At 31.4% G+C, this 504,996-nt stretch overlaps 18 protein-coding genes and 1 long non-coding RNA gene across 25 annotated transcripts; 13 read left to right on the forward strand and 6 right to left on the reverse strand.

The window, feature by feature from the left end:
* Window positions 1-497: 497 nt before the first annotated feature.
* Window positions 498-47,847, forward strand: LOC130442876 (chaoptin). Of its 2 annotated transcripts, none has more exons than XM_056777263.1 (14): window positions 498-527; window positions 20,516-20,781; window positions 24,638-24,807; window positions 27,748-27,972; window positions 30,176-30,306; window positions 32,630-32,876; window positions 34,189-34,443; window positions 36,017-36,628; window positions 37,648-37,831; window positions 38,223-38,323; window positions 38,395-38,590; window positions 41,283-41,549; window positions 44,076-44,322; window positions 47,466-47,847. In XM_056777263.1, exons 2-14 carry the CDS (start codon window positions 20,529-20,531, stop codon window positions 47,824-47,826), a joined length of 3,249 nt encoding a protein of 1,082 aa, XP_056633241.1. In that variant the 5' UTR covers window positions 498-527; window positions 20,516-20,528; the 3' UTR covers window positions 47,827-47,847. The 2 variants fall into 2 exon arrangements, with proteins under 2 accessions (XP_056633241.1, XP_056633240.1); XM_056777262.1 differs by lacking the exon at window positions 498-527 and adding an exon at window positions 6,435-6,611.
* Window positions 47,848-82,796: 34,949 nt separating this feature from the next.
* Window positions 82,797-185,390, forward strand: LOC130442877 (uncharacterized). The gene is made up of 7 exons (XM_056777264.1): window positions 82,797-82,999; window positions 146,492-146,703; window positions 150,128-150,285; window positions 155,770-156,006; window positions 160,067-160,214; window positions 174,548-174,761; window positions 177,589-185,390. Exons 1-7 carry the CDS (start codon window positions 82,942-82,944, stop codon window positions 177,747-177,749), a joined length of 1,188 nt encoding a protein of 395 aa, XP_056633242.1. The 5' UTR covers window positions 82,797-82,941; the 3' UTR covers window positions 177,750-185,390.
* A 3,781-nt stretch (window positions 185,391-189,171) lies between these two features.
* LOC130442512 (uncharacterized) lies at window positions 189,172-198,663 on the forward strand. Its single transcript, XM_056776676.1, has 4 exons — window positions 189,172-189,862; window positions 191,273-191,535; window positions 193,056-193,198; window positions 197,160-198,663. Exons 2-4 carry the CDS (start codon window positions 191,365-191,367, stop codon window positions 197,296-197,298), a joined length of 453 nt encoding a protein of 150 aa, XP_056632654.1. The 5' UTR covers window positions 189,172-189,862; window positions 191,273-191,364; the 3' UTR covers window positions 197,299-198,663.
* Window positions 198,664-199,884: 1,221 nt separating this feature from the next.
* LOC130442513 (pinin) lies at window positions 199,885-211,146 on the reverse strand. Its single transcript, XM_056776678.1, has 3 exons — window positions 210,537-211,146; window positions 210,181-210,475; window positions 199,885-200,549 (listed from the first exon to the last, which is right to left on the reverse strand). Exons 1-3 carry the CDS (start codon window positions 211,011-211,013, stop codon window positions 200,116-200,118), a joined length of 1,206 nt encoding a protein of 401 aa, XP_056632656.1. The 5' UTR covers window positions 211,014-211,146; the 3' UTR covers window positions 199,885-200,115.
* On the forward strand, window positions 204,936-209,809 carry LOC130442514 (uncharacterized). Its single transcript, XM_056776679.1, has 3 exons — window positions 204,936-205,094; window positions 205,550-206,496; window positions 209,382-209,809. Exons 2-3 carry the CDS (start codon window positions 205,554-205,556, stop codon window positions 209,387-209,389), a joined length of 951 nt encoding a protein of 316 aa, XP_056632657.1. The 5' UTR covers window positions 204,936-205,094; window positions 205,550-205,553; the 3' UTR covers window positions 209,390-209,809.
* A 253-nt stretch (window positions 211,147-211,399) lies between the features above and the next one.
* LOC130442515 (NADH dehydrogenase [ubiquinone] 1 beta subcomplex subunit 3) lies at window positions 211,400-214,205 on the forward strand. 2 transcript variants are annotated; one of them, XM_056776681.1, is made up of 2 exons: window positions 211,400-211,527; window positions 211,648-214,205. In XM_056776681.1, the coding sequence occupies exon 2, from the start codon at window positions 211,651-211,653 to the stop codon at window positions 211,954-211,956; it is 306 nt and encodes a 101-aa protein (XP_056632659.1). In that variant the 5' UTR covers window positions 211,400-211,527; window positions 211,648-211,650; the 3' UTR covers window positions 211,957-214,205. The 2 variants fall into 2 exon arrangements, with proteins under 2 accessions (XP_056632659.1, XP_056632658.1); XM_056776680.1 differs by having other exon boundaries at window positions 211,403-211,545.
* Window positions 212,767-215,063, reverse strand: LOC130442516 (uncharacterized). The gene is made up of 3 exons (XM_056776682.1): window positions 215,013-215,063; window positions 213,194-213,428; window positions 212,767-213,134 (listed from the first exon to the last, which is right to left on the reverse strand). The coding sequence occupies exons 2-3, from the start codon at window positions 213,318-213,320 to the stop codon at window positions 212,767-212,769; spliced, it is 495 nt and encodes a 164-aa protein (XP_056632660.1). The 5' UTR covers window positions 213,321-213,428; window positions 215,013-215,063.
* An 8,633-nt stretch (window positions 215,064-223,696) lies between these two features.
* On the forward strand, window positions 223,697-288,775 carry LOC130442518 (tyrosine-protein kinase receptor torso). Of its 3 annotated transcripts, none has more exons than XR_008909781.1 (14): window positions 223,697-223,924; window positions 237,526-237,592; window positions 237,993-238,204; window positions 246,925-247,165; window positions 255,229-255,299; window positions 255,389-255,563; window positions 268,575-268,750; window positions 269,282-269,560; window positions 270,728-270,929; window positions 280,260-280,452; window positions 282,824-282,962; window positions 283,694-284,046; window positions 284,278-284,516; window positions 285,100-288,775. XR_008909781.1 is itself a non-coding variant. In XM_056776684.1 (14 exons), exons 1-14 carry the CDS (start codon window positions 223,805-223,807, stop codon window positions 285,137-285,139), a joined length of 2,445 nt encoding a protein of 814 aa, XP_056632662.1. In that variant the 5' UTR covers window positions 223,697-223,804; the 3' UTR covers window positions 285,140-288,775. The 3 variants fall into 3 exon arrangements, 1 of the variants encoding a protein (XP_056632662.1); XR_008909780.1 differs by having other exon boundaries at window positions 285,786-288,775; XM_056776684.1 differs by having other exon boundaries at window positions 284,278-284,454.
* An 11,966-nt stretch (window positions 288,776-300,741) lies between these two features.
* Window positions 300,742-358,406, reverse strand: LOC130442517 (dnaJ homolog subfamily C member 13). The gene is made up of 31 exons (XM_056776683.1): window positions 357,972-358,406; window positions 357,654-357,915; window positions 357,431-357,593; window positions 353,545-353,725; window positions 350,163-350,417; window positions 342,348-342,597; window positions 341,804-341,976; window positions 341,430-341,637; window positions 339,666-339,821; window positions 337,219-337,473; window positions 336,388-336,765; window positions 334,365-334,570; window positions 334,148-334,307; window positions 332,444-332,710; window positions 331,353-331,531; window positions 330,934-331,243; window positions 330,321-330,472; window positions 327,006-327,207; window positions 326,752-326,940; window positions 324,915-325,050; window positions 321,466-321,650; window positions 319,186-319,377; window positions 311,470-311,652; window positions 309,869-310,033; window positions 309,577-309,798; window positions 307,925-308,356; window positions 305,016-305,293; window positions 304,650-304,866; window positions 302,392-302,577; window positions 301,415-301,796; window positions 300,742-300,988 (listed from the first exon to the last, which is right to left on the reverse strand). The coding sequence occupies exons 1-31, from the start codon at window positions 358,040-358,042 to the stop codon at window positions 300,876-300,878; spliced, it is 6,708 nt and encodes a 2,235-aa protein (XP_056632661.1). The 5' UTR covers window positions 358,043-358,406; the 3' UTR covers window positions 300,742-300,875.
* LOC130442522 (uncharacterized) lies at window positions 302,697-309,358 on the forward strand. Its single transcript, XR_008909782.1, has 3 exons — window positions 302,697-302,827; window positions 309,124-309,174; window positions 309,300-309,358. It is a non-coding gene; the product is annotated as an uncharacterized LOC130442522 (long non-coding RNA).
* LOC130442521 (zinc finger protein PLAG1-like) lies at window positions 358,394-435,892 on the forward strand. Of its 3 annotated transcripts, none has more exons than XM_056776687.1 (7): window positions 358,394-358,468; window positions 387,266-387,589; window positions 391,490-391,795; window positions 401,564-401,795; window positions 413,712-413,929; window positions 418,190-418,468; window positions 421,710-435,892. In XM_056776687.1, the coding sequence occupies exons 2-7, from the start codon at window positions 387,292-387,294 to the stop codon at window positions 421,961-421,963; spliced, it is 1,587 nt and encodes a 528-aa protein (XP_056632665.1). In that variant the 5' UTR covers window positions 358,394-358,468; window positions 387,266-387,291; the 3' UTR covers window positions 421,964-435,892. The 3 variants fall into 3 exon arrangements, with proteins under 3 accessions (XP_056632665.1, XP_056632663.1, XP_056632664.1); XM_056776685.1 differs by lacking the exon at window positions 358,394-358,468 and adding an exon at window positions 361,411-361,725; XM_056776686.1 differs by lacking the exon at window positions 358,394-358,468 and adding an exon at window positions 373,986-374,119.
* Window positions 383,657-384,878, forward strand: LOC130443098 (uncharacterized). Its single transcript, XM_056777566.1, has 2 exons — window positions 383,657-383,982; window positions 384,059-384,878. The coding sequence occupies exons 1-2, from the start codon at window positions 383,657-383,659 to the stop codon at window positions 384,876-384,878; spliced, it is 1,146 nt and encodes a 381-aa protein (XP_056633544.1).
* Window positions 435,893-443,881: 7,989 nt separating the features above from the next.
* LOC130442523 (dynein light chain roadblock-type 2) lies at window positions 443,882-444,541 on the reverse strand. The gene is made up of 3 exons (XM_056776689.1): window positions 444,379-444,541; window positions 444,246-444,324; window positions 443,882-444,191 (listed from the first exon to the last, which is right to left on the reverse strand). The coding sequence occupies exons 1-3, from the start codon at window positions 444,379-444,381 to the stop codon at window positions 443,980-443,982; spliced, it is 294 nt and encodes a 97-aa protein (XP_056632667.1). The 5' UTR covers window positions 444,382-444,541; the 3' UTR covers window positions 443,882-443,979.
* Window positions 444,542-446,259: 1,718 nt separating this feature from the next.
* LOC130442524 (trifunctional enzyme subunit beta, mitochondrial) lies at window positions 446,260-454,556 on the forward strand. The gene is made up of 8 exons (XM_056776690.1): window positions 446,260-446,523; window positions 446,599-446,767; window positions 448,517-448,704; window positions 450,272-450,515; window positions 450,581-450,830; window positions 451,950-452,165; window positions 452,277-452,516; window positions 454,295-454,556. The coding sequence occupies exons 1-8, from the start codon at window positions 446,457-446,459 to the stop codon at window positions 454,340-454,342; spliced, it is 1,422 nt and encodes a 473-aa protein (XP_056632668.1). The 5' UTR covers window positions 446,260-446,456; the 3' UTR covers window positions 454,343-454,556.
* Window positions 454,557-456,479: 1,923 nt separating this feature from the next.
* Window positions 456,480-458,200, reverse strand: LOC130442525 (exosome complex component RRP41). The gene is made up of 2 exons (XM_056776691.1): window positions 457,946-458,200; window positions 456,480-457,886 (listed from the first exon to the last, which is right to left on the reverse strand). The coding sequence occupies exons 1-2, from the start codon at window positions 458,117-458,119 to the stop codon at window positions 457,302-457,304; spliced, it is 759 nt and encodes a 252-aa protein (XP_056632669.1). The 5' UTR covers window positions 458,120-458,200; the 3' UTR covers window positions 456,480-457,301.
* Window positions 458,201-458,654: 454 nt separating this feature from the next.
* On the forward strand, window positions 458,655-464,913 carry LOC130442526 (proliferating cell nuclear antigen). The gene is made up of 2 exons (XM_056776692.1): window positions 458,655-459,216; window positions 464,227-464,913. Exons 1-2 carry the CDS (start codon window positions 458,996-458,998, stop codon window positions 464,786-464,788), a joined length of 783 nt encoding a protein of 260 aa, XP_056632670.1. The 5' UTR covers window positions 458,655-458,995; the 3' UTR covers window positions 464,789-464,913.
* Window positions 464,914-477,872: 12,959 nt separating this feature from the next.
* LOC130442527 (cytochrome b-c1 complex subunit 7-like) lies at window positions 477,873-478,380 on the reverse strand. Its single transcript, XM_056776693.1, has one exon. It carries the CDS (start codon window positions 478,276-478,278, stop codon window positions 477,946-477,948), a length of 333 nt encoding a protein of 110 aa, XP_056632671.1. The 5' UTR covers window positions 478,279-478,380; the 3' UTR covers window positions 477,873-477,945.
* Window positions 478,381-478,654: 274 nt separating this feature from the next.
* LOC130442530 (exosome complex component MTR3-like) lies at window positions 478,655-482,723 on the forward strand. The gene is made up of 3 exons (XM_056776695.1): window positions 478,655-478,917; window positions 478,968-479,242; window positions 481,954-482,723. Exons 1-3 carry the CDS (start codon window positions 478,758-478,760, stop codon window positions 482,365-482,367), a joined length of 849 nt encoding a protein of 282 aa, XP_056632673.1. The 5' UTR covers window positions 478,655-478,757; the 3' UTR covers window positions 482,368-482,723.
* A 7,240-nt stretch (window positions 482,724-489,963) lies between these two features.
* Window positions 489,964-495,429, forward strand: LOC130442528 (zinc finger protein 830). Its single transcript, XM_056776694.1, has 4 exons — window positions 489,964-490,383; window positions 490,509-490,932; window positions 491,962-492,131; window positions 495,211-495,429. The coding sequence occupies exons 1-4, from the start codon at window positions 490,229-490,231 to the stop codon at window positions 495,356-495,358; spliced, it is 897 nt and encodes a 298-aa protein (XP_056632672.1). The 5' UTR covers window positions 489,964-490,228; the 3' UTR covers window positions 495,359-495,429.
* The last annotated feature ends 9,567 nt before the right edge of the window (window positions 495,430-504,996 follow it).

A 504,996-nucleotide genomic window follows, 5' to 3' on the forward strand; every position in this document is an offset into this window, starting at 1 on the left:
GGCTCGTTATTGTTAGGTTTAAAGAGAACTTAGTTAATTTAAAATAAGGACGGATCGGAAAATCACGTATTGGTGATCACGCTGCCAGTCATAATCATGACATTAATATTAATAATGTGAAATTGTTAAGAATATATCCAATAATAAATTGTTGGATGCATTCGAAAGCACTGAAATTGCTAAATGTAGGAGAAGCTTAAACAATGATAAGGGCCAATTCCTTACAGACCACACTATAGTTTAGTAGTCAAGAAATAAATGTGAAGATTCCCGCCAACGAGGTTTTCCCGCTGTAATTAATTTTCTCGGGAGTAGGTTTTTTGGTGGGAGAATTCAGTATCAAACAGGTTATTAGGTTTTAGTTTACCTTCAGTCTCTGAAGACGATACGCGCATCAGACGTGTAATTGTGAGTGTTGGTGTAATGGTAGTGTAAAGAGTTTTCAATATGAATATCACCAACTGTTTCAAAAATTCGAACTTGGTCAATAATCAAGGCAAAACAACAATTTGAAGAATAAAATAAAAGTAGGTACTTGGCAAAAATTGTAATATCCATAATTCAAATAAAATTAACATACTATTCATATTCTTGTCGTTAATTACCCCAGTGGTAGTCTATCTATAAATGAGGTGGAGGAGAATGGGAACTTAATATCAGTATACAGTTTTAATGAGAGATTGAGAAAGTAGACCTAATTAAACGTGATAGAGGACTTTCGAGCCGAGAAAGCATCTCAGATCAATGAATCTTGGGATCTGCTTTTGAGTTTTTCTACATTGAAAAGCAGATCGAGAAAAGCTAATCTTTTTGGAAAGGGTAAGTTGGAATTTCTGGTGCCGTTGGTGATATTCATACTGAACATACTGTTCACACCATCACTACACCAACACTGCCTGACAGGCGTTTCGATAACCACGCTGTCGTCATCAGAGACTAAAATCTAAGGATTTGACTTACCTGTTTTATACTAAATTTTTCCTTAAATAAAATATCTCCAGCGGGAAAATCTTCTTGGCGGGAATCTTCCCAAAATGAAAAACAAAAAAAATTGCTCTGATACCTTCCAATACTGTTTATGAAAAAGGGTTGGAAGGAATATTTAACAGAGTGGATTTTAAATTGGGTTATAAATCCAACAATACATTAAAATAATTGTTGGGTAATCTTAAGAATGAAATACCAAATTTGAAAATTAGTGGTATATATGAAATAAGCTGTAGTGAGTGTGTTGGAAAGTATATTGAGCAGAGTAAGAGATCCGTTATTTTCCGGTTTAAAGAGCACATAGTTTAAAATATGGATGGACCGGAAAATCACGTATTGTGGATCAACCTGCCATTCAAAATCACAGCAAAAATATTAATAATGTACAATTGATAAAAAATGTATCCAATAATAAATTGTTCGATGCACTTGAAAGGATTGAAATTGCTAAATGTAAGAGTAGCTTAAATAGGGACAAAGGGCCAATTCCTTACAGCCATAGGCGTTTTTTTCCGGGTGGAATTAATTTCCGCCGGAGAAGGTTTATTGGTGGCAAAATTATGTATAAAACAGGTAAGTCAAGTTATTAGATTTCAGTTTACCTTCAGGCTCTGAAGACGAGAGTCAGTCAAAGTTTGAGGTTTTGGGTCTAAGAGGACAGTGTTTGTGCGCGCGCGCAGGTCAAAGGAAGAACATATATTAGATCCATGTGTAATCCCGATAGTGAAACACGTTGGAGACTCAGTAGTTGTTTGGGGATATTTTGGAGGAAGGGGTGACTGAGGATCTAGTAAAAATTAAATGAGTTTTGAAGAAAGACGACAATAAAAAATATTAAAGGAATATGTAGAAAGTTCTCGCCAGTACCTGATCGGCACAAAATTTATCTTCCAGCATGACAACGATCCCAAGCATTCTTTGAAGCTGTGCATAGAGTATTCGGAAGAATTGGAAAGGAAAAATGTACTCAAACTCAAAGTAAAGGTTTAGCCGTCCAACCTCCATCTGTTGTTGTTACAGAGAATACCAAATTTGTGCACCGAAATAATAAAAGCAATAGGGGGTTACATCGATGAATCAAAAATCTAAATATGTAACAAACTGTAGTTTTATAATCACTATATACTCTTTAATATATAAATATCAATATAAATCGTATTTTTTTTATTTGCTGTGTATCACGCAAACTATAGGTAAGTGAATTCAATGGAAAAACTGGTTTTAAATGCTTATTTTGGATATTATGGATATGTGAAGAAAACTGTGATTATGTTTAAATAAGATACCAAATGTCGATTCTGTACTTATAGGTTAAGCTCTACAGATTTATAAGTTCAATGATATATTTGTTGAATTATGGATCAGTTCAATACCATGTACGAATTATAAGTCAACAATACCGAACCTTCTTCATTCCCAGGAGAAGCTTTGTAAGAAATGGTTATATAGATTGGATCCATACAGTAGTATGAGAGATCTGTTTTTGTACATAGGTGGGTAGATGCTGAGAAATCCGTGCATAATTTCTAAAGTAACTAATTTATGCTTTGCTCTGAGGATCCTAAAATATTCAAAGAGTGGGAACATTCGACATCCCAAAACGAGTGAACTGTTCACGGTTGTTCAATGGTTTATATTATTATATGTTATAACAACCTCTTGCATAAATCCATTATTAAACCAAGTACCGCTATCAGCTACCACCTTGTGTGGTATTCCATGATGTGTTACTTAGACGAAGAGAGCTTTTATTTGATCAGTTCGTCCAATTTAGAAACTGCATCAAAGATTGTTAGAAGCCTTTGGTTATTTAACCGACTAGTATCGAGATAAATGATTTCCAAAGGAGTCAAAAGAGTTAGTGCTATCATTAATTTCGGGTTGGAGAGATTTCTGTCTTATTTCTGTTCACAAAAGTACCGCAAAGAAGATTGATTATCATCTCTGTTTGGGTAAGGTCAATAGTATCGTCTTCTAATTTGGGTTTTTGTTTGTTGAATGCCTAGGTGGTTGGTGGTTCATTGATAGTGATGATTATTAATATTTTCTGTCTTCAAGAACCATTGATATGTTCGAAGAAATTATAAGCCATGTTTTTAAACTTTTCGCGTATTATGTGCAGGTATAAATTATAGAAACTATTTCTTTTTTAAACTCTTCTTGTATATGAGATCGATTTATAATTAATACTGTACACTTAAATTAAGCTATTAAGTAGTGTAGTTATATTGTCTTCATAAAGTATCTCTGACATAGTGACTTTTCGGCAAGTGCGCTCAATTGGCGTAAAGTTGAATTGTATCTTAAATTTGAAAACATGTGTTTTCCAAGTCCTTGTATGTTATTGTGGTGCTCTTTTCAGGAGACATATGTCCATCAGTGTATGATGATTTTGAAGCTTCGCCGTCTTTCGAAATAATTCAAGACTAACTAAAAGTAACACAACCCATCAATACATTGCCGTGTCCTAGAGTGACTGACAATGATGAAGTGCCTGGGATTCTGGCACGTAGGCAGACTGTAACAATATTGACCAAACAAAAAGCTGTAGAAAATGCGGCGAAACAGGGCATTACGCAACGGATTGTAAAAACGAGGCAACCTGTCCCTTGTGCACCGAGGCCGGGTATGGCGACGGGGAGCATTGCGCGGGCTCTTGAAGGTGTGTGGTTTTCTGAGCTGCGCTGGAGCGCAAGAGACAGGCGGGAAGATGGTCCATAAATTCAAGGAATCTTGAATCGAAGTAGGACATCAGACATGCTACTACCACAGATAGCTGATGAACATGACGGAGATATTTTGATTTTATGCGGTGTCGGTGACGATCATGTCTGGGTTACGGTGGGTACTGTCACTTACGTCAGTGTCTACCTGACCCCCAACTGCTCAGCTGTTGACTCCGAAAGGAAGGTGGAGCTCATCGAGAATAGAATTAGATATTTAATCGGAGACGTCGTAGTCGCGGGAGACTTCAATAGCAATAAAATGGGAAATGACGCAAACTAACAGACGCGTTAGTCTGATTGGAAATGGCCGCAAGAGTTAATCTTGTTGTGGCAAATATGGAAAACATTCCAACGTACGGGAAACCAGGGTTTGGATGTTTGGATGGCGAGTTTCCGATGACTATATTACCACTCACCACCAGTACATCGCCTTCGCTATCACAGACAACCCAATAGACACCGTAATGGAACCTTGAAAAATTAGATCTACACAAATTCTCTGATGACCTAATGGCTGCACTAAAACTACACAAAACTAGCAGATAAAACGGCTAGACTAACAGAGCGGCTGTGTGAAAACAGAATGCCAAAAACCCGACAGTAAAAGATGACCACAATACTGATGAACAGACTAAACACTTATTAACGCTATGCGAAACAGCATAACGCAATGTTGGAAAGAGCTTTGTGAAGAGGTGAACAGGGACCCTTGGGGAAACAGATACAAGATAGTTACTGGTAAATTGGAGACACCAGACTTTAAAAATGCTCAAACGATAGGATGGATCGTTGATGCATTTTTCCCAATACGCCCAAAAAGTGCTCATCAAAAACACTAGCATTCAAGAAGGTGATCGACAATACGCCCAAAAAGTGCTCATCAAAAACACTAGCATTCAAGAAGGTGATCGACACCTTTTTGGAACTGGACAGACACTGCCACGCAGCGTGATCAATCGTGATGCTAGCAACACTAGACATAGTCTATATGATAGTCTCCTTAGACTGGAGTTGCTCCTTGGCGTGCTGAACAAGACAATGAGATGAGTAGGGGGATGGATTACAGATCACGGACTCAACTCGCTACGACAAAAACTGTACTGATGTTTCTCACGGATACTGACAAGACTGCCCATTGAGATCGGGACAGATGAAATAGAATCTAGATGAGCTTAGATACGAAGAGGTGTTTCTGGCCCCACATACGAAAGACAGCTCAAAAAGCGGCTGAGAGGACAGCATCTTTGGCATATATTAACGTACCGTGGCCGTAAAAACGAATGCCGCTGATTGCGACGACTCACTCAATTCTTCAGTATGGGGCAGAGGTCTAGTCAGTCGCCATGAGAATAAAGAAATACTGCTATGGTACAGATATAAGATGCAATGAGAATCGCCATCTCCTACTGGACTGTCTCTGTACAAGCTGTCCCAGTGGTGGCGTCTATAATTTCCGTGTACATCCTGGCTTTCGATCGCAAGAGGATATACAGAAGCAGCTCAGATATAAAACGACATGATGTGGCAACCATCGAACGCACTAGAGCTATATGGACGTGGCAACAAATCAGCCAAATGGACGCGACACTAATAAAAGACCTTAGACTGTGAACCGAAAGGAAGTTTGGAGAGCTGAACTTGTACATTACCCAGCTTTTGACGGGACACGACTGCTTCCGACGGTATCTTCACAAAATGAAGAAAGTACAAACACCTGAGTATACGTGTTATGGAAACGATTTAGATGATGCCTAACCACTGGGGAGGTTTGAGAGAGGAAGTAGAGGAGACTGTCATTGTCTAGGGGCTGCTGCCAGGTAGAATGTTGGTATCTGGTGGCTACCTAAGCAGAGAGAGTCCTTAGGCAAAAGAATATAGACAACTGCCTGTTATAATGATATCATGAAAACGTTACAAATGGGATACGTTACTTAGATTCTACATCCCAAAAAAACACTACCCATCTAAATATGAAAAAAAATGTGTTAGTCGATATCCATGCATCCATGCAATTAATTCCAGATACTAAACGAGAAGGGTTGTGATTTGCCTTCTGCCTTGAAGATCTTGTTTGATTGAAGATGACAATTTTGGCTTGATTGACTAACTTTTGCAACCCATACAAGTGGCAAGCGGAAAACTTTATGTTAAAAAAATCCTACACATTATCACAATTCAGTAATACTAAACAAAATAAAATTGAAATTGAATATGTGTATGCTTGCGCCATCTTTTAATCGTTGGCCCAACATAAATAGTCTTTAAGAAGATATCTGTATTATAAGTTCCCTAGCAGAATAAATAACTTTTAAATTACATTTAAAGCCCATTCAATGAACAATGTATTTGATTATTAAATAAATATATTTTGGTGGCACTGATATACTTCTACAAATTAACATTCCTCTTATGTATTCAGAAAGCTATCTACTGATCGATTTTTTTATGTTTGATTTATGTCTAAGAGATGGCAAAAGAATGCACGTTTGTAAGAGTTCAAAACATGTCGATGAACTTTTTCTTTCAAGACTAAAATTATTGAACAAGAACTTAATCTTTCCAGCAACCAATTGAAACACAATATTTTCATATCCCCAATGTACTTTAATATATCTGATAAATTTTGCAGTATTCTAGATACTTTTCATATAGTTGGATTTATTAGAAAGTGCTAAGAATTGTTAGCTACCTGGTTACCTTGAAAGAAGGTGAAAATTCAATAGTGTCTTAAAATGCGTGACACATTACTTACTGTTAATATTCCAGCGTTGAAGGTGGTGTGGAATTTTGTTGAATTTTTTGAAAATGTGAATCCGAATTATTGGTTTTCAAATCAAAATAGTGTTCAAGTGTAACATCTAATTTTTCTATTGGAATATAAATTAATTTACGAAGAATGTAAGTTGGTACCTCATTGCCTAATTTATTTCCGTCTATGACTAACAATACAATTAGAAAATAGAAAGTGCTATGACATTTTTTTACTTTTTTTACGGCATTTTAATTTGTTTTTAATATACATAGGAAATTGGAGTCGCAATTTTTATTAGTCTTACTTGTTAGATTCTAGGTATTTATTCAATCTGCTATGTTTCTATTGTGATGAGAGATTAAATTTATACTTTTTGTGTGTATCTAACAAGTGATATTTCGAAATATTTTCTTATATTCTCATATTTTTTAACCTCATTCTCATTCACTAATTACTAGAAAGATTTTGAAAAAAATCGAGTTTTCATAATTTTTTAGATGAATCATAACCCTATTTGGAAAATTAAGGGAAAACCTGTTTAATAAAGGCAAATCGAATATGTCTTGTGAGTTATTGAGTCATTCCTTGACTAATAAATTGAGCAGTAACCTTTTGCCCCTGTTTGAACTATTCTTGGTCTTAATAATATTAAGACTTGCAAATGCATCCAAACATTTATTGTTGAAAATATTTTTCATTGCTGAAATACGTATATTTCTCAATTCTCCTTTTCTTGCTTACAATGTCTAATGAAATAATGACAAGATAGACCTGAATAAAGCCGCTATTTTGATTGATAATTATTTGTTACGTTGTCGGAACTCTGAATTATCTGGTGTAAATCTTAAAGTGTATTCCAATAAATATCATATGTGTCACGTAAGAGTACCAGAAGCTAAAAGGCTGGTTAAATAGGACTTCTTTCATCTGAGGACCATTGTCTTCAAAGTTTGAGTAGATTCCAAGAGCAGCAGCACTGAATGGTGATAAGTGACGAAACGCTATTCTATTTTGATGAGTTTGACCGTTGATGTTAAATGTATGTGCACAAATCTGTTGAAGTAATTGTTTGGGAAGCTATTACTTATGGTAGCGATCACCACCTTACATCCTTATATAAGTAGTTTTTCAGCAAAACAACGCAAGCTCACATATTGTACGATAGACTGTAGAGTTTGTTCATTAAGCTTGTATTAATATTTTGGCGTGTTAAATACAATCCCCACCGTGTGTGAGATATTACTGTCCAATCTGCATCACCCTCCATGGAGGTGCCATAAGGAGAAGTATTCAGAAGTATATTCAGCTACAGGATTCCCAAAAATATATTAATTTTTTTTAAGTAAATGTAAAACAAATTTTTACTGTGATTATTTCACATTTGTATCTATCTCAAAGTAAATATCCGAAATAATATCCTCATCAAATCGTCGATTTTTAACCTTAAATATCTCAATTTGTAGACTTTCCAAGGTAAATTTTCGGTAATTAGATTAAGTAAAAATATAAAATCGTAGCAATAGTAATATATTTTTTGTAAATAAAAATTGTATTTATCATTTTATACATTTGATTTATTCTTATTGTAACAAAAACGGATAAGAGATGTAGTTGAAAAAATAAAGAATTCACAAAAAATGTTATAATTTATCTCATAGATCTAGAAAATATTTTCACGCGTATAAAACTCTAAACACTGATTCTGCGAAATTGTCATAGGTATTTGGATAATCAACACTAAACAAAGCTGACCCGAATAGCAGAAAATCAACTAATTTAACGAATGATATTAAACAATTTACGATATTATTTTATGTTTCGGATTTCTTTGACAACCAGTATGACGAGAATCTTGAATAAAAGGATAATCTCCGAAAGGTTTGGAAATCAGTAGAGTCGCTCCGCTACTCGGAGAGAAAGAGGGAGAGAGAGAGAGTTTTTGTAAACCGTGTTCCGTGGTCCCAAGTGCGTCATACGTGGCCTAAGTGACTTGAAATGGAAATTGAGAAGAGAGTGCGATAATTAGAAAGAAATCATTTTGAAAAACATCAGTTGTGAAACGCAAAATTCCAAATGAATATCAAATCCACTGAACAAAAGCTAAATAGGAATGGCGTACTCTCCGATAATATATAATTTCGTAATTGAAGGCTACAAAATAATAGCACAACACTCAGGAAAAGATAAGTAACAGGAGGGGGCTCCAATGCTAGTCACTCGGATAGGGGTTATAGACTAATTACGACTAAAAAGGAGGGAATTTATATAAGCAATCATAGAAGCACACGGTAATCATAAATCCTCCGGTGAACTCACCTACTATCGAACGGACTGAAGCAAAATACCAATCCAATAAATTCTCTTAATTGGGAGAAAGTGTCCGAACTTTATAGAAATTGGGAAATCTCCTGATCTTTAGTCTGATGGTTTATTACCCATATTAACACTGACCAAAGGAAACATTAGAAAAATTGAAATCAATAGTAAATGAAGCTACAGACCGGGAAAGTTTAGAAATGATAAAAAACTCAACAATAAAACAACTGGAAAATAAGATGATAATTAAAAAAAATCAAAAAACCCGCCTGCATGGATAATTACAATTAAAAATCAACTGTAAAGACTGAAACAAGACGAAAATTCAATAATACGGTATTTTAAAGAAATAATGATTAGGTACATAAAACCAGAAACATAAATTGAAACACTACCAAACCAATGTACCTGCATATTGTACACATTCGGAGGCATGCACAAAGAGATAATAATTTATCATAGCATTCAATTTCATGCCTCCGACAGCAATTCTGTTTATAATGCTGCAAAAAAGTGAAAAATCTACCGTGCTGATATTTCTAAGTGTACAATATGCAGGTACATTGGTTTAGTACTGTTTCAATTTATGTCTTTGGTTTTAAGTACCTAATAATTATTTTTTTAAAATACTTTATCATTGAATTTTCATCTTGTTTCAGTCTTTTCAGTTGATTTTTAATTGTAGTTATCCATGCTGGCCGGTTTTTTGATTTTTTTAATTATTATTTTATTTATGTCTTTTTAGTTAAGATTACGTAAACGGATTAATTCCTTGAATGAGTTTATGTCATGTGGTTGATTAAGCAATTTGTTAGTCAAGAGAACTAATAGCAAGTCCGGAGAGAGTCTTCACTCTGCTCAAAGCAACGTAAGCTTGACCTTTTGTAAATAAGTTTCTACTTAAATCTACAACTGCTCGATCTAAAGTTGTGACCTGTAATTTATGCACCGTCGCTCGATCATGCCTTTACCACATAAAGCATCAAATTCTGTAGCACAAGGCTCTATCCGGACTCCAATACCAGGTCGGTTTCCTGTTATATTTGGGTCATCGAACTCCACAAATACTGCTTGTGGCAGTTCTCCCGGCTCCAACTACTCTCTGCGTAGTGCTGGCCAATCTATTCGTTGGATAACACCCATAGCACCATTAACCAGCCCATGGTTAATATTGATGTTCCGTCTTAGCATGGCTCGAGAGCCTACACCTAATTTGAGTTGGTTTCGTATACCACCTGTTTTATTGGGATCTTCAGGTAAGAATTCCTCTCGTGGTTTTTGACCATATGTTTTAGGATCCAATGAGATGTCTACAGCACTAACGGTATATACTTTTGTGAGCTTTTCTAACTTTTCTGTCATAGTCGCGTTATATGCATCAACCAGTCTAGTGTTGGGAAAATTCTGACAGCTTCTTTAAATCGCACAAGACAATTATAATTATAATAACAACGTAGGTCCGTCCTCGTAGTAAATATATTAGTCTTAGATAACAAGAAGTCACAACGATACCGCGTTTTAAAAACCTAGTGACGCCATCTATCCACACAGGTCTGAATCATTTTAATTAGCTATTTTTATAGTTCCATTTAATATTAAAATTGCAAGTTATATACATATTTACAATCACTGTTTAAAATCCTTCATTTTGATACCCAACTCGATATGCTTGGTAGTAAAAAAATTTTTTTTACCTCACAACATGGCGTCCAATATTCGCCATTTTGGTTTTTTTTTTAAATGTCTCCTATCTAAGAACACTTGGGCTAATGAAACGAATCTAACGATACCTCAAATGTGAAAATCCGTTTAGCGGTTCTGGAGATACAAGGTAATCAAAAATATTACATACATACAAGATACGCCTTAAAAACATAACCCTTCTTGGCAGTCGGGTAATGAATCTAGTCAAATTAATACAAACATTTTAAAGACTTTTTCGAAAGAATACTGCCCTGATAAGAAAGTCGTTTTCTTGAAAACTATGAACGATAAAAATAATTTTTTCATCATATTCTGCAGCTTGTGTGGATACAATTGTTGGAAAATATATTTACCGTGAGCATTTTATCTTGCATTTATAGTGGTCATAGGTAAGAAGGCAGTCAAGTATACGTTAGTCTTTTAGCTTTTTGGCTTGTTAGCATAGTACTGATATTAATTATAAGCATAAAGATATCTTAATCTCTGGGTATTGTATTTCGTTTTCGATTGACTTAGCATTAAAATCAGAAGGTAAATATTCTTTATATGGATTATGCTATCTTCAATAATGCAAAGAGGTTGGATGGAACGATAGTATTTACTCCACTATTTTTTCTCTAACTATGAAATTATTTACCATGTACCTGTTTTTATACACAGAAATTTCATTTTCGTCGATTGAAACATATAATACTTTATCAAAGGAGCTTTTAAAGTCAAGTTTTGTCAAAATAAAAAGCTCTTCGACGATGTCTTATTGGATTTGAAGTAATTTTGCGCTTAGGTATACCTAAACTTGCAGTCTGTTTAAAAAATACCCACTGCTCTTGCCATGACTCTAATAATAATTGTTTCTTCTTTACTGTTTCTTTGCTTACCGTAAATAAAATTCCAAGACTAGTCGACGCAGAGGTCATTACAGAGGTATTAAAATGTAATAGTGGCCAAAAATAACTTATTTACATTTAGTAGATCAGTGTAGAATAAGTTATATATATATATATATATATATATATATATATATATATATATATATATATATATATATATATATATATATATATAGTGCTTTTCAGATAAAAGTATCCACCTTTAATAACTTTTGTAATACTGGTATTTAGAACAAATCCAAAAACACGTCAATTTATGTTGGAAAGGGCAAGCATTATGGCTTATTTAAACTTACTGGAAAAGCCACCCCCTCACCCCTAGCAGCATCCCCTTTATTTTTTTTAAATTACTTTTCATATTTTTTATGTAAAATTTGGATACTCCTCTTTGAGCTGATTTCAAAAATGTATAATACTTGTAGGTTAAAGTGGTTAGTTTATGAGATAAACAATTTTTCTTTTAAGAGCACAAATTTTACTTATTATTTACTTTCACCTTATTTGCCTGTACTAAAATGGGTTGTACAACAGTTCAAACTCTTTAATCTTTTTAACTGTGCTATTTATTCTACTTAAAAAATCCAAACAACAAAAAACTCTACTTTTTATTAAAGTTTGACTTGTTGTCAACTAGAATTTGTAGTCACTATTGATAGTGTAATTTGATACATTATTTATTTTGTTTCTCTGAAATGGTTTACTCTTTGCAAGAAAGAATTGAAATTGTAGGTTTATACTACCAAAATAATAATTGTGCAAGAGCTGCTGCTAGAATATTTAACGAATTACATGACGGAAGACATGCAACTCATAAGTATGTAATTCAACTGATGGAGAAATTTACCACAACAGGGTCTGTTTGCAATAAAGTGCATAAGCGAGAGGGACTCGTAAATAACGATGCAATCCAAGTGGCAATTTTAGGGCAAGTCAGCTTAGAGGCTCAACAACCCCAATCGTTGTCAACAATAAGTAGAGCGATCGGTGTTTCATCTTCTACAGTTTTCCGAGTTTTACATAAATTCAAGTACCACCCATACAAAGTTAAGTTGGTGCACGAGTTGAATGAAGATGATTTTGATCGTCGTCTAGAGTTTTGCGAATCAATGACGCAAATTATCAATAACAATCCACAATTGTTAAACAATATTTGCTTTTCTGATGAATGATCATGGTCATTAAATGGCTTCGTAAGTAGGCATAATTTTAGAGATTGGGATGAAAGTGATCCACATATTATGCGTGAATTCCATACACAACATCCCCAAAAGTTGAACGTTTGGTGTGGTATCCTAGGTGACCACATTTTCGGACCTTTCTTCATCAACGGAAATTTAAATGGTGAATCATATCTTGAGTTACTCAGGGAAGGGGTTGACCCACGTATTACAACAATAATAGAAAATGATGATAAGCTTTCCGAAGATTTACTGGTATTTCAACAAGACGGAGCTCCCCCACACTATGCTATGCCTGTCCGACAATTTTTAAACGAAACATTCTCCGCTCGTTGGATAGGTAGAAGGGGGCAGATGATGGAGTGGCCACCTAGGTCACCGGATTTAACACCCCTAGACTTCTTTTTATGGGGGTATTTAAAAACAAAAGTTTATGCTACCCAACCAGAATCTCTGGATGATTTACGAGAGAGGATAGAAAATGAATGTCGACAATTAAATCCAGCCGTATTAAGCAATGTCAGAGAAGCATTTCAAAATAGATTATACCATTGTATGGAAGTGAATGGTACTCATTTTGAACACTTATTGTAACTTCATAATAAATAGCACAGTTAAAAAGATTAGAGAGTTTGAACTGTTGTACAACCCATTTTAGTACAGGCAAATAAGGTGAAAGTAAATAATAAGTAAAATTTGTGCTCTTAAAAAAATTGTTTATCTCATAAACTAACCACTTTAATCTACAAGTATTATACATTTTTGAAATCAGCTCAAAGAGGAGTATCCAAATTTTACATAAAAAATATGAAAAGTAACTTAAAAAAATAAAGGGGATGCTGCTAGGGGTGAGGGGGTGGCTTTTCCAGTAAGTTTAAATAAGCCATAATGCTTGCCCCTTCCAACATAAATTGACGTGTTTTTGGATTTTTTCTAAATACCAGTATTACAAAAGTTATTAAAGGTGGATACTTTTATCTGAAAAGCACTGTGTGTATATATATATATATATATATATATATATATATATATATATATATATATATATATATATATATATATATATATATATATATAATAAGCACTAAAATTGACGGCGGGATATATTGTTAAGATTGTTCGTATTATCTCCATGTGGGCATCGCTTTAGCGCGAAACCAAGTAGTAGATTATCTACTTATAGTTTTGACTTGGCATCATGCGATTTTAAATGTGTGGTGGAAACTACACTGGCGAGCAAAAAATTAAGGTTACTTCAGAAATCGCGAATAATTTTAGCGTCAATATTGATAAGGATTAGTAGGCGTTAAAGCATATTTTTTCCAAGACTTGGCAGCTACTCTTAGCTGTCATTCGATGTATTAGAGTACGACTTTGATGAAAAATGTGCCTTTGCGCTAATTGAACATTCACATTTCCCTTGCCTTTTTTCCAATTTACTATTGATTCTTTGTGTAAAACCTAACGATTGCAAAGTGTAGTGATTTAACAGAATTGTTGCGCTGTTACAAGATGGTCGGGGGCGACGTGAAACTGCAAGAATTGTTGGTGCTAGTCTTTGTGTTGTGCAAAGGGTGTACCAGCGCTTTCTGGAGACTGGCCTGATAACTATAAGACCAGGGTCTGGGCGAAAAAGAAATAGCACTCAACGAGATGACCGTTTTTTGGTGTTTTTGTTTGCGGAATAGGTCAGCTACTGCGGTTTCACTGCGAAATCAGTTGGAAAAAGTGAGAAATGTCAATGTTAGTGAATGGACCGTTAGAAGAAGACTGCTGGACTGTCATGTAGAAGAATGGCTACAGGTCCCCCGCCGCAACGCCAGCATCGGACTGCAAGATTGACATATGCTAGAGATCACGTTCGTTGGAAAGATGATGACTGGAGCTGGGTATTGTTCTCAGATGAGTCGCGTTTCACTGGGTCAGATGGGCGTCGAGGAGTGTGGAGAAGACCTGGGAAAAGATATTCTGAATTTTGCATTGACAAGCGTCTTCCTTTTGGCGGTGGGTCAATTATGGTTTGGGCGGGAATCACTGCACTAGTTTGTACAGGGGGAACGTGGCATTTTTATGCAACATAATGCGAGACCACATACTGCCAGAATTGTCAGGGAATATCCGGATGAGGTAGAAATTAGTCGGTTTGACTGGTCAGCCCGCAGCCCAGACATAGATCCCACGCAACTCAATTAAAAGTATGCCGCGCCGACTTCAAGCAGTCATCAATGCAAGAGGAGGGAATACACGTTATTAGTGTCAAGTTTTTTTATTTTGTTCGTCCCATATCGTCCCTAACAACAAAATGTTGAATTTCGCCCAAAATGTTAATTTGTTGCTTTTTCAGCATAAATCATTAGATCCAAGAAAAAAATGCATTTTTCTTTAGTATAGAGTATCACATTCAGCTTACAAAAGCACATGCAATGATGTACAGTTTGCGAATACTATCTGATAACGTAAATGTTCAAAGAACATGAAAATTTTGAGGTGACCTCAATTTTTTGCTCGCCAGTGTATTACTAGACACAATAAATACTTTTTTTGATGATAAGACTTTCACTGTAGTGACCGAGGTACTGATTTAATTTTTACATGTTGTAATTTCTTTAAAATAGATTTTGTCGAAATAAAATAACATAATGTGGTATCAGGTGTTCGTGTATCATCTTGTACAATTTTTTTGAAATATTCTGTATTTGGAGATACTTTCATATGAATTCCTCTACGTGTAATAAGACATAATTTACTAATTGAATTATTGAACAATCACTCATTACTATTCTAGTAGCAGAACAATCACGGTAAATATCCTTCCTTTAAAATACGACTAAGAAGTTTATTGAACTTTGAATATGTACTTTACCATATTAGATTAGTACTAGTGAAAATACTATTCAATAACTAAATTTGCAATATGAAAATATTTGACTGCCTTTAGAGCGAATTCATAAAGTAGCTAAGCTTGCTATACTCTATTTTTTTGAAGAAAAATAGTAAATAAAAACACATTCACTCATGGTGCACGTTATCAGAGTTGAAAACGCCAAAGCCGAGCATGTAACAGGACTGCATTTAAAAAATAATTTGCGGTTTCATACAGCAGATTAATAATATAAATTAAAAATAATTATGCACAATTATTATTACAAAAATATACAATGTAAACGTGAAGTTTGGAATAGATACAAAGCGAACGGCCATAATATGGAACACATCCATTTGAAAATTGAAAAATATGTGTATTCAAACATTAAAATAAAATCTTAATGTTTTACCTTAATAAACACATTTTCTTATTCTGAAAGCTCTGCGTTAACCATCTTTCATCAATATCGATATTTTTAGAAATTAGAATTTTCTCAAGTTTCCTCTTGTGATTCGAAGCATTATCTGATACGACAACACAATTCTCTTAAAACTTCGGTAGAGTTTTCGAAAACCAATTTTCGAAAGAGACCCCGTCCATTTACTCGTGATAGTCCCCGGTCTTTTTCAGTTCAAATGCCCACCAACCATCTGGCAGAAAACTTCCTCACTATCGATATGACAAATTATTAGTCTCTGCCCTTTTCGTAAAATTAAATTTTCCCTATAAAAACCATGCATGTTTACAACAAAAAATGTGCTATTAATTGAACTCTCTTTAATTGTAATTAATATGGAAGTCAACCCAATTATAAATAATAGTGGAAAAATGGCTTTAAAAATGAAAGAAGCTGTCGCAATCATCAACTGAATTGTTAATTTTTTGTGGTATATGATGGTTTCTCTGATTTGCACCAATAACGATGCCGCGCACCGTTTCGCGCAGGATGTTCACGTGATGATCGTGCACTGTTTAGGTTCACTATTTTTCTTCGATAAAAAGACTTCAATATTTCGAATTACGTGGGTTGCCTAAAAAATTTTCGACCTATAATAACAATATATTTTTGTCCATAATTATTATTATTTTTCAATATAGTCTTCTTTTACAGTAGAATAAGTTTCTAGTGAAATAAGGTGATGCTACGAAGTTACAATAAATTTAAAAATGGAGATATTTTCTCGCTTTGTTCCATTTACTCGCGTTATTCAAATTTGATATAATTTTACGTTTTGTATTTGTATCTTCTGTATTTATTATTTTATTTTTATGCTCTTTTTATTTGAATAAACACTTGAAAGGTGAGCAAATAATTATAATATAAAAAAATAGATATAACTCGTGTATCATGAAGCTTAAAAGCAAATTATTCCTTAGAGTCAAAGTCGAGAAATAATTGTAAATGTGTTAACCTTCATGAAAAAAGAAGCTGAAGGAGGTGTCACGATATCTCAACTTCGCATAAAAGAGCGTGTGGCAGCTGTGACAGGTGTTTCCGAAAGTATAATTTACAGAACAATGGTCTTCGTTTTCGTCTCTAAGAGAAAAAAGCAAGAAAATCAAATCAAAGACTTCTAATGGAAGGATATGAAATCCAAAAGCTTAATTACTTAATATATGTTACGTAATATGGAGATCAAGGTCGCCCTCTAGTGTATAAGGATGTTTCATCCATATACATCACCCAACACTTAGCACATTCGAAAGTTAATGTGATGATTCGAATGAAAGTATTAAGTAATTAACAACAAAAGGGAATAGTTTGATTATTGTACATGCGGGGCGTGAGTGTGGTTTTGTTCGAAGAGTTGCCCTAATTTACAAATCTGTTTCTGAAATAAGCGACTATCAAGACGATATGTGTTCTGAAAATTATTATAAGTAGTTTGAAAATAAATTAATACCCAATCTTTCTCTACATAGGGCAGATACTGCACCATATCACAATAAACAAATTGACAAAGCACTAAAATCAAAGTCAACGAAGGAATTGATAAATGAATGGTTAGAGGCTAGAAATTTTTCAATAAACAATAGTGTGCTGAAGCCGATTTACCTCTATATCACCTAGCTTTTTATCCAATTTAGCTGGTCTGGATCAACTTCAAATCTTATGTAATATCAAAAAATACCACATTCAATATAAATAATGTGAAAGAGTGCAAAGCTGATGCAATATTATACAAAAAAAGAGAGCAAGAATTTTTGGTACAAGAAGCCAAAATTTGAAAATAATATAGAAAAAATTGTTATCACGCACAAGAGAGCGATTCGGAATGGAATGTTTCTGATGATGTGGAATCAGATAAGATCTTGCACAAATTATAATTATCTATTGCTTAGTAAATTTTATAATTCAATCAAATCATTTTTTTGTTTCACCGGGTACTCTTTACCATGATTACCAAATTTCACTTATGGACCTTTTAGTCATACAGAGCTTTTTATGAAGAATAATTTTGAAAGATAAAGTTTTTCTTCATTCATATAATTCTTTTTGGGACACACTGTATATCATACCCAACAAAAAAATCTTCCTTTATCCTTTAGTCATTAAATTGATGTGTTAATTATTTGAAATTAATTTCTCTAGATATATTACAAAATACCCAACATTACTATGATGATTCCTATATTGGTAATCTTGTAAAAAATGGACGGTCACGTTGCAACTAAGCTTTTTAAAATTTCATGATCGTGAATGATGATACAGATTTCCGTCCACAGTGTCTCTTCCGTAGCCCTTTTCAAAACAAATATTATTTGACAACTTGGTACTTAATTTGTCCCATTTTTATGAAAATCTACGCAACGATTCAATTATACGATTGTCAAACAAAAACTAAGCATCAAAAATGGATAGTTGACATCTTTAGATTGAGTTCAGACACTCGTACCCTCGTACACGGGTACACATCAACAAGGCGTGTGGTCAGGAATTTAATATTAAAATTATAATGGAATTCATCATCCTTAATTCTGTTTCATTCAGATTCGTATTTTATTTGCACTATAAGAAAAATTCTTAATTTCTAGCTGTGGTATAATTCTTCCAATATCAATTGCAGATTTTAAAAACCCTTGCCGATAATTTTGTTTCATCTACCATAGGCGTAGATACCTCATTTTATAAATTTATTATTTTTATGAATTCTTCAAAAAAAATGTATATCTTATGCCAGAAAGCATTTGCTAGAAGGTAATGGAATCATTATAAATTGGACGGCATTAAACGACATTATTTAGATAGATGCACTTAATTGTAGGTCTACTTGGAACTGCCTGTAAGGGTGTTTGATTTAAACAGGGTACCAGACGTGAACTGAGCCCTATTTATAACCTCTTCCATTTTTTTTCCTAGAAATAGAAATTTCAAAGTAAAAACCATAAAGGAAAATAACGTCTTCGCAAATAAAACAGAAAAAAAAAACATTTCAATTCCAAAGTATTTTTATAAATAATAATCGTAGTCAGAATCGAGTGAACTAGAGTCATCATTTGATTGAATTATGAAGGGTTGTTAAGAGGGTGATACCACATACTCATCTTCGTTGATAACATTTTTAACACAGTTTTTCCAAAGGTCTTCGCAATCTGCTGCTAGAGATCTACAACCTCTTCACTCAGTTATGCAGACTAATTATATTTTAGTAATTCTGATCTTACGTTTGCCCATATTGACTCTATAGGGTTAAATATGCAATAGTAAGGAGGTAGTCTAAAAAGAGTGATCTGTTCTCTGCACAGCTTGTCAATATAATAACTTTTCTCTAACTTCTTTGTTTGTTGTCGATGATAGAAATAGGAATATTTCTTTCAGACATAAATGCTAAAATTTGGGCTTTGTTACTACTAATATTTGGTATCTTAAGGATTTGCCGCGAATGGTAGGATGCGTTATCGATAATTATTAGTGCCTGTGGTGGAATGTTAGGTAAAACCTGTTCATTAAACCACTTTTCAAATAATTCTGGTGTTATACTTTTATGATAATCAGATATTAATTAAGCATTAGGCACGAAATCTTCTTTGCTTCCAGCATGGCCCATTCAATCAGCAACTTTTACTTTTGTCAACCCAACTGATATTTACTACATCGTGACGGTCAAACCAGACTTATCTTATATAATAAATTATGTGTCTAGTAGAACTTCGCTAGTCTTTTATTTGACGTAAATAATCTTGTCGCCATCGAACTATACTTGACGATTGGGTTATTGCCATCCGTTTATTCAGTTTTTTGGGTTTAAAACCTCATGCTGACAAATTTGTCTAAATGTTTCTAAACTGGTACAATTGTATTCTGGATAATCTTATATTATATATATGTACTATCTACTGGATAGCTTTGTCAACTAATTTCAGATTCTCTTTACATGCTTTTCGGTTCTGTGAATGATCCACAGCAACCCCTTTCAGGACTACTCGATAAATGGAAAATTCATTTACTCTAGTTAATTCAGCAATTTTTACTATAGTTGAATTATCAGATTGCTGAATATTTTCCTTTTTCAAACATTCGAATATTTTTAAAATAACTTGCTGTGTTTGTATTTCTATCTATTATTGAATTCATACCTGTCTGTGCAATTTCATTGGCTTCATTCGCCCATGGTTTAAAGAACTCCATATTTCTATTTATTTAAAGAAATTTATGAATTAAATGAATCTCACCAAACAACGCCACTGGTTATTGCAGACGTTCTGGCACGAATATTTCGAAGAAATTGTGTACATACACCTTCCGAGAGCTTCGGACAATAGAAATGCATTTATGTTTATGGTATGGTTTTCATTGGTAAAAAGTGGAGTTGATGAATCTTGACACACATCACGTCCACGTGGACTGACGGTTTGTTAGTTGTTTACCGACTTTTGTACGGGGAGTAAAAATTATTTTTCATTTGTTAATGTAATGTATGAGTGCCGTGCGTATTTATGAAATATTGATTGTTCTTCGCATTACTGTCTTCTGCAATTGATATTGGAAGAACTGTAACATCATTCTAAATCGATACTGTATGTAATAAATTATTTCTCATGTGATTATGATGTTTGCAATATTCATTACAAATATCTATTTTTTTGTGTTTCAGATAACAAGTCAAAATGATGATGCAAATTATCCCTGTATTTTTACTCATCAATTTTAGTCTTTCTGAATATATTGCTCCTGGTCCTCAATATAGATGTCCCAAGGATAAATTACTATTGCATCCTTGTACCTGTGATATCGAATCTGATACTGGACTTTTCGTTAGTTGTAACAATACTAATTTAGCGAGTATGAGTATTGGACTCAATAATTTGGCTACTTTTCAACTTCCTATAGAAAGATTGACCATATATAAATGTAATATTGGTAAGTAGATCTTCAAAATAGAACCCAGAATAGTATGTAATATCCATAATTAAATGCAGTAATTAATTGAGTAATGATTTTAAGTAGTTTCAGATCAATAAAAAAATTATATACACTTTGACAAATACAGGAATGAATGTGAAATAGCTATGCCCATGCGCGTTACTAGATGATGGTAGTAGGGATTGGTACGGTCCCTCAAGCAGATATACTTTACTACTATTGTCAGTTCTATTGTGTCTGTTAGATAGTGAAAAGCATTGCGTTGGTACCTACTTTCATTGTTTTTATTGGATACCGAGAAAAATATATTATGCGTGCAAAATAAAGATATTATTATTCATACAGTGATATAAAATGAAATTCAAATAAAAAATGGAAAGAAAAGTTCTGACTGGACAAAGTCGAGAAATTTAGGCAAATATAATTTATTTTATGCGCCGGGAAGCATCAGAAAATAAACCTATGAAGGACATTCAAAGAGTTCAAGAACGTGTTGCTATTGCGACAAGTGTCAGTGTGTATACGATTTCAAATATTGAAAAGGAGATGAGGCAAATAGAAAACGGGGAATCTTGAACAATTTCTATTTCAAACAACAAAAGAAAAATATCAAAACCCAAAATAGGCTTTGATAATTGTGATAAATGTGTTCTAGGAAGATATATTTTGAATTATCAAGTGAGATACCAACCTTGCGCAATATACATAAAATATTTCACGATTAATATGGCTATACAGGTTCAAGGAAAAGTTTAAGAAAAATTATGCATAACATGGGGTTTCGATGGAAGAAAACTAAAACAAACTTATAATGAAGTAACATGATATGAAACAAAAAAGATAAAATTTTTTAAGAAATATAAAAAAATCGGTCTATAATTATTTGTTACCCTACAAGTAATAGGTACCTAATTTACTTATATAACTTGAAAGACATTAAACTCAACAATAGATCTGATAATCTGATATTTTTTATATAATATTAATATGTAAATAATTGTTGTTGAAACATTTTCTCTTTTAGTCGAAACGTACAAATATCTATTGTTTAAATTAATTTAGTGAATAAATATTTTATCTGTACTTTTTTCATTATGTATTTCTAATTATTATTTTAATACTTTCGAAGTGATCAAATCCCTTTTCTGACATACATGCGAATTAATATAAATATCCCACTACCTCTTTCTTTAAATAAATATCTGCATTCTTATTTCGTATAGATTTATATTGTTCTAACATATATTAATAAATATATTATTAAACAGTAATAAATAGTATAAATACCTTCATATACGTCTCCTGAATAATCAAAGAATGTTACTTAATATATATTTTATTCAGGGGTACAGAATTTAGTTCTTTAATTATTTACTGTACTAATTCATCAAGCGCTCTTTGTCATCCGAATAGTTTCTCAATTTTAACTTCTCGTACGTTTCTCGACATTCACTTCTGTATTTGCCAAACTGTAAAACTAAAGCTTTTTTATTTGAAGTTCTTGATACACAGATACTTACTGTTGACCATTTACACCTTCGAATACTTGTAGGTACAGTACGCATTTCAACACTTTTGAATTAAGGCCTATATGTAAAAGTTTCGTTGATTCGTTCACAGAGATATAAGTTTAAAATTAGTGACCTGAGCTTCCAAAAAACTTAGCTACCTCGTTCTGTCCATCTGGCAGTGTATACATCATATAAAATTTTCTAGCATCTCGGGAGTAATCCGCTAAACAAATTTCCTCAGCTCACCCCATTCCGACCTTTTGACTTTTTTCTATAATTCCAGTAAAACTAGAAATTTTAAATTCTATAATTTTCGTGTACTGGCAATAGACTACGGGTATTTTTTCAATATTCCTGTTACATTAAATATTATGTTAGATTATACTATTCAAATAGTATGTGACACCATAAGAAAAACACCTCAAATTTTTGAATGTGTACGGCAATCCATGGACACGTAGAATACATTCATGTATTTCAGCTAGAGGTGGTTATTTCCAGGATTTCTTGTGAATCGTATTACATATTTACTGTTTTCCACTCAATTTATTGAAATAATTAGAAATTATGGTGTTTATTATTTTTGCAGCTATTGGTTTTGGGATCACAATTTGAGCATATAGAATATTTTTGAATTTTTTTGAATAAAACAAAAAGTTATAATTTTATTTCATAAAACTTCATCTTGAAGAAAGTTTTGATATGAAATAAAGTAAAGACTCTAATTTTACCCCCGCGAATATAACAAAAATATTGCAAAAATACTTGTGGTTAGTCTGTGCACGAAAATTACAACATTTCAAGTTCCTAGCCTAACTGAAATTTTAGAAAAAAAAATAAACGAACTTTTAAGGGTGATATCTCTGGCAACTATAGCCAACTTTTTAAAAGGAGTGGGATTAACAGATTAGCTATAAACACTGGGTTCCCCTGTATCGCAGCACGAAAGGGGGACATCCTTTGGGTCGCAGTGTATATGATGCCCAATATCCATACATACATACAAGAGTAATATCAAGGCAAGGAGTGGGCTGAAGAAATTTTGTTATGGGAAAGACCCATATCAATTTCATACTAGCAATCACCTCCTGAATTTTGTCGCATAAATTTAGAAACACTCTCTATATTCAGCTTTTAATTAAATTTCATATGGGATACACTCAAATTAACTAATTACTACGTCGAATAGATTTAAGATATTTAGCCTGAACACACTGTTTACACTGCCACTACACCAACACTCACAATACACTATCTTTACATTTATTCCTTAACTACTAAACTATAAAGTGAGCTATAAGAAATATTCCCTATTGTCCCTATTTAGTCTGCAATCACATTTAGCAATTTCAATGCTTTGAATAGCATACAACAATACATTATTGGATACATACTTATCAATTTTTCATTAATATTCATTTTATGATTATCACTGGTAACGTGACCAGCAATACTCGATTTTCGATCTATCTATGTTTTAAACGGGCTATGTGCTATTTAAACCGGATCTCTTAGTTTGTCCGATATATTTCTCGTCACAATCAATGCAGCTAATTTCATATAAACCGCTCTTTTTCAAATTTGTTATTTTAAGGATAAAATTCTAAATGATAAATACTAAATTGCTCATAATAAATATTAATAATGTAAAATTGAAAAAATGAATGAATGAAATAAATTTTTGGATGCATTTAGAAGTATTGAAATTGATAAATGTTTGAAGAAGGACAAAGAGCTTATTTTCTACAGTCCACTCTATAGTTTAGTAGTTGAGGAATAAATGTAAAGATTCCCGCAAATATGGTTTTCCCGCTGAATTATTTTTCGCAGAGGAAGGTTTATTGGTAGGAAAATTTAGTATCAAACCCGATAAGTCAAGTTAATAGGTTTTAGTTTACCTTCTACCAGTCTCTGAAGACGATAACTTGGCTATCGCCCTTGTAATTGTGAGTGTTGGTTTAGTGGTAGTGTAAATCGTGTGTTTAGTATCAATATCATCAAAAGTTCCAGAAATTTCTACTTAGTTGAGACATTCATAATTCTGTAATTTTTTCACTACTTGTTTTTGTATATGTAGACTTTAATTTCCTGTTCTAAAGTAATAGGCATACAAAATTAAAAATAATTTTTAGTTTTTTCTCGTAAACCATTATCTATATGTATTATCTGATAAATGGCCTAAGGTCAATCTTATCGGGACATTCGGTACATCTTTATATTTCATAGACCGTTTACTAGTGGTTTTGTGACAAATTATCAAAGTTTTGACACCACCTTTTTCATATTTTTTTTTTCATAATATTCTTATGGATATACCTTAATCTATTTAATTTTCATTTCAGCTAGATTATTTGGTAGTCTTTTATACAAATTGAATTTGAGAACATTAATAATAGAAGACACACCAATAGAAAAAATTGAAGAACATACTTTTCTGGGAGTAAATGAAACTTTGAACGAATTTTATTTGAAAAATTCTAGTTTGAAAGAGTTTCCCACAAAAGCTTTTAAGGTAGGAAATGTTAGGAATGAAAGGAAATGGTAGTTGTCAAACTCGTAGTCGTAGTGAATTGAAGTAACGTAGTATTGAAATTATTTTAACTATAATAGATAATATAGGTTTTGCCAATGTGCTAACTAACCCCCCCCCACTGGTAAATTTCAATTGATAGTACATAAATTTTGAAAATTTAAATATTTATTTAGTTTTTATAATAAAATATAATAAATATATTTCATAACAAATAAATGAATAATATTTTTATTAATCAGACGTCCAAGGACTCTGTAAATGCACCGAAATATCTATAATCGGTATTGCAGCATTTTCTTCTTCTTCATTTATTTCAAAACTACCCTCCACTTTATCGTCATCTATCCATTCTGCATTTTCCGTACCATCTTTTTCATCTCCTAATACGCATAATAGTTCTCGAGCTCGAGTAAACTTCTCAAACTACTTCTAGTTTGGCCACAGCAGTCTTTGTCTGAGCATTTCAAAATTTGTAATAAGTATTGTGATTCACGAACATGTTTACAGTACCAATCATTAATTAATATTTGTGCATCATCATTATTATCTTCTTTTGATGCAATATTCTCTGCATCTACATCATAACCATCGACTTTTAATGACTTCTAAACACTAGCTAAAGCATAAGGCAAAATCAAGCCAGCAAGCTCATGACTTAATGGAGCCATTCTCCTTTCCACACGATTGTAAGCACTCCTGCCTGGTGCATTTGTAACAACAAATAAAGCATCTAAATTAAAATCACGAAAATGCTGGATAGCATAGAATATTACTTTTTCATACCGAGGATTTTCGTCAGGACCCCCATCACCAGAAATTATTACTACAGGTTATGGTGATCCAATGTTGATGTAGGCCAAACTTTTAAATGACTCGAGTTCAAAAATTTTTTTGAAATCATCAGCATGTGTTTTGGCTGTCGAACTAGAATGTTTGCCACTTCGAATAGCTATAAAGCCCGATCGGAACTCGGGCTTTATCATCCTGAGAAAAAAAATACTTCATTAGGTCCAAGAAAAGAAGCAAGACTCTCTAAATATCTAATTGAAGCTGTGGAAAACTCGGTGTCAATATGTTTTTTCTCCAAGTTATTTTGAGCACGAATTAATTTCACTAGAACCGTAGAGACTTGTCTCTTTCCTTCACGAGAAATTGAATTTCGTGGTAAAAGTCGTAAGTACGTAGCACTTCCACTCAGTTGAAAACATAAAGTTTCTAATTGCTCGTGTAACTGATCTAAATTTTTACAGCTTCTTACTGTCTCAGTTCTACGTCTTTCGTCAGCAGAGCTACCAAAGATGGTAATTTTAATGATCGTTTGCAATAAAGCTGGTTGATCCTCTTCTAAGCTCGGCCGAACTGGATTGCTTCTTATTTTTAATTTTTCTGCTACATTCGGATGCTCAAGACAAACATCCTCTAGCTTCCTTTTTTTATTGCACGGGATTTCGATGATCTTTGTTGAGCTTATTGTTTACGCTTGAGAGATTTTTTTTCAGTTTCTATTTTGTCTTTTAGTTTTTTTATTTCTTTATCAAGTCCAGCTGTAGACAATCCAGAATCTCTTTGCAAAAGTAATGAATTTAAACTTGATTCCATAACTGAAATTTTTTTTTGCTCTCATCTTGGGCGGGTGTAGTTATTTTTGAACTGCACATTTTTTCTTGACAAGGCAAGATATTTTCAATAGAGACTGTTTTTTGTGATGGAAGATCTTCTTCACTCGTTGACGCTTGAGGCCCATCTTTGACTGCATTTTGTGGCTAAAGAAACAAAAAATTGATTATAAATATGGATTAATAAAATTGATTCAATAAAATAGAGGCTTATACAGGCTAGTGTACACTATAAATCTACATATATAGAAATTATTCAGGATAATGAAATAATATATACCGCGAATAATATTGATATAACCCCGATAACAGTAAATATATAAACTAGGTACAAAAAAAAGTTTGCCTCGTTTTGAGTTATCTTTTGATTTAAAGATTCAATGATATTTTGAATATTCACTTCAAATTGCTTACCATCACTTTTGTATTCTTGTTTCAAATCATTCCAAATCTTGTTAACATTTTCTTGAACGATCATTGATTTTTTATCCGGATAACACTTTTTATAAGTGTTGAATAATTTCTGATAAACTTCACCTCTTATCGATGTCGTTCGTATCGAAGTAGTTCACGTAATAAAAAGTATTAAATTGAGAAATATAAAAAAGCGTCCGAATTAGTTCACCACTAAATGACGAATGAAGAAATTATATAATAATAAAACCATGTGAAACAGTTATTTTCATTTGTCACTACGGTGAGAGCGCAGAGTGCGTGGAAACGTTATTCTTACAAGTATCGGGAAAACAAAGAAACCAATTGTGACCGATCGCAATGCCGCTAGAGCGAAGTCAAAAGGCTAAACCCGCGCCACAGAGCCAGCGCTCATGTCAAAAAATAAACAAAAATAAATATATTAAGTTACAATTTATAGTAATACAACTGGATACGTTTAAAAGTCGATATATTTACTATAAAATAGAAAATAAATGACTTTTTGGTATGATGAAAATTTAAAAATAAAAACAATAAAAAAAAAATACTTATTGAAAATATTTTTATGAACAGCGAACGTCACATTGTCATACACCCCCCATTCCGTCTTGTCACACTTTGTCACACTCAGCAAGAGCCCGCCCTCTTAAGTGCGAACGTATTTTATGAACGGCCCCTTTTGACTTATGTGTGTGCATCGGAAATAAACATAATTCATCATATTGTACCATGGTCATTATGAAAAATACATCGAAATAATTCCATAGCTTCTCACATATCAATCCTTTCTATCTTTGTATTCAAGAATGTAATTTATATGCTTTATTATGATAAGTATAATTGGCAATATTTTAGTATTTTCTTCTAGATCTTAGGTAATCTAACTTTATTGAATATTACTGGTCACCAAATGAATGAAATTCCCAAGGATGCATTTTTGTCTAGTGAAATAGCAGGAACTTTGGTGAAATTGCATATAGCAAATGGTAATTTATCAACACCGCCACCAGAAAGTCTGCAACCATTAAGAAAATTGAGAACTCTGGATTTACATGGTAATAAAATTGGTGCACTGAAGAAGAATCAATTTAAGGTAGATATTTTATATTTAAAATATAGTTGAGTAGCTGGAAACAGCTTATCTAAAGACTTGAATGTATCAAAAGTCCATTCTAATTTTGTAGTTACTGGTTTTTCAAATTCATTGTTGTGCTCTCTTTGACAAAACTCTCTCCACAATTTTCAGTAGTCCAACAAACTGTTAACCTGAAATTATGAAAATATTTCTATAAGTATCTCATGCAGGATAACTATATCACCCTATCAACAGTTCCACGTACACATATCTCTCATACATTTTGTGTTCTGTGATATCACCCTATCAACAGTTCCACGTACACATATCTCTCATACATTTTGTGTTCTGCGAATTTGTTAAGTGTACTTACTTAAACCTCCTTTAAACTTCACATGATATTTGCCAGTGGCGTCAGTGGTTATTTGTCGTCGCTTCATATGCATAATGTTTTCCATATATATATATATATATATATATATATATATATATATATATATATATATATATATATATATATATTCCAATACTGTTAACAAATTGATGTATCGATTACTAAACGTTCCTCTAAACGAAATAAAAAACTTGATTCTTGCTACTCGCTTCTACGGAACTGTATAATTTTATAACTCTTATTGCTCTAATGACGTTATCCTTGTGCAAGATAAACAATCCTCAGATCAGTTGCAAGAAAAATTGTGAGAAAATTGATATTATAACTAGCATCTTCACTCAAATTAATTTCAAAATAAAGTTATTAAACATTATTGTCACATTTGCATGTTATAGGAAATATGTTTTTCTATAATTTCTATAAGATAAAAAAGAGGTCTAGAATACGTGGAATAGATATCAGATATTTTCTTTAGACATTTACAGTAGTGCTAAGATATATTATCATTTTGTCACTACCCAGTTTTTAAACGATAACTTCAACTGCCTGTGTAATTTAGGACTTCAACAAATGATATTAATAATTTTAAAAATTACCTGCATAACTTATGCATATTCAACATGTTTCAATAATGGATGTTCATTATAAATAATTTAATGCACAGCTACGAAATCCTGAAATGAGTTGTTAACATTCAAAAGCCCGATAAGCCCTTCTCTTTTATCTGTCACAGATGGCGCACAATCAAGAGCAACGCTGTAATTCCGTGACATTTAGCGCGACAGTACAATGTTGGCACGTCTAGTGAAGGGCTGCTAAGTTGCAGACAAAGTTGCCGAATCGAGTGCAGCGTTGCCAAATCGAGTGCAGCGTTGCCAAATCGAGAGCACTTCAGCTTCATAATAATAGTCGATAAGAAAAGATATTGATCATTTGATTGAATTTGATAGAGGTGGCACATTCTCTAGTGAAAACTTTAATATTAATTGTTTTTAATGATATATATTCCAAACAATATTATTGAAAAATATTGTTTGGAATATAGTTTTCAAGCTCTCAAATATGCTCAAATACATGTTAACCAGCAAACTATAATTTATGAAGTGAGAAGTTAATGGATGCACCTAAGACATGAAAATTCACTCAAATAGAGGGTGATATGAAAAAACTGATCTAAAGAAGAGTGCATTAATTCTATTTACACCAGAAGATACCTACTCTCGATGAACTGTTAGTAACCTTATGATTTAGGACTTAATGTCTAGCATATTATTTTTATCAAAAAATTGTGAGAGGTATAGAATTATAGTTTAATACTTTATGGTTTGTTCATTTGCATTTTGTTATGTATTATATACGAGGTATTCGGGGTGGTCAGACTATCTAGTGAAAATACAGATAAACAGATATTAATTCACTTTTTCTTGCTTTACAATTTCGTATATAGACCTTTGTAATAAAAAGTATATGTTCATGCCTTTTCAAATAAACTCTAAAGAAAGATGTTCACCTACAGCGTGATCAGTAGGAAAAGTGTGACACGGACAATAATTATAAACCAAAACTTGATTAGACTGTAGAAGATTGAATTATCTACTAATAAGTTATAGTGAAAAGGAGAAAAAGAAGAAGGGTTGAGAAGAAATATTAATTTCAAGAAAAACAATGGGTGAGGGGAAAATATATAAATATAAATACTATCACCAAAACTGTGTCATATTAACACTTCAATATTGTAAAAATTTCTGTTAGTTCTTTCCAAGCTAGCTTTCTATCAGTTATTTAATAGTGATAATATAATTTTTCAACGCTAATTTCGTTTTTAAGGGTTTGAGGGATGTTGAAGTTCTGGATTTAAGTTTTAACGACATACCTAAAATCGACGCTTCTCATTTGGCAGATTTAACAAAAATGTCTTGGTTAAATGTATCAAACAATAGGTTAACAGAAATTACGAGGTGAGTGGAACTATATATACTAACTATACTTCTTGTCTCAATACTGAAAACTTCACTCATAATTTGATTTTTATCAAGTTTAGAAGAAAAATTAAAGTCAAAAATCTCTCTAACGTTATTTATGCCTTGGTTATTGAAACAAATGCACTGCTTTCTTTTATTATATTATAAATACCTGACCAAACATTAAGTTTCAAAAGCATTCCTGCATTTTTCTAGGATTAGGACTACTTCAGTATCTACAATGGCAATGTGGATATTAACTGCATTAGAAAACATGACTCAATCAGATAACTCTCTTACTTATCTTACTTCCTTAAGAAGTATAATGCATGGATGAACCAAGATCTTCTATAAAACTGCATAATTTCCAAGTATTGTTTATGATTAGTCGCAGTCTTTGGTCGGTCAATTTTTAGCTATTTTTAGGCGAATCTACTTCAGGGAACCTCACATTCTTTCAGACTGTAGTTTTGTTGTGAGTAGCATTAATTGAGTGTGCTACTAAGATATAAGTTCTTTCTTTTTCGTTCGGTAAACATTTAGAAGAACCTGATCACAAGAATAGTACACAGGGTGTTCTGGGACTTGATGCAAAAAATTCGGGTGTAAGTAGATGACGTGAAAATAATGCTGTGAAATAAAAAATTTTCTCATACGACCCAGCCTATATTTTTCTAAATTTCAATTTTTTTGCTTATGTAAGTAACACGATTTTCGACAGTATGTTTGATTGTGTTTTAATACCTCCTGTGAATATTTCAATAAATCATCACAATTTAAGATAATTCTTCAGAATTAGAATTATAGTAGTGTAGAATTATTCATTCAAACACACTACAAGGAAACACAGTTCTGATTTCGCAAATTTAAAGGCATATAACTCAGAAAAGAGGGGTCTGTATTACTTGAAGAACTCGGAAAGGGACATCTAACACATGAGTGGGAAGGTTTACGTACGAAGCTGCAGACCGAGTGCGAAATTCACGCGAGTGTGTTAACAACTTTCCAGCGAGTTATGTACAATATTTATCCCATGCTTTCCACAACGCAATATACTTACACATTCTCGATACAATTCTTTTCATTTGAAATGGTTACAAAGTTAATAAAAATATTGTTGGAACAATTAGTAAAATGTAATGGGGGTATTTGGTGATTTAAAGTTCGCGACAGATTGCAGATTGCAAATTCTGTTGCAATTTCCTTTTTAGCCACTAACTTAATTATTGAACTGAAAACTACGTTAATTAGTCCAACAAACTATTTTTTTATATATTTCAAACTTTTCGCACGTACGAACTTGCAACGGAAAACGAAATATTGAAATAATCTTTCATGGTATAGTGAGTTAAACCCAAAAGTCCGAATGGATTCTGTACGATCTTTTTTAGTTTTTTACAGAAATGTCACAAGGGTATACAAGGAGTTGACACGTTTTTGGAAAGAGATTCGATAACTCTCTTGAGACTTTCTCGATAAAAAATTCAATGTAGTATTTTTACCTTCTGGGATATTTGGCGGCGTATATTGTACTAATAATTCATTATCAATCATAAGCTAGACAGCTACCTGTACTTTACCCTGGAAAAATATTTTTGGTTAACGTACTTTTCGAAGTGGATCATGAATAGATCATGAACGATAATAGACAATTATTCATAACCATTCCTTCATTCTGTTTGTGAAATTAATTTTCTTATTGCAAATTGTTTTAATGAGTTTACATGAAGGGTGTTTGATATTTCCCCATCTTCAATTTCTGTATTCTTCACTTTACTGATAAATTCTAAGTAATTCTTGTCATAAAAACTACCTGATTTTTTAACGTTCTTGAGGATATTGTTGATATCTTATTGCTAGGTATACTAATTGTTCAAATAATAGAGCATGCATTTGCCCTTCCAGTTAGTGAATTTTAGAAAGGCATTAGCGCATTGATATTATTGAGTTACTAACAGATAATTCACGCTTTTTGTATAGGTACATAATGTCCATCATTCTATTTTCCACGTCATTCAATCTCTGAAATCGTTCAGCTACGGATCTACAAAGTAAATTGATCTATGTAGAGATCTGCCAATTTCTGGTTCAACTATCGTTTGGAATGGCTGCTTACTTGTCTTTTTCTCAACAGGCAAATCTCAAACATTTTAGTCTGTTAATTTCAGCGTTTCTCGCAAAACCTTGCCCTCCTAATTGTTGATCCTTTTCATAATTTGTAGAATATAGTTAATTATATTATCATTGGCCGTTTTTGTTTGTATATGATACAAATGTGTTGCTTGATTTTTATTTAAAAATATTTTGTTTGTGATTTTAGAGGTGCTTTTGCACGCAATACGGTTTTGAAAGTACTCAACATGAACTCAAATAAAATTAAGAAGCTGGATCAGAATTCTTTTCGAGGTATGCGATTTTTAAGAAGATTATACCTGGCCGATAATGAAATAGTTGATGTGGGAAGAGGAACGTTTGGAGGTTTGAAAAGAATAGGTACCATTGATCTTGCTAGAAATAAAATTAAGAAAATCGATTATCAGATGTTCTTTGAACTAAATTTCATTGAGGTAAGAGATTGCTTTTTTGTCATTAGGAATATTTAATGAGTACTAGTACAATGTTACCACCAGAAATAAATATTTTGAATAGATATTTAACTACTTATATTAATTTTGGAATTGCAAAAAAATACAAGCGGAGACCATTAAATATCGCATATTTTTAACAATTTCATTATTCGAATTTTCTATAACAATGTGACAAAGCAACTAATTGCGCACTTGTATTTCAAAAATTTTATACATTTTATTATTCCACTTGAGAAGTTTAAAGTAAATTATAACACAATTAAAATAGTTTTCAATTTCCTGATATGTTCCACCACAAAATTCTTCGCATCAACTCATATGAGTTCAGTTGAGTTGAGTTCAGAATGGTTAGGAAGGAGACGCACTTTTATTTTGAGAACTTCCTATTTCATCAACAACGTACGGTTTGAATTTCGACTTATGTTCTAGTATTCAAAAACTGACAATTTACCATTGCTTTATCAAGCTCGATGATTTTCAATTGTATTCAGTTTGGATTTCTGGTTTACTGGACTTATTGTCTCAAGTTTGCGAGAGTTATATAGCGCATTTTCCAGAACTATGACATTGTTACCTTCACGCAAGACAAATTTTAATAAATCCATTATTTAATAGATCTATTATTCCCTTATTTTTGGCAATCAGTTATTTTAAACACCAAAAAGTGTATGAAACGAAATCTATATTACCAATATGAAATTATTATTCTGAAAAACAAAAATATTATAAAATATAATGGATTGCATAGTAAACACTTAACATATTTAGCTATATCACTTATTAAAGTTAAAATTACCCTCAGGGGTTTTGAGCCACGCTGAAAGTCCATCTATAAATAAATGCTCTTCATGATGATGATACAATTTCATCCACTCAAGCTTTTGTTGAACCAGCATTTACCAATATCTCATTTCAATGATATTTTGAAGACTATAGTTCTTGTGTCTTTATTCCTACCAAATAAAATCTCCTCCGTCGCACAATTTTTGATTATCAAAATACTATTGCGTCCACGTTTTTCATATATAAATCTTGGGTATTACAAAAGTTTCTACAAAGTTGACAATAACTATTAACGATATGTATTGAAAAAAACAACGAATGTGAAAGTTATGCGTAAAACTGATGCTGCCCCTGCTAAGCGATCAATTGACTGCAGGTATTCGGAGTTAATAAACATGTCTATATTGTTGAATATATTTGTTGGTTCTCATACTATTTTTGTAGTTCATAAAGATCAGTATGCTTAACTCCTCAGTTATATACTCTAGATGTGATTTCTATGTTTCAGATACTAGATGTTTCCAATAACCAATTAAAGGAAATTCAAAAACTAGCATTTAAGGATTTATTCTTAAGTCACATAAATCTATCCAACAACCAGATTACTAGCATTGAGAATGGAGCATTCCAGAATTGTGCTAATATGACAGTATTGGATTTATCTTTTAATCAAATATCTGAACTTCCAAAACAAGCTTTCGATGAAACAACATACGCTACAGAGCTTCAATTATCATATAACCTTCTCAGTAATTTTTCACAGGTGAATATAACGATTGAATTATTTGATATTTTTCCATTTTATACTACTCAGAAAAATTACTTTCACTTCGATGCACGACAATGGAAGACTAATATAACTTTTTTACGATGTGTGAATGTATAACATCTGACTAAAGATTTAGTTCCCACTTTTCAGAGAACCAACAATAAAGTATTCGTTGAAATATCGAAGATTAGTTTTTACTACAATACTTATTTTGCCAACAACTTTGCACACTTCACTTTGCACAACAAACCTGCACTTTAGACTTTTCCCAATAACTTCGAGTTTCACCATCAACATATGTTTTGTGAGACAAAAATGTACGATGAAAAGGTGAATTATCTGGTTTAAAATATTTTGAACTACAGAGAATCATTTATATTGAATTTGAAAACGCTTAATGAATGTAATTAGTATTTTGATATCTGTTAGGCACCTTTATTCCAATAATAAGAAGAATCTCATCAAGTTTCCTTACAAAGGAACGCTAGTGCAAAAATCTTTAGACACGATCATGACCACAGAATGAAATTTTGGAAAAATCATAATGTGAAAGTTAGAAGCTAACTCTAATATTACTTTCACGTGTATATTATATATCAATTTGATAGTAACTATTAAGTATTAAGTGTGGAAAATGAATTTTCAGTGGCCACAAATCTTAAAGCTGTTCCTACTAGATTTTTGGTGAGATTACTTGAAGCATTACTGTTTTTTGTTTAGACGACTTCTACTTTCACCAGAATCTCTTTACATTTTTCTTCAGATATACACAGATTATATTTGTATATGTGTCTCAATAATGAAACTGGTTTATTACATTTTAATGTATGCGTGAACTCAAATTTAAAGTATCCTCAAGACTCACTGCCGCATAGCGAATATTTCGATTGACATCTAAGTCTGTAGATCAGTGAATCCAGCTCCCAAAATGCACCACTAGTCTGCTAACCATGAGGAGCGTGAGAGCCGACAGCAAGACTTTCGATTAGTTTACCGCGTTGTTTTGCACTGTATAGTTCTATAATGGATTTTCAAGAATGCAATTATAGCTTACAAAGAAAACAAAAATTATTTTCTTCAACATAATAACATATGTCCCCATTCAGACGAATATGAGTTACATCACATAATATTTTCAAATTTTTACTCGAAGTATAATTTGTTTGTTAGAATTTCGAACAGTAATTACGTAATCCTCGTTTTTAACCGAAAAAAAAGCGTTGAGACAAAGGCTTGGCTTGAAAAATGACTGGTACAAGGAGTTTAAGAGCAGTCCTATACTCCTCGATAAGGTCGTCTCAAATTCGTGGTAATAATAGGAAATATTGAAAAATATCCTGAAAATCGTAATGGAAAAATGTGAAGTGAAATCAGGTGAGGTAGTAGAGTGTTTCATCGATCGATGAGTTTAACCATGAATAGATTTGCATGATGATTAATTTAACATTAATTAAACATCAATATCTTCGCTTTTGTGTTGCGTACAGTATGTAGTTTGTGAATATGTAATAAACTTTGGTACTTGAAAAAGAGAAAGATCAAGTTCAATGTTTTTTTTTTATTTTAGATTCCATTACATAATATGACAGGTATAAAAGTTCTAAATGTGTCACATAATATGATTTCTGTGATCCCCAAGAAGACTTTTCCGAAACTATATGAGCTACATACAATAGATATTTCGCATAACAATCTGACGGATGTATTTAACTCTGTTTTTCAAACGCTTTTTTCCTTGAGAAACTTGAATATGAGTTATAATAACTTATCAGCGATCAAACCTAGTATGTTTGGTTCATTGCCAACATTGTTAGATTTGGATCTAAGTTATAATAATTTAAATACCGTAACCAAGGGATCACTAACAAGATTATCTAGTACGAGAACTTTGAATCTTAGAGGTAATAATTTGAGAAATTTATTCCAATTGCCAATATCTGTTTCTTATTTGGACTTGTCATACAACCAAATTGAAAAATGGCCTACCGAAACTTGGCCTAGCATGAATTCTCTACTGAGTCTGGATCTAAGTTACAACATGATTGGTGATAATTTAAGTGAAGGTAGTTTCACCAATTTACTTACATTACAGCGATTAAATTTGAACTATAATGGTATTCAAAATCCTCCACGGAATGCATTAAGTGAACTGACGTCTTTACAATACGTTTATTTAGAGGTATGTAATAAAATTTTATATTGCAGTAGAATTGTTATGAATAATGAAATTATACAGTGAATTTTTGAATAAATAGCTAATTTATAATGAATAGAAAACAGCTTTATAGACTGAGAAAACAATTTTGAATAGAAATGTTTGGGAGTATTTATTATTATGATTGAGCATAAAAAATGGTATTTTTCTACAATCACTTCATAAACATAGCTTTTTTCGGTCACCTGCAACGAAAAGTTGTAGTTTATTAAGTACTATCACTGCGGTACCGCGTTAACACATATTGAGAATAGTGATAAGACACACTGTTTAGGCTACTACTACAAATTATCATCTTGAGAGACTGAGGTAAACCATTCTGCGAATTTATGAACGAACGCATTGTACATGAATATTAAAATATTTGTTAGATCTTTGACTGAGAATAATAACCTGAAAAACTTAAGGCTCTCTAAGGTTAAGGCCTCTTGACATCATTCAATACAACGTGCAATGCAATGCAAAGCGCAATAATTCTTGATAAAAGGCGAGTACAGATGAAGTTCAAATGATTGTTTCATTTAAGATTTTGCACTTGCAATGTCATCGGTTTGATGCCATTTTTATTGAGTGTATGCTGCTATTCTAGGGAGAAATCAATTTACTTTAGGCTTCACAACTAACTTCTCTATCAGACTCCAAAAGCAAAACAGGAGCAGATGACATAATTATTGACAGTGATCCACTGACCACTTTTTCACTCCGTTACTTACTTAGTTTTGTTATTATCATTTTTAAACTGGTCACGAAATATTGAATCAAATCAAATTTCAGGTAAGGTATTTGTTCAATTCACTCATAGAATTTGCCATTATGCAATGGCAATAGAATTGCATAATGTCCAGCAACGCGCAATAATCATCTATGGAATATTTTGAACTTGCAAGTTGTATTGCACCATGTCAAGCTACCCCTTGACTGCACAAAGTGATTGTGAATTCTACGAATTAATCACAATATTACTATATTCTCATGATTTTTAGGGTAATAACATAACAAAACTTACAAGAAATGCTTTTGGCAAACTTCCTGTTGTTTTCGAATTGGATCTTTCAAATAATTATATTTATAATATAAGTTCACGGGCGTTTGAAGGCTTGTTACAATTATTGGTTCTGAATTTAAACAACAATAATATAACACACATACCAAACGGCGCATTTCAAGGTAAGATTTTTTTTCAAGTACTCGATTCATAAGAATAATAAGCGATATGGTTAAGTAATTGATGAAACTTAGCTTTTATCAGATATTTCACCCGCTATTCCAATAAATTTCAAAGCATTTTTGGTCTAGTGCTTCTTCTTCTGTTTAAAACTACATTCATGCAGTCATCATTATCCTAATTGGTAGATCCTGAACATTTGATTGATTGATCAAGACAGAAGTAATTTGATCGACTATGCATACTTTTTGTAAGAAAGATATCAGATATTCATATTGATTAAGTGGGAATTATGAATAGGGAATGCAAACATTTGGCTGAAAATTAGGGTTATCCCAAATTTAGTTGCCTTGTGAAATAAATAAACATTTTCAAAAAAAGTTATCTTTGAAGGTTTGGTGGCACTGCAGAAGCTGGATTTATCTCATAATCGAATATCTAAAATGGATAATAAAACTCACGGAGTTCTCGATGATTGCCTGTCATTAGAAAAGGTTTGTGATGATGTTTTTAACCATAATATCACATTTTAAATTTTTCAAGCTACCAGATGATATGTTTTCAGGTTGACTTATCTTACAATAAAGTTAGTTTCCTATCAAAGAAATTTTTTCCTAGCAATCCTTATATTCCATACAAGCTTCGAGAAATTGATCTATCTCACAATTTGATGCCTGTTTTAACAGTCGACATTACAATTGGAACGGCTAAATTGGAGAAACTTAATTTATCAAACAATGCTATTGCCGACATACGAGCAGGTGAGTACAATTTATTATTATAATTATTATTAATTTCGTGAAATTTTTGGCTACACTTTGTGACGATAAAACGTAATTCTCAAATTATAATATGTACTTCCTCACATATTCTTGATAAAATGATTGAAAGGACAATTATTTTTGGTATAATATAAGACGTGCCTTAATAGCTTATTCCACAGGTTTGCACTTCTCCAAAGAAATGAGCTCCGATAAATTGAGGTTCTGTGCGTATACAGACGAAACCGGTGTTCATGAACCAAGTCTGCCTGTCTAGTAGGTCTCACAAAAGCTGCTCTAGTTGGGATTATATTGGACAGCTTGAGAGAGAATTTGCAGTGCTAGTATAGGTAAAACAGAGTCAGGTAGGCGACCTTTCTTCTATGCTCTGAATTGTACAAGTTTCTGGTCAACTTTGGATAGCCTATAAGTCGAACTGCTCTCTTCTTTATTGAATCGAGTATCTTCAGAATATGCTTGGGAACCGAGCTCCAAATGCAAGAAATATTCCAAAGATGGACAAATCTGGACCTTGTAGAGGATTAGAAGCTGTTGCGGAATATATAGCTTCTTGGTCTGGAAGATGGCTCCAAGTTTTTTGTGAAGCTACTTATTTTATGTACAGACAGGATCAAATTCTGAGCTGCAGTGCCAGCCTTCTTTGTAAAAATAGCAGCGTTGCTGTATTGAACTCAATCAGACTGCTTTCAACCCACTCCAGAATATTTTCAAGATTGGTATTGATGGTGGTCACCTGTTGCTGCCAACGAATTTGGGTGTTAGCCGAGTTTATTGGGCAAGTTAATTTGAACGACCGACGGCACAAGTGTACTATCGTTGGTTAAGCTGAAGATTGGGTTTGCAGTTTTATCGAGTAGATCGTTGATGTACAGGAGAAAGAAAATAGGTGACAAGATGCATCCTTGGGGAACACCAGCGTTGACCTCAAACCGTTTTGAGTTTTAGGTGTATTCATCGATAGCGAACCGGATGCATCGGTCTTTGAGGAAGCTACTAAGCCAGTCGATGAGTGAGGATGACAAACCGTACGATCTTAATTTATTCAAAAAGTTGTGATGCCAAACTCTGTCAGAAATCATAGAACTTTTTAAACTGACCATAAATTATATTAGAAGAGCCTCGGTAAGTTAACTTGAAAATTCTGGAGGAGAGATTGTTTCAAAGAAACACTGAGGTTGGTCTACAAATATCGTCGAAGGATATGTGCAGCAATCTCTTGCAAAAAAGCGATAAATTACGAACCAAATTATATATATCGAAATCTGCGTTAATTATATAAATAACTATTTGTTTATTTTTCGCAGCTTCACTCATTAGTTTAGGTATTTGACATATGAAATAGTAGTAAGTTATAATTTAGATATATTTTCTTTATTACTAAAAATGGTTTTCTTTATAAATATTTGAGTCATAAATATTAAAACCTTTTTTTGCGTATAAACAAAATATTAAATTGAGTAGACAATAATTGAAATTTGGAAAAATACGCTAGCAAAATTTTTTCGTTAAAATAACTATCTTTTTGTGATTATATGATAAACTTAATTTGATACAGGACAAATCATAATTGCTTCTCGACTTAGAAATAAGGAAATAATTTTGTGCCAGTTTCTGAGTGCGGTATATACAAGGTGTTTTAATGAGAAATTGAACACAATTTTTTTCAGAAAGGGAAAAAATCTATGTGAATTTTTGTTGGGAGGGAATATATAAATTCTCTGCTACAACTCCGTAAGATGTACAGGCGAAGGGGGCTATATTTTCAATCCACAAAAAATCTATAGGATATAGATTCAGTGTTAATGAAGAGGTGTCCTCCCTGTGGAGAAGTTAGTTCTTCTAAACGAGTATTAACATGTTATCAAACTGGTCAATAACGTTTTCTCACAAATTTAAATAAGTAGGTCTATTGAGATTTAAAACAAGTAATAATATTCCAATAATTTGATTTTTTAATTAGCACTTATCGAGAGAAAACCGTATTGTACTATCGTGTTGGTTGTTATTAACTACAACATTAAATTTTTCAAGAAACTTAAGTCAGAGACAGGATCATCTTAGACTGATTGACAGACTAAATTCATTCTATGAGAGTGCTATTCATGGGATTTTGGTATTTTATGAACATAAGGTGCTGATCTATACCAGATACCAAATACAATTGTCTGATAGACTGTTGATTGTTTATTTGTAAATAATTCAATACTGCTACTTCAACTCTCATAGACATTAAACTTCGTGTTTTTTGTTATTAACGACACCTGTGGCTTCAAAGTATCTTTCAACTTCCATGTCGACTCCCGAATTCCCGGGTATCCTTTTCTTACATATATTATGTATGTAACGAAAAATTATCAAATTCTTTTGTATTGGGGGATCATTTAGTTTTGCACGTACTTTGCATGTAATTGCATCATCAAACCGAATAAATCTAATTATACTCCAATATCTTTTGATGTCCATAGCAATGCGGTATAATGGATATGGTATGATGATGATAATTTCTAAGAACAAGTAGAACCTTTGATCAGTTGATGTCTCTCACAAGTATGATTTTTCTCATTGTATGAAGAGCATACATCAATTGTATTCTTGTTGGTGTAACGAATCCACCATTATAAAACTATTGTGATATTTCACTCAATTAATGTTGTATTGATATTTTTTGCAGGTATTATTGGTAATCTGACACGTTTGACAATATTGGATTTATCTAATAATAAACTTCACGATTTAGTAAGCGATGAAGAATTTTTGAGACTTCCATCAAATATAACACATCTTTATCTAGCTAATAATATGTTAACTGACTTTCCATGGAAATACCTGAAACACGCTGATCAGTTATCGCTAATAGATCTAAGAAAAAATAAATTTGTTAGATTTGTGCCTGATTTAGTGAAATTGATAGAAAACAACGTTGATGTGTATTTTGAAGGTAAGTTATTAGCTTTAACTTTTATAAATTATAGAATTAATGCCTAATAGTGTCTTCCTTACCTCTGTATCAATCCATTGCTTTCCTTATTATCAAGAAATATTGGATTCTGCATGCTACTCTTTATCTTTCATAATTAAATTAGAAACAATTAGTATTTCATTATGAAAAATATATTTTATTGAATCTATACGCTATACGCTACACTATTTTTTAAATCTATGCCAAAAATTATTTGGTATTATATTAGCATTGCAATAAAAAAATTTTTTGCGTCGTTCAAAAATAAGAATAAAACCATCATGTAAATTAAAAACTATATTTTTTACGACAAGGTAAATTGTTTTAGGGAGAAAATGTTTATAATCAAAAATTACTTTCAAACATTTAACATTATTTGGTGACCTTAGAAAGTTCTATCCTTTATTTAAGCTAAAGCAATCTAAATTAATTGTTAAGTAGAAATATTATCTTTTAATTTATTTTTCATTTGCTTAATCATTGGTTTGTAGCCTTTTAATAATGCATGGGAATGAACAATAAATTTTACTTTTTAACAAGAATTTATTTTGTTATAAAAATACTCATTTAAGATATCTTTAACTCAATTTATTAATAATATTATTTAATTCGTCTATTCCACTAACTACTAGTAAGCAAAGACAAGGTATACTTGACTGCAAATGGGAAATGTAGTAACATCCTGAGAGGATGAATGATCGATCGATTGATCATAGATCAGTCCCATGTAACCTTTTTATGTACATAAAAATCTTACCATGCGAATGAGTTTTCTTTTATTATTCTTGACAACTGTTTGTCCTTAACTCCCTTCTTTGCTTTTCCCATATTCATTTTCTTCAAATTCGTATCAATCTGGTTTTCCCATCTTGCTTTTGGTCTTCCCCTGGCCCTGTCTACAACTGGTTTTCATACTGTTCTTTTTCAGTCTATCTATTCTACATTCTTTTACGAATTTCAATGTCATAATCCCCTCTTACAAAGATCCATAAATAATTAAAACTTATTCGTTTTCTCTCATCACATGGTCTCATGCACTTTGTCTATGGGTACTGCATATATTGCTTTATTTTTTCCTCTATTCGCCTATAGCCGCCAATTCTCAGCTTCTCTCACAATTTCAGCTCTTTTGTTGGCCCTTATAGGCTGGAGTTTATGCCTTCTCGGTTTTTTCTTTCCTATTCCTTTCTCACTATCAGCTTTTATGACTCCCTCTAATGTTATATTAAAAAGGGTTATCGACATTGTATATCCATTTTAACGCTATTATCAAGTTTATATTCCTGTTTTCTCAGTAAATTGCTCTATTGTCATGTTTTTTAACTATTTATATTTTTACTATCAAAAGCCTGTTGCATTTGAAAGATTGAAAGGTTTATTTCTCTGTAGTTGGTTTATTTAAGCAAATCGCTCCTCTTATGGAACGAGATAATTATTCCTGTTTTCTAAATATTTGGAATTTTTTTGCCACAATTAGTTAATTTTAAAGTAAATTCACTGGGAATAGTCTCACTTTTTTGACTAACCCATGTTTGATTTTATTTGTTCCTGCCGGTTTATAATTGTATTGTTTTTCTTCTAATTTATTTAAGCAGTTTTTATCGGTGGAATATATTTAAACACAATGTTTCTTATTTAATTAATTCATTTATACACTAACACTAAATCCACTAAAGTAATCACTTTTCACTAAATTATGCACTATGACTTATTTCTAAACAGTTATATGATTCTTAACATACTAATTTATACTGTTTAATTGTCTATCCTGATGTGTTCGGGTAAGAATTTCTCGATAATTCGGTTCTACTATGTAAATAATCAAAAGGGCCTTTTTAAAATATGAACAATACATAACAATATAGATTGCCGTCGCTTTCCTCTTTGGAAATCTGTACTCGGCGCGTCCACAAATGTTCAACTCTATTAACAATCGAACAGGAGTAATCCATTCCAGATTTAGCTTTGCCACGATCAAGAAGTGATCTGTGCCCACATTTGCACCTCTGAATGATTTGATTTATTTTAAAATATTTCTTTCATGTCTTGGTTTTATTTCAGGTATCATCCATGTAATTTTGTGTTTTTTTTGTCTTGTGATTAAAACATACATATCTTTTCCTGCTACCAGGTTGTATAATATTTTCATTTGTGGATTCTTGGATTACTGGATTCTTGCTAGTCACGACCTTTCTCAATTGAAGTTATGAAATTTCCGAGTATAATAAGTGTATAGGGCTCCTTTCATAAACTTTCTCTAGAGTATTTTAGAACTCATGTTGTCCTTCCTCCATTCTGTTGAGACATAAATATTTACTAGTGAAATAACAAACATGACTGGTGTTTTAGGAAATGAATATACAACAATTAAAAGTCATTAAAAAATTAATTATGCAATCGGGAAAAAGAGACATAAGTTTCAGAAAAATTGTTTGGTTTCGTAGAAATTTATTTATATTTCTATGTACATGTATTAAATCGTATAGTAGAGTCAAATTTTTGTAGGTAACAAATTACACTGCGATTGCTTCTTACGACCTCTATCTAGATATTTTTCAAACAAAATAAACATAAGAGATATTTATAAAACAGTGTTATGCGAAACTCCAGGATTTTTGAAAAATCATACGTTATATAATCTTCCCGAAGAGAGATTGAATTGTCCAATAAATGTAAATACAACAGAGCTAATGAAAAGGTATCCAGGGGAATATGACGTTTTACCGGACTTAAGATTTAGAGAATTATCTCAGTAAGTATATGATTATAAATAATTATCCCGATTTTTCAAAGCGTCATATAAAGGATTTCCAAAAACAGAAATTAGTATTCGTTTTAATCTTCTATCCATTAGAAATCAGTGATTTGAGTTTTTAGGAGAGAAAAAATTCTCGTGTTATATCTCGTCATTAAATAAAATGATCTATAGTTATTTTATGAGAGTATTTATTGATTTATGGAATACAGTTTTAGCAGCCACCTAACGCAAGCGACAATTCAGTAACGATTTCAGTTATTGATAATTGCAACTACTTTTCGCTATCTTTAAACAACATATGATAAGAAAATCCAATCGAATCACCTCTTATAAAAGTGACAGTAAATTATACCCTGACACAAATTCACTTGCCGATCAAGTTTTCTATGATCACCATTCTATCTATGATGAATCTGTTAAAGTGTAAACAACAAAAAATAACTTCAAAAAAGGCCTGTTTTGAGAAACAACATAGCTCAAGAGGATAAGTGTATTAATATAAAACTGACTCAAATAACCTTAGTGTAATCAAAATCCAATTTAACCTAAGAAAATTCAATTGTAACCATACAAATTGATCTAATCTTTAATTAGAAAGATTCCAGTTTCAAATATAAAAGCAAAAACCAACAAACCCAAATTTATTTCTATTGACATTTCAAGAGTTGAATTTGATAAATTAAATATTTCATAGAAAGTAGGTAATACCTCAATTAAATAATGTAAGTAAGTAATTTTTAATTTTGTCCAATCTTTATACGTAGTGTGGTCCATAAGTTCTTAACCTAGCATAGAAAGAAATGTTATAAAATAAAAAAAATCTGTGATTATTTCTCAATATATTCTCTCTTTATTTGCACACACTGTGCAACACGTATGACTAAAGCCATTATAAAATATGATGCATCTTTAGAGTGAAAATGTTCGTACACCACCTGTTTAATTTTATCATCGCTGTTTAATCTTCCACCCCTCAACTCGGCCATCAATTTCGAGATTAAAAAATAGTCGGACAAGGCCAAATCAGTGCAATATAGTGGGTCCTGGAGAGCGAAGCAGTGTGGACAGAAGCATCGTCATGAAGCAAGCGCACACCTTTTTTTGATAATTTTTTGAGACAACTACCTTAGTAAATCAGACCAATATGTCGCCTTAACGATTGTAAGTTAATCCAAAGGATACTCCGTAGTTCCAGCATATTGTAGCCATCAGTTTTTTGGTAATTTTCATAACCTTCGCTTTTTTTGGCAAGGGCTCTCCTTTCCCATACCACTCTATGGATGCTCTTTTGTACGTTAAATCATAGTGAAAGGCCATAGTGTCATCATCCGATGCAATTGATCGGAATACACTGTCTTGGTCTCTAAAAATCGCTCACAATATTCTACTGGACAGTGCTTTTACAATGCGCTGATAAATCGAAGCACCCACCTTGCAGTAATTTTTTTCAAATCTTAATGCTCTTGTAGGATCCTTAGAAGATTTGTTTTGGAAATGAGGGCTATGCTGCAATATCAAAGCGACTTCAAAGGATTTCCCGCAACAATAGCAATTTATCATTGATAATGGACACAAGTCACCATAAACAGCTTTCATTCGATTTTTTATTTGCATTATTGTTAATACTTTTTTAGTTAAAAATTTTAGTGCGAAAACAACTTGCCCGAATGGTGGTTCGAGCTTCACTATAATAAAATGGGTGGAAACAGGAAGCTAAAACTTGTAAAGCTTGTTGAGAGTTGTCACTAACGGGTGTGTGTAAAGATTTTTCCGAAAGCACTCTATTTCCTATATGAGGTCAATAGTGTCGGATCTAGAATTTTATTCTGGCAGGGAAGATTACAGTGGAAAATTTTGTGAAAGGACCGCTGAGTCACTTTATGTGCGTCCTCGATAGTGCGCGTTCATTCCAATGAAACTAGATAAACGGGGCCGGTAAAAAATCAAAATACTTTATGTTAATTGATTGCAGCTGAACTAAGACGTTATACAAAGTATTAAAACGTTAACAGATATTATACGAATGAGGACGTAGTAGTGGAATTAGGTCATTCATAAAAATAAATATATTCGACGAACTTCAAACTAATGATATAAAATAATAATACAAAAAATATATGTACCGCAGTACGTATAGAGTACAGATTTCATTTAAATTGGGATACTGTTTTAATGAGATTAATTTAAAAGAAATCATTGTGATATAAAATAGAAATGACATTGGTTGAATTGAAATGACATTGGTTGAATTGAATCTTAATTTCCATATCATTCATAGCTCCACTTTTCGATAACTTATAATTTAGTTCGATTATATACAAACGTTATATTTTATAAGACTGTCAAGTCATTTTGCAATCTAATCATTTCATTAATGCTTCACTTATACATGATAATCTATCCACTAGTTTTGAAAAATCACAGTATTCCATTTTCATTCAGTTTATCGACCCCCTACGCGCTATAAGCTTGGTCGGAAGCAAACAACCTAGATAAATTTCGGCATGATCAAATGCACAACCTTACATGTTGTAGAATGTAGATCATCAACGCTCTACTTAGTATAATTATTGTCAATCGATAAATGTTTATTCAATCTAACACCACTGATTTATTTACACTGTTTACCAAGATGAATCTGGCGATGACAGTTAGACAAAATTATTAAAATATTATTGGCCTTTAATGTGTGTGCAAAATTTTGAATTTATATGATCGCTTAAAATAGAATAAAAAAATTCCGTTACTGTTATTCTGGTATTTCTGACAAAAGTGATTTACAAATTTATGAAGTTACTATATTATCACTTTTCCTTTACATGAATGCAAAGTTTTGAATTTATCTGATAGTTTGAAGTAGGTAAAATTAACCTCTTATGTAAATTTTGTTACATACTATCTTGTTAAAACTAGCAAGATTAATTTATGGAATTATAGTATTGAATCTGATTTTTAATTAGTATGCAAAATTTAGAATTAATTCGAAGCTTTTTAGCACTTTGAAAATCGAGTACCAAACTTCGTTACATAAATCCATAATTCAAATGAAACTAACGAAAATGAATATAGAGCATGTTAAATACTTACCTTTTTGAATATTTCTTTATGTATCAATAACTATTGATTATACTTTTTAGCAAAAAGGGAATTTTCAAATTAAAATGGCGGGTAATGAAGCAGTCGGATATAGCTGACACCGAAATATTCGTGAGGGATATTACAAACACACAGAGTATAATTTTTAAAACCACTGTACCCTATTTTAAAAGGTTATTTGAATTGGATGCAAATACAAAGTTCGCTAGAAGAGTGAAAGATGGGAAAGGATATCAAATATGTTTGTTGGCCAAAGATAGTAAAAATATTGTGAAGAGCTTTTATGAACAACAATGCAAGGATTTGTCAATGACGTTTTCAGGAGCAGTACCTATGTACAAAGTCTCGTTCCTATCGATTTATTTAATATTCGCTTATCATATTGTTATGTTTATTATATAACTTATTAAAATCGTATTGTGATGTTCTTCTTATTTATTTAAACAGTTTTTGATCACAAGTCGGTGGCCATCTTAGAAATTGTCTCTATAAAAACAGTCACAAAAGGGTTAAAGCTACAAGCTAACCATCGGTATCTTGGAGAATCCTTTTAACATGTTTCTGATGAGACTCACCAATTCAACTGGTTGCTCACTATCTTATCATATCCAGTTTATTCAGGTTGTACTCCAGCACATGGTATCGGAAGCTTTGAAGCACTTGCCCCAGATCGTGATAGGTGGATCGATCTTGATCTCGTTTTTGGTTACGTACCTGGAAGACGTACCACGAATCGTCTCTGAGTCTCAGTGTTTTGCCGGGGGCTGTAATCTAATTTTCAAATTTTACTAATTGCCCAAACTTCTTCCGGGAAGCGGTTGCCAAACCTCATGCGTTCTTGATACTGACGGGGGAGATTGTACGCCAGTGAATAATATTCTGAGAGTGAACAAATATTTGCTCTGTAGTGACTCAATATCTACCTTTGTCTGTACCTCCATACGCACTCATTAATTCTTCGAACGCAAGATCTGACTCTTCTTGACACTTTGTGCAAAATATATTTCTACTAAGCTATATTCACCACCGCTTTCTGTCATCGGAAATAGTCTAGCGAGTTCTAAAGCACTCCTTTCGAAGGGGCTTCCAACGTTATACTGTTTCATGGGTCCTTTACTCTTGCGTTGTGGTCCATTATTCGTAGTACAAATCATACTCAAGAGTTTTCTTCACCCCCAGATGACATCCTGATGGATTGTTGGGATACCTCTTCTGTACGTCGGCTACTTTTCTCGAAATAACTACTATCTTCTCTTCTAGGAACCGTCATCGTTAACAAAGACTTTTTTCACTCTTCATATTTCCTCTCAAGAAGGTCACGGATTTTCTTCCTTCCATTGCCGAATCATCTTTAGATGAGGATAATTCGCCTGATATTCTCTAATCTTGGTGGGTGACCATTCTTCATATGAATTTAATAGTCTCTAGAAAATTTAAGATACAATTTTCAGTTCATTAATTTCTTATGCGGAGCACATAGTTATTTAACAGCTGGGACTATATATTATAGTGTACTTTTGTATATCTTTGCCACATTCCCACAACGATATTGGAAAATTTAAAATTACTTTGGTTAAATTGATTATTGTTGTATTTTTCGAGTTCTTTTGTTTTTGATATCAAAACTCGCCCAATTTAAGGTTATCTTAGGTTAGGACGTTGATTTCTAAACGTTTGGGAAAACAAATTCTAAATTAATTATAGATTGATATTTCATGAAAATCTCAGTGTAAATTATAACAGAAAAACTTTGATCATTCTAATCGGACTACATCTCATAAAAGTGAGCAAATTACACCCTTTACCAAAACAAAAATGAATGCCCAAGTTGGGTTGAAACGTCAAGATTATTATCTATTGAAAAAAGTAATCATAAATGGAAGAGACCCTAAATCAAGAAGATTTATTAATGAAAGTATATAAAAACAGGTATAAGAATTAATAAATTGAACAAACTTTCAGAACCCATGAAAATGAACGATGATATGAGATTTCTTTAATTAGAAATTATTATAAAAAGTTGTCGTTGGTCTTTCTTCCACGGCACTGATGAAATCTTGAGTTTATTTTGTCCATCCTACGCTGAACACTTCTCTGATTAAATTTAGTATGCTTCAACATGTAAACCTTTAAACAGAATTAACTTAGCAATTGACAAGGCAACTTTATTACTCGATTTATTTCTCTACTTGTTTTGGTATGTAATAGTTTAATTAGTCCTTTCTAAGAAATGAACTACACAAGATTAGTTGAAATTTATGATTATATGCTCTCTAAAAACTACATTATCGTAAAATGGTGTGCCAATTTTTGTAACTATTCCACTTTATCATGTTGTTATTAATATTATTTCATTAATATTAGAAGAAAGAAAAAAATCAAACATATTTGGTGGTTTTGAGAGCTACAAGAAAATAAGTTAATGGTCTAAATTTTAAAACTTATATTTATGTCTTTTGTTTAACTAGATTTGTACTGGGTTACTTCCTCTATTTCTAAGTACTTGTAAAGTAAAACCACTGACTCTACTTTAGCTTGGAAGTTAAGGACTAAAGTAATGTCCTGCATTTTAGAGTATTTTACGCAAAAACAAAAACCTATACAAGGCAATTAATCTCAAGCTAGACGTTACTTGAGTTTTAAGAGAAAGAAAAGACGTAAAACAATTGATACTTGGCAAAAACACGAGAGATTTAACAGTTCAACATCACAAAATTATATCTTAGACTCTGCAAGGATTGAAGTAGTGTATTGAAGGAATATCTTCCGTAGATGTTTTACAGTATTGCTCTTGGTTGGACCTAAAAACTTTTGACTCTATATTAAAATTCGAAATATTTTTCAAAGTGTTTCTATACTATTTAAAATTGAAAGAAGTTGACTGTTGATGTAGCTGCGATAGTTTGCACAACAAGAAATCAACTTCATAGTGGAAGAGTCCACCGAGAATTACGGATACAGATGCAGTGACGAAGAAGGTGATTTGGACCTAACTTGAAGCTGACATTCACTGATCATAAAACATCTTTGAAAAGTACTTCATCCGTTCTATTATCCTGCATATTGGATATAAATTTGTTTTTACTTTGTACCAAAGTCACAAGTGAAAGAATTTAAATACTAAACTTTAGGCCTGGATGTTATATATTCAGTTTATTTTTTAATAATAGAGATTATTTATTTAATGATTTGCACTAAAATAGATTAATAAATGGAATAGCTTTAGCAAATGAGTTACTTTAGCGGAAGTGAAGTAATGAATCGAATCAATTTAGTTTGGCCTCTATTCTAGTACAACAGTATTGTAAGCTACGAATATTTAGGATTTAAAAGAAAAAAGATTAGTATTATATTTCTCAACCCTGAAATCTCTTTGTCATTTTATCTACTATACTAATCATTTCAACATAATTCATTGTTACTTTGATGTGAATGAAATACAGTATGTATGTGTTTTCCAGGATTAAGGTATCCTGAAAATACAGTGATTTCTTATTTTAATGAATATCCATATGACAGACGGGGTGAAATTTCTATATTTTACAGATATCAAAATAGCGTAAAAAAATTTCCCATACCCCTCATTTTTAAGGCCCCCCACAAGTTAAAACTGATAATTCCAAACAGCTTCAGTTTGGGTCCGAATACAACACTGACAATAGAACTTAATTTTAACTAAAATCCTTAGAGGAAAGGGAGGCTCTTATCGGGGAACTTATTATCTTATTTATTACAACCGTGATAGAATAAGGTAGCCTATTTTATACTCGGGCTAATGTCAGTTTTAGCCATTGCAGTGACAGTAATCGCCTCTTCTTCTACGTTGGCAATCGCATATGGAAAAAAATATTATAATTGTTAAAATGGCTCTAAATTTTTTTACATTATATCCCAAAGATTTTTGTTGTTACTTATTATCAGACAGGTTATCATCGTATCACGTCACTTTCTCTATACGATACAATGGTTTGATTCCATTTATTTTGATAAATCCAAAAATTGATTGATTGATTGATTTGTTTCTACCATCATCTTTTCTTAATATGTCTAAAATTGCTTTCCGCCAAGGGTTCTTTCCAAGTTTTGGTATAGAAAGTGATCGGAGGGTGCCAGATCGAAGAAATATAGCGGATCAGGCAATAAATATGTTAGAAAATCAGCATAATCTTGGCCAGTAATTGATTTCATTTTTTTTTTAATAATTCATAAATATGTAGTCCTACAAGACTGTAGCCATCAACTAATTGGCCTAAAACGTTTTTTTGCTTTATTAGGAACATGTTCTTCGGACGAAATTCTCCACTCTACTGGTATAATATTACAAAATAGACCTGTTTTGATTATCCTTGGGTGTAAGGAGTGTTACGAACTCGTCCATTAGAGGAGCCGTGAAGCCGGTCCTGTCCGGTTATGATGGAAGAGTCTAAAGTTTGGCGAATATGCCAGTTCTAGAAAAGGCTGTTTACGTGATATTGTCACAGCGCGGATTATTCTATATTGTTTTTTAACCAATTCCTACTAAGGTTTTTTATTAATTTGTTTGTTTGTTCACGTCCTAGAATTATTCCAGAACTTCTTTTGACTCTAAATACTAGTTTGTTTATAGGTATAGGTAAGTCGGTACGGATAAAAGTAGTAATAAGTATCTGGTAAATTTGAATAAATTGTATGAATGTGAAGTCTAGTGTAAATTGAATAAGTAAGAGAGTATATAAATTCACCCACCATTAGAAATAGTTTGAAGAAAAGAAAACGTTACAATATGGGCATTTTTTATTATCCATACATTTTCAGATGGTTTAATATGCAGAAATAAAATACCAAATCCTATTACATACCTTCACTTTTGTGTAAGTAGAATTATAGTAGGGCCTTGGTAATTCGGATTCCTGCTTGTTCGGTACAATCAATGGATTACAACGTTATACAAAATGTGGAGTTAAATTACCACAAATCACTTTTGATTGACTGTCTTATGTTCTGAGAATTTTATGGCGATATTAAAATCGATAACATTAAAGGACACAGTTTTTCTTTTGGCTAATTGCTGAGCCAATATTAAGGCATCGCTAATTAACAAATCATGGAGAAATTTGCACCCTGGATTTTTTAGTGATAAGACGAACCAGAAGATGATGTGCCTTTAGCACAGCTTTGTAATAGGTTGAGTGGCGCCATTGATCCTCAAATAAGTGAGGCAGAAGCTCAAGAATGGGCTGCTGATGGTGCCGAAAGCAGGTTACAAAGATATCAAGTGTTAACTGTTGAGGCTATGTGTGAGCAAAATAAGGACAATAATGTTGAAGTCCTTGACTCCAGAAAAGTGTGGTAATTTAGAGGTGGTAGGAGTTTTAAACATTGCTTTGAAATGGGTTGAAGATAACGAATTTGATAGCCACGAAGTTAAGCTTCTCTGTCGACTTAAAGACCGGGCTTTTGGAAAGGTCGAAAATAAGACGAGTATTACAGACTTTTTCGAGAAAAAATAAATGTTTTTTAACTCACTGTTTTTCTCACATAGTTGTAATTATGAACATGTATATTTTTATCTTTATACTTTAATGTGAAAAATTGATTAAAGAAACTAAGGTTAAACATGTGTTTTATTACCATTAAATATGGCGTACTATAATCCGGAAAGGGTCTTGTTTTTGCCTATCCGGATTACCGAGGCCCTAGTGTACATCATATTTTTTCTCAATATCACTTTTAGAGATTTGAGAACGGCAAGAAAAAAATAGATATGAAACTCTAATAACCGATATTTATACCAAATTTACGGTTTATATAACAAATAGGGTATATTTTTTTCCGATGTGTCTCATCCCACATGAGATATTAATCTTTCTACATAGCATTGTTTCCTAATCATCTGTTATCTAATTAGTTCAACTAAATTATGTGACAGTTTTATATAAAAAATCCTAGCGCAATTCAACACAATAGAATGTATCAACCTCACAAAATAAGTTCAGTTATGTAATTAGATACTCTTAGATGTGGAGATTGTATGGAAGAAGCAGTAAACTATGGGTAAAAATGAAACATTCAATATTCACAATAGATAATTAATGTCACAAATAGGCAATAAGGAAGCTTACGATTTTGTGGACATACAGTGGGATATGAATTGAAAGTCTTTAACAAAAAATTTTTTTTGGTTTGTTAAAATGAATATTTTCTAATTATCTACAACTATAACTAAATAGAGTCTTTAGTAATAGTAAATAAAGTATGTGGGGAATAGCAGGTAATTTTGTCTAAAATGGGTTCCAAGAATGAGCAAATACTTTTTGCTTCATTTATAGGTAAATCACTGAAATAAGTATTCTACTTCAGTCCATTATTATAATAGAAATAAATTTCCGTGTGTATGTGTCTATGGCTCATTCTATAAAGTTAGGAGAAAATTACTAAATATCAATGCTATCTTTACTCATGGGATGGTAGAACATACGCTCTTCACTACAACTCAAGGCTTAAGTGATTTGAATTTCAGAGAGGAGACCATGAAATGACTATGAAGGCCGTTCCTATTTAGTTGCCTCTGTTTCATATAAAATTAAGTCTCAAGAAGCAATTCGTGAAGTCTCTTCATCAATACTCTGAAGTTTTTGAATACCCAAAGAGTCAGAGGGGTCATAATCTAAAATGAAAGCTGATATTTTCGTCTGTCCACAAATAAGGAAAATAATTACCAGTGAAAAATTTCCAAAGCTATTGAATGCCTAAGAAAAAGCTTGTCGTGACTGCAAATTTTGAAGAGCGTGTTCATAAAATTTGCTTATTTAAAGTTCATGGGTTGCAGAATGTCCCTAAAGTACATATGGTACATGAACACTTAGATCATTCCAATGTTGACAAAGGGAATATTTATAAGAGCAGGGACAATGCTTTTACTAAGATATGTTGAAATTTGAGCACCGTTATCAATATAATGGAATAATGCCTACTTACTATAACATTGGACATAATTGCATATAATATACGAGAATTAAACTAAACCCTACGAATAATTTCATTGATGAAAAAATATTTTTTCTTATTGTTACTGTCAAGTCATATTTTCCGAGATAATTTATCTTGATTTCAGGTCGCTTTTCTATGAAAGTCGGTTTTAAATAATAGAGTATTCCAGAGTCTCGAACCCTAACCTGCTTTTTGTTTCTGCTCATTGACTAACATCATTATACTCGCACTATTATTGACCAACACCCTGTTTTCAGATAATACTGCCAAAAATTTATCTGTATCTATAAAAAAACGCTGTTACGAGATAAATCACTTTCCTCGTGTAGTTAATTTCAGTATCTTTCACATTCTTTGACTACAAAAACTGATAACTTCTCATTACTCCGCTTTGGAATAAAGTGATACCTGAACTGACACGATTCTGCTGTTGTATGTGGACGACAAATATAACGATCGTGATTAAATTTGAAGTTTTAAATCGGAAACTGTGAGTAATTATTAGCTATAATAGGAATATCAACAATATACATTCTAACTTCAACATTCCAGAACTGTGGATTGTAAGAAATAAAAGTGTTGGAAAGAGATTTATCAAAAAAATCCAATTCATCAGTGTTCCAGACCCTTAATCTTTTTACTTTTTTCTGTGATTGTTTTACAGATAGGACATATCATTAACAAAAGGTTATCATTTAAAACATTTACTAATAGTACACAGAAAAATCAAAAATAAATTGATACTTTAAAAGCAACACCAAAAATAAAGAATATTATGTTTGGAATGTAACAGATAGAAGAACTGTGTTAATCTTCAAACCTAGAATAATCAATGATTTATTGTGTATTACTACTTCTTATTTCAATGACCACATTGTTGTTACTAGCATTTTATCTGGTGATTGTCTTGAGTGTGTAATGGACCTTAAAATATTTCACGGTTTGTGGTTAGAAATCATTTTATCTCGTGATAAGCTTCAACTCGTTAAAGTTTTATGATATTTATTAAAAAGGAAATAATGTTTTGCCCTAGTTACATATATTTAGACTTATTATTATATTTTGTACCCATAACCGGAAATTAAAACACGTTGTTCTTTTAAGAGTAGCTGTTTAAGAAAACTTGTCACAATTTCATAGATATTATTTGCGATGATTGTGAAAGGTTTTGGATTTTTATATTTCATCAACCACATAATTTTATTATCCAATTTGCAAGCAATTGGTAGTTCATTAGTTTCCCTATATCCTGATCTTCTTATAATAGCTTTTTAGCAATAGTGCTGGAGCTTTGGAATATAATAATAATAGTATCATGAACTCTGTAACCGTTTCTGATATCATTGGTTATGGATAAATTAGTTTTTTTTTCTAATCCATACCACCATGTCAAGATAGGAATTAGTGAGATTCAATGGCGTACTTTTGAAATACAGATGTAATAGTATTAACCAACAAGTATATAATTGAAGGTGATTGATGATAGAAGTGAGCACAGAATTTATTTTAGAGTCGGTATAACGGCATGACAATCCTGTGCTGCTGTTTCACAAATTTTTTTGGCTGTATCAACTTTATTTTGTAATATATCCTTCTGCCACAGCAGTGGATTTCCAACCTCCAAGTCGTTTAATAGCTGAAAAATCTGGACCGCTGTCTGAAAGAGCCGAGGGAGAAACAATGTCCCGCATAAAGATGCGGCTGCGTAAAAAATTTACCATTTTTATAGAAAAGTATGCTAAGGTAAATATCCTGTTTGTGTGTATTTTATATGCTTCAACTAGATATTTTGATCCTAAATCTTTTCAACTATTGAAATTTTAACTTTTATCTTTGTTACTAAAAACAGATTGTCAGAAGCATTAGAAATAAATGATTGTACATGTTCTTTGTCGAGGACTTTCGACTTCTTATATATTATTGTTTTTTTTTCCTCTTTATAACCACTATTAATCCATTAAATTTGTTTATGATGTTATTTTTGAAATTCAGTGTCGATTTAAGCATTGAGTATTTTGGCCATAAACTAGCAATTAGGCTATTCATTAAATAATACTTTACTTGTTTCTTATTGCACCAAGATATAAATGCAGCATACGTTTTTTTATATGGACTTCTGATTTTTTCATTAATAAACTTGATTTTGGAACTAATAAATGTTGTCAAGAATAGCATAGGGAATAAAGAACTTCTTAATAGACTAAATCATGCAGAAAAAACAGATTAACAATTTATACGGAATGTGAATTCAGTGGAGTAACAAACGTTTATCTATAATTATCATCACCACACCAAACTTATTAGTTGTATCAAGTATAAGTTTGTATTTCTGGAACCGTTGGTGATATTCATACTGAATACACTGTTTACACCACTACTACACCAACCTCACAATTATACTGTCTGACACACGTTTCGATAACCAAGTTATCGTCTTCAGAGACTGAAAGAAAACTGATAAACGCGTGTCAGACAGTGTAATTGTGAGTGTTGGTGTAGTGGTGATGTAAACAGTGTATTCGGCATCATATGCTTTCGAAGTTATTGTTGAAATTTGATGATTTGATTGTGAAAAAGGGGTAGAACGGAGACCACACTACTCGTGAAAGATATAGCTGAAAGTATCTCTAAATAAAATCTTGAAAATTGAATATATTTATTGAGCTTAGGAGCCATTTTCTTGGTGAAGTGACATGAACGATTTCTTTGCCAGCTATATTATGAATGGTTTCTTATTGGGAATGTGGCAATGAAACAACAAAGTCGACTAACTTTAATATATTTTCGGAGCTTTCGAATACTCATGTATTCATTATCTGGTCAAATACAATATAAGAAATATGTATAAATGTGTAACAATATTGTAAGTAAAAGTTTATTACTGTTATACATTTATTTACCCAAGAAACTACTCTTATATATATATATATATATATATATATATATATATATATATATATATTCGATTCATGCATTTTGTATTGTTATACAAGTCAAATTTTATCTTATCATTTGAACACAAGATGTTATTTTTTACTATTCTACCCAAAGATTTCTGCGTAAATCGGTTTCATGGCATTTTTAAAACTGAATATTGTAATAGGTTGCTTAGCCAATTACAAAAATACTACTCCGTGCTAAATTTTAAATAAGTTTTGTCTCCAACTATCTGAAAACTGAACATAAATGTCTTTTTATATGATGTGATCTAAACGAACACTTGATCAAGACTAATAAGCTGTTATATCTCACTATAAGCTGATCATACTTTAGGCTTCACTCTACCGTTCAAGGGCTTACTTTTACACTTCCATGATATGACATCAATTATACTTCTATTGTACACGTCCTCCTAGAACACCCTGTAGTAATACTCCTAATCACTTATCACGCGCAAGTTTAAAGAAAATGATTCACCCTCTCGTCGATCCTGCCTGACTCGTTTCGTTCGTGTGACATTATACTTCTTGCGCTTATTTCGTGCAGGTAAACAACGCAAAAAACGAATGTCGTGTTCTTATCAGTAGCGAAAAATTTATTCCAACGGTGTTTTCAGTTTTAAAAGTGATTGTGCATAGAATCCCAACCATGGTTTCCAAAACTAGAAAGTCTCATGAGTTCCACACTAATTAGATTACACCCAAGTCCTAATTTGCTTTTATCCCCTTTCAGAAAGCCTCACCCACTGTGGCCCCGACTTACCCTGGGAGCCGCGATTTTATCAGGGAAGCCTTCAAAATGAAAAATATATCAGGAAACGCCGCAGACCTGATGCTTAAATCTCTTAGTGAGAATACAATCAAGCAGTATAATACAACATATTCAAAATGGTGGGAATTTTTCGAAGGGAATAAGCCAAAAATTTTTCAACCTACTGTTCACAATATTCTTGAGTTTTTAAGTCAACAATTTCAAAATGGCTCAAGCTATTCGAGCATCAACACTCACAAGTCTGCACTAAATCTTATCTCAGAAGCAGGGAAATCAGACACTGTGGAACGGTTTATGAAAGGGGTTTTTAAAACTCGCCCAAGCTTTCCAAGATACGACGAGACTTGGGACCCATCTCCGGTACTAATTATGTTAGAAAAACTTTACCCATTGCATACTCTTGATATGAGCCAACTTTCAGTAAAACTAGTTGTACTGTTAGCCTTGACCACAGCCCAAAGGGTGCAGACCTTCTCTAAAATAAAAATAAGTAATATTGTGAGCTCGGATACAGGAATACAAATAAAAGTAACAGATATTGTGAAAACCTCGGGGCCGAAAAAACCTCAACCACTCTTAAAGTTTTCCTTCTTCAGGGATAATCCAGCGCTTTGCGTTTGCTCTACCATTCTACACTATATCGAACGAACAAAAAGTATCAGGGTTAGCGAAGACTACCTTATTTTAACTGCCAAACGACCATATCATTGTGCTACGACTCAAACCCTCAGTCGCTGGATCAAAAATGGATTAAAAATGGGGGGAGTTGACACTAAAAAATTTAAAGGGCACAGTACCAGACACGCTGCTTCTTCGGCTGCCCTCAGATCTGAGGTAAATATCGAGAGCATAAGAAGTGCAGCTGGGTGGTCTGAAAAGTCAGATACTTTTTGTAAATTCTATAACAGGCCTTTGGTAGACACAGAAACGTTTTCTAATTATATTGAAAACTTAATAAAAAACAAATGAAAAAGTTTTTGTTCGGTTTTGCATTCTATGACAAAAATATATAATGTTTTGTTCATTCATGCAAGTATGTTATGTTAGTTCATAGTATTAATAATACTAAAAACGAAAAGGGTTTATAATTAATTTTAGATTTAAAATTTTTGGGATGTACTTTTTTGTTACACAAATGTTACTTTTCTGGGAAATAAAAATGAATAGAACTGTAATAAGACTATTTTTATTCTGGTCAAGATCGCCTCTACAATCTTCTCTAAACATCTACAGGGTGTTCTAGGAGGACGTGTACAATAGAAGTATAATTAAGGATTAAACGACTTACCTTAAGGATGTTGAATCCTAATTATACGATATTGGACACGTCCTCCTAGAACAAACCCACCCAGGAAGCAAGTGACTTGGGTTGTCAATACGAAAGGTAATAGTACACCCGCCCCAGAGGCGATCTTAGCACAGAGGCGAAGTATAATGACACACGAACGACAGGCAGGGTGACGGATCGACGAGAGGGTGAATCATTTTCTTTAAACTTGCGCGTGATAAGTGATTAGGAGTATTACTACAGGGTGTTCTAGGAGGACGTGTCCAATATCGTATAATTAGGATTGAACATCCTTAAGGTAAGTCGTTTAATCCTTAATAATACAAATATTTTTTAAAATGTTCACTGGACCTGTTGTTTCTCTTATCGGTTAATGTTGACTGGTATTTACGTCAGAGTACATATCAATTTTATCCACTGTACATTTGTTATGCTGATAGGTTATTACAAAATATTATTTAAAAATTCAAATAAATCTTATTAAATTTATGTTAGTCGGCATCGTAGCAACGTTATGTATGTAAATAAAAACTCTTAGGTGAATAAAATTATTTCTTGGAATTCAATATACCGTTCTTCCATATTATAAGTTTTATATTTTTTCAAATTAGCAATAACGAAAGCGCTAATAAATTCATAGGTGGCGTAATGATTTTTGCTAACAAAGATTTGTATTTTCGTACTTAAAGATAGATAGATAATAAAAAAGTTAATCAAAGAATATTTTTAGATTTACCGGTAAAAGTTTACTTGGTAACGGTTTTTCCTTTATTAAGCAATTATGGATACGAAATTTTATATACAAACATAAATGTAATTTTATATTCATTGGGCTACACACACAGACACAGACATACATATACATGCATATATATATATATATATATATATATATATATATACATATACATGCATATATATATATATATATATATACATATACATGCATATATATATGTATATATATATATATATGATGGGCCGAAAAAAACGAATTTTTCTTTTTTACAATGCTATACCGCGGAAAACTTGTCTTTGGGATAGGTAAATAAAAAGCAAGTTTAAAAAAATATTTAATCCCCAGCTAGCATTGTCCTAAAAATTTCGATTTTTTTCGAAAATTAAGTTATTTTGCAGCTTTTTTCACGGTACTTAGTCAACGATATGTTAAACTATTATAGTGAAAATCCTTTATCAAAAGTGATGAAATTAACAAAAAAAAATTAAAACCGTTAAAATCTTCCACATTGGGATAGCGCAAACGACTCATATATCAATAAATTTTTGCATTTCATAATCGTGGCATTACAAGTTAAGCGCGTCATGAATGAAACAATAACTTCTCTTTTCCTCCCTCCCTCAATGTATAGTGGATGCGTTCGCCTCAGCACGTGACCTCTCTGACACGTGTGAGTTTGTATTTAGACGCACATTCGTACAGTGGCTTCGATGCTTTATTTCGGGGTGGTGTGTTTTGTGCTATTTTTTATCGTAGTAATCTAGATTGCTCTTCGTGATGAATATTTCTAACAAGCTAACTCGAAGTCTATCGCAAACCCACTCATACCAATCGTTTCCTTAACGCTCAATCCCATCAGCATTCGGCCCAACTTAACTACATTGATCCACTCGTATCACAATCCATCTCGTTAAGTGACAATTCCAGTCGATCATCTGAAATCAATTATTTGAGACAAACATTGATTCAAATTGGTTACAAAAAATCCCAAATTTCTAGGAGCATCCATAAATTTTTATCCCCAGCTCCTCCATCCTTCTCCACTGGTTTGAAAGATCAACTGAGGTTGTCCCTTCCTTACATAAAAGGTGTAACACACAAAATTTGCAGAATCTTCAAACCCAATCAGACTCTCTCCCATTCAATCAGAACAGTCACAGGCAACGTACCCAATGAACATTAAGGAGTGTATGAAATCCCCTGCTCAGATTGCTCTTGTTCCTATATTGGCCAGACAAATCGACGTATTTCCGTCAGAGCCACTTATTTTCTGTCACTAATTCCGGTATTTCCTCCACCCTTGCCCAGCATCGTGTCCATACTGGACACACAATCGATTTCAATAAAACCAAAACTATCGCCCCACTCCGCTCTTTCAAGTCCAGGATTATAGAGAAACGTCCAAACTATCTGAACACAAGGGACGATAGCCAGAGATTGCCGACAATTTGGAAACACTTGCTTCATCCACTTCGTTCGAATTCCATATCGGCCAATAACAAGATTTCCTATAAAACCCTCCGAGAAGCCTATCTCCGCACATTTATTACCCCTACCGCGAATAATATACTTCCCACGCCCGCCAAAACCCTAAAACACTCCAACAGGTCCCCTATAATTACAAGGTCCAGAAGTTAGCTCGAGACCAGCAGTGATTGTGTTACTGTCAACAGTGTTCTTAATACTTTCCATTTTTTTGGTGAAATTCCAAGGAGTAGGCAGATTGAAGCCTTGGAAACAACCGAAAAAAAGGGGTGATTTGTTGCATGGAGTAGTTAGATTGAAACCACGGAATCGGATCACTTACTAATGAACGAATAACCACCCTATCCTCCCTACCCCCACACTTCTCTTGATAATAAACTGGTTCTTTTGTACATATATATATATATATATATATATATATATATATATATATATATATATCATATATATCATATATATAAGCGGTTTCTTATTGGGAACGTGGTAATGAAACACCAAAGTGGACTAACTTTAATATATTTTCCGAGCTTTCGAATACTTTTGTATTCATTATTTGGTCAAATAAAATATAAGAAATATGTATAAAAGTGTAACAATATTGTAAGTAAAAGTTACTGTCATACATTTATTTACACAATTGACATTTCGCCTTTATCAAAATATAATATTATATATATATATATATATATATATATATATATATATATATATATATATATATATATACAAATAAATAACATTCCAACGTTCACCCGCTATTAATTATGTTTTTATGGTTCAAAAGAAGTGAATAAATTATTGATGATATTCAAAAAAGACTAAGAACTGAGACTCTTGTGGTTCTTCTGTAGACATACAAGAAAACGACATACGAAAATGACAGTAATAAACACTGTGGACCTGTACAAATGCTACAAGTACTACTATAGGCAGAGTATTCTCTGCAAAATGCCAAAGATGCGAAGAGATGATATAGTGAAACGAAACCAAAAAAAAAAAAATGCTGAATATAGTGAATGCAAGAGCAGAAAAAAGTTTGATGGAGCTGAAAACATAGAATAAAAAAATCGAAATAAACATACATCACCAAAAGACGAATGCTTCTATCACAGTATTCGTACTTCCTAGACAAGTTATTCATTGGTGATACCTCTAATGAAAGCAAAGAATCACTTAAATTAAAGCTTTTTTACCGAAGAAGGTAAGGTGGGCTCTACCTATGGCAGCTATCTATACACAAAATTCTAAGACAACAAGGGTGTATAGAATAGAACAGAACTAGGGGTATAAGAAGAGGACTACGCGCCAATATCGAAGACGTGAAATACGATGTCCCAATGTCGATTGTTCTATTTCGCACCCATTGATAGAGATTCAGTAATAGTGGATGCCTAAAAGCTCAATTGTGCTTTAGTAAATAGTATAAAAGCTATATTTTGGAAAAGTTTTGCCATCTTACAGTGTTCTTTTTGTTTTTCAGCTTAATAGTTTCTATAGTTCACCAAATATTTTTATATTTTATCTTAGCCTATTTATAAAAAGATGCTCTTTTAGCTGCATATATTATTTCTTCATCAATATCTACACATAATTTTGTCATATTTCATACGAATTTAAAATTTAGGTACTTGGAACTTAAAACAAATTCGATATTTTTCTAAGAAAATGTAAGTAGAATGTCGTATTAATAATGTTCACTGTGAAACGTGATTTAAATACATATTTCTGTTTTTTTTTCTCTTAATCGTTGCTTTTTATACATATATTAGAGAGGATAATTCCTTCTGACCTTGTATAAACTACAAAAAATAGCGGTATATAGTTGTATATCGAGCTACGTCATTTTTACTGACACGGTCAGTTATTTAATTACAATTTTATGGTAATAAGTTAAAAGATAGTTGGGCAGATGTCAATGTAATTTTGTAGGTGGAAACAACCTTTCCGTTATTTTATATAATAGATTGTAGAATATACCATTGGAAATTCAACTGTTCTACAGAAATATCACTCTATCGAATATAGATACTTATTAAAGATCGAAGTTACCAGTATAGATACGTTGGAAATATTACAATTGAAGTACCCGTATCTTTCAATCAGGTCTGCTACTCTAAAGTAGAGTCTATTATATGATCAAGGGCCCTCAGTAGGCTCTGTGACTCTTAATGTTGCTACTTAAGAATTGAGAAGTGGCGACACTAATGTGAATATGTCAAATCTGATATTTGCATCATAAAGTTTGACCTTTTTAACGGTGAACATCCTCTGAACGTGTTGTTATACGAGAGCTATTTGAGTTGTTGATATTTGAAACATCATCTTGGTCTAAAAATTGAATTAAATCACAAACATTTTCGTGCGATAACTTTCTATGACTCTCGTGGATTAAACCAACAGTAGTGTGTGATCAACTCGCTTCGACTTTTTGTGATAAAGTATAATCACGAGCCAGGGCCGATCCTAGGGTATTGGCCGCCCGCGTGCAAATACCAGATGTGCCGCCCCTCCAGATATTTTTTTCTTATTTTGACTAATATTTAACGTTGACGTTATAAACTCTTAAACTCATCTACCTGTATAACGTCTATTTCACACACAACGATTTTGAACATACTCAGTGCGTATACAGCTTTGTGCGAGTAATTCGTGGCTCGGGGTGACAGAAAAGGAAAGCGCCGCTGGCGAAATTTTTTGCTATTCAGGTCAAACGTCTTTAAATTGATAGTTATGGTGAAGTTTTGTCATTTTTCAGATTTTAGGAAAAAATAGATTAGTCAGTTAGGTATTTTTATCGTATTCGGACGTCACAATCGTTATGTGTGAAATAAGTCTAAGATATGAATCATGAGTAAAAAATGCAAATAAAATTTGACTTGGCCACCTTATAAATAAGTTAATATCAACAAAATACTTTATCAAAATAAAAACACAAACAATAATATCGCCTACATAAAAAAGTAACAACTAAACACTCAACGAAAAGTATATAAATCAGTTTTTTACAAGTGTGCAAATTTATCAATAATTTCCGTAAAATCTATTTTTTCACATATTTTGGATTCAATAGAGATGATGGCCAAATATAAAAGCCTTTTTTGTGCATATTATTTCTCAAGTAATTTTTAATAATTTTTAATTTGCTGAAACTTTTTTCTCCTGAAGCCACAGAAACAGGTAAGGTTAAAAAAATTCTTATTGTTAGAACAAAATTAGGAAAAAAGGAAGTGAGTTTAATTTTTGACTATGATTTCTAATACCTCAATTGGCTGTTTCTTACCTGGAAAAATATCTTTGAATGAAGTTATTTCATTAAACAGTTGCATTCAATGCATTCCGCGGTGTTTAGGTAATTTAGGATTTTGAAGCATATTACTCAGAACATTAATTCTTGCTAATAAATCATGCCAAATCAAAATTCAACACAAAAATTTGAATGATTCAAGATTTTTAATTATTGATTTTGCACTATTTTTAGTATTCGCATCTCTAGTGGAATCTTTAATTGAGACATTTAATGCGGTAATAATGTAATCTTGCTTTAGAGGTCTAATAGCATTGATTCGACTTTCCCACCTTGTTTCACTTAATGGTTTCAAAGTTAGACTTTTCACGTATTCGTTTAGTAAATTCCATCGATATGGGGATGAAGAAAAAAAATTATACCTCTTGTACCATATCAAACAATCCAGAAATTTTACTACTGGAGCTGACAGTATCATTAACGACAAGGTTTAAGGTGTGAGCCGCACACGGTACGTATAATGCTCTAGGATTGATATCGAGAATCCGTTTCTGAAGCCCTATTTTTTTTCTTCACGTTCGATCCTTTATCGTAACTCTGACCACGTATATCTTTAACTTCGAGCTGCAGACTAGGTAATAGCTTCTCTAATAGAAAATAACTGGATCAAATTTGACCAAAATCTCTATTGCCTTTAAAAAATTACCATTATCTCTATGATACAACTCCGTACTAGTTCCTCTGCTAAATTTTGACTGGCTAAAAATTATACTTTAACAATCATTCTTTCAATGATAGCGCGCCATCGCTATCTCTATTGTAAACTTTTTGTTGTTCCGCGTCAATAGTACAATTTTTTCCATCCTCGTCTTCATTCCGCACCACGATCTTATAGAGTTAACGTGCTTTAGAGTATTTTCATGCTTATTGAGGTAATTAGAACAATGACGCCAATCAGTTGTGTTGAACTATCTCTACTAAACAGTTTACATACAAAACAAAAAATACAATTTAGTTTTATGGAATAACAGAGCCACGCGCGATTTATTTTCTCCTCGTTCACTTTAGTTTTGTTATAATATGACCAGCTAAATTTTCTGCCAATCTCATCAATCGGAAACTTGATGGGACCGTGTTCTACCCATAAATCAATATATTTTTTTGTCAAAATGTTAAGCCAAGTACCTGGATCATCTTCAGATTCCGCTTCACTAGGAATGGGACTGCTTGATGATGATCTTGCAGCTTTATCACTTTCATCGTGTGTGAAATCTATTTATTTATTGTTTCTTTCACTAGTACTGGTGGATGTTGATGATTGAGAATAATCAAACTCCGCGATTTGATCCGAACCTTTTTGTTCGGACTCACTTTTATCCGGTTTTCCAAAATACTTTTTCAATGCTCCCGCTTGTTTTGAGATTTCTTCTATTCTTCCATTTTTCTCTTACCTGACTCTCTTATAGACTTTCTGTTTTTGGACGAGGATGACATCTAAAGATAAAAGGTAAGAAGAACGATAAGTATATCATGGCTCACAGATGCAGATAAAATGAATAGGAATTCTTCAGAAATTTTGAAAATCATCGAAATGACCTCCAAAAAGTACCTACCATTGTTAATAATTTTTTTTACCTAAAGTGTAAGAATATGGTTTATTCATAAGAAATCCCCATTCCTACTGAAAAAGTTAGAGCAAATTATTTATAATAAATAATGATTCGTAGCGCTCTTTCAAAATTTGGGTAAAAATTAAAATTTTTATAAACTCCCCCGGTTGGTAACCTATAATTTTATACGAAAATTATATTTTGAGCTAACGAATTTTGAAAGAATGGAAAATAAATTTTGAATTTTCAAACATTTTGTACTTATTTTCAAAATGGGTCATCGCCACAAAATTAGTTTAAAAATATGCCCACTTCTTTTATTTAATTAGAAAATACCCTGTATAGCATTTCATTCGTTCATTCATAAATCTAGTTAAGAACTTTTATACTTATCACAGATTTGATTTAAACGATAGCTGTTGATAGCAACATCTTGTCAGAAATTTCCAATATTAACTTACATTTGCTTGCTTGCACTTGATTGTGTTTATGACCAGTCTTATTGTATGTTTATTCAAAATTAAATGAACATTTTGAAATGAAAATGGTTTATATATAGTGTGGTGAAGTAGCAAAAGAAATTTCGATGCCGCATCCCTTAAAACAACCCATTTCTTACCTATAAAGAAAACTTCGCGACCGCTCCTTAGTTTGGCTACCCGCGCACGGTGCACGCGCTGCACACCTGCTTGGATCGGCTCTGTCTCCAGCCAACGCATTTCAGTAATTTTTCGAAATAAATCATGGTTGTACTACGCTATAGGATGAATTTTGGCAAAGGTCGTCAAAATTCGTCTGTTGTCGACGAAAAAATTTGTTCGAATTGTATACTGCATAATTGAACAATCGCTCAAACAACTCCGGTCGATTTGTGTTAGAGATGTGTTTAATATGAGCCAAATCTAACAAAAGTTGTTCGAGCACGAAGCACTCCAAAGCAATTGGTTGTTTCTGTCAGAATAACTGGACATGTCGCCACCGCTCCTTTAGTAGCAACGTAGAATGGTCAATTCTGAATGATACACAAGCATTTTTTTGTACAATCAGGTGAACTAGTCGCTGAAGATCAGACATTCTCCACCACAACAATGTGAGCTTTCACACATCAGTTCAAACAATAACGTTTTTGAACAGTCAAAAAATCGAATTCATGGGTTATTTTTCGTACAGTACTTGTTTGGCACCCTAAGAAACTGGACAGTAGTTAAAGAAGTGAAGAAAAATACAGATATAAATGTACTACGGCATGAGATTTAAGAGCTAAAACAATTAAAAAAATAATCGTTACCCGAAGGAAAGTAATATAATATTACAAGGTAACCCTGTCCAAAGTTGGAATATGTAGAACAGTTGGTAATATTAATACTGAACACAACTTTTGACAACTATATCTGTATTCACTCCGATAATATTGTGTAATAAACTATGCCATTTCTAGGTAAACACTGTTGAACAACAATGGGTGTGTGAAGATGCATACATCAACCAGTCTCTTTCCTGCCACAAATCAATTTTTTTATAAACCTTGTTGTGTAATATTTCCAAATAAAAGATTTTGTTTATCGCTTTGATTTGCGAGAAGAAACTCTATAGGAACTATGCTCTGAACACAGAAAAACAAATCAGCTTTAACTTGACAACATTTTTCAAACTGGAAGAAGACGCTGTCTTCATCAGTAACTTGACCATTGCTTTGATTCTGGGTCATAGCTAGAAGTAATAACCAATTATGACCTTTGGCAGAAACTCTGGATTCGTTTAAAACTGTTGCAATAGGGTATAGCAATTTCGAAAATCTGCTCACAAAAGAAAACCAGGCCATTTACAAAACATATGAAGGAGAAATGAGGGGCTAGAAGAAGGCTCCAGAGGAAAAACCAATATATGAATTAAGCGGAATGCGAAAATTAATAGATGGTAAACGAAAAAAGGAAGTCATTTCTGAAACAGTGAAAAAAATATGGGAAACGCAGATATTACAAATAATTGGAGAGTATGAATATACCATCTCTGAAGAAATTATAATTTTGATTTTGTTTTTGAACTCAGCCTTGAAAAGTTGGAGACCAAAGCTGCATAACACAAACAATTGGAAAAACTGTGGATACAACATTGATCAGAATATATTATTCACAGATTTTAGACAGGCTTTCGATAGTGTACATACATACATACATACATACTAACGCTCAATAAAGATCTAATTTACATTTAAGTTCTAAGAAAAATGAGTAGATCAGTGAACATTACGATGAAACAATCAGGAGCAACAATATTAATGAAAAAAGTGGGGAGAAAGGGAGACACAATATCTACAACCTTTAATATTGCTGTACTTATAGCCATCAGTACATTCCACTTCATGCAGACTATATAGTTTTGATATCAAGAAGTAGAAAAGAATCGAAATATATCATAAGGTGTACGAATGAAGTTAAAAAATGGGAATCAAGATAGAACAATAAGTACTAGAGCATTGTTAGTATCCAGAAATAGGGTGGTACCAGAAAAAGAGCTTTCTTGAGATAAAAAGAAATATACTGAATAAAAAAATTGGATAGTTAGTCATAGAAAAAATGAAGAAAATAAATTAAGGGTGTGCCATACAAAAAGTTTGACGATAACCTACTATTGAATTAGAACGGAGAGCGAGAGAATGAATTATAAAAAAACACGCGAATTAGGGTGGTGCGAATACATTTTGTGGATATACTTTGAAAAAATAACAAAATCAAAACCAATTGCAGATAAAGCGAGAGAAAGACCAAAAACAGTATGGAGAGATCAGGTTGGGGTGTCTATAATTTTCATGGAATGTAATTAGGTATTTTCATGGTATTTGGTAATTATTAAATTAATATACCTTCCTTATTATGTGTTGTTGACACCATTTCAAGGTCACGTAAAATATAATATTAAACTCGTTTATAAAAAAATACAAGATATATTCATGGAAAGTCTTTTTTAAGGAGGCGGTTACAATCCACCTACTGCAAGAGATTAACAAATATCAGCACCAAATATATAAAATGTATGTAGGCGGAGCAACACCGTGTTTTTGCCTTCCTTTGGGATTACCAAATAGAAAAATGTGAATCACTCACCTGCGCTCGTAAAAACTATATGTGATAAGTGACCATTCAAGTGTGTGGGATTTAATGTCTATCCCCGAGTGTTTCTTAAGAGCTGTTGATTCAATAGAATTAACAGGGTATTTTCAAATTGAACAGCATGAAATTGAGGGATGAAACCATTTAAATTATGATGAACTTTTCCGGAAATGAACTTTCGTAGTTTCTTGCGACATAATTTGTAAAAAAATTAGTTAATTTGAATTTCCTAGATGGTATGAGTTATTGACCTTAATCAAGTACTAATTGTGAATATTTGTGCAAAGATTATCAAGACGTTAGAGCAGTGGGATGGGAACATCGAAGTTAACCAGAGCCGATAAATTTATTCGTATTTTGGTATTCTGAAAGCGTAATTTTAGTATAATATCTGCAAAAGGAAGCCACAATCAAAGATTCTTATTCTACCAATTTAATTCCGAAATTACGTCAAACGATAAAATATGAAGGGGAATTCCAACAAAGGTGTTATCCTGCATCAGGATAACGTACCCAGTCATAGGACCGCCATTTCAATTGCCGCAATAGCTCCGACTGGTTTTGACATAATTGAGGATCCACAATATTTTCTAAATGTTTTCCCAAAACTTGGAAAATGGAGTCATATGGTGCGAAAAATCAAGATGCATTGGAAATCTAAGAACATTAAAAGGTAAATGTGTTTCGGAAGAAGAAATTTCATTAAACTGTGTTAAACGTATAATGTCTTAGTCATAATTTGATTAGTTTTTGAAAATGTTTCTAAGGTTTTCATAAAAATCTAAGACAGCCATTGCTAAACAGCGAGTTATGATTAATTGCTAAAAGAAATTTGGAAGGTGATTATAGTTTATTGAAATCATAATCATAAAAAATTATCTGTACATTTCTTGTCTCATATTTTGCATAAACAGGCCACCATTTTTAATCCAGACAAATTTGAAATGTTTAATCTTGGCTACTTCTTTTGTCAAATAACTGTTGTTTAATCCACTTTTAGCTCAGGGGTAGAGCTGTTAGTTTGATTACATTTTATTTTAGATGCCGCTATAAAGTCATTTCTTTTCATTTCATGCAGTAATTGAATATTAGTTGGTAGAGGTTTCCTGGAAACTACAAAGTTTGTTTGAAGATGTTACCTATCTCTTCAGCATCACCTAATTTCTGAATGACATGTCGTAAATTTTCATTTCTTTTCCCATTGAACACTTAAATTTTGATATTTTAAAACGTATTTTTTAGTTTAGCATTTCTAAACGAGTGAGGATGGATTGTACTACTTTTTTCAGTAGGGTATTTTCTTCTGATATTTATTCGATTCACTTCATTAAATTTAATAATTAAAGCTTCAAAGTCAGATACCTTGTCGCTATAGAGCATAGAGGTTAACCGACTTCAGAACTTATTTTTGTGTTGTATTTTGGATGCTTAATTTGTGTATGACAATCGTATAAGTCGTTGAAAATATTTTTCTGAAAACTGAGTCTGGAGCTATTATAAAATACCATTACTTACATATTTGAATAAAAAGAAAGAAAAGAAAAAGAAAAATTAATGTTGCAAAATTGTTTTCATAGCACTTAGAATGTACCATTTCGTAACCTTTGACCCCTCATATCTCGAGAGCCCCTGAAGAATAAATTGCTTGTGGCCACCCCTGTGACTTAACCCTTTCCAACGATATCCCACTTGACTTTCTAAAAAAACCTTAATGTATTAAATATAAAGATAGGTTTTTGAAAAGCAATACGCCTATACAAATGAAATAGCAGTTAGAAAGTGTGTACGGAAACTGTGTACCATTGAGACCGTTAAATTTTGGACAGCTGAATTTAAACGTAGCCTTATTAGCTTGATTGACGTCAGGCATTGAGGAAGGTTGAAAAACTGCGGCAACCAGAGATATGATTGAAACAATTCACAAAATAGTAACTGAAGAGTATAGGGTATCATTTATCGATGATTCGAAGGAAAAGAAAGTACTTTTCTATCGAGACAACGCACTTCGGTGATCGTCATGGCTAACATTAACCAGTTACCCGTCAAACTGATTGAATACTCGCTTTATTCAGCTAATTTGGCCCCCAACGAAGTGTTTCTGTTTTTTAACCTCAAAGTTTCATTTGATGGATAGAAATTTTTATTATACAAAGCTGTTATCGCATATGTTAACGCCCATTTTAAGGAGAAAGAATGATAATGGAAAACATGTCTTGCTTCATTATGAAATTGGAAACTTCTCAGACAACCCTCGTATATATGCTACAAATAACTACAAATAACAATTGTCGCTCATGGACTAATGGTATAGTGTAAGTGTAGATAACGAGTTCTTAACTGCAAACCGTTAACTATATTGATAAGTTTAGGACGACTGCAAATTAAGTGGATGATAAAAACAGTTTGTAGCCGATGATAAATGCAAAAAAAAAATAATATTTACACCTGAAATAATCCAATATTGACAGAGCATTAATACTGGTTTACTGATATTCTGCACATAGAAAGTAAAAATTTATAACACATTTTATGAATGCTGATTGAAACGTGCTATTATTAGAGCCAAGACTTTTTCACAAATATTGATTGTGCACGAACGATGAACTCGTTACTCACCAGAGAATTTCATGATATTTATTTTGGTATATTCAAGCTCACTCTCATTTTGTAGATAATAGACCACTTTCATTACTCAAATGACAACTAAAGTATTACATCATCACTAGTCAATTATTTTCACATAACAATCATAAGCTTATTACATTCGGAATATATCCAAATTAGTCATAAAAAACTCAAAACTTTAATTGCGTGTTACAATTAATGAGACTTTCTCGTTATATATGTGAATTAATTAGCGTTATCGAAACTGAAATTTGTGCAAAAATTTTTAGTAATCAAGAACGAATTATAACACTAGTTTTAATATTGTATATTATTTAGTTTAGATAATTATGCACTGGGCGTACCAATAGGTTTAGCTCTCTGCCGTATATCAGGAATCGATTCTGTATATAGAGAAAAATGTTGACTCGACAAAAATCTGCTTAAAGTTTTGTGTCTGACTCTAGAACGCGTAATTAAATAAAAAAATTAGAAAGCCCAATTTCCGCAAATTATCATCATGAAGAATATAATAAATAAGAGAATAGATTGGAAACCCAAAACTCCGATTCTACTCAACTGTTTTTTCCCAGTCTTTCCGATCTTAATAAACAGAGCTATTTTCTAGAAATACTACAAGAATAATGATTTCGACGCAATCTAATGACTAGAATAGACACTAAAGGGAGATATTCAATTTTTATTTCAAATTTAGTCTATTTTTAAAGTGTTAAATACGAGTATGACATTTTAAGTAGTTATGAGAGAAGACATAATTGTAAGGTATCTAAAAAACATATATTTCAATCATATTTCTTTGAAGATAGATTATTTACTAAGAGTGTTTTAATAATTTTGAAATAATAAATACTTATTTTATTGGCTCTATTAATAATAATTTAGATAATTGTTTTTGTTTGAGCTGATGTGTGAGAGCTCGTAATGTCGTGGTGGAGAGTGCAGTGCAATTATGCAGTATACAACCCGAACACATCTTTTCGTCAGCCAAATGTTACGGTATGTCACATGACGATCTTGCAATATCAGTTACCTCACAGCATTGATGTTTTCTGGCACAACAGCCGATAGTCGACGATCTGTAGCGAAGTGCGATCACAATTGAATTCGGAAAACCAGCGAAACACGGTGGCTCAAAATAGTGTTTCATCACCAAAAGTCGATGCGAGTTGATCGGCACACTATTGTTTGTTTCATCCACACAAAGTCATACAAAATCGTCGCCCGTAAATGTTCGCGATTTCATTTATTCAATTATTTTGCCAAGATGAATGTTTCAAGTATCAACTCAAATAGTGATGGAAATGTCAGATTTGACATAATCACATCAAGGTTGCCATATCTCAAAACTTGAATAGCAGCCCTCGTGTCTCGTTCAGGAATGGTGTGTGTCACATGGATTTTGAGGAATAAGCTAAAATTGATTTTAGTCTCGTAGCAACTCATAGATTAGGAGACGTATTGTTCTCAATTGACAGATTCTATGGAAGATTGTTTAAGCTTGCGATGGTCTCATAACCAAAAATTTTGACGCTAAAATTTGTATCATCTTTTATTGCACAAAAAACATTAGAATTAGGAGATAATGGATTTCTCTCAGACCAAAAATGTATATGTAAGTTTTTGTTCTCTTCTTTTGAAACCAATCACGTCGAGGAAGATTATCTAATTGTAAATATTGCATCAAACGATTTGCAAATGGTTTTCATTTATATTTTTTTGCAGCATTCGATTAATTATTCTCGTCCACAAGTAAGATATCTGTCCCAATCATCAATGGAGACATTTGGAATATCAATGTTTGTCTTAGATTGGAGCAAACTGACGGCAGTTTTTAAGCAATTTTATAATTTCACCAGTCTGATTAGAATATCTTGTTGCAAGAACATGGTCAACAATTCTATTACACAACGCAAATAATATGATTCAAAAAATAATCATCCTGCATTCACAAATTCAAAGGACATATTATAAAAATACATCTCATAAGACAGAGAAAAGCGAGAAATTCTTTATGGTCAAAAAGTTGTTTACAATTTGTAGATAAAAGTTTGTAAATAAATTAAATCTAAATATAAAGTATAGGTACACAAGGAAACTACAAAACGAAATAACGAAATTACCTTTTAAAATGTACAGGTGCAAATTTTTCTATGTAATAAACATTATATGTATATATTACGGTAAATGTATGTACACTCTTGGGAAATGTACACTTTTACCGTAAAATGTGTACATTTCCCAAAAAGTTAGGTATATGTGAACTAAATATAATATATATGTACATTTCCTGGCCAATGTGTACTCTTGCCTTCACATTTTGGTAAATGTATACTTTTACCTTCATGTTTCAAGAAAATTTGGAATACAAATAAATTAAAAATGTTGTTGCAGTAAAATAATATTTATTTAAATAAACATAATAACGAAAATTATTTTAATTAAAAAATGTAAATGACAAACAAAACATACTTTTCTTTGCATATTATATAATATATGTCGTAGGTTATGATCCAAATATTGTAAGCATATTTTGAACATCTTGATTCGCTCGCTCTATCGAGCCCTGACTTTGTGAATGGCGAGGCTTCCCGTGTATTATTTTCACACCACCCCACATATTTGCTAATTCTTGGATAATTTTATTTGCAAAAAATTTAGTTAAATGATCTTGATAATTTAAAATAAATTTACATTGATTATCTGGTTGTGTCTGTAAATTTAAAAGATCCACTTGATACCTAGAATTCATTTCACTCGTTAAAATTGGTTTTATTGCAATTCTTTTTTTCTTGTCCTTCGACTTTTTTTGACATGCTTCACATAAAGATACATACAACATACTGCTTCAGTAGTAATGTTGTTGTATTTGTTATTAATTTCTTTCACTAATCTGTTTCGGCCACCATAGCCAGTTGCCAAATGAGCATCCTGTATAATTTCATGAGTGTCTTCAATTTTTGTAAAATATTTTATGTCCTTCTTCAAATGGACTTATTAATTTTTCTTCCTTCCCTACCACTATTATATCGTATCTTTTCAGTCGGCGGTTATCTACATCACTTTTATTTTTTTTTTTTTTAATTTTGCTATCTTTACTTCCAATAATATTTTTTCATACTGATGCTGGTTAAATAGAACTATGTAAATATTATAGTTTTTTGTATTACTATCTGCTCTAGTTAGTTTTTAAATTTTTCTTATTGTTCATTTGTTTTTTAAAAATGCTCACATTTACCAAAACAGCATTGTCATTGTGAATTCAATGTTCATTTTCCTTACTTGAAATTATAAATGTTTGTTGAATGCACTTTACCCAAACGAGGAGGCAAATTTGCACATTTACCGGAAAATGTGTTTATAGAGTAAATGGCACTTTCCAGTAAATATGCTAGATGTTAAAAGGGAAAAGATGTTATAGATTTGATTTCAATGATTTTGCATTTTTTGCACTGTAAAGTTTTGCTACCTTATTAAAATCTGAACTTAGGGTAGGTAGATAAAGGTCGTGTTCCGCGTTCCTAAGTGGATATCTGTGCAATAATCTTTATAAAAATGGAGAAGCGTGCTTACGAATTAGGCAAACAGATTCAAAGATGAATAAGAAAGGAAGAAGTCATTACTTTGAATGAATAAAGAAGTCCTGGCAGTGAGCCCTGCTGCTTAGTCTAGAGTATAGAGTAAATATCTAACAGCTGTATTTGTAGCTTGAAAATTCGCTCAAATTGAGTCGTATGACACGTACTCCAGAAGAGACGGCGATATCGGTAATGCGACTTAATAAGGGTATAATTAACTGTTATAGAGATGGATAAGTTTTATTCATTGGAAACTGATCTTAGCGCAAATCAAGCAGGACTTATTTTTTAGATAAAGTGGCAATTAACGCCCATTTCAAAGAATTGTCTACACCTACAAGGACATTAATGGTGGTGTTATTTAGTACAAAAGGCTGTATTGTATTTTTATATGATAAAACTTCAGTTTTAGAAACGTTGAAACACAAAGAACTAGAATCGTACAATGTACCTAACCTAACCTAACCAGTGGTGATTAGATATGGTCCTATGAAGTGCCGTGAGATCAGGGCTGCTTCAAGAGAAACTAATATCCTCTGCATATTTCACACATTTTACCACTAATATGTAGATAGGCAATGTCGTTGATAAACAGAAGAAACAAAATAGGACCTAGTACTTTGGGGCACTCCACATTCTATTACCTTGCAAGAAGACATCGTTCTATCAACCTCTACAAACTGACTTTTATTGGTAGAGTAAGAAATACTATAAATAACTATATCGGAAACCGTCGAAAAATCATAAAAAGTTGTTGCAATGGATGTTTAGGCTGGAGTAAATATTACTTAGGAGGAAGAATATATCATTATTCGCGCATCTGTTTCTTAAAAAATTCAAACTGATGGGTATTAAGTATTTTATATTTAGAAGAAATGATAAAAGCCCCTTTTTGAACAATATTTCTATGATCTTAGATAACGTGGGAAGAAGTGCAATTGAGGGATAGTTTGATGCTTGATCTGTATCTACTCTTTTATGCAGAGGTATAATTATATAATTATAGCCATCTTTACGCAATTGGGAAAAGTGCCATTTTTAAATAAAACCAGATGGGAATTTATTTCTGATGTCATTAAAGGTACTGCGAAGCTCGGCTAAATCTACGGCCAAAAAGAGGAAACTCCCATCAGGGAGATATGAAAAAGGATCATGATAAGGATTTATCGAATTCGTTGAATTTTTGGCTACATTCTTCTTTTTTTTTTCTTTATCTTCCTGCTGTGTATAGGCATCATTGCCTGTTTTTCTTCACATCATTGCCTCTGCTCAGTCACCTGGGAGGTTGTCACTCCATCTTTTCCTAGGTCTTCCAAGGCTTCTTTGTCCTATTGGTGATTTGTCCCTTGATATTTTCTCAATTCGTTGTTCCGTCGTGCGATCAATGTGCTCATTCCATTTTATCTTTCTATCCAGTACCCAGTCATTGATGTTATCTATCCCGCATGTTCGTCTTATGTTTTTACTTCTTTCTCTATTCATTAGTGTTCTTCCCGCTATTCTTCGAACTATTTTCATTTCTGTAGTCTCCAATATCCGTTTCGTTTTGGAGGTCTCAGGTCGGGTCTCTGCTGCATATGATAATATAGGTCTGATTGCGGTCCTGTATCTGCGGGCTTTTGCTTCAGTTCGAATGTATTTATTTCGCCAGATTGTGTCATTTAGGTATGCTCTTGAGGCTCTTGTAGCTTGGTTTCTTACTTCCGTCTCCACGTCCCCGTGTCCAGATATTTCGATTCCCAGATAATTAAATTTCATTTCCTGGTGTATTATTTTGTTATCCACCACAAGCTTACATCTGATCGGTGTCTTGGAAGTAACCATTGATTTTGTCTTTGCCACTGATACTATCATATTGAACTTTTTTGCTGTTTTGTTAAATTGGTACAGTAGCCTTTGCAGATCGTCCTCGTTCTCCGCCAACAGTACCGCATCGTCTGCATAGCATAGGATTTTGCCCTCTTTATTTCCCATTTTGTATCCTCTTAGTTTGCGTACTTGTTTTATGATTTCATCCATCACTATGTTAAATAGGAGCGGGCTGAGAGAGTCCCCTTGCTGCAGGTATCTGTTCAGTTAGGTCATCATTTATTTTTGTTTGGATCGTATTTTTTGAGTATATATTTTCGATTATTTTAATGACATTATATGGTATCTGTCTATCATAGAGAAGGTGTATTATGTCTTTTAGTTGTATTCGGTCGAAGACCTTCTTGCAAGTCAATGAAACACATGAAGGCTGGTCGATTATATTCGATAGATTTTTCCGTTATTTGTCTTATGACAAATATTGCGTCCGTGCAGGATCCTCCCGATCTGAAACCCTGTTGTTCATCTGCTATGAGATACATTCATTTATTTTGTTTGTTATTATCTTTTTTGTTAATTTCAGCGTTGTGCATAGTAGATTTATTCCTCTATAGTTCTCGGGCATTTTTTTATCTCCCTTTTTAAATAGTGGAATCGTAATGCTATTTCTCGACTCATCTGGTATTCTGTGTTGGGCAAATATTTTTTTGATTAGGGTTGTTAGTTGTTGGTTTAGCTTCTCTCCTCCATATTTAAGTAATGCGTTGGCGATGTTATGCGAACCTGGGCTCTTTCTGTTTTTAAGTTTTTGGAGTGCTGTTTCTATATCTTCCTTTTTTATATTAGTCTCATCACTTATCACTATCTCTGGTGTATTTGGCTCGGTTTCGGTCTCTTCTTCCTTGCATAGTTCCTCTAAATATTTTACCCAGGTATCTCTTTCTACGTGTCTGGTTCTGATGAGTTCATTTGCTTCTGTTCTCTGATTTCTTATTAATCGCCAGATTTGTTTTTGTAACTCATAGAAGTCTCTTTCCATTCTTTTGGAGAAGGTTTCCCAGTAGTTGTCTTTCATTTGTCTCACTAGTGTTTTTGTATCGTTACGGATTCTCTTGTATACTTCATATGCTTCTGCCGTTTGTGACGACATGTAGTTTAAGTACGCTTTCTTTTTCTTTTTGCACTGTTCTTTGACCTTGTTGGAGAACCATGATATTTTGTTTGTTCCTTGTTTTTGCGGTCCGAGTCCGAGTTCCAGGCGATTCACTTGATGCTTCTATGATATTTTCTTTTAATCTCTTCCAACTGTTGTTGGTCATTTTCTACTATCGGGTTTTCATCGATTTTCCCTTTTGAACGGTTTTGATACACATAGTTCTTTTATGGTTGTGTCCCACATGGATTCGATGTTTATTTTTTCTGTGTGTGCTCTTGGTTCTCTATTCCTTCCCAGGTTAAGTTTCATTTTGATTTTTCCCAAAAGCAAACTGTGGTCACTTCCTGCATTCGCGGAGTTTAATGTCCTTACTTCTTGTATCTGTGCGGGGTGTATATGTCTATTGGTTACGATGTAGTCTATTGTTGATTGTTGTCCCCGGGAGTTGCGGAAGGTGGATTTGTACTATGGTTTGAGATCAAAGAAGGTGTTGTTGATTCTTAGATCACATAGCGAATATAGGTTCATCAACAATTCCCCATTGTCGTTCAATATATTTTCGTTAAAGCGTTGTTTTACGCCTGGTATCACTTCGTTACCAATGCGTGCGTTAAAATCTCCAAGGATTATTATCAATTCATTCTGTGGTAGTGATTCTGTAATATTTTGAAGTTGTTCGTAGAAACTTTCTCGCTATTGTTTTGGCTTATTATCTTCGGTTGTATATATCGATATAATATTTAAAAATTGAGTTTCTGTTCGCAGTTTAACGATTAGTATGCGATATGATGTATATTGACATTCTTCTATGCTGTTTGTATATTTCTTGTGTATTGCCAGTCCCACTCCTTCTTTCGCACGTTCGTCCTTGCTGACTCCACTGTATATTACCATGTAATCGTTGTATATTCGTTGTCCATTTCCCTTTTTTTTGGCTTCTTGAAGGGCGCAGATATCGATGCGGTGGTCTTTAAGTTCTATGATAACTTCTTGCTCTTTGTTGTTAAAAGTTTTTATATTCCAGGTAGCAAATCGCAGAACATCTCTCCTCTTCCAATTCGTTAGCCTTTTTCTCGCATGGGTCGTCGTCTTTAAATCAGTCCTATTCCGAGGCAAATTTGTGGGTCTATGAGCTATATTCGATTTACGGTGGATGAGCTTCTAACCCGTTCCACCAACCCTCCTCCTTTTCCCGGGCATGGGACCAGCAACACAATCGCTAAGCTACTCAATCCACCCAGCGATCATGCAGGCGGAGTTTGGCTACATTCACAAGTGATTATTAAGGTTATCAGGTGAAGTATAGATTGTTATCGACGAAGAAGCCTTATTTCTTAGATCATTCACAATAGACGACGTTTCTGTATAGTTTTACGTAATTTTGGAAGAGAATTTCCTTAGGTGAGATAAAGATAGCATGTTCTTTGTAGATATCCGTAAGCCTTATTTTAAATACGCCCGAGGGGAAAAAAGTCAATTCCAGACTAGCTCGTGTTTTTATGAATCAAGAAAATTCGAAGTCCACATCACCATAGAGAATGCTCTAGTCAATTGTTAGACAACGGTGCTTGAAGTTTTTAATTTTTTCTTCGAAAGATACACCATAATTTATATCTAATTGGTTTTTCTCGGTGAAACAAAAACTAGCGTATTTGTATAGATGCAAGCTTCTCTGAGAGAATAGTTTTAAGATATTTTAATTACCTATAACATACTTCATTGTAATAGACTCGACTCTATTTATTGCTACTTGCATTTGTCTACAAATTTACCCATTTTTGATTATGAAATCTATCATATCCTTTTTCACAATTATTTCAATGTTTTGCTTTCTAAACAAAAAGTATCTTTAAGTTTTTCTTCGGTCACTGCTATTCCAGTATTTTTTCTTCAATTACTATTACCATTGCTTATGTTTTTCCAGCAATTCTTTTTTTTCATTTGTACCTATTTATAAATATTTGATTAAAATGACATAAATTTTTTCTCAAACTTTCCAGTCATATAGTCAAAATTACTAATAAAATATTATCCACAGAACATTTTTTCAGATATATCAGTCTTCTCAATACTGTTAAATTGTGTCCAGTTTGAGTATTTGTGGCAACGCATCATAAACTTTTGTTTATTTATAAGTAGTTATACTTTCATTAATTACTTTCATTAATCGTTAATGAATTTTGTACTAGCAGTACCTTTACATAGGTATATCCAATTATAACGTCTTGTAGACTGTTATTAAACTAGAGAGACGTAGTTTTATTTTTGTCTCTTTGCCAATTCCACTTCCAGACACCAAACGCCGTCCACCTCGTCCTACCTCCTGTATGTCCATATGTGACACAGGTATGAAACCTCAAAACAAGACAAAAAGATACAGACAGCCAGATACGGACTAAGCATACAAGTAAACTGGAAATAAAATGCTTGTATAAGACAAGTAATTCTAGAAGAAGTGTGAACACGTAGAAATGTTGAATGTAAAAATTAGTTACGAGCAATATTGATCAAAAATGTAATATTATTTTCTCCATTTTACAAATACCATTATCTATAGAATAAGTGCAATAGAATCATAAATTCTTGAAACTTCGGATGAAAATCTAGATAAATTCGGTAATTACGAAAACAAATTCCAACGGTATGACGCTCTGTCACACTAATACGTCTCAGTAAGGCTGTATATAGATAGAGAAAATCGTGATAGTTGGATAAGACAACATAGTTCTATAGAATGGCAAGTACGAATTCCGGACCGGTGAAGTATCTATGGGTCATTCTTGATTCAAAACTGCTCAGGTATGATTACGCGAATACGAAAATAAAGAATGATAACTGCATGCTTTGGGCCGTATATTCTTCACTGGATATAATCTTCAATAGCTGAATCCCTCCTGTTCCACTACACGGTGGTCCTATACGGAACACATAAAAACTAGTGTTCAACAGAACAGAGTTTATCGTCTCGCGTGTTTTGGAATCAGTTTCATTCAGCCAGGTCTACTGAGACTTCCACCTCTGTAATTCATAAATATTTAATGAATTATATACTGAAACAACTGGCCAAGTAAAAATCGTTTAGTAGAAGATCCAAATCGATCTTCACTGCGCTAATTATAGAAAGAGACTTATTTAATATTAAATTTCGTAAATTTGAAACTATATTAAAAATGGATTGTCTAAAAGAGTCCAGAACAGAATATTTTCAATTATTTAAAAAAAAAATTATGTTTCATTGAATTTTGCAACAACAAGATAATAAGAATATGTTATACTTCATTTAAAGTATGAAACATGTACAATATGCAGACACAAGGTTCTCTCTTATTTACCTAGACGAAATACTAGGTAAATGTCGATACCAGTTACTTCCACTTGATGTGATAATAGAAAAAATATCAGCATAAGCATTGTTTTATTGTGAACATGATAATATAGGGTTGTTTGCAAAAAATTTGGTCTTAATAGAGGTTTGTGAATTTTAAAGATTTAAATTTCAACGCGTAGCTGAGTGTCTAGCCAAACGTCTAGGTACTTTAATACTTTAGTAGGCGTAAGAGTCGGCCCTTTTACTTTGAACTATATTTGTCCAATTCTTCTTTTATGTGTCAAAAGCACAGCTTCTGTTTTGATAAATATTAGTCCACTTTTGCCAATAGCAATCTTTAGAACTCTCAATATTCAATTTCCAAATTTCTCTAATTTATATATAGTCGTCTCAAATCAATAAGAGAACAGGATTTCTGAATAGCATTATATGATATAAAGATTCTCAGTTTTATTTAATACAATAAACAAAAACACAGTTTCATCGTACTGGCTCCCATACTCATGTAGTTGTAGTTACTAACAAATTTTGGAACCTATTTGGCTTTTCATTTTAAAATGAAATAGGTAATTTCTTCCTAGTAGCTTATATAGATTCATTATTCCTTCTTATAGTGAAGATAAATTTCGTCAATTTACTTATAATTGGGATTGGTTATTAAGCCGGGCCTGATATCATGACAGAGAAGGAAAACCTCATCTCGCCTATGCAATCATTGAAGTCACTCAGTTGGTTTCGCTCGTTGCTGAGAAAGAGTGTTCGTTGTACACCGCTTAGAAAGATATGACAATTAAAATTGTGACTTAGTTATACGTTGATTTCACTTTCTTACAAGGCTGTTGTTTTTGTGCTTTTGTTTTCGAATAAAATGATGTTTAAGTGTTTTGTAATTATCGCCGCTGCCGTTGCAGTAGTTGCAGCAAAAGGTGAGTTATTTTTTGATTATTTATGTCTCGAGTGTTTTATTGAGGATATGAGGTTAGTTTCACTGGCACATCGATAAACAATAGAAAGATACAGCGATATAATATATCAAATGGAGGTTTATAACGTGATGAGGTGAGGTAATCAATTTATTTGAAGGTTATATCAAACAAAACTAACTGAGTATGTAACTATTGACAGAGCTTGAAGTAATTATACGATAATTTTCTAATAAAGACCCTTGAAGTAAGTTTTTTCATTGTAATATGATAAAACCTTGAATAAATAAGGTTCATCACAATTATTATTATCTCAGAATAAACAATCAAAAAAATAATGAGTCATTGTATTAGCAATTTGATAATAGCACTTAAAAGTCTTTTAACTTTAATCATTAAGAAGTTGTACCAAATCACGAAAACACTGAAGATACTTTCAAGTATATAAATGTATAGATATATTTACTACAAAGAGTATTTTTTCATTCAATTGTATTCAATTAATTCTGTATCTTATTTGAAATTTCCGATATTTTCTCATCCAGAAGATGTTAAGCATGTTGTTATACTCTTCAATGAAAAAATTTAGAAAATCATACTTTGTGAAAAAGACATATTTTGTTCTCCGTTTAACGATTGAAGCACTTGAAGATGCCATAGATTTCAAACATTGTGTGCAAAGTGTCGGATGAATATAGAACAGTTGTCAATCTGTGAACGTAGCTCTTTGAAATTTAGTGTACCTATAATTTTTTGTTGTTGTGTATCAGATGGCATAGAGAAAAAAGAATGACATTTTTTAATTACGGCACAAAAATGGTGGAAATATTTTCGGTTAAACAGATACAGATACAAAAATGGAAGTTAATAATTGGAGCATACATGGAAATTGTTCACGGGAAACTCGAAAGTGAAGAGTGGAATGTGTTGTACTATATATTGGTGATGAGCATGCTACTGTGACTTTTGCTTAGTCTAAAAACTTTGTTTTGAAATAACTCAAATATGCGTGAAGTTAAAAACGGTCTACTTCTTGTTAGGTCAACAAAATGTGTATACTCAATTTACATATACGTATATGAATTGAAACAAAGTCTTCGCCAGCTAAATTTTGAGAGTTTTCGTAGTGAGATTGTGGCAGAATTAAACACTGAAGTCTACTAACTAATATTTTCGAGAATTTCAATATTATGGTACATTATCATTCATGATTTAAGTGATTTAACAGGTCGAAAAGAAACTAATTTTCAAACAGAAGAGAAGGGAATAGAATTTTGATTTTGAAATTTTATGTTTTCACAAGAAACTACACAATTTAAAACCGCCGAATCTTAACTAATCTTAATTTAATCTTAACTATTATATAACTACTAATAACTAACTATATAATATATATATATATATATATATATATATATATATATATATATATATATAAGCTGTTTTTTGTTGAAACGTGACAATGAAACACCAAAGTGGACTAACTTTGATATATTTTCTGAGATTTCGAATACTTATGTATTCATCGTCTGGGAAATAATTAATAAGCTAGTCTCTGAGAAAAAATTAACGGTGAGGAAACAAGATGTTATAAACTTACCTTTGGGACCACAGTTCACATAAAGTTTCCTCCATGGCCCATCAAATTGAAATTTATGAAGTATAGTGTGAAGGCATAAGATAAACTTTTGATGGATCACAAATAATAATTCAAACAAAAGATTACGGTTCTATACCTTCAATGAATGAATTAAAAGCAATAGTTTGATTATATTTTACTGTGGTGTGAAAAATTGCTCAGGAAATCTGATGTTCCAAATTAGTTTTGAACCTTCCAATTAATATTATGGTATATTATCTGCATAGCTACAAGTTTCCTGAACATCTTGGGTCGTATAGCCATATACTAGGACAATTTTCCATAAATTTAAAAAGTGATAAAAATGGATACCTAAGTTTGCTGCAATGATCGCATCATGGCAGATTACTATTATTATTCAGGGTAGTATTCTTAGGATCTAAATCGAAAATCTATAACAAAAACTGCTAACCAGTGGAAAATTTAGATCATATTACTATATTGTAATGGAATAGTTAAAATTGTTGAGATTCGTTTTTCACACCTTTAACTAAAACTAACCTAGCATTAAAAAAAATCATACTATCTGAATCGGGGTATCCGTTGAACCTAGTGTCCTAATGACAAAAGCTGTTGGTCATATGTGTGAAGTTTAGCAAAATGTAGAGATGATTTCTAAGTTTGTATGCCTACCGGTAGAGGGTGTATTTACATAAAAAAATTGTAAAAAATACATTTTATATAAAGAGTTCATTCGAGGGGCGCAATAAAAACAACCATCACAATTTTCAGTGCATTCTGAGTGGATTTGATATTACAGGTTTTTCTATAAGCACTCAAATAAGATGTAGTGGATTGTGCGAATTTTCTAATGAAAAAACGTCCGGTTCTACTTAACCGATTTCGACTAATTTGCTGGTTTATCCATTTCCATCCGATATCCGATAATTCCATTGATATGTTCCATCAGCATGATGCTTTGAAAATATAACATATGACTCTCGGCGCAGTATTCCCGCAGCGCTTGAAATAGAAACGAAGATCTCTGGCAATTAAAGCCATCCCACATTCTAGACTTTTCAAAAGAAGTGGGATTAATGGAACAGCTATAAACACTGGTTTCTCCAGTCTCACAATAAGAAAATGGGACACAATAGATCCTTTGGGTCGCAGTTTAAAATTATTTCCGATCTTAAAGTTTTTTTTTGGTTTTGGCTTGTTTTCCTCGATTTCGTTTTTTTGACTTTTGTATTTATTCATTTCTTCCCACATTCATTGTGTGAATTTTGTAACAAGCTCGGTTTTTTTTTTCATTATACGTCATCATTTAATTTTATTTGGTTAGATATAATAAGGTTGATACTCAACTTTTGACATATGGCAAAACTGAGGTGAAAATGTACTCAGAGCGTGTTTCCATGCGAGTGCTATTTAAGTTGTTTACAGATACTTGAAAAATTCATGTTGGTCAAAATATCGATACCTTGTGTAAACTGATATTGCAAGATCATCATGTGCCATAGCGTGATATTGAGGCATACTTTCACTTGTATATATGAAATATTTCTTAAACACTTCAAAAAGATTTGTTCGCATTGGGTCGCATAATTTGACGATCGCTCAAAGAAAAGCTCGTGTCGATTGGTGTTTCATAAAAGACATAATTAGTTTCGCGAGAAAGTTGTAGCTTTTAATATATGGCGAAGGTAGACGTTAACGAATTAATTTACATCACATGACTGGCAAATAGTGTTTTGCAGGATGAGAACGAGGCAAGCATCATTACTTTTCGTTAGCAGAGATATTTTTTATTGATTTCGTTTCCTTTACAATTTATAAACTGATTTAAAGAGCACATACTATGATTCGATACATTATTTTCTGATATTACATTTTACATTTTGAATTAACGAACTGTAATTTGATCATTCTCAGCAATATTGTTGTCACTGTATCATCTTTCAAAAAATTTAGTAGTAATTCGCCGGTTTATTTATCGCAAATTTCTATTCAACTCAATATGTAAAAAATAACGGAGTTTAATTGAAATTCATGTCAGCTACATCGTTTTAGTCAGGTTTATATATTCAAGAATTCAAATAAGTGTACAGTTTGGCGGCATTACATAAGATATATAACAATAAACAATACCTACCTGTTACGTTACTTTTACGTTGTGATTTTAGAAAAATATACAAAGACTACTCCTATAAAGCATCCGATGCATCCGTTTTCCGACGGCATAATTTAAACAAAACGGAAACTAATTTCATGGACTGTTCCTTAAAAACTCTAGAGATTATTATGATATGATAGTTGAAGTAGTGAATGTTATCCAGTAAAATGATTAGATGGGTAGTTAGATAAGTATAGGGGGTTTCTCATAAATAATATCACGAATGTTCACTTTGTCTATTAATTATCGAAGTAAAGTCCATCTTACTCCATGGTTTTAAACCAACGTTCAGCAAAAAACTCTTTGGAACCATTATTCATGATTAGATGCAGAAATGTCGCACTGAATTTTCTCTTTTGGATTCAAATTTGTCGCAAAAATTTCATCGTGAATCTGAATAAATTGCAATCAAACGGTGCAAGTTCTGCACTTAATACTGGATGTGGGAAGAATTCAATACCACCAAATTCTACAATCTTATTTCGTGCAACGGTATATGGTCTAGCATTCTATTATTGCGAGGGAACCTGGGAAATTTCTCCGACAAAACCTCATACATTTGCTTCAACGGTTCACTATATACCTCTGCATTGATAGGTCGACTATCTAGAATTATTTAAGTACATTAAATCTTCACAGACACAAAATAAGACTTGCCTCTATTTGCGATGAGTTCTGGTAATTGTCTCTTGTCCAGCTACTGATTTTCCATGTTCGTGTTGTTTAGATAAATCATTTTCTCATTGCAGGTAACAATGCGTACAACGATCATCTTTCAGTAGGGCGAGTATTGTATTGTATTTACACACCTCTATCCAACGTTTCGTTTGAGTCTCAGTCAATTCATGTGGCACTATTCGACAACTAGATTTCGTTCCTATGCTAAATTTTAATATCAATTTCATAATCTTTCATTTCGAAGTTTTTCACGTATAAAAAAAAATTAATACTTTTTTGATAAAAAGTGCAGTTTTCTACAAAAATAACGAAATCAAAATAAGCCCTATGTTCTCAAATTACGGTATTTAAAGTAGAGAAAATAATTGTTGAGTTGAGAGAAATAAGGAGGAGCATGGAAAGAATTATAAAAATCGAAAAGTATATTGGACAAAACTGCCTACTGATAAATATTACAAAGTTTCATTCAATGAAGATAACAAAACTAAACTTCACAAATTTAGTGATTTAATTATTTAAATTTTAACAAGCCCATCCTATACTTGTCCATGATTTGTTTTCGTCGACAATTTCTTCAATACATGATAAATCAGAATATTCAACATTACTTTTGCTGCTACCAGTGTCTTTATTTATTTTCACGATCCATTTTTCATCACAATTAGCTATATCCCATTTTTAAAAGGAAACATAACATTTTTTTGTCAATATATTTTTTCATTGCCGCCTATACAAATTCAAATAGATTCAAATCGGGATGGTAAGGAGGCAATCTTAATATGCTGTGACTCTTAAGGTAAAAAGATCATTAATTCCATAATTCCCTTACGTAGGTTGATATACTTTTATTAGAGCCTATAATTTAGGTCTGTATATTACTTCGTCAATTAGAAAAAAAATCTTTCTTAATAATTTTTCTTGTTATAGAGGTTCGTATCGTCCCTTTTAATTTGTTGTGATAGAGCGCAATATCTATGGCAACTCCATTTGCGGTTGGTAAATTGGATATAGATTTCCCATATTTTTGTTTAATTATCATTGTAATAATCGCCAATGCAACATCTCGACTTCCACCTGACGAATGAATTGGATACGAAAGCTAAATCCTTCCAATGTGTATTAGAAAAATGGTTGTACCTGCCATCCATGGAAACAATAGGACATTTTTCTTTTCTATATAACTGCATTTTTTTTGGAAATTATATTGTTGATGGTTTGCGTTTCATTACGATTGGAATTTATTTTTCATTTTACGAATCTCCGTCTCGCAGAAATATTTCCTTAATGCCTCTTTACTTAATTTTTTCTCTAGGTTTGATTTTAAAGTTGATATGCTTCTCCTCTTCTTCTCCTCTTTTTATTTTTATATGACCATGTTGACTTTGTTACAATCGACACAACATATATACAGGGTTGTTCCAGGACTTGATGTGAAAAATTCGAGAGTGAGTAGATGAAGGGAAAATAATGCTGTGACATAAAAAAATCTTGTCAAAGGATCTTTGTTTCTGAGTTATAGGGCTTTAAAGTTGCGAAATCAGAACTAATGAAGGCCCGAGACGGTTCATGCTCAATTGTTAACAATCCATAACATCCATACTGACTAAAAGTAGCAAAAATGATTTTTTCAATTGATTTTTCAACAAAAAGATTGCCTACCTCAATAAACTTCATGGTTAAGGAGACATGTAGATTTTTAGACCGTTTTATATGCCAAGAAAACTGTTCGCCATAAATAGACATTCTGTAGAAAATGATCATAAATTATAATTATTTATTGATTGGACTATTGATATAGTAGTGTAGAATTATCTATTACGTCAAATACACTACATGGAAACCGTATTTCTTCCGAATTTTTTGCATCAAGTCCTGGAACTCTCTGTTTACATTCAAAGCAAATGAATGATGCATCACTTATACCAATATCATTCTGAGACGATAATCTGTCTAGCATTAATGGATAATGATCATTCAAAACCTATTATTCGACTATATATACTTTGCGTATTCGAATCGTATCTCCTACCATGAGCTTAAGGATTTTGGTTGGAACTGGAATAATTTAGTTATCGAAGTGCTCGTCATACAGTGTAATTGTAAGTGTTGGTGTAGTGGTATGTATAAATATCAACAAAAAAACATTAATTCAAAATTTCATATTCAATTTAGGAATATTGGTGATTAGATTAGATTCACGATATTCGCTCCAGAAATTATTTCCAATAACAGCTGATATGAATACCAAATATATCTGGTACAGAAAGTGGATGGATAGATAAAGCGCCATTTCCAAATGCATCTAGAACTGAATATTTAACAAATTTAGTATGTTGGAGTACAATACGTGTTTGGATCCATATTTGCTATACATGTTTATTATTATTCTTTAAAATTAAGAAAAAATATTAGCCAGTTATCAAGAAGCAGTTATAATAGGATTATGATTCATAATTAGCTCAGATCATTTCAATATCCATTTTATTTACTTTTTTACTTGGTATCAGAAAAGGTTATGTTTTTTTTAACTTTGAATATAATTTTAGATACAACTTTAGACGTACGGTAAGTAACATGAGATGGGGTTGCGAAAGCTGGCTAGTGGTAGTGTGTCTTTTAACGCGTCGTTAAATGATATAATTGATATTAAGAACTCAGTAGAGTAGAGTAGAGCAAAGGATGCTGCAACAGTTGTTGCTTTATGATCTTTCCATAATGACATAAGTGTCAGTACCTGATCTATTTGGTGACAACCATTCAAAATTCATTTCTTTGTACGTTTTATATCCCTAAATTAATATAACTTAGATGACAAGTACTGGCCGTTACTGTTTCAGCGGTGTTCCAATAAGTAAGATAATTCTCATCTAATGCTTTTGCGATATTTTCACTAACTGGTACTCTATCGCTTCAAACCCCGAGAAAAAACTTAATAAAACTCTTATCTCAATACAAAATATGACGATCGAAACATTACTTGTTCCGGTGTTGCCAGACATCAAAAACAATCAGTTCTCTTCTATGTAGATATGTAGAAAATTAGCTGATAAGAAACCAAATACTATGAATACTTGTTAACTTGATTTAAAATAAATATATTAAGCTTTGTATTTTATTTAATAATAAAATGGGACGTTTAGGTTTCCTAAAAATCATTTGTATAATTTGAAAAGTCCCTTGATTTTATAGAAAAACCAAATTGTTTAGAGGAGAGCACAGACTTAGTATTACTTCAATATCTAAAATTGTGGTGATCAATTGTACTATATACCATAAACTTAGCTTCAAAAGAAAAAAATCTAACTTTTGCATTATGGTTCCGCAAAATTTCTTTTTGTGGCAATGATCTTATATAATTTTTCTATGTTACTTATTCTTCTCTATAATGTTTTAGACAGATCCTACACTAACTTTATGACATTATACAGTGTTTAAAATGGGTATAAAAGGTTTTCTACAAAGTTAACGTTCATCAATAGCTACGGTTAATCAGCTAATTTTAGGGCGATTTGTAGTTCTTCAACAAATTTCACCACTTTCCCAGCTGCAGTTATGGTTATTTGGTTGAGATTTGGATACGTATTATTCAATAAATATCCCTCATCTTTTACGATCACTGTAACCTGCTATTATAAGAATTGTTATTGTTTCCTATTCGTAAACATAGTGTAATTTTGAAAGTACCATAAAAATTTTTTTAATAATTTTCATTTCAAACGACTTTGGAACTGTTATATCTAGTATTATGTAATTATGAAAGTTGTATATGTAATTCAGTAGATTACGTAAAACTCAGAATATATATTGGATGTACTATTAAAAGAATATGTTATTTTGACGTAAAGCTACTTTTATTACACTAATAGCAAAAACCTTCATTCATTATTTTTGTTAACCCAACAGAAAATGAAATATTACCAAGGTATGTTATTTTATGAATACAATGAAAAATCAAGGCATCTATATCGCCGACAATTATTCGCTTATATTATTATATTAATTATATTAATTAGGACGAAAATATTATACAAATTCTTAATGCAGTGTATTCATCTAATATATTCAGTAAAGTATTCAAACTACAAAACATTGTGTTTACTTATGTAGAAATTGGTTAATGGCGGTGATGGTGCTACAAGGACCATGCTCATGCATGATCGATGTAATTATTTAGTCTTTTGATGTGTGATTAAAAACCGACAAGTAGAAGAAATTGCAATTCTTGTGTTTGTACTAGGTACATCATTTGCTTGTATGGAGCAAATAGGAAGCAAATACTCGGACAGTCTCACAAAGTGAAGTGCCGCCCATGACATGTGTAGAATTATAATTTTTGCTCCGTCTGTATGCCATCATTTTTCTAGAAAACGAAATCGTTTATATACATTATCATTTAGTTATTCATTTTTAGTTATGAGTTTTGTGGAGATTATATTATAAAATATAATATTATTATTAAAAATAATATTATATATAAAAACAATATGATATTATATTTATGCTAAAAAGTAACTAACATCTACTAGATCTACGATACTACACTGGTACTCTGTCAAGTTTTAGGAAACTATAATTTATGTTTAATTAGATAGGAAAATATGATTTTAGATGATATTCATTATTTTATTCATATTTATTTAAACCAGATAGTATAAAATTCCTATGTCTTTTACTTTTTAACACGTTTTTACAAAATTTACCTGATTTAGATATACATTGATTATTGTCAATCTTCATATGGTGCTAGTTGTGGAATGTACATTCCAGGTAACGAGGTCTAAAAGTTTCTCTCAGTTTTCTGCACTGTAGCTATAGCAAAACACGTATAGCAATTACAAATGATGGCACGTATCGCATTTGAACATGATGAATTTGTAAAATAAAGCTGATCACGGATAAATTTTGAAACTAACATGTAATTATTTATCTACATATGAAATTTTTATTCACTGTTGTTTTTGATTGAATCTGAGCAGACAGCTTACTACAACACTAAGACTACCAATTACTGTATGACGCGAGTGTACATAACCAAGAAATCGTCTTCAGGGACCACAAGTGAATAGTTCACTTTTGATAAGTTTTTTAGAAGTATGTATCCAATTAATCAAGGCATTTCTGCAAAGATAGTATAAATAATAAAGCGAACTTTTCGCATTCAACAAAATTAAGGAATGAGAAATTTTTATATAAAAAGTATTGTGTTAAAGATACATCCGCTCGCAATCTGACAGTGCCGAAGACCGATATATGCACTCGTTGTTCAGGTTCCAATTCGAGAATAGGAAACAAAATGCTGAGATGAATAACTGGGAGACAAAAAGAGAGCTCCTGGCTATAGTCAAGATCTTTGAATACGACAGAATTACCTGTTCGGACGACTTCTTCGACTAATGACTGATCATACCTCTTTAATCTGGCTCTTAAGCTTCAAGAACACAAAAATACATATCTCTCTGTCAAAACGAGCTTTTAAGATTGTATACCCTACTGTTATCGAGCAGAATAGAAAGATATCATGAAGTGCAATAGAACTGTGATGAAGCCAGCGAAGGAGAGGAATCTATAAGCCTTTCGAATGAACAACTTGGTAAATATAAGAAAATGGAAAGAGGAATAAGGTCAAATATTAATGTAATATAGCCAAGCGGACAGTAACCATTCTCGATGGAATTCCAATCAAAATCCTCAAACTTATCGAAGAAGAATCAAATATATGTGGACATATTCAACGCAATATCTTTGAGTGGACTAATACGTGAAAATCGGTCTTCATCTACGTTTGTGACGATTCCTAAAAAGGATAATTCTAGACGTTGTACAGATTTTGGCAACTGAAATGGAGTATGTATAAGAAAGGCATTACTTGCTTCTAAAGTATATATATGCTATATCCATTTAATGAAACTACAATAAGATTAAGGACTAAATCACAGATATATTTGATATCTCAAAACATATATTAACAAAAGTTCTTTTGGAAAAAGAATAAGACTAAGGAAAGTAATTAACATATTTTGTAATCTGAATCTAGAGTTAATGATGTCTGCCACTGTACTGTGTGTTGGAAAAATTGACAGCCGAAAAAATAAATACTCAAAGTCTTTAGAGGTTTGCTATGTGAATGTATTGCTTTATTATGAAATCATTGTGGGTGGAGAGATTTATCAAAGACACAGTATTAATACGAAAAGAAACACGGAGAGTAATGCTAAATAGAAGAAAAGGAAAAAATAGAATTTCTTCTAAGAGGTGACAAGTGATTGAATGAATATAAATAACCTTGTGTCACTCAATTATATTTGCTATTCAACGAATTCTAGAGCTGATACGGGGTATTCTTTGAAAAGTAACTGCATTTACTTCCACTTTTACATTGATCCAATCGAAAAGCTTGATTTATTGAATTTTTGAACAATAATTTTAATATAAATACTATATTTGATGATATTTCACTAAAATTATGAATTTTCTTACATGATAGAAATTCTATTATTGGTTCACCAATATGTTATTTGTTAAGAGGGGATTAGTGATAATAACTTCACAGGAATTTGATATGCTTGTAGATTTTTGATATCAAATAAATAATATCTAAATTGTTAGGTTCGACAAACACACATATTTAATTATCTCAATTGCCAATTAAAATTCTACCAGAAATTAACTGGATCTGGTTATAATTTTCTAAATATCTCATTTACATTTCCATGCAGTTATTATAAATTATTTCGTCTGCTACCTACCACTAATACCAATTTAAATGATACTTTACGTAATATTGGATATTTATTTTGAAAATATAGTGACTACAATGTAGTGGTAGATGTGACGATTGTTACTAATTTCCTTCAATTTATTTGATGATGTGGGGCTGTATTTTATAGAAACATTCACACAAACTCTCAACTTTCCTTTAACTGTTCTTGATCATGTGGCATAATAGATCTATTTAAACTCAAATTTTAATATAATTAATCAACAGCTAATACTGTATATTTCCAATGGTGACCTTTTCAATTTTCCAACTGAAACCAAAAAATTTCTTAGCCCCAGGTACATTTTTTGAGAAATAAATTCAAAGGTGTTCTGTTGTAATATTCTTTATCTAATGAAACATTTTGGAATCATTTACTTAACGGCGTAGTAGAAACTTTTTATTGATTCCTCTCAAAAAAGTTTTAAATGGGTTCTTTGACATAATACAAATAAATACGTCCTCATTCCATTCACTTGAAGGGAACATATGGATTAGGAGCCCTATTGGGCAACTTCTAGTATGCGGAGCTCCAATGGCTTGTGTGTGGCGATTTCAAAATGGTATGCCTCCTGCTAGGTCAACAGCCGGGTTATAGGAAAATACCGTGCTTGTTATGTTAATGGGACTGGACACAAAAATTGTGGCCTAAACGACAAATTTTGTACCTGGTATGATTTATTGACGCTACATAAAAAACTCGGATTGAAGTTATTTGTTACCGCTTCATCAAAAGAAGATGCCTGCTTCAAGTATCTTCCAAACAAAATTTCCCCGCATTACCTCAGAAAAAATCGAGACAAGAATTTTCGTGGCTCCACAAATCCGATGGAAGATGCAAATTTTTAAAAAAGTATGAATATGAAAGAAAAACTAGCTTGGATTTGAAAAAGTTGTTCGTGGTTTTCTGGGCAACAAAGAGATTCCGAGTACAAAAACCTAGTAGGAACAATATTATACCCTTATAAAAATCTTGGATACAACATGAAAGTGGGAATGCACTTCCTACATTCTCAAATTAACTATTTTCCTGAAAACCTAGGAGATTACAATGAAGAGTAAGGTGGAACCGGAAAAACAGTACTAAGGTAGGTGGAATAAAAATTTGATGGCTGACTACTGTTGGAATTACCCAGAAACCCAGGACATGTGCAGGTAACCAAAAAAAAACAAAAGTTCGAAAGCTAAAATAATAATTGTTTACATTGTAAGTCCGGGAAGTGATTTAGTACGGTAAAGTTGACTTTACAGTGCAGTATGAAAAAAAATACTTTCACGTTAATATCTTATCCAATTTTACATACTTCAAAATACCTTCATGATTTTTTTCAAACAATTAAAAATTTATCCTTTATCAACTTTCAATTCTCATTCATACATTTCCGTATACTCAATGATCACTTGAAAATTATATAAGACTATGAGATTTGGCTGACAGTGAGATATATTTTTTTCTTCATACCTCCGTCGAAAGTACGTTCTTTCGTCCGTTTTAGCAGGGACGAAATTTCAACATTCACTCCCTGTAGAAAGTACGTCCTGCATAACAACGGGAGGAAAAAATTTCTCATGTGTAATTGTACTTGTAACTAGAGAGTATTTATTCTATTGCTATGACAAATTGTTAATTGCTGTCATTAGTATTACTACCTCTAACCTTAATAAATAATTATTAATGTCATGAAAAGTAAAATTAATAACGTACTTTCGACCGGCTATAAGAAAAAATCGTATACACTATACGGGCCGAAAGTCAAAATCTTGATCCTGCTAATCATGATGCAGGGCCGAAAATTTAACTTTCAACCCTATTGGTGTAGTATTCTATTTCTTCTGAAATTAACTACTAAGAATGAAGTTTTTAAAATGTTGAGTCAGTTGAAATTAATGTGAATAAAAATTGATAATTTCATTCTTAGCTAAATTATTCGCTGTGTTTCTCTATTGTTTGATTTTTCTCAATATGGTCTAGTCCCTATAATCTGATTTTTGTTCTCATCATGCAACTGTTGTTCATTCTCATTTATACTGTTCAATATATAATCTGCTGAATCAGGCTAAAACCTTGAAACTTGAAAGTCATATGGTATGTGCAATTATTTTAATTTTACTTAACATCGACTCAAGGTAAGATGATGAAAGTGAGGTTTCTAACTATTTCAAAGTATCAAGGCAAAGGAAAGACAAATAGAAAAATTCATTAAGCCCGCTATCTAAAGTAATGCCCAATTAATTCCTTAATTTTGTTATGTTTAAATATTTCTAATGTATCAGTTGACTGGATATTCAATGTCCTGAAAATAGTCGAATCTCGCATATATTTGATGAGTGATAGATTGTATTGAAGTTTTCTTGTAAAACTCATCTGTATACTAGCGCGGTTTCACAGAAGAGTGAAATTTCAGGTTGCTAACACTTTCATTGCGGTAATTATACTATTAGTTTCCGACATGTTTATGATATCATATGATAAAATTTCACATAAATATGACAAATCAATTAAATATATGAAGAATACCGATTCAGTCAATTCGAGCATATGGGGAAAAAAGTATCTCGAGTGTGAATAAACATTATTTGTAAGCGCTTTGCCCTATGGAATGATTTTGGAAGTGGTTATACGGTGTGGAATAGAAAAAATCGTTGATAAATAAATGATGATGTGTGGATTCTCATAAAACCAATACTGGCAATGTTGATAATTAAAATGACCGTGAAAAGTCAAAGTGCTCTCAACAGAAAACAAAATATCTTCTAATTAGATCACATTGTAATCTAACATTGCCATCATTTGTTCATAAAGATACGTTCTCCTATCGAAATCGCCTTATATGAGCTCCTAAGTTGGTATCATTTTATAGGGATTCATTTCATTCTTCTTTAATATTCGAAAAATTGATGCGTGGTCAATGTTGAACAGAATTATATAAAAATTTTTTTTTCAATGTTCATTGCAGATGGAATTTGTCTAGAATTTTCTGAACAACTCAAAAAATAAATAATATACATTTAAAATAAAAATGTTGGTACTGACCACTGTGACATAACACACCCGGTATTATTATTATTTGAAATGTGCATTTGAAAATACAAATCGACGTATCCAAATGGTTATTTAAAAAGTCGCGCTGTATCGTTGTATAAATTGAAAAAATGAAAACGATAGATTACCAATAATTGCCGCAACAATAAGTGCCGTTGGTAATACTTTCAATCCATCACCATATTTTATTGTTGTTCGAAATATCTTGAATGGCGCAATATAGCAGCCGTCGAGATTTGTCGATTTATTGCCTTAGGACTATTTTTCAAAGGTATATATCTAAAAAAACATTGGTACAATTTAAAAACTGATAATGGGGATGGTCTGTAAAATAGAATACTGATAGCCCATCAAGTAGCAAATCAACTATTGCTATATTTTATATTAGGTTTCTTCTATACAATATTTTTATATTATATGAATAGACTTAGACACTTTCAAATAAAATAAGGAATATGATTCTGAAATCTGATTGAATAAGATTGATAAGTAACTTATGTCAATAATTGGCATGTGAATGAATTATTTTGATTAACAAGTTTAAATAAAGTTATAACAATGTGATCCAGACCGTGGTAGTGACAAATCAATAGATTAAAAAACTGAAAATGTATATGTTGCAGTAAAAATGATAAATCGGTGATTATATAAAATTACCGGTGAGTATTCATAATCACCACTGAATTTGGTAAATATGATAAATTATTTCATATTTATCAAATTTAACGGTAAGTTTATAAAAACCCCAACTCGTGATGGTAAGTATCGTGACTTATTGGTTAGGTTAGGTTCGTAATTTTTTTTATTTAAATCAGATTTTTTTACCAGTCTTCAAATTCATAGTTATTCATTACTTTAAATATATAAAAGTAATATAGATCTTAAACAGCATCATAAAATATAATTGGAGTAAATTTCATACCAAAAGCTACTCCTTTTATAAGTATAACATCATTTTCAACACATGGATGATCAGATTCAAATGGATGATCAGATTCAACATCAGATCATCATTAAAAAATCCTGCTTATTGGACCAGTAGAATAGAGTGCAGATTTTTTTGGGTAATAACTACCTAACCTAAGGTAACTCAACCACTGTTTGTTTTCTTAGTATCCATAATATTAAGTAATTTGGAATTACAACGCTCAAGCATATCAGCCATTATTCAATGTTTTATTTTTTACGGGAAAAAACATCTACTTGCAATAATTAGAACTACTTCTGGTTGTCACGTGCCAAGTAGTTGCGCTAACTCAACGAATTTTTGTTATTCATAAAATGTATCAAAACATATTATTAGAATGTTAAATTAGAGTCATATTATGGTTAGGTTAACAGGGTGATCTCCACTTTTCAGCCGAGATCCACTCGGAGGCCTTAGGTCCATTATGATGCCATTACACTCCCCTTTCCTATCTCTTGCGTTGCCATTTCCTTGCCCCCTTCCCAAGCAGTTCAAGTTTGCAATGGAATGATTCATCCAGCTCCGCTGCTTCTTCCAGACATTCCAATGTTTCACTCCCCATACATTGTAGTCGTTTCGACGCCAATGCTGTGCAGTGACACATTAGGTGTTCTATTGTCTCTTTTTCCATTTTCCTGAGTCTAGAGCCTACTGTACAGTGACCGGTAATCACTGCTACTACCCTTCGGATCGAGGCTTATTACTCCATCTCTTGCCGTGCTCTCCCTCTAATGTTCTATCTATCGTGTCACTCAGCAATTTGATCGGTGGTAGTGGCAAGCCCACCGCTTCGTCCCTGCTCATAGTCCTTCCCAATTTGGCTACTTTGTCTGCCATTTGATTCCCTTCTACAGGTATCTAGCAGAGTCAACCTTTCGGTCACGAATCCATGACAGGGCTTCGCGACAGCTCACCACTGACCTAGATCTCACTGCCGTAGACGATAGGGATCTCAGAGCCGCTTGGCTATCCGTATAGATTGTGATGTCATGCACCGTTTCATCTCTGCATCTTTTTATTCCGCGGCTCGTTCTATTGCCCGCAGCTCGGCCTGCAGTATGTTGGAACCATTTCTAAGCCTCAAGGATTCCCTTATTCCCAGAACTTCAGAGTATACTCCCGCTCCCGTCCGTTCGTCCCTTACGGACCCGTCTGTGAAGATCGAATTACATACTGTTCCTGGGTTCTCTTCCCAGTCCTCTCTTATTGGTATGAGGATGTTCAGGTCTATATGAAAAGTCAGTCTGACGGTAGTGTAGTCGATGCGTTGTTTCAACACACCTTTGTCTACTGTATCCGCCATATTCTTCATCTCCCTTAGTATACTGGTCTGCCCTTACTTGGATTGTTTCCACAGCCTTACATATCATATCATAATATTATGTTTGTTTATTACTGTTTATTCATGAATATCCAAAATGATAATTGTCTAGATAGAATTTATTTTGAGAAAAAAAGCTGATTAGATTACTAACATCAACGCAAGATTAGCATAAAAAAATAAATAAAATGACTTCCATTTACATTTACTTAACATGAAGAAACTCAATGTCATGGTGGTTAACAAAAAAATGCCGTTCTTTAAATAATATTAATTTAATTAATTCCTGTGATGGTTTTCCACTTGAGTAAACAGTGTAAAGAAGGTCAATATCATAAGCTATTATAAGTATTTTTGGAAATGTCAGTGAATAAACATTGTAAATCAATTATCAAATTTTTTGTTTTCTGGGTCTGAATATTTTAAAGATATGTAAGTATTAAAAATAGAGTGTAGTGCTATAGGAGAAACAGTGTACCAAAAAGTGTCCGTTGAATGGGAGCAAATTATTAGAGTAGGATACTAAATTAAATTATTATTTAAGTCATTACTTTAAGCCACTATTTTAACTAAATAATTATTAAAATTTATTCGAAAATTATACGTAATAAAATATATCATCTGCACCATTGTTCATAAGTTTGTTATTTTAGTATCAAAAAATTTACAATAATAATAACAACCAAGGTGTATAAAAAAAAGTCTTAATATTAAATCGCTATCCACTACCCAATTTCCAGCTGAAATACTAGCGCTTTTTTGGTGAGTTCTCGAACAATAATTTGCTGTTTACAGGTGAATACTTTTTCAACTTTTATCCCATAAGATATATGCCTTCTTATCTCTACATTCCATATTATTAAAAATACGACTGTTTAAAATACAGAAGAATTATTCATGCGTCAAATGATTGCGGTTACCATGCAACCTCCTGTTATGAATACTATTCCTCTCACTACTATAAACAAATCAGTATAGCCGTCATCTTTAGTAGCGTCAGGTTTTTTTTTCGCTTAAAAAATCTGAATTTGTTTTCAACATTTAATACTTGTATTACAACGAAAAAAAGAAAGAAATAAACAACTTTAATAAAAATGATAAAACCATAAGTGGAGTGGAGCACCGCAAGGTTCAGTACTGAGACCATTATCATTAAATACCTACCTACATCAATTATTTAGTCTATATACGGCATCATAGGATATGCAGACGACATCGTAATATCTCATAACGTAGGAACTTAAGAACACATTAAAACGAAAACTGAAACAGAATCAGAAATTGTAGTGTAATCATAAGCACGTATCAATAAATTTTGATAATTTCTCACCATTATAAATATTGAATATCTTCACTGGCTTCCTGAAGGTCAAATCCTTATTCAATTCTGCAAAATTATGTTCTTGCTGAGTCATCAAGACACTTGTTGCTCATTCCGCATTGTCTGTTTTTAGCCTAAACCATCCGGTTTTTTCAGGATTCCTCTCCATTGTATAATATGCAATCCACATTGAAAGAAATAAGATTTTAATCCGTAGAAGCTGGGGAAGGGAAAGCGGGATCCGACTAAGGATGACCAGCAATGGAATGTTCGCTTGGAGCAGTTTATTTGACAATATTAATCCCCTTATTTAATGGCTACATCACGTGTACAGCATTCATTTACTCCAAAAATTTCGATGATTATACAAAATTTTGCTCTAAACTCTTAATGTACCTATTGTAATAGTTGTATTGTCAGAAAAATCAAACTGTCCCCATTCGATATTCAAGTTCAAATTTAAGTATGTAGAATCTCTCCATAAACGAAAAATTTGTGGTCATTTCAGGAAAATGAGACACTATACATGTTCTTTGAACATACACGATGAAATAAAGCGAAGAAGCTACAACACATAGAAGAAACAAAGTGTTTTTGCATGGAATAATGTTACATTATCACAGACAAATTGGTACAACTCACAATATCTCAGAAGGCTAATAATTAACATTAACTACAATCAAAATATATAAGAATAAACAAAAAAAAACACTTCAAAAACCAATTACAAATTTTTGTGATAAAACCGATGCCAAAGAAGAAAAAAAATGATTCTAATACCAAAAGTTATGATTAAATAAAATACCCAGGCTGTTCTCTTCCTTTGGTACTGTTGGTATGTCCTAGAGTGTATCTCAGCTTTAGATAATCAACTAGAATAGTCTTGCAAATATATTTCTATATTTCCGCCGAATTCTAGTCAGTCACATTAGGTAACTGAGTCCACTCGGCGAAAACTTTGGTGAGATTGATTATACGGCGAACTTAGTGGTGACACCTTGTATGAAAAAAATTGAATATTACATATCCAAATTTAATATTTAAAATATCGCAGAAATATTTTCGAATTATTTGGAGAAGAATTATCTCGGGTTTGAAAAACTTCAGACAAATGTCGTAAACAATACAAGCTACTCTAGTAATAGTTAATTTAAATTTTCTTTGTTAAATTTTAAGCAATCGTGCAGCCACCCAACAAATAACTTTGTTATATGTAAGCTTTCATGAAAAGACATATCACTTCGGTTAAAATATTTACTCTACCTCACCTACTGTTATTTGACGATTGCCAAGGTCAAGGGTACAGGTTTTAGTACGAATTTCTGGAGTAGTTATAGTAAATGTAAATGTAAAGAATCACTTACAAATCGTTCCATGAAGCTATTACAGAATAATATTCACGTAATTATCCCCCAATTCTTAAAATATTCAAAAAAACTAGTGTACCTACATCTTCAGCCTTAATTATCACTTGATTGAATCTAATAAAATCATTTGTTAATGTTTTATTTATATTGTACCTACAGTTTTTGTTAAAGAAATATAAAATTACATAGAAATGCCATGCACCTAATTTATTTTTCTTCAACTGAATATCTCAATAAAATAATTATTAAAACATTTACTCGTTGTTAAGAAAGTGTTTACGATGGATAGCGAATATAATTCATAATATATATCAAATTATAAGACGTTCAAGAAAAACGTGATGGATGAGAGCGAAATGATCGCTGTAATTTTATCGAAGTACTCTTCTATCAGCTGTATGTAATTTCTATGGAAGTAGCATTCCTTTGAAAATAATAGATTTGAAAGTGAATCTGAGCGTAATGTATCTATAAACCAACGTCAAACTGCATTTGTGAAAAAGAAATAAGACTGTGGTAAGTGATTATCTTGTTCGCAATAAAACATAAATTGATAAAGATAGTTGAATATTTATATTGATAGAAATTTAAAGATAAATTGCAGAGTAACTACATGCAAGAAGACGTACTCTGCTAAATATTTACTTATATTTGAACAAACGTGAACCAGTGATAAAGCGACCAACTAAATTTTATGATGGTAGATAGAAAATCGAGGTATGCTAGTGTACGATTAGAGAGTTTGTTATATCTTAGACCTTTTTATATGTTCATGGATGCTTCTAAATGTTCTTGATTTTAGTTCTCTTCTGTTTTGAAATTAGTTTCTTTTCAATAAATTTTGAAAAATTGATTTTCGACTTATTTCAGTTTTTTTCAATATCTGATATTGACACTGACATTTTGCATATTTACATTAACCAATAGATCACCTACATCATAAATATCAAAATAAGAATAAAATCAAATTAGAAATTAGATTTAATAAGAAAAATAAATTTTTCCTTAATCCTTACATCTCAAATATGCAACAGTAATCAATTAAATTATTTTTAGGTTTATCAGAATTTACAAAATAGAGCTATAAATTTTACTTAAATTATTTAGATCTTTTTTATCATTTATAGCTTTTTCGTTCTTATGAATGTGAACCATTTCTAAAAATTCCCTTTTTTAGTTTATTAGATTCAGTTTCAAGAATTTTTGAATGTATATAATTGAATATATGTTTTTTGATATTTCATGTTTCGTTAATGAAGTTCTATTTTTTATCGTATTGATGACTTCTTACTCTATTTTCTAAACTTCACTTAAACTATTTAGGTCTTTTTTTATTATTTACAGCTTTTTTTCTTGTGAATGTGAACCATTTCTAAAAATTCTCTTTTTCGTTTATTAGATTCCGTTCTAAAAATTTTTCATATTGATGAACTTTTAGTCTATTTTCTAAATACTAAGATGTCTGCCCTATGTATACACCGTCACAATTAGTACAAGGTACTTGATATATAACATTACTTCTTTTGGTTTTTGGTGCTTTAGTTTTTAATTTAATGAAATATTTGGATAATGTATTATTTTCTTTTTGACTTATATCATATTTATTGAAATAATTCGATAGTTGTTGGGAAAGTCCTTGTACATATGGTAAGGAAAAATGTTTTAGTTCTGATGTTTCTGTTTTGCTTTTTAAAGATTGTAGTATCTTTACTTTTCATAAAAAACTTAAATTCACAATCGAAATCGAACAAAATAATAAAATCATTTTTCTTGATGTCACATTATATATCAATAACAATAACATAAAAACAGAATGGTGTACGAAACCAACAAGGTCCTCAACATATTTGAACACATGTAATCTTATGTTACAAAAACTATCAGTGATAATAAGAAGTAATATTATATATTAAGTGCCTTGTACTAATTGTGACGTTGTCTACATAGGACAGACTTCTCAATATTTAGAAAATAGACTAAAAGGTTATCAATACGGTAAAAAAAATAAAACAGCATTAATGAACCATGGAATATCAAAAAACATAAATTCAATTATAAAGAATACACAAAAATAGAGAATTTTTAGAAATGGTCAAATCTATAAACGATAAAAAGGGCCTAAATAGTTCAAGTGAAATTTATAGCTCTATTTTGTAAATTCTAATAAAACTACAAATAATTTAATTGATTACTGCTATATAATTGAGATGTAACGACAAAGGAAAAAATCATTTTTCTGATTAGAACAAATGTCTATTTTGATTTTATTCTCATTTTAATGTTTATGATGTAGCTGATCTATTGATTAATATAAATATGCAAATTGTCAGTGTCAATTTCAGTTAAGTATTTTTTTAACTATCAAAAATTATTAAAAATAACTAATTTTAAAACAGAAGAGAGCTGAAATCAATAACGAAACGATGGAAGTATTAAAATTGTACAGTGTTCATTTGGATAGAATATGGATGAATAATTCACATTTTGGAAAAAAGTTTGGTTAAAACTCACAACATTGACAGTTTAAGAAATATATGTAGATAAAATAGCACATGAACATGAGTTTTATAGTCTTCATTTTATCGTTGCGAACTTAAGCCAGTGAACCATTTTCGGCTGAGGGGATATGCCACGAGAACAATGCAACTTCAAAATATGTCAACTAGTATGTGAATCCATATCAAAAATTTCACCGGACGTTTGGAAAAACGGTATGGACTATCATAGCAAAAGAACTGAAATTTTTATGACTTGATTTGTTAATAAAAGAAACTATTAAACTAATTATTATTTCGGCTCGATTTATTCTTTTGTTGAAAATTTCTTTGGTAATTCTACCAAAAATGTGTTGGGAGTTATAACGCAACTTAGTAAATTTACTGTGCAGTATTGTAACTATACCACTCAATAAACATGAACTCAGTTTGTGAAACATACAAAATATTTTTTTAATTTATTGTATGATATTAATGATATTGTTGCGATTTACGTCAGTTTGATTTTTGAATTTAAAATCCGTCTCGCCTATAAAGCAAAAACTTCTTTAAAAATAAGAGACTCTAGTTTTAAGTATAAATGCAAATATCATCTATCTAATGTTTGTATAGTAACTCAAATTACATTTTTTTGTAAATTTACAATAAAACATAGTAAGTCTAAATACACCTAATCTCAGTAAGTTTTCTCAATTTCTGTCTCAATCTAAGAAAATGACTCAATTATATTATAATGTGAATTTGTACACAATGGTAATTTTACAAAAAAAAGATACATAACTTATTGTATGCAAGTAGTCACATTGGAATCTAGTGAAAATACAATTTTTTGCTTTACAATCCTGTATATATAGACTTTTGCAATAAAAATTGCGCTATCATTCCTTTTTAAAAAAAACTTTTCAGATTTTAAGAATTTAGTTGTTTTAGATTTAAACTTTCGAGACATTATATAATATATTACCACAACCGTAGAAACAATAAAATTTTAATTACATGCATACGAAATCTCCACTCCAGTATTACGAGTATGTTCATTAGAATTCAGAGACAATGGCGACCGTCTTTACACTATCATAAAGTTAAATGCCAAAGTCAATGGACAGGTTCTGGTTTTTCAAGTTTTTTGCACATATGTCAGTAAAGTGAACGTAACAAGGCCAAAAGGAAAAAGGCTGCACCGACACAAGCGATCTCGACTTCCAATCAAATTATAGCTATAAAAATAGCTATACACCCAGAAAACTGTTAACTAACACAACTCCAAGTGAAGATGGATGTGGGTGAAAATAAACAGCGCTAAACTATGAAAAAGGTAATAAAAATCAGTAGTACTTGATTCAATATTTATTAAATAATTAATGAGAAGTGAATAATGAATAATGAATGAAAAAATAGGTGTGAACATGCATATAATAGTTAAAATTTTATTGAACTTTTTAGGATAAATATTGTTAAAAACTGTCTCTATTTTTTGAGCATACAATTGAATTTGGTTTTCATTGCAAAGAATAGTATGGCGTCATCCTATATATCATACACCCAAAACTTAATAACAATATGAAATTTTACATACATTTTTGTCAAATTTTCCACCAAAAAATTGTCGATAGGGTATCAGGATATCAGGAAGGCAAAATTATGTTTTATTTTATGTTATTTATAAGTAAATATATATATATATATATATATATATATATATATATATATATATATATTCACAAAAACTATGAGAATACATAGAGATATTTGATATTATATATAAATATATATATATATATATATATATATATATATATATATATATATATATATATATATTATATATTCACAAAAACTATGAGATATTTGAAAAATTAATACTATTAATACTAATTAATAATTTTGCTCTAGTAATTTGCATGTAAAAACCTGAGCAAAGGATGGGATTAAGTTTTTGGAGCTTGATTTCTAAAAATCATTATGTAAACATGAGTTGTTGTCCAACTACATGGTATGTGTTGTGTAAGCAGTAAACACCAAAAAACCAATAGTAACTGATATCATACCAATCAAGTATTTAAAGTAAAGCAAATTGCTTATTAGCAATATCATAGCTATCATCAAAGCTAATAGTCCAAATATCTGGATAGCTATATACCAATATAGCAAAGGTAATACATCTTTAAAAAAGAAAACGCACATAAAAAAGAAATGATCAAATTGAGAGACGGACAAGGTAACATAACAGAAGATCGAAGAGAGATACTCAAGGTAACAGAGAAGTTCTACACAGGTCTGTACGAGTCCAAAATAGACAATGAGTATGTTAGAAAAGCAAACAGTGACCATAAAAACAGGATATGTAACGTTGGCTCCGAGGATCTACCTGAGATTGAAGAGGAAGAAATTGTAAAAGCTTTAAATCAACTAAAAAACGGAAAGGCGGCAGGTGACGATAACATCATACCGGAAATGTTGAAGGAAGGTGGAAGCCTACTGATAAGAGAGCTTAAATCATTATTTAATACATGCCTAACCGAGGGAAGAATACCACAGGATTGGAACACCGCGATAGTCATACTGATATATAAGAAAGGTGATCCAAGCAACCTAGAAAACTATAGACCAATCAGCCTGCTATCACAGATCTACAAGCTTTTTATGAGAATAATAGCAAACCGCCTTGAATCCAAACTCGACGCATACCAACCCTATGAGCAGGCGGGCTTCAGAAAAGGCATGAGTACAATAGAACATTTCCACACCGTAAGGACACTGAACGAAAAAGTAACGGAATATAACATCCCATTATGGATTGCCTTCATAGATTTTAGAAAGGCCTTCGACACAGTTGAATTTTGGGCAATTATCAGGTCAATGAAAAATGCAAGAATAGACCAACGATATATTGACATTATACAGACACTAAACGACAACTCAAAAATGAAAGTAAGGCTATATGAAGACACTGAGGAAATCATAATTAAAAGAGGCGTTAGACAAGGAGACATTGTGTCACCCAAATTGTTTACACTGGTGCTAGAAGACGTTTTTAAGAGCCTACATTGGGAAGACAGAGGAATTGATATATCGGGAGAAAAACTAAGTAACCTAAGATTTGCCGATGACATTGCCATTTTTGCCCCAAACAGTGAAGAATTAGAATACATGCTTATAGAACTACAACAAGAAGCAAGAAAAGTAGGCCTAGAAATGAACATTTCTAAAACCAAATTCATGACAAACCAACGGACAAACAAAGAGAGTATAAATGTGCGAGGACAACAGATAAAGAAAGTGAACTCTTATATCTACCTAGGTCAAGAATTAACATTGGGTAAAACCAATCAAGAACTTGAAATTAACCACAGAATACATCTAGGATGGGCGGCCTACGGGAAGATGCGACACGTCTTCAACTCCAACCTACCCCTCAAACTAAAAACCAAGGTTTACATGGAATGCATTCTCCCAGTAACAACCTACGGATGTGAAACATGGGTCCTAACAAAGAAAATCTTGAATAAATTAAAGGTACATCAAAGATCAATAGAACGGAAAATGATAGGAATAACGCTTAAAGACCATAAAACCAATGAGTGGATAAGAAATAGAACCAAAATCGAGGACATAGTGAGGCGAATAGGTAGTCTTAAATGGAACTGGGCCGGACATGTTGCTCGAAATAACACCAACTGGAGCGGAAAAATAACAAGATGGAGACCTTGGGGGGAGAAAAGAAGCACCGGCAGACCACAACAAAGATGGTATGATGATATCAAGAGAACAGCCGGACTTAACTGGTACCAAGTGGCACAGAACAGGGAAAACTGGAAAAATATGAGAGAGGCCTATATCCAAAGGATAGAAAACGGCTAGAAGAGAGAGAGAATACATTATAAAAATATTGTTTCAATTGTAAACGTAAGCGCTACAACAAAATTGGTATTTTTAGAACCGTCATACTGAGCACACTGTTTACACTACCACTACACCAAAACTCACAATTACACTGTCTGACGCACGTTTAGATAACCAAGTTATTGACTTCAGAGATAGCTTACCTTTACCTAAATAACTTGGGTATCTAAGCACGTCAGACAATGTAATTGTGAGTGTTGATGTAGTGATAGTGTCAATAGTGTGCTTAGTACGTCTTAACAACCAAATCTATCTAAATTTGAGGTTTAGGCTAACGTACTGAGCTATTTTAGGACGCTAATGTACTCTGACTTGGTTATGCGGATGACACAGGGAAATATTATCGTTGCATTCACTTTGTAAAAATCAACGATTAAGTAACAACGAGGTATTATAAAAGGGCTCATATTCATTCATTCATTTATTTCCAAGGGTAAAATTGTTTGATAGTACGTATCATATCATACATGCTCCCATAACAGCTTATTTTCCCAAAGACAGAAAAGTTGTGCTGGGATTTTTATGATATTTCTTAATGAGATTTTTTTAAGCTTAAGCTCAGATGAGAATACTTTTGAAATCAAGTATTCATGGCATCTTTGACTAATATTATTGGTTGATCTTCTTTTTTCAATATTATATTATCATGCATATCTTGTATTCTGACTGAGTAGAAATATTCAATTGAGATTTATTTTTGTAACACATTTGGAAATAGTACATTTGTCAATTCATCTAAACTTTGGATTCTCTATATAGTTGATCTGATGGGTACTTATATTTTCATCACCGGATAGGTAAGGTAAAAATTGAGTGTCCGACAAATCAGTAGAAAAGTTATATGCACATTTTCTGGAGACTGGAAGTATTGATTGAAGACCGAGCCAGGAAAACAAAATAAAAGTTTGTTGCCGGAAGGCGGGTACATAGCTCATCGAACTGGGGCAGTGCAAGTTGAAGTTTCTGTTTCCTTACAGTAAATTGAATACAATGGGACACTCCGTAGCTCAGGCAATTTCATTAAGATGTAGTATGGGATGCTACACGATAAACGCACGTCAACACATCTCCAGGGTCACAAAATCTGTTATGGTAAAAGTAAAAGCAGCTTAAGCATCCACCATGAAGTCCAGACATGTCATCATGAGTGATCCGCTAAAAGCATATCAAATAGAAGCGCTTGAACTAGGAGTAAGAGCTGAAGGGCGCAGTAGAAGGCTAGCTCTTATAATAGAGATTGTTAAAAAATGAGAGAGTTGTGCTGTTAATACTTTCTAATCAAGACCTACATTATCGTTTCGCTCATTTTTATTTGAACACCAGCCCAAACGTTCCCTTTTGTAGAATATTGAGGGTGAGCCTCACACATCCGGTGAGGGTTTTCTCTGTTCTCTCTCTCGCTTTATTACAAAAAACTATTTGTTTATGAACTACAAATCTGCGTTCACTTTGCCCATCATCAATTCACAGAATTCTTCTCTTCTACCAGGATCATCTTCATTAAACTCCTGAACTTTGTAAGGGTGGTATTTTTCTTTGTGCAAAACTCAAAATGGATGATTTACTTACATTTTAATCGGCGGTAAGCTCTCGACTGTAGAAGTGCATCTAACTTTTTGTCATCAGTAAATTGAATATTTCCACTTGATTTTTCATTATTTTTTACATGTCCAGTTTCACGAAACTTTTTTCAGTTTTGCTAACTGTAGACTGCGTAACGTGTTGACCAAGGTATTTATAATTAAAAATTTCACAAACCTCCTTCTGAGTTCTTGTTTTATTACCTCAACCAATCATAATTAAAATGTGTATTCTTCGAGTCTCGGACAAATGAGTTATATCTAAATTTAATACCCGCACAAATGTTATACTGACGCCTTATTGTAACTTTAAATACCTAAATTAGGTTAGTATATTTTAATAGACCAGACAATATTGCTTATTTAAAAGTTAGGATAACTGTAAAATTTAACAAAATAACCCCTGAGGTCATATAATATGTTGTACAAGAATTCCAAAATCGCTTCGGTTATTATCAAGAAATAAATTGTGTTCGTTCTGAACATTTTATTCAAGTACATTGAAAAATACATTATTAATAGTATGCGACATTATTATCTTCATTCTACGTAAAGTTTTGTGATAGAGACATCACAATTTTACATCTTATAAATTATTTTTTTCAAATATGATTGTACCAAATTCAATAAACTTTATATTGAATACACTTCATATTACTGTACATAGGACTAAAATTCCTTTCCAATAACGTACCACACTACACCCTTTCTAATTGAAAATTTTCGAAAGGGTGATTATAATTCACGGAGAGTGCTGAAAGGGGATAATATTTTCTGTAAATTGTCAATTTAAGATTGAAAACTGACCTTTTTCAAGTTTTTTCACGAATGTTTATAGTACAGCCTTGAGAAATAAAATTATAACAAAGGTGGTTTCGAAGAGAATCTGGAAATTATATTTGAGTTTGTATGTCTAGGTACTGTTGAAAAGCGTGATTGAAAAAATAATGAAAAAGTCTCAATTTACATACACAACCTGATTAAGGGTAGTAACAGTAACAATTATCGAATTCTTTAGAAAATTTTATGTATATATGTAATAAGGAAAGATATAATTCTACTTAACCGATTTCTTCAAACTTAGTAGTCTTGAAAACAATCATAATAATAAAACTGAACCTAATAAGTAATATGCACCCTAGAGGGCATCATGTAAGTTTTTTATATGTAGTTTTCTTTTGGAAATCCATAATTGCAGCATGTATTTTTCATCAGGGGTTCTTGAAAACCATACGTATATATCCTTTTATCTGCCTTAAACATTTTTCTTTCAATATAAATCATCTATTATGTTCGCAGGTTGAAACATATTTATACAATTTTGTACTAATTGACTTTTCACGCCTTATTAATAATAATTTCAATATTACTGTTAGTATTAGTGGAATAATATTGAGGAAGTGCAATTAGGTATATAAATATAAGTACATTAATGCCCTTCAAAATAGCTACAGCTCAAATTGAAAACATATGGTCATAAAATATTGAATGTATTCTTCAACAAGAAAGTGAAAGAATGAATGTTAGAAAATAAAATTGAAGTTTAACAATTGACGTTTAGTAGTCAAACATTATGGTATAATATGAATAAAAAGCTCGGCCTGCAAGAATCATTCTATGTTTAAGAGCCCGCCTTCAAGAAATTTGCAACGGTTGTACATCTTGAGACTATTAACAATTTCTTGATAGTATGTCAAGATATATGAAATCTATAGAAAATGTGATATAAAATAGTGATATGATTTTGGTAATAGGTGAGTTCTTTAAAAAAAATACCTTTAATAGTTGGTCTAGCTTCACTGACACTGAGCTCGTGTACCAACCCTTGACAGTCGGACGCGACTCCCGCATGTTAAAAGAAGAAAAGCACGGACCGAGGATGAAAACCGCTCTTATCTTTGCTACTTTTACCAGGTATCGTACCAGTTTTGTCGATGGAAAAATAGACCATTTACATAGAACCTGGACCGGACATAGTGATTAAAGTGGACTCTATTCAGGTGCTCTGTTTAAGTAACTATAGGCATGTGGTGATAATTGAAACATTGAAAGCATCTCTTAATTGAAAAAACAATATATTCAATGTATGTGAATGCCTCGTGATTTATATTAAAAATATCTGATTCTAGATCATGGAAAATGCACCTCGAAAACTATGACCGTTAAAGATCGAATAAATATATATCTACGCAGAAATAACCTACGTATTCTCAAAGGGTTTTTGACGCGACGTCGTCACTTGAATGAAAGCCTTGAGAGAATAAGAACAAAAAAGCATTGCATGTTTCACACCTTTTTGACGATACATATATAAAATAGTGGAGGATGAAACTCCTTTCAAATTTTTACAACGATTTACTACTACAAGAAGTTTCTTCATCTAATATTCATTTATAATATAACTTTATACATACACATTTCGATATTTTTTATCTGCGTGTCTGCTTACACTAGATTGGTGCTCCATCTTCTTAGATAGGTCTTGCTAACCTCTCGTTGTTGAGATCTCATCAGTAGGGTTGCAACATCGCTTATAAAAAACATCGATGTCAGAACATCAATATTTTGCAAAGTGAAACATCGATGCTAGGAGCATCGAAGTTTATGAACGATTTAAAGATGTTTTTTCATTTATTTTTGGAAGATAATAATTATTTCAATTTAACAGAAATGAACTATTTCTTTTTTAAACACAGAATTATGACAACGTCGTGCCTAATACGCGGTTTCTCTTCTTGGTAATACATAGTAGATCCAGCTTCAGAGAATAACCTCTCACTGTGTACCGAACTTGCCACGATAGGCAAATAGGTCATCACCAACGCATTTCCTTTATTGGAGAAACAGTAGATGACAGAAACATATGAAATTTTCTTTCTTCTTTACTTTTATCTTTCGTATTTATTTCATTTTTTAATAGCTCCATAATATTTGTTACTTTCATTATTATCGCCTTTTTCCGATTCGTCAGAAGACTTATTTGAGATAGTTTCATTACTTATTTTATGTTTATTATTTATGTTAAATGGATATACATATCACATATCACACATCGTTCTCAAGACATCATTCATTTAGAGCGATGTTACATCGATGTTTGAGTTTCGAACAGAGTTTCGATGTCGATGTTTGACACACCCCTTTTACATCCCTACTCATCAGCGGTGGCTCTTGAATATATCTATGTACCAATAATGAAGCTGACTATTTTCTTTTTAGTTTGTTATACTGTTGGTAAATTCATCTACCAACCTCTTTAAGCTGTATATAACCGGTAGGTGTATGTGAAAGGTCTCACGAAGTTGGCTTTCAGTTCAAGGTGTCAGTAGTGTTAAATAAGTAGGTGGGCCATAACCGGTGCGATAATTAAACATAGAAAGCAAAAAGTGAGAAATGCAAACTTCAGATTCATCAAGGTATCACAATCAATTATCCGTTTAATTTCTGATATTTGATCAAATATGGAAAATAGTTGAACGAGTAAAGACGTTCGGTTACACGAACGAAAAATTATGACTTTGAAAAATAAATAATCAGCGACAAATACTTTTTTGTTCCAGAACAGGTATAAAATTGGTTTGTGGAGGTAAGCACAGTGAATACCGTCGCATAATCAAAGCACAAAACAAATTTATTCATTGAAATGTAGATACAAATATATAGTTAGTAATAGCGATATAACTCTGATTCCGAAAGTCGGAAACTTCCAATTGTTATTAAATCTCCGATTTTAACTTCGACTCCAATATCTTTGAATCGGAGATTGTCAGGTTGTTTTAAAAGCTTACTTCATGAGTATAATGAAGAAAAACGTATACCTATTGGTAACGATAGTGGTCTAATCTATGAGCCATTGAGAAATAGATTAGATGGAGATAAAGCTTTTGTTTGTTAAATATAATTTGCTTTTTCTGGTAACACTTCATATAATTCAAATTACAGCTTGTATTGTGTAAGTTTTAATTTTACAGTTAAATCTTAGTACTGGAATTAAGGAGGTTAAAATATCTTCGTATATTTTATTTTATCAAACCTGCCCTTCATTCTACAGTCAAGGAACATGATTTTTTAACATCATTTTTCTCGAAATTTTATAAAGCGCTTAACAGTATAATATGACAATGTCTGCAAATGCCCAGCACCTCATTTTTCAGTAACGGACATTGACGATCAGGTCGGCAAATATTCTTCTTTTACTTTTTATAGAACATCGTAAGAGAATAAGCTTTGGAATTAACCATCTTCGAACCTTTACTAACTACCTGATATTGCCGCTTACTGTAATTACCTTTCACGAAATTGGAAAGTGTCTCTTCAAGTACTATTTTTCGCTCTTTGACTTGGTCCTCGGAAGATCTATGGGACGAGGCTTTCGAAGGACTCCCTGCTGTACCTTCCCTCATCACATGGGCTTCATTGATTTTTTAGCTCGCCCGAGCTTCATTTGGGTGGCATATGCAAGCACATCAGTGTTATGTATAAAGCTTGTGAACGGTCTTCCTGGGTCTATTGTTTTCTCACAGCCCATTATAATTATTATTATGCGAAAGACATATGCTTAGAGTCGGTATTATTTACCTATCCCGAATAGAAATTATCAAAAGGATTAGGCTCGGTTCACATAATGCACTGTGGGGCAAATATCCAATATTACAGCCTTCTAGATGTCGGTAAATGTGTTTTTTGGTAATCCCAATTTGGTGATGCTATCGTGCAGGGTCTTAGGCACGACGCCGGTTGCTGACATAATAACTGGTACTATTCTCACATTTTCGCTGCGCACATCTGTTTAATATTAACTGCGAGATCCGCGTATTTGACTAGTTTCTCCTGGTGGTTGTTGAGAACGTTATGAGTTTTCGGTATAGCTACATCGACCAGAAGGACTGAATTGACTCTTCTATCAACCGCCACGTTGTCAGGTCTGATATTCGTCACATGTCTATCGGTGTTAATGGAACTACCGTATTAGAGTCTAAAATTGTCATTTTCGAACATCTTCTACGGCTAAAACTTTTTTTTTCTATAAAAAAATTCAGACGGATTTACATGATTAATTGATAGAGGTTCTGAGAACAATTTCAAAATTATCTCCAGTTTGTATAAAAAGTACTCAAATCAGCGGCTCATTCATGAAATATTCGGTTTCACTATAATACACACATCAAATGGTTCCCCAAGGTAAGATAGTAAAACGTTAAAAGATCATCATTAGTCTTAACAAAAAAATATATAATTTCTAAAAAAGAAAACAATTATTCAAGTATAGGCCAACTGTGTACATTTCTTTAATGTCGAAATGTTTCTGAAATGCGTGTGTAACTATACTGTCTTAGTCTGTAATTTTATGATTTGGAACCACAGCTAAAATATCAAAATCATCAACAACGTCGGCTATTTCCTGAATAATTGAGAATATACCTATACCCTGTCGACTACCCCTTCTTCTATTTCTTCGGCAACTGCAGTATCGGAATTTTCATATAATACGGATTCTAATTAATCGTCTGACTTTGAATCATCATTAGGGGCAGTTGCGCTTTTACCTGGCTCTACCTTTTAAAGTTTCACCTTGTAGATTCAGCTTTGAATTTTTTGGGTGTAGATAATTTACTAAAACACTGTAAAGGGCATTTTATCCACGCTGTCATTTCCAGAAATTAATTTTTTTGATAACTCTTTCTGGATCAAATAACACGACTCAAGTAATTCCGAAAGATGAAATTAATTCTTGCTTAATTGCTTAATAACAACAAGTAGAAAGAAAATGTGGAAAATCTTTCTTATCAATTGATTTGATAGTTGCACATGATTGTTTTCCTTGTGACAAAATAGATCTCTAAGAGCTTTTTATGCTCCAAAAAAAACCATATCCAACGGTTGTGTCAGATGTTTCGACTTTTTCAACAAACACACAAAAGCTATGTTATTTTCGTTGCATAAATGATATAAAAATGAAATTTTTTAATCTTTTGACAGATAAAAAATTTTGTGAAATTTTAATATTCACCCGCAAATAATCCCTTAGAATGATTGGATCGCCTTCTACCCGCAATTACTCAATTTAAATCACTATCTACTCACAATTACTCAATGCCCTCAACAGTCTCATACAATGTATCAAATTAGGTAAGAGAAAGAATTTTTTTTTTTTTTCGAAATTGGGGGCCTCACTTTAAGGCGTCATAATTTGTTAGGGGTGCAGCTTAGGATAGAGTTATATTGCCCCCCAGATCATAATTTGGGCTTCTCTATACGCATCTGCTCTGTGTGGAACATCTTGAATATATATACAGTGAAAACGGACTTTTCTGAAAATTCCTTAAATATTCACATCACATTTTCACCTCATTTAACAGATTTTATTTGATTAATAAGCTGATATATCGACTACACTGTGTGACTACGCTGAATAATATATACAGTTAAAACGGACTTTTGCTTAAAAATATAAGACTTGTTATTGATACTAAATAGAGTGAGATGGGTATAATTTGATATAATTGATTGAATCCTCTTAATAATCATTTTTTCATATTAGTACATAACCAAATATATTCTCTAGAATGTGCTTATCTAAAAACCAAATATGATTTAAAATCAGTATTGAACTTTTATCAGAAATATCAGATATACTGGAATTTTCAATAAATAAACTGTAAACCTTCGAAAACAACTATAGATATGATATCGGAAATTCTACCAACGAGATATAAATGTTCTATTCAATCACAAAAAATTATTGCTATTGTTTTTATTAGATAAAACGGAAGTGAAATATATTTGTCATAATTTTTCATTTATTCATTTGAAATATGAAATAAAAGATACAACGTGGTGGTACAAGTCTTGATGATAGAACATTAAAACAATAAACGCGTATTTTACTTCATTGTCTAAGTCAGATTAAGGCTATCTTCAATTTTAATTAAGTGCCATCTGATAGTATTCCACGTTTATAGAAAATAAATAAAAATAAATATGTTTATTTCTTAAAGAAAAATAAAATATTGCATCTAGTTGTCTCATAGTATACGAGTTTTGTGCGTATATCCTGGAATGTACTTTTGATCGGCATGTCTAGTTCTGTTAGATGTATAACCAGTTATAATTAAATTCACAGAGTACATTACTGTCTTCTTAAACGTCAAAAGTAGGAAATTTATTCATATTATTTATGAGCTTTTTCAAAATCTTGAATGTTGAATACAATTAGTTGACTACCGGTTGTTATATTGCCATAAATTTCATATTTTTTATGAAGTTTATCCGTAAGCTGAAACATTATAATAGTATATGTGAGATCGATTTGATAACTATTTTTTGTCAATAACCACAGTTGTATCTGATAAAATGTAAGATATTGGTATGTGTGACTAGAAAATACTATAGTTTATTTCAGAAAGGTATAGAATAATAAAGCCTGATTAGGTATGCAAAGCGACCATATAGTGACCCAACGAATATTTACACTTTCATAGTTTGGCATTGATTTCATTGTAAATTTTTTTTTATCAAGTGCAGGTAGTACCACCCGGGTTGGGGTCAATATATGGGTTTAGCCTATGGTTATATCCATTCACAAACAATGAAAATAGTCTGCCAAAGGCGTGCTGGTACATTCTTGTAAAACGGAAAGAATTTTATTTTAACAGAATAAAAATTAGGCATTATGTACATAGTATTAGGTACACTTATTTTTTATTGAACATTATAGAAAAAATACATTATACAGAAATTAAATTATAAAAAATCATAATTTTCTTCATCATTTGAGGAACTGTAATCTCCTCTTGACGTTATAATTAACGGGTCGACGATCCGATCGATCAAGTAGTCAAGATCCCACATATTCTCCTCTTCTTTAAAGACATGCTGGACTGCTTTTCGCTTAGCTTGGTTTGATCAAACAGTAGCTTAACGTCTTTCATTTTAAATGTCGTGTTGTGTCTTGCTACAAATCCTTTCACTTGCGCCTATATAAGTTCTATAGGATTTAGTTCGCAAAGTGGTGTGCGGAGCACAGTTACACTATGTTTTCTGCTATATCTTCTACGGCGTATTTCATAAAACGATGTTTGTATAAATTTGCTATAGCTAATAGTTCTTTTTTTATCAAATTATCTTCAAATTCAATACTTTTGGTGGTTAACCAGTCAATAATTTCTTGTTTTCTCGAAGATGAAGTTGGAGTCTTCTCTCTTGCGCTATCCATAACTACTACTGAATCAGCCGGAAGATATTTTATCATTTCACTAAAATAGTCTTCAAAATCATCCGAATCCATGTCCTTATGGTAATCTCCCGTATGGCATGACTGAAATGTTAGCAAACCTTCTTTTAAAAATCTCTCTTCGCTTACAATATGGACGATTATTAGTCTTTTCTCTTTACCTGAAGGCACCTTAATACCCGTTGACAGGCCTTCCATGAAAGCTTGGCGAACACTGGTTAAATTTTTGTCTTGCCACATTTTTTGTACTGTATAACCTTCATCAATCCACGTCTCATCAAGATAAAAGATTTTTCTTCTGCTCTGTTCTGTACAGCTTTATAATTCTTAAGTATTTTCGTCGCCAGCAAACGATTGCATCGCTTTCTAGTAAAAGTGCTTCACGGTTATGCTTTTCCCAGGCAAAATCCATATTTCTCAAAGTGGTCTATAAAAGTTTTTTAGTTATCAACGAAATACTGTCATCCTGACAAAGCTCCATTAAAATCTTATCTAGGGTGGATATTTCTTTTTTAGAATAAAAGAGTGAACTTTTCTTCGAATTACACTTTTGATGTCTTCATCAAGGTCTGCCAGGACTTTTCTTGGGAGGTTTCACTTGGCCTGCTATCTTTCTCCCCCGCAATAATTTAAAAACGGTTGACTTTTCAACTCCAGTCAATCGGGAACATCGGTCGACAGTTTCTTTTACAGTAAATTTCGGGTAATCGTATTTTATGCAATCGTGTACATTTAAAATAATGAGTTTTTCATTCACTGATAGTTGAGAATTATTGGAACATCTTTTCGTTGGTGTAAATTTCGCCATTTTATTACTAATTTTATATTACTGTGAACACTATTTACGGCTTAACAGCAAATAATGATGCGTTAAACTAAACAAATATCCTTATAAAGGTCTAAAAATTTTGAGTAAGGCACCATTGCTCTTACGGCGCATAGTTAAGCCGAATCTGAAATAGGGTTGGAATTAGGCAGAGGCACTAATAGAAGGTTAAACGGTACCTGTTAATCGCAAAACGTAACAGTATAATCTACTACCTAAGTAATCCCTACACAATATTTCAAGACCTACACCTATGGCCGACAAAGAAATTGAGCTCTATACCTTTCTGAAATAGATTATAATAGGTTGCGTTTGTCTTCATATCTACTGTTATTTATATTCGCTAATTTCTAATTACAATCCATAAATAAGATTGGGAATATATTAAGGTATATTTCTGCTGAAATTAGTTACCAAAAAAAGTAAATATTGGTAAATTTAAATAGAATACTTTGAACTCATTATCTTTTATGCTGGCAATGGGATATTACTTGCTAAACTCCACCATTACTACTGTTCATTTGCAAATAAATTGAAAGTTTTTGCTCTCTTCAACTGTAATTTCAATCTTAACTTGTTTGTAGGCGGTACATCGGTAGTACTAAACATATTATAGGCAATAAATGGTGTAGATATTTGAGTACATTATCTTAAAGTCTGTATCATCATTTCTGAAAATTCTTTAAATATTCAAATCACATTTTGACCTCATTTAACAGATTCTATTTGATTAATAAGCTGATATTTCGACTACATTGTGTGACTATGCTGATTGATTATTTGTAAATAGGTGGATAGAATGCTCGCTGATACAAAAAATCCCAATTCGTTGGAAATAAAAATTTCATCTATAAATAACGAAAATTGTCATAGAATAGTACTAAACACACTCTTTAGACTACCACTACAACAATCCTCACATTACACTGTTTGACGTTTCGCAAAATTTGACGATCTACTTCTGAGCTCTTGTCAACTTCGGATAATTCAAAGATGCCATTATATTTGGAAAAATCGTTTGAATCTAAATTTTCGTTGAAAAAAGGTATTATAGCCATAATTTATCCTGCTCTGGCCGAACCCATGACTAAAAAACTGAAAAGAGAGAAGACGAATACAAACACTCGTCAGACATTTACAAAAGCTTCATCTTTTCATTCAATTTTCCAAATAGTGAAGGTCATCGTTCAATTATGACTGAAATTGGGAAAGATAAAGGTTTTGTTGAGAAATGCAGAAATGACTTCTGTTTTATTGAAGAATTGGAACTAAATCATACTAAAAAACAAAAGACAGAACTAAAATGTAACCTATCAACACTGTGCAGAAAAAATGAACTACTAGTGAGAGTGTTCAATAATTATATCAATGGTAGTAAAATAGGCTATCAAACGAATACAATTACACTGCCACAATGATGTACCATATTTTAATAATTGATACAAACCTGAAGAGTGTGATGATACTGTCAGTTTGCTGCCTGGGTAATGCATTGGAGGGCAAGTCAATTAATGGAAAGTTTTGAAAATAATTATGATCTCTTATATATTCGACATTATAGATTATAAAATATTGGCCTAATCTTTTTTAAATAATATTGCATGAAGAATCACAAAGCTTTTAATATTGTAAATATCATTTCTGCTCATTTCTGCTGTTGGAATAACGATATCCGTCTATAGTCGTTATGAACTTAACTTTTTTGCTCCCTTTCTTGTAAGGCTGAAACGTCTATTTTATACTTCATCATTGTTTTTACTAGATTCCATAAAGCTCCTCCCTCGAAAGTAGACTTTTTCCTTATTGTCATCTAATTGAGATTCTCATTACTGTCTGTTAGCTTTTCAAGCTATTCTCTTCTTTTTCTTCTTATAGTTGTTCCAGCAGATGGGCACATGTCGCCACTTCTGCTCCTTTACGTCCATCAAACTTTCCATTCTCATTAGTAGTTCATTTTTTTCTACGCCGATTTAATAGGTTCCATCTTAGTTTTTTCTTGTGTTTTTCACTATGATTACATGCTTTCGCAAGCGTATTATCATACAAACCCACTATCTTTTCCGCTTTCTCCATAGGAAGCTGCTCCACTAAATAAACTATAATCCCCATTTTTTGAATTCCGATTTTTCTATAACTTTCGAAGATATAATATAAGAGATATAAATGTGAGTTCAAACATATATCCAGTCATATACTCATATTTCATTTCATCGCGCCATATGATTGCTACTAGCCTTTTGTCACCTCCACGGAACTTTAAATTTCTATAGTTTGTCCTAGATATTCCAAGTTGTGCGTGTTAATAAGGTTTGTTGTGATCATAACGAAAATATTTTATACGACAAAACGGTTTTAATACTGATGTTCAGTTGTCATAAAAGAGAAAGAGGGAGTTACTACAAGTGTACAAGTGCGATTGGAATCGACATTCCAAAATATTGAAATACCACGTCTAAACACTATCCTACTAATTTGTGATTAGTTAATACTAATCCCCTAAATAAATTTAAAAATTTGTACAAAATAATAACCATATTGTATATTATATGAATAAGTAACTTTTCTGAGGTTGAAAACACTATAGGTGATTATACTTTTAATTTACACCATGTTTATCATGTCAAGATATGGAGAAAAAATAGTTCCAACTTTAAATCAAACATTTTTTATATATACATTATATTGAAAATATTCCGACTAAGGATTGATTGATAAACGTTCTGCGCCATCATTACTGCACTTCCTCCTGAAATGTATAATAAAATCCATCCTCTTGTACTAGTGAGTAAAAGTACGTGAGATAGCTAATGTGAAGTTTCCAATCAGATGGATACACAATGTTTTGCATGAAAGGTTAGTTGTGATTAATTGATGCTGATCAAAATTCACTCGCATTAGGAGTCCAAATCAATTTTTCCGGCAATACGTGACAGCAGATGAAACTTGGATACTACTATTATACCCCAGAAACAAGGCAACAGTCGAAATAATAGACCTAATCCGAAGATCGTCCTCACAAGAAAGCAATAATCGTTTTTTCTACCAACAAGGCCATAGCGTTTTGCGATTCAAAAGGTGTTATTATCATGAATTATCTAGAATAAGGGAAAACTATAACTAGCTGACATGTTTTAACATTAAAGTTAAGAAAAACATACCTCGTGACTTAGGCTTCAATAGTTATTGAAGTAGTTCTATTGATTCATCCAAGATTTGTTACGTTTTTCGATTTCTGTACGATATTTTCAGGACAGATTAGTAGAATCATTAAAATAAAATTATCGTTATCGCCAACAAGCTCTAATAGTTATTCGCCGTGATATAAGGTAATAGTTATTAATACATTCATCTTTCCTCTGGCATTTGTTGTTTCAGTTAATGTTTTCTCCAATTGCAAGTGTTCACATAAAGGATCTTTATTATTGAACTGAGCTTATACTATAAATTCACCTACGAAATTTTTACTACATTTGGAAAAGCGTTTCAGGTGGACTTATTTTGGTTGATTTTAGCAAAGTATCTGTAAGGCATTGCACTATCAAATTTTTCGCCACATTCATCCTTATATTATATTAAGAGCATCATTGTTACCTAACAAATATTTCCTGTGATATTACCTGTACCCTCGAACTGCGATTGAGTTTCCAAACATAAATTTCACAATTTTCTACTGTTTCTTTCTGCTAGGAAATTCATGGTGCTCGAAGGAAGAACAAGATGAGGAAAGGTAGAAGACATAAAAGTGTTAGCAAGTGAGAGAAACTAGGAAAATGGGGAAAAATAAACTGGCTGAGGACAAAAATAAGTGAAAAAAGTACACATTGAACCCATACTTGGCAAAAGGATGAAGTTTAGTGAAATAATAAAAACTATGAAATACGGTATAGTCAAAAGTCTTTGCATCTGCACTTTCCTCAATAATGCCCTTCTTACAGTTATCATAGTCAAAATCGGAATCATTATTATTAAAATATCAATAACCTACTAATATGGTAATCATTTTCAATATTCGTGTTGACAGAACCGCTTTGTTCCTTGATGACTTTTGCACATTGTTACATTAACAACAACAAATAATAATACACTTCAGATCAGCTTCCCTCATCGTTCGTCATACCAAAACGATAAGGAAGGTTGAAAAAAGTTGCAACAAGAAAGCAAACGATATAGAGTTGAGGTGAAGTTAGACATTATGGTCTAGCTATTTTAAGAATTATTATTCCTTCATAGTAATCTAACAACTTTCGAAAAATGCTAGTGAATTATAACCATCGAATTTTTCCGAAAGCATTGAGAGTCGAACCTAATTTATACACAAGTACGAGTGTTAAATATGTTTTTAAAGCGTTCGTCATTAAAATAAATGATCAGTTGATTAAATGACCATCCGATGTAGCTGTCATTTTTATGTAAATTGAAACTATTTTAAACTAGTTGTTTTTATGAGACTAAATTGTGATTAATTCTAAATTCAATTTGTTTAACAGATAATTAATTTGGCGTTTACTGTCGAGGCTTTAGAATATGTTACTTTGCTCGGAATTCTTTGAACTGTTCTTATGATAATTTAATTAGAAGTCTTTTTTGTCATATTATACCAGATGGTCCAATTAAAATGGTCTCAAGCACACCTCAGCTATAAATAGGCATACTCTCACTTCATTGTTCAGACTAACACAAGTTTAGTAAACTTTGTAGAAATATTTAATGAAGAAAATGGATATAAAAAAGGTATCAAAATTGGAAAACTAAAAAAACTTTCTGTAAGTATACTTATATTCTAGAAAAATCTTCCTTCAATCATGATTTTAATGCGATTGATAAATTTCAAGTATTCTTTTGTGAAGATTTGAAAAATTTATAGCCTGAGAATATTTAGCTCAGGAACTAGCACTAGATCTTGCCTTGAATTAGACATAAGACAAGGAGTTATCTTTGGTTATATTGAAATACCAATTTAGATCGTTTTCTCCTTCATATTTTCAACATATGTAAAACCAACATTATTTTATCGAACTTTTAATTAATTAATTATTATCATTTCAATTTTTAATCTGTTATGAAATAAGTAATTTGTACTGTAAAATACGAAGTTGCAATGTTTCCAATTAGATGGTTTAAAAAGTGATTTGATAATAGAATAATAGAATAACGAATAATTGACTTATTCAAATTTTGTGAAAAAATATTATTTTTCCAGTGCGGTGAGAGTTTTTTTGTATGAACATGGTCAAGAAGACCTCATGAAAAATACTTTATTTTCAATAGGGTCAACCTAATGTAATCCTAGGACCTCGTTAGGTTAGCCTGATTATAGATATTAATTATTCTAGTGAGGTAATCCTAAGCGATTCCTTGCATGAACACGACCAGGCAAAACTGAAGCAAAATTAATTTTCAAACAAGTCAATCTAATGTGGTCAATTCTACTGTCAGGATAACCTGATAAGAAATATTTTTCTTTTCAATGAGGTGATCCTGAGAGGTTCCTTATATAGATATGAACCCTGATGGAAAATTAATTTATTTTAAATAGGATTATTCTGATGCGCTCCTAGCGTGGACCTCGTCAGGTTAACCTAATAAGGTTAACCTTTGTTTTAATCTGATAAGGTCATTATGATGTTTTAATGAAATGAGGAAAAAATTCTAGTCGTCTAGTAGTTATTATCTGCTTCACTAAATATTAGAACCGCTTCACATTTATCTGCTAAACTACAAGGCTGTGCCATTTTGATTGTTGTAGATAAAGAAGTCACCAAATCGTAAATGGTAATCTTACTTTGTCCTTGTCAATATTATATACAATGAATTATTGATAAATGCATGGTTTTTTGACATCCACCAAGTATGAATCAAATAAATCGTTATTAATAAACAAATTTTTCAGACTTTGTGTGTGATTGAAGCATACATTCGTGAATTACAGAGTTGTAGTTTCTAAAATATTTAATTATTGATTTCATTGCTTTGTTCGCCGATTTAAAAGAAATTTGAAACTAAAATGACTATAACATTATCCATATTTTTTATAAAGTCATTTTGTTCAATAGTTATATAAAAATATCTTACTAGATTTTCCCGCACTAGAATAAGCAGATAACACACAGAATATAGCTCTTATATAGCTCTTGAAATTCTCCTGCCCATTCTATTATTGATCTTTTACAATCACTGGGTCACTTTTTAAAATATTATACCTATAATTAAACCTGTTAAACAAGTCCAGTCGCACCCATGTGAGAAACTGCCCATCTTCTACGGTCTTGAAAAAATTGAAGAAATATTCCCGTTATAAGTTCAACTTATTATATTGAAGACATTTTTCGGATTCGACGGATATTTTCGAATATGTTAAAAGATACTTGTTGTATCGCAATTTGTACGCCGAATTTCTTGACCATGTATGATTTTTCGACGATTTCCATATTTCAAAGGCTTTCGAAACCACCGAACTATTATTGTACATGCAAGAATTTGTATACAATTTATTATTGTGTACACTCCTTATATATATTCATGGATTAATTCTTTAATCCCCCTTGAAATTTTTATTATTCAATGCAATAGTTAGTAGGTTTAATATATCTTTTAAAAGCTGGTCAGAGTACAACTCATTTCATTAAATTTATTGTTCATGCATTGAAAAATTGCTGTATAAAGTAACAAACGTAACATAATGTGGACAGTATTGCACAACATTAATTTATATTGATGGATTTCGACTATTAAAGATCAAAACACCGCTTGCTTAAAGTAATTTATTTCTCAAATTATCTTTTACAGCGTACCTTAATTTGTTTTTATTTTGATTCGCCTAACTGTGTTCAGTTCTTCTGATATACAATTTTTATTGACTATATATACTCTTGATTGACAAATGTTCCTCTCAAATGAAATTTTCTTCTTTTTTGGTTGATATAGCTTTATTTAAAGGGGACCAGATTGTCTAATTTTTCATATTTTAATAACTTCCCTATTGTTCGGATCTGTAAATCACCATATAACACTTAAAATACTGTTATTAACAAGTTTTATATAAATTTTTTCAAATAATTCTAAATTTTCATAATTTTCATATACAACAAACCATCATTTCATTGGAATCAGTTCATGAAATGTATTCCATTCCTAGATAAGCAATAAACTTAAAGTCTATATTAGAGAAGCGTAGCATTGTGCTGTTTAATTATGCACAATTCGATTTTCTCACATAGGTTTTATGAAAAAAGATAATGTTTCGAGCCATCACAGTGTTTTTTGCTCTTAGAAATATGATAACTCTTAAGATGATAGATAAATTTTTTTTAGGTATCTCATCCCAAGCCACTTGTACCTTAATGCTAAATGCCATTTGAGCCTGTGTTAGCGATTTAAACAGAATAGCCTTTTTTCCATAATGCTCTGGGCCTATTCTAAGGTGAAAGATTGGGAGATCTGAGGAGTCAATGCAACAAATCGAGTTGATTGTTTTCAAAATAAGCCACCGTAGGTCTAGTTATATCTTGCTATACCTAAATTCCGTCTTTTGGTGCTCAAGCTTTTCCACAAAAACCTGAGGATCTCGTCTTCCTGGCGCATTCTCAACCTTTCACGGTCTTCATGGAGAATCTCGATTCATTGCAAAAAATAATGTTCTTTAATTCAAGCTGTTTTAAGCATTTAGTTTATCCTTCTAAAATATTTATGTGTCACAGCGGCAACGGTGATTAATAATAATAATGTGACTAGGAATGAAAAGTAGAACAATGCAAACGGTCCCGTAGAGCTAAAAGCCCAAGGGAAGAACCTTAAAGTGGGTTCCATCTTTTAACTCGTCCTATATTACTTATTTGATATCATTGTCGATCACAATTCACTCATTTTTTCATTGTTTTGTGCATCCCCTAAAAGACAAATTAGGCTTTCGTAAGTTATTCGTCCCTTATTAAATTATTAACGCCTGGTTTCCTTTTTTTAGAAAAAGTTGTTTTTTTGAATTCTATAAAATTATTACCGCGGGAAATTTTCAATTTCCATTAATTTTTCGAAATAAGGGATGTTACCATATAGAAACTCAAGCGCTTTGACTACCTACTTAATGATACTTTCCAAAAATTCCATATTAATAATTCTTGAGTCTTTTTTATTAATTTTAAGCCAGAGTTGACATAAAGTCAGTAAAGTAAATGAACAAATCTTATTCTATATAATATTCAATAAAGAACAACCTTTCCCGGCACACTATCAAATTACACACACACATATTTTTATCCGGAAGTTGAGATCATGCACCACATTGTAAAACCAAAATACATTTACCATTAGTGGGCGCAATTTCTGAATTTTGTCCAATAAATCTGCATCAAGGTACCTACAAGAGAACCTAAACAAAATATATAAATGACTGATTTAAGCAAACAAAGCCAAATCCACTCATATAACTCACACAAAATTAACCCAGTTAATCGATACAAAGTACTTGGGTATTCATCTTGACAGACGTTTAACTTGGCAAAAATATATATTTATAAAAAGGAAACAACTTGGCATTAGATTTAAACAAATGTATTGGATGAATGGCCGTAAATCTGAACTGACAATTCCAACCTAGAAATACTGCAGTGGTTTCAAAATAAATTGTTATGAGCCACAGTAAATACCCCATGGTACATAATATCAGCATCTACAGAGAAAGACGTTAAGTACCTTCAGTAAAGGGAGTAATCAAAAGTTGAAGCAGTAGGTACAGTGATCCTGTAAGTGCACATCCTAATATTCTCGCGAAAGGACTATTTGACAATAAAGGTGAAGTGCGCAGACTAAAACGCTTTAAACCTGATCATTTGGTAAGCAGATTTACATAAGGTTTATCAAAATATGTAGTGTTTATAAATTGTTATTACTGTTGTATCAGTAAGTTAGAGTGTCCTAAAATATAGTACATTACCAAATACCTTAAAGGGGTATCTTCACTGGAAGATACTCCTACATATCTATCAAAATCAACTGAATTACTTGATATCCTACTTTGATTAGATTGTAATTGTAACTAGAGTTTATAAAAAAATCTAGTTCTAAATAATCAGCAAAGTGAATACAACGTGAAAATTGAAAAAAAAACGATCTCTGCGTATAGAGTCGATAACAAGTTCATTTTTTATATCTCGTTCACTGTCTCATAATCGCTTTTTTTTCTATTAAGAATAAGTATAAAACACTTCATTTCATCTATTGAAACTTTGGGACAGGACTTTTTCCATAAGAGAAAGTCATATCTTACTTGCTTTAAAGTGACCTTGATTCCATAGAAAATTATTTAATGCGACAGGAACGGTTTTGTCTATTAATAGTTATTCCATTCTTCCAACGCACTTTTATTCAACTGATTCAACACCTAGTGGAACTCCCCCATATGATACTTTATTATGTAACTCTAGCAAAACTAATAACATATTTCAAATTTCTGTTTATAACGTGAAAAGTAATGCCAAAATATTTTTAAAATAGAAAGGTGTATACTTGCACACAGTTTGGCTCCATGGAATTTCTTCGAACTAACAAAAACTATTAGGTAAACAACTCTCGTACTTGCTTGATGCCTGGTCTACACTATATGGTTGTTTTGTTTGATTTTTCACTGTTTGAAAAAGTAAACAAGCAACATCTCGTTTATATGCCATAAAATGAGACTACAACGAAAAGAATTAGGGGGGTCTACACTAGGCATTAATGGGTTAAACTCGTTAAGATACTCAAAATGTTTTCGTTGTTTTCCTCTAGGTTTAATAAACAAATTGAAGTACTTGGCATCTCACAAGATATTGAATGATAATCAAGTAAAAATTGCGTTGAAAACCTAATCGTTGCCTTTCCAGATTTAAGTGATATTATTAACATAGGTGTAAGAGCCATAAACCTATTAGTCATCTGTATAAGATACACTACAGATTATGTGAATATCAAATAAATTATTTAAGGACTGTTCCCATAAATAAATACAGTTTGAAAAATGCTTATCATTAAATTCACGACTCGAACACACTAACAGACACCGTTATTATTTAATCTATATGAGATGTCATAGAGCCGCAAATAAACAAAGTGGAGGATCAAGGACGCAGAAAAGCAAGAAATTGCGCATTTGTTTTATGTTGTGGCAATAAAATACTACAGTGTATTATTTTTAATATCTACGAGTATATATTCATTATCGGGCTTGTAATTATAGCTATAAATATAATCTAAAAACGCAAACATTTTATATATGAAAAGTGTTGAAAATCTAAAAATTACTTTAATCAACTGACTATAGCAGAATTTCAATTCTGTAATAAATCTTAAATTCCTATGGTTCACAAAACAACTGTTGAAATGACAATTAAGGGGAATAATGATTTTGTTATATTATGTTGATTCTTTTTGAAATTAAAATTGATGCATTTGAAGGTCATTACAAATTATGCCATCCTTCTTATCAATTTGAATATGAACAAAAAAATAAATAAAACAATGGAATATGAAACAAAACTTACAATTAATGAAAAAATTCCTCCTTCTTCTTCATTTCTACAGCTTCTTCAGTCTCTATGTTGATTGTTGATGTTCAGGATTCGGCTCATCTCTTTGGAGGTCTGGGTACTGATCTTCTGGTTATAGGCTTCTCCTTTAACGCTTTTTACGCCAGCCGATTTTCCTCCATTCTGTTCTTGTTTCAACTGCATAGGTTAATGTGGGACGTACATCCGTTTTGTTTATACACTTTACTTGAGGTGGACATGAATTTGTTACGCCATATAACATCACGCTAGCTTCCGGAGATTGTGGTGGCCTTATTAGCTTGTATTCGTGCTTCCTTGTAGATTGCTTGATGTTATAGTTCCTAAATAATTGAAATTCATAACTTGTCCTATAACTTTATCGTTTATCGCTAATTTGCAGCTTACTGGGTCTTTACTTATTGTCATGAAGATAGATATCTTTGTATTGATCTGATCAAATTTTTATTGGTTGAATTTGAAAAGCATTCATTGTAGATATTCTTCGTCTTCTGCTATGAGGACAGCATCACTGTGTCTAATTCCTGTTGTTGGAATTGGAATTTCATATGTGCGTGCTGTATTCTTATACACTTAAGGTGGTGAGTTAAGAAGGTTCTCTAGTTTCTCAAATCGAAAAAATTATAACATATATGTAGAAAATGTATGCTAAAGGATTTTTCTATATTCCAAGTGATTCACACGTTGCAGTTATACTCCGAGCGGCCCTGACTACTGTATTGATATCCCTAAATATAACTGCTTGCTGAACCTCTTATGAATTAGCCATAAGTAAAGGAGAGCCGAGACCGTTGATATGCGCTTTCGAATATTGACTAAGATACCTTGAAGCGTCGGTTAGTTCAGTTTTGTTGTGGCAGTTGGCAGTTGCGAAGCGTACTATGTTTTCTTTTGCGAGTCGCACGTAGTTGATTTTTTGAAAATGATTTTTAAAATGAGGCCTCGGCTCGTTGTGAACGAACTAAAAAGCGAACATTCACAGGTAATCGCTACACTTTTGACAAGACAAGTTGTGTATCTCGGCGTCAGCGAAGACACTTGTTCAAAATAAAAATTTAGAAGTGAACGTTGAACAGGCTTCTTTGTATTGTATTTTGAATTTTGTGAGTGTATTCGCAAACATTTCTTCGGCTGCTATTTGTAAATAGCAGATTGACGATGATATGAAATTTTTAGTATAAATCACATGCGCGAACTTTCAAACGCATTTTTCTCGAAATACTATTTTTCGAAACGGTGACCACGATATTTCAGAAACTCTGGACCGCTCTTATCCAAATTTATACAGCGTTTCTAATATATTTTAAACCAGCGATTATTTTCAAAAGTGTATAACAGTCAATTTTCGTAATTTAGTATTCACTCTAGTTCAATTGCTAGTTTCAAATATAAAGATTAAAATACCGTTTGGTTCTTTGATTTGAAATAAATTGAACAGCCGCAATCTTGGTCACCGTCAAGTACCTTTTACTTGATGTCTTCATGTCAGACACTGTAATTTTTATCCAATCATATATTTTAACATAAAAAATTTGTAAAGCTTATTTGAATGTTAATAAAGATTTTGCAAAAACAATGAGACTAATTATTTCAATGGTGTGCCCGTAAAATATTATTGAAAAATCCGTAAAAAAACAGCCGAGAAACTAGAGGACCCTCTTAACCTCCTTATCACTTTTTTGTTTGCCAATTCTTTCTGTAAAATACGTATAACGTCTTTGTTGTTTAGCCTGACAAAAGCCTGGGTTAGGTCAATAAAGCATAGGTTTGTTATACTTTATAGCTTTTTATATAATTTGTTTTAGTATGAGTATTGTGGATATATTGTGTCAGAAGCCTTGCTGTTCTTAATTTATTTCTATATTCTGCGAGAGGTTATCTTGGAAACCATGCCTGGTTTATTCAGATGACATCGTGGTGTTGGGAGAGACATTAACAATTTAGCGACTTCAAGCTGCCCAGCTCATGCTTAACCCAAAGAAATGCCAGTTATTCCAAAACCGAGTCATTGATCTAGGCCATATAGTGAGTGACGAAGGAGTGGTAGGTAATGAATCCAGAGAAAATAGTCTCCATACAGCGATGACTGTAATCAACCGATAAACATCAAGTTAGGAGTTTCCTTGGACTTTGCACGTAGTATCCAAGATATTCCCAGTCAATAACTCTACTCACAGAAGAAGCAAGAGTTTTCCACTGAGATGAAGGCTGTCAAATGGTGTTCGAGACCGTGAGCAAACATTTAACAACGGCGCCAATTTCAGAGTTGTACTATAACCGGAGAGGACCGGGTCCAGGGCCCATAGCGCGGACTTGTTCGTAACACTTTTTTCCTTTCTTATGAATAGGGATGATGATGCATGTTTCTCACTTACAGGGTACTGTCTCCGAAAACATCGTCAAGTTAAATATCGCTGTCAGCTATTAATGAGTTGTCACCATACTTAATCGTTTCGTTTCTGATATTGTCTGGTCCTAAAAACTTCCTATTTTGCAACTTTGGGATCGCTGCTTCAACCTCTCTCTCGCTGATTTCGAAAGTATCAATCTCTTGTTCTAGAGTGCTCGATCTTATCAGATTCCATACCCTTCCGTGACCTCCAAAAAGAAAATGCTGCATTTCGATTGAAACTTCTTCCAGTACTCTAGTTTTATCTCCGATATTCTCACGTTCACACTGTTTCGGGCCATATATATCTCTGGTGTTTTTCTTTTATTTTTAGGTTTCGATATTTCAGAGGAGCTTCCATTTTTCAGTAGCAAAGAGTTTTACTTCCTTAGTAAACCATTGTTTTTTTTTTGTAGACATCTTTGCCAACTGTTTCTTCTGCTGCTGCTACAATTTCAGTTTTTATATTTTCCACGCTAATTCTACAGTATCTTGTGGTGTTATCCGGTTATTCTGGATCTTGTGTGATAGATGTATTTCATATAGTTTCCTGGTACTCACACACGTTAGTGACTATACATTGATTTTTTTGGTGTACCGGCTGTTTATTTCTGATTATCTCGATGCCCAATCTCATTTTACTGAGAACCAACTGATTCAAGACTCCTTTAAATGGAATCAAATACAAGAAAAAATAATATAATGATTCACATACATAGGAACATGAGAACCATCAATAATAAACTATTTGTCTAAAATTTGTGGTTTTATTTTATAAATTTCATTGCAAATACCAATAATTCAATCAAGAACTGTTACTATTTCTAATATATAGTAATTAAGAGAAAATCATTTATAAGTGTTAAAACAGATTTCAATTTTGACATTTTCAGATAAAAACTGAAATAAGTCAAAGCATCCATTTCTTATCTGTTTAAAAGACTAATGTTCAATCAAAAGAAACATAAAATGAAGATAATTCAGCAACAAAATCATATAATGAAGATGTGAATCAACTACGGTGAGGATACAGTTAAAAAATTAGAGTTCTGGTCGAAAACTTAAATGAAACTTGCGAAACAGTTATCTTGAAGTTATAGTTTAATAATAATAGTTATAGAGATAAAGAGAGCGAGAGAGAGAGAATAAAGAAAATTTGCTGCAAACCTCAATATTCCTAGTTCTAGTTTTTGCCAACTTGGTAATAAAGATCTAGAAATCATCGTACTTTCTCACAAATTATCACCAATTGACCAACCGATTTATTGACCAACCTTCTTTGAATGATAAATTAATTCATTTTTTATATATTGTAACATGTTGGCCTGTTAAATCATAAAACTTTACAATTATGAATGAAATGAAAAATGCAATAAAGGGAATTAGTTAGACGCCAACATTTATCTGAATTAAAAATACATACATATTTCAAAGAGATACTAGATAACAGATAAGCATTTTTCAGCAGCTTAAGACAGAAGAAGCAGAGATGGACTGAGGGAAAGAGAATGAAATAAATTAGCAATAAACCTACTTGAAATGATCATAGTGAAGTAATAGGGGAAACAGAAGAATTTAAAAAAATGTTCCTATTCTAAAAGTGAATAGAAAACAAGTTGGTATGGTAGAATTAAAAAAACTATCTGAAGAAAACGATATAATTATAGACAATACAGAATTAAGCGAATTAAGAGGGAAAGAAGTAGAAGGTAGAACCGTTCTCATCAAATTATACAAGCGGTAAAAAAATGGAGAGTTTAAAAGTTACAAATTCATGGTTGAATTAATATTTTATATAAAGAAAGTTTATGAAAAGAAAATATTTGATCACATGCATATAAAGAGCGAGACAAAGAGAAAAAATACTTTCCTCAGATATAATAAAATAATTTTCTACGGCAATATATGTGATAGATATCATTTTGTAGAAATTGAGATGAGCCCCCAGCGATTACCGAGTTTTTCAAAAACTCACTGACCTGCTGATCAATGCTGTTGTGACGTTTGTGCGGTAAATCAGTGGTTTGCAGAGATTTAAAAATCTTTCTTATTAAACGCATTAGAAATGCTGATATATCAATATGAAAAAATTAAGAATATTAAGAAGAAAATATATTGAAAAATAAAATATTCACATTCTGAAATCTATTTTAGAGGCGGAGCAGAGAGACCTACTCTCCTAAAATAGATAACCCATAAAAAATGGAGAAAAATAGTTTGGAACATTTTAAACAAATCATTTTTCTCCTAAGATTAAAAAAGTAGGCTCCTCAGAACTCGACGAGCAAGTCTTATGTTAATAATAATTATAGTTATGTCTATGGCGAATTTATCTAAACTACCTCATATCAAATGTCTGATTGTTTTGAATATCCGCCGTATAATTCGAATATAACGTAGAAATGACTTTTAAATAAATATTAAATTATTCAACTAACTAACTAAATAAAAATAACTCATTTTAAAGATTTGCAATATTTGATAAATACAGGATGAGAAAATAGTAAATACTGTGCTTAATCTATTCGTTTTCTTCTCCATAATGTTGTTCTAAGGATGTAAGTTTTTTTCTATGGAGTGCAAATCTTCACACTTTTTTTCTAAGTATCGACATAGGCAGGAAACTCATCAAACAAGTACCCATAACATTTACTTTGTATGCGTTTCAAGACTCTAGAACATGTTAATTTCACATAGAGAATAAATTATCGCAAAAGATGGCGTAAAAGCTAGTAGTAGTTATATGTTCGAAAACAAAGTACCGTACAGTACTGCTTGATACTGATTTTATGGCTTTAGTTTTATATTGACAATTCAACCACGCAATACTGCAATGTCGCATCGGTCAATATCGTCAATAATTGAACGAAATATTGTTATACAGTAAGCAACGAATGTTTCAAGAATAATCTAATTCTAATTGAATTCATTTTACATTTTGATGGTCACGGATATTGATTTGTCTATTCGTGCCAAGAAATCAGATTTATATGAAAGGAATGATAATCCAAACACTTTCTACGATCCATAACGAGTTTATTTCAAAGAACTAAATAATTGTTCCAATTGCAAATTTTTCATATATATACCGTCTTCTATACACCGACGCATCCAAAAACCTAATGACCTAGGAGCTGCAGTAATACTAGAGAACAAAATTCACACATTTAAACTATCTTCACATGTTAACGTTCACACTGGAGAACTATATGCCATATTACAGGCCCTAGTCATCACTAGAAGAAATCAATACAATAAAACAGCAATAATTACAGACTTCATGAACTCAATACAAACCATTCAACAACTTTTTCCCAAACACCCGAAGGGTATCTTTATTTAAACCCAATTACATCTTATCCACCAATCCAAGATAAACGTATCAATTATTTGGGTCCCATCATACACAGGCATCGCAGGAAACGGAAAAGCAGGTAAATGTGCCAAAGAAACAGCAGATAACAACGAAGCAACAATTGTATGCGGAGTGATAGCAAACGACTATAAAGGGACAATCAAAACAAAAGTTCAGTGCAAGTGGCGAAGTGAGTGGAACAAATCGCAGTCGATATTAAAATATATAAAACCATTCGTCCAACCATGGAGAAACAGTTTTTAAAATGGTACGGACCAAATAAAAATCGTTCGTTGAAGACTAGGACATACTAAAGTAACACACTCATATCTATTAAACCGAGAAAACCCACCAATATGTGAAACTTGTAACGAGATTCTAAACGTGAAACACTTATTGTTGAACTGTCGAAAGTACAAAAACCAAAGACTAACAAACAACTATCCAAAAACCATACTTAACAATAATTGTAAAACCAAAAACTTAATGAAATATCTAAAAGACACTCGACTGTATCATAAATTGTGAACAACTGACATGTCGCTAATAACCTTTGAAGTTGATACGACAACAAATACAAAAAAATTGATAGTTAACGAAAAGATGAACATGAGAACTAAGCGTTTTTGATGTCGCTTTTACAATTAATGAAGCAAATGCTGCATTCGAATAAGTTTACTTATAAATTAAGTGAGATAAGAGTGGTAAATGATTATTTATCGCTCACTATATCAACCAGACAGGAAGTTAATTCTGCTTATTCACTGCCTCATATAGTTATAGGAGACAAAACGTTGCTAAACATTAAAAGAGACAAATTGTGAAAAAGTTTTCATGAATTAGCTTTCACTCGGAGGTGTTTCATATCATACTATGGATCATCGTGATCACCACAATGATTGCTTTGTTTTTGCGTGGTATTTCAATCAAATGATAGATTTATTACCAACCAATTCTGTAATAGTTATGGGCAATGTTAATTCAAGAATGAAACCGTTAATTTATCCCTGAATGGAAAAAGCAAGAAGCCCATTGGCTAATAAAATAGCATTCAGCAAAATTTAAGAAAATAGCGTGAACATATAGAGAAAGAACATGTTAATATGTTGTGATTACCATCTTATAACTATTAACTAAAGCCCCAAATCTGTGCTCTAGTGAAGGAATATGTTGCAACAAAAAGTACAACGTACGTACGTATCAACTATTATGCCAACTTATATGAAAAATTTTAACGGGCAACTTGCAAAACGCTACAAAACGCAGAGGAAGAAAAATTCCGGAAACTTTATGTGTTAGTAGAGGACATAATAGAACCAATTATTACTTCTAAATGGTTTGATTAGGTGCTTTGAAGCACACATAACTGGAGAGAAGTAGACTGGTGACTTTGGTCTTTGATATTTATGCATAAGTGCTTTTATTATTATATTTTCTGTACTTTCTTGAATAGTCAATTGTTTTGGTTTTATGTCCTATTTCTCCATTAAAACTTTCCTGCTATCTTTAGTTTTTACCATCGGAATCCCATTCTTATGACAAATATCCTAAACAAATCTATTTTGCCAGAAAAAATTATTCAAGTTTCATTTTCTACTGATTCGTAGATTCTTTTCATGGTAGGTTGTTTGTTATATATCGCTGTATATGAATAAATTATTCTTCGAATTCATCAACGGATCCCTTGGCAGTTGAAGGTTTGTTGATGGTTTTTCGAGACACTTTGAAGCGTTGATTTTCTATTACCTTCACCTCCAATACGTTTCAATGGGCGATAGAAACATTATACGGTTTGGCTGCTCTCTCCTGCAAACGGTTCAGTCAAATTTTTAAGGCATCCTTTCATTTTTCTATTTATATACCCTCCCATCACCTTTTCTATTCAAATTTACAAATTAATATACTCAATTTTTATACCATTTTAAATCATTCGATAAAGTAACAACTGAAATATTGCTGGTATATTCGATTTTCAACGCAAATAAAAACAAATATTTATAATTGGATATAGCATCATTGTTTTTTAAAATATTTTCCATTAAGATCAAAATACTTTGGCATGCGTTTAAACCAATTGTCGAAGCATTTTTTCCATTCCGATTGAGGTCTTAAGGTGTAGAAAAACGTTGACCTCGCAATTTATGTTTGATCTGCAAGAATAAAAAATATCACAAGGTATTTGAATTGATATGTGAGAGCTGGCATTGTCATGATTCGTCTTCTGTGATTAGTTACCCTGACGTTTTCGATGGAGGCGGATGTCATCTATGAGTGCTTAGCACTCCAACGAGTGGGATTCACTCACTTAGGCAAACCTCACAACTTGTTTAACGACATCAAAAGGTCTAAGCGGAAGCGTCTGATCGGCTTCTCAAAGGACATCGGTCTAGTACGTACATAAAAATAATCAAAGACTTTTAATAAAGATAAAAATAAGTACTTTTATAACTATTTCATAGTAATTTCGCCACTTAAATATAGAATTATTGGTTAATACCCTAGAGTTTAGCTAAGTTATACTTTGCGACGTACTACCATCAAGGTTTTCAGGGTGGTCATTAACAACCTAGAGGAAATTCAGATGAGAAAGGCATCAATATACGTTTTTACTCTGCTTCATGATAATGTGTATAGACTTTTGCATTAGAATCGGTGCTATCATACAAATAATCTTGGTTGGCTGCGCTCATAGAAAGAAAGGTGCATATGGTTAGAGTTGATTTTATTGACGTCATAATAATAAAAAACGACTTTTAAATATAAATATGATAACATCAGCGAAAGAAAGAGATTTCGAAGATATTAAAACTTAAATAACATATGCAGAATCTAGATTAATACATATTCTAACAAAAAAATTATACAATACTAACTAGATAATTTATCTAGTAATTGGAAAATAGCAACAATTATAAATACCTCGCATGTGTGTGAATTCTCCATTAATATTAACGCTCATTTGGTATGTACAACTAAAGTATATACGTTCATTGTTACGAACCAATGTATTAAGATTATCGTAGTTTTCATCAGATATACTCACTTCCTTTGTAGTAGTACCTTAACATGTCGAATGAGGATCGTTGACCTCATAAACTCGACTAAAAATGAAGCTTTTTAGCAATTTTGATTTCAGTGGCATGACAAACCACCCGTGGAATATTGTGTTTCAACTAGACCTTTTTCATCTAACGTATTCGTAGGTGAAGGATGTGAGAATTTTTGAGGTTGTAACTAATATTACCACTTTTTTAAAGACCAATAACTCATTTTAGTAACCGAAATTTTACAAAATTCTCAAAGAAAATTGAGGTTTGCATTTTAATTATACGTAATAATATACAGAGTGAATCTGCAGTATAACTTTAAGTATTTAAAAGTTTAAAGCAAGTTGTTCTATTTTGTATGTTCAAGAATGTCAACATTTATTAGATCGGGCAGTATTATCTTCCTTTTTTTTTGTTGATTTAGTTTCAATTGAATTAATATAGAGAAGACCACATGCGGTTAACTTTTGTTCACTATAACTTTTGAGAATTCTGTTAGAAGAAATTTATTAGCGGTCCTTTCGGATTTTCTGATCCGATTTTTTCCATTACAGGAGGTTCATCTGTTCATTTGTAGAATAGTTGCTGTTCGGAAAGCCATTTGTTTTGATGAACTAACAGAATTTAGTCCTCACGTATAATCAAATATTAACAATGTTGAACGTTTGTGTTGCTGATGAACGACATTTTCTCTATTTAGACAATAACACAAGAGTGTTTGAATGCACTTTCCACTTTCATAGTATACCTTATCTAGAACTACCCAACTTCAATCTTATCAAGAATACTTGTCACCAAAAGCCGTGAATTTCCATTAACAATACCTTCCTCCACAAAAACACTCTAAAAACTTACCTTTAAGACAAATGAATCCAGACTACTTCAACAACCTTGTTCAAAGTACAATTCTTATTTTCGTCTCTCGGGCAATTGCTATGGGTCCGAATTGGTTCAAAATTAGCATACATGGCTTTTTTGGTGGCGGATTGATGTTATTAGAGTTTGGTTGAAAACAAATGAATATTTCGAGGGGTCGCAGTGCAAAAAAAGTGGTTTTTGACCTTCGCTCACCTCTGCAGGTCAAACGAAAAGCGACTGAAAAATGAAATTTCACATGTAGGTTCAATTAGTTGCGAGATGATTTCCTGTCTAAAGTCGAAACTTTCCATCTCCACCCCTCTCCATTTTATGGTCATTTTTGTTATATTTTCTTATTTTTTTCCAGAAAAAGTTTAACTAGAGGGTTCGAACTTCGCATGCAAGTAGGGGTGATGTTGAAGAATTGTCTTTCTCAAGTTCAAAGTTTTCTTCTTCAGTTCTTCTAGCACAAAACGCCCGAAATCATTTTGATCGTTGTAATTGTGTAAGTGTAAATATAAATGTAAGGCCATTCTCGCATCGATAATACCTTTAAATAAAGTAAATTACTGTGGTTTTACAACATTCCTTAAAAAGAAGTGTAAGAATTTCCAATTACGTTAAAAGATACTACAGATAAATCTAGTACAGAAATAATATCATGATTTTAAGTCATATCGAGAGGTTTAAGAAATAAGAAATGAAGGAAATTTATTATATATACTATACTACTTACATTTTACTGACGATGTGGGCTCCGCCGCTAACCCTGGCCGGGGTAATTCCATTGTAAATCCCACAATCAATACTGGATCTCCAGAAGAACTTCACTATTGATTCCGAAAAGTGACGACATGAACATATCTAACAATTTTTTATTTGGATTCACATTCAAAGTACTGGTTCGTAATAGGTCAGATGACTGTTCACGTAATGATAATTATTGACTATTTGAATGGTAGTAAACTCTCATCTACCTTGTTATCAAGTTGTTTCATTCTAATTCTAGCGTAATAGATCGTTTCAAACTGATATATTTTTTGCTCCAGCTAACACAAATTGATAATCTCTAGATTGCTTTGAATCATATACATACACCCTCTACGTATTGGGTAATTGATATGTTCCGTTCTACAAATATACGGTGTTGTTCGCTATATTTTATTATTTTGCTGGTACCTATTTCACGATAATTTCATGTTATTTTCTCTGAATTGATATGAATTATTGATCTATATTTGTTTTGTACGAATAAAGTCTAAACATACTTATCGTAAAGTAATTATGGGTTTACAATGTCACGAATTTTTCAAACCTATAACCCAACATCCTTATCAGTAAATATTGGTTCCATCCAGTTCGTTACATCGACTGATCAAGGTAATTCTTTTCAACGTGTATCATATCTGATAGAACTGTATATTTCATGGTTGGAGTAAATGAATCATATGAATTGCTTTTAGAACAAAGCAATTTCAATGTTTCCAATTTTCAGTGCTAATTATAATAGAAATTCGTGTTGAAATTTTACTCTACCCTACTAATTAGAATCGAGATCTATCGGTATGAAAACAATAATGATAATTTTAAACTATAATTTTAAAATATAATTAATTTTTCAGTGGATGAATCTACTCCACAAAAATAATTTAACGTCTTTAGCTGTAATTCTAACAAAGGTTGAATTTGTTAATATTTGTAGTTCTTTCATAACGGCAAGTAAATCAACATCATCAAATAAAAAAATCATTTTGAGATAAATATATATATATATATATATATTAATTTAGAATATTCTCCGCAGTCGGTGAGGATGTGCTTAACAGTCACAGGAACTTAACAAGTTCGGCAGACAGGACGACTTTCTGACGACATCAAATAGCCGTGAGTAAGTTCCGTGTGGTTGATGCGAAGTCTTCTTATTGTTACAGATTCTCTCCTATTCAAAAAGTTTAGGGAAATGTGAGAAGTAGTTGGGTGAATGTGATGTAGAACTGTAGTACTCTTGCTCCATGTATCGCGCCAAGATTTTTTAATGAGGTATTTGAAGTTAATCTTCAGATCATTGGCCAACTGAACTGGTATTTCAGAATGATTCTTTGTGGCTTCCTTGGCATGGCGATCGGCACATCCGTTTCCAGCAATTCCAGTATGCGATGGAAGACAGATGAGAGAGACTGTTATATCAAGAGCAATGAGAGTTTGGTAGCTGTCATGAATGTTTTGGACTATTGGATGGTCGGTAAATATGGTTGTGATTGACTGTATGGATGAAAGTACAGTACAGTACAGTACAGTACATATGGCGATATGTTTATGGGGAGGAGAAATATATTTGAAAGCATAAAGGATATTGTATATTTCACCAGTGTAAACACTACACGTCGAGGGTAAACGGAAAGAACTTATAAGTTCTTGGTTTGTAGTGACTGTGAATTCAGCTTTGGAGGCATTTATATAGAGAATTAGGTCGAAGGATTTTTTATGTAGAATTTCCAAGAATGCTTTCTCTACAAGAACGCTAGGGGATTCTTGTTTATTGTAGTTAATGTAGAAGGTTAGTGAGATATCTACTATGGGAATATTTTTTATCCAAGAAGGAGGAGAAAGCAAAGAAAGTGAAAAGGTTGGTATTTTGGAGTAGAGGTGCGAGCAATTGAGGAATTGAATTTACAATTGTTCGTGAGTTAGTAGGTAAGGAAGTGGTGGTAAGTAGCGAATGGACAGGATTAGAAGGATTGGAAGATACTTTAGCAGCATATGACAGGAGAAGAGATTGTTGTCTTAAGGATAGTGGTGTCTCATTAGCTTCAACATTGACACTAACGGCGGGGCTTGAGCGAAAGGCACCAAGGCAAACGCGAAGAGCGGTGTTGTGTACAGTGTTCAATAAGTCAGTTTTAGACATGGAAGCGACATATAAATAAAACAACCATAGTCAAGCTTTCAGCGTTTGAGAGCTCTGTAAGCTCTTAGAAGTATAGTATATGTTCAGCCTCTTTAGGCAAATGCCTTTTACATCATGAATATGGTGATTCCAGTTGAGTCAAAAGAGAGAATCAAAAGTCATACCAAGGACTTTGCACTGATTCACAATAGGTAGAGGGAAGTTATCAAAGAAAATTTGAGGTGAGTGAATAGATATTCTTCGAGAGAATTTTATCAACATGGATTTGTTTCGGGAAAATGATAATCCTAGGTAGGGGGATCTCTCTTATAGTAGATTTATTGCGTTTTGGAGCAGTTGACATGTAGAGGGGACGTATTTACCGTGGCAATAAATGCGTATTGGTCATATTTTACGGGAGATGGGAAATTGTCACATAGCTCATTTATTGTGAGGATAAATAAAGTAGAGCTTAATACTGAAGCTTGAGGGATGCCAGTATTTTGTGGATGAGGAAGGGGGAGCTTACCGTTTGCGGAAACCCTGAAAATTCTATCAGTTAGGAAATTATGGATGAATGATAATATGTTACCATGTAGATTGTATTGAGTAAGTTTATTCAGTATTGCACTTCTGGATATAGAGTCAAAAGCCCCACATAATGTGATATGCATTAAAGTCTCCAATAAGAATGTATGGTTGGGGAAGCTGACTAATTAGGTCTGTTAACTCTTTTTCATCAAGGGGTTGGTCGGTCCAGTGGAATGTATATACTGCAAATGGTAAGTTTATTGGGGCACCAAGTAGTGACAGCTACTACTCCAAGGTTTGTTGATAATAGGAGGTGAGATGAGTATATATCGCTGGATACAAATATTGAAGTACCGCCACTGACTCTTTTGCAGTTGGCACGGATGTAATGATATCCTTCAAAGTTTCTCAAATTGCATTTATGATCAATTTTGAAGTTGGTTTCTTGGAGACAAAGGATGTCAGGTTTGTGGAAAGAAATGATTTTCTGAATTCTTTCTAGTCTAGGATAAAATCCATCGCAGTTCCACTGTATCAGGGAGAATGTACTTGTTTAAGAAAGAAGGGAGAGATTATTTACTGAGATAATGTCAAGGAGTCAGTGGTGCTCCCATCATCAGTAATAGACATTTCGGAAGGAGTTTTTTGCTCGGGGTGAAGTTTAAAGTTAATTCTAATGATTAGTCGTGTAATATGGTTTTTTAAAGATGTTTCTTTTATAATATTAGGTGAAATTTGGGAGGAATCCTTCAGAAGAAGGGTTGTGTCGGAAATAATTTTGTTGATACCATACGTGTTTTCAAGAAACGCAATAAATTGGGTGCCGGTACCTTATGAAGAGACAATCGTTTTTAGATTTTTTTGTCTTTTTTTTCGCAGGGTTTCTGGAGCTAGATAATGAAAATTCGGGAGAAGGCATTGGATCTGGATGAGTATCAGTAGGAGATATAGAATGTGGTGAATCGAGGCTGCTGTCATTCGAACGGGGACGTTTTTCGCCAGTTTTTGATAAGGAAATTAGAGAGGGAAAATGAGAAACGGTGTCCTCCGAGTATACTACTGGAATAACTGAAGTATTAATAGTGGCAGTAAGGTCAGCACAAGAGGAGGGGATGAGATTGACCGAATCATTGGGAGAAGGATCTTGAGGGATGGAAGTGCTGGAGAATGAATCAGCAGTGTGCCCAGCCTGTTTGCAGAGACAGCATTCAAGTTTGTCGGTAGAAATGAATATTCTGTATGTTGTATTTTCAAGATTAATGACAGTCGAAGTTTGAAGAAAAAATCATTATTGGTTGGTAATACGTAAGTTACTCGGCGGAAGCTGAACACATGTGCGTATTCATTATCAGGTGAACCACATTTGACGTATGATATAGGAGAGGTGAGTGATAACCCTAGTTCTTGCAGTGCTTTCTCGATGACGGAATGGGGAATGGATGGACAAACATTGGAATTGAGTATTCTTTTGGTTGGAGATATAAGCCGACGTATAGGGATTAAATTGGAATTAACTGGGATGCTTTGGTTGGTTTTCAGAAGTTCGTCGACTTGAGGCATCGATGATAAATAAATGTATATGCGACCGTGTTATATTCTGGATGCGAAAATGACATTTTTAGGAGAGACGATGCTACCTATTGATTTAATGTAATCAAATAGTACAGTGTTGGGGATAGAAGGCATAATGATGGCCTGATCTCGTGAGGGCACTGAGGTAACTGCAGTATATGATTGAGGTGGAGAGTGAATATTTGGATTGGTTTTTTGTAGTGGGGGGAGGTTAGGCATATTGCTGTGATCCTGGTTGCCAAATTCACAGTCAATAGATGAAAAAATAATTGAAACGGATCAAATATATAAATAAATCTCAGCTCGAGAAAAACCAAACGGTCTGTGTCTCTCTCAGTGATTGGCCTATTGATTTCTGGATACGTAAATAATTTTAAAGTATATTTACCAAATTTTATGATAAAAACGCTGCTTCAACAATTTGTGGTATCACATTTTAATTATAACAAAAAGCGAAGAATTTATTATTGTTGGGATTTAACTTAACAATCTGAACCTGACGAGGTATACACAAAGAATGTGTTTTATAAATTAAAATTATGAGCCGCATGTTTATTGTTAGCAAAAGAACTATTTTGCTGAAACCAAATATCCTTAAAGTTAACAAGAAGTGATGAAATTGTATTAAAAATTTAATTCCGTACAAATGGTCATTTCCGGTTGACTTTTCATCAATCCAGAAAAGACCTATGATAGAGTCTCTTAAAATTCTCCTCCAAACGTAACAAGAATGCTCAGCTATTTACTTAGTCTAAACTCCAAAGAGTGAGATGCTAATCTTGTGGAATAGTTGAGTTAATTATGACTACAATGATTCGAGACATGTCAAAATGGATACAGAGTTCGAAATAATGAAGGTGTGGAAAAAATTGGGGTAAACGATTGCAAACATTTTATTATAATTTCTTACCAGTTTCAGTCTTTTGATTTCCCAAGTTAATAAGATCGTGTTTACGATGCCTAAGGATGGTGGAATAACTTCTTAGTTAAGACAGACCACGGACTATTTGAGACAAATAAAACCAAATATAATTAAAACAACTTCGCTAGTTTTCGGAGGTAATTATAGCTGAACCAACGGCTGTTTATGTACGGAACAAAAAGGAGATTCAGTCGGAATCAAACCACCTTTCTCAACCTAACTACGATTATCTTCTTACATTAGAAAGCTGCAAGTTTTGTCATAAAACAATTTCGAACAATTAAAAATTCTTAATACATTTAGATAGTTAAATCAATACTGGTAGTGATAGATCCCCGTTGACTTTAGTTTTCTATTATATTGAAAATGTTTAAAGTAAGATTTGATCAATTTTATGAAGCTCTATTATAGGATCCTTGTCCTATACAGTGATTGGGATAAAGATAATGATGTTCGAGAAAGAGAAAGATATGCCCATTGCGATTATGTTTGAATAAGATTAGCATATGATTAATGATGATTTTAGATGGCCATCTGATATATTGTTATCTCTGCAAAGCTTGGAATGTTTCCAATAAAGTTGATGCGTATTGCGCACACGTGCTGGGTGAGTCCTGCAGCTACATTTGGTATGGTGCTGGGTAAAAAATATCTCATTGAAAATGAACAAAGTAGGCAAAAAGATGAAAGGTCGGGAACAGTTGTGGATGTACCTCATCGAGGGCTATTTAGTCAATGAAAGAGTTCAATGGTTTACAGAGAAACCTCAGAAAAATTGTAACCGTTATAATGTGGTCTTCGCATATTCTTAAATATGTCAGGTAAAATTGGAGCATGAACATTGTGCTTGAGTTGCGATGAAGCGTGACAAAAAATCGCTGTATACTTTGCATTGAAAAAACTGATGCAAAGTCTTTATCTGAAATCAGTATTGGTTGAAACGAAGTAAATTAAACCTTCTGAAAATGATACAATCACGGAAAAAATCATTCAATTTCAAAATTAATATGAATAATTTCAATCAAAATTCAGTTACTATTACGAGTGTTATTATTCGCTATATTGATGGTATGTTTCTCACACGAATTATTATTGAAATTTACTTCCAATAGTACTTTAATTTCCTATAACATCATTCATATTGTTTCAGTTTCCCCAAAAGTTAAATGTACTCCATCACAGATGCGCTTGGAAGTACCAATTTCTTCAACTACAATGTCGGTATATATTCAAGGTTTAAGAGATTATCCCGATCCGGCATGCAGACCTCATACCGACTCAACAGGATCCTTGGCCGTCCTTGAACTCGATTTACAGGATGTCTACCGATGTGCTGTTACCAGAGCTATTAATAAACAAACGGTAAGTTGTATCCATTAGAATATGCATAAACAACCAATGAAGAATTGGGATCGTTATCAAAAAACGATAAGCACTAATAACGTCATAAATTGGAAAATAAAAGAATGAAGTTTGATTGAAAAAGCTACGGTTAAGAACTTATTTTAATAAGAAAACCAAATAGGAATCTAGAATGTTTATAGATTGTGGAAATTTCGAGAGTATTTTGACGGAAGAGTGTCTCCACTCATCATTAAATACGTCCTGCGAATTTCCAATTATCTCAAACTATAAAAAAATATTCTTTGAAAATTTTCGCAACGTTTGCTTCTTCTATCATCAGATAAATATGAATCATAGTAATGCTCACAAATTCAAGATATTTATTCATTCTTCGGTAATTAAACAAATTTATCCTGAAATAAAATATAATCAATGTAGATTTTATAATTAAAATATTGAGTTGTAAGAATTTTCCAGCTCCCGATGTCCCATAATGTCTGAAAAATGACCAGAACAGAATTTTCCCCAAATTCCATCAGTAATTTTTTTGCAGCATGTGTTAAATAATAAAATATGTTATTATGGATAAAATTGTAAAACATGATAAATTTTCTCTTTCATAATAATTGTTAATTCGTGCTCGTGCTAAAAGTTGCAGATGTGTAACATTTTACAACAATTTAAGAACGATCTGTATTCAGATTAAACATTCCTGTCAAGAACTTTGATAACCGCTAGCCTTCGGCGATGTTTCTCATATTACAGTAAGGTGAAACCTAAATCTAAAACCCGTCCTTCTCACCAATCGTCGATGCTGCAGGTTTACTGGCACGCCGGCACTAGAAAATAATGCAGCCGCATCTCTGCCCGCTCCTTAATCTCTTCACTTAATATATTTTGTTTCAGAAAGCTCTGTTCAACCAAATGATAGTACACGTAACTAACCCGCGGGGACCCATATACGAAACTATTCCATTAAAAAATTTCAACCAAAGGCCAGCAGATGAAAAAAATCATTAAAAAAACCCTAACCTAATACCCCAATACCATCTATCTCCTCTTGAGTAAAGACTAAACACGGCAGGTACATGAAAATAAACAAGTAGATTTTTTTCAGAAACTAGTTTGAACAATTAAATAGAAAAACCGAAGCAAAATTTGGGTAAATAGGTTGCGAAATGTGCACGTAAATACATTGGAAAATAAGGCTTAATTAGCTACGATAAGTCATAAGCTTCTAGGTGAGTTCTCCGGGGTCAACCCCAAATTATCAAACATTTCTTTGGACTTTTTTTCTACTTCACCTATTTAAAAAATAATGTTGGTTGAGTTTTATCTTCGAGGATTAAAGAAGAATAATTTTTCAAGACAAGTGAAAGGATAAGGATTTTATTAACCAATTCTGAGAAGTAAATCTTCCGTCAAACTGCCCTTCGTACCACTAATACGTCAATAGTGAAAAGTAAGGCAAAAACTGAAAAACACGCAAAAACAGTCCATTATAAGTAATTTCATAGTAGTTACATAGTTAAATTGACTTTCGTTCCAATAGTGGAATATTTAAGACATTACTATATACATACATGGCATAGAAAACGATAACTTTGTTGTGAAAATAGCATACGATAATAATTATAAATCAACAATGGAATGAACAATGCGTAGGTAAAATTAGTATATTTTATGGCAAAAACGAAGGATACGAAATAAAAATGAAAGAATTACTTAAAATATCTGACAAATTGTATGATTTTTCAAACACTTGTATTAAAAGATATCTCAATTACGAATTCTGGGTAAGTTTCAAAATAAATTATTTATAAACGTTCGAAATATATTTGTCAACAATTTTTGAAATCATCCCCGAAAAGAGTCATAAAATGTAAAAGTTATTGTATGTAAAGTTATTTTCACGAATTATGGAAAAACAGTAGATATTAAAGAAAAAAATTCCAATAACAATTGTGGATCGTTCAATTTGACACATACATCATACATATTCAGAATATTCATGTTTTTAAAAAAAATATTTCAGCGAGATAGAATTTTTTAAAGTTGTAATTGCCACACCTTAAGCTCTATCGACACAAAAATTTCAAATATAAGTAATAGTCAGAAAATTTCTGAAAACTATTTTTGTGGAAAATTCAATTTTACATCTTTCACTTGAAGTTATATTCTAACTCTTACCAGTTTTCCGAAATTCATGAGAAATGTTACTTGTGTCTATTACTACTTACCAATTGCTTCATTTTGGCATTAGTTATAAAAATCCTTTTTATGTCAGTTGCATTAAAATGAAAAGACGCATTTCTAATTTGGTTGTACAAATCGCCAAGCCTGACATAGTTGACATTTTTCTAAACCAAAATATTTCACGCAGAAGCATTCATCATTCTACAGCCGAATATGAAGAAGAAATACTATGTCTAACTTCCCAAAAAGTGGAAAACCAAGAATTTTTATCCGAGAAAAAATACAAAGACTGATAAGAAGAGAAAGAAACAAAATCGGAGTTTCCATAAAAAAACTAGCACGTGAACAGTTTCAAAGAGGGCTGTATTGATAAGAAAAGGTCTAGACCAATGAAAAAGGCGAAATTATTCTAAATATACCACAAACCAATGAGAGAGTTATTGTTCTAGATGATGAAAAATACTTTATACCTACCAATTAAAAAATCAAACGAAAAGATGGGCTAATATAAAAGATTGCCCTGATAATATAAAATATAATGCAATATAAAGAAAAAGCAGAATTTGCTGATAAATTTCTGGTTTCCTGTGCGACTTCGACAAGAGGGATATCCAGACCTTATGTACGTCGAGTAAGGGGGTAAGCTGTAGAATTTGAAAAGTATGTTAACAATTAACAGACTAAATTAGTTCATTCGGTACATCAACATCATATCGGATAATATAATGTCTTGGTTGGACTCAACCCCCTGCCATGCAAATACAACTTAAAATTGGCTGTAAAAAATAACATACCTCATATTCTAAATGGACAGTAAAAAATATAGCTAAATTTAGTAAATGACAGTTGAAGTCAATGATAGTTTTCACGTCAAAAACAAATGGAAATAATAATATCTTCAGTGGACTATTCGACAATGCCTTATTTAATTACCTTATTCTATTGAAACCAATATACAGACTATTCAAGTTGAGTTGTTTGTTAATATATTCTGCTAAAAAGTAACTATTACATGAAAAAGACCATTTCAACAAAAAAAAAATAGTCTCGTCCATTCTATTAATTGTGGATATAAATTTCAAGAACGTCAAAAAACCAAAAGTATTATATTTACGATAAAAATTTAATTTGCTTTGAAATAAACTCACACTTGAAATTTTTTCGGGATTTGAGCCAACTTCAATGGACTTATGCTCGTACAGTCAAATTTACTGTTTGATGCTAATTTTTTTTTTTTTATTTTCAGGGTAAACAAATTTATTATCAAACACTGATCATAGAAAATGCTGAGGAGGATGGACATGTTATTAAAGAAAATCTTCACGTCAAGTGCTCGATATTTTCGATCAAAAATCATACATTAACGAAAAGAAATGTTTTGCCTGCAGATTTCCAAGAACCAGAGTGAGTAAAGTCTACGTATATCGTCAAAAATCATATTGATTAGAACATATTAACTGCAATAGATCGAAAAATTTAAATAAATATGTTTAGAGAGGTTTCTTCTGAGATGAGATTAATAAAAAAATAGCTAATTGATTGATTGGACCGCAATGTGAAGTTGGAAGTTTTCACCGTTTCCACTGTCACTTTGAAACCATTATCAAAGGAGATATTATTCGTTAAGCAAGCTAGAAAGAGGACCTATTCCATGAGTGTGCGTTTTTCTTTTTCTTTAATTCATTAGACCTATTTATATACGATGATCCATTCCTTATTCTGCATTTTAGTCTCCATATAGTAATAGTTCTATCAGTACTTATCTGGGAAAAATATGAAAAACATTTTGTCTTGTTTATACTGTGTTAAAAAACGATTATAAAAGTTTTGTTTTACTTGTATGTAGGTCTTAACATTCACTGTAGGTACCAATCGTGCAGAAAATTTTCTCAACTTCGTTTGTGTATTATAATTTATCTAATAAGTCGACCTTGCAAGTGAGAATAATATATTGCAGGCATTTCCCAATTATATAACTACCCTGAAAAAAAGTTACAACTGTATCAACCATACTAATATGGTACGATTTAATGCTCATGTGATTGATGATATATTAATTGATGAAATAATGGAAGTTGCCAGTGTCAAATTATATTATGTTAGGGACCGCAATTAAGACAAGAAATCAAAAGTCCTATCTTCTAAAAAATCCATTAAGAAACTTAAAAGTGATCCTATTTATCACCATCATCAAAAAGATATAAAAAAGGTGATTGTTGTTAATTTGAAAGTTGCTTTTTTAATAATATGAATTTGTTTTTATGAAAATATAAATATTAAGGTATAATTAATTTTTCATAAAATTTTTAATTCATTTGGTTCAAAGAACAATCTTCATAATAACAATATGGATATATTTAGTTATTCGAAAGCTCGAAAGGCATATTAAAACTAGTACATTTTGGTAGCGTCCTATTTATACTCCTTCGCCATATCTAACATCAGTTAGTCCTAAACTTCTAACGATATATTATAAAAATTGAAAACAAAAAAAAAGCATCTTAAAATCAATTCAATTTTTAGTACCATCAACAAATAAATTATCCACCATCAAATTCAAATTGTAACAAAAAATTTATTGGTCATTCTAAAAGGCTCCTAATATTTATATAAATCTACCAGAGTATTAACAACATATGATAATTGTTTTCAAAAACAACATATATTGCCCAGTGAATCGAAAAAGAAACTAATTTGAATTACAAAATCTATAATTATGTCGTCGGTAATTCTGAAAAATTATGTATACGAATTCAACATCTATGTAAATTTACAATTATTTACTACTACTATTTACTATTTAAAAAATAATTTTTCATTTCATTGACACAATTTCAATCAATTATCCAAAGTACTTCTCATTTTTCAACATTTTTTCTATATATACAATGCTCTTATTTTTACTTAGTAAAATTCATGTGGAAGTCAGAATAAATTTTCCGTCTTAAATCTCAATCTAACAACATGCTTCCCAGTGGTGTTAACTTTAAAAATTCTAATTCCTTCTATTAAAAATCTCATTGTAAATACTTGATCTACACAATCATAAAATGTATTAGGAGACGCGGAAAATTCTATCTTATAATCAATATTATAATTTACATAAAACAGCTCAAACAATTAATGTACAATATATTGAAGACATGAGCATTAAATGTTAACCAATCACTTCTAATTGTAAACTTAAATATAAAAATGTCTTTAGCTTTAGTTACTTGATTGAATATAAGTACATAACTTTTTACCGGTATGTTTATCTAATAATTTGAACTATTAGACAAGACAGTTATTGTGTGATTCAATTCAACAGTGATTCGATTTCATTAATCAGATCCTGGAGGAGCATTCTTCAAATTTACAAAAGTTATATATACAGAAATGAGGACAAATCCATTTAAAACGAATAAGAGGGACATCATCCCAGATAAATAGATTTCAAATACAAATTCCTCCAAGAATTATAGATTAGGAGAAAATTAGATTTTAGTGTGATAACGATCGATAACCCCGTTGTGAACATTTTTTGATAAATTTATCAACAAAAATTGTAGGCAACGACATGCAGCTCGTTCGGAAGTTCGGAAAATACCGCGATATCTGGTAGCTCGTAGCCGTGTGACAAGTTTATATAATTTTTCTGCTTCAGGTACCCTGTACATTTCATTCGAATGGCGCTAGTTGATTTTGGAGGACTACTTTCAGTTTTTCATTGGGTATCTTGCTTATGCGATAGATAATATAATCGATACTTTTCTTGATTTATTATGGACCTTTCCACGATTTTTTTAATTTTGGAGAAAATCCCTTTCTCCTCGTCCGTCTTAAAAATCGCCGTCTGTGACCGTGTTTGCTTCACTCCAGATTACCTCTCGATGGACTTCGACTTTGTTGCAGTGAGAGTAGTCTGCTGGGCATGATCGTCAAAATAAGGAGTCGAAATTTCGATGGCTTACACCGGCTCGAAAATTGAGTGTTACATTGTCAGTTGGGATAAGGAACTTCCTTCTAGTATTTCCGATCTGGTTTTGAGAGAATTTACTGAAGTATCCCAGCACTCTTTCTTGCCCTCCTTGGATCTATGAGAGCACTTCTCCATCCCTACATTGCTTGTAACCGTGCTGAGAATGAAGTTCCCCTTTGGTAATGTATAAACCAATATCGGTGCCGGGGTTGAATGTTTCTTCTGCCGTTCGACAGTCTTCATCACAGTTAAAAGCTCTTGCTTCTTCTGAAGTTGAGTTAATCTCTAATATCTAATATCTCCAACTTTCTGATGTTTATCAGGAGGTGGTGAAAATTTTCTCTGATTCCGCTTAGAATCCTTCATTGCTCACTATATGGCCTAGATAGTTGATCCAGTTTTGGAATAACTGATACTTCTTTGGGTTTAGCATGAGCTGGGCAGCTTGAAGTCGCGGGCACGTTACATAGCTCTAATAGCATGGCGTTGAATTGTCATAGTCCAGATTCGGTAGTAAAATTAGTCTTCTACTTATCTTCTGGGACCATCTCTACTTGCCGATATCCAGACTTCAGATCTAAGGTAAAAAACAGCTTGCTTCAACGCTTCAAGCCAACGTGAACTGACTGTGACTAAGATAGCGAGTAACCAGTTGGATTGGTGATGGAACATGGTAGAGGTGATATTCCAAGATACTGGAATTCACATATTAATTTGAAGCTATCCACCCTGTCATCAGTACCTAATAAAGATGGTCCCCTTTTATTTTCATATGAAGGGTTTAAATAAATTAAATAAGTAGGAGACAGTGTTTCTAAATTCACCCCACGAATAGAAATAGTGTAAATAAATTTAAAAAATATTACAATATTTTTAAATGTTGAAGCATATTTAAATGTATATGTTATGGATAAATCGTTAACTTGGATAGCTATAAACTAGCAGAGTAATATATAAATTATTTAAACGTCTTGATATTTTGTTGGAAAATATTTTTTTAACTGAAATAGCTGCTAGTATTAGTTGTTTGTATACTATCCAGCTAGTTTACAAACTATACAACATGCTCTGCCAAAGTACAAACTACAAGAAAAGTATACTAATTAACCAGGGTTTTTAACCACATTAATTGGATAATTTTTCTAATAATGTATAATAACAACCTCGTTAGTTACAAATTTTGCTCTAACAAAAACTTCTAGGATAGTATTATTCAAATATGGTACAAATATGAACTAATGACATTCCACATTTTATATATTCTGTATCGGTGGTCTTGATATTGGTTGAAGAGTGTGTACATAATGAAAAAAAGTGAGAATAATATGCAAGCTAAAGATGAATCAATTCTGGTTATTAGTATTACTACTTCTCATTTTCTTAACTTCCCTTCCGTTTGTTCTAAAACTCTTGGTTGCCAATGTTTTATTCTATTCTTTTATGATTTTTTCATAATATTTGGAATTTTTAACTCACTTATTTCCATCTTTGAGTACTTTAGATTAACTTTTTTCTTCCTTCCTCTTGCAATATGAATATTGTATTTTCACCTATCTCTTATTTCTTATAAAACTTTTGGAAATATTTCAAAATTTCCCAAAGATTTTTCGTCTCAAATCATTCTTTTTCTTCTCACGATATAAGTTTAGATTTCCAATTCCACTTATTTTTTTCTAACACCCTTGGATTAACTTTAATGTTTCTTAAATGTTCTTTGCAGTGATGTATACAAAAATAAATTAAGCTGAAATTATGAAAAATGATCATTGATCAGCAACTTATATTTGCAATAGTAGCTTAAAGTACAATACTATGTATGAACCATGGCTCAGCGAATTATGATTGATGCTTAACAGCTAGCTATACATTCCCGCGGTAGTAGATTGAAGCATGAGTAATAGAGAGGATGTCTCGTAAATAATGTCGATTTCCAATATTTACTTTGTTTATTAAATAATCACCATTCGTTGGGCTTAGATGCAAAAAAAAATTGTCGCACTGCATTTTTAACCTCTCCTTTGGATTCATATTCAAATTTTTCCACGCGAGAATTTCTCCATAGATCTGAATAAATTGTAATCTGTCGGTGCAATATTCGGACTAAATGCTGGATTTCGTATAGGAGTCCAATACTACTAATTCGATATTACTGCGTGTCTTGTAGTTTTGTAAGAGAGCCCGCTTTCCGTTAACTAAACCTCGATATTTCTGCAATGAAATCTCATACATTCACATCAGCTATCCACTATATACCTCAACATTCATAGTTTTACCACCTAGAATCAATTCGAAGTACAATAAACCTTTATAATTCTAGCAAGATAGTTTGATAATCGACGGGTGGTTATATTAGGTTGGTTTTCTACTGCTACCTTTGTAACCTCAATATCCTGTTTATATGTATGTATGGATTTGGGGTCTCGTATACACTGCGACCTAAAGGATCTATTGGACCTCAATATACTACGTAGGTTGGAGACCTGAGGGCGCACTGTGTCTTCCTCCTCAATTTTACATAATATGTTAACTGCTGCCATGGCTGCTTTAAACTAAACTTCAAAATATTTCTTTTTATCGCCTAGAATTGCACAACCAACAAGTGTGTATCTCGCAATCTCAAGAATGTTTAGTCTTTATTTAAAGATAAATGTAAAACTGTACTAAAGTAGTTCATAACCTTCCTAACACTTTCTACCAATGACAAATTTGGAAAACTTAGTTTAAATGATAAAGCTGGTGAGGAAACATTGTGTAATTAAATAAAATATCAATATTATTCAACTGAATTCTAATATCCTTATAATAACAGTTACACTTATCTGGAATTATATTGCTCCTAAACAGTCGTTCAGTTTATTTAATGAAATCGTTCTAAATTTGATTGTATTGAATATCCTTCATCATTTCATACTCAATTTTTATTTTAGAGAAATAGAAATATTGACAACGAACGAAACAATTGGTAGAGCTCCGGAACCAATTTTAGGGGTAGGTGTAAGGCAGGCCGGTAAGTTGGTAACTGGAGAACTGAACGTATCACCTGGAACCCCCCTTCAAATGGAAATTTTCTTAGATAATGTATCAGCTAAAGTGTATGGACTTTTAGTTACACATATGCAAGTGACTGATACAAAATCTCAAGAGGAAACAATTATTTATAACGGGTAAGGTACAATTTGATATATAAATGTTTGTTTATTAAACAGAGCAATTACCTTCACTAAAAATATCATAGGTATTAAATATATGTGATATTATGTAGTCTAGATAAAAATTTTGTAATAGTTGGTTCAAAGTATTCCAGATCAGACATGACGTCGAATTTTAGAGAAAAAATTTTAATTGTTAATTAAACATGGATATCCGGGACTGTTGTATACTGTATAATCATTTTTTATCATGTAAAACACTACTAAATATTTTCAATTCAGTTCTCTATACATGAAAAACATTAAAAAGTTCAAATTTTCCAAGACGAGACCTGCAGTTTGCATTAACACTAAGCTATCAGCGACATTGAATGTGTTTGTAGGCTATGGTAGAGGTCAAAAAGAAACAAACAAACCTGATACGATAATACCCTCCTCGATCTTTGTATAAGAGACGACGTGAAAGAAATTACCTTCCTGAAAACTACTTTGTCTCCCATATCCAACTTCTTCCCTCACAGCTCACAGAATTTTTGCGGTTTGTCTAAAACCTGATGAACAGGTTAATTGACAAAATGGCCGTTAATACATTCCCACATAAAGCAGCTCACATTTAAGAATATCCTTACTCAAACCCTGCAGAGGAAGCGAATCCTGTATCAGCCAAAAATCAATAACATTCTCAGCCTAAATAAAGCATCAATCACAATGAGCATCTTTTGTCTCGAGATCAGTTGGAAGTTAAGAGATAAGAATAAGCACGTGTTTACCACAGAGCCGGGTCTCCAGTTTAAGTTTAAGATGAACTTTTAATTTGTTTATCTAAATTATAACCGATTAGATTTGTATATCCAATGTATGATCTACTACAGTGATGAAAATTCAATTATATATATTATAATTATAAATATAACTACGTTCTCAAAATCATTTTTCATTTTATAGTCTATTCTTATGAATGAGAGATTCATAAAATTATGTAGTATTCGTAATCCATGAGAGTATCACTTTTTTTAGTAGAGTTAAAAATTTTTTCAAGTTATACCTCGAATATTTCCTGTCGAGATGTTGTAATTCGATCACCCTCGATTTAGGAAAACAATTGCAATGTTAGCTCAACAATTTTAATTAGCATTATTAAGAAGTTGGAAAAATTACAAAAAATGAGAAATAACAAATATCAGGCAAATACCAATTAAACCAAAGCTGTCGGAAATAATTACTACACTAATGATTCTAAAAACTATAATATAATAGCGATAATTACTACAAAACCGATTATATAGGCCACGTAAAGTAAAATATTACCTGTAAAACGAAGAAGAAACAGTTCATAAGTTTTTCTTTTTTTTGGTTCAGGGGTTGGTTTAATCTACTGAAGATTTTCTTTGGCGATTACTGTATCAATACTCTTGCCCATTCGGGTATCAGATTGCGGGCCAATGTGACTGCTTGCATCAGTCTCGCTAAGAGTTCTCCCTCGAGAAGACGTTTATCCGTTACATAATCAGCCACGAGATGCATCCAAATTCAAGGGGGTACTTGAATTCCGGTTGGGTAACACCCAGGAAGCAGACAAATTCCAGTTCGGTTTTGGAAAATTTTATTTTTTCTAACTCGAAATGTGATTACCGACTTATAACTATAACTATAACGTAACTACTATGTTGAAGCGTAACTACCGTGTTACCTTAAACTTAATCCTGCACTTTATTTCTTCTCATCCGCCAAAACTGACCTTTCTTCACTAGTTCCTTCCTACCAAATTCCCTCAACCAAACCTATCCATGCTCACAGCGCCGCAACCGTCCAAATAACTTCATATTGGAATGTGGTTCCATTTAATTGACGTATACAGGGTGATTCATTAAGAATGTCCAATCTCAAAACTGTAGATTCTAGACCTCAAAATATAATGATTCTGCTCAACATGCCTTATGCAAATATTGCTAGTTTCCGAGATAGTTTAAATTTAAATTTTGGTTTTCGCAATAATTTTTTGTGTTTTCACAATTTCTCTTTGAAAATTGGCAACTTTACGTTTTTTGGCATGAGGAATCATAATTTCCACTCTAATTTGACATTGCTAATAGAGGACGCTAGTTACACTTGTTTGTGTTAATTAAATCAAAGTATACTTTTTTGGGGCTAAACTTACAACTAGAATATTAAAAAGCGTTAAGTTCTACAAAAAAAGTTACTCTTCTTTGATTCATGTAACTCAATCGGTTATCGAGTTATTTCTAAAAAGTTCAATAAATTTTTATTTTTTCATTATCCATTTTTATATTATTTTATATTTTTATATTATCCCTTAAATATGTAAAAATAACAAATTTGTGAAAAAAATAGAAAACTTCAAAGCAAATGCTCAAAATGCCCACCATTTTCTTCAATACACTTTATGATCCACTTTCATAAAGATCTCTTAATATCAAATAATCTTTGTCTATTATTTTTAATTACATCCGCGGCTTCTTCTATTTTCCGTCGCAGTTGTGGAAGAGAAGTAATTTTTTCTTTGTAAGCTAATGCCTTCATTTGCGACAAAATTGAAAAATCCAAAGGATATAAATCAGGGCCTCTTGATGGTCAAGCAAACTCACTTTCACGACCAATCCATCGATGCGGACTGTTCATAATTATATAAGTAAAAGGTTCAAACTTTGATTTTCCATCAACTTTACATTCATAAAGAATAATTTTAATATGAAAACTCATCAGTTTAAATAGTGCTACTTTTTAAAATCAAAATCAGAATTGGAATCAGAAAATTAACTGTTGCAAATAATATTCATATGAGTGGGTTCTCTTCTTCTTTAATCGTATGATCAACCCCCATTTCCCAGTTTTCACGCTTCATATTATGGGCAGCCTCCAAAAACAACTGTTCAATATCACTCATTTTATAAAAACAATTTTTTCTTAAAACTTCTCCCTTTATCTGTGCCCATACCAGTTCAATCGGGATTAGCTCGCAATGATATGGTGGGGATCTAACCACCGTCACTACATGATTTTATACAATTTCATAATTTTTTAATTTTTCTTTCTGAAGGGAACTGAAGGGAAGAAAAACTGTATTCTTTGTACTTACAGAACTCAATAGTCTTTGAATTAAGCCATTTCTATAAATATTTTTTTCACCACTTCGTTGTGGGCAAGTCTCGAGTGATAACTTGTCCATTACCATTATACAGTTCTGAAGAAAGAGATTTATAATTTGTTCGAATTCATGGAGTCACCGGAGCGAGAGGATGCCAAAAACAATAAACCATCTTAAACAAAAACGTTTGAACTACCGAAGTGTAATACTATCGGTATTTCCTTTCCTTTTAGTGGATTCAAACCAATGGATAAATTATTTAAAAAAAAACCTGTCTTCGACTTGTAACAGTTTCATCTTGTCAAAATTTATTTGGTGTATGTCCCTCATTAATCCATGTTTCATCTTAATAAAATATATTTCTCCTTTAATTTCTCATTTCTTCTATAGTCTTCAGGTAATTTCTATTAAAATAGACTTTTTTCTAGGGAAAATATTTTTCTTCTAAACGTTTCCAAAGTGTGCTTCGATTCATTTCACGGAATCCTTATCATCTCGAATCCTAACAAGAGCTTTGTCTACTGTCGGAATTTCTTTTGGTTTTCCTGGAGCTTTACGTTTTGTTTGAAACTCGCCACAATTCTCTTCTTTAATCGCTCAGTAAATTGTAGATTTTCCTACAATTAAATACTGATATTTTTCATTAAGGGCCTATTTTTCGGCGCTAACGCGCACCTTCCAAATTTTCCATTATTACACTAAAATTCACAATATATTTTTTCGATGAATTTAAAAGTTTGCCAACGTAAGGCATAGATTAATAGAATCAGTTACCAATGGTAATTTTGAGTTCTTAGTGTAGGGATAAAGGGAGTTGGTACCGCAATATTTTCAAGTTACGAGGTAATCGATAGAAATGAATGAATATTAAATGTTAATGGCAATTCAAATTTGGGTTATTTGAAATTTTACCTTCCAAGTGCTTTGTCTCTAAGATATTTTTCTTAATTGTTTTTTTTATTTTCGTAGCTGCTCCATTGATCCGTACCTATTTGAAAACTTCAATACTGTCGACGGAGATTTTTTGTCAGCTAAATTCAGAGCATTCAAATTTCCGGAATCGACGTATGTACAGTTCAAAGGGACAGTGAATGTTTGCTTGGATAAATGCAAAGGGGTAAATATTTTAAATAAGTCTAACACATTAGTGACATTTTTTACTACGTATATGAATAATTTGATTGTTAAACGCTATGATTTAGTTGTTACTGACCATTCAATGAACAAATTTTTGTGTCTGTAGTCTTTCATTGTAACTAATCTCGCTAGTAGGTATTAACTATAAAATAGAAGACTAGCTATAAAACCTCTATAGAAATATCAACTTGGAAACGCGAGAAGGTAGAAAAATAGCTGCAATTTATTTGCAGCTATACTTAGTAGCGAATTATCGAAGCGACAATTTTAATAAAATCGACTTTGTAACATATCTAACAGATACGCACGCACAGAAGGTGCCATCAATAAATTGCTTTTATTGCAGTTAGTTCCTTCTTTTCTTAAAAAAACGCATCAACTTTAGTTTTATTATTATGCTTTGTTTTTAATCGATGACTAGTTGCCTAAATGACTTACTTGTTTTCCAAAATGAAGACAAAAGAATATCGGTTTTAATACATAACCAAATTCTAGTTGTTTGTTATAATGTTAATTTTTTTCATTTTTGATTTTTATACGATATTGCGTTTTTGAAGAAAATCGTGTCCAATAAACCTATAGTTAACAATTATGATTTATCAAGTAAAAAAACGAAAATTCACTACCAATACATAAAAGGGAAAAAATCTCAGGTTCGAAAGCGATAACTCTGTTTTTTAAGTCGTGTTTACTAAAATCGTCATTATTCCGACAATCCTCTATTATGTTCCAAACTAAACTTTGCTTGAAGTAGATATATGAATATTTTATGAACGCTGCTAATTTTTTTGTTTCAAATTGTTATATAATATTAAATTTATCATGATATCAATTTTCAGAGTATTTTCGAAATGACAGTAGACATATTAGATTATTTTTTAATCAAATTAATTCAATAATTTATATAAAATTTATAATGCCGCAACTCTAGATTAATTAATTCCCCTATAATGAATACATATTTATTCGAAACTTTGGAATATATTTCAAACACTTTGGTGGTAAGGCCAGATAACTAATAGCGTTAACAATTATGTACTTCTAGAATCTCTGCAGGATCTTTATATAGGAATTACTGCATAAATTCTTTATGTCAATACCATCAAAAAAATGCCTCATTACAGTATCCACTTGGTTTTAGTTGGTAGCCACCGTTTTTTCGCTAGTTGCAGGTAGTTCAGCTGTATAGATTAAGTATAGAAACGAATTAAAAACAGTTCCTTGTAGGACTTCAGATAGAATTGGAAAGACATAAGTGAGTGTGTTACTGTATTTTATAAGAAAATGTCTATCTATGTCTAGTAATATACTCTTTAATCCCATTCTTTGTCGAAGGCTTGCGTGATGTCCAAAAAGGCTTCTGAGCTGTATCTTTTATCTTCAACAGCCTAATTTATTTTACTATCTCATTGTGTACGTGTCCTTTCATGCCATGTTTGAATTCCAAATTATGGTCACAGTGTATATTTTTTCAAATACTTTAGACAAAAGAAAGAGTAAGCTAATAGATCTGTAAATGTGTTTTTCTGTTGACAGTTCCCTTATTTTGGGAACATAATTATCTGGATTACTTTTAAGGTGATGGGGTAGTAGTTAATACGAAGTATTGCATCAAACAAAAATAAGCACCCTTTTTGTACATCGCCAAACTAACTGGGAACAATTTGGAAACAAGTTGGATTACGAAATCTCGCAAGCTGTCCACTAAAGATATAGAATAAGCGGTTGAGAATTAAAATTATTCAATAGTGCAGTCTGGTGCTCCAACTCCGTGAATACCAAACTAGAAGAGAATCTACTATATATAATATTTATCAGATAAATCTTGGAAATCCTTATTAGTGATCAAGTCAAGTCAAAATAGAGTGCCTTTCTTATCTCAATTTCTGTCCTGATTATTTTTTTCACCTTAGATGTTTTCATTTCATAATTCGGTAGATCTGTTATGTATGGGGCATCTAGAGATTGTCTCATTCTACTTTCGTCAACATCTGGTGTATCTTGCAGAGAAGGCTTAAACTCTTGTTGCGATGCAGAGAATTGTATCATGTGAGTCTTTCAAATGTCCTTGTCGCTTTCGACAGAAAGTAATTTGTTTCCACTGTTTGTGTTAATTTTGTCATGTTGCTCTGGACTTCTTGATTTTTAAATTCTAATACTCGTAGTATTCCTTTTAGCTCTCCTGTCGCTTCATGTACTGCAGTTCTGGTTTTTTTCATTTTTTTCTTAATTGTCGTTTTTCTGAAAGCTTTTGTTGCACAACATTAAGTAGATCCTCTTCTATTTTCCTCCTCTTTCAACCGCTAATTCTGTATCCAAATCTGTCTTCAGTCTCCATCGAATTTGATTATAACAAATATGTGATCTGACGATAACTCTGGGAAGCATATGTAAACTAGGTGGGTTCCCCTGTAGAGATAGATTTTAAATTCTTCTCAGTTATTGCTTTCACCCCTTCCGTTTGCTTGGCATTGTGTCGTCTGAAGCTAAGAATCTATTGCATAGCGTTTTAAAAAATTTTCATATTGTTTTATATTAAGGTGTATTACTGGGGTTAGTTGCTCATATTTATCTTCAATAATTATACTAATAGCCTGTAGATAATATTCTGTATACTTTTCCCTTTTATAGTTTTTATACTTTCTTTAGTTACTACGGCAGTTCCACCATGCGCTGCATTGATTAGTTATTTGGTGTGGAATAGTAAATATTAACATATATTAAATAAGTTTCTATCAATAACGTGAGTTTCGTAAATTAATGTAGATTAAAATAAATCTTTATTGTGATTTAGCAGGCATGTTTTCAATTCTTCTTCTGATTTCTATATCGCCATTTTATATTTGGAGAACGCACTCATTAAGCTAATTTTGAAATTATGGTGTTCAACATTGTTCCCCATTTGTTTCATGATGAGTAAAGGCCAAATGTAACTTTTCTTTTAGTTTCTTATTCACGTTAAAGCCTCGATAATTGCTATTACAATTTGCTCATCTCACTGTATTATATTGGGCTGTGCCTAAAATCCATAGAGGCAATTATGTTTTTTATTTTATATATATATATATATATATATATATATATATATATATATATATATATATATACGAGGATATATTGAAAAATTCTTAGGTTACTATAGAACCAAACAAAATTTCAATGTCAAAATATTTTATTACTCAACATATTTTCCTCTTAATTGGATACATTTATACATTTATTACAGCGAACCTGCAATGTCTCTAGACCTTTCACCATAGCTTTTATTACCTCCTTACCGAATAACCAAAAATTCGGCGGCTTCTTCCACTTCTATTAAATCAAACCTCCGAATAAATCGGGTTATTGGCCAAATAAGTTATTAGCCAGTCACAACTGTCAATTAAATAATTTAGTAGAAACTATACCTAAAATATTATACATCAAAACTGATTTGTTAATTTATTATACCTTATTTGATTAGCTCATTTCTCGAAATATTCGTTAAGTTAATTAAATATTTAAGATGGTTGCGTTCAAAGATTTAGAAAATTTGTTTGATGAGGAATTGATTGAGGAAATATAGGAAATGACAGAAAAATAATATATACCGTTCGATATAAAATTAATCATTACAATTTTTGGTCCAATGATGAAATTTTTTGACCGTTTTCTTTTTCATTTCCTATCAATTATTTTTAATATAAACACTTTCTCCATTTAGCGACTATTTCAACATTAACCTTAACAAAACAAGTGCAAATATAATTAAGCACAGATCGTTGCCACAAACACAGATAATAGGAAACTGTCAATATAAGAACGTTTTTTCGCTTATTTCTTTTCTTATTCTATATAGGCATCTTTCATAGTGTTATCAACAGTAGACTATTTGTTGAGTACATAATGAAGTGACAAATACTTAGTTAGTTCGGATTTAAACCAACTAGGGTGAAGAAACGGTAAACATTTATTCGACAATTAAAAGTTCCCTCTAAAATTAGTTGGCTAATAATTATTTGTCACTTTATTATAATGTGAAGAAACTGGCCCTAATAAGTTTATTATATCCAACTAATAATCTTCAATTTATTCTTAATAGGAATAAAGATAGATATAATTTCTTATCAGTGGCGGCCAGTCCCGGCCCTATATAATTTTTTTGTACTTTAGTGTCCTGAATGTCACTGTTAGGTACGTCTTTATACTTTGAAAGTATTATTACATAATAATTATCAAGATCAATGAACTTGAATAACAAGAAAGTAGGAAAAAAATTTCTGAATTTAACCACATTTAGAATGTTTCTACATCTAGTCGAAAATATTAAAGAAACTTTAGGTCAACCAACTGGTTAATTAAGGTGAATTATCTAAAATACGTCGGAATGCTTTTTAGACGTCACGAGATATTTAATTTGAATTATGTCAAGAAGATTGAAAGGCGATGCCACGTCTGACATGACTCTGCAGTAATATATTTTCTGTTGTTGTCAATAAGACTATTCTGTTAATTCTAGTTATACTTCTGTACCTTGTTTGAAATATTTGACTTTAGAAACCTTTTAATGTCATTCCATTCGAAACAAACTTGGAAATGATGTAAATTTTTTCTAGTAACCCTTTGCTAATTTTCACATGTACATTTCAAAGATAATTTTGTTTCCCATTGTAGTTTTCTTGTGTATACGTTATATTCAGATTTTATTTTATTTGTGACTTTATTTAATTATTTGTATGTTTGTTTCTTAGTTTATCACAAGCTTTTATCTTTAAGTTGTAAACAATTATATGACAATAAAACATTTCTCTCTCTTTGTAGTTGTATCACAGTAGATATGAGTTGGAGATAAACGCACCGTAATTTAATGTGCTTCATAACTACGTTCAGTACATAGTTGCCTAATTATATCAAAGCCGAATTACTATATTTTGAGAATTTTCGATCGTCTAATCTATAGAAAAAATCACTGTTTATGGATAAATAGTCTACTATATATCCTACCTGACCCGGCAAACGTTGTTCTGTCATACAAATTATATCTACGAAATATTTTTCTAGTTCAATAAAAATAACTAACTTACTATAAGTGTATAAGGATCTACTTATAATCAAAAGCGTTTTATAAGCAATGGAAGTACGCTTTATTTATGTTAATAAAGTAAACTTTATTAAAGTAAATAATATATTTCAAATTAAAATTCTTGATAGCTGTCTAGACATCAAAAATAATTATTCATATTTTAATTATCAATTGGCCAAGAATATGCTACATATAGTGTCCCATAACCACTTTGAAATGAGCCTAATATTCTATATCAAGCTCATACAGGAATGGTAGTCGAATATATAAAACTGATGTAAATGCTCAAAGAACTTGATGGTCAATTCCTCTACGTCTGTTTACTATGAATCTACGCATTTCTCTTTGCTCTAATTGTTTCTGTTGATTTCGTTCATCTCGCATCTCTTGCACTTATACTTGTTTATAAATCAAATTAAAATACTTATTTGTGAGAAACTGTGACTCAATATTGTATTCGTTTGCTTATTATTTGACTTACCTTTCACAATAATAGAACACGTATATTTATTAAACACGTACACGTTTCTGTTTTAATTTAAAACTATTTGCAAAAAATGTTAGATACAATATGTACAGGTACGATAATGGCCGTTGTTAGCGGGAGGTCACAACACGTGTTTATTTACATCAAGGTAAAAACTGTCTTTTCTGTTATTAATAAATAATTATTGCAGTGGAATTCAATGATAAATTTATGATTAGAGTAAAATTAACATGAGAGTTGCACAGAAAAATATAAATGATACGTACAACAGTCACTACTACGATCGATACAAAAAAGAAATTATCAATTGAAGTGTTTTATGTTTTCATGTTTTGTTTCTGTTTTGTTTTTTAATTGATTGTAGTATATGTTTATCCTTTTCTTGAATATGTAACTTATCAGTTTTTCCGGATAATTATTTTCTTTCAATGCAGTTTTAGCTTTTTGAATAGCTGAGCATCTAAATTCAGGATCTGATAGTTGGATAGATTTATCAGCCATACTTATTAACACTGATCTTTTTTGTGACATAGGATAACACGAATTAAAGTTTAAATATCTTGAGGACCAAGTTGGTTTCGGATACCATTCTGTTATTATGTTATTGTTAAATTTATATAATGTAACATCAAAAAAATTGATTCGATTACTTTTTAGTTTTTTATGATAAGAATTGAATTTTTTATTTTTGTTTTCAATTAGATTTTTTGGTACGGCAGTAATGCAATCATCTACATATCGGAAAAAGAATGGAATATTTATATTAAGTTTGCTCAGGACAGTTTCCTCCAGATTTTCAATTACCAATTGTGCTATAACACTTGAAATCGAAACCCCCATAGCACAACCATCAATTTGTTTGTATATTTCATTTTCATATTTGTAGTAATTGTGACGATTTACATAGGGCAGACATCTCAGTATTTAGAAAATAGACTAAGAGGTCATCAATACGATAAAAAAATAGAGCTGCATTAACGAACCATGAAGTATCAAAAGAACATAATTTAAATTATAAAGATTCAAAAATTCTTTAAACGGAAGCTAATACACGAAAAAGAGAATTTTTAGAGAGGGTTCACATTTATAAGAACGAAAAAGCTATGATTGATAAAAAAGACCTAAATGATTTATGTAAAATTAATAGCTCTATTTTGTAAATTCTAATAAAACTACAAATAATTTTATTGACTACTGCTATATATTTGAGATGTAAGATCTAAGGAAAAATTTATTTTTCTTATTAGAACAAAATTCTAGTTTGATTTTATTCTTATTTTGATATTCATAATGAAGGTGATCTATTGATCAATATAAATTCCGCTAATTGTTAGTGTCAATATCATATTTTATAACAGAATAGACCTAAAATCAAGAAGATTTAAGTATATCAAAAAGTTTAAGAAATTAGAAAGATGAAATTGATATATATATATATATATATATATATATATATATATATATATATATATATATATATATATATATATTTATATTGGTGAGGACGGATATAATACCATGGATACAGGAAGAACTTGTAACGGCAGCAAATAAAATAAAACCAAAGAAGGCGGCTGGACCAGATAAGCTATCACCAGAGATAACTAAGTGTGTAGTGAAATACCTGCCAGAAAAGTGCCTCGATGTGATGAACAGACAACTGTATGCGGGGAAATTTCCCAAAATATGGAAAGTGGCGAAACTAGTGCTAATAGAAAAGCCCAAAAAAACGGACGATTTAAAAACGTCATACAGGCCACTATGTCTCCTGGACTGCATGGGGAAAATTCTGGAACACCTCGTCAAAAATAGATTACTTGCAGAAATAGAAGCAAGAGGAGGTTTTAGCAACTCTCAGTTTGGGTTTCGGAAAGGTATTTCCACTGTGGATGCACTAGCTAGAGTTCTAGAAATCGCAAAAGAAGCAAAACATGTGGCATGGGCAAACCGTAAGATATGCTTACTTGTAACGTTAGATGTAAGAAATGCATTCAACTCCGCACCATGGAGAGGAATAGCTGACAGCTTGAAAAAGCGAAACAAATCGCCATACCTAATGCGCATGATCACAAGTTATCTAACGGACCGGACACTACTTGTAGGTAATACCATTATGGAAGTAACCTGCGGTGTCCCACAGGGCTCGGTACTTGGCCCTCTCCTTTGGAACTTATATTATGACGACTTGTTGCAACTGGATATGCCAAGTAGCGTAAAATTGGTGGCCTACGCTGACGATCTTGCAGTAGTAGTAACAGGAAAGATAAAGACACAGGTAGTAGTAGAAGCTAACATCGCTATTCAAAGAATAGCTGAATGGATGCATTTGAAAAAACTTGATCTTGCATCTGAAAAAACAGAGGCGGTACTTTTGGGTGATCGAAAGGAAGCAAGAAGACTCACCATCGAAGTCTTGAATAACGAAATCACTACAAAACCGCAAATTAAATATTTGGGTGTAACCCTAGACACAGGTGCTACAATGAAAAAACATATTGAAATCGTCTGCAAGAAAGCAGAAGCATCTGCTTTGTCTCTAAGTAGAATAATGCCGCAAAAAAATGGGCCTACAGCAAGTAAACGAAAAATATTATGTGCAGTAACTCACTCGATTTTGTTATATGCGTCTCCCGTATGGTATGAAACGCTGAAATATACCAAATACAGGGATATTTGCCAAAAAGTGCAAAGAAAGTTAGCTTTGAGAGTATGTAGTGCTTTCCGCACAGTCTCCACAAACGCGCTGTTAGTGATTTCAGAAATAATACCTATAGAACTGCAGGCTGAGGAACGATACAAAACAAAAGGCAAACAAAGGAATGAGAAGATAGAGATACGTACTGAAACATTAAATCGGTGGCAGGACAAATGGGAACAAGCAGTAACTGGACAATGGACTAGAAGACTGATTCCAAATATTAGAACGTGGGTAAACAGAAAACATGGAGAGGTGAACTACTATCTTAGTCAAATGTTAACAGGACATGGCTGTTTTGAAGCATACTTCCACAGGTTTAAAATCAGTAATACAACGGAATGCACGTACTGTAGCCAAATGGATGACGCGGAACACACATTTTTCTTATGTGCAAAATGGAACCCACAGCGAATTGAAGTTGAAGAACAATGTGTAGGAGAAACACTTACTCCAGATAATATTTTACACCATATGTTAAAGGATGAAAAAAATGGAACATAGTATCGGTTATGATCCAGAAAATAATAGAGACAAAAGAAGAAGATAGAAGTAAGCACAGACTAAAATAAGTGTAAGGCAACGCTGGGAATGCTGAAGTAATACTTAACGGTAGTTCCAGCACTCTTCTCAGCAGGTGAATCCACATATGAGGGGGAAGGGTTTAGTCGGTCGGCAGTACAACAGCCAATAGCCAACCCGACACTATCTAGGCACAATATTGATCAGCCTAGATGTGATATATATATATATATATATATATATATATATATATATATATATATATATATATAAAACAAATAAGAAGGGGAGAAAGGGGAATTGACACAATTTGCTCTCAAATGAAACAAAAAAATGAGGAACATTTGATTAGTACTACACATAAGGAGCAAAATTAAAAAGATATTGTAAAAAAAGTTTAATATCATCACAAATTTGGTTAATTGAGAGGAAAGGGGAAAAGAGGAGACTGATTTTGTTGTTTCTGTATTCTGCTTGTCATGCACATATATTTTAGGAGGATAGACTATTATAGAAGCTCTCAACATTATTATTTCAGCATTAGATTATATTTTTCTTCATTGAATTTGATAATATTGTTGATACTTCTGTAATTATTATATAGTGGATGAAAGAAAGGATCTCCATTCTTTTCGAATTGAATGAGAGGCCAAGAAACTAATTTTTTGTTAATAATAGAATTATAGTATCATCTTCAATAAAATAGAAGGTTTCTTATAAATAATTCCATTGTTCACTTTGTTTATTACATAATCATACAAAACGAAAGCCTTAGTATTCGAAGTACAGCTCATTGTATTCTAAAGTTTTAACGCAACGTTCAGCAAGATCTTTGAGATTATTCCTTGGGCTTAGATGCATATAATTGTTGCACATCATTTTCTACATCTCCTTTGGAATCAAATTTTTTCCTATGCTAAATTTTGGTAATGGAACTGAATAAATAGTAATCTGACAGTGCAAGGTCCGGACTAAATGCTAGATTTGGTAGGAACTCAATCCCATCAAGTTCTTCGATCTTATTCTGCGCAACTTTTGCAAAATGTGGCTTATTATTGTCTTGTTCTTGTTGTAAGAGAACCGGCTTTTCCATAAGAAAACCTGATATTTCCCCAATAAACCTTATAAATTTCCATCAGCTATCCACTTTATACCTCGGCATCGGAAACTCAGCGATCTAAGATGATTTCGAAATACACTAAACCTATAATCCCACCAGACACACAACAAGGCTTTCTGCTCGATCGACCTCTCGTTACGAGGGTTTCTGGTAATTGTCTTTTGTCCAACCCCTGATTTTCAATGTTCGAGTTGTTCAGATAAATTCATGTTTCATCACAATTAACAATGCGTTTAATATAACTATCATATTTCAGCAGGACAAGGAGATGATCGCACTTCTCTATTCGTCGACTAGCTTGAATGTTGGTTAATTCGTGTAGCACTATGCATCTTTGTGGATCTTATCTAATGCTTTCAAATGGCGATATATGTTATGCTTTCCTTGAAACCTCATTATCCCATGCAAACAATCTTCAAGCGTCAAATATAACTATTAAAACCATTAAACCAACGACGTGTCTGCCCTTCTATTTCACATATTTTCTTAGTGCCACGATTGCTTTAACCTTGTGTTTCCGTAATGTATTAACCATGCACGAATTTCATATTTATCACAATATATACTAGCTATCATAAAAACAGAAAATTTTATGTAGAAGATAAAAATATTTGTGATTAATTAGTTGAATCGGTGTAAGACTTTGGCTATCATAATCCCATCGTTGAATATATTTATTGATTAATCTTCGTTCCATCTTGTATCCTCCAGGAACTTCTTTTTCGCTATTAATTATTTGATCCATAATTGAATTGAACAGGAATGGGCTTTTACCGTTATCCCTGATACAGAAATGGAATAAAGTCAATATTTAATATCTTTATTTCATGGTTACTTCTAACTATTTTTCTCAAAATACAGCACAAAGGAATTTCAAAAGTAATATCAGCAACAGGTAGAATTGTTGATTCAATGTGTCGGCCAATAGAAAAGAGTCATGGATTGATTAATCTATTGTTCAGTCACTTTTATAATCCCATCTGTGAGGTTTGAGCTATATGAATCTATTCATTATCACCGCTATTTATGCGCCACGTAACAATTATTAAATTAAAAGATATTGTTAATTATATCTCATAAATTATGCCCTTTAGCCATGTACAAACTGTAATTCTTATTTGAAAAAGTGAAGTAATATCGACTGAAACATTAACTTTACTATTTCTTAAAATCTATGAGATTAATAAAAAATTTCTACCTTATTTCTACGTATCAAACGTTGTACGAGGACTAAATAAAAGCTATTCTATATAAATTCGAGGAAAAGGCAAATATTAAAGAGACTCGATATCGAACAATTATTAACACGTTGACTGCCACAGTAATTTTCAGATTTCTGGCCAAAAATGAAATTTTGATTTTATTACATTATATTATTAAAAAGTCTAAATCTAGAGCATAGTTAAAAAATAAAAGAGTAAAAACGTATTTTCCTAAAAAAAAATGTTGTACGAATTATCTCGTAGTTGGCATCGGAAACAGTAATCTCTTCTCGGAAGCCAATTACGAGTTTATTCGTAGGCACACCTGCACTGACTTGTCGCTTCGCTAATACTGAATCATTCATTGCGTCATCATCGTCCGCGTCAGTTATATCTCAGACATTGTTGAGTGCATTACTTACGTCTTTCTTGTGTGTTCTTTTTATAATTATTGAATTACTAAGAACTCAATATGGATAGGAAAAGACCATTGACTCAAAGTGAAATTGATTACTACTTAAATATAAGTGATTCGGAATTTGATGAGCTTTCTGGCGTGAATAGCAGTAGCGATTATGAACCTTCTGAGAATTCAAGTGATAGTGAAGATGAAGTCGTCTCAAAATCTGAAGATGATCCGGAACCTGAAGATAACGCCGATGATTCTCAAGCAACAACATCAAATGCGAATGATAATTTGTGGACAGAAACTCAACAGAGTCCTGAATTATTTATTTTTAAAGAAAAGGTTGGTGTGAAATTGGATACGACAAATTTTACAGTTCAAACGCTAGTGGACTTATTTTTTTCGGACGATTTTCTTGCCTTACTGGTGGAACAAACTAATTTATATGCTGCGCAAGAAATTGAAAAACGCACAACAATAAAGAAAACCAACAGGTTATCAAATTGGCAAAACGTTAGTGTTGCTGAGATGAAAGTTTTTATTGGACTTCTGCTGCAAATGGGACCTTGCTCTTTTCCATCAATTGAACATTACTGGAGCACAAACGAGCTATATAATGTACACTTTTGGCGCTCACATATGAGTCGAAATCGATTCCAGTTGTTACTTCGTTATTTTCATTTGGTTGATAACTCAATACCATCTACCGACAGATTATACAAGGTAAGACCAATTCTAAATCATTTCAACAATATTATGCGGGAAAACTATGTACCAGATAAAAATATTTGTATTGATGAGTCTATGATGCTATAGCGGAGAAGATTGATTTTCCGCCAATACATAAAAAATAAGAAACACAAATATGGGATCAAACTGTATGAACTTTGTGAGTCCGATGGTCTCGTTATGAAAATAAAGATTTATAGAGGAAAATCTGAGAAAACTGTCAATAACGTAGGCCACACTACTGATGTTGTTTTATATTTACTTGAGGACTATCTCGATAAAGGATACACGGTTTTCATGGATAATTTTTATAATTCTGTTACACTTACAAAACTGTTAAATACACGAAAAACGTATGTGTGTGGAACCCTACGAAATAACAGAAAAGGGAACCCTAGAGATTTGGTAAATCGTAAATTGAAAAAAGGGGAGTGTATTTGGCAGCGAAATGGTCCTGTTACTGTTTGCAAATGGAAAGACAAGCGAGATGTCCTTTGCATTTCAAACATGCATGTTGTTGAAATGATAGAAGTGCCCAATCGCAATGGAAAAATTTCTATGAAACCGAATATAATTCGAGATTACAACAATGGAATGTCTGGCATTGACCGATCAGATCAAATGCTTTCGTATTATTCATCTCTAAGAAAGACTATTAGATGGCCCAAAAAGGTTGCATTCCACATTATAGAGGTTTACATCCACAATGCTCACAAAATTTTTAAAAAAGTTACATCTTCTAACATAAAACTGATAAAGTTCAGAGAGGAATTCGTGCTCGCATTGATTGGACAAGAAATTCAACACGTTACGAAAAAGAGTAAATTGCAAAGTATCCATTATTTAGAGAGTTTACCGCCTACCGAAAAAAAACAGCGTCTAACGAAACCATGTCGCATATGTAACCAAGGAAAAAAACGCCGAGAAACGCGTTATTACTGTCCAGTATGTAGTGGAAAGCCAGCTCTGTGTGTGGAAGGTTGTTTTAAAAAGTTCCACAAACAGTAAATATTATTATACTTCTGTAATTTGACTTAATTCTTACACTTACATTTTTTATGTTCCTTTTCAAATAAATTGTCTTTTATGCAAGCCAACATTGATTTTTTGTTCTTTCCCAAGAAGCCATCTATCGATATTAGCACTGATATATTACGAGTTTAATCGTAGCAACACAAGAATGGCAAGTGAATACAGTACGAGATAACTCGTAGTTGGCGTCCTTGAAAAGATCGCTACCTACGAGTTATCTCGTAGTCGGCAGTCAATGTGTTAAAGGTTCACCATTGCATTGGAAAATAGGAGCTCCGTTCATTCTTATTGAGAAAGCTATTCATAAGAAAAGGTGAAAAAATTTAAATTCACATAAAAAATATAATCAAATTCACATATAATATGAAGTCATGATTACATTGGAAAAATTGAAATTACCAAGTTGCTACCTTAGGAAAACAGAATATAAATTCGGGCATCGATGGCAACGAAAATAAAGAATACTCTGATTTATCGGGTATTAAGGAAACTATCAACGAACATGAAATATGTTCAAGTGAAGGAAAATCTTTCACAAATTTGACCAAAATTAAGATTAATTGAACATGTAAAGTATAGTTTCATCACATGTGAGTTTTTTAATAGTAAATCAAACAATTTTATTTAGATTTTATTTTCAGTTTCATATAATGCCTTTTTTAATTAATAATATTTCTCATTTTTTTCAAATATTTATTTACATAGGGCAGACATGATCATTTTGACAGCAATTTTACAATTATTATTTGTTCTTGTTACTTTTATGTAATTACGTTAAATATCAACTACTTTAATTTATATAATATAAATAATAATAACTCTTGATTACAACGCCGACCTGGCGGTCACAGGGTGAGGTAATTTAGAGACCGTGAAATGAACCCACCCCTATACCCTCGTTTCTAAACCAGTATGTAAGATCGTGGTTTCTATCGCCTAAAAATTTTATTCTATTATCTAAATTTTTTACCATTACATATACATATTTACCCTAAATTGTTCGATGGTAAAAATTTGTATTACAAAATCATTATTAATACAACATAATTTGTTTTCAGGTGGAATGCAGTGATGGTCAAATCGGTTATGGAAGGAGAAAACGAGCAATTTCAGAACTACCCGCAGATCCTAATAAAGTTTTCGAAATAACTATTACCTCTTTCATTAAAGTAGGATCGGAGAATATTGTAAATGTTTCGAATGGAGAAAAAACTTACAATAATAAAAAGTTTATTGTCGGAAATAAAATGACAGAAAGGGATATTATTGATGGTAAGTAACGAGATTGTATTGACATTCAACCATTAATATAACATCTAATAATAAATAGATTATTTTATAAGCATAAAAAGCCAATTATTTTAAAAAATTTGTATTGTTAGATTAGATTAAATGAGCTATGGATGTATTGTTTACTTCGTATCATTTAGTAGTCAGGTAGCAACCTCTTTATAAATTGATCTACCTTGCTGGGAACTATGCATTCTGGTTTTAAAAAGCTTGAATTTAGTCTTTGTCTATGGATATCCTCACACTCAAAGAAGAGGTATTCTTCGGTTTCCTTTGGTATTTTGGACATGATCTGTCAGGAGTTTCTCTGATGTTTTTCAGATGGTTGTTCACCAGAGAGTGTTCAGTGACTATACCAGTAACTCTTCTTAGCTCCTGTTTGCTTAAAGAAAGGGTCTTTTAAGACCAGTTAGTAAAAAATCTCTTCGATTCTTTCAGATCTGAAATTTTATTCTACTCAGATTTCTTCTTGTTTTCTCACTTCTATAAGGATTATATGTCCCTATGCTTTTCTGTCATAGTTTACAATTATTTTTGTCCTATTACCAATGAAAAATTCTTTTCAAAACATGTACATTTCATTTGACTCTGGCCTACTCTTGTTAGCTTTTAAGTTTTTTTGTTTCCCACTTACACCATGAATTACGAATAATTCTGCACAACTAATATAACTACCCATGTTCAGACCCCGAAATGCTTGGAGCTTGATTATTTCCTTAGCCCAAAATGGTTCACGCAACTAGCGTTTAAATAAGAAAGGTATCGATTTTTAACCAACTTTAAAACCATTTCACCACGTCTTGAAATTTGAAAGTATATTATTTCTATTGGAAAATAAAAATGGCAGACCATTATTGAGCAGTCTACTTTGTCGCAGCCAATTTTGATATTGAAAAAAAAATAAATTATAAATAAATAAATGCAAAATTGCTGAATAAGTTAAAAAAATATATAATGCATGCTTTACAATAGTTTTATGTAAATATATTTCTCAATTGTTAATCATCATCATCATTGGAGTTATGTTTACCGTTAGGGGGTTCGTCTTCATCATTCGTTGAATAAGAGTCTACAAAAATAAAACGTAAATTCTAAAATAAGAATAAATTGATTCGAGCATCTTCGAGAAAGAATTGATTTTCATCAACTTACCAGAGACATTGCTGATTAAGTCACTCAGTTCCGCTCTTCCCATCATACTCCAATGGGTTTAAAGTTGTGGGTTGTTTTTTGTAAGCAATTCTCCAAAGAGAAGAAATATAATGGGCTCTCAAAAATTGTTGATAAAGCTAATTCTTACACGAATGTATTGAGCTGCGTCAAAAGTTTGAATTTTGTTTTTAAAATTTTCATTAATGTCTGAAGCTTTATAGGTGCTATCGAAATCGATATAATGTTACTTATATTTAATAGATAATAGGCGAAGAAAATAAAATGATACCACTATATATGTTATAAAATTCACGAAACACGAAGAATCTGTATAAACGTTTACAATTATACTGAAAACATCCGGCAGTTCCCTTCGGGCTGTTACTAATCCCTTCCAGATTCACCCTATATTATTTTAAGGTTAATAACTGTAAGAGAACATACTAGAATAAGATAGAATGAGCTGAATAGGCTAGAATGAGTATAATAGTAATACACCGTGTAGTAGCTAAGATTTTATTATTTGTTGATGTATGTACGCAATGTAGACGTCTGTCGTGATAAATATATGTTTTTGAGACTATAAAAAATAAACTTTCAAACTTCAAAACGTTAGACGGGGTCAAATGGATTTAGTTGGTTGAAAGCGATACCTGGATTACTTGAGCGCTAGTCGCTTCCACCACTTTGGGCTTAGTGAGCCCCCATTCCATGTATGGTAGGTATAAGGGCCTCAATACACAAAAGCTCAGGTCTATTGAAATACATACAGGTAGCTGTACACGTCCTAGACTATAATATTCACACACTGTCTACAAAAAACTACTGCGAAAGTAGTTCAACTTTCCAATGAAAAATTTACTTTTCTATAAAAAAAAATAATCTTTATAACAGAATATCCTTATTGCTTTACACAGTGAGTTTCCAATTCGGCGCAATATCATGAGAGCAAAACTCTTTCCTTCAAATGCAATTGTTTTTCTTAAGTTTAGCATTATAAGGTGGCAGAAAATCAACGTGATAATAGCTTAATTCCCGCACTTGATCCCACATCACGTATTTTCAGTATAGTGATGTCATATACGATCAAATATAATGCATACTGAAATGATTTTTTTTCATCCTACTGAATCTTATTCCCTTCTTAGAGACATTGATGACGTGCAGGAACTAATTTCCGTCATTGGCTAACACTATTCCTTTGGTGACGTCTAATATTGTAGAGAACATTTCTCAACACTGCATTGGTATCTAATTTATTATCACTATACCGTTATAAACATGGGATAAGTATTATTCCCGGAAATATTAGACTTCCGAAGGAATATCAAAAAACGACTTAATTCTAAGCGCGGATATAGAAAACAGATCTGCATATAACAAATATAAAGTGGATGATGACACGACCTGTCGTTTTTTTTATATTAATAGGAAAAACTAACATAACATAAAAAGTTATCTATTAATCCAGGTACAAACTAACTGAAATCAGCTCTTCAGTTTTCACGGGATGAGTAACATACATGATACCAGCAATTCGTAAAATCAGGATTATAATCTTTCATTTATTAAACTCGTTAAACTCTTCATAAATTTCATTTATTTCCACGTTAGTAAATCTGTTAAAAATTATTACTAAACATTTTTTTTGTTCCAGATAAAGATTTCTTTAGAGAGGATCCAGTTCGAGAAGTACTTGAATTAAAAGAAGAAGAAAAATATACCTCCATTGTAGCAGACAGTGGTTCCTCGTCACTACATTTCGCTTTCCCCATTTTATTCATAGCCATCACCCAATTAATTGTGTACATACTATAAATTTATGCAGGCTCAAAAAAATCATTTTAATTCTAACTAAAAAATATTGTACATATGTCTGTGATAATGTTCTGAAAAACGGTGTGAGAGTGATTTAGTCTAGTCTACAAATTCAAATGTTTATGTAATAGGATGTCAACTATTAGTAAAATTATGTCGATTAGCTCACTAGATCCAGAATGATATCTAGATTATTGTACCTAAAAACTTGATTAGCTAATAAATATTTCAAAAGTTCATAAGCAATTTGGCTCGTAGAGTATAGATATTTTCCAATTTTTGAAAAATATTGTTAAAGATAACGAAATTTACTAAAAAAAGTTTCAAGTCCTGAAACTCTACCTACATTATTCATAATTTTAATTTAACGCTGAAAATAGCACTCCGCGCGTTATTGTTAGGTTGCGCACACCGCCTCGAAAAAATTTAAAAAATAGTAAGATACCTGTTTAAAGTGAATATCTATTTCTGGCGTTGAATAAAAATTATAAATAATGGAGGTACAGTTCCGAAAAATAAAAACTTTTAGTATATCATTCTAAAAATTTAAAAATATTTACAATTTACGAACTGTAAGTGAAAAACCAATATAGCTTCTGAAATCTTAAGGACTAATAATTTTTTACGCATCCTCAAATAAGTTACTCCGAATAATTTTAGTAATAGTTTGTCGAATTGAACAGATGTGAAGTTGTAGACTATTCTAATTTTTGAGGTAGCAGGAAAAATATTTATCGAAATCTGAAAGAATATCGTGAGACGAAATTGTCACAATATTTCAACAACCCGACTGCTTTATGACAGTTTTCAAATATTAGTATTAACAAAATTATATTCAATTACAAGCATATCCAAGTATCTAATATTCACGAGAGTGTTTCTCCAGAGAAATACACGGAGTAGAGGATAGTACCTGAAATCGAAATATATTGTCTAGGCGCGAACCGGTATAAGTTAAAGACATTAAAAACAAAAAAGTCCAGTAACGTTCGTAAAAGTGCGATGTAGATTACTGAAAATTTTATTCAATTAAACCAAGAATTCAAATCCAAAAGGTATACTCATTTAATTGAATTTTTTCGTATGTTTCAATTGATATTTTAAAACAGACTTCTGGATTGGAAAATTCTTTCTCAACAACCCTTTTTATCGGGGTTGGTACGGTCAAGAATATTTCTTGACGTTTCTTGAAGTTAATATTCTAGGCAGAGAAAAAATATAATCATCAAAACTAAATTTGAGAACATAATATGAGTTTTTGTAAGAAAAACAAGAGTTCTTCATCTCAAGAAGATTCATTAAAATCCATGAGTTAGGGGGAAACTTTTGAAAATATCAATATTTAATACAATCTCTCTAAACAAATTTATGGTCTTCATTGAACACAGATGTGAATTATCCACAATTTAAAAGTAGTTCTTTTGATTTATCTCAAATCAATTTTATGGAGTTGAATAACAAAATTGTAACCGGAGAATTGTGGCACCAAACTCTTTTTAAAGGCCGCTTGTTTTACGAGCGAACAAGCGGCCTTTATAAAGCTCTTCTAAATTATAGCATTGAGTAATTTTGATTAACTGTTCATTTGTCGCTTTTAGACGTATATATAAATATTTGCAAATCATGGAGCTTAAATTTTTGGTTTGATTGTTAGGTAGTTTCATCTTCTGTGGCGAATAGTATAAAAAATCGTTCATAACAATGATTGATTTGGCAGGTTTATTCGTACATTGAGTAGAAGTTGATAAAGTAACCACTTTTCAAATAATGAAGTAGTCATGTCCTCGTGGCAAATTCAAAATTGTCATTTTATGTAGCTATGAAAAAAAAATGTTTTTTCAATACCTTATAAATGTTGACCCCCTCTGATTACAATTTATACAGTCTCTTAGCATCGACAAAAAGAAGCCGTTTTCTGCATATGCACAAGAAAGAATAAAGGATGATGCATTTCTAAAACATAATTTTTTTATATAGGATTAAAGCTCCAAATCACTGTTTTTGAACCTTATTTCGTTATAAAGTTTATTTATATTTATTACATTTAATTGGAATAGCGTGCATGTTGGAGCGACTATTTCACTTCATGTGATTATTTCCTACGGGATCAAAACCAAAGTTTATTACTTTAAACGGTTGAACATTAAACATTCATACGTATTGAAAAACTTTAAAGCTTCCTGTTTTCCTAGAAAAAAATATTGTCTTGATTTTAAATATGTATTTTGAGTTTTTTTTAAATCATCTATGATAACCAAGTATGTATACGGTATATTCGCTTATAAATACATTGTAACTAAGCGAAATACTTCAGTATTTAATTTAAATATGATTCTATAGTCATACTTATTATCAAGCAACTGGATATAGAATTGCTTAATCGGCTACTTTTTATTCTCTATTTCATTCATTTCGTATGCTATTTTAATATATTTTCAATTGTTTATCTGTAAATACTGAATATTTTATTGACATTACTTCTTCTAGTGTTCAAAATAATTCAATATCCGTTCATCATTTGTTATCTTCTTTACAAATAACAGATATAGTTGATGTTCTTTTTTACAAGTCCATTCTCTAATTAGTTATTATACTACAAATAGGAATTTCGAAGGCTGCGGCTCTCCTTTTTTTCTAAATGTGTGGCTCAATCTTTATTGCATATAATGAAAAGGTACCATTCCAATTTATCTGACTTAATAATATATGTACTTCCCCAACTTCGTTTTATTTTTTCACCTGTCGGCTGAGGAATGTATTTGAAATATAATGTCCATTAAAGTAAGTAAGGGTAGTAAAAGATCGCAAAATTCCAAGTCTTACGTCTTATATCGGTGAACATAAATATTTTCCTCTTCCTCATATATGTTAGCATGCTAGAAAATAATTTTTATGATAATCAAAACTGCCAACTAGTTTTTACTAATAAATAATATTTCAAACAAGCTTCTGAATAATATTAATAACAAATATAAACATAAAAATTAAGTAGGTATTTGTAATATCCAATTTTATGTCGTTACCGTTTCCTTGAAAGAAATAACTGTAATATAAGCAGGAATAAAGCTATTCCTACGTAGCGATGATGGTAACTCACTTCATTTATAATATATATTAAGGAAGAATTTGCATCATATTTCTTTAATTTCAGATATTGGTAATTTACTACATAAATAATTTTCATTTAGTTATCTTAGACAGTATCAAACCATGTAACTAAATATAGAGTCTAGGCAGGAGTGGAAGGGTGACAAAAATTTCCTATTTCCTATGAATTTATGTACAAAACAGAATAATGTAATATAAAAACTAGTTTAAAACAATAAATGAAGACCCCACATAAGTAGAAAGGACTACTTATTCCCACACTTCAAAATTTCATTTATATTTGTGCAAAAATTTTATTCTGCACGAGATGTTACAATATATTAATCTCACCTGACTTCTTCTATTTTTATTGCTTAGACCTTTTGATATGTTTATGTTTCTAAATGTTCTTGATTTTAGGTCCCTTCTGTTTCAAAATACTTTTTTTTTAATAATTTTCAAAAGATATATAAAAATTGACATTTCGAATAATTTTAAGTCTTTATCAAAATATCTTTTGATATATCCTCGCTTCCATATTTTCACCCTCGTCGTCCTTGATAACCACCCCAAGATATACATAACTTCGAACTTGTTTTCTTAGCTCATTGCCTTCTCTTCGTTCAGTTGTATTGACAAACTTCTCATTGCTCTTTTTCTTTGTGATGTTGTCAATATCATGAACTTCGATTTATCTTCGTTGACTCGTAGATTCACTGTCTATGCCATTTCTATGAAGGCTCTGCAGATTTCCTTAAGCTCGTTTTCCGATGTTGAAAGGATTACTACATCGTCTGCGTGTGTCAGTAGTTGCGTTGTATGTACTTGTTTTTAGTGTCATTTCCTGACCGATTTCACTCACTATCTATTCTAATACTATATTGAACAGCGTAGTGGATAAAGGATTTCCCTGTTTTAGTCCTGTGTTGGTCTGGAAACATTTTGATATTCTTTGATTTGCCTTTATCTTAGTTTTTGGATATTCGAGTGTCATTTTCGTAAGACTCCATATACTCTCAAACTAATTCTTGATAAATCGTCTTTCTTTTAGATCTCTTTTATTAGAAAATTAGTCTCATAAAGGTAAAAATTGACGTTTCGACCTATTTCGGTCTTTATCAAAATAAGATTTTCAGAAATGATACACATACGCAGAAATGAGAAAGCAGTCAATGATAAAAAAGACCGAAATAATTGGAGTAAAATTGATAGTTTTACTTTATGAACTTCAGTGCAATTACGAATATTTTCTTTGGTTAAATCAGATTTTTTTTTCAATATTTATGTTGTAGGTGATCTCTTGCTTGATATAAAAAAATATAGCGAGGCTAATATATATCAACAAATGATTTTCATCGACTCCTAGTGCGCTCTACAATACCCAACTATCCCTGAGTCTAGGTACAAAACAATTAATTCTATACACGTGAAAAAATGTATACTCAAGTATCACAAGGGGCATTGAGGAAATATTCCTCCATCATATAAACGGAATTTGAGAATACTTTACTTCTTATAAATGCTGCTTGTTGATTTTTCTATTTAATCAACGTATTAATGATTCTATATGGTATTTATCAACTGTTATTCTCTTGCGACGATAAAAAAATCCTTCATATTTTGTCTCAACAGTTTTCTACACATAACAATTATTGAAAAATTCTAAGGTGAAATCAAAATCAATACACAATACGCCAAATTAGTGTAACGTGAAATGTTAGTGCAGGTCAGTCAATCAATTTTAGTAAGAAATCAAAGAGATTGATAATAATAGTCAATTTGATTGAACGAATTAAATAATCTCAAAATATTTATATTTTACTAAGGAATCAAATCGTTTTTTATATGATTCAAAAATGACGTTTCGGATTTTCTTTTGTAAATACATACCTACTACAATTTTTTTTCTATTTCATTCGTTTATTTGGTAAACCTAATTAAAACAGTAACCACCCATTCACAACTGATTATTAATAATACGAAACTAATGTATATAAATTATTATATGGGTGAAATGGGGTAATTGCGTCTAGAAAAGGCTTTGTTTTAATTCCAATACTATTCAAATTTTCTATACATTCCTAGATGGCATAGCTAATATAAAGTAGAACAGAGTGCTCTTAATTAAATCCTTAAAAATTCTTTATGGTAAATAGCTATAGGTTTCATTGTTCACATACTGCATATAAGAAGTCGTGCGTTGAACTTTCAGATTGTATTTAAATTTGAAATATATCAGCCACAATTTTATTTGTTTATATGGCAAAGTTATAAGCCATAAAAGACGAAATTTAAAATATCAAAAACAAAAAATTAAATCAGTGTGGATGTTTATTATTCTAAAAGTGGAGTTAATAACATTTGATAGAAAAAAGTGGATGGATTTTTTTTCATTAGAATCAAATGCAAATCATAATAATCGTAAAACCATCTTGTAAGCAAATAATATGAATAATATATGAATTATTAATTGTGTGGTAGCAGTCTAAATTATAGCTTGCGATATTAATAGGAAATTATAAACATAAAATAGATACAATCGAATCCTCAGTAATGTCTGGAACAGATTTGACTACGTAAACAAATGTTTAATAGAAGAGGTAATTGTTCTCAATTTTCTCACAAATTTCTTATAATGTAACATTTGACACTGTTTTTAATTTGATCAGTAGCCGATCGCATATCATCCGATCGTTTAAATTAAGTATTCAACTTTTTCTTCTTTACCAATGTTTTTATAGCTCAAAATCTCAGAGTCATAAAGTATGAAATTTTCCTCATGATTAGATCTTCTTTCTCTTTTCTTACTTCTTCACTATTTAAAGCTTCAGCTCCTTTTCGTATTCTTTTTACAGCTACTCAAAACTGATTAACGGTAAGTATTCGAAAGTATTTCTTCGAAAGAAACTACTGCCCCCTTCCATTTTTATTTAGAGAATTTGAGGTACTTGTGAAATGTGAACCAAGAATTTGATTTTTTAGCAGTTTCTTGGTCTAGGTGCGAATTAATTGCTTATTGGTAGCTCCAGGATCATATACATAACCGAATATTATTTGGAATTGTAGGGATGTATTTCTCCTTTTAGTCCTTTTCCAAATTCTTTAATAAAAAGCTTTGGATTTCCCATATCTCCTACGCGTCTTAACCTTTCAGGAATCTTGCGTTTGAGTAAGGTTTTACCCAAATGCTTTCCTGGTATTAGAACTACATTCCATCTCAAGATAATTTTATGGACATGAAAACTGCTGAGTTAAGGGGCTTTAAAAGATTACTGCTGTACAGAGGTAGTTAAATAATTGTAATATTATTCTTTACAGCTTCTTAAATCATTTCGTATCTCGTAATCCCTATGTTTGGAATAAATGATTTTATTAAATAATATGTAATTGTGGAATAAATGATTTTATTGAATAATTTGTAAAAACAAATGTTTCCATCCACCCGTTTGTCGGTCCCAGAGTAGTAAATGCCGGGATAGTACTTACCTTCATCAGCCATCTACGTGTCCAATACATGTTTTTCATTGTAAATAAGTGAGAAGGGAGCTTTAGTGCGGTAAAAACTGCAGCCAATGATACACTAGTATTTAACTCTCCAGATCAGGCTATTAACTTGGTAGACGTAGCCCCTTTTTACGGGCCACTTTAACCTTGGACAGATCGCTACATAAACTGTTGGTAATCTGATTTGGGCTGTTGAATAGGTTCAATTCTACTGTTGTGTATTTAAGAAGATCGCAATACTAATTTATTAGAAATGGAGCGGTGTTTTGCCCTCGCATATGCTAGTGCTTAAGGCCTATTTATTGATAGATTATGCCTTTATTTCAGAAACCAGTTCTCTCCAGATGTGTTGTCTTTGAAAGAATTTGGTATTTTGACCAGTTTCAGTCAAAACAATAAAATACATCGAAATGATTCATCAACCTATTTAAAGGAATTAGCTTTATCTTTATAAGCTTTCGACCCCTAATCTTAATTTGAAGTAATCCCGTATTGCTTCGGGGTATTTTAAATATCTTACTAGCTCCTAACGTATCAATTTGTTCATTTTTCATTGCTTCTATCGCCTTTATTAAATCTTTCGAATAAGTAACTGCAGCTACTAGGTGCACTTTTCTCATCTATATAAAGGGTACTTGTTTCGACAATAATTTTCGGGGCATCGAACATCTACTTTCTCCATCAGGATACAAATGAAAAAAGAGCAATATTTTAGGTAAAACATTATTAAATTACCCAAATATTTTCAGAGATTCCGATTTCGTATAAACTTGAGTAATACGTATTTATTGGTAAAGTTCACTAAGCACATGCCAACTTACGCCTGACGGAGACTAAACGGCGAATAAATGTGACCGTTCAGGCACTGAAGCACAGAGCCAGAACTATTTATTGCTTATTAGTAAATAATACCAAAAATATTGTACTACGCACTTACCCCACTTGACCCTATACCTTTATTTTTTGTTTACAACAGAATATTGGAATAGAAATAAATTATAACTAGTCTTTATAAGTACTCACTTGAAAAATATTAAAATATGATAAATTTATAGTTTTTTCACTCTTTTACCTATTTTACCCATTGTTCCTAAAAATTACCAGCTTCTCACCATCCTATCTGCACACAAATAGAGGGTTTATACCTACAATATCTTTAAAATAATGTTTCGTGTCAATTCCATCTGGGTTCCTGTTAAGGAAGGAATCTCTAGCAACAAAAAGGCGGATCAACTACAAGTTACGACATAATATGGCCTTTCCTTATTACATTATTAATCTACAATTCAAGAGAATTCTATGAGACTTTTTAACTATCACGACATCGAATTATATAACTATGTTAATACATCTCGCTACTATCATATCCTTCCTTCCCTCTATCAAAATTAGAATATGTGATAAACAGGGCCGGATTAAGATTTATAAGGCCCGGGGCTAAAATAATGACGGGGGCCCCTTAAGGAATTCGATAACCCGGAAAAATTCACAAAATAATATCAATACGTTAGATTTGTGGTATCAACACATCAAAAAATACAGAATGATTTCCAAATGATGGGGCCCTCTTGGACCTGGGGTCCGGGGCTATAGCCCCCCAAGCCCCTAGCTTAATCCGGCCCTCGTGATAAACCTATAAACCATGATATTCATAACAATCAATTGTAAGAAATTGTTTTAAATTTGCTTGTGCAAATTTAATACGTAAATATTTTTATTGATGATTACGTGATGAAAGTATATAATAACTAAAGAGGAAATTTTTAGGGGTGCACAAATCGTCAACCGCGAGTTTGGGTTTAGGGGTCCTGTATCGAGTATATAAATAATCTTAGCCCTGTATACAAAATTGTGCTCATGCGTCAATAAAAATGATCGATGACTATAGCTAAGTTGTATCTCTGTGCGCACGTAGACTAGAGGTGAGGAGGAAGATGGCAATGTATTGCAATCATCTAAGAATTGAAAAATACATAATTTTCGAGAATATGCTGTCTGGGCGACGCTGCATTCGGTAAGGTCGGGCAAATGTTACAGTAGTACTAGTAACTGCGGAATACTGTGATCGTATTTAAATGTTAATTGATAAATAAAATGAAATTTTGGAATCAATTTTTTTTAAATATAAATTATCGTTGGGTTTATTATAATTTTAGGAAAAGTTAAATTTTAAATTAATAATTAATATTAATAAATAATTTTTTTTAATGAATAATAATAAATAAATATTACTCACTAATCTGCAACCTCTTCTACCATGGGTGTAAAGGTTATATTTTTTCTTCATTTAATTCTATCTTTTGCTTCCTGTCTAGCCTGTTCTCAGTTCAGTCCTCTTTTTTCCAGATTTTTTGCTATTTCCGAATTCCATTTTCTTTTGGGTCCGCCTCTTCTCTTCTTTTTGTATGTTTCGGTTTCCAATATCACCTTAACTGTTCTGCCCTCCTTTATTCTCACCATGTGTCCTAACCATCTCGCCTGTTGTTGCTCGATTTTTTGTACTGCACTCACTACCAATTATTTTATCAAGTCTCTTCACCCCCGCTATTTTTCTCAGTATCTTCATTTCACATGTTATTATTTTTCGCCATAGATCAGCATTGGTAGTAGTTTTGATTCGTAGAATCCTGTACATTTTGTTATCTCTATTTTGTTGAGGAATTTTTATATTTTTTATATATCTCGCTGTTAGTAACTCTTCGAAGTGTTTCTTCCATCTGTCTAATATTTCATTTTCTCCAGCTATAATATTAACATTTTTAGCTTATGGGTTGCTTATTGGATTTTTTTTCTCTTTTCTGATTGATCTTTGTTTATGATACAACATTTTTGCATTTCCATCTCCGCTTTTCTCCATTATTTCTTCAAACTTCTCCCAAGACTTAGTCTCTGTCCTCTGTTTATAGAGGCGTTGAGTTAGTTGCAGTAGTCCCATTTTTGTTAAATTTATTATTAACATAATATCAGCACTACAATTGTGAGGAAACCTAAAATTTAAAATTAGTGTTTCAATAGAACTGAATTGCAAAATATGTGTTTATTGAATACAATAACATAAATTATAACTAATCTGCAAAGAAAGTGTTAATATGGGAGAGTATACGATTTATGCAAAGAAATCATAACGCTTTTAAACAATTGCAATGAATCTACAGCAGCTGAATTAGTGGGTATATGATGCTTCTTTTCTAATTGATACAATTCAACAAAATATTCAATAGTTAAATATTTAATTTATGTTCATGTCTGATTATTCCGAATCCAACGTTAATGTTTTTTTTTGTCGGAAATCTTTAAAATGAGTTAAAGTGAGAAAAGATGAAATTGTTTTAGAAATGTCTTCTCTACCAATTAATATTAATGTCGCGACAGTACCCATTGAATTTCAAATAAAATTGATTGATCATCAATGTAATATTGAGCTGAAAACAAAAGTTAAAGTTTCTAATCTAGATATTTACAAACATAACTTAACGAAGGAAATGAAAGTGCTGGAGAAAAATACTCTAAAAGGACTATATTTTTAAGACTTACAAACTTATGTGAATATTTACACATTTAAAAAAATAGTTTATATATAATATTGACTATAGGGTAGTATTTATTTAACGTTATCACTGACTGACAGGTGTTTCGATAACCAATTTATCGTCATTGAAGACCGAAGGTGAATGGAAAGTTATTTTATTTAATATGTTCTGGCTAGATATATTAAATTTTTCTGTCCATGCACTTCTTTCACCGAAAAACCTGCTTTAGTGGGAAAAATTCAGATTCTATTACTATCTAATGAATCACAATATAGACCAAAAGAAGTAGGTCCTTTGTCTCTACTCAAACTAATCACACATCTTACTAACTAATACTGAGATATAAAGGGTTTGTACGTGCACTGTGACCAGAAAGACCATTTGCTAGAGCTATGCTGGACGTATGGTACATATACCTCTCTCTTCTGATTCAAAATTAGTTTTTTTCCTTAACTTTTGAAAGATAGATAAAATTGACGTTCCGACTTTTCTTCAAGTCTTTATCAAAATATTATATTGACACTGAGCATTTTTTTGAACGATTATTACATTATGCGGTATGCAATACGAAAGGAACTTTTTGATAGCCAAATGTTCATGCAATAATGGATTAACAGTCGATTTTGGACGACCTTCTCGAAATACATCCTGTAGCAAATTGCGAGAACCATTGAATTAGGAAAACCAGCGAAATATGGTGGCTTGGGATGGTGTTGGCTTCATCCACGTCGAAAGTCATGGAAAATCATTGCACAAAAATATTCGTGAATTACTTCCGTTTTATGACCAAGATGAATGTTCTGAGTATCTGTAAACAACTCAAATAGCACTCGTATGACAACACGTTCTGAGTACGTTCACCATTAAAAATGTCAAAATTTATGAAATCAATGTCAGATTGGAAATATTCATATCAGTCTTGTCATCTTAAAACTCAAGTAGCAACCCACGTTTGCAAGGTCCGACGACAATACACAAATTTAATAATTTTGTGACATAGCTCTTATCAAAATAATTAGGCTTAACGATAGAGTTGCGTCTTAAGAAAGGGAGTCTACTATACGGGCGGAAGAGAGAAAGAGAGAGAGAGAGAGAGAGTTGTTAGGTTATTTACAATTGAGAAATAAGCAAAATTTTATGTAGAATAAATATGGTTTACTTCTATAATGGCTCTCCTATATCGAGCTTGTCCTCTGCGAGGCTAGGATTGTCGTGATTTTTAGGAGTTTTTTTTTGTGAGGGACAAAGTCATTTAGTGCTTGTCCGATCCTTATCGCATGAGGTATAATACAATGGGAATTATAGTAAAACAAAATGGTTAGACGAACCAAAGTGCTTTTGATAGATTATTTTGTGCAAGTGCGGATACAGCTGCGGGTTTGTTATTTCCTATCGTCAGCCATTTGGAGTTTATCAGTTTACAGAAAAACCGCAGAAAACCTGTAAAAGCGTATATAAAATGTATCAAGTACATATTTAAAACAGCGACAGTCATTTCATTCCTTATTGAAAATATATTTATACTTTTATATTTAATTAACTATAAAAGTATGTTTTTTTAAGTTTTTTTATTATAATTGTTTGTTAAATTTATTTCCTACAAAAAGTGCTATATAAATGAAAAGATTTTATTTAGGAATATTTGTGACATCGACTGGTGTAAGGACAGAAACCATATCTCATATTTAATGTATTACTTCCTTCCACAATTTAGCAAACATTAATTACTTCATTCCAACCACTATTGGATCATACTTGTACAATATCAAGATTGATTCAATTCGTTTTCTATCATATAATTTCCTCCTGCGCAAAATCCAGTATCCAGGAGGATAACCAACAGCGTCACAAAAACGTTTGACAAAACAACAGATAAAGTTTATTAGGAAAATTCGGCCTAAAAAACGGCTTAGAATCACAAAATAATGTGAGTGTTCAACAAAAAAACTAGAAGAACTGATCAAACTGAGTAAGACTGAAAAATTATTTCAAGTAAGTAGAAATAGTCCAAATTTTACATTTTCATTACGTTTTGTTCGCCTATTCCTTACAAAATCGTGTTTAAATTTATATATTAGTATGTATATTTTCCAAATATATAAGTACTAGTTTGATTTTACAAAGGAATAATATTTCTATAGGGCTTAAGATTAATGGCGCCGTTTTTAGTAATATTACACCCGTCGAGAAAAAGGATCAATAACCAGTCAACAGCACGTGATTATACCGAATGGCAGGATATTTATGTTGTTCCATTCGAAGACAGTATTTATATTTCAGAAATGGGGAACGAGGATGAATTTTAACACATTTTTTTTTTTGATTTCAAGAAAATCTATTTTTAAATTGGATTCTAAAATGCCCCATTTTTATTAAAATATAAATCATTTGGTAGGTTTTCAATAATTTGAGGTAGAGTTTTTTTCATTAACCGATTCATAACTTTAAAAGATCATTGTTTAATTCCATTATTAATTTTTCTAACAACTAAGTAAAAAATATTTCAACCTAACTGACTGACGAAAATTATGTTTACCAGAATTGTAAATTGTCCAGATTTTATTATGTAGTTCGACTAGTTTATAAATGGGAAGTAATAGTCCAAGTGCTGGTCGGATAATGTTTCATTGGTCAGATGCATTGATAATATTGTGTCAGCAAATAATATTTCAAAACATTATAATAAATCTAAATAACGAGTCTTGAGAAATTGAACAAATAATATTAGTTTCTATTATTTATATAATTTATTGTCTTGCGATCTTCTTCGTCTTGTGTCTTATCCGTGGTGGGATATAGGCGAGCTCTCACTTCTACCTGCTTTCTGCCCTCCAGTTACCAAATATTAGAAGGACTTAAAGTTCATCACATTCAATGGTTTGCCTGCGTGCTGACAATGGCACACCGAATTTTTATTTATTTATTTCGGGTTGTCTTAGTGACCGGGCAGAGCACAAATTCACTAATCCACGGGGAACACCTAAAACTATCAAATTAGGCGAATTCGGAATAATACTTTACTCATCCGGGCTTTCCGATTATGTTATTCATCAACGAAAAGCAGTAGAACAAAAGGGCCATTTAAATTTTGGAAACAGGATAGCCAGAGCCAAACCGTTTTCAATCGTGAACTCAATCCGTTAATACAGAATTGAAAGATATGAGAGATAATTCATTCACGTATTTGTTGTTTGGAATGTCATTAAGAGTATTTTTTTAGATTGAATTAATACATTTTGTTTTGCAATGATCGCACACCATTGCTATAAATTTCAATATAGTGACAAAATTAATATTTTAGTTGTTCTGACTGAACAGTATTTATATCTTCCTACATTCCCATACTTGCTGTGTGGTATTATTAACATGATATTTAAATTTTTAATTGATCTCATTTTTCAGCATCAACGATGATTTCAAGCAAAATATATTTTTATAGATAAGTGATTGAGAAAAATATCAAGGTGGCTCCTTTCAGATTTAAGCTTAGCAGAATGTCGAAATCGAATTCTTCTACTAGAAGCAATTCGGTGGAGACTCCTGCTGATTGTGAAAACGAATTGGAAAGTCCCAGAGCAAATGTTTCTTCTATAATGGAAAATGTTGATGGAAAAGAGCTTACCCCAGCTAGTCCTCCACCATCTTATGAATACGTACTTGAGGAAGTAAGTATTGATACATTTATCAATTGAATATTTGTTAATAATTTCCTATACGAAGTAACTGTCTGGAACAACAACTTTTTTAAGATATCGCTTCTGATACATTTATTATTCATATTAGTAAAACATAAAGAGTTTGAGTTTGCAGTGCCAAACGTACTCATAATTAATACATAATGAACAACTACAAAAAGAAAACTAAATGTGAAAGAAAATAATATCGGATATTCTTCTGTCGCGGAGATATATATTCGTTGAGGACTGGACGACGCGCCGGTGCAAACTTTGCCATTTATTGCTAAACAAATTAATATCTGCAATCCGCCTTATTTATTTATTTACTAAGAGTTGTCTTTTTCTAGACAGAGTCAACTTAGCAAACAATTTCTTTTTCCTGAAATACTCCGCCAAAAAAATATCGCATCATTATGATTTCTGATCATTGCAATGAGATAGAATAACTATTATTATTTAAATGAATATTTTCAGATTGTCTTAACTATTTTCTGTACTTAAATCAATTAAAACAGACAGAAAGTGATATAAAATTAATGTATTGTTTTCGAAAGATAATATCAGTACTAAATGATTCTTTTAAAACTAAATCACATCACATCGCCGTGGATATTTCTGATCAAATCCTCTAAGTAACTTTGGTCCAAAATTTCCCACTCAATCATTAAAACTTGATGAAGTTGTTTAAGATAAATGTAAGTGCGGAGTGCGAGCAGGCCAGTCTAAAAATATAATATTTATCTCTTGCAGGCTCTGCAGTACTATTCTAGCGGTATAGGAACACAAAGTCATTGCCTATAAAATGGGCCTAAGAAATAACACGTGGTTCTTAAATCTCTGTAATGTACCAATGATCGTTTATCAAACAGTACCAATTCTGTGTGAACCCTAAAGATGATAGGATTGTTGAAGGTCAAAATCTGGACCGTGAAAAGTACATTACCCCAATCTTAAACATTCCAAGTCGCATGTTCTCTATTTCGCAAATACCGAGAACACAGTTGACTGACTACTTTCTAGTATATTGGCAACGTTCTTTTGACTTCGCTGTCAATAACAGCAATGATTCTAATAATTTTCTTCCTTGTTGAATTTAAATTTTTGTTCATACGCTATTCGCAATCAATATTGAAAATGACCAATAAAACATAAAACTGTGTCCAATTAACATTTCTTTCAATTTTTTTCAGAAAACTAATCTTGTCAAAATTTCTCTTGCTTTCTTTGTATTTTTGTTAGTTTACAGTAGTGTAATAATAAAATTTCACTAAAGCTGATTTCGTAAGCAATGTTATCATTTCTTAGATGATGCAATACAAATCCCTAAATTTAAACTATTTCTGGTTCCAGTTTTGAAAGAAGTTAAATAATTATATTTCTTCAATACCAAAATTGCCAAAGCAAAAAATACTCAACAGCAAAGTGAACTGCTATCAAAGTATAAAATGATTATATACCATTGAGTAAAATGATACTCATAATATATGCATACGTATGTTTCTTTTTAGACACGCCTGAAAGCCCAAAGGGAATTACCTTCGCCGACTAACCCTATTAAGAGACCAGAAATTATGCATAAATCAAGTAAAGAGTTGTACAAAGCTGTAGCTAAACAGTTTGGAATTACATGTAAAATGTCCGACCAGTGTAGGTGAGTAGACTTGCCAATATTTACTACATTATAAGTTGGAATCTATTATTCTAGTCTTTCTCATAAAGTATATGCATATTAAATTTTTTATCTGTAATGGAGATACTGCTTCTACGCATACTTATAATTTTATAAAATACACATATACCTATAAAGCATTTAGTATAATACAATCCTGTCCATAGTGACCAATTAGTAATTTAATTCTGACTTACTTAACCTAATAGAGTTTTAAACTGAAAACTAAGTTATACTCATAATCGTTCCCTAGGTTCTATAGTATGTTTGGCAATGAAGTTTGACGTGCACACAGAAGCTCTGCGTTCGCACTTCAAACACTAAACTCTAAGTGATCCTCTTAACTCTTCTTTCCAATCCAGGTATTGTATTCGATATTTGTAGCTCAGCATACTTTAGATATAAAAAGTAACGTCAATTTATAACTATTGAGAAGAGGGAAGAAAAGAAACACTACTAAGAAATAATACTGTCCTAAAAGTTATCTGGATAGATTTGTCCTTCGCTAGAAGAAAAGGGGTTTTTCTAATCTGTTCAACATTGAGTTAAATTCTAAGCTTACATTTCGATTATAACGGAACACTCTATTTTTTCAAATGTCTAATCGAGCCCACTGTTTTCAGAATCAATATTTAATCAACATTATCGGAAATGTCATTCTCATAGATTGATATTAATTTGTACTATTGCTGCATATTTAGTTTGTTTCAATTCAACCAAAAAATTTCATATTTGAAAGCACGTTAGCAATGACTTCGCTATGTTAGTAATGAAGAATTATCAAAAAATTCTTTGTACAAATTTAGAGCATCTGACAAGCTAAACGTGGTGTTCAACTTCATTATTTAAGGTGAGGAGTTATGAAATTTCCAGTTTAGTTTATTCCTAGTCATTTTGGCATCTGAATAATAAAAAAAACAAAAATGATAAGATTCATCGGAATTTATATCAATTTTCTGATGACTTTTCGTGATCTTGATCTCCATAAGCCATACGAGTATCACATTTCTATACTAAATCCATCCAACAAACAGAGCAACCCAAACAACAATTATTAATTTTTTTTCGTACATCGCTACAGGTTCGGAAGGGTCAGTTACGTTTTAACAGTTTGTGCTGGTATATTTTAAAAGATCTTTAGTGTATATACAAGATGTTTTGATATTTTATATTTTTCAAATATTAGCTATTGATATTGATCAAGAAACTGCTAATTTCTATTGCCACAGTTCGCCTAAAAAACCAAATTATTGAGGAAAAACGTAATTTTCAACAATTACAAAAATGAAGTTGAACCAAATCCTTTGTTGTCAGTCGATTAATCGTAAGAGGAATAGGAAACATTGCGCTTGAGTGGGCTAATTCTAATCTTTATGCAGTAATGGGAAAATGGGAAGATATAAAGAGTAGCATTCTTTTTCGGCTCCAAAACCATACCCCTCACGAAAGATAGTTATTGATAAGGTCGATTTTGATTTAAACGCTATTAAAAGGGAAGTACATCATTTTTTCCGAAAAGAAATACCTTCAATACAGTTTCAAAAGATATGAATGTTAGAGCTGACCTACCAAATTTCAAAAAGTCGAAATTCCACAAGTTTACGAAAAAATTAAGTTTTAAATTAAAACAAAAGGAGAAATATTTTCTTGGTCGAGAAACTAGAAAAAGCATTGTAACAATTTTATTTCAGCAGAACAAACTGGTAAACAATATTTGATTTCAAAATGATATTTAGTTAGTAACAGCGTATAAATAATGAAAAAAGAAAAGTAATATAAAATAATAATAAAACCTTCTTGTCATATTAGTCCAGAATCTGAAGAACTGCTATACTAGAATATTCATCAATAAGAGTAATTATCACCGGTATAGATAGACATCTACTAAAGACCAGACATTTTGTATTTGATTTTAACGTTCTTAAAGTCAATATATTTTGAAATGTAATTAGCTCCCTTTCTGTCCCAGCCATATCTTTTCCAAAGTTTTGCATAACACAAGTTGCGCATTGTTGGACATCAATTTCCATGAAGGATAAAACAACAAATTGCGCCACTAAATCAATTCCATTAAAGTCCTTGAAACGAAGTTATCTCTCAAGTTAGAAATTATTTCTACATGATATTAACTTTCATAAAGTTCCAATCGATTTTGAGTTATATTTTCTGGAATAATAGGAAAAAGCTTGATAATGCAGCTTTGGCATTAGGTTTTGTTCCTAGAATTCAAGCTTATATATAAATGCATTCATATCAGAAATCATTGGTAGTTGTTTGTATTTACCCTAAAGCTACAAATTAAGTTCATTTAATTCTTCTGAAATATCTACAAGAAAACCAAAATCTCTAGGTCGGGTTAAATTTTCTAGTTCCTGGACTGAACAATGCATATAAGACATAATTGAAACGTTGCAACACTCGTCCCTTACTGAACCACCAAACTTCAGAGTGAAGTAGTTCCCTGTATTGGCAGACAATTTCATCGGCCAACGCTTTAAATAACCTTGTTTGTGACGGTTGAGATATAATTTTGTTTACAATTTTTACCGCCAATTTCATAACATAGTTTAGTTTTAAAAAAATTCCACTTAATGCTTGCTGATAGATAATGCAGCGGTAAGAGAGAAATTGGGGGAAACTTTCATCTTTAAGACATAAAGCCACGAGACCCTTATCACACTTACCATAGCTGGAGCGCTATTGGTTGTCAATACTACCATTTTTCATATTAGAATTTTCTCAGTAAAAATAAGATTAATGAGACAAGTTTTGTCCAGTATTATGCACCTTCAGAGGTATAAACTTCAATACATCTTCTTTAAACGTAAAATCACAGAAAACCATTCTAACAAACACGGCCATCTGGAAGGTATCAACTACATCAGTCGATTAGTCTAATTGCTGTGAAAAATACAATCATGCAAGTCATTTTTCAACTATAAAAATATATCATTATTCATTACTTCTACTCGTCTCACCACTGTATTAGCAGAAAGTTGCAGAGACCGTATTAAAAACACTATCTCGTCCCTATCTCTAAAATCTGCAACTTCTAAAAACGCCTGTGTTATAATTTCCTCGTCTTCATAAAGTTTCTTCTTCTGAGCATTTATCTGAGACACACGGTATGATACTTCAGTTGCGGCCTTATTTTTGTCGCCTGTTCTTAAAAATACTTGTGGTCCAATGAACTGGTTTTTTACTGTTCTAGTTTTTTCTTTTTGGCGGAAAAATGTAATAGAAATGATTTCTCATAATTGGAATGTACAGTTTTATGATGCCTCTCAATATTTCCTTTTTTACCAACACAGACAGAAGTATTACATAACAAACACACATTTTTGCCTTTAACTTCTTCTTACTACATTTGCCATGCTTTAAATTGCGGGTCAACGCTAACCATACCGCTAATTCTTTGCAGTTTTAAGCTGCGCCTAGTAATCGATTTTAGCGGGGAGATATCGTGTCGGCAAAACTTCGTTCACTACAGTGTCCCAATGCTCGCGTTTATTATGAGAATTTGCGCAATTAAAAGAATGTGAACCTTTCATATTTCAAAAATGTTTAGCGAGGTGCGAGCTACCAGAATTTTATTTGTGTGCGACAGGTAGCTCACAATCGACGGGGGTACCTCACAATCGACGGGTTGACGACCGCTGCATTAGATGGTCTAATTTTAATATTTCCACTTTCACCTCATCACCACTAAAAATAATTTTAAGATAAAAAGGCGCGCGGTGACCATGCTTCTATCACGCATCGATTGTTTTTTGGGTTGGTCTGTTTATTGGATGGATTTAGTAAACACTTAATGGTATTTCTTCAAAAAAAAAAAATACTACGTATTCAATAATATAAAAAATAAAGCGCATTTATTTTGCCATCTGAAAATATTATAACAATCGCTTCTTCCTTTAATATATTAAATTACTCCTTTTTATAGGTGCTTCGACTGTCAAAGCCATTATTTCGACTGCGAATATGAAAAAAATGAGCACGAAAAAACAGATGGCGGTCTAGGAGCAGGAACTCCCATGTTTATTTCAGAAGTCATGCATGGAACCGCGTGCAGTATATTGTAATTTTTCTAAAAATAGTATTATACGAAATATATCAAGTATATTTTACGAGAGAATTTATAACATCTAAAAATGTATCTATATAACGAAATACGCACACTCAAACGTGCTACTAATTTAATTTCACAGATTTTTTAAATATTCTATTTAAGATACTTCTTTTATATTACAAGATATGATGAAATCAGCTAATGGAAAATATTACAATATTCAGGCAATGACCAGTCATAACTTAAGAGACAAAATTAGCATAGGTAAACAAATGTTTTCATTTGAAAAAATACTGTAGAAACTCTAAATATACTGATAACACAAATTTCAATTTTTAAATGAAGCATTTTTTTCGTGAAAATTCTTTTAAGATGAAATCTCATTGTTCTAGACCAACATATTTACTCTTTTTATACAACTCCCTCAAAGTAACTTCCATAGAACGTTTGGAATAAAAACTTAACCACTTTGAATTAATTTAGGGCCCTTTTACACTGAAGCAGCCCTGTGCGACATTAATAAGACAGTCGTAGCTTGTATTCGAACACGATGGATTATTGGTGCTTCAAAACCGTTTCTAAATTATGGTTTGTTTGAATTTCTTTTGAAAAGTGGCGATTTTGGCGAAATCACATCAATAAAGTGCGTTGAAGATTACCGGCCATGGGGTAATGAAAAACCTCATAAGCGCATTTCGCAGAAAACAGAATCGTCTCACCAATAAAAAAGCGTTTTGGATCTACCAAAAACAGTAAAACAAGTTTTGCCTATAAATAGTTTATACTCAATCTGACTAAATATTGGTAGTTGATGTCCTCTCTTTTAATATAATGTGTAATTAAATGTAGTAAAAATCCTCATTTGATATTTTGTTAAAGTCTGATAAACTTGCTTGATCAGCCGTATTTTATAGTAATTAGACCAAAAACATTCCCAAAATATAGCAGGCAACAAGGAGACTCATACCTCAAATAGTGGTATGCCCCGGTGTAAAAGAGCCCTTATATTTCAGTAAAATTAGGTATTTCCAATGCACTGACAAATGTGAATTGCAGTCGAGTGCTCCTTTTAACCTTGAAAATACAGGAGTTATATGTAGGGGTGTGTTAAATGAAAATAAATTAGAAAAATATTTCTGTGTTGTATATTAGTATCAGCCTAATAATTTTTTTGTAAATATTAATTTTGTCCTTTTTATTTAGTATTTTGCTTGTTAATATCTTATTTGCAAAAGATTTTTGAAATAATGTAGGGTTGTACTAAGTGAAATAAAAAATTTTTTTCCTTGTAATTACTTATGCACAGTATCGTATCATTGTTAAATACTTGTTTACGTTACCATGTATCGTTTTTTATAAAATATATGGATTAGAAAAACCTCATTAGTTTATTAATATATACTTCAGTAAAAGTGGCATTTTATTCAAACTAAAAATAAATACTTTTCGTCTCAAAACGGAGTGATGAAGCGCCCACTACAATATTTTAGATTATTTAGGAAACACCATTCATATTCAGAAATAATTTAGGAAAATTTAAAAACATTGATAATTGATGTAAATATAGAAAATTGCAGAAAATTATTGACGTAGAAAATCTTCAATCAAAATAATACCTATTTGTATTATGTTTTATTTAAAACAGCCTGATGCTACAGTTTTTGCGGAAAATATATATATATATATATATATATATATATATATATATATATATATATATATATATATATACGGCAATGTGTATAATCCGGTATTGTATACAATACCTAGGCAATGTATAGAATACCTAAAACAGGTATGAAATAGAATTTATTTTACACTTTACCTAGGTATTTTATACAATGCCAAACTTGCAGCAGGTAATGTAACACTCGAACGCAATTGTGGTTATTACAAACAAATAAGTACGGTAAGCTTCATAGAACCCTGACATCCTTCCTAGAGGCGCCATTTCAAGCATTAATGGAAGTGAATCGTTTTAGCATGACCGTTCACTCGCGAGTGTACGCCGCACGAGTTTTTAGAACTCAATTAAGAATTTTTTCAGTAAAGTTTTTTTTAATAAATACCTACATAGCTGAAGCAAAAAAACTAGAGCTAATAAAAATCTTCTAATGGTATTTTTTAGAAAATAGCATATAATATGTAGTCGGCAACAGATGTGCTGTAAACTAATGTAATTATTAGACGAGTTCGGAACTAGCAGAAGAGCTAGTAGAAAAACAAACCTGTTTATTGGATACATGCAAAAAAATTGGAAAGGTCTTCTTCCCATAAACGTTGTACAAAAAAAGCTCAAGAAAAATGAATTTATAAGCAAAAAAACGAATTACAGTAATGAAATGGGAAGATAAGGATGTTGTGTTGATTCCAATGAAACAACATGCAACGAAAAACGATCAATGATGACTGCGAAGCTTTAAGTCATAATTAACTATAATATAATCAAACCGTCTATAGGTCTGTTGCGCGATCAAACCGCCTAGAGTAAGAGAGGTTATTAGTTTACGGACTACGCCAGAGCTAAGAGTATTAAATTTTCTATTACAATTCTATTCAAGCGCTTTGATAAAAATTTGATAAGAAAAACTGAATCATCTCGTTGATGATAAATGATTTTAATTGTACAATCTGGAATATTAACTTTATTGCGTCATTCATATATTGTATAAAACAATGTCACTCACAACAAACAAAAAATCACAAATTAATAATAGCAAAATGAATCTCCAATGGAAAAATATTTGTATTTTGTACACTTTAAAATACTTGACTTGATAATCACTATTCTCTGTCTAAAACAACGTCCATCCTGTTGAAAGATGTGCATTTATTCAGAAGGTACCAAATCACTTTGTGATCCATGATTTTTAAAATTATCAGGATCCTTGCTCTGCGATTCTTCATAATATTCTGATTGAGATGTAGAATTCTTAACAACATTATCAATATTGGATTCTTCTCTAGTATTTACTTCTGATATACTATTAGTTTCTTTATCCACTGGTAACTGAATGCTACTCAATTCTGTATTAACTAATTCTGGTTGTACTTTTTTTTCTTGTACATCTGTGTTTGAGTTGATACTATTATCTATCTCGTTTTCATCAACATGGTCTTCATCATTAACATGCTGATCATGGGAGCCTTCTTGATCGGTTACATTTTCTTTTTGCATTCCAAGTTTTCCAAAGTTTTTCTTCATTCTCATTTCTATATGCTCTAGTTCATCTGCTACTTGCTTCTTTTTTTTGTCGATCATATCTTTAAACAAAAAGAATTAAATGAATGGAAATACTGCACCTAACAACAAAACTTCTGTGGAGGTATAAAAAACACAGAAGTTTTGTAAAGGACATATTTATATAAATTATATAATATAAGCTAAACTATTTCAAAAGATAATAAACAAATGAGTTCCTATCAAAAGAGTTTAAAATTAAATAAATTCATATACATATAAATTCAATAAATTTATATGTATATATATATATATATATATATATATATATATATATATATATATATATATATATATATATATATATACATTTACTTTCATTTAGTTAACACAAACAAGTGTAACTAGTGCCCTATATTAGCAATGTTAAATTAGAGTGCAAATTATGATTTCTCATGCCAAAAAACGTAAAATTGCCAATTTTCAAAGAGAAATTGTGAAAACATAAAAAATTATTGCGAAAATCAAAATTTAAATTTAAACTTTGAACACCCCGTATCACGAAAACTAGCAATATTTGCATAAGGCATGTTAGCAGAATCATCATATTTTGAGGTCTAGAATCTACAGTTCAGAGATTGGACATTCTTAATGAATCACCCTGTATACGTCAATTAAATAGAACCACATTCCAATATGAAGTTATTTGGAATTGTAACGGTCGCGGCGCTGTGAGCATGGATAGGTTCGGTTAAGGGAATTTGGTAGGAAGGAAAGAGTGAAGAAAGGTCAGTTTTGGCGGAAGAGAAGAAATAAAGTACAGGATTAAGTTTAAGGCAACACGGTAGTTACGCTTCAACATAGTATTTACGTTATAGTTATAAATCGAAAACCGATTGAGTTACACAAATCAAAGAAGAGTTTTTTTGTAGAATTTAACGCTTTTTAATATTTTTTTATTATTTTAGTTGTAAGTTTAGCCCAAAAAAAGTTTACTTTGATTTAATTAACACAAACAAATCTAACTAGCGCCCTCTATTAGCACTGTTAAATTAGAGTGCAAATTATGATTTCTATTGCGGAAATCAAAATTTAAATTTAAACTTAACATCCCGTATCTCGGAAACTAGCGATATTTGCATAAGGCATGTTGAGCAGAATCATCATATTTTGAGGTCTAGAATCTACAGTTCAGATATTGGACATTCTTAATGAATCACCCTGTATGTTAAAATAGTACACATTGGTGTTTATATCTCCTTGTTTGAAAATAAGTACCATAAATATTTAATCCACTCAAAAAACGGATTCCATTGCCCTTCCTTGAAGATGATAGAAATATCAAAAAAAACTTATTCTTGTAACAACAAGAGTAGGTAAAGTATTTAGATGATTAATAGTTTTAGTCTTAGATATAATCGGGCCAGTTTAATTGAACTGAATTCCCACAGAAACTCAAAATTCCTTCCTTTACCTGTTTCTTTTTCTCTCATGTACTCCTATACAGATGAGACTCTACAGATGTCTCAGTAAGAAGGAGAAGCGGAATTATGAGAAAGATGTACCTTTCGTAAAGATGCGAAAGGTAACTGATTTAAAGGAACGGCATAGCAAAACGAACGCACACGATTAACGATTGAAAACAGCTGTGGAATTTAGTTTCACCATTAGATAGTCAGGGAACGCTGACCACAAAAGATCTAAATCTCGTTTCGAGAAAAACGAAGCTGTGATGTATCTGTATTATTTAATCTGGGGTTAGGTACCTATTCTCGAATGCAATGAAAGCTTTTATGGTTTATAAAAAGCCAGTTCCTCTTTATCGATATCTATAGTTTATTTCAAAGTGGAAGTGAGGACTCAAAATATGTTCATTGCGGAAATAAAAAAAGGTGGATTTATGAAAAAGTGATTCTATAGCTGTAATTGGATAAAAAAGGCGTTGGAATGAGAAAATCTTATATATAAATATATATATATATATATATATATATATATATATATATATATATATATAAATATATATATATATAAATAAATAAATATATATATATAAATATATATATAAATAAATAAATATATATATATATATATATATATATATATATATATATATATATATATATTTATATATAGCTTATAATTTGAAAAGAAAATCGCTTGAATTAACTCAGAGAATTAGAAACGACACCTAGAACGAGCCTAAATTAACCTAACATAAACCTGTTTTATAGAGCAGTATAGGAAATCAGCTATTAGACTTCTCCACATAATAATTGAGTAGCAAAGGGTTTGTCTGGTTAACGTCTTCTTGACGTCTACCGACAAAAACCTTTTCCCCTCTTTTCAACCCATATACCCCCTGCAACCAATTTTGTATTACTTGAGGTAGGAGGTATTTACTGCTTTTTCCATCTATTGATATTGATTTTCAGTTTCTTGTTCACTTTTCTGTCCCAGATTTTCCAACATTTTGCTTATTGCTTCCCATTTTTTTGTACCTACCTATTATGTGTGTTATGATATTTCCCTCTGTAGGTCTGATATTGATCGTTCGGCGGCAGTTCTCTCTCTCTCTCTCTCTTTCTCTCTCTCTCTCTTGTTTCGTATCTGTACTTTTTTTTACTTGCTTGGGATCCTCTAGTGTTAAACATTATTCTCTCCACTGCCATAGTCATTTGGATTGCTCAGATGGCAGTAGTTTGGATGTGTGTCATAAATTTTAGTTTCCGGTCAATCCACACTCAAAGGTATTTTATCGAGTCTTTCAATGTTGTCTCATTATCTAGTACTAATTAAAATCTTGGCGTGACTTCACCTATCAATTTAGGCTGATAATATTTCAAGAAGCTCAGCGACTGTTACATGTGAAAACTTACATATTTCATTTTTCAATTTTTTCGCTATTTTCTTCCATGGTGCAGAGTTGACTGCATTGTTGATATCAAGGGTTATGAAGTCTCTTATTTTTAGATTTCTTAAGAGTTTAATTTGTTAATAAATCTACAACAGACTTTACCGCATCTGTGATTGAACTTCCAAATCTAAAACATGTTGTGTTTTGATAGATTGGATTTTAGATTCAATTCTCCATTTGATCTGTTACATATTATATGCTCTAATAACTTGCTAGTAGTGTTAAGGAGACATAAAGGACTATATTTTGGCTTTTCATTCAGATTTTTCTTAGATTTTTTTATTAGTGTGAGTTTTGCACTTTTCCATTTGTCTGAGGCTTAACCTAACCCAAATGAACCCAAAAATTTTAGATTCAAACCCAGAATCTCAGGTTACACAATGTCAAGAACCTTTATTAATTTGGCTATATATGTATTAGGTGATATTACATGATTAAAAGTTCATTATAATTTCAATTTATAGAAATTGGTTTTTACGTACTCAGAACACTTTAGAAAAATTATTGTATTTAAGGGTTTGATAATCCCTAAGGACTCTTCAAAAAAGCAACGATGGTCTACTCAACTTAATCTGTCAATCAGAAAGTACACATTTCCTCAAAATGTACAGAAATAACATGATAATAAATAATGTAGTTGCTTCCATGTAAATATATAAGGAGCAATCTATCAACTAAATAGATTAAGGAAATATTGACTGGACTTAATGTGACCATTGTTCTTGTCAATATCACCAAGACAAAATCTTTCTTAGAAGGCGATATGCTTGCTGTAATTTTTAACATCACAAAATTGGATTGTGATGCTGAATAATGGGGATAATGAAAGTAGACCGGCCTATACTTTGTGTAAAAGTCTTCGTATAAGCCCAGAGTACATTATGATCCATATAAGCATTAAGTATGATATTGTTGTATTCCCTTAATAGTTACTGCTTAGTAGAAACTCTGTCGTGTGGAGGAAGTGAAATTAATGCCTGATAAATGTTCATCAGCCCAATCATAAAGTTGTAATAGTTGCTAAAATTTGGTCGTCACATGGAAGTTATAGTCATGCTTTTGCAGCAAGTGTCTTCATTGTGCCCTCAACTCCATCACATAGTCCTTTTCCACATAGTAGTGGAAAAATACCAATCTGCCTCTACACAAAAGTCATTGACCTGAGAACGACTATTTTGAAAATACGCATGCAATTGGTCCCTAAACTGATTCGGAATCAAACCCTAGAACAAAGCTAATATAACAAAGACAGAAGAGAAAACAGAGTGTGCCTGTCTCAACTTGACTTCAACCGACTCGTCTGATTGTTATTTATGAATGTCTACTTTAAAAAAATGGCATTTTCTTAATCTCTATGAGGAAAGCCTTCATACCAAATTTATTGAATTCTGAGGGGATCGAGTTTATACCCCATGTTGATTTAATATGGAATGACCCAATGGTCAAAAAATCATTGCATAGTGTGACGTATCGCTTTGTATATTACTAATTATTTGTTATCAAGTTGTTGCATAATCATGTTTGTGAAATAAGAATAAAGATTATCGAACACAAGTTAGTCATTCGGGAATGATATAAGGGAGAACTTGTGGACGACTAGCGAAGTATACGAGTGTTTTATTTCTATCAAGGAATGTGTTAAAGAATATCTGAGTGGCCGATATATACAGGGTACATAACAAAGTGGCGACGAGGATTAACAATTTAAATAGTAAGTACCTACATAAATAGGAAATAACAAACATATTTTTAATAAAAAAAAAAATACATGTATATATATTAATAATACAATGGCATTAGAGAACAAACATTTTATAGAAATGGTGTAGTATAAAAAAACACTGTCTTTTAAAAGTATTAAGAGATACTTACCTAATAGAAGCTGTAAAGGTCTAAAGAAATATCTGTTTAAAGAAAGAACAAGGGGGTATGAAGAGATAACTTAAGGTATGTAGAGATACCAGTTAGAAAGGGTATGAAGAGATACCTTAAGGTATGTAGAGATACCAGTTAGAAAGAACATAATAAAAGTATGGAAAATATAAAGAATTAAAGACAGGAACTTGAAAATCAGGCAAAGGCCGTATTTAAGTGTACAAAATAGTTTACAAAAATACGTAAATACGTATATAATATAGTATTTTACTATTGGCCTAATTGTTTTAGGAATATGGCAAGTTTTCCTACCCTAGACCATTTTGATTGTGATGGTGATGTCAGCTCTGTAGGATTACGCTGGCAGAAATGGAAGAGGGCGCTACCAATCTATTTAGATGCAGCAAGTATCAATGAACCTAAAAAGAGAAAAGCTACCCTTTTACACTTTGGTGGGCTCAGCCTCCAGGAAATATTTTATAATTTACCTGGTGCTAATGCCGACGTACCAGATAAAAATGGCCGTGACATTTTTGAGATAGCCATAACAAAGCTAGATGAATATTTTTCACCAAAGCAATCAAAAGTGTATGAGAGGCACTTATTCCTCTTATTAAAACAAGAAAGTGGGGAGAAATTTGAAAAGTTTTTAGTGAGACTGAGACACCAAGTGGTTAAATGTCAGTTTCAAGCAGTTGAAGAACAATTAATTGACCAAATAACAGAAAAATGCGCTTCTGTCGACCTACGGAAGAAAATACTGACAGCCAGCGATGTCATAACTCTAGACCAAATAATTCTAGAAGCTAATACCTTGGAGACCATAGAAAGGCAGCTTTCTGGTTTTAATGAAAAGCCATCTCCTAGTTCGTTGCAGACGCTAAACGCAGTTTATACCAAAAGAAAACAGAGGACAACCATTTCCAGAGATTGTTTTAGGTGTGGATCTACAGAGGCAGTACATAACAACTGTCCAGCAATAAACATTACTTGTCACAAATGCAAATTTATAGGTCATTTTGCAAAATGTTGCAAATCAACAAGGACCTTTACCTTGTCCAATAAATTGAACAAGGGACCCCCAAGAAAGAAGTTTAGATTAGGACAATCAGATACAAACAATGTAGACAACATTTCGGAAACTGCAGAAGCAGAATACGTGTTCCACCTGGACAGTGACGACACTGTAGATTGTGAAGTAGGAGGAGTCAAGGTTGAAATGTTAATCGACTCTGGAAGTAAGTCAAACATTATATCTCAGGAAACATGGGATTTCCTTAAGAAATCTTGTGTTCCAGTCACAAATCAAATAAAAAGTCCTAATAAAATTCTTTTCTCATATGGATCAAAAGAACCCTTACATGTTTTGGGCTGTTTTAATACAAAAATTAAAATTGGCAATAATCAAGAAAATGCAACATTTTATGTAATTAAAGACGGGAAAAGAAATTTATTGGGGAAAAATACCGCAATCACATTAGGTGTTCTTAAGATTGGACTTAACATAAATAATGTAGTAACAAAGAGCCATTCCCAAAATTTAAAAACGTGTTAGTACATATCCCTATAGACAAAACAATCACTCCCATAAATCAACCGTACAGACGGGTGCCTATTCCTCTAGAATCAAAAATAAATAAAAAACTTGACGAATAATTCAACTCGATATAATTGAAGAAGTAAATGGTCCATCGGAATGGGTGTCCTCGATAGTACCTGTTTTAAAGGAGAATGGAGATGTACGGATATGTGTTGACATGAGAAAGGCCAACACCGCGGTACAAAGGGAAAACTATCCACTGCCAACTATCAATTCGTTTTTATCAAAATTCCGCAAAGCTAAATATTTTTCAAGATTGGATATAAAAAACGCCTTTCACCAGATCGAAATATCTTCAAAATTAAGATATATTACTACATTTATAAGCAGTAGAGGGTTATATAGATATAAGAGACTACTATTTGGAATAAATGACGACATATTGATTTACGGAAGCAGCGAACAGGAACATGATGAGCGGGTTAACCTCACATTAAACATACTAAAAGAGAATAATGTGTTTTTGAACAACGATAAATGCATTTTTAAAATTAGCACAGTTATATTTCTGGGACACACTTTATCCCCAATAGGAATAAGAGCCCTGGAAAGCTATGTAGGCATGGTTAAATCATTTAGAACCCAAAAAACCATTGGTGATGTACATAGTTTTTTGGGATTAATAAATTTTGTCAGTGGATACCCAATCTGGCCACATTAACAGAGCCTTTACGCAAACTTTTAAAACTTAAACTAGGAAAAAACTAAGAACTTTAGGATATTACGACCCAACTGACAGAACTCAAGTTATAGCTGATGCGAGTCCAGTGGAGTTGGGAGCGGTGCTCATTCAGTTTGATAATAAGGGTCCTAGAATTATTGCTTATGGCAACAAAACCCTCACAGATGTGGAAAAACGTTATTGTCAAACTGAAAAAGAGGCTCTTGCTATAGTTTGGGCAGTTGAACATTTTAAGATGTACTTAAACAGAAAAAAGATATTTGAATTGATAACTGACCATAAACCATTAGAAACGATATTTGGACCTAGATCACGACCGTGTGCCCGCATTGAACGTTGGGTTTTACGCTTGCAATCATTTAAATTTAAAATTATATACCGTCCTGGAAAAAATAATATTGCTGATCCGCTTTCTCGACTTTACGAATCTAGCGATAGCATTCCATTTGAAAACTACGATTGCATCCAACAAATTGTTGAATACTCTCGGCCAATAGCCGTAAGACTAAATGAAATTAAGGAACATTCAGAAACAGATGAGGAAATTTTAAAACTGAAAGCTGGCATTGAACAGAATATCTGGAATGATCCAGTAAAACATTGCCAAGCATTTAAAGAAGAATTCTATTGTACTGAGGGAATTTCGTTAAGGGGTACGCAGATTATAATTCCACAGAAGCTAAGACAACAAGTTTTAGAAGCCGCTCATGAGGGTCACCCTGGAATTATGGCCATGAAAAGCCGGTTACGAACAAAAGTTTGGTGGCTCAAAATAGATGAACAAGCAGAAAAGCTTGTTAAGGCTTGTAAAGGCTGTATGTTAGTATCAGCACCAACTACTTCTTATCCAATGAAAAGAAGACAGATCCCTACAGGACCATGGATAGATGTCGCTGTGGATTTTATGGGGCCTTTACCGAGCGGAGATCACCTTTTTGTAGTAGTCGACTACTTTAGTATATACAAGGAAATTAAAATCATGAAAAGTATAACAGCAGCAAATACCATCAATGCACTTAAAGAAATATTTTCAAGGTTAGGTTTTCCAGCCTCTATTACCTGCGACAATGGAAGGCAATTTACCAGCGAGGAAACCAAATCATTTTGTAATGAAAATGGCATAAAAATGTATTATTCTATTCCTTACTGGCCACAAATGAATGGCGAGGTGGAACGTCAAAATCGTGATATCCTGAAGCGACTGAAGATCAGTATGGCACTTAAAACTAATTGGCATGAAGAACTTATTAATTACTTAATGATGTATAACAGTACTCCTCACCCAACAACTGGAAAAACTCCAAGTGAACTGTTCTTTCGGCGCCAATTTCGAGATAAGCTTCCCAGTAGCACCGATACACAACACAGCATTTTAGATGATGACACAGTTGACAGAGACCAAACACAAAAAGAAAAAGCAAGGTACTGCGAGAACTTAAAACGAAAAGCATCAGAAAATACAGATATTAATATCAGAGATCAAGTATATCAAAAATATTTAATAAAATCAAACAAGGTCACCCCTAATTTTGATTCAGCCGCTCACACTGTAATTAATAAGAAGGGAGGAGACATCCTTATAAAAGATAATGAAACTGGACAAGAAAAAAGAAGGAATATAGTCCACTTAAAGAAAGTGGAAGGTCAGTGGCAAGTAACAAATAAAGAAAACTAAGAAGACTAAGAATAATAATTAAATAATAATAATACCTGGAAAAAATAATTTTTAAATAAACATAACTGTGGGATGCCGGGATTTATGGGCCTATGTATCTTAGTGTATACGAAAATATTGTAAGGCGACCATAATTATTCTAAACAAAATATGTACTTTATTTCAGGTTTGTAGGAAAATAATAAATACGAGTTTTGATTATACAAATAGTAACTTTGTTTCAAATATGATACTGTGTTGTAGGTTTAAAGTTTTCTAGTTAGATTAGTATTTACATTTTATATAAAGTCATTTATTTATTACATTAATATATAATTTGTTTTGTAATTAAACTAAGTAGTAAGTAGTAAAGTTAGGTATACTGTTAGTCACTTTGGTTTAAATATGATTCTATGTCATAGAGTTGAGGTTTCTAGTTTAATTTAGTACTAGTTTTAGCATTTAGATATATATACATTATTTGCTTTATTATATATTGTTGTATTGGAAAAAAAGGAGAGATGTGACGTATCGCTTTGTATATTACTAATTATTTGTTATCAAGTTGATGCATAATCATGTTTGTGAAATAAGAATAAAGATTATTGAACACAAGTTAGTCATTTGGGAATGATAGAAGGGAGAACTTGTGGACCACTAGTGAAGTATACGAATGTTTTATTTCTATCAAGGAATGTGTTAAAGAATATCTGAGTGGCCGATATATACAGGGTACATAACACATAGCTCAGCCACCTGCTGCTTCTGCAATTTATATTCCATATATAGAGTCCCCACCCTCCCCCCAATATACATACCAAATCTCACTACCATCCATTAAGGGCATGATAAGAAAGGCTAGCCTTAATTTATTCTCTATTAGATTTCTCCTGCTTGCTATCAAACTTATAATCAGGGAATTTAATGACAATTTTACATACTCATAAATATAATAGTTTTATATAATCAATAAAAAGTGTTCTTACCCACGATTTCTTTGGAGCTCTCTTGAAGTAGATTTTTAGTATGATCTGTCATTTTTCTTGGTAGATAATGAATATGTGGTTTTGCTTTTGTCTGAATAAAGTTAATTCTGGGTTTTTGACTCTGCTCCCAACTAGCATACTCTTTCATCCTCAACATTTTTAATTCAATGATTTTGATTTCAGCTTGCTTTTTTTTACGGTTGAAAAACAGTTCTTGTCGTTCTCTTCTCACTTCTTCCTTTTCTTTGATTTCATGTTCTTCAATCTTTTTCTCTAGTTCTGCTCGTTTCTGTTCCTAAAAACATAAAATAAATATAAATGAATCAATCTATCATGTTATAGGATAGCATACATACCCTTTGTTTGAGTTTAGTTTCTTCTTGTTGAAACTTTTGCAAAGTACCCAACAAAGCTCCAAACATCCGTTTATTTCTAGCTTTAAACTTTTCATCTCTATTTTGTGCCTCGAGAGCTTGTTCTCTACTAGGTATTTCTTTTGGTGTCACTATTACCTTACTTATCAACCCCTTATGAAGAATAGGTGGATCATCATCAGGAACTTTATCAGATAATCTTTTAAATACAGAGCCAGCACCTCTTCTTTTTATAGGAGGTTCTTCATTTTCTGTAATAAGTCGAGTTCTGCCAATAGTTTTCGAAACTGTCCGACTTTTATCATCTAGTGGTCTTTTGACAAGATTCCTTTGGGGTAATTCAGAGGGATCTCTCCCGAGTAACCTTTTTATACTTTCATCTACACCCTTTAAACTGTTTTTTGCCTCTTCCAACTCGTTTTGGAGGTTCCCAAATGACGTTAATATTTCTGTTCCCATATCTATCACTAATTGAATTTTTATTTAAACCGTAAATATAAAAATGCATCTAAATACAAGAACAAACATACTCAACAAACCATAACCATGTCAATTTAATTTATATATTAATTTTGATTAAGTATGAAAGTTGGTATTAACGTATAAAGGCAATTTTTCACGTTAAATATGTAAAAAGTGACATTCATCAATCTAAGTTTTAAACTTTAGTCTATGATTGGAATAATTTGAATTCATATGGTTCTGATACAGTATAACCATATACCATATAACATATATCAGTAGTATTGGAACCATTCGCAAAGAAGTGAACCTTTGATAATGGTAAACATAAAGCGAAGACCAATTAACTAAGTACTGTCTATGCCGAGGCCACAAATCCGACTGTAAAAAGAGTTAGTTTGGTTAGTTTATTTTTGACATTGATGAAAGGAGTTGTGGACAAAAAGGAAATATAACAGTACAACATAAATTTAGAATTAGAAAATCCTGACAAAATTAAATATCTTATTAAGTAATACATCTAGTACAAGTAAATATATTGAATAACATTAGTTTGTATTTTCAAACATTCTCTATTAATTAATTCTAAATATTTGATTATGCAATAAGTATAAGGTTATATTCCTTTTAGATTATGGGGGGTGGTGCTCACGGACATGAACCTCCATACAAAATTCCTGATTACAGAATATATAAAGTTAAAGATGTTCCAGAATTAGTTGAAACAGAAAGAGCCTTGGTATCTCTTGGACTAAAAGATCCTTGGCTACGCAATGAAGTTTGGAGATACAATCCCAAAGAATTTGGAACAGAAAGTACCAGGTTCAAAAGTTTATTTTTCAGAGGATTTAAACTTGGATTTGGTGCCTTTGTACTCACTGTTATCGGCACTACAATCTATGATAAAATGTACCCTAGTAAACATGGTCATGGACATTAAAAATTTATTTCAATTAAAATAATTGTGAAAGTAGATTTTTTTGTAAATAGAAGTACGAGATATTCTTTGTATTTTAATTCAACTTTAAAAACATTACTGCCATTTGAACTGTTTCACTATAACTATTTGCAAAAAACAGTATGGTGAAAATCATTGTTACTTTTGTAAGAAAGCATAGAAGCGTTATAGTCATGTTTATCTTTAAAAATTGCACTTAAAATTACTATATACATTACTCATATGCATATCTAAATAAAACTGTTTCAATTATACGAAGATTTTTATAAAACTTAGATCTTATTTATATTCAATAGATTTCTCATTTATGGGTGATAGAACTGTTTCCATAAAATCTTTTGTGTATAATATGATGAATAGAATAAGATTTGTCAATGACATTACAAATAAATTGGAATGTTTCTTAGCTCAATTTAGGGCATTATCTGTTTAATCTGATTAGCTTATTCTGGGGGTCTTCCTTCATCATTATAAAAATAACTTGATCTCACAGATAGACATACTTCCCAATACAGTTATAATTGTTTCGGGCAAAGTTTAACCCAAATGAAATGGATTACGAGGCGTTTTGAGAGTTGAAATAAATATTAGGCAAAAGTTCACGTACGGACCAGATACATTTTATTTCAAAAACTGTTTTAGTAATACGTGTACAACATAAAAAACGTACTTCGAACATAAATTAAAAATTTTTCTGAAATTAATTGTGTCCATTTTTGGTACACACAGCCCCGTAGAGAGTTAAAGTCGGTTTGACTTTGTACGGGCTCATGTGTACCAAATTTGGACATGTTACTTTTTTACTGAAACAGTATGAGTAGCAAAAAAACATTTGCTACATATAAAATTATTAAGATCTTTGCATGGAATACAGTTTGTGGACACCTTTTTAGCCATAGCCTGTGCCAATCCAAATTTTTTAGCAATATCTCTATAGCATGATGAACACCTTCCACTTTGCTTGATATCTTTGAGACGGTGATTAGCTTCTGTTCGTTGTGATGTCCTGTCATCTAGTTTAGTCAAAGCCAGTACCAGTTCTTCAAGAAATTGTGTAATGGACATTTTCTCCCTTGTGACTTGAATAAAAAGGAGATGGGCATTTACAACTGCCGTGTTTGTTAATAACTCAAAAATAATTTTACGGTACCACTTGATTCCTACAAATAAACAAATATTATTACACTTTGTTTTTACAAAAATGCTTCACTTTACAAACCTTTTTGAATCGTAGATGCATATGCTGTTTTTTGGTCAGAGACATCAATGAAAGATTTACTTTTATTGTATTCCAGTATAGTGGAAGGTTTTTTCACAGTGCCTTTTCTTGTAACTACATCTTGCATTTCTGGAGCATCTGTAGTGGTCAAGAACAAAATATCTCTTTTATCCCTCCATTTGCTACAATTACATTTGTGTTGCTCTGCAATGCAGTCATTTCTCCTCTTTTTAACCTAGCCGATACAACAGGTATGGATTAAATTTTCTTTTCGGTCTTAGAGTAACAATTAAGTGAGTACTAGCTGTATTTAGTTTGTGAGTGAGAGAAACACTTTTATAAAAATTATCAGTTACCAGCATTTTGCCACTATTTAGTAAAGATGCCGTAAGTTCCATTACCACATCTGTTGCAACACTGGTAGTCCCTAGTCTAGTTGATTTTCCCCCATATAATTTCAGTGTATAAGTATAACCACCATCAGCACATAGTTTGTATACTTTGAGACCATATCTATGATATTTATTGGGAATGTACTGACGAAATCCAAGTCTATCACAAAATAGAATCATATTCTCATCTATACATACATTTTCTTCCAAAACACACCATTTTGAAAGTTTGTCTTCATTAATTCAATAAATGCACTTACTTTGTACAACTTATCCTCTTTATTGTAATTTTCATTGTCGGCAACATGCAGAAAATGGAGAATAGATTCAAATCTATTTCTGCTTATTCCACATTGGGTAGTAATACCATTTTTATAGCAAAGGTTATTGCTCCAATAGTCGCGTAATTTGGGTTTTTTGTCTAGGGCTCATCCAAACAGTTAGCCCCAAAAAACATTTTAGCTCTGTACACATTAAATCTTTCAAATTAGTAATCAAAGAATGTTTTGTAATTTTTTCGTCAATGATACCCTCAACTAATTTTTGATGATAGTACTCATTTGATTCCTGAACAAGCAGATCTGTAATATTTTGATCAACGAATAAATAATAAAAATCAAGTATGGTAGTTTGTGTTCTTAGATGTGTAGTAACATTAATATCTTCTACCGGTTTATATGTAAATTTATTCAATTTAAGGCGATTTGTCGTTACCCACTTAATGTTTACATCTGGTGTGTTACCTGAATTATTAACAGCTAAATCAGAATCAATATTATCTGATTCGACATAGACTCATATCCATCGATTACAACCTCTTCTTCAATATATCTACTTGTCGATGGAACTAGCTCTGTTGATGGTATTATATTTTTATTTTGTTAGGCTTATCTGAATAAACATATTTTCCTTTCCTTTTATGTACCAAGTCACTGTCATCAGAGTCAATATCACTATCTTCTGGGTCATAACTTTTACCGTACACATTATCATCGCTATAAAAATCACGATTTTCCAATATTTCTTCTAGTTATTTTTGTGTTAAACCTTTTTTTGCCCATTTCAATATAGCTGTGCATCTCTCATCGCCACAGTCGAAAATACAGTAGCATAATTTGTGCCCAAATATGACTACACGGTCTGGGAGAAAATTTTGCTGTATCCCAATTTGGTCCACATGGTCGTTAAAGTATTAAGAAATGACAAAACAGAAAAGTGCTTAACTGATTTACATTAAAGTAAAATCAAAATATCTTCTGCGGCGATAGTAAAATATTTGGTGATGCACAAGAATACTTGAAAAGTACTTATAATATCCAATAACGTATCAAATAATGAGATATATCAGGGTCTGTGCACTGGAATAGGAGAAGTTCAGGACGATTTTCAACGCCATCTATGTTACCGGCTCACATCTAAAAGCTTACTTTTTTGTGTTTTATTTTTGAATGTTTGTCAATCTGGATTCTGAAACTAAAGCGTGGTTTTCACGAGGCGATTTTTATCGGTCAACTAAGAATCGTTTCCGAATAGAACAATATTCGCTTCATGAGAACACTGTTTCAATAAAAGTTGATCAACTTCTGTTGATCGATAAAAAGTTGCCCTGCTGTCAACTTTTGCTTTCAAGTCGGCTTAATTTTTGAGCGAGTTGAATCTTGTTGAACGTGAGAACGAGCCAAACCTACTCGAAAGCGATTAATCTTTGTTTGTATTTTTTTTTGTGTGTGTGATAGGTACCTAGTACATGAGCGGAATGGCTTCGTCTAAAAAGGGGTTTAAATGGAGTGATACTTTGATATTCAAGTTTTTAGATCTTTATCAGCAGCACGAATGCCTTTGGAATCAAGCCCTTGTTATTTACAAGAACAAAGATGCTAGAGATACTGCGATTCAAGCAATAATTGTCGATATGGAGTGCGAAGGGTTGAGTATTGACGATATAAAAAACAAAATAAAAACTGTACGAACTATGTACAAAAAGGAGTCAACTTAGTTTTAAAGTCTATGAAAAGCGGGGCTAGAAGTTCTGACATTTATAAGCCCAGGCTAGTCTGGTTCGAAAAAGCAGATAGTTTTTTAAGATATCCAACTCCTCACCCAACATTTTCTTTTTTTTCTAAATATCTCTTTTCTCAATATTATTTTTATTTCCTCAAATAAAATATTTTTAATTTCCCGTACACACCTTTGCACTACTTTATTTGGAGCCATTTTGAAAAAACTACCAATTCGGTCCGACCGATATTCCAACTGTGTGAACGCAAATCGCTTGCGATTTTTATCGACCAACAAAAATCGTTCAATTAAAATCGCCTCGAGAGAACCTCGCAAAAGTTGCAATCATGCATCGAGAAACAACCAAGATTATTGAATGAACAACGTTCATGTTGCAAACGTGTATAAAATATTTTCAAAGGTGTTTGATATTGTTTGTTTATTAGCTATTTGCATTTTTGTGCATTTGAAAGTTATTATTTGTTGCGAATTGTACTGTCGTGTTTACTTAGTCAATATGAGTAAACGAGTAAAGGCCTGCTGTTTACCAGGATGCACGAATAAGCAAGCAGCGATAAGGTGAGAGTAATATTTACTATTTAGCAACATAAAAATATTTAAATTGAAATCAAGTTCATATCTATACGAGAATAACTCTTTTCTTCCTAACTTCATTAATTTGTATTTAGGAAATCATTTTGTTGAATGGTTAAATAAGTTGAATGATTTTATCCTTATTTTACTTTTTTATAGACAATCCATTCCTATGAATGAAGACGTTTGCAGAATTTGGTTGCAAAGAATAAATAACCTCAAGTTGATGCTTGCAGATACAGTATTATTATCACATAGAATATGTGATATTCATTTTGAACTAATTTGTAGAAACTCCATGGCAGGTTAAAAAAAGTTTCACTGCGCCAACTCTACATTTACCTGGTAAGTACTTATATTTACTGTGACAATAAACTTCTTATGAATCCTAGTGAAAAGTTATGCAGAGGAAAAAAATTGCTATTTTTGTTTGTAGGTTAGGAAAAAGGTGAAAATTATATTTTTTGGTTAGGTTACGAGCAACCATCTTCATTTTCAACTACAAAAAAGCTGATAGGTAGGCATGAATTGTAATATAATATTTCCACAAAAATCTGCCTGTTAATTCTTCTTGTCATGTAATCAAGATGCTAAATTGTTTGAATCATTATACATTTTGGGTATAGGCATGACTCAGCCATTTATGGCAGTTATAGTTATTTAAAAACAAAGAGAAATGGATTGATGTGTTCAACATCTGGGGAACAGGCTTCATGTTCATGTTTTTATTTCATATTAATAACCAAAAGGATTATTTAGTAATATTTAATAATAATTTAGGTGAAAGATAAATGTCATTGTATATTTTCTATAATGTAGTTGTCCATTTGTTTATTTTTGCTTACTGATTTCCTTTTTCTATTGAGTTCAATTGACACATTTTTTAGAATCAATTGCAAGGAAGGGTTCCTCTATCAGCACCTTTACTGGTAACAGCCAAATAGAGGGAACAAAAAAACCTGTTAAGGTGTACACAAGGAAGCGATTATTTCAAGCCCTTGTTGAAGAACCTTGTAAGTATGAATTCAAAATGGCAATATTTTTATATATAATTCTAATAGTAGTAGTCACAACTATTGACATTGTCCATATAATAAATTTGAATTGCGGGAGTTATCACTGCCATATCCAAACATCCAGATACTTTGCACAATGTCAGTTTTAAATTCATTTCATTTTATAGACCCATCAAAAAAGAGTGGTAGATGTATAACACCATCAATTAAGAAAGAAAGAAGAAATTTGAGTGCCAGAAACTTAAATCAAGATGCTATTGAAAATTTCTTTGGCATGGTAAGAAGTCATGGCATTAGGAATACGAATCCTTCATGTGCTGCATTTGTTTCGTCCACAAAGTCTGTAATTGTAAATAATTTCATATCTAAACATTCGCCAGGATTTAACTGTGAAGACAACTTTTCAATGGGAGCAATGGATATTTTTTAAAATTTCCTCAGTGAAACACCGTTTGAACAAATAACTCCAATAGTCAATGCCCCAATTTATAAACCATTCAATAGAAGCTCAAAATATACAGGATTAGATCTTGTCACTCCTTATGTAGCAGGTTCGGTAGTGAAGAAATTATTTAAAGTCTCAAATGCCACTTGTGTAAAAATATAATATTGTCAAATGCATTAATTAAGGCAATTCATTAATATATTCTAGGGAATATAAAAAAAAATGTTTTATGTGCGCCTTTAGCAAAATTCTCTAATATTTTTAAGTTTAAGTTTTTCTGATAACATTTTCGAAAGATTATCCCAGTTAATCAATTCGTTAGGCATAAAAAATATTTCGTTTGGAGTATTTGACAGACATTCCCTCAATATTGTCAACTGTCAACAGTGAGATGTTGGGGTGTTTAAAAAACGTTTCTGTTTGTACATATTATATAAAAACCTGATTTTATAACCATGGTTAATTAATGATTACCGTTGTCTTTCTTCCATATCCTATATATCTCTATATTTAACAAATGCCATATCACATCTTTATATTGTTGATCTTTGCTCTTCAAAATTTTATTAATAATACCTATATAATGAAAGATGCATATGTTAAAACTAATATTTACAAACATATTTACATAATCCTTATGATCTGAACAAAATATTAAGAAAATGTCTGTCAAATCTTCCAAACGAAATATTTGTTTTTTTATGCCCAACGAAATGATTCCCTTCAAGTTCATCTGTTTCCATATTAGTCGATATTGATGATTCATACAGGATACCTGAGGAGCTACCTACAAATTATATAAATTCATGACTTCAGGTTCAATTCAAATTTATTATATGGACAATGTCAATAGTTGTTACTACAACTATTAGAATTATATATACAAATATTGAAATTTTGATTTCAGACTTACAAGGTTCTTAAACAAGGGCTTGAAATAATCGCTTCCTGGTGTACACCTTAACAGGTTTTTTTGTTCCCTCTATTTGGCTGTTACCAGTAAAGGTGCTGATAGAGGAACCCCTCCTTGCAATTGATTCTAAAAAATGTGTCAATTAAACTCAATAGAAAAAGGAAATCAGTAAGCAAAAATAAACAATTGGACAACTACATTATAGAAAATATACAATGACATTTATCTTTCACCTAAATTATTATTAAATATTACTAAATAATCCTTTTGGTTATTAATATGAAATAAAAACATGAACATGAAGCCTGTTCCTCAGATGTTGAACACATCAATCCATTTCTCTTTGTTTTTAAACAACTATAACTGCCATAAATGGCTGAGTCATGCCTATACCCAAAATGTATAATGATTCAAACAATTTAGCATCTTGATTACATGACAAGAAGAATTAACAGGCAGATTTTTGTGGAAATATTATATTACAATTCATGCCTACCTATCAGCTTTTTTGTAGTTGAAAATGAAGATGGTTGCTGGTAACCTAACCAAAAAATATAATTTTCACCTTTTTCCTAACCTACAAACAAAAATAGCAATTTTTTTCCTCTGCATAACTTTTCACTAAGATTCATAAGATGTTTATTGTCACAGTAAATATAAGTACTTACCAGGTAAATGTAGAGTTGGCGCAGTAAAACTTTTTTAACCTTGGAGTTTCTACAAATTAGTTCAAAATGAATATCACATATTCTATGTGATAATAATACTGTATCTGCAAGCATCAACTTGGGGTTATTTATTCTTTGCAACTAAATTCTGCAAACGTCTTCATTCATAGGAATGGAATGTCTATAAAAAAGTAAAATAAGGATAAAATCATTCAACTTATTTAACCATTCAACAAAATGATTTCCTAAATACAAATTAATGAAGTTAGGAAGAAAAGAGTTATTCTCGTATAGATATGAACTTGATTTCAATTTAAATATTTTTATGTTGATAAATAATAAATATTACTCTCACCTTATCGCTGCTTGCTTATTCGTGCATCCTGGTGCACAGCAGGCCTTTACTCGTTTACTCATATTGACTAAGTAAACACGACAGCACAATTCACAACAAATGATAACTTTCAAATGCACAAAAATGCAAATAGCTAATAAACAAACAATATCAAACACCTTTGCAAGATGGACGTTCTTCTTCTTCTCTATTTTGGCCTCCACCTAAACAGTATTTGGCCAGCGCTGGTTTTCGCTTTGATTTATTTTAAACCAAAGCTTATACTTTTTCTGTTTCTTTTTTAATGACTTCTGTTCTTCTTGTGAGCTAGACATGCTAAAACAAGACAATCACAACAGAGGTTAAAACTCTTTTCGCTCAGGGACAACGGCCGAGCATTTCACATATTTGGGATGTTGCCTTGGCTAGGAAAAATAGGACCTGGGTCTTAATAGGAAGGATTCTCTTTTGATTTATTTTCATATTTAGTTTTAAATGTATATGTGTGTTATAATTATTATTTTTGTTTATATCTCAATTTTTAATATTTTGATAAATTTTATTATTATATTTATAATGTTCTAGTTTTCTTTGTTTAAGATGTTGGATAACTTAATTGGTGTAGGTATTTTTAGTTCAATTAGCTTGTTATATAAATCAAAATTGAATTTTGTAGAAGAAAGATGTTTTCGGGAACTCGTGTTGAATCTAATTGTACAATTTTCCTTTGTTTGCAAATAAGTTTTTCCAGTGTTCGTTGTGTTCTGTTTTAATTTGTTCTTTAAAATGTATATAAATGTCTTCTTTATCCATTTTAAAACTTTCGGCTGGAACATTAAGATTTCTTCTGATTTTCGTAAGTTGGTCAGCAATTTCGTTCCCTATGACTCCAGCGTGTCCCGAAATCCATGCTAGAACAATATTGTGATTTTCCTTTACCAAGCCCACTATTAATTTTTTCTGCATTAACGCGGTGTGTTTAAATTTGCCTGTTATTTGATTACTAAGACTTTTGATGGTGCTTTGAGAGTCTGAAAAAATTATGATTTTATAAATTTTTTTATTTTTCACGGTTTTTATAAATATTTAGCTTATTCTGATAGACACCGGACGATATTTCATAATCAACAGTATTTAGTTTTTTTGTACTTTTATTGATCGAGCAATTATTAAAAGTAATAAATAAATAATTTCAGAATACTTTCACTATATTTCATTGCCCATATTAACTTCATTTTTCGAAAAAAATATTTAATATAGTTTTTAAACGCAGTATTAGCACCATATGATATCAACTTCATTCATATAATTTTTTTTTTAAATTTTTGTTAGAAATAACGAAAATTGTTTCAACAATTTCTTTTTTTATTTGCAAACTGCAAAATTTTCAATGAGCAAGTGGCTCAAAGCAATATTTAAGTTATTTTGTAGGAAAATTGCCAGTGACAATTTCCTTTCACTTAAAAAAATAGTTTGATTGGGGGATAACTACACAACACACCACTATGACACTAAAATCTGTCAGGCAGATCTCACAGAAAATGCCTTCTAAGCTTTCCCTGAGTGACAGATCTTATTAGAGGTTGAGCCAATGCGTTGGGATGGGTTTCAATGCGGCGAGAATATTTCTGGGAGAAGTGAGATATTTTTCTTTAATTGACGTAATATGAAGGTGATAAGCGTCTCAAGTCACAAGGGCGGATCCAGCTTTGGTACCAGGAGGGGGTCACATAGTCGTGGTCAAGTCAAGAACTTATAATTTAATTTTGATAACAATAGATACAATTAAAGAGTAGGTATTTTATTAATGTACGTAAGTACTGTACTTAAAAATATTTGTTCTTTATTGTACACTTGAAAAATTTAACACATAATAACTTGTACATATACAATATAGGTATATACAATATACCTCTATATAATATATAATATATAATATACCTATATATATATATATATATATATATATATATATATATATATATATATATAATATATAATCGGTGGTTATGTATTAGTCTACTGGTTGTTATAATTGGTTCTATTTTCTCTATTTTATAATATTTCTAAAAACTTTGACATAACAGGTAATATGCGGTTTGTAAGATGTAATCTGTTCAGGAGGTTTCCCTGGCTGGAATAACAGAAACCGCATGTCAATATCTTTTTTCCTACTCAAGATTTCTTGTAAAAAATTTGAAACAATTTTTAATATAGATTATCTATTATAGTTATCAGCAAGGAACGGATTTTAAAAAGTTTAAACTAATTAAAATTGATTATTCTCACTCCATTAAGTATATTTTAAATCATTATTCCAATATTACTTGGTACTAGTTTCAAAGAATTTGAATTGCAAATAAATGTGAAAATAGATAGTAGGCAATAGAAAAATAACAAAAAAGATATATGCAATTTGTTCGAAAAAAATTCAATATAAATCTTAATAATATACTATTCTAAATAAAATATGATTCTCACAAACTAAGATACAATAGGCACGAATTTTAAATTCGTAACAAATACAACTGTTCCTCAAAGACACCATCCAAATACACCGTTTCACAATGACATGAAATGTAAACCTCAAAGGAAAGCAAAAAGAAAACGTTTCCGCGCAATTTAATCTTCATATAATAATCAGAGTAATAGTAATAATTATTAGAAAGGTAGAAATAGTCAATGTTTGCTAATTTAGCTACCACAATAGGTAATCTATATTCAAGGCGTAATTTACACTTTTTTCTATAAAGAAAGAGAGAGAAGCTTTATTGTCATAAGAAAATTTCACAAATTTTTGGACCAAAGCGACACAATCTTATATTACATAATATAAAATGTTAATTTGGCTTAATAAAAATTATGATATAATATTAATTTCTTACTCCACTAAATTGAATTATGCCAGTCTATGGTAGATTGTAGAATTGTGCCACAGAATAATAGAATAATAAGGTCTTTCAAGTAGAAATGCCTTTGTCCATCTCCGGAACTTAACTTTAACGTATATATATATATATATATATATATATATATATATATATATATATATATATATATATATATATTGTGAAAGTGTTTGGAACCAAATAAACGCATTCTAAAAAGAGTTGAGTTCTATTATTGAAACCATAAATATAACGAATAGCACATTTTTGTAATTTGAAAATAGATTCAAAGAGGTCCCCAGAAATGCAAACCAGAGAAGATGCTTTTCGAACAAAGAGTAGTAAGTTATTAAACCAGAACGAGAATCGAGCTGTTCAGTAAAAGATTCAATGGCAAAACAAGCGGAGAATAAGTTTTTCACCAAAGTCTCTACATAGGAAGCAGATACCGAAATGCGGTTTCCGCTATCCTATTGTTAGTTAGGTCTATTTTATTATCTCTCATTGAAACTGCGTCCTACAATGTGATATTTTCCCAGGCTCGCATCGTACATAAGAGCAAAATCGAGTGGTGTACAACAGCGCCGAAAAGCCTCATAAGTAAAAAAAAGATAAAGCCTCAACCATCATTTTAATCTCAATATCCCACGCAGATCCACAATCTGACCGCGTACGATGTTCAAACGTTCACTAGAACGATTACACCAACACTGTGCCATTCGCTCATTAACTGTGTCTGCTCAATTTGTCTTCCAATAATGTTTTCACAGTACACGAATTTCCTATTTATCACACTCCATACCACTTCCTATAAAAAATAAAAACGAGCGAGAATAAACAAGAGATATATGAAAACCAACATTGCTTATGAGACACCCTATGTAACACATTTCGACGGATACTTTATCATACACAGATTATATTCGCCTTACTTCTAACCTCCATACAAGCAAACAACAGTCAAATTTCTCAATAGTAAATGTAATTTAGTTCATATCGTGCAGATGGCGTAGTTAGTTTGGTAAATGACATGTTAATCTGAAGATTAGAAATTAATCTTCAGGATAATCATAAACTATTTTACTGCATTAATTTGTAAAATTTATAGAAACTCTCATTGAAATATTTTCTATATGCATTACCAATTCTTAAAAAGTATTCAATAACCTGACATAAATTTCATTTGTTCTATCTACCTTACCTATAAGAATATAATTACAATATCATTATCTCCCTGCTTATTTAGTTTACCGCCAGTATTGTTTTTACCTGAGAACAGAAAATATCTATTGCAGTACAACGTTTTGTACCCTATGGCTCAAATGTGCAGCACGTTCATAATAAAACTCATAAATATAACAAAATGAAGTTCTGTGAAGTGATACTTATCTTGACATGTTCTGTTTTCTTTGTTTCTTGTGGAAAAAATGGCACTGAAATTTTGAATGGACATTGTTTAAAATGTGACACTGGGGTTAATAAGGTAAGATCATTATTTTGCCAAGTTACTTAACAGTCATTGACAATATGTATTCGTAAATTGAAAATTAACATTTTTTAACCAATTATCTCCTATTACGAAATAGTTATTTACGTTATAAGTCCGGGAAGCAATTTAGAACGGTACGAGATAGATGTTTATGGACGAGGCGACGAAGGAGCCGAGTCAAGAATTTCTAATTGAGTACCGTAATAATAACTTATACGGACGTACATATCGTAATATATTTTTTTTCATACTGTTTTCAGTATTGATTAAAAAGCAAAATTATATTAAAATATTTGACAATTTTACTGAAAAATAGCTCCTCTGATTATTTTCTTTTTATTTAAAAAAATAAAAATTTACGGAAGTTACTAAGGTAAGATTGTAAACAAAGGCAGACTTATTGAATTTTTGGTAATATTGGGATTGGGAGAATCTTAGTATACTGTAAAGTACACGGATTCCGTAAAGTGCCATTTTTCGGACACAAATTATTACTGTAAAATCGACTTTACAATTCAGTACAAAAAAAACGTAGATTATGCTTCTATGACATCACGTTTCGAATGTAGATGTATTTACTAAATCCCTATAGTACGCAGATTACTTTTTTTACGTAAGTTGCAAAATAGAATGTCAGCTTGAGTTATCAGTTGAATATAGAGATTAATCAATCAGATTAATTTTTTTATTGTTCCTGAACCAGTACCATAAAAATTGAAAGATAAAAATTATTTGATGTGATTATACTTTAGTCAAATTATCATTTCACCATTCTATTAAGGATAACTACAAGCCCTTTTATGTAGCGCCAATGTTGTCATTTCTCCTTCTTGGATTCATATGGCTGATACGAATTATTTACAATTGTAAATATATTGTTATCTCGTGTCAAATGTTCTTTTATTTGTGCATAGTTTGATTTTATAGGGTTTGATTCGTAATGGTAAGAAGGTTATATTAATACTGTACCACGAGTTCATACTGTGAATTTTTTTATATTTCTGTGCATATATTTTTGTAGTAGGCGATGTTATTTTAATTAACCGTAGTTGAATTCTGTTTCTCCTTGCTTGGGCGCAAAACGCCGGTTTATTTGAAGTATTAACCATTAAGACTTGGTTCCACTTTAAAAGGGAATTTCCAGCATTTTCAGAGGTCATCAACAATTCTGCTAAAGTACTGAAAAATAAACCAGACGTCCTATCTAGAAAAATAGGGAATATAAGAAATTTTCCCGTGCTCCTTAAAATTTGCACTTTCATGTACTTCAAAGAGCATTTTAATAAGATTTAATCAAAACCACTTTTATGTCTTTAACCAAAAACACGGTTCCAACTCTCGGATCGGTTATCTTTATGCTGGAAAAGACTGATAGATTTGGCTTGGTTGAACACTACCATATGTTGGAGCCCTTTAAAGATTAAAAGAGAGCTTCCATTTAATTTAAATACTAAACACACTCTTTACAGTACCACTACATCAACGTTCACAATTATACCGTCTCATACTCTTTCGGTAACCAAGTTATCGTCTTCAGAGACTGAATGTAAACTGAAACCGCGCGTCAGACAGTATAATTGTGAGTTTTGATATAGTGGCAGTGAAAACAGTGTGTCCAATAGATATAAATATCACTAAAGGTTCCAGAAATTCCAGCTTATTTAATTACAAGCCATTAAGAATAGAAAAGTTGGTAAATCCGGCACATTATTTGATTACATTAAAGAAATGCTTTTGGTTTCGTACTATCCAAAGCCGTTTATACTCGTCTCCTCCATCCATCATTCGCCTTCATTTGATGAAGAATCTGATAAGTCTGAAATAATTAACTACTTGATGAGAAATGTGCCACTATGAGCCGAAGAACAAGTTGGTAAATCCGGCACATTATTTGGTTACATTAAAGAAATGCTTTTGGTTTCATGCTATCCAAAGCCGTTTATACTCGTCTCCTCCATCCATCATTCGCCTTCATTTGATGAAGAATCTCATAAGTCTGAAATAATTAACTACTTAATGAGAAATGTGCCAGTATGAGCCGAAGAACAAGATATCCTATAGCCACATTTTTTCATTTACTTGAAATCAGTGGAGTAAATGCACATGCTCTTCATTAAGTCTCAACAAATTATCCAAAACTTAGACAGTTTCATTTCGTTAAATTATAAGCGGATGAATTAATTACACCGCTCCTTTAAAGGAGAGTAACAAAGACAAGAATTTCAAGATATGATTCAATATAAGAAGAATTCTAAACATTCTTGGATCAAGAAGTGGGATCTGATAAAATAGAAAAAAGGGAAACATGTTAAACGTGTTCGTTAAAAATTTCACTGGTGTTGCATGTGTTACCACTGTGCTAGCAAAAATGTGCCCGAAGAGTAAGCAAAATATTTAGAAATTTGTAGATTGGTGTAAGAATCATCTGTTTATTTTTCAGAATAATTTTTATGACATTCAATTTTTTTTATACGGAAGGTGTATTTTGCTTGAGAAGACTGTATTTTTTGTGTCGCATTTAATTTTTTTACATAATTTTTCTTTCAATTGAATGATATTTTGCAAACCCCAATAATCAGCACAAAAAAATTTGGAACAAATTTGGATCAAATTTTTTTTACTATAAAACTTTCGCGGTTTTTATAACCACACTTCAGTGATACTTAGCAATATTGATTAAAGGTTAAGAAGTTTCAAGTTATATATTATTTAGATCGAATGAAGTTCATATCTAATATTTCAATGAATAACGTAATTTTTGATGCATCTATCATCATTAAATTCATGAAAACCAAGGAAATATCTTTGCTATTTGTTGTGTACTGACAAAATTAATCAATCTAACATTAAAAATGTTGAAACCAAACATAATTCAGGACCGTGTTTCTCCCTTTCAAAACAATAATAGTATGTGTCTGGTATTTTTTATGGAAATTTCGAGCAAGGTGATATTGACCAGATTTAAATTTATAATGACATCAATGTATGCTATTTTTTCATTTTATGTTAATAACCTGACGGTAATTTTGATAACAACTAACCTCACTAAACTTCAAATCTACGTGTTATAAATAATAAATAAAAATGAATACTTTAGTAGCAATTTAACGAATGGATTTTCTATTAAGGATGATGATATGCAATATCTTGATAACCGTATTCTGTATAACTCATTACGAAATCGGCACAAAAATATGGTAATACATTTTCAAGAACCTACTTTTCAGCACTATAGAAGTGGTAGAAAAATACTGCATCAAACCTAGCAACTGTTAATTTGAAATCATATGCTACGAATGGTCTATAAACGAATCAGTAAAGACGGGAAGTTTGAAAAACTGCAACTTATAATTTATTGAAAGTACTTAGTATACGAGACTGGTTACGAAAAAGGGTTTTATTATAAAAATTATTCTACATTCGAATACTCCCCTTCAATATAATCCCTCCCCTCACCACACTCGTTTCCATACGTTTTTTCTATTGATCGGAAGCAGTGCTGGAAGTGAGTGCCTTTAGGAGCTCTGCCGTTTTTTGCTTTACCGCTTCCATAGACTCAAATCGTTTCCCTTTCAAATCAGATTTTATCTTTAGAAACAAAAAAAGTCGCACTGTGCCAAATCTGGTGAGTACGGCGAGCACTGGAGTGCGCTTACTGGCCAAATACTGCTTCACAGATAGCGCGTTATGGGCAGGTACGTTGTCCTGGTGAAACCCATTCCGTCAGCACGATAATTTTAATTTAAAAAAAAGCGATCAACATTGCCTTGAATTTTGATTTGCTCTCTCGGCCCTCCTTGAAGCGCTTACACCACTCATAACATGCGTACGAGATAGAGAATTGTCCCCATAGGCCTCTCGCAACAATATATAGCACTCAGTCGGAGTTTTTTTTTCAATTTAACGGGAAATTTGAGATTGATACGTTGCTCCTGTTTTTCGTCACACATGGTTTTCGGCACGAGAAAAAACACGTTCGTGTCAAACCGCTACTGCACAAATACTATAATCGTGACGAAAACGTGTTTTGGACGTGCCTAGTCACGATATCTGGATACCCAACACACTACTCGTTTTTTATCCCATCCGTCTAGCGCGCAGTCTCTTTATTTAATAGAAAGACTTCGTATGTCAATGATTGTATATCGTTTGAGTACGTTTGTGGATGGCTTGAGATTTTTTTAAGATAGTCGAAAAAACTTTTCAGTTGATATCCGTTCAAGTTACCCAAACTTCACAAACAAAGGACAATATCGAAAGCAAATCAGTAATCTGATTCAATTTGATGTCGGTTAAGCATGTGTGCGATTTCTGGATATGTAGAAATCGATAAGACAACTTTTGAATGACAATTTGAATAACAAAAAAATCTCTCGATTAAATAAGTATATTTTTACTGATACTTTGAATGCAATTGAGTATGGCCCCAAGTTATTGAAAAAGTAAAGAATATATGACGAATCGCGAGTTTTATTTATGGAACGACGCGCCAATCCAAGAAATGGAAAAAAATCTTAGCCGAGAACAAAACAAACTCGTATGAGTATTGTGTACGTTCAAAAGGTTTCTGAAGATCCTTTTATAAATCAACATTACTGAATTCATACTGTTAAACACCCTCCCTTTATCTTCTGGATTCTACGCAGTGAAATTTCTATGTGTTTCCTAAGGTTAAATCTACAATAGAAGGAATAAGATATGAAGCTGTTGAAGCTATGAAAAAGATAGCGGCCTGTATCCTGAAGGAGTTAGAGGAGAAACATATCCAACTCTGTTTCAAGTAATGCAAGATTCACGTAGATCATTGTAAGGGTAGAGGAGGGGTATATAATGAATGCGAAAATAATGTTTTCCAAATCTCTGCGAACCAAGACAAGAAACAATTCATTTATGATAGTATTAAATGTTGATAAGAATTCGACGAAATGTTTCAATGTTTATTCGCAACGAGAACTTAAGTGTGAATAACAAAAACGCAATCGTTAGCAAACAATATAACTATCTCTGTTGAATTTCAAATTTAATATCGTTTTATACTTAAACTTATTTAGTGACTTATATAATATACTTCGGTATACTACAAGGGTTGTGTGAAAAGTATCCGACCTATTACTATCTAGTAAAACAGACACCATTACTTTTCCAGTCAATACTTTGCCTTTTTCGGAGCAGTTTTACCCTCTGCAATCCACTGTCATGACTGTTTTTTCGTTTCAGGAGTGTAGTGAAGTGGATCTAGATTTCGTCTATCCATTATCTAAAAATGAAAACATGGTTAAGAGATAGCATTTTGTAACTATTACATGCGATTAATTCCTAATTTTCTGAAATATGTTCACTACTTAATAAGTTATCGATGAAAAATGTAAAATTCGATTGGCGGGAAGATAGGGATGAGCCATTTTATACTTCAGCAATACTAAACCAAGGCTAAGATGGCCTTGAAATATTTGCTCGACTAGTTTTAAGAAACGTGAGATAAATAACTGAGGATATTAAAAGAATTATTAGCAATCTCTTCTAATGTTACTTATAGGTACTTCATAGTTTACTGTTAAAACAAACCATACTTACATCTTCAAGTCATTTATTCTAAATAACGAATCCTAGTTCGCCTTGTCTCGCTAAGGGACTTCGTTATAAAAAGTTTGGAGAGAAAGAAAAGTTATCAAAGATTACAGATTTCTTACTTTAAGACTTGATATTATTGATGAGAAAATATAGGAAAATTTTACTTATAATATTTCAGGTACACATCAAATTATAAAAACAAAGGGTGGGAACTATGAACTATCAAATTAGATTCAAAAGAGGTTATTACAGTTCATAAAAATTGATTATATGAATATAACGGACGTTATATCAATGTAATGTCAAGATGTCACAAACTATACAAAATGCGTTATTGTAAACATAACCAGTTCATCTATAAACTTTAGAGACTAACATATAAAAGACATTGTAATCAATGCATACAAAAAATGTCTTCACAATTTTTTTTCCTTAGGAAAAGAAGGTGTGACACGAGAGGGATCTTTTCATACAAATAGTTTATCGAATGATATTGTAATGTTATTCTTATTTATATAAACAGTTTTTAACTAACTAACACTAAATAGACTAAAGTATTCATTATCGACTAAGCTATGCACTTCAAATAGAGAATCATTCGAAAGAAAAACTTTGAAGGAAAATGTATGCGTTCTTATTTAGAAAAGAATTTTTGACAGTAAACATAATAGGAATTACCCTGAAATTTTTGCAAGAAATAGTTTTGCGCATTTAAGAAAGTCTATTTCAATGGAAAGATGCGATTTGGTAATAAGGAGAAGAAATGACCTTTTTTGTAAGATTCTCGAATAAAGAAAACAATTTCAGATTTTTCATAGCCCTTTATTATAATAATAATAAAGCTGTTGGCATAATTGCATAAATGGTAAGTTGAGTGATACTAAGGGAATATTAATTTCGTGATCTGTGACCAATTTATAATCGCTAACGTTTTACCCTCAATCATGGAGAGTTGTATTGTTAATGCTCCGATGAATATAGATTGATGGAATTAGGTTTAATATGAAACTTTAAAGTCTTTAATAACTTTGCTAGCTTATAATTTGCGAAGCATTATATCTTCTTTAAAGTATATTAAAAACATCCTCTACAATCATCAATAAAAAAAATATTAAATCTCTTTATCATTCTATTAACGGCATTTATCAGTAGCTAGGCTCAATTTTATTATTATTATCTTAAATATAATTCAAAAGTTATTACATAACATATATTTTATTGGAAATACTTATCAAACATGTCATAATCGTTTTATCACATAAATAAAAGATTATCGGTAAGTTTGGTACCAGGATGTTGAAACATTTTAAAAACGTTTCGTATAAACTCTTCAAGAAGATGTGTAAAATAGATTAAGAAGCCATCAATACGATAAAAAAATGGAGCTGCATTAACGAAACCATGAAATATCAAAAAAAAACATAAATTCAATTATAAAGATTCAAAAATTCTTGATACGGAATCTAATACACGAAAAAAAGAATTTTTAGAAATGGTTCACATTGATAAAAACGAAGAAGCTACAAATGATAAAAAAGACCCAAATAATTTAAATAAAATTTATAGCTCTATTTTGTTAATTCTAATAAACTACAAATAATTTAATTGACTAATGCTGTATAATTGAAATGTAAGTACTGGGGGAAAATTAATTTTTCTTATTAGAACAAAGTTCTAGTTTGATTTTCTTCTTATTTTGATATTCATGATGAAGGTGATCTATTGATATAAATACGCAAATTATCACAGTCAATATCATACTTTGATAAAGACTTGAAGAAAAGTCGTAACTTTATATCTTTATTCCAAAAAATTATTAAAAAACTAATTTTAAAACAGAAGAGACCTAAAATCAAGAACATTTAGATGCATTTATGTATATATATATATATATATATATATATATATATATATATATATATACATATATATATATATATATACATATTTATATATATATATATATATATATATATATATATAGGACACAAAAATTATCGCATCACTGTTATTTGAGTATATTTTTAATATTTAATTTTAGTTTTTTGGGACAATCTGTATGTATCAACTTAATAGATATTTCTGGTTTCTTATCATGGGCAAAAAAATATCACAATCGGGGTAATTGGAGTAACAAAGCACCATATCCAGAGTTGTTATTCGCTACCAAGAAACGGGGTAGCTAACCAGAAAATCCGGACAAGGCCGTGGAAGGGTAACTTCGGTAGTAGATGATCGTTATTTAAGGTTAACGGCGTTATATAAGAATTAGGCATACCACCGCCCGAAGGCAGCAAACAGATCTGTTGGCTGCTCGTAATGTCCGAATAAGCCTACAAACAGTTCGAAATAGACTGAGAGAAGCAGGCATATGAGCTAGAATGCCAGCTAGAGGTCCACGTCTTACCAGAGAACATCGAGTAGCAAGATTGGAATTTGCCTGACTATTTCCTTCGAAAAATTTAAGCCAACCAAAAAGCTGTAATATTTTATGTTTACCTAGCAACGATCAAATTTCAGCGATAATACTGCACTAGTGCAAATTATCGATAATTTGCACTAGTGCCAAATTTTCGTCTAGGATTAATAAACATCATTTGGTTTTAATTTTATATTTTAAGAAAAGGAACAATTATTGTTTATTTTAAATTAAACTTTTCTCAGGAAATAGTCTGCCAAAATGCCCTCTCGTACATGTCAAATTGTCTCATAATTTCCTCTCGTGCGCATTCGCGCACTCGAGAAAATTAAATTATCGACAATTTGACATGCACTCGAGACATTAATATTGACTATTTCCTTCGAAAAATTTAAGCCAACCAAAAAGCTGTAATATTTTATGTTTACCTAGCAACCATCAAATTTCAGCGATAATACTGCACTAGTGCAAATTATCGATAATTTGCACTAGTGCCAAATTTTCGTCTAGGATTAATAAACATCATTTGGTTTTAATTTTATATTTTAAGAAAAGGAACAATTATTGTTTATTTTAAATTAAATTTTTCTCAGGAAATAGTCTGCCAAAATGCCCTCTCGTGCATGTCAAATTGTCTCATAATTTCCTCTCGTGCGCATTCGCGCACTCGAGAAAATTAAATTATCGACAATTTGACATGCACTCGGGACATTAATATTGAAAACACGCTAATTGGAGTATTCAAGATTGGTCCAATATTTTATTCACGGATGAATCAAGATTTTTTCTGTATTCATCAGATAGGCGTGTACCAGTATATAGGCGACGTGGTGAACGGCACGATCAGGTTAATTTTTGTCAAACTGAAAGCTTTAGTGGTGGCTCTATCATGGTTTGGGGAGGAATTTCTTTTGAGGGTCGCACGGAGTTAGTACTAGTGAATGATGAAAGACTAAATGCTGACAGGTACATAACCAATATCCTAGAATCCCATGTAGTGCCCTATATGCCTCATATCGGTGACAACTCTGTCCTGCACGATAATGCTCGTCCACATGCTGCTAGAGTGGTTCGGCAGTACTTAGAAGAGGTCGAGATACCCACCCTGAATTGACCTTAACCCAATAGAGCATGTCTTGGCCCATCTAGGATGGCAAATTCAGCAACATCCGGCACCAATAAGAACACTAAATGATCTGCAAAATGTTCTTTTTAACTTCTGGGAAAATATGCCGCATACGTCCAGAACCTGTTTAGAAGCCTTCCAAAACGAATGGAAGCTGTAATTAGAGCGAAGGACGGCAACACACGCTATTAGAAATTCATTGGCTGGCTTAAGCACCGTTCATTTTTTTGTGTAGATGTTTTGTACAATTTTTTTGATATTTTCTATGTTTTGGTAAATCAAACTTTTTGTCCTCTGTAGATTAAACTGATATAAAATAAATGTTGCAAAAGGCGTATCTATTGGTGTTTTAATTTGTAATAATAATAAAATTCGAAAAACAGGCAACAAATTTAAAATATTTTAAAAATAATGAGTGATGCCATAATTTTTGTGGGTTGTTATATATATATATATATATATATATATATATATATATATATATATATATGAATTGATTCGTGTAACTCAATCGGTTATCGAGTTATTTGCTTCTAAAAAGATCAATAAATTTTAATTTTTTCATAAAAAAATTTTATTATTCCTTAAATATGTAGATAACAATAACAAATTTGTAAACAAAAATAAAAAACTTCAATGCAAATTCTCTAAATGCCCATCATTTACTTCAATACACTTTATGATCCGCTTTCGTAAAGATCTCTTAATATCAAAATCACATTCGTGAATTAAGCCATGGTTTAATTTTTTTAATTTCACTTTTAGACAGTTTGTGTAGAAGCAAAAATAAATAATTTTGACCCAGATTTTCTGGATACAATTTTTTTTACTGATGAGGCAACATTTACCAGACGAGAAATATTTAATTATAAAAATAATCATTTGTGGGATTCTGAAAATCCACATGCTATGAGGGAAACACATTTTCAGCACGAGTTTAAGGTTGACATTTGGTATGGTGTAATATGTGGGTGTCTGATAGGTCGAAACGAACAGTTTCCGCATTGATAGATTGGTCGTGGAAGTGAGTTTGCTTGGCCACCAAGAGGCCCTGATTTATATCCCTTGGATTTTTCAATTTGGTCGCAAATGAAGGCATTAGTTTACAAAGAAAAAATTACTTCTCTTCTACAACTGCGACGGAAAATAGAAGCCGCGGATGTAATTAAAAATAATAGACAAGGATTATTTGATATTAAAAGATCTTTACGAAAGCGGATTATAAAGTGTATGTAAGTAAATGGTGGGCATTTTGAGCATTTGCTTTGAAGTTTTTTATTTTTGTTCACAAATTTGTTATTGTTGCATATTTAAGGAATAATAAAAATTTTTTATGAAAAAATTAAAATTTATTGAACTTTTTAGAAGCAAATAACTCGATAACCGATTGAGTTACACGAATCAAAGAAGAGTAATTTTTTTTGTAGAATTTAACGCTTTTTAATATTTTTTTATTATTCCAGTTGTAAGATTAGCCCTAGATATTTAAATTTTTCTACCCGTTCTATAGGTTTTCCATTATATGTTACTCTAGATTTTCTAAACGTATTCGCTTCCCTAGTGATAATCATGAATTCAGTTTTTTGATGTTGATGTTTAATCCCATGTTTTGGCTATGTCCACCTACTATATTAATTAGTTGTTGTAGGTCATCTATATTATCTGTAATCAGCACGGTGTCATCGGTGTAACGTATGTTGTTGACCCAGACTCCATTGACTTTGATCCCAATGTCTCCATCTTCAAGTGAATCTCGAAAGATGGCTTCAGAGTATATATTAAACAGGAGCGGCGACAATATACAACCTTAACGTACTCCTCTGCGAATCCGAACTTGCTCAGTTAGACCATGATTTACTTTGACTTGCGATTTTTGGTGTCAATACAGATTTTCAATACAACGAATGTCTTTTTCGTCCAAATCCAATTTTTTGAGGAGCTACATAGGTTTGTGATGTTGAACTTTATCGAGCTTTTTCGTAGTCTATGAAGCATAGACAAACATTTTTTCTTTGGTCATAGCAGTTCTATACAAGGACCTGTGTTGCGACGATTGCGTCTCTTGTACCTAACCTCTGTCTAAATCCAAATTGCGAGTCGCTTATATTAATTATCACATTTTCTATATAATCTCTGATGTATTATTCTTAGGAATATTTTTAGGGAGTGACTCATAAGGCTAATTAGCCTATGATCTTCCCACTTTCTTGCGTTCAATTTTTTTGGGATAGGAATAAAAACTGAAGACAGCCACTGTTCAGGGTAATGACCAGTATCATATATCTTGTTGAACAGCTTGTGAAGCACTCTAATGCCCCTTTCGTCCAGTAGTTTCAGTATTTCTGATGGTATTTCATCTGGACCAGTTGCTTTATTGTTTTTAGTGACTAGTACAGCCTTTTCTACCTTTTCTTTGGTAATAGAAGGTCCAGTTAGACATTCTTCTGTATCGAGTTCTCTGGTGTGGTCTATTGTCGTCAAAAAATTTTTCTACATAGTCTTCCTATATCCTGTATTTCTCATGACCTTCCATAACTATCTGGTTGTCAAGTTGGTTATTATACCTAGATTTCGTTTTTTAAATATACCAGCGGCTTCCTTTAATCTTTTATGGAGGTTGAAATCATCGTACCTTCGTTGCAGTTGTTCTATTTGGTTGCACTCGTTTTTAAGCCATTCATTTTTTGTAACTCTAATTTTTCATCTTATGAGTCTCTGTAAGTCTCTGTACTTATTTATGTCCTTTTTTAGTTTTCTACGCTCATCCATTAAGAGCAAAATTTCATCGGTCATCCATTTTTGTTTTTTATTTCTAGATTTGAATCTTAGAACACTTTGTGAGGCATTTCTTAAAACACTTGCTATTTCTACCCATGATTTTGACGGGTCGTCCTCTTCCACCGTGGAATCTAACTTCTGTATCTGAGAGTTTAACCGGTTGGTTAATACGGATTTGATGGTTTGACTGTGCAGTTTATCTAGTGCTATTGTACGTCTTGGTGTTTCCTTTTTAGTCTTTGAAAGGGATATTTTTATGACGGCCGATAGTAGTACATTGTCTGTGGGTATATCAGCTCCAGGATATGTGCATTCCGTTTTTACTGAAGAAGCAAATCTGGAGTTTATAAGGATGTAATCTATCTGGTTACGGGTAACGTTCCCTGGTTGGTCTCTTGGTGATTTCCAGGTATATAGGCGGCGAGGGTGATGTTGGAACTATGTGTTGGTTACTGTCATATGTTATTCTTGACAGAACTGCAGGAGACGATCCCCTCTTTCATTTCTTATTCCCAGACCAAAGGGCCCAACGATGTTTTCGTATTTGCCCTTTCCTAGCTTGGCATTTAGGTCGCCCATGACCATATTAAATTCATGTTTTTTAGTTAATTTTAGAAGACCCTTCACATCACTGTGAAACTCTTCTATGTCTTGGTCGTTTCAGTCGGCAGTTAGTGCTTACAGCTGAATTATATTTAGGTCGAAAGGTTTAGCTCTAAGTTTTATTATAGCAGTACGATCGGAGTAAGGGACGAAGTCTACGACAGATTTTATCAGGTTTTTGGATATTATCATAACTACCCCTTTTCTGTGATTTCTGTCCTGGTTTCCTGAATAATAAAAAACATCATCATATTCCAGAGTCGGGCCACCAAGTTTCTGCAGCTTCTAGAATATCTATCTTGTGCCTGCTTATTTCCTGTACGAGATTTTTCAATTTCCCAGTTTCGAAAAGGCTTTAGGTGTTCCAAGTTCCAATTTTTAAAGTTGTACGTAAGTTAAGTCTTTCTTCTGAAACATTCAAGTCAGTCCCCCCCCCGATGATCCGATCGGGGGACTATTTAAAATTCCGGAAAATTTTGATTCGAATGTATCCATGTGGTTCTCTTGGGAAAATACACTAGGTGGTTTCCCGTTGTCTTCCTAGTTTTATTATTCTTTACAATTTCGAACGTGGATAGACGTTTTTATGATAAGAGTTGAATTATTTTTTACTTATGTTTTCATTTCCATTTTTTGGTACAATAGTAATGCAGGCATATATGTAGCGGAAAAAGAGTGTTCATGTTATGTTTGCTTAAAATAGTTGTCTGAAGATCTTCCTTCGCTAATATTTGATATGGATACCCCCAGAACACAATATTCATGGGTAATCTTCTTTTTGAATTTAATATTTCATAAAAAAATAATACACCACAATTCTCGATTAATTTATTCTCTCACTACTTTTTTCAATAGATATCACTTTTTACGTTTCGATTTAATTTATATAAAGACCAAATTTAGGTTGAAACGTCGCAAGGAATTTTTATTGAAACAAGCCATTACAATCAAAAGAAACCTACAATCAAGACGATTTATCAAAAAAACGTTAAAGGTCTAAGAAGGAAGAAATATAAGAATCAGCTGCCATACGTTATGTGATTAATAAGTATTACATTTTTATATTACGCATTTCATTGGGATCAATTTGTTTTCTAGGGTCATTCGCAAAGATGTATGCCGGAATCATGTGAATGTCCTTATCCTCCAACGTTGGAACCCAATGGTAAGTTTTAGCACATTAATATTATTCAAAGGTAGAATATACTCGTAGAATAAATGTACCATATACCAGTTGCCAATAATATTTACGTAAAAATAGAGAATTTGCCAATATTTTTTCAAAGTTCCGTATGTCTATATCAACAGCAGCTTTTAAATTTTAGAGGGATTGTAGAGAGGGAATTATATGTATTGAAATGAATTGAAATTTTAAATATATCAGAGTTTTAATTAGAAACAGAGTTGGTTACAAGTTTTTTGATAAATGGTTTCTGAACTTAAGCGAGAATGTTTTGATTATTTTTCATAAAAATATTTCAATGTTCAAAACATTGTCATTGTGACCCTCCTAAGCAATTATTTTCACCAGTCGTACAACTAAATAAACAATTGTAATTTTTCAGTAGATCTACCCAATCATGAGAAGGAAACAACAACAATTTCAAATGTAAAATTTTCGCCCCATATGGCAAGTTATCCTAATTCACCAATACCGCATTGTATAGAAACTACTTTTATAGTTCTTCGCTGGAAAACATCCCCTCAGCCTGGAGTTTACTACTATATTCGATATTACAATACCAAAAATAGAAATACACGCTTCGAATCTAATGTGGTAAGTATGAATTCGTAGCAGACTGTGCTTTTTTGTCGTTACGTTTTTTAATACGTGCTGTTTTTTTTTCGTGATCCCAGTTACAATTTCGGAAGGGACACATAGCTTATATGTGTTTAAGTAAGTAAAAATAGTATTTTGATAATATTGTGAACTTAACTTAGTAACAAATTTTGTGGGTTATGTTGATGTTGGCCTATTTACCCCGAAAAATTTTAAGGTTTGGGGTAAGTGGTAAGAAAATACCTACGCAAAACAACTCGTGGTGCCGATAGAGGTAGGTTCAGCAAAGAAGAGATAAAAGCTGTTTTGGCTGAACAGCAAAGTCAAAACACGATTAAGGAAGCGCCTAGACAATACAACTTCCGAGAACAACCCTTAAACATTATGTTAGAGGTACAGAGGGGAAAAAGGCTATGTGATAGAAAAAGGCAAGGAAGAAGGTGGAGTAGCGACGATCTCAAATAAGGATGAAAAAATGTTAGTAGAAAGACTTTTAACAATGGGCTTCGATTTGTCAAGTTTTGGAAATTGTGTAATCTTTTGTTAAGGTAATTGATTTAAAAAACAGAAAGTTACAAATCCGTCTCATTAAAGAAAAAGAAAACAAAAAAGGAGAGTCTTTTATTAACTGTGACACTTCTGATGATAAAGACCTACTGTTATTGTTTTCCGAAAGCGAACACTTTACTGATTTAGTAAACTTTAGTAAGTTTTTGTTTATTCTGTTACACTAACTTAATACTTTCGAACTCCAAAATCGCGCACAATCCTGAATAAATTTAACTTTATATTAAGGTTTACAAAAAAAAAGCTGTAAATTGGGGACCTGCCTTACATGGTAACTTTAATATGTTGGTAACAAAACGCACATTTATAACCAAGTTTGGCGGTCAAAACTCAATAGTAGAATGAGTAAAGAAAGTAATGAATATTGAGCAGGAAAATAAATGAATGGGCAGTTAACAGACAAGAATTGGAAATAGGTAAGAAATCTCATGCTTAGCGGTTGCAGAAACATACAGGTTGTAAAATATTATTCCTCCTCTATCGTAAAGAGAACGAATACCGAAGAATGTTTCACGAATTTTCTGTGGTTAGTTAAACTAACCAACTTTATCCTAATCCAGTTGAGAGGCCATCTAAAAAGGCTTGCCTTGAATAATTTATGGATTAATCAACACAAATTTTGAACTTAGTGCGGCCTGCATCTACCCACGTTTCGTCCAGCTAATAAATTTTTCTATTCTTTCTTCTATAGGCCTTTCTTTTCATTAAATAATAACTTCTCCAAAATACTATTTTTGGTTTCTGGAGCAACAAACTATGTCTGCCTTTTTTTAAAATTCAAAACTTAATTTGTGGAATATCGACTTTATGAAATCTTGTATATCAGCATCATCGTTTACAAATTTTGCAACTGAATATATTGTTGAGATTTCTTTTCGGAAAAAATGTATTTTCCTTCTAATAGCTTCTAATTCAAAAGCATCTATCTTATCAATTATTATCTTTCGTGAGGGGTATGGTTTTGGAGTCGAAAAAAAATCTTTTATTGAGATTCCCTCATTACTGCATAAACACAAAATTTGTAAAGGTACAAAATTACATTTTTTTTCATTAATATTCAGTTTTTTGTCTTTTTTGGCTCTATTGTGGAAACACAAATTAGCATCATAATATCAGTATATGACATTTAAAAAAATACAATTTACTGTACACTAAAGATCTATTAAAATATACCAACGCAAACTGTTAAAACATAACTAACCATTCCGACCCTGTAGTATTGTACCAAAAAAATGTACACCCCTTGTTGGATAGATTGGTAGTTTCCACCATTTGCGCTTTTAATTCCTTCTCCTCTAACGAAAATTTATTTCTTTTTCAATCGGTTCGGATTCTATGTGAACTTCCGAACTATTCATCTTACTCCTCATTCCATCATTTCTATTGGCCATTTTATTTTTAGATTCTACATATTGTCAGTACTGTTATTGTCGGATGAAACAACTGTTACATATTTTTCATCACTCTTCATGATTTGATGTAACACTAATCGCCGATAATAACGTAACTGTCCATAACTTTTTCAAATGATCATAATCTCGAATTTGTAAAGAAATGGTGGTGCTGGAAATTCAACAACTGATTTTAATTGTGCCGATTTCAAGAATGTCCACTCATGTTTATTTATCACGAACAGTTTCTTTTCATTATTATGTAAAAGAATACAAACGGGACAATACAGTATTCACAAACATTTTTAATACTACATTACTATTAATAATTAAAACTTGACTTTGTTATTGACATACAATTTTTTTGTCTTATTAGAAAAAGTAAATCATGGAATAAATCAATATCAACATGTTTACAGAGCTGAAGGATTTACAGCACTTATTTAATGGAGAATTGGTGACAGAAATTAGAATCATGAACTTTTATATCATAAATCGAAATATTGAATTTAATGCGACTAGTAATCTCATTGGAATCGATAAGATTATTAACAATTTTACTCACGAATATAACATCTTTTTTATGACGTTTATCTTCCAGGGAAATTAAAGTTGAACAGATTCTAATAATTATTTGCTATAAACTTTTTCATAAAGCCATGTCGCAACAGAGTTGTTATATGTTCTGCACCAGCTGATTTAAAAGGAGGTTTTTGAATTTTATCGACGATTGTTTTTGAGGGGATTTGAGATGAAAATTCATAATTGATTTTAATATTATTATTTTGAGTAGTATTGTTCAGGTTTCTGTTATGAGGGCTGAAAAGGAAACTGAAATAATTTGAGATAAATTGACCATCAATTTTTTGTTAGTATCCCAAATGGCATCGATAGTACCAGACTTCCACTTTTTGACTTCACAAACTACCAAATAAGTTTTGGGTTTGTATGTATTTGTCGATACAGTTTTTAAAATCTAGTTCAATTAAATGCTTTACCTCCCCTCTTAAAAGCTTAAGCTTGAAATAATTCAAAGGATTCGAATACCTTTTCCATTTGACATGAAGCTATTGATGTTGATCTCTGTCAAAATTAACCATCCAACCAATCTTGCTGTTAGACGCTACCGTATCGTATTTTCTTCATTCCATTAATTTTAATGTCAGGAGCATAGCAATGTTTCTGATATATTCGTCCGAATTTTACAATTATCTTATAGATAGATTAATTCTAATGCTCATGAACAAACTGTTTTTCTGTTATGGGTAAATATTTCGAGTGGAAAATAATGAAGAAACCGAGAAAAAGTTACGTAAATATTATTCTTAAAGTGCCCAATCCCGAATTATTTGTAAGTGATTATCTGCTTTTAAAACTGGCTATTTAACAAACTATTTCAACCGAATGGGTGTACCATAATTATGTAGTACACTTTGTAAGAAGCTATCTTCCTAGCTAAGATACATTCATTCGAAATACACGTTTTATCGAATAACAGTTTTTATGAATTCCCAGAAGACGATACCAAAACATTTTGTGTTTTTCCAAACATAAATAACTAGCGATCTTATACGATATCTGAATCTCTCGAAGGAATCTGCTAAAATACTTGAAGCGAAAATGTGCTCCTATATGTAATGATAAAAAATATTCAGTTAAAAATGACGAATATTATTAGGTAATTTGCCTTGATTTACAAATCGTGAACTTCATCTTTCGACAACTCATTTCTATTTACTTTTTAATAAACCTTTTGGACAACACCAAGGATGAGTGAATAATACATTAAAAGAAATTGACCTTTAATCCATTTCATGATTCTACAAAACTTGATCAACTAAGCTCAATGGTTGAAAAAACAATTAAGGTTACAAGTATAACATTGGTATGTGCTGATGATCTGTGTATTATTGAAAAATCACTAATAACATTTTCTCATCTTTAGAATTAGTACCAAAGGAAATGTTCATGAAATAAATGAAAGAAAAACTAAATATATGGTGAGTGATGACCGCCAAACCAACCCAACGATACAATTACGAAACTATAATTTCGACTAGGTTAATAGCTTTGAATATCTAGGAAATGAACAGCGGCTCACGTGGATCAACTCAAAGTCCAGAAATCTAGACGATGACGATGGACCTTCGAAAGAAGAATTATTTGGTAAATGTATGGCACAGTAGAAGAAAATAATTAGTGTAGGAACGTTTGCCATTTTGTACAAGGACATAAACGTGGATGAGTACAAGAAACTTGCGATTCTGCAGTGTGTGGGTCGTGCTGTGCGGATTGATAAAAAATCAAACATCAAGAACTCATCGACTCAACGAGACTGTATTTAAAGCTTGGTGTACATCTATTCAAGTAGTATACAATGGTCTTAGGTTAAAAATATTTATATTCAAAGTAATACCATGAGCATTATAGTGCACCATCTCCACAACCACCTAGATTGTTTTTTCGAAAACTTGAGTGATTGTAGTAAAATACTATGGGATAACCACATGATTGCCGACTACTGTTGGAGCTGTCGAGAGACTACCCTACTAGACTAAAGTTAAATATAACGTACTTCGAAAAATAGATCGAATATACAAAACCTGCAGATTTTTTCGGATTCTTGGCAACGAACAATAGAAAAATCGAAAGTGCCTAAAAATATGTTGGCCTATGTTATCCCTATTCATGATAATTTGCATTTTTAACCTCAAAATTCAGTTACTTCATGATTACAACTTAATTTGTTTTCGCTGTTCTAAATAAGTACTAAACATCATGGAAAGATAACCATGTGACGCACTTAAAAGATAAACAGGAACAGGCAACGTAGGTTATCTGTTGAGAATTAATAAATCATACAAATATATTATATCCACTTTGTCAATTAAACTCATAATTCGAAATAATTTATTTTTAGATCAATTTAAGTTATTTATTCTCTTTTGACATAACATGTTTTATATGATTTCTCTGAACAAATTTGTAATCCTCACTAAGGGCAGATTTAAAGTTATCTACAATCTGACTACTGAAAATTGGAATTTTATTTTATTCATTTATCCACTACAAACGCCCACATTCATTCTATTGAATTTAATAGACAATAAGTGTCATCCAACTGGGTGTTTATAAATGCATGCATGCGACAAAAGATTATTTCTCGTATAGAATTAAGAGGGGTCCTTCCTATAAAAAAATTTCCTCATGCTACCTCTTTCCGAGATATCACCCTTAAAAGGTGGTGACTAAAATTGAGTTTTTATTTTTTTTTTTTTTATTCTAAAATGTCAGTAATACTAGAAACATGAAATTCTGTAATTATTGTGAACTCGCAAATGAATAACTACGGGAATTTTTTTTCTACTCTTTTTCACTCAATTTATTGAAAAAATTAGAAATTGTGGTGTTTATTTTTATTTCTTTGCTGCAACTGGTTTTGGGAAAAAAATAGGAATTGAGAATTAAAAGATTCTTGAATGAAACAAGGATTTAAAGTTATAATTTTATTTCACAAAATTTCATCTTGAAAAAAATTTTGATATGAAATAAAGTAAGAATTGCTAATTTCATCATCGTATAATGTGGAACAATATTGAAAAAATACCTGTGGTCATAAAAAATCAATTTTAGTCACCCCCTTTTAAGAGTGATATCTCGGAAAGAGGTAGCATTAGGAAAGATTTTATAGGAAGGACCCCTCTTAATTCTATACGAGAAATAACATTCTGAATTTTGTGACAGGGATTTAGAAACACCCTGTATATTTTTCTAAATCAGTATTTGATCATTTCAATCAATTGTTTATTTGTCACTTTTGGAGATAGCTATAGACTTTTTGTATTCAAAAAGTTGATTTGGTTGTTTAAGTCAGTATTTAGCGTTGTACAAATAAATAGTTATTTTTCAATTCCTCCAATCGCTGAAAGAATTCAGAGCATTTTGGCAATAAAAAAGTGAATCATGGATTGATGTGATAGCTAAAAATTGACAAAAAATATGAGGATAGACAGAAATGTGCTTATGCTCTATTAGGTAATATTGATTAAACATGTGATGTAACTACGAGAAAAAAACACTTTGTAGATGATGCTTTCTTCAATTATTTTTGGATAAAGTTTGATGCAGCATATCACATTTTTTCTTGACGATGCACCATTCTTTGAATAGTCATGGATAATACAAGAAAATGAGTAGTCATGATTATTTTAATCCCACGGATATTTAGTTTTAAGAATAAATGAAAACAAATTTATACAGTCAATTAATAATCGATGAGAATTATAGAAACAAATACAAAATGCGTCACTTATTAGAATTAACATAACCTTACAATCATCACGACTTTTCACACACAGATAGATCTTGATGAAGTCTATCGAACAAAATTATCCATGGTTCGATATCTGTTAGCCTATCAGAGATAATGGCCACTTCCGGTATCTCCGGAAGTACATGTTTCCGTATAAAATAGATATGATATATCGATTTCTCGTAGCAACAGTAGTCTATGTATGAAGTTTCATTATGATCGTCGTGGGGCGGCTTATCATATTCTTACCTTTTTATTTTATTTTTTATTTTTTGGGGAACTTGATGCAAAATATTCAGGTGTGAGTAAATGACGTGAGAATAATGCTGTGACATAAAAAAATTATATTTAAGTATATTTTTTAAATTATACATTCGAACATTATTAATTTTGATGGATAATTACGTATTTCCGTGTAGTGTGTTTAACAGTATAAATAATTCTACACTACTATCTGAAGACCACGGGCGGCTCATGCCCGATAGTTAACAATCATTACAATCTATAGATAGCAAAAATTACTTTTGAATCGATTTTATAACAAAAAGATACTCATATCTCGTTCAAATTTATGGTTTACGATATATGTACTAGAAATCGTTCGCCATAAAGAGACATTATGAAGAAAATTATCATAATTTGCAATTATTTACTGAAAATACTTACAGGAGGTATTAAAACAGAATCAAACATTTCTTGGAGAACTAATGAATAAGTAAATAAATAATCATTTGTACTACATACTATCAAATATCATATAACTGGCTTAAGGAAAAATTAGAAGAAAATTAATAATTAAAGTATAAAAAATAACATTTTTCCTAATAGGTCGATTGATAGAGGAAGTCAATTTGCATGGCCATCACGTTTCCCTGACTTAAATGCAGTGGATTAATTTTTTGGGGGGAATCTTAAAAGCTTGGTATATGCAACACTTCATATGCAAAGTACTTCCCAGTTCAAAGAAATATCCTCCATAGACTCCGGAAGTGTGTAGAAGTGCAAAGTACCTACTTTGAACAATTAGTATAGTTTTTTTATTATTTGATAAATTGTAGGCTAATCAACTATCTATAGTTCAATTTTTTTCTTTTGTAAGTAACATGATATTAGACAATACGAGTTGCAGTTGAATTAGAAATGTTTGATTGAGTTTCAATACCTCCTATAAGTATTTTCTTCAAAATGTCTCTCTATGGCGAGTAGTTTCCAGCCATGTACAACAATCAAAAAAATCTATATATCTCATAAACTATAAATTTTATTTAGTTAAGCAAAGAATACATTTTTGTTGAAAAATCGATAGAAAAAATCATTTTTGCTATCCAGGCTGTCCCTGTGAAAATTACGGATTTTTAATCATTAGAATTATAGTAGTGTAGAATTATTTTCAGACACCACATGGACACACGTAATCATCCATTGAAAATTCATAATGTTCGAATGTATAAGTTAGAAAATACACTTGAATATAGGCTCTAATTTCACCACTTTAAAGGTCTATAAATCAGAAAAGAGGGGTCGTATGAGATTTTTTTCTATGTCAGAGCATTATTTTTGCGTCATTGGCCATTGCAATAACGGATGTGTGAAACAACACTTTCTTCTAAGCCAAATGCGGCCTTCTTTATTTCTTCTCTCAAACGTTGCAATAAGTTCGTATAATACTTGCCATTGATAATTTTTCCTTTATCAAAATAGTCAATGGAAATTATTCAACGCACATACCAAAAAACCGACACCATGACCATGCCTGTACAGTCTCGTTTAAACTTTGCTACCCAATATTTTACTGTTGATAATGAAGGAGCACCTCACCCAGAGTAGAATCTAGTTCTGCTTTTGTATTTATTTGGCTAAAGCTTTTCAAATGAAATAACGATGAATTTTTTCCGTGTTCACAAAATCACCGAAAACGTCCATTATTGATGGCTGTCAAACAAATACTAAACAACATGGCATTTTAAACTTGAAACATATGCTTTCTAATACAGTGGTATTTTTGAAGCAATTCTCGTATACGATTAATAGTTCAAGCTATCCCAAATCACTATTGTAAAGTTATTTTAATTAAATGGATTCATTGAAATTCTAGATACATAAAACTTTATTTAAAGTTGACTATTGGAAAGTAACTCTTAATTCAATGTCAACAAATTACTATAACTCCACTTTTAGGTAAAGGGACAACATTCGCAAATATGGAATACTGAGATGAAAGTTTCTAGGTTAGCATCAATAAAAAATAACTTTGAAAAAAATGCTATCAATATTTGATAGGCGACGATACAACTGTTGATTAAAAAAAATTATATTATATTATTTACTCCTCACTAATCGCTAATACTAAAGCAATTCTACAGCTTAATATTCGCACTTTCTTTTTACAATTTTGATTAGTAATAAATTCCGAATTGACTGATCAACATTATGCTTTTATATTCCAGACACAATGTGGATATATGACCCTTTTCGATCTAAAACCGGACACTTTGTACAGCATACAACTTGTAACTTCAACAGTTCCAACTGATAGATCCTCTGTACACCAAAAGTATAGTAGGTATATCAAATTACGTACAAGGAAAGAACATGTAATACCTAGACAAGTCCATCAATTTTGGATTGATAAATGGATTCTTGACGACCACAAGTATACAATTCAGGTGAAATGGGAGAAATCAAAAGGTAAATATACTTTTTTTTTCAACTATACTAAATCTGATGCTAATTTCTTCTTTAATCTACTTATATGCTTTCGATCTGACAGTTTGACTTCACTACAAATCATATTTTGAGTTCATATCCTCTAATAATTGGTTAATTGAACAATTTAAAATACACGCCGAAAATAATACTGTTAAGGCAAGGCTTGGCTTGAAAAACTGAAATTATGGTGTTTTTCTACGCAAAAATCAACCATTATTTATTAATACGCACAATTTAAACTTACATCAAAAAAACATGCTTACACATAAAAATATAAATAAGAATTATAAAACGTGGTGAAAATTATAATAGACATGTAGAAAATATGAATATACTCCATATTGCATAAGCTTCTCACAAAGAAGCGAGAGTAACTATAACCAATTGATTATTCTGGCCGCTCTTTGAAACGGTTGAGGCGTAATTAAAAGAATTTTTGCGCCAATATGTGACTGTGGAGGAGATCTGAATTCACTACTGCATATTTAAATAAAAATGGCAGTCATCTAAATGGACTGGGCACGGCGAAATCCGTCCGAAGCTAAACAAAACACACAACTAACACGTTTATGACCGCAGTATTGTTTATAGATTATTTGGAAACAAGGAAAATATAATAAAATACGAAAAAGCAGCTCCATATGCAAAAGAAAAAAAATCTACGGCAACAAAATAACTCATTTAAGCATAAGTTAATGAAAGTGATAGACAAACTCAACGGAATAATTCCTGACTGTTTTTAGAACTGTGAGAAATGCTCAAGGAAAGAGATACACATCAAATAAGGAGATCGTAGCTGTAGAAGAATCCTAGTTTTTTGTTCACTAGATTGGGCTTTTTATAATCGATATGTTTGTTTAAATACTCTATAAATAAAACCGATCTCATTATTGATTGAATATGGAAAGCCAACAATTTCTAGATTCAGTTACATTTTTCATCTTAAAAAAGCCAAGAAAAAAGTTACGTAATAATTAACCTCAAAGTACTCTGTCTCGTGAAATGAATGGTAAGTGGTTTTATACTATTAAAAATGGCCAGATGCTGAGGATTTTAGGCCATAATTTACTTCAAAAGTCGTTGATAAAATCCACGCTATTCTATTTAGTGATAGATTAATAAAAGAACTTGAGGTAGCTACTGAAGTTAATATATCAACCGAGTTGATACGCAATATGTTGCTTATGAAACACCTATCTGCTAGGTGAGTAATGAGTTTGTTTATTGCTGATCAAACGCTTACTGAGATTAAAAATTCAGAGGAATATTTGGGTATCTTTAAACGTAATCGTCGATATCTCACAGTAAAGAAACGAGTAAACTCTTATACCACAGTAATAAAAATACAATCAGAAACAAAAACCGTTTCTTGGCGAATAAAGTCATGATAAATGAAAAAAATTTGTTGAAAAGAATAATATTGTTCAACCACTATAATGGATCTGCATCATCTTCCATATTCATCTAATCTATTTCCCTCCGACTCCTTTCTGTTCGAAATTTATAAAATAACTTGGTAGGAAGTGATTTCAGGCAAACAAAGAGGTAATAACAGAGAATTACGTAGTTTTCGAAACGATAAATTATTGTCAAATGGTTTTAAAAACGAGAAACTCGCTGAGCTGGGTGTGTAAAGTTTATAAAGATTTTGTTGAAAAATATATTTTTCACAGTAATGTACTTCCATTTGAAATAGAAGTAAAACAAAATTAGATAAAATTATGACATACTACATATGCGGAAAATTATAGGCTCGACAATAAGTTTGAGTATTATTTTTCTATGATTTGGTTTATTTATTCAAATTTATGAAACTCGTAGTCCTTCGTATAATGATTGAATAACTCGTATTACACTATTGCCATCTAGTGGATCTGTTTTTAACAGATTTATTCATTTTCTTCATAATTCTTTACTTCACCATTGTATAAAAAATAGGATAGTAGATTAACCTTATGAGGATATCATTTGACGAGGTGGACGCCACCAATAGATGGCAGTGGAGAGTTGGCGTTCACAGTACGTCTTTTCTTACTGTACGTTGTAGCTTGAATTACGTGTTTTCTTAGCTTTGGTTGCCGAATTACCCCAATAACAGATGGCGCCAAAATTATTTAAAATATTATATTCAACCCTTAAGCTGTGTTGTAAATTTTCTTATTTTGGGTGCCTATTTTCTTTGGTTGTGCATTTGGATTATTTTTTTATTTTAGTATCTTTGAACTTATATATATATATATATATATATATTTCATTTTTAAGGTAAGTGGATATTATTACAATTAATATACATCACTACTCTCTTAGTTAATATATTCAAATTATAAGAAACGCTAGATGTATAAATGCTACAGCTTACAATTTCGAAAAAATAACTGTATATTTAGCGAACTACTTCTAAAATGTATTTATATAACAAATAATCACTTCTTCTTTTCCATTTTTTTGGAATGGCTGGAAATTCGTGTGTTTATTTCAAGTGTGGACTAAGTAAGGGATCAGATCCTACAATTAAAATGTACCGATTTCCTGTGAATGACCCTACCAGATGTCAAAAATGGATCATATACTCAGGTGAGTTATTCTTAAGACAATTATTTTTCATAAAGGAATAAAAAATAGTGAATGTGAATAAATGACTGTTTACAAATGTTCAATACTAAACATAAGTAGGTATTTAATTATCGTCAAATAGAAGATAATTCGTCCAATACTTTTTGCTGATAATGAGTCCAATGATTTACTACAAATTCCAAATCCATTCAATCTTATAAACATATTAAAAGTACTTGAATCATACCTAAATTTAAACTTAGAAGCTACCTTTATAGTAAAGAAAAAATAGAATAAAACATTTTTGAAAATATTTCAATCAAAAATTGAGATAGTATTTTTTGTTATTTTTTTATGTTTATGAACTAAGCACATAATAATAAGGTAGTGTGTCTCTGTATTTATATTTGGGACTTATCCTGTCAATGAGACAAAAATTTCACCTGTTCAAATGTATATAGACTGTTTTTTATCACTTATAATATGGTTATAATACTATATTCTATGCCATAACAGATTGACAAAATAGTAACAATTAGGGAAAAAATTATAATTTCCTCCATTCTAAAGTTATACATGAAAATTATGCTTTTGTTTTATCCAGCATAGAATGTTTGAATGAAATAATATCAAATATTAGTTTTATTTGAATACAAATTTACTATACACATGTACCAACAAATCTTTGAGTACCACGACGTTTCGTGCCTTTACGAGACAAACATATAGGTTTTTAATGAGGATATGCTTATTTATTATAATTATTAGTCAAGTTAAGCGATATAGCACACTTTTATCTCGAATAACTAACATCACTAATAATTATTCTTAAATACGTTTCTGTAGTAGACACTCGTTTTGATTTTGTCAAAAAATGTACTGAGAGCTTTACTTTAAACATTACCTGGTGTTTTCAATATAAAAACAAACTTTTTTAACCAATGTAATGTCTCTCCATAATATAATCACCATTTTTGTCCATTGTTCATTTTTATCCTCGTATCTATTAAGGATAAGAATATAGTAATGCCATATACCATCTTATGATTGTTGAATACTTTCAATAAAAATGAATTTTAGTTTCAATTTTATTATATATTGCAAAAAACACATTTAACAAGAGATAATTTAATTTGCTAGTAAGTACCCGCTTTTATGACCATACATACTTGGTTCAGATGAGTAGACCTTTTGCCTGCTTTTATTATACCATTAAACAAACAGATGGTTTTGTAAGCATTTATGGTCTCATTGTAAAATATAATTTCTGAAACTTGAATGTAGCAACAAGCTCCTCAAGTACATTTTTCCAATCACACATTATGAATGAATTTATCATTTCAACAAATATTGATGTTAGTTATTTATTTAACGATTTACCTATCCATAACTTCCTACAGTGAAAATAGAAACACCCTATTTAAAACTATAGAACAAATTAATTATTTTTAAAGAATGTTATGTATAAAAAATCCCGGAGAAGAGCAATTTATATTTTCAACTGTAGTAGTTGGTGTCTTTTTTGTAGTGTTATAACTATATTAAATATGACGCCGTGGGTATATTTTTTAATGGTATATATTTTTTTATATTGCACTTTAATAGGTTATAATTTTAAAAATATATGATTCATGCTTCATTTACCTATAGCAGATTTGTGAATAAAATCATTTTGTTAAATTAGTACCAGTACTAATATAAATATATTTAACTCAACGATTAGCTCAGTTTTAACATCTCTATATTTTTTTGTGCTCAATCCAAAAAGTATAAATAGATAATACGATAAATAATATTTTCGATTGTTATAACTTTCGGATCTCCAATGTGAAACCAAGACCGGTCCTGGGTTAGTTGGTACACTTATCGGTAAGGATGAGGCCAATGTAGAAATATCTTTACCCAATGATAAACTGAAAAAACGATTATTATTAGGTATTTTAGTAGTAGTTGATAGGACAATTTTTTTGCTTTATTAGAAAGAGTTTTTTTATTTATTGGTCTTATCCAAATTTTCGCATTGATCCGTAACTTTCAATACAAAGCCAATGAATATAATATTTATATTAAAATCAGATTATTTAAATATCTTTGGTACGTATATACTTATTTGTATATTTTTTATTTCTGGTTTTGTTACAATTCTTTTGAATGATCTTTTTGTTTGATTTTAAAAACCCTTATTAAAGATAAGTATGACAGTGTTTTTACCGTTGTTGTGAGCATACCAAGAAAATTCAATGATGTGTAGTTGTTTTTGAGAATGATACACAGGTATGGAATTATCTTAACACAATTCGGGAAAATTCTGTCATTCCGACTATGATATAAGATACAATTAGGGAAATTCCAAATAAGGGTACTACTAGTCGTTATTCGATTTATACCCTTTATCGAAATGAAATAAATTTAGGTTTTTGAACATAAAAAAATACTTTACCATAACCATTACAATAAATATGTATGTTAACATTGATGTTCCTTATTTCAGGTAATGCTATTTTGGCAAACCTAAGCCAGAAATTACTAAGAAATAAGCTGATCTGCAACAAACATTTCAGTGAAAATATTAGTCAATCTAAAAGATTGCCTACTACTGCTGTACCATTCCGATACAAAAATGATGAAGGTTCAGAATGTGAATCGGATAGGTAAAATTTGGATGAACAAATAATAATCCAATTGAATGTTTCCTCACATCCACGAACATATTCAAATAGTGATTTTATTGCTCCGATTCATTCCAGAAACATTGACGTGACAGATAGTTCTATCAGTAACCATGAAGAGGAAGAGGGTTGAAAGAGCTACAGAACCTTCCATCTTGTTCTATACGTACAGACATACAGATATTTGCGCCAAAAAGGGTTTATTTTGCCAGCATTATCAATAGTGAAGTCATGGATTGCGAATTTCCGTTGCAAACCTGGATTCAATTAAAAAATTTTTATGCACCTTACTTTAAAGGCGGATACGATGCTGCCTTACGAGAAGAAATGTATTCTGATGTTCGACGAAATATCTAATTAGAGGAATTTTGGGTACAACATGAAAACAGATTTAATTGAGGATTTCGAAGACCTAGGCGAGTTTGGAAGAAAGCCTTTCCCTGCCAGTGAAGCTGGTATATTCTTTCTGTTTTTTTTTTTGGTAAATCAATACACAATCTTTTTTATGTCAACGTTTCGGTAGCGTTGATCCAGCTACCGTTATGAAGAATAATGTTTTATAAAATTGTTGGTCCCTAGCTGATATTAATGAAAAAAATCGAAAACTAGAACATCGATAATATTATATATTATTATATATAATAAGATGGTTTAAGACTGATGCAAAAAATTGTCGTACATTCACAGTAGATTATATTTTCGATAAAAGGTGAATATTGAAATATTTGTGTGGATTGTTGTGTATCTTGGCCATATAATGCGAGGCCATAAATATCAATTCCTTGATAGTCGAGGGCAAGATTGAAGGTAAGAGAGGATTGGGACGGAAGAGGATGTCATGGTTACGGAACGTGAGGCAGTGGACGGGTATACAAGATATTCAGACAATGATTCATACCGCTGGAGATAGAGAAGCCATGAAAAATGTGGTCGCGAACATCCATTAATGGATAAGCATTAAAAGAAGAAGAAGTGTGGATTGTAGTTTGATTTTCAATATTCAACAACAAAAAGAATAACAAATAACCAATAATAATCAACATTTTTATTTATAGTAGGTGTTTCAATAGTAAATGTGATTTTACTTTACTTAACCCAAGAATATCTAGAGGTCATCGCGAGTAGATTCTACATGTACTACATTTTTGGGGTTTTACAGTCTTCTTAAGGGAGATTCAGATTTAGTGGATTTTGTCCATTTCTTTCTGTGGTCAAAATTAAGAGCTACTTTGTATATATTTTCTTGATAACACATAGTCCAAATGGGTCGGGTACTGCTTATAAAAAAATTATTTCCAGAAAACAAAAATATTAGAATGTGAATAATATTCGAAAGCAACACTATCATACTTTTTAACCAATATTTTGAGAATTTGAAAAAGTTTTAAAATTACAATAAATTTACTCAATTTATTGGCCATTCGAATTTCCCACCAACAATGTTGTAACTGTAAAATGCACAAGGAATATATATAGGACCGTACTACTTATAGTTTCTGATAATTTTTTCAGTCTATAATTATTATAATTTTATATCAATAATTTCATAAAAAGTGTAGTTATTATTTTTACTTTATTTAATATTTCTGTTCGATATTTTCTAATAAATTCATTTACTAAAACTTTGATTGTTTTATTTAGTTATCTAATATGAAGGATGCAATTACCTCAGAGCAAAAATCCGTGATTCCTGACGTTTATGCCAAAATCTAACATTTTTTTTATTTACATTTATTAATTTCAATTTATTCATAATGTTCTTCATAACTTCACATTGTATTGAAAATACAAAATTTTAACTCATCCTACTCTATTTATATTGAAATCCGTCTGTTTACAATTTAACTTAAGTCCAAGCATTAGGTAATGCCATAAGATGTTTATTGCCCAACCGACCTCTGACCTGTTAGAACCTTCATGCTAAAAAATTATCATCTAGGTATCTTCAGAATTATAAGCAACAAATAGATTTAGTAAGTTCCGAATATCGAGGACGGCATTTCTGCAAATATTAGTACGATATTGTATTATGATACATTTAGTATATTTCATCTCGTTACGTTTAAAATATTAGTACAGTTGTAACTTTTTACAAGTTATTGTTTTTTATTTTATTTTTAAATATTAATACAGTACGAAAGCGGAACAAAATCAAAAATATTTTTCCCAGGAAGAAAGGGGAAAATGGATAGATCACATAAATCAACTGAAAGTTAAAAAAAAACAAAATAGCCAGGACTTATTTTTTCGCCTGTTCAAAATATCATCAAAATATGAATGTTTCAAAAATACATTCATGACCGAGGTTCTGAAATCGCAAATTCATATTATTTCAGTCACCAAAGGAAAGTATATATATTTTATATAACTTTCTGCGACGATCCTTCTTTCTATCCCAAATTTAAGTGATTAACAGATTAATGAAAACTTATTTGTTCCATTTGCTAGTGCTACACGAACTCATTACAAAACTTTTTTTTATACATTGAAATTGGTGACAAATAATTAGTACTGAGAGAAGTGTATTTTCGGTTAGAGATGAATATATGCTATAATATTTTTAGAAACATGATATTTCAAAATATCTATTTGTGTCACTTTTGTAATAAAAAGTAAAATCGGCAACAATGTACTTTCGGTTCAAATTTCGAAGATAAAGATAACTTCACATTTAGTTGGAATCTTTCCAAAAAAATTGCCTCAAATGGTTTTAACATTGCCACTGTTCTACTATCCTATTCTTTATAAGTTTATATAATGCTTCATATTTACTATTATTTCCAATAGTAGCCTCCTACAAAAACGTAGTTTTTTTTTCAGATCGTAGTTGCTTTTATAAATTAACATATTTTTCGAATGGTGAGTGGAATAATGAAATGGACATAAGTGAGGTGAGATTGAAAAGTTTTATTTATCACTTGCAAATATCGTTAGTAATATACTTTATTTTAAGAAGAGACTATCATAGCACTTGTTGTAGCCTTTAATAAATGACGAATGGAATATAACAAATATACAATTTGGAACTTACTATACAATATCAATAACCGCTTATACATCTCCCGATGATTTTCCAGTTTTAGAAAGTCCAAAAAAGTGGATAAATATCACAACTCCTACTTGTTTGGATGTCTTCAATAAAATAGACGATTGCAGTAAGTACATTTTTATTTTTGTATTTGGCTAAATTTATAATAGCGAAATGTATTGGGCTTATTTACTCTAATCATACTGGCGTCAATTCTGCATCCTCCATATACCAGTTGTATTCCAAGTCTGTGATACCTATACTACGGATACATCGTCTTATACAGGGTGTTTCTATATACAGAAAGATCTCAATAAATGATTCATTTTCATATAGAAATACGAACCTTTATGGTGCCTAGTTGCTGAGATATAGGGCGTTCAAAATTTTAAATTTAAATCAAAAATTTGCCATAAATAAGAACGCCTTTAAATTTTTTTTCAAATTTGGTTACCAATATGCTCCTTAATAAAGTAATATTTTGACATAAAAAAACTTTGGAAAAATACAACCAGTGACGCACTGTCAGGGTTAGTTGTCACCTTTATCCCCCAATTTTTTACGCCACTGGAGATAAACAAACTCCCTACATAAAGTGGAGAGATTTTGACCTTGTATTATAAGGGACAGTCGTTTAGTGAGCTTTGTCTTGAAAACACGTCTTTTCATTCTAGCATTTTCACGAAATTATCTTACAGTTCAGTGCAGTGCAGTGCAAAAAACACAAAAGTGAATTTGACTATATTTGTGTAGCGAGACTTATTGAAGCAAATATGCCAAAATACAAGACCAATTTAACTCACTTAGTTTACATTTGTACCAAAAAATACAAAATGAATTGGCCGACAGTATCCACGAGTTACTTGGGAAATAATAGAACAAGCTGGCGTACAAGAACGCAGAATTGCTATCGAAAAGGGACGCATAGGTAAAGATTCCATACATCACCGTTATAGCTGAAGGAGCCTGGAGCAAACACTCTTATAAAGTAAACTACGATGCAGCATCAGGAGTGGGAGTAATCATTGGTCAAGAAACCAAAAAGGTATTATTCCTAGGAATACGCAACAAATATTGTTGCTTGTGAACAAAAGCCGAAAACAAGGAAGAACAACCAATTGCACACACGTGTTTTAAAAACTGGTTTGGTCCATCAACAGGCATGGAATCTAACATCATAGTTGAAGGTTTCAAACAGAGCATCGAGATGCATGTTGTTAAATATTTATATCTTGTTGGTGATAATGATAGTAGCGGGACAAAAAAAACTGGCCGATGCACGTCCCTATGATACACCAGTATCAAAAATCGAATGCCGCAATCACTTGTTGCGAAATTATTGTACACGGTTGCGCGCACTAACCCAGAAGAAAACAAGTTCCAAAAATCTGCCTGTCAATGTTAAACAAAGGAATATTTTGATGAACAGTATAAAACGTTTACGCAGTGGGATTATTGGAGCGATCAATTATATTACCACTGAAAAAAGCGAAGAGTGCCATGCTGAGAAAGTCCGATTATTGAAAAAAGACATTTACAATGGACCCTACCACGTTTTTGGAAACCATGAAAAATGTGAAACATATTTCTGTTCTAAAATGACAAACATTGACCAAGATGAACAGAAAAAAGGATATGATTGGGTAACTGAAATGAAAGCTTCCGGGTTCCAGGATATTTTGTATGTCGCAGAACGTGTTACGCGAAATGCCGAAAGTTTGATTTTAAATATGGACAACAATGCTGCAGAAAGTTATAATTCTGTTGTAGCAAAGTTTGTTGGCGGGAAAAGAATCAATTATACGGCGCGACGCTCCTATGCAACAAGATGTGAACCGGCTGCCATATCCTACAACGTACCAGCTGGCGAATTTCCGCGCCATGTCCATAAAAAGCCCTGGAAAGTATACCAAAAAGATCATTGCAAGACGTGCACAAAACATTGCATGGAAAAAAAGTAGGCGAACATTGTTTTCTGGCACAATAAAACAAAAGAGAAAAGCAATAACAGAGGCTGATGAAGATTATGGATTACCGTCATCAGATATGCATGAAGAAGAATACGAAGCAAGAGTTAAAGGATTCCTCAATAACCTTCATCTGAGCAAAGAAGAATGTGAGATTTTACAGAACAACACAATCGGCCAAGCAGACTGTTTATTGTGGAAAGAAGAGAGATCTAAGAGACTAACAGCTTCTGTTTTCGGACAAATTTGCAAACAACATGCAAATACCCACTGCGCAGCTCTTGTTAAAACAATTCTGTACAATCCATTTAACAGGCAATATAGCCACAAACTGGGACAAAGAACATTGCAATTCCTTTGTATGAAGAAATTCACAACATCGCTGTAGCAGAATGCAGTTTATTCGTTGATGCTGAAAAGCCCTATTTGGCAGCTACACCTGATGGTCTAATAGGAGATAACGGCATTATTGAGGTGAAGTGTCCTTATTCAGCAGCTAAAATGACACCTATAGACGCCATTCAAAAATAAATTATTAAATTTGCAGAACTTCGGGAAGGACGTATGTTTTTAAAACGTAGCAGCAATTACTTTTATCAAGTACAAGGGCAGCTCCATATAACACAACGTCGTTATTGTATTTTTATTGTTTGGACACCTATTGGAATTGAGTCTGAAATTGTAAGTTTATCCAGTAAGTATATTATAACTAATACTTACCATAATTGTTTTTTTTTTTTAGATATTTCGAGATGACAACTTCTGGGACCAAAAAATGTGTAAGCATCTAGAGGAGTTTTATTTCAAATGTTTGTTACCAAAAATCATCAATCCGCAACATATTAACAAAAGGCGTATTAAGGATCTTAGAGGATAAGAAAATATTTAAGTATTTGTTCTGTTATAAATCTATTGATACGTTATGAAATTTATTTTTTTGTGTATCTGATATTTTGTTGTTTAAGATACCTAATATATTTTAGAACCCGCATCCTCTAGTAATGAAGTAATATCCCATACATTATTGTTCAAGTAATTGCGTATGCTGAACAATATTTTTTCCGACCATGCAATTTACAGTGTAGCAGACTCCGCCCCGATAATAAACACTTATACCGATACTAATGAAAATTGGGCTCAACGCTTGTGACTAGGCAACATTCTCTACATAAACATCTGTTCGTAGGGGTTAAATTGTGCCCTCATTGTGCAACATTTTATGTTTTTCAGTGGATGACTGCAAAGTTCAAGATTCAATTCACTCCGAAGCAAATTATAAATTTCGGGTTTCGAAATTTATTTTTAAAAAACTTTATTTTTGAATATTTATATGAATACAATTAATCTCAAGATCGAACTAATTATAAACATTAAATATCATCGAGTTGTTTACAAACTCTGCCAGTATGGCCGTTGGGCGGATTGAGTAGCTCAACGACCATGCTGCCGGTCCCAAGCCCGGATAAAAGAGGAGGGTTGTAAGGCAAGGCTAGCTACCTACCTCATGTAAAACAGCCATTTGCTCAGAGAACGAAGAAAGTAGCCTCGGATAGGACTGATAAAACTTATAACGACCCGGCAAAGTTAAGGAAAAAACGATTTTGGAAGCGACAACAATTGCGAATAGCCACCTGGAATGTTACATCAATTGCTAACAAAGACCAAGAAACCATAATAAAGCTTAAGAAACATAAAATAGACATATGTGCCTTGTCTGAGACGAAGAAGAAAGGAGCTGGCAACTTTAGAATCGCGGAGTATACATTGATATATAATGGGAAACCAAAAGATGAAAGAGCAGCATCGGGAGTAGGCCTATTAGTGCACGAGAAATACGACAAAAACATAATAGACATAAAGTATATAAGCGACAGACTGCTACAAACCACGTTTAAATTTACAGAAACAACTAAAACCCATATATTAAGCGTGTATGCTCCTGATACGAGTAAAAGTCAAGAAGAAACAGACTCATTCTATGATGAACTGCGGATCACCATGGATAAGATACCGAAGCAAGACGAAATTATGATAGTGGGAGATTTTAATGGAAGGATTGGTAACGAGGTTATTAGTGGAATTAAGAATCGGTTTAACGAAGAAACACTCAACAGCAATGGAGAACAACTCATACAATTCTGTGCACATAATGAACTACGCATTAACAACACGTTTTATCCCCATAAACAACAACACAAGAGGACATAAATCGATTATAGACTACATTATTACAAACAGAAATATTCATCCCTCAAAAATATTAGATGTCAGAACATTAACCTCAGTAAACACAGGGACTAACCACCATATGGTGCTAGCCATAATGCGGAACTGCGTACAAAGGAAAACCCAGAACAAACCGAAAGTGACAGAAAAGCTGAACATAGAAAGCATTAGCGATAATACCACAAAATACCTCTACCAGCAAAGACTAAGAAAGGCAATAAATGAAAACAAGATCTTGAAAGATGATACCGAAGAACTAGCATGGAAAAGATTAAGTACTAATATAAGGACAGCTGCAGAAGAGGCATTAGGCAAACGAAAGGTGAACCTAAACGGAAAGCCCAACACGAAACCATGGTTCACACACGAAATCAAATCACTTGCGGAAGAAAAAAGGAAAGCATATCTTCAATATAGAAGTCAAACAATTACATATGGTGATTACAAAGACGTGAGGAATAGGACAAATATGGAAATACAAACGATTAAGAGACAATTCTGGGAGAAATACTCATCAGACATGGAAAACGACTTATATGGGGGACAAAAAAAGATCTGGAATATGATAAGGAACATCAAAAGATCAATCAATGAATACATCCACACGAAAACAATAACGTTAAAAGAATGGGAAAGGTATTTCCATGAACTCTACGGTGACATAATAACAAGCCAATCCACAGAACAGAAACAAGAAAATATATCTGAGGAAGGAGATGAATGTCTTCTCCAACAACAATTAATATCAAAAGACAAAATTGAAGCAACAATGCGCAAGATGAAAAATAGGAAATCACCAGGGCTGGATAACATTAATAACGAGCTTCTTAAATATGGTGGCAATGAATTAATAAACCAAATGCATGTCATGTTCAACAAGATATACGACCAGAGAAAAGTACCAGAGGAATGGAAAGTAAGCATAACGATCCCCGTCTTTAAAAAAGGGGGATAGAGGGATCAGCCTCCTAAGCACGACTTCAAAATTACTAACAAAAATTATTGCAGAAGAAATCTCAAGTAGCGGCATGAGCGAAGAACAATAGGGATTTAGAAAAAATAGATCAACCATAGACGCTATATTCATCTTAAGACAGATTGCCGAAAAGGCCATAGAGTACAATAAAACCGCGTTTATGTGCTTCATAGATTTAACAAAAGCATTTGACAGAGTGAGATTACATGACGTCATTATCATCTTATTTATAGTAAAATAGTGCTGATACATGTTTACGTTATTTGATACAAAAATAGAATAAATGCTGATACATGTTTATGATATTTGATACAATGGTATTGTTTTAAAAATGTCCTAAGGAATTCTTCGCATGTAACTCCTCCATCCCTAAGAATGAAAAATGACGGAGGTATTTTTCATCCTTTGTTGTCTTTCCTCTTCTAATTCGATGTTTTCTTTCTTCATTTCTTCTATTTTTTGTTTTCTTACAAACTTATATTTATATTTACGAATTATCCAAAATATTATGAAAATTATACAAATTATTATTATTACAGTAAATAGTCCTATCGATACATGACTTTGTGGATTATAAATTTCATGGATTGGTTTTATATTCTTAGCAATGTTATTAATTTCATACAATTTATTAAAATCTATATTAGTTAAATTAGGAGATTTATAAATTTGATTATTCAAAAATTTAAAGTTTAATTTCGGTAATATTATTGATTTCCCTTTTTTAATTTGTACATTAGTTGAGAAAATTTCACTTCCTACTTGAATATTACAATTTTTTGGAATTTTTATAAGTGATGGATACATTAATTTAAAATAGCGGTCTGATACATATTTAGAAATTACATCAGTTTCAAAATTTGGAATCACTAAAAGTTCATTATTTGTTACTTGTTCCAATATTGTTTCTTGAAGATTAATTTCACTAATAGCACAATTTTTACCGAAATGTCCATTTAAAAGTTCAACAGTACAGTTATCTTGTAATTTGAGAGTCTCTTTACAATAGTGTTTTTCTTCTAACTCGGGGCATTCTTCTTTGATGGAAGTAACTTCATTTTGACTTCTGGCCAAGTAAGGTTGAGGAGGGATAAATATTGTATGGTTTTGAATTACGGGGTTACTTGTGAACCAAGAAAGAGATAATATGTCAAAATATTACTAAATTTTGGTATTTGTTCTTCATTATAAATGGTGCTTAAATATTTTATCATTTCTAAAATTTCTTGGCTTGATATAATTGAACTGTGAATTGTATTTAATTTAGAAAACGTTATTGCATTCTCGATATTATCAATTAGTGTAATTAAACTCTGAAATTGTACTTTGAAATGTTATAAAATTATTTAAAGTTATTATTTTCTTTTCAATTGAAATGTGAAATTTCTCTATATTATCAAAAAGTTTCCGTTGATGATCCCATAGAGTCGTAATCGATTTGTTATAATGATCAATCAATTTTTTATGTAGTGATATTTGTAAATTAACTTCGTGAATTATTTGTTTCTGATTTTGTTGTAGGACATTTATAGCGTTATTATAACTTTCTTCATCGTCCGAATCTAAAGTTCCAAAAAGCCATTTATCTATTTTGCCTACAGCATTTATTAGTCCTCTTTTCAATCTTAAATGTGGGCAAATATTTTCTGATTTTTTATCTAAAGTGTTAATCAAAATTTCTGTTCTACTCAATGATTGTTCAACTAAGTTATGGTACGAAATAGGATTTGTTGCGTTCGCTTGAGATAAATTATTTCTTAGGTTATAATATTGTTTTAAATTATTGATTTGTTTATGAATGAATTCTAAATCTATATAATATATGAAAGTATGTTTAGTATGTATAAGATTACTAGTTCCTAAATTGATAGGTAATAATAAGTTATTTACGTTCGAAACTGTTATGTCTTCTGTTTTGGTCGTCTTGTAAAGTAATAGTAACGTTAATACTATTGTCAGCTTCATTATCTGTAACAATTTTTTGTTTTAGTTTTTTGGTTTTCTAATTATATTTTTATGATATGTTCCTTTGTTTGTTTCTAATAATATGCCGGAATCTTTTACAATTTCAGCTTATTTGAATTTAGGTAGTTTCTTGTCTCGAAATTTTGTTTTTATGTAGGCTATGTTTTGATTTTCGTAGGATAGGGGATCATTTCTGTTTTCGTTTCTCTTATTGATTATTTTTTCTTTAATGTTAGCATTTCTCTCTTTAATTTTTTCATATAATAATTTGGAGGTTTCTTTGTGATTTTGTATGTAGTTAGATATTATTAAGCGATCGTCTAATACGAATGTATCAGGTTATTTATATGGCCTTTAATAATTGTGAATTGCGTTACCGAATGAATTGAATTGTTATATGCCAATATCGAGTGTTTTATCAATTGATTGGGAGTCAAATCTTTATTATTTTCTTTTATGCACCTAAAATGTTTGATTAAACTGAAATGAAAACGTTTAACAGGTGAATCAGAATTGCTATTTTTAGACGTGGTATAATGTAACTCAATTTTGTGTAATTTGCAAAAATCTTGTAGGTCATTATTCTTAAGCTCTGAACCACAATCAGCTGTTATTTTATAAGGTAACCCATGATGAGTAACGTAATTTAATTTGTTATCAACAACTGAAGTTCCATTCACACTTGACATTGAATATGCTTGATACATTTTCTCGTTATTGTTGAATATGAAAGATCAAATCAAATTTAATTGAAGGGTCTATATTATATTTATTCATTTAACACAATTCACAATTATTAATAAAGTTTTCTACGTCTTCTGAACTCATAGGTTTGTTTTGATTAATTTATTTATATCTATTTTATTTTTGCACCAATTATAAGTTTCGTGCCAATTATAATTTTCGTTAATTAGTTTTTTATCTTCTTTTGAATAGTTAAAGTTGTGAATTTCATATTGATTTATTTCTGCAGGATAAACTTTAAGAGGTTCATTTAAAATTATACAAATTGTCTTAAACGTTTCATTTGTGTTATACTGATTATAATTTGAATTTTTATATTATTTTCTTTTCCCATTAGTTGAATAAACAAAGTTATGGATTATATTATTAAATTTATTATATATATTCTAATTAATAATAACTTTTTATTATTATAGTTTCTAAAAGTTTACTAATATTTAATTTTTATGTTTTACATATTTTTTATCCATTAATTCTAAATCTTATCTATTCTCATAACATAATAATAAAAAAGAAAGAAAAGTCTTTGTATAAAAATCCATTTTATAATTTCTTGAATTGCGTACCATTTTAATGAATGATAATATCTATTTTTCCAAAATAGTTCTTCAATTAAACTTTCATTTAGTTTAGCATCTAATTTTCTATTGAAATATTTTGAACTTATTTCATTATTATTTTTATCAAATTTTTTGTTAATTGTTCTATAAGTAATCTCAACTTCGTCATTTTAATTATTTATTTCTCTTTTATCAATGATATTACTTTGATTTTGTATATTCAATATATTTGTATTTAATTCAGGTTTTATAACATAACATTCTTTTTCCAATATATCATTATCTATTTTCATAACATCATTTATATCTTTTTCGTCCCTTGTCATATCATTATTTATTTCATTTATTTCTCTGTTTAATTCTATTACATTTTCTTTTACTTCAATTTCATTATTCTTTTCATTATTCATTTGTTCTACCATTATAATATTTTCTTCTGAATTCTTTTCTGTTACATTTAATTTATCTTTTTCTTCTTTATCAAATAATTTACTAAGATCTAGCTCTACTTGTTCATTTATTTCTTTACAATGATTTAATTCTGTTTCTTTGATTTTTATTAATTTTTGAATTTCTGGTGATGAATTATTAGATGTGAAATTTATTTCAATTACTTGTTCACTGGGTTTTGATTCGTTAGATTCTATGAAATTTTCAAAATATGTTAAAGCATCATTAGGAGTAAAATTTATTTCTTCTATGTTTGATTCTTTTTCCGAGGCTCTTTCCGAAAATTTACAATTCGATCATTATCTTCGTCGCGTTCAAATAAATGGTGAAAATCGATTACTTCTTCTTCTTCTTCATTATTTTTGTAATTATTATATAGTTCTTCAGATGTAAAATTCGGTTCATTTCGTGATTTAAAATATTTGTTATTATTTGTATTATTATTATTATAATTATTATTATTATTTATACGTCTACTTGGTCTGTCAGAAAAATTTCTTGATGTCGTTGACATCGGTTCAGGTCTAGGTAAACGATTTACAGGTATTTGGTTCGGGCGGAAAACATTTTTCCTAGGACCAAATACTTGCGCATTCGTTGGGTAATTTTGTCTTCTTTGCGGTATTGGATTTACGTTTATAGGTTGACTAGGGAAATTATTATTGTTTTAATTATTGTTATTATTATTATTATATCTTTCATTATAATAGTTATTATTATTTCTATCATAATTATTATATCTGTCATAATTGTTATTATTAGGTTGTCGGTAGAAAGAATTATAATTATTATGTTGATTATTTCTATTATTTCTTGATGAATTCATTTGAACATTGTTATTATTATTATTATATTTAACTTTAGGTTCGTAAAATTGTCCATAAAGTTTTTCGAAATTTTCAAACTCGTCTACATAAGCCATAGCGTCTTCTAGAGAGTTAGGCTTTTTAAGTACATATTGTTACGTATAACGCCTGAACATCCCGCAATAAAGGTGTTCAAAGCTGTTTTCTCACTGTGATTAATTTGACATCTTTTATCGATTTCTCCTAAGTTTAAATTATTACTGATAATTTGTATAGTCTGACTTTTTAATAATTGCAATCTGTTACCAAAAGCTATCAAATTTTCATTTTTAAATGGTCGTGTTCTCGTTAATTCCTGTAAAATACAATCTAAATCGCGCCTATCTGCAAAACACTGAATCAACGCTTCTTTTAATTTAAACCATGTATTCAACTCAATTCTATTTCCCACCATTAACTCGGCTTTATCTATTAATTTTTCTTGTATGCATTCTAATACGTGATTATTAATGTCTTGATCGTTATAAACCGAATACGTCTCTATTAGATTCTCACATCGATTTATAAATTTATTTAACGTATTTTTGTTTCCGTCGTAAGGTTTAATGTTGTCTAATTTTAATTTGAATAAATCCCAATTTAGGGTTTTTGGATTTGACGTTGCCATTTTTATATATTCTGGATTATCTTTTAAGTTTAGTTCACTGAATGCATTTAATAATTTAACAAAATCGTTCATAAAATAATATGTTTAAAATTATTAAATTATCTCTTCCTTATTCAACTTTTTGATAAGGATGGATAAAAAGGAATAAAAATAATAAGGAGACTTGGCACTTACAGCTTAACTGAAGTCCTGTCCCTCGTTGAATATGTAGGTCTAGTGCTGAGGTATTGGAGTACTTAGCCTGGAGTACTTTATCCCACTTTGCGTAAACTCGCAACCGCACTAATCCTACTGACTGCGCCAATTATAAATTTCGGGTTTCGAAATTTATTTTTAAAAAACTTTATTTTTGAATATTTATATGAATACAATTAATCTCAAGATCGAACAAATTATAAACATTAAATATCATCGAGTTGTTTACAAACATCTTATTTATAGTAAAATAGTGCTGATACACGTTAATTGATACAAAAATAGAATAAATGCTGATACATGTTCATGATATTTGATAGAATGGTATTGTTTTAAAAATGTCCTTCAGGAATTCTTCGCATGTAACTAGCAGAGTGTTTTTATGTACATTCTTTTACATTTCAGTGATGTGCGCGCTCATATTTGAGACATACTGTGTGGTGGTTTGTAAATCTGTTTTTTGTTTTTTGTTAATCGGTCTTTGCTTCGGAGTAGATAATTGTTTTGGCTACAATATGCAAGTGTTTTTTTTTTTTTAATTTGGTTAAATACTTTAGCCACAATATTACCTCGCGCATACGGCATTTTCGGAGAGCTAACATTACACCCTTAATTTCGATTAATGATTAAGCATAAGTAGTTCAAAACAAATAAAAATTATTCATAATCTCCATTCGTCAAACTGTTGGTCGCTTACTTCACTACACTTATTACACCATTTTGTCAATGAAAAAGGTGTCTTTGGAAATAAATCTGTTCATTTTTCTGCAGAGACAAGAAATTACGTAAACAGGGGCTTTAGAGAAAAATGAATTGGTCGGGGTGGACCCAATTGCTGGCCTCCAAGATCACGTGACTTAAATCCTATCGATTTTTTTATATGGGGCTATATGAAGTCCTCAGTGTACGAAACAATCTGAACATGATCTAATAGCTAGAATTCAAGCTACGGCAAAAATCATTTAATCCCATTAAGATTTATTTTCAAAGACACGTTTTTCATTAAAATGGTGTAATAAGTGTATTGAAGTAAGCGACCAACAGTTTGAACAATTGAGATTATGAATACTTTTTATTTGTTTTGAACTACTTATGCTTGATCATTAATCGAAATTAAATGAATAATTATTTAATTTGAAAACTACTTACATGCTTGCAGACTTTTGTTTAGAGGCAAATTTCTACAACACCGTTCATTTTAGCACCATAAAAGATTATTAGTTTTTTAACTAGAAAAATTATCAGGCAATCAGGCAATTTGAAACAAAATTAAAAAAGAATTTTCTTCAGTGGCGTAAAAAATTGGGGGATAAAGGTGACAACTAACCATGACAGCGCGTCACTGGTTGAATTTTTCCAAATTTTTTTATGTCAATATATTACTTTATTAAGGAGCAAATTATTCACCAATTTTGAAAAAAAAATTTAAAGGCACTCTGAATTTATGACAAATTTTTGATTTTGATTTAAAATTTTGAACACCCTATATCTCAGCAACTAGGCCTCGTATGGGTTCGTATTCCTATATGAAAATGGATCATTTATTGAGATCCCTCTGTGGTAGTGCGTTGTCGGTCGAATATAGAAACATCCTGTTCAGGTAAAAGGCAAGTGACCAGTTGAATTTAGCGCCTGTTGAAGTAAAGAAGTTGTTTGGCAAAAGAGAAATAAAGCCCATCTATGTATGTTTTTACTATGTCTCATGAGCTTTAGAGAAGTTGTTGTTCAAGTGACTGGGAAACAGAAAGAGCTGCATCCATCACTTACTAGTTGCCCTCCATTCATCCAGTAGGTATCAAGGGCATTTGTTGGTGGCGTAAGCCCTATGATACTAAGATCCACGAAACTCTGAACTCGTCAGTATAGGCCTGAATATACAGGCCAGACTTGTTTATATTAACTACGTGGTCAACGAGCATACATCACAGCGTTGGAGACAAAACTTTATCCTGGCCTCCATTGTTCGACAACTTCGCTATTTAATTCCACAGACATAGTTCAGTGCCACGTTTCTCGATACCCCGACTAATTACTATAAAAGGAGTATTGTCGAAAGCTCTTTCATTATCAAAGAATGTTGCCAGAGCAACCTTTCCACTGGGTAAGGCACCTTCCACCCTTCTCTTCAAATAGTTTAGAGCCAGGTCAATAGATTTGCCAGGCTGGTAAGCATAGTGTTGAGCATGTAGTAATCTCTCGACCAAGGTGTTCTTATCTAAAGACCGATCCTTGACCTTTTTTATTGTTTTGAGTATAAAACTGATATCGCTAATAGGATGGTCTTCCTCAAGAGACAGCGTGTGACTTTTTAGTGTTTCTTATAAGAGTAATTCCACCAGGGATTCTTGGCATTACAAGGTTTCCGTCTAATTGGACAGCTACCCTGAGAGGCACCAGTAGTCACGTAGCTTTGTAATCCCTATAAAAATTTAAGCTAGATCAAGACCGAAGAAGCGAGATTTTCCTAGTCTTCTTTTTTCTTTGCTAAGCACTATCTGATATAAAATTATAGATTAGAAATATGTAGACATTTTTTGCCTTTGAACCTTGAAAATATATTTCTTGCTCATATTTTATTCCAGTTCCGGATATGCCACAGAATCTTGAAGTTAGAGAATATCTACTCCAGAATGTAAAAGATAAGATATGTTATAACGTTACTGTGCGGTGGAAAAAACCCCATTACGATCCATACTATTACACAGTCATAATAAAATTATGGGATATCAATACAACATTGTCATATAATATAACCGGTGTAAGTATTTCATTTAGATACTAATAAACACCAAAATATCACAACAAAAATTTATTTGAATATATTTTAATATCTTTTGGTCGTTCTCAAAATTTTTCTATTAACTTCGGAACTTCTATCATTTGTTTGTTTATAATTAGGGTTCACACCAGCAATGAAAATTTAGTGGTCCAAAAGGACCACCTAAATTATGATTTAGTGGTCCAAAAATATAACGTGGTAGACAAAAATAAAAAAATTAACATATGCATGCTACACACACTTTTATACATATTTTTACGGCATATATAAATTCTTTTATGCAAAAACAGCACAGTAAATATAAAACATAGGTTTTTTTAAAAATATTTTGGGCGACAAATTTGTCGTCGAAGTGTATTATTTTGGCGACATTTCTTGATGATTTGGCGACAATTGTCGTTATGTCGCCATGCTGGCGTGAACCCTATTTATAATAATTTTTATTGAATTAATTTAACGTAGCATGAACCCAGAAACAGAAATAAACGTAATTACCTATTTGTTTTCCAGAACAGCACATCATTTACGTTATCAGAAATTCAACTAACACCCAATTACGATGTCATAGTTATCGCTTTCTCCACTAGAGGTGCAAGTCCTCCAGCTGTGATTCACAAACAACGATCTGCAAATTTTACTACAGAAGAATATGAAGGAGAAGATATTCCCAGTTCTTCTGAATCAATAGAAGTTATTTTAATTATAGGAAGTTCAATGATTTTGATTTGTTTAGCAGCATTGTTTGGACTGAAGCTATATTTTCCAATACGGCTAAAAAATCATAAAAGAGTTAAGTATATTAAGGCCCATGATAAAATTCGGTAATTCTCGTAATTTTCACAATTTTTAACCAAATAAATGCAGTAGTTTGAGAATTTGAATTTCAAGTTAAAAAATTATTCGAACATAAGTTTGTCTTGATATATGCCTATAACTGTAATAAATTTCCATTATGATATTTTTATCCTAAGTTAATATAAAGGGTTTCACAAAGATTATTTCTTCGCAAATATTGTAGCAAACATTGACTAATATATTTTAAGCATTTCCTTTGTCATGTATACTTATTTATCAAATTCATTTTTTATCAACAATAGAAGTATAGGAGGCCATTGTACAAATAAATTGTCGAAAAAGAAATTAAACATTAGGATATTTACACAATAAATAATACATATTTTTTACAATGATACAAAAGAATCTGTACCGCGTAAGTAAGACAAAAAATAATTTTTGTTCAATTAGTATCAAATATTCTACGAGAGATCATTGAGTTTTGATTATTGGTTGTAAAAGAAAATTTTTTGTTTTATGGATGGCCTATTATCCTCTGCATGGTTGGGCTTGGGATGTTTTCTTGGCTCGCTGAAGCCATGCATTGCTAGGTGAGAGTTAGAGTAGACAAAAAGACGGGTACAGAATCCAGCTAGAAACTGAAGTTAAATTAATAGTAACTTGAACTAAATGCTGGATGTGGTAGGAGTGCAATACCACCAAGTTCTTCAATCTTAGTTGACGTAACTTTCGCAGTATGTGCTTTAGCATTGTATTGTAATAGAACCCGCTTTCTGTTAAGTAAACCTGGATATATATATAGCTCGACCATCTAGAATGATTTTGAAGTTCGATGGAAAGGCAAAACTGTGTTTTAAATTATTAAAATTTAAAACAGTAGAAGTGTGTGTATATTTTAATAATATATGATACGAAGTAAGGTGTGCCTAGCACATCGGCTAGGTAGAAATGACTAATGATTCGCAATTTAACAGATCGACAAAATTGTCGATCAAGGGCACATCCTTCCAAGTAGATATAATTGTATCTTCGTCGCGGTAGCAATCAGGAATATTGGAATATTTATCCAGCATCATCAACTATACGCTTAACAGTTGATTACTAGTTGGAGATTGATAAGCTAGAGAAGAAAGTTATTTTTCATTGTTTTATATTTTTTAGAAAACAGAAGAGAAATCTTCAATACACAATGATTTAACTGCAAACAAAATTAAACAAATGAAAATGGATAAATGGGAAATAGATACACAGAAGCTTGTGATTAAAGAGATTTTGGGTGCCGGTGCTTTTGGAGTGGTACGTAAAGGCTTGTACTATCGAAAAAAGAAAGAAGAAATCGCTGTTGCCATTAAAATGTTGAGAGGTAATATATTCTAGTGAAAAACTAACATATCTAAAATAACAAGGATCAACAATGATAAATGATTTAACTTTTATATTACTCTTTATTATGATTGACAATCTTTCTTTTAGAATAAAACAATTTCTTTGAATCCATAAATAGGCAAACTGTTGTTGTAAGGAATCGAGAGGATCAGTGACGCAAGCAACAGTGCAATTAAACCGAGATTACATATCGCTGTTCCGGTAAAACAAAGGCGTAACTGTTAAAATTGAAATTTTACAGGAAAGACAAAAGTTTCCAAACTATTTCTTAAATTGTGCAACTATCAATCAACTAATATATGTTTTTCAATTAACTGTTTATTTATAACTTTAAATTAGTATCATGTTTCAGAAGCCTTATTTAAAAAAAAACAGTTTAAGCCAATTGAGTATTTTTTGTAATTGCGTCTTTATTTCTTTAGACTAAAAATTACCAAAAGGCAATCATGACCAAACATATGGTGGGTTGTCAAATCTCTAAATTAAAAATCAACTTAATAATGTTCAAAGAAATGCATTTCAATGCATACAATTTAGAGATAAAAGTGATAGTAAAAATAAAACAAACTTAATTATTATAAGAAATATATTCTATAGAAAAAGTAAAGTAGGTACAAACGTTATAAAAAATATTTAAGTCGGGATAAAAATCAAACACAAATGTGATCATAAAAATATTTATAAAATTGACGGATTATGTTACTTTCAACTAGACTTTTGAGATCCTTTTTCTTAATATCAGCTATTTCAATTTTATGCTTACAAGCAGGTCCTAAAATTACATCTTCAAATTTTTTGGTTTCTATAAAACGTCTTTTTTGTTTGAATATCTATGGAATTCTGGTTGTTCGTAACTAATTTTGTATGTTACCAAGTCGTTTTCCTTTTCATTGTAGTAACCTTACTTCGCTAATTTTAAATTCGTCCCCATTTGTATTTTTTGCTAAAGTTTTTTTGACATTTCTGATAAATGGTCAGGAACGTGGATAGGCCCAGGTCTTTTTCCTCTTAAACATCTTTCAATGATACTGTGAACTGAACTTTGTTTTGTGTATGACCTCTTACCAAAAATTTGTGCGTTATTTAATTTATTTCCTGCTGCATACATACCAACGAGGTACCTGGAGAGATATAATATTTAACTAATATAAAATTATATTTTATTAGTACTCACCTATTTTTTTGTTGTCTCCCACAATTGTCAGATTAGAATACCCCATCGATACCCGGGTAATGTTTGCAGAAATAGCAGGAAGTATAATCTTTTTCTATTTTTAAAATCGAAAAAAGAAAAAAAAGGTAAAGAGAATTTTTCAAAAGTAATGATCACTGCGACTAATAACAATTCAGAGACTTGTAGAAAAAGCCATCCATTGGAATTGATAGAACTACCTCATAAAAAGATACCCCAAAATTGAAATATTTTTATTTACGTAAGTTTTGGGGAAAAAAGTTAAACATAATTAAGACACACAAAGGTTATTAAATAAAATTTGACGCAAAATGCACTTAAGTCAAAGCCAAAACCTAAAATTCTGTAAAATATTGACACAAAATACTTTTATGATACTAAAACCTAGAAAGTTGGAGAAATATTAGCACAATGTACACTTACGTTGTTTTTCCACAGAAGGTATACACTTACAACTTCACAGAAACCCACACAAACTACACTTGCGTCTTTGTAGCACTACATGTTCCTCTGAAAAGAATGTGTTTTTAAGTACTTTTCTTCAATAAAGTTAAATTTGAAAAAAATTACATGTCCTTGTTTCTTGGAACGGCGATATCATTTATAGATAGTCGTTGAGAATACTTCTAGATTCCCGAATAGAAATAAAACTATATTTGAGCATTCTCAGCTTTTTTAAAATAATAAATTGAAAAATAGATTGATAATTATTCAACCGTATAAATATATATTTCAATAAATTTAACATGAAAGATTTCTTGAATCTAGAATAATCCATTTTAAGCCAATGGGACCAGCCAATATATTGTTTCATTACAAGTTTAACGTGTTTATATTCCAGACAGAGTTATGCTACATTATGATATTACGTATAAAAAAAAACAAATAAAAATCATAAAAATCGTTAGGAGAAAATCACGAAACGATATGAGAAAGAAGAGGAAGGGGAAAGAAGATTCATTCAAATCAACAACTAGAGGGAATATTTTTGGAAGTACTATTTGTTAGTTTTGAATTTACGTCTTGGAGCCCACTGTTCACCAACATTCACAATTACACTGTTTGATGTGCGCTTCGATACCGAAAAACTGAGTATTACTTTGACGTTATCCACAATACCGATAACTTGAAGCTGAAATTTGATTAGATCTTCCAAATTCATCCATAAATTTCTAAATCAATTGTTTTTCATTATCCAAAATATTACAATTACTCTTAGTACATGTACATACTTGTTCAAGTCTTTTTTATAATAGGAAAAATCATTCATGGATTGTTGTAATAGATAATTATCGACGAAAAATATATGTAGACATAAAAATATTTTTCTCTCTTCTGTAAATAAAGACCCTTCGTACATGAGGCTTCCTTTAACTAACTTTGAACAAAATATAAAAAATTATACTTGCTATAAGGAAGCTAAGAATCTGGCTCAGATTGTGCTGTTGAACTAAAAAAAACCTTCTATAATGGTTGTTAAAAATATGAGATCACTAATAACTTCATAAAAAGAGATATTGATTGAGTAATACGAGCGTTGCTACTTAGTTATGAGATAGACTAATAAAAACAAATATTTATAGTTGAATAAGACTTTTTTGTTTTTCAAAATATTCTATATTAAGATCAGTACCCTTTTGCAAGCGTTTTTGATCGGTTATCAAATTATGCGGTATCCAACGCGAAAAGAACTTTTTAATAGCCAAATGTTCGTGCAAACTCGAATGTATGCAAGTGGAACTAATGCCAAAGGATACCTCAATTTCACATAACGATCTAGTAATATCAGTTCACGTACAGCATCTATGTTTTGTGGCACAATAGCCGATTTTGGACGACCTTCACAAAATTCATCCTGTAGCGAAGCACGTCTACGAATGAATTCGGAAAACCAGCGGAACGCGGTGGCTCGATATGGTGCCTCATCATCAATAGTCAAAGCGAGATGATCGGCACACCGCTGTTGGTTTAATCCACGTCAAAAGTCATAGAACATCATGGCACGAAAATGTTCGCGGTTTAATTCCATTTTATTACCAAGATGAATGTTTTAAGTATCTGTAAACAACTCAAATAGCAGTCGTATGACACATTCTGAATACGTTCACAACATTAAAATTTTGAAACTTCATGACGGCTGTGTCAAATTTGAAATAATCAGATCAGTATTGCTATATTTCAAAACTCTCGTAGAACCCTCGTAGAATGCACATACACATCTAAACTTTGTGTGTAGGGGCGTTGTCCTGCAAAAACAAAACTCCTTTGGATAGCTTTCCACGTCTCTTCTCTTTAATTTTCTCCTGTAGAGTGGTCAGTAATGTCGAATAGTAATCTCCAATTATTGTTCTACCCTTATCCAAAAAATCAATCATGATTACTCCATGGCAATCCCAAAAACTGAAGCAAGAACTTTTCCAGCAGATTTTTGGACACGAAACTTCTTAGGTCTTGGAGAACCAGAGTGTCGCCATTCCATCGATTGTTGCTTTGCTTCTGGATCGTAGAAATGTCTCATCTATAGTAACAATTCGGTTTAAGAAGTCTACATCGTTTTCAATTCAAGCACAGATCGAACGCGATGTTTCTACCCTTGTACGCTTTTGGTCAACATCAAACATTTGGAGATACATTTTGCAGCAATTTTTTTCATATCCAAATTGACGTGAACTATATGATGAACGCATTCGTATGAAATATGCAGTGCTTCAGATATCCTTTTTAGCCCAGTTCGACGGTCTGATAAAATCATGTCTTGAACTGCATCGATATTTTCGGGGACTGACACAGAACCTGGCCTTCCCGATCGGTTATCATCTTCAATGGCAAATTTACCTCTTTTGAAGCTTGCATCCCAATTTTTCACGGTCGCATACGAAGGACATTGATCACCAAGGGTGTTAAGTATATCTTCATAAATCTGCTTACCTCTTAACCCTTTTAAATACAGGTACTTTATAATTGCTCGATACTCCAATTTTTCGATTTACACAATTTCGGTGTACATATTTTTTCTTTTAATTTATTGCGTAACTCTAATTTACTTTTTTGACGTGGAACTTTACACTGACACTTCTAATAAGTTATTGTTCGTTGCTATGGTAACTAGGGCTGGGCAATTATCAAAAAAATATAATTGATTATATAAAATAATCAAAAATAATTTATCGAAAATAATTGATCAATCGAAAATAATCGATCAATCCAAAATAATCGAAAATAATCAATTTTCGATTATTCGAAAATTGGAAATAAAGCTTCAAAAGAACGATTTTGGTTTGATTCCTACAAAAAACAAGATAAAGAGCGAGTATACCATTAAGAACATACAGAAGACATTATGGTTTGATTCCCAATAAAAACAAACCAAATAATGAACCTACAGAAGATATTTGGAAGTAAAATTCTGATATTGAATTATGTTGAAATAATTATTCAGAAAATAAATTTTTCAATCGTTAAATTGATTACTATATTATTTGATTATTTTAACGATTGTACGAAAAATAGTGTGTATGCCACAGCCGCGAAACTTTTTAACGACCTCAAGATTATCTTGCCTCGGCTGCAAGCGGTCTCGGCGATAACTATTCTTTCGGTACGTTAAAAAGGTATTTCGTGGCCTAAGCATACAAATAACTATTTCAGTCTTTTACTTTGTAATACTGTGTACCAATACCATTATACATTTTTGAGAATGAAAATAGGCAAAAAACATTGTATTTTATAAAACTAAATTCTCACAGGATGTTGTCCACAAGCTCCCCCTTACACAACAATATCTTTTGAATATTAATAATTAAAAGTGATAATTTGTCACTAGCTCTTATTGGGCTTGTTTCAAAGTAAACTCTTTAGTCTTAGATTTAGACTTGCAACTAAAAGCAAAACAAAAAATTATTATCTTGAAAGATGTTTATTATAAATTTTTAGGAATGTTAAGAAACGTCTCATTCATAGTTAAAAAAACAAGCTGGTCAATATAATCTCCAGTTAGTGACGCTCTTAGGTCAGTTACTATTTAGCCTCCTTTGCTAAATACTCGCTCAGATGGAACACTGGAAGCTTGAATACAGAGAAACTTTTTTGCACATTGTGAAAGAAAAGGAAATACATGTGCGTAATATTTCCACCATATCAGTGGATCTTCTTCAACATCCATGACTGGTATATTCATATATTTATATATATATATATATATATATATATATATATATATATATATATATATATATATATATATATATATAGTTCATTTTTAATTTTCACATTTAAACTCACAGCATTACTTCCTTCAACAGTTTTCATAGATTTAAAAATTGATGAAAGTCCGCTTTTCTTTTTTCCTGATGACGCAGCTCTATTCTCAGAAACTGGAATTATTTCTAATTCGCTACTAAGTTGTAATATTATTTCTTCAATTATCTGGTTTTCTGCAGAACTAAAAAAGGATCCTTTAAAACGTGGGTCCATGAAGGTGGCAGTCTGCAATAGTTTATGAGTTTTCTCGTTGCTTTCATATCTGTTTTTAAGTGTGTTTAAAATTAATGAAGCTATTTCCCTTTTTAGTTTTACAATTTCTTCATCAATTTCAGTTTCATCGTATTCATCTACCAATGTTTTACCTAATTCCAAAGAAGTAGGTAGAATGGTAGATCCCGTTACATAATTTTCTCCAGAGTTTCTGAAATGTTTTGAATTGGAGTTAGAATTCCAGGATAACATTCAGGAGTTTCAAATCGTCAGTGTTTAGTATCAGCTTTTTGTAATGTCCATTATTATAGGTTTGTAAAAAATTTAAGAGATTTACTTCTTGTTGAACAATTGTCTTGATTAAATTTAAAAGAGAAAAGTTTTAGAAAAGGAAGGAATTTTTGTTTCCTTAGTGTTGTATTTTTTCTGAATTATTTTTAAGTCTCTAACAGTCTAACAAATATTCTGAATTTTTTTAATTTTACCTAGGACGATATAGGACCTGTTTGCAATGGAAGTCCAGCAATCAGGTGGTACAAGATATAAATTTGGCTTCAATTAACTCGGCGCGTTTCATTGTACAAATTAGGAATTAACTTTCGTGACAATGTGTTTCTGCTGGGTAATTTATAGCTTCCACGTAAAACTTGTACAAATTGTTTGAAACCGTCTTTTTCTACTATATTATATTATCATTTCTGTACCTACGAAAAAAGCCAAAGCCATGTCGGCTTTGGTTTGTAACTTTTTTGTCATCGTAAAGCTTTTTATGGACATTTTGGAAGTTGAAGTGACTTGTATTAATGGAGGTATCTGTTATGAAGAAGAAGTCGATTCTGTCGATACTACTGAGATTTAAGCATTTATTAGTGATTTTATTTTATACCGGTTTATACCTGATTTATTATCCAAAATTAGTTAGAGTAGCTCGTATATCAAATAATATAGCTATTTCGTTTATATGCAGAATTATTTGTTGGCCCCAATTTTGTCTTCTCCTTATGTAGATGGTTCAAACATCTCCTTTTTAATGTAAGTGTTCTTTGTTTTTATGCTCAACAATTATTTTTTAATTTTACCTCAGTTAGAAATAATTTATTGACCGAAAAAATTAAAATTATCCCTTATTTTTGTTTTCCTTCCCCTGAGTGATTTTGCTCAAAATCAATGTGAACTGACCATTTGTGCAAAATTTCCAATGGATTGTTCAACTAACTGCAAAAGTGTCGGTTTCGGTTGTCGGTCAACACTTTTTTGGCCTAGCTTGCATTCGGTAAATGCTTAGAGCGTAACGAGCGATGAGGAACTTAGTTCCAAAAAACGCACTATATCCTTGTACCATTAATACAATAATAAGATCAGTAGTTTGTACTATGAAATAATATTTACCTTGATTCATCATCGCTTATTTCAGTATTCGCAGATTTATCTGTTCGATGAATATTTTGCATCTCAGATTAAAGAAGTGAATGCTTTGCCTTCAAGTGATTCCTTAAATTGGTAGTGTTGCCGAATGACTTAATGTTTTTTTTTTTCACATTTTCTACAAACTGAGGTGTCTCCAGTTCCAGATTTATTGAAGTAATGCCAAAGTAAGCTTCTTCCTCTATTTTCTTTCATATTCCCAAAAAAAGCATAAATCAGACAAAAAATGCTGCATCTGCACCTCATTCACATTATTTTTATTACCGACTGCAAGAATAAACTTTGAACTTGCCGCCCTCAAAAAATTTGACAGCACTATAATATACAGAGTTCGGCAAAAGTCCGGTCCCGAACTCTGTATACTGTATAATACGGGACTGTATAATCAAAGATTATAGTAAATGTAATTAACTTGTTAAAAAAATAGGTGACTTACACAAATTTTACGTAAAACTCTTTTTATAAATGATCATCTGTAACAAAAACTAGAAAATAATTGGCACACAAACCTGGATCCTCTTCAATGGAATTAGTAATAATCATAATCATAAAAATTAGCAATAGTCATAATCATAATAACAAATTATTAATTTGGTTATGCTTAGAAACTTACCTTAATTTTTTCTTTCCACACTTTAAACAATCAATCGGAAAGCACAGTGATAGGATAGGTCGAATTAAAAAAACAAACGCTATGTGAAATATCAAAACTCTTTTATGATGTACACTGCCAAAAGTGCCAAAGCGTCATATCACAACGGTTCTAATAAAGCAAATGATCTAATATTTTCTGTCCTGCGATCCAAAAAAAAATGCAGCAGCAAAACTATGCGGCACTACGCCGCAAAGATTTCAATTATCGCCGACACCTATAAATAAAATAAAAAACTTAGAAAGACGCGGGCCGTTGGACACTATCTAATATCAAAGAAAATAATGATATTTTCTATATTTTTTTAAGGTAAATACCATTTGTAAAGAGCTTTTTAAGAATAATTTTTGTACCTAGTTAACTAAATAAGTTTAAATGTTATATACCTAATTATCAATATGTAGGTATTTGATTGATTAAAGCGATTAATTAAAAGAGAGTGTGCTCTTACTCAATTTTATGTAATTGATTAATATAATCAATAATTGTGATCCATTTAATACAATGTGTGCCAAAGAGATCGAAAATTCAAAACAAATATTACTTGATTATGGCAGCTATAAAGTTGAAAAATAACATTGTGATTTGATTCCCACCAAAATAAAACTAAATAGAAATATTTCTTATTATTCATATCTCAGAAAGAGGATTTTATTCTTAATAGGTAAATTTTGGATCCAGTATACCTACAGAACAGAATTGAGTGTTGAGTTACAGGTTACAGGACCACAAAAAAGTACAAAAGTGTGAAAATTATGAAAAAAAATCAATCTTCAATAAATTGGTTAATATCCATTAATCGAGTATTTTCGATTAACCGATTATTTCCGAATATTCGATTTTTTCGATAATCGATATTTTTACATTTTCCGATTATTTGATTATTTTCGATTAATCGATTATCGATTATTTTTAAAAATATATATCGATTAATCGATCACTCAATTAATCGATTATTTTGCACACCCCTAATGGTAACGCAATATTTTATTTATGCATCTGGTCTAGACTAGTTAGATATCAATACATACTCGTATGTTAACAAACTTAATTGTATATTTTTTTTTTAAAAAGCGGGAGTAACTCCCTGTTAGATGAGGTATGTTGCATTCAAGAAAAACATTTTTTATCCTTGGCTGGTCTGCCTTATGAACTTAGTTTTTCTCAATGTAATTGAAATGATAATACTATAACGTCTCCAGATTGCAGTTGTTTTTTGGGAAATTTAATTGGCTTTAATTTTGTTCTCCACTCTGCTACCGGAAGATTTGAATATTACAAAACTATGTTTCTTCAGTAATTTCATGAAGACTAGAAATCGCTTTTTTCCTTATGCGCAGCTATAAAATTTGCTCTTGATGTTGTTTTGGTCCTTTCTTTGAAGCACCCATTTTGCAATAACATTACGCGTACCTACTCAATTTGTTATAAGTACACCATGGATCCGTATTCATGTGAGATGTTTACGCTATTTACTATCTTAAAATAGATTGTTATGAAAATGATACCATTGTCCGAATAAGCGATATTTTTTTGTGAATTACTTGAAATATTTTTGTTTTTAGAAAATCCAACTTCAGAAGAAATCGAACAGTTCCATCATGAGATTCAGTTAATGAAGTCGGTTCCTGATCATCCTCATTTGGTTTCATTAGTTGGTTGTGTTACACAAGACCAGCTCTTACTAGTTGTCGAATATTGTGCAAAAGGAGATCTGCAAAGTTACTTACGGGTGGCATCGGATAAGATTTTGAAAGCGTAAGTACACTTTGTTAATTGTAAGCTAGGAATATGAGCTTTAATTAATAAGTAATTATACCCAATAGAGCGTTGGCTTTTGTAAATTATTATGAATTACATTTTTGAGAGAGGCACAGTTAATATTAATAGGTGTATGTACTCCCCTCCCCTCGCCAAACACCTTTCCATACGTTTTTTCTATTGATCGGAAGCAGTGCTGGAAGTCTTCTTTGGTGAGTGCCTTTAGGAGATCAGTCGTTTTTTGCTTTACCGCTTGCAGACTCAAATCGGGTCCCGCAGATCTTTTTCTAACTTTTCTAACCTTTCAAGGAAATCTGAGCAGACCCGTTGACGCAAGAGCTTTTGGTCAGGAGTCAGATTTTTGTTTCCAACTTCGCACAAACTTCACCCAACCGTTTCTTTATCGGCGTTTATAGCCTAAGCAAACATCCAGACGCTCATTCGACGATCTGCACGCACAATTTGGTTGATTTCGGTCACTGTTTCCGGAGTTGAAACAGTCACAGGTCGACCTGGGCCCTGGTCATCTTCAGTGCTCTCTCGGCTCTCAGTAAAGCGCTTACACCACTCAAAAACACGCGAACGAGAATTGTCCCCATAGGCCTCTTGCAACAATCTATAGCACTCAGTCGGAGTTTTTTTCAATTTAACAAGAAATTTGAGATTGTTACGTTGCTCCTGTTTTTCGTTACACATGGTTTTCGGCACGAGAAAAAAACGCGTTCGTTTCAAACCGCTAACCGCTACTGTATAAATACTATAATAGTGACGGAAACATATTTTTGGACGTGTTATAGACAAGATATCTAGATACTCAACGCACTACTTGTTTTTTACCCCTCCCGTCTAAGGCACCCTCTAGGTGCACAGTATTGTTATTTAATAGCCAGACCTCGTACACTCTGTACAGTAGGACGTTTCCTATGTAGTTTCTGCTTGAATGGTGAATTTTCCTCCACCGTATTTTATCCCTGGTTATATTTCATTTTCTCTATAGGATTTTTCGATCTATCTTTGATGTGAGATTTCCTCTTCTAATGGTGGAATTTATTTACTTCTATGCCCATGTTGAATTACTTATTTACATTCCCTTTAATTGATATTTCTGTGAAACATTTTGTTATAAATTCTCTTTTGTCTATTATCATATCTCATTTTTGTTTTTCATAAATATTATCTCCAGCCCAGCTTTACCTTGTGTAAGTAAGTACTCCATTTCTTTATTTAAAAAACTTCTTTTTCTTTCCTCCTCTCCTATCCTGTATTATGTTTAATACGACCACAATAAGAGTCAATAACGTTTGGTTTTTTCAAAATGGAGGAACATTTTTGGCATAAATAAATCAGATGTAAGATTAGATAATATAAGATAATTTAGATAAGATAATTTGTACTCGAGGCTTTTATGATCTCTTTATGAACGGTTTTCCCTACAACTCATGTGTTTGTGTCATTTTCAGTGTCGTATAAATATCGAAAATAATAATTATTGTAATCAGTTGTTAAATTATAATTAAACTAAATAGTGAAAGAACATAAAAATCCTGATATTTCTAAAATAAAAATAAAGTATGATAATAAATATGATTTATTGGTTCAATTGATTTTAATTATCAATAATTTCACTACTGAAAGAAATATTGGCAACTTAATGGGCTACATCGATGATGCTTTGATTGTCACCCGTGGATTCTTTTGCGACATTCTATTACAAATCACTCAGATGGCACCTAAAGTAATAGAATAATAGAAAGAATACTGAAATCTACAAGTGGGATGTGAACTGCAACTTAACTTAAATGATGCTGTTGCAGTACAGCAAGGAGTCAAAATATCTATCCACATGATGTGGATATTCGAGGTCATCTTTAAACTCAGACTTTCTCAAACTTGAATTTATCTGATCTGGGAGGAAAGGACTATAAAAGCAATGGCTATAGTAGCGCTACAAAAACTTGTAGATCTGGAGATGGTTTCTTCCAGCAGTTTTAACTACTTGACAGAAAATTTCACGTCAAACTTTTCATCAGGATAAAATGGGGTCAAAAATAAGTTAGTATAAGTAAAAAATAGAAAAGTATATTCACAAGGCTCACGAAAGTGAAGTATCCGGCACAGTCAGGACTCCGGATCCACTTCCGGTTCTGTAATTAGAGAAACAAATTATAATACCTCCTATACTCCATGGACTGCACCAGGATGATTAAGGGGAATGCAAAAGGATTATCCAGACAAATAAGACCAACAAGGTCACCCCATTCTCACTAATAGTAATAATAATCAGGATCTGGTAGGCACGTTACAACAAAAAATTTTCTTTATTTTCTTCAACTAGCAAACTAATATGGCTCACGGAATATCATTTCAGTAATCTACTCAGCCAAGGAGATGATTATGTGGAGAGGTCAGTGTTCAATAAAATGTACGAATTTGATCAACTAAACCTTAACGACATTCCAGAAACCAAGGATCTTATTTCATTTGCCAGACAAGTTTCTTTAGGAATGGTAAGTTGAGATACGATTTGTAGCTTCGTTACCATATGTAATGTTTATTAGTGAACAAAAGTCATATCATTGAATGGAATTAGATGATAGATACTTGAAACAAATTTACAACTCGACTATCTTAGCTCGATTACCAAAATTTTATATCATTTATGGATAATATCGAGAACTCTATTGTATTTGCCAAGTTAGATACACTTCATAGTTCCGTAATATCAAATTACGAAATTTTTGTTTTGAATTCTTCGATTCAATGATCTCTTACTATGCCATACGTTTCTTCGGACCTAGTTAACATTTTCTTAATTTAAATTGATTTTCGCATGTCATGTTCCTATTCTAAAACCAAAACCTTTAGAATGTTACCATATTTCCTGTTAATTACGAGGATATAATGCTCACTCACACTTATAGCCAATGAAATTCGAAGCAATTCTCAAGCTTCAAATCATACAGAAATAAAACTCGACGATCGATATGAAATCAACAGTTGAAAATCAATAATGTGAAAACAATAAATTTCAAAATATAAACCATATCGACATAGAAAAAGAAGACATCCATTACAAATCTAATAAAGAAAATACATTCAATTTAGAAAATATTCTGATGGATTTCACCCACGCAAGTAATTCTTGAGAATTTGCTAAAAAATATGACACTTTTTGTTAGTTGTTAACGATGATATTTCAGATTCTGAATAACTGTTAAACCTTTATTCTCGTTCTTAGGAATATCTATCATCATTAAAAATGATTCATCGTGACTTGGCAGCAAGAAATGTTTTGATAACTGCAGATAATATTGCCAAAATATCCGATTTTGGTTTGAGTCGTGATGTTTACTATAATAACATGTATTGTAAATCGACCGGTGGAAAACTTCCGATTCGTTGGATGGCTTTGGAATCTATGACCCATCAGATTTACACAACTCAAAGCGACGTTTGGTCTTTTGGAATACTTTTATGGGAGATTATAACTATGGGTGGTACTCCTTATCCGGGAATACCCACGCATGATATTATGGACATGCTAAAAGTTGGCTACAGAATGAAAAAACCGGACAATTGCAGAGATGAATTGTAAGTGTTTAATAATATTTATGAATTGAATTAATTTTTTATCAGATATAGAAGAATAAGTACACTAGAAGAACCAGCTTAAATTCCCAACATATAAAAGAACCTCTTAAAACGGATGTTTTCATCCGGGATTGTCATTTATCTTTATATATATATATATATATATATATATATATATATATATATATATATATATATATATATATATATATATACATTTTTTTATTTCAGATATTATCTAATGTGTAAATGTTGGGATGAACAACCCAACAGTCGTCCATCGTTTACAGAGCTCAGAAAATCGCTTGATGAACTACTAGTTTTACAATCAAATTATGTGAATTTAGATAAACGAAGCATTTATAAAGAAAAAGAGGTTATAGTTGAGAACATAAAACCGCTAAAGAGGTAGAATTAACTGTTTATGCTTATGAGCTATACAGTATTACAATTTTTAATTTAAACATAGAGTAAGTAATAATCAATAAAGAACGCATAATAATCCACTCTTCATTTATTATAATTCCATTAAAAGTTCCAGCATCGTATGTACTCTTTTTTACAATACACAAACGCGAGTATCTACACCACCGGTCAAAAATTTTTCCCACCCTAAAGTTTGCATGATACACGCTTAAGATTTTTTATCCAACGATGTAACCCTTTTTGTTTTTATTATTTCGATGCACAATTTTGACATTCCTCATAACATTTTCGACAAACAATCGTCGTTTATCTGGTTCCACACGTTTTTAAGAATATTTCGAAGATGTGAAGTGGAAGTAGGACACTGCTTTTTTACTTCTCTGCCCAATTTGTGCCACAACAACTCAATCAGGTTGAGGTCGGGCGATTGTGAGGGCCAAATCATTACTTTCAGTACATTTTTCCTTTCCAATTATTTTAAGTACTCTTTGCACAGTTTAAGGAATGCCTCAAATCATTATCATGATGGAAGATAAATTATCTGCCGATGAGGCGCTTTGCATAGCATACATTTTCCTTTAATATTTTTTTGGCATTCTTTCTTCAAAATCCTTCAATTTTTACTAGGTCTCCAGTCACCCTTCTATGGGATTACCCAAGGATTTAGCATAAGGTGACCAGATTTTTAGATGGGCAAAGCGGGACAACTCTGAAGGAGGGGAGAGAATCAACAATTTTTTTTGTTATTTTTAACATAAATACAATTTATAAATATAAAAAAATGTATAATATTTTATTCTTTGACATATTTTTTATTTGAGTGAATTTGTTTCAATAGATTGTTGTCATGTTTTAAAATATTGTAAAAATCTTGACAAGAATTTTTGAAATATTTGACACATAAAATGGCTTTCAAAGTTTCAACATTTAATTGTTAGTCGACGTAGCCCATAGGATTCTTAGAACGCAAAACAATGATTTTCTTAAATATCAAAAATTACTTAATCCTAAAAGTCGGGACTCTTGAAAAACGTCGCGGAACTCGGGACAAATTCTGAAAAACATCCCACCAAAAGCGAGACGTCTGGTCATCTTAATCTAGCATCCATTCTTTCTATGATCTGCGCACAAATACTCTTTTCTTAGACCCAAAAACTTCAAACATTGACTTATCACTCCATAAAACTCTCTCCCACTCTTCATGTCTCCAATTTCTATATTCTTGAGCCCACTGCAACTTCAGTCTCTGAACTGTACCACAACTGGTATAATGCTTGCTTTTTAAGAGGTGTTTAAGGTTTGTTTATTTTTAGGGTACATTCAGAAACTATAAAGTGATTTTGTGTCCTAAGCCATTAGATGCTACTTACCAAATGTACCTACAGTTAAAAGGGCTATTTGGATGTTACTAAAAAGGATATGGGAAATATTAATCCCTTAGAGAATTTTAGTAATATATACCTAAGATATACCATCCTTAAGAAAAAGTTTATAATCTACTTTGAACGCGTACCCAATAATTGCTGCTGCAACACCACCTTTAACACAGGTAGGAAAAAAAAGAAAAGCATCATTTTTTATTTTATACAGTTTCCCTGGACCATTCACTTTCATCTCGACTACCGACTAAATACTTATCCCCATCTTAAAAATATTTTACAACCTGATAAAACACAAAATACGATCTAAAATATGCGCGGATCCATATGTTCTAAAATTTAGTCAAAACATTATATTCGCCCCGAACTAGTATTGAAGTTGCTGCTGAAACGTAAAATTTTTCTTTCGTTACTTGAACTTGAAACTGTTGGAACGGCATTTTCATATAGCGCATCAAGTATTCACAGACAATCTGCTGGAGTAAACCTATTATATGACAATATTGAGAAATATAAAAGATGTCCTTATGTTTATGTGTGTGATATAGACTGAACTATTGTGTTCCCTTTTTTGCTGTGGCACTGGGAACGGTCAATGTTTACTGCTGGTCTATTAACTCCACTCCCTTCAGAAAATTTAGTGGAAAGGCTCTAGCTGCCAAAGATCTTTATCTTTTATTTCAAATTTTACATATATAATACTCTGGTGTAGTCTCTCACACTTTGAGGGAAAGTGGATAGAGGTTTCGTCTTCTACACAGCAGAACCTGCAGATTACATTCTCTGCTAAATCCAGCGCCCATTGAGGCGGAAACGCCTCAATAAGACTCGTGTTAATAATCGTAAATTGTTCTTAGTTAGGTTGATACATTCAATAGATCTTCTGTGGATATAGGTTTCTAGGAGTATCTTTGCCTGTTTGAGCCCATGTGGATTATTCCAGTAACTGATTCTTTTCCTATCTACTCCCTTTCCTAATATTTTCTCTATTGTCCTGTAACCGATTCCACAGAAAGATTCATATCCTTCGAAGGGTTTATCCACTCCTACTTTTGTTACTCTATAGTTTTATACAGGCGCTTGGTACTTGTTAATTTCGTTAGATCTCCTACATGTCAACAGTAAATCATTAATATTTATCAATTTAATGGTTGATATTAATATCGAAACCGTATTTAAGCACAACTACTTTTAGTGTTTATAATAATTATTATGTCGATATGTCAATGAATTAACACCTTGTTATTGTTCATAATGGATGAGAAAGTCGGTTGTATGTCGAACAATTTATTTATTTATAAGTAAATGAGTAATTATAGATAATTTCATGATGACATGAACTTTAGCAATTACAAAGAAAGGCTTGATATCAAATCGACACCAAATGTATCACCACCTTGCGTAGCTGTTATTAACAAATGAGTTTCTGCCGCCTCATTCAGGGGAAATTCGTTCTCATTTGTGTAACTTCATAATTCGCCGTTAAAATTGAATTTGTTTAATATTGTTGTCACCTTCTGCTAATCCACTAATACGTATTTCTTCGTTTTCGCTATTGCTGTTATTGATATTTATTCTTAGGTATCTATGTTTTACTGATGTATAATTTTTATTTAGATCATTGTCGGTTTCTTTATTGCCATATCTCATTATCAAAATTTTATCTTATGTTTGTTCAAATGGAGACAGTCTTTTTTCCTTCAATCAAATTTTCTGTCATTTCAATGTTCCATTAACTTTTCCTCTGGTCTTTGATAGTATATTTCAGGTTTTGATTATGGTCTCTACTGTGAATAACAATGTTGATATTGAATCGACTCCTGTATTTAGAAATCTACACTGATTATCACCGATCATATTCCAGATGTGTTACGTTTATTGGTTACTTAATCAATGAATCAGACGTTCCGATTTTGCTTTAATTTTATTTACATTATATTCAACTGAATTATGGATTATAAGTTTACTGTCGCTCATTTCTCTTATGCCACTGCTGATAGCTTGTCGTTGTTTCGCGAGCTGTCCACCCTCGACCTTGTTGCCGGTTTTCAATACTAAAAGTCTAATCACACTACAAGATGTTTATTGATAAGACTGTACACTACGTAAAGCAGAGCACGACCTATGTAATTATAAATTTTTGGTATATCTTTAACTTTTTCAAAGACTAAATAAGAATACTTTTACCCTATACTATATCTACAAAATGAGATCTAATGCTCTTATGCCGCAAAAGTAATTCTAGAAAGGAAAACAGGAAATGTTACTAGTATTTTTTTAGTGGTCAATAAGAATCGGAATATCAATTTTGAAAATGTATTTATATAAATGAAACTCTTATTAAAAGAGTTAGAAACAATAGTATCACTTTAATAGTCATAACTTAGATATAATAGAAAATATATAATTTTTAAACTGAATATTATAAATAACTTTTTAGCACATACAAATTACTTCCATTATAATTTATTATATACAATTTTATACATTTTTTACAGCACTATAACTTGTCACTATCTTCATGTAACATACATAAATCTGTTGATTTAAAACAATTTTTTATTCAAATTTTGTGATAAGTATTTCTTGAAAATAATCAGGAATGTTTATTCTTTGTGCAAAGTGTATAATCCAAAACGTTACAACATTGCCACAATTTAAATAAATATTATGTCTGTGATTATAAATGCACTTTTTTATATTTATGTAAGGTTTTAATAATATCTATATAAGGGCTTATTACATTTTCTTAGCGAAATAATATCAACCAATATAAAAATGTAATGTTTCCAAATTTATTTTTTTTCGTCCGAAAAATAATTTGTGAATATGTCAAGTATTTTTAAATGATGTATAACATTTAATTATATGATTAAAGGGATTTATTATATCAGGGTATTGAGAAAATAAAAAATTCAAAGAAACACATCTATTATTTCAATCCTAATTAATTGAACTGGTACTACAAGAACGTTTTTATAAATTATACCATATCAAATGATATCTAGACGAAATGAGCTTTAATAAAACCATTTAAAGATATTATTTTCACACAATAGTAACACTTGAGCATCATAATATTTGTTTCAAAATCACAACTATGTATTCCCAATTGAAAAATTTAAGTACGTTTCATGTTAAAATGATATTAGTACTTTTGAAAAAAAAATCACCGAACAAAAATATAAATTAAGACACCTTTTCTTTATGATTGATTCATTTATTAATACTTAATTTTTATAAACGATACAAGGGTTTCAGAAAATAGTTGCATTTTAAATTATTTTCTTTGGATATAACAATAAGTAATAATCGTAAAACAGATATTGACCAATATAATCGCTGTTCAACGCTAAATATTTTAAAGTTAAAAATTAGTTCTCCAATGTGTTGTAATAAAAAGGGGAGCCATAACAAACGATATAGGAACCATTTTGTTCCTTGTTACTTTTTCACCGTTCATCGGAAACGGTTTCATGTTCATAATAATATACATCCGCGTGTTGTGAAAAGTTTACGTGAGTATTTAGCAGAGGTTAAAATTCCAGTAGTAATTTGCCCTACTCTAAGCCCAGCTCTTTGAAGCAAGTTTCAATGTTCTTGAGAGGGAAACCGAGCTCGTCTAATTTATGCAAATTTACAACAGCTTAATAACGTTTCAATTGAAGATTGAAATCAAATTGACCAAGCTGCCAATATGAATTGTGGCTATTATTAGTGAACGTGGAGGAAACACTTCATATTAATTTTCTTATGTTTTTCGCTTTGTTTTCAGTATTAGGTTTGGTGTAAAGTTAAATTTGTAAACTTGTTATTAATGCCCCTGAAAAAATTTTCAAAACTCTTGTATCTTTTACGGAATTAAATCTGCAGTAATAAAAAAAATAAGCAGTTGTAAAAAAACGATGTATCTTGGAATAAAATAAAAAATTTCAAGGTGAAACAAGTTCACCTACAACATTAAAAAAATATTCAAATCTCATTTAAAATCATAAATTTTAGGCACGCTACTGCTAGTAGTTTGTATTAATGAACGATCAACTAATCAAAGCATGTTGAATTTCTCTGAGCAAAATTGAATCCTATTTTACAAATTATTTTTTTCATTTTGATTATTTTAACATTATGCTTAGATTTTATGTTTAAGGAAACTTAACATTTAGTTGAAAGATATTTTAGAAAAGGAAAAGTAAGTCTTACCTCTGTTTTATGACCCCGGACACATGGGTCACACAAAGGACTCTTTTACTTTTCGGAGTAATGCATATATTTTAGTAAAACATCTGTAATTTTACGATTCTTAAGGGGAGGCTTAGACCTCATTGTAAATATTTTATTATTAGTTTTTAGTTAGTACAAACCGACTCTTTGAAGCGTGAGGACGCTCCTCGAAAACGTAGTCTTTTAAATAAAGACTTAATATATGAATGTTAAACAATGTGTATTTCATTTATAAATATAAAACCTAATAATCACGATTACCTATCCATAACTTTCAACAGGTTATGGGCCCAGATAACGTGAATAATTAAATCGTGAAAATAGTGAACTTAAATAATAATTTGTGATCGAAATCAAACTTGTAAAAGTACTTGTTAGACATTCCACAATTAAGTGATAATTGTAGTGTGTGTATAAAAATATTTTAAATAGAAGATATATTAAGTGAATTATTTTATTGTGAGTGAATTGAGATAATTCGACACAATGACAAATTCGAACTTAAATTCGCAAAGAGGAATAACTCCTTTTAATGGACAGAATTATAGTATTTGGAAGAAGAGAGTGCGCCTACTGTTGAAAGAGCACCATATACTCAGCATTATTGACGAAGAAATTCCTGTGTTTCCAAATGATAAATGGAATAAAAAGAATGACGTTGCCCATAGTATTGTCGGTTCGCTTTTGGCGGACTCACTGCTTCATTTTACGGATGTGACATATGCTAAGAATATTTTTGAAAAATTAGATTCTGTATATGATCGAAAAAGTCTTCCAACACAAATGATGATGAATCAAAGACTTTCAGAATTAAAATTAGCGCCTGATATGCCACTAAGAGAACACTTTTCAATTTTTGATACGTACGTAAATGATTTGCTAGCGTCTGGATCAATAATAGATGAAGCAGGTAAAGTACTTAGTTTATTAAAAACACTTCCATCATCGTATGAAGCAGTATCTATTGCAATCGAAACATTACGTGAAGATCAACTAGATTTAGACTTTGTAAAATCGCGTTTATTGAATCACGAAATTAAAGTGAAAGGACAAAATCGTGATACTAGTACAAAAATATTAGTTGCCGAAAATAGTGATAAATCGAGTGAAAAGAAGTTTCCCTTCCGGAGATCAAATTATAATGGAAAATCAAAATTTAAGAATGGTCACAAGCCATCCAAGAATTTTAAAAACTCTTTTAAAAGTAAAAATAAAACAAAATGCTATCAGTGTGGCCGCATAGGACATATAAGAAGATATTGCATTTACTTTAAGAAAAACCAAGAGTACAACGAACGAAAAACAACTAAGGCTGCTCAAATTGCTCAATCAGTGGAACCGAATTCGCAAGCTATCACTTTTATGGCTGGTGGAAATAAATTAATTGAAACAAATCAAAATAAAATTGTTTTCTTGCTAGATTCCGGAGCATCCGATCATATTATAAACAGAGAAGACATCGCCAGAACATTTGAGCCACTTGAAACACCAATTAAAATTTTGGTTGCCAAGAGCGAGCAGTACATTTCAGCAACCAAACGAGGTTCAATTAATGTGACAACCAACAAAGACGTAAAGGTGACAATTGGAGAAGTTCTTTACAGTCCAGAAGTCCCATACAATCTACTGTCGGTTTCCAAGTTTTGATTGATAAGATATGTGAAGCTTGTATTAATGGCAAGCAAACTCGATTACCTTTCAATAAAGTTAAAAATCGAGATCATGTAAAAAGACCATTGTTTATTGTACATTCTGATGTATGTGGTCCAATCACTCCGACGGCACTAAATGATAAAAATTATTTTGTCTTATTTCTTGATCATTATACTCATTATTGTGTAGTATATTTGCTTAAACATAAATCAGAGGTGTTTTCAGTATTTAAAGATTTTGTCGCGAAAAGTGAATCACATTTCAATCTCAAATTAAATTACTTATACATAGATAACGGTAGAGAATATTTATCAAATGATATGAAAGATTACTGTAAAAATAAAGGCATAATTTATCATTTAACAGTTCCGCGAACTCCTCAATTAAATGGCACTGCTGAACGTATGGTTAGAACAATTACAGAAAAAGCTCGGTCAATGATAGCTGGATCTTGTTTAGATAAAGTTTTCTGGGGTGATGCAGTTTTAACAGCAACTTACTTGATAAATATTATTCCGAATAGAGCATTAAAAATAATGAAGACACCTTATGAGTTGTGGCATAGCAAAAAGCCTTTGTTTAAATATTTAAAAGTATTTGGTTCTACTGTATATGTACATGATAAACTCAATAAAACTAAATTCGATAATAAATCTTGGAAAGGTGTACTGGTTGGTTATGAACCAAATGGTTACAGAGTATGGGATGTAGAATCTCATAAACATGCCGTTGTAAGGGATGTTATTGTGGACGAGACAAATTATTTGGTGTCTCGGCCAGGTATAAAATCTGACAGAACAAATAAGGGTTCCGCAGATGAAACTGATTCATTTGAAGTTTCAGTGATGGAAAATAAATCTGGTAATGATGAACCAGATAGTTTCAATAAATCTGATATTGAGAAATCAGATAGTGTATATAAATCTGATCATGATAAATCAGATACTGTATGTAAAACTGGTAATGATAAACCAGGTAATGAATCTGATAATGAGAAATCAGATGTACTCTGTGATCCCAGAAATAAATTTCCAAGATTAGAAATAGAAAATAGTGATTTTGACGCCAGTCGTCGGAGGAGTGAAAGGATCAGAGGTCTTCCTAAAATATCATATGATGAATTTGGTAGTCCAGAAGAATGTATGTTATCAGCTCAAATAATAATAAGTGCTGTACCGAAGTCATTTGATGACATTAAAAATAGGCCGGATAGAGTTCAATGGGAACAAGCTATTGAAAGTGAACTTAATTCACTTGATACAAATAATACTTGGACATTAGTACCAAGACCTACTGATAAAAATATTGTAGATTGTAAATGGGTATTTACAATTAAGAATAATGAATTTGGTAGTCCTTGTAAATATAAAGCTCGTTTAGTAGCAAGAGGCTTTAGTCAGGAATATATGGTAGACTATGACGAAACTTTTGCGCCAGTTGCTAGAATATCCAGTTTTAGATTCATTGTCGCTTTTGCCAACCAGAATAATCTGTTACTACACCATATGGATGTAAAAAACAGCATTTTTGAATGGCAAATTAAAAGAAGAAATTTTTATGAGAGTACCTGAGGGCGTTCAATGTAAAAAGGGTCAGGTCTGTAAATTAAACAAAGCACTTTATGGTTTGAAGCAGGCAGCCCGGTGTTGGTTTGAGGTATTTGACAAAACTTTAAAATCAATGAATTTTCAAAATTCTCCAGTAGATCGGTGCATTTATATTTTAGATTTGGGGGATATTTCCAGAAATATTTATGTCGTACTATATGTTGATGATATTGTTATTACCACTCTGAATAAAGATACGATGAATAGTTTAAAAGAATTTAATGCATAAATTTCAAATGGTAGATCTTAAAGAAATAAGATTATTTCTAGGTATAAGAGTTTCCAGAGTCAGTCATAACATTAGATCAAAGTGCGTATGTAAAATTAGTTCTAAAAAAAAATTTAAGATGCAAGATTGTGATCCAGAAAATAGTCCTCTTGAAAACAAAATAGATTATGAAGCTTTAAATTTAGATAAAAATTGTAATAAACCATGTCGAAGTATTATTGGTTGTTTGATGTATTTAATGATTTGTACTCGCCCAGATCTGAGTTTTTCAGTCAATATTGTTAGTAGATATGTGAACAAAAATAATATTAAATTATGGCAATATTTAAAAAGAATCTTAAGATATTTAAAGGGCACAATCGATTTAAAATTAGTATATACTAGAAGTCATTATAAAAATATAATAAGTGGATATGCTGATGCTGATTGGGCGGGTGATATTAATGATAGAAAAAGTACGACGGGTTATCTTTTTAAATTATACGAAAATTGTACTATCTGTTGGGCTACGAAGCGGCAGACTTCCGTGGCAGGCTCTACTCCGGAAGCTGAATATATGGCTTTGTATGAGGCTGCACGAGAAGCTCTGTGGTTGCGATCACTAGCAGAGAGTATAAAAATAATTATATCAGGTCCTATAATAATATATGAAGATAACAATGGATGCATAAGTATTGCAAATAATCCATCAAGTCACAAAAGATCGAAACATATCGATATAAAATATCACTATTCTCGTTATAAAGTAGAAAAGGGACTAATCAAATTAATTTATATGCCTACAGATCAGCAGATAGCCGATGTATTGACTAAATCACTGACAGGGGCAAAATTTATGGAGTTCAGAACAAAAATGGACTTGAAATAGTTTTTAAGAATTTTTTTTGTAACACTATTGTAAATTGGTCTGGTAAGGTTTTCCCATAAGATGTTGGGTTTTCCCTTAAACCCTTAAGCAACAAATGTTGGACCAGGTAGAGTCATATAAGTTGATGGACTACGTTGAGAGAAGGGTCATTACGGTTTTTATTCAAGTAAAGATAATATTGTAAGAAATGTATGAAGTACTTAATACTTAGGATTTTAGTTGTAAAATATTATTATGTAGACTGTATTTTTACAAGTTTGTTTTTCACAAACGAAAAACTGGTTTACCGTTTCGTCGATCTAATTTTTCGTAAGGTTAAACGTCATTAATTAAGGTAATTATGATCACCCCATTTATGTCTTTTGGATTTTTGGTTACTAGTGTTCTATTTTTTTATTTGAATTGTTGTTAGTAGGAATCCGTTAAACATTTTATTAGTTAAATTTGTTTTTGTTCAAAGTGACCTTATGAGGCAAGATAGGGTATTGGATGTGAGGTATGATGGGTAAATTTTATCAGTTTCTTGGAGATATTTATGATAAGTATGGATTGACCCCTGAAAAAATATAGAACCGTAATGAAACTAGAATTTCCGTTGTGTCTAAAACCAAGAGCAAAATATTAGCTACGAAAAGACGAAAACAAATTGGTTTGTTATCATCTGTTGAACGAGGACGGACTATGGACGGAAATATGTTTAAACGCTGCTGGAACTTATATGCCCCTCTGATGATTTTTATGTCGAGACAACAAATGAAGCCAGAACTTACGGATCATGCTCCACCAGGTACTACAACAGTTTACAATCCTCGAGGCTGGATAACATCAGGAATATTTTTAACTTGGTTTAAAAATTTCATCAAATTTTCCGGAGCTACTCCTACTAAACACGTATTGCTGCTTCTAGAAAGTCATGTGAGTCATACTAAAAAATTGGAATTGGTTGATATAGCTCGTGGAAATGGAGTAATTATATTTTGCTTTCATCCTCACTGCAAAATGAAGCCTGCAAATGTAGCATTTATGAAGCCACTCAGCGCACTTACTACGATCATGCTGTTACAGGTTGGTTGAGATCACATCCTAGACGTGTGGTAACTGTATTCTAGATAAGTGAAATATTTGTTAATGCATACGTTCAGGCGGCTACAATGGCCACCATTATTAATGCATTTAGAAAATGTGGTGTATGACACATTAACCAAAATAATTTTACTGATGCTAATTTTATTTCTTTTGAAACTAATAACATAAAAATATTCCAGACTCATCGGAAGGTTTTCAACCTGCCGCAGTGCCACGTCTGTCTTTAACAACAGTCACAACTGTATCTTCAACAGTCATGATAACTTCTCAAACTGACATTCTTTCAATAGACCCTAAAGCTACAACGATATCTTCAATTCCACCTAGAACAGAGTTAACCACTGAGTGCTACGAATATATCACACTAAGAGTGGATAGAACAACCGTTCTAGAACCTGAACAAGGACATACTTATTATCCTGAATCTTCCTTTCGTGCAGCATGCCGTGATCTGACGTTTAGCTTCGACAATGCATCCCCAAGGATGAGCTGAAAATTTTGAAAAAGCCAGTGAAAACATCTAATACTAATGCAAAAAACCAACAAAAGGTCAAAAAACAAAAGAAAAATAATGAAGATGCCATTTGCTTATATTGTAATGATGTAAACAACAATTTTTAAAATCGTCAGAGCCTTGGGTAGGCTGCCAGCTCTATGGGTGTTGGGCTCACAAGCTTGTGCTGGCGTGAACGATGAAAATCTGAAGGAAATACACATTTTTTTGTTTTGCAAGAACGACTAGCCTTCCCCATCATTACCCCATAGTACGGGGCAAGATGGTTTTTTATAATGTTCCTATTAAATATTAAAAAATTAGATTAATGACATAACGTTCCATAAATTAATGTGAATAATAAACAGTGATTATGCTGTATTTTTTTTCCTTCAGCTACCCCATCATGTCCTCATATCCCTCATATAGTAGTGGAAATAAAAAATGCTAAGAATAAAAAAACTACTTATTGGAGGAATGGACAAATGGACAAAGACGACTAAGGATGATTCAACAGGAAAATGGAAATGATAACAATGGAAGGAAACAGGGAAATAATTGGATATGGAAATAAGGATCAAATTTGAAGGTACATCACCAAAAGTACTATATAATATTGCACTGGAGGTGGCGATTCTAAGTATAGAAATCAATCACACAAAGTATCAAGGATATGTGACCGACCTAATATTGTTAGCAAAAACGTGAGAAACTTAGAAAAAGCCCTAAAAAAGGAAGCAAAGAAGCAGGTCAGGACCATTTTTAAATTACCACTATATTAAATATCAGCTAGTAATGGTGGTCAGTGATAATTAAAGAAGTGCAGAGAGAATTAACTAAGTCAATGCTGCTAATACCAAACACAAAATATAAAAATCATAGTAAAAATATAAATATACAAAATCAAAAACAACAATAAAACCGTTAATAGCTTATGCAGCAAGTAATGATCTCAACTAATGAAGATACAGAAAAACTGAGAATACAAAAAAAATAATACAATAATACTAGAACCCCGAAAAACTGCAAAAAAAGGAATACCGAGCCTCAAGATTGGGATCCATATATAGGGAGAAAAAATGCGGAAACGACAAATATAGAAATATTCAACACGACGAAATAGAAAAATGTACGATAATGTCAAAGCCATTCTCATTTGCTTCCACCATAGTTTCCTTTAAAAGAGGTTGCAGTTTTGCATTGAGCTTCACCTTAGATATCTAGCTTACCCATTAGATAGTGAGTTACCATCAGAGACCATAACTGTAACAGAGAATAGAAGCCAATATTGTTTTCTACATTATGTGAATTTCCGGTAATTGTATAAGTGGACATAAGAGCGTGCAATATGAGATTTTATTACCATTAATAAAAAAATTATCGTATCGTTAACATTTATGAACGAATCAATAAAAAAAAATAATTATTTAAACGAATTTTCAGCGCTGATTTGCCATTGGTCACAAACGTGTAAGAAGTTTTACTACTAGTTTAACTGGAAATAATGTTTTTATTGGATTGCGTATATTTGGAGTATATATAACGTAAAACGATGGAAATATTTTAATAATCAAGATTTTTTGTCCCATTTTACCCTTATTTTCATATTTCTATCGCTTTTCACCAGCTTACATTATGTTTCAAGTATTTAATCACCCAAAGGGAAAGTTTGATTATCATAAAAGTGAAGTTTAAAAAGCATATTGAAATAAAACTCATCACAACAACAAAATTTCAAGAGAGAATTGATGATTCAATTGCAGAAAATAATTCGAAACACTGTAGTAAAGAGGACATCTTATTTGCTGATTTCATCATCCTCAAATTATCCGAAATTGTCGCCCGATCGGAATTCATTATAAATTTCGATGACTGTACCTAGTTATAACGAAACAAACACGATGTCTGAAAAGTCTGCTTATGAATATTAGGGTATTTGATAAGTACTGGATACATTGAAAATTCTACAGAACAAGATAATTAACCAAGTATGAGTAAGGTAATAATACTCAGGAATGAATTAATAACTTCTCCTTTCCACGGGGCGCTACAGGTATCAAGAACATGAAAAAAAAATTTAAAAAAAAGACTTAACACAGCAAAAAGAATAAATATTTAAAATTGAAGAGAAAAGCTACTCTAGAATATAGATGAGTTCAGAGTTATATGGAAAGGCTTCTACAGGGTGCGGCAGCATAACTTCCTTTTTTAAAAAGTTCGCCATTTAGTCGGTAGATGTCGTAACGGAGTGCTAGTGGTCTCGTTCGAGAGGGGGGACTATAAAGTTTTGTCCCGGCACAGTTCAGTCGCCATCATGCGTTGGAACAGTGAGGAGCGTGCGTTTGCCGTTGAGGTTTACTTTTCGAGCGGATGTTCTGTGATCGCAACCTAGCGCGCCTTTCGGAATCGCTTTAATTTAGCCCCCTTGGCCCCTGTCCCGGACCGGAAATCAATTGTTACGTGGGTCACTACGTTCAGACAAACTGCAAGTGTGACAAGACGAAGAACTGGAGTCCCTCGGCCCATTAGATCACCGGAGAACATTGAGTTAGTTAGAACTTCAGTGTTGCGATCACCACGGCGTTCTGCGCGCAAACATGCGTCTGCCCTTGGACTTTCCGATCGTTCTGTGAGGAGAATACTTCATGATGATCTTCATTTTCATCCATACAAGATGGCAATTGTGCAGGAACTTTCTGAACGTGACTTCAATTCTCGGAGGAACGCGTGTGAGGTTTTTCTGGAAGTCGTTCCTGAGGACGCTATTGTTTTTTTTAGTGATGAAGCCCATTTTCATTTGTGTTGATCCGTAAACAAACAAAACATGCGCTACTGGGCTGATACCAATCCTCGACGATTGCATCAACGGCCTTTGCATTCACCTAAAGTCACAGTGTGGTGTGCAATTTACTCACGTGGAATTATTGGTCCCTGGTTCTTTGAGTAAAATGAAGTCACAGTGACAGTGAATTCGCACCGGTATGTAAACATGTTACAGGAATTTTTTTTTCCACGGCTAGATGAGTTGGACTTAGGGGACACTTGGTTCCAACAAGACGGAGCAACGGCACACACTTCAAGAACATCGATGGCTGTTTTGAGGGAACACTTCCCAGAGCGCCTTATCTCAATTAGGGGCGATTTGGAGTGGCCAGCCCGCTCTCCCGATTTGACCCCTTGTGATTATTTCCTATGGGGTTTTTTGAAATCCCGTGTGTATGTGAACCGTCCAAGGACCCTACAAGATTTGAAGACGAACATCCAGGAAGAAATTGCCAACATAACGCCTGCTAGCAAGAGTCATGACAAACGCCAGAAATCGGTTTACTCAGTATATGGAGAATGGGGGACGTCACCTAACTGATTTGATCTTCAAAACTCAGTAAAACAAAACTTTATGTATGTGCCTGTATTATAAAAAACGAATAAAAATTTTCTGATTCATACAATAAGTTTTATTAACTTTTGAAAAAAGGAAGTTATGCTGCCGCACCCTGTATGATGAAATATGTCCACGAGAGATTAATATTACACCAAGACAGGCAAACAATATTTCATAACTATTGGAAATGCATGAAAAGTCACAAAATGTTCAACTGATTGAGATTTTGTAGAAAGTATTTGCTGACTTTTTTTTCTTTGTCAATAATAATAGTATCACTGAATATATTGAGCCTTAAAGAATAGTTTGTGAAAAATTTGCTGCATAACTCGCGGAAAGTTCACAAGTCATAAAAAAAAAGGTTTTGCACTATATCAAAATGTACTATCTATTGCCAAAATAGCCGACAAACTATTTTTCTACGACCGTGCGTTTTAACCCACTTTCCCACACGCATTTTAGTTTTGACTACTGTCGCTGAAGGCTATTTGGAGGAGTCCGAGAATCAGAATAAAAAAATATCAAATAAAATTCTCTGTACTACAAATGCAACAAATTGTGTTTTCAATATTAATATTTATAATAATTAGTAGTTTTTAGTTAAAGTATTGTATATTATTATGTTTGTTGGAATAAAATAATTTTAAAAAAATGGGTTGGCATACTTTTTTGTATATACGGTCGTAGAAAAAATAATGTTCCTAACTCGTGCGTAAAGTGCCTTTCCCGCACTTGACCGCTTCGCGTCGTTCGGGACAACTGCAGTCGCGTGCGGGAAAGTATCACTTTCCGCACTTAGGAAAATAACTATTTCACATCTACTATAAAATAATGGAATTAAAAAATATAGCTAATTTTTATAACGAGTATTCAAATTACGTTGGTGATAAAGTCTCAACTTTTAGTTGACGTAGTTTGGATTAAATGTTTTTATAGAAAAATATGCCTGAGAAATACTAGTTAACAAGTTTAAGGCTTGAGCAGTATAGGAGCAGTCCTGAAGTAATTATAGAGTGGAATATTGATATAACTAGAATAGAGCCAGAGCCAAATTTATAGAATTTCTAATCATTGGATACAATTTTCCATATAAATTACTTGTATATCACTTTCGTAAAATAAAAAAAATAGGGAACTTCAAATAAAGGATACATAAAAATGTGAAACTAATTGGTGCATGGAGAAGATGAGGCTGCGAAATGAAATTTTCAAGATTAAGGTCTAGTGCTTGGAAAGAAGAATATTATGTTGATATCGAAAAATACATAACCCTTTTTTAATTAACTGAAAACAAGGACAGTTTTTTCATAATTGCACCTATCTATTATTATTTTTGAAGACTTATTCTATAAAAAAGTACATTTTTATTATCTCAAATTCATTTAACGACCCTAATAGATATCTTAATCTGTTTCAACTAAAATATTATTTCATACTGTTTGTCTTCATTTCTTATCCATAATCATTTGACTGATAAATCAGAAGTCAAAGACCATCGCCTCTAATTCCTGGATCCTCTTTCTCTATAGGAGGGGGTGCCGAATTCATTTTGGTACTAGGACCTTGCGTTAAATAACCAGCCGTTGCAGGTGTGCCACCTAAAATTCGGATAATAAATATATGTATACAAGAATAAAGTTCTGTTAAACATGCTTGAATATTTTTCTACTGGACAAAATAATTAACACATCATTTTTGTCTTTTCTTCTGGTGTTAATATTAATTTTCCTGTCAGATGCAAATTAAAAATACTAATTATGATTGTATGTCCATCCAACATAATGTCTACTCAAAGTTTCTCTACCGATTTTTAAAATGACTTTATTAAGTCAATTTTTACAAGTATGATCTTGGTGAACAAATAATGTAGATATGATAATTATATAAAATAGATGTGTTATTTAAACATTTCATTTTAAAATTTGAATTTCATTTGATATTATGAGCTACTACAAAAATTTAACGGGAATCTTTGTTCAAATAACATTTAGAAAATAATACATCGTATATTAATCTTAGCTTACCCGTCAAGTATCCAGCTATAGGAGTACTAGAAATAAACAAATCATGTTTTTGATCTTTGTACTCTGACCAGACAGTACTTTTCTCCAAAATAGAATTCACCTTCTCTCCATACATCAAACTTTTAGACATAGATTTCAGAGCTTTCACTATTTGTGCTTTAGTCATAGCAGGATTATCGATCAACTCCAGTCTAGCATTGAGTAAGTCAAGTAAAAACTGAACAAAATCGACATCTAAAGCTTGTTTAACTAATTGATCATGACTGCTTGAAAAAAGTCTGTTGAGCGCTTCACACGCTATGGCAACCATATCTTTCCTTATTTGCATAGCTTGTTTTAATGGATGCATGCAATCAGAATGAGCTATAGCACTTACACACACCTAAAAATGAATTAACATGGTCATATTGAATCTAACATATTAAGGAGAGGAATTGTACTTCCACTTAAAGAAAAATGTAATGGGTTGAAAAATAGTACAAAGTTGTATTTTTATTAATATAGAAAGGAACTACTAACTTTCAAAAGCCGTATTGGATTTTATTAAATTGTTAAGAACAGCAAACACAAAGTAACGTCAAGATCGGCTGATTATAGAAACCAAACCACCAAACAAACTCACATTTACTCATTATTGCTTTGTTCAGTGAAAGGTATCCAAACACTACATTGAACAAAGGTAATGCTTAGTATATAGTCAAGAGAGAACAGACTCAGTTTCTTCAACATAAATTTTTTATCTCTTAAAAGATTCGTTTCACCTATCCTGGGATGTATGGTATGCTCTATACTTGAAAGAAGGCTACTCCTCATTATTTAGTGGTAAATCCCTTCTACACAAAAGATAATTAATGATTCTTCTATGAACCATTGGCATACCAATTTATTAAAGATATCTTTAAAAATGTTGAATTACTGAAGTTTCCAAATTTTTTCTGCTTCAAAACAAGATATGTTTATTATTAATTTCAACTTACCGTACTCGTAGATAAGGAGTTTAGTATGCAGATTGCAGATTTTGGTATTGCTATCTGTCTTATATTAGATCCCATTTGTCTACATAGTCTAGGAATGTGCCCCATGGAAGGTATCAACTCTAGAAGAGCTGGCTGTGCTTGTAATAAAGCACACAAGGCAGTCGTACAAATTTCTAAATATTCTACCTAAAAATAACCATAACTATTACAAATCATATATCTATTGTATAATATGTATTTCAGATAAAGGAGGAAAATAGAAAGATTTTACAAGAATTCCTATCATAGACACACATGTAAAAAAGAAAAAAACGTCACTAAAAAGAAAAATAACAAAGGAACAAATGAAGTTAAGATGGAAAGAACAATCAGAAACAGATTACCAGAAAATGAAAATAAAAAATGGTTCATTGGCGGAAAAATTATTATATATAAGGTATAGTATAGTTTTAACCTGTCCAATGAACTCCAAATACTACCAATTATTCCATACACCCCTTGTGTCAATATATATATATATATATATATATATATATATATATATATATATATATATATATATATATATATATATATAAATTATCTGTTGCTGCTTATATTTCCGCAATTCTTGAAGTTTACGACTGAGCAACGTTGTATCGATGTAATATAAGACAACTGTTTAATTTCCAAACAGTGAATTTTCTATCAGAATACTAAATATTTCTTCTATGATTGTCTTTAAAACCAAATTGTCTACATCTCGATTTATATTCTTATTGGCCGCGCAAAGTATTGATAAAAGTACAAATACGTTCATATAGCAATGTAACTCGTCAAACATTTTGAAAACCAAGTATTTTTCGCAACGATTTTTAATCAACAAAAATTGGAAACAATCTATTGTGAACAACAAAAATTGGACCGGAGTTTCGTAAAATTTTTTAGTGAAATCCATAAAACTTCTAATTTAAAACAAAGAGTTTGCATAGTACATTGGTACTTCAATAAAATTGGTGACATTCCATCGCGGCCAGTGACTTTATTGATGTTCAAACCTTTGTGACCTGCCACATCTCGGTGTAGGAATTCTATTTTCGGTATCGATGAACTGGCTCCAGGCAGGATAGCTGGTAGTTTTCCCCCGTGAATCAAGAGTTAAATTTTAAGCACCCAACAAGTTCCTCTTTTTCGCCCTTGCGAAATAGAGGAATTTGTGACTTAGAAAAGCCTTCACTGACCAGTTTTGTTACAGACTAGAAAGACCTTGATCCATTTGGATAATTGAGAAGAGCATCTATTGTCTGCTTGCAGGTATTTCTCAAGGCAACAAAGTTTGTACGATTTTTGGGACTAGAATTTGTGCGCCATTTGCGATAAGCAGCATTTTTATTGTTGACTGATCTAGTGGAGTTTTTATCAATCCATGGATTGCTGTCTGTGAAACCCCTGAAAGAGTGTGGAATATAGGCTTCCATACCTGTCAAGATGACTTCAAAATCTCGTTTCCATTTGGTTGATCTATAATGCCAAAATTTACGTAATTTAGGTGGATTCTGAGTTTGGATTTCTAATTCACCGTTGCTGAAATTTGTTTTTGATTTGATATTCCGAGTGGTGCATGTATGGTCACGTTGTATATATCAGGGTCTATTGTTAGAACAAGCTAAAAGGCTAGCAAAGTCTCCATCTCGATCAGGGACTCAGGTTGTTTGATTGATAAGTTGAGTCAGTTGGTGACTGTTTGCAAACTCTTCAGCTTCCCGCCTCTCATCGTCAGTTCTGTTGTAAAAATGCAACCAGCTGATGCAATGAGCATTAAAGTCACCAGAAATAACCATATCTGCAATTGGATGGTTTGATTGAAGCTAATCGATTCAATCGGCAAAAATAATTGCATGTGGTAGGTATCACTAGGAGGTCTGTACAATAAACCAAAGAATTTTGTTGTTCGTTGAGTTGTTGTTTTAAATCACATAACATCGAATTCTAAAGGTTCAAGATTCTCTTCCCGCTGGAAAGACATTTAGTCCCTAAGTCGTATCCAGGATATACAAGGTGAACCTTGCTTGTTGTTGAGTACCTTTGATTTTGCTTGAACTATAAAATGATGTCTCTTTGACTGCAGATGTTGGTGTACAGCATTTACATGAATGTTAAGATTTAGTATATCGCAGTAATCTACCTTAAAGATATTTGTACTTCTCCAGTCTTAGGGCGATTTTCATCTCAGTCATGCTATGCCATAAATTTGTTGAATAATTATATTTACTACTTACATTTGTTTTCTCTTTGCTCATAAGATTTAGGCAAGTTTCCATTAGCTCTGTGAGAAATTCTTTTGGTTTCCTCAAATTCCAGGAAGGATTTGCAATGAAAATTCTGAGATATACACCCGCTACCATAAATTCATTTGGTGTAGCAAGATTTGTAAGGCCGTTTGTGTCTGGCATTTTCCAATAGATGGAAGGGTTTGAACTTTGTTCAGTCTGGTGCCTGAAAATCAATTAATTATAATAAAAAATATATATTGAGTATTAACTTGATTTAGTAGTTACGAGTACAAATATATGAACGAATAGAACTTATTATGTGAAGAATAGTTAAGTCTATAAAAATGGCAATTTATAAAACTCTTAACTTACTCTCTTCTAAATCTAGCTACAACTTTGCAAACATTGTCTTTAGTATTCTGATCCCATATAAGTTCTGGATGTTCATGAGCGCTTTCAAACATCGTTACTGCAGCTTCTGGATTATCCCGCATTGCATCAGCAAAGATAGGGGGAAGAAAAGTTCCTAATGCTAATCTCACTTTTGGTCCAACTAGTTTATCAAGACTCATCCTAGCTAGTAATTCTGCACAAGTTTGTCTTATCTTGGAATTTGTTGAATTGCAGAAAAGGTCCAATAGATAAATGACCTGAAAATTTTAAATATTCAATTTATAGGTATTCTTTTAAAATGGCTCTTACTTCTTTGTGAATCTACTAGCAGACACTATTAACTGTTATTCAAACAAAGGATTATAAAAAATATCAAATATAAGAAAATAATTTAAACATCAATTCTATTCATTTCCTTGAATTAATTATTTCTGAGTATTTATAAAAAAAATCGCTTTGAAAATTAAAAAAGAAGCTAAAGCTTGAGTCCAAATTATTTCAATGGCCAATGTAAAAAAATTGAAAAATATAATGCACAGTGTTGAAGGTCTTAGGTAATAGTAGTGAAATATATAAAAGAACTTAGTTTATACAGTGCTTTTAAAAAGTCCCTTTCACACCTTTTATCATTGGAACGATTATACGTAAACTAATGAAATTTGAAATTAAGGTCTGTAAAGTTCCCTACTAGTGATGATAGATGTCGTATTAATCAAAAATCATCACAAGATCATTATGACCAATAATTTTAAATGAAACTCTATAGCAAGTGACAACTCTTATTAGAAGTATTTTAAAAAACCTATCAATGATAGTAAGCTTGTTTTTGTTCGTTCTTACTAAATGGAATTCAAATTTACATATTCATTATTAATTACCAGCTGCTCTATTTACTTTCATACAGCGCAATATACTATTTTGATACATTTTTGTCGTACTTTTATAATGTGTTTGCGGAAATAGTCGTAGATTCTGAAAATTACGTTTGCTTAAAAACGTCAATATTGTCAGTTTCGGTGGCGTAAACCTTTGATTTTAGATAGAGAAAGTCCAAAGATGAAATTTGGTTACCGAACTGAACACCATTAATCTGCACCATAATAGTGTGTAAGAACACCATCCTGTTGGAATATTACTTCCAAATCAACGAATTCATCTTAATTATCTTTCAAGAATTAACGCATTTTTCAACATCAACAGAAAAAATTCGTCAATTAAATTAATACTTTAAAACCCATGACAACGATGTGATTTCCAAGAAAACTTGTTGGAACAATTACCTTCTCGGGAAACTGAATATGTTTTACTAAACATGTGAGGATATGTGTCATTCCAATATCTGATTTTCTGGTTGTATACTTTTTTATTTATCCAGAAAGTATTTTCATCACTAAAACAAATTGTTTTCACTTAGTCTGGCTGATGGTTAATGTTAGTGTTCAGATTTTCAACAAATTCCAATCTCATGTCATGTTAGTCATCTGAGAAATTTTAAATCATTAAATGTACAAAAATTTTAAAATTACCACAATCTACTAAAACAGTTAACATAATTACAAAAATGTCAAAATGGCAAAAGCGATAAATGTTAGATTATTTGACAGCCATCCAGAGACGGAACTTGAATTTTAAATTTTAGTTATAACTAATACATCATAGCTTTGCTTTTCAAAGCCAGTAGCCAAAAATGACATAATCACGATCAATAAAGTATCATTCAATAGCTTTTCTCATTATAAGATTTCATTTAAAATGAACGATGACAATGATCCGCCGCATCATATTTAAAGAATATGTTATTTATTATCACTATGAGAGAACTTTACTATGCAATTTGCAAAATTCTCTAGTTTCTGTATAATCGTTTCCATGGCAAGGGCGGAGGGAACTTTTGAATAGAACTGTATATTCATTATAAGGAACATGATTATATTGTGAATGAAATTCACAAATTCATACGATTATTATCAACACTAAGTTTGATAGTTTCAAATTGGATTGACGAAAAAAAAATTAAGATAATTAAAATACACATTTTCGCTCGAGAATTATTCAGCGACTTCGGGGTTAGAGCCATAGTGACGCCTTTTGATATGTTATTTTGCTGCAAAAAATTGGTGTTTATAATTTTATCATGTGAAACACTGCTAAAAATTTTCAATTCAGTTCTGTTCACATGAAAAAATTGAAAAAGTAAATTTTTCTACACCAGATGCAAACCTGGGACCTGTAATTTGAAAGCATGGAGCATTAATACTATTTATCGTATATCTGTTTTTAACGTATCATGGGAACAATTTATAAATTGAAGTACCTTTTGAAACAATATAAATTTGACCCAAACCTGTCAAAATTATTGTTTGCGTGCGTAGATTTCTCAGTGTTTCAATACTTTATTTTAAATTATATTGAAAAAAGTGAATGAAAGTATATGAGATGACATATGAATATTGAACTGGCAAATGGATTATTAATAACTATAAATAAATACCATCCTTCTATAACATTAAATATCCAATATATGAGAAACTAATACATACTTTTTTGTGTTGATTATTATGGATATTATACGATTATTATAATTTTCGATAACTATGTTTAAATGGACAATAATATTTTGTAAAAAATTAAATAGAATAAAATAACTGTTTCTAACAATGTAGAATAATTTTCCAACAAGAAAACTTCAACAAAAATATTTAGTGGTCGTGGGTAAAGTATAGTATTCTACTCGCATATAATGGGTTATTATTCACTCAGTGATTAAGTGAAGTAAACTTCATCTCGTGAATAATTACCTCCATTTTACACTCATGAATAATATACTCTTTTACACATGTTCCAATTGAAATTTTATTTTAATTAATTTATAAAAGCAATTAACTCACCGCTCCTTTATTTAAAGATTCTTTAACAATTTTTGGGGTTGACATCAGAGCATAAAGAGCATCCAAAGTTTGAGGTTGAGAATCTTGGATAGTATATAGCACTAACAACAAATAACCCAAGACTTCACTAGAAGCCAAATCGTTAATACAATCATTACTTCTTGTTACTAGAGATATAACGTTAAGAGCTCCTTTCGGGATCGGTATGTAGTTAACATTAAGTAAACTAAAAAGTAACCTAAAATGACCAATGCATTGTGTTTCTACACCTGTGTTATTTCGTATCACATTTGTTAAAGCTTCAAGAGTCATCACAGTATTTTTCAATTTATCTTCTATGGTAACTGAAAAAGCTATGTTAACTAAGTTTAGGAGGTCTGATGATTGTTCTTTTAGGTAGCTCAGTAGGTTTATCACAAAGTTCTTGGGGTCCTAAAATTTGTAAATATTTTTATCAAACATCGTTTTTATAGAAATAACAAAATCAAATACACCATACACATTTTTAGCTAAAATGAGAAATGTCAAAATCAAATCTTTAATTCATTATCATTATATTGTAGTTTTACATGTTTTATTGTAGTATTGTAGTCATGACCCCCTCCTAAATCGTGATTAATCAACTTGGTTTTTTGTTTCTTATTAAACGGTGTAAGTAGGAATATGTAAAAGTACGAATTATTTCAATAAAACAATACCTAATAAAACAAAAATAAAATGCTCGGGAAATTTAAGACTAAGAAGTAGAAGAATCTGATATAAACTTATTAATATGAATGTCAAAAACAATGTAATTAACTTATATTTTGTGGGTGGGCTTGACATCAAAGTTTGGAAAAGCCAAAGCAAATCTTAGATAACAAGTACAGTATGTTACCAATATTACTCCATTCATCTTTTTCTTCTCAAAACTCAAATTATCACTTGGTGACAGCCGTTTTGCATTTAAAAGATTTAGCATATATGCATTCTTTAGAAAGGGGTGATACAACTAATTTGGATGTTTAATATTTTACATATTTCATGTTCTATTGACTGATTTTTTTTCAGTAACAGTTGTTCATACAATATTCGAATATTTTTCAACTATTTATTGTTTCTACAATGTTACCAAAATACTCTCTCTAGTCAAATTTGATTAATAAAAAATGTACGAGAATTGCAATGAATGGATCCTAATAAGGCTTCATTGGTTTAAGGATAGGACTGTTCGCTGGTAGTACCATTGCTGAGATTTCAATTTCATCGAGGTAATTTTGAATTATTTCTACAATATCTGTGATAATTCCAAATGCCCTAGTTGGACACGTTTTCATAGCTAATGATGCATACTCGGGTAAGTTTTTAAGGTTTACCAAGGTTTTCTTTCTTGTAGTTTTGATCTGTTTTGGCATACCAAACTATTGCCCTAAACGTGATTACTGATTTCACAATCATAGCGTACATCCATTACCTCATTTTAATATGTCCAGATGTCTCTCAAATACAAAAGAAACTCCGGAAAGTAGGGGAAGAAGTCAAGATACCTGGTAATGTGAGTCATAATAAACAAATTCTATCAAGATTTCGCATTTATTTGTCTTATGTGTAAGAGATGTAAAAATATTTTTTTTCCATAAATAGTAACCTTGTTACCAAAATCAAAAGCCTACCTTGATTGGATACGTTGGTTGCTGGTTATATATTTTGATAAATATACCTCCAATTTTATGTTCCCCTTTATGAGCAGAATATTTAAACTGATTTGGAATATAAAAATCTTCCCGATTTTTATTATTTCTCTCTGTTTCCAAAAAGTCAATTAATTCCGCTCGAGTACCATTATCCCATATTAAATAAGGGGTTTCAGTGTTACTATTTAAAATTTTTAATATCTAAAATAAAATGGATGTAAAAGTAATGGCTAATATTTTTAAAGTTTTAAATGGCCTGAATTATGATTACCTCTTCGGGTTTATCATCTCCGAGTTGTTCGCTGAGATATTCAGTTAATAGCTCTTTTAAAATTCCTCTAGTTAGAGAATTAGGTGGAGGCCGATCTTCCCCCTGAATATAACCACCCAACGCAGCACATGCACTTACTGCTTTTTTGGCAAGCCTATTACTGACCTAAAAATATATAATATCAAATAAAATTAATTTTCATAATAACGTTGATATACAAATATATATTTTTTTTCTCTCAACTCATGACAGAAATATTACCAACTAGCGACCTACTCCAGTTTCACGCGGATAATGGGACTTAATATTACGCCTACATGTTTTGTTTGACTTGAAAACATCAACTTGGTTCAGCTATTGTGTGAATTAGATTATTCTGAGGCAATCTGACATATAGACATGCTCTGTGTTCTAAATGAAGTTATCTTGTTAAATTTCCAAGAATTTTTTCCGATTTATTTTAATAAATTATAGCAGTGAGTTATGTTGCCTATTTATTGATACTAATAATTTCAGAAATGCAATTGAGATAGGAGTATATAAAGGTACATTACAACTATTGGTTTGCATAGTGCAGGTGGACATATGAAAGGGTAGGGAATGGAAATAAAAAAAAAATCATACAAATATGCCGATTTTTACAAGATTCGGAAGAGGCTCAGACTAGCAATTTTTGCCATTTTGGGATATTCAAAAACGTTGCGATATGTGATAAATGGAAGTGAACAAAATTGTACATAATTTTCTTTCAAAATGTTTTTTGTAATTTGTAACATGCCATTAGGCCTGTTACGTTTTTCTTCAAATATTTGGATATTCTTTAAAAAAATTCAATGAAACGTCAATGTCAAACTTCCTCTAGCTACATTCAGAAACTGGAGTTTAATATAAAATATAGTGGTCACAAAATTACAATTATCTTTAATAATCTCCTTTCATTTTAAGCAAATTTTATGTACTTATTTACATGTAAATTTGTATTTATTTGTGTTTTATGTGTATGGTAATATTTTAAAAAAATATAAATTCAATATTTTTATACGCTAGAGCATAACCTCATTTTTCTTCAAATTCGTTATATCTAGTCGTTCTTCCTTCAGTAATTTCCATCTGTGTTCTCGTTCCCTTAGTCATCTTTTTTTACGCATTTCTACAGCTGCCTGGTTAGAGTTAAGCTCCCATCAAGGAACAAATTGGTGCACTGTGAGGACATATATAACCAACCAAAGGATAACCAAACAAAATTTCAATGTCAAAATATTTTAATACTCAACATATTTTTCTCTTAATTGGATACATTTATTATAGCGACGTCTCTAGACCTTTGAAACAAATGTTTCTTCTTGCTCTGCAAACCAGACCTCCACATCTTTTATTATTTATGGAACAATTGGTGATATTCATTCTGATTTCAGTGTTGACTAGGACAAAACCAATAATCACAATAATACTGGCAGACAGATAATACCATCTACATTTTTGTGTAGAATGGTTTATTTCTGGATTTCACTATTTTCGACAAGTGTTCTACTATGGTTCACAAATATTCTAAATTGTATCTCCTAAACAATCGTTAATATAAAAACTTATCACATACTTACCTCTTGCTTATTAGCTTCCTCGCTCTTTTCTACACCACCTTCATCTAATGTGAAATCATAATTAAATGTATACAATAACAAATGCCAAAGAGCACCAGATTTCAGAAGTTCCATTTGTAAAATTGAATCCATGGATAGGGCAATTACACATTCTGTTGCCACTAAACACAGTTTTGTTAAATGCTGAAAAAAATGCACATGAAAATCATAAAACTACAAAATTGAGTAAAGAATTTTTATAATGGCTAGATGGTTGGTTCAATCACACTGAAGTCAAGTGGTAGTTAATCAAATCATAGTTGAACTTGAAAAACATAATCTATATCTGAACAAAAGTAACTTATACACTGATTAGCATAAATTTTAGTATTTCTAAACTCAAATCCAAGTCAGTCAAATGAGAGCACAGACTATTTAGTCAAATTTCAACTACTGAGATTTATTGATTAAGACCAGTTATTAGTTCCAAGATTATATTTTATATTTGGTTATTACGGATGAGTTTATTTCACGTAAAATACAGTAACTGGCAAAATATCGATCCATAAAAAAATTGATAAGGTCTGTTAAGTGACAAATTTGTTATTTTGAATTCAATTTGATTAACTTCTTTTTTAGGTTGTCACAAAATTTATTTTTTACTGTAACTTTAAAACCGCATTGAAAGCGTTAATAAATTTTCAGCCTTGTAATTTTTTATTTTTTATCAGGTAGAAAGGATTGAGACACATTTTTAGTTTTCCCTGTGGCAATAAAAATGATTTTATAAATTTAACTTATTCTGCATAGAGGGCTATTCAATTATTGTCAGTTTTGTAATATAAAACTTGTTTATTGTTACTGAGGCAGAGAGATTATTGCTTAGGTTGTGGCTGGTAGATAACAGTATTATATGGCAAGAGTATTGGGGGTTTCAAGATGTGAGGTTCAAAGATTCGTAAAATAGTTTCTTGGCTTTGGTGTACTCATAAGAAGAAATTATTGTCGTCTATTGAAGTAACATTTGAAAACTGCAAAAGACGACAACAAGTTCATGTTTCACAACAGTTTGGTGGAACTCTTTATAGTATTAAGAATTTATCAACAATTAATTAAAGTAATAGTGCCCCACCCTCACCAAATCCCGTCAAATGAACAGTACGTATAATTATCTGAGCAAATTATTAAAAAGATTTAAGCCAGATTATCATAAAACTAAACTGCGTCTGCAAATACAAATGAAAAAATGTATAGCACTATGAATTCTTCAACAAATGATAAAAACAAAAGCAAAACTCTAAAACAAATTATAACATATTGACTTAAAATCACAATACATAATTCTATAAAAATATTTGATAATATCGCGCGAATGAATCAACTGAATTTTTTTACTTTAGTGGTTTTACAAAAAAAACACTGTCAAATTATAAATTTCGGGTTTCGAAATTTATTTTTAAAAAACTTTATTTTTGAATATTTATATGAATACAATTAATCTCAAGATCGAACTAATTATAAACATTAAATATCATCGAATTGTTTACAAACATCTTATTTATAGTAAAATAGTGCTGATACATGTTTACGTTATTTCATACAAAAATAGAATAAATGCTGATACATGTTTATGATATTAGATACAATGGTATTGTTTTAAAAATGTCCTTCAGGAATTCTTCGCATGTAACTCCTCCATCCCTAAGAATGAAAAATGACGGAGGTATTTTTCATCCTTTGTTGTCTTTCCTCTTCTAATTCGATGTCTTCTTTCTTCATTTCTTCTATTTTCTGTTTTCTTACAAACTTATATTTATATTTTCGAATTATCCAAAATATTATGAAAATTATACAAATTATTATTATTACAGTAAATAGTCCTATCGATACATGACTTTGTGGATTATAAATTTCATGAATTGATTTTATATTCTTAGCGATGTTATTAATTTCATACAATTTATTAAAATCTATATTAGTTAAATTAGGGGATTTATAAATTTCATTATTCAAAAATTTAAAGTTTAATTTCGGTAGTATTATTGATTTCCCTTTTTTAATTTGTACATTGGTTGAGAAAATTTCACTTCCTACTTGAATATTACAATTTTTTGGAATTTTTATAAGTGATGGATATATTAATTTAAAATAGCGGTCTGATACACATTTAGAAATTACATCAGTTTCAAAATTTGGAATCACTAAAAGTTCATCATTTGTTACTTGTTCCAATATTGTTTCTTGAAGATTAATTTCACTAATTACACAATTTTTACCGGAATGTCCATTTAAAAGTTCAACAGTACAGTTATCTTGTAATTTGAAAGTTTCTTTACAATAATATTTTCCTTCTAATTCGGGGCATTCTTCTTTGATGAAAGTAACTTCATTTTGACTTCTGGCCAAGTAAGGTTGCGGAGGGATAAATATTGTATGGTTTTGAATTACGGGGTATAAATGAAAGAATTCATAGGTTTTAGGTTTTAGGATAGGAACATGGGTAGCAAATATTATTTTGGATTTGGAAAAGGTTACTTGTGAACCAAGAAAGAGATAATATGTCAAAATATTATTAAATTTTGGTATTTTTTCTTCATTATAAATGGTACTTAAATATTTTATCATTTCTAAAATTTCTTGGCTCGATATAACTGAACTGTGAATTGTATTTAATTTAGAAAACGTTATTGCATTTTCAATATTATCAATCAATGTAATTAAACTCTGACAATCCCGATTAATTTGTGAAATTGTACTTTGAAATGTTATAAAATTATTTAAAGTTATTATTTTGTTTTCAATTGAAATGTGAAATTTCTCTATATTATCAAAAAGTTTCCGTTGATTATCCCATAGAGTCGTAATCGATTTGTTATAATGATCAATTAATTTTTTATGTAGTGATATTTGTAAATTAACTTCGTGAATTATTTGTTTCTGATTTTGTTGTAGGACATTTATAGCGTTATTATATCTTTCTTCATCGTCCGAATCTAAAGTTCCAAAAAGCCATTTATCTATTTTGCCTCCAGCATTTATTAATCCTCTTTTCAATCTTAAATGTGGGTAAATATTTTCTGATTTTTTATCTAAAGTGTTAATTAAAATTTCTGTTCTACTCAATGATTGTTCAGCAAAGTTATGGTATGAAATAGGATTTGTTGCGTTCGCTTGAGATAAATTATTTCTTAGGTTATAATAATATTGTTTTAAATTATTGATTTGTTTATGAATGAATTCTAAATCTATATAGTAGATGAAAGTATGTTTAGAATGTATAAGATTACTGGTTCCCAAATTGATAGGTAATAATAAATTATTTACGTTCGAAACTGTTATGTCTTCTATTTTGGTCATCTTGTAAAGTAATAGTAACGTTATTACTATTGTCAGCTTCATTATCTGTAACAATTTTTTGTTTTAGTTTTTTGGTTTTCTAATTATATTTTTATGATATGTCCCTTTGTTTGTTTCTAATAATATGCCAGAATCTTTTATAACTTCGGCTTTTTTGAATTTAGGTAGGTTTTTGTCTCGAAGTTTTGTTTTAATGTAGGCTATGTTTTGATTTTTATAGGATAGGGGATCGTTTCTGTTTTCATTTCTCTTATTAATTATTTTTTCTTTAATGTTAGCATTTCTATCTTTAATTTTTTCATATAATAATTTGGAGGTTTCTTTGTGATTTTGTATGTAATTAGATATTATTAAATGATCGTCTAAATCGAATGGATCAGGGTTATTTATATGGCCTTTAATAATTTCAAATGGCGTAAATTGCGTTACGGAATGAATTGAATTATTATATGCTAATATTGAGTGTTTTATCAATTGATCGGGAGTCAAATCATTATTATTTTCTTTTATGCACCTAAAATGTTCGATTAAACTGGAATGAAAACGTTCAACAGGTGAATTAGAATTGCTATTTTTAGACGTGGTATAATGTAACTCAATTTTGTGTAATTTGCAAAAATCTTGTAGGTCATTATTTTTAAATTCTGAACCACAATCAGCTGTTATTTTATAAGGTAAACCATGATGAGTAACGTAATTTAATATGTTATCAACAACTGAAGTTCCATTCATACTTGACATTGAATATGCTTGACCGTAAGAGAAATAGATACATTTCTTGTTATTGTTGAATATGAAAGATTTACTATCTTAATAACATTGACATATCAAATCAAATTTAATTGAAGGGTTTATATTATATTTATTCACTTAACACATTTCACAATTATTAATAAAGTTTTCTACGTCTTCTGAACTCATAGGTTTGTTTTGATTAATTGATTTATATCTATTTTATTTTTTGCACCAATTATAAGTTTCGTGCCAATTATAATTTTCGTTAATTAGTTTTTCATCTTCTTTTGAATGATTAAAATTGTGAATTTCGTATTGATTTATTTCAAATGGTTGAGCTTTAAGGGGTTCATTTAAAGTTATAGGTATTGTATTAAATGATTCATTTGTGTTATACTGATTATAATTTGAATTTTTATATTATTTTCTTTTCCCATTAGTTGAATAAACAAAGTTATGGATTATATTATTAAATTTCTTATATATATTCTAATTAATAATAACTTTTTATTATTATAGTTTCTAAAAGTTTACTAATATTTAATTTTTATGTTTTACATATTTTTTATCCATTAATTCTAAATCTTATCTATTCTTATAACATAATAATAAAAAAGAAAGAAAAGTCTTTGTATAAAAATCCATTTTATAATTTATTGAATTGCGTACCATTTCAATGAATGATAATATCTATTTTTCCAAAATTGTTCTTCTATTATCTTTTCATTTAATATAGCATTTAATTTTCTATTGAAATATTTTGAACTTATTTCATTATTATTTCTATCAAATTCTTTATTAATTGTTTCATAATTAATAACCATTTTCTCATTATCATTATTCAAGTCTCTTTTATTAATCATATTATTTTTATTTTGTATATTCAGTATATTTGTATTTAATTCAGGTTTTATAAGATAACATTCTTTTTCTAATATATCATTATCTATTTTCATAACATCATTTATATCTTTTTCGTCCCTTGTCATATCATTATTTATTTCATTTATTTCTCTGTTTAATTCTATTACATTTTCTTTTACTTCAATTTCATTATTCTTTTCTGTTACATTTAATCTATCTTTTTCTTCTTTATCAAATAATTTACTAAGATCTAGTTCTACTTGTTCATTTATTTCTTTACAATGATTTAATTCTGATTCTTCTTTTTTTTTATTAATTTTTTAATTTCTGGTGAGGAATTATTAGATGTGAAATTTATTTCAATTATTTGTTCACTGGGTTCTGATTCGTTAATTTTTATAAAATTTTCAAAATATGTTAATGCATCATTAGGAGTAAAATTTATTTCTTCTATGTTTGATTCTTTTTCCGAGGCTCTTTCCGAAAATTTACGATTCGATCATTATCTTCGTCGCGTTCAAACAAATGGTGAAAATCAATTATTTCTTCTTCTTCTTCTTCTTTATTTTTGTAATTATTATTATATAGTTCTTCAGAAGTAAAATTCGGTTCATTTCGTGATTTAAAATATTTGTTATTATTTGTATTATTATTATTATAATTATTATTATTATTTATACGTCTACTTGGTCTGTCAGAAAAATTTCTTGATGTCGTTGACATCGGTTCAGGTCTAGGCAAACGATTTACAGGTATTTGGTTCGGGCGGAAAACATTTTTCCTAGGACCAAATACTTGCGCATTCGTTGGGTAATTTTGTCTTCTTTGCGGTATTGGATTTACATTTATAGGTTGACTAGGGAAATTATTATAATTATTATTATTGTATCTTTCATTATAATAGTTATTATTATTATATCTATCATAATTATTATTATTAGGTTGTCGGTAGAAAGAATTATAATTATTATGTTGGTTATTTCTATTATTTCTTGATGAATTCATTTGAACATTAGTATTATTATTATTATATTTAACTTTAGGTTCGTAAAATTGACCATAAAGTTTTTCGAAATTTTCAAACTCGTCTACATAAGCCATAGCGTCTTCCAGAGAATTAGGCTTTTTTAAGTACATATTGTTACGTATAACGCCTGAACATCCCGCAATAAAGGTGTTCAAAGCTGTTTTCTCACAGTGATTAATTTGACATCTTTTATCAATCTCTCCTAAGTTTAAATTATTACTGATAATTTGTATAGTCTGACTTTTTAATAATTGCAATCTGTTACCAAAAGCTATTAAATTTTCATTTTTAAATGGTCGTGTTCTCGTTAATTCTTGTAAAATACAATCTAAATCACGCCTATCTGCAAAACATTGAATCAAGGCTTCTTTTAATTTAAACCATGTATTCAACTCAATTCTATTTCCCACTATTAACTCGGCTTTATCTATTAATTTTTCTTGTGTGCATTCTAATACGTGATTATTAATATCTTGATCATTATAAACTGAATACGTCTCTATAAGGTTCTCACATCGATTTATAAATTTATTTAATGTATTTTTATTTCCATCATAAGGTTTAATATTCTCTAACTTTAATCTAAATAAATCCCAATTTAGGGTTTTTGGATTTGACGTTGCCATTTTTATATATTCTGAATTATCTTTTAAGTTTAATTCACTGAATGTATTCAATAATTTATCAAAATCGTTCATAAAATAATATATTTAAAATTATTAAATTATTTCTTCCCTATTCAAAGTTCTGATAAGGATGGATAATAAGGAATCAAAATAATAAGGAGACTTGGCACTTACAGCTATCTGAAGTCCTGTCCCTCGTTGAATACGTAGATCTAGTGCTGAGGTACTGGAGTACTTAGCCGGAACTTTATCGCACTTTGCGTAAACTCGCGACCGCACTAATCCGAATGACTGCGCCAATTATAAATTTCGGGTTTCGAAATTTATTTTTAAAAAACTTTATTTTTGAATATTTATATGAATACAATTAATCTCAAGATCGAACTAATTATAAACATTAAATATCATCGAATTGTTTACAAACATCTTATTTATAGTAAAATAGTGCTGATACATGTTTACGTTATTTCATACAAAAATAGAATAAATGCTGATACATGTTTATGATATTAGATACAATGGTATTGTTTTAAAAATGTCCTTCAGGAATTCTTCGCATGTAACTGTCATTGTATAAATGACGCACAACACATTTCTAAAGATTCACAAAATATGCTAATTTTTTTATCTCAATTTTTAACTAAATTGGCGTAATAAGCATGAGTAATTGTCTACATGGTAATAAAAAACGATTGCAAATGTCTTTTCGAATTTGTTTGTATGCGTCTATTAACATTCGTGGTACGCATGTTCATTTCGGGAATAAGTGACAGGCCACTATGTTCATCTATTTTTATAATAATCAGATGTCGATCTTACAATGCGAAATAATGAACTTTTTTCAAAATATTTCTGTATAGTAGCGGTTGTGGGTGCTCCATCTGCATGCATGCATTAAACTTGCGTTGAGGTCACTCTTACAAACAACTATTTTGATACCGAAATGTGACTTTCTAAAATTCAGGCTTTCTTGAAGAAAAAAGGATTTTACAGCTGGTGATCAATGAATGGTGTTGTCAGACATATATAATTATTAATTAAATTTTATGTGTTCTTTAGATGCATCACATTGTTTAATAAATGGTTTTCAGTGAGAATAATTACACTATAATAATATTAAACACTTACTTTGAAAAATAGAATTCGACACAAATCCACAATCAACTGTTTCAGTTCCACCATCCGTTCTCTGCATGCCGGAAACTGAGCTGCTACTGAGAAACATTTTGTTATATGTATGCAAACTTGAACTGGAACTTCTTCGGGTTTAGATGAATTATTAAGCACATTAACACATCTAGTGTATGCTTCCAATAATATCTAAAATATAAAGTTAGCAAATATTAATATTTAAAAATGTTATCTATATTTAAAAAAAGATGTGAATCATTACAACATAGAGTTAAATGTTTTCATTCATAAATCCTATATATTGTTTTAAAGCTATTAGTGATTGGGAGAGAGAAAGACAGATCTCTGTACACTTGCTGGTAATGTTGTAAGTAGTGATTTCATATGATTGTCATAGGGGTGACTATGAAACCTACACATTTTTTTATACTTTATATTCATTCAACTATTTATTTATTTACGATACGCCAACATTTAAACCTTACTAAAACTTAATAAATAAATTAGTATTAACTATTAGCATAATGGATCACTGCATCTTAATATAGCTTGTGTAATTTATATGCTGGTGTATTACGAGTTACTAAATGAGGTCATGCACTTAGTGTTGATAAAATAATTACCCAAGCTATGAATAAAGTGACAGAAAATATATATAACGAAAAAATAAAAACGGAAATAAAGGAACGTTTGGATAGAGAGGGCATACGAGGATATATTGAAAAATTCTTAGCCTACTATAGAACCAAACAAAATTTCAATGTCAAAATATTTTATTACTCAACATATTCTTCTCTTAATTAGATACATTTAATACAGTGAACCTGCAACGTCTCTAGACCTTTCAAAAAAAAATGTTTCTTCTTGCTCTGCAAACCAGACCTCCACAGCTTTTATTACTTCCTCGTTGGAAGAAAATTAACGACCTTTTAGAATTTTTTTCAGTGATGATAGTCGGACGGAGCCAAATCTGGTGAATAAGGGGGGTGTTCTAGTCATTCAAACCCTAAATCACGAATTTTTTGCATGGCAACATGAGATTTCCTCTTTAATTTTTTCCCGATAAGTGGTCAGTAATGTCGAATAGTAATCTGCAGTTATTGTTCTACCCTTATCCAAAAAATCAATCATGATTACTCCATGGCAATCTCAAAAAACTGAAGCAAGAACTTTTCCATCAGATTTTTGGACACGAAACTTCTTAGGCCTTGGAGAACCAGAGTGTCGCCATTCCATCGGTTGTTGCTTTGTTTCTGGATCGTAGAAATGTACCCAAGTCTCATCCATAGTAACAATTCGGTTTAAGAAATCTACATCGTTTTCAAATCGAGCACAGATCGAACGCGATCGAAGCTCCACTGTCTTTTTTGATAATGTGAAGAAAAGGAATAAACAGCATAGAACCAACGAGAGCTGAATAACAATAGTTGCTAATTGAAGATCAATAGCAAAAAATTAGCTTAAGTATACAATGAAACATGGGTTAATAAAGAAGAGTGGAAATTTATGAAAACGACAAAAATACACAGGAAACAGAACAAACAAATCTTACAGTAGCATTTAGCTGGTAAATAGTAATGGAATATTAAAAAATACCCAACGTCAAGTAGTTTAATTCTTTCAAAAGAATCTTTAGCTAACAATATCATCTATAGTCTGGTAAACATAAAAGTGAATATAATCAGAACGACAATTTTTATGTAATTATTTGAGCACAAGCAAATCTATCATTTGTGCCTTGATTTAATAGACATTTTAATAGACATATCAAAAAGTTTATACGTTAAGAAAAAGTAGTGATGAAAAATAATTTTTGGTACACATCTAAGGTAGCTGTTTTCAGTAATAAATAGAGTGATTTCAGCAGTATGGTTTACTTTTAATATTATTATTAATTAGATCAAACTCATGTCAACTACATATTTTTTCATGTTAGGTATTTTAAAAATTATAAAATACTGTAGTATTTTTGGTATAGGGATATTGTAAAGTGTGTTCAACATGTCTCTAAAATGAAAGTATGAATTGAACAAAATTTACATTCATTCAACTTAGGTGGATTCTATAGTTTTACATTGTCATTTATGCCAGAAATAATAGAATTGTGTAGAAGCTATATTAAGATCAATATCATGTAACATTTTGAGTTCTTTATTTGATGACAGATATAATGTTAGGAGTATTTAATAATATTTTGCCCAAGAAATTGTTTAACAGGCTATGAATGTTGAATGAATGAGAGTTAAATATTTTATTTTGAACGATAATAATAATTACCTCAAGTCCATTTTCTCGCCTTAATTCTTCTGCATTTAGTGCAGAACACTGTACTGTATGATATGCCAGCTCACACGCAGCAGTGAGTAGAGGAGCGTTTTTGGAAAACAACTGTTCATCAGCTGTTTCTATCTTTATCGTTTTAATAAGTTGAGGGTATCCTGCATATTTATATGGTTGCAATTCTAAAAATAAATATATAAACTACTTTTTTTGCAAAAATTGGAATAATGTAACCAGAAAGCAGAATTTTGTATTGATTAATAGAATCCGATGAATACAAAAAAAAATCTAATGACACATGTAGAGCAACAAAGATAAATATCGATTCAAAATTTGATCATATTCAAAAAGAATTTGATAAAAGTTCGATCTTCTTTTCGTTTCTGTTCCAAATAATTACACATAGTAAACATAAATAATAACACTGGTAGACAAAAAAATCTTACTGAAACATAAAACTGAATAGCATACTAGTAGTAGTAGTAGTATGAATATATTTAAATACAAGTATGGCTAGAAAAAAGGCTGTAAGACATAAGGTTTTTGTTCTTATATATATTTGTTCGTATTACTGATATTGAACCAACAAATACAATAATATTTATTTGTAACTCTCTTTTTTGTAAGAATATCAGTAATCACTTATGATAGATGGATTTCATCTCCCTTGGTGCTTCCAAGACGAATGAGTCTAAGTCCTTAGCTTGGCATCACTTAACTGGGCAAAACCTCAGATATTTAAATTCATATTTTTCATAGTTTCTCATTAGTCTAAATTTAATGTGAAGTGGGAGCAAAAATACTTTTTTGCGTCTACAAGAGGCATATACATTTTGAGATTTCAGTTGAAATTCAGATTTTTTCCAAAAAACAAAGAAAACAGCAATATTTTGGAAATTTGATATTTCGATTACAACAACCAAATACATGAAATAAGCCTTTTTCACATTTTCAGAAAAAATTCTTCACTAATATAACAAAACTTTGCAGCTGCGGGGTGCGTATGACTTGCCATTTTTGTCGTTTTCCAAACTATACAGAACCATTAACTTTAAAACTCAAATAGAAACTAAATAAGAACTTAAATGACCCACTCAATCGAATATTTCTGCTTATTAATACAAGGCCAAATTAATAACCTCTCATAAAATTTACTACCTGAGAATAAAAATGGATCCAAGAACATATTGAGAAGTGGTACGTATTAAAACTTCAATTAACGCAGCAGCAGAAGTCACGGAATACTCCCTTTGGAAAGCTGCAATAAGGTTAAAAAAACTGCAACTACATAATTCTCAGATCAAAAATGAGAATACCTTGGCTATAAACGATAGAGAGAAATTCGAAACGTTTTTTAAATGGACATGAACAGTTTCCTAGACACAACTAAAAAAATGATAAAAGTAATAAAAAGAAATCAATATAATAAAGGTACCACATTTCGATTTAATGTAGTATTATGTCGTAAATTATTTCTCTATTACCAGCTAAAAATCCTGAGGTAGTTATCTCCTAAAGGACCAATCCGCCACAAAGTATTTTCGACTCTGCACTTCAGAGGTAACTTATCTAGTCCAGGCTACCAAAGTAAAAATGAGGTATTACCTCCGATTTCCATAAACTTGCATTAATTTGCTTGAAAATTTGGAATGAAGCTTGACTTACCTTTATCTTCAAAATCTACCCTATGCCGATATAACCTTATTACCCTTAGGGGTGAAAACTACCCCTTATTGCAAAGAATCAATAAAATTATGAGTATAAGAATTTAATGAGTGGAAAAATACTTTTAAGATAAGAATAAAATTTGTTTAATCCTTTAATATAGCATATATATTTTTAGACCCTGCTTAATGTGTTTCATCCCTTATAAAGCACCCAAGGTTAGTATAAAATTAAAAAAAATATTATTTAATCACTTTGTCGTAGCTTACTTATTTAAAATTGACTCTTTTTGTTTGTGTTCAACTCAAATATTTTGCATCCCAAATGTTCAAGTCATCCTTTATTTCAAAAAAAATTGAAAAAAAAAATATTTATAAACGTATTTACTCTTTTTGATGATTTATTTATTTTAAATGGACATATTTATATATGTCGTAACGTAAATATTTTATATTTATAATGTTCAACCCCTATAAAGCATCCCCTATTTCGAAAAAAAATTTAAAACATATTTACAGACGTCCTTATGCCATTTTTTTGGTTTATTGATTTCAAATTTTTTTATCTCTTTTAAAAAAAAGTATTTAATTTTTTGGCCATACCTCGGTTAATTTTCAAGTAAATTAGTCTCTCAAAACGTATATTTATAGGAAATTTTATAACCTATAAGTTTATAAATTTATAAATATTTTTCAAAGGACAACGTGTAAAGGGTTCGAAAATGGTATCAGTTATACGTTAGGGTACGATTTGTAAAGTCATATCTCAGTTGTTTTAGAAGTTACAAATAATTTGGAAAAAGCAAAATATTTGTTAAAAAAAATACTTTTTGTTCCTCAGAAATTTTTTAAAAAAGGAGAAATGTTTAAAAATTTCGATAATGAAATTATGCATTCTAAATCACTTCTTTATTTGTCTGAAATCTGTTTCCACCAAATTTTTCAAGTTTGGGATCAGGTTATGTGAATAGGGGGGATAAGAAAAAAAATCCTAACTTATTTTGGTGGACTTTTCTGTTACTCGTCATTGAATTTTACAAAAATTTCGTTCAATAAAAATCTCTTTATGTGGTATTCCCTACATGCTTACAAAATTTCATTATATCGATAGAAAACTATGCTTGCCAAACTACTACTTATGAATAAATTCTGATTACTACATTAGATTTAGAAATCAAGTATCACAAATAAGTTGAGTATATTGTTAAAAGGATAAAAAGGAATATTATTAATGAACACATATACATGTTACAAATCGAAAAGAATAACACAAAATTTAGGAATATTCGATTTAAATAAACGAAAAGGAGGATTTTAAAAAATGGTTCACATACATAAGAACGAGTATAATTTATTTTATAAACTTTTATGCCACATTGAATAATTTAATTGATGGGTGCTACATATTTTTGAGATGTAAAAACTGATTTTTCTTGTTAAAGCAGATATCTATTTTTATTTTATTCTTATTTTGATATTCATTATGTTGGCAATCTATTGATTAATATAATTACACCAATTGTTAGCGTCAAAGACCAAGGTAGGTCGATACGTCAATTTTTACGCCTTATTTTAAACTAATTTTCATTGAAAAGTAACCTGAAATCAACTATCACGAAAAAAATAATTTTTCATTTGCTCTCCTAATTGGTATCTAATTCTCTGCCATTTTTTTAAAACTTTTGTCACTTTTCCTTATATTCATATATTACTACGAAAATGTATATAATAGTAAGTGATTAAATTCATTATTTAATATAAAAAACAATTGTTAAAAATTACCTTCTGAGTATCTTTGGAATAAAATACTTTGTGTTCGTAGTACTAGGACTATATTATTAGGATTGGGTCCATCTCCTGTCCAACAGCTACGGCTACACAAAAATTCGTAAGCAGTGTTTACTTTTTCAAATATATCCTAAAAAGAAGAGTATATTATACTAATCAGGTAGTCGGTCTACAAACTCAATTCATGCAAACATATAGAGAAAAAGAATAAATCCAAATTGAGCCATAGTTAACCTGGTTGCTTAAATAAATTAAATATGAAATTAATTCTAAACATATGATATATGTGTCAAATATAAAAGTCTTGATATCAATCTTCAAAATTGAGTAGCGCCAAATATTATTTAGTCCCTGGACAACTTTTCTCGCTTTCTCTTTACCCACTATAGTACTTATGCAAACATATTAATTATCACGTAAAAATTACAGTTTCTATTTTAATTAATTATTGTGGGTAAAGTAACCTTTTCTAATTAAAATAAAATATTGGGAACAAAAAATACATCCATTTTAAGTAAGTGTTTTGAGTTTGAAAAGGTTTTGAGATATTTAAGTATCTCAAAATTCAAATTAAAATTATGTCACGAAATTATAAATTCACTCATAAACAAGAAATAACTAAGCAAAATAAAGAAAAAAGCCTTTTTTTGAATATACACTAAAAAGTAAAAAATAAAGCCAAAATTTTTGGGTCTTAGTTAAGCTGGTGGGTAATGGTATTGATAAAATTAGAATAGATTAGAAAAAATGTAATAAAACCGCGTAGCTCAATAATAGGTAAATAAATAAACATAATTTTCTAATGAATGTTATTACATTTTAAAGTAATATTCGTAATGCCTCGTTACCAAGAGTGTTATACTGATCACACTGTTTACACTATCAATTCTGACAATTACACTGACTGAGGCACAATAACCAAGTAAACTCGGCTTATCTTCAGTTTTTAAAGATGATAACTTGAATGAATATCATTCCAAAAATCCCAGCTTACTTAAGATTGTTATAGTAATTGGACCGCTATTCGATATTTTTTAATTTGTTTCAAACAACTTTTGAAGCGTTTATCCAACAGTTATCTAAGACTCAAGTTGTGACATTTTTTCTTTTTAGTGCATAATTAAGTGAAATAATATCTTATACATGTATTAATATATTAGCAAATTATGAAAAAATGTTGTATTAAAACCGCATCCACAAGTTTAAACTATATAAACATTATAGCATGAAGGGAAAGGTTTGAGGAACGTTGCTTATTATAAAATCGCCCTACTTAGTTTGTGTAATAAATAATCAGAGCCAAGAAGATTCCTTGGATGGGTAGTTAAAGATTTGTCTTAAAATCAAAATAAATGTTATGGAATACATTGATTACGACCTTGATATAATCTTCTTAAAAGGATTTCACAATGTTTACCAAACACATTGAGAAGAGTTACTGGTCTGTAGTTTGGAGCTAGCTTGTAGTTAGTATTAATCTCGGTAATAATTATTAGTCCTCCCATTCAGTAGTAAAATAATGTTTTTTCAAGCAATAATTGTATATTTTTCTTATTTCATTATAAACAAAGGTGTGCAATCAATCAAGAATTTTATTATTAATATAGCTTCTGCCTGATGTCAAGTCAGTAGATTGATTGGAAGATGGTTAAATACTATTTATAAAATCCCATTGAGATAAAAAATTGAATGAAGTATTTCAAAAACTAGTGCCAATTGAATAACTTCCCTAAAACTTGCTATCTTACGCAGAATTGAAATGTTCATACTATTAATCAGCAGTGCTAATTTTAGTTTCAACAAATATTCAAATATAGTTGACTTCACTTACCCTTCCTTCGGGATTTTTATCAGGATGATATTTTTGAGCTAATTTATAATATGCTTTCCTGACTGTTGCTTCATCATGATTATGCTCATTCAATCCCAAACTTTTGTAAGCATCTTGTATTGTCATTAATGGAGGTTTTTTCTCTACTTCAGATCTCCAGGCTTCCAAAACATCTTTCAATAATTGAACCTATAGAAAAGTATTGGAGCACAATTTCTTATATTTAAAAAATAATCGAATATTTATAAACTTACTGAATCAGGTATAGACCAATCAGGGAACCTATGAGTATCGCACAAATGTCGTAAATAAAAGATGTTACAGAATAATTCATGTTCGAGTTGGGGATACCTTACGGCAGGTATCGGAATGTAATGATATCTAACCATCGTATGACTACGCAATCGAGGTGTGAAATCTGCTATATGTGCTGCTACCTTTTCTATCAGCATTCGTCTAAAATAAAATTTAAATGTACGAAATAATATTTAATATCAATTCAAGCATTAGAGTATTTGAAGCACAAATAAATAATCTTATGTTTTCATAAGAGCAAATTATTTCTAGTTGGCCTATACAAGCTATGACACTGCTAACTATACAATATTAATAACTTAGATAAGTTTGGCAATTGTATAGTCTAAACGTTTCCATTTACCTGTTGTGATTATTGTTGAAATGTGAAAAACCAGATTAAACAAAATACAAAGTACTGTTAAATGGCAAAATGAGATTAGTCTTTCAACAAATTAAGTCAGAAGTTTTTTTCTAAACTACCTATAAATTACTTACTTTCCGCTTGCGACATTCGGTACAAGCTAATTATCGTATATATTGGTCAGTGGTCAGCCCAAAATAATAATAGATAGAAATATCGAAACATCATTTCGGAAGATGTTGGACACAAATTAAATTCATTAACTCTAATGTTAATACTCCAGTACATTTGTGCATGTTCTTACTTAAATATCTTTTTGTTTTTCACAACTATTTAACAAGTTATCTACGTTTACTTTCAAGAAAACATTTTGGCATATTTGTTAGTTTCATATTGGTTTTCAATTTGGTAGATAATACTGTACTTTGAGAAATGCTTTATCCACAAGGTATTGATGCAAAAACTCTCTCTGTATATAACTTAGCACCTTTTTGTATAGAACAAAATGTTAATGCCTCGGAGAAAATTGGAATAACCAAAAGGATTTTATAAAGTGATTCGATGGGTTAGCATCTTTGTTCTTCATTTGTTATATAAATCTATAGAGCTGAAGAAGTTATCTTAGATGAAAAAGCATATCAATCTTATGTATACAGTGAAAATATGTTGCAAGATATGGTGATATCAATTAAAATCGACAAATTATCCATAATCTACGATTCTTGTCATGAAATTGTTATTTCATAATTTATTAAGCTGAAAAAATAATTTAATTAAAAAAATAAAGAAAAATTTATAATCAAATTAAACTGTGTGGAAAAAATAATTTTTTGTGAGCAGATTGTTAGAACTTTAAAGCAACAGTAACTATTCTTTCATCTCTCATAGACTTTTCAAATATGTATACGATATTTTGGTTTATGGTACTCTAACTGAGTGTACTTGTATCCATTGATTATTCCAGAGCATTTGATGATTTAAATCACAAAATATTAATAACAATTCGTTTTTTTTTTGAATTTAGCAATTCTTTAATGTTACCCTTCAGGTAGATCTCAACAAATCATGTTAGATGATGTCATGTATAATAAATTAACGATACAACAAGGTGTCCCTCAAGGGAGCATTTTAGGTCGCCCTTATATACATTATACACTTCCAACTTTCATACTTACCTTACACTTTGTAAATACCACATGTATGCTGACGACACTCAGATTTATTATTCATTCAAACATTCTAATAAACAGGAGCTTCAGACAAAATAAATCAAGACCTTTCTGAAATTACTTTCATCTCTAAAAAAAATTATAAAAAATCTAGTGTATTGATTTTTGGCCATGAAGCAAAACAGCAGAGGTACTCAATCTGATGCAATGGCGGCTTGAGAATAATATACTCGTACTTACTATTAGTGAATAAAATAAATATTTGGGTTTGATAATTGACACCAAATTACGATTAAAAAAACTGAAAAACTAAGTAAAGCTTATGCTTCACAAAGATTTATCTATCAACAAAGAATTCAGAACTCTTGTTTAATACAAATCTACGGCATCAATAGAAGAAAGCTGTACACTCTGAATTTTTACTACAAAATTTTAAGAAACAAATTACCAGAATATTTGTACACAAGAGTTACTTATAAAACAGACATCCATAACTTAAATTTGAGACGGGGAAATCTAATAAATACCTACACATCATAAAGAAATACGTCAATGTTCAAATCAATGTTCCTTTTCATATCAAGTGTCCATTTTTAGTAAATATTTGGATATTATCAATTATATGTAATCTTGCAATGCATTTAAAAATACATATAAATAACTGATTTTTGAGCAACAGTGAAGGGAAAAAATTGTAGTGCTTTATGAATTTTGTATGTTTTAATAGTAGTTTTGTATGAATAATTTAAGGTGGTTAATGTAGAAGAATTGGTCAATCGACCAAACACAAACCTTTTATTTACCTTTCTATGTAAAATAAGAGCCAAAAGGCTCTATATGCAAATATAAAAAGAAACAAAATGATACAAACTATTCCAGAATTGATGTTGACACATACGGAATAAAAAACGTCATCACAAAGCAGAATAACTAATTTGATACCTCTAGATACAATACAAAAAGGAATACCTAAGTAGAAATAGCAGGTAGAATCGGGCCTTAAGAACCGACTAATAGAAAATAGAGAAAAAAGACAATGTGGCCGAATACATCGCTATAAATGGATTGATTTAAACTTTTTTTTTTCAAATTTTTCGATAATGTACAGATTATATCTCAATGAAAATACATATATGAAATCCTGGCAATTACTTTGTTTAAAATAACTTAGCAAATGGTTTTGTTATAAGAGTTATCAGTTTCGTTTAAATAAGAAATAGTAAAGATGAATAACTTTATTTAGATAAAACTCGATCACAACACGAACTAATTCGACTATTTCAAAATTTGCGGACCCAGCTTTCTTACATTGAACATGTTAAGAAATGTTAACCATACACCAACACTAAACATATTAAAGAACATAAAAAGCATTCCTATAAACTGATTCCTACTCAGATCGCATAAAATGATTTTGATACAACTTATTTGTATTAGTGAATGATAGATTTTCATTTAACCTTAGCTTACCAGTGGTTACATTCAAAATTACAGGTACGGGGTCAATAGCAAATCTTCTCTAGAAGAGGAAACATACGCAATACCCTTTAAAGGTTGATGTTTAGCAGGAAAACCATATAATTGTTCTCTTATTCATTGAGGGCAATTTGATTGATGATAATTATTTAGCACTACTTTGAAATTATATTATCCAGAAATAACTTGAGGTCATATTTCTAACCAACTTTTGTCAAAAAGTTTTACTATATTTTAATTTTATTTCTAATGTTGAATAAACCTACCTCATTTCCGAATTCCATATTGCTTCAGGTGTGTCAAATTCTCCAAGGTATATTTGTGCAAATTTCTCGGCATCATAATTTTCTAAATAGTGAATCATTGCTTCAGGAAGGAGCCTTCCTAATATGCTTTTTTGTAAAATTGGCGAAGCTTCCTACAAATATTACTTTAAAATAGAACAACAAAAATAGTATTGGTGGCAATTTAATTATGTTATGTTAAATGTATCAATTATATACAATTTCACATTTTCGGTTGAAAACCTCAAATTTTCTCCATTAGGAAACATAAGTGAAAAAATACAGGAACACGTCAAAATATAGATTCAGTTTTGCTTTTATTGCGTACAACTATACTAGGACAAAAAATAAATGATTTGACAAAGGGAACCAAGTTTATTACAATCTGTTCAGATCTTTGGAAGTAACAGTTGTTTCTTTTAAAAAAATGAATCAGCTCACCACTTTATTTCAATATATACGTGATTAAGTATTTGTTTAACAATTATAAAGCATATTTTTTGGTACATTTGATAGATTTCTGTGAAACATCACTTTAAAATGAATGAATTCAGTACTAGTCATATATAAAGAAAAAAAATAAATATAATCTCACCTCTTCAGATTTAAAAGCTTGTTTCATGTGGGTCAATTTCAAAAACCTAGCTATAGGCAATACGTTGCTACCAGTATACATCATAATGAAATAAAATACTCCAGTTGTATACAGCTTGGACATTTCTGGATTATCCTTCATAACTTCACACAGAAGAGTAGCTACTTTTTCAACTAAGATAGGGTCAAATGTCAATAATAATTGGACGACATTTGGCAATACTGTTTGATCAGACAATAATCTCTTAACTTTTGGCAATGGTCTTATCACAGCACCATCTGCATCTCTACTGGGATAATACTGACACATTCTGAAATTTATGTTAAGAGTTTGAAACAAATATAAAATTTTTCATATATATTTAACTTCTAACTATAATAATACTAATATAAATATTATTAATTTTCTTGGTTACCTACTTGATTAAAAGATTTAAGATATGTGTTGCGAGCTCAGTTTCATTCAGAACCGAACTACCTTTGGCTAAAAGATACCATTTTAATTGAGGTAGTTGAGACATAGGTCGCCAACATGTTATGCCCATTGCCCAGCATCGTGTTTTATGATTTATTTGTCCTTTTTCATACAAATCTTTCATCTAGAAATAAAATACCATTAGTAAACAGATTTTTATTATTGAATAAATATTGAGACACCCTATTTACATTTTAGTTAACTGAGTCATATAGAGACGATTTCGTAACTATAAAATAATATTATCATAAAGTGTTGATAGGACAGTTCCTACATAATTTGCATTAGAAAAATTTTAACGTTGTGTGTTCAATGTGTAGAGATCCTGTTAACACAATAGTTATCATGTTTATCAAATATATTTCATTCCTCTGTATTTATCATTATTATTGTTTTCATTTCAACAAATAACTATTCTTGGTTCTATTATCAAGTGTAATATAAATCTTCATAATAATTTTTATTTTTGTCGATCATTGTGTATTGGTAACCAATCTAACAACTGACACATGATGTAAAATCATTTTATTACCTTTGAACAATTTAATTCTACAATATTCAATTGTTTTAATCAAGTTTTGTTACCAATACCATCCAGTTTGGTTAGGATTCAAGTCAAGGCTTTATTTCTTACTTTTTAATGTCCGTCAAAATAGTGTTTTTTTTTTCAATTTTCTTATTTATATATTTATTAGGCAGGAATAAAATCATTGAAAATCAAGAAAAATGCAATTTGAAAACTTTGATTTTTTAATCAACAAGACACTATTTTTTTATCACACGAGAAAGTGTTTATTTAAAATACTACTAACCCATCAAAATGTAGGTCTTTTAATAGTGATTTAAAATTTAGGAAAAAATTGTTAGATTTAAAAAGCACATTGCTTGCTAGGAATAATAATAATAACTCTAAAATCGTAAATATATATGATCTGAATGGTTTCCTCTATGAACCCAATTTGCAGAGTACAGGAGTGAGTTTTCAAAAAAATTGAAGATCAAATTCAGGAAATTTCTCCAGTAAAAAGCAACTCACCTCACTAAATGATAATGGACCCTCTCTACCCTTATCACTGTTATAATACCACTCTTTTTCTTCGGCTATTTTCATGTCAGGACCGGCTTCAATAACGTTAGTTTGTGTTGGTATCATAGCTCTTGATGTATGTAAGTGCGCTAACGCCATCAAATCTACTAAAATTTGGATCCCACCTACATCCAGAATATCCTGAACGTTTCTGTGATGTAATATCAAATTTTCTATGAATATTATTAACCTATCTCTTTCCATTCGGTCAATACACTGAAATTTTCAGTTTTGTTAAAATATGAATTTTTGTAAGAATAATGTATTATATATCAATGAAACAGTCAATGCTAAAAAAGGGGGGAAATACGATTTTTTAGAATATTCTACAACACAGAACAGCTCTATAATATTAAGCAGAGCACAAATTAAAAGGAATAAAATAATAACCCCTCCATCAAAACATCCTACTTAACCATAATTATTGAATATATCCATCTCCATCAAACTTGTTCCATGTAATCGCCACCAACACGATTTTTTCTCTCCTAGAATACAAAATATGACAGAAGATTCATATCATTCCCGAAAAAGATCTTCACAGGCGTTCGACCCGATGTCTTCGGAGCAGTTGATAGAAGTCAGTCGGATAGTAATATCATTTCATTATGGTACTTATCACAGGAGCCACCTCTCAATATTTATGCCTGTGTGCAACAATATAGCTGGAGCCATGTATCTTTTCCACTGCTTAAGGAACCCCTCAAACCCACTGCAAGTTCGGGACCTTTCAACGATTGAGTGGTTCCAAGTTGGGTCTTGTTGTCACCAAGTGCATCGCCCCTTTGTCCACTACGTCCAGGTATATAGAGGAGCTTTACTGTCGTTTCGCCAGCCAGCTCATTGTGTACCTTCTAGCTTTCCAGAATCAGTTCTCATTCAGTGGTCATGCTTTAGAATGCCATTAATACCCCGGCATAGTCTAAGCGAATGTGCACATTAAATGGTGTGCATATTGTGCAGTTAGCTGGGTCGAGGTGAGTATGGTCATCAACTAGCTCTGCACAACAGAAACTTTTGGAATCCATCCATGTAGTAATGTCACTGTCTGGAAGATTCATGAAGCTTCCATCCGCCCTGAATTCCCGGTGGACCAATGCTATCTCAACAGTTTTATCCCGTGCATATCATTTAGCTAATACGTCTGCACACTGATGCTTTCACTAGAGGTCCATCGCCTAGGAAGGCATCTAGTGCAGCCGTTAGTGTTAAACTTATCAATCTTGTTGCTAGTTCAATTTTTCTATTGCCTCCATAGTAATCCTATACTCCCACGCCAGAAGCTTAAATTAGTCTGGGTTTAAGGATGACCTCGATTATTCACATCACGATAGAAAGACTGAGTCCCCAGTTACCTCTAATGGTACCTGAGGTGAAGTAGGATGTCCAGAATGGATTCACGGGGGATAATCGAATGATCAGAGTAACCCACGAAAATGTACCAAATTGCCTTTATTTTCTCCAGTACTGATCTTGATCTACTATTAGATTTCATAGTTACTGGGAGTAGGGTGTCACTTCTGCTCTACCCAAGGCCCTCTTAATAGTGATTTATTCTACATTAGAAATATTGGAGCTAATTTATTTTTAAAATAATACACACTATATACATTTTTAAATAATTAGTTAATCTAATAACTGATCAATACAAACCCTCTCTAACATTCCTATGATATATTTAGTATCACTAAATGGTCCTATATCTTCATAATATCTACCATAGACTATGGACATGGCTTGAAGACATAAACATTTCATTTCAATTTTATTAGTTAACAAAAACCTATGATACAAATCATTAAAAAACTCATACCTAAAAATAATTCAAATATTTCAATTCAACATGGCATGATAAACAGTTTTTACTTACGTTCGACGTATGGGAGAATTTTCGTCATTTATTTCTAATAACAGTCTTAAGTAATAATCACCAATTTTAACTTCATCAGCAAGACAAGCATAATTAACTTCAAACTCACGATGATTCCAGGCTACTAGAGTTAGCCCAGCTAACTCCCTATCTGAAGCAAAATTACGCACTTCGGCTTCCAAGGCACTTCTCAATTCTTCTCTAGTCTTTAATGAAAAAATATCACAGTATTTTGGGAAATTGATATAAAAATAAGACTGGAGGAATGTACTCGATGAAAGTAAAGTGTTACATCTTGGGGGAATAATTTCTCGATCATCATTTTTTGATATAGCATCCTTACATAAATAATGATGCAAAAAACTTTATTGAAATGTACTCAGAAAACATTAAGGATGTGTTTTGGCGACTCCATAGCAAAGTAATTCAGAGTAGATTCCTATGCACGTCTAGGTATCGACAAAAAGAGGTTGTCCAACATAACTCACACATATTTGATGGGTTAAAAATTGTGACCTAGGTAGCTATTGCAAAATATTAACCATAGTCAATACAATGTCTGACGTCTTTAAAGCATTTTTCAGGCTTAACATAAGTAGATAAACTGGTAATAACTAACAATATCTGTACTTTTCGGCTTTCGTTTCATCAGAAAAAAATTATTTCTGCAATCATGTCGTATATAAAACAGTAATATTGTGATTATGCATATATTCCACTTTAGGAATCCCGAAATTAAAGTTGCAGTGGTAATGTGAGCAGTTTTGTTTAAAATGTAACTATAAATTTACGTGCATCCATATTAAATTAGATTTTCCAAATGGTAGGTATTCATCAAGTCTCCATATTATATTGGCTTGGTTTTTTTCTCGTTACATTAGCACATGGAAGCGTATGGGAAGTATATCATAGCACAATGTTGTTTTGTTGATGCACATAGAAGCTAATTTAGATTGCTTTAAAGGGCTTTATTCGAAACATTTTTCAACATTTACTGACTACAATACCAATTATGGCACAATTTTATTCTGCCGAAAATTCCAAAATGGCGTTTGCATATTTTGCCTTCACATAATAATTTTGGAAGAATTTTGACAAAAATAAACATAAAATCACTATTATATGGTTGAATTTGTATTATTAATTAAAATTTATTGTACCCATTTAAAGTAGACTTCCGTATTAACCGACATTGTAATTTGAGTTACAAAGAGAACAAAACAGAACGGCAGAATAAGTAATTTTTGCCAATTCTTTTACTTCAACAACGTGAAGTTTACTTGAAGACATCTACTATACCATGAATTCATAGCACCCATCAAATACATATTTAATGTCGATTCGCCATAAGCTGCAAAATTTTCTGCACTTTTACTTATTATTCAAAATTTTCAAGGTTTTTTGTATGACGACACCTAAAAATTTTTACCTTAGCTTTTGAGCTCTACTAAATATGCATCTTAAATCAATTTATTTATTGCAGCTCATTAATTTGCAGGTTTTTTATCTATAAAAGTCCAACCAGTGACTATGATATTGATTTTCAATTCTTGTTTGGTTTCCTTTGTATTGTCTTTATTCTTTATCTAATCCCACTTAAATTTTACTACTATTCTTCTTAGGTATTTCATTTGCATTACATTTATTTTCATCTCAGCGTGCTCAATACTTCCCAAAAATTATGTATCAATTTTTTTACAAAATCGATTGAGTGCCAAAGCTTTAGTCTAATACACGTCTAGTGTGCAATTACTACTTAAAAGGGGAGCAGTTATCAGTTGTAGAATTATCAGTTGTAAAATTATCCGTTAGTCAATGAAAAGATATATTGTTTTTGAATCACATATTTGCAAACAATTCTGATAATCCGTTCAACAAAATCTTCTTTGTTATTGGATTAAAACTATAGAATAAAAATGAGTTATCACAGGGAAGAAATGGTGAAATAAGGTCCTTTCTATTTTTCTGTTGAAATTTTTTAGTAATAAAAAAAATATTTTTTTGTGACAAAAATCATAATTACCTTATGATTCCATATAAGATTAGGAAGAGCATGATCTTTATTAAAATTGTAATAAAAGAGCAACCAATTAGATTCTGCTTTCTTCCTCTCTCGTCTCCTCCTTAATACAATAGGCCTCTCTTTCATTTTCTCCTCTCTTTTCAACTGGATACCTACTGTTGTTCCCCAATGTTGTAATGCTAGATTTGTGTAATGTTCAACCTTTTTTTCCATTAATTTGAGTTGTCTTTCAACGGCATGCCAGTTTGGATTTTTTTTGGTTTTATTGGCATGATCTTGAGCTAATTTCAAGTTATCTCTATTATTCAGCATTTCTTGTTCTATAGCTTCTTTGGGTATTTGATCTTTAGAATCCAAAAATGTTATTAGTCCCGTTGGCTGAAAAATTAATTTTGCATATTAATTATTAATACTAATGATATGATAATATGAAAGTTTAAATGTTTTCTTGTAATAAAAACAACTTCCTTCCATAACTATAATCCTCAGTAGACCTTAATAACATTTCCACTTTAGGGAAAGGGATTGTGGTCGACTCATATGTGAATGTGAATATTACCTATGAATGCCTGAATTTATTAATTAAATAAATTAATCAAAGATAAATTTACCTTTTAAGCTCACTGGTTGTAAGGGAAGGAAATACAAATAATACCAAGAGATATTTTTTATATCTCTTAGTTTTATTTGTAATTTATAATAAATTGAGTGAATAAATTTAATTGCTTTCTCTTTTAGTAAAATTTTTAAGCAATTATAACTCCAAGGTAATTTTATAATCAAATTTATTTATCGAGTTATATGTTTTTAATAAATTACTAAATATTATACCATTATCCTTTTTAGTAGTCCCATAGCTATTGGATTACCAGTAATCCAAAGACCTATTAAATGCCTAGATAATTGTCTATGTGTCAATAATCGCCCATCAGTGCCTTGAGTATAAAGAGCTGCCAAAAGATGTCGAGGTAAGGCACCTTCGGCTAATGCCAAATTCTGCATTTTTTCCGCAACTTCAGATTCACCCTCTTCTATGATAGAACGCATTACTAATCCAGCCCCCTTAACTATTGCCATAGATGGATGCTGAAATAAATTAATTAGTACGAATAGTACATAGTAGTAGTACGTAGTACGTAGAAACGTAGTAACTAGTACGAATAATAATAATAATAATAATGATATAAAAAAGATTAAAGAGTTTGAACTGTTGTACAACCCATTTTAGTACAGGCAAATAAGGTGAAAGTAAATAATAAGTAAAATTTGTGCTCTTAAAAGAAAAATTGTTTATCTCATAAACTAACCACTTTAACCTACAAGTATTATACATTTTTGAAATCAGTTCAAAGAGGAGTATCCAAATTTTACATAAAAAATATGAAAAGTAATTTAAAAAAATAAAGGGGATGCTGCTAGGGGTGAGGGGGTGGCTTTTCCAGTAAGTTTAAATAAGCCATAATGCTTGCCCCTTCAATAAAGGGGATGCTGCTAGGGGTGAGGGGGTGGCTTTTCCAGTAAGTTTAAATAAGCCATAATGCTTGCCCCTTCCAACATAAATTAACGTGTTTTTGGATTTTTTCTAAATACCAGTATTACAAAAGTTATTAAAGGTGGATACTTTTATCTGAAAAGCACTGTATATATATATATATATATATATATATACACATATATATATATATATATATATATATACACATATATATATATATATATATATATATATATATATATATATATATTCGATTTGATGCCCAGATTCCTTCCCAGAACATAAAAGAGCACAGCTACAATTTGCTGGAAATAATGATATGGCAACAGATCAGTAATATACAGGGTGATTCATTAAGAATGTCCAATCTCTGAACTGTAGATTCTAGACCTTAAAATATGATGATTCTGCTTAACATGCCTTATGCAAATATTGCTAGTTTCCGAGATACAGGGTGTTTAAAGTTTGAATTTAAATTTTGATTTTCGCAATAATTTTTTCATGTTTTCACAATTTCCATTTTTGAAAATTGGTAATTTTACGTTTTTTTGCATGAAGAATCATAATTTGCACTCTAATTAAACATTGCTAATAGAGGGCGCTAGTTACACTTGTTTGTGTTAATTAAATGAAAGTAAACTTTTTTGGGCTAAACTTACAACTAAAATAATAAAAAAATATTAAAAAGCGTTAAATTCTACAAAAAAAAGTTACTCTTCTTTGATTTGTGTAATTTGTAATATATTTGTGTAATTGGTTATCGAGTTATTTGCTTCTAAAAAGTTCAATAAATTTTAATTTTTTCATAAAAAAATTTTATTATTCCTTAAATATGTAACAATACCAAATTTGTGAACAAAAATAAAAAACTTCAAAGCAAATACTCAAAATGCCCACCATTTACAATACACTTTATGATCCGCTTTTGTAAAGATGGGACAATGGACATTGTTTGCGAATATTGTGGCGCATTTAGGTTTTCTGGAGAAACGCCAGGAATATGGTGTTTTAATAGGCGAGTGAAATTGAGATTATTAATTCCGCAATATGAGCCATTGCATTCATTTCTTTGTGACGGAGCACCCGAATAAAGAAATTTTCTTGCAAACAATGAAAAATAAAATGGTTGTTTCTAAGTGAGATTCAAGGTACTTATTTATTTGGATGTGCTTACCAGCACACTATTTAAGACTAGAGGTTGGCTTTGTAGTAATCATGATTCGAAACATAAACCAACCAAAGCTGTGCAGCATAAGACATTTTGTGTTGAATAAAATGATGAACAATGTGATTTACGCGACGATACTCAAATGAAAATTTGAAGGTGAGAAAGTTTTCATTCCGACCACCAATTGGCCATTTAAGTTTAAAAGACTTAATGTTCAATTTGTCTTGAATTTGCCATAACCATTTACAAATCACAAGGCCAATATTTAAAAGTTTGTGCTCGGAATCTAGAAAATCAATGTTCTCTCCATGGTCAATTATATACAGCATGTTCAAGGGTCAGAAGATCATCTGCGTTATTTGTTCTTGTGCATGATAATAAAAAAATAAACATCATCTATCACGTGCTTCATTCACTGAACAATGCAACCTATGCACCAAAATACCTAGCCAAAAAGAATCATTAAAATTCTTGATTTTTTTTATTTATATTTATTATTCTAATAAAAACAAAATGAATATAATGAAATCAAAAATCTGCTCAGTTATTGCTTCTAAGGCGGAACAAAGTTTGCTAGGTTAGCTAATAAATAATAAACGCATTTTTTTCACATACTTGGAATAAACGAAATAACATCCGACCTCTATCTGATACCATTTCTAAAAGTGTGTCAAAATGTTTTCCATCCGTGGTTTCACTATAAGGAACGCACAAAGCAAACGTTAAAAAATCCAACATTGCCGATACTATCAAAGCACCAGTACCTACTGCCTAAAATATAACATGAAATTATCTTATTATTTGATAAAAAATTATACTTCAATCAAATATACGAGGATGTATTGATATCTAATTAGCCTAGACCAGTTCCATGCATAAACAAAATATTACGTTACCATGGAAACGAACAATAACTTATTAGAAGTGTCATGATGAAGTTTCACGTCAAAAAAGTAAACCTTCTTAAACCGAATTGTTACTATAGACGAGACGTTTCTACGACCCAGAAACAAAGCAACAATCGATGGAATGGCAACACTCTGGTTGTCCAAGACCTAAGAAGTTTAGTGTCCAAAAATCTACTGGAAAAGTTCTTGATTCAGTTTTTTGGGATTGCCATGAATAATCATGATTAATTTTTTGGATAAGGGTAGAACAATAATTGGAGATTACTATTCGACATTACTGACCACTCTACGGGAGAAAATTAAAGAGAAAAGACGCGAAAAGGTGTTTTGTTTTTGTAGGACAACGCCCCTGCACACAAATCTCATGTTACTAAGCAAAAAATTAGTGATGTAGGGTTTGAATTACTAGAACACCCCCCTTATTCACCAGATGTGACTCCGTCCGATTATCATCTCTTTCCTCAACTGAAAAAAAGTTTAAAAGGTCGTAAATTTTCTTCCAACGAGAAGGTAATGAAAGCTGTGGAGGTCTGTTTTACAGAGCAAGAAGAAACATTTTTGTTAAAGGTCTAGAGACGTTGCAGGTTCGCTGTAATAAATGTATCCAATTAAGGGAAGAATATGTTGAGTAATAAAATATTTTGACATTGAAATTTTGTTTCGTTCTATAGTAGGCTAAGAATTTTTCAATATATCCTCGTATAAGGGCTTGTTTGACAACATGACAGATGTTACTTGACTTGAAAAATATTTTATTTTTCAATTCAATTTCAAATATTTAGGAATTTATCGCATTTCGTGTGTTAACCATTCACAAAATGTAGCTCATTGAGGAAAATCTGTACGTAAAAGAACTTGAACCCGTTGGATGTGGAAAGGATATAACTGTTATTCTTTTAAAACACATAGATGAATGGTTGATAGATTTTGGGAATAAAATTTAAGAATAAAAAGTATTTCCAAATAAAACAAGGATTTCAATTTATGATTATAATTCACATAACTTCATCCGGAGTGAAAGATTTGATATAAAATAAAGTAAGGGTTGCTAAGTTTATCTTCATATAATGTAACTGGAATATTTAAAAAATATCCGTAGTTAGTCCTTTGCTCGAATTTCCAGAATTCCAAGTTTCAAGGTTAGAAAAAAAAATGAAAACTCAATGCTAGTCACTACCTTTTAAAGATGATATCTCGGCAAGGCTGAGGAAATTTTTTTATAGGAAAGATCCATCTTAATTTCACCACCTCCTGATTTTGTCCCATGAATTTAGAAACATCCTCTATAACATTTATATTGATTGAAATACTAGTTAAGTGTTACTTAATGATGAGATCATTTGAACTGATGACAGAAGATAAACTTAAATAAACTGTGGCATAGAATAATAAGAAAAATTGAAATAATACACTACCATTGGTAAGAAATTAATTCAAATTTCCGGGGTAAGATATTTACTTATTTACTTACAATATGTTCTGTCCACATATTCAAAAGACTTTCCAAAAATGGTTTTGTCTGTAACAATGATGACTTATTTAATTGTTCTTGTCTGAGATCATAATCATCGTGCATAGGATGCATTAGTGCACAAATTACATCTATTGCTGCTTGTGTTACAGCATAATCATTTCTTTTTAATGCCGTTATCACTTTATGGCCAATAGCTTCTCTAAAACTAGAACAATTATAAATTAATTAGTTTTGTTTCTGTGCCAATAGCAAATGGGGGGACTTCTATATCTCATAAATTACTCAGAAATTATTATCATACATCAACCAGTAACGCTGGACTGTCATTGATAATGTAGGATTATCAATCTCTATAACTAGTATTTACTTACCCAGGTAATTTGGTAAATGATGCATATCCCACTTTGCTAGCGACTAATCGTCTTAAAGCTTGGAATTGAGCTTCCAATTCTGCTACACTTATTGTTTTTTGATCGCCTTCTTTTGATACCAAAGACTGCAATACTCCTGTGATAAGTTTTTCTTTATTTTCCGAAAAGATTCCCTACAAACAGTAGGCAGTTGACAATATTTTTATAGGTAAATACTAAAACAATCATCCAGAGTTCTCAATGATGAACAACTAGTTTGGCAGATATAAAGTGTTTAAGTCACCCCTCTCAAGTGCTATATATTTTCATGCAGTAAAAAAATGAGTATAAGGAAGTATTCCTTATTTTAAATAGACAATTAGGTTTTGAAATGTATTGCACAGGTCTAGGGGGAGGCAAACCGTACGGAAATACTTAACGTACAAAATGATATTTAAGTGAGTTACAATTAAAAAAATCATCATTATGGTTCTGATTCATACAGTTATGAATCTTTTTTGGGAATAAGATTCCATACAGTTACAAATATAAAATAATAACTTACTTCTTGTGTGATGCTATATAGAAGTCCACTATAGGGTATATTGGTGTTGAATCGTTTCAAGCACTGAGAGAACGGTTTAGTAGGTGGTGGATTCATGAGCAATTTAAGATGTAAACTTTCGGAATCCTCATCTACAGGTATACTGAATGGACTTAATCTTAAACCTCTGTCTGTGGCAACCATTGTTACATGGACATCTTTATTACCAGCAGCTCTAACTCCATCCAACAGAGAAGCTAATAAAGAATCCCTACAATTATATATATTTTTGTATTAACAGATAATAACAGTAAAAAGGGTTTCAACTAACAAAATTTTCTATGAACTTTTCAATGAAAGAACGTTAGGTTTCTTTTACTGGTTTAATTTTTTAATACTTTTTGCTTCTATGCAAAACATGTGCATTTTCTAAAATCCAGGAAATTGTTTATTTCAAAATATTTTTGTGTAAGTGATTCTAAACTTTTTAAAGAACCTAATATTTGCCAAAATTAAAATCTCACAAACGAAGTTGTTTGGAGTTAAGAAGGTAGTAAGATTCCACATGTCACAATCGTCGATTTCTGAAGCATTAAAATCACTTGGAGAGTTCGATTTGATGCCCAGATTTCCTCCCAGTACATAAAAGAGCACAGCTACAATTTGCTGGAAATAATGGTATGGTAACAGATCAGTAATTGCAGGGTGATTCATTAAGAATGTCCAATCTCTGAACTGTAGATTCTAGACCTCAAATTATGATGATTCTGCTCAACATGCCTTATGCAAATATTGCTAGTTTCCGAGATATGAGGTGTTCGCAATAATTTTTTATGTTTTCACAACTTCTCTTTGAATATTGGCAATTTTACATTTTTTGGCATGAGGAATCATAATTGCACTCTAATTTAACATTGCCAATAGAGGGCGCTATTTACACTTGTTTGTGTTAATTAAATCAAAGTAAACTTTTTTTGGGCTAAACTTACAACTAAAATAATAAAAAAATATTAAAAAGCGTTAAATTCTACAAAAAAAAGTTACTCTTCTTTGATTCGGGTAACTCAATCGGTTATCGAGTTGCTTCTATAATCCTTGTTTATTATTTTTAATTACATCCGCGGCTTCTTCTATTTTCCGTCGCAGTTGTGAAAGATAAGTAATATTTTCTTTGTAAACTAATGCCTTCATTTGCGACCAAATTGAAAAATCCAAAGGAATTAAATCAGGGCCTCTTGGTGGCCAAGCAAACTCACTTCCACGATCAATCCATCGATGCGAAAACAGTTCGTTTAAGTATTGACGAACTTGTAAAGAATAATGTGGTGGTGCTCCGTCGTGAAAAAAACACATATTTTGTCTTAAAGCGAGAGGTAATCCTCTAGTAATTCGTGTAAATGTTCTTGAAGAAAATCTAAATAAAGAGGTCCATTTAAATTAGTTAGCAGTTCAAAAAGACCTATTAAATACCCACATATTACACCACAACAAATGTTAACCTTAAACTCGTACTGAAAATGTGTTTCCCTCATAGCATGTGGATTTTCAGAATCCTACAAATGATTATTTTTATAATTAAATATTTCTCGTGTGGTCAATATTGCCTCATCAGTAAAAAGAATTGTATCCAGAAAAACTGGGTTAACATTTTGTTTATCTTGCAAAAAATGGGCAAATTGTAGACGCTTCTATTCGAAAAATAGATGATTGGCTTATACCTGTTTGCAGACTTAATCGGCGAGTACTGATATCTGGATTCTCCGTAACACAAATTAAAATTTCATCTTCTTCATCGGCAGTGATTTTTTTTGTAGCACCTTACTCAGTTTTACAGCGTAGAGACCCCGATTCACCTAAGCGGTTGTAAAGATTTCGGTACAGGTTGTAATTGGGTTGCCTTCGATTTGGGTATAATTGTGAATATCTTCGAGCCGCAGGTGGACCACTGTAATTTGACTGAGCAAACACACAAATCATATCGCACATCTCATTATTGGAAAAATCGTTATGCCTAGGCATTATTTGATAAATAACTATTACACTTGTTAATTACTAAATTGTTAATAAATGGTATACTAATGTTTTACTTATTCTTATTATAATCCAATTTTTGCTTCTACACAAACTGTCTAATAGCGACACAAGCCTACTCGAAAAGAAAACGAAAAATTAAACCACGGCTTAATTCACGAATGTGATTTTGATATTAAGAGAATATTTACGAAAGTGGATCATAAGTGTATTGAAGTAAATGGTGGGCATTTTGAGCATATGCTTTGAAGTTTTTTATTTTTGTTTACAAACTTGTTATTGTTACATATTTAAGGAATAATAATTTTTTTTTATGAAAAAATTAAAATTTATTGATCTTTTTAGAAGCAAATAACTCGATAACCGATTGAGTTACAAGAATCAAAGAAAAGTAACTTTTTTTGTAGAATTTAACGCTAAAGTTTACTTTGATTTAATTAACACAAACAAGTGTAACTAGCGCCCTCTATTAGCAATGTTAAATTAGAATGCAAATTATGATTCCTCAAGCCAAAAAACGTAAAATTGTGAAAACAAAAAATTATTGTGAAAATCAAAAGTTAATCTTTGAACACCCCGTATCTCGGAAACTAGAAATATTTGCATAAGGCATGTTGAGCAGAATCATCATATTTTGAGGTCTAGGATCTACATTTCGGAGATTGGACATTCATAATGAATCACCCTGTATGTAGTAATATTGACATTAAGGTCCAAATCAAAATGGTGACCAATTCAATGGGTTGTCTTAAGGCTGTACAGGTATTGTTAATGTATTAAAACTACAAATCGTACCTAAGTTGGAATTTCTGGAACCGTTGGCGATATTCATACTGAATACACTGTTTACACCACCACTACACCAAAATTCACAATTACACTATCTGACGCGCGTTTCGATAAAAAAGTTATCGTCTTCAGACTGAAGGTAAACTAAAATCTAATAACTTGACTTACTTGTTTTATACTAAATTTTTCCACCAATAAACGTTCTACCGCGAAAATTAATTCCAGCGAGAAAAAACTCCTTGGCGTGAATATTCATGTTCATTCTTTGACAACTTAACTATAGAGTGGGCTGTAAAGAATTGGCCCTTTGTCCCTATTTAAGCGACTCTTACATCTAACAATTTCAATGCTCTCAAATGCATCCAACAATTTATTATTGGATTAATTTTTTAACAATTTCACATTATTAAATTAATCACATATGATTGTGACTGAGCTAGGTGCTCTTTAAACCGGACAATAATGGATCTCTTAGTCTGCCCAATATACTTTCTGTCACAATCACCACAGCTTATTTCACATATACCACTCTTTTCAAATTCGGTATTTTATCCTTAGGATTGGTCAACAATTGTTTTAATATATTGTTGGATTTATAAACCAATTTGAAACCCACTCTGCTCAATTTTCCTTGCAACCCTCTTGTATAAAGATAATTGAAAGGTATCAGAGCAAAAAAACTGGTGTGAGTTTCAAAGAAACATGTTCAGGGTCATTGATTCAAAATTTAAGAAGAAGATGTCTGTTTTAAGTAAGAAATTGAGGAAGTTGAAACCGCAGCCCAAGAAAATTTATTTGGAGCCAATGAATATTGTGGAAAACATTTCTTCCCAGACGTTTGACAGAAAAGAGATGGAGTTGTTGAATAAGGATTTGGGTTTTGATGTTACGGGCGATGGCGATCTCGGTGAATTGATTGGATATATTGAAAGTCCCATTCATTATCTTCCTCAAGATGCTAAGAACTTCGTCAGGAAGCGTGCAGAAGTCAAATCTTGAAAAATATAACTACTAAGAATAAAAAAACATCAGTGAGCCAAAGAGATCTGAATACTCGTCAGGAATTTGAGGAGGAGAGATTGTTTCTACTTGAAAGCAGATAAAGGAAACAAAGTTGTTATAATGGACACGAAGGACTATTTCGAAAAAGTGGACAACTTAATCGAAACAGGACCATAAACCAAAATCTCAAAGAATTCACTGAATAAAATGATTACAGATGTAAAAGAAACATTCAAAAATCGTAAGTACCTTGTCACCGGTACACTCAAGCATAAGTTATCCGTAAGTAACCCAACATTGTCAAAACTCTATTGCCTTCTCAAAATTCACAAACCTGGGAAGGCAATGAGACCTATTGTTTCAACAATTTGTACACCCAGTTATAATATTTCCAGGTGGTTATCGAAGGAGTTTGAAAACCTACCCATCAAACCTGAGAGATTTTCAGTAAGAATTCGTTTATCAACAAAATGAAGACTACAGAAATTGAAGATGGGGAAATTTTAATCTTTGATGTAAGTTCATTATTTCCCAACGTGCCGATCACGCAGACCTTCGTGTACCTTGAGGACTTACTGAGATCTAATAATTTGGGAGCAGATGTGATAGGAGAATATTTACAGTTAACAAAAATATATATGGAAGAGTTTCAGTATTTTCCCAGGATATGGTACAGGTATGTGGATGATATTTTCGCCATATTCAATACGAAGAAGGTAAACGTAGACGAATTCATTCTGTAACTCAACTCAAAATATCCATCTATAAAATTCACCTATATATTGGAAAATACAGTTACCATTTTTAGATATATTTTTAGTAATTAGGAAAAGTAATAGGTTAGAATTTGATGTATTTAGGTAAAACACCGCTACGTGCAAGTACATTCCGGCTGATTCTTTTCATTGTATCCAACATAAGACTGCCAGTCTCCATTTCCTGGTACATCGGTTAATCTACTTTCCACTTACCATCGAAAGATACAATAAAGAAAAGTCCTTCATTGAGGATGAAGCTGTACTCAACGGTTATGAAAAAATAATTGTAAATAGGTTAATCGATCGTCATAGGTTTAAGAAATCTCTATGTGAAACCACTTTTTTCCAAACCCAAAGTAAAAAACAAGAAAAATTTACTCTGATACCTTTCAATCCTCTTTATACAAGAGGGTTGGAAGGAATATTTATCAGAGTGGGTTTCAAATTGGTTTATAAATTCATCAATACATTAAAACAATTGTTGGGCAATCCTATGATAAATAAGCTGTGGTGATTGTGACGGAAAGTATATTGGGCAGACTAAGAGATCCGTTATTGTCCGGTTTAAAGAGCTCCTAGCTCAGTCACAATCATGACATAAATATTAATAATGTGAAATTGTTAAAAAATTAATCCAATAATAAATTGTTGGATGCATTTGAGAGAATTGAAATTGTTAGATGTAAGAGTCGCTTAAATAGGGACAAAGAGCCAATTCTTTACAGCCCACTCTATAGTTTAGTAGTCAAAGAATGAACGTGAATATTCACGCCAAGAAGTTTTTTCCCGCTGGAATTAATTTTCGCGGGAGAAGGTTTATTGGTGGGAAAATTTAGTATAAAACAGGTAAGTCAAGTTATTAGATTTTAGTTTACCTTCAGTCTCTGAAGACGATAACTTGTTTATCGAAACGCGCGTCAGACAGTGTAATTGTCAATGTTGGTGTAGTGGTGTAAACAGCATATTCAGAATAGTATGGCAAGTTAACAGCCTTAATCCAATAAAGCCTTTTTATGAGGAAATTGATAGTCTTTTACGAGATTTATTATGTTACAAATAGCATGATATATCTCTTAGATTTTTGATTATTTTGGAGAAAATGAAATCAGAAATAAGATATAAATCTTGTTCAAATTCTGTCAAGCTACTATCTACATTAGTGGTTGAAACTAAAGAATATATTAATTTTACGTCCATATATTTATTTTTTGTTCATTGTAATTTTTTTATGATAAAAAATGAGATGTATGATTCTTATTTTGGCCTGATGGCCCTTCACAAAACAGTATGAGATGCTTCACATTAACTGGAATGTCAATTGTTTTTTATTGCGTCATCCATAACTTTGTAAAAATTGTTTGTTCGCCTTGAGCGTACCATTTTCAAGGTAGCTACATTTCTTTTAGCATTGTCACTCAACCCTTATCTTTCAGTTTGGCCGACAGTCTTTCGCAAGTTGAACACCCACAAACTTGTGGTCTTCCAAAACAATAAAGTATTTGTTGTCGAAACTTTATTTTTTAGATCAAGGTTATTTAGAATAAACATTGCATGCGTTATTGCGACATCAAGCCTAGCGTCAAGATATTTTTTAGGTTTTCCCCCCATAATGGGTTTCCTTGACATCAAATTTCTGAATGTGAAGGACGGAACATTTATTTATTCTTTTGATTATATTTTCAGAAATTCCAAACACTTTCAAGATAACACCTCCACAAATTTGTGTCAGAACACCATTTACTATCAAGTTATACTTGTATGAAGAGGATTTTTTGTTTGGCAAGTTATCAGGTTTTTCTTGCTTATTATTTACATTAGGCCTGCGATTTTTGCGTTTACGTTTCACAGGCCTAATCTCCACTAAAGCTTGAAGTTAGGTGTCTTGGGTGTTTTTCATAGTTTTCGTTTTATTTCATCAGTATATTTCAAATTGCACTCACAGTTCATACGATTAGCGAGGCTTTACCGGGAACCTATTTTCCTTTGTACGAGACTTACTAAAATCCTTTCAACCTAGTATTCCAAACAAAATGACACCTAATTTTCACCGAAAGCTCACGAAAACTAACCACTAATGTTAGATAACATTTGAATCAACTGTTACTGTCACTGTACTATGAACCTTTGAATCCACAAATAAATAAAATATTTTCAATGCTGTCAAATAGTATTGTTGATATAGAACATAGGTTATTTCTGCACTAAAAGATGTATTTACCTTTAAATTGTACAGTACCACCAAAAACACATTATTTTGTGGCTTAAATGGTTTCTGAAATAAACGACTCATATGTTTATATCTTCTTAGGTTAATATAATTTTATTTAAATATATAATAGATTCTAAATGTGCTAATCGAATTTGACCACTGAAATGCTTGGGTAGAAACGATCTTATCATATGACTATAGTTTATAAAAGTTGGAATATTTTTTCTATCATTTGTTAAGAGTGGTAGATCTATTTAAGTCATGTCAATAAACACTTTGTTCCCCAAATATATTTCTGATATTGGAGGTAACTAGATCACTCCATGTAAAGAAATAATTGTTTTGTTGGAATAAAATCTTCTCAAATTTAACCAGAAGTGATAAAACTGTTTGATTTATCTCCTTAAATATCCCTCCTCCTTTCTTAAGGAACCAACCTTTTGTGGTAGACCCAAATACCCAGTTAAGCTGATTATAATATGATAGGTACATAGCCGCACGCCATCTACCGGCAAAAGTCATAATTTAATGGAAAGTATAAAAAATGGTAGGTGGGTCCATCTATTATTGGGTAATCGTTGTTGTAGATATTACTAAAAGAAGGTAGCTACAATTAGGTAGAAGTTTCTACATTCTTCTAGAGTTATCTCAATAATATTGAAGATACACGGTGAACAATACATGCAATCCGAATGATGAAGAAGTGATATCTAGTTAAGTGATAGTTACTAAAGTGTTTTAACGTGACGTGCTATTAAAATCAGCACTAATAAATTGTAATCAAGCGGGTTAAAGATTTTAGATTAAAATTTCGATTTTCTGTATAGAAGATACAATTTGTATGTCTCAAGGTATTTTTAGTATTGTTCTCATCTTTTGTTTGTAAATAGATTTTCCATCATTTATAATTTCATCCACATGATTTATTGAATATTATCAATTTTAAACATCTAACTTAGATGGTATTTCAAAAGAATGTACTTCAAACGTCAAGAATAATTTTTTTATGGAAAATCGATTAAAAATTATTAACAATTAGAAGCTTACCGATCTGTAGTTGTGTATGTTCTAGAGTGTCCATTTAAATATTCGATAGTGAATAACTGTGGGTTATTATTATCTCGCACGAGTGCAAAAATATTATTCAACGGTTGCAAAGTACAAATACTGTAAGTTTGTGGATCTCTTTCCAGAATACAATATTCTGAAAGGCACAATGTTCGTCGAACTGGATCAGTGTGTCTAGATTTTTGTATCTTATATACTGAAAACTCCGAGACAGTTGTCACATATTCATCATCACTAAAATAAATAAACATTATACAGAATTACAAAAAAACATTCCAATGTTACATACAATGCAATGTGTATACAAGATATTGACAGAAGATTTTTCAATGATAAAGATACTTTAAAATGAGAATAAAGTTTGGTTCCCACATTATCTCAATTTAATTCTATACACTTAGTTTGGCGACTTTTCAAATTTTTGAAACCTTCTAAAAAATAAGTTTCCATAAGTTCCCAAATACACGTTTTTCATCTTATTTTATCATATAAACGTGTCAGCAACATAATTTTCCCTTTATCAAAATAATTTACGAAGATTACAACTCTGAAATCCCAAACTTTATTGGACGAAAAAACTTACTGTTTTCTTCTGATATTGATGGAAGGTACAATTAAATGAAATTTCAATGCGAGCAAGTTTCTGATCAGTATTAAGCCATCACGGCACCCATCTTGAAAATAGGTTTTTTCATATGTAACCTTTCACGGAAAATATTGCATAGCCATTTGGTTGAAATATTTACTACATTAGCTATCTCACGTACTTATACTCGACGATACCTAAGTACAGGGAAACAGAACGTATAATTTTCTGGATAGTTACAGTAAGGATAGTTTGGACGTTCAAAATCCGTGTTCGTATAGTCACATTCGAATGCAGAAACCATTTACAAAGTGTCCCAAGTGTAGAAACACTTTCGGGATAGTATTATTCCATAAAAAACTGTTTCGAAACTAATGAATCTGCTAGATTCATATAATGTTTTGACAGAAAACATCAAAAAGATGCCGAAAACTAACAAAATATTCACCACAACGAAAGTGTTGTCTACCTCTAAATATTTAATAATTGTATATAGTGTAGGTGTCTTTTATAAAAATATTATTTGATAATGACAACCCTTATGCATGAATCGATACTCGATCATACAAGATACGAGGGCGATTTAACAGAAGAATAACTTTTCAGAGGTTAATAACATTTTCGCTGCAGATACTTTCCACCATATTCGTTACCTTGGAAAACAATTAAAGAAAACGAGGAAAAATTATGTAAATATTATCTTAAAAGTGTTGGGTTCCATGAAATAGTTTATAACTAACAATTTACTTATATATTTATAACAAAAATTAATTAAATCCGTGTCCCTGTATTTAGCGATAATCATATCGTGGGCTTACTGCAAAAACCCGTTATGTACAAAATCTATTTACTCCGAAAAATTTGTAACTGAATTCAAAACTTTCTATTTGGAATTTGAAATATGGTTATATTTTTATTATTGTTCATATCAATATGAATAGAAAAACATAATATAAATACAAAAATAACAAAAACAAAGAAAAAATGGAAGAGGTTCTTAGCAGAATAAAGTTAGTAAAATTGCAAAAAAATATTTATTCATTTGTAGCCTAAACATTGTATAACAAAAGTAACGCGTTATTAGTACCCTAAGATCAAATAAAAACGTCCTCAAAGTAGGCCGAGCATAATTTAGTAGAAGTCAACAATTTTGTCAAACTTTGTGAATGGAGTTAATAATCAATGTCAATCTATCACGTGTTAGCACTATCTCCAAGCCTACCATGAGAACGTTTTTTTCTTGATTATGATACTATAATACTAATCACTTTCATTTTCGCTCTTAATTGCAGGAACGCTATCTACTGCGGTTTTTGACGTTGGTAAGGATCACTTTTTACCATCTACTTTGCTTTATTCAGGTATTTGCTACTGTAATGTCACCAGGGTTGTCTTCGTTTATTCCAATTTCATGTTTCTTTTCACTCTCTTCTTTACTATCTTCGTCAGAGCATATAAGCAAGATTCTCATCTAGTCAATGATATTATCAAAGGCTGAAACTTCAGATGTCATCCAACCAAACCAGGAATGTTTTCCAAGAGAACTCTCTCAAGACGTTTTCCATAAGTCTTTCAAATATCACGGGCGCGTTGCAAAGCCCGAATGGGATGCCTGGACGCCCGAACATTCTAACATTTTCTCTGGTGCTGATAAATAAGCGAATCGGACAAATCGGGTAATGTCTACTTTGTACTCTTGAAGAGTTTCGTCACACTTCTGCCTTCGATTCTTCAGCTGCGATTGATAGAGGTGTTCTAGATGTTAGTGTCCATATCGCATGTCCAACCTCTTCTTCAGCTGTTCAAAGTCGTCAGTTTCTTCAAAAGGTATCGTCTGGAGTACATCTAAGGGGTCTCCTGTAATGTAATGTTTTTGTTATTTATTTATACTATTACTATCGATGGGGTGAATTTATAAACACTGTCTCTTACTTATTTAATGTATATAAACACTTTACACCACACTTAACTAACTTATATAATAATAAACTTATCACAAATACTCCACCAACATATTATATAAATTATTTAGATTCTCCAGTCACTTTTCTATTTAGTTCCGTTCATTATGACTATTTATTATCAACTAACTAACTCCGCTAAACATGCTCGGTTTATATAGCAGAAACGACATTTCTAGAATTCCAAAAAATAAACAAACAAAAACAAATAAATAACAAGACCTTATCAGAAATTAGTTGAAAACAACAATGTGAATAAACCACCAGCTATGATAAAAACATATATAAAAACAAACCTCAGACGAATTCCATGGATTATCAAAAGTATTTCAAACGTTTCCACTATTCAATTATAATGGTTTCGTATCGGGAACGGGTTCGTAACAATACTGACAAACCAATGAATTTCATCTGAGAAACGTTTTTAGAGAGTAAAGGCGGAATTTTTATTGATTATCTAGAAAAAAAATCAAAAGATAATGCTAATTTGCTGACATTTTTTAATGCCGAACTTAAATAAACAACCACATTTGTTAAAGAAAATAGTTTTGTCCCATAAAGACACTACATCTCCCCATTAGTCAACTATGGTGCAGATAAAATAACCCAGCCGCATTACAATTTATAATATAGATTTGGACATAAAACATGCTGTACTATGTTTGTATAGTTAAGGAGGTTATGATGGAAAATAAAATATTTTCTCACTGTAAAGTAACTTTTTCATTGAAAAGTCCCTCCTCTGTTAAACCATCTTCATAATATAGGTATTCACTATTGTATTTACTAAATATTATTATTTTTTTATACCTACCTATATTTTCCAAATCTTTGCACTTGAAAGTCTTCCAATGTTATTGGAGTACTTAGAACCTTAATATTAATTCCTAAGTTTAATGTTGCTGACTCCAATATTTTAGATTTAATATCTTCATAATCTGGTGATTGGAATAAATGTAATCGACCAAACCCTCCACACACTATCACAAATCCACCTTTAAATAAAAAATATATAATTATTAAATAATTAACAGTATTTTATGGTAAAAACAAGTTGGAGTATAGTTTTCAAATGTACGAACCTCAATATCTTCATTAGGTTAAATTTAAAAGTGTGTGTTAAAAATGTTTATAATTGGAATCTGTTTTGTACCAACACAAATTAGAGGGTAATTTACTTGAGCGAAACATTTCAAATATTTTTTTTCAACTCATCTTTTAGGATCGGGTTATTAATGCTAATCTAACATATTGTATGCGATATAAGTTTACAAAAAGCTTTGAATTTTTTATTGGATATTTGACTTAACATTAGACTTCATTCGACTGCTGCTGAAAACTGGAATTGTAAACTTGTTCCATGAAAATTTTTGCAAGGCGACAATATGTTTGGAGAAAAACAGAACTAACAGATTATTGCAATTAGCTCAAAATATTTTCTAAAGGAGTTGAAACAGATTTCAACCAAATTTTGTATCACTAATTAGCAAGGTGGACAAAAGATATTATTAATCTCCACATTTAAATATAATTATTTTGGTGATTGAGCCAAAAGCCATAGATTTTGTTTTAATAAAATAACACCATAAAATGCGATACTGTAGTAAAATTTCACCAGAGTTCATATAATAAATATCAATAATATAAGGGTATAATATTTATTCCCATATCTCTTTTATTCACTTAATACAAAGGCGGTTTGACAGAAGTAACATTTCAGATGGCACTTTTGCTACTGTGTATTAGTTTCCACCATTTTTCTGATGTCATCTATCAAAATTTTGCTTAAATCTGACTAATAAATAAGCTTCAATACTTATATAAAGAAAACTATTTTCGGTGTTGAGTAAATATGACGAAAACAAATTTCAAGGATTAAACATCATTTTTTTCGTGAAAAAAAAAACAAGTGGAGAAACCAAAAAAAATGTAACGAAAATATTCTGTATTCGTCCCATAGAATGCTTTTTAAGTGGTTCTTAGCTTTTGAATGAGGCAAAATGAACATGAACAATAACTACTCTAGAAATGATTGATAAAATATGTGCTCTTGTACTTGGTAGGATTATGGAATATTTTGCTGGCTTCTTCTGAAACAATTTCTATTATAAGCAAGAGGTTATGGAAACAAACGAAGAACTGAAAGATTATTATTGTATAGTTTAAACAAATTTTAACTGAACTGAACTAAGTGTGTAGAGTGAAACAGAGATTAATCAGAATAGTAAAATATTTTTTCAGTAAATTTTTTAATTGAAAAATCATGCTTCTGTTAAACTGCCATGTAATGAAATATAAAAAATTTTGTGAACTAAATTATAATAACTAAATAATAAATAACTTGTACATGATTAGTTAATAGAAAAGATTACATTAAATAATATTACAGAATCTTATTAAAATTAAAATCAAATATATATGATCTACTATATAAAAGGATAAGATATTATTTCCAAGTTTTCAGGTCAACTAGTATAATTTCAACATTGGAAACGATACTAAAGAGATTTCAATTTCTAAAAACTACTGCAAACAACTTAATATAACGAAAATGAAATATGAATTAACTACCTGCGGGATTCTAATAACAATAAGTAAACAACAAAAATAGTATTTTCTTAGTGCTCTACAAACATTCACAAGCATTATAAGTATTTGAGTAAATAATATGTCAGAATTGTCTTTCATCCATTGTTTGCCATTAAAACAAAAAATGTTCAAAAAATATATAAACCACATGACACCGATAAGTTACCGATATGAGCTGATTTACTAAATTGATAAACCAGATTTAACTAAAAAATATCCACTTCAAAAAGAAGTAATATTCATGACAGATTATATGGAGAACCTACTTTTATGTCAAGACAAATCTGAGGCACAGTTTGGGACTCAATATGAAATATGTGAAGGTAAGATTTAATCAATTTGTTTATAGCTACATATACAATTTAATAAGCAAAAGATATGATTATCCTATTATGACATTAAATGAATGAAAAGAAAATTAAATAATAGTATTGAAAAATGTTGGGAAACGTTTAAATCAAATATTACTATTATGTCATCTGTAAGTGGAATATCGAAACTATCAAATACAAAAATTTACTTAATTTCCACTAACTAACCAACTATATTGAGGATTGTTCATTTTATCTATCTATCCATATATATATATATATATATATATATATATATATATATATATATATATATATATATATATATATATATATATATATATATATAAATAATATATATATATATATTAATCATACAAATTCAAATATTGATTACAAATTTTTAATTAAGACAATGTGAGTTAAAATTAAATAAAATTTACAGTTTTGAAAAATTTTAACCAAAAGCATTCACACCACCAGTGAATAATTTATAAGTATATGTTGTGTAACTTGATCCATATTTAAAGAATGGAAAATTGTTTTGACTAGTACTAGTTTAACACATAAAACCTCAAGATAATAAGATAATACACAATTGTTACGATTTTGATTACTAAGCAATAAATGGTATTTTATAACAACTTGGTTGGATATAATAATAAAAACATAATTGAAATATTGAAAAAAAGGAAGTACAATTGCTCAATTATTTTTTATAAGAACATATTAACAAGTCCATCCCTTTGTTTATATAAAATCAATGTTTATGAATGAAAAAGATTATCAGTGGAAACATGATAATTATTAGAAATATGTGAAAAAAACATGTTAACTTGTAATTTTCACTGAAATATTACCCAATATTGCATGATGGGATATTTCTATTTTATAGACCTACAAAATAGTCTGGGATAGCATAGATCTATATTCTAGAAATGGCTAACTAAGCCAATTACAGCTTTTAAACAAATGTCATTTACAGTGAGACAATTGGAAAGCTATTTAGAAGTAGACACTGTTAGACTTATTACAATAAGGTAATTGGAAATATATTTGAAGAAATGCAATAGTTGTTTTCCAATAACACAATTTAAGCACCTAATTGAGCAAATGGATCCATAATGCTTCAAACCCACATTCCAAATTGTCATTTTCAAAATCTGTGCATCAAACACAGTTGCATTTTCTCCTTGTCCCTCAAACACCAGATAAATGTTTGGGCTCCATGAGCTTCAAAATTGTGTTTTACACACAAACTGTAGAATTGACGTTATGTGGGCATTTATATCAAATTCATTCCAATTTATTTAAATTTACATTTGTGTCTGCTTAAAACAAAATGTTCCCACATTGGATTCAGAGACAAATTGGGAATTTGTACTATTTCTCAATAAAGAAGACCGTAAAAGGGCCAAAGAAGGTATATATACTAAAAAGTATAGTTTCAAGGAAGTGCTTCTATAGTATTCCTATTTTATATTGTATTAATCAAGTATCTTATATTTCGGGTACAGCAACAAATAAATAACTAATTTGTGGGTTGATTTCAAATTTGACACTTGGCACAAAATTTACTGCAGTTTGTTCCAATTGATTCTTGTATGCGTATTCAAATTATTGACAACTACTTCAGTAGTGTAAAAATAACATAAAATTTCAATTCAATTGATACATTCTTTCCTACCCATGCTAAGCCATAGTACACAGCTAGTTTTATTAAAAATGCATTACTTCTGTGAAAATCTAAGAAAGGATTACTGTGAGTTCTTTATAACATTTTTCAAAACTTTTGTTTACCTGGATAATCAGAAACTGTACATATTCCTTCAAAATCCTTAAAGTTATAACAGGCAAGAACAGTATTGCTAGTAGGATCTAGCTGATCCAATGAACATGCAGTCACTTCAAGTATAACAGGAAGTCTTATATCTGACCAATGATGTTTGTAAGCATGGTACCTCTAAAACAATATATCTAATAACCAACAATTCAGTAAACAATTTATAAAAGTTCGACATACCATTACATCTTTGGGTTTCTCAGAAAAATGGTGCCTAAACTTAAGGGCTTCTGTTAATATATGTGTTCTGAGATCAGATGAAAATGTCATTTTGTCAGTTTTACGTTCCTTTTTCATTGTTATTTGGAATTCATTGTGATTACCTCCTCTTAGTGGAGTGATAGAAATAAAATCACTGTAAGGCCATCTATTTGTTATTTCCAAATTATTAGGGTTGTATGTAGTAATACCTTGGGTACCAACAGAAAATATTCTCCTGTACCTGTAAATGAAGTTTTTTTATTGTATAGAGTAATAAGTGAGTGGATCTGCACTTACTTTCCTTTCCAAGTTGTATGTTTAGTACAGAAGAAACATGCAACATCTTGATTATCCTTTACAGGCATCATGTTGCTACTTTCTTAATGCAAAATAAGTAAATATTCCGCAATGTTGGCATAAAGTGTTCATCTAAACAAAATATTCTAGATAGAAAATCACTTGGAAGCTATAGCAATAAAAAGTAAAAAACCGTATTAATTCATGAAGAAAACACAATTTTTATCAATCACAAAAACATTTTGGGGGTGTCAGCTGTTGATCACTCAAATGTCAAAAACACGTTTTGACACATGAAGTCCTAAATAACGAGATTTAATTTAACGAGCATATACTAAACCAAATAGAATTTAAGTCGACCTCAACATTTACAAATATCTTATAACTATGAAGTGTTAGAAGTATGGTGTACCCTCTCCTTTAGCTCCGACAAACTACTCAAACTTGCTTCGAAAAAAATTGGATAAATGATTTTCGAAATAACGATAGCGTCAGAGGTAAAGTCCTGCAAACTTAAATCGCTACACTGATAAAAATAAATGTATTCTTATTACAGTTATCAGGTAATATATTGTTAGGAACATTGTGACTTTATACGTGTTTATTACAAAATAAAATAGTATAATTTGGTTTATCAAACTTTTCACTTCATAGATCTTTTTATATGTTTTTCATGATAATTTATCTTGATCTCAGGTCTCTTTTGATAGAAAATCAGTTATTGGAAAGCTTAGAAGGTGTATTAAAAAGTACATTTTAGTGTTTGATTGCCATACTCCCAGAACAATAACATCCATAAACTTGTTGGCAGAAACTACGTTCCAACGTTAATATTTCATTTAAATATTGTTTTATTTTATTTTCTTAACGTTCCGCTCGTTACTAGAAGCATTATCAAAATAATTTGTGCTAAAATTAGTTGAAACTAAACTAAACCATGGTTTGAATTGGAGGAAACAAATTGAAATTTATATTAATTTTTCTAGTAATTTTTATTATTATGAGAAAAATATGTATAATTTAAAATTAATATTATCAATTCTAAAAGAGTTCCTTTATTAAGTTCTCAAGTTTCACTTAATCACTCCATTTGTAAAGCTGTTACACAAATATTTAGAACATTACTAAAAAGTGATATGACATCTAAACTTAAGAGAATATCATTTTGTGATAACGCCTTATCATTAAAAATTTAATTGATTTTAAAGAAGTCTTTAATATAACTCATAAGATTTAGAAAAATTTTTGTTAAGCAAATAGTAAGAGTTTCATTTGGAGTGTATTGATGCGACAATTGGTCTAGGTGATAATCTAGGTTTATGAATTTTTGGAAAACAATAGAACTTAACAGAAATACTGTTATAGTATGTTAAGTTTTCTTTAGTTTCTTTGTCAATTTGTTTAAAACTTTTAAATAATTCATCAGAATTATTAATAGTTTTTCACGAGTGAGTTTTTTATATGATGTATTATTGTCAATTAGTTCTTTAGATAAATCCAAATATTACTGTTACTCCAAAATAACTGCGACATTAGCTTTATCAGATGCTATGACTATTTTATATTTTATTTAAGATCTTTTCGATTTCATATAACAATTCTCTAGAAAACAGAAAATTGTTTAGGCTCATGAATATGGTTAGCTAAAATGATAGTTGTTTTAGCTATAACAATATTTCTTGTTTATTTTGTATAAAAGAGGATATGTAATTAATATTGGCTAACATAGTTTTAACTGAAATATCCTTAGTAATTATAGGTTCAATAATAATAAAGATAAGGCCTATTGATAGAAACTAAAATATCCTTAAGTATCTCTATTTAAATCATTTATATTTATAACACTATCTTGATGTTTGAGAACTGAATTAATTTTTATTAATAAGATTATCAAAGTTATTCCTTGCTCATTTTTTATGTGATGGAATAATTTATTATAAATAATAACTTGCTGTCTGCTAGAAATATTTTCAAAAATAAACTCATTAGTTGTATCAATTATTTGGTTTTTAAATTCTGAAACGTCATTTTGGTTTGATTATTGTTTTTTGATTACAAATAATTTCAATATTCAAAAGATTATGTACCTAAGATATATATAAAATAACTAGGTATTGTGACATATGAGTATTGTTTCGACATTGTTTGATTAGATTTTGGATCATGATTTTAAATTTTTAACAGCTAATTAACTACAAGTTCATAAGAAGGTTTGAGAGTATCTGAACAAAGTTTTTACCAACTAGTTCATGAACGTTTTAGTTGTGACATTCAAACATAAAAGCGTGCTCTTTATATATATTCCGAGCTACTTATGACGTATTCATCATCGGGGACGGAAATTATTATTGAGTTTGTTGTATTTTGTCGAAATTGAAATCGGTTCAATTGAAGATCTAAGAGATATGCATAGTTTGCTCTAAAATTTTTCATAAAATAACTGATTCCAATAAAAATTGAAATTTTATTAAAAATGACAAAATTGTAACCCATGTTTATCATTTAATTTATAGTTAACAACCAAAAGGTATTAGACTACAATATATATTCAGATTATTACTCATGTTTCCTCTACACAATCATATTTAATTTTTTATTCTTGTAACCCCCAAAAGCCAGATCCTGATATGATGTTAGTAAATAGAACATCCCAGAGCTTGTATAACATTTGAATGCTTTACTTCATATAATTTGACCAATCATCATCTTCATTGATAAAATGATCATTGAAATTTTTACAATTTTATGAACACTGGAAGCCTTACTATTTGTATAATAGGATTTTAGCATTTGTTTGATAATACATGTTTCCTTAACTTTTAATGACATTCCAAATTTGTTTATTTAAATCATATATGAGCATGAAATGTCTAGAATTTAAAAATATTAGTATTATAAAACTTTTCATTTTCACAATTATTTACCATCAAAAAATAGATTTTTCTGGTTAACCTAAAACATCAACCTCAACGACGTCACGTTATTAAGTATGATACGAAAAATAGACTTAAATCAGAAATCTTCAAATAAGCTGGAAGAAATGTATACTACCAGTCATTATGTTACAAAACATTACAATTATAACAGAAACAAGATTTATAGACTTGTTATAGATATGAATATTATTGCTGATTACTAAACACATTCTGTTCCAATTTTTAAATTGAGTCTTAAGTTATGACCGGGGTCTTTTTTAGTCATTAAAATCTTTTGCGAAAAACCAAACAAAAGTAATTTAGATTTAAATTTGCCTTCGATCGATGGATAGCATCAATAGTATCCTTACAGCAGGACTAGTAGACATTTTCGTAAATGAATGGAATTCCAGCCTTGATAACTTCTTTTGTATCCCATCTCTCTCTTTCTCTCAAGAATGAGTATCTATCCAATTTTTTCTCGTTAAAAATGTCAGATGAAAGGACCTTGAAATTATGAAATTGTCAAATCCATTATGGTGTCTTGACAGTGACGTTTATATTTACATAATTTTTTGTAAGTTTCTCATTTTAAGTGAAAAATAGTGGTTAGGGAATTTCATATTATAATTAAAATTAACAATAAAGTTTTTCAATTATATCAACAACATTCCCACGGATAAAGTGTTAGTTTTATTCTTACATTCTACAGAGATTGAAGATGGATCTGGTTGTTTAATTTTTTTTGTTTAAACTAATATAAACATTATAATCCACAAATAGTCAACCCTATATCTGTAGAGTGTTTAGGAACGCTTGGTGTAAACAAAACAAGGATTGTAAGTATTCAAATGTATAATTTAAAAATTTAAAGAGCTCCATTGCTTTTGCCATCATGATTGTAGAAAGTGTACATTCCTTTTTAGATCCGTTTTTACGACCTAAATTCCATTGGTTTCAGATAATCATTAAATAATTTTTCATTAGAGCATCTAACTTTAACAACAAATTCTTCAATACTTAAATAATTTATTTTTCTATATAAACCATATTGCTACTCCCAAGTCTACTTATATATTATCAGATGTTTTCATTACTTTTTATATGTGAAGAAGTACCTAAAATGTTTTATAAATATCTGCTCCAGTACAAGAATAATCAGAGAAATATATATTGGTATTCATATTAGTTAATTTTTTTCATTATTAGAGGTCACTATTAATAGAGAAAGTAATTGGTAATAACAAAGAAATGTCAGGTATAACATTCAATTATTGCAATAAGCCAACTGTACAAACATTTTTAAAAATACGTTCATAATTTAAAATAATATATTTAATATAATACTTTTGTTACTTCAGTTATTAGAATTTTATTTATTAATCTGTTAATACATATTAAATCCTATTTTCAATTATTATTCTGCCATTATTATCTGAAAAATAGTACATTAGTTGAAATCTTAATTTTTTTTGAATGAATCTTTCTAATAAATTTATTCACCTTCATTTTTTGGAATTTGGAATTAATTTTGTCAGTAGAAATAATGGTCCAAGTGATAAAGTCCTTTTATCGAAGAAAAATAGTAAACAAAAAAAAATGATCAGTGCGTGATCTAGACGTGAATATTCTGAGCTATTAAAGAATTGCAGTTGAAAAGTGGAAGAAGTGTATATAACACTTCCAGGAAAAGGTTGAAACTAAAATGTCGAATATAGATATTTTCATTGGTGTGCAAGCTGAGCCACTTATTATAAATGTTGACTACAGTGGAAGCTCATTTGATGGGGAATAAGAAAATGTGTTTATTGAGGTGGAAAATGAAGATATTTTATTTTATTGTTTTAATATATACATTTTCTTTTGATTTCTGTATTAGGTGTTAGTAATAAGATGCTATATATAAGTAAAAATTGGAATCTTATTAATACCTGATTTTTAAATGAATGTGTTCCATATTTTGCCCTTTACTTTATATATGTTCCAAACTTTATGTTGACATTGTGTATTTTTGTAATAATAATTTTACATAATTGTTTATAATTTATATTATTAATCTGATGTATGAAACTGCAAATTATTTCTTAAGTGCAAAGTGTTACATGCTCGTCTTTGGTGTTTTCAACCCTGATCACATGCTCTATGCCTGAATATGTTTTGGTTTACTATTTTTCTTCGATAAATAGACTTTATAATGTAGCAAATGCTTATAATATAGGTACATTTCTTTATTCTGAACTGAATAGGTGCCTTGAGAAAATTCAAGTTTACAACACAATTTTTCCCATTCGCTTCTTTCTGAAAATTGTGTGAAGTGTGAATTTTAATATTTTAGATCATTACAGAAATTGTCTGTCTCTTTGGTTTGCATTTGGAATACAATTCTCTCAAATATCCCTTTTTTTCAACTATGAATGTTAACTCTTCCTCTCATGCATCGAAAAAGATATATTTCTACATGAACTCGCTTGCTTACTAGAATTTGAATAGCTGAGATACTTCATACTCCTTGGATTTTGAAGATGTTTTCCTGAAAATCTCAATCAAATTTTGATTCATTATCAGTTATTTGCAAATGTATTAATTCTTAGATACCAGTGTCCATATAAAGGGTCCTCCTCCCTTTGATAAAACAAAAACTAGTAATAAAAATATCCAGTAATTTTTGAGTTTTGTATTGCTAAAATAAGCATACCAAAAATCATCAAAATCAGATGTATCCTAAATTTACCCATAGTAATCTACAATCAAGATAAAATCCACTTAATAAAATATTCAATATTCTTACCTTTCTGGGTGGTTTGGAAAAACAAAATAACTGGTATATTCATTTGTTGGGAAGGGCAAAATCGATATGCAAACCTCTTTTTATTAGTTCCTTTTAGCTTTAGGAAATCTTTTATTTGATGTGTGGCTGACCAACTTGCCAATTATAAAATGGCTCCCTGGTATATGCTCCCACAATTTCGGTTACCGAAAAACTCAACTGCTTCTTTTTTGTATTGTTATTAATTCTGTGAATTTAACCACTAAAAATTCACTGATATTTTCAATAACTTAACCCAATCTATCCTAAAATTTGTTGTATTAAATTAATTAAATACAATTTGAATAGTAACAAGAAGCAACAAACTTCTTGTTTATCTCTTATGTAATGTTGTTTATTGATTTTTGAATCGTACAAATTTGGTAATTCTGTTAAAAGAAAATAAATTGCAACACGCCACAATGCTCATTCAATTAATGTAAGTAATTTTTAATAATGTTATACTTTTATACATATTTTTATATTATACTTTGACCATAATTTCAGTCCCTGATAATAAATACATAGGTATTTGAAAGCTCGGAATATATATTAAACAGAGTACACTTTGGTGTTTAATTTTTTCACATTTCCTCTTCGAAAATGCTCATAAAGACTTCCTTTTATAATTTCTGTTTGACATTATTTCTTCAAGTAATTAATATAAAAAATTTTGAATTTTACATCTGCTTCTAACTTTCATGGAACAGAGTTAGTAGCTATTAAAAAGAATAAGTATTAACCCATTACTATTACTTGTTATAGTACTTAATTCGATTACTATAATCAATAATAGGCAGTTGTGGTCAGTAGTGGATAACAAACAAAGCATTTATTTATATTTCTGATTTTATGTCCTGTCCGATATACGCTATGCACAGCTGAATCATACACTCCCTGTTATCGGGATAAATAATATAAATAAATATATATAATAAATAAATCAGTAAAATTTATATCAAAGATTATTGAAAAAAGTGATTACAACATGTATATTATGATGAAGAATCTGTGGTAGTCCATCATCATACCATGTGGTGGACAAAGGTTTAGTAGGCTTTTTTCCATGGTGTGGTGCAGTTCCATTTGTGACGAGCAAGCTTCGAGGTACATATCATTGAAATGGAAATAAGGAGTCTGTCTCTTTATAGCATCCATTTTTTCTGCGAGTAACCACCTGTTCACCAATGATACATCTAAAAAGTAGGCAAATATTGGCCACCACCATTTTCTAATAGGCATTCTTCTATGAAGATTCGCAATATATTGATCACACTTATCTACCCCGACCATGTGCTTGTTGTAGCTGGCAATCAATGAAGGATGTGGGATTGCTACTTTAGCCTTTTTTCATTACACCAGCGTGTTGCAGATGTCAAGTCCCAGTTTTCAAGGTTGGTTGCTACCATGACATTATTGTCATTTCAGCGATACAAAAATATTTCGTCAGACATCCTGTAATCGCTCTAGCCCCGTTCTTTCTTCTTGAACTGGTTGACAATGACCTGAAAAAAATTGTCAAAGTATATTTTTGCGCCACTTTCGGCTGGCAAGTTTCCCAGTTTTATGAAGGTGAGAATTACATCTCCACGGTTTGAAGTCTTTCTTGGAAGAGCTTTTCCCCGTGTACAAACTAAAAACTGCCATGTAACTAGTACTGGCACACATAGCCCAATTTTTGTAGACAAATCTTATGGGTTTTTCCCTGATAAATTTTTTTGCGTAATGCTTTCCATAGTACGGAATCATGCTTTAATACTCATCAAGACCGTCATGTTTTTGGAATTATTTGCCGAAACTGTCTAGCAGCGGTCGTAACTTATAGAGCCTTATAGAAAAGGCTGATAGATGGGTTTTCTCATTCAAATGAAAGTTTTGTGAAGTATCGCTTCATATCTATTAGATCTCATATTTTTGGCATATCATTATCACAAGAAAAATACAGTATTTTATTCGGTAACTTCACGTAGCACCTAAAATTACATAAATATCCGTCTTTTGTAACTATTAATGATTCATTTTTTCGTCTCGCATAGAGGTTTGTTTGGTCTACAATTTGTTTTACTAAATCTTTGTGGAAAAAGAACCTGAAATATTCTAGGGGGGCAATTCTGCCTTTCTTCAGAAGTTGGTAGTGGGTTGTCCTCTGTGCATGAAAATTTAGGTAATTATTTTTTTCATAAAGTCCTTCTCTTCTTCTCTTAGTCTGTGACTTTTTAGGTGGGTTATTCCGCTTTCAGAGAAGAAAGGGGCTCATCATCGTTTTCTTCACTCCTTGAAAGTGGTCGAAAAGTTCCGCTATTTGACTACTAAAGCCCTGAAGATATTAACGGCGTATTATTATTTATATATTATTTACTTGAAAACGTTGTAGTTCACATCTACTTTGTAGCAGTTTGCGTACCAAGTGGTTTAGATTGGCATTATGCTCCTCATCAGATTTGTCACCTCGTTCAATATGTGGTTCAACATAAATAAAGTTTTCGGCAGTCTCATCATTATTCTCGCTTTATAATGCCGATAAAATTCCATGTACCTTCAAGCTGTAACAAGCAAGCAAAAACCACACCTTAGACGTCAATATGGACGACGTTCGTTTATCGGACGGTAGTAAAATCATATAAAAACCGAACTAAAAATTTTGGCATACAAAAAAGCTTACATATTCATAGATATACTCTATATCAACAAACACAATTGATTTGTTAAATGTTTATTGTACAAATTTACAAGAAAATACAAAATATGACCTCCCATTCACTCAAAACAGTACGACCGTGTCCCGTTGTTTTGAAAAATGACAACTGACAAGCAAATTATGTCATTCAGCTGCTTGAAACGGGATTACCAGTGTAGAAAATATATTACACTTAACATTGCAAAAAGAAAACTACCACATTGGTTATTTTTTCAGTGAAATCTAAAGAATTTCCGTCCGTCCGATTTATCGGACGTTATGCTGTAATGGGTCAATATTGTATGTGTGTAGCAATACGAGACAACTGGTCATATATTCTTGTTTTTCTTGCACTGCATCTCATAGAATTTTGTATCTTTATTAATTTTTATCATAAGAGACCTTCAATACGGGAAATAAATGATAATGATTAAAACAAGATACTACAGTTATGTGAGATTATTATTAACGTAAACTTTTCATATCATTGAATCATGAATGAATATATCTTTTCCTGTATCTTATGCACAATTGACATAATTGGACTGATTAAGAAGGTCTTTCAATTTAATTTATGCTCTTCCCCCATCATAATATGCCCCTTCTTATTTTTGCTCTCATAATTTTATATCTGTTTAAGCTACAATTCTTATTTTCGTCTCTCGAGCAATTGCTATGGGTTCGATTTGGTTAAAAATTAGCATACATGGCTTTTTTGGCGGCGGATTGATGTTATTAGAGTTTGGTTGAAAACAAATGAATATTTCGAGGGGTCGCAGTGTAAAAAAGTGGTTTTTGACCTTCCCTCACCTCTGCAGGTCAAACGAAAAGCGACTGAAAAATGAAATTTCACATGTAGGTTCAATTAGTTGCGAGATGATTTCCTGTCTAAGGTCGAAACTTTCCATCTCCATCCCTCTCCATTTTATGGTCATTTTTGTTATATTTTCTTATTTTTTGGCCAGAAAAAGTTTAACTAGAGGGTTCGAACTTCGCATGCAAGTAGGGGTGATGTTGAAGAATTGTCTTTCTTAAGTTCAAAGTTTTCTTCTTCAGTTCTTCTAGCACAAAACGCCCGAAATCATTTTGATCGTTGTAATTGTTGAACTGGACCGCCTCCTATTTAATGAATAATAAGAGTATGATCGTTCCTACGGTGATTTTTTTTACTTCCCATTTTCGAAATTTCTTGTCATTATGACAATTTTTTTTTTGTTGTCAATTGGAATTGAGCAAGAGGGTTCGAGACCACCGGGTCTATTGAAATTATGAATTTTCATTCGAGAGAGAGAGAGAGAGAGAGTTAACTTGTGAAATGAAAAGTTATTGAGGAATAACAAATTTTCCATATAAAGAAATAAGATTAAGAATTGATATCATTTCCAAGAAATTCATTTTATGGAAAGATTTGTTTGTGTATTAGTTAAATTCTTTATTCGACGAAAAATTCGACTTTCGTGATGGAGCTTTGCTGCTCACGGCTTTTTTTTATTCATATCGCGAATATATAATATATAAATTTTGAAAAACAATAAAGCCATAACCAATATTTGTTTTTATTTGTCTGTTTTTCAAAATAATCTCCATTAACCATGAATCAATTGTCGAAGCATTTTTTCCATTTCGAATGAGGTACCTCCAGAACATGTGATTTGAACGCATCATCTGCTTATTCAAATGTAAAATAATGTTGACCTCGCAATTTATTTTTGATCTGTGGGAATAAGAAGTAATCATTGGGTGTAAAACAAGTATTGTATGTCGGATGACCCATTGATTCGAATGATTTGATTGTTCAAAAACGTATTTGTTTGAATTGATGTGTTAGAGCTGGTATTGTGGTGAAAAATTATTCATTATCTGCGATAAGTTTCTCTAATTTTTTGGAACACTTCTCAAATAAATACTGGTGTACCATTCAGAATTGACCTTTCTATTTTCCTCTATTGAAACCGTTTTGATATGTCCAGCGGTTATTCCCAAAAAACAGGCGACCAATTGCTTCGAAGTGCTTCGTGCGTGACCAACTTTTGTTGGATTTGGCTCGTCTCAAAAGACTTATACAGCCGATTGTTGTTTAGTTTCGGATTCATATGCATAGAACCATAATATGTGGCCTGCCACGATTTTATAAATGTCTTTTGAAGCACCGTGATTGAATTTTTTCAGCATTTCTGTGCACCATTTGATACGACACAAGCTTTTTTTCACCATTCGACTAATTATGCGGTAACCAACGCGCACAAATCTTTTTGACAGCCAAATGCTCATGCATGGCACTACAGTCGATGTTGGATAACCTTCACGAAATTCATCCTGTAATGAAGTACGAAGTACGACCACGATTGAATTCGAAAAACTAGCGATATACGGTGGCTCGAGATGGTGCTTCATCACCAAAGGTCGAAGCGAGTTGATCGGCACACTACTGTTTGTTTCATCCACATCGAAAGTCATAGAAAATAATCGCACGTAAAATGTTCCCGATTTAATTTCATTTTGTTGCCCAGTTGAATATTTCAAGTATCTGTAAACAACTCAAACAGCACTCGTATGACAACAAGTTGTGAGTACGTTCATCATTAAAATTGCCAAACTTTTATTTCTATACCTACGTCAAGTTTTTATTTCTATACCCATGAAAAGTATATTCCGTGCCTACATATTATTTTATTTGTACAGAGAACTAAATTCAGTTGCAACACATTTCAAATCAAGTGCAAAAAATATCAAATGTACTTGAATTAGATTAGCCATTTTAGGTCATTGATTTAGGTGAAGTATTGAGGATTCCTGAAATAATGATATCACCACAGTAGATACTTTATTAAACAATAATTATTTATTTGTATAATAAACTTATAGATAGAGGTAATTTTTTTGCTAACGATGAATGATTTGTTAGATACAATCAAGATAAATTTCATGGCTGACAAAGAATAGTGTTTCAATATAATATACAACAGTGCTCAGACCCAGCAATCTATGCTTGTGAAACAAAGGTACTCAATAAAATGGAGAAATAACAGATAATACAATAGGATAGGAAATCTCTGAGAACAATATTTAGTGGAATCAACATAATAAAATGATGGATGAGAAGATCCAATAAATATATATTCAATTTAAATTAGATACAAAATTTATTGAAACAATGAACAATACCATGTGCTTGTATGAAGGATATATTTAGGGTATTTGATAATGAATGGATGTTAATCTCATTTTTCACCAATTGGAATCTATAAAAATTAATACATTGATTTATACTTAGCTCATGCTTTTATTGATACCGAGTTTGATCATATCATAACGATATGTTCTGGGCTTTTCATTTTTATCAAGGTTTAGGTTTATAACAATATTTAAAACCTTTCTCAATACATTTTAGTTTAAATCCATGTGCTGCATCTTGTCATCATTAAATGATATTATCTTACAACTCTCTTAACTTCTTTTAGTAGTCTCAGATAAATAAATGTTTTGGGTCTGGTATAAATTAAACTTCGTTGTTTACTTACACAACTTCACGAGAACAAGTATATCAGCACACAATTTATGCATGAGAATAATTGTCATAGGCAGTCTAAGTGCTCAACAATTAAAGTAACAGAGGAATTGTTGCTAAATGTACTGCTTTTGGAAATATTTTCTTGGTTCATGTATGTATGTAGATATAGAGATGTCATATACTGCGGCCCAAAGGGTCTATTGTATCCCCCCTTCTTGATACGATACTGGAGAATCCAGTGTTTACAGTTGATCTGTTAACCTCATTCCTTTCACAAAGTCTAGATGTGGGATGGCGGTAACTGCCAGAGATTTTCGTCTTCTATATCTTACCCTCCTAGGGTTAGTGCTCTGGAGTTCCTTGCTGCTTCACACTTCGAGAGAATGAGGATAGAAGTTTCGTCCTCTGTGCAACAAAATCTACACGTCGCATTATCTGCTAAGTTTAGCGTCTTCAGGTGTTTGTTAAGGCGACAATGTCCCGATAGGACTCCTGTTAGTATTCGTAGATTGTTCTTACTGATGTTAATACATTCATACTCTGGTTATAGTTTCCCAGAAGTGTCTGCCTGTTTCAGCTCCTGTAGGATGTTCCAATGCTTTTTATATTGGTCTATAGCTGATATCACAGAAGAGTTCAAGTGCCATGAAGGATTTGTCTACCCTTGCTTTAGCGAGCATCTCAGCATTTTGTTTCCCTCTACTCCCGAAACCTATTGTAGGGTAACTTTATTTTTCATGACTAGCTCGTTCAATTTTTCGAAGGAATCTCAATCGAGTTTGGATTTTATGATATTGGAGCTTAGAGCTCTAATGGCTGCTTGGCTGTCGGACAGGATGCTGATTTCCTGTTTGCAATAGCTCTTATCTAGATTGAACTGGACATATTTTTCAATTGTATAATTTTCTGCTTGTTGTATTACCCAAGCTTTAAGTGTTTGGTTCTGGGCCCGTACGCTCCTATTCCAGCTCTGTCAGCTGCTTTAGATCCGTCCGTATTCCATTTAATGACATTTCTGGCATGACCTTTTGATTCTACTTACTTCTACAGCTTAGTAATGAGGTGAATTTTTTGTTAAAGCTAAACTTTTTTGATGTATCATCCTGAGGCATGTCGCAGGTTTGGACATTATATAGGGACGGCATTTCTTTGGTAATTCCGCCTCAGAAAATTTCCAAGTGATGTTTCCAGTACTAAGTGGAGAATTGAGAGATTTAGAATCACTTCTAGTGCAGCAGTGGTCTTCTATGTCTAAGAAGGCACATGTTGCGTTTTCTTTGTTCATCAGAGTTTGGTATGCGAATTGACAGGGATAGAGAGGTTTTCACCTCATAATCTCTGTTCTAATGTACTTGTCAACAGCTTTTTCCGTCGTTTTAAGTAGAAACGAGTTGAGGTTGATTGGTCTGAAGGATTATTGATAATTGGTGTCCTTCTTTCCTGCTTTTGGTATGGAGGTTACTTTCGCACTTCTTCAAAGCTCTGGTATGTACTCCAACTCTAGACTGCTTCTACTAGGGCGGATCAAGTGGCAGGATATCCTCCTGACCTCTTCAATGTTTCATAATTTTGTTTTCTGAGAATGGACCGCCTCTTCCCAGAAAGTGCGTCTTTAGCTAGAACTGTGCTCTGTCCTCCTTACCCTCCATGAAGCTGACATCCGGTTTCCTCATTGTCATGGTTGTATTGATTTTACCCTTCGCCAAGACCTTCTGAAGTCTTGAAGCCGCGTGTTGTTGAGTCAATATGATCACAGAATCTTCTGAAACTTTTTCGCTTTGCGTTTCTAATTTCCTTATTGTGAGCAGTATACCATAAGTCCATGAAGATTTTATAACAACTCTGTACACATGCAGGTGTAGGATTATTAAGGTTATATATCTGATTTGCTTTCATTGGCCAAGTAGTTAGGATAGGATGGCTTTGTCATCTGTCAAAGTAGCTACTATACTGTTCCAGTGCGTGTTGGAGCAAGATTTTATACTCGTCTTTCTTTATAATAATTTACGTTTTTCTAAGATGAAAACAGAAATTAACGCAGTTCAGATGATTTTTCTGCAACAATAGCGGATGACCAGGAGGCATTGTCGCGATGGAACAAAACTCTTCTTACACCTTTGAAATCTGCAAAAACTAACAGAAAAAAACTGTTTTGTTCACTTCCATCTGTTTCATAAGAAAACATGGATATTTCCAAATTTCCTGAACTTCGAGCATATGTAAATAATTTTAATAATTGTAATACTAATATTCATATCACTCAATTTCTCCACTTGAAAACAACTGAACATCATTCATTTTAAAAAATAAATTTTTTCTTAAGTCTTCTCACACAAAGGGGGACACAAAGAATACAGTTTCTTTCTCACAGAGCCGGTATGGAATTTCATATTCTTTGAATATGAAAGGCTAAAAGCCTCGAGTGATAACTTGCATTATCCATTACTATTATACAGTCAATAAACCACCTTTAAAATCGTTTTCTAAAGAAGAACGTATGCACTTTCCGTCTTCTTTCAATTGATTTTATATTTGAAATTTTGATTTTCCTGGAGCTTTACGTGCTGTTTGAAGCTCATAACATCTTCTTTAAGAACTCTGTAAAAAGTAGATATCCCAACAACAAGCGTACTACTAATTCCATTGTTTCATCAACACACATAAATGTTTGTACAAGATTTAAAACAATTAAACATATTTTTGGTAAAATTTGTTGGGTAGATATTCTTGGAATTATATTAAACTAAAATTTCTAACCTTCTTTGGCAAATAGGTATTTCAAAAAACCTTATGGTGTGGCTATGTAATATTTAAGATACAGGGCTATCCGAACCTTTTTATATTGTTCTATACAGCTTATGGTTATGAAAGACTAATAAAAGACCGAATATTTGTATTAACATTTTAGAAAATATTTAGATTATTCTGTGATAATATTTAAAATGTGTGTTTTTTAATTAATTAAATGAGGTACACCTTTTACATGGCAAAAATCATGAGTGGTAAGATAATTTAGGACAATCGATACCTTTTTGGTACTTGTTATTTAAGTTCTTCAAAACAATGTCAAAATGTTGTTTATAATATAGGTATGAAAAAAACATTTTTGTCATGTTTACCCTACAATGAAAACAGGCTTCCTCACATAGTATTAAAATTATATATCTTTTATATTTGTATGGTAGAAACAATATAATTACCGTTGTGAAAGTGTTGCCAACCTCTGAAACTTTACTCTCTCGTCAGACACTTAAGAACTTTTTGGAAACTAACCTGGGATTAGGTCATCTATCAGCTAATTCGAATCCTAACCCGATCACTGTTTCCGAACATCGCGTCCAATTATCAGTATAAAGTTACCTTTTTGTGCGTTTATTCTTCCTTGATATTTATTTAGTTGTATTTTAGATGTTTAATATAATTGTCACTAAGCAGTGATCAACGATTTACCCACTTACACGGATTTTGCATTAAAGTTTAATGCTAAAAAGCTATTTTTATGCTGAAATACCGAAAATTATATAAGACCCTGGCAGAAGAATTATTGATTATATAGAAAAATCGCACATAGTTAGCTCTGTTTCTATTTGTACCAACAAAAAAATATTAAATAATTTGCACCCCCCAAAAAAGTGAAGAGAAAATGGGAACAAACCGTGTTTCCGGAAAAACGTATACTTCTGACAGAAAAATGGAAAGCTTTTGATTAAGTAAATAGCTTCATTTGAATTTGTACCATCCAAATATGTCATTTTCCATTTGCACCCCTCTAAATATGGTGAAAAGAATGATTTTTAAGCGCTGAAAGAATCATATCGTATGATTATACCCGATTAACTCTGCTGATCAGCTTCTGAAAAGTTTTTAAATACTAGTATAATAAAACTTTCTCGTTTGGTCATGTATTTATAGATGTTCGAATGCGCCTTTTGAAAAGAAAACAGATTATGCCCATTGTAACGTGCATTTTTTGGGCATCGAATTATTCTAATACAATAGAAAAAAACGTATTAGTAGTTTTTGATATGCAGTTTGGAAACAATGCTGCCTATCTTTATCTATCAGATAAAATGCATTCGGATCAACATATTGGTTTTAGTTCGTTGTGGAAGAGATTATTAAAGTCTATTGATTATTTTATAATTATAAAATGGAAAATATAAAGTTTTAGTGACATTTTGCAATTGGTGCATTAAACTGTGTGGTTATTTAATATTAAAACGGAGAATTATCTTGATAGTATGTATATTAAAATCTAATCAGTTGTTTGACGTTGTGTAAGTGTCATTGTATCTAAACAAAGGATTGAAATTTATAAATAATTAGAAACTATGTAAAAAATATCTTAATATTTATTCTCATATATTTACTGATTGAAAGTAACACGCACAAAGTGATTTCACAAGTTTGTGTAATGGTCGCTGATTCGAACATCCTTACCAAATCCTTAAAGTCCACCATCTTTATAAAACTTATTGTTTGATATTCCAATAAATATCTCATTAAATTTAGATAAAAAATTATCTTTTCTTCCAAATTATTATTGCTACAATTCTTATCATGTAAATATTCATCAATTTTCTATAGTTTATAGTCAATGTATTATTTTATTTATTGGTTATAAACAATTAGTGCTCTGCTATACAATTACTTACCTTTCTCTATATGGGTAATATGACAATTGACGTTGATTGCTTAATGAGCTGTACTTTTATTCTACACTTATTTTTTTTAAGTCAAAATAATATAAAAAAATGAAGGAAAACATATAAAATGTATAAAATAAGTAAAAAGTTGAGGAAAATTAAAAAAATATTAGTATGTATGGATAGGTGCTTCAAAAATTTTTTACATTTATCTTTTTACGTAAAAAAATCATAAAAAACATTTTTTTAACAACCCTTTCGAAAAAAAAGTTTAGTAATGATGATGATTAGTTCATTTTTGGAATAATTCACGAAAAATTTTAGAGGGTATATTTTAACGTACTTTCTCTAGAGGGTGTTTAAATGTTGGTACAGCTAAAAATTTCGTTTGAAAGAAAACGCAGGTGGTTTTAAATTTAAATGGTCTAATAGTCAGCAAATAACTAAACTGTATATCTTGAATTAAATTATGAAGGTTATTAGTTGTTTCAGGTATGTTTACAATTACCCCTAGAAACGAACTGAAAAAATAATATTTATTTATTAAATCAGAATACAATCTGGAATACACTAAATTTTAAGCTTCTCAAACACATCTACTTTTTCAGTGGTTTCTGGATTTAGAAGTCCTTCGATCATATGTGCATGTCTTATCCAATGACCTTAGACCTACGATTCCAATGTTACCATCATCGTCATTTTCCTGTTCTGCCAAACAAACGTATTTATACTTAGGACAGTGTCATGCAGTACCTTTAGTAAACCCTTTATTTCTTACCGGAACATATGTTTTTTGCAATTCATCCTAATTACCTTCTCATATTTGGCTGTTCTGAGGTGAAATTGAACGTTTTCTATTGACATGGAGGGAAAGTGGCAAACCATTATTATCTATCATAAAAAAATTTTGCAGGTTCTCATTATGCATTTTAACTTTAGTTCAATCTCTTTTTAACCTTGTATTTTTTTGTCATTTTATTAGTCGTCTTGATTTTACTTTTTTTATTCGCCTTCTTTGCTCAGCTTCTTGCAATATTTTCATAATTTCTGGTATTGTTAAAACCTCTCCGTATATGTATTGCTTGAAACGGGGAACCACAGATCAGCAAGAATCCGTTGTAGAAGCGCATGCTTCCTGTAATGCTAATAGACAATATGATTTGGTTCCTCGATGGCAGAACATTGCATACATTCAGGAGACCCTCGAGGAGATAGCACATAGAAGCATATGCGATATATTTTTTATATTTCTCTAGCTTTACGAAAACAAAATAATATTCGGAGAACCCGGGATCAACAGAAAAAACTCCAAAATATTTGAATACTGATACAATGCTTTCTTTAGTTATACCTCCTTTCCAGACTTGGCTCATCAGTCCTACAAATTTTTGTTTGCTTAGACGTCATAATAATTTTTCCATTTCAGCTTTACTATGCTTCACTAGTAATTTGTTCCATTTGAGTTTGACTGGCCCGAATACGCATTTACTAAGGTGTCTATTCGATTAGTCAGGTGACCGGGAAATCGAAATAATGCTATATTGTGTTGGAGAGCGGCATCAACAATACGAACATTCACGTAACTAGAATAGCCGTCAAATAGTAGAAGTGTTTGTATTTTAGTCTTCTGGCTTTTATATGAGGAATAAATAATCCCCAATCCCAACGAGCCTACACATCACTCCCTTTGAATAGAATGAATTACTCGTACCCTAGAAAGGGTGATTGCAAATTTGTCTGTATTGAATAGAAATTGGCTTCAGTTGGGTCATTTAACGACTTCTCCATAACTAGTTGTTTAAGTTCATTATAAAAATCATACATCACGGGCATCTTTCTAATGACAAATTTGGGTATGTCGCCATGAAGCCACGATTAGAAAACGTGACCAGGAATGTTGTTCTTAAAGGGGTCTCCAATGATATCATCCTGTACTCATGGTGGTAATAGGATTTTTCTGCCTTTAATTCGGAGGAATATAAAAGCAATAGGCACATTATATGCTTGATATAGTTGTCTATAAGTTTTGTTTTTATTCATTACATCACTGACAGCATTGATAAGATCTTCTTCAGTATATTGCTGAGAAATTTAGTCCCTTTTTTTATATAATTTCTCACCATCGTTTCTGAAAAAAAATTCATGAAAGTATATCTTATTCAAAAATTAAAAATTCCAATCAAAATTTTAAGAATGGCAAAAATGTGTTAAAGTTTTTAAGCATGCGAATAAAAACGTTCCACGTTCGAAACACACACAACAACCAGGTTGTTGAAAACAAGACTGAATGCATCAAGGTCCAGGGCGCACTATAGCCAAATTTAAAAAATATGAAAGTTGTTTACGATTACCACAATTAATCATGGATTATACTTTTGTTCTATATTAATTTATTATCCAACGAAAAATATGAATATGTCCATTTTATTGAATAGCTTTTTATGAATGACAATCAAACTACAATACAGCAGTTGAGAAAATACTTTGTTTTACAGTACATATTGTTAAATAGAAAGACTCAATTCTGAGAATATAATATGGTTTTCTGTGAAAAATTGCTTAAATTATGTGTAATTAAATTTTAATCCAAAAAATTTTACTATGGTAATTAAATGAGAAACTAAAATGAAAAAGAACCCTCTATAATTGTGTTATAGAGCTCATTAAGTGAGGATTTTATTTCACATTAAGTAGAAACATTTTACAGGATAAGAGTTGGAAAAAAAGTAAAAAAAAGGAAACAAAATCCTTTGTTGTGAGCTAGCGAGTAACGTTAGCAAAAGTGCGAATATACGTAGCCCATGAATTCTTAAACTAACATTGAAAGGTCAGAAATAAAAAAACTGTGATTCTCTTTCAATATATAATATTCGTGTACAGTAGCTTTGGAAAACGAAATAATGTGGAGCGGATGGGTTGTCTTGAAGGAAGCGCACACCTCGAATGATTTGGTCAAGCTTTTTTTCGATAATTCTTTGATGCAATGCTCTTAATAAGTCAAAGTAGTATGCCGTTCACCCTCGTAGTCCCGAAATATTGTAGCCATCTATTTTTGGTACTTTTTATCGTCTTTGCTTTTTTGGTACTGGCTCTCCTTTCCAATGCCACTCCATGGAATTTCTTTTGGATGTAGGATCATAGTAAAAGACCATAGTTCCATCAATCGTTACAATTGATCGGATTACACTCTCTTGGTCCTCTCTCTCTCTTGGTAGAGCTCTAAAATCGTTCATTACATTATACTCGATGTTGCTTTTGCACTGCGCCGAGAATTCGAGATACTCACCTTGTAATAATTTTTGTTATATTTAAATGTTTATATAGGATCCTTAGAACATTTGTTCTGGAAACGCCTGTCGTTGCTGCAATTTCGTTTGATTTTAGGTGCCGGTCACACAATTTCTTTTACTAATGTGGAGTTTTCTGGAGTAATCACCGTCTAGGACTTCCCGCACGTGGATTATTTCTCGTCCCCATCGAAGCAACTTATAATAATTTTCAATGGTTGAAAATGATAAACACAACTCACAATCGATTGTTGTTTAGTTTCGGGTTCATATGCATACATCCATCGCCTGCCACGATATTATAGATGTCTTTTGAAGCACCGCGATTGAATTTTTTCAGAATTTCTTCACACAAATTGAAAGAAGCCTTTTTCAGCGATTGTTCAATTATGCGGTATCCAACTCCAACAAATCTTGTCCACAGCCCAAGTATGCCTCAATTTTACGGTATGTCACATGACGATCTTGCAATATCAGTTACCGCATATTTTCTAGCACAACAGCCGATGTTGGATGACCTTTTCAAAATTCATCCTGTAACTAAGTGCGACCACAATTGCATTCGGTAAACAAAGTGCGAGTTGATTGGCATACTGCTGTTGGTTTAATCCACATCGAGAGTCATAGGTAATGTTCGTGATTTAATTTTTGACCAAGATGCTTATTTTAAGTATCTATAAACAACTCAAATAGGACTCGTATAACAACACGTTCACCATTAAAAATATGAAACTTCATGATGACAATGTCAGATTTGACATATTCACATCAGAGCTGCCGTATCTTAAGTGGACACTCTCGTATCGATTATTTTTCTCAATATAATAAAAAGGGATCACAGTCCGTAATATCAGTCCTCGCGCTAACTCCACACAACGAATCACCCCTTTCAACTGATTCCAAGTTGCAAAAATAATAATTACAAATTATCAAATTTGATGTATCAGCTCTTAGCCTACTCTTGACTTTTTATGTAACTTTTTAAATAACATTGCTGATAACATGTCTTTGGTTATTCAACTTTTTCTTGAAAATGACAGTTTTATAAAAATATTACAAAAGTAAAAAAGTTTCAAAATTAAAGTATCCATGGTATGGTAATAATATTTTTTAAATTAACTGACAGATAGGAAACTTATCTATACTTTCAACGTTAGGTCACCCCTTATTAACCCCTCAAGATGGTTCGAGCGTATTCTACTTAACTACTTAACGCCTTTAACAGTCTCATACAGTGTACCAAATTTTAGTTTTTTTAAGTCGAAGGATTGTAAATAAATTAATTTTGTTCGAAATTTTAGGCCCTACTTTGAGGCCCTACAACTCCACAGGGATTCAACTTGGTATAGAGGTAAATTACCTCCGATCGTCATAGGAGTACTCCAACTCTATACGCTTCTACTCTGTATCGGTTCCAATGCGGGACATTCTGTATAGTATACTGAAGAATAGTAGACTAGTTGAAGGCACAGGAGTAATAATAAACAGAATAACAAAATGAGAAGGAATATCAAAATAGATTGTCAGTAGAACAGATGGAGGATAAAGAATATAATTGAAATTTATTGTACCAAATGAAGACGTAAAAAAGAAAGGGGTATTCTGTGGAGAACTCATAAATTTAAAAGATATATGTAAAAGAAAAATCTTTATAATATGCGAGTTTAATGCTGGCGTAAGTATAAAAGATAATGAATACCAAAATGTGATATGAAGAATGCTAAATGCTATCAACTGAACATTAAGTAATTTCTATCAGCACAAAGAGACACTAAAGTAAATAATACTAGTACCAATTATAGATTTTATTAAAGTAACAGATGAAAACAAGAGATCTATAATTAATGAACAAGAAACGATACAAACATATTAAACCAGGAGGATATAGAAAATGAAAAGTTCAGAAAAAGTACAAAAAAGAATTAAAACTAAGAAAGAAATAACAACTTTGTATAAAAACAGTAATGGACACAAATCCAGTATATGAAATATATAAAACGATCAGATAAAACAAAAGAATGATTGAACAAACGCTAAAAACGAATAAATAAAAAAAATATCTTCAATAAAATCAGAAAAACATAAAATATACAAATAAGGAAAAATGTAAAAATGAAGTTAATACATGAAAAAAACTCATCAAGAGAATTTATGTTTTCTAAATATTTTTCTTGTGGCTACAAAATCTCTCTTCTACATATTTCTCCTTTTGACCAGTTTGCCAGTATTTTCCCTTCTATGACCTTTCCGATCTTAACCCATTAGTGACCAACAAAGTGAAAATTCTGGCTTTTCCCAAGAATACAAATTTTTATCTTTTAGAGAAATTTTTAATGCTATAAGGGTGAAGGTACAAAACTAACAGAAAACTCATTGAATCGAATTTTTTACGTCACCCCTTGAAAATAAATTCCTTAATGTCAGATCTGAGAATCTGAGAGGCCTACTGAATGGACCTTCCTTCCCTATTCAACTTTTTAGAAATTTACTATTTAGTTAATTCCTCACAGCAAATCGAAAATGTGTAGGTGTACCATCTAACTGCAGCCGCACCTTTGGTATGATATTTAAAGGAATATGCTCCAAGAGATCCCAAAACGCCGTTTTTAAGAGCGGTAAAACGTAGCTGATGAAACCTTATCAAAGATGGTAACCGTAATTGATGTTCATTGAGAGAAAAAACTTGAAAACAGGGTCGTTAGGACACTAGTATAAATAAATACTTTAAATACTGAGTTAAGAATATATAACTGAGCAGCATAAGTGCAAAAACTTATCTAACAAGGAAAAGTAAACATTGACTATCACAGCAGCTTGTACAGGGTCCTTCACGACGAGCTGAATCGATATATATATATATATATATATATATATATATATATATATATATATATATATATATATATATATATATATATATATATATTGTTATGGTATGAATATATCCAAAATAAATTATGAAATAATAATAAGATATAAATAAAGCAATAAGTTCAGTTCTGTTATTCGGTTATTTAGAGCAGTTTATCACAATAAAATAAATAACATTCTTTATATTAAGTTTTGGCCAACACTATATTCTAAATTATTATTTAATTTTGACAAATCCTGTATAATCAAAGAATTTAATCCATAAATTGACAGATAAAAACAGGAGCACCAACTTCAAAAATTTGTGTGACATACCAACATAAATTTTAAGGTTATAAATGATAAAATATAAAATTTTGACAACTGCAATGATAAAATTAATAACATAGGAATGAAATAAATACAACAAAGAAATTATAGAATAATATTATTTGAATAAAGTCACAATAATTTAAAAATTTAGAAATGACAATTTAGTAACTAACTTTTAAAATAAATATCATTGGTTAAAAGAAAAAAAAAAGTTTGTTTAAAAAAAAAGGAATGAAGAAAAAAATCAACAACGAGAAAAAAAATTTAATTATGTAATTATGAGTATGAATGAATGAATGAATGTTTGTAAAATAAAATAATTGTAATAGCTAGTTAAGAAATTGTATATTTTGAATATTTTATTCATTATAAAGAACAGACCCGGTCTTAAAACTATTATAATCTGACCTTATAACCATAACAATTTATCGCAATAAAATTTTTTAATTTGACCTCACAATATAATACCCTGAGAATAAAAAAAATAATAATAACATAATAAAATAAAGAAATTCAAATAATTATTAATGGCGCCCAAATTAAAATCTGATTTTATTTAAAATAAAATTTATAAAAATAAACATCATCACACATTATCATACCATAACAATATATATATATATATATATATATATATATATATATATATATATATATATATATATATATATATATATTATAAAATAATTTCAGTTTTCTGAAACTTCCGGTTATACAAAATGAACAGGTGGCTTAGTTGACAATATCATGTGACTCCTAGTGGAAGGGAGTTGTTTTGGGTCATTTTTTTGCCAGTTGCCCGTTTGATTTCATTATTGAAAAAGAAAAGTTATTTGCTTTCTAACAAAGCTATTATTTCCATATAGAGTAAATTATCAAAAACTACCTCTACCCGATATAAATATGAGAAATTCTCGTTTCAGCTAAAATAATTTCAGTATTCTGAAACTTCCGGTTATACCGAAAGTGGACCCAAACTTCGTTATTTTAAACGGAATGCTATGGTTTTTATAAAATTTTTGGAATCTACGCGAAATTTCAATATAACTTTATACAAGGCATACGAGTAGTATATATAAAGTTCACCATTTTCTAATTATTTCACATTTTCGGGTGTTCAGAACATGATGCCCAATTTCACGATTTAAAAACTTCGAAAACTTAATTTTTTCAAATGGCAACCCCCATTTTTCTCTTTACCATTGGATTCTACGACTTAAATTGAGGGGACTTCGTTAGTAATTTCATATATCTCAAATTAACGGTTTTTGTAGAAACTGAAATTTTAATGGTTTGTAATTGTCACCTGCCGATGACAAACAACAAATAACAAAAGTTAACTTACTACACTAAGAGGAGAAGAACAAAACTAAAAATTAAACTAAAGTAAATGTTCGAAATGGTTACCCCCAACTTAAAAACATTTATGGGTTCTTCTTAAAAACCCGTGTTGAGTGGTGTTTCGAATTTCTTGCGGTGAAAGAGTTCGAAGTGCATTCTAAACTCTTTCCTGACAGTCTTCTTTTGTAGTTAGCGGCGAAGCATACACGATATCTTTTATACGACCCCAAAGAAAAAAACCTATTGGGTTATATCCGGTGAACGGGGAGGCCATTGATGCGGTCCATCGTGTGCTATTCATCGGTCCTCAAAATGAATCTGTAAAAAGTTATTTACAAGCGCACTTCCGTGTGGTGGGGCTCCGTCGTGCTGATACCACAGCTGATTTCAATTCAGATTTAGTGAGTGTAAATAATTTTCTAATATTTCTAGATATCTGTAACCTAAAATAAACAAAAATTTGAAGTTAAATCCACCCTCCAATTTAAATAGTAAGAATACCATTCAAATTTTCGTCATAAAAAGATACCACCAGCATTAATAATCCTATCATATTCCCCTTATACTACCAGCAAATTGAAATAATCTTCATTGATAAATCCTAAACGGACAACAAACACTTAAACGTCAAGCTGTTTTCATTGTTTGTTGATATGTTTTTGGTTTTTTTGTTCTCTCCAGACAACCGACTATTAAAAACCATGAAGATTTCAGTTTTAAGTTTCTACAATAACCGTTAATTTGAGATATATGAATTTAACTGCATTCGGAAAGAGTTTAGAGTAATAAATCAATCCCCTTCCTGGCCACCATAGCTGTAGTTACATTTAAGAACAATTTATTATTTTATTTTATTAAATTTAGCAAATTAATCCAACATTTATTTTCTAAGAAATTTATTGCATCAAGTTAAAATTTCCAACTATGTTTACTTATCGGCCAAAACAATTCCTTTGGGGAATTTTAAGAAAGGAATGATGCTGACAGGTAAATATTTCACGTCTTTTATAGTATATACCTATACCAGACTGGTTAATTTGAAAACGATTTGTAAAATGTTTTCTGGGAAAAATGATAATTAGGTAAGAGGGTAATGAAAGAGTAAAATATGAGGTATACTTAAATGGTTATTGACAAGTTTCAGTTTAAGAAAAAGTCCTATAAAAGAAAACTCCCAATACCCAACTGCATTTCTAGCGTAGTGTTTGTCACAGAAACGTTTACAAAACTTTAGTGAATATTCAATATGTCGACCTTTAAAAAACTACACTCCAATACATAAAGTGAAGACACATGCACTCTCTGTTAACGAGAAAGCTATGGCTTTAAATGTATATGGTGCATTAAAATATCAGTACCCTTCAGTGAGTGTGGATGATCTAACAAGTATGTGTTCGAAGATGACAGCTCTAGGAAAATCAACGGTCTACAAACTTCTTAAGGAAAGGAAAACAAGTGGATGTTTAAGTAGTCTAAAGTCTCGGTCAGGAAGGCCAAAGGTTTACATCGATGAAGATTACAAATATGCAATCCTCAGGAAAGTCCACTCATTTTACTTTAAAAAGAAAATTCCTACCATCGAAAAAATTTGGCGTCCTTTTTGGAAGACGGATGGCCATCAATCAGAAGAAATAAGCTTTGGCAGGTTCTACATGAACTAAATTTTTGTTGGGAAAAACAACGTAAAAATTCATATTTAAAAGATTCGTGTGTTGGAGAAGGTCTTATTTACGGACGATTAAGAAACTCGGGGAGGAAGGAAAAACTATTTTTTATTTGGACGAGATTTGGGTTAACGAGGGGCACACTGTAGGAAAAATATGGCAAGATAAGACGGTTAACAATTTTAGACAAGCTTTCTTGGAGGGAATATCAACAAGATTGAGAGCTCCATCAGGGAAAGGCAGACGATTAATAGTAACACATATTGGTAGTGACAGTGGTTTTGTTGATGGTGGCCTACTATTATTTGAATACATCAATGCAGATGTGTTCGAGGAATACTTTATACAAATGCTAGATCTTATTCCAGCCGGATCTGTAATTGTTCTTGACGACGCCAGTAACTACTCGAGACAAGTTGAGAATCTACCTACGACGTCATGGAGAAAACAAGACATTATTAACTGGTTAATACAAAAAAATATTACATTCAACAATGACTTGGTGAAAAACGAACTTTTGTCAATTGTCGAAATAAATAAAAATCCCCACAAGAAATATAATATTGATGAAGTGGCAAGAAATCGTCAAATTACTATTATTCGTCGTCCTCTCTATCACTGTGAACTCAATCCGATCGAATTGATATGGGCCCAAGTTAAAGGCAAAGTAGCTCGGAAAAACACAACAACACAATTAAAGGGCGTTAGAATATTACTAAACGAAGCTTTAAAAAACATTATTGCTGATGATTGGCAAAAATGCATTCAGCATGTTAAAGAGGAAGAAAAAATGTGGGAATTAAACAACATTATTGATCAAACTGTAGAACCTCTCATGATTAATTTAAACAATTCATCCACTAGTTCTTCGGAATAAAATACATATATTGCAAATATGTACATACTTTAAATATGTTACAGGAAATGTTTGTAGACTGATGTATGTAATATAGTAATGTGTAGTATATAAGTATTTATGTAGTGTATATATTATAGTAATGTGTAGTTTAGTATATTTTGTATTTTTATTTTTCATACTTACATGTATATACTCGTATTTCTAAATAATTAAATAAAAATAACCGTATATATTAAAAAGCAATAATAATATTTTGTTAATTACAAAAAACCCATTGCAAAGGCTATGATGGTAAGGGTCTTCTTACTTTTGAGGAGATTCAGAGGTTGGTGCGAAAGTATTAAAATAGAGAGAGAAATAAAGATATTCTTCAATTTTGGAAAGAAAAGGGTGGCCGTTTGGATTATTAGGTAGCCGCTTACATTTTAGTACGGTCAATTATGGGGAAAATATATCTCTGTCCAGTAACTTATTTATCATTAACATATTTAAATATTACAAATTCTGGACGTGAAGAACCGCACTAAAAATTTCAGGGTTTTGCATTTATGATGAGAATTTATTACTCTACTCCTTAAAGCGTAGAATTCAATGGTAAAGAGAAAAAAGGGGGTTGTCTATTGAAAAAAATGAGTTTTCGAAGATTTTAAATAGTGAAAATCGGCACCATTTTCTGAACACCCTATATAAATTTTTGTCAAGGTTTTGAAAGCTGTAAGTTTTATTTGTCGAAATCCCAAAAATATTAGACCTGACTCACTTAAACTTAGAAATATAATTTTTTCACTAGAGGGCTGCATATGTCGAAAAATTTCGAAAATGTGAAATAATTAGAAAATGGTGAACTTTATATATACTACTCGTATGCATTCTATAAAGTTATATTGAAATTCCGCGTAGATTCCAAAAATTTTATAAAAACCATAGCATTCCGTTTAAAATAACGAAGTTTGGGTCCACTTCCGGTATAACCGGAAGTTTCAGAATACTGAAATTATTTTAGCTGAAACGAGAATTTCTCAAGAAAATGAATATTTATATCGTGTAGAGGTAGTTTTTGATAATTTACTCTATATGGAAATAATAGCTTTGTTAGAAAGCAAATAACTTTTCTTTTTCAATAATGAAATCAAGCAGGCAACTGGCAAAAAAAATTACCCAAAACAACTCCCTTCCACTAGGAGTCACATGATATTGTCAACTAAGCCACCTGTTCATTTTGTATAACCGGAAGTTTCAGAAAACTGAAATTATTTTATAAATATATATATATATATATATATATATATATCGATTCAGCTCGTCGTGAAGGACCCTGTACAAGCTGCTGTGATAGTCAATGTTTACTTTTCCTTGTTAGATAAGTTGTTGCATTTATGCTGCTCAGTTATATATTCTTAACTCAGTATTTAAAGTATTTATTTGTACTAGTGTCCTAACGACCCTGTTCAAGTGTTTTCTCTCAATGAACATCAATTACGGTTACCATCTTTGATAAGGTTTCATCAGCTACGTTTTACCGCTCTTAAAAACGGCGTTTTGGGATCTCTTGGAGCATATTCCTTTAAATATCATACCAAAGGTGCGGCTGCAGTTAGATGGTACACCTACACATTTTCGATTTGCTGTGAGGAATTAACTAAATAGTAAATTTCTAAAAAGTTGAATAGGGAAGGGAGGTCCATTCAGTAGGCCTCTCAGATTCCCAGATCTGACATTAAGGAATTTATTTTCAAGGGGTGACGTAAAAAATTCGATTCAACGTGTTTTCTGTTAGTTAACCTCACATTTCAAGAAATATATAAACTATCATTTGAGAGTAGGGTTACACTCTATATTACACGGTGATCAATCCGAGTAACTTGATGAAACATAACTAAAGAAGGAATATATTATTTCTGGTAAGGTGTTTATAACTTCAGAACCATTAAAGATAGGTATATGCATAGGGAAGCATTATGCACTATGATAGAAAGGAAAGACTCCTATTTATAGCATTTAAATTATATTTTCTGTTCTATTTGAAGTAATAAAGAAATCGATTTTGAATCTGGCCAAAGAGACAATATGTGAACATTCTATTATGAAATAATGGAACAACAAATATGATTGATAGTTAAAGGTATCCTAAATCACCCTTGCAAACTTCACTTGTCTAAACTAAATGGATTCATCAGGATTAAACTAACTTTGTACAATTTTGTCCTAAGTATGTAATTATTCATTTGTTTACAATTTTTATTTTCTCTTTTAATGTAGTAATTTGATAGAAGTATTATTGATTTAATATCTATACTTTATCAATAATAATGGAAAAAAATATCTATAATTATGAGCTAAAACTCAAAGATAAGTCAGCGTAGTTTTTCACTCAGATAATAAATTTACCAATCAAATTTTTTTAGATGATGCTGGTCCTAATGTTATCGCCATGGGAACTCCAGGCGATAAATCAGGCAGCATCAAAGAGGTAGTGAAAACAGAACCTGAGGAGACTACACACCGACTGTCAGATCCCCAACAACAGGAAATATTTTTTTCTCCACAAGCACCGCCCCTACAAGTTTTGCCAGTACCATCAGTTTTATCCTCGCCTGAACAAACCACTTCTATTGACATGGGTGTCATCGAAAGGATACCATATTTTAGAAGTCTGGTCAGTCCACCTACACATTTGACTGCCAAGCCAGATGCCTTTCGACAGGTTCAGTTAGAACAATCCACTATAGGTAATTATAAGAAACATGTAGAGAAGACTAACTTATATTGATATTCTGTTAACTCAAGAATTAACATTGATAATTGGTAAATAATGTTGAATATACTATTGTAATTAAAAATTAATAACATACGTATGGCTCAGGACCTTCCTCAAAGTAAATAGTGATGTGCACCAAATTTACCTGTGTTCTCATTAATAACATTCCCAAGTTTTTAATCAAAGTAAGGGGGTGATCTGAAAGAAAACGAACAATGTAAAAAAATTGCCAAGTTTTATGGATAAAATTAAAATCTGAGGAAATCTAATCATTTTGTAAGTCTCTGAATAGCCAAACAATTTACGATATGTGTCGGCGTGTTAAGACATGTATTTCGATTGAAAGAAAGTCACGATCGAGCAAAAAACAAAAAAAGTAACAAATAAGGAGAGAGAAGCTTTAGTTAAAGCGACCAACGGAAAACTGGGAGTCAGTTTGTGAAAATTGAGCAGAAATTTCAAAATCGATAAGAAATATGTAAGCAACATTCTAAAGGAACAGAATGTAGTTTAAAAATCAAAAATCGGCGTCCTAATAATGTAATCAGCAAAAAATAGAATAAAAACAAAACTTAGAATTCTCAGTAACAATGAGCTTTCGCCCACTAAAGGTTCTGAAATTATTATCGATAGCAAATCATATTTACTTTTGACAGGAGTGAAACGGCGAATAGTAAGTTTTATTATTGTCAGAAATGCGAGGATGTAAATTCAGAAGTGTATTTCAAAAGATATAAAAAGTTCTCAAGTCGTAAGTGTGGGTATGGTTGGCGATATCTTCTCGTAGTGGCTCTTCAGCATACATTGGTCCTTGTGGAAATTCTATAACCTCCTAACTATATGAAAAAGAGTGTGTTAGATATAGATTCATTCATAAAGAATAAAATAATGATTAAAAAAAAACAAAAAACCCGCCTGCATGGATAACTACAATTAAAAATCAACTGAAAAGACTGAAACAAGATGAAAATTCAATGATAAGGTATTTTAAAAAAATAATGATTAGGTACTTAAAACCAGAAACATAAATTGAAACAGTACCAAACCAATGTACCTGCATATTGTACACTTAGAAATATCAGCACGGTAGTTTTTTCACTTTTTTCCAACATTATAAACAGAATTACATTCGGAGGCATACACAAAGAGATAATAATTTATCATAGCATTCAATTTCATGCCTCCGACTGCAATTCTGTTTATAATGTTGCAAAAAAGTGAAAAAACTACCGTGCTGATATTTGTAGTGTACAATATGCAGGTACATTGGTTTGGTACTGTTTCAATTTATGTTTCTGGTTTTAAGTACCTAATCATTATTTTTTTTAAATACCTTATCATTGAATTTTCATCTTGTTCCAGTCTTTTCAGTTGATTTTTAATTGTAGTTATCCATGCAGGCGGGTTTTTTTGTTTTTTTTTTAATTATTATTTTATTTATGTCTTTTTAGTTAAGATTACGTAACCGGATAAATTCCTTGAATGAGTTTATGTCATGTGGTTGATTAAGCAATTTGTTAGGGTCAAGAGAACTAATAGCAAGTCCGGAGAGAGTCTTCACTCTGCTCAAAGCAACGTAAGCTTGACCTTTTGCAAATGTTTCTACTTAAATCTACAACTGCTTGATCTAAAGTTGTGCCCTGTAATTTATGCACCGTCACTGCCCAGCATAAAATTAAGGGAAGCATTCGTCGCTCGATCTTGCCTATACCACGTAAAGCATCAAATTCTGTAGCACAAGGCTCTATCCGGACTCCAATACCAGGTCGGTTTCCTGTTATATTTGGTTCATCGAACTCCACAAATACTGCTTGTGGCAGTTCTCCCGGCTCCAACTGCTCTCTGCGTAGTGCTGGCCAATCTATTCGTCGGATAACACCCATAGCCCCGTTAACCAGCCCATGATTAACATTGATGTTCCGTCTTAGCATGGCTCGAGAGCCTACACCTAATTTGAGTTGGTTTGGTATACCACCTGTTTTATTGGGATCTTCAGGTAAATATTCCTCTCGTGGTTTTTGACCATATGTTTTAGGATCCAATGAGATGTCTACAGCACTAACGGTGTATACTTTTGTGAGCTTTTCTAACGTTTCTGTCATAGTCACGTTATATGCATCAACCAGTCTAGTTGTTGGGAAAATTCTGACAGCTTCTCTATCGTCAAATGGCCCTATTAACGGTACTCTGCGGTTTTCTATGATAGATAACTGTTGCATTTTAAGTTCTCCAACGTGAAAACTGTTTAATATGTCCACAATAGTTGTATCTCCAGCTTGCCTCATATTTTGGGGCAACTCACAATAATGAAGATATTTAAATCGCACAAGAAAATTATAATTATAGTAACAACGTAGGTCCATCCTCGTAGTAAATATATTAGTCTTAGATAACAAGAAGTCACAACGATACTGAGTTTTAAAAACTTAGTGGCGCCAGCTATCCGAATTGTTTGTTGTTGGGCGCTGATTGATGCTTCATAATAAGTAATAAGCAGAAGACATAACGATACCGCGTTTTAAAAACTTAGTGGCGCCATCTATCCGAATTGTTTGTTGCGCGCTGACCGATTCTTCATAATAAATCATATTAAGAAAACACAACGATACCGCGTTTTAAAAACCTAGTGGTGCCATCTATCCGCACAGGTCTGAATTATTTTAATTAGCTATTTTTATCGTTCCATTTAATATTAAAACTGCAAGTTATATACATATTTACAATCAGTGTTTAAAATCCTTCATTTTGATACCCAACTCGATATGCTTGGTAGTACAAAAAATTTTTTACCTCACAACATGGCGTCCAAAATTCGCCATTTTGGTTTTTTTTTAAATGTCTCCTATCTAAGAACACTTGGGCTAATGAAACGAATCTAATGATACCTCAAATGTGAAAATCCGTTTAGCGGTTCTGGAGATACAAGGTAATAAAGAATATTACATACATACAAGATACGCGTTAAAAACATAACCCTTCCTGGCAGTCGGGTAAAAAGCATCCTAAAGGAAATTTTATGTTTTGGCCACATATGGCAACTGCTGATTATGCCATGCTGAATATTCCGTTTATTGAGAAGTACCTAATATGTCTCCATTGAGGCTAATTGAATTTTTTAGGCGAAATTTGAAACTATACACAAAATACACATGAATAATTAAAAAAGATAATTTTGTGCAAACTCCAGCAAGCGCCAGATTCAGTATTTCATAATTAATTGAAACATTTAGAAACAAAAATAAGGAAAGCGAGCCGATTGGGTTTCATAGAGTAAAGTGCAAATAATTAAAATAAAACAGTTTGTAAGGATTTTGTCCCCACACCGTTAATATTATACCTAAAATGAGAATTTTTCTATTAAAGATTCTTCGCTAGAAAAGACAAATATGATACAAAATTATATACTCAATCAAAGCTCAAATCAGAAACAGCTGTATCTTTAAACTACAAATCTGTGTCAATATGAAAGGAATTTAAGTTTACTGTAATTGCGCTTACTGTAAAATCTACATATTTGGACTACTAGCTATTTTGATCTCGTTCAAACACACTTTACATTACAACATTAACACTATTGGATATATGTTAAACAGTGAAAAATTGTTAGATCAATTGTAATGTTAAAGTTCAAAGTGGAATGGTAGCTCATAAATTTTAAATTTAATGTCATTCTAAATAAATTCCATGCTTCAGCATACCTATCTCTGCAGTACATTCATTAACACCTAATGTTGTAAAACTTCTGGTAGACTCATTATATACAAAACTATATTCATCATTATATTTTTTGTTGTTGTAATGAACTGTTAACCTTTCCAAATTTGTCTTGAATATTAACATGTTTAAACTAGATGTACTTTACTTGTTTTAGAACATTATTATGGACAAACCAAACACTATCCAGATTACCAGCAGCCTTCTACAAGTTATCCATTACCATCAAAACCAAAAACATTCCTTATTGCTTCAGATCAACCAGGACCATCTGGCTTACAAACACCTAAAACAAAATTGGCAGCTTCGGTAGGTCCAGGAAGATTGAAAAGAGCAAAAAAGGTAGCTCAAGAACAACAAGGAACACCTCAAACACGAAAAACATACCAATGTAACTACTCATATTGTAAGAAGACATTTACTAGTTCAGAGAAACTGGAAAGACATGAACAAACTCATTTAGGTAATTGAAGTATATTTTAATAAAAAGAAATAATGGAAAATTGTATTATGCGGGGCATTTTAATTTTGAATAATTGAAAGTTTCTGTAATTGACTATCTACGCTTGGTAAATCAATCTAATTTAGAAGATCTATTTTTCCAAAATTCCATAAGGTTATTACTCAAAATCATTTATTTTTAAATCTCAGTACTTCTAAAAAATATGAACAAATAATCAAATTGTAGAGTATCATCCCAATATTGTATCTTTTTCAGTGCAGAAAGAAAATTTTTTTATAATATTAAAATTACCATCTACACTAAATACTAGTTGAAAATTCTGCAAGTACCGAGTGGGCAACTGAGAATGGCCATTGAGCATATTTCAGGAATAGATTATATTACTGCTTCAGGGAAAAACATTATAACAAAAATAGCCCCGAGAAAAACGTGGAAATTATTTCCAAAATATTAGGTCTCATTACTAGAATTTGTTCAAATTTATCCAATTAATTGACAGTTTCGATACGAGAATCGAATTCTTCAACAAAGTTGGCGCATTTTTTATTTTACAAGGCTTAATATATTTCTTCAAATAAGAAGTGTTATGAAAAATACGTGTAAGTCCAGTTCTTCTTAGCCGCTTATTATAAACTTTATGTTGTTTAAAGGAGCTTTTGTTCGGCAATACAAAATATATAAATTCTAAGAAATTTTAATAGCAACGTGAATGCTAGAGGGCGTTGTTTCATATATTTTAGATATTGGGATTTCTCTTGCCAAATTTAAATAAAAGCATAAGAGTTTAAGTAGGGCGAAAACCACATATCAAACGTCTATTAGGCTGATTCACCCAAATGGAAATTAAAAACTTATTCTGGATGGAAAGTTCTTAGGTTGGCCTGCCTGCAGTAATTTAAACTGTTCTCTTAATAACTTAGATAACTTACTTCAATGTTCAAAAACATTTTTTATATTGTTTCAATCATATCATCTATTGTCGGCCTCACAAATAAAAACTAAACAAACTAGGTTTGGAGATCTGGGTGACCAAATATATAAACTTCCATGTCCCATCCACCTATCAGGGTATGTTCTATCTAAAAAGTGCCTAATATATATGGAATAATTCGTCAGGCAACTAACATGTTGTAATAACCTGTCATAACGAATAGCTGAGGGTATATCTTCTAAAAGAAGTGGCAGTTTCTTAAAAAGTCTAAATATATATAAGATATCTTGGGACATAAAAAAGAAATCGACATGCAACTTTCGCTATTCTAATGCTAATTTAGTTTACTTTTAAAATAAATTTAAATAAAGTGCAACATTTACAAAATTTAAAAAAAAAATTGGTTTTTCTATTCTATAGTTCCAAATACGCCCTCTAGTAGTGGACGTGAAATTCTGAAAATAATTTCACGTGTTTCTCGGGCCCACTTTTGTTTTTTCCTTGAAACTGTAATCTAATTCATTCTGAACATACTTGACTCACTCATTTGTCTCAAACATAGGGCTGTACTTTTATGAAATGCTCTACTAATATCACACACTCTTATCAACATTACTTCATACTATGAAAATTCATTGTAATTGATGGACTACTGACTAACTTTGAGCCAGATCTGCTTATTGTGTGAAACTACGTGAAAGCAAAAATATAAGCTGAAGCTTAATAAAGTAAACAATTTATGGTTTTTCTGGGTAATTTTACAGAGTACCAAAATAAGCCCAAAATAGGCGTTTCCAATCTAGGTTAATAAAAAATAGATATGACAATTTTGTTAAAAATCAGCCTTCCTGGAATTATTTTGCTAAACAATTGATTTTTCTAAGATAATTTGGTCAATAATTGGTTTATACAATAATTTACTATGAAATAGGTATATAAAATTCATTTTTGGAAAATTAGCTGCTCCTGATTAAATTCAAACAAAAATTGGCTTTTCTGAGATAATTTGATTAAAAATGGGTTTTTTCAAGCTAGTTGAATTTAGTAAAACAATCACGATTCTAAATTTCATTTGGACAACAATAGTATTTCTCAAGCTTGATCTAACCAAACAATAGTTTTATGAGTTTAATTAAGTCAAAAATTACCTTATCGAAGTTTTATTTGTAACCTATCGTCTTAGGCCAAATTAGTTGCATATCTGGAAAATCGACATATCCAGTATATTACCACGTGAATTCTTGTATTTGGTATACTAAAACTGTTCTCAAAATTCACATATTATTGGATAATCACAAGATTTAAAGTCAAAACTCACAAGAATCGTTTTTTTTTACATTTTTTATCAATATTGTAGAAAATTAATTTCTCTACAACTTTTGTATTCAACATTTTGTCATACCTTAAACAGTTTTCGAGATAGAAAGCGGAGAGCACGCCGTCAGAGAATCATGTGAGGTTAACTGATAGTTCCAATTCGATATTAGGTAAAGATACAGATTTACTTGTGATTCTAATTGGACATACATTATCTCATGAATATGAAATTTTCTTTAAGAAAGTTGGAAAAACAAATGTAAAAACTGAAATAAACTTCACCAAAAGTTTTGATACATATCCCCGTGTTTCTGCATGCATTAAGTGGCTGTAACACAACTTCTGCGCTCTTTAAAAAAGATAAAATAACGTTTTTAAGAACATTGGAAAAACTGCCTAATTTGGATGAACTTCCTGCAACATTTGAAGAAGAAAACTGTCCGGTTCAGAGATTATGTGAGAGTGGAATGCAATCTTTATTAACAGTTCATAACTCCAAAATCTGTAGATAGTATCGATCATCTCCGTTATGCATTATACGTCAAGTCGAATAAACTTGTGCAATTATCAAATTTTTCGCCAACGAATAGAGCAGCTCTCCAACATTTCAATCGCGTTTATTATCAAATTCAAACTCGAATAGGGCATGATTTAGAACCCAAGGGATGGAATTTGACAATGCGTAACGAATTTCTGAAACCCATCCTGACTATTTTACCCCCTGCTCCATATGAATCACTGAATATAATATTCTGTAACTGCAAGAGTGACTGTGGCTCAAGATGTGGATGCAGGAAAGTGCTCTTTAGCTAGCGACCAGTCTAACGGACAAACTTGTCTCAATAGTGTACCTTGTCAGACCGATATTAATGGTGACCTAGAAATTATGAATAATTTGGAAATAAATTTCGTTGTGATGGTGATTAAGAGGACTTTAAATTCTGCAGCAGCGGGTCGATAACGACGGTGATCATTAAGAAGAGAATTGAAATTAGAAGTTGTTCTCGAAATTTTTATTAATTTAGACAATAATAAATCTATAAAATGACCTTTTAATTAAAACATTGATCAAAAATTTGTTTCTTTTCTTTTTCTTCATTTAAATAGAATGTCTTTAGTATAAATTACATTAGAATGAATATATAATTTATGTATTTTCCTCAACAATTTTTTAATTACATGATCAGGTAAGTGTTATTAAGTAAATTGACACTCAATTAAAAATAGAAAAAAAAATGAATTCAATGAAAAAGTTAATAAAAAATGAGGATTATATATTTAGCAATCTCTATCTCGAAAACAGTTCAAGATGTGAAGAAATGTTGAATACAAAAAATGTAGAGAATTTAATTCTCTACAATAATGATCAAATACAAAACTCAAAGAAAACGAAATATTTGTGAATAATATAAAAAATCGTATTTTGTTATCTCTGACCCCTTTAAGTATTGTTCGAAATTTGACTTTGTTAAGTTCAATTTGGTCAAAAATTGGGCTTCTTTTCTTATGTTTTTTAAAAAAACTATACTCTGGCTATTCTCGGTTCAATTTGATAGAAATTAATCGTTTCAAACTTTCAATTTGTTAAAAATCGAAAAATAGGCTATTTAAACTTAACCTATTAGTGCCCGAAACTTTTTTTGAAAATGTTTTATAATTGATATTATTTTAAAATGGCCTTAAATAAATAAATAATAATCACCCAAGCAACTAAAGTTGCTTCTGATCACTTTCACATCAATTTCTACCCAGCAATTCAGGATTTAAATTAAGATAATGACTTCAAATATTAATGAAAAAAGTTATTACAACATTATTAATCTACAGGCTGAGTTATGAAAGTTTCTAACTAATATATTTCTCAAAATGCTTCTCTAAATATCAATAGTTTATATTATATGATTGATGGTACCCAAAAAAACATTCTGGATAAAGTTTATTTTATATTCCCAATTAAATTAACTCACCGATCCTAACCATGCTCATCTCCCTTTATAGGCTAGATGTGGTTAATGAGGATAATTCTGAAGAATGTATAGAACAAATTCCCTCGAGAATTGCAAAATGTCTATGTTCCAATCCCAAATGTGGATATGAATTTATAACTCTGTTGGAAAGAAAATAACTTTTCTTTTCCCACAATGAAATCAATCAGGTAACTTACAAAAAAAAGAGTTACCCAAAACAAGTCCCTTTTACTATGAGTCACATGATATTGACAACTAAAACACTGAACATTTTTTATTCCTAGAAAATTCTATCATTCAACTTTAGTTGCAGTTGGTCATTAATGGGTTAATATGCCTAATAAATACCATTACTATCATAACCAAGTTATTGCTAATAAAAGTATTGATTCAAATTGTTCAAAACTTTATTTGGAACATGAATTTTTTTGATATATAAAACTTGTTATTATTTATTTGGTATTTAATATATACATATTACATATATAATACAGATTCAATGATGTACAAGAATTAATAAGAAATTTCATGATGTATCCAACATTTCATATGGTAGGATGCAATATATTAGTCTCCTAGAAAATGTGCTATACCTTCCAAATATTACATTGTGTTTTATTGTTATTAAGTTTTGTCTATTTTAGTATTTAAGAAATTTTAGCTTAATAATTATATGGTGTTTCAACAAGAGTGCACGATTCGAATTCGCATTCATTACAGGAAAGCGAAATTGGAGTTCTTGGATGGGATGAATTTGATCAACTTATATTTTCAACAGGAAGTTACCTACCACATAGAGCACGATACAATCGCTTGATTGGAGCAAGGATTTCCAGATCGAATCCTATGTCAACTGACCTCCAAAATCATGTGATTTCCAGATTTTGGATTTTTTTTGAAATCTCAGATCTACATTAATAAATTAAGTCGAAAGTTGAGATCCAATGAATTATTGGTGAGATAGAATATCGTTGTCAAAATTTTATAAAAAAGTCTGTGTTCAGAGCTGCGGGGCAGATGCCGGATATTTTATTCTATACATAATCGGTACATGTCTACTTTACAATACAATAAAAATATCATCTCAGGCTAAAAAAAAATGCGTTTTATTTTCAAATTAAATCGTACACTCTTATCGTGACACCTTGTACATTATATGTGCCTATTTTGATTTTACGTTCCATTTTAATAAATAATGTGTTTCTCTATAGAAAAGATTTTTTTACATTTCGGTCTTACTTTGCATATAATCATGATAAATTAATAGATCATTAATATCAAAATTCAATCATAGAAGATGTTCTTCATTGTCAAACTATCCATCTATAAAGTCCTAAATTGAAGAACAAAACAGATCTTGAGCATCAAAATGTAAAACACTTTTCCTCACCATATCTTTCTACATATGCTTATATGTACATACGGTATACAGTTAATTGGAATAAATTTCTTAATCAATAAATGTGAACGTGCTGGAAAAATCGCTTGGACACGTCGATTTGTATTTTTAAATGCACATTTTTTCACAAAAAAATTAGACAGAGTATGTCACGTGACAGTAGCCAATACAACATATTCTGCTTTTAACTTTACACACTTACTCCAGTGAGTGTAATACCAGTGAGTGTAATAAAGTTCCGTGATGGTAGAATACTGTTTTCTACAACAAATGCCTTCGTTTCTTTTAAGTTCGCCATCAAAATGTTCATATTTAATTTTTTCTGAATAATTCCACATGTGGAATGAAAAACCAGTACTTCTGCTTCTGGCGTATAATGGTGTACCTAAGCTTCTTCTACTGTGACACATCATCGGAAAAAATCACTTGCATTACGTTAAAAGATATCCAAACATTCGATTTAATTTGTTATTACAAGCCTGCGTTTTATTAGCATCAAACAATCGCGGCCCTCACCTGGTAGATAAAACTTTATCACATTTACAATAAATTACGGTCGTGAAAGGTCATCATCATCCGTGTACATACGGCCACTTTTAAAAGCTATCCAATCATTCCATGAGACGAGACACTTTCAGCAAAATATTAACGTATATTTTCACGTTCCTATAATTGTCTAAATGTAAAAAATAATTTTTAATTGACAATTTGTTTTTTCTCCATATTTAACCAATAATAAAAATAATACTCATATCGAGAGTTATGTAAATTTTAATACATTACATCAGAAACATGGTGGAAACCAACAATATAACTAACTCAGTAAATGTACAATCAACCTCTGAAAAGTCGCACTTCCCTTGTATTATTGAAGTAAATATTATTTTGTTATTAATATAATTATCGATATATTAATTCATATATCAGGGTTGTTGAAGGAAATATTTTAATAATACTCGGATCTATAAAAAACACGTTATTAGTTAAAATATACCTGAAATCAAACCAACAAAATGAATATAAAAGGTTCTAAGAAATAAGGAAATAAAGTATAAAAAAATGCCGATTTAAAATGTTTATTAAATAATCATACAAAAAGAAAGTTTTAATATTCGAAGTATAGCCCATCGTATTCGATGATTTTAACCCAACGTTCGACAAGCTCTTTGAGACCTTGATAACGTATTCTTTGGACTTACCTGAATAAATAGAAATCTGACGGTGCAAGATCCGGACCAAATGCCAGATGTAGTAACGTTTAGCATTGGCTTGTTGTAAAAGAACCCGCTTTCTGTTAACTAAATCTGGATCTTTTTCTGATAAAACTTCATACATTTGCATCAGCTGCTCACTATATACCTCGGCATTGATAGATCGACTATCTGGAATGTACACTAAACATTCATAACTCCACCAGACACACAACAAGAAATTCCGCTCGAATCCACCTCTTTGCGACGGGTTCTGGTAATTGTCCTTTGTCTAATCACCGATTTTCCATTTTCGGGTTGCTTAGATAAATCCATTTTTCATCTCAAGTAACCTGATATTATTATTATATCTTTCAAAGGTTCAAGGGAGTCCGATAATTGGCGAGTACTGGTATTAGATGGGTTTTTGTACTGCTTTTCTTGTAATCTCAATATATATTTATCGGACTACTTAATATTTATTATAATAACTCTCTGCGCCGTTAATAAATAAGGAGAGAATGATTAAAAGAAAAAAGAGCAATTGTACTCTGCACAGAATTAGAGACTAGTTTTAACAAGTTTAAATTGAGTCGTAGGACTTTACACATAAAGACACCGATATTACTTATGAGATACCCTCTATATCTTAACTTTCTAATGTATTATCGAGGATAGTTTTAATAATAATTTTAAATACTCAATTTGGTGGTTAAACTTGAATCCTATATAAATGAATGAGTAAGAAGTTTTGTATATCGAAAAGGCTTATCTAATCCAGAATTTATTTAATCATCTATCTGGTATTTTTAACGAATTCTCATCTTGAGCAAATTTTATTACCATTTCATATAGACCCTCAAATATATGCTCTAGATAGAGGCGAAGTTTCTCAAAATGTTTTTATTATCCTGTCGAACAGTTCTTTGAAAATGAATTTATAATTCCAATTTTTCTAATGTATTGAGATGATAACATCTTGAAACTTTTATCTGAAATTACAAATATTGTAAGAAGCTGCATAATTTGTGTTCAACAGCTATTGATAGCAGATCAACTCGTGATTTGAGAAGAAAAGAGAAAAAAGTATCGTTTGCTTTCTTAGCATTCGAAATAAGAAAAACATCGCTCAAACTGAAGCTTAGCTAGATAAATACTTGAGTTTACTCAGCTTCGATGTGGACATATAAACACGGTAGATGCCGAACAGTGATATAGCTGTATCCGAAACAATTAGATAAATTCACAATATTGTCAACGCTGATCGTAAATTGAAAATGCAAGAAATTTTGTAAATCATAGAAATTTCACATGGCTCAGTGGTTTCATGAAGAAAATTATCATGGAAATAATTAAATGAATTCAATAAAATAAATTATAAATTTTTATAATTGAGACTATCCTAAAAACTATACTTTATTCATATGGATTGGGACAGGTGAAAACATAAAAACCTTTTCTCTTATAATTACTCCCAATATATGAACTCCACAATCTAAACTGTTCGGCAGATTTTTGATAGAATAGAATCAACCTCTAAATCGTTTTATCTATCTGCCCAATTAATCAATTTGAGAAAAAAGTTAATTCTTATTTCAAGTCGTACTATCAACTGTAAAAATTAATTACATAATACTGGACCATCTTGAATATATACTTTTTTTCAAATAAAATTAAATATTAAAAATAGTTGTGTCAGGAAGAAACAATATTGTTTGTGTTTTCGACTTCTATTTTCCTGTAAAAAAAAATAATAGAGCTATCACAAAAACAATTTATTACTAAAGAAACAGTAACTATGGTTGAAGCAATCTAAGTTTGCTTTACTCATCAACCAGTCCTAATTTTATATTTTGGAAAGGCTTCTCAGAATGAAAATTAGAATTATGGCTTGGTAGTTATATTGCATTTTTTTTTCAAGTGCTATTATTACGATAATTCTGGGAATATTCTCCCAACTTGTAAACAGTACTACCAATACTTATAGCTTTATAATACAATACTTTTTAAAAATTATTTATAATATGGAGTATAACTATTATTAAAAATTCTCACCATTAATTCTTACTATTATTTCATCATTTATTTTCTAATGTTTCTTGGTCTCGTTCTTTACCATTACAGTATTTTTCTTTATGATATTATGGACGTTTTATAAGTGAATTATTAGATTTAATTTTTGATTTATTTTCCAATTAGTTTGGTTGAGGTGATAAATATGTAATTTTTTTTCTATTAAAATCTGATTTTGTTTTTATAGAAAGAAAATCAGTTATGTTTTCCTCATGTCAATAACTAGAATGCTTTGGAAGAAACTTAAGAATTAATAGTTAGATTAGTTGTGTGGCTATCTATATAATCACAGATAATTTGATTTATTTTGATTACAATTATTTTATCTACAATAAAAATTTCACTTGGGATATAATCAATTGTCTCAAAAGTAAGGAATTTACACATTTTTGATAAGTATGCCATGATAATTATTTCTGATAGTTTTTATTAGTTACCTTTAACTGCATCCGCAATATATAAATACTGAACTATCATATAAAAGTATTTTGTTTCTGGATAAAAATTTCTTTGTTCTTGTGTGTAATTTGATAGTAGATCTTCTAAGTTGGAATTTTTGGTGGTATTTATACCGAACACACTGTTTACACTACTACTACTACACCAACCACAATTACACTGTTTGACGCGCGTTTCGATAACCAAGTTAGATAACTTGGTTTAGTGGTAGTGTAAACAGTGTGTTCAGTATAGTAGATCTTGCATAGACAGTCTCCATTTAAATCCAGCATGAATTATCACTTTTCATATGTGAATCTCTTCTCAAATACCAAAACTTTTAGAATTAAAATTATGACTATGAATATGTGGAGCACAGTGTAAAAAGTTGATGATGTACTACGATGTAGCTTTATTAAAACACATAATTTATTTACTGTCGAATTTTTTTAGGTTCATCGCCGTTTAAATGCGAAAACTGCAAAAAGACCTTCACCTCAAAGTTCAAATTGGTTAGACATGCTCTTATTCATTCTGATCGTAAACCATTTAGTTGTACAGTGTGTGACCGAACGTTTCACCGCAAGGATCACCTTAAAAACCATATCAAAGTTCATAGTCCACAGAAGATCATTCACGTTTGTGAAGCCTGTAAAAAACAGTACACTTCCTTGCTCAGTTACAGGTAGTATTTATTACTTTTAATCTCAATAATTATTATTCAATGAGCTCTGAAAAATTCTGATGTTAAACAAATTATAAAACTTTTTAAGTTGATTAGCTACGGTAGCGGTATTTAGCGAGACCTGCGTTTAGCTTGGCTTCCTTTCTCCCAGTTCCCGTCCCCGCGTGTTGACTACAACTTTCATTCTTGTCTTGGTAGCCGTGAAGAATGAAGCTTCCATTTGATTTTTACTTCAGATACGAATTACGCACTGTGATTCGATTTTTGCAAAAAATGTTCGACCGGTGGACATTCACGCAACTGTGTGAGGTGTAAGCTCAAAAATGGAATGTGTCTCCATCAGGACAACGCGCGCTCACACACCGCCCGTGTCACCACTGATCTCATCAATAGATTTGGATGGAATACTCTTCCACATCCCCCTTATAGCCCAGACTTGGCCACCAATGATTACCCTGAATTAAACTTGGGCGTAACGCATTTTCCAACCAACGAAGAGCTGAAAGAAGAGGTTTTAGCTATCTTCGCGGAGACAGACTTCTGCGACTCAGGCCTAAAGAAGATGTTAAATCGTATGCCAAAATGCATTGATTTTAACGGCGATTATGTCGAAAATTGAGGGAAATCTAACCTTTCCAAATATGTATCATCCAATGCCAATAAACATGTTTTTATTGTGGAAATTTATTGGGAACCTTATTTTATGGCTCGTGTATATTTCACAACATGTTTTTAATGTCACTTTCGAAAATTCACATAAATCACTGATAGATAAATTTCGAGAAAATTGTACGATAAAACAATTTGAGAAACTGAGAAATAGATGCGTAAATATTATCCTGAAAGAGCTCCGTTTCATGGAATGGTCTGTAAAAAAAGGAGATAAACAAGAACTGGCCAATTACAGGGTGATTAATCGGATGGATACAACAATGAAACTAAATTAACTCGGACTACAATACAAGAAAACGAGCACGAAGGATTCAGATCAAGAAGATCCTGCGTAGATGCTTACGACAACTGGTTGAGGAATGCATAGAATATAACAAACCAGCTCTCCTTGGCTTCATTGATCTCACAAAAGCGTTTGACCGTATTAAGTCGAAAATGAAATTCAAGTACCTTGGAATGGAGTCGTAGAAGACGAGGGAAGAGAACAAGTAGCCAGAATAAATGAGGTTACGGAATGTCTTCAGAACGTAGTATGGCGAAACGTATACCTAAGATAAGAAACGAATTTACCAAGCAAGAATCAGACCTGTAATGACCAATACATCAGAAAAAAAGGTCAGAGACATGAAAAACAAAACAACTCTTTGAAGACCACAGAAATGAAATTCTTGGGCGGATCTCAAGAAAAACACTACTACAAAGGGAAAGAAGCGAAAACATCAGACATTAATAGCTGGGTATCATAGCCTAAGAAACAATGGAACCAACTTATATGGCGAATGACAGACGATAGACTGGTGAAAATAAGAAGGGATGAATCACGAAGTAGAGTTCGAACACAATTGAGGTGAAGTGACAATATAGAGCCAGGATAAGGAAAGAAATCGAAGAAGGCATTAGCTCTATTATGAAAGGAAGAAGAAGTACAATTTTGATAAGGCGTCAATTGTATACCTAAGACGTTTGCTATTTTTACTACTTCAGCTTTGAACTTGCGCGAATTACAAATAATTACAAATGTAAAAGTGCCAAAGAAAATAATATCTGAAATGTTGAGAATATCAAGATTTGTTGAGATGGTGAAAAAATGTGGAGAGTGAAAGATTTAAATAATATAAAAAAAATACTCGTTCCACCACTTCTATACTCTCTGGTCCTCTGGTACTTCCGGTATTGAATGTTGTCGTAGGAGAAAAATATATCAGTACAATCAATATCTGCAGGACGCAGAGAAGTTTCGTGAAGCAGCAAAAAGATAATATTAAGAAGCATTCCCTCTGATATTAAAAAGAGACAAAGAGCACATCATTAATTGCAAGAATATATACACTAGACACTAATAAATTTAAATAGTGAATAAAATTTGCACATCCACTTATGAGGATTGTTCTTTTAACCTCCGATCGCACAGTATGTGGCCAGGAATACATCAGGTGAATGGTGTACGCAGTAGGCGACTGCGCATTTTTCCCGTTCAAACGCTCTGACGCTGGCAATTCCACCAGGTCATTTCCTGTTGAGTTGCAGTCACATTATCGCTATTGATTCTCCCCTTCAACAGCCGTACGATTATTGCAACTGTTTTTTGGAACCAAAAAGGTGTGTTGCGTGTGGGGTTCATGCAGCTTGGAACAACAATTAATATAGATTCCGTCCCCATAGCGCTTGTGTAACACTTCAACAATTTCAATTAGACATTTCCGAACACCCATCATACAATCCCGAAATAGCACTGAGTGATTTCATCTTTTTCCTGAACCAAAGCAGTGTTTTGGAGGGCGGCGTTTATAAACTGACGTGGTGTTCATGGAAACTGTCACACAATATTGCAAAGCTTGTTCACAGATTGATGTAATAAATTCCTTAATCGTTAAGATGATTAAGTTGAGAAATGAAGTGTAATGTACCTTCCTTTTGGTAATAAAATATTTTTGTATATTCACTCATCTTTTCTTTACATCCCATTTGAGGTTGGAAAAAAACAACCCTCGTATGTCTGCAATAGTAGATGAAGCTATTGTGAAATGATATATGTGTGCGGTTGTTTTTTACTCCTGTGCCCATTCATGTCTGCATTGATAGATATATGTTTATATTGTTTATTAAAATGAATTACTTTAATAAAAACGTGAATGTTTATTATTCATTAGATTTTAACTAACCCTCTACCTTTTTTCTTTTGGACCTTAATTTTGTACTAAATTGTAAATACTATAGAAATAATTTTTTTACAAATTGGGAAAATGTTATCCAGGACCTCCCAATAAACTATAAATAAATTTTAACAGAACATCCTTGTATATTAGGTTTGTTCCAGCAGACTGTCTTTAACTATTTGATCTTGCACGATATGGAACTTCCGTTCCAACGGTATCAAGTTCAAATAATGAACGAAAAGTTTCACGTTCCAGCCACAGAATGAACTTGTTCAGTAATAGTTCGAGCCGAGCAAAAATGTTTTGAATAAATTCGCGCATATCAACACATATTTAAGGTCGTGTAATCAGGTTGTAAAATATTTTTAAGATCGACTATTTGATCGGTAGTGGAGACGAAAGATTCACTAAATGTGAAACTACGAGAATGTATTGATATCTAGTTAGCCTAGACCAATTCCATGCATAAACAAAATATTGCGTTACCATAGCAACGAACAATAACTTATTAGAAGTGTCAATGTGAAGATTGACGTCAAAAAAGTAAACCCGAGTTAGGCAATAAATTAAAAGAAAAAAGATATACACCGAAATTGTGAAAATCGAAAAATTGGAGTATCGAGCCATCATCAAGTACCTGTATTTAAAAGGGTTAAGAGGTAAGAAGATTTACGCAGATACCCTTCGTGATCAATGTCCTTCGTATGCGACCGTGAAAAATTGGACTGCAAGCTTCAAAAGAGGTAAATTTTCCATTGAAGATGATGACCGATCGGGAAGGCCAGTTTCTGTGTCAGTCTCCGAAAATATCGATGCAATTCATCACATGATTTTATCAGACCGTCGAATTGGGCTAAAACGGATATCTGAAACACTGAATATTTCATACGAACGCGTTCATCATATAGTTGACGTCAATTTGGACATGAGAAAAATTGCTGCAAAATGGATCCCCAAATGTTTGAATGTTGACCAAAAGTGTGCAAGGATAGAAGCAACGCGTTCGATCTGTGCTCGATTTGAAACCGATGTAGACTTCTTAAACCGAATTGTTACTATGGATGAGACTTGGGTACATTTCTACGATCCAGAAACAAAGCAACAATCGATTGAATGGCGACACTCTGGTTCTCCAAGACCTAAGAAGTTTCATGTCCAAAAATCTGCTGGAAAAGTTCTTGCTTTAGTTTTTTGGGATTGCTAAGGAGTAATCATGATTGATAAGGATAAGGATAGAAGGGTAGAACAATAACTGGAGATTACTATTCGACATTACTGACCACTTGTCGGTAAAAAATTAAAGAGGAAAGACGCGGAAAGGTGTTTTGTTTTTGCAGGACAACGCCCCTTCACACAAATCTCATGTTGCCATGCAAAAAATTCGTGATTTAGGGTTTGAATGACTAGAACACCCCCCTTATTCACCATATTTGACTCAACTGAAAAAAAGTTCAAGAGGTCGTAAATTTTCTTCCAACGAGGAGGTAATAAAAGCTGTGGAGGTCTGGTTTGTAGAGTAAGCAGATACATTTTTTGAAAGGTCTAGAAACGTTGCAGGTTAGCTATAATAAATATATCCAATTAAGATGCCCTTTACCAAGCGGTTTTGCCTACCTTGTCTGCCCTAAACTAATCTAATTTTATTCTTTTGGCCTTTTTATAAATATATGTGCCCGGGACAGTTTTTTACTGTAACTACTCCAGAAATATTTGAACTGAATGTGTACGCAGTATTTTGCATGAAAGAATATATATGAAAAAGTTATATGCAAAGTTGGTGCTTGCTCGTATTAAATATTCAATAATAATCAATATTGATTATCAATAATAAACTTAATATCACCCCCTTTTTGGTTGATTTTGAAATTCTGAGTAGACAGTTTGAGGCCTTGGAATCAACTAAAAAAGGGGTGCGTGGAGTGGGCAAATTGAGACCACGGAATCGAATCATTTCTTACCAATCAATATATATGAACTAGGTTTACGGGTTGAAACGCGTTGAAATTCGGAAATTTCTTGACGGCGCAAACGATTGGCGCGTTGCAAGAAGAAATGAGGGTGGAGTAAAAATATTCCACTATTAAAAATTTATATCAGCACTATTATGAAGGCTAAAAATGTGCGGTAAATTGAAAAATCATATAAAATTATAAACTCGACATCATTGTCAGACCCATCCTCAAATTATGAGGTATCCAACGCGAAAAAATATTTTTGGAAACCAAGTATTTATGCAATATTGAATGTAGGCTAGTGGAACTAATGCTCAAGTATGCCTCAATCTTACGGTATGTCATATTTCGATCTCCAATGTTTTCTGGCACAACAGCCGATTTTAGACGACTTTTACGAAATTCCTGTAGCGAAGTGCGACCACGATTGAATTCGGAAAACCAACGAAACACCAAAAGTCCAAGCGAGTTGATCAACACACTGCTATTTAATCTAAGTCGAAAGTAATAGAAATGTTTTAAAGAAATCGTGTACATACGTCTTCCGACAGATCCGACCAATAGAAATGCATTTATGTTTTCGATTCGATGTTTTCATTGGTAAACAGTGGAGATGATGGGTCCACGTGGACTGACGGTTTGTTAGCTGTTTGCCGAATTGTATACGGGGAGTAAACATTATTTTTCATTCCTTAATTTGGTACAAGTGCCATCCGTATTTATAAAATATTGATTGTTCCTCCCATAACTATATTCTGCAATTGATATTAGAAGAACTATAACAGTTTTCTGATTTTGTTACACATATAGTTATAAGTAGCCTTTATTCAGTTTAAGAGGGTATTCAACATTCAAAATCATTATATTATAACTTTTAAGTAATATTTACATATAATATTTATTAATTATAAATTTTAGACTGCACGAATACTCACTTAAATGCATTTACATACATAAGCAATGCTCTCTTAGTGCATTTGATCTTCTATTACATCTGGCTATAAATAAATATAAAACAATAATTTTGTAGCAAAAGATTGCTACACTCACGGTTACTTTTCAACATAATCACCGAAGAGATTGAGACATTTGCCATCTGTGAACAAGCTTCTCAATACCCTTTATTCCTATTCGTTTAGTAACAATAGAGTACACAACAGACCTTGAAACTTCTGAAAATTCCTTAGACAAAACAATAATGGTGAATCTGCGGATTTCTTTAACCATTCAGTCAACTTATTGAACTAGGTCATCTGAAACGACAGATTTGCGTCTTTGGCCCCCTTCATCATGCACATCATTACGGCCATCTTTAAACTTTCGACACCATTCACGCACCACACCATCACTCACGAAGTTTTCCCTATACAAACAACTCATTCTCCGATGGATTTCTACATCACTAAGGTCTTCGGCCTGTAGAAAACGAGTCACACTTGGTGGGAGCATCAATAATGGCGGACATGTTTACGTGGCTGTAGCACAACGCCGACTGACGCCTGAATGTCAACAATGGTGGAGTGTGTAGTGCCAGAGCTTCGCAGTTGGCTATAGCTTTCCTCCTCCCGCGTAACGTCTGCACGGAGGTTGAAAACAAACAGCCCTCGTAATTTAACGTGAGAGAGGTCATCTACTGCGCCCCTAGATTACTTTATACCTATCAAAGCACCGTTACTAAAGTTTGTAACCCTCAAACATTCTTCTTTACACTAGTGAAAATATGTAAAAAAATTTCAACTTTTATACATCTGTCTGGCAAATATTAGTCTATTATGTTATTAGTCTATTAGTCTCTTAGTGTATTATGTTACTTGGTGTCGATAAATCAAGGAGGGCTACACTACATAATATTTGAATTTTTCTTGTGACTGGACTATCTTAATGTGCCATATTTATTAAAAATCACCCGCTTATTAAATGATGGAAATTTTAGTTTAACTGTAAATATGGAAAAGTAAACTATTATGAAATGATTAAAAGTATAAAGTATGTATTTTTTCAGTATAATTGATAATGTCTTCTCATACACAGATCGAAAAGTCAAGTTTTCATAAGTTGTAAATCTAATCAAAATAAATTAGATTATTTGCTTGGATGTATTGGCACAACTGTCCATTCTGTATACATCTGTTAGTACATGAAACAAACAAAATATGGCGACGTTTTCGGGATACCTATTAAAAATGACGTGCCTTTGCTACCCCACCAGGTTAGAATAGACTTGTAGTGTCAACCACTGGAAGACAAACTACCATTATAATACCAAAATTGGTTTAGTTACAGGTTAAATAGACGAGAACGGGAGGCAATGATTGTCGGCGGTCAAAAGTTCGGAGACGATCTGGTAACCTTAAACGTTCGACTCATGTCACTTATACAGAAGCAGTCTCTCACATAGCTTCTCATTTACGTTAATAGTTATCCACACGCTGCACAAATTAGTGATCAACAAAAGGTTGACGTGTTACTGGAGCCAGTACAATTCCCAGACTTTTATCATATCGAGAATGTGTGGGATATGTTTCTATATAGGATTGGACAACATACACCGAATTTCATCTCAGGGAGAACCCGACTTTCTAATAGGTGATATACATAGAAAGAAAGATCATAAATAGACAACATTGATTATTTTTCAATATATTCTCCCTTTATTTCCAAACACTTTTACAGCTCAACTCGACCTTCACCTTTGCGAACAAAATAGTCGGACGAACCGGATTCGGGGTTATATGGTGGGTACTTAATCTGTGTGAACCACATTCGTGGACAGTAGCCTCGGAAATAGAGGCAGTATGGACTGGATCATTGTCAGAGTAATATGTCGCGTTGACGGTTGTATTTGATTCATTAAAACCAATCAAAAAGATACCCACGCAGTCCTAAATTATTATAGCTATCACATTTTTGTTATTTTGTACAAGAGCAGTCCTTTCCGATGCCACTCCATGGAATCTCTTTTGGATCTCTGAACATAGTGAGTTAATGTTAACCCTTTACAATTGATTGAATCACACTTTCTTGGTCCTCGCGGAAAAGCTCTAAAAATCACTCACAACATTCTACTCCATGCTGCTTTTGCACTGTCTGGTAATTCGAGGTACACACGTCGCACTAATTTTAGTCATATATTCAAATATGTAGGATGTACGATCTTTAGAACACTTGTTTTGGAAATACCGGTCTGTCTTGCAATTTCTTTTGTTTTTAGGCGTCGGTCATTTAAAACAATTTCTTCCACTAGTCAACGTAAACATTCTGATTTTGATTTGTGTTGGTGTTGTTCTCTTTTAGTCAAATATTTTATAACATCACGAAACCCAATTTGAGACATTTTTCAAGTTCGAGCTAGGCTTGTCAAAAAATATAGATAAATCGATAAATTTTTTCGATATATCGATATTTTTGAGCGATATTTAATGTTTCGATGTGTCGATATAAAATTCCAAGTATTGAAAACGATATTTTTATGATTAAAAAAATCCTAAAAAAGGAATCCTTTTTTCAATATATATATATATATATATATATATACAGTGCTTTTCAGATAAAAGTATCCACCTTTAATAACTTTTGTAATACTGGTATTTAGAAAAAATCCAAAAACACGTCAATTTATGTTGGAAGGGGCAAGCATTATGGCTTATTTAAACTTACTGGAAACGCCACCCCCTCACCCCTAGCAGCATCCCCTTTTTTTTAAATTACTTTTCATATTTTTTATGTAAAATTTGGATACTCCTCTTTGAGCTGATTTCAAAAATGTATAATACTTGTAGGTTAAAGTGGTTAGTTTATGAGATAAACAATTTTTCTTTTAAGAGCACAAATTTTACTTATTATTTACTTTCACCTTATTTGCCTGTACTAAAATGGGTTGTACAACAGTTCAAACTCTTTAATCTTTTTAACGTTTAACTTTTGGGGATGTTGTGTATGGAATTTACGCATAATATGTGGATCACTTTCAGCCCAATATCTACAATTATGCCTACTTACTAAGCCATTTAATGACCATGAGCATTCATCAGAAAAGCAAATATTGTTTAACAATTGTGGATGGTTATTGATAATTTGCGTCATTGATTCGCAAAACTCTAGACGACGATCAAAATCATCTTCATTCAACTCGTGCACCAACTTAACTTTGTATGGGTGGTACTTGAATTTATGTAGAACTCGGAAAACTGTAGAAGATGAAACACCGATCGCTCTACTTATTGTTGACAACTATTGGGGTTGTTGAGCCTCTAAGCTGACTTGCCCTAAAATTGCCACTTGGATTGCTTCGTTATTTACGAGTCCCTCTCGCTTATGCACTTTATTGCAAACAGACCCTGTTGTGGTAAATTTCTCCATCAGTTGAATTACATACTTATGAGTTGCATGTCTTCCGTCATGTAATTCGTTAAATATTCTAGCAGCAGCTCTTGCACAATTATTATTTTGGTAGTATAAACCTACAATTTCAATTCTTTCTTGCAAAGAGTAAACCATTTCAGAGAAACAAAATAAATAATGTATCAAATTACACTATCAATAGTGACTACAAATTCTAGTTGACAATGTCAAACTTTAATAAAAAGTAGAGTTTTTTGTTGTTTAGATTTTTTAAGTAGAATAAATAGCACAGTTAAAAAGATTAAAGAGTTTGAACTGTTGTACAACCCATTTTAGTACAGGCAAATAAGGTGAAAGTAAATAATAAGTAAAATTTGTGCTCTTAAAAGAAAAATTGTTTATCTCATAAACTAACCACTTTAACCTACAAGTATTATACATTTTTGAAATCAGCTCAAAGAGGAGTATCCAAATTTTACATAAAAAATATGAAAAGTAATTTAAAAAAATAAAGGGGATGCTGCTAGGGGTGAGGGGGTGGCTTTTCCAGTAAGTTTAAATAAGCCATAATGCTTGCCCCTTCCAACATAAATTGACGTGTTTTTGGATTTTTTCTAAATACCAGTATTACAAAAGTTATTAAAGGTGGATACTTTTATCTGAAATATATATATATATATATATATATATATATATATATATATATATATATATATATATATATATTGTTATGGTATGATAATAGTGTGTAATGTTTATTTTTATAAATTTTATTTTAAATAAAATCAGATTTTAATTTGGGCGCCATTAATAATTATTTGAATTTCTTTATTTTATTATGTTATTATTATTTTTTTTATTCTCAGGGTATTATATTGTGAGGTCAAATTAAAAAATTTTATTGCGATAAATTGTTATGGTTATAAGGTCAGATTATAATAGTTTTAAGACCGGGTCTGTTCTTTATAATGAATAAAATATTCAAAATATACAATTTCTTAACTAGCTATTACAATTATTTTATTTTACAAACATTCATTCATTCATTCATACTCATAATTACACTCATAAAACTAAATTATATGGAAATGTGAACTCAAATATTATATACTAAAGGAAATACTTAAACTTAATAGAACAGTACCTTAAGTGTTTGTTATGTTGTATTTTTAATTTTTTTTTTTTTAATTGGAAATTGTTACGGCCTTGCAGAATAAACAGATACTCCGCTGTAGTTCCACTCCTGTTCTTTTCCTTTTCACAACTTCTTTATCTTGGAAATTGTCCCTTTGTGAGTATTCTCACTTATTTCACTTTATTTAATTGTTTTCACTAATTTCTTATTACTACACTTATACAATTATTAATTATCAATCCTTTGAATATTTTATGCCTTTTTTATCAAGATTTTAATTTTTTTAAATTTCAATCAAAATTATTTTACTCTTTTTTCTCTTGCCAAAAAAAATTTTTTTTCTCGTTGTTGATTTTCTTCTTCATTCCTTTTTTTTAAACAAACTTTTTTTTTCTTTTAACCAATGATATTTATTTTAAAAGTTAGTTACTAAATTGTCATTTCTAAATTTTTAAATTATTGTGACTTTATTCAAATAATATTATTCTATAATTTCTTTGTTGTATTTATTTCATTCCTATGTTATTAATTTTATCATTGCAGTTGTCAAAATTTTTATATTTTATCATTTATAACCTTAAAATTTATGTTGGTATGTCACACAAATTTTTGAAGTTGGTGCTCCTGTTTTTATCTGTCAATTTATGGATTAAATTCTTTGATTATACAGGATTTGTCAAAATTAAATAATAATTTAGAATATAGTGTTGGCCAAAACTTAATATAAAGAATGTTATTTATTTTATTGTGATAAACTGCTCTAAGTAACCGAATAACAGAACTGAACTTATTGCTTTATTTATATCTTATTATTATTTAATAATTTATTTTGGATATATTTATACCATAACAATATATATATATATATATATATATATATATATATATATATATATATATATATATATATATATATATATATATATATATAGCTACGGATGTTGGAAATACATAATATATATATATATATATATATATATATATATATATATATATATATATATATATATATATATATATATTATGTATTTCCAACATCCGTAGCTCGAGCTCTGTTATAATGAAATGGATCGAAACAGCAAGTTGAAACTTTGTGTAAAGCTTGTTGACACCTGTCACTGATACGTGCATATAGGTTTTTCCGAACGAACTCTAGCACTATGAACTATAAGCTGAGATTAATGGAGTGATAGATCTGGATTAAATCGATTCCGAAAAACATATTTGGATAAGTTAGGTAGTACATTTAGAATCGGTCAAGATGTGGAGGAAGCTTACTCGTTCCAACAACAATATCTTCAATTGAGCTGCTAGATTGAAGAAAATGTTGATTAATAATTGTTTAAGTCTGAGAAATAGCTATATCGCTAGAGTTTTTGAATTTTACAGTTTAATTAATGTCGTAGCTGAGCAAAAGTCACAACAAGTAATATTAAAGAAACTCGGTATTTCTTTATATGACTTATGTTTAATTTTTATTTAAAATTACCACTTGAAGGCACCCGTTTTTAGTTGATTCATTGATCATGAATAAAGTTTGAAATATTACGATTGTGATAATATTTAGAAAAATAAACTTACGAACTTTATTAATTAAGTTGTAGAAGTTGATTCTTCTACTTCAGGAAATATTTTTTTGTACAATAAACACTATTTTTAGGAAACATCTGGCTTTACATGCAGCTGAAGAAGGTAACCTGACCTGTCAAATGTGCAGCGAAACTTTTGATAGTAAAGATGATATTTTATACCATTTGAAAATACATGCAGGTAGTCGAACAGTTAAAAATCCAAACGATAAGAAATTTAAATGTGAACAATGCGGTAGAAAGTTTTTTACAAGAAAGGACGTTCGAAGGCATAATGTTGTGCATACAGGTAATGTAATCTGTTTTATGTAACTATTCTAGAATGTGTTTCAGTTTCTATTTTCATATCGAATTTTGTTTTAATTTGCAACATTTGATAAATCTTTTTGTTTGTTAGGGATAAAAAATCTCGAGCCACCGTGTTTCGTTGGTTTTCCGAATTAAATCGTGGTCGCACTTCGTATAGGACAAATTTTGTGAAGGTCGCCCAAAATCGGCTGCTTTGCCAGAAAACCTCGATGCTGTGCGTTAACTGATGTTGCAAGATCATCATGTGAGATAAGGGCATACTTGGGCTTTAGTTCCACTCGCATACATTCAACATTATATGAACATTTGTTGTCAAAAAGATTTTTTCGCGATGGATACCGCATAATTTGACAATCGCTCAAAAAAATCTCTGCTTTAAAAGACGTCTACAAGATCGTAACATGCGACGAATCATGTATTAAGGCATATCAACTCGAAACTAAACAACAATTAACTGTATGACTCTTTCAAAACGAGTCAAATCCAACAGCTTTTCGCGCATTAAGCACTTTAAAGCAAATGGTCCCCTGTTTTTGTGAAATAACTGGACATGTCGCAACCGTTCTATTAGAGAAATGTAGAATGGTCAATTCTGAATGGTACACCAGTATTTGTTTACCAGAAGTGTTCGAAGAAATCAGGGAAATCCATTGCAGATAACGACAATGCGAGCTCTCACACATAAGTTCAAACAAAAAATTTTGGAACAGTGAAAACATCCGTTTGACACCCAATGATTTCTTCTTAATCCCACGGATCAAAAATATAATAATTTGGAATCCCAAAAACATGAGCTCACAAAACTTTTTTGTTGTATTTTTGTTTCTAAGGTATAATGGGGTAGTTTTCAGTGAGAAAATTTACTTATATTACAAACTTATAGGGGTACAAGCCGCGGAGTTTATTATTAACCATTATCTTTGCAGGTAAAGCATCATCCATGTTTATATGGCCACTTTTAAAAGCAGAAAAATACAAATTATTCCATGGGACGGAGTACTCATGATAATATTGAGGAAACGGTTTTCTCTATATGATTGTTTTATAACTAATCTGATAGATTAATCTAAAATTTTGACCCAAAACATCAGAAAGATGATGGAAACTAACAATACAATCAAAGTTGTAATTGTGTCAACTCTGGAAAGTGACTTTGTTGTTAATCCGATCTCTAATATAAAGTGAGACAGTAAGGAATTGAGAGATCTACTACCTGTAGACTATATATCTTCAGCCGCCTCTATTAGCCTGTGAAATTCAATACCCGAGTTCAGAATTAATAAAATTACATTTTGTATTAAACAAATTTCAACTCTATTTTAAAACGATATGATACAAATTTTTCATTACACTCTCAGCTTAACAACAATAAAATAAATATTTTTGTTTTAATTACTTGTTGGTCTAAACTAAATGTTATATAAAAGTTTGTATAATATTTTCTAAATTCTGATCTAACAGGAACAGAGACGAACATTTCATTGATACAGAACTTCATTGGATTGAAATTCTTTCAGATGAAAAATACGCATTTCTTGAACTAATGATATTTCTAAATCATTAAGGTACATTTTTTTCCAGGAACCCATGGTAGAATTCACTCAATTTTGTAAGAAATGAAAATTTCTCGCTAAATCCGTTATAGGCATTTGCCATTTTGTTGACAATGACAACGTGAAACGTGTTATAACTGAAATAATGACTCGCAACCATTCCAATATCTTAATCAGGTGTTTCATAAAATTTTTTTTTAGATAGACTTTTTTCCATTTTTCTGCTATCTTCTTTCTATACATTTAATTCCATAGCCTTTTTCTCGAAAGCACTAAAAAATTTTCTTGCTCATCCATGTACATCTATTACGTATGACTGAAGGTCGTGAGGAATTCCAAAGGATGATTGCCAACCTTCATTAGAATGAAGCAGGCACTGAAGAAGAAGAAAAGATTAACAACGATGTAAACAATTTTTTTTATTTTGTAAATAGAAATAGAAAAAAAAATTGAACAAATTTGCCGTCCATGTTGGTAAATTCATCACTGAGTGACATGTTTCGTTAGTTTTATATAATATTCCATCATTATTAAAATGTCTTACTGTAGGCTATGGAATTGGATAAATTGGCTGTGACATACATTTATCACTTAATGAATGAATGAATGAATGGCCCGATAGGACTAGAAGTTTAATCATTACAATTTAACTTAACTAGTAATTCCAAAGTATAATAATAAATTTCTAGAAAGACTTAACATCATCTTTTCACAAAACGGCATGAATTCATTCCACCTAAAGGTCCTTCAGAGTATAGTAATGTGTACATGTTCGGTGATTAAAGCAAATATCAGCTTCAGTGGGTTGGGGTAATCTCAATCCTTGTTTTTTTAGGTTTAGAGAGTTGTTTTTGTGTCACCATCCTTATATTTATAGTTCTTGCCATCTCCGATGCAAACCCTTCACTGAGGTAGCGAAGATACAATTGGCATACACCTAAGTGTTGTCTCCCACTTGGTTCGCTCAATTCCGGCATTCTCTTTTTTTGTCTGTGTGGAAGAGGAGAATCTCCTTTCTCTCTTTCTTTTCTTTTCTCATAAGGTATTCTCACTTGGAAGGTATATTACTTCTCAACATCTAGCAGTTCTACGATTCTCCGTGCAAAACTTATTTACCCTGGTATGGTTCTCTTTCCGTTCTTCTCAGATGTAGCTTGATTAGAAAGATTTCCGGTGCCATGCGATCTTTTATAAGGATGATAATAACAATGAATAAACAGTATATTGTTTTGTTCTTTTATGAGCTTTGGCTATAATGAATTTTTTTTACCATACTTTTTCCCTATTACACTTTTTAAAAATTAATAAGAAACATGTTTGCTCCTAATGGTCTTAGAAATATTGAAAATTACTGTGTACCTTATAACAACTAAGAAATTTTAGTACTAGTAACTTTTATGTCTGAGAATATTGATATCCTTGTTTATATGATACAGCCATTGCTAACGTATGTACGAAGAGTTGTTTGAAAAGTTTCCGACCTTAACCTGAAGATATTACAATATAAGTAGGGAAATATATTTGCGCATGCGTTGAGATATTCCCAATAAAATTTCAGCCATTTTGAACACTTAATTTTTGTTTGACAGACATAATAGTGAGCCGCTGTGAAGATTTTTCTGAAAATAGAAAATATTGAGTATCGAGCTGTAATTCAATTTTTTAATGCCCATGCAAATTGAAGAGAGGCTAGATTCTGTACGGAGAATACCCGCTAACATTTACCGTAACATTAAGGACAGCTGCAATCAAACGTGACCGAAACATTTCCCAAGCCTTGTTGACGTGACTCAAGCAACATGAGTCGGATTTTCTACATCGATGGATAATTGTATAAGATTATTACGTATCATTGCTTGATGAAATAAAGGGAAACAAATGCAAAAATCGACCATCCATGAAGAAGAAGAAAGGTTGCCCACCCACCCTATTCACCAGATCTGACCGCAAGCGACTTTTTTGTTTACCTTAAAACTTTGCACACAACTTTTGTATACCTATCTGAATAACCATGTCACCTCTTGGTTCACAAGAACCTGGCATTTAATATTATTGATAGACCTAAAACAGTAACAAATCCACAACTGGAAAGCCAGGTTTTTCGACTTACTGAAGAAAGTATCAAAACAGTTATCGACGAACCCCGTTTTTTCAAACCGTGATGTGAAGTTTGATAATAATTCCTTATGAACCGTTTCAAATCATACGCTTTTGGTTGTAGCAAGGAATGTAGAGAGTAGTCTGTTGCTGGTTACGCTGTGTTTGTGAGGTTTTATTTGTTGTTTAGTTTAATGATTGTTTCTTTTTCTTCTCCTCACTAAACATCAATACACTGTACTCCAAGTCTTTTCGTCATAATGGCATAACTATCAAAAGTTTTTCAAAATACGTGTACGTCTAATGGCTTTGGTTGAAAAGGAAGAAATAAAGGTTTTCTAGGTTAGGAGGTTAAAAAGATGCTAGAAGATTAGAGGTTATTATTCAATACGTAAGATATTTTCAATTATCAATGAAACACTCTGTATATATGAATATGAGTACCAAGAATGGTTTCTATGATTTTACTTTGGAGTTATGATAATCGAATAGTTTCTATAGTTATATAAATGACATAAATCAGTACATAATGATTTTAGAATATTTGCAAAGTTTGTTTCAATGTTTTACTTTGTCTCAATTTCTTATAGGCAACCGGGATTTCCTGTGTCAATTTTGTCCTCAAAGGTTCGGCCGAAAAGACCACTTAGTTAGGCACATAAAAAAATCGCATAACACCAAATACGTAGCTGAAGATACAGTAACTACAGCTACTATTAAAGCTGAACCAACAGAATCTATTCCACCTTCGGATGTTTCTATCAAATCGGAATTTTCAGAAAGTAGCCTTTCAAACGCTCCTGAAACTTTCGGACCCGCCGAATTAAGTTTGCCACTTATTGAAGGAGATCTTACCCCATTTTTAGAAGGTTGGTATATTTTTTATTTTAGTATTCTCATTTAGAAATTATTTAGAACTAAAAATCTGTTTAAATGCTAAAAAAATGTGTTGATCCATAATGCATCCTTCAAGAATTCTACATACCAGGTGGGTGAGTAAGAATGGCCGTCGGCTATATATCAGGAACGAATTATATCACGGCTTCAACGAAAAAAGAATGGTCCCGAGAACCACGTGGAAATTATTTTTAGAATTTCACTAGAGGGTATAGTCAAAAATATAAAATTAAAAAAGCAAAATGTGGCATCAAATTCTGGGCATTTTTCGTTTTACGAGGTTTAGTCTATATATTCAAATAAGAAGTGGGGTAAAGAGGAAAACTTTTTAGGTTCTGTTTAGCCGATTTTTATAAACTCGATGTTGTTTGAAATAGCTTTTATCTAGCAATATAAAATATATATGAATTCAAAGTAATTTGTTAGCAATGTGAATGCTAGAGGGCGTTGCTTCTTGTATTTTTTCTATCACGAACTATGTGTAAACAGCGAGAATATTTCTTTAAACGTCTATTAGAGTGGTTTGCCCAAACAGAAATTGGAAATTTATTCTGGATAGAAGGTTCTTACATTGGCCTTTATGCAGTAATTTAAATTGTTCTTATGATAATCTTATTGCCGCTAGATGACGTCATCTAAATGTAAACCTAACATTACTAATCCATGAGAACAAATAATTAAATAAACCATGTATCAAATCTAATAATTAACAACTTATCATCATGAAATATGAATAAGTTATAAACTTTGAATAGATAAATAATAGTTATTTATTATACAAGGAAAAAAACTAGATTTTAGCTTGAGGTTGCATTGTCAATTGTATAGACAAAAAAGGTACAAATCTAGTATTTTTTCCGTATATAAAACCTATTTTTTTTTCTGTGACGGAAAAAACAATAATTGAATATTGAAAAATTTTATTATTACAATATTTAAGTCAGAAAATGATATATGTGAAATTTACGATTGACCACGACAGTTCAATATGTTCAAACCATTACTATCTAGAGATTTTAAAAAAGTATCCTCAATTTAAGATAAGATATAGTGTCACAACGTTTTGTATACGTCAGCTCAATCTTATTAAAGGATATAAAGTAAAGAACATTACTCGATAAAGACTATAATTAATCTATTAAAAAATTAACATCTTACCCACGGTTTAAGAAGTAAATTAATGATTTGAATTATAATGCACTGAAAAACTGTTAACTTCATTTAAGAAAAAAATATTAAACCAAGAAAACCTTTTTGAGAAGGAAAAATACTTTGGCGCCCCAGGTGTTCAAAAATTTCGACGTCCATAATTTTCTATAGATGTAATCAGTTTCTGACGGGTGGATAGGACAGCGGTTTCAATTTCTGCCAATGAAATACTTTGTATTGCCTGTCATTTTAAAAAACAAAATGCCACTTCTTTTGCAAGACATACACTTAGTCATTCCGTGATATGTTCTTACAACATGATAGTTGAACGGCACATTATTCCATATAATATGTTCAGCATTTTTTAGTTCAAACATACCCTCATAGGTGGATAGAACATGGAAGTTATCTATTTGGCCACCCATATCTCCAGACCTAACTTGCTTAGTTTTTATTTGTGAGGCCGAATAAAAAATCTCGTTTATACCAATAGACCCACAACAAGAAATTATATGATTGAAAGAATACGACATGCAATATGAAGACGTTTAAAGAAAAATCCACGACGCTCGCTAGCATTCACATTGCTAATTGGTTAGAATTCATATATATTTTGTATTGCTAGACAAAAACTCTTCCGAAATTTATAAAAATCGGCCGAACAGAACCGAACTTACTGGCACTTTTTCATAACAAAGTTTCCATTTTTCCCCATCTTTTCTCTGAAGAAATAGACTAAAATTTGTGAAATCAAAAATGAGCAGAATTTGTTGAAAAACTCGATTATAGTATATAAAGTGACAACTAATTGAGTAAATTTTAAAAAATTTAGGTTTTTTAATTTTATATTTTCAAAAACGCCCTCTAGCGGTAGACCTAAAATTCTGAAAAGAATTTCCATGTATTTTTCGGGGCCACTTTTGTTATATTTTTTTTCCTTACAAGCTGTAATATAATTTTTTCCTGAGATATGGCCCACAGTCGTTCATAGTTGCCACCCGTTACAATATCAGGCTAATTAGAGGACTGTTCTATTGCCAAAAAAATTAATCAAAACAAATCTTCAAAAAATTGTTGGGTTTTGGAAATAAAATAAATTTTAAAAAATAAACGAGGAATTCTGAAAATAAACTATAATGATACCCAAAATGAAAAAGAGTATCATACAAAATTTTATTGTAATAAAGTCTAAACTAATTCACCTTTTTCAGATAAGCAATGTCCGCTTTACAGAGATAATATTATATCTCATATACGAGTATTTGGATTATTTTTCCCTAGAGATTTAAAGCCATGTCGCGAAATCTTTTATTTTACAGAAATACAAAGAAAAACATTATTTGGACATGAATCATCTAAAAAAATCATTTGGAGATAAATGAGGTGTTCTAGGAGTTCACTCAACCGCACCTACCAAAAAAATTGTTCTTTTATTAAAAGTATTTTCCAAATAATTTTGAACTCCGCATTTATTATAATTATAAGTGGGTTGTGTATGAACTGATCTATCTGCATAAGTATTAATTAATTAAATATTTGTTGATGTGAGAGGGGAGGGAATTTCTCTTCTTTCATTGTGTACATTTTTTTTTAAATTACAAAAAATCAGTTTATGCCATAAATTAAAAATAAGTTAACAGAAGCAAGCTAACGACAAATCCTCACACCCACTTTTCTACTATAGTCTTATGAACTGGGATGCGAATTCAACGAAACAGTTAGGCTTACAATAATCGCCAGTGAACACACTGTTTACACTACCACTGCACCAACAGGCATAATTATACTGTCTGACGCGCGTTTCTATAACCAAGTTCACCTTCAATCCCTGAAGACGATAACTTGGTTTTCAAAACGCGTGTCAGATAGTGTAATTATGACTGTTAGTGTAGTGATAGTGTAAACAGTGGGTTCGGTATGTATATCACCAACGGTTCCAAAAATTCCAACTTAGCAACGATTTCACATTGAAATCCTATGAGCAACATATTTTCCAATACTGTAATATTTGCATATATGTTTTGGAAGTAATCATGCAATTTTTTATTTATTTCTTGTTTTCAGAAAGTGAGGCTTTATTAAATGTCGAACCATTAAAAGATTTAGGTAGTACCATTTTGGAAGACATAGGAAGCGCACCTTCTACTTCTGGGATACTAACCTCTGAAAATATAGATGCTAGTCAAACTGTTTTAGACGATGTGGTATTAAATAATGCCGAATTACTACTTCTACAGTCAGATGGTGACAAAAACTTACCTTTGCCTGGATTTAGTCAGACATTTCAGTCACCCCCTCCAGGACCTCCTCCCCTATAAACACGTAAAACATAGAATAATGTTTCATTATTGTCAGATTCGAACAAAACTTGAAATATTCATTTTTATTGTGATGATCCAAGGATTGGATTATGAACATATGGTGACACATGTTGAGACTATATCCACAAAATTACTGCGAAAATTACCCTACACATTTCAAGAACGAAACCATATAGTTATTATTTCCACTAGCTCACTGCTATATTTAGAACAAAAATAATAAGAAACTAGGAGTTCAAGAGAAAATCGTTTCTTTTTTCTTGCAGATTATTAAATAGTATTGTAGGAACTTATGTAAACTCATCTATTGTGGTACTGTGATGTGTAGGTGGCACTCAAATGACGGAAGAAAAACTCATGAACCATTGTTGACGATCAAATCATATTTTTCCCATCGATTAAAGGGTTCGTTCAAAATTTTTAGGACTTCATGTGTCCATATGATTTATAACAAATGTGGAATCTATTGACAATCCTACAATGAGAAATAAATCTGTATACTCTGCATTATGAATTTCGAATCATGATTCTATTTGGTTTGTTTTTTAACAACGTTCAATATTATCAATAATATTTCTTCACATTCAAATCGATGAAAATTATATTCTCTCATTTATTTACATTTCTTACCAAAGTTACGCAAGTAATTTGGAGAAGGCCAGAAGAGCTACTTTTCTAAATAAATATTGGGGAACAAGGAGACTAATTTACGTACTGATCCAATTTGGAGGTCAATATGGAATTTGTGATTGTGGATGGTGCCTAATTGACATGAAAATGATATCATGAAATATTTGTTCAATAGCTTACCATAACATTTTCATTTCTTTTTATTTATAACTCTAATGAAACCATAAATATTTACAGATGAGAATCATTTTCAAGAATTCGCCTACTTCTAGACCTGACCTATAACTTATAAATAAATTACTCATTTATACATTTCATTGTATAATTTAGATAAGTTGAAGTGGATTTTTCTCTTATGTCTACATCTAAAAATTATTTTTTTTTTTGCATTGTCCATTTTTTGTTTTATGATTTATATAAACAAAGTTGAATCAGTATATTATACATAAACATCAAATATGGTTGGTGGCAAAATTCTACGGAGCTGTTTTATTTATTTATTTCTAATTATTCAATTATTGTTATGTAACCAACTATTAGACATTTTTCTGTAAATTTTATAGAATCTTCTCTTTTTTTGTCCAGGTAATATATTATCCCAAAGTACTTTTAGGAAATCAGTGATACAATTTCAGAAGGAAAAGTAAAGAACACACTTCATATGTGCTTATTATTTTAATTATCCAACAACCAAATATATAATAAAAAAAAAAGAAATAATATATTTAATATTGTTGTGAAGTATTTTTTTTGTACTAATAATACACATATTAATGATTTTTATTCATTTTTGTTTATTATTTATATTATTATTAGCGCTTCTTTTTACTGCAAAAGGTATCAGTCGATTTAGATCTGAATTAATGGTTGCTTTTTGTACATTAAGATTATGGACAGTTTGTACAGAATGTACGAGTTTATAACCAACTTCAGTATTTCATTTTTAAAATCACCCTCACATTCTGAGGCCTAAACCGTATTATCTGGAGTACTATAATTCCATATAAATCCTTCAAAATTATCTCCTTCATTTGTTTTTCCGTGTAATATATTTGCTGCCACATGAAATTTTAGGAAAGTTTAAGCCTTGGCGAATACAATATGAGTAAACCAACATTTTTTATGAGGTTTTATTCCATACTAGCTTATGAAACCAAAGCTTTCTAGAAGTAAGCATTGTTTTATAAACCACTGGAATAATAATTTTCCACCAAGCATTCCGCATCTTCAAACATTCTTAAGTCGGAGATAATGTTTAAATTTCATTGATGTACATTAATACCCCGAGTTAGTAGTGGTGAAATCTTGTTGCTTCTGTTAATCTGGTAGATACGTACCAGGTTAAATATTTTACAAAAATCAAAAAGTTTATTTGCACTATCGTGAACGTCTACATTGATACGATTCAATACTGTATTCATCTAAATAACTTTTTAATTGGCGCATTTTACATGATTTAGAAGTGTGTAGAAATGGGTTTATTAGCCTATTGTTAAAATTTGGATACACTCCAATGCAAACTATTTTTGTAGATCTATAATCTAATAATAATTAAAGTTCCCAGGCGGATTAACTCTTTCTCACTGCTCCAACAATAATCGTCATATTCGTCATATTTATCGTCATATTTCAAACAAGTAAGAAACTACTTTCTTCGTGAATTGTTAAAACCAGTATGGAGACCCATTCAGGAATTGTTGACTATATTGTGAATAGGCCAGTTTACGATTCTCACGTGTAACTACCGCGTCCATAATGTCGACACGTATATTGGCGACCATTACCTCTTTGACGCTCCATTGAATTATAGCGAAACGAAGGCAGACAATTTGTGTTTTCTGGATATGGTCTGACATGAAGTATTTATGTATTTATGTCAAACAATCATTTATTAGTACATTTATTGAGTTCGAACTGGCATTAATGAAATAATATTTTGAATTTATTTTTTTTTACTTTTTATTTCATTTGTTTTTATAAATATTTGTTAATTGGCCTTTGTTAACCTACAAAAAAATTTTATTATTTACAGGAGAGAGATTGCTAAAAAATTATTAAAAGTATGGTTTTTATTTAGGTTGATGGTAACGAATTTAATTTACATATACTGTAAAATTTTTTTATCGGAATTTGTTAAAAGATCGAATATATCAAAGTAAACTTGGAATTTTGGTCAAAACTTCAATATATGAAAAAAAGCTGCATTGGGTCTTCTGTCCTCTGATACAAATAATTTCAGTTAGATTTTGATTAGTTTTTCAATGTGCGACAATTTCAAAAAATTCCTAATAAAATATATAATGCTTCTACCAAATTCTCTACTGTAAAAAACTATAAAACTTGAAATCAAAGGCCAATGATAGACTTTCTAATAATGAGATTTAATTCGAAAATTAATATTTGATCTGAAATTTAAAAAAAAACCTAACCTTAGAACATTTTCGCGGTTGGAAAATTCCCATCTGTTGAAAGTCTCATTTTTTATTATTTTTTCAAGTTGTTGAAAGATCTAAACAAATAATTTCTAGCCATTCCTTTTTCAAATGAGGCCAGCTGCACGTGAAGTTTGTATTTATAAAATTTAAACAATGTTACAATTTAATAACATCAAAAATTAAATTTTAAAAATAGATCCAAAATAAGTAAGTTTGATCTGTATCATTGTTCAAAGTAATTAGATTATATTTCGAAAGCAAAGAAGATATCTAACAGAAGCTACTTGTCTTAATTTGATAACTTGATATATTAATAAGGCTATATTTTTCACTTGAGCAACTTGAACTATGATATCTAATGGCTCTATTAGTCATTAAATACAAATTTTTCTGCAAAAGTACAACTCTATTTTCCACTGGGCATTTAAACTATTAACGAGATGTATGATACTACATATGTGACTTTGAATCAAAACATTTAATGACTAAAAAACATTGTAAAGAGAAAAATTCTGGTTCAAATTCCACAATCACAATAATGGTTTTAAAATAAAACCTCAAAGTGTCGTTCGCTAAATGAATACCCCGAAAGTGGTGTGGCTACAAATTTTATTTCTTCATATCTTTTCTCAAGATGCTAACAAATAATTCAATATTTTTGAAACAACAAAATTACATACCATGAATATAATGAATATGTAAGTCATTATATTCATCTGTGCAAATTGGTTGGTAACTTTTAAACGCTTTATATTAGTACAATAATTAGATGTTTGGAAAAAAATCCTTGAAATGTATTAAACAAAAAATTAAGATTTTTTCAATATCTATGAAAAATTGTTTACAATTTTAATCTTTTAATTATTTACTCAATTTTATTAGTATGAAATATAAATTGACCAAGTCGTAGACGAATTATTTTATTATAATATATTCATATTCAGTAAAATAATAATGAACGAAACACATATTGTTTAAAAAGGTGAAAGATTATTTTCTAGTCAAATCCCAAAATGAAAATTTGAAAGCCAAAATAATAATTTACAGCTCATTTAATGAAACTATTTTATCTAAACTTTTAAACAAGCTGCAAAATTAGAGCCATAATTGTTATTTTTCAGTCATTTTAGACCACAATGATGATTTTTGTTTAAAAAGGCGAAACATTATTTTCTAGTCAAATCCCAATATGAACATTTGAAAGCCAAAATAATAATTTACAGCTCATTTAATGAAACTATTTTATCTAAAATTTTAAACAGGCTGCAAAATTAGAGCCATAATTGTTATTTTTCAGTCATTTTAGACCACAATGGTGATTTTTCTGTTGAGCTCAACTCATGACAAAAAATCCAAGTTTGCAATAATTTTTTTATTAGCATAAATTTTGAACAATCTGCTCTGTATATCCAATAATAGTATTGGTTTTTGTGTAATTTTCTTTTACCTTTTCAAGTGTCAAATGAAGATTTCGATCCCTCTTATTCTCAATTCTTCCACTGTCTTCTTTTTCTCAGTTCCTTAATTCATATGTTCATAGCATTTCAGCCGTATGTTGCAAATTTTATTCTAGGTTCTTGTTTTGTTACTATTCTAATTTCTTTGATTTAATTCTTGTCACATGTAGTTTTCCTTGCTAGTTTTCTCATGGGTTTTAATTCCTCTACGATTCATTTGCTTTCTAAGCTGTCCATGTCATTTCTTTATATTTTGATTTTCTTGTATGTTTTATTTGTTCCATTTCAGATTGTTCTATTTTTGTAGCCTTGTTTTGTTACTATTCTAATTTCTTTGATTTAATTCTAGTTTTCCCTGCTATTCTTCTCAGGGGTTTTAATTCCACTACTATTCACTTGCTTTTTAAGCTGTCCATGTCATTTCTTTATATTTTGATTTTCGTGTATAATGTTTTATTTGTTCCATTTCAGTTTGTTCTATTTTTGTAGACTATACTCAATTTTTATATTCAATTTGTGTATCCAGATGTTTTTATACTCTTGACTTTCTTATCCATGTTTATTATAAGAAATAATAGGCTTAAACTGTCCCATTGCTTTATACTTTTGTACATTAGAAAGTACTGTTAAAGTACTGTTTTTATTCTTATTCTAATGACCTTGTCAAAGATAATTTCAAATTGTAAACACCAGGATTAACTCAAAATGCAATAATTCGAAATTATAGTTTGCCGTTCCTCAAACAACTACTTTCCTGGACAATCCGCGACGAATATTGGATTATATCTCCTCCGAAGAAAGTAATGTTTATCAACCTTTCTGTCAGTTCGCTTTAGAAACTTAGTGGCTGTTACGCCACTCCGAAGAAACGTAAAAACGGCGAAACTAATCAGCAGTTACAATCCTCTCCTTGCTGTTGCGAGCCTTTAGTATGTTGACATCAACAAAAAAGTCGATGAACATCACTTCAAAAGGTGACAAATAACAAAGGAAACAAATTAAGTCACTTATAAAGTAAATAATTTGATAATAATAAACAAATTCTTCAAAAAGATCAAGAAAATTTAGATGTAAGAACAAAAAAGGGAGAATGGATCATGGATAAGTATTGATCACTACCTAGTCACAACAAAACTAAAAATCAAGGCAAACTAGAAGCGGAACATAAAATAAAAATTCAGAAATCGATAAAAATTAATAGAAAATTATAAACTACTACAGGAGACAACCACAAAGAAATCCAAGGATATGATGAGAATGAATGCAAGAAATAACACTCTAGAAGAGGAAGCAGAAATTATGACGAATAACTGAAAATATCATCATAATGACAGCTGAAAGTATATGTGGTAATACAATCATCGACAGAAACAGAAAACAAAATGGTGGATAGAATAAATTGAAATTGAGAAGTATTTGGATAAATTGAAATTGAGAAGTATTTGACAATGGAAACTGTAGAATATCGATGAAAATGTAAAAAAGAAAGAACATGTAAATGAGCTAGATAAATAGTGCCATGGGAGGAGTTTGGGCGGAAAATGGAGGAAGCTTCAAAAGCAACACTAAAGCTATTTTATAAAACTATAAAGAACCTAGAAAAAGAAAAACAATGTGAATAAAACAGTTGAAATGGATAGAAACCAATAAGCTAACATTGGATACATGCCTACAGTGACAAGAGAGATAAATTAGAGATATACAGGAAGCATGATCAATAAACAAACGGAAAAGATTTAGACCTAAGTAAAAACCTGGGATCAAGATATAGCAGAAATATCGGAAAATAGGTTTCGATATATAACTTATCATTTTCATTAGCTGAAGTAAAATTGTTTACTTTCACAATCTGAACTTGGTTATTTAAACGTCCGCCATGTTATTGGATTGTAATGGATAGTAATTCATACAATTGAAAAAAAAGACATATTTTTCTACGGCCATATATGAAATATCAACTTCATCTTTCAACGGGTAAAAATAAAATTATTATTATCACTTTTTTCTGTTAATTGAAATTGCAATTATTGTAGTATTTGTTTCTTTCATCCAAATATTTGTAACATTCTTGCAAATGTTGAAAACAGTGAATTAGTCGAGGCTTCCAAGGGAAACTAGAGAATTTCACCAATTTATATCAAAAATCATAATTAACACAATAACACCAAGACTTATTTTGAGTCTTTTATGTACTTCTCTCGTTTGTAACATAAGCTAAATAAAAGTTTTGGTTTCGCCTAATTATTATTTTAAGGAATATGTTTTTTAAAAATTGTACATTCTTCATGTCTGTTGCTGTTTTAAATTGCTCTATTGATTGTTGAACACTGCCTATTATATATTTTGTTATTGAATGAACCTTATTGCAGTATTTTTTATTACATATCGATTTTCACATGTAAGATATTTTAATCAATTTTTGTTGGAATTATTTACGTTACAGTTTCACCAAGATTGATTTATTCTGTAAAGTCGCGTTAATCGAAATAACATGAGGTACTTTAACTTTCCATATATTAGAAATAAATTATTTACCAAATACAGTTACTTTAGTTACATTTCTGAAAGTGATGATGAACAACAATTTTTTTCTTCTACTCATTGAAATTACAAGTGGTGCTTGAAATTAATAATAATGAAAACATTTTCATTTTTCACACTGTCTATTCAATATAAAGTACATTAGATTATTTTGTTTATTTTCCAAATATATTTAATATGTGATTTATATTGATTTATATATTCGACTTTTTCACTTAATAGTATTTTAGTAATTGGTAGATTTCAAGGAAAGTTAAATGTCATAACTGGAACTAGTGAAACCATAAATAAATAAGAATTCAACTTCTTCTCTCATGAACAGCGTGCGTATTAATTTGTGAGAGTGTTAAAAAATAACCAAAATCATCAAATTTAAATATTTTTACAAATTAAGAACTATATTTTTGTAGATTAAGGACTTACGAAAAGTTTCAATTCACAAAATAGATTATTTTTATTAAAAATCTCTTCATGCCCTGAAAATCAATAATCAATTATGCAAAATAGAAAAATCAAACCTAACACTAACTGTTTACTATAACCACTACACCAAAACTCACAATTACACTGTCTGACAGGCTTTTACTTTCGGTTTAGTAGTGTGTTTCGTATTAATTCACAAATGCTTTCAAAAATTTGATAGTGGATTCAAACATATAAACTCACCTCACAGTTTTCACTCTTCGTACAAAACCCAATTGATGTGCTTCCTCCATTTTCCAGTAGTAACTGTTTAAATGACTTCTTACACCATTAAAAATTATGCTTCTACATTTGCGTCCCAATTGATTCTATAGGATTTAATTAACAATCATCATCAATAGCTTGACAGGTCAGGTTGGATCAACGCTTTTCTCCTAGTGACATCAGTTTCCCTGTGCTTAACCTTTCCACTGCAAAATTCCTTTCAACACTTGCTATCCACCTTGACTTTTATCGTCCTCTTCCTCGCTCTTTTAGAGATTTTGACATAAAGACCTTTTTTACTCGTTTCTTCGCTCAATATTTGCCACCCAGTTTAATGTGTCAATTTTAATAAACTTCATGACGTCAAGATCTTTGTAACATTTATATATTTCAAAATTGTATCGTTGTCTCCAACAATTATTTACATTGGATACCTTCTAGAGTAGAATATTTCGCTTAAAGTACGAAGATAGGCTACATCAGATTTCGTTAGTATCCAGTTCTCAGTGTAGGCAGACAAGAGGGTAAACCCTATTACACCCGAGTAGTTCGAGTGGTGCCTGCCGTGTGGAGGTGCAAGTGAATATTGATCTTAAACTGTAGGTTGTAGTGTTCGGGAACGTCGTGCCGTGGTAACTGATTCCACAGGTTTGAAGGGACCAAATCCTGAGCCGTAGGGCAAACCTTTTTTGTAAAAACAGCAGTCTGGATCTTTCCTGCATTAGAGCTATCCCACAAAAGAAGGTTTCAAGGTCAGTATTGATGGTAGAGATTCGTTGCTGCCTACGGATTTGGATGTTAGCCGAGTTAATTGCTAGCTATAAATCGAGTTTGCATTTTTGTCGAGTATATTGTTGATGTGAAGGAAAAAGAGTGTAAGTGACCAGATGCATACCTGAGTATTGTTGGATTTGTAAACTAATTTCAAATCTACTCTAATAACAATATTTTTAATGCTTTTATTTTATTGAACGATACTTGGTTTTTGTCCTCTTTTAAATTTTTATTTTGGAAAATTGTGATCTCACAAACAGATTCAACCTGTGACGATTGATTAACTTTCTACTATCTTCCTTTCATAACCGTTAAGGTTATAGCTATAGCTATATCCTTAATTAAATTATTTTCCATATTGTATATCTGAATGTTAATTTAGAAATTAATGAGGAAATGGAAACTGATCAGTTAATGCTAGATACAATGAAAAGAATCAGCCGCGATATACTTGCAAGTAGCATTCTTGATACCTACAAAAGGAATATTTTGGTCGGATATTTCTAAACTATTAAAGAGAACATAAAGCTCATATTATTGATTCCAATTATGTGCAAATCGGAAACGTAAAATTGAGATATGTCATATGTTATTTTCGACGGGAGATTCTCGTGAATTTATGGTTCGACTATCATCAAAATCCGACAAAAGATAGAATAAATAATCTATTAATTTAATAAGTAAGTCTTGGTGAGACGATGTATACAGGGTGATTATGAAATTATTTTTAATTTATGACATTTTATTTATATTAAGATTCCATAAAAATTTACATGTTACCTGTAACCCAAAATATGTTTGAATTAGTAAAGAATACCTCTGACATAAAATATCTTATGTATTTGAATTAATTTTAATAATAGCATTTTTATTAATAATTTAATTTTCTTAATTGCAAATGTGATTCCTTGTATATGGCAAATCTTGTTTATGGGTGTGTGCTTCATTATTCGTTTCATCAAAATGATGATATATGCCCCTATTTATGAAAGTCATATATTTCTTGTTTCAAGATATTCAATGAATATACAATTAATTATTATTGAATAAATTAAAAAATGTTTATCCACACAAAAATATCTTTGTCTGTTTTTGTAAAGCTTGAATTGACTTAGATTAATTCATGCACATTTATCAATTATTTTTAAAAAGTAATCCATTTTTATGATTTCGCGTTATTAAGATTTTTAAAATGTTCCTGAAAATTGGAGAGATGTATGATAGTAAAGACATAATGTCTTCATGATTTTCTTCCGTTAATGGTTTAGTGGTGGTGTACAATGGAAAGAATTTAATATTTCCATACATGTTTAGTCTTCCTCTCTTACGTGAAAGATCCAAAAAGTAGAATTTGGAATCATCTAAAGAAATATAGAACATTTTATAAGGTTCATTGTTCAAGAATCTCATTCATTGAATTTGCAGCCAAGAGACAGATTCGCCTTTTGTTGAAATAAAATCCGGCTACGACATTCGTATTATCCAAAATGAATTTCTTCTTCTACACTTTAATATCAATTCGTAATAATGCTCAGGGTTGTATAAGTAACATGGTTTTCTCAAAAATTGAACTAATTGAAAGTTCATCATCCATCATTTTTAATATTAGCAAGCAAATTTCATCCGAGTTCAACCGAAACATCCGAAAAATCAAATAAATTTGAATTCGTCCGATGCCACAAATTAAGTTCGACTGAAAGCTACTATGATCGAGGCCTAACGAGTACGTAGGATTAACAAAGGAGAATTGTTTTGAAATATTTTATGCAAAATGGAGAAATTCCCTATAATAAAAAATATTACACATATCTAAAGTTAGACTCTGATGAAAATTTCATATCGTGAATAACTCATAATTTTGTCTTCGAAGTAGTTTATTTTTTTTTTCAGAAAAATCTATATGTCCGATGGCGTGCTGCTTACGATAGAAGTATATATTAAAATCACTCTGTATATTTCCGGTTTTGAGACTAAAATGGAAAAATCTTTCACCACACTGTGTTAAATTAGCGTTTACCTAAAAATATTTTGGTGCTAAAAACATAATTGTTAGCTTTATATATTATACATAAATTTTGAAATATTGCCAAGATTTCTTGGACGGAATGAATATGTGATTGTAATATAATAAGGAAGGTAGTTTCGTAGATGAGAAATTTTGGGAACGTTTCAGCTTTTGATAGATGTTAATTGTTAATTTTTAATTTATAGTTGTATTAAACACTCATAACTTAATGTAATCAAGTACAAACCATAGAAATTTTGAAAACCATCTACTATTTCCCATTTATAACTTACGATTTTGGAAGTAGTTGAATGTCCGATATTAATCAGAATGCAAGGTCGTAAAAATGAAAAGAAATTTTCGGAGTCTATCAAAACTCTGGAAATGTCCTGAAAAACTGATACTACGAATTATATAAAATTATAAATAAATTTAATTTCGAATTAGGTATGTAAATTCAGTGTTATCAGATTTTTATCGTATTTAATAGTACCTGAGGGTTTTCGTTAGATACATGGTATTACATTTAAGCTCAACTTTAATGCAAGTTTAGCTAAATATAAAACTTGAGATTCCATGTTTTCAGGAAGGTCTTAGGGTCCAACCATAATGCACGATGTTAATTTTAAATAGAACAGGTTTTCAAAGAATGATATATTTTATTACCTATGATAGAAGATTCTATTACAATTATTTGTGGAACAACAAATCGTCGCGGAATCGCTAGCGTAACTCTATTTGATAATTCATATTTTCAAGTTCAACGGTGTCATATCACATTATCGTGGCGACTACAATGTTAGATAATACTGCCATTTAATTTCCCACTCAAAAGAGCCATTATTTCGTTGGCAGTGTGGCACTGTCCTATCTCCAGCTCCTTATCCTCCATTACTGGTCTTTAAGTCCATTGTTATTTCACGATAACTTCTTGACCGACCCCATTTTCGAAGAACTAAAGCCGCCAATCTATTAACCGCACACAAACAATTACTCGTTGATTGTCATTTGCTCAATTACGATATTTCTTCTTATCAACGATTCCGTTAAGGTGAAAGTGGAACTCATCGCTATGATTTTCACTTCTGTATATTCAATCAATCATTATTAACGATGCTTGAAACAGTCGCTAGGCTTCAGCTCTTGATCAATTGAGTACGACGGCGAGTCAAGGTTAATGACTTCTACACTATCGCAACAACAATAATGTTATCTACAGAATGAACTGGGCAAGCATGCACAGACGTTTTCACATCTCCTGCATTCCAGATTTGCTGAAATTACGATTCTGAACCTATAAGAATAATGCTGATCAAAAAATTCACGAAATGCGTTTTTATTTAAACGTACATTCTCATTGAGGTCTTCAAAAATATTGGCGCTCTGCTAAATTTCTGACGTTATGGATAAATACGACAAAGATTGAAATGATGAAGTGTCCAATAAAGCTAGCAAAAACTTGACCTTAAGCTGTGATTATTATCGTGCGTGAAATCCGTGAAAATATAAATTGATAATCAAATAATTGAATTTTATAAATGAAATTGTACCTGTCCTGTGTGGAACCAATTTTAACTAGAATTATTTTCAGTCATCATAACCATCAAACAACCAGTCGGGACCACTGTTGGACATGGGACTTCCTTAATCTTTACTACGGGCCCTAGCAACTATCATCCAACTGGGAACCATCCTCTTAATATCGTCAGACCAGCGTACCACTGTGCATCTTCCATTCAATAATTCTTTTGCGCCACCAATTGTGTTCTTCTGGCAACATGACCCGCCCAGCTCCATTTCAAGTCAGTTAGTCCGTTAAACCTAGCATTCTTCACTGTATTTCATTGATTTTATTTATGGTAGCTTTTGTCAAGGTTAGAGTTTCAGCAGGGTTATTAGCAGTAGAATGCATTGTTCGAACATATTTCTCTTCAAACAAACAGGGATTTCGGATATGAAGACATGATAGAGATAACCAAAGGCGGCTCATGTTAAATCTATCCTTCTGCATATTCTACAGGTCTAGTTGCTTATGCCAATGCGGATATCGTGTCTCAGGAATTTCCCTTGTTTAATACTACCCACAATCTATAAATAGGGTTTTACTTAATATTATGTATTATTTTTTCGATTTATTTATGTTCAATCCTATTTTCTAGGCTCTATTTAAACCCTGAGAAAACATCGTCGACACTTTATTAAAGTCGTTGATGTTTTTATGAAGTCTCAAACATTCTTTTGTCGTATCGTTGTTTTATGATTGCTATATATCTATAGTCTATTCTGTAGTATGTCAATAATTTATGTTAGTTTACTGTGTGTCATATTTGACGTTTTTGATTACTTGCAAATGATCGTTGCACCCTAAACCTATTTTGTTCTCGGGGATGAGAAAGATCCATTTTAGACCTTAACCGTTTATCACTATTATTCCTTGGTGCCATAAGTGCCTCCGCACTTTATAGCCTCGACAATCACGCCGTCATCGCCAGTTGACTTGTTGTTTTCCATATTACTAATTTCAATGTTTATTATTTATATAGTAACATCTGACAGATACTCTAAGCTCTGAGTTTGAATCACTAGAAATGGTTCTACCGGCTCTTACCTCTTGCCGTTAGAATTATTTTTATATAGTGTAATATAAAACTCTCGCACTATGGTGAGGGTTTATCTTTTGTTTCCTGTATTCTGTCCATTTCCTTGTCTCAATTTAGAGACGTTTTTAGTGCATTCAGCTTCCTCATCACTTGTGCTCCCCTATTTGTAAATCTATGAAATTATTTTTTTAGTTTATAAGCTAATTAGGAAGCTTTGCTAGTGTTCTTACGACATTATGGGGCGTTATATGCGTGCTTCCAGTCTTGCCATATTCCACGCTTCGTTGCGAGTCTCATCACTCAATTTCTACACCTCAAGACAGATGATTCTAAAAATTCGGACAGAATTGTGTTTGTTCATAAGACCTTCCTGACTATACAATATCTCAAAACATCAATAAATTTTAAATCTGAAGATCAAGTTAACTAGGCTCTTCCATAAGTTTGTGAAAATCACAACAGATGTCTCCTTAGTATTATTTCAGGAAACTCTCCCAGAAACTTCTGATGAGACAGCTTTTTTGTTTTTGAGTGAGTGCAGCTTCTAAATTGCATCTTCTTTTTTGCGATTCTTGTACTTTGATGTAACTCCGGTAATAATTAATCTACCTCATTTTGCAACATTTCATGCTGTACAATCAGCTAGTCATAGTTTTTAAGAAAAAAATAAATTTTTTATATGATGTAATATAAAATTGACTATATTTTACCAACAGTTATGTATATAAAAATATTTAAGTATTTCAAAGACATTATGTACAGACTATATTTTTATACAAATTATAGTATTATTTATATCGAAACTTGTTTCATTTTTCTTCATTCAATTAATGAAAAATAAACTTAATCCAATTTTGGAGAAGGAGCTCAATTTTTATACAAAATTTGAATGCTAAAAGCCATAAAAGGGAATTAAAAAATTCTAAAAGAAAATTTTGTATCAAATGTAGATGAATGTTTGTTTGGATAAAAATTCCTGAAAATGATTCAAATCAATTTATTTCCAAATTTTTAAAAGAGTATACTGATAGTAAAACCTGTTATCATATTTATTTCCACAAAGATAAGCTTTATAAAGAATTCTATAATGTATATACACAATATTTTAATTAAACCAGACCCAAATTAATAAAGTGTATTAAACAAGTAAATACGAATAACGTGGAAGAACAATTAATTTTAATAAGGAACTACCACGAAGGTAAAACCAGCCATATGGGAATAAACGTAACTGTAGAACACTTGAAAAGAAATTATTATTGGAAAAATTTAAATTCAACAGTAACTAATTTTAGTAATGCCTATAACATTTGTTAAAGATTTAAATATGCTAGAAAAACCCCTTATGAACCGCTTATGTTAACAGAAACCGCTACTAATGCAAGGCCGCTGTTATCATTAGTAAAGCTTTAATTAAATATTTTACAGCTTTCGGTGTTCCACAAACTCTAGTTCTAGACAAAGGAACCGAATTTAATAATCAAACAGTAAAAGATATACTGGCCCTCCATAAAAATAACGTACACTTCATGACCCCAGCACTTCATGACTCTAACTCAATAGCTGAACGTTTACATTCGACGCTGCGCGCTGATCGAACAATTACCCATACTTAAAGAAATTGTCGTGATTTACATCCAAATACTTTATTTATGTATGTACTTTATTTAAATTATAAGAGAAATTACACGTGGTAGGCCAACCTTTATAATACAATACGCAGGTTATGAAAAGTATCATCGATAAAAAAAATCTTCTTTTTTAACATAATCATAGAATAAAAGGAACATAAACAAAAATATATGTATATAGCTTACTGTTTCAACAGAAATTCATCCAGATGATGAAAACAATTTAATGGACTATGCTATACTAGGCTATAATAATACTATACACAACTCAACACCATTTGAACTTACTTTCGGACACATTGACACACGAAGCCCTAACGAAATATTGCACTCACATTCGATGTATAATGACTACGCTGAAAAGCACAAAGAAAAACTAAAACATATGTATGCATAGATAAGTAAAACTCTGACTGACAAAAAGAAGAAAAGTAAATACAAAACGTAACGAACAAGGTGACGATAACCCTGAATGTAAGTTAAGCCAAATTATTTATAATCAAAACCCTAGACGGCGAAATAAAAAAGACAAAGTTTTCCTAGATCTTCGCGAAATAACCACAAAATTATCTAGAAATCGTGTCGAAATTACTAGACGGTCAAATAAAAACAAAATATAAATTGTACATTTGAAAGAACTAAGCCTCCTGTAATTGTAGGTTCCTCATCAGGTTCGCCAGCACCCAATCAAACTTCCCAAAATTCCACAACCTAAATAACAATCCTGAAATCCTACCGTTATACAAGGGTAACGCACAAATTAAAAGCGACCATTGAACATTGATACAAATCTACTACAAATATAAATGAGTTCATACTACTTCAAAATCAATACAAAAACATTAAAAATTCATTTATACATAAGCCGGAATATTATGGGTTCCAAATGAAATTCCTGTCACATAATTAATATAGCGTAAACCTCTCTTTTTGAGGAAATTGGGTCTGCTATTAGATTTATAACTGGAAACCTCGATCAAAACGATACGAAAAGATATGACGATGTGATATTACTTCTTTCAACTAATCAAAACAAATTCAAAACGTTACTTAAAAAACAAATCACCTTACTACAAAAATAAATTGATAAGTTTGAGAGAAATTCCCAAGTACTCGCCGATAATCAATTATTAATTCTTAACGCCCCTATAACAAAAATGCAGAAAATGATAAGAATCTTACCCTGGAAGAGATAGAAACATATGATTATTTTACAATTCAAACTATTGTATTTCAAATTATCACTAGTTTTCAATTAATCTATGATCTACTCAAACAAATAGAAGTTGCTGTTATTTTCTGTAAATTAAATGACTTTCATAATTCCATAGCTGATCCAATTGAATTGCTTTCAGAAATTGTAATAATCGAGCCAATTTTAGAAAATAGAATATTATTTGAGAAGTCTATTAAAATTAAGAGCTACAGCAGAATTGACAAAAAGGTATTCATTCTAGAGATACCAATAGTTAACTTAAGCGATTACAGTTATTATCTATTATCTATTCTTTGCCTACACCCTCTTCCCATTCCTATAAAACAATAATTCCGCATTCAAAATACCTGCTACCCTCTAAGCACGAATATGCATTTTTGAATACCAGATGCCAAGAAGTATCAGTAGAAGAGTTCCTCTGTGAAGATATCCAACCAATCCAGAAAACTTCCCTTGCGAAATTGAATTCCTCGAATATTCAAGAAACACCACCAAATTCCAACTAAGATAACCCAACCGCAAATTCGAAAAGTGAAGAGAAATCAGTGGATAGTTATATTACCCGATAATATCAGAGCAATACAAAGTGCGGTAAAATAACAAACAATATTCTTCTTCAAAGAAGTTATTTACTAGAACTTAGCAACCACTGTAAAGTGCAAATTCAAGACATTCGAAGACCAATCTAAATTAAAAAATGTTGAAATTCCACGATTAGCATTTGATCGCTTGGATCATGACATTCTTCTGACCAAGCTATCCAACATTGGTTTAACTGATACATTTACCAACTTTTTTATGTCATACCTCACGGATAGAAAACTCACAGTTACTTACAATGGTTTCAACTCCATAGAAATTAACGCATCTTTTGGAGTGCCTCAGGGCTGAGTACTTGGGCCACTATTGTTTTTAATATTTATAAATGACATTGTCTGCGACATCAAAGATCTTGGTATTACATTTGATAGTTAATTAAACTTTGTTGAGCATATTAACATTATTCTAGGTGGAGGCTTTAGGAACCTCGGTTTCATACTGAGTAACTCTAGGCAGTTTACCGAAATTAATACCGTACCTTCACTTTTTAATTTATTCATTTTTCCAAAACTAGAATATGCTTCTCTTATATGAGACCCAAGCAGCGTCGAATTAAGAAGTAGTGGGGCCTGGGGCTAAAATCAAACCGGGATCCTCTTAAGGAAATCAAAATCGGCTTGAACTCTTTTAAATGTAATATATTGTTTCAAATTAAAAATAAATTATAAGTAATAATAAATTCAAATCTTATTTCATAAACTATATAAAAATATTTTGTTAAAGACTTAAAATTAGTCGCAACGTTAATTTTTATCAATCTTTTAAAAATTATTTAAAAAAACTAATTTTGAAACAGAAGAGATCTAAAATCAAGAACTTATAAAACATGAAATTTTTATTTAATAAACTTCTTTCTCGATTTAGTTGTGGAAAAATTTTCAATTTTTTCACCAACATGCATATTCTGTAATAACTCATTTTTAATGTACAGCCTAGTTAATGGCGACAATCGCTCATCTAACATTGCAGGGCGATGTACATTTTTTATTCTCTGAGAACAAACTCTCTGGTTCGCAATTCACTATAGGTATCGTCATCGCCACGAGTAATCGGTAGGCTATATATACAGAGTGAGTTTTATGTATGGAATGCCTCAATTATCTCGGAAACGGCTTGTACGATTTTTATAAATGTTTGTGTACAAGGGCCGGTATTATGGTGGTATTTACATTGTAGTCAAATCTTTCCTTATTCCGGAAAACTTTGTTATTTGAATTTCAAATCCTTAAGAAATACTTATTATATTTCATCTAATGTTCCCTATGCCTAATATCTTTAATAATTTATATCCTAACCGAAACCCATAACAAGATCTACTGTCAGTAAATTAATCAAAAAGTTTAACGAAACTGGTTCAGTAAAAGATTTATCCAAATCAGGGCGCAGAAAAACTGCAACAACTGCAAACAAATATTTATACAAAAGAATTTATATAACTCTAAGCCATCAAAAATCTCAATTAATTAGGTAATTTTATACTTTCACGGTCCCCTCGTTTTTTGGCTCTAGAAAATCGAAAAATCATCCGATTTCCATAATTTTTTTTAAATCTTCGTTTTTACGGCGGATTTACGAAAAAAATATGGTAAATAACTCATTTTGAGATTTCATATATATATTGTAAATAAATTTTATTATTTTTATACATATTTTCTATTTGTACTTGACCATAATTTCAATCCCGACGATGAATACGAAAGTATTTTAAAGCTCGAATATATATTAAATAAAGTTAGTCTATTTTAGTGTTTCATTGCCACATTCCCAATAAGAAAACGCGTTCATATATATATATATATATATATATATATATATATATATATATATATATATATATATATATATATATTTAATAAGGGGATTAGGAATCTGCTCTCATCTAGGCTGATCAATATTGTGCCTAGATAGTGTCGGGTTGGCTATTGGCTGTTGTACTGCCGACCGACTAAACCCTTCTCCCTCATACGTGGATTCACCTGCTGAGAAGAGTGCTGGAACTACCGTTAAGTATTACTTCAGCATTCCGAGCGTTGCCTTACACTTATTTTAATCTGTGCTTACTTCTATCTTCTTCTTTTGTCTCTATTATTTTCTGGATCATAACCGATACTATGTTCCATTTTTTTTCATCCTGTAACATATGGTGTAAAATATTATCTGGAGTAAGTGTTTCTCCTACACATTGTTCAACTTCAATTCGCTGTGGGTTCCATTTTGCACATACGAAAAATGTGTGTTCCGCGTCATCCATTTGGCTACAGTACGTGCATTCCGTTGTATTACTGATTTTAAACCTGTGGAAGTATGCTTCAAAACAGACATGTCCTGTTAACATTTGACTAAGATAGTAGTTCACCTCTCCATGTTTTCTGTTTACCCACGTTCTAATATTTGGAATCAGTCTTCTAGTCCATTGTCCAGTTACTGCTTGTTCCCATTTGTCCTGCCACCGATTTAATGTTTCAGTACGTATCTCTATCTTCTCATTCCTTTGTTTGCCTTTTGTTTTGTATCGTTCCTCAGCCTGCAGTTCTATAGGTATTATTTCTGAAATCACTAACAGCGCGTTTGTGGAGACTGTGCGGAAAGCACTACATACTCTCAAAGCTAACTTTCTTTGCACTTTTTGGCAAATATCCCTGTATTTGGTATATTTCAGCGTTTCATACCATACGGGAGACGCATATAACAAAATCGAGTGAGTTACTGCACATAATATTTTTCGTTTACTTGCTGTAGGCCCATTTTTTTGCGGCATTATTCTACTTAGGGACAAAGCAGATGCTTCTGCTTTCTTGCAGACGATTTCAATATGTTTTTTCATTGTAGCACCTGTGTCTAGGGTTACACCCAAATATTTAATTTGCGGTTTTGTAGTGATTTCGTTATTCAAGACTTCGATGGTGAGTCTTCTTGCTTCCTTTCGATCACCCAAAAGTACCGCCTCTGTTTTTTCAGGTGCAAGATCAAGTTTTTTCAAATGCATCCATTCAGCTATTCTTTGTATAGCGATGTTAGCTTCTACTACTACCTGTGTCTTTATCTTTCCTGTTACTACTACTGCAAGATCGTCAGCGTAGGCCACCAATTTTACGCTACTTGGCATATCCAGTTGCAACAAGTCGTCATAATATAAGTTCCAAAGGAGAGGGCCAAGTACCGAGCCCTGTGGGGCACCGCAGGTTACTTCCATAATGGTATTACCTACAAGTAGTGTCCGGTCCGTTAGATAACTTGTGATCATGCGCATTAGATATGGCGATATGTTTCGCTTTTTCAAGCTGTCAGCTATTCCTCTCCATGGTGCGGAGTTGAATGCATTTCTTACATCTAACGTTACTAGTAAGCATATCTTACGGTTTGCCCATGCCACATGTTTTGCTTCTTTTGCGATTTCTAGAACTCTAGCTAGTGCATCCACAGTGGAAATACCTTTCTGAAACCCAAACTGAGAGTTGCTAAAACCTCCTCTTGCTTCTATTTCTGCAAGTAATCTATTTTTGACGAGGTGTTCAAGAATTTTTCCCATGCAGTCCAGGAGACATAGTGGCCTGTATGACGTTTTTAAATCGTCCGTTTTTTTGGGCTTTTCTATTAGCACTAGTTTCGCCACTTTCCATATTTTGGGAAATTCCCCCGCATACAGTTGTCTGTTCATCACATCGAGGCACTTTTCTGGCAGGTATTTCACTACACACTTAGTTATCTCTGGTGATAGCTTATCTGGTCCAGCCGCCTTCTTTGGTTTTATTTTATTTGCCGCCGTTACAAGCTCTTCCTGTGTCCATGGTATTATATCCGTCCTCACCATGTCAATATGTGGCCAGGTGGTTATTTCATATTTTGGAAATAGTCCACTTGCTTCCTTAAGTATGATATCCTGTCAGATTTCTGTTTTCGGTCTTAGTAGAAATCTTTTTGTCACTATTTGGTAGTCTTTTCCCCAAACATCGTTTTGAACTTCCTCTATAACAGTTTTCCAGGAGTGTTTCTTCGTGTCTTTTATCATTTTTTTCAAGTAATTTCTTTTTTCTTTATATTCGGCTCTTGCTTTCTCTCTTTCTTCTTCTTCTTCTGTTTACACGTGTCATGTATCTCTTTTTACAAAGGCATTCTTTTCTGGCCTCACTGATCTGTGATGACCACCAGTATACTGGTTTTTTCTTTCCACTATAGTTGTATGTGGGCTGAAATGTGCGTTGACAAGCCTTTTTAATAGCCGCCATGAGACCTTGAGGGTTTAGGGTGCCTGTTTCTTCTCGTATTTTTTGTTTTATCTCAGATATGAAGTATTGGATTTTGTTTTCTTCTATTTTCCATCCTTTAATAATTTTTTCAGGAGCTACTTTTTGTGTTTCTAAAGACGGTATCTCAAAAAAGATGTAATTGTGATCAGACAATGTTTCTTGCCAACTCCCAAACATATATATATATAATATATATATATATATATATATATATATATATATATATATATATATATATATATATATATATTATATATATATATATATATATATATATATATATATATATATATATATATATATATATATATATAGTCCTAATAGTCCAAATGTCAAAATTATCAAAAATACTAATTTTATAATAGAAGAGACCTAAAATCAAGACCATCACATGTCCGTACCAGAACAGTTATTTATATCTTCATTTCGTATATACCCTGTTCTGGATATCAGGCACTATCTCCACTATGGCTTTGTATATTGTCATTTTTGTTTTAATGTTAATTTTTTCTGATCAAAGCAATGGGTTTAGTATTTACAGCTGTTTTTCCTTGTTGCATTTTATTTCTTATATCTTTTGTTGTTCCATCTTCTGAAATTATGCTTTCTATGTATTTGAATTGTCTACATCGTCTAACCCAATATATTTTGGAACTCCTTGTTGATTCCTACTGGCAGATATTCTGTTTTTGACATATTCATGTTCAAACCCCATTTTACATATTTGTCATCTGATTTTCTCAGCATATAATCTGCATTGTCCTCGTCGCAAGCTATAACAACTTGGTCGCCTGTGAGTTGCTAGGCACTTATCCTCTATCTCAATTCCCATTATTGTAATTCTAGTTCTTAAACTACTCAGAACTTCCTGAATTAATATTTTAAATAATATTGGTTTAAACTGCATCCTTGTCTTAAGCATAAAGAATATCAACATACTAATAATCTTATGCTTGTATATAGGGAAAACATCAAAGGTGATCCCGAATACCATTAATAAAATTTGGATGACACTTTTACCATCCAATATACATTCAGCTGAATTGCATATGATGTTCAAATCAAAGTTATTTTTATAAATAAGACCAGCATAGACTTTGAAAAGGATATATTCAGATATAAAAACATAATATTAAAGCATACTTTTAACATGTAAATTGCATTAAGTTAAAAGACAGGATTTTATAATATCAATCTGTTGGATTTTGAACCACTATGAGAATAAACTCTTTATCTGGAGCTACCATTATTTCATGCTTTTTTGATCTAATTCTTAAAAAGGTCAAGTCATTTGATGGATCCAAATCTCTAACTACACTTCTGGCTTTATCTGCCAATGAACTTATTAAGCCTGCATACTGAACTGTTGTTGTGTTATCCAAAGTTGTTTTTATCGGAACTCCTAAAATCACATAATCAGTAATTAACTTAGTTTACTCTAGAATAAATTTTCTACCTTCTGAATTCACTACTATAGTTCCTACAATTCCTTTGTGGGATTGTATTCTTTTCATAGTTTCTTCTACTTCTTGTGCCTAAAATGAGAACATATTTAGTATTTTTAAGAATAAATCTATAGATAAACTCACCATTTTTGGTAAATTGTTTTTTAATGAATACTAAATATACTTATTAAAATAAAAACCGAAATGTCAAATTTGACAATACAAGTGTTGACTCATAAAATGAATCTTCTTCTTTTTCCTAGTATATTATAGATTTCGAAAACTATGACCCTCGATTAAATAGATCATCTATCAGCTGATTGAGAATCTTAAGGATACAATCAAACGGTGCGAAATGGACGTGCGTTACAACTATTGCGGAACGGAGAGAGTCACATCGTTCAGCGTTCAATTTGTATTTTGATATTTGGTGTATTATTTGTGTTATGAATAATGAGTGCTAACATATAAAAATACCAATTGCAGTCAGAGCTGATCTACAAATAAAAATCTGACTTTAGAAGAATATAATAAGTATCATATGAATAACCCATGCAATTAATGTAAGTTTTTAGGTGAAATTCATATTTTTATATGAATATAATTTTGAAAAATGAATCTATTATTTTTTCCTTCCAATAGTTTTCTAGTTTCTCTTCTCTTTAATTTTGTTGTTTTCCAATTAACTAAATTTAGGTTTTTGACGCACATATTATGGTCACAGGATAGCGGAATTGGAATGGGATGCGTCAAAATTATTAAAAAAAACATCTACAATGAAGAAATGATCTTCAATACATCTAATGTGAATAAGAAATAATGGTTGTATAAGATATGACGCACATTTCGCTCCGCACTTAATTTGGTCCATGTGAACATAGTGTGCTAGCAACGTCTGATTGAGCCCTAAACCAGAACGAGACTTTGATCATAGTTTCAGAAGGTGTTGTTCAATTTTAGGTGGAAATTTTAAATGTAAAACATGATCTACAAAAACTTTTGAGACATAAATTTTTCCATATGTTAATTTTTCCTTGATATTTATTCTATCCTTCCAGATGTTTAATAACAGTTATTGAGCGAATTATCAACTCACACAGATTTTGTAACAATATTTATTGGCAATAAGCTATTTTTCTACTGAAATACCAAAAAGTATAAAAACGTCGAGCCTCTCATTACGCCACTCATGAAAACTAATCATAGATAATTGTATAATGGAAATTATTCATTTTTAAAGTTCTCAAAAAAAATTGAAAGGACCTGTCGGCTGACCTCATTTACCTAGCAGAGTAGAAAGGATCCTATCCATGATATAAAGACTACAAGGTGTGCTATTGCGCACCAGCTGGGAAGAAGCCAATGAGAATTTGCTCCCAAAACGTCGCGCCAATTTAGGAGCGAATTCTCATTGGCTCCTGAGAGATGCGTAGAACGAGTCGAAAATGATCCCTCAGGAAGAACACACCTTGATCCTATCCATAGATAAAAAATATACAGATTTAATTCTATCCACAAACCACTTATTTACGGTGCATTCCACTAAGCACTCACGACAATTACGTTCACGCCTACGATCTTTACCGTTAAACTTGGTTCAGAGCATAATAATCGTAAACCCAAGTGGAATGAATTACAAGGCCTTTTGAGCGTTGAGATAAATATTAACGAATTGTAAAACAGAAAAAGTAAAGCGAAAGCTTGTAGTGGTTATGTTATAATTTGTAAGTGATTGAATATTTTAGTGGAGTGCTTAACTGATTTTCATTAAAGTATAATCAAATATTTCCTGGGACGATAGTAAAATATTTGGTGGTGCGTTACAAGAATGCTTCAAAAATACTTATATCTTACACCACGTTAAATAATGAGATAGATTCTCATGGTTGCAATATGCGTTGCTCAAGTTTAAAAAATTCCGCTAATTCTTCCAAGCTCACTTCGACCCACCTTTTGACAAGAGTCGTCGTGAACGTTAGCCATGACGTCATGAGTGACATTAAATTGATAAGTTTCCGAACAATCAGATTATGATCGGTAAGCACACAGAACATACCTTACGGTGTATTATGTGGGTAAACCCGACCTCGCTCATGCTAATTTGATTTATATATTTCAAAGTTCGGATTGGGGTCAAAGTCTTACATTCATCAATAGTTCGTTCCTGTAGAAGTAACTGCTGAAGTTATTTTTAGGAAGTTTGTTTACATGTTTTAGTAAGAATGGCTTTAATCTCAGCAAATAATATTAAAAATCAAGTATTATATGGATTAATTAAACAACAAAGAAGTAAGTCGACCCTATAGGCTTCAATTGAATTTCATATTTGTATTTAGTAATAACTTGTCACTATTTTGTTTATAGATATTACACGATTTTTTTCACTTGGAGTCTACAATAACCAGAAAAAAACTTTAACTCCCAAAAATGGTCAAAATATAGTTTTAGTTGATGGTGTTAGAACCCCATTTTTATTATCTGGAACTGATTATGCAAAATTAATGCCACATGAATTGGCTAAACAAGCTTTAAGGTAATGATAATAATGAGGTAATTACAGGTGTCGTCTGGCAAACTACTGCAAAGATTTGTAAATTATTTATAAATAAACACACAGGTCATGCCATGTAATTCTTAAGTGATTGGACAGCTTCATTATTCCCTACTTTCGAATTTCTAATGGAATTTAGTCAGATAATGTATGTATGTTAATTCCACTTCTTTTGGAAAGTTGAGGATGTGGGATGGCTGTAGCTGCCAGAGATCTTCGTCTTCTATTTCATACACTTCCAGGTGTGGTGCTCTGGAATTCCATAGTGGTTCACACTTCAATAGAATATGGATAGAGATTTTGTCCTCTGTGCAACAAAATCTGCACCCCGCAATATCTGCTAAGTCTAGCGCCTAACTTAGGTTGATACATTCAGCAGATTGTCTCTTGTTATAGTTTTCCAGGGGAGTCTTTGCTTAAACAGACAATAGAAATTAAAATCAGTATATCCTGGCTTTTCAGATGCTACCTTTCTGTTAGTGTTTTTCTATATTATATATAATGACCTTCAAAAAGGGTGTGTTTCAATGATGAAAACTTTGAACAAACTGTGATGTAGTGGTTTTATGAAGCCCAAGAGGGAGCTAGTGGTATAGACAAAATCTTGAAAACGAGGAAGAGGAAGCTGCTAGTGGGAACAGGGATTTGAAAATTGGAATGTCAGAAAGAGAACAGTTAGCATAGTTATGAAGAAACCTACTAATTACATGTATGATAGAAACAGGCTTAGATGGTGCCGAACAGAATTTAGTTCAATAGAAAACTTAATATTGTAATGAAAATTCCAATTCTAAATAATCTTTGCAAAGAAGCCATGCCACTTTTAATTTGGAATTTGTTATTTTCGGAGGACTTAAATAAGCCTCGGATATGAAAAAGTTACAAATAATGTAAGAAAATGTGATCCAAAAATACAAAAGCCTGAAACTATAGCTTACTACAACGGCAATAAAGGTGGAGTGGACACAATGGACGAAAAACAGTGTTGTTTTGTATTTTTGGCATTTCCATTTTCATTTATTTTTTACCAATCCTCTTAAAACAATGATACTGTTAGAGAAAAATTTTCACTTGCGATAAAACAAGGAAATCAATTAGTGGAGGAACATAGCACTTGACGTGAGGAATAACATAAGAAAAATACTGTGTATACCACAACTAAATCCATATTCTAGAATTCCTCTATGAAATACATAAACCATGTTCCAAATGCCCAAGAGCTGTTTGTGGATTGACCAGGAATGTTTGTCGAAAGTACAGGCTCACGATGCTCAAAACTCCCATCTGATTCATACATTCATTTAAACATGAAAATTGGCAGTTGATGAGAAGACAGTTTTTTTGCTAAATACAATTAATTCATTGTTTCTATGGTTTTTATATTGTAATGTGTATCTAGAGGCAGTTTAAGAGATTTATGTTAATTTTCTGTTCAAATCAATGAAAATTCTTATGTTTTATTAATTATACTACTTTACAGAAAAAAAAATATAAGTTTCTATTAAAAATTGAATTTTTTTCAAAAATTTTGCTATTTTCTTAGCCATCAACATTAGTAGTCTCTCAGGTACCACCTTTCTTCTATGTACTGAAAATCCCACCTTTCTGGTAATATTTGGAATATTAGAAACTCTGTCATGTGTACTTTATTAACATAGTTGATATAAATAATGCTATAAAACATAAAAGATAACTTTTCCAGAATACCTTTTAAAGTGTGTGTAATTACAGTGGTATACTTACTAAGACTGGAGTATCGAAAGACGTTATTGACTATGTTATTTATGGTACTGTTATGCAAGAAGTGAGAACCTCCAACATTGCAAGAGAAGCAGCTCTTGCAGCTGGATATAGTGATAAAACTCCAGCACATACTGTAACAATGGCTTGCATTTCTTCAAATGTGGCTATGACATCAGGTATTTATAGTTTATAAATTATATTAACATAATGAATTACTAAATTGATAGGTATTACTGTCTCTCAAATTCTATAATTCAAGCAGTGAGAGGTCATCAAACTTTTTTGCTAGAGAATTCAATGCCACAAAAATTATTATGTTGCTCCCCTATTCCTAAAATTTCTGTCAATTGTAATTCTACATTGTAAGTTTGAATATCATGTCAATAGTAAAAGGTGTTTATTGTATTCAGGTTTTTGTAAAATTTAAAATCACTAAAACTACAATTTGGTGAATTGGAAACTAAAAATCGTCCTAATACTGTTTTATAGATAATCCTTGAACATACTTATTTTAATAGACTTGTATACTTTTAAGTATAGGGTGTTTCCGCATAAGAGATCCGACACAGAGCAGCAGCATATAGGGGAGCCCAAAATATGACGATGTGGAGTAATTTAATTCTATACCAAGTTGCATCGCTGAGAAGTTATAGGGCCTCAAAATTGGGTCAATAATTAAAAAAAAAATTAATTTCTCTAACTATAACTTAATACCAAATTTGATACACTAGATTGTTAAGGGTTTTAAGTAATAATAAGAAAAAGATGATCAAATATTTCTGGGAGATGAATTAGGAGAGACATAATCTTAAAATTTCACAGAAGTTTGTTCATATCAATTGATTTGAACAATTTAATTTCTATACCATGGATAATTTAATTCTAAAACTTTTTTATTCTTGTATTTTCCATAAAACTTCGTAATTTTCAAGGAAAAGTCCATTAACCAGACATGTCTTTAACAATATTATTTAAAAATAGTCAAGACTCAGCTATGATTTTATACATCAAATAATTTGACAATTTGCCGTTCGGTTGTTGTAATAATTAAATAATATCTTCTCTTAGACACAATTTATTCTTAGCCGAAAATTATCATTTTTGATTGCATTTATTTCCTTGTCCAATCCACCTATTTGGATATTGGCAGTTTAAAAAATTGTCATAATTTTCTTCTCTTAGATACAATTTATTCTTTGCCGAAAATTATCATTTTTGATTGCATTTATTTCCTTGTTCAATCCACCTATTTGGATATTGGCGGTGTAAAAAGTCTCTTATATTGGTATTAAAATGAGGTGGTGCATCATTATGCATAAACCAAATTTCCAATCTCTATTATAATGGCAAAACCACAAACAAAACTGGAAGAGAATTTTGGAGGAATTCTAAAAAGTTTTGAAAGTTAGCTGGTTTCGTGAAATAACTGGTCCAATCAAACATCTAATTAAATAGGATTAATAATGTATATTTTCCTGTTAACTATTTTTGTTAGAACAATGGTTGATTATTGTTTTCTATAATTGTAGAATAAATAAAGTCAAAGTTACATCATCGTGACAGTTGTGTTTAATAAATTATGAAAAACTAAATAAATAACCTTGTATTATATTATGTATATATAGTTATATAAAATTATTATGGAATAAAAGTATACATCTAATACCTCATTGAGTATTTCTAAAAACTGGGAAATAGACTATAAGAAACTTTCCATACCATAAATGTTTGTGAACTTTTCAGCTATTGGCCTAATTAATAGTGGAATTTATGAAACCATAGTATGTGGTGGAGTTGAGTTTATGTCTGACATTCCCATCAGACACAGCAGAAAAATGAGAAACCTATTGCTAACGGCTAATAAAGCAAAAACATTGCAAAAAAAACTTGCTTTGTTGGCTAGTATCCGTCCAGATTATTTTGTACCAGATTTACCGTCAATCGCCGAATTTTCATCTGGTGAAACAATGGGACATTCCGCTGATAGGTAAGTAAGCTGATAGTAAAAAAAACGGGCAATGCAATGTTTTATACTATACTAATTCATTTCAGGCTAGCTGCTGCTTTTGGTGCTACCAGAAAAGAACAGGATGATTTTGCATTAAGATCTCATACAAAAGCTCAAGAAGCAGCAAACAAAGGTTGGCTAACTGATATTATTCCATTCCAACTTCCCGGAGTTGCTAAAACTGTTGAAAAAGATAATGGTATTCGTGTTTCTTCTCCCGAAAAACTAGCTACTCTTAAGCCAGCTTTTATCAAACCACATGGAACTATAACTGCAGCCAATGCTTCATTTTTAGTAAGTTTTTTTCGGGCTTCCATTAATTGAACTCAAGCTATACTAAAACACACTTATTTAATTAATGACATTAATTATATTGTTTGTAAAAAATGCAGTCTTATGAAGGTTTAAATATGATGTGTATAATCAGAGATTTATCTTCCTGATAAGCAGATTTTCAAAAGAAAGTATATTTGTTTATTAATTCAAATCATCTGGCTGCTGAATATCAAATAGAATTAACTGAATAAATGAGAACATTTTAATGCCTTGTGTATAAACTTTAGTTCAAACTTTTGATGAACTAAAACTATTCTTTTAAAATGTGAAAAATTAAGTTTTGTGATTTAATAGTTTTATTTTATGTGAATATATCATATTATATAACGATAGTAAAATTGATAGTTTGATAATATTAATTTGATCAAATCTCAATGAGAAAATTATCCCTCCATGTTTCAAAATATCAAAATTTTGATTATAAAGCCATTTGGTACGGTGAGAGATTATTATCCCAAAAATTTTGGTATATCTAATTGCATTGAGGAAATATATTACCACCTTACAATTTTTGTATTTTTTATTGTTTAATACAAAAATTAAAAATAAAATCAAAAATGGGATGAAAAAAGTATTTTATTCTTCGTGATATCCATTGAGGCAGTGCTTGTAAAGAGCAATATTGCAGGTTTGTCATTTTACTTCTTTTTTCTTTGATTTTTGTGATACACTCTGCGAATCTTTTGAATGTTGTAATTTTTTTAGATAAATGTACTCCAGATAACTCCTTTCATAGTTTAATATCCCCTCTTTCATCTCAAGGTAAATGTGGCAATCAACTCATTAGTCAACAAAGAACAATATTTGACATTGGTTTTTTGTGTTTCCATTGTTTGTATAAAATGTAGCTATCGACAATTGCACAATAAACAAAAGCCTTTCTTAGAAATTGTCATTATAAAAAAAGTTACGAAAAAAGGTGAACATACAAAAATACAAAAAAGTACCCGGCATATCTGCCAAAGTTTAGCTTCTATAACATATTAGAACAGGACCGGCTTCACGGTCAATATCAGAATATAAGAAAGGGCCTTGCATTGAAAAGACTATTTGAAAATATGCTTCAATTTTTTTTAGACTGATGGTGCTTCTGCTTGTATAATAACGACTGAATCAAAAGCAAAAGAATTGGGTCTGAAACCAAAAGCCTATTTAAGGAACTTTTTGTATGTTTCTCAAGACCCTATTGATCAGCTCCTCCTTGGTCCTGCTTATGGTACACCACAAATATTGGAAAAAGCAGGTTTGACACCTAAAGAAATTGATGTATGGGAATTCCATGAAGCATTTGCAGTAAGTTACTTATTATTATTCAAAAGTTTTTTAGTTCTAAATTATTAGGAAATTTTTTGATTGAAAACTTTTTAATTTTTTGTTTTTTCATTAATTTTACTGTTCAACTAGGGCCAAATTTTAGCCAATTTAAAAGCATTGGACAGTGATTGGTTTGCCCAAAATTTCATGAACAGAAAATCTAAAGTTGGAGCTCCGGATATTAACAAATTTAATAATTGGGGAGGATCTCTATCAATTGGACACCCTTTTGCTGCTACAGGTGTTAGATTAGCAATGCACACTGCTAATAGATTAGTCAGAGAGGATGGGCATTTTGGTTTAGTCGCTGCATGTGCAGCTGGAGGACAAGTAAGTAATGATATTTAGAATAGTTAATCTATAATCAAGCTTTACCTTCAAAATAGACCAAAGACTTTCCAGATACACACAATTAAGAGGAATGTTTCTAAAACATTATGTGGTAAATAAAAACCAAAGGTGTCTCCACTACCTCTGATGCAGATTTTATTTAAGGATATATTTGATCTTTTGTTTATTTATGTGTAGTCCATTTCATTTTTCTTTCTTTTCAGTAGTATAAGTAGATTCTTTTCCATTCTAATGAAGTTCTACATCATCTTCATAGGAAAGGATTTGTGTTTTGTTGTTGTTAATCATCTTCTGAGTTTTGATGCTACTATTTTTCAGGATAATTATTAGTAAAAGTTTGAAGAACACTATTGGTTGTGGGTCGCTTGCTTTAAACCTCTTTTTATTTTAATATTTTCCGAGAGGCTTCCTTCAACAACTTCATTATTGCTGTTATTCCTTTTTACCAAATGTAAAATTTTCTCAAGTATTCTGATAGTTGCTAGCGCCTAGAACAAATGTTTTCTGCTTATTGAATCACACACTTGCTTGAAATCCACAAAGGTTTAATCCTTGGTCCTATTTATTGTTCTAACTTGCTTTCAGAATGAACATTTAATCACTAGTTGGCCGACACCCTTATAATCCACGCTTTCTGTCTTATTCCCCTTTTTATATACTGGGTAAATTATAAAATTATTGCCTTATCCCATTTGGTTTGTATGTTATAATCAAATTAAATATTAGCTCCTTCAAGGGTTCGCCACTATACTTTAAAACCTCTATTGGAATCCCATTCCTACCGGCAATTTCACCATTCTTCATATTATTTATTACTTCCTCTACTTCTGCTTTCGATGGTATTTCCTCTACCAAGACTGGTTCATTAATTGTCTTCTCTTCTTCAAACTTGTCTTCCTTGCTCCCTCCTCCCTCTAGTTTTTATTCTATTCTCCTTATGAGTGAGCTGTCTTTGATTCTGTAATATTTCAGTCCGATCGTGTTTGGTATCTTATTTCTTTTTGTCACTTGATAAAAATTTCTTATATCTTTGTTTATATAATGTTTAGTTTTCTCAGTTTGTATTCCAGATGCATTCATTTCCTCTTTCTATATAGTCTTTGCTTTCTTTCTGTTTAATTCGTCCTTTGGGTCTTTCAACATTCTCTGTCTTGCTTGATTTCTTCCTTCTAATGCCCATTTGCAGGCTTCAGCAAACCATTATTTTTATAACCCTACTTCTCCGATCTTCCTAGTTCTTACTGTGTCATATCCTTCATTGTTTTCTCAATCTCTGTCCACTCCATCTCGATATCCTCCGATGTTTGTTTGTTTTTCAGATTTGTGGTCATTGCATATTCAAATTTTTTTCGCCGCAACTTCATATATAATAAGATGAGACTCTACATCAATTTTCTAATAGGGTAGGACAGCTTATTTTCAAATCGAACCATTTTAATTTAACACCTTCATGCTTCCAATTAGGTGAGCATCCACCATAATCTCCAGATTCGATCCCCATCGATTATCTGCAGTTTTTGAAACTTGAAGAATATTTGTGTTTAAAACATTTTTCTTAGGATGTTAAAGTCATATGCTGTAAAATAGTGGTTTGCAGAATTTCAACATTTTTTTTGAGACTCAATAGAAATGCTTGTAAGTTGGTCAGTGGCTTAATAAAGGGATCAGCCCTCGTTTATGAATTTGGTATTATGTACAGCACTATCTAAACAAAAGAGTTTTATGTGAACAGTTTGTATAATTTTATATTTTTTTAGGGAGTAGCCATGATATTAGAAAGACATCCAGATGCAAATCCCAACTAATTTCGACAACACTGGATTATAAACAACTTACTTCTATTTAAATAATATATAGAAAAAGGGCGTTCATATTTTTATATAATATTAGTTATCTATACAATAGGTTATTTGTTATATATTTTTAGATGCATAAGAATATATTAATTATATATTTATACTACTCGTGTAAGAAATCAAAGTGAATAATTGTTTCAATTAAAAACGATATTTTTGTTGACTCATTTAGTTTAATCGCTATAGGCAAGTTATCAAAAGTATAACCCTAACTGTAACAAACATCAATGCAAAACTGCAGTCTAGATTAAAATGATTGACTACCATTTATTAATTTTTATAGATTTAATTGCCACTCTGATTCTCTCTTGTCCTTTCTAGTAGTCAGGGGAATTTTGGAAATCACAATCAGAAAATAGTAAGGAACTAAAACGTGCGATGGAAAAAGAGATAAAATAAAGATATTAAAAAACAAAAATGAACATGAAAGATGATATAATAATCGTACCACAAAAGACGAAATGCCAGGATATATTAATGGAGGCAAAATATTTGTAAAAAGAGGAAAAATTTAATACTATGGATGAAGGGACTGATAATAAGGGTAACATCCAGGAAAAGTACAAATTAAAGAAATAAAAGAGGAAAAATTGAAGAAAAAAATAAAGATAGGAACATGAAATATCAGATGTACATATGAAGAGGGGGCTCTAAAAAATCTGATAAAAATGATGAAAAAATATCAAATTGATGTTATGGCAGTTAAGGAAACAAAACAAAAAAATACGGACCAAATAATGGTAGATGAATACACCTGTTTTTAGCAGTGCAGGTCAAAACAGGTAATTGGGAACGGGATTTATGATAAGCACCGTTTTTAAAGAGTGGATTATAGATTTTGAACCAGTATCGGATAGGCTATGCAAAATAAAATTGCAAGAAAAATATGAAAACATGACATATTCTTAATGCTCCAGCAAGCCTTATAATTTGTCAATACCCATGGATAACATTTGAATGACATTAGAAAAACTATTGATGGATACACACAAAGTAGTTGACGAATGCATCAAGACAGAAGGTAATTAAATGAAGGGTTCAAAAATTTGAATGTACTTGGATGAAGTAAACAATTAAAATAAGTAATACTCAGAGTTGAGATATTTGCAGTACTGAATACTTGTACTCTCAGTATTTTACCCACACAAAATTTACTGGATACTGCTGTTTGTTGGAACTAAAAGTATTTATAATATACTGAAAGTAATTTATTTACTCTAAGTAATTTGATCTACTTCCAGTACTTTGAACAAGTAGTCAGTGGTTGGTTTTAGTTTACAATTATCAGTTCCCTGAGTACAATAATAGCTTAGCGGGCAATAAATTTCCGAAAAATAGGAGTGCGAATTTATAACGGGTCTGGTATGGACTTTCGGAAATTAATCGCCTATGAACCTATAATTATTGTCCTTCATTGCCTAAGCCATCCCCCAGTCTCTAAACGGTTTATTCACAGTAATTTTGTTTAGGTTGAATATACAGTATAGCACATTCATTTCTAAGTAGTTTATATACCTAGCTATAGAAGCAAGTTTTAAATTAAAAACATAACACAGAAAAAAGTACGTAATATTTATAGACTATAAATTATAGATTTTTGTGATTAAAGATGGTAATACTCGTGTACTTCACTGTATTATGCTATGCAGTAAAAACATGGAATTTATCATATTTTTGTTTTAAAGTCGGATCAAAGGGTCGCCAAAAATTCCTTTTTAGCTTTTCTTTAATATCCCAAGTTTCTTCCATGTGTGTCATTATTCACTTTAAGTAATATATGTACTGGAAGTAGTGTTACAGTACTTGGAGTACATTTATTTACTCTAATATAGGTACTTATATTATATACTTTAAGTACTTTTAACACTACTTGACGTAAATGAATGAATTCAAAGTACTATAAGTACCTATATTAGAGTAAATATATATATATATATATATATATATATATATATATATATATATATATATATATATATATATACATAAGTACTTCAATGAATAGTTACTTAGAACTGGGTACTTGAATTTTTAATTTGAAGTAAAATTACTTATTACTCCAAGTACTTTTTGAAAGTACTTATTACTAGGGAAAAAATCATTTTTAAGGCTATTAGTACTGGTTACTGGGAGTACTCTTTCTTAGTACTTTAACAACTCTGGTAATGCTTCAATTTATTTTTTGCTGTTAATTTTATTAAATCAAGATAATTTCATTATCCTGTACCTAAACCTTTTATTGTTTACCAGATTTATGAAAAAAATTAGTCCTCAAACAACTAACATAAATCTTATCAAAAGGTGAGGCAGGTCCAATCACATCTCACTTAAGTAGGGGAGGAGTCGAAATTAAATAGAAACACATATATAATTTTATATTTGAAAAAACAATATATTGTATATAGTTTCCACTTGAAATAACTATAGTTTGGCAAAAACGTTAATAGTCTTAATATTTAGCTATAGGTTAACTTATAGTAAGTATTAAAAAAATTGATTTGGTTAAACAAATCTATTAAATAATGTTCAATCAATAATCCCATTCAGATAATTATGGAGGCAATTAGCTCTAACATTGAACAACACAAGAAAAGTCACTTTAAGCTCCTCTTTCTCTTATACATAACCACCATGTATAAACTGGTTGTCTGCCACATCGTGTCATAGAGAAAAGTGCATTAATATATCGGATTGTCCTTACGTACAAATATATCTATATTTCATTGTCAAAAAGATGAAATTATATAAGTAACTGAATTATTTTTTTTTAAATATAAATATTGAATAATTAATTGTCTTATTAATATTTGGTGTTACTAATGACAATATCTGCTCACTTTTAAATCACAATAAATTTTTTTTCCAGAAGAAAATTTATCATTTTTTTATATTTGATAAAAGTTAATCCTCATTGATTAGTACTTGCCCATCCAGTAGAACTCCCCATGTCTCTTATATGTAGTTTAACTGCAGCATCTAAAATATCTTTGATATCTTTACAACCTTGTAATGCTTTACTTAAAACTTTATCAAAATGATCTAAATGGAACCTCTGAGACATCTCCATTAGAACTATTTTTCCAGACATTGGAAGTGCTGCTACTGTTAATGTTGGCCCACCCATTATTTCTTCTTGATGAGAGATGTCCAGCATAGGTACATCATTATTTGCTAGACTTGCTGTGCAGGCACATACATACTCCTTCAGTGGAATCCCAGCATCTATTAAAGCTAAGGTAGCAGCATTTACACATGCTGGGTATATCCCCCCATCTGCATGAAGAACCTCTACATATACATCTATCTGACAAAAAGGATACAATTCACTTTTTATGGCAGCTTCCAATGTTTGTTGCAAATGCATAGATAATTCTGTTGATTTCCTATCTCCTCTAGGTCTTTTTTTACGATCTGTTGTAGAAAATACAGCCATACTGAATTGACAATTTATAACAGCATTATCATGTTGTGCTTTAGACCTTCCACCTTTCACCTAAAACGTTGATGTGTATAACTAAATTAGTAAATACATATTTTTTTGTAGCATCTTACTTCATGAGGTCCATACACAGCAGCTAACACTTTCGTTAAACCTTGTTCAATGTAAGCACTTCCGTCGGGTTTTGTAAATACTCCTAACTTACAACGTATTCTTCTAAGTTCATTAGCTCGTCGGCCATCTAAACGCAGACCAATTTTCGAAAGTAATTCTTTGTTTCTGCTCATTTCTATGTTTTATTATGAATTTTAGAATTAAGGTTATGTTGTTATACATGGGAAACTTCATATGAGTCGATGTGGTTGAACTATGGGTAGGTTACTGATCAGACGATTGCGGATCCCAGCACAGAATGAGATTTAGATCACAGTTTCCGAACGTCGCGTTGAATTTTCAGTGGAAATTTCAATATCAAAACATGATCTACAAAAACTTTTGATCTTAAATACTTTTTGCGCAATAATCCTTCCATGATATATATTTAGTTGTGTAATGGATTCAAGATTGTTTAATAATTGTTATTGAGCATTAGTTAATAATATACCCTCACACCAATTTTGCTGTAAAGTTTAAAGATTCTATTTTTATGCTAAAAAGCCAAAAAGTATAAAACCTATTAACTTCGTAAACCTATGACCCTAATTATGAAAATTAATAGTAGACGGCCATTTAAGAAGAATAAGTAAATTTGAAAGTTTAAAAAAATAGACAAATGAAGCATTCTGTCTGCCTGGTTAATTTCCGATCCTAATCGAGAATCGAGAGAAGTCTATGTAATACATTATCTGAAAAGAGCTACAATTGTGCTGGTTCCAACAAGAATACTTTAGCTTTGTTCGAGGGTCAATTTCGGTTTAGAGACCGATCGCATGCAAAATTGTCGACAACTTCACCTCCTCCTGAACGACAATTTTGAAAATGCGGTAACTAAACTAATTCGGATTTTGACTCGCGAATATAGCTTTTGGTTTCATATTCTAGTTGTCACTGTCAATAATTTGGCGCTAAACTTTTCTATTCTGTCATTTACTTGCTTCGATAACCCATTTGAGCGGGTGGTTAAGTTTGTTATAAAAATTTTAATATATTAAAATAATATCAAAATGTTTGAGGCACGTTTAGTGGAAAGTGCTACTTTTAAAAAGGTGTTAGATGCTATTAAAGATCTTCTGAATGAAGCCTCCTTCGATTGTTCTGAATCCGGTATTCAACTCCAAGCTATGGATAACTCTCACGTTTCTCTTGTTTCCTTAACTTTAAAATCTGATGGATTTGATAAATATAGATGTGATCGTAACATTACAATGGGAATGAATTTGGGAAGGTAAGAGACTTTTTGTTAAGAAAGTATTCTGAAAATGTTCATAAGTGCTGAATTTTAGAGTTTCCTTTTGTCTAAACATAATTGTTTCTGTCTAGTTTTTTTCCAAGAACTTGTAAGAATTTGGATGCAAATTGTATAAATTTGTTGATGTTTTGAATTGTCACTATTCTTTGTTCCACTTATGTAACCATTTGTACTATATAAATGTATCAACAGCAGTGGCGGATTTACCAGCAGGCTGAGTAGGCTGGAGCCTAGGGCGGCAAATTTAGTTCATAAATTTTTTATTTCGGTTTACAAATTTAAAAAAAAATTATACACACACAATACGTATTTCGAAAATTGGAGAGAAATTAAAATATTTAACAAAAATCGAAATATTCTTATATACAGTGTTAATTAATAAATTTCAACATCTCTGCATGAACAATTCCTAAACGCTTTACTAATTATACATTAATGATTATGAACTTTTACAATATTGCAATAGTGATTCGATATTATAATTGAAATTTAGTAATTTTTACATATATTCTTCACTGATAACTGCTATAATGTTTTCTCCATGTACCTAATAATTGTGAGATCTGCTTACCCAATTCAATTTTCGGTAAGAGTGTCTGGCTGAATGGATAGCACAAGTGCAGCTCTATAGGGTTACTACGTGTCACGTGAGCCGAAGTGGGCTCCTGATGTATACATACGTTGCATCGAGGCATTGGGTTCGAGAGTAAGTGAGACAGATATAGTGTGGCTATACCAACGAGGAATTCACGTCTTCTATTTAGTTCAAAATCAGGAGAAAAGTCACTTTTGATGTTTGCGCCCTGCAATTTGTAACACTATATTAATGTTAATATTTGAGGGAACCCATATTTCTAGTTGTGTACTATAATTTCTTGAAGTGTTTCGTGGATTGTGTGAATAATTTTATACTATAACATTTCTGGTGAGTACAATAAAAATTTATATTGAATAAATAATTCTATTGATTATGATGATTCATTCGTAACAAAAAAATTTATTGAACTTGATAAGCAAATCTGTAAAACTTTTAATTTAATATTGTTTTGTTTCAGTTTTTCAATCAAAAATTGTTAGAATAAGTGATGAATGAAAGCAACTTAGTGGAGCTGTGTACAAGAAAAGAGCAAAAATTAAAAGATAAGAGCAAAAAGAAATCATCCATGACAGGCAGTAAAATTTACAATTTTTTTAAAACTGAAAGTAAAAGCAGTGTTTTGAGCCCCAAAGGTTCAAACATATCTTTTGATACAACACAATCTAAAGAAGATGTGACAACCGTTGCCCATTCAACATTCTAATTTTGAAAAAACAGATCTTCATGTTTTTGATAGAGAGGCAAAAGAGGAATCTTCTATAAGCCTCACAATTGAAGATATGTATCAGAATCAGACGTCATGTACAAGTAACGTGGAAATACAATCAACCACAAGTCTAAACAAAGATTTAACGATAACCTGCGAGAAGTTATTGCAAGGTACGGTTTTGATCAAGACAAATATTGTGACATCTCTAAAAGTGAAATAATATTTTCTGATCAGCGTCGTTTTCTGCCAGTTAGTATTTTCCAAAGAAAAATGAGAAATAATGAAGTGAAAGACAGAAATTGGCTAGCTTATTCTGAAAGTAAAAAATCTGTGTATTGTGGACCCTGTTTGGCATTTGGTCCATTAAAGTGTAGTACTCATTTTGAGAACAGAGGATTCAATGACTGGAAAAATGCAGAACATCGAGTAGCTCAACATGAAAATTCTGTATGTTATAAATCTAGTATCCTTAGTTTGAGAGATAGGAATAAAATTGATGACCAACTCGATAATCTACTGCAGGTCCAGATTGATGAAGAATTTACTTACTGGAGAAATGTTCTGATGAGAGATGTAGTCGTTGTGAAGTGACTGTGTTCAAGGGGTCTTTCTTTTAGAGGAAAAAATGAAAAGTTTGGAGATCCACATAATGGAAATTATTGTATGATTTTAGAACTATTAGCAGAATTTGATCCTTTTTTAGCTCGTCATATTGAATGATTTGGCAATCAAGGATCAGGAAGTACCAGTTACTTATCAAAGACCATTTGCGATGACTTCATTCTCTTAATGGGTGATAAAGTCTTGAAACAGATTAGAGATGAGATAAAAAAGGTGAAATATTTCTCCCTCATTATTGATTCAATACCAGATATAGCCCCATATAGACCAACTTATGCTTGTCATTAGATACGTTTTAGACTCAGGTAAACCCTGTGAAAGATTTCTTACGTTTTTGCCGTAAGTGGGACATAAAGCTGAAGAAATGTTTTCTGCCATTACTTCCGAACTCGAAACACTGGGTATAAATATTGAAGACTGCCGAGGACAATCATATGAATATGTCTTGCATGTACAATGGCTTGCAAGCAATAATTCGTGACCAAGCCCCTTTCGCTTTTTTTGTGCCATGTTCTGCCCATTCTTTGAATTTAATGGCATCTGTGGCTGCTGAATCGTCTACAGAAGCGTGTCGCTTTTTCATGTTGCTACAGGAAATCTACTTTTTTTTTGTGAACGCTGGCAAAAATTAATGACTGAAATCGGAAAAGGAAAAAGTGTTAAAAAACCAGTTTTTTACAAAAAATGTATCCTAATGATTTAGAAACAGACTTAGTTCAGGAATTACTACACTTTCAAAGCTACCTTTCGTCTGAAAGAATTTCAATAAAACCAATTTCTGGATCATTTATAAGTCTATTTTCATTCCTGTGAGAACAGAATCTAAGAAACATTTATCCAAACTTGGATATAGCACTTGGTATGACTCTTTGTACACCAGCGGCAAATTGTTCAGGTGAAAGAAACTTCTCTTGCTTGAAGAGAGTAAAGAACTACCTACGATCGACTTTAAGTCAAGAAGAGTTGAACGCTTTACCTCCTTGTGCATAGAGTCAGAGCTAATGGACAAGATTTCGTTCGACGATATAATAAATGATTTTGCAAATTGGAAGTCTCGCAAAAAAGTATTGTAATGCTTTTATAATTTAACTTAAATTATAATGCTAACAAATAATTAAGAAAAGATATATTTATTGTATTGTTTTTAAACTGTGAGTGTAATAATAAATGTTAATCAACGTTCGCCAAATGTATGTTTTTTACATAAGCTTAATTCATATTATGTAAGAATTGTATAGTTTTAAGACATACCTTACCTAACTTTAAAAGTGGTATATGATTGAGATATTTTTTACTTAAAATAATGTTTTTTGATAATTCTTTGCTGTAAAAATAATCAAGGATCTAACACGGTACCATAGTTCTCAATAATAATAACTATATGGGAAAAGTTGATGTAATGGAGCACAAATTATAAAATTGGAATTTTATTGATAGAAAATTGATATAATTGTGGACTAAGATATCAAAATTTAGAGGCGGCAAAAATTGAATAGCCTACGGGCCGGGCCGCAAATCTACAAATCCGCCACTGATGAACAGTCAACTTTGCCCTGTAATATAAAGTTTTCAAAAATTGAATCATTTTTTGAGTAATAAATAAAAACATGAATATTTGATATTTATCAGTTATATCACAAAAGTAAGATTACTAGAAATTGAATTGGATTTTCAAATTGTCTGTAATTTCTTATATACAGTGTGAGTAGGAAGGAGCGCACCAAACTCTAGGAGTGTATTATACACGTGAAAATAATGTAAAAAAACTTATATGTTCTTATCCGATTTTCATTTATTTTGAAGTTATAGCATATTAACAAATAAACAAATTATCACATAAATAATTTCTTAATCATAGCGTTCTTTCAATAAATGTTCAAAAATACCACCATTGACTTTTTCTGCTTCATCTACGAAGAGCGTTTATTGCTTTTCCAATTTTCATTTCTTTTTTTTTTTTGTAAAAAATTAGGTAGTTGTCTCCTGTGAGACGATTCTCCAAAATGAAAGGGCCAATTAAATAACTGTCAACCATACCACACCACACGTTTACAGAAAACCGATGTGGAAAATTGTTTTTTACTGTTGCGTGGGGAGTTTCGTTCGACCATACATGATAGTTAGGAGTATTATTAATGCGCCTTCATCTGTAAAGAGTATACTCGATACAACACTATGATTATTATTTATCCACCGACAAAACTGCATTTAGTTAGCGTAATCCTCTGGTTGTAGGTGCTGCACTCTCTGTACGTGATAAGTATATAAGCCTTGTTTGTGGAGTTTGTTTATCACCCCTTTTTTGTGGAAATCCCAATTGAGTGACAATTCTTCGTGAGCTAGTAGTTGCATCTTCTTCTACTAGATGCAGGATATTTTTTACTTCTACCAAACCTTGTCGAGTAGCGCATTCAGATCATATGTTAGCACTGGAAAGCTTACCAGTCTCGCACAATTTGTTCAAAACTCTAATAAAAACGTTTTTATCAGGATATCTTTGATGTGGAAAACAGTAGCAGCTGTAGCATTTCCATTACAGAAACCATAAACAAACACCATATTTGCATATTCTAAATTTGAATAAGTATCTGGCATTTTGCAACACTAACAATCACATAAATTCGAAATTAAACGTTCAGTTACTGTTCACTGTACACTGACAGTTCATAAAAACGTTAGAATTATCAAATGCCTTTGAGCCTCGAACATGGCATACTTTGATAATGTTAAAATTCAGATATCAAGTGGAAAGCTAGATGAGCATTTTCAATTACTCCATAACTTGAAAACAAATGAAAATCGGATAAGAACATATGAGTATCTTTGCATTATTTTCACGTGTATAATACACTCCTAGAGTTTGGTACGCTCCTCCCGACTCACCCTGTATTATTAATATGAAATTGATTTTATATATAAAATGTAAACTAATTATTGTAGATCAATCCAATTTTTAAGCCTTATTAAGAACATAACACTAAGTACTTATGATGCATGTTATGAGCTTGATTGATTAGGTGGGACTTGATCATTTCATCTAATTGCTTTTTATTTGTAGTATGTCAAAAATCTTCAAATGCTCCAGTAATGATGATACTGTAACCATCAAAGCTCAAGATGATGCAGATACAGTGACCTTCATGTTTGAATCCAAAAAACGAGAAAAAATATCTGATTATGAAATGAAATTAATGAATCTCGATCAGGAACATCTAGGCATTCCAGAAACTGATTTTTCTTGTGTAATAAGAATGCCTGCTGGTGAGTTTGCACGAATTGTGAAAGACCTTTCACAATTTGGAGAATCTATTGTCATATCTTGTACAAAAGAAGGAGTCAAATTTTCAACATCTGGAGATATTGGAAGTGCTAATGTTAAAATTGCCCAGACAAGTAACTTTGAGAAAGAGGAAGAATCTGTTGCTATAGAAATGCAAGAACCTGTTACCCTTACTTTTGCTTGTCAATATTTGAACTCTTTTACAAAGGCAACACCACTTTCCAATGTTGTTCAACTTTCCATGTCAGATAATGTACCTCTCGTTGTAGAATACCAAATACCAGAATTGGGTCATTTAAGGTACTATTTGGCTCCTAAAATTGAGGAAGATGAAAATTAATTTTAATTGATCTCACACATTAATTATAAGTGCCTTTTGATGTAAGTACTATACACCTGTCAGATTAACATTTATAAAGATGAATTGTCAAGTGTATTTAACAATAGATTAGTTGTTTTTAATAATGTTTGTTTCAGTATTCCACAAATAAAATCATCTATTATTCCCAACGGTATTTCATGGTTAATAACATTTGATACACTATGGCTTCATTCTGTTTAATTTTTTAAGTTTATATTTTCACATATTTCACTCTTCTTATTCCAAATTATTTTGTTTGTAATTTATATATTCTTGTTGCCAAATATTACTAGATGACTCAATTGAATAAATAGCTGACATCTAGATCAAAGACTCCAAATACACACCCTTAAGGTTACTTTATCAATACATGTTGTAAAAAAATCTGTAGATGCCTCTAGCACTTGATATTAATTTTTTATTCCAGTTTCAGTCAGATAAAAATTGAGGTTTCTACTACTTTAAGTCTTTATTAAAATTTTATTTGATACAGACAATTTGCTTATCATGAATATTAAAATAAAAATAAAATGAAAATAGGAACCTGTTTTAACAAGAAAGATGAATTTTTCTTTAGCTTTTACATCTCAAAAATATCTTCGTCGATCGTCGGTGCTGCAGGTTTTCTGCAGTTTCCCTGCAATCTGGTGAACCAGTTCTCCAGCCAAATGGCTGACGATGGGGAATAATGCCCGCCCACCCCCTTTTAAATTTAAAATTAGAATAAAAAACAAAATTTTAACAAAACCAAAAAGCAATTTCTTCACAAATAAAAAAAATAAATAAATAAAATCTCTCAAAAATAAAAGAAGAAAACCCAAACCGAGAAGAGCCGCTTTTGCTTACAAGCGTTTTCTTCTGGCCAAAATCTCCCTTCAGAAATAGGCAAACACAACCCCATGCAATCACCACAACCACAGCCCTGCAGAGGAGCTATTCCTATACCAGTGCCTACTCCAACAAACTCCCCTCCATACAAAAATCCTCCTTATCCTATCCTAATTTACAAAATAGAGCTATAAATTTTATTTTAATTATTTAGGTCTTTTTTAACATCTATAGGTTTTTCATTCTTATGAATGTGAACCATTTCTAAAACTTCTCTTTTTCGTGTATTCTTCTTCGTGTGAATCTTTTTAATTGAATTTATGTTTTTTTAATATTTCATGGTTGGTTAATGCAGTTCTATTTTTTTTATCGTATTGATGACCTATTAGTCTTTTCCAAATACTGAAATTTCAAAGAAAAAATTAAAAATATAAAAATTCCTTAGGAATATATTTATTTGGTTATATGTAGTTTTCATTATATACAAATATTCAAATTACAATATTGTGAAAAATATATTGATAAAAAAATTGTACAAAGTTGAAGGATATACGGAAATACCTTAAAATTTATGATTTTAGAAAAGCTTACACTTACAACAACATATTTCAAATATGAAAATGAAATATATAAACAAATTGATGGTTGTACTTTATATCAAGTTTGCTGAAGACAGTTTCCTCAAGATCTTCTATTACTAATTGTGCATTAACATTTGATATGCAAGCTCCCATAGCACAACCATCAATTTTTTGAATTTTTGTTGTAATCTATCAGTTTATTATGGCAGCAGCGAAATTTTTTGGTTTCTCCAATATGAATGTCTTTAGCTGATGTCTTTGTTTTTATCTTTCCTATTTAGGTTTTCTCTTTATTTTTCTTAGTTATTCAATTTCCATTATTTGTATTTTTTTGTCATCATTTTCTCTTACGTTGTTTTGATATTTTCTGAGAAACAGGTATTTATTTGCATTAGATTTTATTCTTAGAATTTGAGGTTAATATCTCATCATCAGCATATTACTAATCTTTACAGGTTTCATTCGCCTATATCTTAAATTAATCTTTAAAATAAAACGATCACATCAAAAACTAATAACAATCTGAACAATGTGAGATTGAACTTTCTTTTATGTAATTCTAAACTCCCATGGGGTGTATGACGTTTAATTGTCACAAATACTGTTTTCTCCATGACTTTCTATCTTTTGTTCGCTCTCCCATTCCTTCCCATTTTATCCCTTTTATCTCAACAGCTTCTTTTACATTTTCAATCTTATCTTCCTCTATAATTTTCACTTGCTAATTTTGATTTGAATGTTTTTTTTTCGTATTGTTTTTTCGGGCATCCTACATGTGTCAAAACCATCTCAATTGTACTTTATATTATCTGCAACTAGTTTTATCTGTAATATTTCTTCATGTTACATTTCTCATTCTATCCTTTTGGTTTTACTTTCTTTTTTTCTGACGAATCTCATTTTCCATTGCATTGATATGTTCCTCTTGATTTTATTTTAATGTCCATGTCTCACAGTTGTAAAGCATGGTAAACATCACTACTTTTTTCACAATTTTTAATTTTATGTTTTTAGTACTTTAGTACTCGCATTAAATAATTTACAAACGTTCTAAGCTTTTCTTTTATTCCCTTCTCTAGTTTGCTATTACTTTCTATTATTGCACCTAGATTGGACTTGATCAATTTGTTTTCCCTGTATTTGACTTTTATATATTTTATTTTGCTATCATCATGCTATTCGTTTTATTTCTATTTAATTTCACATTAGTAGTAGTATGAAAAGAATAGTGAATAATAATAGTTTAATAAGTTTTGTAATCAACATTCAGGAAGTTCAGTGGCCTGACTCTGAAAGTCTAAATTCAAGTCAGTTTGCAAATCTCAATTCTAATATTCAGTCAACACGCGCTGATACATGCTTTCCTTTAAAATTGATTCCTCATATAAAGACAGTATGTATGTATGCAAGGAAGTCTAAACACCCGTGATAGTGTAATTGCAAAATTTTTATACAAATCGACAGCTATTAATTAAAGGAACAAAATGCACTCGGTAAGCGTCGATTTATTTGGCCGAAAGTATGAAAAAATAAGTAATTATTTAAAAAAAAAACAAAAATATTTTCCCGTCATCGCGGATATCGATAAGGGTCGATGGGAAAATTTGTGAATTAATGAAAAAAATCAGCTTACCTATTTAAAGGGTGTAATTGGGGAATAAAATTTCACCATCAATCCGGAAAACTTTTTAATTTGCTTATTTTTATGTAAATTTTAGAAATATCGTTGTGGGCGTATCTAAAACGGCTGGAAATATCGCGCATACCAGTTTCATTGTATACGGACTCGATTCTGATCAATGGCAATAAGCCTTCAATTACATCATTTCACTCTGTAATAAGCGTCCATATAACAATGTTATATCTTAAATTTAGTTGTAAAGTTGTAAAAGGATAAATAGAATCGAAGGAAATATAGGAAATTTTTTTTCGAGTCCATTTTTATTTCAGTTGATTAAAATATCGTGATCAATTTATTAATTTAAGAAAATACAATAAACAATTGTTTATACTAAGGCAGAACATAATTATTATCATTCATCTAATCTAGTGGTGCCGCTGGGCCGTTATACCACAAAAGTTGAAGAAATTCTGACTCAACATGAAAATAATGAAGAATGTGACAAATCAGAGGACGAAAAACATTATAATTGTGATGATAGTTTAGATGAATGATAATAATTATGTTCTGCTTTAGTATAAGCAATTGTTTATTGTATTATCGTAAATTGATAAATTGATTACGATATTTTAATCATCTGAAATAAAAATGAACTCGAAAAAAAATTTCATTTATTTCCTTCGACTCTATTTATCGCGCATACCACGATATTCCCAAAATTTACATAAAAATAATCATATTAAAAAAAGTTTTCCGGAATGATGGGGAAATTTTATTCCCAAATCACACCCTTTAAATAGGTAAGCCGGGCCCTTCTGGCTGGAAAAAATTGGTAAGCCGATTTTTTTTTCATTAATTCACAATATTTCCTATCGAACAGACTGTCTTATCGATATCTGCGATGACGGGAAAACATTTTTGATTTTTTTTAAATAATTATACTTTCGGCCAAATAAATCGACGCTTACCGAGTGCATTTTTTCCCTTTAATTAATAGCTGTCGATTTATACAAAAATTTTGCAATTCCGCGACCACGGGTCTTTTGATATTGTCGGCACCCGAACTAGTTCTAATGAATTCACTACATTTTTCGCAAGCATATCCGAAACTATTTTAAAATGTATTGAAGGTCCTACTAAGACTACCATCATCCATGTCCTCAATTATAGAGACTGATGTTCACAAAGAAATATTGACACTAAAATCTAAGCCAAGTTTGGATTTTCTTAATTTAATTCGCTGATTTGACCATTGACAATCTTATATAACAAATGTATAAACGAGGTAAACTGGCCTCAAGTACTGAATCAAAAATAATTACAGTTTTTAAAAGTGGCAACTTCAATCTGGGCAACAATTATAAGCTCATGGGCATAGTTAAGGTTATTTTGTTGGAACACTATGGACTCCGAGGTGGAGAGATGGAGCTGTTTGTATATTATTTGGAAAAACGAAGTAAGTTACAACAGGCGTGAATCTAGACTGGAATTTTGTAAACGAGGTACCAAAGGGGAATCATATTAAATCCCCGTATAAATTTTTTGCAATCATGTTTAGCGCACGATTTACTTTGTATTGATCCACAGTCATCTGACTTATGGTATCCCTCTAGCAGAGTACAAAAGATTTTTACTCCTCAGAAGACTGCTTTGCATATTATACATAATGCAAAACGTCGAGACATTGCCGCGAATTCGTCACGGCATACGGGATTCTGACATAACCTTGCATGTATATATTTGAAACACTTCTGTGTATTCATAGGAGTGTAGAAGATAAGGCAACTTATTCTTATGTTACAGTTATACCACCAGGTGGTAGACTCATTGTATCATTTTCTAGTCTACTTCAAACACAATATCACAAACTTGAGGTTAGATATGTTTTTAGATTTGCATACTGGTAAGAACGGAAAAAATATGAACCAGAGTTGGTTCTATGAACTTTTAAATTAATTTTTTTGCAAAATTTTTATGCAGTTGGAGACTATGTCTTTAAATTTTTAGCCTTACTTATTTCATTTTATTGCTTTAGTTAGTGATTTACTATTGGGACTACACATATGCTGTTGTATTTATACTAGTCCATAAATCGTATCGTATTATTATTGTGAAAAAAAGCGTACACATCCTTGTTTAACACCTATCATTGTGGTAAATTTCCTCGATTATTCATTGTTTGCTGATACTACATTTTTATTATTTTATATATTGTTTTTATCATTGTATTATAAATGAATTCCCTTATCTCCATTTATTAATTTTTTACTTAATTTTCTAATTATAAATATTCAGTCATTTGCGTTTTTTCCACTTCTAAAGCCACATTGTGAGTCCTCGATCTTATCTCTTATTATTTTTTTAATATTCTAGATATTAGTATTTTAATTGCTTCTACTACTTCTCTCCTTATCTTCTCGAAATCTTTTTCTATCATCTCATCCTCAATATCTGCATTTTTAAGCTCCTCGAAATTTTTTCTTTTCATCTCTTTATTACTTTCCCCGTGATTATACTTCCATCCTTGTCTTTTATATTCATCATACTATATTCCTTTTTCTTTCTTAATTGCTTCAGTGTATAGTCATTTTGTGTTCGAAATTTATCAATAATTTTTATTTGGCTTTATTTGCTTTAACTTGATACTTATTTTCTTATTGCTTTATATTTTTCATAATCTTTAGTAACCGTTTTTTTGAATTAAATCATTTCATCCATTTTTCTTTTTATCTTTTGTTAACTTTATTATCCGACAACTGACCTCTTTATGGTTTTCTGAGGTATTTATCTTCTTGATTTAGATGATATTTAATATTTTTGGATATTTAGTTTTGTATCGCCATTTTTTCTATTTTTTCATCATTTTTTTTCTATTATGTTCCTTTTTGTTCTTGTGATTGTATTAGTTCTCATATTCATAATCATTTTGAGTAGGGTGAACACTATCACTAGTGATCACTTCTAATTTTCGCTTGGCTTACATTTTTTAAATTTAATATCAAAAAGAATGAAATATCAATATTTAAAAAAAATGTTTCCAAAGTCAGTTTGAATATATATTGGTCTTACTGTTTCCAATAGCACACAGCTTACTTCTGAAGCTAAAAGCCACTTCTTTTGGATTCATATCAGTTCCAACGAGAAATGGTCGGTCATTTTCATTTCCAGTCAATAAAGTATTTGTAATGAGCACATTGACTGAAATACAGACAATAGTACGAGAGCTAGCAACGTCAGGAAAACAAGCATTTCAGGTAGGCCTGTTTTAGATATCCTATCTCTCTCACTCTTCCGGGCGTCATATGGACTATTTGGTTCCTACCTACACAGGTAAAATATGGATTTTTTAAATCATTTTAAGATTTTGTTTTTTATTATTTTTATTGAACTTTCTACAAAGTAAATCTAATATTGCCAGACATTTTTATTGCTGTTTAAACTGTTCCAGGCCCTAATTGCGAATTAAAAAAAATTTTTTTTTCAAAATAATTCAGTATGGCTGAAATTTTTTTATATTATTTAAGTATCTAAAAACTAAAAATTAATTTGCCAAACAATTATTCGGTTGTTAAACCTTCAGCCAGACCGATTTAAAAGTGGAAAGTGATGTGGTATCATTTTGCTTGGTCTAAAAATAGAATCGGCCGGTGTTCTTCGCAAGACAGTGAGTCTTCAACAGTTTTAATAACTTTATTATTTTCAACCTGGTATGAATAACACTTGTTGAAGTTCAGATAAATTATTTTATTTCCAATAATCGGAGCCATTTCATCACCAGCCCATTGGTCAATAAAAAAATTAACAAGGCCTTCTTTAAAATATATATTTTTAAGTTCGGCTACAAAATTATATATATATATTAATCGGGTTAAAACGTTCTTCGCCGTCTTCCGATTCCCAGTTTCCATTTTTCTCGATCTTCCCAAAGATCTTCTTCCAATCCTCTCTCTCGAATATCCTTCTCGATACCTTCTCTCCAACTTAATCTTGATCTTCCTCTCTTTCTTCTTCCTTGTGGTGCCCAATTTAAAATTTGTTTGGGTATGCGGTCTTCAGGCATTCTTTGGACATGTCCGTACCATCTTAACTGATTCACCCTAATGTCTTCCGTAATCGTGTGTTGCACCTTCATGATCTCCCTGATTTTGTCGTTTCTTATTTTTTCCAGTCTTGATGTTCCTGCCGCGCGTCTCCAATAATCCATTTCTGTGGCTTCAAGCATTTTGACTGTTTTTTCTTTTAGAGGCCAGACTTCGCTACTATATGTTGTTATACTTTTTATTATGCTATTGTATATTCGATGTTTGTTTTCCTTGGATATTTGTTTGTCCCACAATATACTATTTAGTTGTCTTATTGCTTGTCTTCCTTGGTTATTTCTTTGTGCTATTGCTTCATCTAATCTTCCATCATTAGTGATGATCATGCCTAGATATTTGTATTTTGTACAATGACTTATTTTTTGTTGTGTTTCTTCAAGTATTAAATTTTGTTGTTCTCCTCCAATACACATATATTCCGATTTACTAAAATTTACTTCTAGACCCCATTTCCTGTATTCCACTACTAGCTTTCTTGTCATATATTCTAAGTCTTCGTAGTCCTGTGCCAAGATTATTTGGTCATCTGCAAAACACAGGGTATATAGTGTGGAATCGATTAGTGGAATGCCCATGTTCTTACATTTCCTTTTCCAGTGTGCTAGTGCGTGTTCCAAGTATATCTTGAAGAGTGTGGGTGACAGACAGCATCCTTGTTTCAACCCCTTATTGATGGAGAATCCTTTTGAGACCTTGTTTCCTATTTTTACTTGTGATTTACTGTTTTCATAAAGCTTTTGTACTGCTTTTATTAGGGCCGCATTTATATTTGTTCTTTCCAAGGCATCCCATAGTTTTGTTTGCGGTACACTGTCATATGTTTTTTTAAGGTCAACATACAAAAGGTGGAGTTCTTGATTTTTGGCGGTTTTCTTATCAATTATTTGCGAAATCGTAAATAAATGATCAATAGTCGACCTCCCCGCTCTGAAGCCTGCCTGTTCTTCTGCCTCCATGTTGCAATATTCCTGTTCGATTTTATTTTTTATGATTTTTCCATAAATTCTGGATATTGTACACAGCACTGTAAGTCCCCGGTAGTTGTCGCAATTTTCTCTGTCCCCTTTTTATATACGGTAGTCATATAAGATGTTTTCCACTCTTGGGGTAGCGCTTCACCATTTATACACTTCTGGAAAAGCATTTGCAGATGAGAAAAAAGTTTTTCAGTGCCATTTTTAATTAACTCTGGTGCTATTTGACCCGGGCCTGGAGATTTTCGATTCTTTAGTGACTGACAAACGTCTTTTACTTCTTTAATTGTAATTCTAAGCGGAGATGTGATGATGTTTATATTGTCCTGTTTTTGATTTTTGAACTCTGGTCTTGTTTCTGTAAACAATTTAGAGAAGTACTCATCCCATTTTTCCTTGTCCCACCAGTACGTTCTTGGTCTTCTAGTGTTATCGGATCTTCCCAGGGCTTCTTCTACTGCAGCAATCATGCTTCTTTTGATAAAGCTGTAGTGTTGTTCCGGATTGTCAAAATTTTCCTGTATCAGTTTTCCATCTAGGCGTTTTTGATATAAGTTCTTTACACTTTCCTCTTGTAAGCTATTTAGATTGAATCTACTAATTTTTATTTCAAATGCTTTTTCTTGTTGCTGTTTTTCTATTTTATTTATCTGCATGAAAGGTAAAATTTTTGTTCTAAGTAAGAAGTGGTCGCTGCCACAGTTTGCCCCTCTTTGTACTTTAACATCCTGTATTCTAATTTTTGTGTTTTGTCTCATTATTATATAGTCTATAATAGATCTTAAGTGCCGTGTATGCTGTACCCATGTGTATTTATGTATCATTTTGTGTTGGAAGAAGCCATTCAGTATTTTTAATGTATTTTGTTGGCATAATGTAATAAGTCTGTTTCCATTATCATTTGTTACTTCTTCCCCGAATCTTCCTATTATCTGATCGTCTATTTTCTTGCCTGTTCTTGCATTTAGGTCTCCTAGGATAATTACCTCTCTTGAGGTGCCTACTTCAGAAATTTCTTCGGACAAACATTCAAAATAGTCATCTTTGTTATTTACTGTGTCGTCTTCATTTACCCCATATGTTCCTATGACTGTCGTTTTGTTTACGCAAATAGCTATATTTATTTTGATAATTCGTTGATTGACTGCTTCCCACGATGACACGTATTTTCTTAAACTTTTCTTAATTAATATAGATACTCCTTTCTGAGCTCGTTTGTCCTTAGATATTCCCGAATAGAAGTGATCATAATGACCCAAATTTTCTGAACCTTGTCCTTTCTTCTTTGTTTCCGTTAGCACCACTATATCCATATTTAGTTGTCTTATTTCTCGTAGAACCTCATTGATTTGGTGGAGAGGCCTTGTACGTTCCATGTTCCTAAATTCATTTTCCGTTTCCGTTGCTTTGGTCGTCTTAATTTTTTACTTTTCCTATTCCGAGGCTTTTGACTGGGATTTTTAACCTTTATTCATTTTTACGAGTATCGAGGGGTTGGCCCGACGCCTCAACCCCCAACCTGGAGGACCAGGGTTTTAAATCGGAGTGCCTTCTCCTAGATAAATTGCTTTCTCTGCAGCTAATGAGTTTTATCTACCCACTTTCCTCTTTTATTAACCCTAGAAGCAAGGGTTGCCACTTGCGCCGGATCCGCCGAGTTGAAGTTCTTCTTCTTCGCCTTCTCCGCCGGTGTGGTCTTCACCCGTACCCTGGGTAGGGGATTGCGTTATACCCCGCAACATTGGGTCCTCAGTAGAACTCTTTTGAATCGGGCCCACCCCCGCGACTTGGACGCGCCTGCTGAGGTTTGCCTAAGTGAGGTCAGAGACGACAGCTCTGGGTCTCCTTAAGCCGGGTTAATGCTCATATATGGTGCTATGAGCAAAGGCCAGCTACAAAATTATGTGGACGAATTTGATTGGGCCCGATTGTAACTTGGCTAATTATTTCATCTCGACGTTAGGAGCATCATTATCAATATTTTGGTATATTATACCAACGGTGTCATGCAAAGTTTCCTTTCCATTAAGAGTATCAACGTACCTATCAAAGTTATCAAAGCCTACACCTGTGCATACTGATGATTTCCGAATAATGTCAGGTGAACTAATTTCAGAGCGATGAACAGATGAGTAAGTAGCTTCAGTTTCCAACTCCTCCAGTGTAGTATAGTTACAGCAATGTCCAAGACGATTAAGAATGTTAATGATTTTTCTACTACTTAAAAGACTTTTAACAGTCATTCCAAGAGTTATATATTTTGATGGTTTAATAGTACCATTAGTAACACAAAAAATAGTATCAGAGGCGATTGAGTTGCTTAATCGATCACCGTTTACACCATTTCGGCGACGAATATCTTTGCCTCCAATCAATACTTTAGAAAAAAAACTTTTCACGTGGCTTGATTTTTGAAGGTAATTTTAATTTTTCCATTTTTAAAATGGCGTTCCGCAGGACTAAAGCTACTTTATCAATAAGCTTTCCAAGTTTCGTGTGAAATTTCACAACATTCCGTTACCCTATTTTTACGTCAATCATTATTACGGCCAAACAAAAAAAACAGCCTCTATACAAACGAAGACAACGACTACACAGGTGTGTCTCCAGCCAAGGTAGACACGCATTTGACAGAGTAGGCTTCAGGCTAAGCAGCTTACAGTCGCTAACCATTGACACATACGTACTTATTATATAGTAGTACTTTATAGACCGGGAGGTAGCGTTGCAGTTTTTCTAGGAATTTTATACCGAATAAATTTTGTTTCAAATAGTTGTTTAATAGTCAGAAATCGGTAAAGTGAGCGTCATTTGTCCCTCTAACGGTGGAGCTAAAGAAGACAGCATGAAAAAGTCATTTGAAAAAAATCAGCTCCGATGATTTTAGTACCGAGCAAAAATGTATAATATTATTGTTTTAATCACATTTTTTCAAAAAATAGTCGTCAGCTGTATTGACGAGGGGGGTTATATGTCAGTCGCGTGCATGAACTCCATTGAAAATTTGAAAACACCACATTTTATTTAATGCATGGAATCCTGGCAACAATGCACACAAGCTAGGTCCTAATACTTTGTGCAGTTGAGTGACATCGATGTAACGTTGTGCATTTCCAGTACCGAGTCACAAATGAATTTTAAGGTTGCTCTGAATATGGTTCATATTCCCCAATAGAATCATTAAAATATCTGTATCAGAACATCTTATTATTAATTTTTAGGAAAGGTATGTTAGAGACGTGAGACTTTAACTGCTTGAAATTCCTTGATGCTACAGTACATATTAATATGATTAGAAACTGACACAAAATTAATAAATAAAATGTGGTGTTTTTTATATTAAATTGATATTATACTTATTGAATTCGAAGTATAAGATGATTTAAATATTAAAAAAATAAAAAATCATCGTCAGATTGTTTATGGGTGTAAAGATTATCAGTTTATATTCCAAAAAGCCTATGCAGCGCTCAAATGCATTGGAGCGCGCAAAATGTTTATCAGGCTGACTGAAGGTGTTACCCCCGTCAAAAATACGGCTGACGATTTTCTTTATTATTTTAGAAGTATAAAAATTGAGATGTATAAATTTCATAAGGTATAAAATTAATTTGTTTATCAAATTTTCAATGGAGTTCATCCACGCGACTGACATATAACCCCCCCTCGTCAATACAGCTGACGACTATTTTTTGAAAAAATGTGATTAAAACAATAATATACATTTTTGCTCGGTATAAAAATCATCGGAGCAGATTTTTTTCCAATGACTTTTTCATGCTGTCTTCTTTAGCTCCACCGCTATCAAAGCAGCTGACGTTCGGAGCTATATTATGTGTTAGGGGAAAACTATTATTGTTATGATTTTCAGCCGGTATAAAATGACTTGCTCAACTATAGCGCTACCTCCCGGACTATTACTTAATAGCCAAACCTCATATTCCCGAGTCGCGTAATGACGACAGCAGTACTTGAAGAAAATTCTTGATACATATCCGTTTAAGAAAAAAATAATGCTCCTACTCCATCCTCAAATAACATTAAACAAATAACTATTGTTTATTTTATAATTTCTGGTTCACATACAGTTAGGGTTCACACCAGCAATGAAAATTTAGTGGTCCAAAAGGACCACCTAAGTTATGATTTAGTGGTCCAAAAATATAACGTGGTAGACAAAAGTAAAAAAATTAACATATGCATGTTACATACACTTTTATACATATTTTTACGGCATATATAAATTCTTTTATGCAAAAACAGTACACTAAATATAAAACATAGGTTTTTTTAAAAATATTTTGGGCGACAAATTTGTCGTCGATGTGTATGATTTTGGCGATATTTCTTCATGATTTGGCGACAATTGTCGCTATGTCGCCATGCTGGCGTGAACCCTTCATACAATATAATGTTATAGTATAGTTATTTGATTTCTGGTTCACATACAGTATAATGTTATAGTATAGTTATTTGAGAATTATTAATAATTACCCATTATTAGTGGCGGGAAAGATTCATTTATTATTATTATCACGTTCATTGCTAAAAAAAGCTTGAATGCAATTTTTTTAGGTTTGCTTCATCCAAACAAGAATTTATTTTTGTAAGATTTTAAGTCTGGTAGCTTTTTAACATTATTTCTAGCTTTAAGTGAAATTATTAAGTTATTGGCAGAATGAATATATGAGTATTTTTAAACAGAATTTGTTCACTTCAAAATACTAATATATGTTACTTATTTTGCTTTGTTTTATTGAATAGTTTGAATTATTACCTTTTAATTGTTCAAGATTGGCATATTATTTTAATTCAAATATCTCATAGGATTTTTGTTTAATCAGACTTTTATCCTAATTTTACTTTAACTAAGTTTTTCTCTCAGAACCATTCCACATAGTCAAACATATGTATTCAAAATGTATATGCTTGTTATGAAATTAAACAATGAAAATTGATGCTATTTTTAATTTTTATTAAACATAAAACTTAGGAATAAATATTTTACAATTTTCTACATTTTACTTTAAATTTAATAAAGTTTGTTCCATTCTTCACGCTCCTTTCTTTCCTTAATAACCTGTTCAACAATGGGAGTAAGATATAATTTGTCTTCCTCGAGTTTGGTCCACTGTTCTTTTGGTAGGATGCTGTGGGTAAGAGAAAGTTGAGTCGCTCTCAGGATACGGAAATTTCTTTCATCTAATTTGTTTTGAGGTAAACGTTTTAAAGCTTCTTTAACATCTTCGTTCTCATGAAGAATGTCGTCCCTCCAAAGACCATATTTATTGAATCCGGATAAATTGTATGCCCATTTCTGCAATGCATTAGACATAAAACGCCTTTGGACAAAACTAACTGCCATTATTGTTATTTTAATATTTGGTATATATGACAATTTGAGTAATAAATGTATTAGATAATCAGTACACCATTACTTCAATATAATTTGATAAATGACTGTCAGTTGCTGTATGTCAAAATCAAGTTACTACCATAGAAAACTTTAATATAGAGGTTCAAATGTCACAAGCTTGTTCATATAGATAAAATATATTATTATACAAATATATATATATATACAAATTGCATTTATCCCAGAATTGTGTTAGAATAATTAAGGTAGAATCAAAAGGGAGTATAATAGAAAATATGCAATGTTTGAAAAAATATAGTTCAGTATAACTAATTGAAAGAAACAGCTATGTTTATGTTTTCTCTATGCTTGCAATTGCTACTAAGACACTACAAAAGAGAAGAATAAAGAAGCAAATACATAACCTAAATTTAAATAGTGGTATGTGAATGTATATTTAATAAATCCAATAGTAATAAGTTTATATTATGCCAGTAGACCATAAAAGAATAAATGGACCGGATGAAACTTTGCCTTATAATTTATTTGCAAAGTCAAACAAAAAGTCTTCACTTCAAGAATATGAGGACATTGTTAAAAAAGGAAAAAGGGGCGACTCTAGATCTTACCTAGAGCACCGAAAGCTATGTATGTATTTTCTTCAAATAGTGTACAGAAACTACAGTTTTTTGTTTTAGTTATTAAAACAGGTGTTGTGAGTCAAGCTAAGGGTTCCGCTTATATAGAATTAGGGAAGACCAAAGTTATTGTATCGGTTTTTGATCCCCGAGAAATTCCTAATAGAACAGAGTATTCTCTGAAAGGTGAAATCTATTGCGAATTTAAATTTGCACCTTTTAGTTGTAAAAAACGGCGATTACATCAGCAGGATGCAGAAGAAAAGCAATATAGTGCTATTATGAAACAAGCTTTAGAATCTACTGTTTGCCGCCATGAATTTCCCAACTTTCAGGTGTGTAAGACTATCAGTTATAATAATTACATCAACTGAAAGATATAACTGTAGGAAACAACTCATGGAGTTTAGATAGGTAGAAGGACAATCACAATGTATTGCAATTGTCAGAGAACTGAAGGCTACACCATTTTTGTAAATATGCCGCCAGGGCTACACTGTGTTCGCTAATGTCCGGCTAATGGTATCTGTTTGTAATTGTTTAGTAGTAGCTCGGAATGCAGAATCATATTTATATGTCAATTGATAAGAAATTTCAACAGAAATTTTTTGATAAACCGGGTCTTTCCAATAATTTTGAGGAGTTATATAATATAGACACGCACGCCATGCGCAGATACTTTTGCTTTTTTGTGGAAAAGTTTCAGTCATTTTAAAGGGTGGAGAAAATAAATATTGGCAAGCGCAGAAATCAACATCTCATAAAAAGCTTGTGTTGAAAGATGTTGATACTGATCTGCTGCAGTTCCAATATAGGACATTTCTTCAAAAATTAGAATAAATAACTATGCACATGCCTGAAAATGAATTCAAACTATTATCTACTGTTAATATTATTACAATACTTATATCAAGTAAAGGATTCCATCAAAATATTTAACTAATTATTTACTGTATATGTGTTGCTTCAATACTCCTCTCCGTTGAATCAGTTTATGAATCATATTATGAATATTGCAACAAAAAAAGGAGACCAATAAGTGATGAATCATGAAATGATTATTTCAGTCAATGGACCACTGCCAACTAAATGTGACAGTGTTGTTTTAAAGCCCATGTCAAAACTGGATATCAAAATCAGTAGACAAATTGATGAAATTAAATTTGTTTCTTCCTTTCATGGATTAAAATCTATGTGAAACGATTTTATTATTATTATTACTAATTTTTTTGTATTCTTCCAGATACATAAAACAGATTTTAAACAATTATCTTTATTTTTTAATTAGAATTTTTTTTACTGCAATCTTGTAGAAACTTATTGTTACTTTCGGTTAAGTGCGCAGATACTTTGCGAATTTTATACAAGTCTGCCAACCAGGCATAACAAGTTGATGTTGGTATCTAACTTGCTCTGATGTTTACACCAGTTTCGGGAATTCTCCTGAAGCTTTTAGGCACTGCACAAAAAGGCAAAAATTCACAAATGTGTTGAAAACTGGGAAAAGAAAACAAAAAAAACAGAGAGAATAACTGGAAACAAAAAAGAAAAAAATCCTTGAAGATTCACAAAAACAGCTTGCAGCAGTGAATCAAGAATTAGTTAAAATAAAAAAAAATGGTTGTTTATTATACTTGTATGTTCTAAAATAAATATTCACCATCATAAAAGGGTATAAAATCCACGAAATTTCAACTGGGGAAATTGAAAGACCAACCTGGAAAAACCGGGAGAAAGACGGGAATTTGATTTTCAATTTTTACTAGCCACCTTGATTTTATTATAATTAAAAAAAAGTAAAATTAACTTATTAACTGTGCGCAGTAAAGAATAAGTGAATATTATTGGAATAATAAATACAATATTTTATCTTACTGTATCCGGCCGTATTTAGGGAAAAATGTATTTTGAAAAATAATTTATTAACCTCGTGAATATAATTTTAAAAGACTAGAAACAGTAAGAAGTTATTATTTTGATACATAGATTGACTACAAATATAGAAATGTTGTTTGTAGCACTTTATCGCTTTTATAGTTTTATTAAAAAAATACTGATTACAAACTGACTAGAATCCTTATAGCAATTAAATAAATTTTTTTTCAACTGTTATAACAAAGATTTTTCTAATACTTGGACCTGGGCTTGTTGTAATTTGAGTCCCAAAAAGAATTTTGTAATTTTTCTCTTTAATAAAAAAACTAATGAAGTTACTAAAACAGATATCACTAAAATAATAGAAGCAGCATCGAGTCCCCTAGAAATTTGGGTTAGATTTTCCAAAGGCTCTGTTGGTTGGATTTGCCCGCGAGTTTCTGGAATCTTCAACTTTTTAGTTTGATTTCATGGTCTGGTGTGAGTTTCATGGGAATGGCTTCTGGAACAAAAATTTCTTGAATAGTTTCCTTTGTGTGAAGGACACTTCAAAAACAATTTGTTCTTCAGTTATAAAGATACTGATTGATTGGGTTCATTGATTTTGACCTTTAATAGAATGAACTATTCCTATTAATATGACTTTAGATGTTTTCTATACAAAATTTCTTGTTCCTATGCATTTAGTGCAGTTATGAACAGTCAAAATTAGACATCTCGATGGTACATGCTTCGTACATCGTTTATGACAAGGGCATCCTCGGAGTAAGTGTGAAGAAGTTCGTTTTTTTAAGATTGTAATTCTTTAAAGTAAACAAATCAATATTTGTTATATTTAAATTGTATATACAGTTGCAGAACTAACTTAAAATATAAATAACAACAGTAGATTGAACATGAGTGTTGCGATTAATCTTAAGCTCATGCACATGTACTATTTATAGATAAAAGTAGGTAAAAACAACAATTTTGTATTTTGAAACGACATTTAATTCGTAGATGAACATAAATATCCATCTGCTCAGTTTTTGATATTTGGATAAATATATTTTTTTTTAAATCAAGTCCAAAAATTTTTGAAGCTAATTAGTAATAAATATAATTATCTTCTTCTGTTTATCATTTTCTTACTTAATTAAAATGTTGATAATTAAAGTTTTTTATATTTTAGGTTGATGTTTATGCATTAGTGTTGCACAATGATGGTTCTTCGCTGAGTGCTGCGATAACAGCAGCTGGTTTGGCACTTAGTCAGGCAGGAGTTCCTATGTATGATCTTATAACTTCTATAACCTTAGCATTACAGAAGGACACTATATTATTAGATCCTACCATGAAAGAACAAAACATTTGTTACTATCCAATTCACAAACAAAATGATCATGGTGTTATTATTATATCCAAACTTCATTCCCATAACCAGATATCGCAGTTTTATCAGACAGGAAGTATTTCATTGCACAAATTAAGTGAAGCTTTTGAAACCCTCAATAAAAGTTGTGAAGAGATTGTTCCTCTAGTACAGAAATGTTTGGTTAAACATGTTATTAATAATTTAAAAAACAGTGAAGTTAGTGATAAATAAAAATTGATTATCTATGTTCCATATTTTATTATTTCTCACAGCATTTCAATTAATATGAAATTTTGTAAAACTATGTGGAGCTTTAATCAATAAATTTAAAAAAAAAAATAGTAGGAAATCGGGAGTTATTTCCGTTATTACTTAATCCATGTTTTATTTCAGAGATGAACGAATAATATATCCAAAATCTCTAGAAACTCCATTTATTAATTACCATATTCCATTATATGACTTGTATATTATTGTATTCAAAAATTATAGATTTTTGAATTGTAGTTCTACTATATAATTTGTAATAATTTGGAAATTGCAGAATATCAATAAATATATTTTAAAGTTTCATCAATACCTTTAAATATGTTTCTTATTTTTTCATTCAACAAGAATGCTCAACAATAATGAGAATCATCATATTTTGTGCTAAGATAAATACAAAGATCAAGTTTTGTAGTCTAAAGTAGACTTAAAAAACAAGAAAAAGTTACATTACAATAAGTTAATGCTTGTTTCTAGTTTATTAATGACTACATGCACTTGATTGATGATTATTTTTATCTTATTTTAACAGTTATGCACTTTCATCGTGACACTGTTAAGCTGGTTTAATCTCAGAATCATGAAGGATATGTTATGGGAACATAGGAGACGTGACACCTGTAAAGTTATGAATCGAATTTTCACAGTTATCTTTTCATGTTTACCTTCATACGTTTGATAGATAATAATTTATGTAGCTTCCGAACTGTAATGTCTCATTTTTTAGTTGTTAATCGATTAAATCCTATTTTTAAAAAGTAGTTTTACATTTAATTTGCAGTAGGATTGCAAATCTGTTGAACAAAATCATGACGCCGGTAGAACACAATGTTATTTTCTGTGAATTCAACAATCTAGTCCAAGGAATACGGAGAAGAATTAACATTTTTTTCATGGTGTTAGTCGAAAAATTTTTTTCATTTTTACTTTTCTAGGATAGAAATAAACGGAAAAATTTGCATAAAAGAAAAAAAATTTATTTCAAAATAATTCACCATAAACTAGGCCAATTTTGAGACTTAGGTATTACTTGTAGCAACTTATACTTTTTTTACATTTCACTGTGTACGAAAATTTTAATTTAAAATGTGACATACTCTTGTCCTAAATCTTCTGAATATGGTAGTAATCTGTGAAATTTTGGAATTTGTGCAATATCTTATTCGTTTTGATAATACCCAGGGTACTTTTATGGAAAAATTGGGCTCAATACAGAGAGTAAAGTTTATTTCACAATTTGAGAAAGTGCTTTCTTATGTGAAAAGCAAGCATAAGAAGGTAAACCGTTTTACATTTGATTAATTCGAGTGGTGCCTGTCGTGTGGAGATTTCTATGGAAATTGAATTTGAACTATCGTAGGTTGTAGTGTTCAGGAAAGACGTGCCTTGGTGGGGTCAGGACAAATTGACGTTCTGGGCGTTTGCAGGTGTTAATGATCCATGTTTGCTTATCGAGTAAGCCTTAAAAAACTGCTCTAGGTGGGGTTATGTTGGACAACTCGGAAGAGCATTTGCCGTGGTAGCATCGGTAAAACAGTCTCCTATACTTTAAGTTGTCCAAGTTTCTAGTCAACTCTGGATCATCATCCTCAGGGTATCCTGAGAGAGGGAGTTCCGAATTTTTGGGCAATATTCCACAAATGGATGAATCTGGGTCTTGTAGAAAATTAGAAGCTGTGGCGTAGTACATAGCTTCTTGGTCTTAAAGAAGTCTCAAAATTATTGTGAAGCTGCCTTGGCTATGTCAGGACATATTGCTTCCAACCTCAACGCCCAACAAACGAATTTGCGGTGATAGTAATATTTTATGTCCAGACAGGACCCAATTTTGAGTAGCGGCGCCAGCCTTCTTTGTAAAAAGCTGTCTGGATCTATGCTGCATGAAACTCAATCAGATTGATTTTACCCCACTCTAGAAATTTTACAATTTTAAAGATCAGTATTGATTTTGGTGATCAGGCCTACGGATTTGAGTGTTTATTGGGGCGATTGATTTGAACGACGATACTAGTGTGCTATCGTCGGCGAAGCTATAAATCAGGTTTGCCTTTATTACTGATATCTTTACAAAATTCGATACGACCCAAAAGTCGTAAATTTATAGCTATTTATAGGGCATTGCGTAAGGCCGCACTAGTATATTATACCTGACATTTTCCTAATGGTTTAAAGAGAAAATTGAATGTTATGACATTCATTTGATTTAAATACTGTTAAATTTTAATTTTAAATCTACTACATGGTACACAATATATTAATAAATATCTCACATTTTATTTGTTACTAGTTGCTCAATTTCGCTATCACTACTATCTTGTAAATCACGTGTGGAATACAACTTCTTCATTTTTTATCGGCTACATTTTTAACTTCGTCTTTAACTGTTTAAAGTACGAGTAGGTATATTATTGTAAGCACGTACATTCAACTTTAATTTATGCCATATCAACTCAATATGATTAAAAATAAAGTATGGTGGACGCTGAATTACTTCTTGACCTGCTTCCTTTGTAATTTTGTCACTTTCTTCTATTACTTATTCACTATTATTTCTACGCCTTATCCATCACAATACAGCTATTCGGTGGTATATTCAGCATTTATTTATTTTGAAACAAATCTTCGAAAACTACTGAATTATATCAAAAAGTAGATTATTATTTTGTTCAATACCCAAGCAGCGATTATAGCTTTTAGCGCCGATATTATAAGAGCGATTCTGGTGTTTGGGAGTGTCAGGCAAAGTTAAATGAACAAGGCAAAAAGAATAAAGTTACCCTCCAATGGGTTTCGGGATACACTGAAGCGGACAGAAATTAAATAGTACAGACTTACTAAAGTAAGGACAGATAAACCCTTCATAGAACCCGAACCCTTGTGTGGAATCGACTATAAGACAATAGAAAAAACACAAAAAAGGGATAGATAGAAAAAAATCAGTTACTAAAATAATCAGGAGTTGAGACAGGCAAAGATACTTCTGGGAACCTATAATCATATATCTTTAAATGTATAAACCTAAGAAATTTGCGAATACTAACAGGAGTCTTGTTGGGGCATTGCCACCTCAATGGACAACTAAATACGTAAGGTTTAACAGAGGAGACGACTTCTAGATATTTCTACATAGAAGTCGAAACCACTATCCACATTCTATCGAACCTAACCTGAGTTTAGGTATTTCACCTATCAGCTGATTGAGGATCCTAACCCAGAACAAGATTTAGATTAAAGTTTCTGAACGTCACGTTCAGTTTTCGGTGGAAATTTCAAATTAAAACAAGATATACAAGAACTTTTGATTTTAATTACTTTTTTGTGCCTTAATTCTCCCATGATATTTATGTCATTGTATAATAGATTCTAAATGTTTAATATTTGTTATTTAGCAGTTATTAAAGATTTACCCCCTGTCACGGATTTTGAATTAAAATTTAAAACTAATAAGATATTTTTATACCGAATGTATAAACACCGCAAATCTCAGCAACCCATCAACGACACTGCTTATGAGAATTAATAGTAGACAGCCTTTTAAGGGAAATGAATAACTTAAAGTTCAAAAAAATATAGACAAATAAAACAACCCTTCAGCTGATCGCATTTACCAATCAGTCTACAATGGTAGAAAGGATCATAAAATATAACGACGACCGAATTAACTCGATCACTTTCCGAACAACACTGATCTTGATTATTTTTCTAAAATTCAGATCATGATCGGTTCAACTATTAGACTAGAAAAAAGAGAGGACACGTAACCTTCATAGCTTGCCTGTATATACCAAGTAAAGGGCGCAGTGGCCTATCTAGGCATTACAGTTGGGAACTAAAATATTACTAATGTACTTTATACAAATAAAGCCTAAGGCTTACGAGTACATACTAGAAAATGCGAAAAAATAATAAGGATTTTGAAAATTACTTCACGTACACACATACGCACATGCTATGTCCCGACGAAATGCGTCCTCTCCGCAGGTCGGCATGGGTTCGTTGCGGAAGAAAGACGATTACGTGACGCTTTATAAAAATTTTGTGACTTTGTGGTAAGTTTTCGATTGAATTATTCTGGTTTTGTTATAGCTATGTCAAGAATATTTGTTCCTCAATGTTTTATTTAGTTATTACGACTTTTAAATACATTTTTTTCTTCAGGCTTCTTAATTTGTAAAAATGAAATGACTGTGACGTGTAATGAGGCTTTATTTATGCATGGTATTAGCGACCACATCCTTATTATGTATCGTCCTATTTGGTATAAGGTTTTGGTTTACTTTTCTGACGTCCACACTGACACTTCTAATAAATTATTGTTCGTTGCTATGGTAACGCAATATTTTGTTTATGCATGGAACTGGTATAAGGTAATTAGATATCAATGCATCCTCGTATGTATATTTTTTCTTTCAAAAATATCTTATAATGGATATTATATTTCATTTTAACATTATTCAAATGTTACAGCTTTCCTAAAGTTTTGGAAAGAAGAAAAACGTGGATAAAGAATATGAAAATGATAACCAACAGTAAACGTTCGATTGCTTATAGAGGCAGTCCCCACATTCTTTTCTGAACTGCCTAAATGTTCAACCATCAGTTGACACTTTTATATTTGGATGCATAGTTTCAAGTTCGCGAGGATGACCTGGTGCATTATCCAAAAGTAGAAGTGCTTTAAAATCTAAATTGTTTTTAAATAAGTTTCAACTTCAGAAACAAAACAATTCCGGAACCAGTCACAAAAAATAGTGCTTGTAACCCATGCTTTCTTATTAGCACGCCAAAATACTGGCAGGTTGCCTTTTTTTTGATTTTTTAAAGCCCGCTGATTAAACGATCTGTAAAGCATCAGTGGCTTAATGACACAATCTCCAGATGCATTAGAACATAGCAGCAGTGTAACTCTATCCTTTACTGCCTTAAATCCAGGAGCAGCCTTTTCGCTTTTGTCTGTTTTGTTCGGTATTCTCTTCCAAAACAGTGCAGTTTCGTCTGCATTAAATACTTGTTCAGGTTTGTATCCTCCATCAGCTACTAGGTTTGCAAATTCTTCTGGATATCGCTCTGTTACAGCAGTGTCTGCAGATGCTGCTTCTTCAGCGATTTTAATGTTATGCAAACCAACCTTTCGATGCTTGAAATCCTCAATCTGTACATTCACCACTACAACTATCATTAGGTTCTTTAAGATGAGCGTAAAGACGTTTTGCCTTCTCCCGGACCATTGGACCACTCAGGGACACACTTTTTTGGTTGCATTCTTCGATCCATAATGACAAAGCCAATTCCGTTTTTTTATTGCTGGATCACGAACAATTTTCGCTGACAATGAAGTTGAAGCTACAGACGACTTTATTTTATCGGATTTTTTTATCGATATTACACTTGATTCGTTAACATTGAATGAGCGTGATATGGATGCAAATGACTCTCCAAGGCGTATACGATCAAGCATTTCTATTTTCACTTTAAGCGGTAACACAGATTTTTTTCGTGTCGAGATTCGTTTCATATTTTTTTAGTTAACATTATAAATTAGAAAAAGAGCTGTAGAGATGTATTACTCGATAAAATATGTATATGTACTTCATCATTGACTAATAAGGTTGCTTTCATTCTGTTTATTTGCATTCTAAAAAACACCGATTGCGGCGAAGGCGGCTTGTCGTCGGCAATATCAGTTAACAACATACTTTAGGCAAAGTTGTTATAAGATCTATTTCACTTTTTTTTATTAGTCCATTTGACGGCATTTACAAAGGATATTGGGTTGGATACCTATTGGAATCCTTTTATTATTATGTATGTACTTATTAGATCCGCGAATAAAGAAATTTTTAGCCGCGAATATAGGAATTGGGTTATATTTTTTTACTCCGCGAATAGTGAAAGCGCGAATAAGGAACTTTTACTGTACTTTTAAAACAATTCTGGTAAGAAATGTATTGTACTGAGGTTTCAATAAAAATGGATGTTGGAATCAATAAAATTCTTTCAGGCTCCTAAAAGAAAGTGATATCTTTCCTCAGAGCCTGGATCTTCAACAGCACCCTCAACTGCAGTCGCATCCCCTGAAACACTTAGAAAAGATATTGAAGAGAAAGCTCTTCCGTGAGAAAATTAGGAACAGAGATAAATCTAGAAAAAACTACTTCATAAGATATTATTAAAGGAATCGAAAACAGAATTTAATAGAAAAGTAAAAAGGGATGCTACTAAGCAGTATGTGTACTGTAAAAAAAGAAATGCTGCAAAGAAGTTTGGATAAGCGGAAAAAATGTTTAGCAAGAAACCATAAATATCATCGAATCAATCCAGCTGGTGCACCAAAGTAAGATAGTAAGAAGATTCAAAAAAGTTAAATTTCTGTTCCGTCTCTGTGTAGAGTAACAGCAGAGACGGAACAAAACCACAGAGCATGATATTCATAAATGATTTTCATGATTTTGACATAAAAATATTGCTTGTTATTCTTTTGTCTATATTAGTTGTATTTAGATTAAAAAAGTTTAAATACAATCTTAATTGATTGTAACACAAAACAAAATGTTTTGTTCATATTTTATTTATCAATACCTATAATTGAAAAATATTCATATGAATTTCGTGACTTGCTAGAAGTAAAGGTTCAACGACTCGAATTAGACATTTTCACAAATTTCTTAGGCGCATACCACTATTCTTAAAATATTTTTCCAATAAAGTATTCAAAACTGACAAATGTTAAATTTAAGATTGAAATAACAGCTCTTGTCTGTTTGATTATATCAATAATGCAATCTTATTATTGTAATAGTAAATTAATAGAATCTTTTTGTCTGTGTTGATGGAAGTAATTTATACTTGAAGCAATTTTTTTTATTTCCTTTACAAGACCTTAGTACCGCACTCCATAACTATGAAAATAGCCTAGCTGATTCGCACTCAATCCAATTCTATTCATATCTCTATTGTGTAAGAAACAGTATCATTTCATTTCAAAACATTTTCTTCATAAACAATTTTATAGAAATATGATAACAGATTTATTTCAATCTCAATAGCTATTAGAGAAAAACTAAAAACATAATTAACTAGTAATATTTTCGTTCCCAATTGTAATGCCTTGATACGCCACTGCACGCTACTCGCTTTGGGACAAATGGTAACAGACAAGCTTTGAAGGTTAAATGTCCTCTCTTTTTCCTAGTCTAAGGGTAAGGCGGGTCCATAAATTTTAATAGGTCGATGCATAAAACATACCCAAGGTATGTTCTGCGAATTTTCGGCAAAAAAAGAGAAGCACTGCCAGATATAGCTGTGCAGTATCCTTTCCCTTCCCTAATCTTACGGTTAAGCTAAGGGGTTGATCCGACAATATTTTCTGAAAAGTACTAACGTAATTTCAACATAATTAAATTAGGGAGCTAGCTGCACGGACGAACTTTCACTTACCTAATTCGATATTTGGCATATGAGATTTACGCTAAGAAAACCACTCTTTTAAAAGAATTCTATGGTCGTGTTGTACTCACAAACCACCTATTTTTATAATGGAGCAATCTAAGAAAACAGCTGATCTACGTCACAATCTCGGCCGAGTGGTCAACAATCGATTTCAGTAAAATTGAAAATAATGAGGTCTACAAACCAACTAATAACTTCACAAAGCAAATAAATCTGCACACAGAAGCTTATGGCCAAATCATATGGTTAACCTACGGCGGCCATTTTTAAATGGGCATCAGTTCATTTTGACAGATCGTTTCCCTTATTTTAATAATCTAGGTGATCTGTGGTTATACCGAGTATATAATCTTTGGTTATACCACTAGTCTTGTGAATGTTTATAAAATCATATTTACTTATATCTAATAAAATGTCTGCAGTATTTAAGAATTCAAAAAAGAAAATAAACCAGTCAGAATTAAGAAAATTAATGAATGATCATAAAATAAAAGTGAAAGATATTAAGAAAATTGAATCACCACTTGCAAAATATCCTTTTATAATAATTCATTTTTTTTTCAGCGAAATATTTTTTTTTAATAAGGTCCATTAGAAAAGAATAAAAATTTCATTTTTCAACTATTCACACTTTATTTTCCTTAGTATATTATTACATATAATGATCAAGGCCAGTTAACTTGTGTACTTTGTAATTGGATAGTACGCTCTGAATCTGTATGGCCATTACATATAAATTCTAAAAAACACAAAGAAAATATTGAAGTAGCTAAGAAGTTCAAAGAAAGAACAAATAATTTTACAAAATCTTTAAAGAGACCTTTAACTCCACCTCCAGAAGTCCCCGAGAAGAAAATCAAAGGTATTTTAAAGAATACAAAATCTGAAGCAAAAAAACTTGTTGGAGATAAAAATGATTCCCTCCCGAAAGATTTTTTTGATTCTAAGCTTAAAAGTGGAAAAACTGTAGATGTAGCTAATAACTCAAGTAATAGTGAAGAAATGGATATTGCTGTAGTAGAGGAGAGTAAAGATATGCTTCCAGAAGGATTTTTTGATGACCCTAAGCTGGATGCAAAGGTATATGTAGCATTTTTCTTACTATTATGTACAAATTAGTTAAAGGTAACGTAAAAAATTAATTGAACTTGTGTTGTCAAGATTTGTGAATATAAGGTCTAGGAGTATTTAAAAATGTATTAAACAATAAATTTATAATAATATTGATCTGAAACTATTTTTCTTTAACTTTTTCACCTCTTAGATATTTTTATATGTTTTTCATCATGTTTTGTTCTAATATTAGGTCTCTTCATATAAAATCAGTTTAAAATAACAGGTAAAATTTTGACAATTTGACCTATTTCAGTCTTTAATATGACTTGACACTGACAATTTGCTCTACTATATCAATTAATAGATCAGATCGTCTACATCATGAATATCAAAATATAAAATCAAAATAGTAATTAACAAATTGTAAGTGTCAAGTCAAATTTTGGTGAAGACTGAAGTAGGTCAAAATGTCAATTTTTACATGTGTGTTCAACTTATTTTCATAGGAAAGAGATCTAAAACTAATATGGTATATCCTTCAACTCGTAGAAAATTAAAATTTCATATAAGTGTGTCAAGATGATAAATCCTGAGCCACAATTGTGGTTCACTGTACTTCTCTGATTATATGTACACCAGATACTGTATTGTTTACTGTATGTTGTATATACAGTTATTGTGGAACTCCAGATTCTAATCAAGCTATCAATCATTCATTCATTTGTGTCACTGTCATCTTATTATGATTTGATCTATTTTCAACAAATACAAGCCATTCACATAACTAGCATCTTTTCCAATCAATTTACTATTATATGTATGAACCTAGAATCTAGCATGAAAAGTGCATTTTGTGCTAGTGTGACTCATTACTTATTAACAAATTTAATCAGGAGAAATAAATAAAAATGTATTACTTTTTCATTGTCAATATTTTTATGAGTGAATATTACTGCAACCAAGCCTAACTAATTATTAAATCATAATCTAGATTGATGTGTCTTTTGAGAAAGTGAAGCAGCTATATTTAGTGAATAACAAATTTTTATTTAGGCACGAAATCAGGAATACAAAGATCCCGTTGAAGAAGAGTGGGAAAGATTTTTGAAAGTTATAAAGGAAGCCGATAATGAGAGTAATGCCATTATTGCTGAAGATCAAGAAGAGGCTACTACTGAGAGACAAATTGATGAAATTGATGAACAAATGAAAAAATTATCAAGGTATTTGGTTCTAATTTATAATAGTGTCTTAAAGTTTATAGGAAATACAAACATAAATTATTTGTCATGCAAAAATATTCTGAGAATATTCTTGGAGAATGGAGAATGAGAATATTCTCCTCAGGCTGAAATCTAGAGAATAATTGAAAATATTCTTTTTTCTTAGTAATGAAATACATAAATTATACATGTATATGAAATGTAGCTCATTTATAAAACTGAAAAAGAGAACAATAAAATTATATCTAAATATACTCACCATATGATATTTTAATTAATTGCAAAATATTTTTTTCTAGTTTTTCTTAATTATTTACTCTTAAATAAAAACATTTAAAACCTATCAAAATCAAAAGCTTTCAATGTAAGCTTTATTTTACAAAAGACAAATGATGGAACATTATTTAAAAAACTGACAATTTTTTTTAAACAAAGTTTTTCTACAATTGAAAATCATATTCATGTTCTGAAAATGAACTCTCATTTTCATCAATGTTTTCTTTCATTTCTGTATCATCTGACTCTGCATCACTCAGTACTTCTGTGTCATTTATATCTTTTTGAATATCAGTCATGCTGGCTTGGCTTTCGGGTTTTAAAAGTTTGATGTTATGGGCCAAAAAGTCAATTTTTTATTTCTTTCTGTGGATAATCGGTTGCTGTTTGCAGTGTATATTTATCCATAATTGCTGAAACTTTGTTAAGTTGTTGCCGTTATTGAAGGCAAATAATATTATTAATGCAATTTTTGCCAGACTGATTCCAATACATGTCCCTCTCCAATATGTTGTAGCATTTATAGTTTCAGTTGTTTTAATAACATAAGATTTTCCAAAACAACCCTCAAGTTCTGCTAGTTGGTGAATGTATTTTGAGACACTTAGTTGCTCTCCTGGTTCTGGTTTATGATAAATATAATAAAATAATTGTAATTAATTATGTATGTACAATATGCTTATAGAATTAATTTCTAATTTGTAATTTATTAATATTCCAACTATGTAATGATATTGTGTGAAGAATGTTTATTCCTCAAATTCTTTTTATTCTCCATATGAATTTTATTTTTCTACATTATACTTCTTAGATCTTTTTATATGATTTTCGTGATTAAAGATTATGACTTGACATTGACAATTTGTTTAATTAAAATGTTGAGAATATTCTCCTTCAGATTATTACCAAGAATTATACATATCTTTTTTCAAGATACAATAGGTAGATGGTGAATCATTTTTTTATATACTCGCCGTACAGTAGTTATATCTCACAACATAATGAAGAGTGTTAATTTAAAACTCTTTCTAACTCCCTGACTTCATTTCTTTTTGTGGGGTCGAGGCAGCCCAATATCCTTTTAGACAGATTAGTAACATGTGTCAGAGTATTCTGTTCTTGGTTTTACCCTGCTGATGGTTTTGCTGACACATTTATGTAAGGTTGATGGAATGTGCTTTGGCGACTGTATGTTCTGGTTTATATCTATCTTTGGTTTCCGAGGAAGAATATTTTAAACCTGTAAATATTGTATATATACAGATAAACCATAAATATTAATTCATCAGCAGAATAATCATTTGTTACTAATCTGAACAACTTGATTTAGATGAAACTATCCAGAACAGGAACGAAAAGGCAGATATAAAAATAATTTTGTTTTCTGTAATTCTTATGTCTTTCAGAATACTTGAATGTGGAAAATATCGCCCATTTTTTGATGACATTATCTATTACCTTAAAATTAACCACTAGGCAAATAATTGCTAATAATCTCAGTGTGGACAAAGGAAATAAGAAAGGAAAGATTTGTATTTACCTCTTACCATGCTGCATTCATAATGTGTGCTTGCATCAAGGATGTTGTAGAATTAGTCACAAGTTTTCCTAATTTTATCTAAATTCATAAGTTCTAGCAAATAATTTGTCAAATAGTGAATCAAAACATATTCATGCATAGTGCACATAATTAGAGTTCAAAACGCCTAAGCCGAGCATGTAACTGGACCGCATTTAAGAAATAATTTGTGGTTTCATACAGCAGATTAAAAATATAAATTATAAATAATTATGTACAGTGATTATTACAAAAATATACAATATATACGCGAAGTTTGGAATAGATACAATGGAAACGGTCAAAATATGGAACATATTCATTTAAAAATTTAAAAATATGTGTATTGAAACATCAAAATGAAATCTTAATTTTTTTACCTCAATAAATACATTTTTTTATTTCCCATCAGAAGTCATTGAGCTTCCACTGTCGTCAACATTTATAATAAGGGGTTCAACTTGCAAATCAATGACAATGTCTAGTATATTCAAAATGTTGGTTTCAACCTTTTCTGGACATGTTGAATACACTTTTTCCACTTTCAGGTTTAATTTTTAATGTTAAAAAATTTAAATGTTTTATTTTCAGCTGCAATATATTGCTTCAGATCTGTCCTGATCAACTCAATGGAATTGAGTTTACGATGGTTGGACGGTAATCGTAAAATGGTTTTATTTTGTTTTTTGACCATTTCATCAATAATGTTTGAGTTATACTTATTTTTATGATCTTTAACAATTTCTAAATGCTCTGCCTTAACCATCATTTCATCAAAATCGATATTTTTAGAAGTAAACCATTCTTGAATACCTGCTTGTTGCCATTGTTGTAATTTTCTCAAATTTCCTTGTGTGATACGAACCATTGTCTAATACGACAATACAATTCTCTTCGCTTCGCTATTTTGTAGTTTTTATTTCAAACTCGTTTTCATACCGTTGTTGTTATTTTCTTCATTAAAGAATGCAATAACCTCCCACCTCCAATACCTTTTTTAATTCTATCAATTATTTTTTGGAAATTTTCATTTTTGTTTATGCTGATAAAGTTAGTTAAGTTTATTAAAATCTTGCGACGTTTTATTATAATCTATTGGTAGATTGGAAGTAATTCAGTTTAAGATTTCACAGTGATGTTGCTATACTTGGAAAATATTTTTGAATACTGTGTGATTTAAAATGAATGTAGTAGTATTTATGTGAACGGCAACAATAACCGTTATATTTAAATTATTATTTTTAGGGTTCTTGATTTGGAAAAGAAGAAGCAAGAGGTAGTTACACATACCAATGAATCTAGAAATCAGACTGTCAGTGTAGATGAGGCTGAAGATTTAGAAGAGGAATTTGATGAATTTTTAGATTGGAGGGAAAAGAAATCCTTCAAATAATTAGGTCCCTCTGATAATTTTTTTATATTAATTTATTGTATAAAATCAGAATATATTTACTAATTTCTTAATTTGTCATTATTCATCTAATTTTGTTTGTGTTTTCAGATTTTTCAACTTGTATTATAATATACTCTGTACATAAATTGATGATGAAAATAATGAAAAACTAAATGTGGAAGATAAAGTATTGATGGGACGTCTGTGATGTTTATATATATATATATATATATATATATATATATATATATATAAGGTCTAGAGAGGTCTAGAGGTCTAGAGGTCTAAGGTCTAGAGAAGTTGCCAAAAGCTCTAAATGTTTTAAGTTCACCTCAAATTAAACTCACATTAAAAAGAAAAATTTGGACCCTTGAGTTTTCTTTGAAATATGGATGGGACATGGAAGTTTATATATTTGGTCACCCAGATCTCCAAACCTAGCTTGTTTAGTTTTTATTTGTGAGGCCGACAATAGATAATATGATCGAAACAATATAAAAAATGTTTTTGAACATTGAAGTAAGTTATCTAAGTTATTATGAGAACAGTTTAAATTACTGCAGGCAGGCCAACCTAAGAACTTTCCATCCAGAATAAGTTTTTAATTTCCGTTTGGGTGAATCAGCCTAATAGACGTTTGATATGTGGTTTTCGCCCTACTTAAACTCTTATGCTTCTATTTAAATTTGGCAAGAGAAATCCCAATATCTAAAATATAATGAAACAACGCCCTCTAGCATTCACGTTCCTTTTACTATTTCACATATTCCAGTCAAAGTAGACATTGGCTGAAAATTGGCAAATATGTTGAATACATAATAATAAATATAACAACAAAATTACCATCGTAAAAATTGGTCAGACAATAGTTGTAGATCATATAATTCTCTGCAAAAACCATTTGAACACTTTTTTTGGAATTTGGAATATTCATATCCTACATACGGTGCATTCCACTAGGCGTTCCCACAGCCTGAAATACACTTTTGGGCAATCCACATAGTGACTACGATCGTTGTGGTCGCGGCGAGAACGTCACTCATGACTAGATTCATGTTTTGGTATTACACTTATTTCTGCTCCAGTATGTAACTTGAACTCTACTAATTATTAAATTAAAAATAAATATCTGTTTCATCCAACTTTTTTTTTATGCCTGGACACAGACAGCATTTACAAAATTACTCATTCTTACCACAATACTCTTTATCCTCAGTGCAATTAGTAGCGTTTTCGATCTCCTGCATAACCTCATTAACTGTTTTCTTAAATTGATTTTCTTTCTTCTTCATCTCACCATTAAATCCATTTGGACATATACTCGCGAAATAATGCTTTTGTTAGCACTGTTCACATGCTCTATTAATCGCCGTTTATTTTTTGTCTCTCTATATATCTGCACTTTTTTGCCTGATTTTACTGCACTTACAGTTTTTCTTTCTCATTCCGTCACAAAACTGCAACAGATTGATCTTTTTTGCACGATATTGTCAAATAAAAATCTCTCCAAAATCTCAGCTTTGGGGGATTCAATATTCTTTCAACTTTTTCACATTAGTTAGCGTTATGTCGCTTCCAGATAAGGATTCGTACGTATTATACGTATCCAGAGCAACTATCAGATTTAACAAAATCGAAATTTTCTTATCTTCTGATTCTTCCTTCAAACCTGGTAACTCTCAAGAAGAAATCAAATCTTTTAGAATATTCGGCAATTTTCTGATACGTTGCCCTCAAGTTGCGGCGGGTCAGGCGCAACTCAACACTTCAATTTTTTTTACCAGTCAACAACTTCATTTAAGAACAGTTTGTACTTTACACCATGTATTATAAGGTTGAATTAAGACACACAACAAATTTCCAGCTGTATATTTTTCAGAAATTTACAAATAATTGTGTAGTTGTAAACATAACATTCCAGCCGTTATTTGGAGCAATCCACTAAACGTTCACAGCGCATGAAATACTCTTTGGGACCTTTTATATGGCGAGAATGACGTCATGACTAACGCTCACGACGATCTATATCGAGATGTGGTTCGAAGTGAGCGTTGAAACAATTAGTGGAATTTTAAAAATTGAAAGCAACAAAAGTGGCAACCATGAGAATAATGAACATACCACCAAATTTCTTACTATCGTCGCAGAAGATATTTTGATTTTGCCTTAAAAAATTCAATCACTTACAAATTTTTACAAACCTCTTAAACCTTTTGCTTTATTTTCTCTGCTTTGCCAGTTGTTATTTACCTCAACGCACAAAACGCTTCAGTATCCATTCCACATTAGTTTACGATCATAACGCTTTGGACTAAGTGAAATGAGAAAGATCGTGATCGTTGTGAGCGTTTAGTGGAATGCACTAATTGTAACCTTAACTGTCTGTTATGATCAGCTGATCTTGTCAGGGCATATCAAACAGAAGGCATCTCACTAAATGGTTTATCTTACATCAATACCTTAAACTACCGAAACGCTAAGTAGCAAGCTTCATCGATTGATATCCACTTGAATAACATAAAGGAGAAACGGTGGAGGTCTTCATCACGTGACATATACATCAGCAACAATATACATGTGAATCAAAGTAAGTTTCTGTCAACTCAGTAGAAATGAGTAATATTCCATTCCTTTTACGAATTGGTAATCGAAAAAAAAAAAAAAAAAATTAATTATTTGGATTTTATCTATATGGTGTACATCGACATATTTAGAAAAATTCTTTTGATAGAAATATCGATATAAGGTGAATAAGTTTCAAAATTCAAAATTAATATTAGCCATTCTCGCTTATTACTGAAGAGATTCCGAAGCAGCTCGAAAAGGGACGTTACGGTTAATATGTTACTATCATCATTATTGTTGTATAAATTATTTGATATAGATAATGAATAAATTTGAATATCAAAAATGTTTCCAAATTGTACAAAATTTTGAACACTATCAACTAACAAGTAGTAAAATACATTTCACGGCATTTTAGGAATAGGTATTGGAAAGCGTTTTTTTGAGCGTTGAGTTTTTTCTTCCTAGAGAAGGAAATTAGGTATGTCTTGTTGGGATTGACGTTTACCCCTATCGATCTACACCACCTTTTTGTATAGTTGAATCCTCTTTGAACTATGTCACAGAGTGTATTCTCAAAGCATCCGTCAGAGCGTTCTGAATTCCATTTGTCAATTGTACCAAAGCAGTCTCCGTAGATTTACCTGTTTGGTATGCAAATTGACATGGATGGAGAGGTTTCAATTCAGAATTTATGTTCTAATATAATTGTCGACAGCTTGTTCCATCGTTTTGAGTAGAAACGAGGTGAGGCTGATTGGTCTGAAGGATTTGGGATGTGGGGTGTCCTTCTTCCCTACTTTTGCTATGAAGGTTACTTTGGCACTTCTTCATGGCTCTGGGATGTATACTTGTGGCAAGATATCCTCCTGTCCCCTTTGGAGGAGGGCTGGGAAGATTCTGTTCACTCCTGACGACTTGAACGGTGTTTAAATCGCATGTTATTCGTTCACTGCTGCATACCTGTTTTGCAATTGCTGCAGTTTCTCTCGTAATTTTTGCTATATTCTATCCTTTTGTGTACTGAGCCTGCACTGCCGCTCTGTCCTCCTCACTTTCCGTGAATCTGCCATCTGGTTTCCTCAGTACCATGGTTGTGTTGACTTTGCCCCACGCCAAGACTTTGCTAAGTCTTGAAGCTACAGGTGTAGAGTCAATTTCCTCGCAGAATTTGTCTTGTCGCTTTGCTTTTCTTATTTCTTTGTTGTAGGCAGTGAGTTTTCTGGTGTAACCTTGCCAGTTACGGGAACACTTTGCTCCCTTAAAGAGGTTTCGTGTTTCGGCTCTTAATTTGGATAGATGATCATTCCACCAGGGAGTAACGTTACCTTTTTTGCTTTGTTGAGGGAGTCAGAGAGAGACGGCTCATACGATTACCTCCAGTTTTTTACCCGGTTTTTTAAGTTCGAAGTACTCAATGTTATGTTTAAAACTCCTTCCCTTACTCTTATTACAAATGATGGTGTATTCCCTACATTGTACCTATATGTAAAGGTTATTATGTATGCGAAGAGCTGCTCACCTCTGCTGTTGGTGTCTGCTACCCCAAACAGTCTGTGTGTATTTGCATCGCATCCTAGGAGTATTGGCAGCCCAACTTTATCGGGTAATGAAGCATTATTATTGGCATATGTTTGATTTGTTATGAGCGAAGAAATACTTGAAGAGCTGTATTTGCGAAAACTGAAGACGAACACTAAAGGAGAATCAATATTTAATGTCTTGAGTGGTTTTTTAATGAAAAATCGATTCCATTCACAAACCTTATTTTGGTGGAGCTCCTGATATGGTCGGGCGATATCGTGGGTTTATAAGCCATCTTAAAAAAATTATCCCAGAGCTAACTGCATTTCACTAATAATATCTAATAGAGAGATATTTGAGTGGTAAATTGCAGCAATCTGTTCAATTTGTGATTAATAAATAAACAAAATAAAAAGCAATGCATTAAATACGCACTTATTTGCATTTCCAACGATTGATGTTATATACCGAAGTACGTTGGTTGTTGAAAGGTGTATGTTTATCAAGGTTTTATGAATTTTTTACTCAGTTTTATAGTTTCTGGAAAGAAAAGACAACCTGATCAATTGTTAAATCAGACACTCACGCAGTATTTAACAGATTTATTAAAAAAATTTACTGACCTCAGCATACAATTACAAGGGAACAACCTCAATTTAATAAAAACAAAAAGTGTAATTTCAGCTTTTCTTGGTAAACTGAATTTATGAAGGAAATATTGGTCGTCGCGAATTTTCAGTTTTCAAACTTGTCATAGAACGCCTTGATGAAGGTATTCATACATACATACATGATTTTAAGATCAGATTCTGTCTATGGAAATACCACTAAGGATGATATATCCATTTGATAGAACGGAAGTGGAGAATGTGATATTATAAGAGCTACTCGAGCTTAGCACTAAGGAGTAGCTGACAGTGACATTTAAAACAGGGTACCAAAAATTTTGGCTGCAGGTAGAAATACCCCGAAAATATCCTGGACGTGGGGAATTTTTCAAAAGCTTCGAATCGCGTTTCCTATATAAATATTTCTCAGTCTGTAACTTATTCCAAAAAACAAATTTCATACATTAAAATATTTGGCGGAGGTTATTATATGGACAAAATAAGAATTTAAAATCAATGGTGTTAGGTAGGTGATCGTAATTAATTAGGGCGGTTTACCTTAGACTTTTTGGGAATGGGTTGAGTTTGTTGTTGAATCAAAACTAGAGTTATTTATTTTCTTCCAATTTATTGTTCCCACTGTAGATAAAACTTTGCATTTAATTATTTAGTAATATTTGTAACTTTGGCTACACATGGAAAGTCTGTTGAGTTAAAAACTTTGTCTGTTGGACCCCCTAGTCTGTTTGAGGGTCCAGCCTGCTCATCAGCTTTATCTTTATCATACCAAAAGTACTTTTGGGAAGAACTTATCTGTCTCAATACATTTTTGTTTTTCAAAAGCATCTCGTAAAACTGGTCACAAGTGTATTTAAAATTTACTCGAACCATCAACATTGAACTCATTGTCATAACATCAAGACGTGATTTTTCAGATGTCCACAAATTGTTCATAATAGAAAAAACTCTTTCTACGGGAGCACTGGTTCCTGGCAAACACATTGCAAATTCAACTACTGTCAAAATAGCATCATATGCAATGTCCTCACTATTAAGCTTTGAAAATATTTGCTTCCATCTCTCGTCAACAGGAGTTTTAGCCTTTTCAGACACAATCTCTTACACACTGCCACTGGTCAAAGAGTTTGGTTTCTTCAGCTTGATCCTCAGATATTTCCTTTATCTGCTTAGCATTTAGATTAGACAGGCTGGTCTGGATATCACTCCATGACGGAACTGTTTGTAGTAAAATCCACTGCAAGTTTTGTCCGCCACCGAAGCTCGATTCCCATTTGTCTAAGTAGTCAACACATGTTTTGTAAAACTTTCTCACAGTTGTTTTAAAGTCTTGGACATTCAGTTCTCCTTCCTTCTCTAAGTCTAATATTAGTGTTATCACATTAGTTGGAATAAATTCCTCTTCCTCTCTAGATTTCATCACACTTTTGAGTGAGCTTATGCGCCAAGCAACTTCAGTAGCTGAGATATTATCTTTCTCTATCTTCAAAATGGTTCCTGCGAAAGTTGAAATCTGGGATGGCACAAACATCAGCCATGGCTTAAAATATGGATTTTCAAAAAGCTGGCTTATAAAGTATGGACATTTGTCCTGGGAGAGAAAGTAGGACTTCAGGCCTTCAAATATCTTCAGAATACGTGTAATAGCTGGGCCAAGGGGCAGAAAACGAGTGTTTCCATGCTCTAGTAACTTTGAGTATTCCACTCCAACAAACTGATAAAATTCTTTCAGCTCTTCTATTCTAACGGTATAAATGTGAAAGTATTTATACACTTTAACGGTGAAGCATTCAATATCAAACGGCAGAGTGTCGACAGCTGTTTGAATGCAGTTGTGGACTATATGGGCACCGCACCCTACTTCGATTATCTCTTTCCCTAGACTTTGTTGAAGGTGTCGCCACACATTATTCTTCTCTTTTCTAGCGGCCCCGCCAAAATTTGTATTAGTGTTGTCAGCACACATAGCCACCAATTTTTCATTGAGATTTTTTTTCTTCACTAGTTCCTCAAGCATTTTGCTCTGGGTCTCAGATTGTTCATTAGGCAGTGACGAAAATGAAATAATTTTAACGTGGACTCCAGATAATGGCAAACAATAACGAACAAGTACAGGAAAACATTTTTCTGCTTTTTTGTTTGAAGCGTCTATGCTGAGAGAAACAGACCCACAAGAACTCATCTCTTGGTCCACTTCATCAATGGATAACGGCGCCAAGACATTACACACGATTGCCTCACTTTTGGTCTTTCCGGATGAATATTTTGGCTCATAAAACTTTTTAATCAGTTTGGAAAGACAGTCATTTGACCTAAAACTGTGTCAATGAACAACTGCATAATAAGCAAACATGCCTTCTTGTGCAGAAATTTTATCATCGGTGTCCTTTTTCAATATAAAATTTTGCAAAGTAGAAGAACTGCTGGCAGCTTTCTCAGCATCTTTATGTTTTTTCGTTTTTGTATGTTGAGTAATATCATTTCTTCCTCCATGAGCGACAGAAAAATGGACACCACAGGTTTTGCACACTACTTTTGATCTGTCAGTAGTAGAAATGTCAGTTTTAATAAACTTAAATTCCCTCTCCAAATCGTCATTGAAAACACATAACCGTTTTTGCTGTTTTGAGAGAGACATTATTCACATTACTATATGACACTTACAAATCACAAGTTTACACAGACGAAGTTCACAAAACCGAGCACACGTATACAACTGTACTTGTACACACAGAGTTAATACATCAGACCAGACTGGCGACTGCTGGTGAGTAGCGAGAACTCTTGACTGGCAATGGCGGCTGTCACCGACTTGCGCAGGCGCGGCGGTACAGTCAGCAAGAAAAGCTATGCTCTTGGCGAAGTACAGTCGCTGCACGCAAATATGCCCGAAGCAGCACAGAAACTATGAATACTTGTACACTTTTTAATACTGTACTGACTGTATTCCAATTGCTGTAAGCTTTTATGAGATACGATGAAACTGTTGATAAGTAAGTTATTACTTAGATTTATAAAAATATTTATTTTTAGCATTATTTCATTGAAACCGGGACATTGTAGATTATTTTCGGAAACCGACGGAACGGCCAAAAAAGTGGTCTAAAACGGGACTGTCCCGGTCAAACCGGGACGTATGGCCAGCCTGATTATATTATAATATAACAATAATAATTAATAGTGTATTTATATATTTCAATAAGTATCTATGTACAATACAAGAAAATATACTATATTTTTTTACCACACCGAATGGGAAGTTTTCTAAATAAAATTAATGAAAATAGTTTGGTTTTTGTGCTGTGAGTTACTGTAAATTTCTTAAAAGTAAAGAGGGAGTCACTTTTTCGATTGGCCACCTTTAATTTTTTGATATGCCCTCATAGAACAATCAATTAAAACATAATTGAAAATTTGTAAATTTTATTATCAAACAATTAACCCAATCAAGCAATCAATTTTAACCTTTTTTTTCTCAAAAGCTATTAATTCGTCGTTGCATCTCAGCCACAACGCAAATTTCTATAGGTAGATTTAATGTTCACTTTTTTTCTAGATTTGGAAATTGGTAGTAATGTAAGCAAAATTTTGAAAGAGGTCTATGAAACAAAAAAGTGCAGATACTCAAATACTTCAAATAAGGATTAATTTTCTTAGAAATACATTAATAGGTAACACAATCATAAATCTTATTAATATTATTTGTTATTTAAGATGGTTACATTTAAGATGCTTTTGACAACATTTTCAAAATCTGCTAAATTTGATTGCATTTGTCTAGTTGATGACATTTATATTAAAGGAAAAATCATTTAACTATAAAGATTCTATATTGATATATAAACGAACTATCTTACAAAATATTCAATGAGAAAATGATGAAGAAGTATATACAAATGTAAATTACAAATTCAAATAGTTTTCAGGGTTCCTTAATAAGAAATATTTTATAAAAGAACCAAAACTTCATTATTGTTCATTTAGAAGATATAGGAAGCTTTTAGAGTCATTTTATATACATTAAACCAAAGAAAAGTCCTTTTTCTAAATTTCTCAAACAAAAGCAAGTCAAAGGCAATACAAAATTTAAATAAACATCTACTTCAATGTATTGCCTTTGACTTGTTTTATTTAGAAACCGTTTTCATCTATATTTCTTGCCACTGCTATGGTCAGATAAAAAACCCAAAAGTAACATTTAAAACACAAGATCGTACGTTTACAAGCGGAGAATAAATATTTTGTTCACTACCCAAGCAAAATGGCTGACTTGTCAAAGTCACGTGTTCTAGAATGGTCCATTAGATTCAATTAAATATATTTCATATCGCAAAGAAATGAATATGAAATTTTTACGTGCTTAGAAAGCGCCGAATGATGTTTATTTGTCTGCCTACTTCTTAATTATTCAACTCGTTGCAACTCATAGAAACAAAAACGAACCCCCCGTGGGGACCAATCTGTTTATCGCCAAAATGTAAATATTAAGTCTAGTTATTCTCTGTACGGCATAGTCATGGAAAAAATGATTTTGTGGTTTTGAATATGAATAGAAAGTAGTTGCTATTCCATAATATACTGTTAATCATAGTTCATAGTTCCATAATATATTTTCAATAAGTTTGTTTTATCTCAATGATGAGTTCATATATTTTACATTTTTAGTTGGAAAGTGCGGGAAGATATAAAAAAATTCATTTCATTTGTGGGGGCTCCCGGCTAGGAAGAGCCCCAAGGCACGTAAAAATTCGCCGCTGGTTTTTTATCGAAAAATAAGGATTTGGAAATAGTTATATTTGATATTTGAAAACTGAAAGGTGCCATGGGTGCTCAATACTTATGGCTAATATTGCATTTAAAAATATTCAATACAACATCGGAGCACTATTGTTTAAAAAAATGTCTACATTTACACTTGAACTG

Source organism: Diorhabda sublineata, chromosome 4 (genome assembly GCF_026230105.1).
Source record: "Diorhabda sublineata isolate icDioSubl1.1 chromosome 4, icDioSubl1.1, whole genome shotgun sequence".
Taxonomy (NCBI): Eukaryota; Metazoa; Arthropoda; class Insecta; order Coleoptera; family Chrysomelidae; genus Diorhabda; species Diorhabda sublineata.

Bases quoted from the DNA above. Each gene is read 5' to 3' on its own strand.
- LOC130442525 (XM_056776691.1), bottom strand. From the start codon at position 458,119: ATGAGCAGAAACAAAGAATTACTTTCGAAAATTGGTCTGCGTTTAGAT. The intron at 457,887-457,945 runs GTAAGATGCTAC...TCAACGTTTTAG, and splicing joins CTGTGTATGGACCTCATGAA to GTGAAAGGTGGAAGGTCTAA.
- LOC130442521 (XM_056776687.1), top strand. From the start codon at position 387,292: ATGGGAACTCCAGGCGATAAATCAGGCAGCATCAAAGAGGTAGTGAAA. The intron at 391,796-401,563 runs GTAATTGAAGTA...GAATTTTTTTAG, and splicing joins ACATGAACAAACTCATTTAG to GTTCATCGCCGTTTAAATGC. The intron at 418,469-421,709 runs GTTGGTATATTT...TCTTGTTTTCAG, and splicing joins TCTTACCCCATTTTTAGAAG to AAAGTGAGGCTTTATTAAAT.
- LOC130442526 (XM_056776692.1), top strand. From the start codon at position 458,996: ATGTTTGAGGCACGTTTAGTGGAAAGTGCTACTTTTAAAAAGGTGTTA. The intron at 459,217-464,226 runs GTAAGAGACTTT...TTTTATTTGTAG, and splicing joins ATGGGAATGAATTTGGGAAG to TATGTCAAAAATCTTCAAAT.
- LOC130442518 (XM_056776684.1), top strand. From the start codon at position 223,805: ATGAAGTTCTGTGAAGTGATACTTATCTTGACATGTTCTGTTTTCTTT. The intron at 223,925-237,525 runs GTAAGATCATTA...TTTGTTTTCTAG, and splicing joins GTGACACTGGGGTTAATAAG to GGTCATTCGCAAAGATGTAT. The intron at 247,166-255,228 runs GTAAATATACTT...TTTTTTTTTCAG, and splicing joins GAAATGGGAGAAATCAAAAG to ATCGTAGTTGCTTTTATAAA.
- LOC130443098 (XM_056777566.1), top strand. From the start codon at position 383,657: ATGGCTTTAAATGTATATGGTGCATTAAAATATCAGTACCCTTCAGTG. The intron at 383,983-384,058 runs GTTCTACATGAA...GTGTTGGAGAAG, and splicing joins GAAGAAATAAGCTTTGGCAG to GTCTTATTTACGGACGATTA.
- LOC130442876 (XM_056777263.1), top strand. From the start codon at position 20,529: ATGATGATGCAAATTATCCCTGTATTTTTACTCATCAATTTTAGTCTT. The intron at 24,808-27,747 runs GTAGGAAATGTT...ATTTTCTTCTAG, and splicing joins TTCCCACAAAAGCTTTTAAG to ATCTTAGGTAATCTAACTTT. The intron at 36,629-37,647 runs GTATGTAATAAA...CATGATTTTTAG, and splicing joins TACAATACGTTTATTTAGAG to GGTAATAACATAACAAAACT.
- LOC130442524 (XM_056776690.1), top strand. From the start codon at position 446,457: ATGGCTTTAATCTCAGCAAATAATATTAAAAATCAAGTATTATATGGA. The intron at 452,166-452,276 runs GTAAGTTACTTA...CTGTTCAACTAG, and splicing joins AATTCCATGAAGCATTTGCA to GGCCAAATTTTAGCCAATTT. The intron at 452,517-454,294 runs GTAAGTAATGAT...ATATTTTTTTAG, and splicing joins CATGTGCAGCTGGAGGACAA to GGAGTAGCCATGATATTAGA.
- LOC130442523 (XM_056776689.1), bottom strand. The intron at 444,192-444,245 runs GTAGAAAATTTA...ATGTGATTTTAG, and splicing joins TATAGTAGTGAATTCAGAAG to GAGTTCCGATAAAAACAACT.
- LOC130442515 (XM_056776681.1), top strand. From the start codon at position 211,651: ATGGGGGGTGGTGCTCACGGACATGAACCTCCATACAAAATTCCTGAT.
- LOC130442516 (XM_056776682.1), bottom strand. From the start codon at position 213,320: ATGCAAGATGTAGTTACAAGAAAAGGCACTGTGAAAAAACCTTCCACT. The intron at 213,135-213,193 runs GTTTGTAAAGTG...GTTTATTTGTAG, and splicing joins TGCATCTACGATTCAAAAAG to GAATCAAGTGGTACCGTAAA.
- LOC130442517 (XM_056776683.1), bottom strand. From the start codon at position 358,042: ATGATGCCTGTAAAGGATAATCAAGATGTTGCATGTTTCTTCTGTACT. The intron at 339,822-341,429 runs GTAAGTAAATAA...GTTATATTTTAG, and splicing joins ATATGTGGACAGAACATATT to GCAGTAGGTACTGGTGCTTT. The intron at 334,308-334,364 runs GTAAGTAAAAAC...AATTATTTTTAG, and splicing joins AATTCTCCCATACGTCGAAC to GTATGAGTTTTTTAATGATT.
- LOC130442530 (XM_056776695.1), top strand. From the start codon at position 478,758: ATGCCAGTAGACCATAAAAGAATAAATGGACCGGATGAAACTTTGCCT. The intron at 478,918-478,967 runs GTATGTATTTTC...TTTTTGTTTTAG, and splicing joins CCTAGAGCACCGAAAGCTAT to TTATTAAAACAGGTGTTGTG. The intron at 479,243-481,953 runs GTGTGTAAGACT...TTTATATTTTAG, and splicing joins ATGAATTTCCCAACTTTCAG to GTTGATGTTTATGCATTAGT.
- LOC130442514 (XM_056776679.1), top strand. From the start codon at position 205,554: ATGGCAAGTTTTCCTACCCTAGACCATTTTGATTGTGATGGTGATGTC.
- LOC130442512 (XM_056776676.1), top strand. From the start codon at position 191,365: ATGTCGAAATCGAATTCTTCTACTAGAAGCAATTCGGTGGAGACTCCT. The intron at 191,536-193,055 runs GTAAGTATTGAT...GTTTCTTTTTAG, and splicing joins ATGAATACGTACTTGAGGAA to ACACGCCTGAAAGCCCAAAG. The intron at 193,199-197,159 runs GTGAGTAGACTT...TCCTTTTTATAG, and splicing joins AAAATGTCCGACCAGTGTAG to GTGCTTCGACTGTCAAAGCC.
- LOC130442528 (XM_056776694.1), top strand. From the start codon at position 490,229: ATGTTTATAAAATCATATTTACTTATATCTAATAAAATGTCTGCAGTA. The intron at 490,384-490,508 runs ATATCCTTTTAT...GTATATTATTAC, and splicing joins ATTGAATCACCACTTGCAAA to ATATAATGATCAAGGCCAGT. The intron at 490,933-491,961 runs GTATATGTAGCA...ATTTTTATTTAG, and splicing joins ACCCTAAGCTGGATGCAAAG to GCACGAAATCAGGAATACAA.
- LOC130442527 (XM_056776693.1), bottom strand. From the start codon at position 478,278: ATGGCAGTTAGTTTTGTCCAAAGGCGTTTTATGTCTAATGCATTGCAG.
- LOC130442877 (XM_056777264.1), top strand. From the start codon at position 82,942: ATGATGTTTAAGTGTTTTGTAATTATCGCCGCTGCCGTTGCAGTAGTT. The intron at 146,704-150,127 runs GTAAGTTGTATC...TTTTATTTTCAG, and splicing joins GAGCTATTAATAAACAAACG to GGTAAACAAATTTATTATCA. The intron at 150,286-155,769 runs GTGAGTAAAGTC...TTTTTATTTTAG, and splicing joins GCAGATTTCCAAGAACCAGA to AGAAATAGAAATATTGACAA.
- LOC130442513 (XM_056776678.1), bottom strand. From the start codon at position 211,013: ATGGGAACAGAAATATTAACGTCATTTGGGAACCTCCAAAACGAGTTG. The intron at 210,476-210,536 runs GTATGTATGCTA...TTATGTTTTTAG, and splicing joins AAACTAAACTCAAACAAAGG to GAACAGAAACGAGCAGAACT. The intron at 200,550-210,180 runs GTAAGAACACTT...TTTTGTTTAAAG, and splicing joins GAGCTCCAAAGAAATCGTGG to ATATGATCGACAAAAAAAAG.